Below are 576,716 nucleotides of genomic sequence, written 5' to 3'. Positions count from 1 at the left end.
AGTAAGTTACCAAGCAAAATAAAACAAAACATGCAAGTCTAAGCCTAATACATTAAGAAACTGATTACAGATAATATCTTACCCTCAGAGATGTTCCAATAAGCTTCTTTCACAGACTAGACTCCTTCCTAGTCTAGGCCCAATCCTTTCCCATGGTACAGTCCTTGTCAGTTCCAGCAGCCATCTTAGGTGGAAACTAGGGGTTTTCTCATGACTGGGACCCCCTATGTTCTGTTCCACCCCCTTTTATAGCTTTGGCACAAGGCAGGGATCCTTTGTCTCTCTGGGTTCCCACCCCACCATCTAAATGGAAAAGCACCAGGTTTAAGATGGATTCCAGTTCAGGTGACCTGATCACATGTCACTGTAAGATCTCATTCTTCATTCTTCCAGGGCTGGCCTGCACGTACCCAGGAAGGTTTGCAAGTAAACAGAGCCATTTACAGGTCATGGATTCTGAAGCACCCTTAATGGCTTCCACTTAATATGTTCACATCAGTAATACAAGTTTATATCTTATTCTCCTAACTCCAGACATAGAAATAACACATGCAAACAAATGGGATGAACACACTCAGTAGATCATAAGCTTTGTAATGATACCTTACAAGAGACCTTTTGCCCAAAGCATATTCCAGTTACATCATATTCATACTTATAAACATATTTTTATAAAAGATATGGAGTGCAACATCACAGTGTCTACACTACAGACCCTGTGCTGGCATAACCCCCTAGTGTAGATGCAGCATGCACCACTAGAAGGAAGAGTTCTGCCCACATAGTAACACCATCTCTCTGAATGATATCTATGCTGATAGAGGCACGTCTATCGGCATAGTTGTGTCTACACTAGGCAGGTTTCATTTTTTCACACTCCTGGCATACGTAACTGTGCCAGTATAAGTTTTAAGCGAAGACCGGGCCTTATAAAAGGGGCTGTCTGTTTGAAGGCTCTGCTGCTGAGTACAAAGAACAACTCCACACTCCCAGACGCCGTGCTCAAAAAGTTATTTACTTTGTTTTGCTTCCTTTCATTTTGAGAACCTTGCTCTGAATGAGAAGCACAAAGGCCTTCTGAAGACTCTTCACTTTGCACTGGCTCTACCAAAATAAACAGCAAGGTCTCTTTTCTAAAGGAGGGTTTTCCGTCTAAAGGGTTCCTGCTTGTTGATGAGAAGTGCTGCGGAGCTGGGCTTTGCTACAAGTAAAATAGTGAATAATGCATGGCAAGTAACAAAAAAGAATGCAATAAATAACAACAAGAAGCGAACACATTTTGCAGTACCAATTTCTAGGTGCATAATAAGTCCTTCTAAAATCTGTGAAACTTGTGGGATTCTCTGACATTTTCAGGCAGATCTGACAGCTGTCTTAACCTCCCTTGCAAGCAATAAGTAGCCTGATGCCAAGCAAATTTGTTACCTTTTCTATGAGGAAAATATTCAGCAGTTGCTGTTTATATCATGTATCTAGCTCTTGTGCTGAGAAGTGCTGCTCAGCCCCTTAAGCCCCAAGATTTGGTATTAATATTGGGCCAGATTTGAATCCCCTCGCACACATTGAATGGCACTTTGCTGGAACTATTCTTGGAAGAAGCCTAAGTAACAGTAGCTGAATCTGGCCACAGGATTAAGCCCATGTGAAGTCCTACATGCATCGAAGCATGGGGCTTCACTTGGAGCAGTGGTGGTGGTGGGGGAGGACCTCTTCCTTCCCAAAGAGGCTGGGGTAGCAGCATGAAGCCTCCTACTCCCTCCAGGGACTCCCTATCCCTCTGGAACATCACAGAAGTGGGGGGCACTTAGTACTTACTCGAGTACCCATGGAGTAGCTAATCAACCATCCACTTTTTTCTCCTTGCCACACACAAACTCCTCTGCTGAGGTAGTATTGATGATGCCCCACAGAGCAGAGGGGCTGGAGGTTAAAGTCCCATTAAGATGAATGGAGCAGTTCACACCTCTCAGAGCTATTGTTTCAGGCTGCTTGAAGACTCAAGCAGACACCAGTGCACTGATTACATCTGGGGCTTGTCTACACACGAAATGCTACAGCAGCACAATTCTATCACTGCAGCGCTTCAGTATAGACACTACTTATGCTGGCAGGAGGGGTTTTCCCATCACCAGAATTAATCCACCTCCGTGAAAGGTGGTAGCTAGGTCAATGGAAGCATTCTCCTGTCAACCTAGTGCTGTCTACAGAGGGGTTAACTATGTTTCACAAGGTTGTGGATGTTTCATGCTCCTGAGTAGCGTAGCTGGGTCAACTTAACTTTTGAGTGTGGATATGGCGTTGATGCCCGGTATCAAAATTTTCTTCACAACTATGAAGGCAAGAAATTTACTCCTTTAAAAAAATGAAAGCATAAATTCTGACATAATCACATAATCCCAAACCTGTGGCCTGCACATCATCCCAGAGTTCCTTCTGCCTTAATCTGAACCTGTCTCACCCTTCTGGAACAAACCTATGCTTTGGTTAAACCTGCATGTATTCCGAAAAGGACTGTCCATGGCCCGATTCATTAGGATGAGGCATATTTCACACCCCTTGAGTTTCTCAGTTTGTTAACTTGCTTTTGTGCCAACCTGTATTCCATGGGCAAGTGAGTCAGTCAAAAGTGGTCTTTGTAACAGGTCATCTCACCTTTAAATACAGAAGGCAAACACTTTGTTAACTCAATGGATGGCATCATAATCCATAACTGGAAAACCTAGAATTCATTAATCAGATGACAAACAATGAGGCAGTGAAGCTTAATTTATCTCTGTACGTTTTGAGGCTAAAGGTAATCATTTAAATAAAGGGTGCATTTTTATTGTTTCACCATATTTCACAATGTTTAATATTGCCACCAGACTGACAAACTGATTCCAAGAATTGAACGAGACACAGAGTTAAATAACAGCATTGGGAGAAGGGCTGCAAGACGCATGAACCAGGGCAAAAAGACGTGTTTTCCAAGGAGATTTATTATTATTACAATAGTGCCTAGAGGTCCCATCCAGCGCAGGTCCTTTTAGTGCTATATGTACAGACACATAGGGCTATATTAGTGCAGCCTGCACTCAGCCATGCAGGGATGTGCAAGGGTGTGAAATCTCAACTTCCCAGCTGCTCCCTGCAGTCATCAGGGCTGAGGGGCGGGGAGTGGGCAGAGTCTTGGCTCTGTCCCCTTCCCTTCATAGGTCTGGTAGAGTAACTGGCTGGGTGAGGAAATAAGCCATTCCACAATTAAGGGAGAAGGAACTTGCTCTGTCTCCAGTGCAGGGTGGGAACAGCCCAGGAAGTGTGACTTTCAGAGTCACCATTCGTTCTCTGAATCTGCTCTGATGGTGGTGCAGCTAGCTATTTGCTGCTCCTCGCTTAGGAATGCTTGTAAGGTGGCAAGCTAGCCCATAGTGAGCGACTGTTCCTGCCCCCAGTGAGCTTACAGTCGAAAAGACAGGACATAACAGGTGGCTAAAACAGAGGACAGGTGGGGCGGCAGAATGAAGTAGCAAAAAATATCAGTCTATGCGAAGACATCCTATCTATGTGCACAGTTCATAGCGGTAATCAGGGTGATTAGAACGCACTGCCTGTGTAGACAGTTTGTAAAGACATGGGCAGTGCATGAGGAACAGTGGAAGGTTCTTCCCAATGGCAGGAACTGCCTTGGGGGAGAAAACAACTCTCTGTCCCCAGTAGTGATGCGATTGTAAAGGCAATGGAAAGGAGGCCACTGCAAGATAAGCCAAGTTAGCGTTGGGGAGGAAGAGAGATAAGGAGGCATACTGACCACTGAGGTGAGCGAATATTGCTCAGTTGAATTCAATAAAGTAGCACCTACTTATGTCAGAAGTGTATGTGACTCTAGTTTAGTAACTTGGACTGGAGGTTTTAAACCAAAGGTGACAATTTTCAACTGGATCCTGAAATGGAGGGAGAGTTATTGGAAGGCGGGCCTAGTCTAACTAACTATGTTGCTTCATATGTCTGAGAAGACAGGTGGCACTGGGGAGCTCATGCTGGAAGCTGGAAGTCTGGGACTTAGAGTGGCGAAACAGAATGGAGTTTCAATAAACAAGGCAAGAAGAACGTGGATTAATCTTTCATGAGAGGGTGTGCGGCAGGAGAGGGGTGCACTGTTCTATAAAGACCATCTTAGGGCCTGATCCCAAGCCTATTGGTTTCTATAGAAAGGCTCCCATGGATTTCAGTGGGAGGTGGATTGGGCCCTTCAAGTGGTGGTGCTGTGCAGGCCTGGGAGTAGAAAGAAAGTTTAAGGCCTAGGATGATGGGTTTGAAGAGTTAATGAAGGCAATGGCAGGTCTGGTGTAGAAGGGAAACTATGTTGCTTTTTAAATGGAAAGATAAGCATATTCTTAATGGAACTACTGAAATCTGTTTTCCTCCCATTCCAAGAGCCTATTCAGCTCTACACATCAATTTTACTTTGGAAGGTGGTCAACCCATAAGTGGCAGCATTGAACATTGACTAACATTTCTCCTGTCACTCAAATTTTCCATATTGCTGTACTGGAAAGGCATCAGGCCGACTGTAGAGTGGTGAAACAAACAGAAAAAAAAAAAGATGGGATTGTAAACATGAATGTCCCATAATTCATGGATGATTTCTCTCAAAGTATATACTTTTAAAATGAGCCTCCTTTAAATGCAGAGATTGTAATTTTTCTAAGCATTTTCCTTTTGAGAAAGCAATAAAATGTAAGTGATAACATCAAAAAGTCCCTATTTCACTTGCAGTGCACAGCGTATCTGAGTTAAGTTAATGGTTTACATATTAATTTTTCTCAGCTGTCTGATGGGCAGAAAATTGCTTTAATATAAATGCAGTTAAATTTGTCATTTAATATCTACACAGCTTAGGCTTCAAAATTTATTACAAGCATCACCAAATCATTCTGTAGCCATTTAGCAGTTTTTGTGGCAGAAAAATGTGTCAAGCTGGAGGTTGAGGTAAAATTTCTTCACAATATAATTAATGTACTATTTTATGTTTATTGTCTAATCAATTATTTTAAAGGTGACTGAGAGAATGTAATAAGTGTTTGATTGACATGCATGACTATTAGGCAGGATTGCTGATTGGGTAGAGTCTTCTGCCTTCCAAAACAAAGAATTATAATCTAGTCCTTAACAAAATGCTAAGGGGTTAGAGTAAGGAATTTTTCCAACTGGGCCAACAGGTGTAAGAATCACTAGTAACATAGTAACATAGTTATTTTAGTTAAATCAACTTAATCTTGGAGTGAATTGTGTGGGCACTGTCATTACAGAGATAGGTAGAGTCCTGCAAATCTGTGGATATCTGCTTTATATCTGCGAATATCCACAGACCATGATTGCAGATCACAGATCAGATGCAGATACAAATTTTGTATCCACGCAGGGCTCTAGAGAGACATTCCCATTCAGCAAGGTTATTATGCATTGAATTTGGGGCTACTCTAAGACCCAATTAGGGTATGTCTACACTACGAAATTAGGTCAAATTTATAGAAGTCAGTTTTGTAGAAAGCATTTTTATACAGTCAATTGTGTGTGTCCCCACACAAATGCTCTAAGTGCATCTAGTCGGCGGAGTGTGTCCACAGTACCGAGGCAACCATCGACTTCCGGAGCATTGCACTATGGGTAGCTATCCCACAGTTCCCGGAGTCTCCGCTGTCCATTTGAATTCTGGGTAGAAATCTCAGTGCCTAATGGGGCTAAAACGTTGTCGCGGGTGGTTCTGGGTACATATCGTCAGGCCCCCCTTCCTTCCCTCCCTTTGTGAAAGCAAGGACAGACAATCGTTTTGTGCCTTTTTTCTTGAGTTACCTGTGCAGACACCATACCACGACAGACATGGAGCCCACTCAGCTAACCGTCACCGTATGTCTTTTGGGTGCTGGCAGACGCGGTACTGCATTGCTACACAGCAGCAGTTTATTGCCTTTTGGCAGCAGACAGTGCAGTATGACTAGTAGCCGTCATTGACGTAGTCCAGGGTGCTCTTTTAACTGACCTCGATGAGGTTGGGGCGCCTGGGCAAACATGGGAATGATTCAGCCAAGTCATTTCCCTTTCAAGTTTCATTTCATGGCGATTCAGTCCTACCGGCAGTGTCAGAAGAGTACGTAGAAGTCACCTACTACAGGACAGGCCCAACAAAGAAAATAACAGAACGCCACTAGCCGTCACCTTCAGCCCCCAACTAAAACTCTCCAATGCATTATCAAGGATCTACAACCTATCCTGAAGGACGACCCATCACTCTCACAAATCTTGGGAGACAGGCCAGTCCTTGCTTACAGACAGCCCCCCAACCTGAATTAAATACTCACCAGCAACCACACACCACACAACAGAACCACTAACCCAGGAACCTATCCTTGCTACAAAGCCCGTTGCCAACTGTGCCCACATATCTATTCAGGGGATACCATCATAGGGCCTAATCACATCAGTCACACTATCAGAGCCTCATTCACCTGCACATCTACCAATGTGATATATGCCATCATGTGCCAGCAATGCCCCTCTGCCATGTACATTGGGCAGACTGGACAGTCTCTACGTAAAAGAATAAATGGACACAAATCAGATGTCAAGAATTATAACATTCATAAACCAGTCGGAGAATACTTCAATCTCTCTGGTCACTCGATTTCTGATCTAAAAGTGACTATTCTTCAACAAAAAAACTTTGAAAACAGACTCCAACGAGAGATTGCTGAATTGGAATTAATTTGCAAATTGGATACAATTAACTTAGGCTTGATTAGAGACTGGGAGTGGTTGAGTCATTATACTAAGTAAAACTATTTCCCCATGTTTATTCCTCCCCCACACACACTGTTCCTCAGACATTCTTGTTAACTCCTGGAAATGGCCCACCTTGATTATCACTTCAAAAGGTTTTCTCTCCTCCCACCCCACTCTCCTGCTGGTAATAGCTCATCTTAAGTGATCACTCTCCTTACAATGTGTATTTTTTCATGGTCTGTGTGTATATAAATCTCCTCACTGTATTTTCCACTTTATGCATCCGATGAAGTGAGCTGTAGCTCACAAAAGCTGATGCTCAAATAAATTAGTTAGTCTCTAAGGTGCCACAAGTACTCCTTTTCTTTTGTCTTTTAATCAAAAAACAGCCAGCAGAAGACAATGGCCAACAGTCATACTGCACCGTCTTCTGCCGAGCACCCAGGAGATGACGATGGCTAGCGGTCGTACTGCACAGTCTGCTGCCAGCAAGTTGTATAAAGATAGATGAAGTGGATCAAAACAAGAAATAGACCAGATTTGTTTTGTATTCATTTTTTCCTCCCTCCCTTCGTGAAATCAACGGCCTGCTAAACCCAGTTTTGAGTTCTATCATTGAGGTTTTGAGTTTTATCCTTGAGGGGGCCATTCTGTTTCTCGCAAAACCACCCCCTTTGTTGATTTTAATTCCCTGTAAGCCAGCCCTGTAAGCCATGTCATCAGTCGCCTCTCCCTCCATCAGAGGCAACGGCAGACAATCGTTCCGTGCCTTTTTTCTGTGCAGACGCCATACTGCGGCAAGCATGGAGCCTGCTCAGATCACTTTGGCAATTAGGAGCACATTAAACGCCACACACATTATCTAGCAGTATATGCAGCACCAGAACCTAGCAAAGCGAAACCGGGTGACTAGGCGACATCAGCGCGGTGATGATAGTGATGAGGGCATGGACACAGACTTCTCTCAAAGCATGGGCCCTGGCAATGTGGGCATCATGGTGCTAATGGGGCAGGTTCATGTGGTGGAATGCCGATTCTGGGCTCAGGAAACAAGCAGAGACTGGTGGGACCGCATAGTGTTGCAGGTCTGGGATGATTCCCAGTGCATAAGGGCACTTTCATGGAACTTTGTGACTTGCTTTCCCCTGCCCTGAGGCACAAGAATACCAAGATGAGAGCAGCCCTCACAGTTGAGAAGTGAGTGGCAATAGCCCTGTGGAAGCTTGCAACGCCAGACAGCTACCGGTCAGTCGGGAATCAATTTGGAGTGGGCAAATCTACTGTGGGGGCTGCTGTGATGCAAGTAGCCCACGCAGTCAAAGATCTGCTGATATCAAGGGTAGTGACCCTGGGAAATGTGCAGGTCAGAGTGGATGGCTTTGCTGCAATGAGATTCCCTAACTGTGGTAGACGGAAACCATATCCCTATCTTGGCACCGGAGCACCAAACTGGCGAGTACATAAACCGCAAGGGGTACTTTTCAACAGTGCTGCAAGCATTGGTGGATCACAAGGGATGTTTCACCAACATCAACATGGGATGGCCGGGAAAGGTACATGACGCTCGCATCTTCAGGAACTCTGGTCTGTTTCAAAAGCTGCAGGAAGGGACTTTATTCCCAGACCAGAAAAAAACCATTGGGGATGTTGAAATGCCTATAATTATCCTTGGGGACCCAGCCTACCCCTTAATGCCATGGCTCATGAAGCCATACACAGGCAGCCTGGACAGTAGTCAGGAGCTATTCAATTACAGGCTGAGCAAGTGCAGAATGGTGGTAGAATGTGCATTTGGACGTTTAAAAGTGTGCTGGTGCAGTTTACTGACTCGGTTAGACCTCAGCAAAACCAATATTCCCACTGTTATTATTGCTTGCTGTAATATAGTCGATTGTGTGTGTCCCCACACAAATGCTCTAAGTGCATGTAGTCGGCAGAGTGTGTCCACAGTACCGAGGCAACCATCGACTTTCAGAGAGTTGCTTGCTGTGCGCTCCACAATATCTGTGACAATAAGGGGGAGACATTTATGGCGGGGTGGGTGGTTGAGGCAAATTGCCTGGCAGCTGGTTACGCACAGCCAGACACCAGAGCGGTTAGAAGAGCACAGGAGGGCGCGGTGTGCATCAGAGAAGCTTTGAAAACCAGTTTAATGACTGGCCAGGCTATGGTGTGAAAGTTCTGTTTGTTTCTCCTTAATGAAATCCCCCACCCCTTGGTTCACTCTACTTCCCTGCAAGCTAACCATCCTCCCCTCCTCCCTTCGATCACTGCTTCCAGAGGCAATAAAGTCATTGTTGCTTCACATTCATGCATTCTTTATTAATTCATCATACAAATAGCGGGATAACTACCAAGGTAGCCCAGGAAGGGTGCTGGAGGAGAGAAGCACCAGGAAGGGTGGTGGAGGAGGGAAGGACAAGGCCACACAGAACTTTAAAAGTTTAAAACTTTAAAACTTATTGAATGCCAGCCTTCTGTTGCTTGGGCAATCCTCTGGGGTAGAATGGCTGGGTGGCCAGAGGCCCCCCCACCGCGTTCTTGGACATCTGGGTGAGGAGGCTATGGAATTTGGGGAGGAGAGCAGTTGGTTACACAGGGACTATAGCAGCAGTCTGTGCTCCTGCTGCCTTTCCTGCAGCTCAACCATACGCTGGAGTATATTAGTTTGATCCTCCAGCAGCCTCAGCATTGACTCCTGCCTCCTCTCATCACGCTGCCACCACCTTTCAGCTTCAGCCCTCTCTTCAGTCCGCCACTTACTCTCTTCAGCCCACCACCTCTCCTCCCGGTCATTTTGAGCTTTCCTGCACTCTGACATTGTCTGCCTCCAAGCATTCGTCTGTGCTCTGTCAGTGTGGGAGGACGGCATGAGCTCAGAGAACATTTCATCGCGAGTGCATTTTTTTCGCCTTCTAATCTTCGCTAGCCTCTGGGAAGGAGAAGATCCTGTGATCATTGAAACACATGCAGCTGGTGGAGAAAAAAAAGGGACAGTGGTATTTAAAAAGACACATTTTATAGAACAATGGGTACACTCTTCCATTGTAAACCTTCCTGTTAACATTACATACATAGCACATGTGCTTTCATTCCAAGGTCACATTTTGCCTCCCCCCACTGCGTGGCTAGCCCCTCATCCCTCCCCCCTCCCCGTGCCTAACAGCGGGGAACATTTCTGTTCAGCCACAGGCAAACAGCCCAGCAGGAACGGGCACCTCTGAATGTCCCCTTAAGAAAAGCACCCTATTTCAACCAGATGACCATGAATGATATCACTCTCCTGAGGATAACACAGAGAGATAAAGAACGGATGTTGTTTGAACGCCAGCAAACATACACTGCAATGCTTTGTTCTACAATGATTCCCGAGTACATGCTACTGGCCTGGAGTGGTAAAGTGTCCTACCATGGTGGACAGAATAAGGCTGCCCTCCCCAGAAACCTTTTGCAAAGGCTTTGGGAGTACATCCAGGAGAGCCGCGAATGTCAGGGCAAATTAATCATTAAACATGCTTGCTTTTAAACCATGTATAGTATTTTAAAAGGTACACCCACCAGAGGTCCCTTCTCTGCCTGGCGGGTCCAGGAGGCAGCCTTGGGTGGGTTCGGGGGGTACTGGCTCCAGGTCCCGGGTGAGAAACTGTTCCTGGCTGTCAGGAAAACCAGTTTCTCCGCTTGCTTGCAGTGAGCTATCTACAACCTCATCATCATCATCTTCCTCGTCCCCAAAAGCTGCTTCCATGTTACCTCCATCTCCACTGAAGGAGTCAAACAACACGGCTGGGGTAGTGGTGGCTGAACTGCTTAAAGTGGCATGCAGCTCATCATAGAAGCAGCATGTTTTGGGCTCTGACCTCTTGCCTCTCTGGTTTTCTGGTAGGCTTGCCTCAGCTCCTTAAGTGTCACGCGGCACTGCTTTGGGTCCCTGTTATGGCCTCTGTCCTTCATGCCCTGGGAGATTTTGACAAATGTTTTGGCATTTCAAAAACTGGAACGTAGTTCTGATAGCACGGATTCTTCTCCCCATACAGCGATCTGATCCTGTACCTCCCATTCGGTCCATGCTGGAGCTCTTTTGCGATTCTGGGACTCCATCATGGTCACCTCTGCTGATGAGCTCTGCATGGTCACCTGCAGCTTGCCACGCTGGCCGAACAGGAAATTGAAATTCAAAAGTTCATGGGCCTTTTCCTGTCTACCTGGCCAGTGCATCTGAGTTGAGAGTGCTGTCCAGAGCGGTCACAATGGAGCACTGTGGGATAGTTCCCAGAGGCCAATAGCATCTAATTGTGTCCACAGTACCCCAAATTTGACCCAGCAAGGCCGATTTCAGCGCTAATCCCCTTGTTGGGGGTGGAGTAAGGAAATTGATTTTAAGAGCCCTTTAAATAAAAAAAAAGGGCTTCGTCGTGTGGATGGGTGCAGGGTTAAATCTATTTAACGCTGCTAAATTCGATCTCAACTCCTAGTGTAGACCAAGGCTCAGTGAAGCACTTAAGTATATTTTTAACTTTAAGCAGATGCTTAAATCTGTCCTTATTTGGGACTTAAGCACCTGGCTAGCTTTAAGAACATCAGCATTATTTGTTTATTATTTGCATTATCATAGCACCGAGGAGTCCTGCTCATGGACCAGCCCCACACTGTTCTAGGCACTGTACAAACAGATGGTCCCAAAAGACCTATTGATCTAAGTAGTAATCCCCTTGACATCAATGATATAACTCATGCGTTTAGAGTTAAGCACATGCCAGATGCTTTGCTGAATCAGGATCTGAATTTTCTTTTCACACCTAGAATTGGCCTTGTCAGGTCATGGTTTGGGCCATTGGATGGAGAGTCTGGGAGAGCCCTGCACTGCAACTGCTTGTACTGCACCTGTTCGGTGAAGAAACAGGCAGATTCATCTCTAAGTCACTCTGGTCTAAATCTGGAGTTCCCCCCACTCCCCTGTCGAGACACTTCAGATTTACACTGGTGAAAATGAAATCAGAATCCAGCCTTCAGACTTGTCAGTTCAGCATCTTTTATGCACCAATTGCTATTATTGTTAATACATTTATTTTATGAAAGGAATGTTAGCCCCTTATGATCTGCTGTAAGATAAGGGTGAGGGTTCACTTTCAAAGTGGAGTAAGGGGTAATGCAGCTCTGCATCATACTGGAAGGAGGAGCTCTGGAAAGGAAATGAGGCTCGGAACCCCCCTCTGCCCCCCCCCGCCCACCACCCCCACCACTACGCGTTGGAGGACGAGGTGGCTTTTTCCACTGCATGCATCCGATGAAAAAAAGCTTATGCTCAAATAAATTTGTTAGTCTCTAAGGTGCCACAAGTCCTCCTTTTCTTGATGTGGCTTTAGCCAATTACCAGATGCAGCATACTCCCATGTCCCTCTTTCACGTCTGCTCCACTTACTCTCCACCCCTCACCAATTGTCCCCCAATTTCCTTGCATGTGCCATGACTGAATAGAAATAAATAATAAAAACAAAATGGGGAAAATGGCAAAACAGAAAATGTCACAACTTATAGTGGCCATGCAAGAATGAGACAGACTGTAACATTCACACCGGGAACACGACAAGCTAAGAATGTAAGTTTTTTGTTGCGTCCAGATTGCAAGAAGAAAATGGTGGCTTAGATTTCCTCTCTCTTCTTTTCCTCTGCTTTGAGACACTCTATGGATTTTCACTGGCTCTAACCTATATAGTATCCAGTGCAATTAAGTGAACCGGTTTTATTGATTTGAGCTCTGATTGCCTGATTCATGGTCTGTCAATGTGGTCATTATAATTGAGATCTACAATGAAAATGTGCAAGTAAAAGGTGTCCATATAAGCACCAAAGTCTGAGATCGACGTGGGAGACATCAGAGCTAAGATGAGGTTTTGATTCCCAACATCTGCATACTCTGTATATGTAGTTATGAGTTGGATTAAAACTCATGTAAACCACTGGGTATGATCAACTCCCCTCATTTAAGATAGTGGCAAGAAAAAATTAAGCAGCCCCCACTAAAACAAAGGTGATGTGAGTCCACCCAGGAATTTGATCTGTGTGGACAGAAAGCTTCTCTGAGGATTGTTTTTTTGTGAGACTGAGTGAGTGAGAGAGAGAGAGATGCAGAACAGAAGCAGCCAGAAAGCCAAGCAGAGAGAAACAGAAGAAGCAAGCAGCTCCAGACACAGCCCGAAAGCACAATAGATGGCCCTGAGAGAAGCATGGAGGATTTGGGCATGAAGTTCTAGCTGGAAAGTCAGACTTGGAATAGCTAGCAACAAAACTGTCTCCTGCTGTTTGAGTTCTACTATGTTCAGGGAAACAAGACTTTATGTATAATCTTTGTAAATAGGCAAGATTGCATCAAAGAAAATACCTGGCTATATCAGTTTCTTTTTGTCCCAACTGGAACAACCTAAAAGACTCCAAATTCTGGCCAGCCACTCACGTCAAAAGGGATAACGTTATATATAAAATGTGTGTGTGTGTATACATGTATGTATATAAGGGAAAGAGAGAAGGCAAGCAACAGTATTTGGCATGTGCCAAAAATTATATGCAAGTTATGTTCAACACTTTGGAAAAGAGTTAAATATGCTTTTGTTTTTCCCTATGTTCAAGATTGTCTTGTGAAACACACTGAACTCCTTTCTCCACCACTGGAGATGATCAACTTAATTATCAAAATAATGATATCTTGCATTGATATCATGCCTTAAACTGTGAAGAATTATATATAAAAAAACCTACCAAGTGTACACTACTTTTGTATGTGTATATACACATTGTGAATCATATTCATAAATTATACAGCCAGAGGAACCATTGTGATCATCTAGTCTGATCTCCTGTATATCACAGGCCATACAATGTCCCTGAATTATTTCCTAGAATTGAACTAGACCATATCTTAAGAAAAACATCCAGTCTTGGTTTAAAAATTGCCAGTGATGGAAAATCCTATACAGCCCTTGGTAAATTTTTCCAATCATTAATTACCCTCACTATTAAAAATTTGCACTTTATTTCTAGTCTGAATTTATCTAGTTTCAACTTTCAGCTATTGGATCTTGTTATATCTTTTTCTGCTAGATTGAAGAGCCCCCTCTATTGTCTAATTTTTGCTTGTTCTGTAAACACCGATAGACTGTGATCAGATCACCCCTTAACCTTCTCTTTGTTAAGCTAAATGGATTGAGCTCCTTGAGTCTTTCACTGTAAATTACATTTTCCAATCCTTTAATCATTATCATGGCTCTTCTCTGAGCCCTCTCCAATTTTTCAAAATCCCTCTTGAATTGTGGATCCCAGAAGAAGACACAGTATTCAAGCTGTCACTCCAGTAGTATACACAAATGCAATATACACATTCTATTCTTAGAGAATGTTTATACATCCATGGATCACATTAGCCCTTTAGGCCACAGCATTTCACTGGGAGCATATGATCAGCTGTTTATTCACCATGACCCCCAAGTCCTTTTCAAAGTTACTGCTTTGACTCCCCAGTCCTGTAAGTTTAGCTTGCTTTCTTGGTTCCTAGATGTATGACTTAACTTTTGGCCAGTATGAAACAAATGTTTGCTTGTACCCATCTAACCAAATTATCCAGATCTCTCTGTATCGATGGCCTGCCCTTTTCATTGTTTACCACTCCAAAAATTCTTGTGCCATCTGCAAACTTAATCAGTAATGATTTTCTTCCAGGTCATTGATAAAAATGCTAAATAGTATAGTCCCAAGAACCGATCCCTATGGGATCCCACTAGAAATGCACATGCTCAGTGATGAGTCCCTGTTTACGTTTTGAGACCTATCTGTTAGCCAGTTTTTAAACCATTTAATGTGTGTCATGTTGATTTTGTATTGTTCTAGTTTCTTAATCAAAATGTCACGTGGCACTAAATCAAATGCCTTACAGAAGTCTGAATTTGTAATCTCATCATCCCAAAATATCACGTTGTTTGACAACACCTATGCTCCATAAACCCACGATGACTGGCACTGATTATACTACACTCCTTTAATTCTTTAATGGAGCCCCATATGAGTCATTTCATTATTTTGCTTGGGACCGTCATCAGGCTGAAAGGCCTATAAAAACCCAGGTTGTCCTGATTACACTTTTTAAATTTTGGCACAACATTCCATTTTTTCCCATCCTCTGGCATTCCACCATGTTCCATGTTATTGATAATCAACTTTTATGGTAAAGAAAGCTCCTTGAGCATCCCTTTTAAAACACTTGGATGCAAGTTATCCAGATCTGCTGATTTTAAAATGTCAGACTTTAGTATCTGCTGTTTAACACCCTCCTGAGTTACCAATGGAATGGAAGGTATTTCATTATCACCATAAGATATACATCTGCCCTTTTCCCAGGTACACAGAAATATTTATTGAACACACCTGCTTTTTCTATGTTTTTATTGACAGGTCTACCACTCCATCTAGTCATCGACTAAAACCCATTGTTAGGATTCCTTTTGTACCTTATATACTTAAAACTCCATCCTGTTGTCCTTAACTCTGCTGGCCATAGATTTCTTCTTATGTTCTTTTGCTTCCCTTGTCAATTTTACACAATTCCTAGCTTCTAATTGATATCCCTTGCTATCAAATTCACTATTTTCACTTCCCCCCTAAGCCCAGGTTGTTTTTTAATCAAATCTGGCAAGACCCTCCCTGAGCACTATTCTAGATAACTTTAGATGTGGAGAAATCTAGCCAGCAAGCTAAATGACAAGAGAATCCAGCCCAGCAGTTAGCGGAAAGCCCTGAAGTAAATGATACATTTTACATTATGTTCCAAGCATGTCCAACTTTGGACTCAAGCAGGAGAGGTTCTTAGAGGAAAGAACACTACCTAAAGTGTTCTGTTCCCAGCACTCATGCTTCACTCTAAGGACAAACAACTTAAGTATATCTGTTGAATGTAAATGTCAAGGAAGGAGAGTCTTTGTATCTACACATTTTGAAACCTGAAGTTCCCTCCCTACCTGCAGAACAAAAATTAATTCTTTTAGGGCCCAAGGACATTGACTTTTCACAGGAGATTCATAGAAAGCTGTTTAGAACAGGTGTTTGTGTAACTCTGATAAAGTGAGACAATTCACAAGGGTCAATGGCCCTTCAGCCATGTTATGGAAAGATATTAATTGGCACTAGGCTGTAACACAAACTATGCGTGAGTACAGGCTGTCTTAGAGCTTGCTAAATGTTTTGCTTCTTACACCCTCTGTGTGTTACTACCTTTATCTAGCAGAGGTTTTTTGTTTGTGCATCTAAATTTAGCACACTGGAAAAGTTTGGAAACCCCCCCACACACACACACTTTTTTAGAGTTTTAGTTTTAAGTCAATTTAGGGCCCTATACCAACTCATTGAAATCGATGGAAAATCTCTCATTGGATAAGCATCCTAGTGCTGGACAAAGATATGGAATTGACAGCTCTTGTTACTGGTTCTTACAGAAAAGGTAGAGTAAGGACAGCGTCACTGCAAGCTTCCCCCTTTTCTAGTCTTCTTATTTTATTATCTGTCCTGTGGTAGCACCCACAGGCGCCAGCCCCATTGTCTTAGGCACTGTACAAACACATAACCAAAAGATAAAATCTGAAGAGCTTACCATCTAAGTGTTTGACATGGGACAACAGATTGATACTGCAAACAGATGGGAGAGCACAGGGTAACAAGACAGTAATGATCCGCATGAGAAGGAGCTGCCTAATGGTTGCTGAGTATTTGGTGAGCATCAAAGCAGAGGTGAGTTTTAAGGACCAACTTGAAATAGGACAGTCTGGTGGCTTTGTGATTTTTTTATGGAGACCAGCATCAACCCTCTACCGCTGCTAGTTGTGATCTGGAGGAACAAGAACAACAAGTGAGAGGGTAAATCAGGTTCAGTGGTCCATTCAGCCTTCAACCTCTTTGCTACAACTGCTAAGAGATCTCTTTTTTAATGTATTTTTGTTGATGTGAAGGGTCCTTAGGCTGGTCCAAGACCACTGACCAAGTGGCTGAAGCCATAAGGAAGTGGACTGATGCAGCTGTGTGGCTATAAGCGCTCTAATGTAGATGCTCTAAGCCAATGGGACAGAGCTCTCCTATTGGCTTAATTACTCCAGCCCCCATGAGCAGCAGTAGCTATGTCGGTGGGAGAAGCTCTCCTGCTGACATAATACTGTCCACACCAGCGCTTAAATCAGCATAAGTTATGTCACTCAGAGGGGTGGCTAATTCACACCCCCGAGCAAGACAATTTCCTTTGAATTAATCTGTAGCATAGGCATAGTCTGAAACAGGCAGGAACAACAGCAGAGAAATTAATTCAGAAGTAGTACAAGCTATTCCTCACCCACTGCTGTAAGGGAAAAGGAAGAGAAAACACTAAGAATCCTTATATTTCTCACTTCTCTTAATTATATGACTGGATCTTGATTCAAGTAAAGTTAGGTAATTATTATCCTGGAAGCATGGAGTATTCAAATGAAACTGAATTCAAGAAATGACAACTATCATGTTTTCAGTGAGAAAGGAGCTAGCAGACATATTGTTATTCAAAAGATAAACTCACAGTTGGTAGCAAAATATAAGCTCTCTGTTTTTCTGACCCCCACACAAATATTGTAAAGTGGGTTCTGTACTTGCACAGGCTTCTCAGAGGAAGGATGGTCTTGTGATTAAGGTGTAAGGGTTGTAGAACTCAGGAGATCTGGTTTCAACTTCCAGCTCTTCTTCAAGCCTTCCTTTTTGACCTGGGACAAGTCATTTAACCTCTCAGTGCCTCCCAGATATACCATCTGATTTTCAGTGAGGTCCCACACACTTCCACACATGGATTAACTAAGAGACAAAAAGGTTAAATAGCCATTGATTTAAGGTGAGTGGGGGGAGTATTTTGTAGTTTACCCATGTAAACCCATGATCTGTGGCCTATTCTAACCAATAGACTACATAAACTCTTGCATTGAGTGCTGGAAATACATAAGCATAAAAATATAAATTAACTGAAATATATAGTCCTAGATAGTTGTCCCCCCCCAGTAGTAATCCCATCCATTGTACAGGATAAGGGAAGTCTCTGTTTCAAGAAGGCAGTGTAATTCTCCTGTGGGGATTTCAAGGGACTTGGAATACAGGACCATTCATGCTTTCAGGTTTAGGTCTGTGAGATCTTTACAAGAGAATTTGTCATTTATTCATCTGTAACATCTGATACACAGACCATGTAAGTATGCGGTGCTGTAGAATAAATAATTAATGCAATATGAATGATAATAGCAATGGAAAATGGATCAACGATGCACTTCTCTTTTCTGTAATACACCTTTAGTGGTTTATGGTGGTGTTTGGTTGATTTGTGCAATCTACTTTTACCATCATACTTTAACAGGGTTTTTCTTAAGAACAAAAATAATGTCTCCTTACAATAGATTTATAATGTAACTATGGGAAACTAAGGGCAGTGTAACTACTTGAATAGATGAAGTGATTCAGTCATTAAGTGATTCAGTGAAGTGTCTCATCAAACTACTATTTACAGGGTAAGGAACTATTTCTCCACTGCTGCCTTCCCTGGGATAAATTACATATTAACCGAACAAGAAAATTCATCCCATTCTGCAGATCAGAGCTGGCAGCCAGTCTCAAGCCATCAGAGGTAAAAGATGCTTGTACAAATGCTCAGTCCTGGAAACTGTCATGTCAATCTGGGGGAAAAGCACGCAAACTGTATTAACCATAGAACAGTTTTCCAGAACAAGCAGCCTACCTTAGGGATGCAGAGCTCTCATGTAATCCTTTTCTTAAGGCATAAACAGAAGCAGGAAGCCTGCAAGGGAAGTGGGGGACCACTGGATGAACAGGAAGAAAAGGGAGCAATTAAGGAGGATAAGAAAACTGAAGAAAAACTCAGTGATTTCTTTTCACGAGAGGATGCAATTCAGAAGTAGTACAAGATTATAAGATACCAACTCTTTTATAGGTGACAAAGATGATCCACCATCAAGGACTGAAGAGTCAAAAGAGGAAGTACTGGAAGAAACTGCTCAAAAATTGAACAAGCAGTGGATGAGCTGTACAATGGAGCTGGCAAAATAAGATGTATTTATAGAACCCCTTCTTCCTTCAATTAAAATGATGTACTAGTGAGGTCTCTCTGAACGGCTAGGTCTTGTGCTATAATCTAGCACCTAACAAGCTAGGCTTTGGTAGACAAGAGGGAGCAAATTCAAGAGGGAGGGCTGTGGTCCCTCCATTAAGAATACCCTGAGGTCTTTATTTCCTGGACAGTAAGAGAGAGTGGCCCATTAGATTGTAATGGACAGGAAAGAGTGGGCTGGTGATGTCTGCATCCTAGCTCATTAGGTACTTCATAGTCCCCAGCTAGGGTGACCAGATGTCCCGATTTTATAAGGATAGTCCCGGTTTTGGGGTCTTTTTCTTATGTAGGCTCCTATTACCCCCCCTCGTCCCACTTTTTCACATTTGCTGTCTGCTCACCCTATCCCCAGCTGAACTGAACCCAGAGCTGAACAAGTGGCTACTGCAGAGCAAAGAGGCTTTGTGTTCATAATGGCTCTCGTCACTCAATGCATGAGCCATTGCATTCAGCACTAGTTGATGTTTCCAAGTGATTTTCAGGCATAGCCCCAGGAAGAATTCATTACAAGAATCTAGCCTTGAGGTTCTGAAGGTGGGAGATCATTGAGGCAAGTGTATCAGAGGGGAGTGGTTGCCCCAACTTATCCGAAAACAAGTGTGATAAAACTAACTCTGTCCACCTCGCAGCCACCAGCCAGGTTAGTGATATTGGGCACTGTAGGACCCTTTGGCCAAAGGAGGTTGAAAGATGGGGAAAGATTCAATATTTGGCCCATGTAGTTCTACTTTAAACTGCAATTTTAAGGTCTGATATGTTATGTGCTCAGACAGCTAGAGACAAATCAATCATTGGAAAAGAAGAATCACTGCTATTCCAGTGGTCCAAGTCTCCCATCTCAAGCAAATCTGACCCTCTGGGTTGAACTCATTCCCAGTACCCTGTTCCTACAAAACTTTTGATATCCCAGTGATCTGGATGGCAGCTGCATCTAAGAAGAGCAGAAATTTGGGGTTCAGAACCATCACACAGCTCAAGAAGCCAATGTATTTAGTTTTGTCTGCACAGTTTTGTGCCTATGCCCTTCCATAGCAGAGACAGCTGTCACTCTTATAAAATTACCAGTCTCTCCAATAGTGTTGGGGAGGTTGGGGAAGGGGAGAGAGAGAAAGGATAAGGTGAGTGGGAAATCATTGAAATATAGTGGTGGAAGGGACCTTGAGAAGTCAAGTTCAGCCCCATGCATTGAGGCAGGTCCAAGTAAACCTAGACCACCCCTGACAAGTGTTTGTCCAACCTGTTCTTTAACACCTCCATCGATGAGGATTCCACAACTCCCCTTGGAAGCCTATTCCAGTGCTTAACTACCTTTATAGTTAGAAAAAAGAAAAGGAGTACTTGTGACACCTTAGAGACTAACCAATTTATTTGAGCATAAGCTTTCGTGAGCTACAGCTCACTTCATCGGATGCATAAAGTGGAAAGTACAGTGATGAGATTTTATATATACACAAAGACCATGAAAAAATATACATTGTAAGGAGAGTGATCACTTAAGATGAGCTATTACCAGCAGGAGAGTAGGGTGCGGGGAGAGAAAACCTTTTGAAGTGATAATCAAGGTGGGCCATTTCCAGGAGTTAACAAGAACGTCTGAGGAACAGTTGGGGTGGGGGGAATAAACAAGGGGAAATAGTTTCACTTAGTATAATGACTCAACCACTCTATTCAAGCCTAAGTTAACTGTATCCAATTTGCAAATTAATTCCAATTCAGCAGTCTCTTGTTGGAGTCTGTTTTCGAAGGTTTTTTTGTTGAAGAATAGTCACTTTTAGATCAGAAATCGAGTGACCAGAGAGATTGAAGTGTTCTCTGACTGGTTTATGAATGTTATAATTCTTGACATCTGATTTGTGTCCATTTATTCTTTTACGTAGAGACTGTTCAGTTTGACCAATGTACATGGCAGTGGGGCATTGCTGGCACATGATGGCATATATCACATTGGTGGATGTGCAGGTGAACGAGCCTCTGATAGAGTGGCTGATGTGATTAGGCCCTATGATGGTGTCTCCTGAATAGATATGTGGACACAGTTGGCAACGGGCTTTGTTGCAAGGATAGGTTCCTGGGTTAGTGGTTCTGTTGTGTGGTGTGTGGTTGCTGGTGAGTATTTGCTTCAGGTTGGGGCGCTGTCTGTAGGCAAAGACTGGCCTGTCTCCCAAGATTTGTGAGAGTGATGGGTCGTCCTTCAGGATAGGTTGTAGATCCTTGATAATGTGTTACAGAGGTTTTAGTTGGGGGCTGAAGGTGACGGCTAGTGGTGTTCTGTTATTTTCTTTGTTGGGACTGTCCTGTCGTAGGTGACTTCTGGGTACTCTTCTGGCTCTGTCAATCTGTTTCTTCACTTCCGCAGGTGGGTATTGTAGTTGTAAGAATGCTTGATAGAGATCTTGTAGGTGTTTGTCTCTGTCTGAGGGCTTGGAGCAAATGTGGTTGTGTCATAGAGCTTGGCTGTAGACAATGGATCGTGTGGTGTGGTCTGGGTGAAAGCTGGAGGCATGTAGGTAGGAATAGCGGCCCGTAGGTTTCCGGTATAGGGTGGTGTTTATGTGACCATCGCTTATTAGCACTGTAGTGTCCAGGAAATGGATCTCTTGTGTGGACTGGTCCAGGCTGAGGTTGATGGTGGGATGGAAATTGTTGAAATCATGGTGGAATTCCTCAAGGGCTTCTTTTCCATGGGTCCAGATGATGAAGATATCATCAATGTAGCGCAAGTAGAGTAGGGGCATTAGGGAACAAGAGCTGAGGAAGCGTTGTTCTAAGTCAGCCATAAAAATGTTGGCATACTGTGGGGCCATGCGGGTACCCATAGCAGAGCCGCTGATTTGAAGTCATACATTGTCCCCAAATGTGAAATAGTTATGAGTGAGCACAAAGTCACAAAGTTCAGCCACCAGGTTTGCTGTGACATTATCGGGGATAGTGTTCCTGATGGCTTGTAGTCCATCTTTGTGTGGAATGTTGGATAGAGGGCTTCTACATCCATAGTGGCCAGGATGGTGTTTTCAGGAAGATCACCGATGGATTGTAGTTTCCTCAGGAAGTCAGTGGTGTCTCGAAGATAGCTGGGAGTGCTGGTAGTGTAGGGCCTGAGGAGGGAGTCTACATAGCCAGACAATCCTGGTGTCAGGGTGCCCATGCCTGAGATGATGGTGTGCCCAGGATTTCCAGGTTTATGGATCTTGGGAAGCAGATAGAATACCCCAGGTCGGAGTTCCAGGGGTGTGTCTGTGCGGATTTGTTCTTGTGCTTTTTCAGGGAGTTTCTTGAGCAAATGCTGTAGTTTCTTTTGGTAACCCTCAGTGGGATCAGAGGGTAATGGCTTGTAGAAAGTGGTGTTGGAGAGCTGCCGAGCAGCCTCTTGTTCATATTCCGACCTATTCATGATGACAACAGCACCTCCTTTGTCAGCCTTTTTGATTATGATGTCGGAGTTGTTTCTGAGGCTGTGGATGGCATTGTGTTCTGCACGGCTGAGGTTATGGGGCAAGTGATGCTGCTTTTCCACAATTTCAGCCCATGAACGTTGGCGGAAGCACTCTATGTAGAAGTCCAGTCTGCTGTTTCGACCTTCAGGAGGAGTCCACCTAGAATCCTTATTTTTGTAGTGTTGGTAGGAAGATCTCTGTGGATTAGTATGTTGTTCAGTTAGAAAGCTTTTCCTCACATCTAACCTAAATCTTCCTTGCTGAAGATTAAGCCTGTTACTTCTTGTCCTACATTCTGTGGACATGGAGAACAATTGATCACAGTCCTCTTGATAACAGCCCTTACCAGCTTTGAAGACTGTTATCAAATCCTCACTCAGTCTTCTTTTCTCAAGACTAAACATACCAAGGTGTTCATAACTTTTCCTCACAGGTCAGGTTTTCTAAATCTTTTATCATTTTTGTTACTTTCCTCTTGGTTATCGTCAGTTTGTCCATGTCTTTCCTAAAGTGTGGCACCCAGAATTGGACACAGCCCTCCAGCTGAGGCCTCACCAGTACCGAACAGAGTCGGGCAATTAGTTCCCGTGTCTTGCATACAACCCTCCTTTTAATACACCCCAAATGACATTAGTCTTCTTTGCAATTGCATTGTATTGTTGATTTATATTCTGATTGTGATCCACTATAACCCCCAGATCCTTTTCAGCAGTACTATGCCTCACCAGTTATCCTCCATTTTGTAGTTGTGCATTTGATTTTCCTTCCTAAGTGAAGTACTTTGCATTTATCTTAATTGAATTTAATCTTGTTGAATTCAGACTAATTTGTCAAGATCATTTTGAATTCTAATCCTGACTTCACAAGTACTTTCAACCTCTCCCAGCTTGGTATCATCTTCAAATTTTATAAGCACTCACCATTATCCAAGTCATTAATGAAAGAATTGAATAGTATTGGACTCAGGATTGACCCATGCAGAACCCCACTAATTATGCCCTCCCAGTTTGACAACAAACAATTGAAACTACGTTTGGAGCATGGCCTTTCAACCAATTGCGCACCCACTTTATAGAACTTTAATCTAGACCACATTTCTCTAGTTTGCTTATGAGAATGTCATGTGGAACGGTGTCAAAAGCCTTACTAAAATCAAACTATAGCAAGTTGACTGCCCCCGCATCCACTAGGCCAGTAATCCTGTCAAAGAAGAAAATTAGATTGGTTTGGCATGATTTTGTCCTTGGCAAATCCATGCTGGCTATTCCTTATAACCCTCTTATCCCCTGTGTGCTTACAGATTGTTTGTTTAATAATTTGTGCCGGTATCTTTCCAAGTATAGAAGTTAGGCAGACTGGTCCAGGCCCTGTTTGTTCCCCTTTTTAATGATAAGTACAATGTTTGCCCTTCTCCAGTCCTCTGGGACCTCACTCAAATGCAGTGTGTTATTTCAGAGAGACAATTTGCAGCCTTTAGCTGATAAGTGGGACTGGTAATATTTTTGTCTTCACAAATCTTTTACACCAGTCGAGGTGAACTAATCTTTTCAGATGGAAAAAAGTACTTGGAAATTCTGAATTTTGTTTAAGCCACTCCTTCATAATGACAGATGGGCCAGGCTCTTGAAGTGGAATCAACGAAGTGACTTGTTCACCATATTAGCCACATATGACAGAAAGACTTCAAAATGACTTCCCGATAAATCATTCATATCTTATAAATGCATTTGCGTCTCTTTGTACTGATACATAAATGCATGAGCACTTAATTTAATCTGATGTCACTCCCCAGCCCACGGTACAAATTTCTCTAGCTCCAGCAGTCACTGTTAGGCAGGTCAAGTGCCATCAACAAGGGAGAAATGAGTGGCATGACATATTTATGGTGTAGGCATAATTACCATTGTATCCTCCAATTAATATTAAATTTTAAAAAAAGCCAATATTCTCCAAAGGAACCTATTTATTATTTAAAAGCCCCCCAAGGGCACTTTCTGACATGGATTGCTGCCGTAGCAGAGCAGAGACATGGAGGCAAGTGAAAGCAGACAAACTGTTAAGCAGCATTTAATCCTTTATGCATGTTTTATACCTAAACAAATTGGAATGTGTAGATCAGTGTCCTCCAGCTGTTTTTCAAACCACATTCTGCTGTCATTAAAGATTTAGGAAGGAAATTTCAAACATAGCTATAATGTCTAGGAAGGCAGGAGGCACTTTTTGGTAGGAGCTGCTTTTTAAGCCTCTGCCAGCCGTAATTGAAGTCTTTTTAAATCGTAAAGCATTCTTTTGCCACTGCAGCCAATGTTTTAAATCTTTTGTACAGTCCTGTCTTTTAGCACAGAGTCCCCTTAATTAGCCAAAAGATATAGTGCATGGATAATGTCCCAAGAGAGTGTCATCAGGCACATGGGCCAGTCATAAAATACTGGGATCAAATCAATTCTATCTAAAGTATGTCTCTTTCCAGGGATGTAATACTCCATGGCTCCTTGAACCCTTATTCCAACAGCCACTGTGAAATTCATTGATTTAATCAGGACGAGGAGATTTCACTTTTTTCCTCCTTTTAATTAGATGTCTTCACTAAAGGGAAACTGTTTGCTCTCTAGACTGTGATGGGACTGTTGGTTCACAGAGGACTGTGGAGTCTGATTTACTCTCCAGGGCATCAAAATTGTAGGAAGAAGGCACTCACATTTGCAGATAGATTCTCAGTAGGTCTGAGGCTCTGAGTTACTACAGAGAATTCTTTCCCAGGGGTCTGGCTGGTGGGTCTTACCCACATGCTCAGAGTCTAACTGATCGCCATATGGGAGGTTGGAAAGGAATGTTCCCTGGGTCAGATTGGCAGAGACCCTGCTGGTTTTTCATCTTCCTCTGCAGCATGGGGCACAAGTCACTTGCAGGTTTAAACTAGAGTAAATGGTGGGTCCTCTGTAACTTTAAGTCTTTAAATCATGGTTTAACTCCATTTGGTGATCTTACTTTAGTATCTCAGTGAGAGATTATGTGTGTCTATAACAGGAGTGGGGCGGGAGGGGCTGTTCTGTGGCCTGCAATGTGAAGGAGTTTAGACTTGATGATCACAATGGTCCCTTCTGGCCTTAAAGTCTATGAGGTCTTTATTTCAACGGGGAATATCCTCCCTTTCTCTGGGCCTGGCAGTACACATTGAACTTCAGCCTCAGAGGTACTGTTTCTGAGTCTCCCCATAAGAGGTACCAGCAGTTCTAGGCATGGACATGCCCTCTTATACTACTGATGTTACCAACAACTCAATGATTCTGACTTCCAAAGGTCCAAATCCCACCCACTCACTTCCACAAACGTAGAAAGTAAATGATAATGATGCCAGAACTTGTATAGAGCAGGGGTGGCTGTGTAGAGACACCAGTGTTCTATGCCCTGGCCCCTACCTTATTCCATTCCCAGCACCGAGTTTCCAGCTCCCATCCCATGATTGGTTTGTGCCTGAAAACCACTGAGCAGGGCACATTAATGCAACTCTGAGATTCCTGGCTGCAGTCAAAGGTTTACAAGGCCAGTGCAATGTCCTCCCTTCCCTGAGAGTCCATCAAGAAGTCTGGCACCAATTTTAGAATCAAATTATTCATCTGTCCACAAACTCATCATCAACATCAAGGCAAATCCCAAAGGGAGGCAGCCTCCTTGCAGATTGAGCGACAACCGGAGAGATCTCTAGCTAGGTCCTTAAAACAGCCTGGCTGGATGTTTAGTACAGGTGGTCAAAAGGGCTGCCACCTAGCAAGCTAGTTTCATTTGTTGCCTTGTGTACAATTTGGCCCCTTCAGACGTATTCTGAAGAAAATAGTCTATCCACAGCAAAAAAGAAGCTTTTGTTTCCATGTTGTGTGTCTTGAATGCAGACCCTTAGGGCTTGATTTTTAGAGATGTTGAACGTCTTTGTCTGAAGTCTGTGCGAGCTGCAGGTGCTCAGGGTCTGATATAACCATGCCTCTGGTGTATACATGCAAGTAACCATAGACCTGTCACCTAAACCATGTTGGAAGCTGCAGTTCAATGCAGTATGATTACCCTTCTACTACTGCAGGACAGCAGTAATTATGCAGACTTGTTTAAAAGCTACTCTATTCCATGGCTCAGGTTGCCACATTTGTCTAATGGGTGTGGCTCCTAGATAGAATGTGCATGAAAGACACCATAAAAATATTGCAAAAAGAAAAGGAGTACTTGTGGCACCTTAGAGACTAACAAATTTATTTGAGCATGAGCTTTCATGATGCTCAAATAAATTCATTAGTCTCTAAGGTGCCACAAGTATTCCTTTTCTTTTTGTGAATACAGACTAACACGGCTGCTACTCTGAAACCCATAAAAATATCAGGTTTCAGAGTTGCAGCCAGGTTAGTCTGTATCCGTAAAAAGAAAAGGAGCACTTGTGGCACCTTAGAGACTAAGTACCTCTCTTCTTTTTTTCATAAAAATATCAGGTACTGTTACTTCTTGTAGTACACAGGATGCTTCCTGGTGCATGAGAACCCAGCACTCCTATCCAGGAAGGCAAAATGTAAACACAGGATGCTACTTTGGTGCATTCACATCTGATGTTGTGGCTGGTGTTTTCCTGTGAATATTTTCAAAACAGCCAGCTTGCTCGGAATAAAACTGCAAATTTCACGGCTGCTGTCTGAGACCACTGAGAATCTTGAACCCACATAAAGACAAATGAGAGGATATGGCGGCTGATACAATGTATCTTTAAATATGTATGTATATCTATAAATATCTTGGGCATGTTTTATGCACCCACTACTAATGTATCTAGGTGCCAATAAACATATGTAATGTGATTATCTTCTTAATATATACACATTCTTTAACCTTCATCTTTTTTTTAATGTTCTCCTTTTGTCTAGTCTTCTCTGTAGTTTCGTATTTTACCCCATTGCATATGCTCCAACGCTGACCAGTCTCCCGTGACTTTCCAGACTCCACTAGCCAAACTTAACTTCTTTAAGGAAAAAGAAAAGGAGAACTTGTGGCACCTTAGAGACTAACACATTTATTTGAGCATAAGCTTTCGTGAGCTACAGCTCACTTCAAATGCATCTGACGAAGTGAGCTGTAGCTCACGAAAGCTTATGCTCAAATAAATGTGTTAGTCTCTAAGGTGCCACAAGTCCTCCTTTTCTTTTTGCGGATACAGACTAACACGGCTGCTACTCTGAAACCTTCTTTAAGAAGGGATCTTTCCTGAGGAATGACCATCTTGTCTGAAATGCTGGGATCTAAAAAGCTGGTGTTCCTTGAAATGACCTCCTTTAAACACACATCCCGACAATGGAACCATGGCTCTCAGAGCCGTAGTGTGGGAATGTTTATAGCCTTACTGACTCAAAACAATCCAAAGCTCTCTCTCCTACAGAATCTGATCAAGATTTTCAAAATGCCTCCTGGGTGTGTAGGCCTGGCTTAATATAAGTAATTGGACATGGGTGAGGATTCATTTTTTGGGAGAAATGTGATCTAGAATTCTGGATCACACTAGCAGAAAAGGGAAGTTATAATAATGAGGAAGAAAATGTGCAAGGCTGGAAAGTCCTGAACCTTGTGCACCACATGAAATTAATAATCTGACCATGCCAATTATGATTGCTATTCCTAGATGAACAAGGAATCCTAAAAGGATGGTATACATTAATAGTATGCGTATAATAAAGAATTGGACCTATAAACAGCATTATCCCAATATGAAGAGGAAATAAACAGAGCCTGTTGTAAATGAATCAAGCACAGATGGACCCAACCACATGAAAGAGAGATTTGGCCCAACTAGTCATCAAAGAGAGAGTGAAAAGAGATGGTATAGCTTGGTGACAATATGTGCTCTGGGATTCCACAACTCTTTCTGTTGGGACAATACCGTATCAGGGGAGCCTGGATGGATTTTCTCTGAACATCATCTCTTTGGTTCAGATTGGGACCCTTGCCCTACCGCCAAATGTGTGGATTAAGGAGAACACAACTGAGGACGCAACAGAGATCACTGAATGGAAGTCACTGGTGACCAATGTCTTTGCACCCATACCTCTCTTGTCCATTAACACCACTAATTTAATATAAAGAAAAATAGACCAACTAGTGCCCATTGCCCAACTAATAGCCAGGCCATGGGAAATTGGGAACAGTACTGTACAGGCAGTAGAAATACCCTGATGGGTTATACTAGAGGAGGTGAGCTTGCAACCCCTGGCTCATACTTTAAGCATAATATTAATGGTAGTTTAAATCATTAGAACTACTGTAGTCTTGGGAATGTGTTGCTGAGTAGTAAATTCTAGCAGGGTGCCCAACTTGAATTACTTTAAAGGGGCCTGAATTTCAGAAGTGGGTGCTCAGTTGGGTGTCTCAAGCTGGGTACCCCAAAAATGAGGCATCCTAAAGCACTAATCACTTTTGGAAGTCTTGACCTCTATGATTTGAGCACAACACAGGTACCACCTAGCATCTTCCTACTCACAGGCCACGTCTACACTACCCGCCGGATCGGTGGGTAGTGATTGATATATCGGGGATCGATTTATCGCGTCTAGTGTAGATGTAATAAATCAATCCCCGATCACTCTGCCGTTGACTCTGGAACTCCACCAGGGCAAGAGGCGGAAGCGGAGTCGACGGGGGAGCGGCGGCCATTGATCCAGCGCTACAAGGAAGCGAAGTAAGTGATCCTAAGTCAATCTAAGATACATCAACGTCAGCTACGCTATTCTCGTAGCTGAAGTTGCTTATCTTAGATCGATCCCCCCTCCACCCTAGTGTAGACCAGGCCATAGAAACTTAGGAGCTGTCAGAATTAATTAAGTCTTTAGCAGTGGATACTTCACAGGGAAAACCAAACAAAAATCAAGCCCAAAATGCATGTTTTTACATTGGGAAATTTTACATTGGGAAATAATTCCTTCCTTGCCACAAAGATTATAAACTTATTCCCTAAAGTATGATATTCATAGATTCCAAGGCCAGAAGGGACCATTGTCATCATCTAGTCTGACCTCTTGTATAACCCAGGCCACAGAACTCCCCCCAAATATTTCCTAGAATAGATCTTTCAGAAAAAAATATCCAATCTTGATATAAATATTGCCAGTGATGGAGAATCCACCACAACCCTTGGTAAATTAACCCAATGGTTAATTATGCTCACTATTACAAAAATTATGCCGTATTTCAAGTCTGAAGTTGTCTAAGCTTAAACTTACAGTCATTGGGTCATGTTATACCTTTCTCTGCTAGGTTGAAGAGCCCATTACCAAATATTTGATCCCCATGTAGGTACTTATAGACTGTAATCAAGTCACCCCTTAAACTTCTTTGTTAAATTAAATAGATTGAGCTCCTTGAGTTTAACGACCATTATCATACAATGCATATCTGCAAATATTATCATTTGTCCTTTAAAACATAGGTTTTGTTATAGATATTAATTTAAAATTATAGAGAAACTTGTTCCTCAAATTTTTAATTTTATTTTAAACATTACTTTCTGTAGTGGAAGAGTATGTATCTATTCACATGAACCTAAATTGTGCAATTTGAGGCCCATCTTAATTCAAAGATCTCCACTGGGTTTTAATGCAGTTGGGGTTTACCAGAGAATAATCTATTTGAGGAGATGATAATTTGTCATCCTCTGTCTTGCAATTATTTCCCAGTGACTCTAAATGATCTGAAGTTGGCCTGTCTTCTGAATCATCAACAAGGCTAGAATTCCTTCCTTCTTTGGTTTTATTTTTTAATTAAACCTCCTCCTGCTTCCAGCCTGAAAAGACACCCTTCTAAAGCTGAGTAAGATTTAGACACCTTAGGAATCAATCTACTCCTGTCACAGGCGTGCTCGTAATAATCTTAACATCTTAAAGTGAACTTTCCCCATCTCTCAGATCCTCTGGAAGGTGTTTAAAAATAGCTGCCTATAACTCACCTCCCCTCTGAGTGAAAACATTACTCTCATTAATTAGTGATTGTGATGGATATGGCAATTTCCTGCAATATACTTCAAAAACATTATGGTATTAAGGTTATGTATTGTTGTGGGTCAGGATTGTATGCAGCCACCCTGGGGGGCAAGATGTGACAGATATTCAGATGCCATGCAGTATCTTTGGGGACCACTGTTTTAAATGAATGGTTTATGTATGATTATGTTCTACTCCATGGTAGAGGGTGACCTTAGCTTGTCCAGGGACTAAAAGGAGTGGGTGGTGATTAAGGCAAATCAGTCAGACTGTAACCCCCAGAGAGGGACCACCTACTGGACATGCTCACGTACACTAGCTCAGACTGGATTCTCTAGATGCCAAGAAAGAAAGAAAGGATTTTTGTGATAAATAGCCTGAGTTTAAACTGACACAGAGCCTTCTTACTGATCCAGCAAATGGACAAGAACCTCTGTCTGAGGGGGGAAACCATTGCAGAAATGTTAGAAGGTCTTGACTTGCTAGGACGCTGTAAGACTTATGGGTGACTTTTGGTGAGCCTTTAGCATGCATACAAGAAATGTTGTTGTTTTTGTATGTTTTCTCTGTAATGCTTTTACCTTAAGAATAAATGTACTTGCTTGGAAAGAGCTCTATTAACTTACAACTGCTGGCAATACACTGGTCATAGGCTTTGGAGACAGACTCTAGTCCATTTAGGCAGTTTGACTTGCTGGGGATATTGCAGTTAATCCTGGGGTGTCTAGGAGCTGGGAGCCTAAAATGAGTGTAGATTACTGAGGAGGAATTCAGTTGCCATGAAACTCTGACAGGGATATACTTAGACAATGATGCTTGTTATGATGGCTAATAATAGTAGCTGGGTTTACTGAGCGTAAGCAGTAGAAATGACAATAGGAAGAATCTGGGGTTCACATATTGCCCTTTGCAATGATACCCTTAAACTACTGTTGTGCTCTCCCAATCCTGGGTCATCTGTATGCTGATCATCCCTCATCATAAATAACTGAATCTTGAAAGTTATGCTAAATCAAGTCAGATGCAAATGGCCTCAATGGACCAATGTGGCAACTAGAATCCCTAGTGATGCCTTTGACTCCCAGCCAGCTCTTGCCTCTATCTCCCACTGGCTCTGTGCCACCAGCAAATCCCCATACACTGAGGTGATCCTGAAGTTTCCTTTGCTGGGTTTAGGGTCACTTTCTGCCAGTGGCACTGAGCTAAGCAGCCTGAATGCTTAGAAGAATCAGGGCCTCAGGGGGTCAGAAATTCAGCTGGAGCAGATCTGAGTCCATTCTCTGAGGATTGTGCCAAGTAGAAATCACCTATAAGAAATATATATAATATGAAAGAGGAGAGAAAAGAAGAAGACCAGGTCTGAGATGCTCTTTCTCACAGCAGTAGCCAATCTCCTTTCTTCAGTCCAAGGTCTGTGATCCCCTCTGACAGTGGGTTCTGTGTCATACAATAGGTGACAAATTATATCAATTTTTTGTTCTCAATTTACTGGACATCACTTTGATCATAATCCCATTGTTTTCAAGGTATGGGACGCAGGAGAAAGTAAGGTGGGTCATTTAGCATTCCAGCTAAAAGTTACAGGTAAAGGTCACATTCACTGTATGTTCAGGCAATTCCATTCCCGGTGGGCTTGATTGCAGAGGCTGTAAATCAGCTGAGAATTTGATTTCAGTGGGCACTAGAGAGCACAGAAATTAGTGCAAAATTTGACTCAACATGGTTGGTACCTGAGTCAAATATATACAAAATGGCAAATGTTAGTTTTCCATACCTCATACGTCAAACACCATCAGTCTTCAAAGCATTCATCCAGAGTCTTTAAAAACAAACAAACAAACAAAACCCAAAAGGAAATAAAAAATAAACAAAAAGTTATACTCTCCCTGGCATCACTGTCTTGGCACCCTTTTCTGCCCCCTTTCTACTGCTGGGTAAGATAATATATTTTTTCCAGTTATATTAGAGTGTTTCTTGTGGCCATTTTAGGTAATCATTCAATAATGTCGATGAACTTCAAGAATGGACAGAGAAATGACCACAGAGTTTCATAACTGAAAGCAAATACCTGTAACGTTATTGTGAGGGGAAAGTAGTCTGTAAACTTTTCTGTTTCCTTCTGGGCCTATGGTCAAAGGATAATGCAATTGCCAGGGATATTCTCAAGCAAATACAAATAAGCCCAATCCTTCCCCTCAGACCTTCACATGAGGGAGCATTGCATGAATCAGGAGGTAGTTAGACCTCTCTCCCGTACCTTCCCTAGATTGGTGGAGAGCTCTCTGTGGGAGACCAGGGGGAAGAGAAGGGGAAAGGTCAGAAAGCACAATGGCTGGGCTAGTGGGGAACATGTGCCTTCATTCACACTTCCCTCTGCCCTGTGTGACTCCCCTGATTAATGGTCATTCCACAGGCAGCAGCAGGTTAGGGAAGCCCAGTCAGCAGTGTTCCACTGGAACAGTGGTGACATAGGGCAGAAGGGAAAGATGAAGGATCAGTAAATAATTCCAATGGGAGTCTCTCTCACACACTCTGCCTAAGCAGGGCTGGGCTAAATCATTTCTTGGATGGGAGACAGTCACCCAGGTGCTGCTGGAACTGGCATTGGGGGTTCAGTTGATGGCACGCTTCCCTTTTAGGCCCAAAAAACACTTACCCAAGTGTTTAACTCTAAGCATATGAGTAGTCCTTCTGTCTTGAATGACTGATGTGCTTAAATCTAAGTGCATGCATAAAAGCTGAAAGGATCAAGGGCTTAACCAGTACAAAGTGAATGCCCCAGTAGGGTCTTAAGGGGTGCGATGCTGCTGGAGGCCCATCTTACTCATTAAAGATTCTATTTTCAGAATATTAAGCATGTCAGTGCCTATATCTTGGTCAAATTCCATCTCAAATAATGCATTCTGCTTCTCTCAATTCCTCCTCTCGGTCCTTTTAGAAATTCTAGTTGTCGCTAACATGCCTAATGTTATTGTGAACAACTAAATGTGAGACAAGAAGGCAACAAAAAGCAAAGCTGTGAGAATTTTAGAAAAGAGAAAACATTTTGTATTGCTACATTCCATCTATGTTTTGCTGTTCAATCAAGGGCCCATAAAACTGCCTGTAGTCTGGTGATGGGTCTCAAAGTGCCCAAAACTGTGAGCCACCTTGTTACACCCCTGCCTCCAGTTAGATTTCTTTGTGCTTAACTGGATGTCAGCCCCTGATACCTCAAGCCTGTTGCCCACCCAAACACTCTCCTTAGGGCTAGGCCAGGCCTTATTTTGCCTTGCAGGTTAACAATAGGTGAACCCCAGTCCCAGAGCCCATTTGAAGAATTTCCCTGTAGTGTCCAGCCTCTCATTTACTGAACACTCACCATAATACCAGATCTGCTCTCCCCAAGGAACAGTATACACCCCAGCTTGTCCGATTCAACTTCGAATCAGCTCTTTATATAATACCACAACACTGAGATATATTTATAGTGAAAACAATCCTAAATTTATTATCAAAGATCAAGATTTAAGAGATAGTGAGTAAGGATAATGGAAATGGTAGGGTTACCTACTGTAAAACAAAATCATAGCATGCTTCCTAGAGACTAAACTTAACTTTAACAGGCTAACCAGCTGTAAAAAGACGTTTCTCTCTCCCCAAATGTACTTTGAAGTATTTCAACCAAAGCTTGGTTGAGATCCCATTTTCATGAATGCAGTCACACTGACTGATTACTCTCTAGGTGCAGCAAAAAGGGGTGTCTTTTTGCCTTCCTTCTATATTTCTCAAACTTCATTCTCTGCCCCTGGAGGCAGGACACCCCACTCTGGTTCAGTCTCTGGTGTCTTGTCTCTTTGTTGACTTCCCATGTAAATGGGGTTTCCATTGTGTTAGCAATGCTTAATTTACTTGTGAGCTGAGACAGGTTTCTGCCAGAAAGAGGATGTATAGTCACCTGTCTGTGTATCAACCCTGCCTGTATCATACATTAAGAACATATTTTCATTATTCATACATAACATTTTACATGGTATCTGTACATACATTTCACAACAATATTAATGATCAGCATGATCCAGGCTTTCATTTAAGATCTTACATGACACTTTTAGATGAACCAGACTGTACATACAAGGATCAGGATATTCTTGTAATCTCCTTGCCACCTGGCATTGAGGGGTTCTTGGGTCACATGTTTTAATAGCAGATTTAAGCATAAGCCTTTTTTTTAAGTATATTATCTCACCAAACAATCCCCAGAATGCTCTATTTACTGATCTGTTCTGAAGCCACTACAATTTTGCAAGTCCAGTATGCTTTAAATGGAAAAACAGGATTTAAGTGTCAGCTATTGTCACTGATATATATAAATATTTATTCAGTAAACTCAAAACAAAGATAATCTGCCTTTTGAATTAGTATTTTCAGACATGGAAATGAAGTAATTTAAATGCAACAGAATGATCCTCAGCTGATGAAACAGAATAGACAAAAGAAGGTAGTAGGGATAAGTCCAGGTACTAAATTATCTGCTTTCTAGTTCCAACAATGGGTACAGAATACACATTTTTCAATGCTCCACATGTTAAGGTCTGATATTTATGGTACACAGTATTAATAATGGTTAGCATTTTTATGTTCAGTGAATATGCAGACACTAATTCTCATAACTCCCCTCAGAGGTAAGTAGAAAGGTAAATATTATTCTCCCCATTTTACAGAGATAGAATGCTGCATTAGCTGGAACTTGGGTCCAAGTCAGTCTGGCAGTTCCTAAGGTCCTTTGTTCCTAATAAATCTGAAAAGCACTCCATGGAGTATGCATGGCCAAGAGTCATCTGGAAGACCATAAAGGTGGGAGTTTGAAGTGACTTCTTGCCACTGACTAATTCTGTGGCGTTGGGCCTTTCTCTTAGACTGACTTGAACCCAAGTTCCAGCTAATGCAGCATTCTGTCTCTGAGAGTAGCCAATGGCAGATGGTTCAGAGGAAGGTTTAAGAATCCCACAATAGGCAGATGTGGGATAATCTGCCCACACATTAGGTCTCCCGTCTAGTTGTTAGATATTGGCTCTAGCTCTGGCCCATAAGGTTTAAAATCCCGTTCCAAATTTTCATTAGCATCAGCTATTCTGGATTCTGAGTGAATGCCCTTGACTCTCATTAACAATGTTGCATTACAAATGGGACATGACTGCTTAGGAAGGAGTACTGCAGAAAGAGATCTGGGGGTCATAGTGAATCACAAGCTAAATATGAGTCAACATTGTAACACTGTTGCAAAAAAAAGAAAACGTCAGTCTGGGATGTATTAGCAGGTGTGTTGTAAGCAAGAAGTAATTCTTCCTTTCTACTCCGCACTGATATGGCTTCAGCTGAAGCATTGGTTGTGTGCAGGCCACCTCACAGAAATGACATATGATGCAGTATTTGAGGGTAAGGGATGATCTTGGAAAGGTCTCCACAAAGGAGGTAAAGAAAGCCCTCTCTTTCACTGGAAACCTCTATTTTAGACAACCTATGACTGTGATAGGATCTATCAGGCTTTCTCTGCCCCCGGCTGGAGGGTTGAGCATCCTAAACACCGCCCCCCTTACCCCTGGCCGCCCCCATTTCTTAACAAAAACCCATTCAGGATGGAGTGCCAGCAAGACTTCCTCCAGAGGCCTAGAAGGGCCAGGAAGAGACACTGACCAATCAGGAGCCAATAGGCCAGTAAAGAAGGTTTGCCTGCTTCCTCTCAAAAGAAGAGCTGGGTGAGGCTGGGACAGGACAGAAGCACCTCAGTACTAGCCCAGAATCCCAAGGCCAAGCCAGCACCTTGGCTTAAAACACTGCAACCAAGCAGTTAAACTTTCGCGTTTGTTAGTTTAAAGGTGCAGACAGCCAAAAGCTGAGTTTATGGTCTAACTGTTTAAATATTGATGTCAAACTCCAAACTGGCTGCCACACTTTGTAAATTGAGGCAGGGAGCACCTGCATGTTCCTCCCGAAGGTGGTGTGATGGGGAAGCCACACCTATGGCAAAGACAAAGCTTGGAGCCATTGCTCTTTTTTACTGAAGCAAAACTCCCAGTGAGTGAGTGCGGAATAATAACCTGTATCAGCAAACACAGCCAGGTAGGCTGCTAACTACAATTGGAAGAACAGTGCCTGGCAATAAGGGCTTGCTAGATCAGCTCCCAGATAAGGTCTTCAGGATGTGACTCATTATAATTTGTAAAGAAGGACTTGAAGCAATATCCCATTTCCCTCACCTCCCTACTCTTTGAAGATGTTTGTGTCATAATGTAGATCTGAACTCTATGAACTCAAGCAACCTCCTGGACATAAGGAGAGCTCTAAATCTGACCCTTTCCCTGCTCCCATTCATCAGCTCTAACCTTTATAATTGAAGCCCATATCTAAAGGCATTCCCCACAGAGTTGACAGCCAACGGATGACCTCTGTGCCACTTAAGTCTTCAAGCTAGGGGTTAAGTGGGATTTAAATGATGCATGGCCCATGCACTGGCTTGCTGCACAGGGGTGATTTCACCCTAACTCCATAGTTTCTGGACCAGTGCTGGCATCAGTGCAAAGTTTTTAAAAAATATAAATGAGACTTTTTTATATGTCTCAAAGTGTTAAATTGCTGCTTCTTTCCTGCCTCTTTAGTGTCATTATTGAACTGGCAAAAAAATGTATTATGAAATCATCATATGTGCCAGATAGTCTCATCAGCTTAAGCTTCTTCCATAAACAATTTTGTAAAGCTGGAGATTACGCTTGCTTATTCTTTTTATTCTCCCATCTCCTCAGCTGACCTAATGGATGAAGACATTTTAAAGCGATGAACATATTTGCGAGCGTGGGTGTAAATTTGCACATTTTTTCCCTTCTTTTCTCCCCTTCATTATAAATGGATGAAGTGCCTTTGTGCAGGAAACACCTTTCTTTGCCAAGAGTGATAAGTAAACGCCCTTCTGTCATGCTAGTTTAGTGCTTCACATCCATCCCTATCCCCTGCCTGCTTCACATCCATCCCTATCGCTGTGATCACCAACTGACATCCTGACCAGCTGCCTTTGCACAGTATGGAAGTGTGGTACCAAGTGGAAAAGACTTTTCTCTCCCACCTAATTATTGATCCTGAGCTTGCATTCATCTAGCATCCATTAATGCTAGATTGGAGGGGTGGCGGCAAGAAAGCATACAGTTTACAAGTGTTGGCAATTAATTAAATGTAAATGCCGGGGGAAAGTGCACTGTATTGTTCAGTGTGCCTCAATTATATGAACCCCTTCATTGAAGTAAAAAATGTTCATAACCCCTTACATTCACTATAAAACTGTAAACAGTGTCAATGGTAAACCTATAGTGGTGTGTGTATTTCCAGTGGTTGACAGAGGGTACTTGACCCTGAAGGGAACGGCTGTCTGGGAAGCGGAGGAGTGAGATTTTCTTTGCTTTGGACTGTAATAATTTTTTCAGTGCCTTACAACCCCTGCGATTGCCGATTCGGTTGCCATTCTGTGAAACACCACAGCTTGGGTAGATAGTGTCCAAAAATCCTTACTATCTGAAGGCTGTTAATGGGGAGTGTGGAATAATTTGATGGCCTTGATCCAATTCCTCATGGCCATAGGTCCACCTTCCCAAAATCACTATCCAAAGCGGCACTAACATAGCTCACGGATTTGGTATTTTCAGGTGCTGGATGGCTGCCCGGAGAACTGAAGGCATAACAGGTACAATGGCACGTAGGCATTTTCATGCTGCTCCCCCACCAGTGTGCTGCAGATGTTATCTGAAGGGACTTAATCTAAGGGTAACTCTTTGTACATTCATTTCCTGGCCTTTGTGTTGAGACTGGCAAGAAGAGAGGTTTAGCTACACAAGATGTGCAAACGGTGAAATCTCAGACCTAAGTGAATATTGAGTATGAAATCCAGCACTGATCATTCTTCCTTGCTGTAGTCAATAAAGTCACATGGGATGCAGTGTGGTCTAGTGGCTTTGGAACTGGACTAGAAGTCAGGACATCTGGATGCCAGTCCCAGCTCTGCCATTAACCTGCTATGTGCCCTGGGGCAAGTCATTGCACTTCTCTCTGTACCTCTATTTCTACTGTAAGCTGTTCAGGGCAAGGATTCATAGAATCTCAGGGTTGGAAGGGACCTCAGGAGGTCATCTAGTCCAACCCGCTGCTCAAAGCAGGGCCAGTCCCCAATTTTTGCCCAAGATCCCTAAATGGCCCCCTCAAGGATTGAACTCACAACCCTGGGTTTAGCAGGCCAATGCTCAAACCATTGAGCTATCCCTCCCCTGCTTCTCTCAGGTCAAATATATTCAGGGCCTAGATTTCATTGGGGGTCTGTAGTTGCAGCATTAAAAATAGCTTTGGGGTGTAAGTTAGTGTAGGATTTGGCCTGGTGCATTCCAAAGATTTGTTACTGTAACTTCTGAGGACAGTGCATGACATTTCAGAAGTGGTTGAAAAAAGGGTCTCAGTTGTTGGGGCTCATGCCCAAGAATCATCTCTGAAACTTTCCTAGTGCTCTTTTTCTCAACTTGAGATTGAACGGGTCATGCAGTGGTGAGTCTGTCTGACTAAGTTTGCACTGCCTTTCCCTGTGCTATTTTTGTTCTGTGGTCAAATGCAAGATTTCCCAGAGGTCCGTGACCTATTATAAGCACTAAACTCACGTAATTTAAAAATACATAAATAACTACACTTTGCACATCTGTTACAGAACTCAAAGCACTTGGCAGACATTAGCCAGTTAAACCTGATGACACCCATGTGTGGTGACTAAAGGACATAAAGATTTTCAAAGACTGACAGTGTATGTGCCTAAAGTGATTGGACATGTGCCTTTATAAAATACATATGGAGATCTCTTTACCCTTGACTGAACTCAGGAACTGTTTAAGGAGCACAGCAACATTACTGTACGGACAGCAAATGGAGAAGAATACGATTCCAAATTCAAACTACAGAGGGAATTTTGGTAGGCAGGATATTTTTGCTGAGTTGGAATTTACTCATGTTATCAGTTATCAGTTTTGTAATACCACAAGCCTAATATATATAGATACACACTTAGCAAAAATGCATTGCATTTTGAGTCATTGAGTCATTTCCTTTCTCCTTCTGCAACAAAATAATACATTAGATCAATTCTATGACTCTCTGTAAAGCCACAGGCCTCTCTTAATACTTTTATCCCAACCCAGAAAGTCTGGCCAGTGTTCTATAAGAACTAATTATTTAGGAACTGTATAAAGTTTGTTCATATCTGCCAGTATCTGAATAGGAAAAGATGGCGTTTCTGATTAACGAGGGTAAGACTAAACTCTGATGAACGAATGGTGCATCTGTTGTTTGCGAGGCTCTTTCAGAATGTGACAAATTCAGCCCTGCAAAGCATCAAGTGCAATTGACAAACACACAGAATCCAAAAAGAAAAATGATGTCAAAAAAGCCATTAGAGTTCAATATTTGGCAGATCATTTCAGTCACACTATAGGAAATTGTGATATGCCCCTGTCTCATCTGACTAGCTATATTGTGTGTCTGTTTGTATGTGTGAATATAACATATTTTTATGCTTTTATTTTCTTCAGTCCAATCTAGGTCTTTTCTTCTATTTAAGTCAAAATGTTGTTTTGGGTTCCCTTAATCATTTCTGTGGAAGGGTATACAAGGCAGACAGAGGCTATTTCACTTAGCTTTTGTTATATCTGTAAAACAAAACAAAACAAAAAATAACCCCCAACCAGCCTATAATGACATTTTTAAATGGTGGACCTCAACACTGCCAAAGTCTTGTAAAGAGGCTTTTCCAGCTTAGTGTAAATGGGAATCAGACTCACTGTCTGTCTAGTGTCTAAAATATCAATCACAGACTTCTGCACAAGTGGGATAATGTTTTAGCTATTAAGGCTCTCCTTAATGTTGCTTCTGGGAGAGGCGATATGGACCAGTGGATAGACTGGGAATCAGGAGAGCTGGATTCTCTGCCACTAAGGGCAGGTCTACACTATGGGGTTAAGTTGACTTAAGTTACATAACTCCAGCTACATGAATAAAGTAGCTGGAGTCGATGTACCTGAGGTTGACTTATAGTAGTGTCTACACCATGCTGGGTCAACTGGAGAAACTCTCCCTTTGACCTACCTTATGCTTCTCGTTCCAGTGGAGTACCAGAGTTGACGGGAGAGTGATCAGTGGTTGATTTAGCGGGTCTTCAATAGACCTGCTAAATCGACCCCCAGTGATGGACCCCCATGGTAAGTGGAGACAAGCCCTGAGTGTACATCTATGCAGCAATTAAACGCCTGCTGCTGGTCAGGTCAGCTGACTTTAGGCTCGCGGGGCTCAAGATGCAGGACTGTAAAATTGCTGTGTAGATGTCAGCTGACCTGGGCCAGCCATGGCTGTGCTGCGGGTCTTTTATCCCACTGTAGATGAACCCTGAGGGTCACAATGTGGACTTGGGTAATGTGGACTTGGGCAACTCATTTCAGCTGCTGTTATGCGTGAAGAACAAGCGACATAAATAATTGACCAGATCCTCAGATGGTATAAAGCTGGTGTATTTTCAATGATGTCAATTAGCCAAACCTTCAGTGTAGCTCCATTGACTTCACCAAAGCTTTGCCAGATTACACTAGCTGAATGTCCGGCCCAGTGTCTGTTAATCTTATCCCTGTGTTAAGTACATAACTCGTTTACTTTCTCAACTTTTGTTTTTTTTCGTTTTATTTGTTGGTGATTAGTACAACAATTACTTCCCCCAGTATATCCATACGAAAAACACATCAACTTTGGTAAAGGTTAGCAAATCCATTAAAAGAGCAAGAATGGTGCTTTGCCCTGTTATCTGTACCCATAAAACTAGTGCTGATGCATTGTGTTTCACATAATGAGTACAGCTGGGAGAGCTATTAGTAGCAAACAGTTTATTTGATTAATGTAACCACTGTTTCTGTTTGCAGATTATTAGACATATTTTTCCAAATTTTTCCAAACCCACCATAGAGAAGGCTGGAAAATAAATATTTGCAGTGAAAAAGTGTACATTTTTCTATGACAACCATAACACGATTTCTACTTTTGGTTTTCAGAAAGTGGTTTTTTACATTGAATAACTGGAAAATTTAGAAAGAAATGGAAATTTTCATTTAGAAAAAAGACCATCAGGGGGATTTCAAATATAAAATGTCAGCCAGCCCTACTCACAAATATTTCATCAATGTTCTACACGAAAAGATTTCAGTTTATCGGTGATTGACTAACTGTGACTATTGCACTGACTATTCGCTATCCACACTGGGCCATATTGAAACACCCCAATGTACACCGAGTAGCATTGCAAAAAACCAAGACAATACCCATGCCTCACCAAGTCGCAGAGCCCAGGGCAACAGATTCAGGCTTGCATGGCTCACGCTAGAGCACTAAGAAGCAAAGGTGCTGGACCTAGGGGTGCAGAGGGTGCTGTTCCCCCTCCCCCCCGCTTGAAGTAGTAATAAAAGCCCAAAGTCACGGCTTTCGCCTTCGGAAAGTAGTAATAAAAGCCCTATTATAAAAATTGTTCCAGCATCACTGCTCAAAAGAGCTGCTGCTGCTTGGTCTCTGAGGCCCACACCCTCCCCGGGGTCCTAGAGACCAGGGTCCAGCGCATGACTGGTTTTAGTGTCATAGGATGAGCCCTGCAACCCTGAGTCAGGAGACCTGGACCCTGCGCCTTGTTGCCATGCTGTTCCTTTGTTTTCTGTCGTTCAGACATACCCAATGAGACCATTTGTGGATAAAATCCTATTCATCCTGAAGAAAGGTGTAAAACTCGAGTCCGGTCTGGGTTAGACTATGACTTTGCCGTAAGCGCTGAGTAGGCCAGGAGCAGACTAAGGATGGAATTGTGACTCAGGGTCACAATAGGGTCTGGTTCCTCCTTGCTCCAAGAGGGAAATTATCTCTACCAGGGATTAGTTCCATCCCTGCTCGAGCTCAGCTCCTCCCACTCCCTGCCCCTGCCCGGCCGTGTGGATGGGGGAGCGGCAGAAAAAATGTGGTCCCACCAATCACCGCACACCAGACTCAGGGCTGACGTTTGTGAATGTAAACATGCATCCAGCCCTTTCCCTCTCACCGCCTGGCCAGCTAGGTTCCGGTTCTGATCCTCTCTAGGGACAGAAGAATAACTCATCTTCTGAATCCATAATCGGTCCTGGGCCTCTCCACCGAGACGGTGGTCACTCCGGCAGCTAGCCTCACCAATGATAAAGGGGGATGGAGAGCAAATCCCGTCTCTTTTCCCCAAACTTAAAAAAAATATTAAATAAACAAACTGAATTGAATGCTGCGGACAGGCCTAGTCCACTTGCTCACCACACCCCCTAGTGGTGCCTAGAGACAAAGATATGCAGGTCTGTAGCCACAACTGTAGCAGGCTCATCAGCCCTTACAGAGGCCCCGACCCAGCCACCACTAGAAGGAGACAGGATGCCACCTTGAGCAGGAGTGGACTGCGGCAAGGCAATGGACTGAGAGCCCTGGGGACTGGAATAATTTCTCTGTCCGCAGCACACTGTCTATTTCCGCACACCATCCAATGCCAGTAAGCTCTGGAGTTTCTAACTGCACCCATGGGTTTGAGCTTCTTTATCAATTTTATGTTTATCATTTTGACGTGCTTAAGTGAATTTGTACCCTGTGCAAGGATTGTTATAGTGAGAGGGACCCTGTAGAATCATACCTTGTAATGGTTTAATGGTTTAATATACTGACTATTAACAGTGCACTTTAGAATTTTTACACTACTTTCAAAAAGCCACTTGCCAACCCTGGGAAACTCTCTTTATTCATCTGAGGTGCTATTACATCAGTTCGGCACATGGTAACTCATATGGGGAAGCACTAAAACTCTCAGATAGTTTAAGGGAGTGAGTGAGGAGAAGGAAGAGACTTAATGTGAAAATGGGAGGCGAATGAGTTAGAGATTGACATAGGGCTGTAATAAGACATTGATAATCATTTATATCCTAGAGATGGCAGTTCTCTGCATTCTGAGGCTGGGGAGCCAGTGAACAAGGTTTTTGAGCAATGGCTGTGTTGCAAGGTGTCAAAGACTAGATTCATGAATGATTGGGAGGTGCAGTGATCATGCTGTAGAAGTCCACATTTACCCTAGCCTTAGTGGTGTTTGACTTTGCAATAATGACAGATTTATGCCCACATTAGACACGGTGGTTGTCACTGTGTTCTACACTACTTGGAACGTCACGGTGACAGCAAGGACAACACTTGGATTCCCCCATTTCTTAAAACCTATATTCCTACAGTCTGAGCAAAAGGAGAACCTCCACAAGCAGTATAGGGCTTAAGATGCAAAGTTGAACAGGTCTGATTGCATCTGGTAGTGTGCAGCAATACACAAATATTCACCCCATCAAGCTCCAGGGCTCCCCAACACCCGCAGCAGTGGGGGAGCTGCCGGGGAATTCTCCCCACTGCCCGAAGCAGCTGGGAAACTGCCAGGGGATTCCCCACACTGCCTGCGGCGGCTGGAGAGCTCCAGGGGGTATTGCCCCCCACACGGGTGGCAGCTCGGAAGCTGTGGGAGACCCCCACCACTCCAGGCAACAGGGGTACCCTGAAGCTCCCAGCCATGCGACCTCCGTGACCAAATCGTAGCCTTACTTATGAGTAATTATTTGTATTACAGTAGTGAAGGGGTTCTCAAACGTCATTGCACCATGACCTCCTTCTGACAACAAAGTCACTACTGTAGCCTGATTTATAACTCATGAATAAATATTTCCAGTTATTACTCTGAGGGACGACAGGTTTTTGTCCCAAGATTAGGCCCAGTATTATTCAAATTATTATATAGTGGTAAAAATGGGTGACAGCAGGGACAACACTTGGATTCCCCCAGTCATTGCTCAAAAACCTTGTGGTAAACACCCATTTTTTCATGGTTTGTATGTATAAGAACATCTTCTGTATTTTCCACTGTATGCATCGGATGAAGTGAGCTGTAGCTCACAAAAGCTTATGCTCAAATAAATTGGTTAGTCTCTAAGGTGCCACAAGTACTCCTTTTCTTTTTGTGAATACAGACTAACACGGCTGTTACTCTGAAACCTCTTATTATATAGTTGTGAACTCCAATGTGTAAGGGTGCAACACTCACACTATAGGAACTTTTTTATATTTACAAATACATAATTTATTAATACATTTAGCAAAGTTACACACACTTTAACTCGGTGAGGTAGATAGAGATAATACAGAAAGTACATTTGAGCATCCATACTTACACTGTCCCTTGCAAAGCAACCTGAAATGTTAGCCATTATCTTCCTCATCACGGTCACCCTCCTCATCTTCACCAGTGGCCATCATTTTGGCCCCTCCCAAGGGCTACATCTCTCTCTCCTACTGCCCCAGGTTGCGATGCCACTTTTGTAATATGTTACGCTGCCGTTACTATGTCTAATGTATATTTAATAGGGGTTTTACCCCTTTTCCTTATATGTATTTTCTTCCCTTTCCAATGTTAAGGTGTCCTTTTTTTTATAGGTTAGTGTATTTATGATTTTACCCCATTTTTATATGGGTCAATTTGTTGTTATGGCACTCAGGCGGTCGGATGTTCCATCCCAAAACCTTTCAGAAGCCAGTGTCAGTTTCTGTTTTGTGGTTGGCTGGTGTCATTATCTACAAAATTCCCCCCTATGCTCTACTTCCAGTTCCCCAAAACTTATGGGTTACTTAAGTTTATTTATGCCAAAGTTCATAGGCTTCAAGCCTCATGCTAACTGCTGAAGACAATGACTTACAGGATACAAGCCTGTAGGTTCCTCATGCCACCCACACACCTTCTAGGTGTGGTGTTCTGTCCCATCTAGTGGCACCACACCTACGTAGAGAGAGAGATAAAATGAGTCTGCTCTGCAACCTTAGCTGAGAGGTAGTTGGCCTTTAGCTCATGCGGTAGAGGCTCATGCGCTAAGCTCCAGAGATCCCAGGTTCGATCCTGCCCGCCGACGACTGGGGTCTGTCGGGGTTACCTGGACCTTACTGCTGAATATAATAAAACGGAATATAATGCAAAGCAGTGAATGTAATAGAAGTAAGCTGGCCCACTGGGCTATACTACACGACCGCAGGAGTGGGGTGGAGCCTGAGCCCCACCGCCTTGGGTCGGGGGAGAGGGGCCGCAGCCCAAGCCCCACCACTTCAGGTGCAGGTGGAGGTTGCATTTCAGCTTCAGCCCTTGATCCCAGCAAGTCTAATGCTGGCCCTAGTGACCCCGTTACAATGGTGTCCTGACCCACAGTTTGAGAACCGCTGCAATAATGTCTAATGTCTGCTTACCATATAAAGTGACAAGACAGTCAACGAACAGGAGGGGAAGCAGAGACGGAGGGACTTGCGCAAGGTCACAGCTACTCAGGGACAAAGCAAGGAATAGAACTGCGGTCTCCCACAGCCCTTTCTGCCGGACCACCCTGCGTCTTTCTGTGAGCAGTCCTATTGCGTAAATGAGAGTGGCAAGTCGGGAAATTTACATGTCAAGGCACAGTTGGCCTTTTCAGAATGACTGACAAGAAGGCAGGAGCAATAATGTTGACTTTCTAGCAGCCTCAAGAGTTGCCAACTCAGGCTGATAATAGGTTTATCATTGCTTGGAGAGAGAAAAAGATAACCTGATCTGTGTCGGGCAGCTGTTGTTTCACCCAGAGAAAAGGCCATTCTCCTAAAGTAACGCATCCTTTATTAGGCTGCCAAAAAGCAGTTTAGTGACTGTGATTCTAAAACTCCTCTGGGTAATGCTCAACAAACTATAGTGAAGGAAATAGCAGTGCTGAAAATAGATACTCTGGCCATCTCTGGGGTGCCTGGGATGGAGAAAGGACTTCTTAAATAAGGGGTACTGATTCTGCAGCCTAAGAGGAAGTGGGGTGAGGACAGCCAAAGTGTGAATCTCTCTCTCCCCTTTCATTTATTTGTTTCACTCTGGTTTTAATCTCCTTATCTGTGTAGAAAAAAGTGTCTCAGGGTAATTTTCTTACCACCGTCCTTTTCAATACTTTACAAACTATTATAGAAGTTAGCAATGAAAAAAGTCCTATTACATCCCACCAAGTCAACCTCCCTGCCAGTGCAGGACTGGTCCCTATAGGACATCTCTAAATGTTTGAGGAATCTCAGACAACATGGTTCCCAGTGCTTCCATTGGAGGGACTATCCTATAGCACAATGCATCTTCCTGTCCGGACATTTATTTCCAGATGTTCAGCCCAAATTTTCCTCATAAGTTCAGCCCATAACATTGTTAAATTAGAAGCAGCTGACCCTTATGAATTGGAAACCTCTCTTATTCTAAGGGGGTGCAGTTCACAAAGAGTGTTTGAGTTTAATATTTTTTCCCTACAAAACTTCCCTCACCTCAAGATAGAATAATTGAATTAAACAAAACCCTACATCTCTAAAGGGAACTTCTTAGCTAAAGAGAAGCTTATGCTATTTATTTTTAAAACGGGCCCTTTTGCATGGCTGGTTTTATCTTGGGAGCCTTTTGTCTTAATGTTGTCAGCTTCGTAACACAAACTCTAAGCCAGGCCTTCAGTCCGCATACCAAGTTTCAAGCTGGTCTGATTTGTGCAAGTCGGTTTTAGAGCACTATAAAAATTCAGCTGTCAATGAAAATAGTGTTTCTTCCTGAACTATGGTGTGAACAAGTACTGTCTCCTATTAGTGACAGAAGAGCCCCCCTCCACAGCATAAGTAGGCTATTACAAGTAGGTTTATTTAACTTCGTATTAGAAGGTTCCTCTCTCCCCTCTATGCTCTTCCATTGACAGTTCCTCCGTGTTAGTTTTCACCATTTCCCAGCTTTGATCATTGTATCTCTCAAGCGAATCCCAAAACCAAAAACATTCAAGTTCACGATGAATTTCCCAGTGTATGAAGTTTGGATGGGAGTGGAATTAGGTTCCATCAGTTTGTCTAACCCTGCATTGAACCCCATTCTGTTAGTTGATAGGAGTCAGTTGCGACTAGAACTGATTAAAAAACAGAAACACATTTCATTAAAATGTTTCAAAAATTTGTATTTGTCCTTTTCCCCCTCAAAATTTAAAAAAAACTTTGACCAGCTCTAGTTGCAACATCTAGCTGTCTCAGTTCAGCCATATATGAATTAAGACCCAAATACCACAAGTACCTTCTGGTCTTAATATCAAATGACAAGGTCTCAAGACTCATAGCTCATCCCATAATCTGTTCTGTGAAAATCCCCTATTTCAATGCATTATGTCACAAAATAGGGTTCACACATCATCCGCCATGGTTAGGAAGAAGCCACTGGACTAAATGAACCATCCATGTTCCTGTCTCAAATACCACGAGACACTTTTAAAAAATGGTGAGACATTCTCCTGTATTAGCTCTTGTCCAGTAAGGATTTACACAGAGTTTAAGGGAGAAATGGTATCCGCTAGGCATATTTATTTATTGATGTGTGAGAGGGGTGAAATTCTCCATCACTAGCTTCCTTTTAAAAAAAATGTAATATACCATGATTTTCATAGCGACCCAACTCTCTGGCTATGCCCACACACCTAGGCAAATGCAGTGCTACAACAGGGCCCTTGAGAGCATTATGGTGCCAGTCAGACATTAGAAACTGGTTTTAGACACTGATCCATGACTGCCTTCCAGTGAAGAATGTTTTGGGACATTGGAAAGCATTCAGGAGCGCCAGGGCACTGGAGGACATCAGCAAGCCATCTGAGTTTGCCATCAGGCTCTGGAGACTTAATGGGCCCTGGAAAAGTAAATAAAAATGAATTACAATAGAATACTAGGAAGAATGTAGAGAAACGGCAAGTTTTGGGACAGAAGCCATTTGCTGTGAGAGACAGAGTTTTGAATCCATGACAGAAAGTATATAATAAAATCCAGTACACAAGTAAATCACTTGGATGGGTATCACAAACTTTTTACTGCAGCAAATTGTGTTAATCCCCCCTCCCCTTGCCACCGGGAAAAAAGAGGCAAGCAGGCTGTGTGACTGTCCCCAAGGTAACTGTAAATTTTCATCATGATGCTAATGGGGGTGCAGGGGGCCGGAACAGAATGATCCCAGAAGTTTAAAAAAATTACAAATATAAAAATCCAACCATCCTAGTGAAGAACATGCTCCATTGTTATAGTGATGAACAGTCTAACTTTCCAGGACAGCAGAGGTAAGGCAAAGAGGCAACTGGTTATATCCAGGAAAGCATCTAGGAAGCATTGAAGTTAATGGATTTAAGCCTGTGTTATACACATGGCTAAGTACTTTGCTGAATAGAGTTGGTTTTAAGTATATGCTTGTAACCATGCCTCCATGGGTCACAACTGAGAATACCAAATTCAGGACAAACTGCTGAGAAATAGGGCAGATACACCCCAAAACTGGAGGCTATTCTCCCAGGAGATATACCTAACCAGCAACAAAAATGACCTTCTGTTTCACCACACTGACTAACAAGAAGTCAGAACAGCAGTTTCCTTAAGCATCCCAGTCCTTGTATCACCACCAAAAACACTAGACTTAGAGATGAGTCATTCTTTAAAACCAGTTTCATCAAAAAAAAAAGGTTCTTCTGATCCCAAAGGACCAGCCACACACCCAGGTCAATATACAACTCAGATCTTACCTAAAAATCACACTGTTGCCAATCCTTTAGTATCTAAAATCTAAAGGTTTATTTATAAAAGAAAGAAACAAAGGTGAGAGTTAAAATTGGTTAACAATTAAATTCATGCAATAATTTCAAAGTTCTTAGTTCAGGCATCTAGCAGTGATGGAATAAACTGCTAACTTAGGTCAAGTCTCTGGTTGCTTCCAAGTCATTGGAAGATCCTCAGTTCCTTGGTTAGAATGCTCCCATCAGTATAAGTTCATAGTCCAGAGGCTGGAGCAGGAAAGAGGCAAAATGGAGATGTTTCCAGCGCCTTTTATAGCTTCTGCCATGTGGAGGGAAATCCATTTTTTCAAACAAAGTCCTCAGCACAGCTAGTGGAAAATCACAGATAAAAGATGGAGTTTGGAGTCACATGGGAAAGTGACATGTCCATGCATGACTTCGCTTAGTCATAGCAGGAAAGTCTATTAAATGTAGATAGGAGTCTTCCATGGTCCATTGTGAGTTAAATGTTCCTTGATGAGCCACTTAATTTGAATAGGTTTCAGAGTAATAGCCGTGTTAGTCTGTATTCGCAAAAAGAAAAGGAGTACTTGTGGCACCTTAGAGACTAACCAATTTATTTGAATAGTTCCTTCACTTTGTGCTGGCTAAACACCTTGTTCCCAGAAGCAAACACATTAGAAATACAGGTATAGAGCCAATATTCATAACTTCAGATACAAAAATGATACATGCATGAGAATAGCATAATCATATTCAGCAAATCATAACCTTTCCATTGACATCTTACATGCCACATTTTGTACAAGATTTATTGCAATTATATAACAGTGGTAGCAACAATTATCTATATGGTCATAGTTTAATCAGATAACGTCATCGTGGTTACCTGCTGTGCTGAACTGGGGCCACAGTGAATAGTAAAAGATGTTCTTTAAAAGAAAAGAAAGAATTGGGGAAGAAGGCAATGGAGCCTTGAACTAGTTTGATTGGTTACGGTGGTTGTAGTTTTTCTCCACCTGACAACCACAGTGGATTCACCGAGGGTGTCTGGGAATAGAACAGGAACAACTGGTGAAGGTAGGTATGTAAGCCATGCATTGAATCAGTGGGAATGAGTGGACATTTTAGAAACGAAAAAATCCTACATTTTGCACAAAACCCTAGCAAATTGATTTACAAATAAAAAATTGCAAATTAAACACGTTACCTGTCTGAAGCTCAAAGATGTCACTGAAGGATAAGATTAACTCCAAGCTTTACTGTAAATCGAAGGGTAATTAATTTCCCAGAGACATGTGGCATGAACATCCAATCTCAATAATATAAACTGAATTCCATATAACTCATGGAAAACCAGACTGCCTCCCTCCCACTTGACCTATTACACTGTGCTGGTCTGCTATTGCCCCTAATGCTAATGTAATCCGAATTTCCTGTAGAGAGAGGGCTTTGTGCTCCAGCTACCAAGACAGGATGATAAGGAGAGGCAGCCAAGAACTCTGATTTTTTCGTTCTGTTTCCTGAAGAGTTCCACTAAAGTAATAATAAAGTTGCTTTCCTCTGAAATAACACACCTATGAGTGAAATCCGTCCCTCGTAAGATATTTAAAAGGCCATTTCTGCTATTCCACCTGCATGAATAATATCAAACACTACACAGAAGCCTCATTAAATGTTTCTGCAAGAGAAAACCATACGCAGGAAAATGTTATATAAAGATTTGACTTAATAGGACACTATGTACTTTCTGTAGGCCTCGTTTTTTACATACTTAAAAAATAATAAAATCTGATGTGCAAACAAAGTAGTTAAGGAAGATAAATCTGATACTGAGATACAAGGGTCTGATTCTTCAAAGGCATTTAATGGGGCTGTTTCTTCTCCTTTTCTGACATCAGCATTTGATTTGAGTATTATTTTAAATCATTATTTTAATAACACCCGCCATTTTTATGACACATTACAAGCACTAAGTAATTAACTACATTTTTATTGTGGTAAATCAAGGTATGAGGTGAACACTAAGCATCAGTCATGGGCAGAAAAAATACACCCAGACAAATTTAGGTTAGGGAGAATGTGGAATAATGATGGGTATACAAATATGCATTTTAAATTTAAAAACCAGAATACTATAATCAGACAGGACTAAATTCTAGCTAACGCCGGAAAATTGGCATAACCACTAGACCCTTAGAATAGACACTTGAATACACAGCAAAAGTAATATGTATCTATATCCAGAGATGACCCATGTCTGCTGATGGGGCAGGGGGGTGGGTGTAAAGTGAGGGCAACCAGCTTCAGCAGTGTTACTGAGCATGCTCAGTATAAGCCATGTAGCAGATCTGGGGGGGGGGTGACTCTGCATGCCCCTTTCCAAGCATAGACTCTGTCTATACCTGTAAATAAGGATGTCTTGGGGTTAAAGTGCTGGACTGGGACTCAGGAGACGTGGGGTCATTACCAGCTATCAGCTCTGCCACATACTTCCTGTGTGACCATGGACAAGTCACTTAATGTCTCAGGGTGAAATTCTATCCTGCACCTCTCAGATTATTATTAATTATTATTATTATCTATTTGTATTATGCTTATGCTTAGGTGCTTCAGTCCTGGACCAGGAACACATTGTGCTAGTCACTGTACAAATCTCTGTTGCGGCGTGTAGGTGTTACTGTAATGCACACAACAATTCTGACTATCAACAGTGACGCCTACCTCCTCCTTCTAGAAGATAGACTGACTATGGAGCATTGTTTGGTCAAGGGAGACAATGTGTATACTAGTGTGGCCAATGCACTCTCCACCTCTCCTGCAGTGAAGACTCAGTGGAGCAGGCCTCTGACTTTCAGGAGGGCCAGAAGTTGGGTAGATAGCCTCATCATTACTTCATATCCATTGCACATATTACTCACCAGGTCTTCTGGCACTGGGATATGCCAGGATTTTGAATCTTAAGCTGCAATGAGAGAGAGCATTACTATTTCACCTCTGATTCAGCAATGGAGGATAGTATTGGGGGGGTCCTCAAATCATCATGAATGTCAATGATCAATCACTCCTAAGAACTGATGGGTTATATAGGCTGTTAACACTCCCTTACACATGTGGCTGGATATTTATACCATCATGTCAAATCCACTCATTTTCAGCAAGATATTTTCCTCTACTTTTTTAACAAATCAGCCACCGCAAACAGAAATATTCGAAAGGAAATAGAAAGTTCCCCCCACACCTTATCCCGCTGTAATGTAAAATGTATACTGTGACGAGCAGATAATCCTCTTAGGAACAGCATATGTGTTTCTCATTTTTCTTTCCAAACTCACAGCCTTCCTCAGTTGTCAGTTAGCAGCTGATTCCCTCCTTTAATCTTTTCTAGCAATCACAAAGTTGAAAAGTTGTCTAAAAATTTATTTGGAGCCAAATTCAGTCTTTGCGTATGAAGCAGGTGCAATCCCATTTGACTTCAGTTCAGGTGCAGCACCAGATCTGAATCTGACTCTTTAACTTTTGAGTCTTTCTGAGGCTGGAGCTTAATTCAGAAATACTTGCTTCAGCTTGACAAACTCTTGTCACCTGACTTTAAAAGAGTGAAAGTGGCACATCGCTCCACCCTATTTGTACTGCAGACCAACTTTTATATACCTGGCTATTCTGACTCTCAGACATGCATTAGTACTTTTGAACACACAGTAGCGGCTGAAACTGAATCAAACAAGGCATTGTCTAGTCTAGCAACATGTCTTCCTTGTGCCATCTATTCGTTTGTGGTAACTTTTTAACGCCACTGGCCAAATCCAGAGGCGATCTCAGTGACGATTGAAACTCCAGGTTGGTAAATGAGTTTAAAGCACTGGAATAGAGTGTACGGTGGTGAATTTAGATTTTCTGGAAGCTGGGAGGGTTGGTGGTAGAGCAGAAAAAGCAACCGATTGCAGAGTTTGAGAAGGTGTAAGTTAAAGCAGGGGGCACTGTTTTACTGTATACCTTCTCAAACCCTTTTATTGTTTGCTTTTCCAGCCATAATCCTGCCTTCTGGCTGGTCCCCTAAAGGTATGTCTACACTGCCATTAAAAACCCATTGGTATCCCATACCAGCTGAATCAGGCTCGTGGGGCTCAGGTTAAGGGGCTATTTAATTGCAGTGCGCTCAGGCTGTATCCTGGGCCCTGGGACCCTGTGAGGTAGGAAGGTCCCAGAGTTTGGGCTGCAGCCCCAGCCCAAATGTTTACACCACAACTGAACAGCCCCTTAGCCCAGAGCCCCTTAGCATGAGTCAGTTGGCATGGGCCAGCTGAGGGTGGTTATCTTCAGTGTTGACATACCCTTAATGTCTAAATTTCACCGGTTTTCACTTGCTTGCACTCACATTGATTTACAATCCACAGCTCACACTTTTAGGACACCTGAGTTTGACCCCTCTTCTTTCATTTTCCAGTCAGCACTCCAGTGCCAAAGCAAGGAATAGAATGCAATCACTCGCATTCCTTCTCACGGGACTGTCTATCTCCATCCAGACCTGCTTAGCGTGTGAGTTCATAGCTCCAAAAGATATCCAATGCAGACCTTTGAGAGTCTAGTACATTGTATTCTGGGATCACCCAGGAACAGCAAGAACAATAGACACACAGCTTATAAAGCATGACAGGTTCCTGTGAATGAGACACTTGCTTATCAGGGAATTTAGTGTAAGAGATAGAGGGCCATTTGTTTATTTGTTTTGGGGTTGTAGGGTTTTTTGGTAAAAGTTGGAACTTTTTGTGTTCTAAAGACACAACAAAATGTTAATAATCGGAGCCGAGACCTGGAATTTAATCAGCAAAAACGGAAGAAAAATACATTCAGACGAATGAAAGTATTTGGAAATATTATAAATTTTAACTTGACAAGTGGTGAAAATCCAAAGTGTTGATGTTTAGAGCTCTCTGTGGGGGCTGAGGGTGCACGGATCGTGCTACTTGTTCTGCATTATCAAAATGAGTTAATTAGGAATTACAAGTCTAATACTTAGCATATCACATAGATCAACTAGGTACTTAACATTATAGCTCAGCAGTTTTGAGCCAGAAGTGCTCACAAGGTGAAGTTCATTGAGCTCATGGAGCCGGCACATTCTCAGATGGGAATACTGCTGGCTTAATTGTCACTCAGATACCCAATTGCTGCTCTAGCTGCCGACTATATCTAGTTAGTCTCACTTCTGACCTAACAGTGACTTCTACCTGATTTTTCCCTGCCATTCTCTGGGGCTTTGAAACCGATATGTATCGTGAAATCCTGCTCTTAAATATATAGCCACTGGATATTCATAACCACAAAATCCTCCTGTAAACAAAAATTTTATTGACTGTACTGGAAATTCTGCTTGAGTAAGGACTGGGACTCTTCTCTGTCCTGCATGAGTTAACCTCTGTAGGGGATGGCAAACTCTCTGGGCCAGATCCTTAGCTCATGTAAATCAACCTCGCTCCATTGAAGTTACACTGATTTACACTATCTAAGGACCTGGTCCCTGTGAATTTCCCCCTGTGGAGATTTCAGAGGCTGGGGGCTGGTTTGCCCTTCCACAGTAGTGGTGGGGATGTTGGTCCCATCAGTGGGATTTCAGAAATACATGGATGACTCCGTGCATTGCTCCTAGTCCTCTCCAACCCACGGTCAGCATAGCTCCAGAAGCAGCCATTCGGTCAGGGGCTCCCCTATTGGCCACTTCCCCCATAATGCCACACCTGAGTCAGAAAAAAAATGGTGTGGTATTCAAAGGTGCTAAGCACCTACCAAGTCTGTAGATTTTAGTGGGATTCGAGTTGCTCCCTGCTTCTGAAATATCCAGCCATTTTTGTTTAGGTACTTTAATATAGACCTGTGGAGCTAATCTGAGATACTAAAGTTTGAAAATATTGGTATTTGTACAAAACTACATCTGAAATGGCAGCACCCCCTCTTTTTTTACCCCCACCTTTTTTTTTTGGCATTATTGAACTTTGAGGTCACATGGAGAAAGCTCTTCATTCATTCATTTCCCCATTGCATACTGACGAGAACAGAAAGCCCTGCTGGGAGAGTCTGGTGTTACACAGGAACTGTTCCTGCTTTCTTTATAATGCCCCAAACTCCCAGGCCTTGCTTCCACACAGAAGATTTCATTAAACTGATGCAAAGATCTGGGTGGATGCACTCAGATTTTAAAACTGGTGATTTTGATTTAGCTTTCACCTGGGTAAACCAAAGCAAGCCAGGTGTAACCTGATATGAGTGTTCACAGAGGGGTTTCACTAAATCACTTTGCACCTTTAGTTAAACAGGTACAACTTTACATATAGACAAATTCATAGTGACGTTATTGAGAGTTTTTGGTTATGCTAAGAGGGCACAATGAGATCTGTAGTGTATTGATTTCATGAATATTTATAAGCTACTGGGATGCATACAGTACACTGGACAAATGCCATTACACCATGTGACCCACCTCATGCATGATTGGACAGTTTGATGCAGGCATGACTGGATAGTCCCTTACGTGAAATCCACTTTTCACGAGCTGGAAAATGTCCATAACTTTTTCTAGGAACATTATACTTACATTTGTTTCACAAAAAAGATCCTAGACCCTTTTGAAAAGCACCTTAGAATATTTGTTTATACAAAATTTGCTGCAAAGTGCTACCTATTAAATGCTTGCTGGGCTTAGTAAAACATGGCTCTCTCGGAATTAAGTAGATATGCCACCAGCGAAAAGACATATCGAATAATAAAATGCTCAGTGTGCCCAGCATTGTTTTGTGTAACTCTAAATGTATTTATAGATTTTGACTTTATAATAGGTTTCAGTGTATCTCTACTTTATGATTTGCCAATGCACCCAGAGGGAAAGTTCATTCTAATCAAATTTAGTATCACAAAAATAAGCACAGAAACAAATCAACACACCCTAGGCATTGTAAACATTGCAAAAAGACAGATCATTATGGTGCTAAGTTGTTTTTACCATGAAACTAATTCTCCATGGTTCAGCTGTTGCTTTCCTAACCATATAGTGTAGCTCTTACATGTTGCACTGTTACCCTCTGAAGCATGTAGATACAAATACCAAGTGCGCTAGTAGTATATATGAACAGTCTAGATAACCCTGTTCTGGTTATGAGTATAGATTCATGGATGATGGGGGTTGGTTGGAAGAACTTCTTACATCATCTAGTCATTTAGAAATGAATGGGAGGAAGCAGTGGAAAATATATTACCTATTAATTGTAGCTTTCTATAGGCTATATGGATGAATCCTGCACAGACGTGGGAATGGGTGAGATAACCATATAGGACTTTTTTTTTCTAACTCTTATAATTGCTCAGCTTTCTATTTCACGCTGGTCAGCCTCATGCCTTCTTCACGTGGGAGAATTGCAGATTGACTTGAAATGGTTCAGACCCACTGAGGATGAGCAAAGGGGCTTACACAACACTACTACTTTATGTCTCTGTGAGTCCTTCCATCTCAATGATCTTTGCAAACAGTAATTATAAGGCCTCATGCCACTCTGTTGGAGGTAGGGAAGTAATATTATTCCCATTTTACAGATGAGGAATCAGAAACACTGAGAGATCAGCCCGACACTTGCCAATGAAGATGCTTCAAGTTAGGCACCAAACTTCATCAATGAATGGCATTCTATTAAGCTGGGCTGACCGCCAGCAATTCCCCTGCATTTCAGCATTATGCCTAATATTTCTTGCAGGATCTGGTGCTTTGGCTGTAAATTCCTTTGGACAGGATATACATTGTGATCTGTGCTTTGTACAACACGAAGCGCAACCAAGCACTTTGTGAGCACTTAATAAATAATAGCAATTAGAATATGAGCAAGATTGGGAAAATGTATGTGAGGGGTGGTCAGAGGTCAGAGCTGAGAGAGCTGGTTGAAAAATGAATTTTATTCCATGGAAAATTTATTTTTTTTATCAAAAAACCAAAAAGGCAAAAATCTTTTTTTTCCCAGTTTTTCAGCAAAAAATAAATTTAAAAAAATCGAGGTAAGGTGATACTTTCTACAACAATCTTATTTTAATTGAAAACTCTGTTTTCCTGTGTGGAAGGGAAGTTTTCACAGAACATTTCAACTAGTCCTACTACTTGGAATAAAAAGTTCTCAACTCACCATATGGCTTGCTATACACTCTCTGTTTACCATGTACCGTGTCCTCTCACTTGAATGACAAATTCCCCAAACATTGTGGAGTTGGTCACAACCTCCTCACTAAGCAACCAAGACAATTAAGCCTGAGGACTATGCCTTCTTTTAGAGTGGAAAGTTTCAGCCTGTCCTGACAAGTTCTCCAAATACTTTGTAAAATACAAACAAACAAAACTCACATGCAATAATGGGACAAGAAATGCACCAAAGCTTGGAACTACCCAGGTTTGCAAATTCTTTTTCTTCTCATTCAGAAAGAATACTCCATATTCTGGGATGAATTCTCAGTGTAAATCAGTCTTACTTCATTAGCTTCCAGGGTGCTATGCCAATGTACAACAGTTTAGAACCTGGCCTGTGTTTTGGAATCTTGTGTTACTTGACCTTTGGCTCTATGCCTTGCAGTACACCCCAGATGTGTGTTTATAATTCATAACAATCTCATACACCTGTGCTATGAGTTATTCATTACTTAAAACAGCACATTGGGGCCTAAACGTCCAAGCAATTGTTAGTTACTTAAAACTCTACAGCATTTTGCCACTGTTAAATATCCTCAGAACGAAGTTGTCAGCTGGGGTTCAATTCTTTTCCAGGAAAACCTTCTGCAGTCTAAAGATAAGAACACATATGCACAGATACACACGCAGGACCAGATCCTCCACTGTCGTAAAGCGGCATCACTTCATGGCCATCAATAGAACTACGCTGATTTACAGCAGCTGAGAATCTGTCCCACACATTACGGAGCTAGATATAGGAAATGAAGAGGTGTGTACTGAGCGAAGTCAATAAACTAAGGGGTGTCAGGGAGAAGTTTGCGCACCTTGTGGATTTGAAGCAGTTTCAGAAAATCCTCACATCTTAGGGTACAACTATACTGCAAAAAAAGACCCGTGGCGAGTTTTAGAGCCCGGGTCAACTGACTTGTGGGGATAAAAATAGCAGTGTAGATATTAAGGCTTGGGCTGTCATCTGGGCTCTGAAACCCAGCCCGGGGGGGGGAAGTTCTGAGAGTCCAAGCTCCAGTCCAAACTTGAATGTCTACATTGCTATTTTCAGCCCTGCAGCGCAAGTCTGCAGGCCTAAATCAGTTAACCTGGGCTCTGAGACACCCTGCTGCAGGGTTTTTTGTTTGGGGGTTGGTTTTTTTTGGTGTGTAGCCGTACCCAAAGTGAGAAGGGCAAATTGTTCTGTAACTCCTTTGTCATCTTTTAATATTTAGTCACAAGACAGACTAACAGCAACTCTCTGCGGGTGCATTTATTGGATTTAGTGTTTCATTTTTGTTACCAGAAAGTGTCACCGTTGTGAGGAATGGCACAAAAAGAATAAAATATAGACAGAGAGAGCTGGTCTGATCCTGTCATCTTCATGAACGCATTGCATGAGCCTGAAAATCTGTAGCTGGCTCTATTTCAGTCTGCGCTCAATATTGACAAAACTATAAAATATGAATATTAACATCAAAGGAACCAATGTTCGAGTCATTGGGCAGGTATGTGGGGGACAACTGTACTGCAGTCTAAAATGCATAAATTTGAAACTTCATGCAAGCCACAGTGGCTGGATCCTGTGGGGAATCATCACAATGGTTAGATTTAAAAAAATGCCACATCACACCAGTCAAATGATCAAACGTCTTTGTTTCTTCATTAGTTAGTCAATTCTCTAAGAACATGGTGTTAAAATCCTGCTTGGTGTTTTACAGACATGTCTGAAGATGCACGTGATAAATCAAAGGGCAGATAGGCCTTGTCTTACCTAGGGATCTGCTAGCGCAGACCCCCATATCTATGCAGAGTCCTGATTGGAATATATTTTCCTTGGCTCTCATTATTAGAATTTGTCAGGAATATTGCAACTAAACATTTGGTCAGAAAATGCCAGTTAATTGAAACCCATACTGTTTCTGGGGCAAGGGTCAGTGTTGATGAATTTTCAGTTTTGGGGGGGAAATAAAAAAAAAAGTTTCCCAATTGGTGAAATGTCCCACTTCAACATTTCTTTAAACAAAAAAAGTTCAGTTTTGTGCAGGTCAAAATGATGTTTTGTTTCAAAGTTTAAGTTAATTTAAAGTAAAAACTGGGGATAACGCTTGACCGCTTTTCGACAACACATCACAAAGGCAGGCGCCGAAATCCAGACGAGACCCGCACTCCTACTGCAGGCTTGCGAGCGAACCCATGTGATGCTAGCACAGCGATTTTAGGGACAGCTACCAACGTCTCAGTTATTGTACCTGTTGAATATTGTGCAGAAGCACTGTGCTTCCACTGTCATTGTGGCAAGTTGGACTCAGTGATCCAGTCTGCCCTTTGTACCATCGCTGGTATGACCCGGACAACTCCAGTTTCCAACCTTCCGTTCTGGGCTGGCATTGTTTCCCTAGGTGTGAAGGCAGGGTCCAGGCTGCATTAGTTCATGCAACTAACTATCAAGAGAGCTTACTTCACAATTCCATCTCAAAGCCATCTCCCCCCGGCTTAAGTCAAGATGCCCCTTTTTCTGAAATGGTTGAGCTTCTCAGACAGTGCATCAGACACCATCTTTCTAAGGAACAGAGATAGCACCTGTTGTGGATCTATATTTTGGATAGATGGCACATTTCTTGGGAGATGGACAACTCCGATCTGCATTCCTTAGTCTCTGCAGATCAGCTCTCACATGCTCTTCAGAAGAATCACATGAACTGAAAGATCCTTCTTCATTACAACAGGATACAGGCAGTTTAACTTATATCTTTACCATTGCAGCTTCTTGAGTTCCCCATCCTGCCCCTGTGGAGATCCCGAATGAACACGCTGTGTGCCATCTGCCGTCTTTATCATCTTGAGTGTGGATGGATGCGCTTGACGTCTCCAGACGATGCTGCCATGATAGACTGGCTCCATCTCTTACACTCAACATCAGATTTATTTTTTGTGCTGCGATATGCCAGAAGAAATTTTTTTAAAAAGGGAAAAGAAAAAAGGAAAAATTAACAAGGTCAAAGATGAATTTTTTTTAAAGACATGGTTGAAACAAAATGTTTTGATTGGCCCAATCTGATTTTTTTTAATTACTATTATTATATATTTCTGGTTCATGAAAATTTTCAATTTTTTTGACTTTTTGGCCTCATTCAGAACAGGACTTTTTCCCCACGTTTCACAAAAATTTGTATGGGCTATTTTACACTGATGTATAAGATATGAACAAAAGTGATGGGAGCAAACAGGGTGGTGAGATATAGCCGAACAGCTGTCGTTGCATGAAGTTCCAAGATTGTGCAAGGTTTCGTGACTCAGATGCCCTGGTTGGAATGGACAGAGTCTTCTGGAGAACCTCTTACTTCTGCTCAAAGCAGGAGTAGCTGAGAGCCTGTTCTTGAGCAGAATTTGTATTGCAGGATGCCTGAGCATGTTAATCAGACCATGAAACGCCAGCCGGCACTGTAGCTGAACCTCCAGGAAAACCTATCCTGCTAATGTTATCAGCCTATCATAAGAACTTATATGGCACCCAATTACCATAGTATTTGAGTCCCTCAGTATCTTTTCATGTGTTCAACGTTCCTGTGAGGTAGGGCAGTGCTATTATACCCATATCACAGATGGGGAAGGAGAAATGAGGCACAGGGAGACTAAGTGACTTTCCTCAGAATCACAGAGGAAGTTTGTGGTGGAGCAGGGAATTGAACTCTCATCTCCCACCCCCCATGTGAGAACGCAAACCATGGGACAACACTTCATCCCATGCTGGTGTGCGGTAGGTGGGAGAAGCGCCTGCACCATATTTCACTTTTACAGACCAGCACAACGCAAGCCAGGAACAACCTTTATGATATCATTATAGAAATGCCATTTGCAAAGTGAAAGAATCAGACATCAATTTCTTGATGTTTTAGGCAGGGATTTTCAGAGGAGCCTAAGGTAGTTGAAATTCTTTGGAAGTTGGGCATCTGACTCCCAAAGCCCAGCAATAATTCAGAAATTATTATGGCTTCATAATAATAAATAAACCCATAGAGAGTATAATAACAGAAACTTTGTAATACTCTATGGCAGTATCTTGTGTTGGCAGAGTAATGGACTGATGTGCCACGGAGGGTCTTCCATCTCTGATTCTTTGAAACAAATTAAGACATCGATACAAACGTCTGGGGCTTTGAAATGGTTTTCTTGAGACTGTTGTTTGTCAGGTATATATCAGCTACACACAGGAACACCATTCATCTGTGTTCATTCCACACTCTAGCTTACATATGCAGTGCACATCACAGCAAATCACTTCTCTAGCATGCTAGTCCGTAGATAAATATTAACTTGTAGGGACATCCCATAATTCAGATAAAGATGCAGCTGCTATATCTGAGGGGGAGTCAGTACCTCAGCTTACACTTGCATTTACAATAGGAATTAGGTCTTGGATAGGCATGCTTAATCTCTTTTCATTATTATTACTCTTTCTAAACAACAAAATATTCTAGGTTGAGGACATGCCATGTTAATCTCTTTGACTCCTGTTCTCAAACACTGAGTAATTTACAAAGGTTATATCTTGTTTTGTTGGAGCCACTAGAGTAGATCTTTGATTGATAAAAAGCAAGTTGCTTTTTTAAGCTCAGAGACTTAAAGCTTCAGAAAATGACATACGAGAAAAAAACGTTTAAAGCATTTACTATTATATATTTGGATGCTATAACAATCAATAAAACAGAACTTTCCATTGTGACAAAATATGACCATAAATATTTGCATTAATTGCATATTTCAATCTGTAGCCTAAAATACGGTTTATGTACTTAACTTGTAAGTGGGGGTGAGATAGTTGTAATGCTCTCATTTGGGGAAAGAGGGAAGAATCCCCTTCTAATAGTCACCTAACAGCTTACATTTAAGGGTCATTAAAAGACAATGCCAGAGAGAATAACTTTGTTGGCCGTAGCCTGCTCTCCTAGGGGAATACCGAACCCGGTTTGAAAAGGATGGGTTCAGACTGGGGGCACTAGATTCGTGGGATTTGGGCAGGTAATAGGGCCTTCCCCTCATCTGGCAAAGGGCAGACTTGAACCAGGGGTCTCCCACATCCCAGGTGAGTGTCCTAACCACTGGGCTAAAAGTTATGAATTATGATCTTCCCCCTCTAGTCCCCTCCGCCCTCTGCTTTGTGTGGCATTAGGTGGTCCCTGAGCACACCTACCAGATCAGGCCCCGCAGGCAAGTTAGGCAGAGCAGTGCCTATCTTCCCCTGGTTTGTGAATCACTCTGGCACTTAGGTGGGAGATAGGCACCTAGGCATCTGGAGGGAGGCAATGGTGTGCATGCTCAGAGGCAGAAACATAGGACTTACTCCAGAAACTTAGGCACTGAGCGAGTTTAGGCACCTACAGAGTTGGACAGCTGCCAAGCAAGAGTATGGTGAATTGCAGGGGTGCCTAAAAATGGAACTGAGGTGCCTACATCTGGGGGACAAATGCCTAAGTTCCTGTGTGAATCTAGCCCTCAGAAAACCAAAAGACACACAGGAGGATGTGGGCTTGCTAGGAGAGAGTGTAAATTGGTTCTGATCTGTTCCTGTAATGTAAGAGGAAAGCCTTTCTAACTGTCATGGAGTGTAAGATTAGATTAGACTAAATATACAGACAGGCTATTTGCTGTTTTAAAACCCATTTCTCTCTCGTGCCTTGTTCCAACTGCTAAATAAAAATATGCTGTCTGAAAAAGGCTAGCCCAAAGGGAACCAGCACATTCAGACCTGCAGGGAGATGTTTGTACCGGGTACCTGGGTCCTAGGCTAAGAGTAGAAGAATCATGAAATTCCAGCCCGAGACAGGTAACACGACAAGGCCTGTCATCTGCAGTGGGTGCACTTGGGGAGATAAAAATAGGGGGCAGAAATGCAGCTAGCCATATTACCAGAACACCTATAAAGATACTAATTAGACACAGTTAAACTGCTGGTGATGAATTTATATTTTCTAAAAACAAAGCAAAAACCCTTGGTCCATAAGTGCAGGGAGAAAATAATAAGCATTAGAAACATGTCACACACCATTTGTATCCCTTTATTACATGTCTTATTCTTTCCTTCTCTTCACTGCCCCCACCCCCTTTTCTTTTCTAAGTGTATCTTTCTCTTGCTTCCTTGTTGTTATTGTTTTTATATATCTATGGTGATGCATTTCTACGTGGTAATGCTCAAAAGACCCCATCAGGACTGGGTACCCCATTGTGCTAGATCCAGGTGTCGAGGGTCTCAGCTGATATCAATACATTTCAGTGCAGATGTGCTGATTTACACCACCTGAGGGTAGGGCACCGTGTTTCTAATTATGCATCGAAAAGGTTATCTTCATCTCCGTCTCCTTGAACCACCTGAGCGGCATCTTTTTGAAGGTGATGACCGCCTACCAGGCGTAGACACCATTCTGATACCAATGTATACGTTAAGCTAACAGCAGTTTGTTAGTTCCACTGTGGCCCATTTTAGCAGCAATGCTTTCTGAAATGATGTCCAAAGGAACTTATTAAAGACATACACTTGGAATGTGGCTGACTCTCACAGAGCATGTAGAAACTATTACGCTCCAAAGAACAGAGAGAGATCCTGAAATGCTGCAGATCAACCAGTTTTGTGTCCTGCTGCATGGGATTATTTACTTAAATGGGGGGAGCTGTGGGGCTTTTTCAGTTCACAGCATGGGACCATGGAACCACTCTGAGGTGGACCCTTCAGGGTCGTGAAATGCAGCCGTCCAATAAATAACTGCCTGCCAGTTGTGGAGACGTGATTATCAAGCTGGCAAGGAATCTCAGCAGCAAAACTCCTGAACGCAACCCCCAGACGAAGTTCCCCTGCTCCTTAAAGAAGCCCAAAAAGACACCATAAAATGAAGCCCGTGGTCTAATTTTGGTGGAAGCCTTTCACTGCTATGGCAGCCAGTTGCACTGGGGTCTTGTCATGCAAATATCTGGGCCTCTCCTATGTTTGAAATAGGAGCAAGCACTTTAAAAGAATACAATTTCAGGTATTAAAAAGCCCCATGCAACCATAATTGAAAGCAATAAGAGGGCAGAGTCCAGTCGGCCTTTGGAAATCCGCATGGCCCTTTGTGTATGAGCTGCATGAGGCCCAGAAAGCACACATCTTAAATATCTCCGGCAGTTTTTTAACTGCTGAGAGAACAAGATAGTTAAAGGAAAGACATCAGGAAGGTAAGGACTTAATGAATGGGCTCTTCCTGGAACAGGCTGTCAATTCCGCCCTTTGGAAAGCCTCTCCTTAGTTAAACACATTTCTAAATAGAGGGTTTTTTTTCTTAGGGAGCTTTGATGATCAACGGACATCTTCGTCTTGAAAGTCAGCTCAAGGACAAGCTAATGGTTTCTAACAGGGGACATGTCTGCCGAGCACTTTAATAGCCACTGTTTCTTTGACTTCTCTTGCCACCCTCTCCCCTCTGAGTGCTATCACCAGCCTATTGGATTTTTCTTTTTGGTACATGTGGGAATGTAGCAGCCACCTAGGGAGAGAGGAAGCCCAGGTACTTCAGGGATGGGTGCTGTATAAATACCAAGGAGACAGGCAGAGAGACACGGTGGCAAGCTCATTGCAATTATCGAGGTGGCTAGACAAAGAGTTCCATTAACATTCTACATTACATTTGATGATAGAAGCCCTGATAATCTTTTCACTTATACCAGTGTAAATCAGGAGTAATTCTCTTGAAGCCAGTGCAATTACACTGGTAGAGCACTGGTGTAAGACAGAGGAGAATCAGACCTGTGTGCATGCATGTGTTTACAGAGAGACAAATTTACAGAGTCATAACTAGCATTTTAGTGCCTGAGGTGAGCAAGCATATTTGTGCCCTTACCTCCCCCCCCCATTATTTTTCCTCCCAGAGGGGATGCATGGGGTGAGGGCAAGTGGGGTCATGTTGTGACCCCCCACCGCCCCCGATTTTTTGGTTGAGCCCTACCAACCCAGACAGGCTGGGTGACCACCGAGGAGAGTCAGGGGGTGGAGGTAGCACTCCATCCCTGAGCCTGGCCGCATGGGCCTGATCCAACGGAGCCATGTCATGCAGGCCTGGCCTGACCGAGCTTCACCATGTAGGGCTTTATACGTCACCTCTATTTCCACCCCATTTTTCCGTTCCTGTGGCTTTGCGCACTGGGCAGCTGCCCCGTTTGTCCCATCCTGGTTACAGCCCAGCAAATTTATCTCAACAATCTTTTATTAGCTGGATTGAAGAAGCTGGATTTTTGGAGGGGGTATGTTCTATAGAGGCTTCCTTATCTTTGGCCTCATTCCCTGCTCCATTTGAGCTGAAGTCAGAACAAGACCAGGGTTGGGGTCCACCTTTAGGCTCTCCACAGTTAATTAAAGCAGCTTGAAGGCTACTTACATACATAACGGGCTGTTCTAGCAGTGAAGTGTAGCCAGAGTACAGCGGTATTGTGCCCAATCTGCTTCCCCTGGGAATGCCCTTTGTACTAGGGCCCAGGAGAAGGGGTAGTTCGGAGCTACTGTGTTGGTTCTAGACCACCTCAGAATTCCCTTTATGGAAGACACCTTGAATTCAATAGTTTGCCTCAAATGCTAATCAAAATTCCTCTTGGAAGACAATATGAGAAAAGGAGCTGAGAGGAAAAAAGATCTAGTGGGAAAAAAATTCGTGTTGAAAATCAAAATTTTGCTGACAAAAATTCATTGAATTTTTGAAGGAAAAAAAAAAAAAAGAACAGCTTCAAGGCCCTGATTCAGAAAAGCACGTCAGCACATGCTAAAGTCCCATTAACGTGCTGTCCAAGGGACTGCTCATATGTCTGAGGTTCAACACACGCTGAAGTGCTTTGACAGCATCAGTCAAATTGCTCAGCATTTGGCAGGGTCAAAATTAATTTCTTTGTCAATCAGTGTTATCTGGTTAACTACAGCTGTCAAAGTTATTCCGAGGGTAAAATCCACCTTGAGTCACCACCAGCCGCTAAGAGTACATCTACCTGCCAATGAAAAGCCTGCGGCACTGACTCTCAGAGCCCAGGTCCATTGATTTGGGCTCACGGTGCTCAGGCTGCAGGGCTAAAGATAGCAGTGTAGATGTTCCCGCTCAGGCCAGATCCCCGGCTCTGAAACCTGGCAAGGGGGATAGGAGCCTGGGCTCCAGCCTGAGTGGGAACATGTACACACTGCTATTTTTAGCCCTGCAGCCGGAGTCCAGTGACCCTGAGTCAATTGACCCAGGCTCTGAAACTTGGTTCCTTGGGTTTTTCGTCGCAGTGTAGACATACCCCAAAGCTAATGCGCAGCAGAACCAATGTTTAGCTCATAGCAGAATGCAAGAGCCATGCCCTATGTGTGATCTATCTACAATAGCATGAGGGAGGTTTGGGGATATTGTCTTCAGGAAATACTGCCCTGCAAGTCTATGAGAGACTGGCTCAAGAGGGATTCATTTTAAAGACACTTCCATTAGCTATCTTAGATATTTGGATATTCCTCAGCATTGTAGTATCTGAGCACTGCACAATCTGTAATAACGTACTTATCCTCACTACTCAACTATGGGGGAAGGAGGGAAGAGAACGGGTTGGGAATTTTCCAACACAGTTTTCCATTGGAAAATGCTTATTCACTGAAACCAACATTGTTCATGGGAAAGGGGCAGCTCCGACACATCTACAGATGCGGGGTGGGGGAAAAAATGGACACAAAAAGTTTCAAAATTATTGAAATGACTCATGATGACATTTTCAAAGTGATTTTTTTTCTTTCTAAATGACTTTTCGGTTCAAAATGTTAGTTAATTTATACTAAATCTTTTTCTAAAAAAAAGTCAAAATCAAAACAAAATGTTCTCAAAATGAGATATTTTGATTGACCCAATCTGATTTAAAAAAAAATAATCAATGAACATGTTTGTGATTTGGATTTTTTTATTGTTTTTTTTTGTTCCAATTTGAGATGGGAAAAATAATTTTTATTTCTGGAAAATTCTAGTGTGGGGGAGAACTGTTTCTCACCCAGTTCTCATAGGGTAGTATAATTATCATCCCGGTTTTACAGAAGGGGAACTAAGACACTGAGAGACTGATTTGCCCAAACTCACAAAAAAGTCTGAAGCACAGCAGAGAATTGAATTAGGGTCTCTTGTGCCCCAGACCGGAACCCTAAGCACTGAATTTCTGTCTGATTCTTGTACCTTGTGTCACAAAACTGGAGGGCATGATCTCCTTATTCTCAAAATTTTGAAGAATCTCCTATCTGATTGCTTGCTGCCAGCAGTATTATGAAAAGGAACCACAGCCATTAGTTTTAACAAATGGTCTGCAGTGAAAGGCAATACAGTGAAGTCTATGGAAATACAGTCTGGGGAGAATCCCACTTATCAAAATTGAAGATGGAAATGCTTAGAGAACACAATTTGATTTAATTTAACAAGCTAAAGAAGGCTGAGCAACATGAATAGAACAATGAAATAAAGTCACAATAGGAAGAAATAAAGACAGTATTTTTTTCCTACTCTTGAAATCTTTCTTGCCCGGAACCCATGAATCATCTACAAACTGCACAGTGATAATAATTGCTCAGAGGAATTCCCATCCAGTCTGTTGTTTGGCTTCTGTGGAATCTCTATATAATGCCATCAGAGGAAGATTCATAGATTCCAAGGCCACTGTGATCATCTAGTCTGACCTCCTGTATAACACAAGCCTTGAAATTCCCCAAAATAATTCCTAGAACAGATCTTTTTATAAAAAAATCCAATCCTGATTTAAAAATTGTCAGTGACAGAGAATCCCTCACGACCCTTGGTAAACTGTTCCAATGGTTAATTAGTCTCACTGTTAAAAATGTACACCTTATTTCCAGTCTGAATTTGTCTAGCTTCGCCTTCCAGCCATTGGATCATGTTATACCTTGTAGGAAAAAAACCTGCAAAACACAGAACCTGATCAATTGTGTGATTTTATACCAAGAGGGCAAATTCCTTCCTGATCCCATGATGCATAGGCATGTCCTGATTCAGCATGCACGTTTAAAGTTAAATGCTCTGCTGAACCAGGGCCTAGGCTCCTAAACAAATATTTAAGCACCTAACTTTAGGCACCCAGGTTTCAAAATGTTGACCCTCGTCTTTCTATTTCTTCTGTAAGCCTCCAAGCCTCCCAGTTTCTGGTAGCTGCAATAACAGTAGTAAAGAGTACATATTTAATACCACAAAAACAACAATGTTGTATTCTGAGTGACAAATATGTACCTGTTAGTGATATTAACTAAGCGGAGAGTGTCTTGCGTCTCTTTAATAGTCACAAAATTAATCAAACGTGTTCATCAGATTGTCACTGTCGTGGAGAAAATGATTTCTTGTAGATGCTGCCTTTCTCTTTGATGACAAGAGTGGGTTTGGTTTAAACGTGCAGTGACACTGAAACAAGTACCTGGACTTATTGAGATAAATTTTCTAAATCTTTATACATTTCTGCTGCTCTTTCAAGCATTCCTTTTTCCATCCCGTTCACCTTCACAGTCTTCCCTGAATTCATGGGGGCTCAGCCTTGCAAAGGAGTAAGAAACTGTAATGTTCCCCTTCCCACTACTCACAACTAAGATTGCGACCTCAACCATGGGCAGGAGGAGCAGGGGGCTACTCTCCTGAGCAGTGGGTGAAGTGGGGTAGGGATAGGGCGACCAAGTGTCCAGTTTTGGACTGGAACACTTGGTCAAAAAGGGATCCTGGTGGCTTGTCTGGACCGCTGACCGGGCAATTGACTGTCCAGTTGGCGGCACCCGGGTCAGGAAGCAGCTGGCATGTCCGGCTCCTAGCCTTAGGGGCGGCCAAGGGGGTCCACATGCTGCCCCACCCCCCACCTGCAGACGAAGCTCCCATTGGCTGGGTCAGGGCAGGGGAGGAACTAGTGCGACTCGCGAGTGCTTAGCAAGCGGCTGTTGAGGGGTCGTGTGGCACGCGCCTCTCCCAGTGCTGCCCAGCCCTCTTCTCCTCGTGCTCCTCGTGTGGCTGGGCTTGAGCTGGCGGGCATGCCCTGCAGCGAACTGCGGTCTGTCTGTTGCCCCCATCACTGGCACCCAGGAGTTGGAGGCCTGTGTATCCTCATCTCCGAGTGCTGGGAATGGGGCTGCACTCCCATTCCCCTCACTGCATCCCTTCCCATCCCAATCCCCCTGCACCCTCATCCCCAGTCACTGCCTCCCTCCCCGTCTCAACCCCCCCTCACTGCATCCCTCCCCTGTCCCATCCTGTCCTGCGCCCCACACCTACCCATCCCAGGCCTGTACCCTTGGCCTCTTTTCCTCCCCATCCTCTCTCCTCCACCCGCACCCCCACCTTTTCCCTTCCAGCCCACCCTCCTCCCTTCCCAGCTGGGTGATTTAGGCAGCCCCTGGAAAAGTATATGAAAAAGTGTCTCTATGTAGGCAAGTGTGTGCATGTGTGCATTGTATTTGTGTAAGAGACTGTGTGTCTTTGTGTAGGGAGGTGTGTGTACTGCCACATGTGTATACCTGTGTGAGTAAAATTTGCAGCCTAACTCTTTGACTTTTTTTCCTTTTGCTGGCTTGTGCACAAAAAAAATTTATGACATAAAATATGTGTGTATTCATTTCATAACAAGATTTTAAAAGAGAAGAGAGCGCATGGCAGAGGGTGGGGGAGAGCAAGTGATGGGGGATGGAGTAGGTGGGGTTGGGACCCCAGGGAAGGGGCGGGCCAGTGGGTGGGGCCTCGGGGAAGGGGCAGGGCAGTGGGCAGGGCAAGGGTGTTCGATTTTATGGAATTTGGCAACCCTCGGTAGGGAGTGGCAGGATCACTGATTCAGCGCCCCGACTCACTTTTCAGAGTAGCTGGCTGCGTGCACAGATGGGACGGAGCTGCATATGAAAATGGGTGAAGTAACGTTGTCCTTCCCCAGAGCAGGGGAACAATTGTGACTGAGTTTGGTCCTGGTTCAGTGCAGCTGTGCATCACCCCAGGAGCCAGTGCAAGGTGAGAGAGTAGTCCACAGTTAGACTGATCCAGATCCCCATTCAAGTCAGTGAGAGGCTGGATTTCCAATTAGGAAATTTAACCCAATTAAAAGTAGGTTAAAAGTTAAAAAGTTAATACATACGGCTCCCCTGCAGCTGGCCAGGCTCCTGATGCACGTTGGTGACCACCCAGCGTGCGGGGCTGGAGCAGGGAGAGCATCTGAGTCAACCTGGCTGGAGGCACCATGAGCCGTGGCCTGGCATGATGGCTGCTGATGGTGCTGGGAGCGTCCCAGCCCCTTCCCAATCTTGGCCACCTCACCGCCACCGGGGAGGGATGGAAGACACCCAAGGACCACTCGCCATGGGGAGAGGTACAGTCCTCCCCTATGCGCCTCACCTTGGGCAGTTGGGCTGTTCCCCAGGTGGGGCTGGGAGCGCGGTGCATGGCAGAGGGTCTCGTGCCTTCCCAGGGAGCCTGTGTTTATATTTCTTTTTGTTTCATTTTTTACGGAAAACACGAAGGTCAGCTGTAGGCAGAGAGGAGTGCTGAAGATGCTGGGCCTGGGGGCGTGTAAGGTGTAAATCTGACCCTGAGTCAGTGCCGGTGTTTTTTTAATTTTTGTGGTAACCCTGCAACTACAGCAGATTCCCCATAAAACCACTAACCCTTGAATATAAGACCTGACAGGATGTCAGAGTTTGTATAGGGGCAGATTCAGTTTTAAAATATAGCTTAAAAAATCATGTCACTTCTGTCAAACATCTGTGTTAGATGCATATTTTCTGGGCCATATAAAGGCCAGTTCAGCAAACTGTATCTAGTAGCTATGTCGTATCTCCCCGCAGGATCAAAGCACCATGTTCCACTATGCAATAAATAAATGATGGAGAGACTGCTGGGGGAAAAAACAGGGTCACTAGCTTTCTATATGAAAGTTTTGCCTGTGAGTTAATAGTTCCCACTAGCTCAAAACAGCAGATGCAACCAGCTAGACTTAATGTAGACTTTTATGCATAAATCAGGTGCCAGGAGAGTTAGAGAGAGGGAGAAAAAAATCTGCTAGAAACTCATGTGTTGTCTGTTGAAATCTGGAGAGCAAAACTTCAAAGGCTATTTAAAAAACGGATCTACAGCTATGGCATGGAATGATCTCTCTGCAGATAAATAGGGGGATTAAAATAATCCCTCCTAACAAACACATTGGATGGTGGGTGACACATTTTGCAGTGTGAAATCAAAGTAAGATTTACCAAATCAAGCACCATTCAGCCAGCAGAGGCTGATATCTTGCAAGTTGCAGATTTGATCACCAGAGGACAGAAGATGTTACATCACACCAGGGTTCTACAGGAGACCTGGTCAACATTTTTGAATGAGTTTTTTAAATCAGAAAATGGCCATCTCTTGAAAATGAACTTTTTCATGAAAAATAGTCAGCCCTGTCAAACCCTTTTCTTTTCTCCAAAACAATGTGTGCCTTTGATTTTTTTTTCAAAACTTTTATGAAAATCTTTTTTGAAATGTTGATCCATGTTTTTTCCTTTATCAAAGACCTGGTTTCTTGCAATAATTTCTAAAAAATATAAAAGTGGATCTCCCACCTGCCTGCTCCCTCCCCCCAAAAAGAAGATCAATTCTGAACACTTCGAAATGAAAACAGTTTCACAAATGACAATTTTTTCCTAAAATAGGTTTTCAACCAGCTCTACTCCACAGGTGGATGGCAGCTTTCAATTGCAATCAGGGCTCCAGAGCAGCCCACACAATTGATATAACCCTGGAAACCCACTTATTCAGCCCACCACCTCACCATCATGGCTACACCCCTATTCTGCCAAGTCTGCCCACTTTTTTGATTCAAACTGACCATGTGCAAACCTTGTGGGCCTTGTGGACCATGGAGACCCTCGGTACTCCTCTACCACTGAATTTGTCATGGCCTGGTGCCTTCTCTGCTCAACCTATGGCTGCATGTAGCCCCAAAAGTCAGTGTTTTTTGGAAGGTGGTAGGGGTGAGAGAAAGCTAGTGATGGGCCTTTTCCAAAGCTCTCTTCAGTCAATGTAGAGATCCCCATTTACATCAGCAGTATTTGGATCAAGGTGTAAAGCCACCAGCTGATGTCAGTTTTTCCTTCATATTAGTATTTTCCCCTCAGATTCCTTTCTCTTTGAAATCTACAAAACCAGCCACCACAGCACATGAGAGACATCTGTCAAAGGGGCTAGCCTCCCCTTAAATCAGTGGGCACTCCACTGAAAACAGCCACACCATCAAATTACCTGGGCAAGAGAAGCCTTTTTAGAGAAGGGAGAGGAACAGTTCAGGCAGTTGATTGCTACGGCTCGAAGAAGTTGTTTTATTCCAGGATGCAATTGTAGAGAAACGCAGAGGAGAATGTTCTGATAAAAATTGTACATTGGCAGAGAGGAGACAACGCTGACTCCCTTAACATGAATATATATTTGATATTAGACTGTTCCGTTCATCAGATTGCCTGACTGAATGAACAATTGTACTGTCCCCAGTGTCAACCCCGAGGGAAGGAAGGGAACCCTGATTTGCTTCCTTTAATTTGAAATATAAAATTGATCTCTCCTTCTCTCTCTCTCTCATGCACACACAAAAACACACAGACACTTTTTTAACATATTGGTTTATATACACATGGAAGAGAGAGAGCATGGTCTTGGGGTTAAGATCTAGGAGACAGGTGTCGGTTCTATCACAGACTCTCACAATAGTAACTTCCAGGGTGATCTTGGTGAGCACCTTGGTGCCTCAGTTTCTGCTTTTGTAACCCCAACCTCACAGCTTGCTGCAAATTAAGCTGGGGAACAGTTCAGCTCCCATTTAAGATGAGCCTCAGGGGAGTGGAAAGGGGGCTTAGAATCAGCTGTTCTGGGTCTCACCCTGGGTCCTGCACCAAATAAAACTAGCCATTGTGCCCTGGGGAAAGGATGAGAGAGGGAACAAACTACACACACAGATTTTAGTCACGTCATGTGATTCACTGCTGGAAAGTGCTTGGCTATCATGGTGATGAGGGCAGCATAAGAACATGAGCAGAAGAGACTAGAAACAAAGTTTGGCCATACCAGAGGCTCTTGCCTTCTCCTCTGAAAACCAAAATGTATCTTGAGCAAAATGCTAATCTTTAAACCCCGTGTTTCAAATTGTGGTGGGGTGTGAAGTCACCATCATTTGCACTTTGGTTGCACTTTCATTACCATCCTTTGCTCTTCGCCTGGCTGCTTTCGAGAAACTAATCAACCTATTTAGCATCAGAAGAGTTCTGCCTAGATTCACAACTTCTCCCACAAGTCCCAAGGCAAACAGATTAGCTGGGCCTTGGAAGACAAAGAAGAAAACATCAGAGACCTTTTCTGTTCGGCCATGTCTACACTACCACGTGTGTCGGCAAAAGTTATGTCGCTCCTGGGCGTGAAAAAAACCACACGCCCCCGCGAGCGACATAAGTTGTGCCAACATAAATGGTAGTGTGCATAGGGCTATGTTGGCAGAAAAGCTTCTCCCGCCAATATAGCCACCGCCACTTGTGGCAGTGTGGTGGTTTAATTACGTCGACAGAAGAGCTCTCTCCAATCAGCCAGGAGTGGCTACACGAGAGCTCTTACAGAGGCGCAGCTGCATTGGCACGGGTCTGCTGCTGTAAGGTCTCTAGTGTAGACATCGCCTGAGTCTGAGAACACCCACAGAATGTTTTGCCACTGTTCCTCCTGCCCCATGACTCACAGAAAACATGAGAGTCCCCGATGGAGTGCGTGTGCCCAGTGCAGGTGGAAATGCCAGTTGCCAGGTCTGGAGTAGCACCAATCAGTATAGGTCCAGCCAAGGCAACGATAGGTGACGGTTTGCACCAGCAGAAGATTTGTCTCCCAGTGGGACTGGTCCTCTCCTCACTGGTGTAACGCAATGGGACTCCACTCCTGTGCACAATTTCCCCCCCCCCCCCATCAGTGGTGTTATGCCCGTGTAAAATGGATGCAGCAGAATGGTGACTCAGGACCAATGGCTTCAGTGGGTATATTCCTGGTTTGCATTGATGTAAGTCACAGAAGAATCAGGACCAAAAAGTTTAAGAACAAGAACATGACAGGCATCCAAGCTAGTTGCTAATAGCCTCATATCATGGATATGTTCCACTTCACTCTGGCAGAGGATCTGTTTCCTGGTGGGATGGATCTTCCCTTCACTGATTTATAAACTGGCTATGAGTAAATTTAGACTGGAAATTAGAAGGAGCTTTCTAACCATCAGAAGAGTGAGGTCCTGGAACAGCCTCCCAATAGGAATAATGGGGGCAAGAAACCTAACTGGTTTTAAGATGGAGCTTGATACTTTTATGAAGTGGATTATATGACCATTGATAGCAGGGGATTGGACTTGATGACCCAGGAAGTGCCCTTCGAGTTCTCTGTGCTTATGGTATCCTACACTAACTGGCTTCGTGTGTAGACACTTGTCTTCTCAAGATTCCAAAACAGTGTTGCAAACAGTGCTTCTCCTATTAATTAAGGGCTGGCCTCAGCAGAGATTTGCAGAAGCATGACTGGTTGAGATCAGCTTTCAAAGCACAGATGTTTAGAAAGATCATCTGGTTATAGTTTGTTTACTGTTTAATGAAACCTCAAGTGGCAGTGAGTAACACTGTAGTAATACCGCAGACCGATTATACAAAGCTCTCTGCTGTGGTGAGCTTAAAATCTATAAGATATCAAACCACATTTGGTTTCAGTTCCTTAGGATTTTATTGGGATGAATATGGTGCTGGAAACTTGGAACATTAATTCCTTTTCTGCCTTTTTAAAGATCCATAGTAGGTCCCATGAAAACATAAAAGTAGTAGGGACTTTGTCCAGAACTTGATCTGAATCTATTTTTTTATTTGAGTTTTGCCTTGTAAACATCTTGAGATGCTCAAGTTTCCCCTCTGATCTTGGTTCATCTGATGTCAAACTTCTGCTCTGATTTACACTGGGGTCAAGCCAGAATAATAACTCTATTTCTTTTAGTCAAGTTATTCTGCATTAACACTGATTAAAATTATTAGAATCTGGCTGTGTCTCCTTATTGTTTTCTCAATGGCTCTTCACCTCAAAACACTTACAATGAATATACAGTAAAGTATCCCTAAGAATTTCTAGTGCGATTTTGTTTAACCTTAAGTTGAAAATTCTTTTTTGCTTAGTGATTGACTTTTCATAGGCCAGTGGTTGATCACATAAGACAGTTTCACTATACCTGCACGTTTCAGCATCCTGTTATTATTTTTAGTAATTGTTGTTATAGCAGCATCCTGGAAACCTCAGCTGAGATCACCTCCTAACCCACTGTTCTGTCCCTTAGACGATACTGTACATTTTACTAAAACTCTCACTTAAGTCCACATTCAAGTTTATTATTTTTGAGAAAATCTTTCTCTGGGCCTCAGTTTTTTAATCCATTCTTGAAATCCACGAGATAGTCTCCAATCTGAGTTCTACCATGGTTATCAATCATAGCCCAGAAGGATGATGGCTTTGAGATTATTGTCATGTCAAAGCATCTGAGTCCCTGGCTGAGGCAGGATCTTTGATGTCTGCACCATTTTCTTTTTAATGGATTTTTGATAGCACTCTTAATACATATTAGCTTTACAACTCCCTCGTCAGCTGCTGGAAATGATGTCATTTGGCAATTTATTTTTCTGCTGCCCTTACTCAGTATTTTCCCCCTATTATGAAAGTTACAATAAACTCCCTTTTCTAGAGGTATTTGTCTTGAATTGATAGACCCTAACAAAAAACGCCACACGTTTTCATATACTTAGCTTGGGATCACCCATAATAAATTTCTATTTTATTCACTGTCCTTGTGTGCTGTTCCCTCATGCTTTCGTCTTGGTAGAGAGCACACAGAGACTTGCTTTTTGCCTCACTTCAGTTTGTGTGTGGATGGGGGGCTGCAGGGGGAGATTAGGACAGAAGGGGAAAATGGAATTTAAAGCAGCTGCTTCCAAGAGCAAAGGCAAGGGTGTTATATCAATTGCCTATAATCTTAGCACTTATCAGAAAGGCAAGGGTAGTAACACCACAGTTAAAGCTGAGCTGAGATTTGCAATTAGAGCAGGGCTAAAATCCCGCTGTTTTACACTTTAATTATTGAACTTTGTCCCTAACCACATAAGATCAACTACTGAAAAAATGCAGTTAAATATTCCAGCGTCCCATTGATTTTAGTGGAGTCTAGATTAAAGGAGCAGCAAAGGCAGTCGATAAACAGCTGTTTATGGAAAATTCTTCAGAAAGAACAAAAAAATAAACAGCCCTTAAAATGTAAACGTACCTCCAAATAGTGAAGGGAGCTAGGCATTTCTGAGGAACAAGAGCTGTCTTCCAGTGAAGTGCAAGAAATGGCATGCTTTGCCCATGAATACTCTGCCCATTGCTAACGTCTCTTCTCTCCAGCCTGAGTGCAACCCTGTATTTCGAGGTTATTTGTTCACTGCTGCTTAAGGAGTTAATTAAGCTGTAATTTCTGTTCTTGACTAAGATAGTGTGTGAACATTCATTATTGCAAGTATTTAACGGGGCTTGAAATTAACTCTGTCACAAAGCTAAGGCCAGCCAGATGCTACCTCAAGCGTCTGGCTGTCACTTCCATTTGTCTTTTAAGAAATTGCCATGTCAGAGTCTGAGGCCATGCGAACTGAGGGAAAGCTACAAGTGAGCCATCTCTTGCAACATTAGGAAGATGTTAAAGTCAGGAAAGCAGACATGCGAATGCACTGATGAGTCTACAACACCCACCCATGGAGGCCAGGGAAAGGGTTAATTATAACTTCCTGAGCAACTGCTCTGATATATAAATCTGTATATAAATCTCCCCACTGTATTTTCCACTGAATGCATCCAATGAAGTGAGCTGTAGCTCACGAAAGCTTATGCTCAAATAAATTGGTTAGTCTCTATAGTGCCACAAGTCCTCCTTTTCTTTTTGCAGATACAGACGAACACGTCCTGCTACTCTGAAACCTGCTCTGATATAGGTTTCTGACCCTCAGTCAGGGTTTGACAGAGAACTGTCCTGTGAAAGGAGAGCGGCTGAGCTCAGCTATGGTGCTTGACAGTCTTGAGGGACAAGAGGAGTGAGAACTTTTTTTTCTGAGTTTCAAGGTGATCTTTGAACCAGAACCTACCTAGGAAAAGACCCTGGCTGGTGTTGATTGCCACTATAGTGGCAAGAAGTTTTGTCATTTCATCATGCTCCAAGCAGCCTTTTATCAGCATTCATCTTGAATCCCAAACCTGTCCACTGTTTCCCTGATCTGACACAGCTGTCGTCCTAGCTGTTCCTCTGTGTATCTTGGAGTCAGGCTGACTTGTCGACTGGCACAGACACATTTTTCCCCCCTTTAATCCAAAGCCAGCACATCTGTAAGAGTCAGTTGAGTTTTGTTCCGCCTTGTGTATCACCAGTAAAAGTCTCCTCTAAATTCCTTTGCCTTTCTGTATTGAAAGGTATGCATCATCTCAGTAACGTTTGCTGTTGTCTGGTGTCTCTTTTGTGATTGTCGTTAGTGGTTAGTGTCTGTGTGAGATCGCGCAGGGAGTTCGTCTTGACACAGAAATGCCATAGCATAATGCCTACACAGCGGAGTTACTGAATTATTGGCTGCTTCTTTACTGATTCTTAAATACATGGGCTACCAAAGCATAGGAAATGGAACTGCAGAACCAGAGATTTCCAGACACAGAAACATTCACTGATACTCTTCGTGGTGGGTTAAAAATAAAAATTAATAGCCAGGTCGATAAAAATAGCTAATATTTTAACACATGTAACTGAGCAGATGTGATAACTCATCAATCATACAGCACGGTCCATATTGTTTTTTATTTGTGTTGCCATAGCACCTTGGAGCCCTAGTCATGAATCTGGACTGCATTGTGCTAGGTGCTGTACAAACACAGAGCCAAAGGATGGTCCTTGCCCCATAAAGATTACAATCAAAGTCTCCTGTTCTTTGCTCTGCCTGCTCCTCTCTGTTCCTGTTAGTCCATTTTCAACCCAACTACAATGCCACTGACTTTGATTGGTCATTACAGTTGCTCAAGAAATGCCAGCTTTTTATGGGAATTTTTTTAATCATATTTTTTCAACCTCCATGATTATTTTCATTTTCAATGAAAAAAAACACCCAACCAGAATTAAAAGAAGTTAGTTTCTGAAAACCATTTTCATTAGAAAATGCATTTCAGCATATTTTAGTTTTCTTAAAATTGGAAAAAAATATCAAAAACTAATATTTTTACCAAAAATTGGGAAAAAAAATGTTGTGTTTTTTTCCTATGAAAAATTGGAATGTTTGTAGCAAAAGGAGATTTTGCCATAGACTGTTCATTGTATGCATCTTCTTATTATGAGTCATGCCTGCTATGGGAGTGCTTAAGGAATGCTTAACCCAGAATGGGGCCCCATTGTGTTTGTCCACCACTAACACTTTTCATTAAAAAAATGTCAATTAAAAACATCAATCAATGCTACCACTTACAGCAGGGCTGAATTTGGCCCAACATTTCCTTCTTTTTCTCCCAGTGTCATGCTTTTGCTCATGCTGATACCATTTTCCAGCTGAAACAGCCTTTCTTTGCCTGTTCCCAGTGACTTCACTCTTCTCCTTCAAATCTCTTCTGCAAACGCCTTTGTATCTTATACCTTCTCATTGTTAACCTCCACTGCCACTATCTATCCCACTCTGCAGCCTGATCAGGAAATAAGACAAAGAGTAAAGATATGTGTAAAACAAAACAATTTGTGCCATCAGCTCTCTGTGGAAAAAAAACCCAACCCATCGTTTACTGTCATCTCTTCCTTCTTACCTGTCCTCTTAACCATGATGGTCCATTATGAAGTAATGATGGGAGAGATTGAAATAGATTAGGACTGTTTAGTTTAGAGAGAAGGAGAATTAAAGGAGACATGGTATATGCATGTGAGGTATGGGGAAGATAAATCAGACACTTTTCTCTACACTCTTTCATAATCCAAGAACAAGGGTTCTGTTCAGGGCAATAGATTTAAAGCTTTCATTACCATTAAAAAAAAAATCATGGAACAACAAGGAAAACACTCTGTGTAGGGAATCCCTCATTAATAGGCCTCTATTTAACTCTGTGTAGAGGAACTCCTTGTTTATATTTCAGATGAGGTTTGGAGATGAAAGGGAAGAGGTGTCTGAGATACTGTTAGATTCTCTCACACAATCCACTTGGCTGAGACAGGGGCCTGCCAACTCAGTAGTTTTAGGCTGTGTCTACACTGTACACCTTACAGAGGTGTAGCTGTGATGCCACAACTGGTACCATTGTAAGGTGCGCTGTGTAGCCACCTCCAATGAGGGGCGGTAGTTCCGTCCCCGTGATTTTTTTCACACTGCTGAAGGACAAAAGTTTGCACGACAAAAGTGCCAGTGTAGACGTAGCCTTATGTCATTGCCTGGCCAGCTGGCCAGGCTACAAAATGCTTGCAGTAGTGTTACTTTTTCTTCTGCTATAGAAAACCAATCATAGGTTGCTCACAAAACTCCTCATCTTTACATCTGATCCCCTTTACCTGATTCCAAATATGTCAGTGCTATTTTAGCGAAGAAAAAACCCTTAAACTATCCTACTAATATACAAGAAGAGCAGCTGATAAGACCCAATTACAAAGGAAACATCTATTTAGGCTGCAAAAACTCTTGCAATTCTACCGCAGGTCTTGTGATTTTTGTGTATTTTTTAAAGCCCCAGCTCCTGGAATCACATCAGTAAGTTCCTAGCCCTTAGGACTGCACAGAAAAGCTTGACAATGTGAAGGGAGAGCGCACTAAATGCTCAGGAGCCAGAAAGCAAATAAAAAGAACTCATTTTTTAAAAAAAATCTCATGATTCTTAAAGCAATCTCATGATTTGGGGGGACTGACTCCTGATTTTTGAACAGTGGAGGTTGACAATGATACCTCTCCCATAGCTAGGTTGAATCAGCAGGAGAAACTACTCAGCTCCTAGAGGAGAAGTGCTATACTTCTAACTGTCCCTAAGCCCCCACTCGATATGCAGTGCGTGGTGAAGAAGATGTCCTGCAAAATCCTCCCCTTGCCAAAATATCTTACCAGTCCCTCACCTGCAGGGATTCCAATTGGCTCTTTGCTTTTTCCAGAGGTAAATAGCCCTAAGGATTGTCCTTCATATTGTTAGTATACAGCTTTATAGCTTTCACACTCACGTAGGGTGGGGGAAGGAGGGAGAGAAATGGAGAATGTGTTGTGTTTCTTTTGGGGTTTGTGAGGGACTCAGATGCCATGGTGACAAGCACAGCACACATTTAGAGTGAGATTGGAACTTTCCCCCATACTCCTCTGCTCCAGCATAGAGCAGGCAGCAGCATGGGGAGAAGAGCTTCCTCATGACCAGGGTATTTGTTTCACCTCCGTAATTCAGCAGCCATTGGAGATGAGGAGACGCAGAAGTGGAACAAGATGGGAATTAAGGACCATATTGTCACCGAGTCTCAGTCTGGTCATGCATTGCCACTGTGGGGTGGATTATTTCCTGATATCCTGCTTCTTACCATTGTTGTTGTTTGTTTCTATTGTAGTAACATCTAAAGATTCCCATCAGGGTCCCATTGTGGTAGGCACTGCACAGAACAAAGAGACAGTCCCATCCCTGAAGAGCTTCCAAGTGTCCCCAGACCAGTTTTACACCATAGCTTAAAGCTGCTCTAAAACTAGCCCCGTAATTGCCGGCTGGGAGTAGCTGAAGCCTCAGGAGCAGTGCAAGGAGCGTGGAAAGCATGGCTAGATGTTTTTGTTTTAATCTGCTTTATAGAGAAGCCTGTGCTAGGTTTTAGGGATAGAAAAACTCCTCAAAATCCAGGCTGACTCCAAAGGTTCCCTACGTATGGTGTATACTGTAATTACTCTATTACAATTTTTATTTCCTTACAATGGGTCAGATTCTGCTCCTTAGTCACACTTGTGTAAATCTAGAGTAAGTCTATACAGTGACAGGTTTCAGAGTAGCAGCTGTGTTAGTCTGTATTCACAAAAAGAAAAGGAGTACTTGTGGCAACTTAGAGACTAACCAATTTATTTGAGCATAAGCTTTCGTGAAGCTTTCGTGAACTAGTTCACGAAAGCTTATGCTCAAATAAATTGGTTAGTCTCTAAGGTGCCACAAGTACTCCTTTTCTATATAGTGAGAAGAGTTACTACAGATTTTCACCAATGTACTGTGAGAGAAGAATACAACTCATTTACTTTTTACTTACATACTTTTTACATGTAAAGCTCCATGAATATTTATAACACTGTATAAATAATAGTACAGAGCACTTACATAGAACTGCTTTATATTTTTAGCATGAAAGACATGTATAAATATGCTCATACATGCAGTAGACATGACACACACTATTAGATTTCAGTCTTGGCACCGCAGCATTTCAGACCTCTTTTGGAAAACTACATGGCTTTCTGAGAGCTCCTGTTAATTGTCCCATCTCCTGGGCTCGCATTACCCAGTAGATGCAGCCAGAAAGTTTCAAAGGCAAAAGATTTGTTTAAATTGACCAAAATGTTTTTTCTTGTCTTAACAATTTGACAACCGGACGCTCAATCAGCAAAGATCCAGGTTTGTTTCTTTTTTTTTCCCTTTTTGTCACTGGCCTCCAATTATACACCTATAATGCATATTCCCCAGCTATTTTTAAGGACCCATGTGTACAATTCACAGCGATATGCCAAATGAGAAAAAGTAAAGGCAGGCAGGCAGTTCTTTCCTTCATCTGTTTGACAAGAACAAAGGAGATAGCAGGAGATTATGCGCAAAGGAGATTTTAACTGCAAAGTACATAACCAATCTTAAAATAACACCTCAAATGTACCAAGGAGACAATTCAAATTCAGGTTTATTGCCTGAATAATCAGGAGCTTTTTTTAAACAACGAAGTGTTATCTAATGATCCTCTCCCCCACACCTGCAGATTATCTGACCTTCCTAAGTGATGATCTTTGGGTTTCCCTGCCTGGCTCAAGATGCAGATAAGAAAGGTGCCTTCATTTACTAATTTTCTACCAGCATTAGATGCCATTCAGCAGCAGGGAGTCTGTTGGATTAGATACAGGTGTGATAATACCAGGCATACTGCAGCTGAAGTCAGATCTTTATTTCATGTTGAATAAAGCCCATTTTTCCCCTCCCACTTTTAATGCGAAGCAGAACCTTGTAGATAAAGCACAAACTAGCATGTGCAGTTTTGTGCTGCTTGCTGCAAAAGGATCAGGCAAGAGGTTTGACTCTCATTCATCTCTGAAGGAGCAAAAATGTTCTTTGCAGCCCTGTGCCATCATACTCAAAACATGCCAAGGGGTGCTTCATTTGCAGAAGCGGGGGATAGAAATGGCCTGTGACAATGGCAAATAATCACACTGGAGAAGGAACTCAGAATAAAGCAGGGCTGCTTTAAGGCACAGGAAGGGGGTTAAACTAAAGAGCAGAGAGAGAGAGTGTAGCACGTCCTCCTTTCCTAATAGCTCCTCCTCCTTTCCCTGGCTTGGGGAAGAAGCAGTCCTCCACAGCTCCCCCTCCTACTTGGCTGCTGCGGAGAGATCGGCCCCTGCTGTTTCACTCTTCTACAACCACTTCACATAGCCATTATAGGTTGCTGGATCATGGGGTGACATCTGAATCTCAGCTTTAAGAGAAAATGTTTCTAGTCCTCATGGTTGCGTGAGGGATGTCGCCAAGTGTAGCCAGGTCTTCCTGAGTCTGGAGAGAGCCTGAAAGAGGAGCTCTGAGCGGTATGTGCTGCCCCATGCATCTCAGTGGGTTAACACTGAAACGTGGTGCTCCAGAGTTCTCCATCACCACCCCAGACACCCCCCCCACACACACACACCCCTATCTTGTGATGCAGTCGTCATGGGGCTTCACGTACATAGTCTTCTGTTCAGGCGGGTGGGGGCTGAGTCCTCCCTCCTTGAGAGTGGTCCCCATCCTGCCTAACAAAAAGGGAGCAGCGCTCCAGGAAAGGGAGGAATCATTCTGCCCAGAGAGGAGTAATGGTGAGCGCCTCGCCAACACGGCAGTCACCTCATATGTCCTGAGTAAGCCGGGGCTGGGCATGGTGTGGGTTAGAGTGGTCTTATGGGGACCCCAATGTGGGACTATGCAAAGGACCTGGCATATGTGCCCTTATTATGGTCCAGGAATAAAATATATCAGGCTTTCCCACACAATGGGGACTGGACATGTCTTGGTGAGGCTTTGTGCAAAGAATGAATTAGGCTACTGTCCACTTATTTGAATGTGACCTACTGGCCTTGATTCATGTCCCATGTTTCCTCTTTGCAACATATGTCAGGAAATTAAATGTAAAGATACTATCTGTTATAGATTAAATAAAGTGATGTGTTTATAAAGAGGAATTGGGGTTTTAGGCCCCATTTCAGCAAGGTAGCTAATCACATGCATAACTTTAAGCACATGAGTCTATGGGACATTGTATGTGAGTAAGTTTATGTACATGCTTAAGCATGTTGCTGAATGACAGCCGTAGAGAATTTGAATTATGGTCTTGCAGTTGAGGCACTGGACTAGGATTCAGGATCTCTGGGTTCAGCTCACTGCACTTATAGACTTCCTGGGTGATGTGGGCAAATCAGTTAAGTCCTGATCCAACTCCTGTTGAAGTCAATCAGAGCCTTTCCATTGCAGAGTCCAGTGAGAGCTGGTTTGAGGCCTTATTCTGTGTGTGCCTCAGCTTTCCATATGGAAAAATGAGAACAATAATATTCTATATTTTACAGAGGGCATGAGGATATATTCAGATACTATTAAAAAGAGTTTTAAAAGAGCTGGCTGATGAGATCACTGGACTGTTAATGTTGATTTTCAAGGAGTCTTGGAACATTGAGGAAGTTCCAGAAGACCGGAAGAAAAGTAATGTTGTACCCATATTTAAAAAGGGTAAACGGGATGACCTCAGCAATTATAGACAAGTCAGTCTGACATCGATCCTGGGCAAGATAATCTAGTTGCTGATATAGGACTCGATTAATAAAGAATTAAAGGAGGGTAGTATAATTAATTCCAATCTATATGGGTTTGTGGAAAATAGAATCTGTCAAACTAATTTGATTTCTCTTTTTATATATTTTTTGAAATTATACATTTGAATGATAAAGATAATAGTGTTGAAGTAATATACATCAACTTCTGTAAGGTATATGACTTGGTATTGCATGACATTTTGATTAAAAAAACTAGAAAGATATAAAATTAACATGTATCACATTAAATGAGTAACTGTAAATCATCACCTAATGGGTGTGTTTATATTCGGGTCTCATAGGGATCAATTCTTGACTCTGTTATTTAATATTTTGATTAATGACTTAGAAGTAAACATAAAAGGATCACTGATAAAGTTTGCAGATGACACAAAAACTGGGGGAGTGGTAAAGAAGGAAGAGGATAAGTCATTAATACAGAGCAATCTGGATCACTTGGTAGGTTGGGCACAAGCAAACAATATGCATTTTAATATGGCTAAAGTAAAGGTATACATCGACGAACAAAGATGTAGACCATATTTACAAGATTGAGAACTCTATCCCAGGAACCAGTCACTCTGAAAAAGATTTGGTAGTCATGGTGGTACATGAGCGCCCAGTGTGATGCTGTGGCCAAAATGGCTAATGCAATACTTGGATACATAAACCATGGAATTTCGAGTAGGAATAGAGAGTTTATTTTAGTTCTGTATTTGGCATGGGCATGACCACTGCTGGAATACCATGTTCAGTTCTGGTGTCCACAGTTCAAGAAGGATGTTGATAAATTGGAGATGGTTCAGAGAAGAGCCATGAGAATGATTAAAAAAGAAAAAAAACTATGCATTATAGTGATAGACAAGGAGCTCAATCTATTTCACTTAACAAAGAGAAGGTTAAGGGGTGACTTGATTACACACTTTAAGTACCTATGTGAGGAATAAATATTTAATAATGGGCTCTTCAATCTAGCAGAGAAAGGTTTAACACAATCCAATGGAAGCTGAAGCTAGACAAAGACTAGAAATAAACATACATTTTTAACAGTGAGAGTAATTAACCATTGGAACAATATACCAAGGACCATGGTGGATTCTCCATCATGGACAATTTTAAGTCAAGATTGAATGTTATGTTTTATCAATCAGAAGTACACATTATGCTCTGCATCATCCCCGTTAATTGACCTGCTGGTCCTATAACCTTTTGTTTGATCCCTAATAGGGATCAGCCTCTGCCTCCTCTTATAATTGCTCTTCTCTTGGTTACCAAATGCCCAGTAAAACCCGGATTCAAAGTCCACTGTCGTCAATAGAAAGACAACCATTTACTTCAGTGGGCTTTGACTCAGGCCCTAACTACGTGCACCCTGGCCCTGCTTCAGAAAGCATTTAAGCATATGCTAAAATTTCAGCACGTACATAGGTGCTAGAAAAGTCAGTGCCAAACTACATTATAGGCCCTGATTAAGCATGTGCTTAAGTGCTGTGCTGAAAGTTTAATGTGTGCTTAAATTCTCGAGCATGTTTTTAAGGGTTTTGCTGAATTGGGGCCTATACATTGTTTCTTTACAGTACTGAATTATATTTCAATGTTGCATTTACTGACACTGAACATATACAGAACAGATGTAGCTCAGAGAGATGATTCACTAGATATTGATAATTACTGGACTAACACAACAGAAGACTTTCTACTGGATTGGAACTGGGATACTTTCAAGGCAATAATGGGGGCCTAATCTCATTTCAGGAGATGCAAATGTCTAATCCTGGAGCCTCACAGCTTTTGTTCTTTTAACTGGAGAAACAAATGAACCATTTAGAACTGGAACCTGTTTAATTAGGCAGTGATATCTTTCCTCCTTTCAGGTTGAGCCATTCCAGCCTTAGTACAATTCAGTTTTAAGCGGAGAAGCAGATTCCTGTGTTTGGATGAAAAGAAGTTAAATATTATTCCAGTTAGTAATCAGTCAGGTCATAGATTACCTTAAAGCCCCAAGCCACATCAAAATCAAAGTGATTGTTAATTATAAGGGAATTCCAATCAAGTACATACATACCTATTGATCGCTTCTCTGTGGTTTTGTAGTCTCTGGCAGGAATAATAATGTTCTGCCCCAGAAGGACAAAGGGATGGCAAGATGTAAGAATTGCTTTATCCAAGTTTGTGCAATCAGGTGGACCAGCTAGTAAGGCATGTGAATTGGACTTCAGGTCCAATATGATGCAGTTAAAAAGCTTCCTTTCCCCTATGCAAGTCAACACTGTGAGTAGCTTGATGGTAATTAATGAAGTAGAATTTCACTTGCTACCATGGGAAAGTTGGTTTCCCCTGTAGAGAGCTGATCTTTGAGTACTTTTTCAGTGTAAGACTTCCAACCTGGTGGGCTAGACCAAGGCGGAAGAGAATTGCACATGCTTTTCCCTCCGGGGAGAGGATGAGAGAACAACATCTGACAGATGTGTGGTCAGAAGTAGCTGCTCTCACTGTTCTGTTCTGTTCTACTAGCATTAGAAACAGCAGGACTGCTTGTGACAAAGGTGCTCTTTCATAATTATTAATGTTGCATCTGGAACTATTATTAGTGTAGTGTTTATGTACCATATATGGGAATGGATATTTCACTCAGAAATCTATCCAGGTAGCAGAGCCAACTACCTGGGGGAGGAAGGAGGCCCTTTCTAATAATCACCTTACAGCTTACACTTAATGGCCTGTCATAAATATAAAGGGAAGGGTAACCACCTTTCTGTATACAGAACTATAAAATCCCTCCTGGCCAGAGGCAAAACCCTTTCACCCGTAAAGGGTTAAGAAGCTAAGATAACCTCGCTGGCACCTGACCAAAATGACCAATGAGGAGACAAGGTACTTTCAAAGCTGGAGGATGGGGCGGGAACAAAGGGTCTGTCTGTCTGTGGGATGCTTTTGTCAGGAACAGATCAGGAATGCTCTTCATAACGCCTCAGAACTTCTGTTAAGTTAGTAAGTAATCTAGCTAGAAATGCGTTAGATTTCCTTCTGTTTAAATGGCTGGTAAAATAGGTTGTGCTGGATGGAATGTATATTCCTGTTTTTGTGTCTTTTTGTAACTTAAGGTTTTGCCTAGAGGGATTCTCTATGTTTTGAATCTGATTACCCTATAAGGTATTTACTATCCTGATTTTACAGAGGTGATTCTTTTACTTTTTCTTTAATTAAAATTCTTCTTTTAAGAACCTGATTCTTTTTTCATTGTTCTTAAGATCCAAGGGTTTGGGTCTGTGTTCACCTATGCAAATTGGTGAGGATTTTTATCAAGCCTTCCCCGGGAATGGAGGTGTAGGGCTTGGGGGGATTTGGGGGGAAGACATTTCCAAGTGGGCTCTTTCCCTGTTCTTTGTTTCACACGCTTGGTGGTGGCAGTGTAGAGTTCAAGGACAAGGCAAAGTTTGTACCTTGAGGAAGTTTTTAACCTAAGCTGGTAAGAATAAGCTTACGGGTCTTTCATGCAGGTCCCCACATCTGTACCCTAGAGTTCAGAGTGGGGAAGGAACCTTGACATGGCCATTGAGAGACAATGTCAGAGTAGCCTTAATAGCTCTAGTCTTCTCTTTTTGGGGAGTCCAAAATCAGTTTGAACTGGATGAGTCAGATTGGGGGAAGCAGACCCTGACACCAAAAGATACACAGGTGGACTGGGCTTTGCTTGGAGAATGTAATTGGTTCTGTTTTAGTCCTGTAACTCAATGTAGTGGGAAACTGCACCTCCAGCACTAGACACCTCACTTGTGGAGTTCCACAAGGATAAATTAACTTCTCTGGTCTTATTCAACATCTATATGCAGCTCCTAGGTGAACTGGTCAGATGACATAGGCTCAAGTGCCAGCAATATGTAGATGACACATAGCTCTACCTATCCTTCACCACATACAACCACACCACTGCCACCAAGATGGCCCAGTACCTGGATGAGATCACCTCTTGGATGAAGAACAGCTGGCTGAAGTGGAACCCAAGCAAGACAGAGGAGATGCTGGTCAGAAAGTTCTTTGGAGAGCTTGTAGGCACAGTGCAGTCTTCATTGGTTGAAGATGCACACCCACAATTGGAAAAGTCAGCCTGTAGTCTAAGCATGTTCTCGGATTCCTCACTGATGCTGAGCTTATGCTGAAGTGACACTGAGCTTTCTACCATCTCTTCTTGGCTAGGAAACTCTGTCCCACCTTGGCAGATGAAGATCTGGCTGCAGTTATTCATGCCTCCATCTCCTCTTGTCTAGAATACAACAATGTGGTATACCTGGGCATGGAGCCTTCAGCACTGAGGAAACTCCAATTAGTTCTGCAGCACATCTCCTCAGCAACACAGGTGACAGTGAAGGTATCACACCTGCCCCTGTTCTCTACACCAGCTTCCTAGAGAATCTCAAATCAAGTTCAAGGTCTTCATCCTTATCTTCAAGGCACTCAGTGACCTGGGCCAAGGGTATCTGAAAGACCATCCCTAGTTTTGGGACAAAGACCATGGTCATCAACTATTCTCCTCTGGCCCAGTGAAACTCTCAGCAAGGAGTTTGCTTGTGTAAGGGATCGCGGATCTCTAATTTGGGTCTGCGGATAGTCCTCAGACTGTAACCACGGCCCAACAGCTTGCTGATACCAGTTGGGTGGACCCTTTCTCACCACAGTCACTGCCCACAAAGCTCCGAACTGGAAAAGCCATCTGGCTCAGGTTCACTGTTCAAGACAGAAGGAGGCACAGGAAGTTGTCTGAGAAACTAAATGAATCCCTGGCTGGCGGGCTACTACAGTGGACCCTGCCTGGTTTTGACCCTAGACTTGTTCCTTTTCCCATCCTGCCATGTTCCAGATCGCTGCTTCTGTGTCCCACACCTGGCTACTGATCCTGGCTCCAGCCCTTGGCTTGAGTCCTGTCTCTGTCTCTGATGTTTGGCTTGAGTCTTGCCTCTGACTCCAGCTTTGACCTCCGGTTCCTGGCTCATGACTAAGGCTAAGATTATGTCATATGACATTGGGGGCCCCCGCAGCAGCCCCAGCTTCCCCTGCAACTAACTAGCCACCGCCACCGGCGGCGACCCCTGAGCTGCCCTGATGCCCACCCGCCCACCCCCAATTCCCAGCCACCAGCAGCGTTGGCAGACGGACCCCAGAGCTGCTCAGCAGCCACAGGCAGGGAGGGTCTCCCCCCCCCCGCAGATCCCCAGCTGCCACTACTGGCAGCCCCCTGCCCCCGTAGCTGCTCGGCTGCCGTGCGCTGCCAGCCCACCCCACATCTCCCAGCCGGCACCGGCAACCGAGGGACCCCAGAGCTGCACAGCTCCCCTGACAGCATGGACCTGCCCAACCCCACAGGGTGGCAGGGGGACCCCTCTCAGCACTGGACAATGGGGTCTCTGCAGCTCCTAGCAACTGAGGGTGGGGCGGGCAGGGTGCTGGACCCTCCTCCCTTCCCATTTTGTCAGGGATGTTTTCAGGAAAAAATCAAGGACAGGTCACGGCTTCCGTGATTTTTTGTTTATGGCCTGTGACCTGTCTCTGACTTTTACTAAAAATATCGCTGGCAAAATCATAGCCTTACTCATGACTCCTGCTCTGACCATTAGGCCTGACCACCACTGCTCTGACCGCTATATCTGACTGCCCACGTCCTGATCTACAACAGTCTGTGCAGGAGGCAGAACTTGCTTCTGGGGACCAGTCCAAGACCATGGAATAAGCTCTCGCAAGAACTAAGGACCATTACACACTTTGCCACTCCAAGTGCAAGGTACATTCAGCTTCAAGTGCAAGATACATTTCTTTGACCTTGCCTTTGTTAGCATAAACATATAGCAACAAGTATGTTTACATGATTAAAAAAAACCCACGCTATCAAAAAAAAGACACTCCACTGCACGTACTTCTCCTTCTGGGAAGAGGACGAGAGAACAAACACATGTGACAGATGTGCCGTCACATTGCTTACTGCACTGCCGGAAGGGGCTCGTGGTATGAAAACCGATATAGACTAGAAGAGGAAAGCCTGGTTAACTTAGCTTGTAGTGAAGAGTCTGATTAGATGAGACTAAATATATGATTCGGCTGCTTGTTTTTAAATTCGGTTTTCTCTAATACATTTCCCCTCAAATGCTAAGTAAAAATACGTTGTTTTAAGAAGGCTGTTGGTCACTACCATTGGTCATAGGTCTCCACAGGGAAGAAATGTAGATGCTCGAAACCCAGCCAGACCTGCAGGGTAATAAGTGGGCAGTTAACCTGGGTCCAGTTCTGGGGTGGAAGACTATAGTGAGGTTCCACTCCATAGAGGTAAGGGCATGAAGCTAATCACCAGAGGTGGCTGCACTCAGAGACGAAAATGGTTGCAGAGGTGCAGCTAGCCCCATAACTGTTATATGATTAACATATAATCCAGTTGATTAACACCTCCCTCATCATTTAAAAGGAACGAGCACACTTCCTGTGTTAATCTATTCCCAACACACTCGATTCAGAAACATGGCCATCTAGTGGCCGCACTGTCACAGATTTTGTTCCTTTAAAGACTTTCACAGATAAGATCCTTTGTATCTAGAATACTTTCGGCAAACATTGTTCAAAGCAATTTACTCCTCAGCAACCTGTTTTAAAACAAAGTTTATCCCCAGGTTTGGCTGGGACACACTGCCCCAGATCCTCAGCTGGTATAAATCAACATTGCTCTCTTGACATCAGTGAAGCGATGCTGGTTTACACCCACTGAGGGAGTGTTGGAGCCACCCCACATTACATCAGCTGAGGATCTAGTGTGCTCTGCTACACCTTTGGCTCAGTTTACTCCTCCCAAACAAGTATTTTAAATAGAAGTTTAAGGAAGAAAAAAATAGCTGATCCTAAAGCTATCTAGAAATCCCCAGCTCAGCTCCATTCACTGGTGATGGGCTGCTTTCAAGTTGTAATTCCTTTATTGGCTACTTTGGAAGCTTCTTTTTGCTCCAGATTTAGCTGTTGGTTTGGGTTTTTTGGCGAGGGGGGAGAGAAGGTGGTCTTGTTTTGTTTCTGATAGGAAATCAAACTTGAAAGCAGCTCGGAAATCTATGAGGAGCTTCTGATGGCAATGTAACACCCATCTAGGACACAGAGAGGGAAGGGAAGGAGTGAAATGCCACATCTGGAGGGAGCTAGGATGTCCAAACACCGAAGGAGAGAAAAAAATACTTCTAATAAACCTTTCCAGCCACCCTTTGTTGTGATCCTGTCAAACCTCAGAAAATAAGTAGCAATGGGGTGGGTGAAATGACCCCCTTCCCCGTCTGCAAGCAGCACGGTAATGTTTGTAAAAAAAAACCTTGGATAAACAGTGCTATAAATACGTTATAATTATGAATTGAGCTTGGGGGAAATGTGCAAAAAAACATTTTTTTCCTCCTCATTAAAATAAGAACTCTCAAGACTGTTTTACATTTTTAAAAAAATCAAAATTTAGCCATACTTCAGCCAGCACTGGTGATGAACTGGTGTGAATAAAAACTGTCCAGGTCCTGTTGGAAGAGTCACACATAGGGTTTGGAGACAGGGCTATATAAGCGGTGAGAACTTTAAAAGATACAGGAGAGAGGGAGTCACAGCCATGCTAACATCTGAACTTAAACAAAAGCTTGGGTCTGGGATAGAGGGTAGAGTGCTCCTGGCCATTTCTTACACCTGTTCATCCTTAATCACCAGAAAATCTTGCTAAGAGACGCACAGTGCAATATTCTTGTCATAGACGCCAACTTTGTGGGTGCTCCAGGGGAAAAAATGATAGATGCCGAGCAACGACCGGCAGCCCCGCTATCCGTTCCCCCCTGCCTCCCAGTGTTTGCCGCACACGGGCAGGCCCTGCTGATTAGCACCTCCCTCTCCTCCTCGCACCTCCTGCCCACCACAATCAGCTGTTTTGTGGCATGCAGGAGGCTTTGGGAGGTAGGGGGAGGAGGGAGGACATGACACACTGGGGGAGAGGGTGGAGCTGGGGCAGAAAGAGGTGGGACAGTGCCTTGGAGGAAGGGGTGAAGTGTGGGGGGTATATCCTGGGGCAGAATCGGGGGTCGAGCACCCCACGGCACATTAGAAAGTCGGTGCCTGTGATTCTTCTTATTTACATTTACTATTCAGTTGGTAGGACCCCCAGTCCCAGACCAAAGCTCCATTGTGCTAGGGGCTGTGCAAACCCAGAATACATAGATGGTTCCTGCCCCAAAGAGTCTAAGGGCTTGTCTACATGGGGACACTCAGGGTTTGTCTTCACTTAAAATGCTACACAGGTAATCCACCTCCCCAAGAGGTGGCAGTTAGGTTGACGGAAGAATTCCTCCCTAAACCTAGCACTGACTATAGAGGGGATTTAGGTTGGCTTAACTATGCTGCTCAGGGGCATGGATTTTTCACACCCCTACTTAAACCAACCTAATTTTCTAGTGTGGACCAGGCCTCAGGAAACTTCTTCTCCAAATTAACTTTCAAAGTTAAACTGCATTAAGTCCATGCGTAGATGCTCTTATTCAGAATTAAAGCGCCCTTAATTTCATTTAGTTTAATTCACTTTGGAAATGAATTAAGAGAAACCAAATTAAGGTAAATTTAATTTTCAATAAGAGCATCCACACAGGTGTTTTAATGCAATTTAACTAATCCACTTTAAATTTGCACCTTTAGTTAATTTGGATTAATTTTCCCAAATGTCCCCATGTAGAGAAACTCTATGTATAAGACAAGAGACAACAGATGGATACAGACAGAAGCAGGGAAGAGGGGTTATTTGACCCTCTCATGATGTCCCTAGATGGGTCATGTGTGTGGAATGGATCCAGTACTCCAAGCTTGCCATGAACTTCTATAGCTTGAAGACAGCTCCAGACTCATAAACTTTTTACCTAGTCTAGTCACAAGACCCACGCTCCTGCTGGCAATCCTTCAAAAAACTGCCAGCACTTGAGGTGGTGCTAAACATGGTATGACTCAATAGCTGGCAAACAGAAGTAAAGAATCTGAACATTCAGCAATATACAAGAAATCACTTCGTAAAGGATCTCAGATTAAAAACAAAAGTGAGCTAGACAAATGTAGAGCATTAATGTTTAATGATTTAGGGACACCACTAACAAGTGCTAATATGTAGGGAAGGCAGGAAATAGAATTCATTTCCACATAAATATTTTAGCAGAATGGTTATCTTTAGTTGTTTTTTATTATTATATTATTATTATTATTATTGTTATTTTAAACATTTGCTCTCCGTTCTCTAGGGTGGTTTTGATGGAATATCTTTACGATCTGACATTGCGAAGGAAGCATTATATGGTCTGCCATGATGTCTAGAGGAAATCAGCCAGTTAATAGCTTGAAGGGCAAATGGGGTTAATTGTCACTTAATACATCTATTTATAAGTTTAAAAAAAAAGATTGTTTGTAGTGCATACATGCAGCAGTGCTTTGAGGAATATTCTTTATAAATCCTTTATGGGACAGATTTTTCTTGTGTAACACAGTGGTTGCCATCAAATTGTTGGCAGTTACAATTTGAAAGTATTAGCATTAAAGCAATGTCCTGTCTGTCTCTCTTATACACCCTCCTCCCCCATTATCATAACATATGATTGTCACACAATTTTTAATATGGTTTATCCTCACAATCCCATAGGAAAGTGCTATTATGCCCATTTTACAGGTGGGGAACTGAGTCACAGATCCTCAGAGGTATTTAGCTGCCTAGCTCCCACTGAAATCAATGGGAATCAATTTGTGGCCCTGGGCAAGTCACATAGGGTGACATTTTCCAAAGTGCTTAGGTGATTTAGGCTTTTCTCAGAAAGGTAATGGGACTTAGGCTGCTATGTCACTTTGGTGATTTTGAACATTGCCCAGGATCACACAGGAAGTGCACGGCAGAGCAGTGAATTGTTCAATCACTCCTGGGCCTTCCTTCTTTACTGTTAATACTGGTCTTGTCTGGATGGTCCAGAATTCTCATTACTAAGTGCAAGTAATGGTTGTTGGGAATCTAAAACCATTCCCCATTAGGCCAAAACTCTTTGATGTGAGGTTAGATTTTGGAACTGAACTTTTTGGCAGGTTCCCTTTCACTGAAATGCCTTCCACTCCCCACTTCGCTCCAGGTGTGAACCCAAATAGGAACATGCTCCCTTGCACACTGGTCAAGAGAAGCAAATTCTAACACTCAACCAGACGCCTTTTCTATGTTTGATTATAAACACAATATCTTTGAAAGGCCCCATCCAATTGATTCCAGATTTTCCAGGAATGTTCCAGTCATCAAGGGGCACAGGCTCATTTATTTTGGTGCAAATCAGAACACCGAAAAAGCCTGATTCATAGGAAAACAGGGCCTCTAGCTGCGTGGTGCTGCAGGCGGAGGAATCTCTCTGCTACCCCCTGCTACTGCCTACATATATCAGAGGCAGCAGATTAATACGTGGCAAGGGAATATTGTCTGCAGCCTGGAATCTAACAGAAATAAAAGGGTCTTACAGGAGAGGACTGGGGGGCAGGCGGGAAGCGGAGTATGGGTTGAGAGGGAGAAAGCAGCAGAGACTGAAGCGATGGGGACCTGGAGTGGGGGAGTGGAAGCAGAGAGGGGGGAAAGCAGTGACTCAGAATGGGGGTCTGTGAGGGGGGAGTGGGCACTTTGAGGGGGAGGGACTTGTTGATGCGGGTGAAAGCAGGGACCTGGGGGGGAAGTAAGTGAGTGGGAGGGAAAGCAGAGACCTGAAATGGAATGAAATGGGTGGGAGTGATGGTGAGGAGGGAGGGACCTGGAGTCAGGGGAGGGAGCACAGACGCTTGGTGGAAAGGAAGGAATGGAGGGCACACAGAGACCCTGCCATGAGGGGAGAGAATGAAGGACAATGGGGAGGGGATTGTGGGAGACACACAGTGCCCTTGGCATGTCGTGAGGGGGCCACGGGTTACACATGAGGCATTGGGAGGGGTGTTGGAAGGAGTTCCTGAAATAGAGGGGGATGGGAGGATGGCACACAGAGAGCTGGTGGGACGAATGGAAGGAGCCCCTGGTGGGTTAAATACTGACAGAAGCTACCAAGCATGGGACCCTACAGTACATTTCTTTTTGCCACCTGATGGATTTGGGCTGTAACTGAAGCAATTACCTCACAGCTTCCAGAGGTTTCGAGCATTGTCACTCCTTCCTTCAGAAACCTCTGAGAGGAGGCCAACCCCACTGATGTTCCCCTTGCAAAGATTTCTCCATTTGCTCCATGGAGGGGGCTGGGGGGCTTGCAGTCTTCTGGAAAAACAAGAAGTGTGTGGGGGTTCTGCTCCCAGAGTTTGCAGAATCTGGTGGTCCAGAGGAAGCCAGGGCCATCTGTGCTGAGAGAGTGGCTATGGTGTCCCTCAGCCCCTTTCTGGTTCTCTAGTTCAGTGGTTCTCAACTTTTTTTTCATTTGCAGACTCCTAAACAATGTCAAATGGAGTTGCAGACCCCTTTGGAAATCTTAGACATAGTCTGTGGACCCCCAGGGGTCATAGAATCATAGAATATCAGGGTTGGAAGGGACCCCAGAAGGTCATCTAGTCCAACCCCCTGCTCGAAGCAGGACCTGCAGACTACAGGTTGAAAACCAGTGTTATATGGTAACAATCACCTTTTGCGCACCCCTTAAACATACTATGTGGATCCCCAGGGGCCCATGGACCACAGGATGAGGTACCACCACTCTAGTTCATGGGAATTTCTCCTGTTGGTGGCTGTCCTGGAAACCCAAACCTCTTTCTAGCCAGAAGTAGGTGCTAGTGTCCTCCTTTGGGGTAAGGGTGGTTCCTTTGCCTCACTAATTCCCCAAACCAGCATGTGCTTAATCCCATTTACTCAGAGGCTAATATTAGGGATGCACTTTGCTGTATCGAGGCTGAAGACTGACCAATAAAGAGGCGCCTATGAACCATAACCCAGAGTTTAGCTGCGTCTTCCCTAAGGGCTGCCTGGGAGTCCAGTGAGAAATCCAAGGTCAACCCTCTGAGCCTGGGTCTCCACAAAGTTCTGCGGCCAAGCAACAGAGCCAACCATTGATTTAATCATAAAATGAGAAAAGAAGTGGTTTCTGAAGATGGATTTAGAGGATACTGAGTATGCAGAAAAATATAATCATGGAAAAGCCTTTTTTTCCCCCTGACCGCTATGGTGTGTCCCTAGATTTAACTGTAGTAGTGCATTGCCCAAAATGCAAACCCAAGCAAAGCCTAATTTTGCTGACTGCAGTCATGCGGACTCCAGTAAATGATGGCCTGCACGAATCACAGCTGCTGTTACAAAGCATTTATTTTTTAAACTTTTAAGTTGCTAGCTATTTTTCCTTCTGTGGCTGCAGAACAGGAAAGCCTACGAGAGAGAAGAAATATTCCAGAGAAATGCCACAACCGCTAGCAAAAGGGAAGGGGGAAATAAAAGCCAATCACGGGAGCTGAAATACAGCCAGCAGCTTGCAAGTCCTGTAGGGAACCTTCATTTTCATTAGGAAATCCATTCATGTAGTTTGTTGTGACAGGAGCCTGGTGCTGAGTTACTATCTGGACAAAATAGAGAGCACATGATGTTCTTTCATTTATATTATTACAGAAGAAAGCAGTTGAATGCAGTACAACAAGGGATAGCGGCCTTGCAATGTCCTTGTCCTGTTGTTATGAAATAGGGATCAGCTCCTATGCCACAGAATGCTAGCAGAGAGCAATCTCTGCATCCAGAAAAGCAAAGCATCAGGAGTAAAGACCAGCAGCTAGGCTGCTTAACCCCCTCGGCAGTGGAACAAGCATAGTTGGGCTGCAGTTGAGCCAACTGATTGATTAGACCTCCTGATTGGCTGAGGGGATCACCAGACCTGCTCTTAAGACCAGCAGCAGGGTGCTGGAAGTATTTGTATGTGATTGGGTCAGCTCGGGCTTCTGCCTTGTCCTAGCCTTGCTCCTACCTCAGACCCAGCGTTGTTACTGCCTTCCCTGACTGCTGGTAATCCCGTTCTGACCTTCATCTCTAACTCCGGTTTGAACCCTGGTTCTGGCATTTGGCCCCTGACCCTGATTCTAACCCTCAGTTCCATTTCCTGGTGCCTGATTCCTGCTCTGACCAGTAGGCCTGACCATGCACATCCCTGTTCCTTACACAATTATGTCTAGTCCTTGTGCTCTGTGGTGTAAAAAGGAAGGAAGGCTCCTTGAGTTCTCCCTCACTGATGCTGTTACCTGGAGTTTTCAGAACTCCCAACAGGGACAACTTAACTATTTCACTCTGGGGGGTGTAAGCAATAAATCCAGAGGAACACAGCAGTTATGTCTGATAAGATTCATGCCAGTAAGCGTGCTCTGTCTAAAACGGCACTTTGTTAGATTTAAGCACACACAGACGTAAGCAATAGGTTTAGAACAGCCCAGATATTTACCTAACATCTGGAACGGTATTGAGTAAATTAACAGCAGGTTCAAAGTGGCCAGTTGCTCACCCACCAGGGAGAAAGGGTGTCAGGAAAAATGTCTCTCAAGATGGCTTCAGAGGACTGCTCCAAAGTACACTCAATTAGCTAATCTTTTAGAACTAACTTGTACAAAACGCATAGGTCATAATGACCCCAAGTGGATCATCACTTTTCTAATTTTCAATAAATTTTTAATAACAGAGGCATCTAGACTTAAGGTTTCCCAACCACCAAGGTTTTCAGTCTCAGCTGTTTACTTGTTTGTCCCCTCCTCCCATTCTGATGAGCAGAAACCGTAGCTAGTTTTGACCTTGCTTCTAAAGCCTGTCTCCAAATTAACCCTTAACGCTATGTGGTGTTCTATTTCATTACTTCAGGGTGGCTGCGTGCACATAATATGGTTGCAATTAGCGTGATCACATTCTAGGGTATACACACCCCTCAAATCCAGGGCAACAATGCATCCATATAAGGGCGGCATTAGCCATCAAGGAACATGTGGGTCAACTGCACTGTCTCTGGCTGAAGGTGACTGCAAAAACAGAAGGGTCACTTTTAAAGGGAAATGAGGGGAATCATAACAATGAGAGGAATGTGATGAAAAGAGTTCTTTAATGATGGAGGAAGATTATTACCACCCTGACAATAAAGGAAACAATTCACACCAAATTATGGAAGATGACAAAGGAGATAATGGCAATTAGCTGAACAACTATCTGACAAGTGTTCCTTAATAATATATAACTAGGTGTCCCTGACATGCTGCAAATTGTACACGGATGAAGTGTAAGCAGTTTGTTCATCACGTTAAATAGTGCAAAGTACATATTCAACATTGTCTTTTGTTAAAGCAAACAAAGAACCCTACCACAACTTGAGTATTCTAGTATGAGAAGGAAAGAAATTAATATATATTTAGGGTAGGTTAATGCTTTCTTTATTCTAGGGATCTGGTGGCCTTAAAAGACTTTATTAGTCTCCTGATTTTAAACTAGTTCTTCCTTTTATTAGAATGGACCCTTGAGAGGTCAGATTAAAAATGCCAGTTGTAAGGTAATGAGATTTTTCCAGTTCATTCAAGAGTGTAGCAATTGTCTGGTTTCACTCATGTGGTTGTTGGGGCACTTGACAGTCACTAGACTTTCAAATGAACTAACACAGAAAAATTATAAAACACAAAAACAACCTATCACCTGTGGGGAAACACTTTTCATAAAGTGATCATTCCATATATGACCCCTCTGCCCTAGTCAAAGGAAACCTGCACAACATCTTCAAAAGATGAGCCTCAGAACTTTAATTCATATCTCTGTTGAATACTAAAGATTGTGGGCTTAACGGAGACTCTGGTTTGGTGTATGGCCCATTGCAACAATTTGTAACACACCCTGCTGCCTACTAACCCTCCTTTGTCCTATGTCTGCAGAGGTGTTAATTTCCACTTCATTTTAAGTGGTTTCCTACCATATGTGTGAGCCTCTTATGCTTAACAATCTAAAGCTTTGTCTACACTGGAAACTGAACTATAAAACTTTTGTTGTTCTTGGGTGTGAAGAAAAAACACCCCCCAATGACAAAACTTTTGCCGATGAAAGGTGCTGGTGTGAACAGTGCTTTGTCGACAGGAGCACTCTCCTGCCGACAAAGCTACCGCCACTCCTTGCACTATAGTGGCATAACTGTGTTGCTAAAAGGTCCCTAGTGTCGACAAAGCCTCAGAGAGACAAGGGGTGTGAGGTAATATCTTTTATTGGGCCAACTTTTGTTGGTGAGAGAGACAAAAGTATTGTCAAAACTAGTCTCTTTCACCAAAACAAGTTGGTCCAATAAAAGATATTCCCCCACCGCCTTGTCTCTCCAATATCCTGGGACCAAGATGGCTATAACAACATTGCAGACAATTATTGTTTTGAAATGTCAGTTCAGACGAAAAAAAAATCATTTTGACACATTGACATTTTCTCTTTTGACCTAACATGTCAACATTTTCTGGTTTGACATTTCCAGTTTGAACCTTTTCAGTGATTTTTTTTTCCCCGTTGGGTGAAAACTTTCAATATGTTGACTTTTCATTCCAATTCGGAACAGAGGATAACATCCAAAATGTTGAAATTTCCCACAAAAGGAAAATTCTGTTTGTTTGAAACAGTTTAAACATTAAAAACAGTAAAGTTCATTTAAAACCCCAAATGCAAAGGGGGGCAATTAAAATTTATTTTAGGAGCTCCATATTCTCAGTGTCTCGCTTCTCTGAGCTTCCTGACTTCCATGAAATTGAAATCATGGCCTTCATATTCCTTTATAATATGAGATTTTTTTTGCATGTAATATGTATTGAGTTTCTTTGTGACAACAAGGCCTCTTAACTTTGCTGGGAAGTGGCTAGCATTGTGCCAATTTCTCCAGATAGTTTTAGGAATGATAGGAATAAAGAAAGAGGCTGAGAAGAAAAGTTAACAGAAGCCTGGTGAAACTAGAACTGGATTGGCTCATGGAATCCCCGCTGATGAGACAGCTTGCTCTTGGGGGAGGAATACAGTGAAAATATAAAGGAGACGACCTTCAGACTCGCAAGGACTGTGCCTCTTAATGGAAGTCGCTGGAGGAAGGAAAGTACTTCTGAAGTAGCTCACCCTCTCTGTCATTTTCAGAGCACCAAATGCAATTGCAGTGCTGTGTTGAGGACTCAGTCTCCACTCCCCCTCTTTCATTCTCTCTTGTGCTTCTGGAAAAGTATCACAAAGTGCTGTTCTGACTGCCCTAGTTCTTACGTATCCCTCTGTAACAGGGCATAGCAGGGCCCCCCTTGGTCCTGCCTCTGCTCTGCTCCAAATATCACTTCTGGCTCAGCAGTCACGGGTGTAGTTTATTGACACGTGCAAACCCACCACATCTCACTGGAAGTTCCAGCTTTAGGGGCATCTCAGCCTTGAGGGTGCCTTAGCCTTGGCCTCCAGAAGGGGAGCACTACCCCCCTCTCCTTCCTTTCTCTGGCTTCCCCCTTTCTCTCTGCCTCTGGACCTGGCAGCTTTTTACCCGTTGTCAAACAGGGACAGGTGTCTCTAGCCAGCTCCAATTTACCTCCCTTAATTGGAGCTGGAGTGACAGAGGGCTGGCTCAGCAATCCCTGCCCATCACCCTGTCCTATACCTGAGTGGATGTGGAGCTGCTGCTGCTAGACTCAGAGCACTCTTTCAGTCTTTGTCTGGGCCAGACCCCCGCTACGTTGCTGGCTGGTGGACTCCCCGGTTGCTGCTGCAGCTCCTTAGGGGGCCCTGCTGGCCCACTCCCCAGAGGGGGAGTGAGGGATCCCACCACTGCTTGTTCCCACCTGAGGGGGGTCCCTCCTGCCTGGTTGCTGCTGCTGCCTGGAGGCCTGCTGCTGCCTTGGAGAAGAAGAGGAGAACCATCACTACTGAGGGGCAGAATTTATTGGATACTCCCTTCTGCTCCCACAGTCCCCAGAAATAAATACAATCTTTCGTGAAGTCCACTGGTTTATGAAAAAGGGGCTCCGACACTAGGGTGATGGGCAGCAGTATGAACTCCTAAGATAGATTCTGTCCTGTTCTACCCTCATTGACTTCAGGGGAGTTCCAGGGAGCAGGGCAGGAATTAGCCCTCTTATATTGAGCTATGCGGGTCTTGGTAGATGTGCAAGAATAAAAAATTCCACAACGGTAAGAAGTAGAACTTTTGTTGGGTTTTTTTCTCTCTCTCTCTTCTTAAAAAAAAGGTAAATCAAAGTTTCTGCAGTTTTTAATTTTCTTCTATGATAAGAACTACATTATTGACCTGTTATTTTCTTACCCATTCACACTGTGAGATGTAAAAATAGCAAATAGGCCTTGAAATATATATATATATATATATATATATATATATATATATATATATATATATATATATATATATATATATATATATATATATATATATATATATTGATAATAAGTACCATAGCTTCTCTCTGCCTCTTCAGTCAAGGAACAATCACTCTAGTCCCCTCTCCTTCACAACCACGATTCCAGGCATTATCTATTCCAGATGTTCATTCCTCCTTCAGGGACGAGGGACAATGAGAGAGAAACATACACATCACAAAGTGTGAAATACCTTGTCTAAAGAATCATAAACTGAGGTTCAAAGCAAGCACTGGAAATTTCAGGGACCACATTCGTAAGAGTGGCTTAAGACAATTTCATGTTTACTCCTTGGAGAGTTACTCAGAGCATGATAAACCCATTAGTGATATATGAAAGAGTAGATAAATAGATGTAATATGAAGTCTAGGTGATTTTATTGTTTGATGGTATAACTCAATGCTGGTCTATGTAAATCATTTGAAGAGTGGTATGTTGTATTCAGGACATGCCTAGAGTATCTAATATCCAAACTTAATCTCTAAAACTATTGACTGTATACCTATGTGGTTCTTGGTAAATTAATAAATGTGTTGATTGTCTAAGAATACCTAAGGGTCCTGATTTACTGTTCAAGGTAAACATCAACCTGAAATGAATGTAGCATTAAAATTCGTCAACTAGTGCTCCCTGGACTCAATATAAAGGAGTTATCCTAATTACATTTCCTTTCAATATTGATGATAACACTTATCAAAGCTAGCTTGTGAGATTTCAGCTTTACAAACCTACCTGGCTCCTCAACAAATTCATAACATTGACACACACACACCGTTCACACTTACACCACTATTCCGGTTGCTTTGCAGCTGCCTTATTTATTTATTGTTTAATAGCATGAGAAATGTGAGCATGCTGTGGTGATGGAGCACTGAAATAATTAAAGTTCCTGGCATGAAAGGCTTGATCAAGATGAAGTTTGGTTCACACTCTGCTAATCCCCTCCCCACACCATTGATCCCCCCCCCCCAGTTCTAATTGAATCCCATCCTAGGCGCATCAATTTCAAATTTCATACTAGTAATTCATGGACCTATCCAGAAACCTTGTGCTCGTTTCCAGGAAATGAGAAACAGAATGACAGTCAGGTGGTGGAGTTTGAAACCCATTAATCAGATCTTGTGTCAAGCGTGAGGAAAACATGAAATCATATTATATAGAGTTGCAACAACAAGATCATGATCACTAACCTGGAAAATGGCTTATCTATGTAGCTATTTTAAACATTGGCCCAGCTCCTGAGCTTTGGCCAGTTAAGTGAGCAGAGAATGAGAGTTATTTGTACCCAAATCCTCACCTCTCATAACATCAGGCCAGTCCCAACTATGCAGATTAGGTCAACCTGCAGGCTATGCGGGGTCCAACCCTGCTTCACCCCCTGAGGTGACTTAGGCAGACTTCCTCCCCTAGAGATCAAGAGAGGGGCGTCTCCACAAGTGCTGTGTGGCACCCAAGAATTCCCTGACACAAGAACAATACACTATTAGCTGACTGTGCCAGCTTTATGATTTCTGGATTGTCCAAACCTGTGTTAACACAGCTGGGGATCCAGCCTTGTATCTTCAAAGCACTTTGCAAGCATTATGTCATTTACACAGTACGCACAAAACTCTTGTGTGATGGATTGACTATGAATAGAAGGGACCAATTAATGAAGGGGAGGAGGATTTGCAGAACTAATGCCTGTACCTATTAACCTGCCTAGGATAAGCTGTTATTAGTATTGTATCGTTTGTGTTACAGCAGTGCCAAAAAACTCCAGCCAAGATCAGGGCCTCAGTGTGCTAAGCACTGGATTGTATGGCTAAGTCTACACATAAGGTGTGTAGAATACAGACTCTACGCGTGTGTCTATAATCCACAGTGAAAGGCCCCAGCAGCCCCTCACCCTCCCAGAGCCTTTCCCTGCTGTCTCCCCACTGCGAGAGCCTTTCCCCACTGCCAGAGCCTTTCCCTGCGGCAGGAAAAGTCTTCAGCAGCAGGACCTTATGTTGCTAAAAATAGCAGTGTAGACATGGGAGGCATGGCTTGGGCATGTCAGGAGACTGTCCAGGGTACATACCCTGGGTTTCAGGCATGTAGGGCACCCTACTCTGCTTCACTTGCCAAAGCCATGTCTCACCATCTACGCTGCTATTTATACGTGGTCTAGTTGCACATGAAGTGCCTGTACGCTACAGGCTGCTATAACTGTCAGCGTAGCCTGTATAAGACAGTGGTTTCCCCTCTTCCCAAGTGCTTACAATTTAAATAGAAAATAGGGGTGGGAGGGAAAACAGAGGCACAGAAAGGTGAAGTGACTTGCCTGGGGTCACACAGGAGGGTAGTGGCAGACCTGGGAACAGACGATAGGTCTCCTGAGTAGAGCTGGGTGATTTTTTTCTCATCCAATAGTAATTTCAGCGTAATGAAATGTCCTTTTGAATTGACATTTCAAACGTTTGGTTCAGCCACCGAGCTGAAAAATCAATTATTCCCTCAGCTCCACTCCTGCCTCCCAGTCCAGTGCCCTGCCCGCTATCCCATACTGCCTCCCATCTTGGCTCACGTCCTAGCTTATTTGTGTAAGTTAAAATATAATAATATTATTCCACTCCTGACTCCCAAGCTGAGACTACTAGTCCACACCTTTGGCAAGAGTATTAAAACGTTCACCTTGGTGCTGCCGTCCTAAACCTATAAGGGGAATCAATACGTAATCAGCCTTTGAGAAATGATGGGCTAAAATAAATTCAGATCAAATTAAATATAATAAAAATTAAAAATGAAGGAATTAAAGACAACAAAAGACAAAAGGGACAAAAGACTTTTGTTTTTTACAGAAGGACTTCACATTGTTGAATGAATAAGTCCTGTAACTTTCAGCGGCTCCATGACTGTTGTTAAAATCTGTCATGGTGCCCTTGAGGCTCTGTTTAGGCACAGGGTTTACCCATGAACCATTCAGTATTATTGGTTTTGCATTTAGGGGTCATCCTACATACTAACAGAGCACATATCATGCCTGCAGTTTCAAGCCTTATTAAAATCATCATTTTTTACCAGCAATGGCGAACTGCCACTTAGCACTTGAAATATATTATTAACACATCCAAAGTAAATCACCCTCTGAAAAGCTAGATGCCTGTCAGTGTTTAAATAAATCTCTAATGTGTGATGTTTTCTGCGTCTTTATAATTACATTTTTTGCTTTTTTTCTCCCTTGGGTTACCAAGAGAATTCTGGCTTATCTTTGGCAGGAGGGAGGGGAAGTATGAAGCCCAGAAAAGAAGGGCCAAATATAAATGTGGAATGTGTTCAAATTCTAGCAAGGCACAGCAGAAATACCTCCAGGGTAAGGTAGAGACATGGGCCAGATGCTTAGCAGGTGTTACTCTGCGTAACTCCATTGGAGTCGTGATCTGATTCATAACTTTCAAAAGAGCAACCAGCACGCTGCCAAAGCCCTTATGGCTCACATTTACAAGGGAACGGGTGTAGGATGCAAACTAATGCACACAAGGAAGTGCCAACTGGACCATCTAAAATCTGTCTCAGTGCACCTAGATAAAAGGGTGTGTGTGTGTGTGTGCTAGAGGCAGTTGTCCAGTCGGCAGATAGATAGGATGGACACGTACCTCATTAAGGGACATGTCATTCACACCTGTATGCAACACACTGGTGGACATGAAGGACCCCAGGAGGGTCACCAGGTAATATCACCCATGGTGAATAGAATGTCACAATGTGAACATCAGCTATTTTGTGCAAGCGGCTGTCAGGGTATTGTGAGTCTGGTTTAATCTTTAAGAAAAGATTCAATGGGAGAGGTAAAAACATACAAAGGAATATGTTGATCAAGGTTGTTCACGTAGAAGTTTAGTCTCTGACAAGATACCTTTGATTTTTACAGTGCCCCGTTGGGTGTCTTTCTGCAATGCTGGTAACAAAACGTGTCTTTCTTGCTGGAACATATGAATCAGCTAGATTTGCATGACACAAAGCCGATATGCTCAGGCAAAATCGCAGACTTATCACTATGTTGGAGTTCTTGGGGCAGGAACCATCTTTTTGTTCTGTGTTTGTACATAACAAATACATAACATAACATAATACAGTCTGTGGTCCATAGCTGGAGCTCCTAGTTGCTACCACAATACAAATAATACTAATAATAGATAAGAGCTACATATCCGAGCCGTGGAAAGATATGACCAGGCATCAGCAGGAGGATCCACCAAAGAACAACCCACCAAAGCCATATAATGAGCACTGGAAAGTCACTGATAAGCAATTCAGATGATCATGTTAATAGTTAGTGATTCAGATTAGCAAGGGCCAAGTCCTTAACTGGGATAAATCAGTGTAGCTTTGTTAACTGCATTGGACCTATGCTGGTTGACACTAGCTGAGCATCTGGCTGTAAACAGCTCCCACCATCGCAGTTTGAAAAGGTTTGCCATTGCGTCTAGCTCTGTCCCTACCATAATCTCACCCATGGCAGGGTCCTATTGCAATAAAGAGCCCACCCACCATTTTTCAATTCAGATTTCATTCTTAACAGATGAAGACATGTTAAAATAATAGTAACAACGAAGGGAGTGTGCGAGATAGAAATGGCCCTGCTAGGTTGGCATGTGAATCCAGCTTTTTCTCTCCCAGACTAGAAAGGAAGAGAGGAGAGAAAAGGACAGACATCAAACCTATAATTGGTGCTCTCTGGGATCAGAGAAGCCTCAATGGAGCAGTCAAAGTAATAACTAAGTGAGGGCCATATTACAGAAACCGAAGGAAGGAAGAGAGAGTGATAGACTATGCAAAAGGTGGGTTGGGGGAACTAAGACATTAAAGGGAGCTTTAGATGTGGCCAGGAGGAGGTTGCTGGTGATTTTTAGTGCCAGCAGTCCTAGAGAAGAAGACCAAAGGCAAACTGCAAGGAACCATAGAGGAAGTTACACCAGGATAGTATGTAGGGGGTGGGGGTGAACAGATCTGTTGCTCAGGTAGTTTAGGAGCAAAAGATGGAGAGTTAAATAAGGGATTCAAAGTGAGGGGGCAGATCAGAAGGTGAAGGGGGGTCAAGAGAGAGAGAGTTGGAAGACACAAGTGGAAGAATGAGAAGAGTTCTGCTTTGTATGTGGTTTCTCTAGCGATAAAGGGACTGCAACCATTTACTGCAAGACAAACACCCCCCTGGGACATGATTTCTGTGGCCAGATAGCTTTACAATTGCACTTTCAATGCTGCTTAATTGTAGAGAAGGGGGAAATAGCCAGGACGTGGGGTGCTGTACCATTCCAGATGTCCTGCGTGCCTCGGAAAAGGCAACATACTGGCATCAGCAAGGTAACATTGAAAGGATATAATAAGCAAAATTGTAACCTACCACTGTGCTGCCTGCCTACTGCACCTCCCACACTGACAGCATTATGTGCCACTCCAAATGAAATTCACCCTGGTAATTGCAGCTTCTCTTCAAACAGACAAAGCATCTATCTGTTTGCTGATTAAAAGCCTTTTTAACTACCCACAAAGGCTTTGTTTATTTTAAATATTTGCGCAGTAGGGTTTCCAAGGACCAAAAAGAAAAAAAAACAACAACCCCAGTGCGGCATGTTGACAGGAACAATAGAACATAACAGCGAGATCGAAGATATCAAAAGAAAAACATACAGGTGCCAATCGGTCTATATGCAATAATGCCACAATATGTTATTTTTTCCTGACCGGCTGTTTAGATGTAACTTTTTTTTTTTACACTCTTGAAAACACTCCCTGTTGACAGCAGGCCAATAGTTATTCAGCCTTATTAAAAATGCCAATAAAAAAACCCTTGTTATATATATTTTCACAATGGGTCTCTCATCCGGACTCCAGACAGAAATCTACAGCCAGCCGAGAGCTCGAAAACGCCAATGATTATGTAATCCCCTGTGTCTGCGTGAATACCTGTTTATCTGCTGAAAAGGAAGTGCTTGGGAAAAGCATGTAATTTAGTAATTTGACAGACAAAAGTCAAATAGTATTAAAGGTTGGGCCTGATGCTGATTCACTCTCACACTGGTGCAAACTTGAAAGCTGTGAAGTCCCACTAGTGTAAAACTGGTTTGAAAACAAAGTGCGCCTCACTTAGGACCTGATCCAAAGCCCACTGAGTCAGTGCCATGATTCCCATTGCATTCAGTGGGCTTTGGAGCAGGCCTTTAAAGACCATTCAGGCATTTTCAGCTGTGTACTTTGTGGTGCATGGAGTTAGCATGCTGTAAAGATGTCATTGTCACAGTTCCGGACGATTGCACCTGGATTCCCCCTCTATGGTCCACCAAGGGCACCCACTCTCAGGCTTCCGACTCCCTAGGTGTTGCCTTTCTTGGGCGGAGACTCATGTCTCTCTCCCTCCTGAGTGGAGTATTTCCAGACTGACCAGTTCCATGCCATCACTGTGTTGTTCCCAGCAAAAGAGACTGCCTAAACAGGCCCACTGTGCTTCTCTCATCACAGAGAGTACACCGGGCAATTGCTACAGTTATAAGTTACCACACTGTCCTTTTTAAGCAAGCATATGTTGTTCTTGAGGTAAAAGTGCAAAAGAGAAAAAACACAGTAAAAACAATAGACGAACCTACCCAAATCCTAATAAGCTTACATGAGATTCCCCTACTCCAAGATGGGATCTGGCAGGTGAGCCCTTTAACTCCAGCCCCACCCCACCTCCACCCCACCACAGACAGGTATTCCTACGGTTCCTTTTGCCCAGAATGGGAGTACTTGTGGCACCTTAGAGACTAACCAATTTATTTGAGCGTAAGCTTTCGTGAGCTACAGCTCACTTCATCGGATGCATACTGTGGAAAGTACATTAGATCTTTTTATACACACAAACCATGAAAAAATGGGTGTTTATCACTACAAAAGGTTTTCTCTCCCCCCCACCCCACTCTCCTGCTGGTAATAGCTTATCTAAAGTGATCACTCTCCTTACAGTGTGTATGATAATCAAGTTGGGCCATTTCCAGCACAAATCCAGGCTGCCCAGAATAAGAACCTTCATGAAAAGTTTAGTCCATCCTTTATACAGTTCAGAGATCTTTGAACTGGAGTTTTAAGGAGCAGGTAATCACTAGACAATCAGTTTATCTTTGAAAGACTGGCTTTGATGGTGATAATTTGCATTTCCCTCCTCCCAAGTACTTTGTAGGACTATATATACATTGTCCCAAACAGGACTTTGAAGTTTCTAATGCTCCCCAGAGATCTTGTTAATTACATCTTCCTCCCACAGACGTGCAGTACATTCGGTTTACCCAGGATATTACAGGACATTGTCTTCTCTGTTATGATCGTCTCATGTTGCAGGTACTTCAGTGACAAAAAGCTGAGTGCTATTCCTTTTATTCAAACACGGGGGTCCCAAAGGCCCAGAGTCTTGCTAAGGTACAAAGCAATCCTAAATTGCTCTAGCCAACCTTCTCATGATCATCACAATGTCAAGGGAAGCTCATGTGCCGTAGAGTCAGGAAAATAGCTCCAACGCTACTCCTCCTTCCTCATCGTGTGTGGAGAGGGTGCTGATGGGAGAAAAGGCTTGCAATTTCCTGCACCTTGATCTCTCTGGTTGCTCTGTTGGCCCTTGGAGGCTATTGGTAACTGGTGTATGTTGGAGCTGAAATCAGGGGACTGGCCCAATGCACAGCTGGCAAAGGTTTGGGGGGCACAAAGGTGGCTTAAAGCCCTAAATCTTTTTTGCAGCCTACCCCCTTCTGGGTCACCTTGATGTGACTGGGTTATTCATTTGTATTTAAGTGAGCACCGCATGACCATAATACCAGTCACATTAAAAAAAAAACAAGTTATGACAGTATCTGCAGGGCTCACTCTGGAAGACTGGCTGTAACCAATAGGAGTTCTGTCTGAGTAAGGACTGAATTGGTCACATTGTTCTCCATGTTCTTCTACCAGACTTGCTTGCCTTTACATCACTCACCTGAATCCAAATAAAGTGCCATCCTGACTACAGCTGATCTGCTCCTGCGAACCAAACCCAGCCCAGTCTTATAGGAAACAAAGGGTTAGGCAAGGACCTGCCCTGCATAGGTGAATAAGGAGCTTCTGCCCCCATGCCCCAGTGTGAGCACAAGGCCACTGTAAGAATAGTACCGTTATCAGTGAAAGACTTCACAGAGCAAGTGGGGAGAGAGGAAGGCCATGACGTCACTTCACTCACAAAAGCTGGTGTAGCTGCACCCAGCTCATATGCTGCCCCTTTTTGGGATGTAGTGGCCACTCTGCAATTTTGGACTGCTATATATTAAGACACAGTCTTGCTTTGGGGATGGTGAGGAGGTAGCTTTGGGAGGCATTGTGCATGACTCAGACAAATGCAATGGAAGTCTGTCTGGGGCAGAGTAGATGATTATAAACAATGTGGTGGAATCCTGACTGTGCTGAAGCCAATGGGAGCTTTGCTATTGGCCTCAATGCTGGGGCCAGAATTTCACCCACAACATCACGCCATTAAAGTCCATTATGTATCTGGCTTCCACAAGAAGCGCTGTCCCCCTTGGAAAGAGACACAACAATATTCAGATGTTCTCCCAAGCACAAGGAAGGTCTCCCATGCTCCATCTCTGAACTGCCTCTCTTCCAGAGTAGCTTGGAAAATGGGGAACAAAATGGTGATTCCCCCCCCTTCCCCCAGGAAATTCAAAATTTGAACACTTTCAACTGGCTCAATAGTTGGGTGAAAAACAGGGGAACACATCTATCAAATTTTGGTCTACACTCAGGGGATTGTGTGTGGGAGAGTTGGGGGGGAAGAACACAGTTTTGACAGAAACATTTATCTAGATTGTTTTCAATTATTATTTTTTCAAATGGCAGCTCTTTCATGATATTGAGAAATTTGGGATGTTGGAGATAGTCCTGGGGTTATTTGGTAGAATGAAGATGAGAAGGTTAAAGGGGCATGACAAATGCAATTTATCACATGGCTATAGCTTTCATTTGTGGGTACAGGTGTGTGTATTGGTATATACACACAAATATACTCACAGATACACACGCATGTTTTACAGTATATGATACACATACAAACGTAGACGGATACACATACTCCATCCCACACACACAATGCTGAACACAACTCATTCACAGAGCTCTCCATTTATAAAAACCTAAACACAGTAAAACCCTCTTACTTGGAACCCCGCCATAGATAGCGTATCATCCACAGTCTAAGAAGAGACTAATGAAGAAAAAAAGCCTGCAAAGACTTACAGTGGTGCAAGACCTTTTACTGAATAGAACAGAAGAACAAAAATGCCACTCATTGCCTTTCATCATCATTGCAATCTTTTCCTTCTTTGAATATTTATTTGAGATGAGCCAAAATTAAAACCCCAACTCTAAACACCCTGGATTTTTGAGCTAGGTTGGAGCTGAGATCAAAAGTTCGTAGCTTGGGCCCATGTGTATTATTTTTTAGCACCTTGTAGTCCTCAGCTGGTGTGAGTTAGCACTGGACTCAATGGAGCTATGCTATTTTATACCAGCCGTGGTTCTGACCCAGAATGCTTGGAAATTGGCATTCAGCCCCTCATATGCACTTGTTTGAGCCTTAGTTAAGCACCATTTGGCCCCTTGGTACTAGCCAAATATTTCATTCCTAGAAACATATTTGCTAATTCAGGAGACCAGACTAGTAGATGACACTGGTCCTATCTGGCTTTAAAATCAATGAATCTGAACCAATTAAGCTGAAGTTATGACCACTTTCTACTGCTAGCCTAAATCAATTCCTTGGGAGGTGGGGCTTTAAAGCAGTGACCTCACTGTAAGCACACCCCAGTTAAGTGGAGGGACTGTATCGGGTACACCTGACTGCTAGCAATACTACTAAATCATGAAACAGAAGTCAGATAACACGTAGTTTGCGCTAAAAAAAATTAACCCCTGGATCTGTTAAAGCTTCCTGGGATTGTTCTTCTTGTGCATCATTGTAGGCCTTGGTGCCCATGGGGGCTCTCTCAGACTGAGCATTATTTTTCCTGTTATAAATATTTATTATCATTGTGTGAGCACCTCCAGGCTCCATTCAGGGATTATTTTTCACACCTATGTAATAAAAAAAAAGATAGCCCCTGCCTCAGAGAGCTTACAGTGTAAATAGATGATGTGAGAGAACAGATCGGGAAAACCAAACAGGAAAATAGCAGGGTAAGAGTGGAATGACCATACTTGGTCTAATACTTGTCATACTAGACCTAATGGATCACATTCATCTCTGGTACAGCTCCATTAGCTTTCCGAGGGTGGGGGAATTATACCAGGGAGTAACTTAGCTCACAATACTTAGGCATGCAGATGTCCTGCCCTGCAGGCTTTCAAAGCTTTATTAATCAGTATTTCATGCAATCAATTAAAAGCGGCAAAACTAGAATTATGTGATCATCGTCATAAAGGGAACCATATATTGCATCTTGTTTAACCATCTGCTCTAATAGTGCTGTGGGAATTGAATTGCTTATAATAAATGAAATGTGCAAGTAGCACTCACACATGTATATTGTATAAATCAGTAAGTTCTGTTGATTTCCGCACTTGCTTCCTTATACTGGCAGACCCTTAGTTCTGCCTTCCACAAACCTGTCAGTGCCCAAGTTCCTCACTGTCCAGATCTTCCACCTCCTCTGGGACTATGAGCAGCATCAGTGAGCATGGATCTTGGCCCCTGATGTGATAATTGGGCCTATAAATTCACCCTAACTGTAAGCTCACCTCTAAAAAATGAGTGAAAGTTCATAACTTGTCCCAATGACCTGTTATGTAAAATTCTTTAGGAAAATATGTAAGAAGGAGACAGAGGTGAAATAATTTAAATGGAAAAGGTTTTCCTGGTACCACTCAAGGACTGTGTTAAAATTATAACCGGTGAACAAGAGGACTAGAGGATTGGAAATCAATTAACTAAAATTGCTATGTCAGAAATTAGGCCGATTGGTTAACAAAATAATGAGAGTCTGGACTATTCTGCCCAAGACTCCCTTTTCATAGAATCATAGAATATCAGGGTTGGAAGGGACCTCAGGAGGTCATCTAGTCCAACCCCCTGCTCAAAGCAGGACCAATCCCCAATTAAATCATCCCAGCCAGGGCTTTGTCAAGCCTGACCTTAAAAACTTCTAAGGAAGGAGATTCTACCACCTCCCTAGGTAACGCATTCCAGTGTTTCACCACCCTCCTAGTGAAGAAGTTTTTCCTAATATCCAACCTAAACCTCCCCCACTGCAACTTCAGACCATTACTCCTTGTCCTGTCATCTTCTACCACTGAGAATAGTCTAGAACCATCCTCTTTGGAACCACCTCTCAGGTAGTTGAAAGCAGCTATCAAATCCCCCCTCATTCTTCTCTTCTGCAGACTAAACAATCCCAGTTCCCTCAGCCTCTCCTCATAAGTCATGTGTTTCAGCCCCCTAATCATTTTTGTTGCCCTTCGCTGGACTCTCACATTTTTTGGGCTCCTCAAAAAGAGATTGGGGGGTGATGGGGGGGGGAGTGAGCTACAGTGAAGCTGGCTGACTGAAAGACAAGTAAAGGGAAAGGAGCAAACTCCACCATCATGGCTGCCACCCCTACCATCTCCTGGGACCTGAGACCTTCATCATCCTAATCCTGAGGGATGTCCAGACCACGCAAGAAAGAGAGGGAACCAAATGACATCTCCACTTCCACCAGCTCCTTCTAAATCCCTGGGATATGAGACTTTGTCTCCTGTCCCTGCACCCCATGTGTCCATTTCCTTCCCTACCTCATTTCTTCTCTTTCCTATCCCTCTCCTTTTTCCTTCTGTCTAATAAGAGTCTGGCTCAGCTGACCAAGACTGCATATTGTGCAACACTGCTGTAAGCCTTTAACCAGAGGCATGTCTACACTTACTGGGGATTGACGCTGCGGTGATAGATGCACCGGGGATTGATTTAGCAGGTCTAGTGAAGCAGGCCGCTAAATCGACCACAAATCACACTCCCGTAGACTCCGGTACTCTACCGGAACGAGAAGCATAAGGTAAGTCAACGGGAGAGTGTCTCCTGTTGACCCAGCATGGTGTTGACACTGCAGTAAGTCGACCTAAGGTACATAGACTCCAGCTATGTAATTCATGTAGCTGGAGTTGCGTAACTTAGGTCGTCTTACCCCCATAGTGTAGACAAGGACCAGAAAAGTCGCTAAAAGCAATGCCCTAAACAGCTCAACGCTGGTACAAGTTTGCCATGTCTCAGAATGGCTAAGACTGTGTGTTGTGCCTGTATTTTTCCAGCAGTGAGGTTGCAAATGAAGATCAACACTAGAGACAGAAACTGAATTTTCTGTCTTTGCTGTTCTTTTCTTTCCCCTTTTATGGGTGTGTGTCTTGTCTTTCTTTTAGGAAATGGGATTGAACTTTTACAAAAACAGCTCCAGTCCATCTCAACTCACTACTCTTGTTCCCAAAAGGACAGTTATTACCATCTTTAATACCAACTAAGATACTGTTAAACTAGGATCTTTAAAGATTCTCTCCTGCTAAAGGGAAAGTGAACAAGGGTTGTTGTTAAAACGAAAACCTTACTGAATACTTTACATTTCAAATGCTGTAACTATTTTCCTCCTTTTTCTGTATCTTTAATAAAAGGCTAAAAAGATTTTTAATGGTGTTCGCCATGGTACTAAGCCAGCTGAGATCTCTGTATCCCAAACCCCAAACCTTGTTTAAAACTGTTTAATGTTGGACAGTGACAGGGTTATGTTAACACTTTTGAATCTTCAGGCCCATGTATTCCATCTAAAATAACAGAACACGGCTAACACCGAGAAATAAACAATAACATGCCACAGGGACTTTGTCTACTCGTTCTCTGAGTATCCTGGGAGTGCTGGGGACTGAACCATGTGTGTGTTGCTTTGTCTGATGAATTCACACCCTGTGGTGAGTTGTTTCATTTATGAAATGGGTTATTGACTCACAGGATGAAGGAAGAGATGGGAAACACCAATTAAGAGAGGAAGGATGGTTTGGATTCAGTTCCTGACTCTGCTACAGACTTCCTCCAGACCGATTGGAAACAGAGTTACAGCAATCCTAATTTACACTTACTATCCTTAGGTGGGATCCATGAAACAATTTAAGCAGCTAAATCCTGAGTTTAGGCATGTAAATAATATTTCTAGGCACCTAAGTCCCATGCATTGCACCTCTGTGGTCCACAAAACATCCACCTAGTCCATAGCACCTAACTTGCTGCTATCAAAGTTCCTTAGGTGACTAAGGGCAAGTCTACACTACAAAATTAAGTTGACCAAAGTTACGTCAACGGACAGCCACTGCAGTAATTGGATCGGTTTTACATGTCCACACTATGCTTCTTGTAGTAGCAAACAGCTTGTCACCCTGTGTATATCAGATTGGGTGATGCCAGCCATTTGAACAACTCCAGGCCAAAGGTCCATGGGGCTTGCGAAGCCATTAAATGCAGGGCACTTGTGATTTGCTCTGTGATGTGCTTGATGGGCACTTTTTGGAGGATGTTGCTTGAGCTGGGTGTGGCAGGTTGCTGAGCCTATGGGTCAGGGATATGGCATTTGTCAGTGACAGGGTGGCTCAGCTCCCGCCTCATGTCTAGCCCTCTGTTCTTCCCCTTCCCTGTCCCCATAGGGGCTCTGCCCACCTCCCTGTGTGTGTATGAGCAGATGATCCTCTGCTAATTCCCTCTCCTTCTTCCTCTTGCCTGATGGCTACATTGTGGTTTTAATTCACAGTGGGCCTGTCATGGGGCTAGTGGGGGGGGAAGAGTGATGGGGGGGGGAATGGCTCTTTGGCACAGTGGTTGGGGACCCCACCTGAGAGGTGGGAGGGAAGCTCTTGGTCTAGTGGAACAGCTTCAGATGTGGGATTGAAGGGGACCCCATAGCTCTGTGGTTGGATCACACTGTTGAGAAGAACTGCAGATCCCTTTTCAAATCCTTTATGCCCTTCTGGCTGAGCGGGGGTCCAGGGGCCTGGACCTTGGGTCTGTCCTGTCCCTGGTGAGCGCTCTACCTGTGGCCTACCACTAACTCCTCTTCCCCTCCCACCCCGTTTCTGTGTGAGGTGAGGCACGTGCCTACTTCATTCCCTCAGACAATGACTCAGGCACCTAAGTCGCCTGATGCCAGGGCTCTCGCTAAGGGGCGGATCATTAAGCAGAGATGGGTGCCTCCCTGCAGCCCAGATTTAGGGCAGGTCTACCCTACAAATTTACACTGGCGTAGCTGCGCCGTTGTAGCACCTTTGGTGAAGACGCTTTAAGCTGACGGGAGAGAGCTTTCCCATTGGCTTAGTAACTCCACCTCTGCGAGAGGTGGTAGCTATATCGGTGGGAGAAGCTTTCCTGCCAGCATAGCACTGTCTACACAGGGGGTTACAGTTGGTGTATCTACATTGCTCAGGGGTGTGGATTTGTCAAACCCCTGAGTGACGTAATTCTAAGTAAGTACATAGTGTAGGTGCCTAAGCTTTGGTCTATCTCTATGAGAGGGGTGGGGCTTAAGACACACTCCTCTTGTGGGCATCTCCCATTGGCTAGCTTAGGCGGCTCCCCACATAATGTGCGGCCTTTTGTGGATCACATTTTTAGGCACCTGTTTCTCCCCATCCATCCTGTAGGGGGTGCTGGGTACCTGACTCAGCCTGGAGGATTGCAGAGCTGACCACGATTTTCTAGGCGCCTAAAAGGCGGGCTCCAGCCTGAAGCCTAAGTCCCTTTGTGTATCCCACCTCTTGTGACAAATGGGGCTGAAGTAGAATATTGTAGAATGTTGTTGGTGTTCTTAATTGCAGAGTGTGAATGGTAGAAACACTATAGACCCCACAGATGCAATGTCAAAGCTATTATGTCTTAGGGTGTTTCCATTCCTGCTGGTCTTGATTCCAGTCCCACTTAACCTGGCTTTACCCAGAGGTAACTCCAATGAGAGGAATTACTCCTGATTTAAGGCTCACTGAAGCCAGTGGATGACTTCATTGAACTTTGGATCAGGCCCTTACGCCAGTGAGAATGAGATCAGAATCAGGTTCCTAGCTCCTTCCTCCTCTCCTGAGCAATCTGAAAACGTGAAACAGCTACTGACAACCCTGCAGCTGCTTTCTGGGAGCTACGGCTGCATCTGTAAAGGGTGGGGGACTGCCAGGGACAGCTTTCACCTTGCAGCCTACTTAGGGCTCTGCCCCCTGGAAGAAAAGAGAGAGAAGAGGGTGGGGAAAGCAGGAGGAGACGGTAGAGGAAGAAGAGAGGCAGTGGAGAGATAGCACCAGTGTGTTCATTCATTGAGTCAAAGGCTACTTCAGCCAATTGGATTGCCACTTTCACCCAAGCTATTTTTTTCCCTACCCTCTCTGCTTCTCTGTTCCCTCCCTGACACTTTCTTTTCCTGTTAATCACAGTTCATTGACACCCCATCCCCTGCACGAGAGTCTCTCCATGTTATACCAGCACATTCAGTTCAGCATAATCTCTTAAGAATGTTTCTCCTCTTTTGTATCTGGGCCTCTGATGGCTCAGCACTGACCTAACAAATTAAAAGAGGATGGAGCTAGGATTTTTTTCCTCTTTAGGAGGACCTGCAGGGACTTGTTTGCTCTAGTTTAAACCCCTGGCATAAGAATTCACAGCAGTTCTTCCAATTTCGGTGTTATTAGCTAAATGTGGATGTTGTTTGGTATCCAAGGTGGGTGGATGTATAAGGGGGCGGGGAGGTCAAGAAAAAGCCAAAGGGATTCTTTGGTGGTCTTGGTGGTTGTTAAAATCTCTAACTGGAAATCTTATTTTAACAAAAACAATATAAATCGATTGCAAAGGAGCCCACAAGCATCCACCCTGTGCACCAGGACAGTATGTTAACATTCCTTGGCTGTCAGCTGATCTTTAACTAATACAAGAGGTTCATTAACCTTTGTGTAATCTGGCAGAGAGCTACGGTTCTGCCACCATTCTAGCAGGCTCGCCTCAGGGGTGAGATGAGTGCATCTCTCTCAACCCTTGATGGATAAAATCAGCACATATTACAGGGCTGAAATCTCTGTACTCCCCAAAATGGGAGGGTAACCACACGGGACGGATTCATTATCATGGAAATGGATCTTGTTCCAAGAGGAAACCATCTTTTTAAGGTCAGTGAGTGTAAAGTACGCGGCTCCCATAGCAAGGCTCAGTCTGTCTTGTCTGATCCCAGTTATTTAAAAGTAAACATTGTTTGAGTCGGACCTACATTGTGCTTTCAGGCCCAGCCCTGAACAAGGGAGTTGTGCATAAGCACAACCCCAGGAGCAGCTCCCAGAGGTGCTGTGACTTAGACACCCCTCTGAGTTACAACTCCTCCTTTACTTGTTCCCAGGGGGTAGCAATTCATACCAGCAGCAAAATATGACACCCGTTGCATCAGAACAGCTGGCTGCTACTCTGAAACCTGTCATCCTGCACCTAGTTGCTCTAGGGAGGGGAGTAAGCAAAGGATCCGAATATGCTTATTCCTGCATGACTAGACCTAACCTGCTGGTAGCCTGCATGAGAACATAAAACAGAGGGTGATGGTCTCTACTCCCCCTTACTCCCTTGTGTGGGCATGCAGTCTAAATCACAATCTAGCACTCTATGGTTATCAATGGCTTCTTTCTGCATGGTAATTACAGCAGGGTTAAAATGGCCTAATGATTCCATTAATTTCCACAAAAAAACTGACCTCCATCCATAACAGAGATTAGGCAAAGGACTAAAGGATAAGAGAGCAGCATCCCTACATATAGGAATATTACCTGTCATACCTGCCCCAGTTGGGCACTCAAAATCACTCGTCCCATCTGAAAATGTAGATAAGTGCTTGTTCATTGTAGACAATTATTCAGTTAATTTGAATGGTGTTTTATTGCCTGACTGGATGACTGCATCTCTGGGAAAAGGAGAAGAGAGATCGTGTAATAAATCGCAACGTCCTCTTGTTTGCATATGAAAAGAGGTATTCATATAAATAGCAGCACCTCCCTCTACAAACAGTTGTATGAATGGAAGTGTTTGCAGGAACATGATTACTTCTAGGAATTCTTCCTATCTTGTCTGCTTCGATTGTAAGCTCTTCCAGACAGTGACTGTCTATGTGTAAGCACAGCACAGGTCCTCTATCTCAGATGGGGCCTCTGTGCATTGTTGTAATATAAAGACTACAACCAGCTCTACTTCCAGGGCAAAATTCCTCTTGTAATATGTGCCTGTCCAGGTATCTTGTAAGACTGAAATCACTGTTGTATGTGAATGTCTTCCAATAAACAGAACAATAAACAGAGTTTCTCTCTCCCTTCTCCACCTATACAGGCAGTATATAGGTAGAAGAAATACAATTTTAATTTGAGGATCGGCGACCTGCTGAAGAGCTTATTGAGGTTAAGCTAGGCCAAAGAGATGGGTGATATCTTTAGCTCTGTATGCAGCAAGAACAGTCATTCTGATCTTCTGCCAGTGTGATTTCTGTCATCTAGAACGGGCACCTGTGACAGCTTTGTCCCCAGTGGCCATCACCCTCTCCTCTGTTATCCTCTCCTCTTTGTTCCCATTTTAATATTGGCCCCGTTCCTGCAGTCTGATGTGCATGAGCGGGACCTTTTACAGGCACATCTCCTTTGTAATTCAAACAGGCATCAATAAGCACAGTATAGATGCAGAGATGATCAGTTCTTTTGGGGATCTTTATTTATATTGTCAAGCGCCATGAATATTTATGACCATCAGCAGTTTTGGCTCCTCTGTGCACCAGGCAGGCCACATCACTTATGCTACGAGGGGGTCTGTCTACAAGTGTTTAATATCATGTGCACTGACATATCATGGTGATGAGGATGGTGTGAAAAAATAGCTAGACTGAAAGGTGGTGTTGTCTCATTCTGTATGGTCCCACCTCACTGAAGCATGATTTACATCCAGTGGTCCCCTCTAGACAGGAGCTTAAGTGGACACAGTATCTAAATAGGTTGTGTGCATTAATGAATTCATCCTCATGACATCCCTGTAAAAAGGGGAAGTATAGTTGCCCCATTTAACAGATGGGGAACTGAAGCCTGAAGAGATTCAATGACTGGCACTAGGTCACACAGGGAACCAGCAACTGAACTCAGGTCTCCTGACTTCCAATCCAGTGTTTTAACCACAAGAGCAACTTTTCACTCATTCTATGGAAGAGAACATATGGGCCAGAATGTGGGAAACCATTTAAGAAGGGGTTTACATTCTACTCTTCTTAAAGCATGAATTCATTTTCTGTAGGCTATCAAACCAAACTGTTCTGCTGAATGCCGACCAAAGAGATGCAGGCCTGGTATGTGAAGATTGGATCCAGATATGAATTTACCCAAAATTCAGGGGTGTCCTGACTTGTAATTCCAAACTGGATTCCTCTCTCACCTGAATAACTCTAATAATGATTAATAATCTGCTCCTCATAAAAATCTTGCTGGCAAAAACCCTGAGAACATGGCATTATTTACATAATTGTCTGCAAAGAACAGCTGCGTAGCTCTCCCCTTCAGTCAAATCTGAGTATTCCTGTACCCAAACAGTCGCAAATCTAAACACATAGGTTTGTTGGTTAAGATCCAAAGTTGCTTGCTGAACAGATGTGTCTGATAGGAAAACAGCAAACTGTAAATATGGCTGAAAACTGATGCAAAAACATTCCAGAAAATCAGTTTCTGATCCTGAAATCAGGTCAATTCCAGCCATCCCGACCACCCATGTGAGCCCCATTGCAGAATCAGGCCCATGTTTACCAATAACTCTTAATTAAACTGAACAGTTCACTTCTACAGCTGCTTTCCTGTAAACAAAGTGCTAATTAGTTCACCGAGTCAGTTAAAAATTGTACAGTTGTGCCAGGCAATTTGAAGGGACACTGGGAAATTTGAAATCCAGTCAACCAAAAAAAAAAAAAAAATTGTTTCAGATCCTGACCCTTAGTCCCCCTGTCCTGTTACAATCACATTTTCTAAATTTGTTTCCTCTCCCTTCATGTACTAAGAACTCATGCAACAACCAGGGAAACTGAACCCATTTTTTAAATCATGCGTACACTTAATCATAGACTTGATTTTACTCAGGTGAGTACTTCCACAAGGGGGCGGGCAGCATTCTGGAAATTTACCTGCTGATCGTTCCACAAAGGGATTACTCACCTGAGTAAATCTGTTAGTCTCTAAAGTGTCACAAATCCTCCTTTTCTTTTCACCTGAGTAAAGGTAAGCCTACAGCTAAACGTTTGCAGTATCTAGGCCCACACAGGGAACCCAGTGAAACTGTCTCTACTCAAATTGATATCTGTAGAGACCAGGGGGAGTCAATTATTTTTGATCACAGTCCAAATTGCTTGATCAAGCTATAGTCAAGGTCCAGACTCCAGAATAACATTTGTCAGAGCACAACAACAATGATAATAAGTAAACAAAAAGATTTTGTGGTCCCTTCAAGAGCATCTGGCAGTCTGGATTTGGCCCACGGTCTGCCTATTGACAACCCCGGTGCAGACAATCCGACATTATACCTAAAAGACATTAGGAAAAGCCATTTTAGGTGTGGCGTGTAAGAAGAATAGGTACAAATATTCAGGCAGATGTGTGATGTTTGAGTGGACTGTCCCTTTCCAGCTGAATGCTATTGGTAGTTCTTTTTTAATGCCAGCTGCAGGCAAAGTTCCTCCCAGCTTCTTGCTTTCCTATGAGTTTCCTATGAGTTCCTCCCAGCTTCTTGCTTTCCTATGAGTTTTTCAACCTGCCAGCAATTTAGAACCCAGCTCTCCACTGGTAACTCATAGGCACTCTGGCAAATGGTCTAACCCTTCTCGTGATAAGGAATGCTTATGAGGGCCCGGAACCACAGCCCCTCATGTTCCAAAGAAAGGGTCCTCCAGGATTAAAGTTGGACCGCTCACGCAATTTGACCCCGCACGCTCTCGATGCGGGAGGGGGCAGCAGCAAGGCGAAGTCTCAAGAATCGTGACGCTCAGTGTTCTTGAAAGGACCTTAGATTTCGTCTTCTCGGCCACGCGGTGGGCTAAGCGGACGCAATAAGGCTAATGCAAACTATTCTCCGAGTGCGCTGTTTTACACCCCCGGGAAAACACCTTGTAAAATGGCGATTTCCACCCTCCCCGGCCCCCGGGCACGATCATTGCAACCCTTTGCGCTGCTAACAGCGGGGACACACCCATCAAGCAGCCAACTCCGTGGGGACCGGGGGTAGCACTTCCAGCCAGCAACCTGAGATGTCCACCTTGCATCTCCATGGCCCTTCAGGTCTCCCCCTGCTTTTAGGGAAGGCTCCGAGCAGCTACCGTAAACACTAATCTTGCTAACCGGATTACAGGCTAATACTAAGGAGCGGTTTCAATCAGCCCCACCTAGCCACGTGCCTCCAACTGACCCAGCCTGGCCACCCAGGACCCTCGCTCCCTTTCCAACCGGGGCCGTTTACACGGGGTGCCCTAATGAGTCTGGGAAGCGCAGCCCAAAACCAAGGCGATGCAAACATAACAGAGTCTTCAGCGGATCTTGTGGCTGAAGCTTAGGCTAGAGAGAGACGCAGAAGGAGCAACGTCCCCGTCTCCCTCTCCCCAGCCTTGTGTTTGTCTTTGCACCAGAAACGAGTCCGGCTTTATTTGCACTCTTGGGCAGCTCGCCATTAGTCATCATAACCTCAGCTTTCCCCTTCCACCCACCCCCTTTCCCCTGCACATAGGGCTTCGCAGGGGAGATGCACTGGATGATTCAAGAGGTGCCTTTTCCATTTCCACCTTCTCGGGGGTGGAGGAGAGATGATTTTGATTTTGATTTTGATTTTTTTTCAGTTCCTCGCCGGGGTCGCTGTAAGCTGCTCTAGCAGGAGCAGTCCCCAGGAGGGTGGGGGGGGAAAGAGATCTGCTCCAGGCAGCTGATTTACACGGTGATTCTGATGCTTGTCATCAACGCCTGAAGATTGCAAGCAGGGTCCTCCCAGGCTGCGGGGAGGTGGAGCGCGCCGCTCCTGTCGCCTATAAGGAGCTGCCCGGCGCCCGGCTCGCTGAGTCTGAGCTCTGGAGGGGGATTTCCGTGGTCGGCTCGCCGTGTGCCTGGACCTGCTCCTTTAAGAAGATTGCTGGAGGAGTGGCTCCCTCGCCCCCGCCTTAGCGGGAGCGTCTGGATGGAGTAAACGAGCCCGGCTGGCGATCTGAGACGGGGGAGCCAGGCGCCCGCTCGCCCCGTGCCGACCATGGAGTCTGCTCCCAAACTCTCCCCTCGCTTGGCTTTGCTGCTCTTCAGTGTGTGGCATCTGGGACGAACAGCAACCAGTTGTAAGTAGCAGCGGGCGTGCCAGGGACCAGCGCAAATGAGCGGCTTTCTGGGGGGTTTTGCCAGGGTGGAGGAAAGCTACCGTCTAGGGTATTGGACGCGACCTTCCTAAGAAAGTTAGCTAAGCTCCTGATTTGCTCAGTCCGCGTCCTCGCCGGCTAGTTGAGGAGTTTGTTTTCGCTGAAATGCAAAGTTCAAGGCCGATGGAGAGGGTCCTTGCAACAGTCCTGCCTGCCCGGGGCTTCAGGCTGAAGTGGATCCTGATCATTCCTTGCCCGAAGCCCTGTGTGCGCGGCTGGCTCCTTGGGCGAGCGCCGGCCGAGATGCCAGCAGTGAGCCGCTGTTGGTCTAGGCTGGCGGCTCGGATCCTGCAGCGTGTTGACAGGTCCTCCCCCCTTCCGAACTGGAATTCGTGTCTCCCCTGAGCTAGCCCGCAGGACACGAGCGTTTTGCCTGCGTCCCGGATATAAATTTTGGGCCAGCAGCTCCTGCGCGGGGTCCAGGGGTGAAACCCGGTCGACTTCCAAAGTGAGATGAATCCCACATTGCGTTCTGACCTCAAACCTTCCCAGAGCATGAATAGGGGTGGAGGAGGAATGCAGAGGACTCCGCAGCCTGAAAGGTGCGGTGGTTTTTAAATAACACCATCACCCAAACTTGATGAATGGCTACCCTAGCACCCAAACGTGGGTAGATCTTTCTCTTCTAAGTCTGACTTCTGTTTCCTTTTCATCGGGTGAGAGAAATCCCATAACATAATGTCTCTCAAAGTACCCCCCCCTTCTATTTGTTTTGGCCCTAGGGTGATGCCAGCTGTTTGTCACTGCAGACAGTGATCATTCTGAGGCATGGTAGGATCTGCTGTGTCACAGTGAAAGGGGAACAGAGAGCTGTCTACGGGTTGCCTCTATTCTTCTAACCCTTGGTGCAGTAATGAACATGCAGATGGTGAATACGACCTTTTGCGCTGCTTAATAATCCTAAGATAAATAGTAGTAAGAGATGGCAGTGAAAGACTGAAACGAGAAATGGTGGGCAATGTTAACACTCTACATAAAGAGGGATACCTGAGTCTGCCCAGAAGGTACTGAATAGTATTTCTATAAGTTCTTGCTGGGGAAGCAATAGAGGTCAATGTTATGCATTTAAGAAGTCCAGAATCCAAAGATCTATTCATGACTTCAGAAATCAGGTCATGAAATAAGTAGAAGCAGATTAATATCCACCCCTCTTGATGTGTTTTTAACCCATTTTGTAAATATAATTTACTCCTGTAATAATGGTGGCTATGGAACGAGGGGGAGGGAGGGTAGAAGAATCTCGCCTAAATGAAATTTTTGCTGTAGTGAGGTGGAATAGAATGATGCCTGCGTTCTGATATCTTTTTTGAACACTAGAGGTCACTATTGCCATATAGATTCCCTCCGTTGGCAGGCTGGAAAGAGGCATATTTTCACATGTTGACATAGCTAAAGAAAGAGAATCCTTTCATAAACAGGGGGAAAGTAAATTCAATAAACACCATAAATATATGAATAGGAACATTTCCCCCTTCTTCTGTTCAGTTGCTCTTAAATGAACAACAAAAATGCTAGGGCGGGGAGAACTTTTTTTTTCTTTCTTGGAGCCAATTAAAATATGGTTAATATGTTTTAATAATATTCCCAAATAGTAACTGGCAGGCAATTTAAGACTCAGGCTTGCCATTACTGATACAGTAATAAAGTTAATTTCTAACATTTAAAAGGAAACTCTGCTTTAATGAGTTTTACTATTTCATGGTTGACAGTTTAATATCCCAGTGCCAATAAACCTTTTCCCCTGAACACACACTGCTTCCTAAATATTTAGAAGCCAATCTTTTTAAAGCCTAATGATCAATGGCTTTATTATACTGCACAGATTTTACTTTTTCACCGAACAATGAATTAGCCTGGGGTAGGCTTTAAGTGCTTTCTCTGGGAGCTAAGCTAAAGAGCCTATGTGAACCTATAATACCTATAAGGTCCTAGGAACACCACAGTCATTTTATCCTGTATGAAAACTCTTCACCGCTTTTAAAAAAAATAAATCTCTGCACATCTGACTAGATTTTCAGTTGGCAGACAAAATTCTAGCGCCACTGACTTTAGTGCAATTAAGCTAGCTTACATCTTCTGTGGACTTGAAACAATATATTAAAAATCGATATATGGGTCAAAATCTTCATCTCTGTGTGCCTAGAATTAGGCTTCCTAAATCCACATTTAGATACCGAAATGAGCTCCTTTTCAGAGATGCTGAGTGCAGAAACTTGTAATGAAGTTGCGGGGAACTGTGAGTAGTCTGAAAACTGGGCAGCTTCTATATAGGAGCCAAAATATGGATTTAGAAGCCTCGATTTAGGCTCCCACGCTTGAACATTTTGGCCCAGGAACCAGATTCTGATCTTATTTACCCTGGGTAATTCCATTGACTTCAATGGAGTCGCTCCTGGTTTACACTCGTGTAAACAAGAACAGAATTGGGAGCCCAATGTTCTTAGTGGAAAAGAACTGTGTTTGGAGTAGGAAAAATCAGCTCTGATACTGAGTCCTATTAATACCAAATATAGCAGTAATGTAGGTTTTGTATTCTTAACTTGAGAGACTGCTAATTTTTTATATTCTGTATTTTTGCATCTACTTTTGCCTTCAACTGTGTTTCTGAGAGGTCTTGGCATTGGGTGAGTTAATTACCTCACATCTCTTAATTTTTGTCTCATGATTCCCACTTCTGCTATCTTTCTGAAACTAAACAAAGAACTGCTAAAGAATCCGCTTTGAAGTGAAGCGATGGGCCAGGGGTCAGCAGACCTCATTAGAGAGATTAGAATTACCTAATGCTAATACAACTCCATCAATTCTTCAACCTTGCTTCATTGCAGTGCTTTATTACATTAAATAACTACAGTAGCAACAGGATTTCTCCCTGGGATATTAATTGCCAGAAAATAGATTGAAAGCCATGTTGCGTACATAGTCTTGTGACATTTTAATTTCTACATTCATCAGCTGGCAGGGAAAAATTGCATAAAACGGATTAAATCTTCTTGAACAAAAAAAAATTGCATGTTTTGAGATGCAATTTAGTGGCTAAATTATTCCTAAACTGTCAGTGATTGGATACAGGATATTTCTAGCATGCATAAAAAGTAAGAACACAGCCAGGGCTTTGGAGCTGTGCTCCAGCTCCAGGCAAAAACCTGCAGCTCCACTGCTCCAGAGCTGCTCCAGGCTCCACTCCAAAGCCCTGAACACAACACAGGGAAAAGAGAGCGTGTGTGTGTGCGCGTGTGTGTGCGTGTATATATAAAATGCTAATTTCTCCATCTCAAGATAAGTGGAGCTAGCTTGTAGCACAGGCACTGGACAGCTCCTTCATTGACCCTGAAACGCCGAAGAGAAAAGCACTGAAAACTAAAGCTAGGAAGAGACTACTGACCGCTACAATATACAGGCCGTGTCTGCCTCTTCAGAGTTAAAATCCTGTACATTGTATTTTTATTTTATTTTTTTTGCAATCACCCCCTTCTGAAGTGCAGATTTTACTTGGCTGCTATCTCTCACATGGGCAAAAAGTCGGAAGTTAAGAATCTCTTAGAGAGGAGGCATCTCCCAAGTCCCATTTTGGGGGGCGGGGGGCATGTGGGAAGTAATTGTTTAAGTAATGAATGCTGTGTTTCTGTTACAGTCTCTTCCTTGCCCCTGTACGCATAGATTCAACGGCACCAATCCACTAGCATTTAGGGCCTGATTCTGAGAAACTCCACTGAAATCCCATTTGCAATGCCCAATCAAGGCTGTGGATGTTCAGCACCTCTCAGGATCAAACCCTTAAATTCCTATAGAACAGCTCCTTCTCCCGGCGAAGTCAATGGCAAAACTCTCATTGACCGCAGTGGAACAGGATCAGGTTTTATATGAGGAGATTATCTCTCTACATCTTTTTGTTTTGTTCAGTGAAATACTTATTGTGGCTCATGGCCAGGCAAAGAGTTGAGTGAAGCATGAAAGATGAGAGTTGGTCACAGAAATGGACATGTCAGACCAAGTATGATGTATTGGACAAAGGAATCTTTTAGGCAGTAAACACGATGGGTCTGCTGACTCCAGTCTCACTTTGCGCTGCCCTGAATCAAAAGGAACTACGTAGAGGTCAATGGAGATGGACAGATGTAAATGTGATCAAGTCAGTAGCGACTCTAGTGCTGGCTATTTGGAACCCTGGGGGCTAGTCAGGATTTACACTAGTTTAAATGAGCAAATGCTGCTTTCCTCGCTATTGACCAAGAGGCACCAGGTTTGCCATAGGCTAATTGATTTTCATGGGGTCAAAAATGATAAACTTAAAAAAGACCCGTTGGGTCGACCAGTGATGCTCAAAATGTGGTCTGTGGAGTACTTGATGGTAGGCTGTGCAGAGTGGGATGATCCCCTGGTATTGGCTCTTGCTCTTTGTCTCCAGTTCCTAAATGGCCATCAAAAGAAGCTAAAATTCATGAATACTTTACTTTTTGTCTGTACGGAATTGATATAGTTACTCTAGAGATGTGTGATCATGAATGAGAGGGGATCATTAATGCAAGGGCTTCTGGGTATTTCTCTCAAAATGTGGCCCATGCAATGCCAAAGCCCCAGACACCCTAATTATCAACGCCTTGTATCATATACGCTGCATTATTGTCTTTACTTAACATTCACTCAGTTCTGCTGAGCCAGAGCCAATCAGTTCAACGGAAGTCTTTCCACTGACTTCAATGGGCTTTGGATCGTGCTCCCATCAAGCAGATGGCATTATCGACTGCCAGGGCAATTAGTATCTCTGTATCAAACAAGGAAACTGTCTGCAGTTCTGTTGTTTATGATGAAAGCACAGCAAAGTCTTTCATGCAATTAACAGCAAGAGAAAATTGTTTTCAAATGGATTCTAGGATAACATGAAACGTGTTAATTTCATACTGTGGGAAATATTGCGATTCTGCGCATAACACTTTTAACACACACTTTCCAAGAATGTTGCAAGTGTTTGCTAATTTTAGCTCACAGATGAGTGATGCTATTCCCATTTTATAGGTGGAGAAACTGGGGCACGAGGGTGATATAGCAAGTTAGAATGAGAACTTGAATCCAATTAAGGTGCACAGGTGAAACAGTGGCGGGGTACAATTGAATGAGTGCAGGGGCTGCTTCCTTTCATTTCCCCCTGTCGGTAATAGTTTCTTCAGTCTTTTCTCAAGCAAACTCCCATTTAAGGCAAAGGATAGAGTGGAGCCCAACAGGATTTGGCCCTGTGTAATTAAGTCTTAAAATCAGTTAGTTCTTGGAGACTTTAGGTGGATCAGTAGGTGAAACAGGAGGCATCGTTACAGTTATAAGCATGTCTGCCTAGTGTCAGAGAAACAGGAGAATTTGTGTACACAGTGCTGGTTTGATGTCCCTGATAATTAACTTCTTGTGTTAATTTTGTCTCTGCATTGTCTAATTGCTCTGTGCAGATCTGTGCTGCTCAATAATGTCATCTGGTCAGTGGATCAGTGGAAGTGATGGAATTTGAAGAGATGACAGCATTGCAATATAGAATTCTGAGAAGAAAGTGGATGCCAAAATACATCCACCCCCTATCTTATTTTTAACTAGCAATCCTGCTAGCAGTGTGCAGTTTTAAAACCAAACAAAAATACCCAAACCCTAGAATTCAGTAGCGGAATAAAAAAATTGCTCTGACAGATGTTCAGTAGGTGTCTCAATATTTGCTGCAAAAATATAGGAAAGTAATTTATGAAAAGAGAAGGCATGTAGCCATTTGAATTTTGTATGTGCCATGAGGGACCTTGCCTGGTCTTTTCGCTAGAAAGATGGAAAAAATCATCTTGGCTCTGTTGCCTCTGCAAAATGCTACCTGCTTTTCGATAGCACTGCCAATCTACAGTAGAACATCACAGAATTTGGAAACTTCTGGCAGAAGCTCATGTTCAGAGTCTGGCAGAAGCTCATGTTCAGAGACTGTCAGCACAGCGTTTTGATAAGACAATACAAAATCCTTCATAAACTCTACTTCCAGAAACTTCTCTTAAGATATATTAGAGTGGTGGGTGCCGTACATGAATAGAGATGAATTAATATTGCCTACATAAATAAACTAGGGATCAAAAGTCCGAGTAGCTTATTCTCAGTGAATGATCTGAACATCTTCTATTGCAAGTAAAGTGTGGACCTTTGAGTGAGATGGAATTGTTCTAACTAATTTTAGCTTCTCTTGTTGTGCCTGGTGTTCCTCCCTGGTGAATTCAGACAAAATTGGTGCTCTACTCCTGAGAGATTCCATTGAAACCATTGAGTGGTGAAGCTCTTAGCTGATGAATGCCCAAAAGATGGCAATGCAGGAAATGTGGTCCAGTTATTACAGCAGAGGACTGGAAGTCAGTCTGCCACTGATCCAGTGTGTGACCTTGGCAAGTCACTTAGCCTCTCTGTGTCACTTTTTCCAGTTAGATAGTGGAGGCCTTTCTCTTCCACCCTCCTTGCTCCCGTGAGGTCGGTGAGTTGTGCTAGAGACTGAACACTGATCTGTGTCAAGTGCCTGGAAATCCTGTGATGGTAGATGGGAGGAAGAGTTCCGTCCAGTTCTATTTAGGGATTTCTCCAGAATGCAGCATTTTGACAAAGGACAAACCAGGAGTGGGTTTCAGGCTTGACTTCAGATGCCACAGCAGCATGTTCATGACATTTCTGCCATCTTTTGTCTAAACTCCGCTGGGTGTGGAAAACAGATGCTGTCTGATTTCTTTTTGGCACCAGGAGAAAGTCATGGGTTGATGGTAAATGACATGAAACTCATTGACTAGTGGAATTTTCCTTTAGAGATTTTTGTGTTCCTTGGAGCTCTTGGCTTATGGAAGGGAACACAGTATGGACCGGATTTAAGGAAGCTGTTTACATGGATCCCAGCAGAGAGAAACAGCTGAGTTTATCATAACTCTGTTAAGAATCTCTTATAATACATAGCTTTGTAGTTAGTGTTTTTTGTCCTTTTCTCCAGGCTTCCTTCATTTCTAGACTGACAGAAAGCTTCCCTTGACCTCAAAGCAAATCACTGTTAATGGCTTGTACACTAAACAATTCACATCACCAGGGTCAACACAGAATTTCAGTGGTGTGGGATTCTGCTTGAGACAGCCCTCTGCAAGACCGTAGCCGCTGACTCTGTTTTATAGCTTGTCCTTTCAGAAAGTAGCGCAGGGAGCACACACCATGGCATGCAAAAGGTGTAAATCTTCTCCATTGACACTTCAAATCCAGCCATCCCATGCCTGAGGACTAAGCCATCTCCATGGTGAGCAATGTCTTCTGCATTTGAGGACAAAAGATGGGGTTGGTCCCTTAATACATTGTTGGAGGTTTCTTATTCATAACATCAGTCATATTCAATAGCTAATTCCTTTGCTGTCGTGGATCATTAGCAAGGTCTCTGAGCCCAGGATTAGTATATTAATTTGTTTTCCCCCAAGGCATGTCTAATGTGGGAGAAGAGAGCATGGAGGCTTTAATGCTGAGTAGACAGGAATTATCAGTGGATCAGACTGGCAGTCTGTCTAGTCTCAGATGGTGGCCAGTACCTGTTTGCTTCAGAGGAAACCCTGCAGTAGGTAACTGTGGGCTAACCTGACTCTGGTGAAAGCTTTCTCCCAGGTCCCAGCAACTGGAGATTGGCTTATACCCAAAGGTGTGATACAATAGCATAGCTTAGTACTGTCCCATGGCTATATGGTATCCTTTGGGGCTGGGCAACCAATTTGGTGAAAATGTGTGCAATATTTTTTTTTAATCAGAGCTCTGTGTTCGGTTGCTGGTATTTGTGGGGCCAGTTTCTTTGATCTACTTCTTAGCGTATGTGCAGCGTGCCTCAGGTGACATGTGACCAGGATTCATCACCGAATTTGGTCCGCTGGTTGGATCATTCGTTTCCCTGGCCTGGAAACTGACAGGGAGCGTGGCATGAATGCTGAAATACTGGGCATTGGGGGGAAAGGTTTGGGAATTCTGGAAAGTGTACAAATTTTACCACAAATTATTATTCCGAAAATTCCTATGCTAAGTGCATTACATGCTATTGGCTGTTGATTGTTCTCGGTTTTTTTTTTAAAAAAACTTGTCATTCAATTCGAGAGTAGAGACAACATGATATGACTTGGGTCATCAATCACATGCCACAAAAAACCAGTCGACAATATGAACAACCTGGAGCTTCAATAACTTTTTGCATGAATTATCCCTGGCCTGATGGCACCCAGCAGTGAGGTGGGTACTGGGATCTATTGCTCTCCATTTGCCTCTGCACAGCAGCGGTGCATGATTGCAATCCCTTCCTAAGACAATCCAAGGAGGTGGGAAGGAATGACAATGAGGTGAGACCAGGACCATGGCCCCTTCCTCTTTCCCCCATGCACTAGCCAGTAGCACTCCCGATGTAGCCGCAAATAAGCTCACACTGTGTGCAGGGGAGCTCAAGGGACAAATTCCTCCTGGATCACCTGCCATGGGGGAAAAAGCTTCGTGCTGCCCTCAATGTAGACCTGTGCATTACTGGTATGAGCGAGCAATCGGTGAATCCTTATGACTTCGATAGATGCTTGATTTGTGAATTAGAGGGGGAAAAAAGGCTAAATATGCAATTTTTTTAAATAAAATTCATCCAGCTCTAGTATACATGAAAACACAAACACTGTGCACATAGGAACTCATTAGACACGTTAATCCCACAAATGGCTGAGCCTGGAGAAAATCCGCTTTTGTTTTAGAAGGCAGATTTACTCAAATCGTCTCTAATTTGATTTGCTAGTGGGGTATAATTTAAGTCAAACAAGTTGGCAACGTCTCTCAATATGTGAATGTCTATATATTCAACCGAGGATGAGGAACTGCCTGTCCCACAGGGTGACAAGCAAGGGAGAACTCATTTTGAGTGCTAAGCGTAGCTAGTAAAATAGAATTCAGAGAAACAGGGGCGAAACCCAGTGCATAGCAGCTGATCCTTTGACCCAGCTCCTCAATGATAATACCAGTTGTGTGTTCCAAGTATCCTGTGCATTATCTGTCCTCTCCATTGCATGTGGTTGTGTCACAATCTTAAGACATTGGCTTACCTTGCAGGGTGGTGTTAGTCCTAGTATTCTCACTTAACAGTTGGGGAGCAGAGAGGCGAAGTGACCGTGACTTGCCCAAGGCCACACAGGAAGACTGCGGTGAAGCAAAGAATTGAACCCGAGTCCTAGTCTAGTGCCCTAACCACTGAGCCATCATTCCTCTCTTGCAATAGTTTCCATGGACAATATGCAAAGCATTGCAGGAAAGGGGCAATCTCATCTGCCTGGGGACAGGTGACCTCACAGCCCAGTCCAGATGAGGGAGAAACAGCATTCTCCTCACAGAGAATACTCTGCACCCCAAAGACACTCAAAAAGGGAGGGAGTAGGAGACACAGACCTTTCTTTATGCCTTTGGCTTTCTTGACTTTTTGCTTTCTCTCTGAAGCCTGTGCTAGTCACTGCAGTGTTTCAGATAGGGTGGGAACAGGGAGGTGGGGAGAGAACTCCCCAAATGGCGAATGTGTGCCTGGAACATGTTTGGAATTCAAGTGGCAAACTGATGGTCGGAAATTTGGCATAACGTTGAAATATTCCACACGAAAAACGCAGCGAAAGAAAGCCTGGTTTGCTCCGCCTCCATGGTCACCGGCAGACTTAAACTTTTTTGCCAGTGTCTCCTGGGTTTGAATGTGGAGACGCTAAAGATGGAAATAGCTTTGTAGGTCAGCCAGTCTACCTCTCTGTCAGAGCGGAGCTGTCCCCCACAGCACACATCCCAGTGTTTTCTCTCCAACTACTCTCAAGCACCCAGGGCATTTGCCACTTCTCTTAGGGAGACTATTCCACTACGTAATGAATCTCTCTGTTGGGAATGTTCTTGATACATTATTCATTTGATTCCATTACTCCTGCAGTAGTTATAGTCTCATTTAACATCTGTCCACCCTTGGTGTTTACACTAGAGCAGTAATGTATTGTCCCTCCCTCCCCACCAAAAAAGAGAGCTTCTCTCTGGTTTATCAATACTTCCTAGTAATGTAGGGTAGACAATGCAATCTTCCAGGCATGCTTTCACCACAGCATATAAAGAGGGGCTATTACCTTCCTAATCATTGCTGGTTTTCCGTATGTGTCACCCTAAATTGCTCTGGCATGTCAAGCTCCTATCCAACTTATTGTCCGCTACATAGCCCTTGGAGTGTTTTTGGTTACTAATAATTCCAAGCAAGTATATTGCTTGTCTTGGAACAACCTTAAGGAGAGAAACAGGAAATCTGTCTCAGACATTCGTTAGAAAAGGTTGCCCTGTAGCTCTCCGTTGACTGGAAAAGTAACAACACACAACCCCTCCTCCAGCCCGTGTCCCCATCAAAAACAGGAGCACTCACCAGCAAAACAAACTCAGGATTGCTGTAGGTCTACTAAGAATTGGCCAGACTCTTCACACTGTTAGTGTGACAGCAGTATGTTCATCCATTAAGAGTCTAATCAACTTCATTAAGACTGTTCATTGAGAAAGTAAGGTGGTATTACTCAAAATGACTAGGGTTTGAACAACTGACGCTTGGTGTTCTGTTTGAAAATACCTTCACCATATAATTCTCTTGCCCTATTGGGAGACTTTCATTAAGACTGTAACAATTATTCACTAGGTAAGCACAGCCACTGGAATACATCTGGCTAACTAGAGGCCCGATTGTAATACCTTTACACAAACCGAGAAGCATTGAACTCAGCCTTGCATTTAATGCAAATACTGTATTCTGGGTAAACAACGAATGGCACCTAATGTAGAACTCAGAGCATTACTTCATCCATTGCAGTCAGCAAGTATATCAAAGGGAAAAACAGTTGTCAACCGAGAATAATTGTTTATGTAGCACAGGGTTCCATTAAGTTAGAAATTTGGTTTTTTAATTAAGTTTTCTGCTGGAAAAAACAATAATTTAATTAAAAGGGGAGGGAAGAATGTTCCATGAAATGTCAAAGAATAATAAACTTTGCAGACGTTGTAAAAATCCTCAACCCCACTAAATCCTTTTGCGTATGTTTTTTTCCAGTGTGTTTGAAGTTATGGTCTCAACAGGAAGTGATGTGGTCAGTATTTAAGGGTATTGCAAGCATAGTGAGTGTTTGCCATATGTTGTTGGGTTCCCACACGTGCTAACTGCAATCAGAAAGCCAGTGTGTGTCAGAATCTGTCCTTATCATGAAAATATTATGACATTTTTCAACTGTAGAGAGAGAGAACTGTAGCTCTCAGGATTCTCTGCAAAGATGAAGTATTGTCTCCATTTTACAAATGGGAAACTGAGCCCCAGAGCTGAAAGTACCAGTTTTATCCTCTGCATTACACTCCTTCCCCTAGATCTAAATTAGAAAAATAAATATGCATTATAAAGACTGAAGCCATGGCAGAGTTCAGACCTACAATGCTGGATCTGTCAATCAATTCAGATTCAGAAAAGACCTCTCAGATACAGAAGACTTCTGATATTTTGCAGGTCAGTGCAGAGTTTTGAGTGTGAGTGTTCCACAACTATTTGACAGCCGCTTGCCAAAATGGACCAAAAAACTAAGTATCCTTTGGAAAATCTGTTTGCTTGTTTTGTTTGTTTTTGTTCGCTCTAGTATTTTTCCAACATTGGAAGTGGACTAGAAAGAAACAACTAATCTGTTTGCTTCAAAAAGCATCTAGATACATAATCTCATTGTTAAAATTGAGGGTAGGTTTTGAGGGGGGGTAGGTTCTGTTGTGCTGCTGAGGCCTAGGCATTAGCAATAGAATTGGGAGTCCTTTCCGTAACTGTGATAGTGTATTTAAGTAATGAAAGGCTTAACTGGGTGAAAGAGTTAACACTGTTTATGTTCACTTAACACAAAGATACCAGAAAACAGTATCATTGGCAGGAATGGTCCCCCAAACCAGCTAACTTTAAACAAATACTGCAGAATTTTGATGGAAAGAGAATCTTGAATTAATAATAATTTGTACCACATTCTCTCAATCCACCATTTATGTTAATCCAATCAGGGAAGAGAATAATAGAAATTTAGGGCTGGAAAGGACCTCTAGAAGTCATATAGTTCAGCCCCCTGCACAAAGGCAGGACCAAGTATACCTAGAGCTTCCCTGACCGGTGTTTGTCTAACCTGTTCTTCCACAGCTGGCCCTGGAAGCCTATTTCAGTGCTTGGCTAAACTATTTTTGTCCTTAAAAAAACTTTCCCTAATATCTAACACAAATCTTCTTTGCTTCAGATTAAGCCCTTTATTTCTTGTCCTATCTTCAGTGGACCTGGAGAACAATTGATCACTGTCCTCTTATATTAGGAGCCTTTAGGAAAGCGATGGATAATAAGATAGTACATATCATCATGCCGTTGCATAAATCCATGGTACGCCCACATCTTGAATACTGTGTGCAGTTCTGGTTGCCCCATTTGAAAAAAGATATATTAGAGTTGGAAAAGATACAGAGAAGGCAACATAAATGATCAGGGATATGGAACAGCTTCCATATGAAGAAAGATTTAAGACTAGAACTGGTCAGCTTGAAAAAGAGACAGAACTCAGGATCTTGCTGTCTCATTGGAGAAGAAGATTGAGTAGATCTTGAATGATCCTCTTCCAGCGCATGTTCCCTCCTCTAGCACCTCCTTTTCTGCCTTCATCCCCGTCATTAGCCCTGAATTCCCTCACTAAGTCTCCTCTTAAACAACAAAGGAGTCCGGTGGCACCTTAAAGACTAACAGATTTATTTGAGCATAAGCTTTCGTGGGTAAAAACTTCACTTCTTCAGATGCATGAAGAAGTGAGGCTTTTTACCCATGAAAGCTTATGCTCAAATAAATCTGTTAGTCTTTAAGGTGCCACCGGACCCCTTTGTTGTTCTTGTGGTACAGACTAACACGACTACTCCCTGATACTTAAGTCTCCTCTTGTCCATCCAAACTACTATCCTCCCCTCACTGCCACTTGCTCCTCATTGTCTTCTGGCTCCTTGTTCTCATGCTTGAACCTACTCTAGAGTCCCACATCCCCAGAAAAACACTCTTACTATTGTCCTATTTCCCCTTCTCTAACTCACTCTAGCATCTACTCCAACATGGTTTCCACCTTCTCTTCTCCACTGATACCGCTCTCACCATAAATGACTTCTTCCTGGCTTGATTTTGAGTTCTCTACCCCACTGTCCCCCTCTGACCTTTCTTCAGCTTACAGTACTGTATATCACTACATCTTCCTTTGTGTTATGCTTTCCCTTTGTTCTGTGCCTATCTTTCTGACCACCTTTTTTCAGCACTTCCTTTTATGGCTCCTACTTCTGCCTTGCACCTGCCTCATCCCCAAAAGAACCCCACCTAGATTCCTCTTTCTTTCTGTCTGAGACCTTAACTCTGGCAGACACCATATGGCTTTAACAATACCCTCTATGCTGATGACAAACCTCTACCTTTCCAGGCTGTTCAGTCCCAAACTTAATAAATAGTCTCTCTGACACATCTTCCTGACTCACTTGCCAGCAGCTAGACTTCAAAGTAGCTAAAAATGAAACTTTTTTTCCTCCTAAATCCTCTCCATTTCTGCCTTTGTCCATTGCATTGGAAACGCTGCAATTCTCCCATCACTCAGGCTTGTAACCTGGTGTTTGTATGACTCCCCGTACATTCAAGCTGGGTCCAAATCTTGCCACTCTTTTTTTTAAAATGTACCCCTTCCATTTTATGTTTAATCCTGCCTCAGTGTAAGGAGATAGACTTGAAGTCCCTTCCCGCCTTACGTTTCTGTGATCCTAAGATATTTATGCTGATGGCTACGGTGTTGTCTATGCTCTCATTATCTCCTGGTAGAGCTGGTTGAAAAATGCAAGGTATTTTTTTCCCTTGACAATTTTGTAAAACATCTTGCTTTCTCTGAATTTTCTTTAAACTTTCCAGTGGGGAAATTTTTTTTATATCCCCTACGTTTCCTCCTCTCTTTCTTTTTCCATTTTGCTAGTAAAAGGATGGGTGAAGCAGAGGAAAGAAATAGGGAGTGACCCTGGCAAAACCAGAGAATTTAGAAAGGAACAGGATTTTCATTTCAAAAGTAAAATGCCAGTTTGACCAACCGATTTTTCACAATCTCTATCTTCCACTTCATCTTCCAAGCCCCTTAAATACTGTTATTGAAACTAACTTTGAGGTGTATTGAGGACTATGTTGGCATCGCAAGCTATCCCTCGCGGGGTGGGGGGAAGAAGTGAAGGGGCAAGCCGAGGTAGTTTCCTGGTCTTGTTTGCAGGCTAAAGGGCTCTGTAGCAAAGCAAGCATGTGATCCAAGTCACTCTGAAAGTAGCAAGGTGGGGTGAGCTGTGCTTAGCTACCTTAGAGAGCAGCCTGTTTTGTCTTCATGTTGTTCTGAAGCCTAAGAAATAAAGCAGTGTTATGTGGCAATCTTCCAGCAAGAGTATTTATGTTTTCATTTAATTTCTCTGTGTGTATGCGGTGATCAAAACAGTCTTCCTTACTGCTTGATCAGGCCATGTCTTCTCCTCTCCCTCAACATCCACCATATCAAGGTGAAACTTCTCATTCTTACCTGCATGTACCGCCTAACTCTCTGCTCCGGTCTATATGTTAGATCTTGTGTCATCATTCTCAAAGTGATTTGTTCTGCCACTCATGCCAGCCTTACAACCCTCTTTACTTATCTCTGCCACTACTGTCTTTGTGCCGGCTTCCCTGCCACAAGCTATGACCTCCAAAACTCTGGGCACCTTTGGTTCATATCTCTCCTTACAGATTTAATGCTCTGTCCACATCAACGTTCCATGAGAGGTGAAATGAGTTAAGTGTGTGTAGGATAACCTTAGTTATTTGGCTAGTTTGTTTTTACTGCTCTGGGTCTCCCAGTGCACCTTCTCTGTGTCTCATTTTAGACTGAGGAAGAGACTTCCTTAACTTCTACATTGGAGTATGATTAGGATTATTATTATTCATTATTTATTAGCATTTTAAGGCATCCATCACCATGGAATCTGGGTTCCTTATAATGCACGAATGTCAAGGTATTTGATACAGTAACAAACTATGCCTGTTAAACAGCAGGCTTCAGAGGATCAGCTTCCAAACAGGGAGGAGTATGGGCTCCATTAGTACAAGGAAACTGCGTTGTTCAGTCTGGAGCTGCAGTTCCAAATTCCAGAGCTTTTTCTTGTTAAGCTAAAGGAGCAGTTTTGCCAGATCAAGATCACCTCTGTCTGCATCTTGCTCTATTGTTTCTCTTGCACCCAGAGTTCATCTTCTGGCTCTCTGCTGAGGCCATGAGAAACTGGTACCCAGAATCCTCTCAAGTAATATTCCCAAGCTATATGGTAACTTTTCAGAGGTGTCTTCAAAGACCAGATAAAACATAGAAGGAGCTAGTGGAAAAGACAATCTGTTGCTAGGGGAAGAGCGAATAAGTGACTTTGGAGATCCTTGCGCGCTCTTTCCTTCTTCTTCCACCAACAGCGGAGAGATGCCATGGCTTCCAGAAGAACATGTAGCACTTGCCTTATATACTTGGAAGGTCTTGAGAGATCAGATCTTAACATCATGGAGTTATGTATAGAAAAACAACTTATTTAAATGTGAACGGTCGAAAAATGTGTTGTTGACAAACTTCCTCTTCTTCTGAGGCCAGTCCAGCGGTTTTTGCACACAGAGATAGTAATGGTCCCAGTAACACTGTTAAAGAGCAAGGATGGACTTGTTGTATGTCCTTGGGCAAGGCACTTAATCTTTCTGTTCCCTGACCTTAGTGGGGGAGGGGGGGCCTTCCAGATAAGGCAAACAATGAGTGATAATTTAACTGGGTTTTCTGTAAAGCTTGCTGCATGTAGAGGTGAAATGATGACTCTGTGGTTCAGTATAAAGGGTATACTGATGCTCGGTATGATCTGCATCTCTAACTCAGATTCATGCTCATAAATCCTTGTATGCTACCCCCGCAACACTGTGTTCTCCTCACACGTTTATAAAAATAATGTCCATGAGATCATTCAGCCGAACTATCAAGGAAGAGCAATTCTGAAGGCTAATGTTTTGGCTCGTCAGGTTCTAAAAATAAACAAGGCACTCCCCTCCTCACCCCCAACCTTCCCCAGTGTGGGGGTCTCATGTCTGCACCATGGGAAATCCTTTCCTGCACCAGAGGAGACTTCACATGGTGTATGACGCACCGCATATCTGAGAACAAGCAGGAGCCCTAAAATAGTACTCAGAGGAACTGTGCCAAAAGAGCTTCCTCTGTCTATATATCCACATACATAATGGATGTAAATATCCCACAGCTTTCTTTACTCCTTGTTGGCCAACACATGGTTTAAGTGAAATGATCCACAACTACCCTCAGGTGTGTCTCTTCCTTGCTTTTTCTGGGCTTATATGGTATCTTATTTTTTTTCCCTTCCCTAACTTCATGACTGTGTATTTGCTACAGGGAGCAGCACAAGATTCCTATCTGCCAGTGAGACAAATCCACTTGCATCTTTCTGGTTTGGAATGTAGTTTTTCCTTTTTCCTCGATGTAAAAAATAAAAGAATACCTGTACGGTGTACTTTTCAATTCAGTGTGTGGGAAGCTGCTGTCACTAATTGTTCTTGCTATAGAGCACTCTCCACTTTGCAAATATGCCTTTTTTGCATCACTCATATTTTCTGATTTTACCCCTGCTGCAGTATGCTCCTGTATAACCTAATATGAGGAATGGCTTAGAGGTGTGGGTTCCCCTCCGCCCCCCATCTCTGGAAATGAAAACAGCACTGTAGCAGGGATTTTACAATATTTTTTTTCTAATACTGTAAGCCAGCTGGCCAAACCCAAAGAAAACCCAAAGTAGATCAGCTGTTTGCTCTCTGTGGAAGTAAATTAGTGTGAAACCTGGTATTCTGTTTCCTAGTAAGTTTTTAGCCTGTGACTTCCATGCTTCCGAGAGGAGACTCTAACTGGTGATGTGATGGCACTTGAGGACTGGGATGACCTACTGTTACCATAAAATAAACAGGTCTGTTTGTTCAGGATGAGTAGAGATGGAACTACGCTGTAGAATTTGTGACTGGCTTTGGAGCCGAACTTGTTCAATGATTGGGGTTATTCAGAATTGGCTTTGGCCTATTATAGACTTCGGGGAAATCTGTGAAGTTTATATGTGAACGTCTAGGAGGGTCTAAAATTGGGATTCTGGTTTGAGCCCACTTGTAGCTAAAAAGTACCCCAGGCAAAACACTTTGTGAAGTGATGCCTTCAAAAATAATGGGATTGGAGAGGGAAGCATGTGCAGAGGGAAAGTGGCAACAAAAGAAATATATGCTTTTACTTGTAATATTCAGATGTCTCCCAGAACATGCATGCAGAGTTCAACTGAAGAATTTTTTGTGCCTGTCTCTAGTTAATTACTTTTTTTAATAAATAAATGGAACTGCTCTATAGTTTGCCTGAAAAAAATTGTCACTAAAATATGGGGTTTATTTGAAAATTGACCCCCCCCCCAAATAAAACCTTTCTGATCTTTTTATTTATTTAAAAAGGAAATTTCTGAACAAATATTCATCTAGTTTTGAATGGATGTTTAGATTTCAGTTTCAAATGCAAACAAACAAAAAAACCCTGGGAATTTTGCCCTCTTCACCGTGGTTTCCCGCCACCTCCCCTCCCACCCCGCGTGTGCTCTTTCTCTTGCCACTGAATAAAACAGAATGAATGTGTAAGGTGTTTGTTTTAAGAAAGCTTATGATGCGCTGTACCTCAGGGGGACACCCTACACCCCATCTTAATCTTTATAAAATGGTTGTGTGGTATCTAACGCAAAGTTTGTCATGTTGGGTGTCTTCAAAAGGTGATCTTAAGCTTAAGCTTATCTAAACATTTTCAATGCCCTTACAAACTTTGCTTCTCACCACAGGCTGGCTGGTTGCTCTTCAGCCAGGCTCTGCCCTTTGATCAGCACTTCAGTCACTTGGCGTGGTACCTGTAGATGTAGGTGGAAGAGAGAGGAGGAGCATGGCAAATATCTCTCCCTTTTATCATGTTCGTTCTTCCCTCTTGTCTTCCCCCCCCACCCCTTCAGAATCAGGTGAGCTTTACCTCATCGGAGTCCCAAACTGACCAAAGCAAGGGGGCTGACTCACTCAGGAGTCCAACAGATCCTTTTGTTGCTGCCTAAGCCAGTGTCCTTTGTTCCTGTGAGGCTGGACTGAGCTTGTCCCATACATGCCCTGATAAGGTGTGAACTGCCCCTCTGCTCTTGGAGAGTTTTTGCCTGGGCTTATTTTAAGCCATGAGGACACATTTTCAGCCTCATAACTATATACATGAAATTATAACCTATAACATTGCTGTAACAACAATTACTGTAACATCACTATAACAATGCTCCGTGCATCATGAGTCTTCCAAAGACATCCAAGATGACAAACGTCGCATTGGATACCACACAATCATTTTATAAAGATGAACATATGGCTGTAGGGTGTTCCCACGAGGTACAGAGCATCACATAGGTGAGGTAACATTTTCTCACCTACCTTGGAGTATTTACAATAACTTCGATTGTATTGAAAATGGAAGGTTTTCATTTACCCTGGTGGTCTGGAAAGAATGTTCTTATCTATGACTAAATGAATGGTGCATTTTTTTTTAATTGCTCCCCTGTTGATCGAATGGGTGAGAACCCCATTAAGCAGTAGGCAATTCGAAAAGCAGCTCTGTGATCAGAAGAATGACTCTGTCAAAGCTATAACCTCAGTACCACCCCAATCTACTTCCTGGACTTCTTCCAAGTCCTATCTATTTAGATGTGCTGCCAAAAGAAGCTATTTTGTTTTACTGTAGTCAGCACTGTAGAGACAGCATAGATACAGAAGCACTCTGGAAACAATATAGATACACAAGGGCAAGCTGTAGTCTACCTGGTCTTCTGCACAATCAACAACATCCTGACTGTGGATGAGTTGCACTAAGCAAAAGGGGCTAGATTCACAAAATAAGTTATGCATGGTGAGACTGAGCATCACCATGCCTAACTTTTAGGTGCTTAGAAAATTCATGGGATTTGCAAAGCCTCGGGCAGGTCTCAGTGGTTCTCAACCAGGGATACGCAGGTGGTTCTCATACCCTGGGGGTATGCAGAAATCTTCTTGGGGGGTGGGGTACATCAACTCATCTAGATATTTGCCTGGTTTTACTGCAGGCTACATAAAAAGCACTTGCAAAGTCAGTACAAACTAAAATTTCATACAATGAGTTGTTCATACAGCTCTCTCTATATAAGGCTATAATTTTGGCAAAGGTATTTCTGTTAAAAGTCCTGGACAGGAGACGGCCAGTAACCAATAAAACCATGGAAATGTACACAGGGCTGGTGTTGGGGGAGCAAGCAGGGCAATTGCCTGGGGCTCCACGCCACAGGGGGCCCCGTGAAGCTAAGTTATAGTTATAAGTTATGGGCTTCGGCTTCACAGGTGAAAAAGAGGCTCAAGTATCCCTCTGAAATGTACGTACAATATTTATATTGAGTGGATTTATTTTATAATTGTGTGGTAAAAATGAGAAAGGAAGCAATTTTTCAGCACTAATGTTCTGTTACACTTCTGTCTTTTTATGTCTGACTTTGTAAGCAAGTAGTTTTTTAAGTGAGGTGAAACTTGGGGGTATGCAAGACCAGTCAGACTCCTGAAAGGGGTACAGTCATCTGGAAAGGTTGAGAGCCACTGGCATAGTTAATCCATTGCCGCAAGGGGCGGTAGCTATGTTGACAGGAGAAGCTCTCCTGTTGACATAATGTGTCTGCACCCAGGGTTAGGTCAGTATCACTGCCTCGCTTGGGGGATGGATTTTCACCCCTCTGAGTGATGTAGTGATACCAATTGTAAGTTTGTAGTGTAGACCTGGCCTCAGTTAAGTGCCTAAGCTCCCTACAGAATGAATGGGGGGGGGGGGGGGAGAGGCACCTCGTAATGGGCTCTAGAAAAGCTGATTAGAGATGCTAAGGCGAGGATTGTGTCCAAAGTCTCTCCCCTGTCGGGGAACTGGGTGCTTAAATCCAGGCTGCAAGGAGGCAACTCTTTCTGTCTAGGCTTCTCAGCTGCAAACTGTCCCGTCACAGTAGGTTCCTATGCCATTTTTGCAAGAAGCCGGGGGGCGGGAGGACCTCCCTCACGACATTTAACTCCATGGATAGTGTACTTCACCTGGGATGTGGGAGACCACTGGTTCAAGTCGTCCCCCCCTCCTTTGTCTGAGGGGAGAAGGGATTTGAACAGGGCTCTGCCATCTTGGAGATGAGTTCCCTAACCACTGGGCTTTGCGTTATTCTGGTGGTGGGAGGTACCCTCAGTCTCTCTTGTTGAAGGTGTTCCACTGGGAATAAATAGAGGGGGCAGAGAGAGTGAAAGGGAGAGAGCTCAAGCATGAGGCTGGCTCTGTAGCCCTGTGGTGACAGCACCCACCTGGGAGGTGGGAACCCCAAAATTCAGTCCCCTGCTCCAGTGACTTTCTGGGGGCCCCTTCAGGTGAGTTAGGCATAGGGACACCCGTCACCCTCCGAGTTTGTGCATCATGCTGCAGCTTAGGTGTCAGGACTCGCCTAGAGGGATTCTGCAAGGCACATGCTTTGGGGGAGGAATAGCTCAGTGGTTTGAGCATTGGCCTGCTAAACCCAGGGTTGTGAGTTCAATCCTTGAGGGGACCATTTAGGGATCGGGGCAAAAATTGGGGATTGGTCCTGCTTCGAGCAGGGGGTTGGACTAGATGACCTCCTGAGGTCCCTTCCAACCCTGAGATTCTATGAGGCAGAAACATGGGTGCTCAGGGAACTTGTACTGCACAAAACTAGGTGAGCTAGTTTAGGCACCTGCAGCGTTCAGTGGTAGCTGAGTGGGTGGCTTGTGAATCCCTGTGGGGTCTGCTTCTGAGATTTAGGCACCTAAATCCTTTTGTGAATCTAGACCACAAAGGCCAGCCTTATTTTCCAGCACTAACTTGTGCTTGCTTCCACTCAGAAAAATCTTTCTCTTAACTTGGATACTGACATGGGGTTCACCGAGGGAGAATAATAAGTACGGCGACCCAACTGCCTTCGGTCACTCTTCTAAACCCTTCCAAGGGGTGAGGGGTGATCTTCCCCGCCAAGGTTACCGTTACTTGGAGACACTCCATTCCCTCACTGCACATGGGCCCTTTGTAGATGAGTAAGACACAAACTGATCAAGCATCATGGTTTAGACAGCTGTAAACTGAGTTAAATGCAACATGATTGATTACCCTCAGCCAGAGGAAATATTACTAGTTAAACTGTGAGACATTAACCATGCAGTAAAGCAAAGTTTTATTTCATGCCATGATGCATCCTAATCCAAATTCCTAGCTGTGGTTGCTTGTGGTTTTGAGATGCTTCTATAGTCTCAGTTGTTCCTTATATGGTGGTTTTCACGTGGCTCAGCCAAATGGATTTTGCAAGGCTCAGGGGTCTGGTAGAAGGCAGAGTCTCCTGCATGCCATGGAATGGAAACTCAATGACTCTCTAAACTACTACAGCAGACTGAAGGCTGCAGAAGCCCTTAAGTGGCGCAAGGAAGTTTATTGGGTTGAGCTACTTAGTCATTATGTGTGCATTATTAAACAGCTGTGCCCCACAGGGAATTAAACTTCATTGGTGGTGAATATTTCTCTCTCTCTCTAGATGTAAAGAAACGTAGCGGTGATTAATGTGTGTGTGTGTGTGTATAAAGACCATAACAAATATCTGGGTATTAATTCCACTTCTGGTATCCTGGTGGGTATGCAAATGATAGGCATCAGACACTTATCTGCATTATTTGAAGATGTCACCAATGTGACAACCTGCTTGGGTTCCAAGAATTGCTGGCTGCTGCATCTCTGCCTGGCCAGTAAATCCCTCAGGACTCTGTTACCTGCTGGGCAAGGTTTGGGCTTGTAATCAGTGATGTCTCTCTGCAGGGTCCAGCCCGCTCGCTGAACACTCACAGAGGTTATTAAGTTTCTTGCTCCTTTAAAGTGACAAGATGCAGCAGCTTAGCAACTTGACTGAGGTTGACAAACCTTCTACTTCAAACAAAACACTGAGTTGGCTTACGGTAAAGGTAAAACAAGTTAATTAACAAAATGACATGGGTTTAAATGATGCCAAGTAAAAACAAGATAAAAATGGCTCAAAACAAACACACTTAACCAGCTATAATTCTTGTTCAAGATGGTTTCCCTACTTACAGCAACTTCTCCATTGTGACTGGATCCACCATTAGGGAATCACAGTCCTGGTTTCTTTGTTCTCTAAAGGGATGAGTAACTTAGGGGTTCACTCTCCCTCTCTTTACAGTCCAGTAATCCTTTGAAATGTATTCTTCTGAGGGGTCTCCCCAGATACGGTTCCTTTCCCCTGCTGTCTGGTGTAGACGGCTGGTTCTTTCCCCACTGATGATTTTTTTTAAAGTGCAAATGATCTCTCCCTGCAACCTCCAATGTGCAAAAATAGCCCACTGGTTGAGGTGTTGGCCTTTTTTACTTTATCTGGGGAAAATTTGTTTATCAATTTCCCCTAATATGCCTGGTTTAAACACATTTTAGTCATGAATTTCCAACACACATGGAAAGCTCTCTGTGGGGTTAACCTTAATGTACGTCATGCAAGAATATTAACGATCAGTGAATTATTAGTTCTCCAATGATATATTTTTATGCCACTTTTGGGGTAAATAGCATGACAACAGTGTGCTATCTGACACTGGAGTACTCTTAGGGTCACAACCAGGTAGTTGAACATCTAGCTATTGCTAGTCACTTCTAGGATTAATGGGGCTGCAAAGTAAGTTATTTATTTATATACGCAGCCTAGTAAAGTGTGATTTGGAACTGTTTTAGAAGAATGACATGATATTAATGCAAACATTTTTATTACTGCAATTGTTCTGTAAGGGCCTAATTAAAAGTAAGGTCCCATTGACATGACTTCACTGGGTGTTCGATAAAGCTCTTCATCTTCCTGCATCGTGAAATTCCTCTTTACTGCTGGTGAATGCAGTATTTATGTTTGTTCCCTCTCACTCTTCGTCACTTCTGGATATGTGAGGTCTTATTGTTCTAAAATACACTGTCTGGTTTCCTATTGCCCTCTGAAAATGAATCTCCTATTCAGAAAGCTCAATAAAGCATCTTCTTTAGGCATTAAATTCAACAGTAAGACATAATCTCAAATTCGGAGAAAAATGAGATCTCTTTGCCACGTTCTATCTTATCAGCCGGGAAGCCTTTATCAGGGCAAATGGATATTGTTGTAATTACTTTTCTGAAACCGTTGCCTGATAGAAAATTATTTTCCCTGATTAAAACCTGGCTCGCCTGATAGAGGCTTGAGGCTTAAAATGAATTTGGAAAGGGCTGCAAGCGGTGGTATGATTTCATCTTTCATTTTCTGTCCATTTTAAATCGTGTTCTCTTAAGATTTTTCCATTTCATTTCGTGTTCCCTAAAAACAGTGAATGTCTAAATCTTGTGTGGTCAGCTCAGGGATTTTCTCATTTATCTTTTCATATATTGATTTGAACGACCACACACACACACACACACACACACACACACACTGGCTGCAGGGAAAGAAGATATGGAATAGGGTCAGACTTTTCACAACCAAATCTAAACTGAAATTACAATCCAGTTTTAGGTTTATTTTATAATTGGACCCTATTCCCTGAAAGGTCTTGTCTACACATATAGCACTGCAGCGGCTCAGTTGTGCTATGGCAACACGTTTGTTGAAGATGCTCTACGATGCCGGGAGAGAGCTCTTCCGTTGGCATAAAAAAACATCCCTCTGAGAAGCAGAAGCTATGTCAGCATGAGAAGCTCTCCCAACATCACAGCATGGTGCACACCAGTGCTGATGTCTCTGTAACTTGTGTCGCTCGGGGGGTGGTTTATTCATGCCTCTGAGTGACGTAGATTATGTTGACGTAAGCTGTAGTGTAGACTTAGCCCTTGTCTCTGGAAATTTTTAAGTGAACTTACGCTAGAGTATGTGTTCATTATCTAAACCATGGGAGAACATGTACAATGTTGACTGGTGCTGGCATGAAACACAGTGAAACTCTTTGGGAAGTTTTGACCGAGTTTCAGATTGTGGGTTCACTTGAACTCAAAATTCAAAAGCCTTATGTGCCCAGTTTAACTCTATTAAAATATGTTTGTCCTATTGTTACCTCATCCTCCGTTCATCTCCAATCTACTCATTTATCCTGTGATTGCATGTTTTCATTAGCCATGACTGTAAGTTTTGTGGCGTGTTCTTTGTTTTGTTTTGTGTTGTGTTTTTTTGTTTAGAGCAGGGATCATGTCTTTCTATGTGTACAGGAACTAACACAGTAAAGGTCTGACCTTGATTAAGGCCTCTAGGTGTTTCTGCTATATCCATAACTACTAATAAAGCACAATGGTGAGGATGCAAAACCATGCAGAGGATACTGGGGTGGGGGGGGGGGGGAAATATTCACAGCAAATTCTTGATTATTTTACCATTCTAATATAGCATCTTTAACTCTTCTGTTATGAGTGCCAGTTTGGCCCAGCTCTCTCTGGCAACTGACAAACACTGCCTTCTAATGTCCTATCCCTCATAGAGCTCCATGCCCCCGAACCTACCACCAGCATCAGCTGTCTCTCTTAGTGGAGCTGTATGCCAAGGCTGTTATCTTAACAGGTAGGGCAAACTAGATACTGATTCTATTTCATGATTCAGAAATTCCTGCTAAGTGACTGACTTTACTGATAACGGCCACTTGGGCACAGATACTCCTGGAGGAATTCTGTGCCACTGCGCATGTGCAGAATTTATGTCCCCCACAGGTTTCTTTGCCTCCCCACAGAAAAATGACTTTCTGATGGGGAAGCAAAGGGAAGCTAAGAGACCGGTCATGCGACCCTCCCCAGCAGTACGTTTCAAGTGCCCAGGGCAGCTGGCAGAAAGGTGAATCATTGTGGGGCAGGAGGTGGGACTGAGGAAGACCCAGCTCATGGCTCCTATCCTGCGCTGGGCTTAGATGCTAGTCCTGGCTGGGCTGGGGAGGACAGGGATGTCCTCGTCCTCTTCCTCTGCATGGCATCCGGAGCTTGGTCAGATCCACCCCCAGATTTCTCCCCTGGCTGCAGGAAGCTCTGCAAACTGCCCTGTTTCTCCTTCCCTCCCCCTCCACCCCTTCCCGGCTTCCTGCACCCATCCCTCCTCAGCTGCACGGGGATGGATCCCCTGTACAGGGAGCTGAACCCCCATCTGCCCAACCTCCATGCATCCAGACCCCCTCATACCCAGACCCTCTCGCCAAGCCTCTCACTGCCTCCCCACTCCCCCCTGCACCTGGATCACCCCAATGAGCCACCCAGATCCCCACCCCACTGAGCCCCACTCCCCCAGCATCTGGACCCTCCTGCTGAGCCCCAACCACCTTCACCCCCTTCAGAGTCCCGTTACCGTTGCATCCAGAACCTCCCAACAAGCCCCTGTGCATCTGGATCCCACCTGCAGCCAGATTCCCCCACTGAGCTGCCTGCACCCAGATTGCCTCACACAGAACCCTTTTAACCCACACCTGGATCCCCCAGTACTAAACCCCTCCACACTTGGATTATGCCTTGCTGAGCTGGCCTGCCCACACGGAGCGGGAGGGCCTTGGGGTGTTTCTGGGGCAGGCCCAGACCTTGCACTGTGTCAGGGATGGGTGCAGCCTCAACACTGAGTTTGTGTCCCGGGGAAGAGGGGCAAGCTCCACACTGATCTCCCACCTCTGTACAGCCAATGGCCTGTGCTCCCCAGTGCCATGCTGGAGCCTCCACATTTAGTTGACAAATAAAATGTGCTGAGTTTTGCAGAATTTTGAAATCTGCTGTGCAGAATTTTTATTTTTTTGGCACAGAATGCTGTCCAGAATAGGTATAGATGAGCTCACGATTGCTAGGCACAGGACAAAGTTGTTTTTTGTACCATTTTATGCTGTAATCTTTATTTCCAGATGTCTTAGCTCTTCTCACTTGTTTTCCTGTGTGTGAGTGTATTTCTGTCACTTTAATAGGGCTGGATTTACAACTTGTGCGCTGTGACAGAGTCAGGCCAGATGGCTATAGGAGAGTAATAGAAGGCAGATATATTAGCCCCAGGTTAAGTAGGTCCCTTTTTCCTGGGTAAGGTAACAGGGAAGGTTCCAGAACCATCAGGAACCTTCTGGAGACAATTAAGACAGGCTGATTAGAACATCTGCAGCCAATCAAGAAGCTGCTAGAATCAATTAAGGCAGGCTAATCAGGGCACCTGGGTTTAAAAAAGAGCTCACTTCAGTTTGTGGTGCATGTGTAAAGAGCTGGGAGCAAGAGGTGCTAGGAGCTGAGTGTGAGAACGCGGACTGTTGGAGGACTGAGGAGTACAAGCATTATCAGACACCAGGAGGAAGGTCCTATGGTGAGGATAAAGAAGGTGTTGGGAGGAGGCCATGGGGAAGTAGTCAAGGAAGTTGCAGCTGTCGCACAGCTGTTCCAGGAGGCACTCTAGACAGCTGCATTCCCTAGGGCCCTGGGCTGGAGTAAAGGGCGGGCCTGGGTTCCCCCAAATCCTTCCAACTCCTGGTCAGACACAGGAGGAGTCGATCTGGACTGTGGGTTTCAGAAAAACAGCCAAGCTGAGGGCTGCGATGAAGCTCCAAGGCGAGCAAACCCACCAATAAGCACAAGACCCACCAAGGTAGAGAGGAACTTTTGTCACAGCGCCCCTATGCACAGCATCTTCAGTGCCCTATGCCCCCGCCCCAAGTTCTCTCGAAGCTGTGTGGCCACAGCAGGGGAGAGGTGCCTCTCATCAGGCCCCAAGCTGCTGTGGTGAGAGAGGGCTGAGGGAAGTCCTCCCTTCCTTCCTCCCCTGGGCAGCTTGCACCCCAAACCCCTCATTCCCAGCCCCATCCCAGAGTCTGTACCATCCATGCCACCAGCCAAAACCCTCACCCCTCCCACCTTCAGCAGCTGCCCCGCCCGGCCACGGCTCATTGCGTCCCCGGGTGGGCTGACTCGGACGCTCACCCTACTCTGGCCCTACAAGCTGAGCAGCCCCAACCTGCCAGGATCCCGGCCGCCTGCAAGGAAGCTGTATGTATTAACTTTTAACCCATTTTTAACTTTTAGGCACCCCTAGAACACCAGTGCCCCTAGGCATGTGCCTAACTGGAAATCCAGCCCTGCTTATATCCATGAATGTAGCATGCTATAATTATCACTTACATAGCCCAGTACAAACCCTAACCATAACTTGTCTTACAGAGGTGCTGTTAGACAGTCAGTATAGTGTAGTTGAAAAACAAGAAACTGGGAGCCAGGCAATCTTGAGTTCAAATCCTGATTCTACCACTTACTCACGCACTGAGAGACTTTTGACAAGTCACCGCTTCCCTGCCTCAGTTTACACATCTATAAAATGGAGAGAACGTTCTTCTATTGAGGACCAGGGTATAGTATCTGAACACCTTCCAACAGTAGGAACAAATGTTGTTTGTCCTTTTTCAGAAGAATGTGCTGGAGACTGGCTAGTTACTGTTCCTGTAGGTAGAATGCGGCTATACATACTGGTTGATGCAACAGCCCTTGCAGTTTACATTAGCAAGTAATTAACATTGCCATTGTGTTTAGTATTCTGTGTACTTAGCAGTGTATGCCACAAAATGATTATTCAGCACACGTGAGACAGGAGAAGGCTGGGAAAAGTGATATGCCTGTAGACGCTCCTCAGGATTATGAAACCATTGAAGGAAAGACTGGAGACTGGAAAATTTTAGATGGGGGGGATAACTCCTGGGCTTGCAGTGAAGTGTGTTTTTTAATTTAACAGCTGCGTTTCTAGTTAGAGATGCATACTTTCTTTAATACAGTAAGGCTCAGAATGGAGCTGGCAAAGCAGGCAAAATGATTTGATAGTAAGGCTGTTGGCTTAAACTTCAGAATGACTTGGTTTCCCTTAATACAGAGAGATGCTGTTAGGATTAGAAAGACGTTTTTAGGCCGGGGTCTAGGTTTTACATATATGATCAAGTCACCACTTGGGTTACTATCAAAGGCCTTGTCTACAGGGCAGGGCAATGTGGATTACAGGGATGTGACATGTTGACTGTGCTAAATGTGTTCTGTACAACACACTGGCGCACTCTCATTCACAGCCATGTAGCCCACACTGCACTGCCGTGTAGACAGGCTCATAGTGTCAGTTAGTGGAATCCACCCTGCAAGCCAGGAAAGAGCCCATTGAATAAACAGGATTTCCTACCTTGCAGGGCGAGTTCCATCCTCCATGCTTCAGCTGTTGAGCCATTCTAAGAGGTGATGGAGTACATACCTCATCCTGAATCTGAAAGGGTTAACATGTACTGGCAAGGCCAATTCACCCATTTGGCTGCACCTGGATGGTAGGTCAGGCCTAACTGAAGATGAAGCCCAGCTGTGAATGTAGCTGTGTGGTGACTAGTCTGTGCGTCTTTTTTTATTTTTTTTTTTTCTAAAAGGAGGGTGCAGGCAGAAAGGGAAGGAACTTTGTTGTCCTTCTCTTGGTACTAGAGAGTAGGAGAGTGACTGACAGGATCTAGGTGGGAAGTTGGCCTTGGGATCCTCTCCTGGGCAGAGATGTCTGGCTGGAGGCCAGGAGAAAGATGAAGCAGCCACTGAGAGTGCAGCAGGCTCCAGGGGTAAGTTCTGATAAAGGGCAGGCTCTGGATTTCTGGGGAGAGATCTCGGAGAGAGGTTCAATGGAGAAACTGAGCAAGGGAAATTTAGGAGGGATGAAAGGTCAAGCTCGATGAGGATGTAAGTTTTGTACTTTTGTTTGGGATTTTAGTGGGGCATTGCAGGGCAGAGCCTTACAACTCCCTGCTCTGAAAAAATAGTCACTTAGAGATGCTGTGGGACAAGTCTGCTGACAGTTGATGGTGTAGGAAGAAGTCTAGGGAGGCAGTAGCAAGAAGTCAGAAGACCTTGCTTGTTGGTTCTAGGGTCCCTGGACTGGAACCCAGTGTGGTGGGAGGGTTTGGGCTCCCCTACAAGCCACTGGGGGAAGGGGGTTTGAGGCCCCTGAGATGGAGATAAGGATGACTAAAAGCCCTGAGCAAAAGGGAAGAGGCCAAGAGGACCCATAGTTGTGGGCCAAAGACCTGATTTAAGCATGTTGGAATTTTTGTTACCATGGTAGGGGTAGAGTTAAAAGGTGACCTAGCCAGAGGTCTGAGTTGTGAGAAGAAGCAGATGACTGCTGGACAAGAGCACCAGTCAGCAGGGGTGCTAGAGATGTAAGAGCTGATAAACCATGCTCAGCCATGAGGGGGTGCACCAGCAGCGACTCCCCATCCTGAAGTCTTTGCAAGCTTCCATTAACATCCAAGAGCTTGACATGTTGGATGACTAATGACCACGGCTCAGCTCTTGCTTGAAACATTCATTTTACTTACATGGCCTTAACCAATTCTGGATGACTTTATTTGAGAACTGTTCAATGGACGGATGACTCTTATTACACAGGTTCAGTTTAATGGGATTTGAAACTGCTGGTGAAGTAGCCTGGGGTGATACTGTGTGATAACAGTGATGCTTTTCTCCGACCCAGCTTTTGTCGGGATGTTTTTTTTTCCTCAAAAATCTCAAATCCCTTTGTTACAAATGAGGAAGAAGTTTCCTTTGAACCTTGCTAATTTGTGAAGGCCAAAGCACAGCAACTTGTAGTTGTGAGCCATTGCGAGGAAAGAAGTACAAGTTCACAGGGCTATTTGGTGGAAAGGCTTATTAGGGACCTAGTCCACTTCGCATGCTGCTATTGAAATGAAAGTAAGAAGTACAAGGATGAAGATTTTCTTCATTTAGGGCAAAGGAGGTGCAATGTTATTGAAGCATTCCCCGTCCGTATTTACTTGAGGAGAAAATATCGGCAGACCCTTGATGCCATTTACATTAATTGGACACGGACTGTGGCTAGCAATAACTTTTTTCATTAATGGAAAAAGCAGGTCTGGAGCAATATCTACGAGGTTTCCAACATCAGGGAGCTGCTGATGTTGCTGTCCAGCTAACAAAAATAAATTGACCCCTTAAGGTTGCTGCAGGGAGGCTAAGTCAGGACTTAGTGTCAAATGTACAAGTTCACTAGCTAATATTTTTCTACAAAGGGTTGGAGTTTAATTTGTCGGGTTATTTTTTTCCTTTTTAAAAACAAAACACACAAAAAAACTATGAAAAGTTTTGTTCAGTAAAAGAATGGGACACACCTGAGAAGAACTAGTCCTCTGTGTGGAGGAGTTCAGTGTTTATAGGCTTCCAAAATATATTTTCCCCCTCACCCCACCTCCTTCAAATGTAACTCCAGAAACAATGAATTCTGGGTAAATCAATTTTAAATGCATCAAACTTAGCTTCACTGTCTATGTTGTGAGCTTCCACTAATCTCTTAAATATGTGTGATGGGGGTCTACAAAGAGCTTTCTAGGATTTCCTGGGGCTCGGGAATGAGAAGCTGAGGGAATTGGGTTATAAAGAAAGGTTTAAAGTATTAAAAACATATAATTCAGCTATAGGAGGATGTAAATCCTCCTGCTTTAGGACATGGACCAACCTCAGACAGAAACTAATTAATCCTCTCAGTATCTCTGAGGCAAATCGGTAAGTACTCTTATCCCATTTTACAGATGAGGAAACTGAGGCAGAAAGGTAAAGTGCCTTCCCAAGGCCACACTGTGAGTGGCAAAGGCTGGATTAGAAATTGGGATCTTGCTGAGGCACAACTCCATGCTTGTTCTTCTAACTCACGCTGTCCGAGAAACTTCCCTCTGGACAAGTTATACAATCGAAGCCACTCTGGCACCGGACTGTGCTCCCAGTGAATCAAATGGAATTCTGTCGCTGAATTCAGCAGGAAGACTGGTTCTTCCTTTATTTTTCTTTAAGATCTACAGTTTGGCCCACATGGAGGGTCAAAAGTTGTGTGTATGTATGTGTTGGCCAAATTGGTATTGGACCGCTGAACAAGGTCTTCTGTTTAGACGTGGTTTTAGAATGCTGTTTTGTCAAAACTGAAATGTACCATGGGCACGTATCAGTTCTGACAAATGTTTCTTAGGTTTAGGATGGGGGAGATTTCATTGGGGAAAATTTCTTGGGTGAGAGAGAGGCTATCCACTATTCTGAGGCCAGGTGGTTAGTGCACTCTCATAGGATGCAAAAAATCCAGGTTCAAGTCCTTGCTCTGACTTATTCAATCTCCCACAAGCCACCTGAGTGCCCTAAGTACCAGCTATTGGCTATTCTGGGGTGGGAGGGATCTTGTTTTTTTTCTCCCAAAAATAATAATTGAAAGTTCTTGTTCATGTTTTGAAACCTCAGTTCTTGTTTCTGTTTTTGCAAAATAGAATTGTTGTTTTCTGAAAAGCCCATGTTCTCTGCTTCTAGAAAGGGGTGAACACCTTGAGTTGGTTTGGACTGGTTTTGCTAGCCACTGAATAAATACAGGCGAAAGATATGCTTCCTGCTCTGATGAGCTTACAATGTATGGCCTAACCCTTTGAAGGTAAGAGCAATATTCCTATTGAATTCAATGGGATTTGAATCAGGCCTTAAGAAGACGTGTGTACAATCGGTGAAGGAAAGAAACAAATATCCAAACATATACATATTTCTCTTTTTTTGTTTTGTTTGGTTTCTTTTCTGCCTCTCTATTCCCCACAAGGCTATCATTTGCCAGGAGATTTCTTGTAGGTGTCACAGCAAAAGTGGGTCTTGAGAAGGGATTTAGAGGAGACTAGGGTAGTGGCTTTACAGATCCATTCAGCGACTAGGTTCCTGCTTGGAACACAATCTTTGACTTTATTTGGGGCTTTGGATCAGTCCCATAATCCCTTTGCATGCACTGCTCTGTTCAGCCTTTAAGAAAGCAATATGTTTAGGATCAGTTCTGAAATACATACCTGTTCTTCCAGTACATAGGATTCCTATCCAAAGAACAGATGGTTTTATTTGTGTTCCACTGTAGCCAAGCAATAAATACGACCCTGCTTCAGTAAATGTTTGACGTAAGCTTATTTTGAGGCACCTGCACAATCAAATTGTTCAGGGATAAGTGTAATTCCCTTCTAATGAGTTCTTAAACTTCACATCATGTGTAATTAACAAACAACAGTTAACTGATAGAATTGTTGCAATACTCAGCCTATTAAGTGTAAGAAGTAGTTACACACTGAATATCTGTTTTAATTTCTCTTCATAATTTTGTTCCAGAGTGACACAAACTCCCCATTCACTTCTGTGGGAACTTTTTTTGGTTATAATAATGTCCGTGTAAGTTGCTGTCCCTGGGAAGCACAGATGGTGTTTCTTGAAGCCACAGACATGACATAGTTAATTATAATTAAACGGCAGCAAATCTCAGGAGGACTTTGAGTTCGTTCCTCCATCTTTTTATATGTATCGTGGATTTAAGTTTGGGAGCCAGAGGCCTACTGTGAAAGTCTTTGTAATGTGAAGTTATAATAGTCTTGGATTTTACTAGAGTATTATCATGCAAACAAACTGACCAGCTCTGTGACAATTTGACATGAATTTACTCAATATTATCCATTCCTGACAGTACCACTGACGTGCTGTCTGACCTTGAGTGCAGGTTATCTGCATAGTGCTTTTCTATCTCAAACGCTGTGTAAACATAAATGATTACGCAGTCAGACAGTCATGAATTAGAATCTGACCCAGCAAACCCTTACTTATGTCAGAGAAGTCCTCGCTCATTTCAGTACTCATATAGGAGGCCTTGTGTACCAATGAATGGGTCCTAAGACTGAAGCAAATTTCACCATTTATAAAATTCTGACTTGAGTCCTGAGCCAAATCCCACAGACTTCCTGGCAGTTGGATTGACCACCAGAGGGGGGCGATCCCAAGTCTAGTGAAGCCAATGAAAGTCTGACTTCACTTCCATGGGCTTGGATAAGGCCCTAAATCTCCAAGTGCTCTGATTTACCCATCTGGAAAATGAGAATAACACTTGCTTGCCTCCCTCATGGGGCTGCTGAAAGTTTTAATTTACTGTTTGCAAGGAGCTCCGAGATCTTCAGAGGAAGATGCATTCTATATACATGAACTGTTAGTGGAATTTTCAAACACCACTTGAAAAAAGTGATAAAATTACTATATTTTTAAAAAATCAATAGTAAAAATGGTATTGGGGTTGGTAGGTCCTCTGGTGCAGAACAAGTGTGGTAACTTGTACATCAACAGTAACACCACGAAAGGGTTAAGTGGGCATATATTTCACATTACTCTTGCGGAATAGCAGTCTTACTTTTAAGACTGAAAGGACCTCAGTTCAAATGTCAGTTCGGAAGAATCTTGCTTTTATTTATTTCCTACACAGCGTTGGAAAGGCGTTGAAGGAGATTTATGGCTATCATTGGCCACTTCCTTTAGGCTCTCTTTGAGCTTATGTTAGCTGAATGGAGTTGGAATGACTCTGCCAAGTATATAGTTTCCAATATTTATTTATTTTTTTTTAAAAAAAAGCCCCCAATCACATTATTTCTTTTCTTTTATTGCACTAGTCAAACTGAACATTTGAGACTGCTTTTGGCAGACTGCAATAAAAGCCAAGGTGCTAAGAGGTTACTCAAATAAAATTATTAGATTCCCAAGGCCAGAAGGGACCATTGTGGTCATCGAGGGTGACCTCCTGTATGAGACAGGCCGTAGAACTTCCCCCTCAAATAATTCAGAGAGTGTACTCTTTTTTTTTTTTTTCATCCCATCTTGTTTTAAATGTATTAGGGGACAAATCTCTCTCTTCCCATCCCTGTGAAAACCATCTTACATTGACATAAATGGCCCTGGATGCACTGGAACCAGATGGGAGTGTTTGGGGAACTCACACATGTAGTCTGAACAGTTCTCCGGGGACAGCCTGTGTATTTCTGTGTATAGTGATGGTGCAGGCCATGGGAGATTTTGGATCTAGCACCATGTTGCTCAACTGAGGGCAGGTCTACACTACAGAATTACTTCAGTATAACTACATCACTCAGGGGTGTGAAAATATTGTTGAGTTTCATAGTGACATTGACCTAAGCTCCAGTGAAGACAGAACTATGTCGATGAAAGAGCTCCTTCTGTCGACACAGATACCTCCCCTTACGAAGGTGGATTCACTAAGCCCACAGGAGAGCTCTCTCCCGTCATCTTAGAGTGTCTTCATTAAAGCATGCCAGTGGCACTCCAGTACCGCTGCACTGATGCCGTGTTTGAAGCGTCAGCTTGCCCTGAGCAATTCCCCTCCTCACAGTGGAGGCAGAAATGTATCCACCATGATGGTTATTGCAGCCCTTAGGAACTCAGATGCCATATGGATGCGTGACTATATAAAACCTCGAGATAGGCCTGACATCGTGCCTCAGTGGGTCTCAGCTGAGAATACCAAATTCAGGACAGAATGCTGAGAGAGAGCAGACGCATCTCAAACTAGTGGTTATTCTATCAGTGGAGATTACCGAACCAGTAACATAAATTAGCTTCTGTATCACCACGCTGCTCAACAGGAAACCAAAAACGCAGTCCCCTTAGGGATTCCAGCCCTTGCCTCACCACGCAGACATTTGGGCTATATGATCATTGGCTACTGAAAACCAATATAATCAGATATAAGGTTCTTCCAATCCCAAAGAATCAGCCACTTAGCCAGGTCAGTATATAACTCAGCTCTTACCCAATAATCACACTAATGCCAATAATGGCTGCTTAATATAAGAAAGAAGAGCGTTATTGAGAGGTTAATGAATCGTAGACCTACAAGCAGGGGTGAAAGTAACTTAAAGGACTTACCGGTACGCTGGAGTCCTAAGCAGGAGGTGGGGCCTCAACTGGAAAGGGGTGGGACTTCAATCAGAAGAGGCAGGGCCTTAAAATCCCTAGGCCCTTTAAATCTCAGTTTAAAGGACCTGAGGCTCGGGCTGCACTAGTGGCAGCTTGGAGCCCTGGGCCCTTTAAATTACCGCTGGTGCCCCGCTGCCAGAGCTGGGAGTGCTCCCAACTGCCACCACTACCCCAGGGCTCCGGCAGTGGGGGTCTGACGGCGATTTAAAGGGCCCAGGGCTCTGCTGTGGTAGCAGTGGCCGGAGCCCCGGGTCCTTTAAATCGCGGGCCTGGGGAAGCTGTTGCCTGCCGGTAGAGTCGGCTGTGTACCGGCTCTTGCTGGTACACCGTACGGGCTTACTTTCGCCTCTGCATACAAGTGATTTTCAGTGCTCATAAATCAGGATCATAGTTGTGATGGAATAAGCTGCTAGCTTGCAAAAGTCTCTCTGGAACCACACAAACAAACTGGGGGTCATCAGTCCTTGCTTAAATCTTCCTTATTAGAAATCCAGTCCAGAGAAATGAGGCAGGAAATGAAGACAAAATGGAGACATCTCAGAGGTCTTTTATATCCTCTTTCTACAACCTGTGTAAGTGGAAATTTACTGGCCCAAGATGGAGTCCAGGGCCACATGAGCATATCACATGGTTTGCTGAGTCACAAGGGGTGGCCATTGGCTCCTCTTTTTCCTGAGGCATCTCCAGGAAGTGCTATGTGAGTGGGATGAGTTTCTTCTATGGCCTGTTGTGAGATTAGGGAGTTCTTAATGGGCCATCAATACACAGCTGTCTAGCCTCGATGTAAATTCTATCTGGGGGGTGTCACAGACGAATACAACACCTGTAAGATACAAGTACAAAGCTGATATTTATAACTTTAGATACAAAGATGATACATGCATATGAGCAGAATAATCATGCTTAGGACATGGTAACTTTTTCCATTGACACCTTTATGACATACTTTTGTACAAGGTTTGTTGCAATGGTATAACAGTGACCAATGATACAAATGGTCACCTTGCTTATACACAGCATCATAAGGTCATGGAATGGCAACAAGTGAGCTGTAGCTCACAAAAGCATGCTCAAATAAATTTGTTAGTCTCTAAGGTGCCACAAGTACTCCCTTTTCTTTTTTCTTTTTGTTTTTGTTTAAAGCATCTAAGGGGAAGATTCCTTTCCTCCCTAACACACACCCTTGTTACTCAAACTCTGACCTAGGGGCAGGTTCCCCCTCCCCCCTTAGATATCTGCCATACTATTATAAAGAGCCCACTGCTGTACTTGTGACTAATTCAGTGAAAATCCACCATGATCCTAAACAGTTTATTACTTGGGTAGAATTCATTCAATTCATTCATTTTAAATTGGATCCATTTCACATAAGTGCCTATAACAAATAATATGGATATTAAAACAAATATCTTAGCTGAGTAAATAATACTAACCTGTGCTAATAACTCTTATTCTGGTATGTAATGTTGTTGTAACTGTGTTGGTCCAGAATATTAGAGACAGGGTGGGTTAGATAGTATATTTTATTGGACCAATTTTCTGCTTGTGAGAAACACAAGCTTCCACAGAGTTGTCTTCAGGTCTGGGAAACTACCTGAGGACTTGTCTTCATCTACAGCTTTAGTGAAGACGCTACTACGCCAATGGGAGAGATTCTCCCACCAACATAGATTACATTGGTAGGAGAGCTCTCTCCCATTGGCATAGAGCGTCTTCACCAGATGTGCTGCAGCTGCATTGATGTGGAGACATGGCCTAACCTTGAAAGCTTGTGTCTCTCACCAATGGAAGTTGGTCCAATAAAAGATATAACCACACCGAACTTGTTTCTCTGATTCTGGTGTTTCTTGGGAACAATTACTGGATGTGACTCTCTCTCTCTCTCTCTCTCTCTGATGTTTTCTTGGAAAAGTGGATTTATTAGCTTAATTCTCATTGAACTTTTAACAGGAAAGAAACTTTCAGTGTAACAGTTATAGATACAATGTGATAATCCAAGGAAAATGCTTCAGTAATTGAAATCTAATAACACATCACAATTAACTATTAATGTGCAGAGCTGTCTGGCTGATGGAGTTAACAGAAACATGAAAAAAATGACTAATTCAGTTAATAGCATGTACTTCTCTGGTGGTTGCTATACTGGTCCTTATTTGCTAATATTTGTATGACCATCAGAATTCAGGGGGTGAAGGTCAAGACTGGCTTGCAAATGATTTGTGAAATGAAGATGATCTAAATTCAATGTGGGATTTTTTTTTTCCTTTTGGTTCAACAAATACTATCTGAACAACTTTGGTTAAACGTTCTTTATTCAACTGAACACCCTGTCTCAGAATGGGAATATGCTCTGGTTGTTTAACCAGCGGTGGCACGTCAGTCAAACACGGACTGTAATTTCTGGATATATAGATATAGGCAGCCACACTTACAGCCAGATCCATCTATCCATCCATCCATGTTTCAGAAACAAACAGAGCCACATATAATGCTGCCCTTTGAGTGTGTGTGGATAGACCTGTTTTTCTAAGTTGTTTGCTTTTTCTCGGAGTAAATGTCAGAACTGAACATTTAATTCAGCATGGTTAAGCTTGTCCTGAACTTTTTACTGAAAGATGTAACTCCAAAAGTTGTTAAAAATGTTGGCTCTCCACTAACCAGTGTCACCACTCTGTGTAGTAATTTGTAAAGTACTAACTGAAAAGATACTTTATATGGAAGTTCCAAACCATCCAAGCTCAGATTGTATATTTCTACTAGAATATTAGTAAATCAAGGAGAATCCAGTACTGGTGCAAGCCTGAAGTTGAATAGTTAGTTGCATGTGTCAGAAAATATGGGAGAGGAGGGAAAAGATATTGGGAAAGGGACTAAGGAATAACTTCATATGAATGAGGAATAGACCTCTAAAACTTTAACTCGTGATGTGTGAAACCCAAAAGCTTCTGGCTTGATTTGTGAAATCTTCTTGAAGGGCTAAAAGATATCTATTGCAGATGAAGTGCATTCAATCGATTTTTTTTTTTCACTTGCAGATACTTCTGAGAGTCAAGGACCTAGTCTCTTTTTGGCAGGGATTCCTTCTTTCCTCATTACCTCAAACTACTTTACAGAATTAAACTGACTGCTTGACTTGCTGTATTGTGCACGGGACATTTTGCTGAGTTATGGTACTTGTACAGCAATTAGAGCAGACTGGGAATGAGCTGTCACGCTTTCAACAGAAACATAGTCACACACACCCCCCCCCCAAATCAAAATCTTCTGCAGGAAAATCAAACTATTTTGGGTCAGTTTGACATTAATCTGAGTCGGCTTGAGCTTCTGTTGTGCATCTTGGGAGTTGGAAGTTTGGCTATCTCATGTGCTCGTTCTCCTTTCTGGACCAGGCTTCCTGGCTAGATTATATCTCCCATGATCCATCCGTCTCTTCCCTCCTCTGGCTGTTCTGCTGCAGTGCATCATGGGAGATGTAGTCTGGACTTGGAACCTGGCCAACAGGGGGAAATGAGTGCAGGGGGTATTTGAACTAAAACTCCTATGAAGCACTGCTGAAGCTCCCACCTAGCTCACAGCTGAGCTGAAACACTTTTCAGCATCCCCTAATCAACCATGTTTTGAAACTTTTTTTGTTTTTTCATTCTATGAAAAATTGATCTGGTGATTTTTTTTTTCCTTCCCATCTCTATTTCAGATGGAAATGAATGTCAAAGTGTCAGTTTCCCACAGGATGGAAACCTCCCTTTGGTGACAAATTCATTAATCAAACAAGGAAGAACACTGCACTAAGGAAATGCTCACAAAGTCCCACATCAAGCAAAGCACTTAAGCATGTGTTTAACATCATTGACTATTTATTTGGGTCCTTTGAAGTTAGGTATGCATTTTAAGTGCCTTTCTAGACTGGAGATGCATGAGCTCACAGAGCGCCCCCCTCCCTTTTCCCATCCCCTCACTTCAAATGGTAATGCAGGGCATGGGTGGAAACCAGAGGCTCCATGGCTGTGCGTAGGCAGAAGGATGCAGAGAGAGTTGCAGAAATGAACCTTTACCCAGCATGTAGTAAAAAGAAAAGGAGTACTAGTGGCACCTTAGAGACTAACCAAGTTATTTGAGCATGAGCTTTCGTGAGCTACAGCTCACTTCATCGGATGTAGTAAGAAGCCAAGGGTGGAAAGGTCTAAAACTAATGTCCAAATAGCATTTATGTGTGCAGTAAATAAGCAGTTGTAAGAGGGAACCTGCATCTGACATCGGGTACAACACCAAAGCATAGGGCGGGAACATGGGAGAGGAATAGGGGGATGCAAAGGAGTTGGTGTAACGTTTTGATTACTTGTGATGTGTGTTTGCTTGGATATAACTTGTGGGCAGTCACTCTGCCCCTACAAATGATTCAGTCCGAGAGTAAGGCAGGAAAGGACTCCACTGTGCATGGCTCTGGATATTGTGTGGCCACTGAACTTTGCACAGACTCCAGCCGTTTGCCATAGCATTGTGCTAGAGATGCCAAGACTTCACTTTAAAGCAGTATCAGACATGCAAAGCAGCCAGAGCCTACCAGTGAATCGGATCCAAAGTCTCTAGCGCTTGCAATGGGAAAGAAAACCTTTAGAGACGTGAACAGATTGTAAAATGATGCAGTGTCTTTTTGAGTCTGCAAGAAGCTTAAAACAATAGCTCTGAGAAGGGAACTGTCCCATTCACTTACATTGGGGTATATGTGATAAGTTTGGAATCTAAAGAACCTCAATATTTTAGCAGGAACGCCCAGCTAGTGCGTTTTCCCCAAAATCCCCAACTCTCTCCCACACATCCCCAGATGACAAATGCCCAACTGCTGCTTCCTCGCTTGACAAAACATCCAGTTTCCATACTGCCGACTCCCATGATGCCGTTATACACTGTAAACAGAAAATCTCTGGCACACTGAAGTGGGCAGGCTGGATTGTGCCCAGAGACTCCTTACCAGTGCTCTTGATAGAGCAAATTGTACACAGGTTACACGTCTTGCTGCTGTTTCCTGCCATGCAGAAGTCCGATAAAATTGAGCGCATTTGTGTGTGCTGGTGGTAGGTTAGGGATCAGAGAAATACCGAGGAAATGTCAGGAAATCTTCTGGCTCTTATATGCTATAATTACAGCCTTTTAATTTTGTGGAAGAAACTGTCAGCACTTAGGCATCCAAATACCTGACTTGTGGATGCCAACAGATCATTAGATGTTTTAGTGCTATTGTGGGTGTAACATAGCACCGGCGTAATTTAGAGGCTGAGATAAGAAGAAGCTGAAAATTGGGACCCGTCAGTATGGCCCGATTCATTTTTAAGTGCCAATATTATAACTCCTCACAGATCAAATGGTAGGGCGTGGGTGGGAAGTGTGGTGTGTATGAATCTCAAATTGCAGTGAGGCATTCCAAAGCTTGTGATGCTATGGAATAAACTTCCTGGGTCAGGAGAGACACTTGGCTTTGTGCTGTGATGTGCTGTACCACGGGGATGTGCCTTATGCCTAAGGCTAAGATTTTGTCACGGATATTTTTAGTAAAAGTCATGGACAGGTCACGAGCCATAATGAAAAATTCATGGAAGCCCGTGACCTGTTCCTGACGTTTTTTTGCTAAAAATATCCTTCACAAAATGGGGAGACTGGGGCAGTTGCGGGAGGGCTTGGGGCTCAGGGTCTCCCTCTGCTGGTCCCCCTTGCCACCAGTGGTGGCTGCCTGGGGCGGCCGGGAATTGCCGGGGGGTTCCTCCTGCTGCCTGGGAGCTGCCGGGAGTTGGCAGCTGGGAGCTGCAGGTGGCTCCCGCTACTTGGGACAGTGGGGGTACCCCAGAGCTCCCTGCCTCTACAGGGGGCCAGGGACCATGCAGCTCCCAGCTGGCTCTGGCCAAAGTCACGGAAGTCGCTGCTTTCATGACCTCCGTGGATAAATTGCAGCCTTAGTTATGACACAGCAACCCTTGTCTGTCTGTGCTTAAAACAGAGAGAAACATTGGTCACATTTGTCCCAGGCAATCAGAGGGTTTTTTTTTTGTTTTTGTTTTTTCATCTGTAAGGTGCATGTGCAACGGGCATATCTCAGCGGCTTTAGGGCAATGTGGGGAAAGTTTGACTAGTCCACCTTTCCCCACCATGTGTCAGAGGCCTGAATGAGTAGGCAGGCATTTAACATTGAGGCTGTAGTCTGTCAGCTAAAGATTGAAGTTTCTTCTTTGATTTTTGCCTTTCCCCAGTTTGGGGTATGGTGAATGAGTAGGGGCCAAAACAGTAATAAACAAAAGACCCAATCACATCACAGGCTTGTCAGCATTAAGTCTTTGGCTAGCCAAGTCCCAGGGTCTGGCTTCACTACAAACACTATACCAGCATAGCTATGCCAGCATAACTCTATATTATAGTAGCGACCTATGCTGAAGGAAGGGGCTTTCTCATCAAGGTAGGAATGCCACCTTCGCTGAACGACCATGGCTGCATCATTCTTCCATCGGCATAACTACATTTACAGTGGGGATCAGGTTAGCTTAGCAATGTCAGTCGGGGTGGGTTTTGTTTTTTTGTTTTTCCATCCTTCTGAGTGATCTACAGTAGAAACTCAGTTATGAACACCAGAGTTACAAACGGACCAGTCAACCACAGACCTCAACGTCCTATGGAACTGGAAGTATGCAGTCAGGCAGCAGAAGACAGCAAAATACCTAAATAAGCAAATACAATGCAGTCCTGTGTTTAAATGTAAACTGCTACAAAATAAAGGGAAAGCAGCATTTTTCTTCTGCATAGTAAAGTTTCAAAGCTGGATTAAGTCAAAAGTTTGCAACTGAACATTGAAAGAACCACCATAATGTTTTTGTTCAGAGTTACAAACAACCTCCATTCCTGAGGTGATCGTAGCTCTGAAGTTCTACTGTAGGTATGTTGACTTGGCTTTTAAGTGTGGATTAAGCCCAAGACGTTACATACTGGCTACTCCCCACCTCCTTCATGGATTTTATACAACTTCCAGTAGCCTTAAAGGGGTAACCTGTTGCAGCCATTAATGGCCCTTGATAACAAGACCTGGTTCCCAGCATGTGTACTTGGACTGCAATCATCCACACTTACAAAATAAACCCCGAAGGAAGAGGAAGAAGGAAGCAAGCCAGGAAAATCCAGCCAGTCTCCACAGCCTCAAACACTGTGAGTGCAGAGAGGTAGGCTTTTCGTATCCCATTCCTTTGAGGACACATGTGCTATGTACTCCCATCAAGAGACAAGTGAACCATTTTGAGTATTGTAAATATTCAACAAAACTAGCTGGCTTTCTTCAGGCTATGCTGTCATTCAAGCATGAGCTGATGGTGTGATATGTGAATCGCTGGGCTAAATCGATGGCTTGTGTTATGCCGGAGGTCAGACTAGATGAGTGTGCAAGTCCCTTCTGGCATTAAAAATCCATGAAACACGAAACTCCAAGAAAATAATATTCCTCCAGTGTTTACTGTTTCTAAGCCTGAGGCCCTGACAAACAAACCTGCTCCTGAAGTCCAAGGGATATTTGGTTTGCCTAAGGACCAGAGCCTTAAGGGCTTAAGTATTTTCATAGCATCAGTGAGTTACTGTACGATCGGTGGGTTTGAGCATCTGCAAAAAGTTACAAAGCTATTAGTGGTTCATTCATAAAGGCTGCAAAGTGGGACTGACCTGCTAGTAATGACCAAAAAGAGTCATGCTGGGAGCCTTCATTTGTCCATAACACCAGGCATTTCCAACCCCCAATGCTGCAGGCTTTGTAAATTCCTATGACCTCTGATACAGCAAAATCCTGTTTCTCTCCCATAGCGTGGAGTGAGCATGGCACCCTGAATACACTTCAGCTTTGTCTGCCACAGAGGTTCCCTACTCTCATTCTGAAATGTTTAAATAATAAAATGCATTTTCAATTGAGACTGTATAAACAATGTTACCTTAATTACAAAGGGGCCGAATGGATGCTTTCAGCCTGCCTCTTACAGGCTCTAATGTCAGGTATTTCTTTGCCCACACATGGTGTGTCTCCTTTTGATTGATGAATTGTCAAAGACTGCCGTTCAAATACTACAGCCTAACAAAGTTTCACTTGTGCAGTGCAGCAAAACAAACACCCAGGACATAGACTGACAAGTGTTTTATGCCACTGAATAGAAATGGGTGTAAAAATAACGAGGAAAGGCTTTAAAGAGTATCCCCACCTCCAAAGTAGCTACTGCCTATGATCAGCAGGAAGATCTGAGGGTGGAAATGGACTGAATTATGAAAGCATCCGCTCCAAGGCTGAGACAAGATAGTAAATCAAAAAGCAGGACATGCCAGTACAGGAATAGAGAGCAATAACATAAGTTTTGTGTATTTTTTTTTTTTGGTGGCACCAGTTAGTAAAAAGGCAGGTTGCAGAGATCAAAGGGAAAACAATCACCGGTAGCTTTTTTTAAAAACAGATGAATCCAGATTTCTCTTCATATTTGAAACTTACAACATCCAAAGGGAGGAGGGGTGCTGCCAATGTTCTCGTCAATGCCATTTGAGGTGGCATGGCCTAGTGTAACAAATTAGATCTGTTTGTCTTGGATGTTGAGGTGGGAATGGATTCATGGAGTTGTTGCTGTTTAGTTGGACTTGCTATTAGAATTCAGTGCTTGGTGTTCTTTCATTTGTTAGACTCACGTTTACTGGCTTGCTTGTCAGTATTGGGTGGGTGTTTTGTGAGTACCTTGACTGTTTCTAGATTATGTCCTGTAATTATGTAGATGAAATTGCAGCTTATGGGCCTGAGTCTTACCTCAGAGTGATTTTATGTAGCTGTAAATCCATTGGCTTCAAAGGGCTTATTCCTGGCGTGAGACAGAAGAGAATTGGAGCCTACATGTGCACGGATCTAGTTGAGGATTACTCTTCACATCAATGGGAAAGAGACACCCATTCAAGTGCCACGAATAGTACTTTAACATCCCCTCCTTCCTCCCCCCCCGCCCCCCCGGGGGTAGTTCTAAGCAAAATTGGGCTGTCCAGCTGATCAGGACAAAAGCAGTCAGTGATTTCTCAATTATTGCTTTTTCTTGCAAAGCATTTGGAATAGACCTAGCTGTAGCAGACAGGTAGTTAGCCTTTTCTCAAAACATGCAGACAAGCCAAACAATGGAAAACTGCAGTATTAGCTGATCCCTGGAGATATTTTTATTCATGCTGATTGGGATATAGAATTTGCAATCTTGGGGGAAGTTCTGACATCTTGAAAGTAATTTTGCCTTCTGAATTGGAATGAAAAGTCTAAATTTCCCATGGAATGAAAATGCCAAATAATTTCCATTTGGATTCATCAAATCAATAAGATAAAAAATATTTCATTTAGATATTTAAATATGGTAATATTCAAATATTCCATAATAGTAATTTGATTAATTCAATTTTTGATGAAGTCCAGGGAAACTTTTTTATCTTACTGAAATATTTTGACATCAAAATGAAAGGGGAAACAACTTGTTTTGCTTTTTCCTCAAAAGTGTTTTTGCTAAAATTTGCCATGGTCCCAAAATGTTTCCTTGTCTGATGGAAAACTCTTCAATCAAAAGTTTTCACTATCTGCTTTTTATTTTATTGCTTCATTCTCACGTCTCTGGACTGAAGCAACGTCCCCAACCATTGCTACGTGCTCATTCATCATAAAACTCCCAATTGCTTCATTTTTTTTCAAAATAAAATCTGAGTGACTGTCACTACGTAGTAAGTCCCTTTTTATACGAGAGTTAATCCATCAGGGACATAGATAATATCTATTGTCAGTTAACATTTCCAAAGTATGAAAACGAACAATGCCATTTTCTGCTCAGTCGTCACGGCTGTCAGATGTGTTCACAGCAAGTGCACTATGCTACCCTCTCCGTTCCAGAATGCGAGCATTGGTAGCTTACCATACAGCTTCCCCCTTGGATGTGGCCACAGTAACTCACGCATTTGTCACCTCCAGACTGGACTATTGAAAACTGCTGTATCTCTAAATGAAGGTGCTGCAAGATGCAACAGCCCAGTTCCTCAGGAGGATGAACCCTCTGGCACATCCAACCAGGGTTCCCCGTCTTTCATGGGTTTTAATCACCCAGTCCCTCAACAGGTCTGAGTGCTGCTGCATCAGAGACTGGCTCTCCATCCATAACCCACCGAGACAGCATCACTCCAGTGGAATAAGACCGCTAACAAACCCCAGGTAAAGCTCATGAAAGCTAGAGACAAAATATTTTTGGCCAAAGGCACCTGACTGTGGAGGGGGAAAAACTTTCTGCAGAGATAAGATTGGAGAGTGATAGATTTTGTCCGAGTATGGAATTGATACCGCTCACTACATAAGCTAAACTTCCTCACAGAAGTGAAGAGCAGAATCAATTATGATGTCCTCTATGGGCAATGCCTTTAAGTCTAAACTACTGAATCTAATGCTTTGGTATTATGGTGACAAGCACTTTGGAAGTGCCTAATATATGTATGTACAAGGGAGTATTTTCAAAAGCACTTGTGTGTTTTGTTTTGTTAGAAGGACAAAGCTCATGGACTTCTAATGGATCTTGTATTCCTCAGTCATTTGTGGTGGGATTTTTCAAAGCACCTGGGTCGACAGTGTTTTTCTTTCTTCTGTTCTCCCATACCAAAGCAAGAGTGAGCGTTCACTTCAACTCTGCTGTCTGGCCCTCGATTCCTTAGCAGTGGTAGGTTTCTAGAGAAATACAAGACATTAAAATCTTTAAAAACAGCCACCTCTACCCTCTCTTTTGGAAGAGAAATCAAATACAGTAGACCTGCTAGACTGCACTACTGAGACTTCAGAAATTGATTAAAGATTTGTGTTGTGTTTCGTTTCCTAAAGCCTCTCTGAGCACAGGAAGTTGTCACTTAAAAAAACTCTGTTGAAGCCTAAATGAAGATTTTAGACCTTACCTGGACTTCCAAGGTTCCCTCCTAGATCTCAGGAGGTGTAATGTGATGGCTCCACACAATACTTAGAGATGGTTCCACTTCCTTTCGCTAAGAGTTTTCCCTTATGTTTATGAATAACTTATTTTATAATTGGCTAACTTTTTACATATTGCCACTTTCACCAGAGAACAGTGTATCACTTCCCAGAAGTCTGATAGAAATTCCAGCTGGTATAAAGCAAATTGGTTCTTGGATTTTAACTGCTAAAGTAAATGCCCTTTTTAAGATAATTTCCTTCTTTACTGTCCCTAAAGTAAGAGGTAATGAGAAAGCAACATCTGCTAGATTGTCTTTTTTAAACACTCTCCACATTCCTCCTAATTTAAACATGTTCTATATCATATTTATCACATGTGCAATCATAGACCTTCTTAAAGAGGAGGCATTTATTAAAGACAACAGCAACATCTGCAGGCAAAGACATGGGTTACACAAAGCATGAGCTCCAGCTCTGTATCTATTGTTTACCAGAGACTACGCCTTGTTTTGTATTCCACGCAGCACAGAGACATCTGATGGCTGTGTAATACACTGTAAGTAAATATCCGTAAAATATTACCCCAGTACTGTGGATTTCTTTTTCCACGTTGAGGTTTTTTGTTCTTTGCCAAATTGCAAACTTGGCAGTGTTGACAATTTACCAGGAATGTTTGTTTTTTTAACAGATGGGCAATTCGCTAAATCCAAAATATTGTGAAAGTATAAACTGTAGCTTATTAATGTTCATTACTATAGTGCCTAGAGCTCAACCAAAATTGGAGCCTTATTGCACTAGACACTGTGTACCAACAGTAGTACACAGTGCCTGTCCGTTATCATGGATACATACTTGGGGCAGCTTGAGAGCGAGAGACAAGCTGCTGCCAGGCTAGTGGCAGCAGGGAAATAGCCTGTTCCAGAGTGAGGCTGTACTTCTTGCTATAGGGGACACAGCTAAACCTGGGTGCCTGCTAGGGGAAGGACTGACACCCCAGGGCAACCAACCGGACGACACCTTGCCCCAGCGAGGCGGGCAGTGAAAGGCGCCCCCCTCTCCCCCCGGGAGGTTTTGTTTTGAGCCTGTTTCCTTTTTGTTTGGTGGAAGATCACCCCTTAGGCTGACCCTCAGCCCTACCCTAAAAATAGGACCAAGGGAGCACAGAAGGGGGAAGGCAAACCCTTCCTGAATGGGGCTGATTACTCCAGGCCTGCCATTGCCAGCAGGGGAAATGCTGTCTGGTGAGAGAAGAGGTGCTTTGCCACAAGAGGTAGAAGGTAGGAGGGATAGGTGAGTAGTGAGGCTCAGATGAAGGGAATGTGATTTGGGGCAGACAACCAACCAATCAGCACAGGGCACAGACAGTCTAGTCTCTGACTGGCTCCTTCTTTCAGGACATTTCCAGGTCACATAGCTGGGAGATGAGGAAACACTGCAGGGGTCCCAGTGTCCCCAAAGTGGGGTCTCCCTGTTAGAGCTGGTTAGGACTCTTTCAGTAAAACTTTTTGTTTTGGTTGGAAAATGCAGATTTGTCTAAACCAAAACTTTTCACGGCTATGTATGTATTTCAACTAAACTTTCATTGAGAGGCTTCTTGGTTTCAGGGTGGAATTTGTCAGAGAGGGGTAGACACCCAGCTATTGTAGACTAGTCAATAGCCCAGTAGTTAGGGCACTCAGCTGGGATGTAGGAAACCCAGGTTAAATCCCTGCTCTGATTCTTTGTCTGTTCATAAAAAAACATTGAATGGTCTCACCCTGATGCAGAATGGAACACTGTGTGAAATCTGAAAGTTTTGCAGGATGGGAAGACAGTTTCCCACTCATCTCCTCCTTGCTGCACAGTTCTAGGTCTGAGATGGTAGAGCAAGAGATGTGGGGATCCATTTCACCCTTCTCCTCCCATCCAGAGCTCAGTCCCATTAGCACTATGGCTACACAATAAGCAACACCACTGTAACTGCAGCTATACTGCTGTGGTGTAGACACTTGTTAAGGTGACAGAAGGAGTTTTTCCATCGCTGTTGTAAATTCACCCCCTTGAGAGGTGGTAGCTAGATCAATGGAAGAATTCGCTGTGGCTTAGGTCTGCTTAACTGTCCCTCAGAGGTGCGAATTTTTCCCATTTGAATTTGCCCATTTGTGATTGGGTCTTTTCAAGCTAACGTTCTCTTCTAACAGACCCCTCATTTTATAATGCATTCATCAGGAGTTTAGCAGGACTTTCTTCTTCCCCAGCTATAATAATCCTTTCTTGGCATTTATCAATAATTTAAAAGTTACTCCATCAAAAGATAAATAACTGCAGTTCTCTAAATCCTTCCCTTCCCTCCATGTGAATTTTTCACACCTCTGAGTGCCGTAGCTTGACCAAGTTTTAGGTCTAGACCAGGTTTAAGAGATTCTGCCCAAGAGCTGAAGTTAAACTTGAACAGTAACATAAATCTATGTTAACACCATCCTGGCTACTATGGATGTAGAAGCCCTCTACACCAACATTCCACACAAAGATGGACTACAAGCCGTCAAGAACACTATCCCCGATAATGTCACGGCTAACCTGGTGGCTGAACTTTGTGACTTTGTCCTTACCCATAACTATTTCACATTTGGGGACAATGTATACCTTCAGATCAGCGGCACTGCTATGGGTACCCGCATGGCCCCACAGTATGCCAACATTTTTATGGCTGATTTAGAACAACGCTTCCTCAGCTCTCGTCCCCTAAAGCCCCTACTCTACTTGCGCTATATTGATGACATCTTCATCATCTGGACCCATGGAAAAGAAGCCCTTGAGGAATTCCACCATGATTTCAACAATTTCCATCCCACCACCAACCTCAGCCTGGTCCAGTCCACACAAGAGATCCACTTCCTGGACACTACAGTGCTAATAAACAATGGCCACATAAACACCACCCTATACCGTAAACCTACTGACCGCTATTCCTACCTGCATGCCTCCAGCTTTCACCCTGACCACACCACACGATCCATCGTCTACAGCCAAGCTCTGCGATACAACCGCATTTGCTCCAACCCCTCAGACAGAGACAAACACCTACAAGATCTCTGTCAAGCTTTCTTACAACTACAATACCCACCTGCAGAAGTAAAGAAACAGATTGATAGAGCCAGAAGAGTTCCCAGAAGTTACCTACTACAGGACAGGCCTAACAAAGAAAATAACAGAACGCCACTAGCCGTCACCTTCAGCCCCCAACTAAAACCCCTCCAACGCATTATTAAGGATCTACAACCTATCCTAAAGGATGACCCAACACTCTCACAAGTCTTGGGAGACAGGCCAGTCCTTGGCTACAGACAGCCCCGCAACCTGAAGCAAATACTCACCAACAACCACATACCACACAACAGAACCACTAACCCAGGAACTTATCCTTGCAACAAAGCCCGTTGCCAATTGTGCCCACATATCTATTCAGGGGACACCATCACAGGGCCTAATAACATCAGCCACACTATCAGAGGCTCGTTCACCTGCACATCCACCAATGTGATCTATGCCATCATGTGCCAGCAATGCCCCTCTGCCATGTACATTGGTCAAACTGGACAGTCTCTACGTAAAAGAATAAATGGACACAAATCAGATGTCAAGAATTATAACATTCATAAACCAGTCGGAGAACACTTCAATCTCTCTGGTCACGCAATCACAGACATGAAGGTCGCTATCTTAAAACAAAAAAACTTCAAATCCAGACTCCAGCGAGAAACTGCTGAATTGGAATTCATTTGCAAATTGGATACTATTAATTTAGGCTTAAATAGAGACTGGGAGTGGCTAAGTCATTATGCAAGGTAGCCTGTTTCCTCTTGTTTTTTCCTACCCCCCCCCCCCCCCCAGATGTTCTGGTTTAACTTGGATTTAAACCTGGAGAATGGTCAGTTTAGATGAGCTATTACCAGCAGGAGAGTGAGTTTGTGTGTGTATGGGGGTGGGGGGGATGTGAGAAAACCTTGATCTATGCAGGAAATAGCCCGACTTGATTATGTAAAGAGTTGTCACTTTGGATGGGCTATCACCAGCAGGAGAGTGAATTTGTGTGGGGGGGTGGAGGGTGAGAAAACCTGGATTTGTGCTGGAAATGGCCCACCTGTTGATCACTTTAGATAAGCTATTACCAGCAGGACAGTGGGGTGGGAGGAGGTATTGTTTCATGATTTCTGTGTGTATATAAAGTCTGCTGCAGTTTCCACGGTAAACATCTGATGAAGTGAGCTGTAGCTCACGAAAGCTCATGCTCAAATAAATTGGTTAGTCTCTAAGGTGCCACAAGTACTCCTTTTCTTTTTATAAATCTATGTAGCTGATTAACTGGAAAGGAATTTGTTGTATAGAATTCAATGCACTGTAAATAAGAAAATAGAAAAGCAAGCCCAGCTAACAGCAATCTTGAATTCTGATCTTTTATAAAAATATGCAGGCATAATACAGATCATGTGTTCTCTGGAGTATGCTATTAACGACAGAATCTATAAGTGTCAGACTTTTATTTTCTTACCAAGATTGACCTCACTGAGTAATGGAGGTGCTTTTGTGACGGAGTTACTCAAGAGCTGAGATGGAGTGTTTTGTAAATTTCACACAAGGAGTCAAGCAGATTTCCAAAGAGTTCAGCACTTTCTGCTGGAGGGTAACCAGCTGCTGATGTGAACAATAAACATTCAGTTAGCTTCATCTCATTTCTTGACAGCTGCAGGCACGCTTACCCTACATTGTTCATTTTTAGTGTGTTTAGCTACATTATGGTCTGGTCATTTAATCCTAATTTGCTCAAAACAGTCATTGACTTCATTTGCTGTTCTGCCTGAGTCAAGAATTCAGCATCCAGACTGCAGTGTTTTGCGAGTGGCGTGTCTTGGTGTTTAAGTGACTGAGGACGCTAGCTTGTCAATGTCTCTTGTAATGTTTTCTGTGCAGTGACACAACCCTTTGGGGGGGTGAGAGGGAAAGGAGGAATTCTGTAATTTCTCAAGAAAACTGGCTCAGCCAAATCTGTTTGAACAGTGATATCCTACTTTCCTATTTGTTTTGTTTTGACACTTGCATCAATTAACCACTCTGGTGCTGGTTGAGGTGCACAGGCATCTGTCAAAATGGTATCTAGGGTGGTGTGAGCCAACCCTCTTCCCCCACCCCCCTTCCCGATGGATTCAGTTTCTTTGCACCCCATAACTTCCAGACTATGAATTGCTGACTTACACTGATGAGCAAGCAGAGCTGCCTGGAACACAATTCCATTTTGTGGCAGCTTTGGAGGGTTTGAAATAAGCTTTTGTTTCACACTGAAACAAAACAAGTGTCCTTTTGAATGTCCTCTTTTGAGCGCGTTCCCTGGTGGTTAGGGCCCTCACCTGGCATGTGGGAGACCTGCCTGATTGAGAGCAAAGTTAGGTTACAGAATGCATCTCTGTCAATGAAAACTTCGTCAAAACCGGTATGTCCCCCCACGTGCTTCCAGTTGTTTGTGGAACCCAACTAGCATAATTTCCCCTCTTTTTGATGACATTGAATACTGTAGTCCACAGTCCTGGCCTCCTCCCCTCCCCTGGCCCCCAAAGATTTTGGTGGTGGTTTTGTGTCTGTGTGTGGGGGGAATTACTATACTTTTTTTTTTTTTTTTGGTTGCCTCCCTGAAAAGAACTGGGCTTCTAAACAGAGACAACATCAGAGGAATACAGGGAGTCATTTCAAAATCTCACCAAGATCTCGCATCCCAGCTTATTTTCTTGCTATTTTTTGTCCTGTTACAACCCCTGAATCGAAGAGAGCCATGAAAACATTTATCCAAATAAAAGTAGTGTTTCAGCTTTTTGAAACCAAAATTAACCTCATGATTAAACCAGGAGGGGAAAGCAGTCACTGACTGACTCATTTCACAGAGGACTTTTTTTTTTCCCCTTGGTGGCGATACGTCTTTTCAAGATGAGTAAGAATAGAATGTCACAAGTCCGAGTAAAAGATCTGTTCTACATTTACCTGCTGCTTATGCTGTTGTATTTGTTCTGAAACGTGGAGGGTAGGGAAGGATTTAGAGAACTGTAGTTATTTATCTTTTGATGAAGCAAATTTTGAATTATTGATAAATGCCAAGACAGGATTATTATAGCTGGGGAATAATAATAAGAAGAAGAAAGTCCTGCTAAACTCCTGGTGAATGCATTGTAAATGAGTGGTTCGTTAGAAGAGAACATTGGCTTCAAAAGACCCAGTCGCAAATGGGCAAATTCAAAAATATTGGATGTATGTATCTTGCTGTAATAGAACGAGCTGGCATTTAAAATTGCCCCCCTTTTTTTTTAAAGTCCTCCTTAGTGGTGTGTGTAATGCACTTCATGAGGTGAGAAGACAAAACATGCACAAAAAGCAAGTTGTGAGTCATTCAGTGGCTGAATTTGTGGTTTGGCACTGCAATCCTTCAGCGCTCCGGGTTTTCCCTGGTTTTGATAGGAAATGAATCTGTTTTGATTTGACTTTCAGGTTACCACCTAACCCCCCCCCCCCCCGCAATCTACACCCCCAAATAACAAACTAAAAGCAAGATTCAGAGCCGTAGTTGCAAAATTCCGATCTAGATCCCAGTTGGAAGCTCTACGAAGATTACGACTGTTTTGGTTATACAGAGAGGCTGCAGCAGTCATGTTCGTGTTCCAACACCCTGTTCCCAAAATTCCAGGGGCATCCAGAGCTAAGGGATTGGTGTGGATCCAACTCCACCTGGAAGTGAAATACAGTTCTGTACAATCCCACTCAACTGAAACAGCTGAGTTCTGGGCTGCTCTCCTGGGAGATGCTGTAGCTGTCTACATTGCCGGTAGGTTTGAACATCTGTAAGGCTTTGATTTCTTTACAGAACCGAATCCAATATCAAGGGCTCTTTGAATATAAGTCCTATTTTATCCGTACCTCCAGCATTCAGGGACTTCATATAAATTAATACAGTTTTGACCTACTTCTAGGTAGAAGCTGTCTCGTTTTGCGCTTGATCCAAAGCCCATTGCATTAATGAGAAGCACCCTAATTGTGGTTTGTTCAGTGATGCCATGGTTCAGTTAGGATGTTACTGGTGTCAGTTTCCAGGCAACAGCATCTGTGTTCCCCCTCTCCTGACTGGGGGTTTAAGGCTACACGGTTCTCTGCCTTACACTGTAATATCCCCAGCAAGCCAGATTGCCTCAACAGGCCAGCTTCTGTGTTTTGCTTTCTCACCAAAGGCCATGACACGTGTACTGCCAGCGGTTACAGGTTGCCACCCAGCTCTTTCTAAGCAAGCACATTTATTCATAAGCATTACAGAGAAAACCTAACAAAACAATAAAAGGACCTAGATACGTGCTAAAAAGCTTACCAGAGTTCACCCTAACTCCCACCTCAGGCTCTGATAGGTGTCGGTCCTTCCAAACCCACAACTGGGTTTTCCCCATGGTTACAATTCATAACTGTTTCATATACAGAACCAGAACAGAGTGGGTAGTTCAGCCATTTGGTTACACAGCCTGGGACTTTGTCTGCTGATTATCTGTTTCCAGATACTGGATATCGATGACATACTTCTTAGGGCTTCAAAATGCTGAGAATTTGCGTCACTGGAGGTGCAGCATTTGCATTAACCTCTCCTTATATGTTCCCCAGGAAATCCACTTCACCCTTATTGTCCAACTTATATGGCACTTTTTCAGAACAATCCTTGGAACTCCCAGGTCTCACATCACATTTTCCCTGGTTTCGTACAATCCTGGTCCACAATAATACATACATTTTATATTAAGATTTTTCAGGGATATTGCAGGTAATAGCCATAGCTGTCACAACTGCCCAATGGGGGCAGTGTAGTATGATTTGTTTCATATAATGTCTAGGAACATGGAGCACTTTACTCTCAGGAAGAACTTTTATAGGAAAGACAGCATATGTGGAGAAAGGAATAAAACTGGAATATTGCACTGCATTGGTTCTCACTCCTTTTTATGTTCTCAGAAGTGAGTTGGCTCCCACAGGGATGTGAAATCAGAAATTTAGAATATTGTCACTAAACAAATAATCATGGTGGCCTACCAAATTCCTCACCCTGCAGCTGGACATGAAAGAGGGATGTGTTCATCCATTAGGTAGTCTTTCTATCTGTTTGGGGTATAACTATAAAATTACAACGGACTTGGGAAAAAAGGAAAACAAAATACAAACGGCCACACCAGCTGTAATGGACAAAGGTTTCCATAGGCTCCAACATCATCTGAATACATCAACCACAGACCACCAAGACCAATGCAAAAACCTGGAAGTGCTCCAGGTGTATTTTCAACCCTCAAGCATTGTCATATACAAAGGTATCTTTTCGACTATTGTAATCTAGAAGCTGAGGAAACAATAGATCAGTATATGGCCAAACTGGGCAAAATGGCTGACTCATGGCAATTATCAAATAGTGAAAGATGAATTCCTTTTGTTATAGATTAGCAGTAAGGGTGAAAAAGGATGATGATGTAGGAGCTTGACTCTCAATACTCCGAGATCCCACACTATCTCTACCAAGAGCTATAGGCATGTGAAAAACTACTGAACAAGGTTTCACCCATATGTAGAGCATAGCTGGAACAGACACATAGATCGCTGAGTAGCACAGGAAAAATATAATGATACAAGGAGAAAATGCACCAAAATTTGTGTGTAAAAAACAAAAACAAATGCACAAATAAAAAACCAGAGGAGATGCATACAATGGAAAGAAAAACATGATAATGGAAAATGCCTGGCATAAGGGTCATAGGCAATAATTTGTGCCAAGATGAATAGTTATGCCACAGCTTGCAGACAAGAAGGGGGGGGGAGGCATTAAGGAAGCCAGCAGAGACTCAGAAGATGGGATGTTGCAAGTATAGGATCCTAATGGTGTACAAAAGAGCAAAAAGTAAATGGGTTGTAAAGCTCTGACTAGTACCAGATGCAAAGCAAAGTAGCAGCACGGGTAATTGAATGTCAAATAGACAGTGAGAAATCATGCATATTTGCATAGATCCAAGCAATTAACAAAAATCTAACAGAACTCCCAAATGCCTACAACTGAAGAATTGCCTAACTTGGAACAAACAAGAACACCCTCAGTACTTGATGCCAAAGATGGATATTGGCAAGTGCTACCGTATACAGAAAGCAGCTACTTTTGCCACATTGTGGACACCAGTGGGTAGAAACAGATGGTTGAGAATGCTGTTGGGGATCAAGCCTGCCGAAGGAGAATATCAACACCACCAGCAACATGGATTAGCAGGCCTCACAAAGGTCATTATCATAAGTGATAACATTCCGGAACAAGGCTGCAGAGACAGCATGGCTTAAGCTGTGGCAGATTATGACCACAGCCTCCTCTGTCTGCTAGAAAGAGCCAGGGAATCAAATCTAAAATTGAGTTCAGTACTGTAAGTGGGATGCTCACTGACTGCTCAGGGGCTACAACCTGACCTGGAAAATGTCAAAGCAATATAGCACATGCCCACGCTTGAAGATGGTAAACCAGTTCAGAGCCTATTCAGATTTGTAAATGGACACAATTTCTTTCAAGCCTCTCAGATGTTCACAAACCTCTGAGGTGGCTAGTGGACAGAGATGCGGCATGATCATGGGGTCCCCCAGCGTGATGCAGCCATCACCCATATCGAGGAGCCGGTGACCAACTGTCTCATCGTGAATTACTATGATGTGAAGGAAGAGGCAACCACCCCATGTGATGTGTAATTGAGGCCATGGGGCATCATTGCTACAAAAAAAAAAATCAGCCATTAGCTTCCCCATCATGGTCACTATCACCAATGGAACAAAGATGTGTCCAAATTGAAAAGGAATGTTTCATGCAATAGTGTGTGCATGTGGGACAGGTTTTGACCCAGGTGCTCAAGGAAACATTTGAGTAGAATGTGACCATAAAGCACTAGAGAACATGTACTTTAAAGGCCTGGCTAGCAACCCCCACTACTTTTGGTGCATATTGCTGAAACCACAATGCTACAGATGAGCTGTATGCTACAAGAAAGGGAATGAGCTGTACATAGTGGCAAGAAGGGTATCTGAACCAGAATGAGAGATCCTCAACTTGATAGAAATACAGAGAACACAGAAAAACACACAAATCATCAGCCAAGCCAGTTTTGTGCCCATTTCTAGAAAAGGACTGGTAAGAATCTGAGAACCAACTATATAAGACAAAGATTTACATGGGTCATGCCTGTCATTCTGTCAGGATGGCCAGAAACTCCACCTGCCTCTCAAGAATATTGGAACAGTTGATATAAGCCTACAGGATAACAACATCCTATATAAAGACTGTCAAATCATAATACTCAGATCATTGAGAACTGAAATTCTCTCTCAAGAATGCATCGGAGCCATTCTGCAATAGAAACCTGTTTCTAGAAAACCACTGATCATGTCCTGGCCAAAGTTGACCAAGGATAGCAGAGACCTGGTTAGCAGTTGTTTACATGTAGGAAAATTTAGATCAAACGACCAAACAAAAAAAAAAAAGAAGAAAATACACAGCATTCCCCACAGACCTCTGAGCAAAGTAGAAACAGACTTTTCACTGCAAATTGCATAGATGACCTCATTATTGTAGATAATATTCAGAGCTCTGGGAGCTAGATAACTGTCAGTGACCATCATAGGCAAAGCAATGAAGAATTTCAGTGGGCATGCTGTCCCAAACTGTGTACCTTCAGACAATGGACTCCAATGGACTTGCAGTGAGTTTGTGCAGTTTACTTGGGCATGGGAATTCAGTCATATCTCACCAGTCAAATGGTGACCCCCAATCAACAGTTTAAAATTTCTAAATCTATCAAAGAGACTTGTGTGAACATACAGTAAGCCATTCTTGAATGGAGAAGCAGTCCCCCAGAAGTCCTTTCTAGCAGGCCGATTCACCATTTGATGTCAAGACGCACGTGTTGGAGCTTGTAGCCCCAGCATTACCATAACTGGCAATTGTGGAAGCAGTAGGAGTAAAACGAAGAGACACATTTAAAGGCCAAAACCTACTGCTAAAGACCTCCCAGCACTATAACCAGGCAACCCTGTCAGGATCAAACTATTTTCTTCCAGACAAATCCATGCACTTGGAAGCAATCTACATGTTGATTTTAAATCTGTTCGTATAAACATAGCAGTGGATGGTCGTATTTTACTGTTATACTCCACAAATCTGTCCACCCCCTGTGAACACGAGACAAAAACATGGATGTGGAGGATGGTTAAAATATGCACTTTGCTGTGATTTTAATCAGCAGGGCAGGGAAGGAAAAGAGGCTGACAAACAACCAATAGACACAGGAACAGACTTTCAAAACATCACACCACCAGGAGAACCTTGGGCAAGCAGTTTCCTGAACCCTCAAGGGAGATATTTAAATAGCAAACAGCGTACAAGGGGAACATAAGACTTTGTACAATAGTAGGGCTACATCTGCTCTTGGTGTGATTCCCAGCTCACTTAGACATACTCATGCGAGCTTGATGAGAGCTAGCACGTTAAAACCAGTATATTTGAAGCCGCATGGACTAGCTACCCTGAGCACATTCTCTCCTGGACCCTGTGGGGGTGTACTTATGATGGCTAGTCCATGCTGCTGATAGACCATGGTCTGCTATTTTTAGCGTGTTTGCACAATGAGAGCCCGCATGAGTATGTCTATGAAAGATGGGAATCATGCTGCTCGTTCTAAGTGTAAATGTAGCTCTCTCTATTAGGGAGCCAGGGAGGGAGAAGAAACAAAAAGAAAACCTCCAAAACTCACAGGAAACTACTTTTTAGTACCAAACAGTGTTGTGTTGTTTGGGGTCTGTTTGTTTGTTTTTGTATGTTACCTAAGCTCTGATGTAAAATTACATAGAGAACGAGAGATATTTATGCAAACAGAATAGAGCTGGGCAATCCCCCCACCCCACCATGTTGATTAAAAATGCAGATTCAGCTACACCAAAACAAATTGTGAATTTGTCAGTTTTGCCAAATGGTGTGTTCAAAAGGACTTTGTTAAAAAACTTCCTGAAAGGTTATTGTAAAAATAAACTTCCCTCCCAAATTATTGAAATCCAAAACAAAACCTTTCAATTATTTTCTCTTTCTTTGCAAGCAAACGGGAAAATTGGCTATATACACAGGTCTATTAAAAATGGAAGCAAGTTATGGCATTTATGGTTAATTTTGCTATCAAATGTGACAAAAAGGATGTTATGATTACTTCTCAATATAGGGTGATATAGTATCCTGTTTTGTAATATTTAGGAATAGAAACAACTTTCAGGAAGCACTTGATAGGAGCGGACAGTTTTATGTAGAGGAAGGAATAAAGCATGACTATTGCATTGTCTTTGTGCTCTCATTTCTTGTGCTCTCACACTGAACAACTGCAGCTGGATCTCCCACCTCCCATATGGTAGCACCACCATTCCCTCCCTTGTCAATGGCACCCAAGTATTGAACATTTGTTTTGGCTAAAGTTTAGTGAATTCATGTCCAATTCATGACTGATTAGTTTAGGTTGACTAAAATTACATTATTTTGGGGAATAAATACAAAAAAAAAATTTGCCCAGTTCAAATCAGGTTCTTATTGCCCAGAGTTTTTAATATGTATATCAACAAAGCCACTGAACATCAAATGTGTTGGACTATGATTTGTCTTTATATAATTCTAACCCCAATGGTTCCTACAGCTTAGCAGCGGTTGGACTGTAACCAGGGCGTGGATTACAGGACATGCACTATTATTTAGTTTAAAATTAACATCATACTCCTTATTAAGACATGTGATATTCTAATAGTTATTACACAGTTCTATTTAAAGCAGTTAATATTGGGGAGTTACATTTACTGATCCAATGCACGGTAGCTGTTACACATATATTAGGGAAAAGTCTGAAGGACAAATTGGTATTTCAGTGACTTTATAAAAAGTCAAATGAAAATTTCACTGGGATGTTTGCTGCTACTTTAATGAATTTTAGATTGTTGTAATCATATTCAGTGTAACCCTTTCTTTGGGGTTGACCTCTCCAGATCAAAATTCAGTCACCACAGCACAGCTGTATGTGTGAGGGAAGCTGATTCTTGTACCTGTTCTCTAAGAATATAGGGAGTTCAGTCTTCACAGCTGTCAATCTGTCACCTTTCTACCAGCTCTAAGATCACTTCAGAGCTTTTAAAATGTAAATAGAATGGGCCAGATCCTCAGCTAATCTCCAGAGAGTTCATTGGAGCTCTGTGCTTCCAACAGCTGAGGAGTATCTTACCCAATCAGTCTGGATGACTTGGTCATAATCAGAGAAATAAGGAGAGTGAGGGTAACATCTTTTACTGGGCCAACTTTTGTTTGGTGAGAGAGACAAGATTACCCAGAGCTTTTCTTCAGATCTGGGAGACTTATTCAGCGTCTCAGCTAAATACAAGATAATCAGGCATTCAGGAAATAATTTTGCCTAAATGTGAACCTATTCAAATACTGTTGATTCTCAAATTTCAGACTCCAACCCAAATACCATCTCATTTGTGCTGTGCTTAGGTTGGTGTGCTGTAGTTACACACATTGATGCATGTACATGTCACAAAATCTTGTACGTTAACTGATTCCACTGCATGAAGAGTAGTAGTGCATAAGGTGTCGTGTAAACACGTGTAGTTTTTTATTTAACTTTTTACCCCCGCTTGTACAAGTTGAGAGTAACTTTTTTTTGTTATACAGACTATCACAATAAAATGTGAATTTATTTCTAGTCATAGAAGCTTGAGCAAAGTACGTGTATTAATATATCTGCCTTTCCTGCTTACATGACAGATGAAGTCAAAGTGAACTGTAACTACTCATAAATACATATTCTTGCTATATATGGGACCACAATGTCATCCTTCATACACTGTAGACACATTGCAGTTACTGTGTGTAATACATGGCATTCAATAAAAAATATGTATATCAAAAAGCATAGCTAGAAAGTAGTTTACCTTTCTTTGCACTTTATGGTTTGTACGTTCACATGCACATTCTGGGAAGTTTTTCATACCAAAAAATATAGAGTGTAAGAGGCGGAATCCCTTGAGTTTGCCTGTCCTTGGTTCAAATTGCCTGAGTAAATTCTGAGTAGAAATTGAGGAAGGATTTGGCCATGCAAACTCAAGATTATAGCCAGAAGAATAAGAGAACACCAGGTGGACAAGTGACTAGCCATGGAGAGGGCTACATGTAGTATGGTGTTGGTTAATCGGAGGCAAAATCTTTCTCCTCTAGGATACCACTTCAAAACCTGGTCAGGTTGGAAATGGCCAAAAGCCCGTGTCAGCTGCTGTGCTACAACTGTAGAAGGAGAGCCCTACGTTGTAATCTTACTTTGTGCAGTGAGAGAAGGAAAAACAAAGTGGCTGGGGTTCCGCTATCTTCCCCTGCCCCCCCCAAAAAAAAATTGTAGGAGTTCGGCTAACACCAGATCAGCTTCTGTAAGTTGATGGGACTTCTTCTGTGAGGGCGAGTTTCAGGTTCAGAGCCATTGGCCTCAGATAGGTGTTTGGCAGCTAGCGTGTGATGAGTCAGACCTTGTCCTGGTAGACAGATGTAAGAATAAGAGATATCAGCACCATAAAGGACACTTTATTCACCTGTGCTAATTCTAGCGTAGACGTGACAGATTCGGGTGCCTTATGGAGACAGGATTCCCTTCTCTTCTTAACCCTCTGGAGAACAAAGTGTAAGCACACTAGTATGAGAATTCACCATATGTTTTCACCCCCATTATCTATACCGTGCTTGTTGTCTGGAAAAACAGTTTGGAATAGAAGTGGATAATATAGCCAATATCGAGATCTTCTGAGGATGAGCTCTACATACATTCAGATTGTACTCGCTTTTCCTGGAATGTCCTTTCTGTTACTTGAAAACAGCTGCTGGAGAGAGAAGTATTCTTGGCTTCTCGCAGAATCATTGTAATCACCTTTAGATTCACTGTTATGAAAGTTCCCCCTAGATAAGTCTGGTATCAGTTTTACTAGGGAAATAAATTTCTGAAAGGTTTTTTAAAAAAAGAGGAAAATGATTTCCATTTTATCAAAAAGCCTTCTTTTGACAAAAGGTTCAGAGGAAAACTTTTCAACTAGCTCTACATTTTTCTTCTCTGTTTATGATTTAGTACTTGAGTTAAATGTTCAAATTTAACAGTGTTAGCAATGAATGCAGAGCTTTTCAAATTAGCAGTACCTTTTAACGATTGGAACAAACAGTTGCACTTCTAAAAGCACAAGCATGTTGGGTGGGTTAGTTGGTTTGTTTACTATAGAAAAATATGTGCAGCTGAGCAAAATTTGGGCATTTCTATCAAGCAGGAAATTCTGATATTTTAATATTGTTTTCATCTCAAATCAGGCCAGAAAATTGAAATCAGATCTTTTCACAGAATAAAATATTCCAAAAAATATCTATTAAAATGTCAAAAGTTTCCCAAATCAAAATATTTTGTTTTAGTTTTCTAAATTAGCCCACACTTCAATTTGAGTCAGTTCACCAATAAACTGCATTTCCCAATTCTGGGGCTTTGACTCATGGAGATGTAGTCTGGCCAGGGAGCCTTGCCTATTGGAGAGAATGGGTCATCAGGCATCCAAACTACATCTCCCACAGTCATGTAACTCCCAAGATGCGCTATGCAACTTGCGCAGAAGGGAGTCCCAATTGCATCATGGGAGATGGTCCTCCAGAGAGCCCAACCAATAAGATAAAATGGGAGCCTGAACTACAACTCCCGTGAGGCAATGTGCCAAATAGGGGAATGGAATTTAATATGTAACTGACTTGAACTATTTTGGGATTGTTTAACAAAATACTCCGATTCGGGTCAAACCAACCTGAAACAAACTATTTAATTTTGGATTTTCTTGCCAGAAAATGAAAATGTTTGATTAAATTGAAACTTTCCCATGGAAAATATTGGTTGATTGTTTTGCAGCAATTTCATTTTCTATTGGAAAATCATTCCACCAGAATTTTCCCAACTGGCTCAATTAAAATATGTTTTGGAAAATGTGGCCACTATGATATACAGTTACTGCACTGTATTTTCAATTACATAAATCAAGAGACTATAGTGGAGAGGAATGAAATGATCCTCATCATCAACTTAAAATGGTGTAATGGGGCTTTGCACCAGCTAAAGAACTGATCCATCATCTAAGAAAAGGAGAAGATCTCTTATTTAATGCTTGAATTTATCGGACATTTGGTGTTTGTTTCATACAGTAAACAGGGAAACAGTGCTATGGATTAAAGAAATGCATTCAGAAGAAATAAGGAGCCTACCTTTGCCCATGTAAACTTTTGCCCATTTCCAGACTCAGCCCAAGAACAAGCTATTTTTGAAGGTTCTGAAATGTTGGTGTAGCAGAGTGGTTACCTGCTCCTGCCCTGTGGGGCTTAAAAGCCAGCCCTGGGAGAGAGCCAAAGCTGAGGGCAAGAAAAGCTAGGCTGATTGGGGAAATGGCCGCAGCTGGACCATGCTCCAATCAGGCTGCAGCTGGGCCTATAAAGGGGTTGCTAGGCTGAAGCTTAGCCAGAGTCCCTCTCTGCGTTCAGAGGGGGAAGGGCCTGACTGCAGGGACCTGAGGGAGTACCGAGAGTGGAGCAGGGCTGAGGGGGAAAGGCCAGGGGAACTCGGGCCTGGAAACCCCCAAGCTACAAGGCCCAGATTAAGGCCAATTAGGTACGGGGGTTGCAAGGGGGCGGCCCATGGGTAGACAGAGGCTGCAGGTCTATACCCCTCGCCTGTGATGAGTGGCTGATACACTGCAGTCTGCCCCGGGGAGCGGGGCTAAGCGATGACTGGCAGTAGCCAAGACTGAGGCAAGGTGTGGGGGTTAGTGGGTGGGGGTTTCCCAGGGAGGGGAGACCCTTGGGGATCGTTGGGGTTTACTGCAAGGGGCAGCACCCCAGTGGGAGGAGGAACTGTGTCCTGGGAGGGACTGGGGCCAGTGTTAAGGTAGATCACCAGATGGCAGAGGGTGCTCCAGAGGCTGATGAGCTAATTCCCAAGGATAACCAGCAGGAGGTGCCACCGAGTGAGTCTGGCCCTATTACAGTTGGGAATACATTTTTTTCTCTCTCTACACTGGATGGAATTGGAAGCAGATATGTTGAAATATCATGACAGAATCCATTCTTGTGGTATTTCCAGCAGAGACCAGAAGTCAGAGGTGTGGCTAATTTGCTCCTACTTGCACATCTTATTTGCAGCAAAGGTGAAATTTTAAAGATAAGCTCAACATAGACCTTAAATGAGTCTTAAGCGGTACACTGGCCGTTTGTGGGGTTCTCTGCACAGAAATGAATTTCATTCTAGAGGAACGGGGGCAGTGGATGTGATACTTGCTGCAGAGAAACCTGCAGTGGCTTTATTAGACAACCTCCTGTCTTAGGAGATCATTCCAAAGCACCCCCAAATGTATCACTACCATTATCCTCCAGCTTTATACAAAGAGTGACTTCAATAAGTAGCCAGTTTTTATTAGTCCTTTTATTACCTGGTTATGGTGCGGGGTGAAATTTTGCCTTAAAGAGCCATTTCCTTCAGGCCTGGCGAGTGAATGACATTGGGAATGACTAGCTATTCTTTTGAACTTTGGTCATATAAAATGGCAGCTTACAAGTTAGAATGATTGGAAGGAAGAGTTTTATCTCACTTTATCTAAAGGCAGATGCACTGCCAATTTCCCTCTATTAAAATTCTCCAAACCCCAATGGCTTTTGGACGATTAATAGAACTTCAATGCATCCCTGATAGATTTGACTTTTAGATTTCAACAGCTGGCGCAATACTTCAGACTGACTGACTGTGCTCCTCTCTGCTCCCTGGTGACATATATATTACAGAATATTCATTTTAGATTTTTCATCCAGGGCAGGTAGATCCTGTCAGAGAAATAAACTGAAATCCAGTTAATTGCTGCTTATGTGATTTAGGAGATTACATATTTTAGTGAGGTACTTTGCTGAGTTTCTGTTTTCTTACAGTAATAAAGACTGAGAGAAAGGAGGGGGGTGTAAATTTTCCTTTGCTCCCAACCAATATTTTTTACTAACATTGTCAATTACTTCATTAATTACTTCAGTGCTCTGTATAACCCACATGAGCCTTTAAAACAATTCAAAGAAGATTTGCCAGGGTCCTGCACTCCAAACAGAGGCATGTACAGAATAAATGTATAACAGATGCCAAAGATCAGGAGCCCAGATCCTCAGCAATGTTGGTGCCCCATCTGGTGCAGATGGGTTGGGGATATAAAGGGTGATTATGGTCTCTTCACGGGCTGGACAGAGGCCAGTTTGGCCACCCTTGTGTTCTAGAGTAGCTTTGGGACTACTCCAAAGTTCACCAAACCAGAATAGCAACCGCAGTCACCAGCGCAGCTCCTTCCACATCCCACTAAACATCCCCTCTGAAGGAGAGTGGGAGGTGGAAGAGAACCATCACACACGTTGCATGTCACTTTACACTAGGCTAATTCCTGCATAGCCAGTTACACCTGCTTTCTGGCTGCTTTGCACCACCAGTATGGCATGAAGTAGCTGGAGAAAGAGGGGCCTAGGGATCTGGGGAAGATATTTGAGAAGAGCTTGAGGAATGAGCCCCTGAAATACATTCCCTACAACATGGCACAGTACATTATGAAAGCACAAACCCTCTGGGTTAACATCAGCATCTGAAACCAGGTGTGAGATGCTTCTGCAGGGTTTTCAAGAGATCCTTTAGAGTGTATTCCTGGGATATTTCTTTAAACTTTCATCTCATGATTGCTTGTATGGACTTCTGTAACTTAATGTTACCATGCCTGGGCTTGGAGAACAAAGAGAAGACTGGAACTATGTCAGGAATGTATTAAATCAGTGAAGATACATCACGGATGAATCTGTTCCATGTCTAAGTCAGGAAGCCTGTGCTGAAATCAGGCTGTGGATTGACCGTGCTTACTCCAGTAGGTCCAGATGGGAATGGTATCTGCAGTTTTCCTCTTTGGGAGCATGTGACAAGACGGCATTCTCAAGACAAGTATTAATCTTAACAGTAGGAATGAAGCACAGCATGAGAGAGGATTTTCAAACAAGGACCTATGTAGACCTTACCTCACCGAAGCCCTTCCACCCTGTGAAGGGTGTGTAAAAAGGCCAGACTTCTTCAGATATCTGAGGGGTGCCTGTAGGTGACAGTCTGTTCCCACCCCAACAGCTCCCTGACAACTGTCTGACTTCTAGACAGTGTGTCCTTTTATTGCTTATGTTCCTTTAATATTTAACTGACCAAACAAGCTGTGTAACTTCGCTGGAGCCCCAGAAATAGGCCCTTTGGAGTTAATAGCTCATGCATTGTTTCTTAGCACCCCCCAGAAGTGAGTTGAGGGATGTGTTATCATGATCATTGTTTTTGCTTTCCTTCTTGTTTTCTTCTGCCAGTTTGCTGTTAAACTAAACCAGCATATCCAGACAATATAAATCCCTACAATAATCAGGCAATAATATTCAAAAAATGTTAATCTGTTGCATTAGGTCACTGAGTTTTCTCACTCCCTCAATTTGATCTGGCCGTGCTGTCAATTGGATTTTGGATTACAGCCTCAAGCTGGTGTAAATTGATGTACTTCCATTGACTTCATTGACATTTGCCCCAGATTAGAGCTGGGTGATATTTTATAGACAAAAGCTTTTTGTTTTTGTGGTGTGTGGGTGTTTTTCTTTTTGGTTTGTTTGTTTTGTGTTTTTTTTTTTTTTTGCCAGACAATGCAGATTTAGGTCAATTGGAGCTGGGTGGCTGGAATTTGGGGCTGATTTATAGTCTTGCGCTGCACTGAGTGATTTGGTTTCAATGTGGCAGTTACATGTGGAGATGTTTGGTTTCATTTGACAGCTAAAACAGGGTGTAACTCAGATGGGTGAAACATTGGGTGCATTTGCGGGGAAAAAACCTGCATGCTCCTGAGGTATGTGGCTTATTTGTTCCTGTGCGGCTGCTCAGGGAGCAAGAAGGCAATGACAGAAGCAAAAACTTCTCTTCAAAGAATACGCTAAAGGTTCCCTCGACGCAAGGAACCTTTTCTTCCTCTGCCCACACTTCCCTGGCCGGTGCAAAGGAACCTGGGTAATACTTGACCAGCCCAGCCCAATCTAGTATTTTGTATCGGACGCAGGCAAGAACCAGATGCTTTGAAGACAAGTTACAAATAGAGTTGGGCAAAACATTGTGATCACAACTTTTTTCTTTTTTGTAAAAAATGGAGATTAGGAGAACCAAAACATATTTCACATTCATGTCAGTTTTGCCAAATTGCTTAGGAAACAAAACAAACAAACAAGGAAAGAATGACACAATCAAGTCTCCTTTGGTGGCTTTAAAAAGAAGGGAAAATAGAACCTACTGAAATGGCATATAGGCACTTGCACTCGATTACAGACCTACTGGTGGTCTTCTGTCAACCTATTTTTGAGGGAGTCCAACAAAAGCCTACAGAGTCCTCAATGGGAGTCATTTTGGAACTCGGTGTCGTGTTTGGCTCTTAACGGAACTCAGATGGGACCATGTGGTAAGAAAATCCTTGGATAAGAGCTTTCCTATGGCATAGGAAAATCACAGTAAGACTCAGTGGAAACCAGAATGCTATCAATGGTGCAGTTCACGTGGAGACCTGGAGGATCAGAAAGAAAGTCAGTAAATTTGACTTTTCAATGGATTCCATCGCACATGCGTATGTGGGAGTGAGGTAGCTGAAGACCTGGCCAATATTGGAAGATCAGAAACTCGGGCTGGAATGACAATGGGTGAGCATATTGATGTTCTGTCAAAGAAAAATATTAGTGGAAATAAATGGTCTAAAGGTAAAAGATTCTCTGATGTTTAAAGCATCTCTCATGACAACCTCCACTATTGTCAGAATGCAAACAGAAAATTGCAGGGATGAAAATCACTAGAGATTGGACCAAGCTATATCCACTCTGCAAGATGTGACAGCAGCTGGCTTCAACACTTGTCCATGCTTTTGAATGTAATGTTGTACAGAAAGTGAAACTTTCCGTATCTGACCCCTTAAATCTAACCCTTGCAGAGAACCCTGTAAGACTCGCCAAATTCATTCTCTAACTTTATGGTCTGATATGTTTGTGGGATAAGACCACAGTAGAACAATCAAACTGCTTCAACGTTTTCAAAATGGAACATGTCCGTTTGAAATAATGTCAAAATTTCCTTTTCATCGGTGCTCAAAATCCAAACAAAATGTTTCGTTTTGGGTTGAGCAAAACGTTTTATTCAATTCTAAATGTATTTTTTCCAACTTTTTCGAAAACGTCGGGGAACCAAAAAAAACCCTCAAACCAAAAAACAGGTAGTTGCCCAGCTGTAGCTGCAAGTGGCCGGCAGCGTTTCTTGGGGATGTGAATCATGTCAAATGAGCCCAAACGCTTTTTTGAGTTAGGGGTCAGTGGAGCCACCCCCATTGCTGGGATACTGGGCCATGATGTGCTGAGTAAAATGGGCTGAAAAACCAGTAGTTTTCACACCATGTTAAAAATGAAAAATATAGAAACAACTTTCATTTCACATTTTACTTGTTTAAAAAATGTTCACAAAACCTTTTATCAAAACTATTCCTTTTCAGAACAGTTGAGATTTTCGTTTCCCCTTGTATTTTCTTTCTTTTTCCCTTTTCCCCACTTTTTTCCTGCTTTTACTTTTCTTCCTACAGAAAATGGGGGACAGAGAGGGAGCCAAAAAGGAAACCCTAAAAACTAAAGTGTGAGTGAGAGAGAGATGGGGGGGGGGGGAGAGGGTTTGTTAACGAGTTGGACAAAAAAATTTCAAATATTTTTCACTTTTGGGGAAAAAAGGCCATTTTTACCTGGAAAAAAAGTCATTTTTAAAATGTTGATCTCTCCAGGGAAGTGGTCTGTGTTGCGATGTGGTCTCATTGTGTTATCCAGAAAATCCTGTATCCTGCAAGCCCAGGCTCAGAGTGCCATCAGTAAGTAAGCCACCCCAGGAAGCAGTCTAACCTTTCCTCATCCTGTTTCTTTGTAGCCCACCTGCAACGTGTACTCTGGATATGTTTATAGAGAATAGATTGCTTTGCAGGTGATTGTTTCTCCACGCTGCCAACCCTTTCCTACCAACCTTTCTCCGGACATGAAGCTCAGGAAGAACAGACACTGAGAGGCTATCAACGTGCTAGGATAACTGTTTGTTTTTGTTGCAATGTTATGGTGATGCAATTGCTGTTCAAGTTGGGTTCACTGAACTTTCTGCTAGGACCCAAATCGGAAATGATATCTTTTGGTTGAAGTTACTTCTACCTGGAGCCCCATTCACAATAGGACCTGCTCTTTTCAGTCTTTCCATTGACAACAGTGGGCTTTGGATCAGAGCCCATCTTGATGCTTGATGATCATGTGAAGCTTTGATTTTTATTAAGAATCACACAATACTGTGAAAACAAAACTTGCCTGGAGCGGGGGGGAAAAAAGCAACACATGGCACTAACACTGAGGTTTTATCTCCTTCCCCCGCCCCCCACCGCCCCGGATCCAAATACAATTTCAGCACTATTAAAACTCTTTAGCCCTATTGGCCCCAACAGACTATGTCTAATCACAGACCCCTAATGCTAGACATATGCATTAGTGCTAGAAGCCCCTGTCTGCTGTGCATCACATCTAGACGGTGTAATGAGATTCATACAGATTTGCATTTTCACTTCCCTTGAAAGATGTAAAGGTTTGAATCACACATGAGCTAGTTCTTCTTCTTCTCATCCTCTTATCAGAACAGCTACCTTGCTTAATTTCCATAGCAATGCTCTTCAGCGGGTAGGCAGAATCTTTGAATAACACCTTTTGTTTGGCTTCTTGTGCTGGAAAAGCACAGGAAGGAACATTTTCAGAATTGCCTTTGGGGACGTGTATATCGTCAGTGCTGACCTTGCAAATGTTCAGAGGCAGGATTTCAGCTATTCACGGTTCAGGAAGAAGCATAAAATTGCACATGCAAAAAAATGCCTTATGCATAAATGCCTTATGCCTTATGCATGTTTCCCCTGGCCCGCATCAGTAACGTCTCTCTTTTTAAGAAGTGGATGTAGAAGGTGCCATTAGTAAGATCTAGAGAGAATTCCTCTGTGTGGAAGATATGCTTTAGTCAAACACAATATGTTGCTCCTCAATGAGCCTAATTAAGTGAAATTCTATGACCTGTGTTATACAGGAGGTCAATCTAGGTGATGTGATGTTCTTTCTGGTCTTAAACTCTCTGAATCTATCCGCAGAGCAGGTACAGAATAAGCCATGCTATTAGACACTTCTCCCCACATAGCTCCGGCAATCAAGGACACACTCTGTAGAGGGTCGGATGGCAGGCTATCCTGCTGGCCCATTCAATCTAAATGGCTCGTCTGATAATGCCAATTAATTAATTGAGGTAGTGACAGTTGTGACTTGCACAGTTTTCGCCACTGAGAGCTTGGTTGAGATGCCAACCCATTCCTGAGGAGCCATCAAGGTCTAGTTGCTACCACAATGGGCACATTCTAAAAGCATCAGAGAGGCTGTAGGGGACCCAATGCCTTCATCTCTGGCAGTACGGCTCTGTGAGAGCTGTGTGACCAGGGCTTACATTGGCCACTAAGACACTTCCTGAAAATGGATCCTCCCGGGGGGGTGATGATTGGCTCTGTGGTAAACGGAGAAGGGGAGGCTCACGGTCCTTGGTAGGGTCAAAGGACAATGCTGCTCTGCAAGCAGATGGGACGCCTTCTGTGTGGGGATGGTGCCATCTACTTTAGAAGGGCCCACCAGTGGTGAACGTATTTGTATCTGACTGCCGATCCCCTGAACATGAAGAAGTGGGATTTTCAAAAGTGCTTGTCGTAGGCCTAACTTTCTGCCTTCCCTGAAGCCAATGGATGTGCTGCCGTTCATGTCAATCGGGAAAACATTAGGCTAGCACTGAGAAAATTCCACCTTTTAAAAGTCGTTCCCGCCTTAGGAGTTAAATATCATGCGAGTTGGGGATTTTGAGCATACATGCAGCCTGACATGAACTCCTACTAGGCTATTAACAGCTGTGGGTCAGAACATATGTTGCTGGCAAGGCAGCTTTCTTGAGATTTGCAATATGGTCTCAGCCTCTGTAGTGAATACAGTCTACTTAATGTCTTGTTGCATCAAGCTTCTTCCCTTTTATATTTTCATCTTTAACATTACAGTAATAAACCAACATCCTTAAACGTTTAACTTTTAGGTACCTGTTTAAGAAATCGTATATAAAACCATAGAATAGCCCTGATGAAACCTCATCTGGTATATATTGTGTGCTGCTCTGGGTCCTAGAAAGACTAGGAAAACTTTAAAAACAACAACAAAAAAAGGCGGCGGGGCTGGGGGGGGGGGAGAATAATACAGGGAGTGGAAAACGAGATAAATGACGTAGGCAGCTAAATGCATCAGAAAACACAGTGGGACATGCGATTGTTATCCTGAAGGTGTTTATAGACTGATCTAAATGAAAGAAGGAAATTATTCACCGCCTCAGAAGATGGTAGGAGCAATGGTTTTGAAGCAAAGGAAGGATGGAAGTTTAATGAATATTTATTAATGTTCAGACCCCATGTGCACTGAAATAAGTCTCTTCATTCCAGATATGCGAGATAATTCATTAATGAGAACAATGCAATATCGAAGGTCCGGTCTTTACCGGAGCTGTGCAAATAATGTACTTGACTAATTTCACATCCTTTTCCTCTTTGTAAATTGTGTCAGCAAAGTGATCTTAAATTTTATCAAATATGTCTGTTGTTAAAGATTAATTCTTAACTAATACTGTAAATAGTTCTGGGTCTGCAGCTTGTTCACTGTGTTTATTTATAGTTTAAAATTTAATCTGTTTTGCTTGCACAGGTGAGTGACAGAGTAAACGTCTGTTTTGTGCCTGGATGAGCAAAACTCTTAGCTTCTTGTTTCCAGTGGGAATTCTCATAATGACCCAAATATGTGGGACTTATTTTCTGTTCCTGCCATTTACAGTGTCTAAATTTAATCCATGCTATAGATACATTTGCGTTGCTCTCCTTTTTCCATATCTTTGTCTACGCTAATTGTGTTTAATCCCCCCTCTAAGTATTGTGCTTTCAGTGTGGGGCGTTGGCAAATTCCTCCAGGTATGAACCGAGGACATGCTCGTAATCCTTGTGCTTTGCTACTGAAAATGTCTCCTGTACACAGTCTCCAGCTGGGTGAAATCCTGGTGCATTTGATGGGATTCGCAAAACTCCCATTGACTTCAGTGGGTCAGAATTTTGCCCATTATTAAAGAAAAGGAAGTCAGCAAGTGGAGTTAATTACCATTCTCCACTATGGATAAAGCCAGTATAGAATATCTTCCAACTTTATGGGAAAACTATGGTTGAAACTAAGAACCTTATCCTGCAATGAGTTCTGCATTAATCTGAATGTAGTACTGTGAGGGACTAGGGGTATTCACGTGGAGCTCACTGCAGGATCAGAGCATTTGTAATAAGAAAAGGAATACTTGTGGCACCTTAGAGACTAACAAGCTTATCTGAACATAAGCTTTCATGAGATACAGCTCACTTCATCGGATGCATACAGTAGAAAATATAGTGGGGAAATTCTATCTACACAGAGAACATGAAACAATGGGTGTTATCATACAGATTGTAACAAGAGTGATCAGGAAAGGTGAGCTATTACCAGCAGGAGAGCAGGGAGTGGGGGGAACCTTTTGTAGTGGTGATTAAGGTGGGCCATTTCCAGCACTTTACAAGAACAGTAGGAGGGGAAATAAACAAGGGGTTTTACTTTGTGTAATGACATATCCACTCCCAGTCTTTATTCAAGCCTACATTAATGGTGTCCAGTTTGCAAATTAATTCCAATTCAGCAGTCTCTCCTTGGAGTCTGTTTTTTGAAGGTTTTTTTTGGAAGAAGTGCCACTTTTAGGTAATTGAGTGACCAAAGAGATTGAAGTGTTCTCCGACTGGTTCTTGAATGTTATAATTCTTGACGTCTGATTTGTGTCCATTTATTCTTTTACGTAGAGACTGTCCAGTTTGGCCAATGTACACAGCAGAGGGGCATTGCTGACACATGATGGCATATATCACATTAGTAGATGCGCAGGTGAACGAGTCTCTGATAGTGTGGCTGATGTGATTAGGCCCTATGATGATGTCCCCTGAATAGATATGTGGACACAGTTGGCAATGGGCTTTGTTGCAAGGATAGGTTCCTGGGTTAGTGTTTTTGTTGTGTGGTGTGTGGTTGCTGGTGAGTATTTGCTTCAGGTTGGGGGGCTGTCTGTAAGCAAGGACTGGCCTGTCTCCCAAGGTCTGTGAGAGTGATGGGTCGTCCTTCAGGACAGGTTGTAGATCCTTGATGATGCAATGGAGAGGTCTTAGTTGGGGGCTGAAGGTGATGGCTCGTGGCGTTCTGTTAATAACGTTTGCCACAGAATGGAATTGCACAGTTTTGTTTTGTGTCCCGTAGCCAATAAGACAAATTCATCCCTGGTGAAAGCAGGCATAGATAGCGCCAGGGTCTTAAGTCTCCTGCAAATATATATATATTTTTAAATGGCCTTTGCTTCATAAAACATTCAAAGAGGTAATTTGCTATTCAGAAGGGTTATAACAAGGATATCTGAACCCTCAAGCAACTAGGCCAGCTTGAGTCATATTTGACCACCTTTACATTTTAACAAACAAAACAAAACTAATCTAATCCACATCTGAACCACGGTTGAGATTTAGGAAAGATTTTATTTCCAGGGCATAATTACACGGCTCCATTTCTTTACTACCTGCGTCACTCTCTAAAGGTTGTTACTGACATGAATTACTATGAAGCAGAGAAAGACAGTTGATGACCCAGTGAATTTATGGAATAAAAGCTACACAACCATTGTTAGAAGTGAATGTTTCTGAAGTGGTAAAAGTTAAAACAAAACCTGCTTGGACACACCAGAGATGTTTTGAGTTCCTCATGGTTGACTTGAAACTAGGAAACCTTTTCAATTACTTCAGCTTTTTTTTCTATTTTCTTTTCCTTTCTTCCAAGAAAATGATTTAAGCAAGGTAAGGAGCTGTCTTTTTTTTTAAAGTGCATTCATGTAATCAATGAAGAGACCCTGTAATGAGGGGTATACATGCCACACTGTAGCAGTCATAAAGGGGTTAATGGATAGAACCAGTTGCTTCCCCAGCTGTGACTAAGTGGCTGACTAGTGAAAGCTGGGGTAAAAGGCTGCAGTTCGGGGGGGCAGCTGCGAGAGTGTTTGGCAAACTCAAGGTGGTTCCTTAGCAGTAGCTTGGCAAGGGTCTGCCCAAGGAACAGACCTAGAGGCCTGCTGCTGTGGGGAATGGGTATAAGACTGCTGCATAATAGGAAAAGGGACATTTTCTTCCTTTCTTGTCCTCCATGGTGGGTAGGAGAAGGCCAGACTGCTAGACGTCCATGGTGTCAGGTTTTGGAGACCAGTATTATAGGGTCAAGAAGTATCTGGGAGACTGGACTTTTAAAGGGACAGGGTATCATAATATCCCCTTGGATAACGGGTGTTGGAACAAGCTCCTTTGCAGACCTAGATGAAGTTTTACTCCACAGCAGCTTGCAGGCTGACTTCAAATCTTTGAATACAAGCATAGGCCTTGATTCAACACCCACTGAAATCAGTGATAATATTTCCATTAATTACAATGGGTGTAGGATCAGTCCCAGGATCTGAGGCCTGAGCCTCGGAAGCATTAAGGACTTTTAATTCTCATTGCCTGCATTCCTCCCTGGGACTTCAGTCTTACAATGAAGTGCAGGAGGGTAAACTACTGCATCTGTACAAGAGTCCTACTGAAGGAAATGGGGTTCTATGGGGTTGTAAGGCTCTGCATGCATCTCATTGAAGGAGCAGGGCCTTAGCTGGGAATGCAAAGCCTTTGCTAAGGTTAGGTTTAGGAGCTAACAAGATGAGGAGCAAACTTTACATCCGGAGTGCATCATGGAGAGGGAGGCTTCTGTAAATAAAACACCATGACAGGGAAAGGTCCCAGAGCTAAGGCTACAGCCCTAGCCTGGATGCCTACACTGCAATTTTATAGCCCCACAGCCTGAATCCTGCAAATCCAAGTCAGATGACATGATCCAGCTGCAGGTAACTAATTGCAGTGTAGACATAACCTTAGTGGAGTGGTGAAATGTAGCGCTAACTAATGTGTTTTCCCCAATGCATTTTCCTGATTCTACAATCTGCTAATAAAATTAAAGAGTATATTTTCAAACTAATCTCAATTAAATCTTTCAAATGTTGGCAACAAGCCTTTGAATCTCCAGCATATGGTTGCAAACAAAATGCACATTGGTGAGAGTGGAGGCCTGCCAAACTGGACTCTGAACAGACCTAGTCAAACAAACAGAAGTGAGGTGCAGCAGGAACAGTTTGAAATTGGCTTTATTCTTGTCTAAAAGCTTCAGGCTACAAATGACCTAGTCCACCTAAGCATGAAATTAACTGACGCTGCTCCACTCTGAAGGTATCAGTTCTACATCATTCAAAGTGATATTAACAAATCTGAATCCCTTTACAAGTTGCAGGACCCAGCTGTTGCTGCTTTCTCCTCATTTCACTTCTTCTGTTTTCCTCCTTAATTCCACTGGTATTATGCTTTCCTTCAAGCGACTGAGCCTTTCCAACAGTCCATATTCTATCAGTTTTGTTACATCTGACTCCTTGCTAACCTACCTCCATACTACTTGCTCTTATTACACCCTAAATGAGTGTGTACCCAGCAAGTACTTCTGCCAATACTGGGTAAGATGGTCTTGTAGTTAGAGCAGTGGCCTAGGCTGTGAGAGATCTGGATTCAATTCCCACCTCTACACCAAACCTTCTCTATGACCTTGTTCAAGCACTCTCTGCGTGTCAATCCCCCATTTATAAAGTGGAAATATAATAATACTCCCTTTTCTCCCACTGTGGTATATTTAAAATGTTAGCTCTCTGAGGCAGGCTTTCTCTTACTATATATTTGTGCAAAACCTGGAATGGTGCGGTCCATCTCATTTGGGGCTTCTATATGTTACTGTCGTACAAACAATAATAGTGGGGGGAAAAAGGTTGTTTTACTTATTTGTTTCATTTGGCTAAGCTTGGACCCTTTGTGTTTGGGCTAGTATTCATGGAACCCAGTCTAGTCCTCATGTGTTTTTGTTCTCCATGAAAGTTATCCCAATTTATTCTTACTAGTATGAATGCTCATGGAGAGCAATTGTCATGAGAATTTTGTTTCGGAAGCTCTTGTGCGGTTGGGGAACAGAAATAATATCCTGTGTCTTTTCTGAGCAATGCCAACTGACACCTGACGTTCAAGCTATCAGATACTCACAATGAGGTATTCTATGGTAAGCCATATAGTGCAATCAAATACACATGAAAAAACTGGGATGTGTCATTCTGCACCACCCATTAGTCAGGCCAATGGCTAAACACTACAGTTGTCTGCATATGTACATATCCTACTCTTGTTCAGTAGCAGTTGCAAAAATGTATACTACAACCTGTGTTCAAAAAACGTATCCTTAATTCCATGTAGCAACAATTGTTCTTTCTTAGGGCTTGTCTTCACTACGGGGGTAAGTTGACCTTAGTTATGCTACTCCAACTACGTGAATAACATAGCTGGAGTTGACATAGCTTAGGTGGACTTATCCCAGTGTCTTCACTGCACTGCGTTGATGAGAGACGCTCTCTGGTCGACTTCCCTTCCTCTTCTCGGAGAGCCGGAGTACCGGGGTCAACCAGAGAGTTCTCTGCCGTCGATTTAGCGGGTCTGCACTAGACCCGCTAAATTGATTCTCTGCTGTATCGATTGCAGCAGTGTTGATCTCCCCATGGTGAAGACCAGCCTTTAGGCTACAGACCTACTGTTAGGAGAGGCATATAGGTGGTGGTGGCAGCACTTGTGCTTGAAGTAAATTGTGCAGGGAATAGTCCTTTCTTGGCAGGGAGTTGGCTAGATGACTTTATACTGTAGGTCTTACACAATTCAAACTTGTATGATTTTTGTGATTGATATCCAGCATTTCAATTAACGCCAGTAGTAGGTACAAGATAGTGTCTTCCTAGCCAGTCTGGGCTTGATGCTGAGCAGAGAACCACTATAGCCTTGAGAGGATCTATTTATCAGCAGCTATGTGGATACACAATGATATATTGGGTCTAATTCTGATTTCAGCTGGACTTTCAGGGGAGTTACTTCTGATTTACATTGATGTAAGGGAGACCAGAATCAAGCCTGTGCTTTTTTTTTTTCAGTGGTGACTCATATGGCCAGAGATGGTGATAAAGATATCAGGACACCACCTTCATGTTTTTTGGTGTAACTCCAATGACTTCAGTGGTGGTAAGCCAGGAATGACCGGCAGTCTCAGACTGCAATGCCTGGCTTTATAAGTGTGTAATTCCACTGACTACAATAGTATGAGCAAAAACTGACCCAATGGGTCTCATTCAAAGCCCACTGACAAAAATATTCCAGTTGATTTCAGGTGGCATTGACCTCAATCCCTATGTGATACGGACTGACGGGCTCCATTCCATTCAAGCTCTCAGGGAAAGAAAGTGTGAAACCATACTGAAAAGGTCTCCCGGTAAATTCAGGGATTGTAAGGAGTGGTTATGATAGTTTCTTGTTATCAGTCTGTTCGCTATCACTCTGGGTGAAAAGAGCAATTTGAAAAATACCAACAGCCAGTATCACATTTTATTATCTGCTTCAAATAACCTGCAGTTCAGCTCAACACCTTTTGGGTAGAATGGAATTGAATGGTTGGCTGAGAAATGAATCTAACAGGCTAATTCCAAGGCATATCTCACTTTGTCTACCTGTGTTCTCTCCCAGTTATACTCTTGGTCCCTGAATCAGAAAATCAGTGACTCGTGTAAACAAGTGATTTGAAACAAAGAATTAGGTTTGGCAGAATTTAGTGTTTCTTTTTTGATGGATAATATTGATTTTTACTTTTTAAGCAATTTTTTATTTTTATCTATTTAAATTTTCACAGTTACGGGAAATTATGAAGGGGATCAGACAATGGTGGAGTCAGATAAAAATATCTGATAGTAGACATTGAGAATCAAAACGTTAAAACTTTATAACCGTCAAAACATAAATTGTCAACATCACATGTGAAACTATACGAAGTAGATATCCTTAAATTAAACTCTAATAAGTTCCCAATAGGGCTGTCTATTAATCGCAGTTACTCATGCGATTAACTCAAAAAAATTAATCACGATTAATCACACTGTTAAACAATAGACTATCAATTGAAATTTATTACATATTTTTTGATTTTCTCCATTTTCAAATACATTGATTTCTATTACAACACAATACAAAGTGTACAGTGCTCCCTTTATATTATTTTTATTACAAATGATAAACAAAATAAATAGTAATGTAAAAATGATAAAAGAAATAGTATTTTTTCAGTTCATCTCATACAAGTACTGTAGTGCAATCTCTTTATCGTGAAAGTGTAACTTACAAATGTAGAATTTTTTGTTAGGTATTCTTGTTCAGCCAATCTCTAAGACAAACAAGTCTGTTTACATTTGCAGGAGATAATGCTGCCTGCTTCTTATTTACAATGTTGCCTGAAATTGAGAACAGGTGTTCGCATGGCACTTTTGTAGGCGGCGTTGCAAGGTATTTACGTGCCAGATATATATGATCTTAGCTCTGAGGAGCCGAGAAGCAAATTCGTATGCTCCTTCATGCTTCAGCCACCATTCCAGAGGATATGCTTCCATGCTGATGCTCATTTAAAAAAAATCATTAATTAAATTTGTGACTGAACTGCTTGTGGGGAGAATTGTATGTCTCCTGCTCTGTTTTACCCACCTTCTGTCATATATATTTCATGATATAGCAGTCTTGGATGATGACCCAGCACATGTTCGTTTTAAGAACGCTTTCACAGCAGATTTGACAAAAAGCAAAGAAGGTACCAATGTGAGATTTCTAAAAATAGCTACAGCACTTGATCCAAGGTTTAAGAATCTGAAGTGCCGTTCAAAATCTGAGCGAGATGAGGTGTGGAGCATGCTTTCAGAAGTCTTAAAAGAGCAACAGTCCAATGTGAAAAGTACAGAACCTGAACCACCACAAAAAAAAAAAAATCAACCTTCTGCTGGTGGCATCTGACTCTGATGATGATAATGAACATGCGTTGGTTCGTTCTGCTTTGGACAGTTATCGTGCAGAACCCATCATCAGCATGAACACACGTTCTCTGGAACGGTGGTTGAAGCATAAAGGGGCATATGAATGTTTAGAATATCTGGCACATAAATACCTTCCAGCGCTGACTACAAAATGCCATGCAAATGCCTGTTGTCAATTTCAGGTGACATTGTAAATAAGAAGCAGGCAGCATTATCTCCTGTAAATGTAAACAAACTTGAGCTATTGGCTGAAGTAGGATCAGAGGTGAAAGTAAGCCGGTCTGGTACAGAATACTGGCCTGGACTGGCTTCCCCAGGCTGGCGATTTAAAGGGCCCGGGGCTCCCTGCAGCAGCCGGAGCCCCGGGCCCTTTAAACCAACTCCCGAGCCCCACTGCCGGAGCCCTGGGGTAGTGGTGGCAGGGCTCCGGCAATGATTTAAAGGGTGCCTCCTGAGCTCTCCACCGCTACTTCGGGACTCCGGCAGCTGGGCTCGGGCAGTGATTTTAAAGGGCCCGGAGCTCTGCTGTGGTAGTGGTGGCTGGAGCCTTTAAATCTGTAAAGGCCCCACCTCTTCCGGTTGAGGCCACGCCCCCACTCAGGACTCTGGCTTACCGATAAATCTGTTAAGTTACTTTCACCCCTGAGTAGGACTGAGTGGACTTGTAGGCAGTAAAGTTTTACATTCTTTTTATTTTTGAATGCAGTTCTTCTCTTTTTTTACATAATTTGAAATGTGTAAGTTCAACTTTCATGATAAAGAGCTTGCACTAGAGTACTTGTATTAGGTGAATTGAAAAATACTATTTATTTTATTTTTTACCGTGCAAATATTTGTAATAAAAAATAAACATAAAGTGAACACTCTACACTTTGTATTCTGTGTTGTAATTGAAATCAATATATTTGAAAATGTAGAAAACATCCAAAATATTTTTTTGAATCGCGCAATCAATTTTTTAAAATAATTGTGCTGTTAAACAATACTAGAATACCATTTATTTAATCACTTGACAGCCCTAGTTCCCACACAGCATTTTTTGTATTTTACCGATCTGTAAATGTTGTTCATGGAAATGTTTTTTGTTGGTTTGTGTGTGTGTACAGTGAAATTGATGTTAACTGACATTTTACCAGTTAAAAATCTAACCCTTCCAAACTTACAAATCCAACACATTTTTACCCTTTTTTCTTTCTCTGTTCATGAATAGTATTGCCGTAGTGGACCTATAGGGGAAGATGAACTTCTGTAAGGAATGTTTGTTCTGAATACTGAAAAGTGTGCTTTGGGGGTTTGACTTTCTTTCTTGTGTAGGCCTGCTAAGAACAGTGGGTTTTTTTCTGAGATACCATAGAGAATTAATATCTCTAAATATAGGTTTCAGAGTAGCAGCCGTGTTAGTCTGTATTCGCAAAAAGAAAAGGAGTACTTGTGGCACCTTAGAGACTAACCAATTTATTTGAGCATAAACTTTCGTGAGCTATAGCTTGCTTCATCGGATGCATTCAATGGAGAATACAGTAGGAAGATTTATATACATAGAGAACATGAAACAATGGGTGTTACCATACATACTGTCACAAGAGTGATCACTTAAGGTGAGCTATTACCAGCAGGAGAGCGGCGGGGGGGGCGGGGATTTGTTCAGTCTCTAAGGTGCCACAAGTCCTTTTCTTTTTATCCCTAAATATGGCATGCATTCCTGGTATTAATATAGATCATGTAGTGCCCATCTTTAAAAAAGGAAGAAGGAGGATCCTGGGAACTACAGGCCAGTCAGCCTCACCTCAGTCCCTGGAAAAATCATGGAGCAGGTCCTCAAGGAATCAATTCTGAAGCACTAAGAGGAGAGGAAAGTGATCAGGCACAGTCAGCATGGATTCACCAAGGGCAAGTCATGCCTGACTAATCTAATTGCCTTCTATGACGAGATAACTGGTCCTGTGGATGAGGGGAAAGCAGTGGATGTATTGTTTCTTGACTTTAGCAAAGCTTTTGACACGGTCTCCCACAGTATTCTTGTCAGCAAGTTAAAGTAGTATGGGCTGGATGAATGGACTATAAGGTGGATAGAAAGTTGGCTAGATTGTTGGGCTCAACGGGTAGTGATCAATGGCTCCATGTCTAGTTGGCAGCCGGTATCAAGTGGAGTGCCCCAAGGGTCAGTTCTCAGGCTGGTTTTGTTCAATATCTTTCTTAATGATCTGGAGGATGGTGTGGATTGCACCCTCAGCAAGTTTGCAGATGACGCTAAACTGGGAAGAGAGGTAGATACGCTGGAGGGTAGGGTTAGGATACAGAGGGCCCTAGACAAATTAGAATAATAGAATACCAGGGTTGGAAGGGACCTCAGGAGGTCATCTAGTCCAACCCCCTGCTCAAAGCAGGTCCAATCCCCAACTAAATCATCCCAGCCAGGGCTTTGTCAAGCCTGACCTTAAAAGTATCTAAGGAAGGAGATTCTGCCACCTCCCTAGGTAATGCATTCCAGTGTTTCACCACCCTCCTAGTGAAAAAGTTTTTCCTAATATCCAACCTAAACCTCCCCCACTGCAACTTGAGACCATTACTCCTTGTTCTTTCATCAGCTACCACTGAGAACACTCTAGATCCATCCTCTTTGGAACCCCCTTTCAGGTAGTTGAAAGCAGCTATCAAATCCCCCCTCATTCTTCTCTTCCGCAGACTAAACAATCCCAGTTCCCTCACCCTCTCCTCATAAGTATGTGTTCCAGTCCCCTAATCATTTTTGTTGCCCTCCGCTGGACTCTTTTTCCAATTTTTCCACATCCTTCTTGTAGTGTGGGGCCCAAAACTGGACACAGTACTCCAGATGAGGCCTTACCAATGTCAAATAGAGGTGAATGATCACGTCCCTCGATCTGCTGGCAATGCCCTTACATATACATCCCAAAATGCCATTGGCCTTCTTGGCAACAACAGCACACTGTTGACTCATATCCAGCTTCTCGTCCACTGTAACCCCTAGATTATTTTCTGCCGAACTGCTGCAGAGCCATTCGGTCCCTAGTCTATAGTGGTGCATGGGATTCTTCCGTCCTAAGTGCAAGACTCTGCACTTGTCCTTGTCGAACCTCCTGAGATTTCTTTTGGCCCAATCTTCTAATTTGTCTAGGTCCCTCTGTATCCTATCCCTGCCCTCCAGCATATCTACCTCTCCTCCAAGTTTAGTGTCATCTGCAAACTTGCTAAGGGTGCAATCCATACCATCCTCCAGATCATTTATGAAGATATTGAACAAAACCGGCCCGAGGACCGACCCTAGGAGCACTCCACTTGATACCGGCTGCCAACTAGACATGGAGCCATTGATCACTACCCATTGAGCCTGACAGTCTAGCCAACTTTCTATCCACCTTATAGTCCTTTATAGAGGATTGGGCCAAAAGAAATCTGACGAGGTTCAACAAGGACAAGTGACTCACCTTTGCTAGTTGGGTTCCAATAACTTTCTGGGTCCTTTGATCAGTGCTGGTGATGGAGATGATTGGCTCCACTATACAGGGGTGTATTTTCATAGTGATGTGCAGGGCTTCAAACCCTGTGACTCCATTTAATGCTAATATGCATTTTTAAGTATCAAGCCTCGAAGCTGGAGGCAAGTCTTTGATCTGTAAAAGCCATGCTGAGCAGGGGGAATATGTCTGAATCGTATATTTGTGTGCGCAACCATTTGCAGGTAATTAGATTTTAGTCTCTGGGCTGGAGGAGCTTGCAGAAATTATACACTTTTTTCCAAAGGCCTCAAAAAACAGTTATCTCAAGAGCTTTAGAAGAGCACAAACCAAGCTATTAATGATTTAAACCAAGCTTTATTTATTGTTTAGCCAAAGAGCTAAATCCTGAGGGAAGTCATGTTTAGAAAAAGGATATGGACCAAAGATAAATCAGGATGTTAAAAAATGGGTTAAACGGAGGTGGAGAGTGATCGAACAGAGATTTTTGTCTGTGTTTAAAGAATATTTTCCTAACATATGATTGTGATCTCTCTTTATTTTAAATCACCATGCATGGATAACTCAATAGAATTATAATTACGTATATTGCATTTGAGCTAGTAATTTAGGATTGAGGGAACAGGATCTGTCTATATAATGTGACAAGCAATTAGGGAACTTGTGGGAGCTGTCTGTTTGTCATATTTGAAAATAAATGTATCAGGTTATTACCAGAATTGTTTTACGTTTGACAGTTCTATTTGTGAGACACATCTTGAACAACTTTGCAAAACTACTTTGGATCAATGAGACACTATATTTTGTGTTGCTGGTAGTATGGCACAATAGAAAAGGACACCTAAAAAAGGACATTAATGATGGAAATAGTAATTTTTCAGGATTTTTTTTGTTGCCTTTTTTTTAAAAAGAAAATTTGAAAAAATGGTTTTATTTTATTAACATTTTTCATCATTGTTTGTTTAAATTGATATTTTAATCAACATTTTCGTGGGGATAGTTACAGAACCTTTTAGTCAGTGAAAACTGATTTCTCTCTGAAACAATTGTCGCTTTCTGTCAACAATTATTTTGAAAATTATACTTATTAAAATGTATGTAAGAATTCTATTTTAAAAAAGTCAGTCATTTTGAAACCTATGAAATTAAAAAAGAATTTTTTTGCAAAATTATTTTCCCATTTTTCATTAGCTCTAGAAATTAACCATCTGTTACCCAAATAGTAACAGAACAGGATCTATTTAAATTTGAATATCGGATCTTTCCTCACACTTGCTGAGACTCAAGTTCAGGGTTAAGTGTCATCCTTTCCAGAGTTGATGATATCACAAGCATGAATAAGAGCTGGATTATGATAGCCTTAATTACATTGAGTTGTAGTTTATTCCATGGGTTATTCCAATGAAATTCTTGATTAACCATTTGAACAAATGACCCTGGTGAGTGAAGGATTCTCTTAGTGTGGTCAAGGGTAAATGTGGCAAACATAGAGTTTACTCCCTTCTATTTTGGGGAATACAGAGGCTTTTTGTTTTGTTTTTGTTTATCCACTTCTTTTTTTACCACTACACTACTGCAGAGTCAGAGTTCCAGGCCAGAAGGGACCACCAAATCATTAGTCTGACCTCCTGTGAAGGCTGAATCCCCACTCTGGAACTTCGAGTGCAGAAGGTGGGGGCCTGCAAGGATTCTAAAAATTAATACTTGCCACTCCAGGCTCATATTTAAACTCCCAAGGTTACAGCTTTTCTCTGACCTCAGCTTGGTAAATGCTGCCACCATCCAAATGCAAAAAAGCCCCTTGGACCCAGGAAGGAGCACTTAGGAATTCCTCCCTGTGGGGTACCCTCAAGCCCTTTCAGCCTCCCTCCCCCAGGAAGAGCTGAGAAGAAAACAAAGGAAATTAGCTGTTGCCACCAGCTAATCAAACCTCAAGGGACACAACAATCCAAATCCTGTTGTTAAAAAACGGTAAATTTTATTAAAAACAAAAAGAAAATATACCTGGAACTTAGTTTTTACTAGATTTTAAAAAAGCAACTCCAGAAATTAAGCACCCAAAATAGCTTTCTTGAGGGTTCAGCTTAAAGGTTACAAGCAAACAAAAGCATCTGGCATTAGCACAGAGGAGATCATAATCCAAAATAAAGAAATAACCCTGATCACATTCCAAATGATTCCTTCTAGGTATGGAAGATAATTTGTCATACCTGGTGTGATGATGCACCCCGTAATGCTTTATGGGAATATGCTTATAGATTTCATAGATATTTAGGCCAGAAGGGACCATTATGATCATCTAGTCTGACCTCCTGCACAATGCAGGCCATAGAATTTCACCCACCACTCCTAAAAAAACCTCACACCTATATCTATGCTATTGAAGTCCTCAAATTGTAGTTTGAAACCTCAAGGAGCAGAGAATCCTCCAGCAAGTGACCCGTGCCCCATGCTACAGAGGAAGGCGAAAAACCTCCAGGGCCTTCCAATCTGCCCTGGAGGAAAATTCCTTCCCGACCCCAAATATGGCGATCAGCTAAACCCTGAGCATATGGGCAAGATTCATCAGCCAGATACTACAGAAAATTCTTTCCCGGGTAACTTGGATCTTATCCCATCTAAAAACCCATCACAGGCCATTGGGCCTATTTACCATGAATATTTAATTACCAAAACCATGTTATCCCATCATACCATCTCCTCCATAAACTTATCGAGTTTAATCTTATGAATGTATATATGACATAACTGGAATATGTTTTATGCTACATAGGCCATGTAACAGATCTCTGTAAAGGTTATGATCTTCTAAATCTATTAATCCTATTTGTATGCATGTGTCATTTTTGTACTCAAAGTTATGAATATTGGCTGTGTACTTGCTTGTTTTTAAGCAGCCTTAATAAAGCATTTGGTCAGCTCCTTGTGAAAGAGATGTGCAAATTAAGTGCCCAATCAAGAAACACTTAATGAACAATGGATCTTGGAAGACTCTAATCCACATAAAAAGTCTTCCTGGAGACATTCAAGATAGCATGTGGGCAATGGCTGCTGCCTATAAAAACTGAGTCATGCATGGACATGTGACTTGTCCATGAGACTCCAAAACTCTGCATAGGAGAGAGGAAGAGGTCTCCACCCACAAGAGAGAGTCTATTTAAACCCCTGGGAGACCCCTACATTTTTTCTTCAGCTGGATCAAAAGAGAGCCTCTCCACCCCAAAGGATACCTGAAAGAAACTGGAACAAAGGACAGTAACTACAGGGGATGTGAGTACTTGCTGGACCCAGACAAGAAGGAGGCTAGTCTGTAAAAGAGGCTTATTGGAACATCTCTGAGGGTGAGATTTTATCTGTATTCAGCTTCTTACTTTATTAGGCATAGGCTTGCGTGTTTTATTGTATTTTGCTTGGTGATTCACTTTGTTCTGTCATCACTTGGAATGACTTAAATCCTACTTTTTGTATTTAATAAAATCACTTTTTACTTATTATTTAACCCAGAGTATGTATTAATACCTGGGAGGGCATGGGCAAACAGCTGTGCATCTCTCTGTCAGTGTTATATAGTGTTGTATTCTTGGGGGCAGCAGTCTTAGGAAGAAATCACTTGAGACCCAGAGAGCTGTGAGCCATGAAAGCAGCCATTTATTTTCACACACTGAACTAACCAAACCAGCCAAAACTGGCTGGGCTATCCCCTAATAATCTAACTCAATTGCCATAGCAAGAACAAGGTGCTATTACCATGAAAACCAAATACACAACATATTCCTCCCCCCTTAATAAGAACATCCCCTAAATAAAACAAACACTAAATTAGAGAAGGAGGGTAGACTGCCTCCCAGCTAAACCCCAGGGATTACTTTGCCCCATAACTGTGGATTCACCGTAGCTAAAGATCCAGCCATTGAGGAGATCGTCTGTCTCTAGGGGGATTACGGCAAACTGCTGGTATCGTTGCACCCGAAAGTACCTTGGGCGCAGGCCTGACAATGGGCTCAGGGTTCGTAGTGCGAATGGATGAGGAGGTGGTATCAGCTTGTTCTGGGCAAGGGGGTATCTCAGCCGCCAGCAGTAATGGAGGAGAACAGTCAGGAACAGGTGATTCTTGATTCGGTGTCTCGCCAGAAGAGGTGAAGTCAGACAACTCAACTGAAGATGTGTCCTGAGGACTGGCATGACCTGGCAACAGTTGATCTACTTGTCGCCACCAGGTGAGATTCTCTGCAGTCTGGACTGTGTAGGAAAAAGTTCCTGTTTGAGCGATGATCATGGCAGGGACCCATATGAGCTCCAAATTTAGCTCATAATTCCGAGCCAAAACTGGCTGTCCTGAGCTAAAGGTTCGGTCTTTTGCTCTGGGTGCACGTCTGATGACTTGATATTGCTGCTGACGTTGCACAATTTGTCGGGGTTCAGAAGGTTTCAGCAGATCAAAGCAAGTGCGCAGCTGTCATCCCATCATTAGAAAGGCTGGGGGTGCCTTGGTGGTAGCATGAGGTGTGTTCCTTTAGGAAAATAAGAAAGTATCCAGACGCTTTTGAATGGAGTGTTGTCCCCTTGCTGATTTCAAAGCTTGTTTCAGCGTCTGCACAAATCTTTTGGCTAATCCATTGGTGGATGGATGATATGGTGCTGAAGTGATGTGGTATATCCCATTTTCCTTCATAAAATTTTGAAACTCCTGAGAGACGAACTGCAGTCCGTTGTCGCTTACAAGTTGTTCTGGCAGACCGAAACGACTAGAGTCCCTGTAGTTTTTGGATAGTACTCTCTGCATTAGTGGACTGCATTATAGAGACTTCTGGCCATTTAGAATGGGCATCTACCACCACCAAGAACATGCTTCCTTCAAGGGGGCCAGTGAAGTTGACATGAATATGTTGCCATGGGTGTTCAGGCCAGTCCCATGAGTGTAGGGGCGCCCACGGGGGTGCATTTCTGACATGACATACAAGCTCTTGCCTTCTTTTCAATAGCACTGTCCAATCCAGGCCACCAATAATAGCTTCATGCAATTTCCTTCATGTGCACTATTCCACAGTGACCAGAATGTAGCTGTTCTAATATCTGTGATCTCGGTGGAGGGATAATGACACGTCTCCCCCACAACAAACAACCAGATTGGATCGATAACTCCGTCCTCCCGGACATGTAGGTAACAAGATTGGGTGAGACCGGAAAGGTTCTTCGAGATTTTCCATGCATCACCAGGTCCATAATTTGGGACAATACGTGAGTTGCCCTCTTTATCTGAGTAGCAGTGATGGGTGTATTCTCTACGTGTTCAAAGTAGAAGACTTCCTTTTGGGCAGTATCTTGATGTTTGACTGGCAAAGGCAACCTTGAGAGACCATCTGCATTGCCATGCAGAGTGGATTTCCGATATTTGATTTCATATGTGTGCACTGAAAGTAACAATGCCCAACATTGCATACAACGAGCAGCTAATGGGGGAGTGTATGTGCAGGGTCCAAAAACTGATGTCAGAAGTCGATGGTCTGTAAGAAGAGTAAACATCCACCCAAACAGGTACTGATGAAACTTCCGAATTCCAAAAACTATTCCCAATGCCTCACGTTCAATTTGGACATAGTTAGTTAGTTAGTTAGTTTTCTGCTTTGCTTAGAGTGCATGAAGCAAAAGCAATAGGTTTCTCTTCTCCCAAAGGCATAATGTGTTACATGACTGCTCCCACTCCGTAAGGGGAGGCATCGCAGGCCAATTGTAGGGGTAAGGATGGATCAAAGTGCGTTAGAACTTCAGAATTTAGCAGTGCATCCTTAGCTTTGTTAAATGCAATATTACAGGCTTCAGTCCACTTGCAAGTCTTGTTCTGCCCAAGGAGTTCATGAAGTGGTTTTAACAGTGTGACTAACTGTGAGATGAACTTTCCATAATAGTTCAATAGTCCTAGAAACGAGTACAGCTTGCTAACATTTCGAGGTGGGGGAGCCTCCACAATAGCCTTAACTTTTGCAGGGGCCTTATGAAGACCTGCAGCATCAATGATGTTTCCCAAATATTCAACAGGGGGCTGGAAGAATTCACACTTGTCTTTGAGGACTCCTAGGCCATACTCTTCCAGTGTTTGTAGGGTAGCCTCTAAATTCTTTAAGTGATCCTCTTCATTCCTTCCAGTGACCAGGATGTCGTCCAGATAGCACTGAACTCCTGGCAAGCCACACAAGAACGGGTCCATAGCCCTCTGGAACAGGGTAGGAGCAGACGTTATTCCGAAGGGTAGGCGACAGTATCAATAAAGCCCCTTATGAGTCACAATAATCAACAGCTCTTGGGACTCTTCATCGTCGTGCATCTTTAAATACGCTTGACTCAGATCAATCTTACTGAACTTTTGTCCCCCAGCCAGGCCTGCAAAGAGGTCATCGATGCAAGGAAGTGGGTATTGCTCTGCACACAACACTGGGTTGACAGTGACTTTAAAATCACCACAAATCCGGAGGGAGCCATCTTCACTATTGGAACGATAGGAGTGGCCCATGGGCGATGGGTAACTGATATTAGGACTCCACTGGTGACCAGGTGCTCCAGGTCCACTTCAACTTTTGGCCTGATGGCATATGGCACAGTTTGGGCTTTCAGATATTTTGGTTGACTGTCAGGTTTAATATTCAATGTCACAGTGATTCCCTTCATATAGCTTCACTGTACAGGCCACACACTGCCCTGTCACGCAGGGCATCATTTAACATCTCCTTAAATTCACAGTGTTCTGCTACCCTTTTTAAAGTTGCTGCAAATTGTACAACTGTTTCATCTTCTTTTTGGTCTCTTTTGTAGAGCCTATATCTTTCAGCAATTACCAGGGGTTTGGGGGGAAAATGGGACCCCAGGATTTCCACAATGTCACTGTAAGATTTGGTCTCTGGCTTAACAGGGTGTAGTAAGCTGTGTAGCAGGGAGTAGGTTTTACCCCCCACAACACTTAAGAATATTGGCACCTTCTGTAATGTCACTTGCAATAACAAAAAGCTCAAAACGCTCAGTATACACATGCCATTTGCACTATATTCTCCTCAAAACGTTCCAGTGGCCCTGTAAGTGTAGCCATGGTTTTAGTTTCAGGTTTCACAGTCAGGGCCAACAGGCCAGCACACTCAGTGGAAACAAGTCAGTTCTCACCCCATTCCAAAAGCTAAAAGATTTTGGTGGGGGCGGGGGGGTGCTGGCGGTCCTTTTTTTTGTTTTTGTTTTTTAAAACCTTGACTTCTACTCCCTTCTGTTGCTGGGGCAGCACAGGGATCCCATCCTTGTTGCCACTTTGTTGTATCCTTGGGGGCAGCAGTTTTAGGAAGAAATCACTTGAGACACAGAGCTGGGAGCCATGAAAGCAGCCATTTATTTTCACATGCTGAACAAACCAAACCAGCCAAAACTGGCTGGGCTATCCCCTAATAATCTAACTCAGTTGCCATAGCAACAACAAGGTGCTGTTACCATGACAACCAAATACACAACATAGAGGGCGAACAATTTATGAGTAAAACAGATTTATTTGGGGTTTGGACCCCATTGGGAGTTGGGCATCTGAGTGTTAGAGACAGGAACACTTCTTATGCTGCTTGCAGGTAAGCCTGCAGTTTGTGTGACGTGGTTCAGACCTGGGTCTGTGTTTGTAGCCGTCAAGCATGTCTGACGCAACAAGGCAGGGCTCTGGAGTCCCCAATTGGCAGGGAAAGCAGAGGCAGAAGTAGTCTTCGCACATCAGTTGGCAGCTCCCTAGGGGGTTTCCGTGATCCTACCTGTTACAGCTGGTTCAAACTGTACACAGCATTCCTGCTTATAGCATGGCTGCTCTGTGTCCCTGCAGCCTAGAGAGAACAACAGACAAAGGGAAAGTTTTTCTTTCCCAATTTTAACAAATTCTAGCCTTCCTCTTTTGGTCAGGTGCCCACTTTCTTTTCTTTACCTGGGGGACTTTTTAACCCTTTACTGGTAAAGCAAGTAGAGAACAGCTACCAAGAGGGATTTTACAGCTAATTGGCTGGCTGGGTGTCCATCAAAGGGAGCTATCCCTCCCCCCCCTTTCATTTAACACACCTCCTTTATAACACAGGTCACTAATGTCAACCCAGTACCCTCACACCAAGCCCAACAACTGGAATTAGTCCAAAGTAATACAGCGCAAAGGAGACTAAACTCCTGTGTGCCACATGCAGAGAACGGAAGGGATGGAGGTGCACCAAGGCCCCTGCAATGACAGGGAATTAATTGAGATCTAGCCAGCTAATCCTACCAAGTGACCCATGCTCCATGCTGCAGAGGAAGGTGAAAAAAGTTCACCACCAATCTGACATGGGGGAAAATTCCTTCCCAGTGCCAGATTTGGCCATTTTAAAATCGCCAAGACTGGGTGACTTTCTGGAAGAGATGCTTTCGTCAAACACAAGTTACCGGGCTTGATACAAGGGTAAATTGCTGACATTCTATGGCTTGTACCATATTTTCTATTCAATAGAGCAACTGTGGATTTTTCATTGACATACAAGCAATTTTCACTTGAGTGGGTAGATTTTTTTTTTTTTAATTTCAAAATCTGGGGAAATTTAACACAAATTTAACTTTGTTTTGAACAAGCTCTAATTTTCACTTAGCTTTTAAAATAAGGAGCATGTGGTCACACTGAATCTCTCTTGAAAATTTACCTCTTCCGTTATGCCCTGTGTGAGAGTCACGGTTTTTGCTTCTATTGTAGACTTTTTTGTCATTCTTATTTTTTAAACTAATTTACAGGACAAATAAACCTGATCTGTCTTCCTCCGTTCCCGCCCAATTATATGCACAGGCCTAAACTGAGTAACCCAGTGTCCTTATCTCTAGAACCTTCCTCGCCCCTTCTCCTCTCATTGCTTCCTGTCTAATATTTAGGTTGGATAGGCCAGATTTTTTTTTTTTTCGGGTGCTGCGTTTCCCCAACTCTTTAAAATAAAGTAAGTAACAATGTGGTGAGCTGCTTATATAAGTGGCAAATGGGCAATAGATGTGGCGGTCTTGAAAATTCTATAGTTACCCGTGTTAGGTTCGTTCCAAGGTTTTCACTAATCAAAAGGTATTGAGGATTTCCGAGAAAAATCTCATTCATCCAGCTGTTCATGGAACTGAAATAAAAATGGGTCAAGGAACATGGAGGAAAGGAATGAGTGCCTTTTGTTTGCAAATGCTCTTTGCAGTATGCTCCTGGCTCTCTTCACAACACAAGATGAGAGGGGGAGAAAACGTACATTCCTGTTGGTGTTCTTCCAGGCAGTCTGCTTGGAGTTCAAGGATGAAACAGGCATATGGTGGTTAATTCATCTGTAATACAGTGGCGCTTTCAATCGGCAAATGAGAAACAAGAAGAAGTGGGACAAATATCCACGTTTATCAAAAAAGTGGGGTGTGTAGGAGTGTGTGTGTGTGAGAGAGAGAGAGAGGGGGTGGGGTGGGGGGTGAACGGTAATGCCAGTCCCCTACAGAGGGGGAGGCAGGGCTTGGGCGAGCAGCAGTACTGACAGCAGCCCCAGCCTCGCATGGGGAAGGGGAAGCAGAGCTGGGCCCAGGTGAGGCAGTGATGCCCAGGGCTCGGTCTCATGTGGGCAGGAGGGGGGGACAGGGCTCGGGTAAGTGGCTAGGGCCAGCCCCGCACGGGGAGGGAGGCTCAGGTGAGCGGTTCACATTCAATGGATAAATGTAAGACTGGAGCCTTGGAAGCGTAAATAAAGACTTGTAAGCATGGGACTTTGCGTCTAACAATGGAAGATTCGCAAACTTAGTCTGTGTTTGGTCAACAAAAGGGAAGCCCCTGCTGTGTTGATAACACTTGCCAGACTGTTTTCAGCTGTCAGAAGGACCTCTGGGAGCAATTCTGCATCTCTGAACTATTTGGATGCTGTCGGGGCGCATACTGAAAACAGAGATCCAATCTCCCCACTGTATTTTCCACTGCATGCATCCGATGAAGTGAGCTGTAGCTCACGAAAGGTTATGTTCAAATACATGTTAGTCTCTAAGGTGCCACAAGTACTCCTTTTCTTTTTTTTTTTTTAGAGATCCACAAAGCCATTTTGGGCAACCCAGAGAGACCTATGGGAAACTAGCAGATATCACATCGCTGCTATCATTTGAGATTACAAACTCTGTCTCGCCTGTTATGTAATTTTGCCTGCTTAACCTCTCAATAACTCTCATGTCTTTTTCAAAGCTAATAAATCTTTAGGTAGTTTACTAAAGCAGATGTGGGCAAACTGTGGGCCACGTCGAGCCCGCAGGACCATCCTGCCTGGCTCTTGAGCTCTAGGCCGGGGAGGCGAGTCCCCCCCCACCCCCCCGCTGTCCTCCCTCCCCCGCAGTCTCAGCTCACTATGCCGGTAGCGCTCTGGGTGGCGGGGCTGCGAGGTCCTGCCGGGCAGCGCGGCTGTGAGAGCCGCTGGCCTGCCCCGATGCTCTAGACTGTGCGGCGGCTTGGCTGGCTCTGGCTGGGCAGTGCGGCTGCCAGACCCACCGCTCTGAGTGGCATGGTAAGGGGGCAGGGAGTTGGGGGGGTTGGATAAGGGGCAGGGGATCCCAGGGGGCAGTCACGGGGCAGGGAGCGGTTGGACAGGATGGAGATTCTGTGGGGGGGAGGGATGGTCAGAGGATGGGGGGGGGGGTTGGATAGGCTTGGGAGTCCTGGGGGGCCTGTCAGGGAGTGGGGTAGTCAGGGGATAGGGAGCGGGGGGATGGGATAGGGGGTGGAGTCCCGGGGACAAAGAGCAGGGGGGGTTGGATGGGTCATGGATTCTGAGGGGGGCAGTCAGGGGGCGGGAAGTGGGAGGGGGCGGATAGAGGGTGGGGGCCAGGCTGTTTGGGAAGGCACAGCCTTCCTTACTTGGCCCTCCAGACAGTTTGGAAACCCCAATGTGTCCCTCAGGCCAAAAAGTTTGCCCACCCCTGTACTAAAGGATTGGCTATCAGCATTGGTTTTGGTGTATGATCCAGAGTATCCATTGACCCGGGATAAGTGACTGTCCCTTTGGCGCTAGGAGTACCCTCGTGTGTGGCGATTTTTGGTTTTAATAACCTTTCATCCCAGAAGCCCAGCTTGTCTGAGTGGCACGATGTGCTGGGGAACCTAAGGGGACTGTGAGCGGCTCCGTGGTGAGACTAAGACGGTGTCTAAACTGCCACTTTCAGTGCTAGAACTTCAATCGTCTGAGCGAGAAAAGTTTTAGCACTGAAAGAGGCAGCGCAGTATCACTGGGCTACCGCCGCTTGTTTGGGGTGGCTTTTTTACCGCCGGGAGAGCTCTTCCCCTGGCGATAAAGTGTGTCTACACTGCCACGGCTGCACTGTAACGTGGGCCGTGTAGATATACCCTTCTATAGTAGTCCAGGAGTGAACATTTGTTACTGGCCTTGTGGAATCTATTATCGAATATACCACCGGTTTGCGGTGTCTGCCCTCTTTACTGACAGTCTGACCTGAGACTGGCATCTTAGCTGTGAGCCACATATCAGACACTGTGACAGACAAGCAACCATTTTCTTCTATTACCAGGGCCCTAACCCATCTTTGATGAACTACCAGATGAGCAATCTACATTATCGGTTCCCTTGCTTGTTCCCTTGTATAGATTTAGATTTGTTTTGTTTGGGTTTTTTTACACCTATAAAGATGGTGCTGTTACTGACAAAAGGTGAGCACTATCTCCTGAGAAAATGCCTGGCAGACCATTTTTAAATTGGCATGAAAACTCTGTTAACCTTGCTTAAGAACAAAACCCTTAACTTTTTCATTCCTGCTCCTTATCTGAAAATGGATTTTTCTTTGGTAAGTAATGCATTTGTGTTTGAGGTTATTGAGACATGAAATGATTACTTATCCCTTGAAATGACATTACATTTAAATGCAATGGCACTTGAGCACTTACCACTCCCTTCATCTCTCTTAATTCTTGCTTGCTGTCTGCAAATTCAGTGTTCTCTCAGCCTTATGGGACACACTGAAATTCTATCTGAGTTATAATTGCTTTTCAATATGTCTTGCTATATGTTGTTTGATTTTAAAAGATTCCCTTCCAAATAGAAAATATTTAGTGAGTGCCACACGTTGAACTTCTCTTCTGTTTTTAGTCAGCTTCATCCATAATTTGATTGAGGAAAGCAGCAAAGAAAAATGAGAATTGAACTCATCTGACCATGATAAATTTGAAAATTCAAAACACAGCTCAAACTCCATTGATGGCTTTAAAATTATTGCACATCGTACCTGGTCATGGCTGTGGAATGCTTATGGCATTTTATGTCTTTATAACGATTTCTAATGTGTTAGCTTAAAGATAAAGGTTGTAAATTTAGATGTGCAAGAGAGACTCTGAACAGGGAAAGGCATAACAGATTGACCTGATCAGTCTGGAAGCTTCTGCAATAAATATCTGAATGAATGAAGGTGCCATTCCATGAGGGAGCTATCAGAGATCAGGATCAAGAGAGAAACTGCCAAGGGGGAACCAGATTGGTTTCCCGGGGTACCATCCAGATCTATAATTCCACTCCCTATGCTACCATAATGAAAATTATGTGTGCACAATAGCAAAGGCATAGCAGGGCAAGAGGAAGCATCTTGCATAGGCTTTGATCTATAATACGGCACTAATAAAGGTTGTTCATGATTCTGTGAAAGTGACAAATGATGTGTTGAGGTCCTCCACTGATGTCACTCCCAGCAATGACACTGAAAATATAATGATATCTGACAAAATCAGTAATGGCATTAGTAACAATACCCATTAACTCGTAGGAACAGTTCCTAAGTTCTAAAAAGAAAAAATACTCATCACTGTATTTACCCACAATGGGTCAGATCTTCAGCTGTTTTAAAATGGACATGGTTCCACTGAAGTCACTGAAGCGATGTCAGTTTACACCAGCAGAAGATCTGGCCCCAGGATGTTAGTACTAAATCTGGCAACTCTTTTGTTGAACTGACTCCGGCTGCCTATTAAGATGGTGTACTGGGTTTTTTTCTTTCAGTAATGAGGCTGACAATCCAATTGACAGCTGCAAGTGCCTGGATGTCTTTGTCTGAGGGAGGATTACAAATTCAGTGCTGCTGTGTAAATGTAACTTTTTGGGGGTGTAAGGACTAGATAGAATGCCTTGTCCATTTAAGATTTGGAACTACACTGAAAAGGTAAAAGGGACAAAGCTCTGGGAGAGTAGTGTATCATCTCAAAAGGGTTTGGTATGCCTGGAAGACTGTGCAGTAATGGGGCTTGTGCAATCTCTGTGTGTGTTTGATGCTGACAAAGGTTTTAATTAAATACTCCAGTGTAAAGCAGTGCCCTGATCTGGGACCGTAACAGCTGCATAGTCTGAAATACTCATCCAGCTGCTAACACAGGAGTCGGGATAAGGAAGGGAAATGGTAACCTTCATGGATGATGCTCAGCTGTGACAGAGGGTCCGTTGGGCTGCTCAGGCTACATTCTCACCACACAATAAGGATAGGCTCATCCTGATAAAAACCACACAGTCAAGCAGACATGAATTAAATGAACATATGGTCTCTGCCCATTAAACTCCCATGGCAAAAGAGCAAACCTCACAGCTAGAAGATGTTCCATACACTGGGTCAGCCCAGATCTGAGGCAGGACGATACCAGCAAAAGAGATCTGATGGTTCAGCGTTCTCTCAAGAAGTTAATGGAGAAGACATTTAGGCCTGAGGCACCTTTTTCATATGGAAATCAGGAAAAAAGTTATCCAGCCCCCTCTTGGTAATTGTTGTCATAGTTCAGGGCAACAGCGTCAGTATTCCCCCTCTATGGTCCACCAAGAGCACCCACTCTCAGGCTTCCGGCTCCCCTGCCATCCCCTTTTTGGGTGGAGACATGCGTCTCTCTCCCTCCTGACCAGGATATTTCCAGGCTGTGCTGGCCTCCCCTGTGAATTCCTCAGCAAAGTCAGACTGCTGAAGCAGGCCTGTGTTTCTTTTCTCATCAGAAATGGCAAGCCATGTCATTGCTATGGTTAAGTTACCATACAGCTCTTTCTAAGCAAACACATTTATTCTTAAGGTAAAAGCATTGCAGAAAAAAAACCTATTAAAAATGTATGTGCAAGCTTTCCAGAGATCACCATAACTCCAACAACCGCTCTGGCTGGTGAAAAGTCCTTCACACTCCTCCAAGGGTTTTTCTGCGATTACCAGTTCATAATAGCTGTTAACTCGGAACAAACACACTCCTGAATCTGGGAGTCATCCCATCTTTTATACAATTTTTTAACTTGTCCTAATGTAACAGGTGATCAGCAGACAAAAGGATGAGTTCTTGCATAAGCAAAGCAGATGTATTTGCATACCACTCCTAGAGATTTCCTACGACACCTACTTTACTTCAAAAGATTATGCTTGTCTGGGCTGATTGTTTCAAATAGGCCTTTGAAGCTCATAATGTGCCCCAGGGTTTTAGATGTTACATACTATCCCACAATAATACATATATATTGGCATTGTTAATACAGTGAACTCCTAAAATAATTATAATTATAAGATAATTATACTTAATTCAGTGAGGTTTATGCAGCAAATTGCCATCTCTGTCACAGTCACATTTCTGAGATTGTCACCTTTACGTTGGCAACTGCTATCTGCTGGCATTTCTGTTCCCTGGAATGCAAATGCTGCCCGTCTAAATCAGCTTTCTGATACAAACCAGGCCTTTCTTCTCAGTAGAGATAATTACTATGATTTCACAGATTAATGAGCTCCCAGATGATGTTTTCATACAACAGGTGCCATACGTGGTTTCAGTGGGTTGGCAATGAGGTACACACACCCCAGTTCAAATGTGGTTTGCTTTTTTGTTCGGAGTGCTGTAGTGCCTGAATATCCCTGCCAAGATTGGCTGCATTGTTCTAGGCCCTGTACAAACGCATAGTAAGGGAGAGTTCCTACCTTAAAGAGTTACAATCTAATTAGATATGAGAAGGGGATGGGGGAGAGAGAATATAATGACCTTCATTTTACAGAGACGGACATTAAGGCCCAGCGTTTTAAAGGTATTTGGGCATTGCAACACTAAGCACAGCAGTGTCTAAATACCTTTAAAAAAATCTGGGCCTTAATCCCGGTCTCTGAAAAATGAAAATAGCGATATACCCTACGTCCCATTTTCAAAAGAGATTTCAACTGTCTATACTTCAGATTTTGATCAGTGCAAGTTACATCAGTGTACAGCCACCAAAGTGTGCATATCCCTTGTGCACATACATACTTGGCTGCTTGCGCAGGTATGGCACATACTCTCCAGGAGTGCTTGTGTCGATGTCAAGTGTGTTGCGCTGTGTGTAGGTAACCCAGTGTGCCATGTGCTGCTGTCCAGTGCGATTCTTTTTTGGAAATTTTTGCAAAGTGTTGGTGTCTACCGTTGCTGGAATAACCATTGAAAAGTAGGTTTCAGAGTAACAGCCGTGTTAGTCTGTATTCGCGAAAAGAAAAGGAGTACTTGTGGCACCTTAGAGACTAACCAATTTATTTGAGCATAAGCTTTCGTGAGCTACAGCTCACTTCATCGGATGCATACCGTGGAAACTGCAGCAGACTTTATATATACACAGAGAATATGAAACAATACCTCCTCCCACCCCACTGTCCTGCTGGTAATAGCTTATCTAAAGTGATCATCAGGTGGGCCATTTCCAGCACAAATCCAGGTTTTCTCACCCTCCACCCCCCCCACACAAATTCACTCTCCTGCTGGTGATAGCCCATCCAAAGTGACAACTATTGATGTGCCAAAATGGGGGAGTGCGGGGAACTTCACTAGTATTGATGTGGGCTCGTTAGGAAAGGCGCACAACTCTCGCATCTTTAAGAGCACAGGACTTTTCAGAAAGCTGCAAGCAGGGACATTTTTTCTCAATGGCTGGATTATCACCAGCGATACTGAAATGCCAACAGTGATTCTTGGGGACCCACCTACCCTTTGCTCCCCTTGCTCATAAAGCCATATACCTGGATAGCACCTAGGAAAGAGTCAACTACCAGCTCAGCAGGTGCAGAATAATTATTGAGTGTGCTCTGAGTAGATTGAAAGGACACTGAGAAGATCCATTATGTCCTGCTACATCTCCCTCTCCTTTTCCTGCCGGAACTCCTTGTCCTTTCTCCTGTCCACTTTTTCCTTCTCTCTGCCGCTTGCCAAGTCGGCCCTCCAGGCTCTTTGTTCACTGACTGAAGCAGCACTAGCTTGCAGGATCTCACTGAACATGTGCTCCCTTGTCATTTTTTTTCTCTCCTCCTCCTCCTCAGGGTTAGGCTTTCTGCAGATGTGCAGGGGTCATCCTGCAAGGCAGCAACGGCAGCAGCTGTTGATATAAATGGACATCTGTGCCTTTGGATTTACAGTCACGACAGGAAGGGAATGATAAGTTTCAAAACTCCCTTCTCTCATTCCCATAAAAAAAACTTTTAATAAGATATGCTTATTGGAGTGTGTTTGCACAGCACTGCTGTCCAGACCAAGGCGTGGTGCATATGCTCTGCCAGGGCTGCTGGGGAGGAATTTCAGTTGCATGAAAAAATAAAATTGAATCCCTATTCCATGGGTACAGGTAGAGGGCAGTAGTGCTAAATATTGACACTATTTTCCATAGGCGGTGCTGATTTTAGCTGATATCACTCTTGAGGGTAATAAAGGCACAGAGCTCTCAGCAGCTACTGGCATCCTGAAGTCATCCAGGTCCATATGCTGCTAGCCTGTTTACTGCAATGATGCCAGTTGAACTTGTCATGCAATGGTGTGGGAAAGTGTCTTACTGCGGAGGAAGAAATAAGGCTGCCATCCCTAGAAACCTTTGGGAACGGATTGCAGAGTAGTTCCAGGAAAGTTTCAATGAGATCTCTCAGGATGGTATAAAGGGCATCCCTACGTATATAAACAAACTGCTCCATATGCCTACCTCCCCGCAGTGCAACGGGAATGAAATGTAGTTGTAGCCGAGTCAGTCCCGGGATATGAGAGAGACGAGGTGGGTGAGGTCATATCTTTTATTAGAACAACTTCTGTTGGTGAGAGAACCAAGCTTTCCCTGACCTGAAGAAGAGCCCTGTGTAAGCTTGAAAGAGACTCTATTTCCAACAGAAGTTGGTCCAGTAAATGATATCCCCTCACCCACATTGTCTCTCTCAGGGGAATGAGTTTTGTTGTACTACTACATCCTTCTTATCTGAGTAAAACCAATTGAAAAGTCAATATCTGTGCTGTGATACGTTGGGGCTGAGCACCATGTTTAAATTTAAACATTGTAGAGAGAAATGAATACATATGCTTACTGAGGGCTTATCCCTGGTTGGCTGGAGGGATTAGCTAGACTTTGGACTTTTCAGCAAATCCTGTCTCATGGCATGGCTGTACCTCTCTGCTGCACCTCCCTCTCCTCCTCCTCCTCCTGGCTGTTCATGGCAGGGGTCTGTCTCAGGCTCCTCCACGTTTACCCATGGTCTGCAGGGTGATGGTGGGGTGTCCGCCTAGTCTGGCATGCATCTCGTTGTAAATGTGGCGGGTCAGCACCAGATCAGTCGTTGGCTTCCCTGGCCTTGTGATATGTGTGGTGCCATTCCTTGGCTTTCATGCAGTTCTGCTGCTGATCCCTGTTGTACTCCTTTGCCGGCACCTTCTGTACAATCCTTTCATAGATATCCAAGTTTCCATGGCTAGTCCATACCTGTGCTTCACAGCCTCTTCTCTCCCACACGCCCAGAAGGGCCAGTATCTCCTGTGTACTCCAGGCAGGAGAGTATTTGGTACGTGGAGCCAGGATGGTCAGTTGGGCAGTTGCATACACCAAGGGAGAGCACGGATGGACAATCAGGAAAAGGTTTTTCAAAGGTGTGTGGGGAGTCTTTAAGGGGGAGCGGCTTCCAGTCTCCATGACCCCTGGGCCATGGCATTTACAGTTGTGACCAGAGCAGTCACTGTGGCAACGAATGGGGCATTGTGCAACAGGTGTTGGAGGACTGTTGGGGTCGGCCCAGGTGTCTCAGTGTCTATGCTCACACTGTGTAGGCCTCAGTAGGTCAACCATGGCTCCGGGCCATTTTCGGAAGTGGCTTTTACTGTGTCACCATAATGGGATGCTTCTGTTGGCAGGAGACAACTTTTAGTGTAGGCAACCTAACTTTGTAATGTTAGATCAGCCAAAAGGCACTTAGTAGCCTAAATCCCATTGACAGTGGCATTTAGAGTTGTGAGTTCCTAAATCCCTTTTTGAAAATGTGACGGCTCCTAAATCAGTTAGGCATTGCCAATCTGAGCACAGCAAGGCCTAGAGCTGAGGGTTGAATTCAGGCCTCCTGACCTAATCCAGTGCCTTACTTACAAGACCATCCTTCCTTTGATTGCTTGTATGGGCCTGAGATTATTCCTTGAGGGGTCTCTCACCCGATGTACTTAAAACCCCCTGCTTCTGTATGTTAGCTTAGTGGGGCTGGGCTAGTGCTGGTTCCAAATTACCATCTCTGGTCTGTAAGGGGATGTCGCATCGTTGTTTTCTCCTGACCGATACTGCGTTATGTGGGTATTATGCTGACAGTCTTGGTGCTTTATCAGTAGAAATAAGACCTCCTTTTTAATAATGCTTTTTTTTCCCAGCTCTACTAGCTCCAGTCAGACATATGGATTTTACAGTTTTCTTCAGGACACGTGTTCTGGCACGCTATGTACTGTAAAGAAGATGCTATATAAATATGCTGATTGATTGAGTTATACTTTTATGTCAGAGTTTTCAGGATACCAAAGAACATTTAGGTAATTTTAAAGTCATCTGGGAAAAGTTAATGATTAGCTAACTATTGATGTTTACTCGCATGGTAGCAAGAGGGGAAAAAAGGATGTAATCGTGTTAGGTATTTTCTCTAGTGCCTTAAATCTTGAGAAATGTGCCATGCCTATCCACTAACAGATGGAGCAGACAGCTGTGCATGTGGGCATAACCAGTCTCTGGAAAAGAAGGAATGGGATTTTACTGAACAAAAAGTAGGATCTCTTCTCCCCCCCCCCCAACCCATTAGTAAGAAAATTTATGGTGGAAGAATTGGTATACGGACCTACTGATATGTATTATGAGTGGAGAGTTCTAAGAATGTATCCATCCCCCCCCTTTTTCATAAGCTGTGCCCGCGATATTTGTGTCAGTACATCTTAATGCTGATCTTGTGCACATTATGAAAGCTATTCACTTTTTCTTCCAGCTTAGATTGCCCTACAGAGGTGCAGGGTCAATTTTTACAGCAATACTCCAGTATTTATTTCCATTGTTTGTAAAGTGGAATTATAGGTAGCAGGGGGGAGAAATAAATGAAGCTAAAAGCAGGAGTTGCCACTTTGAAGCACTGTTGTAGACATTGTAATGCATGCTTTATGTTTTTAAAACAAAGTAAGCCATTAAGCATGCAATGCTAAGAGGAATTTTATCTCGCCTATAAATATAAGTGAATCTTTTCAATTTCAAATCCCAGTACAGAGACGTTTTATTGTTGCAGTCCAAGTGATGCACACAATTTAACTTCAACACCATCTGTAATTCTATTGGTATTTTAATAATGAATACAATTATATGTTGGCAACAAAAATCCAACTTAAATAGAAATAGCTTTAAAACGCAAACCAGAGCCTCCAAGAGACAACTAGGGGAAAAAAAATATTTACTCTGGATTAGAGCAGGTCAGGAATTTTTTGGCAGAAGGTGGTGGTTGTTGAAAAATGCCTATTCACTGAAGCCAAAACTTGACAGGAATATGTTTTGATTAATTTCTTGACTCAAAATTGTTGAAAAAAGTTTCAATGTTGTCAAAGTTCCTGTGACAGCTCAAGGGCAGAGCTGGATAAGACTGGGACAGAGGAGGAGGTCCAGGTCCAGGCCAGGGTCTCATGCTAAGTGCTGCAGCTATGTGCTTGCATTTTGAAGTGTTTTTTTCTCTTTGTTAAAGGTGCAGACACCCAAATCCAAAGTTGCTAATTTGCTACTTGATTGTTTAGAGACTGATGTCAGGTTTACAGCACAGCAAACAGGGATGGATTAACTGTCCTATAGGCCGGGGCTATTAGATTTTGTGGGGGCCCTGTATACAAGTCTTTTTCCTGGGAGGGAGTTTGACGCAAGAGTGAGCTGGGGCAGGGGATTGGGGTGCAGGAGGGGGCATGGGGTCTGAAAGGGAGTTTGGGTGCAGGAGGGGGATTCTGATCGGGGCAGGGGGTTGGGGTGGAGGAGGGTGTGCAAGGTGCAGGCTCCAGCTGGGAGATGCTTACCACAGGTGGCTCCTGGCCGGTGGCACAGCACGGCTCAGGCAGGCTGGCTGCCGTAGCCCCACACTGCTCCCAGAAGCAGCTGGCTCCTAGCACAGCCCCTGGGGAGAGGGGGAAAGCATGTCTCCGTGCACTGCCCACGCCCGCAAGTGCCACCCCTGGCTTGTAGGATGGTGCTGGGGATGGGGGCAGCATGTGGATTTGCCTCCCCATCCCTGCCAGGGATCGCAGAGATGTGCTAGCAGCCGGCCACTTCCAGGAGGGGCATGGAGCCGCGGCAGGCAGGCAGCCTGCCTGAGCGTCTCGCTGTGCCATAGGACTTTTAGCAGCCCGGAGCTGGAGATCGCTGCCTGTGATTTATTTTTTGAGGGGCCCCCCTTGAGCCGGCCTGCCAACTTTCTGACAGCAGAAAGCCGCACACCCTTTCCCCGCCCCTTCCCTGAGCCCCTGCCCCTTCTCTGAGGTCCCATCCCCCCGTCACTTCGTTTCCTCCCCCCCCCATGCGTCGCTCGCTCTCCCCCACCCTCACTCACTTGCTCATTTTCGCTGGACTAGGGCAGGGGGTTGGGATGTGAGGGCTCTGGCTGGGGGTGCAGGCTCTGGGATGAGGCCAGGGATGAGGGGTTTGGGCGCAGGAGGGAGCTCAGGGCTGGGGCAGGAGGTTGGGGTGTGGGAGCGGGTGCAGGGTGCAGGCTCTGGGAGGGAGTTTGGTGCGGGAGGAGGCTCAGGGCTGTGGGAGGGAGTTGGGGCATGGGAGGGGGTTCGGGGTGTGCGCTCTGGGCGGCACTTAACTCAGGCAGCTTCTGGGAAGTGGTGACAGGTCCCTCTGGCTCCAAGTTGCAGGGGTGGCTAGGGGGCTCTTTGCGCTGCCCCCACCCGCAGGTGCCAATGGGAGCTGCAGAGCCGGTGCTAGGGGTGGCTCCGTGCACGGGAACCCCCCACCTGTCCTTGCGCCTAGGAGCCAGGGCATGTCACCACTTCCTGGGAGCTGGGCGCTGCAGCCAACCAGACTTCTAACAGCCCGGGCAGCTGTGCCCATGGAGATTTCCCAGGGGATAGTTCCGTCCTTTATATGTCCCCTTTCTAACGTTGGAATGGCATGAAGGAAACATACTTTATTCTTCAGATCCCTCCTTGAGAGTCACTTCAGTCTGCTGATTGTGCCAAGCCAGGTGATTGAGCAGTGGCTATTCCTCTTTCCTTCTCCCTCCTTCTCTTCTTGTAACCCCAATTAGTGTAGCTAACCAAGCTGGGCCAACTCTTCTCCATACGCATTTGCTTGTATTTTGTATCCCGCTTCCCTAGCCTTCATCTGTTTGTGTCATTAGACAGTCCCTGCTCTGATGGGCTTCTGTTCTGTCTTCCATGCTTCTGCAGCTTCCAGCATAATAGGGCCCCAACCACATGTGCGTGCTTCCATCACATAATAGTTATTCCTAATAGTAAAGCAGCGGCAGTATAGGCCACAGTTTTGCCCTGTGCATCCCCAATGCCTTGCCAAGTGCCCTCAGCTCCCCATGGGGTCAGATTCCTGGCAGAGTCGCGTACTACTCAGTAAATGGATAGCACAGTGTGGCCCTGATTGACTATGAATAGAAATAAATGGAAAGTTCTCAGTAAAAATCTCTCCTTCAACAACTGCATGATTGCATTCATTGAGCGCAGGGCCCAACTAGAAGCAATCCAAATCCACAGGCATGGAAGAACTGTGTAGCCTACAGTCTTCTGAGGACTTTTCAGTGATTGATTGTCATACTTTTCTAAGTGTTCATTACAAACTATGAACCTTTCCTAATCTTTCTAGGTGGCCTCTGTAAATGGAGATCAGTGTTCTCCTGTCCTGTTTGTCTCCTTTAGCAGATGAAGGAAAATAACTGTTACACAGCTTCACTAATGCATCTCCATCCTGACCGGCAACAACCTCATGCATATTTTAGTTCTTGGGTTTCTCCTGAGCACAGACTGACATTGGCACTAAACTTGTGTGATTCTTTTTGTGGTGCCTTTTTGATACAGAAACATCTACTGAGGAGAAGTCATCGAAACCTATTTTGATTAGACACATCAGCGAATTTTTTTTCCTCACACTGGAGGAGAGTATGACTAACTCGACAATTCTGTGCCATCCATCTCTCGATACAGAATGCACACGAGAACACTTGGAGAGGTAGCGATGGGCTCAAGTGTATTTGGATGTAGTGTACTTGGATCTGAAGTCGATCATGTCTACACTGAGTACATTGCATATCAGAAGCATTTTGAATCCCGTCTCTCTGGTACTAGAGTGAATTTCTCCCTTAGCCATTTTATTGAGCAATCACAGGTGCAGAAGGCCCACACATAGATTATGTGGCACCTGGTGAGATTTGCTGGAGTGTTTTAATGAGACCAACCAGCTGCTGTAGCTTTTCGAGATTAGCATTTGAAGCACCTTAAATACTTGCATTTGCCATGGCACTGAGTGTAAAGGTTGTTGGGCGTGCTTAATTTCTGATGGGGCTCACCCAGGGCTGAGCCCTGGCACCTCTGGGTTTGCCATGTCACTTATGAAAGTAAAAAATTGCTTGAGCCCTGGCATCTAATTGCTTGAGCCCCAGCACTACTTCCATTCCAAATTAAGCACTGGTTGGTGGTACCACAGTCCTTCAGTGATGGGTAGTGAGTACACTTGTGCCAGAGAGATCACAACTAGGATTCTGACAATATGTAACAGGGGAATAAACTGACCAATGTGGTATGTGAAGGAAGGGGTGGGAAGGTCTGGTGTGTCAGTATACATTAGTAACAGTGGTATCAGCCTAATAGTAATTTGTAAGGGAGTGAGCAAGCACATGAGATATGTTGTTCTTCAGATCTGATCAGCTAAATTGAATTCTACTACCCTATGTTTTCAAGTTCTGTTGGATAGTCCTGATGCCAATAATTGAGTATCTGCAGTTAAAGAAAACTGGTATGTCAGTAATTTAATTATGAGAGTCATGAGGTGCCAATTTTCTGTAAATGTAGATGTTTGGTGCCACTGCCAGGCACATTGTTTCTGGACAATTTGGGGAGTTGTTCTAAATCATGGTCTCATCCTGCTCTTCTAGCCCAAAGTACTTTCTCATGAGCACACTTCCTCAAAGTTGTGACAATGAAAGAAAAGGCATCAGCAAATGGTCAGTTATTTAGTCTCAAATGCTGATCAAATTTAGAGGGTGATTATACTCTAAAAAGGGATTGTGTAAAGATTTTTTTCCCCTTAAAATGAAGAAAAATGGGGCTCTATATTGTGTCTCAATATTCCCAATTAAATAATCTCCATTTCAAATTTCAGGTAAAAGATGTTTGGTAGGTAGAAAATCACGCTAATTTAGCTTGTGGCTCTGAGAGTCCAACTGGCTTCTTTCCATGCCTCATAATCTCCTCAGTAATAGAGGTCCTGTGTGTCAAATTAGGCAACTTCGTCAATTCTGTTTTTGTCAATTTCAGTCTTGGTTGCACCAAGTGTCAATGCCTTTGACATCAGTGGGTTTGGACAGGTGGTTTACCTGTTGGAATTTAGTAAACAATTCCCTTGATGATAAGATGAAATGGAACCCAATTTACTTAAGCTTAGCTGTGTTGTCACCTCAGAATTAATAGGAATAAAGAGCAATAACAAATTATTTTTGGTCACTAAAATACGTAGGGATGGATCTATTGTGCAAGAATTGTGGTTTTAGAGTAGACTCGCATTGAAGTCTGGGAGTGTTGTCTTAGATACCCCATCCACTTTGCAGGTATTGATCCCGCTAGTCAAGAAGTAATATATTGAGAATAGATTTTTTTTTTTTTTTTTGCAAGTTGGGCTGTACCGTCCGTAGAGAAGGCTCTTGAGAGAGAAACCAAGTCTAGTGAGATGGTTGGAGCTGAACTTTGTGACCTCATTGTTGATTTCTTAGTGAATAAAGCCAGTTCCTAGGAATCGGGTGAGGTGTTGGATTTTTGCATAGTGTGTGGATTGTATTTGTAGAGTGGGTTGCTCCTGCACATTTTCCCTTTCTAATTTGACGATGGCCTTAAAGGAGCGCCACTGGGAAGTCCTCAGACCTCCTATAAGCTAGGTCTTAGAGCCCTAATGGGAAACAGAATCTATGTGAAAGTATACTGCAGTGTAATTGGTGGCCAGATAACATGCTAAAGTGGACCACTCTGCGCTCCACTAAATTTTGTGAAACATAGGCTAGATGTACTTGCATTTTTTGGTCTCTGTTCAAATCACTACTTGAGTCAAAAGTGACAATGAATTTAATGCTCATTCTAATTCATAGATTTTTAAGGCCAGAGGGAACAATTATGATCAGCTAGTCTGACCTCCTGGATAATACAAGTGTGATGGGTTAGACCCTGCCCATCTGGGATGCCACCTGATGTACTGGGATTTCACTAAGCCTGCCTGCTTCATTAGCCTGGGCTCCCTCTCCCTGTTTTTCTGATTTAGACTCTCTGGCCTTTGGCAGCACACACACGCACGCACGCACACAGGTAGGGATGCACCAGCTGTAGACTTGCACAGAGTCTGCAAACAGCTTTCTATGAGAAAACTCAGCTAGGAACTTACCCAGCACTCAAGTGCAGCTCCCTTCTGGAAAGTACACCCAAAATAATATTGTCTTGTGCTGTAGAGAAATCTATACAATGTAAGCTCATAAATTCGCCCCCTCTCTCAATGTGGAAGAAGTTATGCACAACTTCTTGCCTCCCCAGTAATAAATTGTACAAACTGGGTTTAATAATAAACAAAAACAAGTGTATTAACTATAAAAGGCATATTTTAAATGATTGTAAGGGATAGCAAACAGAACAAAGCAGATTACCAAGCAAATACAACAAAACACATGTACTAAACTTAAGATCTTAGAGACTGGTTTCAAGAAATAATTTCTCACCCTAAACGTTGTTTTAGGCAAGTTGCAGAGTCTCTGTAGCTTACAGTTCAAGTTATTTCTCTTTACAGAGTAGACTCCTGTCTTAGTCTGGACTCAGCCCTTGCCTTTCCCACAACTCAATTCCTTTGTCTCTTCACGTACTTTCAGCAGTCTTTCTTCTTGGGCAGGAAGGCAATGGAGAAGAGTCCTGTTTGCCTTTCTCCCCAGCCTTAAATAAGATTTACATAAGGGGGGAATCTTTTAGTGGAAAATTACTAGAAGTCCATGATGGTGTTTAGTACCAGATGACAGGAGCACCTGACCTACTAGTATCACAGCTATGTCCCAGGACACCTCTCAGGAAGGAGAGAGATTAATAAGTTCAAAGTTCTTATTGTTTGTTCCTAATGGTGCATCAAGGCTGATGGCCTGTTGTCCGGTGGGTGTTTCCTGTTGTCTGGTGGGCATTTCCCAGATACAGAAATGATACATGCATGCAGATTGGATAATCACATTCAGTAAATTATAACCTTTCCAATGATACCTTACAAGACCCATCTTGCATAAAATAAATCTGTTATGCCATATCCATAACATAAGTATATTTCCATAAAGAATATGGGTGTAACGTCACAACAGGCTATATAACTTTACCCAATAATTTCTGCACTGAGCCCATAATTTCTATTGAGCTACAGTGCTTTTAAAAGACACTCAGCCTTGATTTAAAACCTTCAGGTGACAAAGAATTCGCTATGTCCCTAGTTAAGGTGTGTCAATGGTTAATTACCCTTATTGTTAAAATCTGTGGCTTATTTCAAGTCTGAATTTGTCTAGCTTCAGCTTCAAACCATTTGACGTCATTGTTCCTTTTTTCTGTTAGAAACACCCCATGGGAGGATAATTCCTGACTTGAGTACAAGGCTGTTTTTTTTCTTTATCAGAATATCATGCATGGCTAAGTCTAATACCTTACAGAAGTCTAAATATATGATGTCAACACAATTATCTTTATCAAACAAACTTGTAATCCATTGAAAAAACATCATCAGGTTTGTTTAACAAAGATCCATTTTCTGTAAACTCCTGTTGATTGGCATTAATTATGCTACCGTGCTTTTAATTCTTTACTGACTGAGTCCCATGTAAGCCTTTCTGTGATTTTGCCTGAATCTGTGTCAGGCTAACCAGACTCGTAAGAAATGAAATGAGGTCACGATCGCTGGTTGTTTTGTTGTCACTTGTTACTATTTAATGTTTATGCACTTTGCAAAACCATTATATGAAATGGGGCAACTCAACACAAGTATTGCTCGTTTCGAGAGAGAAGGCCATGCAGGGAAAGATAATCGGGAATGAGAAGAAATGCTGACAGAGCTGTATGCACCATTTGTGTAGTTCTTGATTGAGGCCAGCATCCAGTCCAGTCACCATCCTGAGCGCTGAAATCCGTGTGGTGACATTTCAACAATACTGAATGCGTCTTGAGACTAATGGCTTGATTCTGCAGTCTTTACACAAGTTCCTGAATCAGGGCCCAGAACAGGAACACAAAATGGTATGTGTAATTCTCCTCTTGATTCTGTAATGAGGACAAGTGACGTTAACACGATCCTTTTTAATCCCATCGTGAAAACTACACATCTGTTTTTCTTAGATATTTTGCAGAAGATTAGCAAGTGTGATCAAGTGCTTTGCTGCTGGTGAAATGACTAGCTTTCTCCTCAGATTAGGGCTTTCAAGAATACATTTTGCATGCTACGTATAATGAATATTTAACCAATCTATCAACTATCTTTCCAACAACAGGCCAAGTTCTGATTCCAGTTATGCTAGTATAAACTTGGAATAACTTCATTTTGCCGATGCGATTATTCCTGGTTTACACTATTGTAACTCAGAGCAGGATTTAGCATTGTGTTTCTACTTATTACGAATAATTCTCTATTTGTCTTCCCTTACGATTAAGGACATTTCATACAACCATTGAGATACATTCAACCAATCAGATAAAGAAGGTTGCGGGGGTGTGCACTCGCATGCCTATGCACTTAAATTAATTTATGTGCTCTTAACTCTAATGTAAAGTTCTCTGTCTGCAAAGTGGTTAACTTTAGATTTATATTTAAGTCTCCCTGGTAATCAAAATATGAAGGATCAGATTGTGTCTGACTCTTGTGTGCATATGCATGGGAGGAAATCTATCCTGTGTGGCCGGTTGGTTGGGGTGTGTGTGTGTGTGTATTATATAAAAGTGCTGGCTGTGCCTTTGGGAGACCCAAGAATGGCTCTTTGCTTGTGCTGTTAAGTACAAATTAACCAATAGGGGGAAGGATGGGAATGAGCCTTACATTCCAGTCTATGAAGCTGTGCTGCCAAGAGCAGGTAGCTTCACCCTACAAAAGGGCAAGCGGCTCACTCCCCCGTGTACTAGGGAGCTCAGGTAGGGATTCTAAGCACAACAGTTCCTGCAATACGCTGTTCTGCCCCAAACGCTGTTCAGTAGCTCAATGTCACAAAAAGGCATCCATTGACATCAAGTCTGCTTTGTGTCAGGCCCTAAATTGCAAATACGGCTGAATTAATGTTACTGTGAAATCATTGGGTTTTTTGTGTCTTGAGTTTTGGAATCTTAATGTGGCATTAATACGTTTTTCCCCCTATAATTATATTTGTACAAGGACGGGACTTGCGGAGTCTGAAATCTTGCTAAACTCCGGGACTTCTCCTGTAATTAAACCCGTGTTTCCTCTCTGGGTGATTCCATTAAAATGAATGCTTTTATACCCCTAATGAAAGCCTGTGCTATAATCGTGGATTTGTATGTAAGAGCCAGTAATGAGAAAATTTGCTTTGACTAACTTCATCCTCATTCAAACACTGTGGGTGCAAAAGTTCAGCTGTCACATAGCAGGTTATCAGGTTCAAGTTCTGCTCAGAAGAGATGGTGAGAAAAGGAGCTGAGGGACAAAAAGAAAGTAGATACAGTAAATAACATATAGTCCACACATTTGAGCTAGCCTAACTCCTTGGGGTGGAGGGGGTGGAGGAAACCTTACTACATAGTATAGGATTCTCTTTAAGTACAATCTATCCTCCTCCTCCTGCTGTTGTGAGTTTCTCTATTGTATGTATGTACTTTTTCTCTGCTTAGCATGGAGGTGAGATGCTGTCACTTCCACTCCCACGTTCCATATGTGTGTTTATGAGGGTCTTTTGCTAATGGAGAAACCAAGCACTCTCCTGTGTGTGTTGGCTCAGGGATTGGTGGGGGGGCATTGCGACAGTCTTCTATGGGAACTGTTGAATTTTACCACACAATGAGTGTGGGGAAAATCAATTTGCCTTTCAGTTATTGATGGACTGAGACAGTCTTCAAATTCCACCAAGTATTTCCATGTACTCTCCAATAGCTCAACCAAAGTTGAAGGTGTTTCCTTGAGACTTTCCCCACCACCCAATGGATTGCCTCTGGACTGGTACATCTTTGGTATCCAACAAACCCTGTCAGTTTTATAGTAGAAAGGTGGTTCTTCCATAGGCAAACCAGCACTCTTCCTCCCTCACTCGCTTGTAGTCATCCAAAGCAAAGTAGGTACAGAAGCTCAAATATTCAAAAGTTGTCTATTTTTGGTGGTCCCAACTTGAGGCACATAAGGCCTGGTTTTCAGAGGTGCTGAGCAATTTCAGCTTTCATTGACTTCAGTTAGAGTTGTGGCATAATCCACACTTCTGGAAATCAGTCTCAAGTTGGGATCACCAAAACCAGAGGGCAATCATGACAGTTAAAGACTGGGAGTTTGGCTGCTAACTTAAGTAACTGCTCGTTCAGATTTCCTTGTAGAACCCTCTCAGATGATCCATTAACCATACTGATCTGCTCACAATGTCAGCTCAATAAATAGTTATCATTTGTTAAAGACCTTATAGGTTTGTGGTGGTTCCCCCCCCCCCCCCAAAGTCCAACTGAGCAAAATTCTCCCTACTTTTTATCTGACATTCTGTTTATTTCTCTTTTGTTTTATAGATAATTGTGATGATGCACTACTATCCTCATTGCCTCTAACAGCCTTTGACAGCTCCTCTGAGCTCTTCAGCGTTCAGAGTCCCAGCTTCGCCAAGCTCAACAGACGGGATGGTAAGGTCACCTGGGTGAAATGCCCACCACAGTTTTTATTACAGCTTTAGTGACTAATTATTTGGGTAGAAGCTTGTGCACTGTTTAGGGCCAGCCTGCCTGCCTGGAATCATCTCTTACAGTCTGAGGTGAATTATTAGTTGACAGTAACTCATTAAGGTTTGGGGAAAGCCTCAAATTCAGTGGAAATTTACTGCAGATGCTTAGGGCCGCTCAAGTGGACGTTCAGATAGACTGCTTTAGTTTCTTTTGCTTTCTACTGTAGGTCCTGTTGTCCCAGGACAAAGTAGCCTGTTGAATCTGCTGCATGGTTCCCAAATCCAGTTGTCCAGTATCAGTCCTCTTTCTTTTTTCTTTTCTTTTCTTTTCTTTTCTTTTCTTTTCTTTTCTTTTCTTTTCTTTTCTTTTCTTTTCTTTTCTTTTCTTTTTTCTTTTTTCTTTTCTTGTCATTGCACCTAGGAACCATAGTCATAGGTCAGGACCCCAGTCTATTAGGCTTAAAAGTTCCATTGGAAATTCCAGTGGAGAACAACAGCTTCACAGGTCATTGCCCTGCAAGGGAGACCTTCATTTTCGCTCTCCACCCTGAAGCATGGAAGGGGAAGTGAGGATTGTCCTGAGGTATGGCTAGTAGGTTTAAACACAGTGGGAATCCACAAGGACCAAACTCCACGCTATCAGGGAGAAGCAGGCTACCTCTCTGACTAACCCTAAACCTTAATCTTCTGCAGTTCTCCAGATTTGTACTTGCTATATGGGTTAGCATTGCCCTGAGTCACATGCTGTGGTGTGGCTTCCCCCCTGCTGTCTACTGTCCTTAGACTAAAGCCCCTTGACTTGGTCTCGGTTCCAATTTTCAGGGGGTTAGTCTTTTAAGACAGGAGATCTTTATGGAAAAGAAATAAGGTTCATTTTTCTTTCTTAGAAATCTCAGGCTTGCTATTTTTGTCCTATACCAAGCCATGTTTATCTGCCTCTCTTCAGAGTAGCTTTACAAGGACGCCTATTTGGATGCACTCTACTAGCTGCCATAAAAGGTTTTTGCAGTATATACAGATGTTCAGAGATTGGAGAGGTATTAAATCGGAGTGCAATATCTCAACTTTTACTCAATGAGAGTGCGTCTCAATAAACAGCGGGAAAGGAAGTTGTGGCAGTTGCCCAACATACAGAAGGTTGAAGAATCCACTCAGCTAAAAGACAGACGTCAGTCTGGCAAGAAACCTTAAGTGTTGGATCTTGTTTCCCTACTGTCTAGCCTCTCTGGGCACAGCACTGACCTTTCAGGCTCCCCAGTACATAAACACACCCCTCTGCCAACTCTCCCCCCCTCAAAAGTGTGACAATTCTGGTTTAAAGTTTTCCATCAGGGCATGTAGTAGCTGTGAAGCAGTACGGAGACACACACATTGTTCGGTCTATCATTTTAATGCTCTTTTACTTACAAAACAATAAAACATCTTAAACACAATGTCCCTCTCTTGCTTCCCCTTCCCTTGGGAAGTCATTTGTGTTGCATCAGGCGGGCAGGTGGGGTGGTCCACCCCTTTGTCTACACTGCCCCTTCAGCACCCTCTCTCATCTTAATCTGGTGCAAAATGGGTCTCTCACCAGCTCCTCCCGGGAGTCCTTTTATAGACTCCTGCTGGGGTCACCTGTTCTTTTGTTTTGCCTTATGGTGCAGTAACTTGTTGCTGAACATTGTAGTTATGTTCCTGGAAAACGGTACTTTAAGCGAAACGATGTTAAGCACATCTTATTTCCCCATAAGAATTAATATAAATGGGGAGGGGGTTAGGTTCCAAGGAAATTTTTTTTGCCACACAAAAGACATTTTATACGCACGCACGCACGCACTCTATAAGTTTTAAACAATTTAATACTGTACATAGCAAATATGATTGTGAAGCTTGGTTGTGGTGATGGAGTCAGAGGATGGGATGTTCCCCAGGGAATGCCTTGCTGGTAAATGATGGTCTAGCACTTGACTGAGCCCTCAAAGGTTAACACGTTGTTGTTAATGTAGCCTCACACTCTACAAGGGAGCAAAAATGGAGGAAGGAGACACAATAGATGCGTGACAGTGGCTGCAAACATTTCCTGTGGAAACTGAACGTGATGATGAACCCATGCTATCCCATGGGAGCACACCACTCCTTCTACTTTCCAAAGTGCCAGTGGAGGGTGGGTGGGTGTGTGTGTGTGAGAGAGAGACACGCATTGCCCCTTTAAGTACGCCGACCACACTCTAAGTACATTGCCTTTTTAAGTAGACCAGCAAGTTGAGACAGCAGCTGCTGCCAACAAGCTCCCTCCATCCTGAGACCTATTTCCCACCCCCCCGCAACCCTGCTCTGTGGAGATGCGGGGCAGGAGCAGGGGAGGGGGACACACTGACAGCAGCAGCACTCTTTCCCCCTCCCCAGCAAGCAGGAGGCTCCCGGGAGCAGCTCCAAGGCAAAGGGCAGGAGTAGCACATGGCAGTGGGGGGAGGGACAGCTGAACTGCCCGGCAATTGATAGCCTGCTGGGCGGGTGCCACACAGGGAACTTAGGGGAGCTGATGTGGGGCTGCCGGCCCACCCTAGTTCCAAGCCCCCACCCGCTAACTCCAACGAGCTGCTCTTCCTGCAAGCAGTGGACAAAGCAGGCTGTTACCAAACGTTATAACAAAGCATTGCACAACTTTAAACTAGCATGTCCCCTAATAGATCAGGGACGTAACAACAAAACAACGTTAACTGGGACGACATTAAGTGAGGAGTTACTGTAATTCTCCATTACTCCAATCCCCGCCCCTTCAGACAAGGGGAGGGAGCGTTTCCTCTCAGGTGTAGAAAACCTAGTGTCCCAAAGTGTTTTACTTTGAATATTGCAGAGGAGTTGTGACCGTGTTGGTCTCTGGATATGAGAGAGACCAGTGGGTGAGGCAATATCTTTCCTTGAGACAACTTTTTCACATGATCATTGAGCGCTGATCCTTTGCCACGGTCTCTGACCTGGCAAAGACATAACACAGCCCTGCTAACTCATGGGGGGTCCACATACATATAGACTGAATGTGACACAGTAATTTCATGACACGATTTCATAACATCATCCACAATTCAGACGTGGTGCAGATGCAACCCCAGTTCCACACAAGGGATGTGGAGGGAGAGGAGGCTCTACCTCTTTCCACTCCAGGGAAAGTGCCACCCTCTGTGGAGAGTCTAGACTGGCCTTTGCAGTCATGTTTATTACCTTGTGTATTATTATTATTATTATTATTTATTACCATGTCCCTCCCCAACTCACCATCTAGAGTAGCTGGCCAGGCACTCTGGGGAATAAGATACTCTGTGAAATGGGATGAAGTAGTTCATTCCTCCTCCAGAGTGAGGGGCCAGCAGGGGAAGGATTGTGCTTCTCTGAGCCGCAATTGATTCTGAGTCTGCCCCAGTGTGGTGTAGCTGCACCCTTGTCATTACTTGGGGGGGATTTAAAGTTATGGTAATGATATTGAAAAGAAACCAGCTTAAATGTGATTGTTAGCTGAGGCAGGAAATATAGCTCTGTTAAAAACAAATACATGATGCTGAATATTTGGAGGCGTCAGTTCAGCTCTAATTAGATCTACAGTGTAACATCATGAAAACCACCCTCCTCGTAGGCACCGTTCTTGGTGATAGCAAAAGAGTAGAGGATGTGAAATTCACTTTTGACTCAAAGTCCTGATCAGGGCCTATGAAAAAAACAAATCATATTTTTGAAAGCTTACATGGGGTTTATGTTGTTGTTGTTAGTCCATGAGGTGTGATCCCTGCACAGGGGTGAATTTCACCTGAATGAAGAACATAGAGGCTGGGAACTGCCCTTGGTTATATCTGTACTCTTTGACTGACTTCCACAGAATTGTACGTGTGTAACGGAGAGCAAAATTTAGCAGAGACTAAACTACATTCCTGTCCCAGGGCTGAGGAGCTTGTTCTAGCAGTACCCATAAACTGTACCTTGGGGATTATTTACAAAGATAATATTCCCCCAGGTACTGCATCACGATTTCCTAAATCCTTTGGGCCAGATCCAAAGCTGAGGTAGATATAGGTGTACCTCCACAGCTGAGGTAAGTAGAGGTGTATTCCATTGTAATCCATAAAGTTGCACTTATTTATACTGACTAATGATCTGTGTCCTTATATTTAGGATCCAAACTATTTGTTCATAGAAAATAACTATAGGCAAAGGTTGAGTTTGTGATGGTGATCACTGAAACTATCTCTCAACAAAAAAAACGCAGGACTTCGGTTTCTAGAGCTTTCAAGAAACATGCATTTATTTAAAAATATTCCCCCCTTTGGATAAATACATGCAATATAAAGGATTAAATATAATTCTATCTATCACACTACAGTTCTTGTAAAAATAAGCATATACCGTGCATTTCAGAAAAACTACAGGTATTCAGAGTAGCAAGGAACAGTGTTGCAATTTGCACATGTATTTAATAGCAGCCTGATTAATATATTTTACTACAAAGAGGCGTGCAACATATGGAAACAAAGTGTGACCCAGATCTACATTAGTAGAAAGCTTGTAAAATTATCAGCTTGGAGTTGTAATAGACAACAATAAATTGAAGGCTATTGAATAAATAGTGAAAGGCTATTGTTAAAAAGACTGGCAGAACTGAAATGTTACAGTAAAAATCCCTGGATAAAATGGCTTTTTTTGTGATGGGGCTCAATCCAAATGTTAGTTTGAGTGAAGGGGCTCAATCCAGATGCTGCTAAAGCTATGTTGATCTATTAAAGTAGTCAATATAATTCTGATGCATGTAATTCTGGTAAATCTGATTTCTGGAACGGATTTACCAAATGGAATTTTTGTTTACCGTAAACAAATAAATAGATGAAAAAGGACTAATTGCTATAATAAGACTAGGCTTCTTCAGAGCCCTATAAACTCTCAGCCTGGAGCTCTTGATGTAGATAATTGTAGCTTAGAAGAAATATCTTTTTTTGTCAAATGTGATTTGTTTTATGGCAGGTGTTTTGATCTGGGCATTAAAGTACGGCTGTGCAGCAGGGAAGCACTTACTTTCAGCAGGAAGTCCAAGAGTTTGCAGCACACTATAAAGCCCACTGAGCTTCTTGCAAGATGCTCAAGATGAAGGGCAAGCATTTGTGTTACTTTATAACAAGCAGCTCCATGTAAAATTAAAAAACCAAAACACACCGATCGCAGAACACTGGGGTTTTTTAAGTGCTGTTTTCACAACAATTAATTTTTTACTGTTTGTACGTTTTGCTGTATTAGTTCTTTTCAGTTTATTTTTGGGACTCCAGCCTGGGAACCATATGATCCTACAGCCGGTGTCTCTCTCGCATTATAATTTGTTGCCATGGAGAACATGAGCTCATGTATCAGGCTCCTTTGGCACAGAAGCCGATGAGAGACCCTTTACCCCTAGTCCTTTCTGCCCACCTCCAACTTGCTATGAATGATAGAGAAATAATGCTGGAGCTGTGCAGAAACAAGAAGCAGATCGGCATATTCTGTTTTTCCTCCAACATGTGCACAGAACTCCCATGAAAGCCAATGGGAGTTGGGCAGGAGGAGTGGGGGACGAATATCCTTCTTAGTTGTGATGCTGTAAACTGCTAAGCCCACGGAAAGTTCATTAATCATCTCATCCTTCTCATTTTAATATGGGAGACATGGTGATCTCATGAATATTTTACCACTTTAGAGAACGCCATCAAAGAATGTCTAAATAGACAGGGTGTAATAAATGCCACATTCTGTCTAGTTTATAATTACCCGGCACTGTTAATAAAAGAGATTCATCTAAATACGCCTGCAGCAGAGTTTCCAGAGGAGTTTTAACCCCCCTCTACTCATATTTCATCCCCCACGTTGCAGCGTGTGCTGTACACTCTACTTAAATTTTCTTGTGCATAACTGCTGGCATATGCTCCCTGGAGTGTATGTGTCACAAGAGAGTGGCAGACCAGATGGCAGAAGAGGAAGTGCCACACTCCAAATGTGCCTATGAATTATATATTTCAATACGCGGGAGGGGGGAGAATCCCCGGTGAATAATGTGGGGAATAGAAATGTACATGCATAGCCTTTCTGGCAGTGCTTGGCAATCTGTCTTCAGGCCACTCACTTAAATAGATGCTGCTTGTGTTCAGGAAGAGAGAAAATATTTACCTTGGCAACCCCTGCACCACCTGGTATATATTTGGGCTGCCTGGACGTTGGGTCCAGCCCTGCAGAAGAAAGCAGGTGCTGTGAGCCTGTCTATTCCTTTACTTGAGCAGGTGAGTGGGGAGAGGCAGGGAAACGCTTTGGGTCTGCCCCAGTGCAGGGGCGTTGTAATTTACTGTTGCTACAGGTGAAGAGCAAATTACTACCTGCCTGGAACAAGGAGGAAGCCTTGAGGGAATTCCTTGTCTGAGGCGCTGTGCTTTCTGGGGCAGCTCTAAGGATGGTGTGTGGAGCAGGTGTTGGTGTGTCAAGAAGTGGGGGTGTAGCAGCAAAGACCATTTTGAGGATGTCATCCCCTCCAGAAGTAGTGCTGGGCTGGGAGGTTGCTACTCCCTAGTGCTGTGTTGTGAGCTATCTTGTTGCTGCTTGAGTGCTTGTAAAGAATAGACCAGCAGCCTGAGCTGAGCTGAATGCTGAGCGTGTAAATGTGTGTAAGGAAGTAAACCTGTATACGCATCTAATAAAAGTAAGCAAGAGTGCAGATAAGCATCAGTGTGCATGTCTCAGTCAGAGGAATATATACACTTCTTTTTCCATATACTCACTGGAATGCGGGAAGATGCTCCTCTTTCAAATAACTTGGTTAGTCTCTAAGGTGCCACAAGTACTCCTTTTCTCTTTCAGAGAGATGGCTGAATTCAGTTATCAGCCACTGTCACCTTTTATGAGCTCAGCATTTTCCTGGGATGGTCATATTGGTAGCATTTTCAGCTCCTGTTTGTGCAGTGTGCTAACGCATATGTAGCAGGGTTGTAATTGTTCCTCAAATGTATGGTTGTATTGCTCTTGTCTTCATGGCCGGAAATCCTCAGAACATCTTCAGAGTTAATTTTCGCTCTTTTTTTTATTCAGTCCATTTTCTTAGATACCCTTTTAGGTCCATGAGCATTTAATAGGTGTTGAAATTGTTTCTGTTGGGTTCATATGAAAGTCTTTCAGCTCTTAAAATAGTCTTCATGAAATTGAAATGATGAGTAAAGCGTCTTTAAAGTTAAATGGTCATCAAAGAAGATAGTCTTTTCTTCTTACCATCCTTGGAGAGTTTCTTCTTGTCTTTCAAGTTTGCTAAGGAATTGCTTAAGCATTGCCGGATAGCAAATTTAATTTCCAATTAATATAAATATTGTTATACTCAAATTGCTTCTTTTATTAGTAACTGGTGACAATATCAAATTACCTTTCTATATTCGTACCTAAAACATCTTACGGTTCATATAACAATGGTGTCGGGAAGTTATATGAACGGCTTGCATTCAGATACCAAATATTTGTGAATGAGCATGTGAGTGGAAGCTTGTACCATCCTGACAACAATGCCTTTTAAGAGTAAATGAGTTAAAAAAACCGAATACCTTCTGTAGAACATTTCTAACCATAAACACTCTCATTAAAGTGTAAAGAATGAAGACTATACAGTGTTTGTTTATAAAGAAATCCATTCCAGTAAGGATATTTCTAGAATTTTTTGTTGGGGCTTAAAAGTGAAGGTTTTTCTTTTTCCTAAGAGTCCAATTTTTATGGTTTAGTTTATAGCTTTGCTAACACATCCATAAGCATCAATCCTCTTTGGAATATCCTGAATAAAGAACGTCCTCACATTTTTACACAACCAGATCTCTTTGTAATACATCTTACTAAATTTGGTGTATTTTTTTTTTTTAAGATGAAGATCATGTCTATACCAAACTGTTATATTATAGAAGGGGGCAGTGTCTTGTTCTTTGAGAAGGCCCTCTTGTTAGTTGGTTGAATTTTGACCAAATTATCTCTACGTTTACAACCTACCATTTGTAGTATATTTACAATTTGCAATTAAAGACAGCAATCAAGTATTCTATACAAGATACAAATCACAGTAGCTAACTCTCTTATGTGCATCTTTCAAATCTTGCTATAAAAGAAAATAGAAGAGAATGTTAAAACAAAACAGGAACTATAAAGCTGCATCCCAGAATCTGTACAAATACACGTTGCAATAATAAATGCGGTAATAAATGCGTTTTATGACTAAGAAGATGTAATCCTCTTTTTTGATGCTTGGTGACTGTCACTGGTTGAGAGAAAGCAGAGATTGCCTAGGAATTTCCTTAATTAATGTGAACTTTCCATTTAATTAAATAAGCAACTAAAACCATAAACACATGAGCTATTATATTTGCCAAGCATCCTATATATGGAAATAATTGTAAGTGTACCTTAAATTTCAGTAATGTTGGGACAAGCTTGTAATAAACTAAAATTACAAGATTAAATTAGTTTTATTAATAACCATTTGGGTGCCAATGTTGAACTCCTATGCCACTTGTCTCTGATCTCTCCTAGGAGCTGGTGGTTGGTCCCCATTGGAATCTAATCCGCAACAATGGCTTCAGATTGATCTGGGAGACAGAGTTGAGATTACAGCAGTCGCCACCCAAGGCAGGTACGGAAGCTCTGACTGGATAACAAGCTACATTCTAATGTTCAGCGATACAGGACGCAACTGGAAACAGTACAGACAAGAAGACAGCATCTGGGTATGTCTAAGCTTTTTTTTCCAGATCAGTTGTTACAATTGAACTTGGCAAATTTCAGTCAGACTTGGCCCCTGATGTTTAGCTTAAGGCTAGTTTGGGGTTTGGGCAAACAGTTTTTTCTTTATTTTAACAAGTTCCTACTTTGGAATAGATTTGGAAGCAGAATGGTTTAGCGGTGAGACTGGGGACTCCAACACACAATGACTATTCTAATCCCCATTAGACCACTGATTCTCTGTATCATGTTGCATTACGGACTGAGAGCTAGATTGTGCTTCGGGCTACGTGAACGCTCAGGGAAGTGAGAATCTTCCTTATGCTTTTGTGCATGGTGGACTTTGCAATTGGGCTATGTTGCGGTAATTAAACCAGCTTAGGGGCTATTAGTTGAATGAAGTAAAATCTCATCAGAAACGCCGATACGGAGTAAAATATTGCCTGGAAAAGTAGAAAGGACTTTGCAAAAATCCTTCCCGTCATATATGAATTTTTGTCTAAACTATTATATATGTTTTTCCTCTACTTGCTCTACCATTCACAATGGGATCACTGTCCTACATAGTACTACAATGTGTGCTGATGCTCAGTAAAATATACTCTGAAAATAAAGGATAAGATTCAGCTATGTGATGAGTGAACTTCAAAAGTTCAGATACACACCTCAGCTTCTTTGGAACATTTTACTGAAGGAACCATCTTGTAAATGTCACAAGAGCAGGTTATTCCATGAAATTTCCAGAATTTGGTGATTACAGATGAGCAGGGCTGCAGTAGAAATAGTGTTATGTCTGTATTTCACTTCCACTTCTGGATAAAGCCAGGAAATATAGAAGCATGCACAATATTAAAAGAAAGGAAACGGTTACCCAAATTTCATTTCCACTGTTTCACTGTGTGACTTGGAGAAAGTTATTTATGCTCTGTGCTTATAGTTAGAAAACTTTTATAAACAAAAGATGGGCTTAAAATGTAAAATTTAGGCCTGATTCTCCTCTCACAATTACATAAATCAAGAAGACTCCATTCAAATCAGTTAAACCACTCCTTTTCAAGTGGAGTGAAATAAGTGCAGGGACCATTTGCAAAATTCAGGCTTTTGATCTATGTTTGGACTTTGAACATTGAAAGATTTGGGTCCGGTGTTTGGACCATCTTAAGTTTCTCCAAGAATCCAAAATTATTCAATGTTTCCTGCCCTCCTACTGTTGGTTCGGTATTTTATAAAGGGTTATTTTTCATAAGTGTAAATTAATTTGCATTTCAAGAAATGATTTTTTTAACATGATTTGTTAGGACTGAACTGGCCTTCTTTTCAAAAACTTAGAACCAGTTTTTCCTTTAGTAAAGTTTTCTTCTAAAAGAGGAACTTAAGACAGCTGGTAAAATTTACAGTAGCAAATCTTCATGCCCTAAGGATCCAATTTAGAGAGTTTCTTATCTGGCACTGAGTCTTGCGTACCACAATAAGAATATGCCCAGCAGGCATTTAGCAGTAGATCAGGATTTATGAAGGAGCTGAACTTTCTCACGTTACTAAATAATCGGGTGTGAAGGTGCTTCCAGGAAAAACCTTGTGACACAACTTCCAAAACCTCAGTAGGTCTGCAGACTTCCTATTTGAAGGGCAATGTTATGATGTTTTGTGGTGCAAACAATTTTAGAACAAATATGAGATTATTTTTATAGAATGGAAATGTGAAATAGATTTTGGGTAAGAAGAAGAAAATGGTTTTGGTATTTTCCTGCTGCATGATAGCTTCCTAAACTCAAATGTTTATGATGTGATGCAGGTTTAGGTCCCCATTCCCAGGGTATAAGAAGAAACTCAGGTTAAGTTACAGATTCACGAAACTTTATTGTTTGAACAAGAGCTATACAAAATACACACAACAAAAATCTAAATGATATGAAACATGTTTGGTTTGCCATTTCATTACAGACTCAACGTTCAGCCTTGCTTAATAGAAAATCTCACTGAGGTTCAAGAACTTTTACAGCTTCTGGTTGAAATAGTGAAATCAAGCAATATTTTTGCATGATTTTGATCCGAAATCAAGTGAAACTTGGTGATTGGCGTTGAGTTTCTCCTTGAGTGTTTCGGTTGTTTATCCTGTAAACTCAAGGAGCATGAACCCTGCGGAAAGTGAAACCCAAAAGAAGTTATGACAAATGCAGGAGACAGAGGCTGCTCTAATTCAGGCTCTGGTTTCAGGGTCTCTTATGGTCCTGGGTAAGCATAGAATCATAGGACTGGAAGGGGCCTGGAGAGGTCTTCTAGTCCAGTCCCCTGCAGTCAAGGCAGGACTTAATTTATATCTGCACTAGAGACCTTACAGCAGCACAGCTATACTGGACCACCTGCACCGCTGTAGGATATTCCATGAAGCAACTCTATGCAGAAAGGAGAAAGATCTCCTGTTTTATGTAATTAAACCATCCCAACGAGTGGTGGTAGCTATGTTGGCAAGAGAGCGTATCCCACCGACATAGCACTATGCAGACTGGCGCTTCTGTCGGCGTAACTTATGTCAGTCGGGGGTGTTCTTTTTCACACCACTGAGCAACGTAAGTTTTACTGACGAACATGCTAGTGTAGACATAATCCTCTAGTCTATCCCAGAAAGGTGTTTGGAGATTTTTAAGAGAAGGTTAGACAATGCGAGATTCCACAATCTCCCTAGGCAATTTATTTCAGTGTTTAACCACCCTGACAGTTAGGAAGTTTTGCCTAATATCCAACCTAAACTGTTCTTGCTGCAATTTAAGCCCATTGCTTCTTGTCCTATCCTCAGAGGTTAAAGAGAACAATTTTAACAACCTTTTATGGACTTGAAAACTTATCATGTGCCCTCTCAGTCTTCCCTTCTCCAGACTAAACAAACCCAATGTTGTCAGTCTTTCCCCACAAGTCATTGATTTCATAGACTATCAGGGCTGGAAGGGACCTCAGGAGGTCATCTAGTCCAACCCCCTGCTCAAAGCAGGACCAATCCCCAAATAAATCATCCCAGCCAGGGCTTTGGCAAGCCTGACCTTAAAAACTTCTAAGGAAGGAGATTCCACCATCTCCCTAGGAAACGTATTCCAGTGTTTCACCACCCTCCTAGTGAAAAAGTGTTTCCTAATATCCAACCTAAACCTCCCCCACTGCAACTTCAGACCATTACTCCTCATTCTGTCATCTGCTACCACTGAGAACGGTCTAGATCCATCCTCTTTGGAACTCCCTTTCAGGTAGTTGAAAGCCGCTATCAAATCCCCGCTCGTTCTTCTCTTCCGCAGACTAAACAATCCCAGTTCCCTCAGCCTCTCCTCATAAGTCATGTGTTCCAGTCCCCTAATCATTTTTGTTGCTCTCCGCCGGATGCTTTCCAATTTTTCCACATCCTTCTTATAGTGTGGGGCCCAAAACTGGACACAGTACTCCAGTTGAGGCCTCACCAATGTCGAATAGAGGGGAACGATCACATCCCTCGGTCTGCTGGCAAAGCCCCTACTTATACAGCCCAAAATGCCATTGGCCTTCTTGGCAACAAGGGCACACTGTTGACTCATATCCAGCTTCTCTTCCACTGTAACCCCTAGGTCCTTTTCTGCAGAACTGCTGCCTGGCCATTTGATCCCTCGTCTGTATCAGTGCGTGGGATTCTTCCGTCCTAAGTGCAGGACTCTGCCCTTGTCCTTGTTGAACCTCATGAGATTTCTTTTGGCCCAATCCTTTAATTTGTCTAGGTCCCTTTGTATCCTATCCCTACCCTCCAGCGTATCTACCTCTCCTCCCAGTTTAATGTCATCTTCAAACTTGCTGAGGGTGCAATCCACGCCATCCTCCAGATCATTAATGAAAATATTGAACAAAACCGGCTCCAGGACTGACCCTTGGGGTACTCCACTTGACACCGGCTGCCAACTAGACATGGAGCCACTGATCACTACCCGTTGAGCCCGGCAATCTGGCCAGGTTTCTATCCACCTTATCGTCTATTCATCCTGCCCATACTACTTTAACTTGCTGGCAAGAATATTGTGGGAGACTGTGTCAAAAGCTTTGCTAAAGTCAAAGACTAACATATCCACTGCTTTCCTCTCATCCACAGAGCCAGTTATCTTGTCATAGAAGACAATTACCTGGTTCCTCCTTTACTGCTCTCGCCAGCAAGTGCGAGAGGGGCAGATAGCCAAGACTCTGTTCATTGCCTGCCCACCTGATCTAGGCAGGCATTATGAAGACCGGTAGCTCCATTTACCCCAACATAGTTTAATTACAGTATCCACCCACTTTTAAAAGGGCACCAGATACATTCCAGCATTTAGCTTGTGGTACAGCAAGTCTGAAGGCTGGAATCTGACTTTATGAATTGCTATGTGTGCAAGACTGTACCTCAAATACAGCTGCAATTAGATTCGTCAGGCATGACTTGCCCTTGGTGAATCCATGTTGACTGTTCCTGATCACTTTCCTCTCTTCTAAGTGCTTCAGAATTGATTCCTTGAGGACCTGCTCCATGATTTTTCCAGGGACTGAGGTGAGGCTGACTGGCCTGTTGTTCCCAGGATCCTCCTCCTTCCCTTTTTTAAAAATAGGCGCTACATTAGCCTTTTTCCAGTTGTCCGGGACCTTCCCCTATTGCCATGAGTTTTCAAAGATAATGGCCAATGGCTCTGCAATCACATCCCCCAACCCCTTTAGCACTCTCAGATGCAGCGGATCCGGCCCCATGGACTTGTGCTCGTCCAGCTTTTCTGAATAGTCCCAAACCCTTCTTGTTACTCTTAACATCTCTTGCTAGCTGCAACTCCAGGTTTGATTTGGCCTTCCTGATTTCACTCCTGCATGCCCGAGCAATATTTTTATACTCTTCCCTGGTCATTTGTCAAATCTTCTACTTCTTGTAAGTTTCTTTTTTGTGTTTTAAGATCAGCAAGGATTTCACTGTTAAGCCAAGCTGGTCGCCTGCCATATTTACTATTCTTTCTACACATCGGGATGGTTTGTCCCTGTAACCTCAATAAGGATTCTTTAAAATATAGCCAGCTCTCCTGGACTCCTTTCCCCCCATGTTATTCTCCCAGGGGATCCTGCCCATCAGTTCCCTGAGGTTGTCAAAGTCTGCTTTTCTGAAGTCCAGGGTCTGTATTCTGCTGCTCTCCTTTCTTCCCTGTGTCCCTTCTATCCCTTGCCCCCTCATATTTTCTAGGCCTTTACTAATTTTTGTTGCTCTTCTCTGGACTTTCTCGAATTTGTCCACGTCTTTCCTGAAATGTGACATCCAGAACTGGACACAATACTCAAGTTGAGGCCTAAGCAGTTCAGAATAGAGTGGAATAATTACTTCGTGTGTAATGCTTACAACAGTCCTGCTAATACATCCCAGTCTGATGTTTTCTTTTTTTGCAACAGTGTTACACAGTTGACTCTCATTTAGCTTGTGATCCACTATGAACCCCACATCCCTTTCCACAGTACTCCTTCCTAGGTAGTCATTTCCCATTTTGTATGTGTTTGCAACAGGGTGGATTTGATTTAAATCCAAATTTATTTTAAATCATGATTTAAATCACTAGTCAGGAAGACTCAGTTTAATCATGGTTTTCTACATAAAAGTGCATTCTTGTTGGTTGTTATAACCTTAATACATATTCTTCACTACTCAGAGATAGATGTAGGTTTCATTTTTAGAAGGTACACACTATACATTTGTAAACAATTATTTATTTTTGAAAACTTTTCAGATTAGTTTTATAGCTATATCAGAGAATGAATGATTGTTTGGTTATTTCATTTGGCAAAGGTAATTGAAGATATTTATGAAGTCATTGGGAGGTGAACTGTCTCCAATTCAACAGGTCAATCATTAATATTTGGTGGATTCTCTTGCCATGCTGTATTAGGAGGAGAACATCACCAGACAGACATTTAAATAGTTTTATTTAACTAAAACAACAACATTTTGTATTCTGGATTTTTTTCTTCAACAGCAAACATAATAATTTAATAAAACAAGCATATGTCTCTCGCTTCTCACATTTATCTCTAGATGACTTGTCCAGATATGTTCCGCCCCCAACAATCTTCTATTCATTGAACCTTTTGAATCTTCGCACTTTTAGAGAGAGGTAAGGGATTGACTCTGTGTACACAAAGTTGCGGAGGGACAATAGAGTTGAGGTCTGTTATTTCTCACCTCTATATATTTATATATTTATTTCTAAATATTTTTGCTGTTAACGAGCATGTTACCTCTGGAGACACAAATCCACAGTTTGAGAACTGCAAAACTAAACATCTCTGATGGTATCTTCTAGACTGAGCACTGAGTCCCATTGGGTAGATAAAAAGATTAACCTAAATAATCTATACAGAAGCCTGTTGAACCCCATAAGATTGGGTCCCTAATCCATGAACTATTGGAACTCATTTACAAAACTTTTCTTAAACATTACATGAATATATTGTCTCATACTATAGAATTAGAATTTATAATCCCTACCATGATGAAACAACATAGCTCAAAGATATATCTTAATTAAAACTATCTTTAGATCGGTTTTTTGCTCAAAAAGCATTTGATCAAAAAAATCCAGTTTAAATAAAAAAAAATCTAATTTTTTTTAAACATTGATTTTTATCCACCATGGTTTGCAACTAATTGTTCTTTCCTAACTGGAGTACTTAGCATTTGTCCTTACTGATTTTCATCCTGTTTACTTCAGATAGTTTGTCCAGATCATTTTGAATGTTAATCCTATCCTCCAAAGCACTTGCATCTCCTCCCAGCTTGGTATCATCTTCAAGTGTTATAAATGTATTCTCTATGCCATTATCTGAGTAACTGTGAAGATATTGAACAGAACCGGACCCATAACTGATCCCTGCTGGACTCCACTTGACATGACCTTCCAGCTTGACTGTGAACCACTGATAACTACTCTCTGGGAACAGTTTCCAACCAGTTATGCACCCACCTTATAGTAGCTCCATCGCGGTTGTATTTCTCTAGTTTGTTTGAGAAGGTCATGCAAGACAGTATCAAAAGCCATACTAAAGTCAAGATATTCCACATCTACTGCTTCCTCACCTATCCACAAGGCTTGTTGTCCTGTCAAAGAAAGCTATTAAGTGGGTTTGACATGATTTATTCTTGACAAATCCACTCTGACTGTCACTTATCACCATATTATCGTCTGTGTCTGCACATTAATTGCTTAATTATTTGCTCCATTATCTTTCGGGGTACTGAAGTTAAACTGACTGCTCTATAATTCCCTGGGTTGTCTTTATTCCCCTTTTTATAGATTGGCACTATATTTGCCCTTTTCCAGTCCTCTGGAATCTCACCCGTTTTCCATAACTTTTCAAAGATAATCGCTAATGGCTCAGATATCTCCTCTGTCAGCTCCTCCTTGATTATTTTAGGATGTATTGCATCAGGCCCTAGAGACATGATAACATCTAACTTGTCTAGGCAATTTTTAACTTGTTCATTCCCTATTTTAGTCTCTGATCCTACCTCATTTTCACCGGCATTCATTACATTCAATATCCAATTGCTACTAAACTCTTTGGTGAAAACTGAAACAAAAAAAAGTCATTTAGCACTTCTGATATTTCCACATTTTGCTGTTTTCCCCCTCCTCCCGCCCAGTAACTGGCCTGCCCTGTCTTTTGTCTTCCTCTTGCTTCTAATGTATTTGTAGAATGTTTTCTTTTTACCCTTTGTCTCTAGCTAGTTGGGTCTCATTTTGTGCCTTGGTCTTTCTAATTTTGTCCCTATGGACTTGTGTTGTCTGTTTATATTCACACTTCGTAATTTAACCGAGTTTCCACTTTTTGTAGGATTCTTTTTTGAGTTGAGTTTCAGATCATTGAAGATATTCTGGTGAAGCCAAGGTGGTCTCTTGCCATACTTCCTGTCTTTCCTATGCAGTGGAATAGTTTGCTCTTGTGCCCTTAATGATGTGTCTTTGGAAAACTGCCTGCTCTCTTGAACTCTCTAGAATAACTGTAATGCAGTACATTCCTGCTGCACCTCCAAAAATACAGCCTGCATTTGGGGTTGTGAGTTAAGGTAATGTAGATACCACACAGGAGCTCTGAAGAAGTCTGTGAGACCCCCTCCTTGAGAAGTCCTTTCCAGCTACTTCAAGGCCCCTTTATGGTGCCAGAATAACATAAAAGTTCCATAGCATATCTGAGAATTGGGCCCAAAGGTTCTTTAGCAGTAATAAGTAATAAGACAGGTTCTTATATACCAGTATACATGACCACATTATGAGTAAAATCCCCTTCTTTACTTTACAGAGATTACAAGGTTTATTATTCTCCTCTGAGGGCATGCATGCAACTCCCATCAAGTTTAACATTGAGAGAGCTGCACGATGTTAGAAAATTCTGCAGCTGGAGTCAGAGACAAAACAGATTAGCCACTGAAAACCAGTTTTCCAAACCGATTTATATTTAAATAATCCTGTTATGAAGAGACTTTGTGATTTACCTCAAACTAGGCTTACAATTATATTTTCAGTATGGATAAATCAGCTGTGTGTGGACACGCTGGCTACTGATTGGGAGACAAAAAGCATACATCTTTTTACTTGTAAAAAAGAAATGTTTTTTTCAGTGTTTTTAACTGTTGAATAATTCAGAATTTACTTTACTTGCATACACAACACAGCTGGGGTCTGTTAAAGTTGTGTAAAGCATTGCAACTCTTGTGCATAAGTACAGGCAGCAACGCAATCCTGCATTAGTTTAGATAACATCTGTATCGCAAAATGCTTTAGATAGTTAAAATACAAGCACACGGGAAGGCATAAAGAATAATAGAGGAAGAATGGGCTTAAGGCTTTTCTCCCTTGCAAGGATGGGGCTTGCTTTACCAAGTGTGAGCTCAGTCTAACGAGATAAATCAATTAACAGCAGGACACCAAGGGAGGAAAAATAACTTTTGAAGTGGTAAGAGAGTGGCCCATTACAGACAGTTCTCGTTAGACTGACTTCGCACTTCGTAAAACAACCCCCATCCTTTCATGTATTTATACCTGCTCCTGTATTTTCACTCCATGCATCCGATGATGGAGGTTCTAGTCCACAAAAGCTTATGCCCAAATAAATGTTAGTCTCTAAGGTGCCACAAGGACGACTCCTTGTTTAAACTGACACAGGGCCTACCTTTTGATTCATAGGACCTTCTGGGTACAGCCCATAAAACTGATGGGTGACCTCTGGTAAGCTTTTAGCATATATATAGGAATTTTTATTGTTTTGTTTTGGTTTTTTTTCTGTTTTTGCCCTAAGAATAAAAGGTTTTTTTTTGCTTTGTGAAGACTGGTTGGTAACTGGTATACCCTGTCATTGCTCCTGGAGAAAGATTAATCACAGGTGCTGGACCCCAATCCCACCTGCTGGGGAAATCACAGTGTGGTGCAGAGGAACGGTATGTCTACCCCACCCCCACTTGGGAGGAAGAGAGACATGGGTCTCACTTGGATAGGTTATGGCAGGAAGCCTAGAAAGTCCTCAAGGAAGGGGTGTGTGTGTGTGTGTGTGTGTGTGTGTGTGTGTGTGTGAGAAAAGTGCAGTTAACTCTGAAACTGTGACAATAATTTCATAGTGCTTAATATTATTGTCAGATATATTATTATTTTCCATCACTCCTGGAACAAGCACCAGGGCTGGAAACAGTGTAAGTGCTACTTTATGAAAAGGCATTTTTAGCATCCTGTCTGAAAGCTGCCTTGCAAAGTCAGAGAGAAACCCTGGAAGCATTAGTCTTGAATTGTTTGAGTGCATTCTGCTTGGTTTAGGCTTGGCGGAATTGGGTTTTTTTTGTGTATAATTTTAACAGTTTATTTTTAAACATTTTTTTCTGTTTTATCAATTTTAAATATTCATAGTTGTGGGCAATGACGGGGTAGGTCAGACAATAGGGGGACAGATAATGAATAGTCAGTGGGGACACTGAGATTCAAAAAGTTAAAGCTTTAGAACCTGTAAAACACACATTGTCAACATCGCATGTCAGAATATACAAAGTAAATATCCTTAGTTTGACTTAAGTTCTCAAGCAGTATTTTTCTTACCTTGCCTATGTGTAGATTTCTATTATCGATTGACATTTTTTTTTGTCGGTTTGTGTGTGTATGGTGAAACTTACAGTTACGACTGTGAACCTAAAAGCCCCTTAACGCCAGCATACCCAATATTGTCAGAATATTTTGTTGAACAACATCTTGTAAGGTATCATATAAAAACCGGACACACACTGGTCATTAGTAATAATATTGTGTAAAGCTTGTACAGTTAGTAAAAAGAATAAGGTATGTGTGTTGGAAATATGTTCCTAAAATATGTTCAGACGAAGCAATCTGAGTAGAGCAAATGTACAAGTTGTGGTAGACAAAGGAATGTTTTTTTACCTATGTCAATTGATCAAGGGGAGTCCAAAGACAATGTAAATCAGTTTGTTTACCTCAGATGTAAGTGTACTATGCCAATTTGGAAAAAGCCGATTGACCAGAGGGTCAGATCATCAGCAGGGGAGAAGAACTGGGCTTGCTTTTCAAATAATACATTTCAAAGATTTACTGGACTGTAAAACGAAGGGGAGAGAAGCCTTTAATTTTCCATCACTTAGGGAACAAAAGGGACAGCACCTTTTGATTCTGTGAATGTTGGATCCTCTGGCCTGGAGATGTTGATAACTTGATGTAAGTGAGAAAACTGCTGAGGCAGAAAATGTAATTTGCTGAGATTAGGTATTAGTCCCTAGAAAGTTTGTATTGTTTTGTTTGTAACCATACCCATCTCTTTTTCTCTTAACTCACTGGTCTTTATTAATAAACTTATTCTGAGGTTTACTATAAATGATCTCAGAGCTGTTATATTGAAGTATAGAGTGAGTCCTCCGCTAACCTAACAGGCTGATGCGTGTACTGTCTTTTTGGAGGCAGCAAGATTAATGATGTTTGTGAGCATCCTAGTGAGAGGGACTGGACGTTGCAGAGAGAAGTCTCTGGGGAATTCATGAATTGCGGTTTGCTGATTTAAGCTTGCTTTGCAGGTAACAAACTGGCAGAGTTCCAAGGAGTTTGTTGTTGAGACAGACGGACTGGCATGACAGGTTGCTGACATACAGGTCAAGCCTCTGCAAAGCTCTCCCTTGCTGGAGCAGAGGTGTAACACATAGTGGCTTACGGTTCTGGGTGCGCTGAGGAAAGTGTCATATGACCACTTACTGATTAAAAATCAAATCCTTCCAAGCCTGTTTATAATGACATCTCATTCTACATCTCATTCTGGATGCGCTAATCGCCTTTGCATGCAGTAATTATCACCAGTCCAACTGGTATTAAGTACTGCATACCCATGAATTATCACCATCTTCACCACCTCTGCTCTTGTGAAGAGAAGACAGGGAGGAGTCAGTGTGTTGTGGCTATGTCCAACTGGGAAAGAAGGTGCTGGGCCAGTCCTGCTGTGCTAAGTGAAGGTATGGCATTCCAGAAGCTTTCTCCTCAGCTGCTCTTGCACCTTGCAATTCCATGATAGTTAAGTATATGGCAGCTCGTCCTGGATCCCTTCTGGGATCACTGCATGATTAGCACTAACATGCGGCTGAGCCTGACATTGGGACATGGCTAATCCACTTTTAATTCAGATTCACATTCCCAGGCCAATTGATAATCTGGTTCTGAGTGGTCTCTTGTAACTCATGCCTCTTCCAGACATGGTTAGGCAGACCCTTCTAGGAAAGAAGTGTTTGATTGTTAATAACAATAATAATAAATAATTTATTTGTAGCACCTAGGAGTCCTAGCTATGGACCAGGGTCCCACTGTGTTGGGCACTGTGCAAGCACAGAAGAAAATGACAGCCGCTGCCCCAAGGAACTTACTGTCTAAATATAAGACAAGAGACAACACATGGATACAAGCAGATGTATAGGGGAGTACAAGGAGACCATATGGGTGATCGGCCGTGGGCACAGCACACCAGCAGGCTAACCATTTAGAGACTGAAGTGAATGTGATACGTGGTATCTTGGTGTGTGGTGTGGATTGCTCATTACAGTGATACTCTAAATTCGGCAATGATGCTGTGGAACCACAAAGCCAGCTAATTGAGATACCCACAGTCTGCCTGTTCAGACTTTCAATGCATGTTGCAAAGCCTGTGTTTTCCCCCTGCGAGGCTTCTGTTAAGGGGGGTAGGTTGAAGACTGATTGGTGGTAGAATATGGTTGTTAACATTGATTACTTTCAGTTTGGAGGACATTGGCCAGCCAGTTCCTTTACGTTCATTGTTTGAATTTCATTTCTGGTTTAAGTACTGTGTTGTAAGACACATAAAGGTGTAGATTTGTGCCTTCTAATTTATAAACAAATAGTCCTTCAAGCATTTATAGTTTGGTGCTGTTGACCAGTTCTTTTCCCTAGAACAAACAGATTCACAGACAGACTCTGGAGCTGAAGAAGCATGTTATTTATTTGCTGCTTCGTTGAGTGATCAATCCACCAAAACAGGTCACAGCATAGGGTTAATGCAAGCACACTCCCCCATTCAGGTGCTTAAATACATTTGTAACCCCCCTTTTCTCCCTGGGTTACTCAGGAGCAGGCAACACTTACCTGTGTGCCTGGCAGCCTGATGTTGTTGACGTTAAAGAAGGCCCTGAGTCTCCCAGTGGTGCTGTTGGATAGGTGGGAATCCTCTATTTGCCCCTCTGCTGCAGTCCCTTTACTCCTAAGGGCATTTAAAATTGGTGGTGCCTCCACCTGACTGGCCCCTGTACACACTCAGTGGTGTGCCTTGGGAGCCTCCTGGAATAAAGCTATTCTAATCATCATAATACTATGATCTGTGGCATGGGTGTAACTCAAAATACCATTTATAAATAATATACATCCAATATACTTAAATTAGAATTAACGCACAGTTACTTAACAACTTAAAGAATCAGTGTATAACAGTCTAAGATTAAATGTCACTACTAATTAAAATCCACAGGGAGAAGTTGAATAAAATCAATTAAATATAATATGCAGTAATATGTAACTGGCATTTACTCTGCCACTGTTTACCCCACTCCGCAGTGAACACTCCTCTGGATTTCAGACTCCTAGATGCTTGCGTGGGTCCACTGGAAGATCTGCAGCTGGAGACAGTGGTCTGTTGGTTCCGTGTATCAGTCCAGCCCCGGCAACCAGCTGCACAACCCCGCTGACGATAGGAGTTGGTCCCACCAAATGTCAGCAGCACTGGGTCCTGGTTCGATGGGATGATCACTCTGCCTCTCCTCAGACTCAGGCTCTCTGCTGTGCCCCTTCCCTTGCAAGTACTTTCCCAAACCAGAGTGGGGGGTTACTCAGTCCTTCACTGCAGGCCCACCTCAGTCAGCTCCAGGCACAGCAACAGTCTCTGCCCTGGCTCCAGTGAAGCCACCAACCGCCTCTGAGGCTCCCCACTCGATCAAAGCCCCGGCAGGGTCCCAGCAGCAGCTCCTGGCTTCCTAGCAGCAGCTCCTGGTCTGGTCAGAGCTCCACAGCAGCAATCTCACTCCTCTTCCCAAAATGGAGTCCACCGCCTGAGGAAGTCTCTCCCTCTTTCCCCAAGGCATTGTAGTCTCTAAGGCTAGATTGCAGCACACAGGTTAGTTTGCTGCCTCAGTTGTGTTCCTGATTGGACGGCTGTCAAGGTTCCTCCCCCACTCTGAACTCTAGGGTACAGATGTGGGGACCTGCATGAAAACCTCCTAAGCTTACTTTTAGGAGCTTAGGTTAAAACTTCCCCAAGGTACAAATTAATTTTATCCTTTGTCCTTGGTATATCCGTTGCCACCACCAAACTCTAACTGGGTTTACTGGGAAACGTAGTTTGGACACGTCTTTCCCCCCCAAATCCTCCCAACCCTTGCACCCCACTTCCTGGGAAAGGTTTGGTAAAAATCCTCACCAATTTGCATAGGTGACCACAGACCCAAACCCTTGGATCTGAGAACAATGAAAAAGCATGCAGTTTTCTTACAAGAAGACTTTTAATAGAAATAGAAGTAAAGAAATCACCTCTGTAAAATCAGGATGGTAGATACCTTACAGGGTAATTAGATTCAAAACATAGAGAACCCCTCTAGGCAAAACATTAGGTTACAAAAAAGACACACAGACAGAAATAGTCATTCTATTCAGCACAATTCTTTTCTCAGTCATTTAAAGAAATCATAATCTAACATGTACCTAGCTAGATTACTTACTAAAAGTTCTAAGACTCCATTCCTGGTCTATCCCCTGCAAAAGCAGTATATAGACAGACACAGACCCAGACCCTTTGTTTCTCTCCCTCCTCCCAGCTTTTGAAAGTATCTTGTCTCCTCATTGGTCATTTTGGTCAGGTGCCAGCGAGGTTACCTTTAGCTTCTTAACCCTTTACAGGTGAGAGGATTTTTCCTCTGGTCAGGAGGGATTTTAAAGGGGTTTACCCTTCCCTTTATATTTATGACAACGGCTGACCAAGATGTTCATCTGATTGGCTTGCTGACCCAGTTGTTCACCTGGTCAGGTTGCTGACCAAGCTTTTTATCTGGCTGTTCTCTTTCCTTGCCAGACAAGCAGGCACCTTTTCACAGGTCCCATCACCTAAAATATACATTCTACGTATCACATTCTACCCATCCTTTCTTTTTCTTGTTTGCATGTACTCATTATCCCATGACTTAGAATCATAGAATATCAAGGTTTGAAGGGACCTCAGGAGGTCATCTAGTCCAACCTCCTGCTCAAAGTAGGATTGGGCCTTTCTTATGTACTTGTTCATTTTTTCCGGTTCAGGGTGTTTCTAGAAAAACACCCCTTACTTAGTGCACATTAACATTCCTGCAAAATCTGCAGGCTCTTCAGAGCAAGGTGCCATCTGTGTATTACCACTCTTGTCCGATACTTTCATACACAACATCTGTTATTACAGCAACACCACCAGCTGTCTTTCTTCTTTGACCTGCCCAGAATATATGTCCATGGGGAGGGTCTTTTGATCCCAGTGACCATTAGTTTGATTATTTCTAGCTGTGTTTTTACATTAATCGGTGTTAGTTGTCATGGCATGCCTATGTACATGCTAGTAGATATGGTTTCAGCCCTTAATTTACTTTTATGTAGAGAGCCCCCTAACAGCCATCTGGGGAAAAACATGACTTGGGATGAAAGATGTTAACCACCAATAGCAGCCTCTTCACACACATGCCCCATGTATCCCAAAAATACCTGCACGTTCCCTTTTTGGCTCAAAATACTGCTGCTGATGGAATCTTCCCTTGCATTTACTACCGTGGTCGCTTGTACTGGTAAGTCTCCCATTTGTATGAAAACCCCAATGTTAATAGTGACTTGTGTTTCTACCCGCATAACCCACTGTATCATCCCTTGAGCATTTCCCTCCCTCAGTCGGTATATCATGGAAATTGCTGCTCCATTATCTACTGACATTAATCCCCCACCCTTCCATTTATGTTTGAACATGAGGCTGCCCCCATTTATCAAATTTAATAGGGCAGACTTGTTGCGGGGTAGCCTCAGGGCAGGACCTCCTCTATTGTGGGGCCAATAGAACCCTTACTTTATCCCAACCAAACCCCACTGTAGGCCTTCACAACTCCCCACAGGAGTACACTCACCATCCGTCATGGGCTCCACTCCGAGTCACGGCACCAAACTGTTGACCAGTTCTTTTCCCCACTACCCAGAACGCACAGGTGCACAGACAGACTCTGGAGCTGAAAATATATTGTTTGTTTGCTGCTTCAGTGAGTGATCAGTCCACCGAAACAGGCCACAGCATAGGGTTAAATGCTAGTGCACACCGACATTCAGTTGCTTGCCTTAAATACATTGTATAAATACTTTTCTGCCTAATGCTAAGGTTAGTTTGCTAACTCAGTTGTGTACCTGATTGGATTGCTGACCACGTTTTTACTTGGCTGTTCTCATTCCTTACCAGACAAGTAGGCATCTTTTCACATGTCCCAACACCTAAAATATTCTACGTATCACATCCTACAGGTGCCGAGAGAGAAAATGACCATTTGCAAATAGATTAAAATCAGAAAGAGGTAAGTGTGGGGTGATGCACAGGCTATAAAGCCTACTTGCTAAGGAGAAATGGATCATTAATTTGTTTGTAGCAAACAATTTCTGAAGATTAGTCAAATAAAAGTGTCCCAGGGATAAAGCAATAAAGCTGATCCGCCCACAGCTGAAAGCCATTTGGAAACCATAACCATTGGATTGATTGCAGTGCTGTGGAGAGAAGTTACTTTCCACCTGAATTGCTTCCTTAGTGAATCTGATTTGCAGATGGGTTAGATGGGATCAACTGGGAAACATTATTTGCAGAATATAAAATGCAAATGTTTTCTTTGATTTTCCCACTGAAACCTGTGTTAATTTCTGTGGCCCTTCTGGGTCATGTTCATTTGGACTGAATGGCTTATGGGAGTGGTTAATGAGATATTGGAGCCTTTCGTTCATGAAAAGCCTGTTAAAGTCTAGCTGAAGGCTAATGGAATGATGCTAACAATATAAAAAGCACCATTATGTATGCTGCTTGGCACTGAATGGGCAAAGAGAACCACTGCCGTCCCTGGGGTTGTCCTTCCAGGCTAAGGTCAAGATTTCTTGACAAGGCACCATGGGTGAAGCGTGCAATGCATCTGCCCATGATGTGCCTTTTTCCTGGACACCTGGAGGACTTCAGATTAAAACACCGTTCATAAGGATTGGCTATACTAATTCTTCAAGGCCTCTATCCTTCTTTGCAAGTTTGTCCTTTCTAATGAATGTCTATATTTGGGATAGCTTTACCCCAGATGTACTACACACTTACCAAACTCTTCTGGTTTGACTGGGACTGTGTAGGTTTTCAAAGGTTATATATTTATGGTGGTACCCACTTCATGCTGAACACTCTCCAAACACCAAAGGATGGTTCCTACCCCGAGGAACTTACTGTCAAAAAGAACACACCTGTAGGCTGTGGTTATTGGAAACCGAATGGGAACTAGAATGGACAAACTACAGACAAATCAGCCTAAGTCTGTGAAGGTACCATGACAGTGTGGACCTTTTCAAGAAGGAACTGAATACAGACAAAGTAGAGGATGAGTGCAATCAAAGGGAGGTGGTATTGCATGAAGGGAAGCATATGTGAAGAAGTGCTAACAAAAGGGTGGACAAGACTGGGAGCAGTGTTGGGAGGGGCGGGGGAGGGAATTTAATTGGAAGCCTGATGAGGGAGATGAGTCGTGAATGAAGAGCTACCCAGAGCTCTGAAGGTGGTGACAAGGAACTTAAATGAGCAGGTGCATTCGCTGATGGCAAGCCAGTGGAGGGGATTCACAAAGGAGCATGCTTCATGAAACTGATGGGCAAGGAAGACAGTTTAGTGGCTGCATTGTATATATGGACTGCATAGGGGCAATGTGTGTACTTGGGAGGCTAGGGAGGAGGCAGAGGATGCGGTAGTTGAGATGGGATGCAATGAAGGTCTGAGGGAGACATGTGGCTGTGGGGAAGGAATGATAAGAACTGGTCATGTTGCTGCTGAGAAGGAAGAAGAATTAGGATTTAGTTCAGACCTGGATTTCCTGGGCTGCTGGCGGGATGACTTGTCTTTTTCTAAAGCTTAGTTCCTGCCACTAGATGGTGCTATTCTGAACAGGTGGATGAGTTCTCTCTCTACTGCTGCTCCATATGCTTAAAGCACACACACAAGAAAGGTAGAGGCAGTGCAAAGCAGCTGGACTAGGGGTTGATGGTCTAAGCCTCTGCCTTCCTCCAGCACTTACTCTGTACTGTACATCTCCACAGCACCCAGACAAGAGATGAGGGAGCTTAGGGGAGAGTCTGAATTCTGCCAAACCTTTACCAATTTCTGAAAAGCTCTGGATGTTTTAATTATTTAAACACTTTTTGTAAGTCCCCCAGCTCTATGGTTTTCCCAGGGAAATACTTCAGTTTGCATTGAAATGTCTCTACATGAATGAGGCGATAGCTATTTTACTCATGTTTTAGGAGAAGGAGCAAACACTTACACGAGACATGTGCTAACATTTATCCCTTCCAAGAACAGAGGAAGACCAGTGTCGCTCACACTTCTGGTCTCAGCTCCCTACTTACCTTAAAAGGGGACAACAATGAAAACTTATCTGGGCATAAATAGGTCGAGTAATTACATGACAAACTGAACCTTTGGGTGAAGGTCCTGGTATTCCACAGAACATACACATGTGTAAGTTTGCTGAATCAGGGCCAGAATGCAGCGATTTCTATGTGTGGATAAACACCATCCTAGCCACTATGGATGTAGAAGCCCTCTACACCAACGTTCCACACAAAGATGGACTACAAGCCATCAGGAACAGTATCTCTGAAAATGTCACGGCAAACCTGGTGGCTGAACTTTGTGACTTTGTCCTCACCCATAACTATTTCACATTTGGGGACAATCTATACCTTCAAATCAGCGGCACTGCTATGGGTACTCGCATGGCCCCACAGTATACCAACATTTTTATGGCTGACTTAGAACAACGCTTCCTCAGCTCTTGTCCCCTAATGCCCCTACTCTACTTGTGCTACATGGATGACATCTTCATCATCTGGACCCATGGAAAAGAAGCCCTTGAGGAATTCCACCATGATTTCAACAATTTCCATCCCACCGTCAACCTCAGCCCAGACCAGTCCGCACAAGAGATCCACTTCATAGAATATCAGGGTTGGAAGGGACCTCAGGAGGTCATCTAGTCCAACCCCCTGCTCAAAGCAGGACCAATCCCCAATTAAATCATCCCAGCCAGGGCTTTGTCAAGCCTGACGTTCCTGGACACTACAATTCTAATAAACGATGGTCACATAAACACCACCCTATACCGGAAACCTACTGACCTACATGCCTCCAGCTTTCATCCAGACCACACCACACGATCCGTTGTCTACAGCCAAGCTCTACGATACAACCGCCTTTGCTCCAACCCCTCAGATAGAGACAAACACCTACAAGATCTCTATCGAGCATTCTTACAACTACAATACCTACCTGCTGAAGTGAAGAAACAGATTGACAGAGCCAGAAGAGTACCCAGAAGTTACCTACTACAGGACAGGCCCAACAAAGAAAATAACAGAGCGCCACTAGCCGTCACCTTCAGCCCCCAACTAAAACCTCTCCAATGCATTATCAAGGATCTACAACCTATCCTGAAGGATGACCCATCACTCTCACAGATCTTGGGAGACAGGCCAGTCCTTGCTTACAGACAGCCCCCCAACCTGAAGCAAATACTCACCGGCAACCACACACCACACAACAGAACACTAACCCAGGAACCTATCCTTGCAACAAAGCCCGTTGCCAACTGTGTCCACATATCTATTCAGGGGACACCATCATAGGGCCTAATCACATCAGCCACACTATCAGAGGCTCGTTCACCTGCACATCTACCAATGTGATATATGCCATCTTGTGTCAGCAGTGCCCCTCTGCTGTGTACATTGGCCAAACTGGACAGTCTCTACGTAAAAATAAATGGACACAAATCAGACGTCAAGAATTATAACATTCAAAAACCAGTCGGAGAACACTTCAATCTCTCTGGTCGCTTGCTTACAGACCTAAAAGCGGCAACTCTTCAACAAAAAAACTTCAAAAACAGACTCCAAGGAGAGACTGCTGAATTGGAATTAATTTGCAAACTGGACACCATTAACTTAGGCTTGAATAAAGACTGGGAATGGATGTGTCATTACACAAAGTAAAACTATTTCCCCATGTTTATTTCCACTCTGTACTGTTCCTCACATGTTCTTGTCAACTGCTGGAAATGGCCCACCTTGATTATCACTACAAAAGGTTTTTTTTTTTTTCCCCTCTCCCTCCTACTGGTAATAGCTCACCTTACCTGATCGCTCTCATTACAGTGTGTGTGGTAACACCCATTGTTTCATACTGTGTGTTTATAAAACCTCCCCACTGTATTTTTCACTGCATGCATCCGATGAAGTAGGCTGTAGCCCACGAAAGCTTATGCGCAAATAAATTGGTTAGTCTCTAAGGTACCACAAGTACTCCTTTTCTTTTTGCGAATACAGACTAACATGGCTGCTACTCTGAAATATGTGTGGATTGTTTATCCGGGGTGCATTCTCCATATACTAGTGATTCATTATGCTTTGGGGTGGTTTGAAACATGAGTGTATGTAATATGCTTCCTTGCAAAATAAGTCACTTGATTTGATCTGTTCTCCAGACAAAACAGGATCATGAATGAGGGCCTAGTTCTCCTCCCACACCCATGGACTTAAACGGGTAGAGAACTGGACCCTTAAAGTATTCAGAATGCTAGCAGCAAACAAATATTGGACCAAATCCTGAGCCCCTGTAAATTGGTGGAAATCCATAGAAGTCATAGCTGAGGTTCCCAGCACCTCCCTGTTACATCTGCTCATCCAGAACTTGTCCCTTCTGTTAATGTGGCTGTGCTGATTTACAGTAGTTGAGGGTCTAGCCCATCATGTTGAATTTGAGTAGGTGAGCACTATCTACTGTAAATCCCTCAGGAATTTTTCAGGGAGGAAATTCTCAAGTAAACCACCTCTGCACAGAGGGCTACCTATATACTTGAAGGTTGACATTCAGTGTTCGTGCTGTTCCGTTCCTTGTTCTGCAGAGACTGACAGTTGTGTGAATGTTGGTGTGTCTTTGTGAAGTGGTTACCTTTCTGTGTGGAGCAGCAGATACATCCCCGCCAGTAATCCTGATTGGAATTAAACTGTCTAGAGATTAAAGGAGAGTACAACGTGTTAACCCACAACACACGAGTTCCAGAATGTCAAAAAACAAAGAAAACAAAAGAATTTCCAAACAAGAGGTCTCTCTAATCTTATCCAAACCGCTAAGCAAATTATGTAAACTGATGGACCCTTGTATCAGAATTTGGCCTAAAAATATTAGCAATGAACCAGTCTTCCATTGTAAATATTTGAAATTCATCAATATTGAGCAGGTCCCCCAGAAATTATTTTTCTATTACTTTCTGTAAGTGTCTGTGTGTGTGTGTCTCTCTCTAGCTATTTTTCCCCTGTTCTTTCATACTAGAATTGGAGCTTAGTTCTGTGGCCTGGGGAGCAGGAGGCACAGGGGAAGAGAAACAAAAAGCAAAACTAGGCAGGCATGTGGATGATTTATGGAGAGACCTCTGATGCATTAAAACCTCATTTTCCTTAGTGTATTTGTCAAGAGTACTCAGTGTGAATTTCCCTTAGGGCTACATGGACATCCTAATCTCATATCTTATACAGTATCACCCAAAGCCCATTAAATTCACTGGAGGTCTTTTTGTTGTTTTCCATGATCTCTGGATCAGGACCACAAGGACAAAGAGAAAATACTTCAGCTAAAAGCCTTCCTGATAATTCTTCCCGGGTAGAGTGGAGAATACCAATTATTATTTTTTTTTCTCCTTCTGTAAGTGCTATACTCTGAACTTTTTTAACTCACAGTTTACTACCCTGAATGTTAACTCCTGGATCATCTCGTGCCGATGAAAAGATGTGTGGGGGGGAGAACTTTCCAGCCCGTCATCCAATTAGAATTCATTTGATAAGTAGTACTTTGACTTCTTTGTACCAAGCCAGGAATGCTGAAGATGCAGCATCTTGTTCGCCATTCCAAAAATACACCCTTGTAGAATAAAAATTATATCCTTTTTTTCCTGCTAGCTTCAGCATAATATAGATTTATTATTCATAGGATGGAGAAGAGGTTTTTTTACACGTAGAAAGAGCTTTAAAATTATTTACTGTTCTCATTATTATTAGGAAGCAAGTTTTATCAGATCCTTTTTGTAACTGTCAAAGCCTCTACTTTAATATTCCAGTTTTTGAAATACTGTTTCCAATTGCCTAGAATAGGCAAAGGATACAGACAAGAGAGATATTTAATATATGCCCTGTTGCCTAAGCAAAAAAAAAAAAAAAAAAAAAGAGAAAAACTGTAAGGGTGCTGAAATCTTTTTTAAATACATACAAATATTATTCTGTGTATAAAGGACAGTGTATGGGTTGATTTTTTTTTTCCGGCCACTACAAAGTATTATTATTTGCATTCAATGGCTTTTGAATTTATGTAGCATGAAAGTTTAAAATAAAAATGTGACCATTCACCTTGAGGTTGTTCTGATTTAATTTTAAAATGCTACTTTCTTGTAGGCAAAAAGTCTTATAAAAATCCCTCATGGAGGGAAGAAAAGAAACCCCAAACTTCAAGGCATCAGCAGAATTTATAAACCTATCAGTACTACTTTGGAATGTGCCATGTTTATTAGGTTGTCACTTGATTCTGAAGTTTAAATGTGCATCTGACACTTTGGAAGAGCTCAACATCTCAGGCTTGCAAATTCAGCTGAAATTTCTGGTGCTGTTAATCAACTTCGAACAAATGAGGGGAAAATTTGTGAGCAAATCAATATGTAGGGAAGCACTTGTGTAGTATGAGTTGGAAAGAACTTGCATTGGTTACAGTGTAGATAGCTGCTGGAGGTAGTGGAAATATAGATCTGGGAAGATACTGAAGTTTCCATACATAGGTTAACTTTTACAGCTGTTGAGAGTTTGGGGGAGACTTGCCTCACTAAGCTACCTTGACTCACGAATAAAAACTAGTCGAGCTTGTGAGCCCAGGGAGCGCTTAATTCAAGTTACTTACTTTTGCTTTAAAATATGCAGGCTCCCAGACGAGCTATGAGGACAGACAAGGCTCCCTGGAGCAGATTCTCACTTTCCTGAGAGTGGGTTTTGTGGGCTTTGCAGAATTTATGGTGAAAGCTTGAATGCTGCAGAGTGTTTCATGTGTAGGTTCAGTTCTCAAAAGTAATGATTTCATTTACAGCGAGATCCGTTTGGAAATTAGACCGATCAATTTAAAATGTGCCTGGCATCTACATCCCCACTTGGATGCTAAGTCAAAAAAGCATCTGAGCCTGGGCCTTATAATTTAAACTGGCAGTTCTGAGGAGCCTAAATATCCTGAGGAAGAGGATTGTTTTAAAGATTAAAAAACTGGTGCCCAGCAAATCTGTATTTTTTTTCCCTCTCCATAAATCCCTCCCAATCCCAACAGCTGAAGTTAGATGAGGGTTAAGTAATACTGACTGCCCTGGTGTTGAAGCCATTTACTGCTGGTCTGAATTTGTCCCTTCGCAGTACGTCTACACAGCAAGTAATACCAGATAAAGTCTAGATAATACTTGGTCCTGCTTTGAGTGCAGGGGACTGGGCTAGATGACCTCTCGCGGTCCCTTCCAGTCCTGCAATTCTAAAAGTGAAGGTAGGATGGTAGGCCAGACAGGCAGACCCATGACAGCTTTCATCTAGCTAGCACGTGTAGAAACAGTAGTTGTAGATATGGTGGCACAGGTTTCAGTAGAACCCAAGTATGTACCCAGAGCCCTGGGCAGGGTTGTACTCTGGCCGATAGCCAATATTGAAGTCTACGCCACCATGTCAATGCTACTATTGTTACCCATGCTACAGTCAGACCCTCACTTGAAGTGAAGACATATCCTGAGGTAGGGGGACCAGATATCCCAAATTTATAGCAACAGTCCTGATCTGCGGGGCTTTGTCTTAGTAGGTGCCTATTCCCCACCCCCATCCCGATATTTTCACGCTTGCTATCTAGTCACCCTAATCCTTAGGGTGTGTCTACACAGCAGTTGGGAGATGTGATTCTCAGCTCAGTTGTACATGTGGTAGCTCTGCCTTAGCTACTGCCTAAAAATAGAAGCGTGGCTCAGGCAGCTTGGGCTAGCCACCCACACATGGACCCAGGGGGTCAGGTGGGATTGTGCTCAGATGGCTAGCCTGAGCCGCCATCTTCGCCACCACAGCCACATGCTGGTTTTAGTGAGCTAGCGCTGCTCGAGCTAGCGTGTCTGCCTACCTGAGCTGGGAATCGCACCCCCCAGCTGTCGTGTAGACAAAACTATGATTTTTGTTAAGCTGCTCCTTCCCCAGCCACCACCTAAGGGAAAGGCAGAAAGCCTGTTTGCCTCTTAGAACAACAAGAGAACTAGAAGCTCTGCTGCTGGCTTGGTTTGAAGGCCGCCTGAAAGGGGTCTTTTTTTTTTTTGTTAATTTGGTTTTGGCCTCCCTCTTCTCGAATCCTCTAGAATCTTCTTTCCGTTCTCCTTTCTCGTTATTTATTTATTTATTTATTTCTTCTCCATCATCCTTATCCCTCGGTTCCCCTTTCTTTTCTTACCTTTTCATTTCCTTCTCCAACTCTCATTTCTTACCAGGCTTTAGCGTTAACGCCCCAGCGAGCTTACTCTGGGAATAGGGGAGGGAAAGTGGACTGCGGGTGTCAAGGTTCCTTTCCCACTCTGAACTCTAGGGTACAAATGTGGGGACCTGCATGAAAACCTCCTAAGCTTACTTTTACCAGCTTAGGTTAAAACTTCCCCAAGGTACAAATTAATTTTACCCTTTGCCCTTGGAATTTCCACTGCCACCACCAAACTTTAACTGGGTTTACTGGGAAACGTAGTTTGGACATGTCTTTCCCCCCCAAATCCTCCCAACCCTTGCACCCCACTTCCTGGGAAAGGTTTGGTAAAAATCCTCACCAATTTGCATAGGTGACCACAGACCCAAACCCTTGGATCTTAGAACAATGACAAAGCATTCAGTTTTCTTACAAGAAGACTTTTAATAGAAGTAAAGGAATCACCTCTGTAAAATCAGGATGGTAGGTACCTTACAGGGTAATTAGATTCAAAACATAGAGAATCCCTCTAGGCAAAACCTTAAGTTACAAAAAAGACACACAGACAGGAATAGTCATTCTATTCAGCACAGTTCTTTTCTCAGCCATTTAAAGAAATCATAATCTAACACATACCTAGCTAGATTACTTACTAAAAGTTCTAAGACTCCGTTCCTGTTCTGTCCCCGGCAAAAGCAGCATACAGATAGACCCAGACCCTTTGTTTTTCTCCCTCCTCCCAGCTTTTGAAAATATCTTGTCTTCTCATTGGTCATTTTGGTCAGGTGCCAGCAAGGTTACCTTTAGCTTCTTAACCCTTTACAGGTGAGAGGATTTTTCCTCTGGCCAGGAGGGATTTTAAAGGGGTTTATCCTTCCCTTTATATTTATGACAGCGGGTCTCATTTATTTTAGGCAACACTATGAGATATGACCTACGGCTCTATGATAGTCTGCATTTCTCCCCACATTTTCCCCTTCCCACCTAGGATAACTGCAGCCAAAGGGCAAAGACCCAGTTTCTTGCAGCTGAAAGTAGCAAACAAACTGACAACTTCATCAACAGACTTGAATTTCAACTATGTAAGTTGACTAAAGATAATTTTTTAAAATAAATAAATAACATAGCTACACAACTTACTCCTTAAGGAGAGCAATAATGAATGTAGACATCCTACAAAAAAAATGGAAGAAAATGAAATATATTATCAAGTGAGCTAGACCTTTTTTCCGATATAGGTGGCTGAACACGGACCCGTCTGCTGCTGGTAGTGATAAACTTCAATATAATGCTTTCTTTCAATACTGTCATCCAACCCATCCATGATGATAATAAATTGACTCAGAATTAATGGAGTGTGACTGTACCTCCGCAGATGTACAGAGAATTGCATGACCTAGTGTCAATAAAGGAGATTAACCATGAAAACCATAAAGGAGGGCAGAAAAAAGATAAGCAGAAAAGATAGGAGCAGGATGCATGACTATCAGGCTCCAAGAAGTTAGATCAAGCAGTTGCAATATGTGCAAACTTTGCTAGTGATAATGCTTTTGGCAAGCAGTTTAATCTAATTATATTAAAAACTGAGTGTGAAAAGAACAGAGTTCCCTCTGCCATAGAGAGAACTATGGCCATGAAGCTCCCAAAGGATAGATCGTTTGGGGATACTCCTAAACTGGCGAAGCAGCTGAGATTCAGTTTTTGCTTTGGTCATCCGCCTAGGTTAGAGAGATACCATAATGCTGAGGACAGTAGAAGAATTTGAACTTTAGCCTGGAACTCAGTGCTAGCATGATCTGAGTTCAGTCTCTGTTCCATATGTAATTCTCAAATGGAAACAGTGCCTTTGTCATAGGGCCAATTTTTTATACCTTTACTGACATCATGTTGTACCATCCTGTGTGACTTTTTTCGTATTAACATCAATGGGATTACTCATCTAGTAAGGAACTACAGCACCTGAGGAAGGGCATTAACCTTTGATGTTGAAACCTCTTAGGCGCTTAATTTAAGCTCAGTGGGACTATGTACATGCTTCAAGTTAGGTACATGTATAAATTTTGCAAATTTGGGGCATAGATTGTACTTTTTTTTACAGGGGTTGGAATCTTGGCCCCTCGATACCCATGGCAAAACTTCCATTGACTTCAATGGAGCTAGGATTCCACCCGGTATTTCTTTGTGTACGTTTGTACAGTACATAGCACTTTAGGTGATGCTGTTATAACAGTGACAACTGAATTGAGTTGCTCTTCACCCATTTGCTCTTATCCATCTGTTTGTTCTTTCTTTCTTTCCATAGGACATTGTGTGCTTCCCTGTCTAGTTAGCTTCAGACATCTCTTCATTTCTCAGAGCTGGTCAGACAGAAATTAAAAAAAAATGTTTTGTATACACCCCATCCTTTGAAGAGAATTGCAGGGCTCAACCCATGTCCGTCTCATCTCTGAACAAGGGTCAAGGCCTTCCTACCACCAACTAACTTTTTTTCCTCTCTTCAAAGCATCATCTTAGTCAGAAGGCCAGCTATTGCCTTGGTAGGTGGTTAAGAGCATGCAATGTTTTCACATCCATTAACCTCTTTAGCTTATGGTCTTGCAAAATGTGAATGTGCCATTCCAGTATATGGATTACATGATTATGGTAAGAACAGGTCATTGTGAAGGTGAAGAGAAATAAATGGCAACTTGCAGGGCATGTTGTTGTAACGTTAAAGATAAACGCCACTTATTGAAAGAGGTTGAAAACGTTAGCAGCAAATGTACAGGCGCAGGAATCTATGGGTGGTAGTAGTGAAACAGGGATGGAAGAATGAACAGAATTTCAGGAGGCCATGGCTGAGAAGACAGTGATGATGATGACTTATAATTACCATGGTACAAGTAATGATGATTCTGCTGCCACATTTTACAATAGCCTCAGGAGTAACTTACAAGTAATTATGCTATGATCAGTTGATCCTAGGTATTCACAAATTTAACTATTTATCATAATTGGCTTAGTCTCTTGGACTTAGTCCAAGCAATTATTTCTTCTGGTTGACTGTACAATGAAAAGTGCAAATGAGCCCATCTGCCTCCAGACATATCCCGTCCTTGGTCAATGTGCACTTCTTACTCTGCTGAAATGATGGTGATTCTTCTGTAATGTAAGGTTTTTCTACATGGTTTATCATTTATTTATTTTTTCAATTCAAAAGAATCATAAAGAAACTGCTAAAAAAAATTAGCTCTAGGCACCCTTATGGCAATTAAGACCAAGTTTCTACTGGGTGCCTAAAGTTAGACTCCTAAACAGAGGTCTGATTTTTAGACGTATTGGGCCCACACCAGCTCCCATTGACGTAAGCAGAAGTTTCTGGGTGCTTTGGCACCTTTCAAAAGCACCCCTCCCCCCCTAAATTTGGCTCAAATGCTTGGTCCAGTGGTTAGGGATCTAGTCTGAACCTCAGGAGAGGCAGGTTCAATCTTCAGTTCCCTGCTCCAACATGGATTTGCTATGTGACTTTGAACAAGTCACTTAGCCTTTCTGTGCTTCAGTTCCCAATCAGTTAAGTGAGGATTATAGCACTTCCTACCTTACAGGGCAGGCCTTGAGGTGATAAATATATTCAGGATTGTTACAGGTTTCAGAGTGGTAGCCATGTTAGTCTGTATCAGCAAAAAAAAAAAAAAACGAGGAGTACTTGTGGCACCTTAGAGACTAACAAATTTATTTGGGCATAAGCTTTCATGGGGTAAAACCCACTCAGATACTATGAAGATGGGGCCATATAATACAAGTACGTATGATCTCTAGATGAATGCGTGTTTAGGAGCCTAACTTTAGGCATCTATTTACAATCAACTTAATTTCTGTACTGTTGGTCTGTTGGATGATATTTTAACATACCAATCAATAAACCCAGCAACAAACCTCATTCCACTCCACCAAAACCCCCATGCCCAAACCTGTCCCCTAAGCCCTATCCTAATAGGTATAGTAGGAAGAGAGCCTTAGACATAAGCCCTTGTATCAGAGGCCTGGTATGAGGCAGGACCTGCTCATAGAATCTGGAAAGAACAGGGCTGATATTGCAGAAACACACATTCCTAAGAAGTGCTAGGCACAGAGTACTCACACAAACACATCCCGATATCAAGTGGTACCAGAACATCCCAAAATCAAGGATGGTACAAAAACATTCCCCAAAGATAACGGGAACACAGTGACCCCTCCTAGAAGATATGGTCAGTCTGACAGTATGGAATAGAGATGTTTTGATCAAACCAACATGGACAAGGTGATAACTAGCCACGTTGAGGGCAGTAACTATGTCAGAGGCAGTACTAACTTGTTTGTATCAGGGTATAAAGATGGATCTCTGAGGGAATATCTTTTGGGGGAATGGAAAGTACTGCCATTCACTGAGCTACATCCATTGTCACAGGCATACATGTCTTCATATCCTCATAGAGTCTGCGAGGTGCTATTACCGTGCTTTGTCAACAATAAATCTGGCCTGGTGCCTTAATGGATCTTGTAGTCGTTGGGCGGTTCGCTCAAGATCTGCTGTGCCAGCTCTCTGCGCAGAGCTGGGACAGCACACAGGGAGAACACATACAGCCAAACATCTAACCACATCAGGCTTTTCCAACATGTACTACAGGTCAAGCAATATTGGGCATTTTGGACCAAGACTGAGGGGCCCTCATGGAGATCATTGCAGGGATGTTTTACACCATAATACTTTCCATATCGAAATCAACTTTCATCCAAGAGTCTATAAGCACCTTACTGATTTTAAGGAGAACTGGTTGAAAAAACCCTGAATTTCAAAAGTGTTTGGTGGGAACAAAGGGACACATTTTTCCCAGAAATGCTCCTATTTTGACCAGCTGTACCTGTGAGATTATTAACAGAAGGCCTGATTCTCCACTGCACTGCTCCTTGTTGGATCACTTACCCCTCTTCAAAGGAGTGTAAAACGCTTCCACTCAAGGATCGTGTTCTCCACTCTGTTACTCTTTTATGGCATTGTGACTCCACTAAAATCAGTAGTCACATCAACCTAAATGTGGGGTGAGGGAGTGGTGAATCAGAGTCTACACCTCACTTTCTAGAGGATGGTGGTGTTTCCATTTTACTGGTGTTTAACCTGAGGCACAGGGACATTTAAGGAATCTGTTCAAAATCCAAGAAAGTCAACAAATGTGGGAATGGAAATCGGATGCCTGACAGTTAGATCTCTGATTCAACCAGCAGAACACTCTCTAGTAGTCCCAATCCTGATAGTTACTCAAACAAAACTCTCTTTGGCATCCAGGACTTCCAGAGACTCCGGGCTTGTGGCCTTTTCCATTTGTAAACACTTATTTATCTCCGACTGTTCTTCTCATACCAAGTAGCTCTCAGTGTGTTACTTTCTCTTCCTAAAACATGAACTAATTGGCATTGATCTATGTAAGGAGAGAGAGGCAGGTGGGGAGTGTTCGTTGTTGTCCATACACTGTAGTTAAATTCTTAGGGATTGTTAAATAATTGCACGTTAAGCTGTGAATTGATTTTTGCTGCTGCTTTGTGTGGCATTACTGTACAAAGTAGCCAGTGTATTAAGCAAGTGAAAAACATTGTGTTCTAAAATGAGTCATGACACCTTTACCATAGGCCAGTGGTTTTCAATCTTTTTCATTTGCAAACCCCTAAAAAGTTTTGAATGGTAGAAATCTTAGACATAGTCTGCAGACCCCCATGGACCACGGGTTGAAAACCACTACCATAGGCCTGACAGCCATTGCCATGGGCTGCTTTTTCGCATTGTACAATGGGGTGTTATATGATTTCCCTCAGCTCGAGGCCACCATCCTTTTGAGATAGGAAAGGTGGAAAAAAAAGGCAGCAGACTGGCACAATGTTAGACCTGTCTTAGATTAACGAAGAAGGCAGCAAAACATCTCCGGACCCTAGCAATGGAGTGCTATGAATTTACACCAAAAAGGAGCACGTACTTAATATAACCATAGTCCTTTAACTTGGCTTCCTCGGCCTAACAGCACTAAGACTTCCTCAATGCTTTAAATATGAATAGCTGAAGTTTCTGCATTTGTTTTCTCTCCCGGTGCTGAGGCTTATCAAAGATCTTAGAAAGTTGGACTGAATTAAATCCTTTGAGCCAAATTTTCCCCTCACTTATACCTGTGTAATCCTGTGAAAGTCAATGAGGTTGCATGAGTCACATCTAACAGAAGACAGAACTTATTCTTATGTGCACAGGGTAAGATGCTAATCCCTGCACTCTGATTAAAAGGGCTGGAGAAGCATAAAGGAGCTCTGAAAGAGTCAGATCTGGTTGGGCGAGAATTCCCCCCGTGCAGGAGCTACGGGGGAAAGCCACAGGCTATCTGCTGAGGTCCCTCTCACAGGTCTCACTGTAGGGACAAGGCTGGGGTGGGAGGGATTTGTCAGAGTGCTGCAGCATGCAGTGAGGTGGCGATTCGAAGCAGTGCTGTTCTCCACAGGCAGCCAGGGACCATCTGCAGTAACTTAGGCAGCGCCCGAGGGCTATGTTGAAATTACTGCCAGGCTCCACTCTGACCGTTGGAGAAGCCCAGAATCAGGAGGGCACAAAAATGGCTTCACCTTGCCTTTGCCCCCAACCCCCGCCAACTTGTGGGGTGTGAGTTCTGTGCTGTACCTTAAAGACATGCAGTATCAAGTTTCACCCAGCCTTGTTTTAAATTCTGGAGAGGGCTTTGGAGAGATCTCAGTTTGGAGCTTAAATGTTCTTAATGGACTACAGAGCATTTCCATACTATACACTACGCTAGCCACTGAGGATTTTCCCTGATCTGGCTGCAAAGGCTGGGCCCTGAGGTCTTTTTTTTCCGTATAAGAAATCTCAAAAAAACACACCATAGAAGTGTATGAGTTTGTGGTGCCTTGCAACCCTTTTCTCTACCCTACCTCCCTAAGCCAGGTAACAAAAGGAAGCACAATAAATTAAAAGAAGAAAAGTTAACTTAAAAATGAGGGTGAAAGAAAAGCTGTTCTGTTTTTTTTTTTATTTTTTCACGGAGGGACTCCTTATTTTACAAAGGACGGAAGAACACCAGTGCAGTAAGCAGGCCATAGAAGGTCACAACATATAAACAAACACCTGCTGTGGTGACAGCAATGGGCACAATGCATCATTGTCCTGCATTATTATTCACACAAGGGCAGAGTGGGTGCAAAACACTACTGTTCCGCTTTGAGAGCTTTCTGTGCTTTCTTTGTGCTAGTGTACATGACCACACAAATTGTGAGACAGTGATGAATGGGGCCCCGTGGCTCTCCATTTCACTGAGAATGAAAATGTAATGAAATGGCACTTGGACTTTCGCAAATCAATATTACTTTTCTGTATGATTTTATAATGAGTAGAAAAGCCAACTACTGCAACATAGTTTAATTCATTTAGCAATGGAGTGCATTGATTGATAGTCTCATAAATAACTAAGTGCTCCATCTATGCCTCCTCATTGTCCTATCATAAGATGCACATAGGGCGGGAGGGAAAAAAACCCAGACCCTTCCAAGCCTCAGGCTAACAAACCTTATTGATTGCACTTATCATGAGTAACCTAAAGCTAAAGGATTGTCAGGGCCAGAGCATGGACAGGCTTGCCTAGGTATTAGCATCAGGCATGGGCCAAGGGTCCAGAGACCAGGAGCCAATTATCAGGAAGCAGGCTGGGTGGGAATGCCAGGAGATCAGACTCAAGAGACAAACCAGAGGGCAGGGATCAAGAGTCAGTTACCTGTACTAAGGGTCAGGCCACCAGGAGATCAGGATCAGAAGACAGGAACAGGTACACACCAGACCAGCAGTCAATGACACAATGAAGCCCAGTTCTACAAACACCCTTCTGGTTCCTCCTCTGGCTTAAATAGGGTCTGTGACCCAATCAGGAGCCTTGGAACTCTCCCAATTAGAGCACGGGGTGGAGCTTTTGCCCCAGTTGAGCTTCATGGACTCTGGTCCCGGCTGCTGTCTTGTGAGCTGCTGGGCGGAGGACTGGAGTGTGATGACTCCCAAGATCCCCATGGCGCCTGATGAGGCTAGAAACCCCTCGGAGTTATAGACAACCATCATGGGCCAGACTTGAATCCATCATATTTTCAATATGGATAATGCTTGTAGAAGCTGTACTGATTACTCAGCGGTTGACATGTTTGCTCTTGGTGTCTGGTAAAACAAAGAGAGAATCTTGTGTTCCGAGGCAGTGACTGGCAAAATCAATCTTAATTGGCCTGCCAACATTGAAGGTTTTTTTCTAAATCCAAGCCTTTTCTCTTCCCTTTTAATTACGTGTTGAGATCAAAATGACATCCTGAGATATTATCCTCTAGCCAACATTGTGGTAAACATCCTCGGTCCTTTGTTGTCTGAGCAAATGGATCAGAATCTACCAAGCGGCATGAATGATTCCTTTGATGAAAAGTCTCATTTAAGTGGCAAACGGTGTAATACAATCCTTCAAAGTTCCTTTGCAAAATTCCTACGTGTCCTTCCTGAAGGGGATTGTATATCCCATGCTGGCAGGGCTCACCTGGGCTGGGTGCAGGACAATGGCATTTTCCCGGCTACCTCCTGTGAGTTCTTATAAATATAAGACACAGTACATTTTTGAAGTACTACAACTCCTCTTTGGAAGGTTCCAATGGTATGGTAAATTCTAAGATCGAGATCATGACTTGGGCTTGAGCCCACACAAGGGTGTAGGAAATCTCTCTCCCCGCCCCTCCAATGCCTGTTTCCCTGACATAGACTACCAGGACTTTGGGTCTGGCTGTGTAGGAGTAAAGGTAGCTATTCAACGTCTTACCTTTTCCCAGGAGTAGGCGGGAATGGGTGGAGCTTTGACTCCAAGCCCTGTGCTTGCCAGCTTGCATGGCTCAGATAGCAGAGTGAGGCAGAGAATAATTTACTGCTGCTTTAGGCCGACAGTAACTTTCTCCTTTCCTGGAGAAAACAAGGTATCAGCTACGACTCACAGAGGCGTATCTTGACAGGTTTCAGAGTAACAGCCATGTTAGTCTGTATTCGCAAAAAGAAAAGGAGGACTTGTGGCACCTTAGAGACTAACCAATTTATTTGAGCATAAGCTTTCGTGAGCTACAGCGGTAGCTGATCACCATGTATCTCGAGGTTACTCTGGGCTGCTGCAGCTCACGCACACTACCCATTGCTCAAGGATATGCCTCAACTCCCAATCCCTAGGCCATTGTTGTACTATGAGGTGTGTATGGTGGAGCTGTGCAGAATACCTGACCAACTATAAAAGCCCCTCACCTTCTGTGTGAGTGGGGTGGGTCTGTTACTGTCCAGTTTCACCTGTAGCTGTGGTGCGTATTTCTGATGCCTGTGAAGCAGAGTCTCCTGATACTTTGGCTATTCAGCCCCTACAGGATATTTCCTTTCAGTGATGATGAAAACTATGTGTCAGAGTCTGCTTGGGCCTTAGGTAGATGCATAGTGGAGGAGGATATGGAGTAGGATTGTTGGGGATAGGGGAGACAGTTGGGGGGTGGGGGTGGGCAAAAGAATCACACTGATTGGCTACCCCTGATAAGGGGGCTGGGCAAAGGATAGAACTAGAGTGAATGGAAGATGGTGGTCAGATTGGAAGTGGATGGGAGTGGGGTCAGAAGTTCAGCAGATGAGTGCTGGTGGGAGAGACTGAGCAGAGAACCCCAGATGTCATTTATGGAGTCCTGTGTGTTATGTACGTAGTGCAGGTATTGGGGTAGAAGGCCCACCCCCAGAACTGTGGGGGAGGAACCACAAAGCCCAGGGCACAGCTGAATTTTGGCAACCACAAATGGAAAAAAAAAAAAACAACAACCCAAACAGGATTGTGGGTGAAAGGTTTAAAATCAGAGTTCCAGATGAGGTACCGGGCAGAGAATGCTGGACAATGTCCACCACTCCTCAAAGGAGTCCCAGGAGTCTGTGAACACTGTCTGTCTAGAAGAACTCTGACTAGACATGTGAGACGATGAGGAAAAGGAAACAGGGCCCACAGTGTTTTATGTTCAGAAGGGCAAGCTTCCCCATAAGCTGCGGTCAGCCTGCCTCAACCCTCACCTGGGACCAAGGAGCCTTCTACCCCTAGTATGCCCCATGGAATTCCCTTGCACAACTTCAGACTCCATTCATGGGGCGCACGTTCACCAGGAGCACGTTTCTTGGTTCTTTCTCCCTCATTTCAAATCTTTCCTTCCTCGCCCATTCCTCCTAATGTATCTCTCCTGTTACTTAGTTCTGTTGTGTGTTAAAGTGTTGCTGTGTGCAATTTCTGTGACAGCTTGTTTGTTTATTGTATTAACTTTTATAGTACCTGTTTCCTTGACATTGAGATACTACATATTAACACACAAAAATAATCAAATGCTATCTACCATGAGCAGCATGGGAATTCCTACCAAAACTGCAAGACACAGTACATAACCTGAATTGCCAGGAATAAAAACAAATTGGAAATCTTACCTGAATGCTAAACTTAATAAATACATCTGGATTTGTATTCCAAAAGCCATCATACTCTTGTGCCGATGTGCTTTCAGAGGAACTGGCCGTTTGAGTGAGGGTTTTTTGATTGCTTTTCAACTGCAGGGATTGACAAAGAGTTACCTTAGCTAGTGATACTAGAAATAAAAGTTGCACATAAGATTCTTATTGATTTTTTAAAATTATTATTAGACCTTAGGGCCTGATTCAGTGCCCACTGAAGTAAGTGGAAAGACTCCCTGTGATTTCAGTGGACATTGGATTCAGGCCCTGGAGTTTTCTAAGAACGTTTTGGATGGTGGTTGATCTTCTATACTTTACTTGAAATAAAATTTAGAGGATAATTTGGAAGTTCATGTTGTATAGTGCCATTATTGTGTTATAGGATGGGGTTTGGTCCAAACACAAGCTAGGTTTGCCCTGAAATAGCTTTCTCAAAGTTACAATTGCCTGATCAACCAGGTGATACCATTCTGGTCCCCAGTGATTTTCACATTTGTTAGTACTATACGTTGTTGACAGTCATTTCTCTGGTTTTAAGCTGCCTTGATCAGTAGCAAAATGGACAGGAACAACACACACCCAGAACATCATATAGAGTAGGAAATGGTCATGGCTAAAATGTGGGAACTGCACATGAGGAGACATGGGTTTTGCTCCTGGTTCTGCCATTCTCTCGCTGTTTGGATTTTGACCTGTCACTTAACCTTTCTTTACTCAGTTTCCCCATCCAATAAAGGAGCTTTTATAATAATGGTACTTACACAACTTTCCCAATTGCTTTTGGATCCATGAGCGAAAAGCATTTTACAGGTGCAAAATATTACGAGTAGATTACTCACGCTTCCCAGAACTGAATTTAGCCCTGTGTATTTAGACAGGGGTTCTTAATTGTTTGATCTCTTAAACACTTTCTTCCTTTTCAGCATGTGGTCTTCAAAAATATTTGTTTGTGAATGTTTGTGTGTGTAGGTAAAGTGTGTGTGTAGCTGTGTGTGTCTAACACATTACTTGCGTAAGGACTCCTTCAATTAATAGAATATTTAAAGAATCTGCTTTACTTTTCACTTTTCATGCTGTTTGCTTATTATGGATTTTGCATTCACTCATCTTGAGTCTAGAGACAAGCTGGTTGTTTGCATTTTCTGGGGTTGGGGTGGGGAGGAAAGGGGGTTATATACCTGCTCAGTGCAGTTTAGGTTTGGGTTGTAAATCCTAAAGGTAAAATCAAAATTTTTAAATTGAAAAGCACCTCTTTTTAATTTATTTTAAAAATGAAAAAAAGTATTACATCTGTTTTCCCCTACAAAACCTAATTTCGGGGGATCCTGAATGACCTGCCAGTGCCCCTCGGATTGATTAGTCAATTGTGAATCCAGAATTCTATATGATTCTTTACTCCCCACCTGAAAAAATAGATACTTCCAGCTGTACGATTAGAACAGGTCTTTCCCCCGCCACCTTTCCTGATCTGTCATTTTCTTTTATCTTGTAACTACATTTTCCCTTCTCCTGAAGCACACTAAAATTGAAGGAGTTTCTGGGCAAAATCATGACCTTGAATGTTCCCGAATCGCTGCTAGCAAATGATTGACTTTCAAGTTAACATTTTTCAGTATAATGATTACCTCAGTATGACTTCACAAAGGCGGCTTGAATTTTAGCCCGGATTCATGCAGATCGAGATTTATAACACATTCCTATCAAGTTGTCCAAGAGGGGACGGTTCATCTGCCTGAAGCTAGCAGGCATCCCCAGAAGTAACATGTGCATTAACCCTAACATTATTTTTAGTTTTCCTGATCTGGCTGGCCTGCTGGCACTCAGGAATGTCTAATGATGTCTGGGATCAAGGGATGGCTTTGCCCTTTCAGTACCCACTACGAAATATAGTATATAATCTTTCTGGAGAGAACTTGACCAGAATAACTGCCAAGGGTTAGTACTGACAGTGGCTATTAAATACTTGTCTTTCCAGGTTGAAAACATGACAGATCTTCTACAAAGAGTCAGTCTCGCCCATCATTAGTAGAGGAGTTTCCCCCTGCTCAGGTCTTTCCTTTTTCCCATCTCCAAATAGCATTCATTAATTAAGATATTAGCCCTATCTGGCAAATGATAGCTGTTATCAAAGGTAGAGCCGAAGAATTCAGCTGCCTCAAAGCTCCACACTATCTCTTGACTTTGGGCGAAGTTCTATTTGGTGTCTAATAGTCCTACCATTCTGCTACCAGACGTGCTGATATTCTGCCTATGTTATAGACATCTGAATCTTTGCAGGAATACAAATAGTTGAGTTTAAATAGATTTGTAATATTAGTTATTTAGGGCTCAGCTTTGCCTTGTAGGTGTAACACTAACAGACCCTGGTTGTCGGCAGGCGGAATCGAACCTGGGACCTCTGGAGCTAAATGCATGAGCTAAAAGCCAACTGGCTGTTAAGCAGACTCATTTTTTCTCTCTCTCTCTCTCTAAGTGGTCTTGGTGCCACTAGATAGGACAGAACACCACACCCAGAAGGTGTGTGGGTTACATACTTCCCCTAGCTGAGGAAGCCCATCCCAAGCTTCAGAGACTTCCCAATTGAAATCCTGGACGAGCCCACATTTGTAACACTGACAGATCCCGGTTGTCGGTGGGTGGGGTCAAATCTGGGACCTCTGGAGCTAAATGCATAAGCCTCTACTACATGAGCTAAAAGCCAACTGACTATTAGCTAAGGCTGTAGAGCAGATTCATTTTCTTTCTCTCTCTCTCTCTCTCTCTAAGTGGTCTTGGTGCCGCTAGATGGGACAGGACACCACACACAGAAGGTGTGTGGGTTACACAGGCACTGCCGAACATTGGGTGGTCCAAAATCATAGTTCCTTCTGGAGGAATTAGGAATTAGTTCCTACAGGGAGGAAACTTGTTTTAGTTTAAAATACGTTAAACTGAGGCAGAATGAAGTTCAGTGTCTTATCTAAAGTCTCATAGCAAACCAGTGGCAGATCTTGGGGAACAGAACCTCAAGAAGGAACTCTAATTCCTAGTAGACTGTTTTACTTACCAGATGGTATTCCACCTCTATATGCATATTAGTCAGGCATATCAAGGCTATTTCAGTATTTTTTGTGGTTTCATTGAAAGAGATGTAACAGGGACTTAGATGTACACACACGTTTGCACAGTTAAGCTCCATTAGGAATTCCAGCCACGAGAAGCCCCATTAGTGGTCATGACCAGTAATTCTAAACATGCCCTCTCCTTGTTGCAAGACGTGTGTGTGTGTGTGTGTGTGTGTGTGTGTAAAAAGCAAGTGGTAAAGTCTTGCATATAATGTATGACAATGAGATGCAACATTAACATAATACAAAACTTTGTTTTGTTTCAGAAACCAACTCTGACTCATTGGTGCTTTATGTAAATAGGATGATTTGTTTTCTCTCGTGTGCAGTAGAAATAAGATTGCAGTTTAATGTTCTGGATAAAATAATCACATGAAAAAAATGGCTACACATTTCTAATTTTTTCCCCAAGAGTTCTGATTAAGGGCAGCCAATATGCATGAAAACTATCATAGGACTGTTGGCCTTTGTTACTATCACTGTATTGTTGTGTATCACTGGTAAGTAGCACAGTAGTATAATCTCCTGGTAACAGCTTTGTCGCTAGGGAAGTAATTATAGAACACACGCATCCAGCAATATCATATATTTCCATAGGCCAGTCCTAGAGTAGATGATAATATCAAAAGAAGTCACATGCTGCAACAGATTCTCTTACCATTAATAAGCCCCCTGATCTCTAGTCAGGTAATACCACTCAAAGCAATTCTGCTACTTCCATCTTTTTTGAAGCTGTCCCTGAGATTGTGATGGTAACTCAAATAATTCATGCCCCCTGTCCCCCCTGTTCTTCTGAATTTTCTAATTACACTGGGCAGACTTCATCTGTTCAAATAGTTTGACTGAAGTTTTGAATAAACGTATCTGAACTTTATTTTCCCAAGGGGAGTTCTACAATCCCACAGGATCAGTTAATACTAGAATGAGCAAAGTGCTGAAGGGATGCTCCAATCTGCAGCAAACAGTCCTGCAAAGGGATAACTTAACAAGTCTTTTCTCTCTTTAATGCCTGTGTTCCATGCCCTTGTGCATTCTGATGACTACACAATTTCACCCAGTTGTCAGCCTCAGCTCAAAAGAAAGCCTTGGGGGTGGACTAGAAAGGGGTATCCCATGTCATGACAAAAGTACAATGACACAACAGTGTGAGGAAAACTAGCCTAGAGCCTGCCTGTACCATGGGCTTTGGCTTTCAGCTGCTTCAAAGCTCAATAGAAAGATTAATTTCAATGGGCTTTGCAGCATGCCCCATGTCTAGAGATATTAACTACTGGTATTCATGAGGACTGAATTCACCAAGTAAAAAAGCAAGTTAGTACTTACTCATGTAATGAGCATTGCAACCTCTAACAATTCGAGTAATAAGAATACAAAAAACTACATTAAAAGAATAATTATTAAAATTGCAAAATCAAGCACTCAAAAGATAGGAAATGCCAGAATTAAGGTTGCCTGTGGAACCTTAATTAATCAGAATATGAAAATGGCCATACTGGGTCAGACCAATCATCCATCCAGCCCTGGATCCTATCTTCTGACAAAAGGCCTGTGTCAGATGCTTCAAAGAGAATGAACAGAACAGGACAATTTTGAGTGATCCATCCCCTGTCATCCAATCCCAGTTTCTCACAGTTGGAGGTTTAGGGACACCCAGAATATGTGGTTGCGTGCTTGACTATCTTTGTCAATAGCCAGTGATGGACCTATCCTTCATAGAACTTGAAGGGACCTCAAAAGGTCATCTAGTCCAGTCCCCTGCACTCAAGGCAGGACTAAGTATTATCTACACCATCCCTGACAGGTGTTTGTTCAAACTGCTCTTAAAAATCCACCGTGATGGAGATTCCACAACCTTCCTATGTAATTTATTCCAGTGCTTAACCACCCTGACAGTTAGGAAGTTTTTCCTAATGTCCAACCTAAACCGCCCTTGCTGCAATTTAACTTATTAACTTATTTAATTCTTTTTTTTTGAACCCAGTTATACTATTGGCTTTAACAACGTCCCCTGGCAGTGAGTTCCACAGATGACTGTGCGTTGTGTGAAGAAGTACTTCCTTTTATTTGTTTTAAATCTGCTGTCTATTAATTTCATTGGGTTGACCCCTACTGCTTGCGTTATGTGAAGGAGTAAATAATGCTTTGCTATTCATTTTCTCTATATCATTAATGTTTTTATTCAGCCCCCATGTGTGTATGCATTATGAAACAGTCTTGAATTCTATGATCACATGGCAGACACCATGGATGAAAAATTTCAGCCTAAACAATTAAAGTTTGGCAAAGTAATAAGCAACTGAATACATGGCCTTATAATGGGAAGTGTCAGGCAATCTTAAAAACAGCGCTACCAGCCTTGGCTATAATAACTTTTATCTTTACTTCCTGGAACAAAAGGTGAGGATCCATTATCATAGAATCCTAGAATATCAGGGTTGGAAGGGACCTCACGAGGTCATCTAGTCCACCCCCCTGCTCAAAGCAGTAGCAATCCCCAACTAAATCAACCCAGCCAGGGCTTTGTCAAGCCTGACCTTAAAAACCTCTAGGGAAGGAGATTCCACCACCTCCCTAGATAACCCATTCCATTGCTTCACCACTCTCCTAATGAAAAAGTTTTTCCTAATATCCATCCTAAACCTCCCCCACTGCAACATGAGACCATTAGTCCTTGTTCTGTCATCTGCTACCGCTGAGAACAGTCTAGATCCATCCTCTTTGGACCCCCCTTTCAGGTAGTGGAAAGCAGTTATCAAATCCCCCCTCATTCTTCTCTTCTGCAGACTAAATAATCCCAGTTCCCTCAGCCTCTCCTCATAACTCATGTTCCCTCAGCCCCCTAATCATTTTCGTTGCCCTCTGCTGGACTCTTTCCAATTTTTCCACATCCTTCTTGTAGTGTGGGGCCCAAAACTGGACATAGTACTCCAGATGAGGCCTCACCAATGCCGAATAGAGGGGAATGATCACGTCCCTCGATCTCCTGGCAATGCCCCTACTTATACAGCCCAAAATGCCGTTAGCCTTCTTGGCAACAAGGGCACACTGTTGACTTATATCCAGCTTCTCGTCCACTGTGACCCCTAGGTCCTTTTCTGCAGAACTGCTGCCTAGCCATTCGGTCCCTAGTCTGTAGCGGTGCATTGGATTCTTCCATCCTAAGTGCAGGACTCTGCCCTTGTCCTTGTTGAACCTCATGAGATTTCTTTTGGCCCAATCCTCTAATTTGTCTAGGACCCTCTGTATCCTATCCCTACCCTTCAGTGTATCTACCACTCCTCCCAGTTTAGTGTCATCTGCAAACTTACTGAGGGTGCAATCCACACCATCCTCCAGATCATTAATGAAGATATTGAACAAAACTGGCCCCAGGACCACTTGATATCAGCTGCCAACTAGACATGGAGTCATTGATCACTACCCGATGATCTTGTCAGCCTTCTATCCACCTTATTGTCCATTCATCCTGCCCATACTTCTTTAACTTGTTGGCAAGAATACTGTGGGAGACCATATCAAAAGCTTTGCTAAAGTCAGGGAATAACACGTCCACTGCTTTCCCCTCATCCACAGAGCCAGTTATTTCATCATAGAAGGCAATTAGGTTAGTCAGGCATGACTTGCCCTTGGTGAATCCATGCTCACTGTTCCTGATCACTTTCCTCTCCTCAAAGTGGTTCAAAATGGATTCCTTGAGGACCTGCTCCATAATTTTTCCAGGGACTTAGGTGAGGCTGACTGGCCTGTAGTTCCCCGGATCCTCCTCCTTCCCTTTTTTAAAGATGGGCACTACATTAGCCTTTTTCCAGTCATCCGGGACCTCCCCTGATCGCCATGAGTTTTCAAAGATAATGGCTAATTGCTCTGTACTCACAGCCACCAGCTCCTTTAGCACTCTCAGATGCAACGCATCCGGCCCCATGGACTTGTGCACGTCCAGCTTTTCTAAATAGTCCCAAACCACTTCTTTCTCCACAGAGGGCTGGTCACCTCCTCCCCATACTGTGCTGCCTAGTACTTTAGGACAGTACCTTCATATTATAGACACAGAGACATAGTTGTCCTTTAATGCTTTTTATATATATAATGAGTCCTCAAAATTGGTAAAGAAAAGAAGCAGGCCTCATGAGTTCTCTAATGATTCCTCTGAGAGATACTTTTTTAATTTATATTTTTAGATCATTTTAACAACATTATTAGATTGTCAGAGGCTTCATACATAGAATTCATAGTGGCTTTCATAAAGAAAAATTAGGTAGTGTCTCAAGGACAGGGCCTACTTTTAATGTCATTAAAATTAAATGAGAAATCTTTGCCATTTGCCCAGGGACATCAAGGCGAGGTAGGTGGAAAAAATACTGGTTTGTAAGGAAGATGTGATGAGATGCTGAGCTGAGGTAATTTATAGGCATTGTTTTTTGTCTCTCTTGGTATGTATGCGTAACCCATCTCCTCGTACTGCAGGACAGAAACAGTGAGGAGGGGACAGGGATTTTTGTTGAAATACTCATACATGTGCAGAGAGCAGGGTGGGGCAACACAGCTAGAATGGCCCAGACACATCCAGGTCTGGGGAGTGGCAGTGACAAGACGCAATCAGTAGCTCTTTCTGAAGCTTTATAGGGAAGTTTGGTCACGGCCAAGGAGTCTTGCAGGTCCCACACATGTCATATCATTTGCTTATAGAAATAACAGAGATTTACTGGAACACTGCAAGTAACAACTCCAGCACCAGAGGCAGGACTTAATTTCCTAGTACATCCCTGTGATCAGATACAACAACATAACATACAAGACAAGAGTGTCACACTAACATAAATGTACAGCTCAATCTATTGGTATAAATGGGGTCGACATTGATCATTGCGATATTCCCCATTTGAGAGTTTAGCCAATCAGAGCTGAGGAGGGGAAAGCTTATAAATGAAGGCGTTTTGACTCAGTGGGTGATTGATGCAGGACCAAGAGAGGTGTCTGCTGTGGGGGCTGGGTCCCAATCCCTGTACCGTTTTGGATACATGTGAGTGCTATTCCAGTTTGACTTACTAGGGAAGCCCTCCATTAGAAGAGTGTTTGATCCATCACAGGGTGTTTTGTGGACCTAGAACTGGTGAGGAGGGAGGGAACATTTATGTACAGGGCCTATGGAACTTAATTTTCACTATTAGCTAACTGCTTTCAACTGGTATTAATGAGAGAACAGGGGCAGAGAGGTGAGAGAGATAAGGGTTTATACATGAACTCACTTAGCTGGTCTTACTGGGAAAAGATAGTGCTCTGTAGAGTGAGACCCTTCGAGAGAACCAAGGAATGGGTATTTGATATGCTGATCGCAACACCTGCACCACTTTGGCTATAGGCTACACTTTTCTGTTTCACCAGCAAATGCAGACTGGTCTGCTCTTAACCCAAGAGCTGGAATGCTGCTAGCTGTGGAGATCCCCAGATTTTTTGTTTGCTGACCGCGTTCTGAAGCACTTGGAAAAGAATTGAAGTGCTGCCGTTCTTCCCAAGCTCGGGAGCGACCCACACGCCATATTACGCTCCTGCTATCAGGACCAAGAAATCATCTCTGAAAGGCGATCATGGGGGAATAGGTATACAGGTGTGTGTTAAAGTATAGAAGTGTATGGGTTACGCTGGGACCTCATATTTAAATATTACACATACACAACTATCTTAAAAGAACATTATTAAGGTTGCAATGTCAATCATTCAATTGTTAGGAATGGCAGCCTTAATTCAGCCCGCTTGTGTGTATGCATTATGACACCGTCCTTAATTACACAGTCATATACTATTTACTTTTTACAATGTATTGCATGTGCATTAAATGTTTAAATGTATGGGGCAGTCTCTTAGCAATATACTGGGAACTATTAACACCTATTTATTAGGGATTTACCTACAATAGCCCTGAGGTTGAACTTTATGTAATACCTTCTGAAATGTCCTGAAAAGACAGCAGTCGGGCCTGTGCTGCAGGAAAGAGTTAAACTGAAATGCATGAAAAAGAGGGGCGTAATACAGTTATACAGAACATTGCCTCAGAGTCTCCCTTCCCTGTTACATATGTGTGCATCCTTTAATTTCTATATTGGATGACTATTGAGACACGGTCATTGTGAAGTTTACCCCTGAATAGAGAGCTAGAAGGATCCCAAGTTGTTTGGGAAAGGGACTTTCCCTGGCTATGCTTTTGTTCGCTGTCTAGCATAGCTGGGTCCTGATATGGTGGAGGCACTAACGGAGCACAGATAATATATAATAAGACACTAACCCATTACCTAAGCTGCAGTGAAGCCCTTAAACTATGATTTAAATACTACACAGGTCCTTGTGAGACTCCTCTGCGCTGGGAAGAATTTCACTCTTTAACTGGAGCTGTTCAGAAAAATGGTGGGGTTTTTTCTTTTTTAAAGGAGGATGGGGAGGGTGGGAACTGCAAAAATTGCATCCAAATTTTGTTTTCCAACTGGCTTTTCCTCTATTGTATAAAAGTGCCAAAGATTTCCTGGTAGGTGTTTGGTGTGAGCCCCAATCCTGAAATGAGCTCCATTGGGCAGATTTCTGCTCCTTTGACTTCAAGCAGAAGGTGTTTGCCCTTGGAGAATTTTATATAGAATCAGGGCAAATGTATGTGTCTGCTGATGAACAAATTAGACCATTTCTCATCATTATGCAATCTACCTTTTCTCTCTAGGAGACTTCCTGTTGATCGCAGGTAGTTTTTTTCTCTTTTTTTTTTAAAGGATTTTTAGATACAGTTCATGTTGGAAAGGTGGATCCATCTCCTTGACAAATACAGGCACATTAGCGTACATTGCAAATTCACTGAACACAATTTTAACAGCACAGTTTCCATTAACTGCCGCTAAAATCTGTTTGAAGCTCCTTCCCCTTGCAACTTGGGGGAAAAAAATCACTTTTCCATTAATTTTTTGTTTTTCTGTTCTTCAGTATTTCCAAGATTCTGACTGGGGGCGAAGTGAAAGTTCTGAAATGGCACAGGATGTTGCCATGGTTGTATGAGGTAACAGGAATTGTAGGAAAATGCGTGCTGTCATGCAATTTCTTTCTAAAAGGTATGCTCTAGTTTAACCACAATTTGAATAGGGGCAGGAGTCACTGGAGGAAGGTCTCTGGCCTGTGGAATGTAGGAGACCACACTAGAGCAGTGGTTTTCAATCTGTGATCTGTGGACCCCTGGGGGTCTGCAGACTATTTCTAAGATTTCCAAAGGGAGGTCGCACCCCCTTTCAAAGTTTTTTTTAGGGTTCTCATGATCTCTTCTAGCCTCAAAAAGAAATCTATGGAATTTGCAGCTCGACTTTACAGCCTCAAAAACTTGGTTCAAAAAAGTATGGGACGTGCGAGACCCTGCTCTGCCTGATGCGCTCTCTCTATAACTTTGGCTGCTCTGAATGAAGTGGAGCTGGGCTTTGAACCTGGGTCTCCCAGGCCACTACCCTATTCTCCAGGCTATTGAGTGTGAGGGTCTCTCTCTCTCCTCAGAGTGACCAGAGAGTCTTGGACCCAAAAACCTGCCTGAACCGAGAAGCTCAGGATTCAATCCAAAAACAGCGTGACACAATTCTGTTTTCAAAAGAAGTTTTGTTTTTGTTCCCGTGCAACACAAAACCTCAACTGTTGCCCCAAAACAGTCGCTGGGCTTCAGCCAGCTCTGCATTCTCTCCCTCATCAGCCAGTTGGGTGAGCCACTGAACCAGCCATCTCATTTCTGCATGCATGTCCTTATCCTCTCTGGAGAATAGCCCTCTGCAGAGAGGGGGCTCCCCAGAGATGATTTCTTTTATCCTCTCTGGAGAGTGTACTTTCATAATTAGGGTGCATGGAAGCAGGGAGTTAGGGCCTTTTCAGTGATTAAGAATTTAGCATGCTAATTGCTGGCAATTCTCCCTTCAATTGAGTGCATGGAGTGGTTAGGAAGGAGAATAATAATGTTCTGCAAATGGGCTCTGGATGACAGTGAAGTCCTCTTCAGTGTATCACTTTAACCTGTGTCAGCATTTCTGTTTTAAAGACCTGTAATCAGTGGGTCTATATTGCCACTGAGCTAATATCTTTGCTCCAACACTAAATTAACACATGAGGTTTCAGTCCAGTATGTTTAAGAGAATGCGGGGGGAAGAGGGGATCAACTGCGTAGCTATTATTCATAGCAGTGATGAACGCTGTTATTGCAGTTGTCAAAATAGTAGCTTTCTCAAGAGAAGGAAATGGCAAGACTAGAAGCTGAAGGACTCGATGAGAATTCAAAATATATTAATGATAGACTTGAATAAAGTCTGTAGTATTTTTTTGAAAGAAGCAGACAGTAGAAGACACTAGGAGAAGACTTTCCAAGGGGAGACAGGAGGAAATAGGGTTTGGATCTTTCTTTAAAAAAACAAAACAAAAAACTTTTCCTGGCTGGGAGGAGCTCTGGAGTCTCAGGTCCCCACTTTACTCACAGAATAGGAATTGCATAGGTGAGTGGTGTGGGCTCAGATCCTGCCCTTATCAAGCGTTATGTTTCCAGTCACTGGGACTTTCTTATATCAGTGCAGTGAGACTTCATTGTTAGGTACATAGACCCTGAGAATCATGTATCTGCACTTTATGAGGTTCATCCAACCCTTAAGCTCTCAATATCCTGTCTTATCATGCACTTGGCACAACACAAAACTTGGGATGGATACTTGGGGGCATTCTTTCCTTTGGGCTGTCTCAAATTTATGGTCAGGAATTTGGAGTGAACCTCTCCATTGCATTGCAGCAAGTGACAGGGCAAGTTTCCCCTTGTACAGTCCCACCAGTTTGCCTCATCTTTAACCATGCATGTAAGCCTGTTCCTATTCAGAACAGCATTTAGGGACCTGCTGTAAATTAAGCACATGTGTGAAGGGGATGTATAAACCCCACTCTGCCACAGCCACTCAGGGGCTAAGAGACAGAGTAGCTGCTGCTAATGGTTTGATCAGCAACAGATGGGATTAGAGGCTGCAGCCCATCAGATTGGGGTGACCGTGGCTTCATGAAAGGCTGGAGGCTACTCTTCATTGGCAATGGACTGACACAAAGCTGCCCAAAAGCAGGCTCAGCGGCCCCTGCAGACTGGGTTGAGGAAACAGAGATCTGAAGCAGGTAACCCTTCCCCTATGCTCTGTGAGCTGGAAGAGGACCAGAATCCCTTGGGTCCTGCTACCAGACTTGGGAGGAATAAGACACAGAGCTTTGAGGATAGCTGGAGGTGAGCTAGAACAACTGGTCTATGCCCAAGGGATTTGAGGCCAGCTGAGAGGGGCTGAACTCCCGCAATGTGCTTATGTGTTTTGCTGAACCTCAGTCTATTCTGTTGGAGCTGTAGCACTGTGAATAGTCACTGGAGCAGGGGGATCGGATCCTGGGTCTTCCATCTCCCAGATGAGTGCTCTAACCAGCAGGCTAGAGAGCCATGCTCATGCTTGTGTGCCCATTCTCTCTTACAGAGTCGTGAGAGAGAGAGAGAGAGAAAGTGTACATCACAGGTGAGTACCCTGACCACTCAGCTAAAAGTTATGAGGGCAGACCTGTTTTCCTCTCCCCTGGCTTCTTGCAAAAACAGCATGGGTTCCTATCTCCAAAGTGAAGTTCCCAGCTGTGATTCCTTAGCAGGAATAGGCACCTCCCTGCTGCCTGGACTTAGGAGAGAGCTGTGGGGCTTAGCACACGCTCCTATTGTCAGCATCTCCTGTTGGCAAACTTAGGTGGCTCTGTGCCTAGCCCACTGGCTTTTATATATCTCTGACCAAGGCAGCTATCTTGCCCCATTCATTGTCACATTGTTACCCGGGGTTCTTTCAACCCAAAGCTCTTGGTAACTTTCTCTCTGTGCGCAGTGGTGTCAGGAAATATGTCAGGGGAGACATGGCCATCTGACCGATAGATGGCTGGCACAAAACAGGACAACACAAGAGTGCTTTCACTTAAAGCTAAACTTTACTTAGTCTCAAGCACTTATACACATGTCCGCAAGAGGTTAGTAAAACACCCCCAACCCTTGATAATTACCAAAGCTGAGTGTGGCTCTCGAGTGGCACAGCGGCAGCTTGTCTGCCGCTGGGAAACACAAGATGCATCCACAGAGAGAGAGTCCAGTCCTGAAGAATCCCCCTACCTCAAACTTTTCTCCCTTATTTATACATTAGTAATAGAATGACATATCCCTTAAAGAAAACTTGTTAAGCAAGCAGTTCCAATGGGCAAGCAAGAGGCTCCTTCTGATTATCGATTAACTAGGTGTGGGTTTTTCCAGAGTTTGCAGCCTTGAGGCCCCAATAGACATTCTTGGGGCACATCCTGCTCTTCTAAGATGCATGTATCAGCAACTTCAACACAATTCTTATCAGGAAGGACGTGGGGTCAAGCTGCCCTCTCTGTGGCACCCAAAAACCCCCTTCCTCTCCTGCCTTGGTTAAGCTAAGCCTGCTGACTTGGCTGCTTTTAGCAATAAGCCATAGTGGTTTCAGGCACTTTACTGGTTTGCCAAAGTCTCCCCGTACAACATCACCTAACTTCCTTAGTGCATCCAGCCCTAAGTGATTTGTCCAAGGTCTTAAAAGAAATTTGTTGCTCTCCTGGGGTATGATCCCAGGTCTCCTGAATCCAAGCCTAGTGCTCGTACCTTTCCACCCTCTACCTTGCCAATGCGTAATGCCAGCTTTAAAAATTTCACCAATGACCAAAATATGGAACACCTGTGTCTTGTTGCACGTTGCATCCTAAATGGCAAATGATAATGTCAATGATATAGAAAAAGTGTTGTGGAATAGGCTTTTTCATTGTGTGAATTTAATAAATTTAATTTTTAAATAAGAAAAATACTGGGTGAGAAGAAGCAAATCCCATCAGATGAACCCGTAAGTATCTCCCACATGAGTTGTTAACAGGATGTGAGCTCCGGACTTTCAGATATACAGTACAGATGTCTATTGCTTGGACTAAACTCCTCTTCTCTTCTCTTCTCTTCTCTTCTCTTCTCTTCTCTTCTCTTCTCTTCTCTTCTCTTCTCTGTGGACTGTAGAGATTAAAGACCCAAGAAACATTCACAATAACTTCATGTGAACCAGCCCCTAGGGGGAGACATGACACACTTTGCCAGCGGCCATACAACAGCAGTAAAATGTTGAAGATCAGGATTCCTGGGTTCTGTTTTTGGGTTTGGAAAGGGTGTGTGATTGAAGGGCTAGAGCAGCCAGAATAGCCAGGCACGTGGGTTTGCCACATTCTATCTGAAAGGCATTGTGCATGTGTCTTACCTTGGACCACCCCTCCTCCTACAGTTGAGTAAGCTGAGGCTGAGTCATTGTGTCAGAGTGAGAAATAGATCCCATATAGGTGCCAGCCAGACACCTGAGGTGCCATTGCTACGGGTGCCTCCGTGTCTGGGTACTATACTACTTGGAGTGGAAGTACAGAGTCAACAGATGCTGTGACATCATTTGTGGGAGACGGTGGGGTCTAGCATCCCTGCAGGAGTCTGGAGACCTGACTTTTATTCCTGCATCTACCACTGGCTTATTTTGTGTGACCAGGGCAAGTCACTTATGGCCTGATTTTTTCAGAGGTGCTGAGCACTTGCAGTCCCCAAGGTGTCTCAAGTTGGGCTCCTAAAATCTGAAGCACTCATAATCAGGAGGCAAGTATTGAAAATATGGCTGCTAATGCCTTGGCTAAAGTCGCATACATGAAGCGTGTGGTTTAGGTAGCAACAAAATTCAAACCTACCTTCCGCATATTAGCCCTGAGCACATCCTTCCATTCATACCGGCGGTCAGTATAGATGTCTAACAATGCCATGTGAACACAATGAACGAGTCTGATTTTTCTCATACATCATGTAAAAGGAAATTGAGGGTAAGGCATTATGACAAGTGCTTATTAGCTGTCTAGTTTCTGTGCATCCTTTCACTGAATTCAGTCTAGCCAGAGAGTCAATTTTCTATTGTTTGCTATCTAGCTAATATACCTACCTGTGCATTTCCAATGTGCCTATCACCAGAGTATCCAGGAACAATTTTAACCCGTATTGTCACTACTCTCATTAAAAGAGAAACCAAGAGGGTTATTATAATCTGATTTATGCACGGTATTTTCTCTGGTTAGGAGGTACTTAGCTGTAATACCATTCCCTAGATTACATGCTACTGTAACCACAAATGTTAGAGAAAAAGTTAATGATTGTAATTGAAGCAGGGCTCTGCCTGCACTGAATTAATAAGAAGTACAAATACATAGGTGCATGTTGAACAAGTCTTTATTCCCTTGTTCTTAGGTGTTCACAAAATGATATTATGGTGCACAAGATCCTCCGCTTCAGACCTTGGAAAGACCATGCTTCAAGGATGAATTAAAATGCCTTCCAGTTAAATAAGTAGGATTTCAGTGGACTCTAAAATACAGTGGCTTATAGTATTGTAAATGGCCACATTTTCACTGTATCAATTGACTTGCACTGTGCCATGTTGCCAACATGTAGAAACTCTTGGATTTAATAGTTTGTACTCCTTCGGTTGTAAAATATATGAGATGATAATAGAGTTGGATTTAACTGAAATTGATTATGATGGACACATTTTTCTATCGACAACATATAACTGCATTGCAGAAGTTGAGAAGGGGAGATTCTGACTTTTTTGTGGAGCAGAAAAGTATGGGGGTTAGCATCAAAAGATGGCTGAATATTTTTGCAATTTCCTGTTTTTCCTCCTCTTGTGAGCATGGGTGGAAGTAAGTTGATATTTTTAGATCTCGATCAGGTTCCAGGCCACATTAAATTCTGTTCTGTACAAAAGTAAGCCCTAGTCCAGCAAACACTGAACATACAACATAACTCGTATTGAGTAGTCCCATTGATTTCAGTCGGGTTACTCACATGAGTAAAAATATACATGTGCTTAAATGTTTTCTGGCTGAGCAGCATAGAGGTAGACAAGACATTGTCCCTTTTCTGCAGATCTTATCGTCTAAATAGATCAAGACATACAAGGGTAATTCAACAAATCATAGAAGGGTATTTGAATAGAAGGATGGTTACATAGGCTAACAGTCAGAGTAACGTGATAGTTCCAAAGTTTATGGGAATTCTTGGGTAATGGCTCACTAATGTGAATACGCAGTTCACAGTGGGACAGACTGATACTTTGCTCACCTGGAGTAGTACCTTGTCCCTTGAGTACCACTACTGCTTGAGCAGCAAGGTGCTACTGAAGGTGAGAATAGTGGACATCGTCACTTGGATACTTTTACTGATAGTGGCCTTGATCCAAAGCCCATGGAAAGACTCCAATTAATTTCACTGGGCTTTGGATCAAGGGCCATGCAGTGTATATTTTCCTGTGTTCAAAGTCATTACTTTCCAGTTTCAGTTCCTAGTGCTTTACTTCAAACTCCAGGTCAGTGGAGGCTCCAAATGCCAAATAAGGCACTTGTATTCCAGATTAAGAGCATCCACACAAGAAGCTAATCGGGAATAGGTATTCCACTTTAAATTCACTCCCTACCTTAATCTGCATTAATTTACAAGTCCACAGAGACAGAGCAAAAGAAACAGTGAGACCCCACTGTTGATCAGTATGGAAATTAGTGGGCACAGCAAGCCAGCTGTCTAACCAGTAGCACCTGTAGGCTTCAGTGGAAGCTACGAGCATTTCTCAGGATCAAGCCTATTTCTTTGTGCTGAAAGTAACCCTACAGGGAATGCCGAGAATCGCGAGGGTTTGTTGATTAAATATTTGGAGAACATATTCCATTTCTTCACATAACCTGTGAACCTCTTTGCCAGAAGATGTTGTGAAGGCCAAGACTATAACAGAGTTCCAAAAAGGAACTAGATAAGTTCATGGAGGATAGGTCCATCAATGGCTATTAGCCAGGATGGGCAGGGATGGTGTCCCTAACCTCTGTTTGCCAGAAGCTGGGAATGGGCGACAGGGGATGGATCACTTGTTGATTACCTGTTCTGTTCATTCCCTCTGGGGCACCTGGCATTAGCCACTGTCAGAAGACAACTGGGCTAGTTGGCCCTTTGGTCCAACCCAGGATGGCCGTTCTTATGTCATGTTCTTATTTATTAAACAGATGTGGGGCGGGGGGAAGTCCACCATAAATTTTTATTTTGTGGAAGAGCTCTGTGTGGCTCGAAAGCTTGTCTCAACAGGAGTTGGCCCACTAAAAAATATTTCCTCATCCACCTTGTCTTTGCTGAGAGTAGGCAGATAAAAAGTGATGTGTGTTTCTGGTGCTGTGTCTGCATATTAACTTTTAGTGATGTTCTGTTTGAGCATTGAAGCCACATATCATACTTCTCACAGAAATCATTGATGGAAAGCACCACTTATCTCATCTAGTCCATGTTCCTTATGTTGTAGAATTGCTCTCCATAGTACCAGTTTGTAGTGATTTGTCCAGTCTTGTTTTAAATGTGCCTTCCATTGGAGCTTCTACCTCTTGTGGAAAGCTGAACTGCTGTACGAAGTTCACTGTGGATCTCTGTGAACACATCTGTCAGTCTTACTATTAAAAATAGGCTATTTTGATTTAATTGGCTTGGGTGAGAGTTATAGAGGTATCAAATCATTCTAATGGCAAATTGTTGTGATTTAAGATATTGTGGATGTCAAAGTAATGTAACCTGAGCTTGTTTATACCTCACTTCATTCTGTTGCAGTAACCCAGTTGTCCTATCAGGTGGGTGTTTGAGAAGTAATATACTTTCAGTTTGTCTGTAAAAGGTAGGTCATGCTGCAGCCCTGTTCTGCCTTCTTGTGCAGGACTGGAGAGCCATTTCCTTACAGAAACTATTCCAGGGAGGAGGTGTTATTTTTTTTCTTGGTCTATGATGACTAGATGGAAGCTATGGGAATGCAAGTTGATATAATGCACGAGGAAAAGTTCAGGTAGAATGATTAAAGTAGAAGACTGAGAGCAAGGAACTCATGAATTCCAATTCTGACTCTGCCACTAGCTTGCCATATATCCTTGGACAAGTTACTTCACGTCTGAATCTGTTTCTGTCTTGCTTGCGTGGGGACAAATGATAATTATTTCATTTGAGTGGAGTGGAGATTAATTAGTAAACAAGCCTGCTCCTCCAGTCCTGAAATTCCCCAACTGCTGGGAATGTTGACAGGAGTTTTAGATATATGAGGAATGCAGAATCAAGTCCATTGCTTGGAAGTAAGTTGTGGGAAACCCTTCATAAAGTGAATACATTATTTTATGAAAAACGAGGAAGAATGAATGAGTCTTGAAAAGCCACCTGGAATTATGTGAGCTTGTTGATTGCATGCAGTGGAGAGATTTGAAAGGTACCCTTAATGGAGGGTACATTTTGAAGTTTTAGGTGCACTTTAAAGTTTGCTTTTAGATTAGCTGAATGGAATTCTAATATAAAAGAGCATCCCGTTGAAAACACACTTTCCCTGCAGAAAGTCAAGTGCAATCTTTGAAGTTCTAAGACTACTATATAAAAAGAGCACAACATATTGATTTAACAGCCAAGAATTGCCCACTGGGAGATAGAGTTTTAGGGGTATTGTGAAATTGCAACATCAAATTGATGCTCAAAGCTGTTATACATGGGAAATGATAGTCCTTGCTAGAGGTAATATGCATCTGGTTTGTTTGATCAAGGGGATGTACCTAATGTATGTTTCTTTTTTTTTTTCAGCATATGTCTCTTTCTTTTCTTTGTCTTCATGTCCAGTTTAAAATTCCAGATGCTTCTAGTTGCAAACCTGAATGGAAGGAAACATGAATTGTGGATCTTTGATCCACATTTATGACTTACTCCCTAAAAGTTGGCTTGACATTTGCCCTATGCAATGTCTCAACAAGTTGGAAGAAGTTGTGATTGACTTTTGCTATGGTTTAGGTGGTTTTGGGCAAAGTACAGACTTATTGCTATTAAACCAGCCTTATTGCTTTTCCTGTGTAGTACTAGAATCTGCACAATCTTCCAAATAAATTTTGTTTTTCTTAAGTATCTGAAAGGGACTAAGGAGAAATGAAATAAGCATATGTCTGTTTAAAATGTGTGGGGTCTAGTTTCTTCTTAGTGGCTACAGATAGCTCTCATTCATATTAAAGTAACCCATGGCTGCACACCAAGCAGAGAATAAAGCCAAGATTAATGTGGGTTACCACTGGGAGACATAAGGAGAAACTGATGAAAGGAGAACTGAAGCTGACTATCAGGAGACTATCCCCAGGAGTGAGGAAGGGAAGCGGGGTGAGGCCTATAACTTTTTTTGGTATTATTACTGTTTTGTTTTGATATTACACCCAAAGGCCTCAATCAGGATCAGGACCCAATTGTATCTGAATGTACATTTGGCAAGGGTCAACTAAACAGAATGGGGGAAGTGTGGAAGAGAAAGGAATCTTGCTCATAAAGCGCTATCCATTACCTAGGTGCTAAGGTTATGAGTGCATTATAACCACCTAGCTAGATAAGCAGGCGCATGTTCCACTACCAACCTTTTAGAGCCACTCTCTTTCCTTCAAGAGTGAGATTCTGAAGAGTATGAAGGAAACTTAAGGGTTTCTGAGTCTGTGGGGAAGGGGGAGTTATGATAGATCGGGAGAGATGTGTATGTCAAATTATGAATCCCATTTTATTTTGTGAATGCCATGTTGTATCTTCCAATTTGAATGTAAACCTCAGTGTGGCTTTGAGCATTGTCCATTTGTAGACTTGTAGAAGCTTGATGCCTCTTGGAGAGTCTACATCAGGAAGCGAGGACATAGCTCTCAAAGGCCATCAATGTTAAATGGCTCTACCCTAGTGGAATAATGGGTTTGCTACCAGCAGGGCCTCTGACTTTGAACAACTCTTTATCCAAAAATCAATGGAGGGTGGAGGTGGCACCTGGAAATTCCTCTGCACAGGGGGACAGTTCCACTGCCAGAAGTCTGGAGGGGCTGCCCTGGACTAAGGACTTTGGACCAAACCCAAGGGTGGGTGCTGAGGTCAGACTGAGAGGAATGATGTTAAGACATTTGTTGTATTCTTAAAATCTGTAACTCTAATGCTTTTTTGAAAGCAAAATTGTTTGTGGTTAAGAAATTCCTTTGCTAAACCTGGTGCCTTGATTTACTGCCATGTTGTACCTGAAGGGCGTTAGGAAATTTGCACTCCAGCATCCAGACTGACTCTGGGAGGGAATGGTATAAGCAACATGGGGCTTGGGGGTAGCTGCAGCACTGGTTCCAGGGACTATGGGGTCCCATGGCTTAAGAAGGGGTGCAGACACAGAGTGTGCACCTGAGAGTACACCTGAGTAATGCAGAGCTAGGAACAGTAATCCATCACTACTTAGACCCGGCGCTGGGGGTGGGGGCTTAGAAGAATGTGAAGTTGAGCAGTTGTATCCAAGCCCAGCAGAGTGGTTTTCATGCAGAAAGTAGGAGTGGACCAGCTTGTGAGAGAAGGAATGGAGGGATGGACAAGCTGGGCCTGGGGAGGGAAGGCAGCAATACTGTGGTCAATGTTCTCTGGAGGTTGGCCATGCAGAAGAAGATGTAATTTACAATCAGGGTTCCTCTGGAGACTACTCCAGAGCTGAAAGTCTGCCACGTGCGCTGGCCCTCCCTGCTTTAGGTCAGCTCCAGGGCCCTTATTAGAGAAGTAGGAGTTGCAGATGGCTCTTACAGTGCCACTCTGCCTTCCAAGTGGACTTTCATGGTTCCCTCTGGCTTCTTCCAGGGGAGTGAATCAAAGCCACTAGCTGAGAAATAGCATTTCCTGGCTATTTGTCCCCATCTGCCCAGATTTGGGCCTGTAAACAACATTTTGAACATGCACCAAGAACAAGGAGCATGATGTTGCCTGAACAGTAAATCTGTGAGAGCCACTCAGAATGAGTTGTCTTTTTTTTTTTCTCTCATTACTGTTGTGAAGCACACAGGTTTTGGAGAATAAATAAATGATCTTCACGGTTGAGATACAGTTAAACAAATTTCATTCTGTCTAAGCTGTGGCAGCAAGATAAATAATCTAGAGAGACATGCAATAGAGGAGTCGGTTTCACGGTTTGCAGGAAGTTTGGGGTGCATAATAAAGCCCTAAGAACGAGTCAAACAGTAAGATTTTTGTAGCAGCTCTTTAAAAAAAAATGAATATAGCCTCTTCTCTTCTGCTCAGTTATTTCTACATCAGGCTGTTTAATGCTCACCATGGATATAGCAGAAGTTCTGGCAAAATCCTGAGATTTTAAGGGGAATTGGTCTGAGTGGTCTGTCACTGAGGGGAGCCGCTATATGTAGAAGTGTGTCCTGTCCATTCCAAGGTGATACAAGTAATGAATAAGGTTGATAAGATTTGGAAAGAAACACAGGACTGGAACAGAGCTCCTGGGTCCTTGCATCCAGTCCCTTCCTGTCACAGGAAACCATGCCATTGTCAGGAACCAGGAGCTGTCATTCCCTCTGCTGAGCCTGGGGCTAGCCAGTTAATGAGCCCAGCTGGGCTGTCGCAGAATCGCCTGATTGGCCAGCTCACCCGATTGGCTGAAAGGAGCCAACAGGTCTGCCTTTAAGCTCAGCAGCAGATTGCCAGTTGCTCAACACTTTTATGCCTGCAGCTGCAATCTCTCCTGTGCCTGCTTTGTTCCCAGCCATATTTGTGTCCTGCTCCCTTGTCGGCTTCTAACTCTGGCTCTGACCTGTGGCTCTGACACCTGGTTCCTGCCTCTAACCATTAGGTCAGGCTGCCCACGTACCTGTTCCTGACAGTCATACAATCCTTTTAGTAAACTTATCAAACTCCATCTTGAAGTCTATTAGGTTTCTTGTCCCTGAAACTCTTACTGGGAGGCTGTCCCAGAATCTCACTCCTCTGATGATTAGAAACCTTCTTCTGATTTCCAGCCTAAATTTCTTCCTGGCCTATTTATTCTTGAAAGTCGGCTACAAAGGATTGTAGTGCAGCTGGGCTCAAACTTCAAAATGTGTATCTGGATTTTAAACACTGCTGCGTGCAGGGTGTCCCATCTCCCTACTATATCTGGTTGAAATTGTTTTGAGTGAAACATTTTCCTGCCCAAAAGATGGGCTTTGTCATAAAAGGTATCTTTTTCACTGCATGAAAAAATATGTTTTATAGTGGGAAACTTTGAAATGAAAGGCAAATTTTCCATTTTGAATTGCATGTTCAGTTTTCAAAAAACAAATTTAAATGAAATTTTCATTGCAAATTTAAATGAAATGTTTTAGTTTGAAATTTCCCACAAAAAATCAAAAAAGAATGTTTTTCATATTTTTTTATGGGGGTAAAAGGTTTTTTCAACCAGCTTTGCAGGTCAGTAAACTCCTAGGACACGACGTAATCATCACAGATATGTGCATTATCTGTATTTTATTAGTTTGTGTCGGGGTGTCTCTGTTTCTCAGGTGTAAAATGTGAGTAATGGTAGGGGTAGTATCAGAATAAACAGGTTATTGATTTAGAGGTTCCCAGATACTTCAGTAATGCAGGCCGTGCGAGTATCTAGACAGACAGAAGCAAAGCCTTCTGGGAACGTTCTCAAGAACCGTCTGTAGTGGGGTTCTGAGAATTTGCATTCATGCTGCATATTGTTTTCAGTAGTGTGTCATCTGTTTGTTTAGCTACACTGTAAAGAAACACCTCCTTAATTATATGTTTCTGTGTTGATGCCAGTTGCTTTCAAGTGTATATTAATACTATTGTACTGATACCTGTGATTTTTGAGTGTACATCAGATCATTATATTGATACCAGATGTTCTTCAGTGTATGTTAATACCATTTATTGCTAGCTGATGAATTCAAGTGTATTTTAATACCCATGTATTGACTGATATTAGATGAACTGAACTTCTTCAGAGATCTAACATGGAAGGTATAAAATAACCCTTTTGTTTAACATAAAGCCCAATGTAATTGCAGAATCCTTGAAAGGATATCCTATAATAAATTACTTTTCCTCTTCGCTGGTCAGATTATCTAACAAAGTTCCTTTTCTTCTCCTCTTTGTGACTCTCTGAAGTGTACCTACTCAGATCGTTTTCAGATTCATTCCTGAAAGCAATTACTTCATCCTGACATGTTCTGAAAATGTTGTGTGTGTCTGATTTTTTTCACTCTAAATCAGATGTCGTTTGCTGGCCCACTTCACGGGTCCCTTCTCTCACCGACGCTTATGAGAGTAATGAATGAAAGAGTTCTCTGAGCTAGATGTCTCATCTCAGGAGAAGGGCTTGTTAAGGAGCTATTAATTCCCACCCCACCCTTCAGCTCATTTCCTGTGTTTCAATGGAAAGTATTGATAACCAGCATATAAGGTTCTCGTGAGGTTCCTGGTTTTTAAATCTTTGCTTTGTTGTGACTTAAGGTAAAATTTTACTTTATGAAATTGAAGGACGAAATGAGAGATTAAAATAAATCTCCAAGGTAAGAAAATACTCAGGGGAAGGAAATTCTCCAGCTAGACAGTGTAAAGAAAAGCTTAATTAAAGTGACTGGCATGGTACTTGAAAATATAACAGTACTTTTCACTAGCATCATGCCTTTCGCCTAAGGTACTTTAAAAGTATTTATTAATATAAGTCTTGGGCTGCCTGACCATACCAAGATAATAAGATCCACTGGCTAGAAGTTTGAAGCTAGACAAAGTTAGGCTGGAAATAAGGCACATTTTTAACAGTGAGGGTAATTAACCACTGGAACAACTTACACAAGATTGTGGTGAATTCCCCATCACTGTCCATTTTTAAATCAAGACTGGATGTTTATTGAACAGATCTGCTGCAGTTCAAATAGGAATTAATTCAGGGAAGTGCTGTGTCCTGTGTTGCACAGGAGGTCAGACTAGATCATCACCGTGGTCCCTTTTGGCCTTATCTATGATGGGTGATGTTGTCTTTACCATACTCCCAGTCAGAGGCAGATTAGCCAATGGGCCAACAGCACCAGGCCAGAATTTAAGCAGTGCTTTAAGATTAGACATATATTTCAAGTAGCAAGTGTTAAGCACTGATATAAAGTGCTGTGTGCAAAGCAGCCAGTTGAAATGCTCTGCAAGAGGTTGTACTGGTCCTACAAAGCCCAGGAACAGTGATGGATATTATTGAGCACCATCTACAGGCACCTTTCTCAGTTAACTAATTAGTTACATATGTACAGACATCTCTGTTTCATCGAGAGCTCCTGTTACAGCGAGTAATAACCTACTGATTTCCTGGCTCCCCCAACACACAACTATCAAGATTGTTTTGAAACTAAAAGTCCTTTACTCCCCCACTCACCTGGTGGCTCCTATCCTATTCCCATTTCCTGATATAGATGTTCAGATTGGAACAAAAAAAAATCTGATTTAGTATTTACAGTCTGATGGCCATACGTTTGCCTCCGCTTAAAAGGATTGCCTCACCATGGGAGTAGAGGAAAGCATTCATTAACAATAGCAGGATGACTTGAATTTGCACCTGGCTTTGAGCATTTGTATTTCATGTAAAGCACTGGAATACAGGCAGCTGAATGCCTTTCTAATGGACCAATAAAAGAGGAAGCCCCTCCTTTTTGTATGCAGACATTTGTGTACCACAGTGAGAGCCTGAGGGCCTAGCGCTCTGGTTTTTGCATCATTACTTGACTGTCAGCTTCTCTAATATGTATTCCAGTGATATGGTTGGGGGTCCCGAGTTTGTATTACTTAAAAACGGGACACTCCAGCTGAAGTGCCAGATCCTCCCACACCCTGCATTGTCCTTCCCGGAGGCCCCGCTTCTGTCCCGTCTCTTCACCTAAGGCCCCTCCCCTACCCGCCTCCTCCTCTGAGGCCCCATCACCGCTCACTTGTCTTCCTCCTCTCCTCATCGCTCGCTGCTCTTCCTCTCTTCCCCCCTGCCCACCAGGGTTGTGAGGGACTTGCCTGCAGATCTGGGGCTGGGAGCTTCAGCTTCCCAATGCAGGTTTGAGGCAGCCTTGCTTGAGTAGGGCTGGTGCGGGTGATGACCTGGTTCCTCCCCTCACCATCTCTGCCTGAAGTAACTGGACTTCGGGTGTCCGATCAGTGGATCTGACTGGACACCGTCAGGTCCCCTTTCCAAACGGACTTTCCAGTCAAAAACCGGTCATCTGGTCACCCTAGGTACGCTTGATTTTCAGGGTCTTCCGCTTAAGTCTTTTTATTTTGGTTAATACAGGGAATAAACATTTGATTGGAACTAATTGATCAAACATGTGTTAGGAAAAAAGATGCACAGATATCCACTGGGACACGACAGTAGGTTCTCTTAAGCTATCTCATGGTCTGGGAAAATAGTTTCTTGCTGCTGCTCTGGTATCAAAAAGGTCGATTTGGTTAATGTGGGAAGTACAATTGTTGAAACATTGACTGAATTATGGGACGTTAAAAGCTTTTCAGTAGTGTTTTTGTAGGAAGGGACTGAGTGAAATCACACACAGATTTTGATTTATCCAGTATGTTCTTAAGACAAAAGCCTAGAAAACCATACGACTAAATCATCAGTTGGTGTAAATGGACTTCAGTGAAGCTACACCAATTTACACCAACTCAGAATCTAGCCCATACCACTCAATGCATTGGCAGCAGAACTATTCCCATTTTGAATGATGTTCTAACTAGAGTTGCTCAAAACTCTCTTGCACAGAAATCTTTTCCCCCCTATTTTTTTTAAATAATCAGATTTCAAAATGTTGATAAAACTTGAAAATTCATAAAATTTGGATGATCCTTACTTGGAAACAGCCTAGGTTTCCTTCTTCCCCCCTTCTTCCACAAGTAGCAACATATATATGCATAAAGATTAACTGTCTTCTGATAAAATTTCAGTAAAAAGATATTGAAAAAGATAAGCAATGCCATAAGACAAACCTATAGTAGTCTTGTGAGATACACAGGTGTTGTGTCTGAGGTTGGAGTGTGAACTTTTTCTTGCTCCCAACAAAATGTGCAAAGCTGCATTGACTGAAAATGGATTTTTTTCACCATTTTACAAAACATTGGGGAAAATCAAATCTAACTATCCATGCCCTTTCAACATTATTTTGCAGCTCCAAATAGAAATGCCATTAAACTATAAAATAGGGAAATAATGTAAGATACTGAAGTCAAATATTCATTTGAAGTCACCGTTGTGTGGAATAACTAACATCTCTCTGGTGTCCTGTTGCTGGATCAGGCTGGCAAATTATCATCAGAGAGATGGCTATTTAAACTCAGTTTGATAAAGCTAAATATGAGGAGGGTTCCAAGCATTGCCCAACAGTGCTAGACATAAACACATTCACTGCATTGTTAATCCCACTAATTGAATAGAAAGCATGCAAGCCTCCATGAGATTTATGCAAAAGTACAGCCTGAAGTGTATGATTAATGTTGGCAATAGCAATGGAAAGAGCTGTTGCAGTCTATTGGCTAATGTTAATCTTGTCAAGGTTTTAGGGAAATATTTCTTTTTTGATGTGATGAAGTTATATATAATTGTTATAGTTTTTTGACGATAAAGAGTGGGATGACAAGAAGAAACGAATTAGTTGCTGACTTTTGGCTGTTCCTCTATTTTACAGCTTTAGTTTTGCAGTAAGTTTCTCCCAGTATTATTGTTACTAACAACAATTATAACATTTTATAACATCCTTCACCCCAAAGTGTTCTCCAGACTTAACTGATACTTAAAACTATCCATGGGGATCATTTCACCTATCCATGAAAGGCAGCCATGGGGGGTGGGCGACCATAACTTTTGTTTGAAAGTATAGTGACAATACACAAAAGCTTGGCATAGGAACTAAAGTGCTGTATCAGTTTGAGGTTGTAGTCGGAATTTAGGTAGACTGTGGTTTGGACAAGGCAGTAGAATGTAGAACTCTTTCCTAGAAGTTTTCCTTTTATCCTCCTTCCATTCTTATTAGAGTGTCTTCTTCCTGGTTGGCCATTATCTTTGGTTCCAGTGTTGTTGAAGCCTTGTTGGTCCTGGTAGGTCAGGAAGTCATCTAGTCCAACCCCCTGCTCAAAGCAGGACCAACCCCAACTAAATCATCCCAGCCAGGGCTTTGTCAAGCTGGGCCTTAAATACCGCTAAGGATGGAGATCCCATCACCTCCCTAGGGAACCCATTCCAGTGCTTCGCCACCCTCCTAGTGAAATAGTGTTTCCTAATATCCAACCTAGACCTCCCCCACTGCAACTTGAGACCATTGGTCCTTGTTCTGTCATCTGCCACCACTGAGAAGAGCCTAGCTCCATTCTCTTTGGAACCTGCCTTCAGGTAGTTGAAGGATGCTAACAAATCTCCCCTCACTCTTCTCTTCTGCAGACTAAATAACCCCAGTTCCCTCAGCCTCTCCTCGTAAGTCATGTGCCCCAGCCCCCTGATAATTTTTGTTGCCCTCCGCTGGACTCTCTCCAGTTTGTCCACATCCTTTCTGTAGTGGGGGGCCCAAAACTGGACGCAATGCTCCAGATGTGGCCTCACCAGTGCCAAATAGAAGGGAATAATCACTTCCCTCGATCTGCTGACCTTGCTCCTACTAATGCAGCCCAATATACCGTTGGCCTTCTTGACAACATTGGACCAACTTCCGTTGGTGGAAGAGAAATGCTGTTGAGCTACACAGAGCTCTTCTTTCCCAGACCTGAATGCACTCAGGGTGTCACAGATAAGTACAAGGTGTAACACATTGTTTAGCATCAGTCATTAACACATATGGTAAGAGACAATTCAAAGTGAATGGCTTATAAAAACAACGTGTAACCCACTAACCTGCCCACAAACGCTTTTTGTGCTATGACTGGAAAGATGTTAACTGGCCACTTCACTTTGAGTATCTTTAGACACGTGTCTGTCTCTACGTTTTACACCCAGTGACCAAACTGGCAGCACCCAGTGAAAAATAACCATGACTATTAAGTGATCTTTGGAATTTCCATCCCATAGACAAAACTGACATTTCAACATAGGAAATGAGACGACAAATTGAAATTTCTAAATTTTAAATGGAAAAGAAATTTTGGAAAAAATCTTATTTGGAATTGTCAGAATGTTTCATTTTGACATTCCTGTAATCAAAATGTTTTAAGAACATAAGAACGGCCATACTGGGTCAGACCAAAGGTCCATCCAGCCCAGTATCCTGTCTACCGACAGTGGCCAATGCCAGGTGCCCCAGAGGGATTGAAACTAAGAGGTAATGATCAAGTGATCTCTTTCCTGCCATCCATCTCCACCCTCTGACAAACAGAGGCTAGGGACACCATTCCTTACCGATCCTGGTTAATAGCCATTAATGGACTTAATCTCCATGAATTTATCCAGTTCTCTTTTAACCCCTGTTATAGTCCTAGCCTTCACAACCTCCTCAGGCAAGGAGTTCCACAGGTTGACTGTGTGCTGAGTGATGAAGAACTTCTTTTTATTTGTTTTAAACCTGCTACCCATTAATTTCATTTGGTGGCCACTAGTTCTTATATTATGGGAACAAGTAAATAACTTTTCCTTATTCACTTTCTCCACACCACTCATGATTTTATGTACCTCTATCATATGCCCCCTTAGTCTCCTCTTTTCCAAGCTGAAAAGTCCTAGCCTCTTTAATCTCTTCTCATATGGGACCTGTTCCAACCCCCTAATTATTTTAGTTGCCCTTCTCTGAACCTTTTCTAATGCCAGTATATCTTTTTTGAGATGAGGGGACCACATCTGAATGCAGTATTCAAGATGTGGGTGTACCATGGATTTATATAAGGGCAATAAGATATTCTCCATCTTATTCTCTATCCCTTTTTTAATGATTCCTAACATCCCGTTCGCTTTTTTGACTGACACTGCACACTGCATGGACATCTTCAGAGAACTATCCACGAGGACTCCAAGATCTTTCTCCTGATTAGTTGTAGCTAAATTAGCCCCCATCATATTGTATGTATAGTTGGGGTTATTTTTTCCAATGTGCATTACTTTACATGATCCACATTAAATTTCATTTGTCATTTTGTTGCCCAATGACTTTGTTTTGTGAGATCTTTTTGCAGTTCTTCACAGTCTGCTTTGGTCTTAACTATCTTGAGCAGTTTAGTAGCCTCTGCAAACTTTGCCACCTCACTCTTTACCTTTTCTCCAGATCATTTATGAATAATTTGAATTGGATTGGTCCTAGGACTGACCGTTGGGGAACACCACTAGTTACCCCCTCCATTCTGAAAATTTACCATTTATTCCTACCCTTTGTTCCTTGTCTTTTAACCAGTTCTCAGTCCATTAAAGGATCTTCCCTCTTATTGCATGACAACTTAATATACGTAAGAGCCTTTGTTGAGGGACCTTGTCAAAGGCTTTCTGGAAATCAAAGTACACTATGTACACTGGATCCCCCTTGTCCACATGTTTGTTGACCCCCTCAAAGAACTCCAATAGATTAGTAAGACATGATCTCCCTTTACAGAAACCATGATGACTTTTGCACAACAATTTATGTTCTTCTATGTTTCTGACAATTTTATTCTTTACTATTGTTTCAACTAATTTGCCCGGTACTGACGTTAGACTTACCGGTCTGTAATTGCCAGGATCACCTCTGGACCCCTTTTTAAATATTGGCGTTACATTAGCTATCTTCCAGTCATTTGGTACAGAAGCTGACTTAAAACCGTAGTTAATAGTTCTGCAATTTCACATTGGAGTGCTTTCAGAACTCTTGGGTGAATGCCATGTGGTCCCGGTGACTTGTTCCTGTTAAGTTTCTCAATTAATTCCAAAACCTCCTCTAGTGACACTTCAATCTGTGACAATTCCTCAGATTTATCACCTACAAAAGACTGCTCAGGTTTGGGAAGCTCCCTAACATCCTCAGCTGTGAAGACTGAAGCAAATAATTCATTTAGTTTCTCCGCGATGGCTCTATCGTCTTTAAGTGCTCCTTTTGTATCTCGATTGTCCAGGGGCCCCACTGGTTGCTTAGCAGGCTTCCTGCTTCTGATATACTTAAAAAACATTTTGTTATTACCTTTTGAGATTTTGGCTAGCTGTTCTTCAAACTCCTTTTTGACTTTTCTGATTAAATTTTTACATTTAATTTGGCAGTGTTTATGCTCCTTTCTATTTACCTCATGGGTTCTATTTACCTCACTTGTTTCATTTTGTTAAATTGACATGAAATGCTTCATTTTGAACCAGATCAACATTAAGCAACATTTGTCTTGCATTATGGGAGTTGTATGTCTTTTATGGGCCAGGTGTATTATGGGAGATACAGTCCAGCCAGAAAGCCTAATGCCCTCATTCTCCCACTAAGACAATGTGCTTAAAAAGGAAATACAGTTTAATATCTTGTTTGCTGATTCAAAATTGAACATTTGTGGTCAGTCCAATAAAATGAAATATTCCAATTTGGGTCCAATTAGCAAAATAAAATATTTCATTTGGATTTTCCAGATGAAAAATTAATTTTGGGGGGGAGGGGCAATCTACCTAAGGCTATTTACAGTGTTATCAGCATTTATGCCTTTATTTGCAATGCAGCTAACGAGACAGATTACGCATGTAATGGAGCATATCCGATGCACGTGTCCTTCCCCCTTGAGCAGATTATGCAATACAATGAGGGGTTAGGGTGGAGTGCACTGCATTACTCTATCCTCCTTCTCCTTGACTGCTTCATATCTGTGCTTATGCACAGAATTGGTAAGTTCTCAGTAATGTGGGGAAGAGAAGTCACTAAGACGCTGTATTGCTGAAGCACAATCTGCACTCTCAATAAATAACACATGTAATTCTTAGCAAGGGGACCTGGGGTTCATTACCAAGTGCTGGACAGTCACACATCTCAGTGCATTTCCTTCCCCTTACTGTCCACCTCTTCTACAGGGAAATTTCCCTTATCTGAAAGTGTCCTCCATCTCCTTGTTGGAAAATAGAGAGGTTTAGATGATAGCAATACCAATGAAACTCCTAAAACTGTTGTGGTGTTTTCTTTCCAGTGAGACTAAAGGGTTCATATTCATTGTCATGATAGATCATAGTGGCTGCAGAGAACTGTTCAGATCCATCGTGCCAGGAGAAGGCATTGATGCAATTTTGACGATTCCATGGAAATACTATGGCATCACATTGAATGGAAGGATTGCTTAGATTCAGTGCAGTCTTACCAGGATTATACAGTGCTTTTCACATCATGGAACCTTTCAGTCTATTACGTGGTGTTTTGTGGATGGATATAGGTCAGTGGTGGACAACCTGTGGCCTGCGGGCCTCATGCGGCCTGTCAGGGTAATATGTTGGCAGGCCGCCAGACAGTTTGTTTACATTGGTTCACCATTCCCAGTCAGTGGGAGCTACAGGAAGCAGTAGCCAGCACATCCTTTTGGCCTGCGCCACTTCCCACAGCTCCCATTGGCCAGGAACGGGGAACCGCGGCCGCTGCCATTGTAAACAAACTGTCTTGCGGCCTGCCAGTGGATTACCCTGCTGGGCCGCCGGTTGCCCACCACTGATCTAGGTAGAGGTGACAGATTCCTAGTGCGGGGCTTGATTTTAGTCATTGACCTCTAAAACCCTAACACCACCGTTCAGCTCCCAAAACTGAACAACCCCATTCAAGTAAAGTCTAATTCACTGAAACTTGCAGACATCTGAAGTTCATTTATATCCCTAGGACTGGTATAGGTACTCCATAATCAAAGCCTCTTTCAAGCTAGAAAATCTGACAAGACGACCAGCGTTTTACTCCCTGTGCTCCAGCTTCGTCATATGTGAACAGGCAGTTCACACTTTGCTTGAAATCCATGTTCAACAGAATGTTTCAGAAGTCCCCCATGAGATATTCAGATCCCGGTCTGTTCTGTGTGATGGTTGTCACTTCTTATAGCTCACACACGAGCTTTCCCACACTAATAGGATTGTTTATAAGGAAGAAAGGTGTTGTTTTTTTATGGGAGTGTCATTTTGACACGTACAACTTTGATTTGATCACTTTTTCATTCATTTAGATCCCTTGGAGGAGCTACTTGGTATTTTGAATCAAGTTTCTTCTTGTTAGTTGTTCCCTGTCTCCATTTGCTTGGGTGTAATGGCAGATCACAGAGATGACACAGGCAAAATCTGCAAGGTAGCAAGTGCTTCTGCACCTGTGCTTCCTTAGTTCAAGGCTGTAATAATGTAAATTGCAAACATCTGTGTTGTGGGACACTGCACATTCATAATCTCGTTTTCAGCTTGGTTCATCAGTTGGCCTTTGGCAGGAAAAACAGAAGAAGCTACATCCTAAAATAGCTCCTCTGGAAGATAGTTAACCTCAAGTCTGCCTGGACTATGCCAGCGCTTCTCCTTCTGTTCACAGTTCAAACCCACCCCATTACCTGCCTAATAAAGTGAGAGAGCAGATAATCATCGGCATCATTACAGGAGCCTGCTTCTGTAGATCTGTAAATAAGTTGCTGTTTGCTGCCCTGCATGTGTGTCAAGTGATACGGAGACCAAATCCTGAGCCTGATGTCTTTTTAATGCATCAGCTTGGATGAGCTGACATGTCTTCTAATTGAACTTTCTTCTGTCTTTCCACACGCAGACATAGCTAAGACGTTCAGTTTGAGTGTTACAGCAATTTTGCCAAAGACTAATTTAAGAGGCAGTGTACCAGATCTTCAGCTGATGTAAATCAGCATAGCTCTGTTGACTTTAATAGAGCTATTCCAATTTACCCCAGCCCAACATCTGGCCCAATGTTATTTTAGTAATGTCTCTAGTCCATTCAACACCTTTGCACTCAGAGGGCCAAATTCAGCCTTTATGTTCAAAGGAATGAATGCATCAAATTATGTGGGTTCAACTCCATTCACATCAGCGTAGATGGGCTCATTTACACCAGGGTTGAATAGGGTTCAGATTCTCCTATCTATCCAGGCAACCCACTGAGATTTTTTTAAGTGCATTTAAAGAGACAGCCTGTTCATTCTCAAAACATAGTTCTCTCACACAGTTCATTCTCAGAATAGTTAAATAAGTATTAGCGCTGGCCAGAAAACTTGAGTGTTATGAAAATATTTGGAGGTTTTGAAATATGTTGTGAAGTGGGATGAAAATGAGACCTTTCCGGAGAGGAGAAGCAAACAGAAAGACACCCCACTACAGACTAGCCAATAGCCTGGTGGTTAGGACACTCACTTGGGTGGTTAGGACTCTCTGAATATGCCTGATTCAGAGGAGGGATTTGACCCTGGGTTTCTCACAGCCCTGGAGAATGCCCTGATCACCTGGGTAGTTGTGAGTTCTGAGAAACATTCTTATTTGCGTTACTGTAGTGACCATAGGTGCTGGCTTCCTCCAGGCCCAGAGGTGCTCAGCGTCCCGCTCTGCCCCCACCCCCATCCCTGCCCCTGCTCTGCCCCAGGCTCCACCCCCACCCCACCTCACCTCTTCCTGTCCAGTTCCACCCCCTCCTCTGAGAACACCCCATTCCTGCTCCTTCCCTCTCCCTCCCAGTGCCTCCTGCATGCCACGAAACAGCTAATCGTGGGAGGTGCTGGGATGGAGGGTGAGGAGTTGATCGTTGGGGTCGCTGGTGGGGAAGGGAGGAGCTGGCTGCCAGTGGGTGCTAAGCACCCACTCATTTTTTGTCAGCGTCTATGGTAGTGACCAGGAGCCAGTGTGCTAGGTGCTGTACAAACACAGAACCAAAAGACAGTCCCTGCTCCTAAGTCTGATGAAATGGAATTTTTCAACCAAAAAAAAATGTTTTGTCAAAACTGTAGCATATTGTTTTTTGTAGAGCTGCTGTGCATCTTTAAATGGGTGCTGTATTCCACCATAAGGGTAGCTGCATTTCAGCAGTAGATAGTTTCAAGATGCTTCAGTTAGGTTCCCGAAGCTTGGATGCTTATCTCAGTCAAACCTGGTCTTTGAGATCCTGCAGTCTTTCCTCAGTCCATCGAAAGTTTTATTTTTTTGTTGAGTTTGAGTTTGTTTTTATTTTTTCATTGATCACAACTAACTGACTGTTAAAAGTCTCACCGGAGCTTCCTTTCCTTGCAGGTCTTCACAGGGAACACTAATGCTGACAGTGTCGTACATCACAAACTTCTGCACTCCGTGAAAACCCGCTTCCTGCGCTTTGTCCCTCTGAAATGGAATCCCAGTGGAAGAATAGGCCTGAGAGTTGAGGTCTATGGTTGCTCATACAGTAAGTGCCTTTAACGCAAATGTCATCAAACAACATTGTTAATGTTCCAGGAAGCCCCAGGGAATGTACCAGGTCCGAGTATATCTTTTCATCTAATCTGAACATGCACAACCATAATATCTGACTGGAGTTGTAGCTTTCATGACCGATGAGCATTACTTGTTGGCTGAGCTCCCATCCACTGATACCTTATAACATCATCTTTGCCCCATACCCTGCATTTATAGGGAATTAAATAGGTATAAAGGATAAGGGTCTGAGACTAAAGTAAAATGGAAATATAATCAAGGAATTCATAGACATTTTAGAGAGTATGTTGGAATATTTTTTGCATTTATATAAAGGCACCTTTCTAATTTTTGTATGGCATATCATTGAATGTCCAGTCTATTAGTTAGCTGTCTATGCTCTTTGCTTGAACAAATTCATCTTGACCTTTCTAAACCTGTGCACCCTTGCATTTTTAGATGTAGAGGCATTTTCAAAATTTGACCCCCAAACTTGCATCTTTACAGTTCTACTGTGTCGGGACTTACTGGGCCAGATCTCCAGATGATGAAAATCGGCCCAGCTCCATTGTCTTCAATATAACTAAATAGACACCAGCAGATGATCTGGCCCACTGTGCACAATTCTGGCCCTGAAAACGTCCCAACAAACAGAGGGGAGTTCAAAAGAATAGCAACAAAAATAATGAGGGGGCTGAAGGGCTTGATCTATAAGAACCATGATGTGTACCTTGGCTAAGAGATGACTCAGCATGTCCGTGCATGGATGGGGAAGGTGAGATTGGAGGTGGAACAGCATGATAATCTGCAAATATTTGTAATACTGAGGTTGGAGGAACTATTTCAGGTGCTACATTGGGGCCTAACTAGGCATAGTGGGAGGAAGTTATGACAAGGAAAGTTTAGGATGACTATCAGGGCCGGCTTCAGAAAATCTGGGTGTCTCCCCCCACCCATCTTCTCGCCCCAGTAAAGCCACTGGATCAGCACCTCTGATAGGAAGGCACGAGAACCAATGTGTGACTGTGAGGGGACACACCCTCGTTCCAGTAGAGAGGAGGCTAACGAGCCCTTACGGGCTCAGCCAGCACTAACCAGACACACCTGTAAGACTTTCCCTGGCTGGAGGGAGGCAGCTTAAAAAGGGAAGACCTGACCTTTTTTAAGCATGGTGACGAGAGGGAGGACTGCTCTGTCTTGGAGACTGATGGCTACAGGGATAGACGGATGAGGAGACAGACTGTTGCAGACCCTGCTGCCTCTGATCCTGTATGGACCAGGTGTAAAGAAACGGTGACCAAAAGGAGGGGCTGGAGGCAGACCTGAACTTTGAGGGAGGACACTAGAATGGACAGATAAGCCAAAGGGCTGACCCAAAGACTGCCTAAGTGACTGACCACCTTTTTTTTTTACTCTGATTCTCCATCTCCCAGGGGCGGGGGAGAGGGAAAAGACTCCTTTTGTTGGTTTGTTTTCTGTTTGGAGATTCTCTTGTGGGCCGCAAACAATGGAGGGCCACCCAAATTGTGGTCGGGTAGGGACTCAGGAGGGACCCTGGCACACCATGCTGACCTTTTTTCTCAACCCCCTCCCACAAACTCCTAAGTCACGCACGTGTGTGGAGGGGGAGGGTCAGTCGCACGAGAGGGGATGTCCGGAACTGTGCTTGGGGTTCAAAAGGGAGCTAGATAGATTCATGGAAGATAGGTCCATCAATGGCTGTTAGCCAGGATGGGCAGGAATGGTGTCACTAGTCTCTGTTTGCCAGAAGCTGGAATTGGGTGACAGGGCATGGATCACTTGATGATTACCTGTCTGTTCATTCCCTTTGGGGCACCTGCCATTGGCCAGTGTCAGAGGACAGGATACTGGGCGTGATGGACCTGTGGTCTGACCTAGTATGGCCGTTCTTACGTTCTTGTGTTTGCGGAGAGATAGAGATTTCCTGTTTTAAACAGGAAGAGTACTCCATCAGCAGGAATCAGATCCCACTCCACGCCAAGTGGTACTGGAGCATGAGAAGCAAACATCACGCTGGAAGGTCACCCTCTCCCTGGAGGGGTGTAGTTTCTGTTGTGGCTGCAGGTTTGGTATAGACGTCTGCAGTGAGATGGGTTACACCATGGACTAGCCTCCCAAACAAAGGTGTGGATGCCTCACTATTAAAATCAGTGGCCCAAGGTACTAACAATAAACTGTAGGGGACACTGAGGAAGGTGGGGGCAGCTCTGGATGACTGCTAAATGCTGATCCTGTTGAAGCCACTGGGAATTTTTCCATTGACCTAAACAGGGCCAGGATTTCACCTTATGATTTTATTATTTGAAATTGAATCCACTTTTTCTTCATTCAGCTGAATTGTGCAGCTTGGCATGAATCTTCCAATGGCGTAAAAAAAAAAAAGTTTTCCCCTTCTGTGTCAAGACAATGCTGACCTTCGTCTTGTATGAAAGCAGGCCTGCTATATAGTCAAAATTAGAGGACACTCATCTGCCCTTTCTTGGATGTGCAAAATATTCTGGTTTATTTTCTCACATAAGGGGTCACTGAGGGGGAATTCTTTGTGACATGCACTGTAATACTCCAGTCCAGGAGGAAGAGTTAGAGGCAGAGGATTAAGGAAGGGAGGAAAACAAGGAAGCACATAACCTGCTATCAAACTTTCAGTATAAATAAAGGCAAAGATCCTCTTAAAAATTATATTTTGAACTTGCAATCACCCATGATAACTACACACTCTGAATCGACTGAAGAAATACAAACTACCTTAGGGCAGGACAGTCCATGACTTTCCCTGGTGTGCCCTGTCTGACATGCAAGTTAACTGACATTTAATCGATAACAGTTTACAGAGTCAGTCAAACTAGTCGTGTGTGGGTGAGGAGGATAAATATGTGATCTAGACTCATGAGCACAAGCCAGAACCACTGATTTTAAAGTACTGCTTCTGATCGCCAGTCCTCCTGTGGTGTTGGAAAAGTCATTTGACTTCTTTGCCTCAGTTTACCTGTCTGGCATGAGGTTGCTGGCCCCTTTAAGGGGAGTCTGGGCCCAGGCTACCTGTGAGGAGGTAATTTAAAGGGAATGAGTGCAACTAGTCGGATAACTGTATAATGTGCCCCTGGGCCCAAGACAGAAGAGCTCTCTCTGAGCGCTCTGTACACAAGCAGCAGAGGAGGTGGCTTCTGTGAACCTCTCCAAGTTGACAGGTGAAAGGAGTGAATGGAAAAGGGCCAGCTAGGAAAAAAGGCTGACTGAAGGCTCCAGCTGGCCTGAAGCATAACCTGGCTCCTGAAGGAAGGAGAGTGAGACTCTTTGAAAGATAACCTAGCTCCGATGTCTGCCACTTCCCCCCCTTGTTTCCACCGGAGATGGATAGCCCAGCCAGCTAAACAGGTAGTGCTGGGGGCAGCAGGGTGCAGGGGGTGGTGGTTTCTTGGGGAGCAGAGGGGGATGGGAGGTTCTGGGTGTCTGGGAGATATAGGGTGCCCGTGTGAGGCGGAGTGTGGGGTACAGGGTGCCTATGGAAGGTGGGGAGGCAGGGGTGCCCCTGGTTCACTCTTACCCAGGCCTGCTGACAGCAATTCCGGGCACCAGGGCCAGAGCTGTCCCTAGGAGGGTGCAGGCCTGGGGTGGAAGTGACGAAGCCATCACTTTCGAGACCGACCGCACCGGCCAATCGCACCAGCCCTCAGGGCCCCCCAAAGCGCGGGGTCTGAAGTGGTCACCCTGATTCGCCGTACCCTAAAGATGGCTCTGCCCAGGGCAAAACAGTAAGTAGGCCCCCAAACTTAGCGAAGCCACCTCCCTAAGCCAGGGCAAAATGTCCAGTCAGGTGATGGCAGAAGCTTCCCAGCGCCGTCGCTGGGAGGGGCCTGCAGGGTGTGGCTGACTGGGAAGCGCCTCTGTTCCTCTCTGCCCCCACTTGATGACCTTGTCGCTTCCCCTGGGGGATGTTCCTCGCAGTTTGGGAGCCTCTGGTCTAGAGTGTTGCTCATCTGGGGGGCTACTTCTCCCTCACCAAAGTGCCTTTACACCTCTGTGGCATGTAAAAGTGATTGTAAGGGCCTGATTCGCAGCTACACTAAGGCCCGTTGACGCTGCCGGAGTGGCGTAAAGGATTCTCAGTATAAATGAGAATCAAGCCCAGAGCGTCTGATCCAAAGTCTGTTTAAGTCAGTGGAAAAATTCCTGTTGACTTCAGTGGGCTTTGGATCCCACTCATAAACAGAAGATAAAGAGTGATCAGCTGGCCCAGAAATACCAGGGAACCTGGTCTTGCATTAATGGACCCATGGTTGTGTGACTGCTGTGCAGCCAAAGAGGGGAGCATGCTGCTAAGCTCCTCATTGGCATGCGGGTGAGTGCACGAGTGCCTTGCATTTCCTCAGACATCCTCTGCTCACATCTGCTCCTTTTTAACCCTGAATTTTTGAGAGAAAGAGAGCAGGTGCACAAGTGGCTTGAGACTTCCAGCTCTTTAGGCAATTTTTTCAATGCTATAGCTGGGTCTAGAGTTTAATCTTTCTTGTGCCAGCATGTAGGGTATATATAAATCCCTGGTATGCCCACATCTTGAATATTGTGTGCAGACCTGGTCACCCCATCTCAAAAAAGATATATTGGGACTGGAAAAGGTACAGAAAAGGGCAACAAAAATGGTTAGGGATATGGAACAGCTTTCCTATGAGGAGAGATTAATAAGACTGGGACTTTTCAGCTTTCAAAAAGAGAAGGCTAAGGGGGGAGATGATAGAGGTCTATAAATCAGGACTGACGTGGAGAAAGTAAATAAGGAGGTGTTATTTACTTCTTCACATAACACAAGAACTAGGGAGTCACCAAATGAAATTAATAGGCAGCAGGTTTAAAACAAACAAATGGAAGCATTTCTTCACACAACACCCAGTCAGTCTGTGGAACTCGTTGCCAGAGAATGTTGTTAAGGCCAAGACCATAACAGAGTTCAAAAAAGAACTAGATAAATTCATGGAGGATAGGTCCATCAATGGCTATTAACCAGGATGGGCAGGGATGGTGTCCCTAGTCTCTGTTTGCCAGAAGTTGGAAATGGGCGACAGGGGATGGATCACTTGATGATTACCTGTTCCGTTCATTCCCTCTGAAGCACCTGGCATTGGCTGCTGTTGGAAGACAGGATACTGGGCTAGATGGACCTTTGGTCTAACCCAGTAGGGCCATTCTTATGTTCCTGCTTGCACTGGAGAGGAGCAACCTCGAGTTCTCTGCTCGGCACTGCTAAATGACTTTCAGAGTCAAGTCCTGTTACGGTCAAAGCCTCCCGCCCCAGCCAGTGGCTCACTGTGCTCAGCTGTTGGGAAACGTTGGCTTTCGGTAGTGACTGCTGTGGGAGCATCTAGGACTTCTCGAGCATCAAGCACGCTGCCAGTGCTGGAAACAACAGATCAGTCCCACTGAAGTGCTTTAGGGCTGAAACACGTTGAATGGCAACATTTGCTAACCCTGTCCTGAGACCCATCCACTAACGCTCTGCTGGGGAATGCTGGCTTTTAAATGATGAACACCAGACCTGTGTTAACTTTATTCTGTAGTCCTAAAAAATATTCGAGTGGACCCTGAACAGGCAACCCTACCTCCAATAAGAAAACTTATTGGGGGAGGTTTAGATTGGATATTCGGAAAAACTTTTTCACTAAGAGGGTGGTGAAACACTGGAATGCGTTACCTAGGGAGGTGGTAGAATCTCCTTCCTTAGAGGTTTTTAAGGTCAGGCTTGACAAAGCCCTGGCTGGGATGATTTAACTGGGAATTGGTCCTGCTTCGAGCAGGGGGTTGGACTAGATGACCCTCTGGGGTCCCTTCCAACCCTGATATTCTATGATTCTATGATTCTAACCCTTGTTTTTGATCGACATTTTAAGGGTAGGTCTACACAGCGGAGTCTAGCGTACAGACAAGGCATGCCCAGCTAGCACAAGTATAGATAGCAGTGTAGCCGGGAAGCACTACTTAGGTGAGCGAAGTGCCTTACTCGCCTGAATCCTAGGTTATGTCCCCTACATGGCGCTGTACATGCTCAAGCAATGCCTCCCACATCTCCACGACTGCTTTTCACGGTGCAGTACGTTGCTGCTGTTGGAGCTTTTGTCTGCCCCACTGAAAGACTCCAGCAGCAAAGAGCGTCTCTGGCGGGGGGGCCGCGGAGAAAGGCTCCTGCCTCCCCCATGCCGGAGCCTTTCACTGTTGGGTGCAACTACACGCTGCAGTGAGGATGCATACAGCCCGTCTTTCACTGCAGCCACATGTGCACTACGTGCTGCCACGAATGTGCACAAGCTCTAAAATACATTCTAGGATCCTAATGTGATTGGTTGTCATCCTTTTTTAAAAAATCGTCCCTGCTGGGCAACAAATTTCTGCTGGGCCCTCGAATACCTACTTAAGATGGGTTTCCTGTATCTGAAATATGATATTTAAAGCAATGAAGCTAGGTCTGTATTCACAAACACGCTTACCCATCCTCTACGCATTCATAGGGCCCTACCAATTTCACGGCCGTGAAAAAAGCATTACTGACTGTGAAATAAGCCCTTCCCTGTGAAATCTGATGTCCCCTTGTTCCTAGGAGCACTCCGGCAAAGGGGTCTCCTAGCTCCAGCTGGGCTGGGGAGGGACAGGGCTTGTCCATCTCCTGCACAGCTGCTCTGAGTGGTGGTGGGTGAGATCAGACCCACCTCGACCTCCGGGAATGTCCTGCTGCCGCAGGAAGCCCTGCGGTTGCTGCCTTCATAGTCCAGCTCTGAAGGCTGCACAGAAGTGAGGGTGGCAATGTCATGACCCCCTTGCAACAGGTTTGTGACTGACCCCCAATGCTCTTTTGTGTCGGGACCCCCAAGGTTACAACACAGTGAAATTTCAGATGTAAAAATCTGAAAATGTGAAATTTATCAATTTTCAAATCCTGTGGCCGTGAAATTGACCATAATGGAACATGAATTTGGTAGGGCCCTACTCATACAGTAACTGCCTTGACAATTAACAGAGGGTTCATAGGCTGTAAAATCAGGCAGAATTCAGCAATACCACATGGAGGTTGTTTGTTTCTTCTCTTAAAAGCAGCACAGAGAGGGGGAGAAAAAGAAAGTTTCAAATGCAAAATGATTTGTCCCCCCCCCCACACCTGAAATAACCATACTCCTCCCCCTATAACCTTAAATATAAAAATAAAATCATGCAGCTAAGAGAACTTGTACCCAAAATTGCAGCCTAGAAAGAATTTTTCATGAGTTAAACATAAATCCTGTACATAAAGGGATTATAATGCAAACTCTCACAGACCCTTTGCTACAGAATTCCAAATAGTGAAGTGATTATAAGAAATAGCCAAAGTTATAGCAGAGGACATGTGCAGACAAATGGCAAGTTGATTGTTTTGGATGTTGTGAGGGAAACAGGGGTATCTTAATACTTTGGAAAAATCTTGTTAGCTAAACGCTGGAAAAATCCTGCTGACCCACCCTTTTCTATAGGAGGAGATTTATGGCTACACTGAAAATGCTGTTCATATTCTACAACTGAGTAATGGTCCAAAAGGCATCAGCAGGATCAGGTATAAATTCAGCTAACAGGCTGGGGAACGGTGGGCGATCATGCAATGGGATGTGAGATTCTACTTCTTTTGGGGAGTTACAGCTCTCCACCTTTGCAGATCAGGGGTCTGATTCCTCGTCTTCCATGGGCAGCGTTCCCGGGAACACAGTGTGATACTGTGTTTTTAAAAATTACAAGCTATTGGCTGGACCTTTTTATTTTTCTTTCCTTCTAACATGTTTTTCATGCCATGAGATCAAATGAATGCACCGCAGAAAGCACCCATGGGTGGAGGTGAGGTCAGTGAAGTTTTCATAACTGCTAGCATAAGACAAATGGCCAAATTTTTGCTTCTTAAGAGATAGCCATGCCCTGGCAATGGAGACGAAGCATGTTGTTCAAGCACTAGGCTGTGGAGGTGTTCAGTCAGAGTAATTCCCTAGACTGCAGGCAGTGAAACTGCAAGATGTATAGGGACAGATGCACATGCTTCCTAGACTCCCTTATCTGCTGTGGAGTTTGTTGCCCACAAAGCAGCAGCAGGAGTGGGGCTAGCAAGGCCAGTCAGGAGATACAACCATTCGGAGCATCTTTGCTCTGCCAGTAGGGCCCCCATGGGCTGTAAAATAAAGGCATCCTTTAGTGGAGGCATGGGGGGGAGGGATGAGGTTGCACATCCCCCCGTCTCCTCCCTTTGCAAGTGGCAGATGCCTTGAAGATGCCCCTCCAGACTCTGAATGATAAGAGTGAAATGAGGGTAAAGCTTGTTGTTTATGCTTGCGTGCATCATACGGTTTCCAGACCTAGGGGGAGCTTCTTTAAAAAGGTGTCACACGTACGCTCTCCCCCGAGTGCAGCTGTCTTGGTGCTCTTTTCTTCATGGAAGAGGACCACACAGTCTCCTCGTCCCGGTATGTTTCCTCTGGGCTGGTCAGCGTGGCTGCCACTGCTGGCCAACATCTCTCTTCATGCAGTAGTGTGCTGGCAGACAAATCATTTCTGCTTCCTGTGCAGTGGACTCCCTGTACCTCTGCCTTTTCTACAGCAGCTGTTCAGAAGCAGGCACAATGTAACCCTTAACTGCTCGAGTTAACCTGGTGGCCAGTAAACCCTTCCTCAGATTACTGTGTTTCCAAAAGATCTAGAGTTTTAAAAGAAACTCCAGTGCTAACAAAAACCAGACTCAACCCTTGAGCCTAGAACCTGAACTGAACTTCAGCAAAGTCTGTTTTCACGTTGCTCCTGTGTCTGGGAGCAGAAATACCTACATAACCTAGGAATGGCTACCCTAGGAAAGGCATTATTTCCAACCCAGCCAGAAGCAAGAAGAACTAGGATTTTTGTTTGAAAAAAATGCTACTTTCCTGGGAAATGTTTAGCTCAGTTCTGGTGACTCTGAGATCTGGACAGTATGGAGAAGTATCCTGATTAGAGCGGAGTGAAACTTTTTTCAGCATTTTTTTTTTTGGTGGTGGGGGGAAAGGATGCAGATTCAGCATCACCAAAATATTTTGTGAATTCATTTCAATTTCACCAAATAATTTCAATAGGAAAAAAATCCTAAAAACTCAAAAAGTTTTGTTTCAACACTTTTGAAATGAAGTGTGTGACAAAGTTCCTGCTCTACCTTGGTGGGTCTTGCGCTTATTGGCGGGTTTGCTCGCCTTGGAGCTTCACGGCAGCCCTCAGCTTGGCCGTTTTTCTGAACCCACAGTCCAGGTCGACTCCTCTTGTGTCTGACCAGGAGTTGGGAGGATTTGGGGGGAACCCACAGTCCAGGTCGACTCCTCTTGTGTCTGACCAGGAGTTGGGAGGATTTGGGGGGAACCTGGGCCCGCCCTCTACTCCGGGTTCCAGCCCAGGGCCCTGTGGAACGCAGCTGTCTAGTGCCTCCTGGATCAGCTGTGCGACAGCTACAACTCCCTGGGCTACTTCCCCATGGCCTCCTCCCATAGGACCTTCTTTATCGTCACCACAGGACCTTCCTCCTGGTGTCTGATAATGCTTGTACACCTCAGTCCTCCAACAGTCCGCGTTCTCGCTCTCAGCTCCTAGTGCCTCTTGCTCCCAGCTCCTCACACGCACACCATAAACTGAAGTGAGCTCCTTTTTAAAACCCAGGTGCCCTGATTAGCCTGCCTTAATTGATTCTAGCAGCTTCTTGATTGGCTGCAGGTGTTCTAATCAGCCTGTCTTAATTGTCTCCAGAAGGTTCCTGATTGTTCTGAAACCTTCCCTGTTACCTTACCCAGGGAAACGGGACCTACTTAGCCTGGGGCTAATATATCTGCCTTCTATTACTCTCCTATAGCCATTTGGTCCGACCCGTCACAAGTGTTTACTTTTTTTTATTTGAAGCAACTTTCGAAATTAAAGAAAATTTTCCTTTAAAAAAGGACTTGAAAAAAACCTCAAAATCAATACATTTTATTTTGGGTGGAACAAAATGTCGTGAACAAAACATTTTTTATTTTACTTTTCAATTTGCCAAAAAAATTGGAAAATTTAATTTTTGGTTCAACCTTTTTGTTGTTGTTGCCAATTTTTCAGAATTGCTAACAAACCAAAAAAAAATCTGTTCACTCATTTCTAATACAGACTTTTGAAATGAACATAAACTTTGCAACCTCTGAGTTTGACAGTCACTATATTTCAACACATGGAAAATCTTCCTCTATATTGTGCATGATTTGGGAATCTGGCACTGTCCTAAAGGGGAAAAAAGAACTGCTTTTACTTTAATCAGTCTATCATACTGTGCTAATTTTTATCAGCCTTTTATAGGGGTGATGGAGTCTGAAAATTTAGAGATACAAAAGACCCTGATATCCTTAGGGGGAAGTGAAGAATTATTCTCTACATTGTATTTTGGCTAGACTGGATCTCCCGTGTTTCTTCTGAGCCTTCTAAAATTCCTGATCTTTGACCTTTTACTAGAAATTTATTCCATACATACCTTGTATCTAACAGAAAAACTGAAGACATCATCTTTAGAGGGGTATTTTTCAGGTGCTGTAAAGTGTCTGTGTTTGACCTGAGATGGATCTTGCCATGTTTAAATAGAAGCCAATGATTTGTTGTCATGCAAACTGCTAGTAATGACTTTCGGATGTCAGAGTGTTAGCATTTATATGTCATATTCTTGTTTCATTCAGGGATCTTTGTTCCCCCCAGAGAGGCAGAGCTCTGCAATAACAGGTTTTTTTCATGATGCTGTCAGTGCGGGGCATGGATCAGTGTCTACTTCACGTTCCCCATCAGTACAGGGCCCGAGCCAGGGAAACTAATGATCCAGCTAAGGATTCAGTGATGAATCCTCGTCATGTGCTACCCGAGGAACATTGTGCATACGCTAAGAAGAAGATGCGTGGTATCGTAAAGCATGTGTGATGCTGTTGCCTAGTGGAAAACTGAAAGTGGCCAGTGATGCATGACCCTCATAAGGTTTAGGTGTTTGGTTCAGTTGGGATAAGTATCTAAACGTTTGGATGCTTATCTGGATATCTCTTATTGACATCTGGTCCCAAGTCCTGTTCTAACTTGGGCTCCTGCCGTGCTCCTGTTTTAGTGAGTTACAGGGGCATAAATAAAGAGCAGAATTCGGTGCTCTAAGTTGCAAAATACATCCGAAATCTAATATACGGTAGCTTTCTGTGACCAGCTTAGTCCCTTTAAGGGCAGTAGGAGCTAGGGGCCAGCCCACCGCTATCCTGTAGTCCTGGCCCTTTAAGATTTTTTGGGCAGTCTTATAGACACAAGGACCTAAGAAATAGGAGATATTGGTAGAGATGAAGCAGTTCTGGGAATAAGTAGTGTTTGCGGGGGGGGGGGGGGCAGAGGAGAACCTGTTGTTGTTTCTTTAAGGGCTGGGACCAGGAGTCTTACAGAGTGGGCGGGACAAAACTCCTTCTCTCCCAGCCAATTGGTTTGAGATCTGGCAAGGGGACCAGCATATATGCTGTCTCCTCCCTCATAGCAGTGGAGACTCCAACTGGAGAAGGTCTGCCTGCTAAGCCCTCCCAGTCTGAGCGTGAAAGGATTAATTGGGGGAAAAGGGTCAGCTGGGGAAGTAGCTGTTTGTGGTCTTGCTGGTGACCTAACCTACAGCCTAGCTTCCAGGAGGAAAGCAGGGGACCCCTGTCTTCTGAAGGGCATTAATAGCTGCCTGAATTACCCAGCTCTAGTTGGAGGGCTGAGGCTTCCTGAACAGGGGGAAGGAAACTTTTCTGGGACTCTTATATGGGCCCAAAGTGGGTGAGAACTTCAGAGACAAAAGAGTAGTTTGTACTCACTAAAGAAAGTTGTTAAACCAGACCACACAAAGTAATCTGGTCTGGGTAATTGACTGGAAGAACCCGAGTGGCCACTGAAGTCAGTGCCCTGCAGGGCCACAAGGGGCCACAAGGGATGCACTCTGGAGGCGACCACAGCATTCTCGTTTCTTACAAGGTTTCCAGTGCTTCCTTTTGGTCCTTAACTCTCTGTAAAGCCCCATGTGAAGTTATGGTGCTATAGATGCACTAAATACCATGTTTCTGAGGTATCTTCTCAGTTGTCCCAAACCATGTTTGTTCTATGATTATTACAGCAATTAGAAACATTTAGCCAGATATCAGTGTGATATCAAACATGCTATCATGCTGACATAGAATCATAGAATATCAGGGTTGGAAGGGACCCCAGAAGGTCATCTAGTCCAACCCCCTGCTCGAAGCAGGACCAATTCCCAGTTAAATCATCTAGAAGTCACTGGTGTCAGGGTGCATGACAACAAATCATTGGCTCCTTTGTGAGTTTTGTCATCATTTTTAAAGACGAACTCCTTAAAAGCTTGGTCTGAAGTTGCCCCACACTCCAGTTTATCTTGTCTAAAGAGGAACAAGCAGAGTTGTCCCTACTGGCCGAGCTGTGGTGACGTGGCTCCAAAAGGATGTGTTTGTGACAACTCAGTTAATCTGCCCATGTGGCCTGTTAACAGAGTGTAGAGTGGATGCTAAGATGGGTTATGAGAATTATAGACGCCTTACTCCTTTAAAAGCGTTCTGACATAGCATTGGAATGATACCTCCAGCCAAGGTCAGAAGCATGCTTGGTAAGATCATCATTGACATGCGGATACCCCTAGGAGGGAGGAATATTTATTTGAGGTAAGATTATGTTTATTTGGTTACAAAAGTGGAGGGAGACGTATCTAAGGTATACGCAAAAAGAAAAGGAGTACTTGTGGCACCTTAGAGACTAACCAATTTATTTGAGCATGAGCTTTCGTGAGCTACAGCTCACTTCATCGGATGCATACCGTGGAAACTGCAGCAGACTTTATATATACACAGAGAATATGAACCAATACCTCCTCCCACCCCACTGTCCTGCTGGTAATAGCTTATCTAAAGTGATCATCAGGTTGGGCCATTTCCAGCACAAATCCAGGTTTTGTTTCATATTCTCTGTGTATATATAAAGTCTGCTGCAGTTTCCACGGTATGCATCCGATGAAGTGAGCTGTAGCTCACGAAAGCTCATGCTCAAATAAATTGGTTAGTCTCTAAGGTGCCACAAGTACTCCGTTCCTGGGTTAGTGGTTCTGTTGTGTGGTATGTGGTTGCTGGTGAGTATTTGCTTCAGGTTGGGGGGCTGTCTGTAGGCAAGGACTGGCCTGTCTCCCAAGATTTGTGAGAGTGTTGGGTCATCCTTCAGGATAGGTTTTATTATCATACACACTTGATTATCATACACATTGTAAGGAGAGTGATCACTTTAGATAAGCTATTACCAGCAGGAGAGTGGGGTGGGAGGAGGTATTTTTTCATGCTTTGTGTGTGTATAAAAAGATCTTCTACACTTTCCACAGTATGCATCCGATGAAGTGAGCTGTAGCTCACGAAAGCTCATGCTCAAATAAATTGGTTAGTCTCTTAGGTGCCACAAGTACTCCTTTTCTTTTTGCGAATACAGACTAACATGGCTGTTACTCTGAAACCTGTCATCTAAGGTATAGATACAGCTTCATAGAGTCTTTCGTAACATAGGAAAAACAGAACACCACTGGCCATCACGTACAGCCCCCAACGAAAACCTCTCCAGCACATCATCAACGATCTACAACCTATCTTGGAAAATGATCCCTCACTCTCACAGACCTTGGGAGGCAGGCCAGTCCTCGCTTACAGACAGCCCCCAAACCTGTAGCAAATACTCATGAGCAACTACACACCACACCACAGAAACACTAACCTAGGAACCAATCCCTATGACAAACCTCATTGCCTACTCTGTCCCCATATCTACTCTAGTGACGCCATCAGTGGATCCAACCACATGAGTCACACCATCAGGGACTCATTCACCTGCACATCTACTAATGTGATATATGCCTTCATGTGGCAATATCCCTCTGCCATGTACATTGGCCAAATCAGACCGTGTCTGTGTAAAAAAATAAATGGACACAAATCAGAGATCAGGGATGGGAACATGCAAAAGCCAGTAGGAGAACAGTTCAATCTCCCTGGATGTTCTGTAGCAGATTTAAAAGTAGCCATCCTTCAACCAAAAAACTTCAAAAACAGACTACAAAGAGAAACTGCAGAGCTACAATTCAGTTGCAAATTTAACACCATTAATTTGGGCTTGGAGAGGGAGTGGCTGGCTCACTACAAAAGCAACTTTCCCTCTCTTGGTATTGACACCTCCTCGTCAATTATTGGGAGTGGACTACAGCCACCCTGACTGAATTGGCCCTGTCAACACTGGTTCTCCACTTGTAAGATAACTCCCTTCTCTTCATGTATGATGTTCCCTGCATCTGTAATTTTCACTCCATGCATCTGAAGAAGTGGGTTTTTTACCCATGAAAGCTTATGCCCAAATAAATCTGTTAGTCTTTAAGGTGCCACCGGACTCCTTGTTGTTTTTGTGGATACAGACTAACACAGCTACTCCCTGATAGGAAAAACTGGAACAGCAACTGGGACTGTGCATTTGAAGCAGTGGCTAGCTGTTCTGAATGTTTACATTTGTTTACATCTGTTCTTGGGATGTAAACAGTGGACAGGGCAGGACATGGCTTTGGTGGTGGTGGCGTGTCTGGTATGATGAAAAAGCAGGCAGATGAAAAAAATCTTAACATAACAAAAGGTAATCATGAAAAGAGGGAAAAAATTACACAGGACTGATGGCCTAAATAAGAGAAGCTGATGGAAAGGGATAGTGGATTAAGTGTGGCATGGTGTGGTGGTTTCTATATTTCTCACGTTCTGAGTGCCCCCAACTCCCGGTGAAGTCAAGAGAGACTTCAATGATAATCCACCTCTTTATGTTTTCATCTTCCTTCTTTTCCTCCTTAGAATCGGACATAGCAGATTTTGATGGCAGAAGTTCCCTCCTGTACAGATTCAATCAGAAAATGATGAGCACCTTCAAAGACGTGGTTTCCCTGAAGTTCAAGAGCATGCAGGGGGATGGAGTCTTATTTCACGGAGAGGGACAGCGCGGAGACTACATCACACTGGAGCTGCAAAAAGGGAAGCTTTCCTTGCACATTAACCTGGGTAGGAGCTGATATTTTTGTTCGTTACCATGAGAGTTGTTTTCCATTTCATTTCATGATTTGTATTTCGGCAGCACTCCAAAGCCCCAACTGAGATCAGGCTCCATTGTACTCTGTGCTGTGCATACACACAGCAAAAGACAGTACCTGCCCCACACGTTTTGCCGTCTGAAGAGACAAGACAATGAGTGGGATGGGAAATAGAGAAGTGAAGTGACTTGCCTGCAGTCACACAGCAGCTCAGTGGCAGAGCCAAAAATAGAACCCACATCTCCTGAGTACTACACTACCTTTATTTTTCTAGCTGCAAATATTGTTGCCTGTTTGATCTACATCAGGCCTCGGGGGGGATTCAGTTGGAATCTCAACTACAATTTCCTCTCTCTGTTTAGAGAATGATTCCTTTTTAAGTTCATCATTTCAGAGGAGGGATCTGTCGAAGCTCTGCAGGTAGCCATCCAGTCTTGTTTAGCATTTGGCTCACCGTTTCTGTGGCTTCTCTCCAGCAATAAGTCTAGGCTGGGTAGTTTCCATTCAGGATGCAAACGGGTCTTCCTTTCCCTGGAACAGAACCCCTCTTTGGATGAAGCATGCTAACCTCTGTGTTGTCATTGCTATATGTTCAGAAAAAGGAAAAGAAACCTAAGGGAAAATGTTGGCATGTGCTGGAAAGCAGAATTTGCCTGCATCAAAACAACAGCTTCAGATCAGTAGCACTAGAAAGCTGAGAAATATCCGACTGTTGCAGGGAAAAACTCCATCCCATCATCCTGCTTTTTAAGCTTTCAATAAAATATGCACGGGCTTTGATTCTTTTCTTTATTTAAGGTGATTTTAAGACACCTTTGTGGTCTCTTGAGTCCTGTTACCAATCTGAACTCCTGGTGCAAATTAGAGCAACCTCAGCACTGCTGTAGCTTATCTTTGCTTCCCAGGGGCCCAAGGAGATGTTCTGGCAGTCAAGGATTGCTGGAGATGAGGGAAGCCTTGTCCACGCCTCCTTTTACGCAAGACACACTGCCTCACACTGAGAGTGTGGAGGTTTGGATTAGGAGCCACTACAGTGACTCTGCACCTCTTGAGGGTCTCCTTATAGAGGTTAAAATGGCTTTAGGGCTGCTTTGCTGCATAGGCACTGTTGAAGTTCTGATTCCATCTCTGATTTTGTTCTAATTCATCTAGCAATAATGTTACTTAAATGTGAACTGCTTGTGTGGATCTGTGCTATTCTTTCTCAAAATGAAAAGCACCTGATACTAGCAACTGGTGTACCCAAAGGGTTCAGGAGTTGGAATCCGCTCCTCAAATGTAGGTGCTTCTCCAAAGCTCTTCAGAGGTGTTTGGTCTGCAAAGCTGACCAGGGCAAGCTTTCTAGGGAGATTTCTTGTATTTCTTTGTAGGGCTGAAGATGGCAGGAGAACAGCCTTTCTTGAAGTATTTTGGTGTTTTTTGCTTCTGGGCCTGGCTAGAGCCAGGCAGTGCTAAGGCATGGAGTCCCATCAGTGTGTGGTCAAGTTGGGTTTGAGGGATGAGGGACGGTTTGGCTCAGTTCTTCTTTTGTACAAAGCTGTTTGCGTTTCCCAAGTGGGTACGTCACATATAGATATGTCAGTGGGAGGAGGTACTAAAGCACCGCACAGCTGGATTTTATATGCCACAGGGCAGATCACTGAAGTGAACATACTCTCTGTACAATATTGGGGGGGAAATCCAAAACCCTTGGCCTTTCCTTTAGCAGAAGTCATAACTCCTGAGTAATTCAGCACAGGGACATCTATAGGTCAGAGAGAGTATTTGCAAATCTGTTCCTTCTTTTAGCTGACTGCTTTCTGGCAGGGCTTCACTTCAGTGGCTCAGAATGTGAGTGGTTGATTTGATTTAAACCATGGAATAATAGTGACTAACCCTGTAGCCATTGAGTCATAGTTGTGGCTTAGTGCAATTTAATACTTGTGATTAAAACAGTGTGGTTCTGTATCAGGTAGGAACCTCCACGCACTGTCTCCTGGACCAGGAAAAAAGGGTTGTCCATACTAGTATGATGACCCCTGCTGGAAGTGTTATCAGCGGGGACAGAACGCAAACCCTCTTGATCTAAAAGCATGAACCCCTAATGCTTGTATTTTAACGCTCCCATACAGAAAACCACTAGAGGGGACAAAGGCATTGTGTTAATATGGGTTACTTTAGGTTCTGTTGCTCCAGATTTCCCAGCATCAGGATCACTGATGGTAGCAGTGGTGGGACCGGGACCAATTGTGTAACCCTGCTCATAGTGTGGCTGCATGAGATGGATGCGTAAAATGCTGGAGGCCGGTGGTGCCACTTGTATGCTACAGTTCCCATTTTCGTTATTACCAGTGGAGCTGAATCCTGCGTAGCCAAGGTGGGAAGTTTTAGTAAAACTCCCTAGTGTAGACAAGGCCAGTGTAAAATGAGTCAGCATCTATTTCTCTTCTCAGCTTATGTCTGTAGGAGTTAGCAGAAGTTGTCCGACAATTAGAACAACCTGAAATCATTAAAACAAACCTGGTAAATAATTACTTTTTCCACGGCTCTTCGTTTGTTTTTACATAAAATCATTAATTGGCTTTGTACACAACTAATCTTTTTTCCTTGTTTTTTTAGGGTCACATTGATAATGCTATATTCCTGTTATTCATTATCTGTAAGCGTATCGTGCAATATGCATGCAAAAGATCCATTTCAGAATGAAGCTCTAAACGCTGGATTCTCTGACACCGTTGGTTTCTCGTCTCCCTTCAGAAAAAGCTCTACTTTTAATTTAGGAATAAGAGCGTGATACCATAGTTGGTTGCATTGCTGTGAGATATCACGTCTGTTTACTCTGGGACCTAAAATAGAGCTTTCATGAGCCACAAAATTTGAATCTGGATTTTGACTACCACAAAGTGTGTGTGTCAGGGGAGGCAAGTTTTGGATCCAAGGTTTTCATCTTATACACAGCTTGACTAATCATTTTGAAATGTGCATCCTTCCATTTCCACTGATGAATAGAAAAGAAAAGAAAAGAAAAGAAAAGAATGCACAGTAGAGACCAGAAGCTCTGAAATCTTAAGTCAGGAACCTGGCTAGAAAACAGAAAAGCACTTAGCTCTTTGAGATCTGGGCCTGATTATTCTCTCACTGGAGTCGGACTCTGAACTCGGTTGCACTGTTGTGCAACTGGAGTTACTCCACAGACATCAAAGGAATGATCCCAGATTTTTTCTAGTGCAGTGGAGACTAAGTGGCCCTCTGTAAATATCTATTCTTGTTTAGATTTCCAGTGCCACGTGGTCTAAAATGTTTTCTCCAGGGAGGGTTAGGTACAATTTGTTGTTAAAATGGGGGGAAAAAAAAAGTGATGACTGAAATGTCAAGAGTAATTAGACTGTATGTTTGTGGAAATCCACAGTTGTGCTACATCTGTTCCTTTAATGGGTGGCAGATTTTTGTGTAAGCCAGATGGCGTTCTTAAAATGTGAGGGTCTCTGCTGCACTTCAGACCTGAGTAACAGGCAACAGAACAGGTTTGGCAGTGCTGCCATGTATGACGACTTATGCAGCAACCTGGGAAAATCCCCCTCCGTATCCCTGACCAGGGCATTGGGGCAGCCGAAGAAGAGACTGTCCCCAAAGAATCCAAGCCAGCTTGACCCTGGGCCCTGTTTCTCTTGGGGCAGGACACTAGATATCTCGTTAGTATCACACAGACGCAGAAGCCTTAATGCTTCCGTTCAGAAGTCCAGGGCTCGCTACAGTGTCCTCTGTCTGCGTCTGCCCCTGCAGGAGATTCCAAGCTGCGTTTCAGTACCAGCCACACGTCAGTCACCCTGGGCAGCCTCCTGGACGATCAGCACTGGCATTCGGTTCTCATCGAGCGATTCAACAAGCAAGTGAACTTCACGGTGGACAAGCACACTCAGCATTTCCGAACCAAGGGGGATTCGGACCACCTGGACATTGATTATGAGGTGTGTTGAGTCTTTTGGGGTTATATCTTTGGAGACCGGTATGAGCTCGGCGAATGTTCAGTTTTGTCAGCAGTAGGGATCTCTCTCTAACCTGTTTCCCTTCTCCCCTAAAACTCCTTTCGTGGTTAACCAGCCTGAGTCATGGCACTTCCTCTGTGTGTCTGATGCTCTAGGGACATGGCCCGTCTCTGGGCAAGCAGAGTTGGAATGTACGTCAGCCCACGTGCTCGTTTGGGACTCAGAAGGCACAGCCTTCCACGCTGGAAAGGTCGTGCTGCGGCAGAATCCTGAGGAGGAATTCCCGCGGATTCAGAGGGAGTGTGTGCTGCAATGGCAACTCTACAACTGTTTTAATGGTTGTGTCACACACTCGCCATGCACATGAGTAGCTCTGGTGGCCACGGTAGAGAGAACATGGTCCTGTCCTTAACTCATCCCTACATAGCCCAGCCAGAATGCAGCTGCCTCCAGCACAGAGATGAAAGGTGACTAGAAAGCCTCTTCCCTCTAGGGAGGAGTGGTATAGGTGATCCCTACTTCACCAGTGCTTCCTTGAGCTGAACGAGGGAGAAAAATCCTCCCCAGCAGGAAACCTGGTTCAGAGGCCAGGCCGGCAAGGGGAGGTGTATTTCACCCTCCCCGCTCCTCGGGTCAGCCCTGTACTCTCTGAAAAGTGCATGCAAAGCCTTTTAGAACTGTTGTCTCATCAAGTGTATGTTTAGCTATTTCCTGATTATAACCACAATGCTCCCATTTCCCACCCCCACTTGAGTGTTTCCTGTGTTCCTTTTCATCATGCTGTTCCTGATGAGCAAGTTCCAGGACTGTGCAGAGCATGGTGTTGTGTTTGCACAGCCAGAGCCGTCATCCTTATTTGAATGTACTACGCTGGCATCGCTCACTGTTGTGCAATCAAAGTCTTCTTGTCTGCACTTCGGATTCTTTTCTCTTTAAAGGATCCACTCCCAGCGTGTCCTGAGTGCAGAAACCAGATGGCTTAACAGCAGCACTTATGCACATGCAGGTGCCTAGCGCCTCAGGGTTTCCATTTGTCAGTTACCCCAATGTTCTAGCCAAATTGTTAGATGCTCCTTCCCTTTCTGTCATTGCCTGGTGCAGAGAGGAAGAGAGACATTTGTGCTCACTGGCACTAATTAATAATTCTCCTGCACCCAGCCAGATGCCAGTGTCACTGCTTTCATTAAATCCTGTCTCAAAGTTCATATTTTACCAGGTAAAATCCTGACTCCTTTAGCGTTGACGGTAGTTTTGCCGTTGACTTCAGTGGGGCCAGGATTTCGTCCACTGGTCTCATGCCCTTATCTTTGGTGGTGATGTAGCTGTTTGGGAAGTTGACATAAGAACAGCATAGATGGCGGTGTGTTCTTTCATTCCCATTAGGATATGCCTTGGGATTTTGTTCAGGAAAAGGAGACTTTCAGGTTAATTCTGATGGTCTCATTACTAGCAAACTGGTGAACCAGCAACATATTGCCATGGTTGCTTAGATTGCAGGTAGCTCTCAAGTATGGATGGGCCAGCTCTTGAGATGTACTTTGGTGTCATTGCAGCTTTCTGGCTTATTCCTAATAAAAATAAATGTTCTGGTATTCTGCTGTAGTGATTTAAGCCATGGCAATAACAGCAAGGCCTGCATTTCTGTTTAGAACCTCAGAACAGCATTGTACGTGTTCTAAGAGATTACAAAAAGATTTGGATTCTTCTACTCTGTGAAAGATGGGACACGATCTACTTTTGGGAAACTCACAAGTAGATTCATTTAGCAACAGATCCTAATCAAATCCATGCTTCTTTGTAAATGATGTTGCATTATTATATATTAATATTTAATATTCCAGTCACACTCAGAGACCCCAGTCAGGAGCAGGGTCTCGTTTTGTTATGTGTGGTACAAACATATACAAATACAAGTTCTGTGCTTCAAAGAGCTTAAGATCTAAGAAGACAAGTGACATATGACAGCTAGTGGGAAGAGGGACCCAGTCAAATGAATACAAAGTTTTAGATACACAATACACTTTAAAAAAAAGTTATAAATAGATAAAATATTGGTCTGATTCTTAAAACTGTTAAGATCCTACAGCTTTCATTGACTTTGTTGAGATTTATATTGCGATAGTGTCAAGAGACTCCTGCAGAAACTGGTGGTTCATAAGAATGGCCATACTGGGGCAAACCAATGGTCCATCTTGCCCGGTATTCTGTTTTCTGACAGTGGCAAGTGCCAGATGCTTCAGAGAGAATCAAGAAAACAAGGCCATTATTAAATGATCCATCACCTATTGTCCAGTCCCAACATCTATGCAGATATTTAGGGACATCCGGAGCATGGAGTTACGTCTTTGACTATCCTGGCTAATAGCCGTTGATGGACCTATCCTCCATGAATTTATCTAATTTTTTTTGGAACCCAGTTATACTTTTGGCCTTCACATCATCCCTTGGCAATGAGATTCCCACACTGACTGTGCATTTTGTGAACAAGTACTTCCTTTTTTTTGTTTTAAACCTGATGCCTATTAATTTCATCGTGTGCCCCCTGCTTCTTGTGTTATGTGAAAGAGTGAATGATGCTTCCCTATTCACTTTCTCCACATAACTCATGGTTTTATAGACTTTTATCATATCCTTCTTTAGTAATCTCTTTTCTAAGGTGAACAGTCCCAGTCTTTTTAATCTCTCCTCATATGGAAGGTGTCTCATACCCCTGATAATTTTTCTTGTCCTTCTCTGCACCTTTTCCAATTCTAATATACCTTTTTTAAAATGAGGTGACCGGAACTGCAGGCACTGTTGAAGGTGTGGATGTACCATGGATTATATAGTGACATTATGATATTTTCTGTCTTATTGTCTACCCCTTTCCTAATGGTTCCTAACTCATTAAGTGGATGTTTTCAGAGAATTATCTACAATATCGGCTAGATCTTTCTTGAGTGTAACAGCTAATTTAGACCCCATCATTTTGTATGCATAGACGGGATTATGTTTTTCAATATGCATTACTTTGCACTTATTCACATTGGCATTTCATCTGCCATTTTGTTTCCCTAGCACCCAGTTTTGTGAGATCCCTTTATAACTTTTTGCAGGCAGCTTTGCACTTAGCTATCTTGAGTAATTTTTTTTCATCTGCAATTTTTCCACCTCACTGTTCACTGCCTTTTCCACTTCATTTATGAATATGTTAAGCAGCACAGGTCCCAGTACGGATCCTTGGGGACCCCACCATTTTCCTCTCTCTAATCTGAAAACTGACCATTTATTCCTACCCTTTGTTTCCTGTCTTTTAACCAGTTACTGATCCATGTGAGAACCTTCCCACTTATCTCATGCCTACTTACTTCACTTAAGAGCCTTTGGTGGGGGACCTTGTCAAAGGCTTTCTGAAAGTCAAGATGCACTTTATCAACTGGATCACCTTTGTTCACATGCTTGCTGACTCCCTCAAATAATTCTAATAGATTGCTGAGGCATGATTTCCCTTTACAAAAGCTGTATTGACTGTTCCCCAATATACCATGTTCATCTTTGTTTCTGATAATTCTGGTCTTTACTATAGTTTCAACCATTTTGCCTGGTACTGAAGTTAGGTTTACTGGCCTGTACTTTCTAGGATTGCCTCTGGAATCTTTTTTTAAAAATTGGCATTACATTAGCTATCCTTCAGTCATTTGGTACAGAGGCTGATTTAAGCAATAGGTTACATACCTCAGTTAGTAGTTCTGTAATTTCACATTTGAGTTCCTTCAGAACTCTTGAATTAATGCCATCTGGTCCTGGTGACTTACCAATTTTTAATTTATCAGTTTCTTCCAAAACTTTCTCTATTGATGCCTCAATCTGGGACAGTTTCTCAGATTTGTCACCTAAAAGAATGGCTCAGGTGTGGGAATCCCCCTGGCATCCTCCGCCTTAAAGATGATGCACAGAATTCATTTAGCTTCTCCGCAAATGTTAGTCTTCCTTGAGTGCTCCTTTAGCACCTTGAGCATTGCACGTGGCCCTGTCGAATTTCAGAGCGAGGAATTTGTATGTCCTCCGAACTTCTGGAGATCTAGCTATGAGTCTTCACCATCCTGCTCCTCAAGCTTTCATCAATTTGTTGATTTCTTATATGCTTTACAACAGTGGGACTGAGGAGGTGCTTGAAGCAGAGAATCATGGCTAGAATTGGGTGACAATTTTTGAACAAAAGTTTTTTTAAGTGTAAAATGGCCCTTTTTAAAAAGAAATAATTATTATTTTTGTGAAAAACTTTGTGAACATTTTATTTTCTGAAATTTTCCAGATATTTTTTTCAGAATTGATGAAAAACACCATACACAATGTTTTTTTTTAAAAATTTCTTTAAACAATTTAATTTAAACAATGTAAAAGTCTAATTGTCTTTGCAAGGTGCTTTCAGATCCTTGTAGACTAAGTGTAAGTAATTATCATTCTTTGAAATGTGTGTGTGACGGAGAGGGGATTTAGAGAAAACCAGCAAAAATGAGTAGCAGAGTGTGTGGGAATGACTTATGAGGAAAGACTAAAAGAACAAAACATTGTTTGGATAAACCACTACTAGGGGTGGTAGGAACAAGATTAATTTCTGAAAGCATTTGAACCATGTAGGACCCTCCATACTAGGAGATGAAAACAGGTATGGTAAGTGGTTATAACTTGGAGTTAAGAAATGCACTTTAAGAAAAGGAAAATGTAGGCTGGATTGTGAAGCTGAAGACAATGCAATCTAATGGAAGGTTTTTTTCAGCAAATTTAGGGGATTAAAGGCCTCGCTAAATGTAATACAACCATGAGTTTGGTAATTAAAATTATTACTGATCACTAAGGAGATATGTTGTCTTAATAATTCAGCACTGTAATTGATATTGATTTCTGCTTTTTGTAGAAAATTCTTAAGCAGGAGACTTAAAAGAACAGAAAATGAAAGAAAAATGAGGGTGATTTCAAGTGATTTCATCAAGAAAAATGATTCTCAGCGACAAAAAGCATTGCTGTTGCATAACCCTTCACGCCAATGACAAACTTGCAAGTGATGCAGAGTTGAAAACTATTTCACTTTTTATTGCCTGGTGTAATTATCAATCAATACAACCAAGGCTCAAGTTGATGAATAAAATAAAAAGTGAAATAGTTTTCAACTCTGCATCACTTGCAAGTTTGTTATTGGCGTGGAGGGTTATGCAACAGCAATGCTTTTTGTAGCTGAGAATCATTTTTCTTGATGATGAAATCACCCTCATTTTTAAGGTCAGGCTTGACAAAGCCCTGGCTGGGATGATTTAGTTGGGAATTGGTCCTGCTTTGAGCAGGGGGTTGGACAAGATGACCTCCTGAGGTCCCTTCCAACCCTGATATTCTATGATTTACAAAGCAGTGCTCAAGGTTTTATCCATCTTCCATTTACTTTTATGCCTAGTCTAACCTGGCTTTTTTTTTTTTAATACCACTCCCCCCGAAAATCCCACAGTTGCAACGACTGGTACACCCCAGCCTTGGGAGCACTGCTGAACTCACTAGTATAGACACGGCTCCAGTGGCCACTGAAATTCGTACCACTGTCATGTAGGCTACGTGTGTACAGCAATTAGACCGCAGCCTGTGTATCTGAACTAATTTTGACCTAGTGAAGCCATGGCAGCAGAGGTTGCAGCTACTTGAGTGGCTTCGCTACTGTTGTTCAATGCTAGCTAGGTCAGAGGTAGCTCGGCTACATCTCCACATGCTGTAGATATGCCTGTGGAGGTTGAATGTAGACGTGGCACAATGACCAAGCTCTCGCTCCAGCCAGTGCGGTGCTATGGGTATACAAGACACAGACGTATAAACGCTTGTGGCTGCAGAAGCCTTATCTACGCTATCGTATTTCCATTGCTGCTGGCGCTGGTAGTAGCAGTGGGAATTTCACTGAAAATGGGTCAGCACAGAGTAGACAAAGCCTTAAGGGGTGTCCCCACTTAAAAATTAGCCACAAGGCTTTGAAAATTAGCCAGAGGTTTGGGTTGGGATTTTCCTAAGAGCCAAAGGGAGTTATGTATCCAAGGATTCTGGGCACCTTATTCCCCTAGACTCCTTTGAAAATCTCAAACGAAGACCATATCCGTACTACGTGTGCCAAGAGGCACAGCCGCAGTGCTGTAGCTCGGCTTCTGTAGCACCATAGCTTAGATGCTAACTACCGCATCAGTGTAGTTAATTCACATCCCTGAGTGGCGGTAGGTAGGTCAACAGAAAAATTCTCCCATCGACTAGCCAGGTCTTCACCAGTGGCTAGATCGGTTTTAGCTATGATGCTGAGTGCTGTAGATACGTCCGCCTAACCTGTAAGTATAGACCAGGCCTTAAAACATTCCACCCTACATTCAAGTGTGTGTGTCCACCATTAACAGATGACAGATCCCTGCTAACATGTCAATTACATGTATTGCTCCCTTGAGAACAGCATTTCCTTTCAAACTTAGGCCTAGTTTACACTTAAAAGTTAGGTCAACGTAGCTATGGCAGTCAGGGATGTCAAAAATCGACACCACTGTGCACTGGAGCTATGCCCACCTAATCCCCCGGTTTAGATGCAGCTAGGTCGACAGAACACTGCTTCCGTCAACCTAGCTCCCATCGCTTGGTGAAGTGATGTTTCTCCAGTGATGAAAAACCCATTCCGAAGTCTGCGTCTACGCCGTGGAGTTCTGCCAACACAGCAAAAGTGCCATCGTTGTGCTGCTGAATCCTCTGGAACAGGGTCTGCTGCCTGCTGCACAATTGGAGAAGATGCAACGCTTGGCCTACCTTCCATGTCTTCTCCTCAAGAAAAAACAAGATGTTCCTCCAGGCCTTCTAACCCAGCCCCCACTCCCTTCCTCAGAGACCACTGCAGGAGACCCTCTCTCCTGGCAGCTTCACTCTGTAGCGTCCCTTCCTAGGGCTGCCCTCACTGAAACTCCCTCTGACCCTTTATAGCCCAGGAGCAGCCCTGCCTCCTTCATTGGCTCAACTAGGAGGACCCGCTCGAGGACAGGGGAGCTGGACCTACTTTAAGCACAGGAACGACCCACCCTGTCACATCCCTGTAGTATAGATATAGCCTTAGATAAGTTATAAATCAATCCATGGCTTTTGGTAACTGCTCCTAGATACTCAGGCACTGCAGCGCTCTCGGTCTGAGTTTTTTGCCTAATGTAACCCTCAGCAACCTAATGCTAATACTCCTCTACTCTATTAATTATCTCCTCTACTCAGGTATCTCTAAAGCAACATAGGGGGGTATTTTATCTAAAAGAGCTTTTTCTTTTTTGTTGTTTTGTTTTAATGTATAATCTGCAACACTTTACAACTCAAATATGCTGCTCAACCCAAGTGCAGTGAATTTTCACTCTAAGTTGTCATGTTGACGTACAATAAACACATTGTTTTTACTAACAGATGGGTGGTATTGGTGTGCCGCTGCCCTCTGTTGGATGGAATCAGAACTACTTAATTATATCACGTAGCCTGTATAGCTAAGGTGAAACGGGGAATCTCCTTTAGCTGATGTGGCAGGGCCCGTGCTGTTTTGGAGCAGAAAGATCTGAGTTCTATCCCTCCTGCTGTTGTGAAGTTCCAAGCTGCCCTTGCAAGCAGCATGGTGATAACAGTGAAGTCGCAGGTGGCCACGGTTTGGATACAGTCTTATCAAAATTTCACTTAAGAAGGCCCCTCGGTGTTGCCTGACAGAGGGTGTTCTATGGCTACCTTCCATTGTCAGTGAAAAGGCCTTTTGCAGCTTAGCCCCCATCAGCAGGTAACATCAGAGACATCCTGATGTTTTTTATTATATCAAATGATTGGAACTGGATATTGTATGCATCACAATGCTGGCAGTTTAGTGTCCCCCTCTGTATTCTGAAATGGTTTAGTCACCAATTGTGCTGATTGTTAATAGAAATCATCTGGTGTCTCTACTTTAATATGAAGGCAATGTGATTTAACACGGGGTCATTTTCTCCCAGAAGAGCTGTCCTGGCACTCCATGCAGTGCAGAATGCTGGTGTGTCTGCACTTTTCACGGGGGAATGTTCCTTGCAACCTCACCAGGGGTCGAACACAAGCAGTCCCTTAATGAACAGAGCTTCACAACAACATCCTAAAGTATTATTGTCTACGTTGAACAGAGGGGAGAGTTCTCTAAATCACAGTGCCCTAAACCTGCCCCCCACTAGCCCTTATTTATTGTTTGCATTTGCTATCTCCACCAATTGCCATGAGGATTATTAGAGGTCCCAACTGAAATCAAAGCCCTACTGTACTAGGGGCTGTATATGCACATAGTGAGAGTTTAGAGTCCAAGTACACAGCAGACAAAGGATGAGAGTGGAAACGGAGAGGTGAAATGACTTGCCCAAGGTTAAATTGTAGGTCAGTGTCAGATCCAGGAAGAGAACACAGGGCACCTTAGTCCCACTTCCATACCCTAACCACTGAGCCATGCTCTAGCCTTCCTTGCCTGATCCTGTGTATGTAACTTCAGCGCCTCTCTCGATACACTTCACTTATTCCTTTCCCCTACATTTTGGAGTTGCAACTGAGTGTTGTCTTTGTTCTTTCCCAAAGCTCAGTTTCGGGGGGATCCCAGTCCCAGGAAAGCCAGGAACCTTCCTGAAGAAAAATTTCCTTGGATGCATCGAGAACCTATATTACAATGGAGTCAATATAATTGACCTGGCAAAAAGGCGTAAACCTCAGATCTACACTGTGGTGAGAATCAGATGTGTCTGTTTTTCTTCTTTGATTCATCACTTCCTTCCAGTCCCAGCTATTGACAAGTGCTGTCCCTTCTGCCAAATGATTGCATCTTAGATTAGACCCTTATGTGTATAATTAGTTAAAAGGATATTCACCTAGCCTGCTGCAACACCAAGAGAGCTGTTCAAAGGTACATGCACAAATTAGCTGTCTTTACTCATTTCCAGCTATACTTGAATCTGGGGAAGCTGAGTTGGAGGAAACTTTTTACTCCTCCTCCAGTGAATTAAGTTTGGATCGAAGTCCCTGGGTCTCTCAAAAGATTCTCTTAGGCCATCTAAAGTAATAAAAGCAGTAGTCAGATTCTCATTCTCCTACTGACTTTGAATAAAACCTTATTCCCTGAGTAGTCTCGCTGCTATTCATTGTGAGAGGGTATCAAAATCTGGCCCACAGCTTGAGCTTACCTTGCTGGGGGGGGGGGGAAATTGCCACACTTATTTTCAAATATGTTTCAATTTGCTTCACTTGTACCCCACCACCCCCATATATCCAAAATGTTGAGTTTTGGAAATTGTTGAGGAATTCTGTAGCTGAGGCAATGAGGAAAAGAGACTGGCGGAAATGTCATCAAAATGTTTTTCTGGGGTATTTTTTTGATTGTTTTTATCTTGAAAGTCACAATTTCACTGAAATTTCAAAATGTGAAACATTTCAACTAGCTCTATTTATCTTATTCAAAAGGGCAAGGAACAGTAAAAGAAATATACATATTAGGAACATTGGACCTGCTGAGGAAGTGTCTCATGAATTTGCACATTCCAGGAAGAAACTGAGGGACCCTTAACTTCATAAGGAAAGAGAATGGTCCACTCTACTCTAGTGTTCAGGATTTTTAAAAAAACACCATTGTGATTGTTTTTATATCCTGAGGGATTTACTCAGGCCGCATGTGTTGGAAGGTTGGACAATAATATTTCCTTGGAGAACTTCCCACATATATTTTTAAAAATAGGCAAAACACGGAGGCAAAACATTGACTTCTAAATGAACTTATGAGTGATGCAGCCCTAAGTATCAAAAGAGACACATTAGTATATTTTATGCCGGCATTATGTACGTGTTGGATCAGTGATCTGGAAATCACACTTTTTACGCCCCTTTAAATTGCATGTCTAGAATACATGGCCAGGGTCCTACCCTCACAGCATTCCAACTTGCACTACATGGAGTCTTGGGTAAAAGTCTATTGTACATGTGTAGAAGTTGACATTGCTAAGCATATTCTTTCCAACAGTTTCAGCCCCCACATCCCCACAAGGCATTTTGATTTTCACAGGCACAATTCCTACCTCCTCCATGACTCAGGCGCTACAGGACCTCCACAATTCTCTCCTCACCGTAGGATTTCACTGACTCAGAGGATTTGGTTCTGAAACACTGAAAAGAGCTTCTGCCTTATCAAAGGTCTTGTGGGACAAAAGGCCTGTACTTCAACTCAATCGTGGTCTTCAAGTGATGATTCCACATGCCCAGAGTGTCAGAAAGTCACTCTGAAATTTCTGTGACTTCCCCGAGTTGTGCTTGGGCTTTGCTTTATGTTACTGTGCTTTGTGAGGTAGCGCTGAATGGGAAAACATGGTGAAGGGGAATGGCAAAGGCACACAATGAAGTATAGCACAAACTTTGGCTCTCCACTTCAAACAGTCCATTGTATACCTGAGTCCCTGTAAGTTTAACACCTGTGGAAACTATTCTGTACCGTGGTCCAAAAAGTTCTGCTCACAAATTTTCCTTTGCTTACCTTCTGCCCATCAGTCCACTTTGTCATTCAAGCTGTCAAAGCAACTGTATTAACAAAGTGTTTTTCCAAGGCACAAGGGAGTATGACCCCTTCTATTCTATTTTCAGTAGAGACTCTGTTTAGTCCTGGAGGCAAATGACAAATTACTGTCTCCCAACTGACAGTCTAAACCCAGATCCACAAGTATTAAACTAGAAAAGTCATCATTCCTGACCAAAATGGCTTTTCCCTCCAAAATGGAGGCAGACTTGAATGGACAAGTCTCTGTTTTGTCATCTTCCATCTAGTATACAGTAGCAAAATGTAAATATGAACCAGAGGAAGTGAGCCAGTCTTGTGAGCAGTGGTACATCCATCAGCCTCTGGTTTTGTCACAATATGGGTCTTTTTTGAGCTGGGAAGAATGACGACACTTCAACTCCAAAGGCACAGACCTCTTGGTGAAAAAATAAAACCCTGCTCGATAAGAGGAATGGCCCCCCAAATGGCTACACCCAGTGCAAGGGAGAGAAAACGCAGACTGACAATATAAACCCTCCATTTAGACAGTATGCTTGGATGGTGCATTTTATTATCATTGCACTTGTCCTTTTCTGCAACTCATTTGTAGTCATTGGACATGCAATAAATGTCCTTCGGGAAAGGCCTGGAGACAATGAGGCAATCTGTCTCTTCTGAACTGGAATTTGCCTTTGGATTTCCCTGCCTGTCTTGTTCAACCTGTATCCGTTCTGCTTGGTCATCCCATGCAATGTTAGTGCCTTCTCTCCAGGGAGCTTTTTCTTTCCACGCTGGTAGATTTTCCTCTTCAGTCCTTGACCTTGATAACCGTCGTATAGAGTCTTGGCATTCCATCTCTTAAATGTTCACTGGTTTGGGTTGGAAAGAGTTGTCAAACTTCCATAACCATCAGCACCACCACCACCACTTAGGGATGAAATCTCATGTTCACCAATCGTCCCTGGGTGGCTTTTACAAACACTTAAAAAATCACCCAGTCTCTTAGAGAGCCTAATTTAGCTGCTGGAGCAGGTTTTCTGCTCTGCCCCACTCCTTTTATGTTGCCCAGGCAGTAGAGACTGGCCAGCCCTGGGGAGTCTACAGCTGGTGTAAAGCTAGCTCCTGTGCAAGCCTCCCATCAGTTCTTGACCCACTTAGTGGAGAGCGGGTATGGAGAGAACATGATGATAAGAACATAAGAACAGCCAGACTGGTTCAGACCAAAGGTCCATCCAGCCCAAGATTGTGTCTTCCGACAGTGGCCAATGCCAGGTGCTTCAGAGGGAATGAACAGAACAAGTCATCGTCTATTGAGCCATCCCCTGTTGCCCATTCCCAGCTTCTGGCAAACAGAGGCTAGGGACACCATCCCTGCCCATCCTGGATAATTGCCATTGTTGGACCTGACCTCCATAAACTTATCTAGTTCTTTTTTGAACCCAGTTATAATCTTGGCCTTCACAACATCCTCTGTCAAAGAGTTCCACAGGTGGTTGCACTCCGGCACTCCCGAGCTTGTAGATGGTCAATGAGGCACCATATCTAGCTAGTACAGATTAGAGGGCCGGCAGTGGGTCAGGAAGCTGTAACCATCCCTCATCTCTGCTGCATCCATCAGAAGTTGGACATAACAGAGCATCTGGCCTCCTGGTTCTACCCCATATCTGCCTAGTCTTAGGCTTTTGACCTACATTTTAGCCTTTAGTGAGATCACCCAGACTTTCAGACCTGTGTGAAAGAGACCTCGAGTAGAACATGGAGGGGAAGTAGATGGGGAGTAGGAAAGAAGATTTCAGAAAAGACGCTTCTTGAGTTTCTTGACACTGTGCCATTGTTCGTGTTCACTTAAAATAGGGACTGTTCCCCTTCCCATTCCCCAGGTTCATAAATATATTGATGTATTTTTTAAATAGCATAGAGAACCCCCAGCCTATTTGAGATCAAAGAGGAAAGTGTCAGACTTTTCCATTTCCTATTGTAAACCGGTGTAGTCAGCCCTCGTGTGCTTGAAATTCCATGTCAGCTTGCCATGCTGAATCTGGGAATGACAATTCAGCATAATGAGGGATGTGGTGACACACAAATGCATCACTGTGCTCCCTGGGGAAATAACCAATTGCCAGCATCAAAGAGTGAGGAGAAATGCCTAGTGACAGGAGAATGTAAACTAATAATTCATTCCTCTCCAAACATGCTATTCTGTTAAGTTGATCTGAGGCACTATCATCTTGAGAAGAATCTGCTTGTCTATACTCATGGTCTCCTTCTGCCTAATCACTATAATAAGCGTTTATTATTACCTCTTAAAATCAGGCCAGTCATTTCTAAATATCCCAAGTAGTGCTTACAGGTCAGAGAGTTGGAAAACAAACCATTTTTTAACTTGTACGCTGAGGAAAAATGTGCTGGAGCCATTGAGGGAAGTCAGACGTGGATCACCCCAATGCTTTCCCAGATCTCAGTTTTCCAGAGTGCACCATAACTTCTGCAGAGACGGGTGGGGCCATGGGGGAGAAATGCTGGAACTGCATCCTGGCCTACCACAAGACCCCTGTGATGGATAGTTAGGCCGAGTCCAGTTCACTTTGGTTTTCCACTTCAATTTTTTCTTTCTTCATCACATCTGCCCCTTTTTTCACAGCCTCTTCAAGCAGAATGTGACTTAAATGACATCTGAATCAAACTCTGAATCTCTGAATCAAACAGGTTCAAAATGAGGCTAAATGAGTCCATTAAGAACATAAGAAGGGCCATACTGGGTCAGACCAAAGGTCCGTCCAGCCCAGTAGCCTGTCTACCGACAGTGGCCAATGCCAGGTGCTCCAGAGGGAGTCAACCTAACAGGTAATGATCAAGTGATCTCTCTCCTGCCATCCATCTCCGCCCTCTGATAAACAGAGGCTAGGGACACCATTTCTTACCCATCCTGGTTAATAGCCATTGATGGACTTAACCTCCATGAATTTATCCAGTTCTCTTTTAAACCCTGTTATAGTCCTAGCCTTCATAACCTCCTCAGGCAAGGAGTTCCACAGGTTGACTGTGCGCTGAGTGAAGAACTTCTTCCTTTTATTTATTTTAAACCTGCTACCCATTAATTTCATTTGGTGGCCACTAGTTCTTATATTATGGGAACAAGTAAATAACTTTTCCTTATTCACTTTCTCCACACCACTCATGATTCTATAGACCTCTATTATATCCCCCCTCAGTCTCCTTTTTTCCAAGCTGAAAAGTCCTAGCCTCTTTAATATCTTCTCATATGGGACCTGTTCCAACCCCCTAATCATTTTAGTTGCCCTTTTCTGAACCTTTTCTAATGCCAGTATGTCTTTTTTGAGATGAGGGGATCACATCTGTATGCAGTGTTTAAGATGTGGGCATACAATGGATTTATATAAGGGCAATAAGATATTCTCCATCTTATTCTCTATCCCTTTTTTAATGATTCCTAACATCCTGCTTCCTTTTTTGACTGATGCTGCACACTGTGTGGACGTCTTCAGAGAACTATCCATGAGGACTCCAAGATCTTTCTCCTGATTAGTTGTAGCTAAATTAGCCCCCATCATATCATAGAATCATAGAATATCAGGGTTGGAAGGGACTTCAGGAGGTCATCTAGTTCAACCCCCTGCTCAAAGCAGGACCAATCCCCAATTTTTGCCCCAGATTCCTAAATGGCCCCCGCAAGGATTAAACTCACATCCCTGGGTTTAGCAGGCCAATGCTCAAACCACTGAGCTATCCCTCCTGATAAATTGTATGTATAGTTGGGGTTATTTTTTCCAATGTGCATTACTTTACATGATCCACATTAAATCCCCTGTGGTTTCTGGCCCCTGATCTCTGAAATCCCAGCTCCTCCATTCCCAAAGGAACAGAGAAACCCAGTTTACCAGTTTCACCTTAGAGCACCACTCCTGTATGACACACAGAACTTGAATCCGATTATAGTAAAACAAAAGGAAATTTATTTTATAAATTTATTTTAAAAAAGAGCAGGGATTCAAATAGAAATCTGTGTGAGTGATGGAAACAAATGGTTACATTCACAATAAAATCATAACATGCACACAAGGACCTACGCTTATTAATAGTCACCTTTTCCGAGCAAATAAAGTAGATTCTCACTCCCAAGTTCAGTCTTTTGCAGCATTTGCTGGCCCCGGGGAGCTAGGGCCTGGTCTGTCATAAAGCATCCTTGCTCATCAAGGTACTTCTTCAGTGAATGGATGTAGAGTGTCTTTCTCCACCCTGTGCTATACTGAATCTTTTTTCGGGGGGAGGGCGGGGGGGAGGGTCTTTATTTACAGATAGGACCATCCTCTTGCTGTCATATCATTCCTTTTCACTTCCAAGTGGTTTCAGTATTTATAGTTTATCTTTGATGGTTTTCCATTGACTTTTCAAGGTTATTGCAACAGTGGACAATAGCACAATGCATTGCATAATTAGCAAGGTGGAGGGGGTGACAACAGTGAGACATATAATTACCTGGTGACTCAATTTTATTCCAAGAATTTATAGTTATATTATTCCTTAAACATTACAGTATACACATCTCACAATGATTAAGAGTAGCAATAAGTTACAAGTTTTCAATAGAGACATCACCTGCTGCCCTTTATGGCTACATACCATGAAAGTGGTGTATTAGTTGTTACCATGATATTCAAGCAGTTAAGGATGCCAAAGCAAACCCCCATTCTGATTAAATGACCTTGTGTTTTTAAGTCTCGTCCAAATTATGCGTGATTAGTAATCTACATAGTATTCTACGTACAGTATATACCTAGTGTAGGAGGAAGGATTGAATTTACTCAGCCAGGGTTAGGAGCTGGAATCTGAGCTATTCATTCCCATGGTTTAAGCCATTAGTCAGTCCACTTTGGCCTTATCATATTTTGACTCCCAGAGTTTAAAGGGGAAAACAAATTCAGTGAAGAAACTAATAAAAAAAAGTTGATCAGAATTGCTTTGCAGGCACTTTTATATTTTAAAGTGGATATTGCTGAGTTTTAATAATAAAAAAAAAATCTCCTTGCTATTGTGTTTTGTTCCAGAGAATAAAATCTAATAAACCACAGACAAGTTTGCCCTGGATTGGCATAAAGCACAAGCCAGTGTTGTGATAATTCGCAAATTTCAGCTAACTCATCCGTTATGTTCACTCCTTAGTAAGGTGAATTTGAAAGACTGGTTTTAGTCTTGCTCTCCCTCATCAAAGGAAGGAGAGAGACTATTGAGTGAGCTATAGATTAGTTTAATTTTTTTTCTTGCCGTGCCTCCCTCCCTTGCTTGGGCTCCCTCCCCAGAAGGAATGATTTATAATTTTTCAAATGAGCTTTATAGCTGCTCCTGTCATTTGCAACTGAGTCTCTGCTATGGCCGCATAGTATGGAGCAATAATGTTCAGTTACTGCAAGTGCAAAGGCTGTAAAATCTTTTGTTACAATGTTGGCCTGTGCCCTAAAAGCTCAGGAGGCTGAGATAAAGAAAACTCAGAGCTGTTTAGCCAAGCATCTAATCCCCCGGAGTCCCACAGGGAAAATACTGTAGTCTATTGAATGCTTTATTTTGGTTAAATGATACTTTTCCTTGCAGGGACCCAATCTCTAAATAAATAAATAAATAAAGCCAGCAGGACCCTCCTCTACTCTGTTATTAACACACATGAGGCCATCTCTTATGCTCGGGTAATCTGAGCTCTGTCCACTTACCAGCCATCTGACCTCTCCCTTTAACTCTCCCCAGATAAAACATCTCTCTGCTGCTTTGGGTACTCTCCCCGAAGTGGCTAATGAGCAGAATAAAGATCCCCTGTTCCTTCAGGGGCAGTGAGAGCTCAGAAATGTTCTTCGCTTGCTCTCCCTATTCATGCAGTCGGCTTGGTCTGCATCTCTGTGGTAGGCTAAACATAGAGGCTTCTTGTTCAGTTGACTATTCTGTAGTGTTCTGATGTGTCAGCATTGGTTCATCTGGCCACCTGCCTCATCCTACTCCGACTGCGGCAGTTTCCCCTGTTTCTTCAAAAGTAGCTAGGACTATGTAAAAGGCCAAGAAAAAGCTGAATGGTCCATTAATATCTGTTCTTCTAGGGTTTGATCCAGAGCCCTGAGAAGTCATTGGAAAGAGGCCAGGTGGCTTTGGGTTAGGATCATGACCTTCAGAATCATCTGGTCCTCTGTGTGGTATCATATTTGTATCTCAATCAACTATATGGCAACAGTATCCTCAAGTTGGGTCTCAGAAAAATATTTAGTCTCTTCCTTGAACACTAATGTGCTATTGTCTGCTATGATTTCAACTGTTTAGTCAACATCTTTGCCAAGTTAGGACACACTCACCCTGCTATGTGTCCCCTGACAATATAGAGAGTGATAGAACACTGCTCTAAGAGGTGAGGGTCAGAACCACATTTGCCTAGGAAATATTTAAACATCTCCATTTTATTCTATAGATTTAGAGAGTTCCACTTGTAATAGCAGTAAGAGTCCTTTTGAATAGATTTCATTACTTATTAAAGGCCCAGTTAATCAGTTTGGAGACATCGGATTCAATGGAATTCTCAAATGCCTGATGATAGTTAGCTGGCGTTTCTAGCAGCTGTACATAACTGATCTATCTCTAGAGACTAGACTCTTCTTATCCTGTTTCCCTGCCAATGAACATTTACTTTTCAGTTAAACTAGGTTAATTTGCAAAATCAACTGTTTGCTGAAAGTCTTGTATGCACTCGAGAGAGTTTTGAAACTGCGGCCAACTGGGTCTGATGAAATTTAGGTTTATAGGGAATTGTTTACTTGTGACTAGACCCAGTGGAATAACTTTAGTGGATAATGTGTTGCAAATTTAACCCCTTTTATTTTGCAAAGCATTCCCACTTTAGTAGATCAAGTATTCCACATAGTATACTTCATGTAGTATTCTTTGCAGCTAGCTGTGGACAGGTCCTTTTAACGTTTGACTCATGTCAACTCTATGATGTTAAGGAGGCTTGGTCTAGATTAGTATGTGGATGGGAGACCAATCAAAATCAATTGGTACTGGTAATTCAGTAAGTAACTTTTTCATCTGGGTAAATACTGAACTCTTACCTTAGCATGCTGCTAAGAGGTGTTGTGCTGACTTACAGATGAGACACAAAAGTGTGCTTGAAGCACTTAAGATCCCACGATATATTTTCCAAATATGGGGACATTTACTCCAATATCCTGACCAAATTCAAACTCAGGTAAATTACATTCTGTGTAATTAAAATCCTGTATATAAATTCAATCAGATGATGTATTCTGCACTTTCTAAATCTATTTCGGCAGATCTATTAGTGGAGGTAACTACATTGACATCCATGGAGCTGCGCTGGCTTATACCAGGAGTGAATTTGACCCATTCTGAAATCTTGCTGTGCACTATGAAACACTTGCTTTATTCTGGGGTGCATTTCAGCCAGTTAGTAACAGTTGCAAAGAATTTGGAGACAAAACCATATCTAAACTCTAGCTTCATTTAGCCATGCTATGCCATGCAAAGATTAGCACCCTGCTTGCTGCTCGTGAAGCAAATAGCTTGCTTCTTCTAATGAGAGATGGGGGTGAAGGCTCAGGAAAAAATATGAACAGCAGTGAACATTCTCTCTGAGCTGAAGCCTATGTATGTTTTTTGAGGTCCATGAAAGTTCAACTAACATTTTTGTAGAATTAGTTGAAATATTTTCAATGTAAAAATTTCAGACACTTTTTTCTGCATTTTTAATTTTGACTATAAAAATATGAAAATGTTGAGCAAATTTTTACAGTTTTTCTAGGCGTCAGTCCAATCAGCTTTACTTATTTGTTCATGTAATTTTCATATGTTTTTGTGCCTTTTGGTTTTGGCTGAGGCCAGAAGAGGAAATACCCCAAGAAAAGTAGCCCTTCTTGTATCTCCTACTTAGATGAAACCAAGATATACTAGAAACTTTTAAGAGGTTATGAGGAAATTTCCATCCCAGCTCCCAGGTGATTGAGGCTTAGATAAGTTTGGATGCTTTTTGGATTAGAACATATAAATCTTCATTCTGACAAGACATACCCTCTGTTTTCTTTTCCCATTGCTTATTTTGGTTCATCACCTAGAAAAAATAATCCATCAAGAGTTTATTTCATCCAGTAAGATCTTAATTCTCTTTCTGGCCCTTTATTAATTTCCAGTGTAAAAGAAAGACTAGAAAGGGTCTTGAAAATGATAGGGTATAGTTCCATTACCTGTCTTGTCATTTCAATAAGGGATTCCTCAAGCACCATACAAGTTCCTACATATCAATCATGTATTGCTCATTATAATTATGCTGTTAGAATGAGATATCAGCTCTAATGAGAGGCTGCACCATGGAGAAAGCATTTCACTTGAACGGGTTCCTCAGCCCGTATTTTACAAAGCTTTTTGGTTCCATGCAAGCTGGTTGCAGCAATTTTCTAGATTTGAAGAAATGTTGTTCTGTAAATATGTTTTGACCTCATTAATTGTTAAGTTTTTGTTATCTGACTCAAATGGCCTGGCTAGATAATCAGCATGGAATATGGTGGGAAAAAAAACCCAATAAGGTATCTTCTTCTCCTACTGGCTGCAATAAGATCTGAGATAATGTTCAGAATGGAGCTACTCTGGTAGGTCAGTACCTATCTTCTCAAGTAGTCCCCCTGATTTCAGTGAGAGTGCCGGCAGGGAAAGGTTCTAAACAACCTAAGTATACCATTGGAAATGTGTTTGATTTTAACTTGGCTGTCGTCATTTTGTTGAGCATGCAGCATTGAAATAATTTCCCCAAAATTGTTTCTGTATAGGCAACAGTGGGAAGGATGTGGGTAAGAGCGCCCAGTGCCCTCCTTCATAACCATTGTTAATCAGAATGGGATCATCCAGCGATTCATTTCTACACTGCTTTGTGGAGTAAGAAGACCTATAGACTGGTCTAAGAACATTGGCCAAGTTCCACTTTGGGTGCTTACATTCTGACTACATAAATGTTTCCAGTAGTTTTAATTTAATAAATTGGTCTTCCCATCCTAACAAACTGGTCTGTAACTTTACTAGTTCATAAAGGCTAATACCTTTCAGCCCTGAGGTGGCTGCATTTCAGTGGTGGGAAAAACATGCAATTAGAATTACATTTAGGGTAGTGCTCTTCATCCACAGTGATCACAAAGCACATTAGAGGAGCAATTTCGCCCACCACTGCTGAAGGGCCAGCGCTCTGGGATGAGACATGATGGCCGTTTAACAACGCACAAAACAATGACATAACAGTTTTTTCTGCCCCCTTTGAAGTCTTTCATACTGGGAGGTGCTAAATAAATCCAAGGGATCGTTATTTTTTTACGGCGTGGTAGATATACATGTAAAATAAGAAAAAAAATACATGGTGATGTTTCCCACCCACTGCCCGAACACAAATTCTACTATCTAAATGCACAGAAGCCACCATATGTATAATCTCTTGAACAACTGATCTGGTAGACAAAAGAGTTTGATCCTATTCCCATTTTGGTCAATGGCAAAACATCCACCTTTGAGCTAAGCTGAAACAGGATCAGGTGCATAACTGCGTCTCAGCAAGACACTTGCTGGTGTCAACCTGTGCAGATGACATAAATGTACAATGTTTAGAACTCCTATGGGAGAGCAAAAGAATCCCCAAATCAAGGCCAGCTTTCAGGGTAGGTGTTTAAAGCAGCTGGCAGGTCTCCAAATGAAAAAAAAAAAGAGCCTGACATGTTTGCGTCTTATTGTTTTTTAGGGCAACGTGACCTTTTCCTGCTCAGAACCACCAATTGTTCCCATCACCTTTCTCAGCTCCAGCAGCAGCTATTTGCTGTTACCTGGCACCCCCCAGATTGATGGGCTATCAGTCAGCTTCCAGTTTCGAACGTGGAACAAAGACGGGATGCTTCTGTCCACGGAGCTGTCTGAAGATTCCGGCATTCTCCTGCTTTACCTTCACGCTGGCAGGTTGACACTTGTCATACAGAAAGTGGCAGAAAACTCCATGGAGATCAGTGCAGGTACTTTCATTGGCTCCTCTTTCCTGTGCCTGTTTCTAATCTCTGCGGCCAGCCATATTGAAAGGGAGAACAACCACCTGAGGGAAGGTCTGATCTTGTTTTTCCTTACCAAACTGAACCTTATCTTTGGAGCAATAATAGCGGGACTGTCTACATTAATGCTGGGCCTGAACCAAGGAAGCTTGGATCTGGGTAGCTCTGGCCTAAATCTGCTGAACAACTTTCTTTATAGTCAGTCTAAATTTTCTGTAGAAAACCAGACTGACTAACTTCCATTCCTCCACAGAGAAATAGTGAAAATCCCGTCCTTTCAGCTATTAAAAAAGGTGGGCTAGATCCTTGAGTTTGATCAAACTCCATTTCCCAAAGGACCTGAGAGGACTGGGTAAAACTGGCTCTAATCCACCTCTATCCCTCCCGCCACCCCCAACAATACTAGAGCCAGTTGGGGTCAGTTCGACCCCTGCCAGAATTTAGGGAAACCCTACGGCACCTCTCATTTTGTGCCTGATTGCAATGACTCCCAGAGCCATGTCCCTTTCTCTAGGCCATACCCCAGTACACCCCCTCATTGCGAGCTGCCAGGAGGGGGTGGTGCAGGGATTGTAGTGCTTGATCAGCAGCACTGGAGGATTCCTTACTGGAAGGAGAATCTAGCTGGCCACTTAAGCCAGCTCTGAGGCTACTTTACACAGCTGGAATGGCACAAAGCAGACTTTAATAGGGCCAAGTGTGGGAAAAAATACTCTTAAAATAGAATGTACGGAACAGCTCTGTATTGGCTGCTATGGCTAACTAATAGGCCTGTTCTCTCTCTGTGGTAGAACCAAGCACAGTCTGGGCAGATCTCATGCAGGCTTCCCATTATAGCGCTGTTGATGTCTCCCAGGCATGACCTAGAGCGTTCCCATCATTAGAATTGTGAAGAAACTGGGACTTGTCGGAGATGTGGCAAATTAATTTTCACTTAGGATCTGAACTCAGATTTCCCAAGGCAAATGAAGAGTGTACTGGTAGATTAGAAATTAAAAAAAAAAATCCATTAGTCAAAAAGTAGTAGTAAATAAAATGATCAACATTAAAATATGCCGGGTAGAAACTGGACCTGGACAAATCCCTGGCTCTTAAAGGGAGCCAAAATCTGCGTTTGATAACCTTTCACAGGGAAGAGTTGGTCAGATAGAACCCTGGTGTTCAACTTGCAAAGTTCGCAAACGTTAACGGTAAAAGGAGGGTGGAGCTCTGCACAGACAGTCTTCAAGAAGCTGGCTAAAGTCCCAGGTTGCCCCCAAGGAAAGGTTGGATACGGCGCTTTCATCCTGCCTTGCAATGAAGTTGTTTGTGAAGCTGGGAAAAAATCAAATTGTTTTGCTATTTAATTTGGTTGTGAAATCGTTAACCTGAGATAGCTGCAAAATATCGGTGACGTGGCTACATTCACATGAAAAGCATGGGGAAATTGCAAATGTCCACATCTCCCTGCAAAGGCATTTTTGTTCACAAATAGACCCATTTCCACCCCCAATTTGATCCATCTTCTCTTGAACAATTTTCAGACCTTAGCAACGTTTTTCACTTAAAAGTAGTTCTAATGTTGGATGAAAATTGGTCCATTTTTCCTGGAAAATTAGCCTGTTTTTCCTTGAAAAATGTGCACACTGTAGCAAAAGCTTTTATGGAAATGGTCTCATTTCCTGGCTCCGAATTAAGAGATTTTCCCAACACAGTTTTTGCACTTATTTTTGAATTGTTAACATGCCTCTACTTATCACTAAAATCCTTTTCACTTCCTCCAAAAAGCAATGTTAATGTGAGAATCCCATTAGCAAGAATAAATATCAGAAGTCCAGTTCTGATCTTGCTTGCACCAGTTTTATGCTGACATACCTCCATTGACTGCAGTTAAGTTACTTCTGACTTACACTGATGTAAGTTCAATAAGAATCATGTGCAGTGACTTGTAAGGCTGTCCGGATAGATGACCTGGGATTCTTACGTGTTATAACATTTGAAGGGTCATAATTCTGACACAGATTTACAGAGTAAAGAAGCAAAGGGTCAGCTTGGCCCCAGCCTTGCACAGGTGCGCAAAAGAGAGAAGACACAATTAGCAATATCCCCTAGGAATATTCCCTGTAGAAGTGGCTGTGCCGAGTGGAAGTCTTGGCTTTCAATGAGCACAATCGTCAAACACAATGCACATGGGCCGCCATATAGCCAGACGGTATTTTGTCTTTATTAACATTATTGGGGGGGATGGGGATTTTGCAAAGTGCTAAAGGGCTCTAGGAGCACAAGTCTCTTTGAAAGCCAGTGGGTCTTGTCCTCATAAATCCTTTAAGAAGGTCTTGAAAATCTCTCCACTTCCTGTTATACTTCACAGCACTTCCAGAGGTAATGGACTGAGCAGAGAAGCATCAAATCATCAGCTCAGCTGGTTTCTTCTTGCTGCCTGCTCTTTGCATTCCCAGCCAGGCTGTTTCATTACTCCCCATGCAGTCAGAGACTGAACATGAAGGAGGCTTGGTGAACACCACCGCCACCTTCTCCTCCCCCCTTCTCCTTTACCCTCTGCATTTGTCTTCCAGGTAGCAATCTCCATGATGGGCTCTGGCATTCAGTTAACATAAATGCCAGAAGGCATCGCATCACCCTGACTCTGGATAACGACGTCGCTGCAGCTGGTCATGCAACCACCCTCTCACAGATCTATTCTGGGAAAAGCTACTATTTCGGAGGTAGGTTGTTTCAGATGGATTTCACCTGCCAGGGACGGAGCTTTGAAAGCCCATTTCTCCCGCTGTGTTGTGTGGCAGGGAGTTAGGAGCTGGAATTGCAGGCTCTTGTCCCGACGATGAGGGGCAACACATACAGTGCTGGTGTGCAGTCTGTCATACGAGAGGACTGCTGTGGGGCACAAGTGAACATGAGAGAGAAGAAAGCAACAAAGAAACCAATATGGATGAAAGAGAGTGGCTCTCATCAGCCAACAGGGTATACAACCAATACCTCTTCTGCTGCTACATAGCTAGGCTGCCTACTCTCACCATCACAATTTTGTATGCCAGATCCATCTTTGCTCCTTAAATAACTACAGCCCTGCTTAACTTGGGAGCCCAATATAGGTCTCATTGAGGAACCCTTCCAGTGAGCTCCTGTATTCACGAGCAGCCCCGTGAGTAAGGGTTCCATCATTTGGCCCACTTTTGAATTGACTGGCCTCCCCATTGAATGTAGAGGTTACGGTGCCATTACATTTTAACAGAGAGAGTAAGAAAAAAAAACCAAACAGCTGTGTTGAAAGAGATGTGACCAAGCCGGGACAGAATACGAAACTTTCCATCCTGCCTGCTCTCTTTTGAATTAAAAAAGGAATAAAAGTGAATAAGCAAACAAGACTGTTACCCGGAGTTCTCCAGGACAGGTCATCCTTAACAGCTATATTCCAGAAAAAATGCAGAATATGTTTTCAACTTTAAAAAAAAAAAAGTTTGGCTCAAGGGATATAGTTTTATGCAAAAAGAAAAGGAGGACTTGTGGCACCTTAGAGACTAACCAATTTATTTGAGCATAAGCTTTCGTGAGCTACAGCTCACTTCATCGGATGCATTCAGTGGAAAATACCGTGGGGAGATTTATATACACACAGAACATGAAAAAATGGGTGTTATCATACACACTGTAAGGAGAGTGATCACTTAAGATGAGCTATTACCAGTAGTGATTTTAGGCAGGGGACAAAGAGGCAGGATTCCTGAGTTCTGTTTTTTGGGTCTACCAATTTGAGTTTGGGTGAGGCACTTAACATCTCTGTCTCTCTCTCTACCCATCTCTAAAGTGAGTATAATGATGCAGGGGTGTTATGAAGCTAATCCTTATTCAGGGCTTTGACATGATAGACACCACATATGTTTAAATCCAAACATCTGCCTTTTTTGGCTAATGTAAAGATTTCTATGTTTTACAGAAAGTGCCTCTTATGGTATGTCAATAACAAGTGATTTGAGGTGGGTGACCAATATCTTTTATTGGACCAGATTCTCTTGGTGAGAGAGACAAGCTTTTGAGCTCAGAGCTCTGTGTAAGCTCAAAAGCTTGTCTCTCTCACCAACAGAAGTTGGTCCAATATAAGATATTGCCTCACCCATCTTGTCTCTTTAATATCCTGGGACCAACATGGCTACAACAACACTGCATAATCATGCGTGATGTTCAGAAAGGCCATGTGCTTTAAAGACAGATTTTAGTTTCATATATAGGGTGAAATTCTGATATTTGATGGGTCTGTGTTTGGCCAATCTCCCAAATAAGCCCATGTCTATATGATACAGATCATTGCTAATGTGCTTATTCTGACTATATGCAGTCCCCATGAAGAGCCCTTCTACGCTCAAGATTAATCTGTTTAGGAGCATGGGTCATCATCAGGGAGGTGTCTGTGTGTTAGGAGCCCCAGTAGGTTGAGTGGATGAAAGGAGGGTCCTGAGCCACAGAATTCCATCTTCCTGCAAGAAGAGAATCTGTTTCTTACAGGAATGCAGGTCTAGATTCATGAAGGTCTTTAGCTGCCTAAATCATAGATGCCTAATTCTAGGGTTTAGGCATCCAAGTCCCAGTTTTGGCTCCTCTGCGATCCAGAAAACTCCCTCCAAACTGTAGGTCCCTAAACTTACTTAGTGCCTATGTTGTCAGGGTAAAAGTTCCCTCCATACCTTTGGTTCTTCTTCTACACTGCTGCCTCACTCTATGCATCCGGATGCCTATCTCCCACCTAAGCCCCAGAGCGACTCACACACTGAATGAGAGAGTGATTGGAGTAGGGGGGCCTGGGGCTGAAACCTGGGTCTCCCACCTCTCAGCCATAACTACTGGACTAGAGTCATTTTCTCTCTCACTGGCCCAATGACTGTTCCACTGTGGATACATTCTTAGTGGGCTAGAGAGAGAGAGTGAATGTGAAAATGTCTCTGTAGTCTGATGGTGGAAGACCCCAGCCCCAGTCCCCTGGCTCCAGTCACTCTTGATCCACAGTGGTGCAGACTGCGGGAGCGCCATATCAGAATATCCCAAAGATTAGTGACTAGAGCACTCTCCTGAGAGGTAGGAGACCCCGTTCAGATCCTTTCTCCCCACCTAGCGGGGGTGGGGGCTTGGGGTCTGGATTTCCCACATCCTAGGTGAGCGCTCTAACTACTGAGCTAAAAATGATAAGGTGGGTGGCCGCACCACCACTCCTGGCTGTTTTGTGGGCCGCAATGCAGATGCCTAACTCATTCCTGAAAAAAAAAAAAAAAAAACAACAACCCTCAAGTGCCTAAGCCGCCTGACCCCAGGAGAGGGGTTCCCAGCAGTGTTGCAAGGTGTCTGTTTTCAATAGGCATTAGGCACCTAAATACCTACGTTGCTTTTGAAAACAACACTTGGGCCCCTAAGTCATTCAGGCACTTCTGAAAATGTTACCCCTCGTCTTTTTGATTGTAAACTCTTTGGTACTGGGACTGTCACCTTCTAGATCCCTGCTGCATCTAACACAGTGGGATCTTGGCCTGCTTGAAGCCTCTGAGAACTACTGTAAGACTGATATACAGTATTGATCTGCTGTAGGAGTTGTCCAAACATAGAGGTAGACACGCTGGTCTCTGCTCTCTTTTCCTTCCTAGCTGGCCATCGGATTTCATCCACGCTCCTAGCCCTGACAGAATCTGACCCGTAACAACTGTAAAATTTTGCACGGCATTTGCTCTGGGAGGAGTTAACTATTGACTGTAGCGTTTAAAAAAGACAAAGGGCATTTCACTGTGCTCAGCATGTCGGAAGCCCTTGCGCCTGGTTTCCTTGGCTGGCTGCTCTCCTTCTGTATTACCATAGGATTTATAACACACAAGCTTGTAGAGGGCAAGGAAAGAAAACAGTAGGAATAATTAGATCCCAAGGTCTTCCATCAGGAAGTCCCAACAGAAATAAATGCTCATTTTAACCCTATTCTTCATTCTTTTTCTTTCCCTTCCTTCCCTTTTGTCTCACAGGATGCCCTGACAATTTCACCGATTCCCAATGTTTAAATCCCATTACTGCTTTTCAAGGTTGCATGAGGCTCATCTTTATTGATAACCAGCCCAAGGACCTCATTTTAGTTCAGCAAGGTTCCCTGGGGAATTTTAGTGATTTACACATTGATCTGTGTGACATCAAAGACAGGTAATTATTGTCTCTTCTCTCCTTGTATTTGTTTGGTTTTTTTTTTTTTCATCCAAGCAGTTTATAAGTGCAGGTTGCTTTAAGTGAAAATTCTAATCCTCCAACATTACAGATATTAGGCATAATAGAGCTGCTAATAGAAAATATAACTGCAAAAATAAGGGGACTGCAGGGGAAATAGCTTAAATTACAGGAGGCTCTCTTAGCATTGGCTCAGAGGAAATAGAGTATGCAAATTCAATCAAGCTACAGATTTGTGAAGGGATTAAATTTTATGCATAAACAACATTTGATTGCTTTGAAGTTTAAAAGGAATGGGAGAGAGAAGGAGAAATTTATTTGATTCATCAAAACATGTCATCTCCTTAATGTACTCACTGTTTTGTTTAAATAGATCATTTACAATTTTCTTGTTAGACTGTACAACATACCACATTTATAACAGCAGTCTGGCACATCGCACTGGCATATAACAAAGTCAATAGGACTAAAAATGATCAAGTGTCTGTATCTTCCAAGGACAGACCTGAGACAAAATCCTGCTCAACTCGGGATCTGTATCCAAGGCTGAGGGAGGTGTGTGAGGGGGAGTCACTGCTTTAATATAAGGAAAAATACAACAAAGTAGTTTTTCATGGGTTTTACAATTTTTCTTTTCCGTGTAAATGTTTTGAATGTGTGCATCACTCTGAAGTAATTATATGAACATAGTATATATTAAAGTTATTCATACTATAGTCTCTAATTTTATTTTGTGAATCTAAACGTTCTTCTGGAAACTTAAATTGGAAGAGATTTGAACATCAAGGTTCTTGTTATGTCCTTCGGGAACATTAGGAAACAGTAAGAAAGCTCTAGAACTATCTTGAAGCCTTGAGGTGAAAGAGGATTTATGGTGTCATCAATCGTTTGAGGTGGGGCTAGTGTAGGGGTGGGCAAATGTTTTGGCCCGAGGGCCACATCTGGGTTGCAAAATGAATGGAGGGCTGGGTAGGGAAGGCTGTGTCTCCCCAAACAGCCTGGCCCCGACCCCTATCTGCCCACTCCCACTTCCCGCCTCCTTCCGGGACCCCCGCCCCATCCAACCCCCCCTGTTCCCTGACTTCCCCGACCCCTATCCACACCCCCCTAGAACCCCCGACCCATCCAACCCCCCTGTTTCCCTGTCCCCTGACCGCCCCTCCCCAGAACCTCCGACCCATCCAACCCCCCCTTGCTCCCTGTCCCCTGACTGCCCCCCAGAACCTCCTGCCCCTTATCCAACCCCCACCGCCCCGGCTCCCCGCCCCCTTATCATTCCACTCAGAGCGGCAGAAGCTCACAGCCATGCCGCCCACGCTGCCCGGTAGGAGCAGCGGGCCAGAGCGCTGGTGGTGCAGTGAGCTGAGGCTGTGGGGGCGCGGGTACCGCAGGGGAGGGGCCAGGGGCTAGCCTCCCCGGCCGGGAGCTCAAGGGCCGGGTAGGACAGTCCTGCGGGCCGAATGTGGCCTGCGGGCTGTAGTGTGCCCACCTCTGGGCTAGTGAGTGGCATCAACTGCCATTGAATTTCGAAGAGATTGGACTGGGTGGAGATGTGGGGATTGGTTTTCTGGAATCTAGAAACTTCTGGAAGGTGGGCAGTTCATCTCATAATCTGGTTCCTTATAAAACTGACTAGACCCTCTGTCTTCAATTCCCTAAGTGGTAGTTTCTTATTGGAAATGTCATAAATATTAAAACTGCTGATCAAAACTGCTACTATGTTGCTCGTGTTTAAGGGTTACCAAATGTCAATGTATGAATTTAGCAGACTCAATATACTGGATAAGATTGACTGGATTGGTACGAAATAAGTAGTTGAAATGAAATGAAATAATAAAAAGAGATAATGCTTTGTTGAGTGTTGTTAAATAGCAAGATAGAAATGATTTGTGGCCTTCTTAGAAAATCAGAATCATCTGATTCAAGACCAAATATACCATTTAATACTTTTGTCTATTAAAGTGGAAGAGGAGAACACCGATGTATTTGATGGGCCTACTGTGCAGCTGTTCCAATGCCATTGTTGTGATTGTTACACAATCACAATACACCTCTACTAATCCAGCAGTTTCTGCTCATCTTCAGAGGCCAAAGATCAATCTGTGATCACGCCATAATAAAGGAAAGGCAAAACCATGAACTTAATAATAAAGTTTTCAACCTTATTGGATGCTAGTGTTGCCTTCAATGTAGCACCCACTCAGCAACTCAAAAGAAAAAAATGAAGTGCAGACAGGTTCTCAACTTGTGGCTCCACTCTGGGCTGCAGGCCTGGCTTGACATAAGTAACTTAGTAACTCATTTCTCAGTGGGCCTAATTGAGAAAGTCAATGGAAGGTTAAGTTGTAAATAGGGGCTTGACAAACAGTATGCTGGAGGCAGGATGACAGTGCTAGCTAAGATGAACAGCAACAGCTTGATGTTGGGGACCATGGACAAGATAAACGTGGAATGTAAAGATCAGGTTCCACATGAACAGCACATGGACAAAACATGCTGTACAGGGATTGGCTCCCGCAAAGTAACCAAGGCAATCAAAAAATGTGTGATTTAATGCATAGCTAATGTACTGTGTCAATGTCTATAAAGGAAGAGGTGGTCTGTGTAACTCTGGATATGTGGAACGCCTTATACCCATCCCCTACACTTGAGTCTGATCAACTCAACGTAGCTTTGCTGTTTACCAAATAAAGGAACCTGTGTGATGAAATCCATAGACAAGGCCCCTGTGTTTCATCAAGGAGTATCAGATGTGGAACAGTATGAAGGGATTTAAGAAGCTAACTCAGAGTTCCTTCTACACAAGCATTCAGGTCTTGAGCAGTCCGGGCAAACAACACATGTTACAACAAAGCTTAAACTTGTTCTTCATAATAATTTTAAAATGCAATACTAGCTGCCTATTTAATTTTAAAAACAGCAAAAAATATCCACCTCCCTTTCCATTTCTTATAAGGAGTCTTGAAGTTTAAATTTCCTCAGTGTGATAGGTATACTTGCTTTGGTCTGCTTAGCTCTTGGAAATCCAGGGGCTCCTGGCTGCTGGCCTGTCTGCCATTAGGGAATTTTTCCCCGAGAACCCCCTGTAACATTTTGCGAAACCTCAGGGGTTCACAAACCCCAGTTTGGGAACCACTGCTCTAAATGAAGAAACAGAGGAACGATTAAAGGAAGAACTAAAAGAATCACAGTTGACGTTAGTTCGTGTTTGTTGGTCAAACACAAGAAATGGCCCACTTCTAACCACCAGCATCAATACAGGGCAAATGATGGTATCAGTAAGCAAAACCGCAGAGTAGTGTTTCCAAGTCACTGAAAGAAAAGGGTGAGAAGGAGTACTTTGCCATTTGCTTAGACAATAAAAATAATGTAACCGCTAGTGTGCTGGCTGAGCCTGTATTTGTGACACCTCCATAGACAGTCCGGAAAGGCCGTTGCTCCTCCCAGACAGGAAAGACACCTGACTCAGGAAGTAACCCTGAGATGAAGTTCAGGGTGTGTGTAGGGGGTGCTTTTCTGCCCAGTGAAAGTGTTTTTTGGAATCAGTAGTTCCAGCTGCAGTAGGTGAGCTGCCTCTGTCCCCTCTTCTTGTAATAAAATGCATGTTCTGTTGTTTACTGAGCTGGTGCCTGCATCGTCATTCCAGAGACTCTGCTTGCTTGTGCTAACCCACCAGGAGGAAGATTGTGAGGTCATGCAACAGTAAAGTAAAAAGCGTGAGAAATTCTCAGGTACAGCCTTTCTGCACTTCTGATCCATGGGTGTTCAGCACACTATTTAAACCTCATTGAGAAATATAAAGACCATCTTCAAAAAAAATTAGTCCTCAAGTACATTGTGGAAGTTCAGAAATTCTTCTGGAGTCACCATCAGCCCATGGCCGGCTGTCTGACTGATAAGAGCATGGATGATTCAGCTTCTCAGTACAGAGGAGTTCCCAGGATAAGTCTCTCTCTCTCCAGGTGCATCAAACTTTCCCATCATTGTGTTAACATTTGTGCTGAGCCTAGAGAGGATTTGGATCAGAACACAGCACACACTTTACACAACGGGGGCACTCCAGAGAGACGCTACATTTACAAAAGCAACAGGCAGAAAGTTATAAAAGGATTTGACAGATTGCAGGAGAATGGCAGCGCTGTTGCAGCCTCATTTGAAATTTGGGTTGATCTAATTAAGAGCAGAGAATTGGAAACACACTAGGACAAAACTGAAAAATGATTCAGAGAAGCTATTACTTTGCCAGCATGATTGATCCCAAATCCAAAGGCCATAGACTGAGCCCAGAGCAGGGAGAAGAAGTTTAAATACAGATAATGAAACACAATGCTGCATCCTTTGCATATCCTCTAGCATTGAAGAGTCAGATCTCCAAAATCTGCCACAGTTCACTGTACAGAATTTTGGCTGGAAAGCTATGGAAGGTGGTAGGACTGAGTTCAGAATTTTGTGAATCTTGAAAAGACCTACACTCCTGTCCAACCAGCACAGCATCGTCCGAGTGTTTTTTAAGCACATTCAGGCTGGTTTTGGCTGAAACTTTGCTTCTTCAGCAAATTCCAAATTAAGCTGGTAAAAGAGTATTGATATATAAGGGCAGATACAAGAGTTTTAGGCCCAACTAGTTGTTAGTCTGGTGACTTGATTACTGTGCTCTTATGTTTTCCTTTAAAAAAAATTCAAGTTTTAGTGACTTGTATTTTGTGTTTCCTTTTTAAATCTTTATGGTGATTTTAGGGGATGGTGGTGGAGGGGCGTTGGGGATGTTTTCAAGGCAGGAGAAAATCACAGTTGTGTCTGTATCCAAATTTCTTATCAGTCCCATCTCTCTAATGAACTAAGCCAAAAACCTGAGCCTCAACAACCCTAAACTTCAGGGAAGATTGTATCTGGAACCAGATCTGAATCGTAAATCCTCCCATCTAGAATCAGGGAATAAGGTGTGCATTAAAATTCTGTAATAGCATTTTCCCTCCAAAATGGGATCTCCCTGTTCTTAATTACAAGATTTATTGCAGCACACACTGCAATGCACGTATTTGTGTAATTGTAACGTGGGAATTATGTAACTTAATTAACATGTAAATGGGTCATTTGTCTTCATTATCTAGGCAACAACCTCTTCTGGAAAGCAATTTATTTCTTACAAACTTGTAGACTGGCGTCGTTCATTCCCAGATTCTGAAAATAGGAATCCTGCAGCACAGTAAAGGCTCCTAGAAGGAGTTTACTGGGAAAACTGTAGGAGCTGGCTAGCAAGGAATAATACCTCATAATCAGCATTTCTGGTTCTGTTTTCTGAAGAGCATTAGATTACGCTAGCTCTGGCTTTTTTTAGTGCTTTCTGAATTCATTGGACCACATCCTCACCTAGTGTAAATTGACATGGGTCCATTTATTTCAGTGGAGTTATGCTGATTTATACTATCTCAGCATCTAGTCTATTCTACCTTATTACCGCATAGATGAGGGGGATCACATGTGCAGAGTGTTTTTGCTACATGCAGGCTCAAGAAAACTCTCAGGTGTGCCCTCTGTCTTCTTGCATAGGTTTACTGCTGCCTCTTGTGCAGAAGCTACATGTGACTAGGGGCATATAATATTAGGGATATACTGTGAATGTCCCTTATGCTGGTGCCTTGGGTGGTGGAGAGAAGCAAAGGGCTTTGCTCCAGCACCATAAGCTCCTGTCATAATCACAGTCCTAATCCTCATGACAGCACAGAGGTGGCTTCCTCCATGTTCCCCCAGAGGTGCACACAATCCCAAAGTGTGCAGGGAGGAGGGGAGGAGGACAATGGAGGAGCAGAAAACACTAATTCAACTCACTCACTCTTTGCTCTGGGTGTATTCTAAAGTGCTGTCTTGGGGAAGAGAAGCAGAATCTCCCTTAGCTCAACTGGTAGAGGCCTGTGTTTTTGGAGGCAAGGTTCTGGGTTCTAGCCCCAACACTGCATTTGAACTATTTAGCTGTTTCTTTAGCACATGGATCTGTTACAACTGTCGAGCTTCAATGAGTTCGTTTTAGCATATATGTATCTATGGTATCCATCTGGCCTCTGTTACCATAGTATCTAGCATTTTACAACCTTTAATGTAATTGTTCTTGCAACTCCCTTGAAGACAAATAGTAGGACCGTATCCTGCTTGGATGCTGTGATACGTTTTCAAGGTTTGTGTAGGTTTGTACAATTATAGGCTTCTTTGTTATGTCCCCTTTGAAATTTCTGCTTGGTTAGGAAAATGTGTGCCCAGCAGGGGATGGTTGTCTCCTTTTACAGAGATTAAATGAGTGAGAAAACAGATTTTCTCGGAACATGCATTTATGGCCAGCTTCCCCTCTCTTCTGTACAGTGTGGGAGGCAGGGTGAGAAGGTGTGGAGGGAACATAAAAGCAACAGAAGGGAGAAATGGTGACTAAATTTTATGCCTGTCCCTAAGTCTCTGAAGCCCCAGGATGTTATTGCTACACACCATGAAGGACAAAGAAGAGGTTCTGTTGAGTTCTTAGTTGCCTGTATGTACAAAAGTGCATAGGGGAAATAGATGGCTATGTTTTAGGCTTCCCCTCCAGGAGGATCTGTGGCTTGTTATTATGGCTATGCAATCTGAAGTATCAGTGCGAGTAATGTTACCCTGCAGGAGAGGAAGGAGAAGGGGCCAAGTGTGTGTTAAAATTTTTCAGAAAGCCACTGAGAATTGTGCTGTATCTGACCCCTACGGGAACGCTCATTTGAAAAGTGCAGCTCTCAGACACTGCTGGGAGATGTCATGGCCACCAGGCATGGGCCAGCCAGCCAGCCCAAACTGCTGCTCATGATTTCATGCTTGTTACCTTGAGTCCTCGCCAATGGCTCTGTCTTGGTGGGCAACTGGGTAAAAGTCAGAACTGCACTTTTTTTTCCAATTATTCTTCAACCAATTTGCCACTTTCCTAACTTGACTCTGAACCATGAATTCCCCATTTCTACAAATGCAATAAATCTGTGCTCATCCCGCAGCGTCCTCAATTTAAAATGCTAAAGGATGAAGTGCAAATCCAGTCAGATGTGGTCATCGGGTCCTGCTGTGGCCTGGGTATCTCCTTGGTTGGTCATTTAGAGGCTGTGTGGAATGATCATAGCCAGCAAGCCCCCTGGGCTCTATTCTGGTCACTGAGGCGCTGTCATCTTGGGCACATTACAAGTCTGGTCTGCAAAATGCATGTGACACCTCCCTGACAGGAGTATTGGGAGACTTCATTCATTGATGTTTGTAAAGAGCCTTGAGGCCCACAATGAGAAAGTGCTATAGTAGGTATCTAACTCAGTGGTTTGAGCATTGGCCTGCTAAACCGAGGGTTGTGAGTTCAATCCTTGAGGGGGCCATTTAGGGATCTGGGGCAAAAATTGGGGATTGGTCCTGCTTTGAGCGGGGGGTTGGACTAGATGACCTCCTGAGGTCCCTTCCAACCCTGATATTCTATGATTCTAAAGTACAGGGGGCTGGACTGGATGACCTCTGAAGGTCCCTATCAGCCCTACATTTATAGGATTAAAGTGCACAACATTGATCCAGATTCTCCTCTCACTCATATCAGTGTAAATGAGTAATAACACCATTTATTTTCCAAGAGTGGTGTAATTTGTTTTGTAACCTTAGATAATGCTCTGTGCCTTCATTTCACCATTTGCACAATGAGGACTGTAATATTTCTGCATACCATAAAATGCGTTGTGATGATCATTGTAGGAAAGGCATGATGTAAGTGCTAATTATTGTTTATGTACGGTCTACTTTCCTCCACACAGGGTTGTGGAGAGAAGGTGTACAGGTGTGCATAGATTCAAATACTGTCCTCTTTCTCTCTAGTGGGAAATGAAGGCTGAGGCAAATTCCAGCAACTGCTTATTAAACTTTTTAAAATGGCTAGAAAAATAAATATGCAGAGACTGAGAACTTGGCCATGTCGTTGATTAGCTTTGGGATTTCCAACTTGGCGATTGGCTGACAGTGTCAGTGAATGGGACTAGAAACGCTAGGTGTAAGCCTAAGGCAGAACTGGTTGTCTGCCGTGGCTGGCACCAGGTGCAGAGAATAGGTGCTGGATCATGGACACATACAAGATGTTGCTGCTGAAGTGCTGCCATGGATGCTAGAAAAATGGACAATTAAAATCCACAAACCTTGGCTGGTTGAATCTGGTCTGGAAAGGCTGCAGAATTCCAGCCTTTCACCATATGGCCCAGATGCTCTGTTTGGTCTTAGGAAGCTCTTGTCGGCTCGTACAACAGGTGGGATGCTCAGAATAGAGAAATGAGCACTGCAGGGCTGCCTGCAGCTCAGACTCATCTCAGGCACTTTCTGTGTCTCCCATTTGATGGACTGGGACCCAGAGAGCTAACGCTTATTTGCGGAATATATTCAGGGGGGCAAACCCCTGCCTCCCTGGGTGTGCAAAGGAGGGCACGGAGGGAGGTAAGATCTGGGGATTTCTGCATGGCTCCTCTTTTCCTGTTTTCCCACTCCATCAGAAAGGCTGCACAAGCGGCCTGGAGATGCCATCTATTGGAGTAGCCTGTGGTGAACAGTTCTGTGGCCATACATGAGGAGGGTGGTAGTGGGGCTTTGATTCCTTTGCCTTGTCGCCTCTCATAGGTGCCCAGAAGACTGGCTGCTCCAGACAGGCTCTGGGCAGAGTTTGTGCCCCATAACCAGTCATGATACAATGATCATACATTTATCAATCAGCCTGAGGCCTCTGCAAACACTTTCTCCTACCGCACCATTCTGCCTCGTTTGAGATCCGAGGGGATGCTTGAGTTGGCTGCTGGCGGAGTGTTCTCCATCAGGGCCCCTCCTTTGGAATTGTCCCCTCCCTGCCATGGCCCTGGTGGGAAGTAGCTCGCACCAGAGGACCTTCCGGAGCCTGTCTGTGTGAGCAGGCATTGGCAGAGGACTAGGGCTGGTGAGGGGGGTAGGCAAGTGCAGTGGGTGGGGATTTTGAACCCCTTCTGTTCGGCGAGTAGGTGAGACATGGCAGGGTTGGGGAAGGGGGAGAAATGCTGCTGCTTTTGATCATTTATGTTTTGTAACACTTACGTTCTTGGGTTTCTAAATGTAGATTAAGGGCTCACTGGGGTGGAGTTCTGTAAAGATCAAGACTGAAATGAATGAATGGATAGACCATTTTAATTGGATTACTTCTCTTCCTAATGTTGTGTCCTTCATGATGCTGCTTTGACATGAACTATCCTCTGCATGTTTAAATACGATTGGCACTTCCCCTTGCTAAGTCAAGCGTTGATAGTGCCTGTCAAGGCCCCACAGTGATCTCCAGTTCTTTAAAACAACAACCATAAAAAAATGGATGTAGATCAAAGCCACCTTGGCAGAAGGTGGAGCTTCTTGCAGGACATCCCAGGAGTTCCAGGTCCCTGAGCCTTGTGACCAGGAATGCAAACTCGGCTCTGCATGCCTCGCTATCCGCTCTATTGATCCTGACATTTCTAACAAGCCCATCGCCGTGGTATCAGTGCTTCAGTATCCCATCCTGCCTGGCAGTCAGATGGAAACTCACACATAGTCATTCTTATTAAATCAAGATTCAGCTGCATATTCCGAGTCTCCTAATAAATACAAATGGTGTGTGGTGTAAATAGCACTCAGCATGAAGGGATTGAAGTTAACATCTTAACTCATTTGAGATGACCGTATAGAGCTGATTCATGGGCCTGCTTCCCTCTGCAACTCAGAAGTTATGCAGTATTAATAAGTGCAAGTCAATTGTGTACTTATTTTCCCTACCCCTTTCACATGCTGTTTATTCTCTCGCTATATGAAAAGCCTCCAAAGCATCTTCTAAAGAAGTCAGCTTAATGTGATATTTTTCTTGTTGAATGGAGTTGACCTTTCAAATTCAGCTTTTTTTCCTCATCATCGTCCTAGATCTGCTAAACACGGTTTGCTCTTTTTTAAAAAAAAAAAAAATTAGTTCCTGACTCTTCTTCTCCCTTTCTCCCCCCACCTTATGGTATTGAACAGCAGAAAAAGGACCTTGGGGAAATTAGATGCTATTGCAGGTAAAAGGGGTTGGGATAAATCCACTGAAAGCACAACTCTCTGTATACACTTGCCAGGTTTTCTCTTGAAGATTTAGTTTATGGCCTACAGCAGATTCCAAACTTCATATGATTTATTTTTTTTAAGCTGGCCACAAAAACAAGAGAATATTGTAGCTAATTATGCCCAATATGTTTCAGCTTTATTTGCTTTATAGTGAATTAAAATTCCTGGCTGGGACTGAAAAAGCAAATATTTGATATTGCATTTGCCCCAAATAAATAACCTGCAGTATGTTGTGGATGGAATCTGCGAAGGAATCCTTTCTCATATCCATTCTAATTTGAGGTAGTGTTCCTATTTTCAGTGTTTAATAACTTTTCCCCTGAGGCCTCAGTTGCTCACTTCCATTTCATGCACTGGATTATTTTCTTTCTGAAAAAAAAAATCCCTTTTATATGTTTCTTATTTTTCATTGCTTGTTTGGCAATTAATTGGGCTCTCATTAGAAATACACTCCTATAATTGGGTGCACTCCGGGCCAGCCATAATTGCAAGGAGGTGTAGCCAGAAATGTTTATCCCGCTTCCACACACTCCTGATCAATGCAGAATCTGCATGTGACCATTGTACTCTTATCTCTGTTATGAATTCAGCCAGAACCATAGAATTGAACACCCTCTAGGATCTGCCCCTAGAATCTGCCCCATTCTTTGAGGCAGTACAGTCTAGTAGCGAGGGTACTGGATTCAGAATCAGGAAATCAGGGTGCTATTCCCCCCCTCTGCTGGGTGACCTGTGAGTTCCTCTCCCACCCTTTCTTTGTTGCCTGTTTAGACTGTAAGCTCCTCAGGGCTGGGGCCCTCTGTTTGTACAGCACCTAGCACACATTTGATTCTGATTTTTTTGTGTGTAAGAAATACTTTACTAAATATTTTTGGATGTTTGGATATTTTTTAAACCTACCTTTTTTTTTGGTTACATTCCTTCCCTTTCTCCATATTTCTGTTTTTCTGCTGAAAAGGAGAGTCGGCGGGAATGGTGAGAGAGGGTGAGAAAAAATCCCCAACTTGCAGTGTTTTCAGTGTTGGGGAGTTTGGCAAGGTGGAAGGATCCAGGGGAAATGTGCAAAAATTTTGAAAGGGAGATTGTTTTCCCATTAAACTTTCTTCTTTTCTTTTAAAGCCAGTATTCAATAAAAGAAAAAAACGAACCCTCTTCTAATAAATAAGAACAATTTAGACTTGACATGAATGAGAACTATTTGAGACACTTCACTTTTGGGTGTAGCTCTCCTAGACAAGCCTGATTGCCCTTATATGGCAGCAGGACTGGAGGAGAAGAAAATCAGCAACTCATTTACTCTCCCTGAGCCTGGAAATTAGAGCCCAGCTTTTGTTTGGGACCGTGCCATTCAGAAGGACAGCCCTAAGTCTGCTCCCTATCTACTATAATATTGAAAACCCGCTTGCTTAATGCAGTTAGTGACAGGGCTTGTCTGTCTGATAACTCACAGGCTGACTGACAAGCATAGCAAACCCCCGTAGTGGCACTGCTAGCTGTTTCACTGTTAAATGTTCCTTCTGTGATAATTATCCGGCAAGAATATGTTTATTTGTGAAGAGCAGGGCCATTGTGAAATTAGGCTATCCCGGGGGAACAAGCACACAATGGGCCGATTCTGTGAATGGACTAGGGGAGAAGTTGCCTAGAGTATCAATGGACAAATGGCAATGTTTTGATATCTTATGGCTTTTGCCAGGGTCCTGCCCCTACCTCTTGGACACTGTCTAGGAGGGGAGATAAAAATAAAAATATATTTTTAAAGTTTGATTTAAAATTATGCCAACCTAGGTTCAGTCCTAAACTTACTATCATCCATTCAAATAATTGAAATGGATTAAAAATATATTCAAACAGTACAGGTTTGCTGCCAAAGTTTTAAAGAAAGTCAAGCCACTGAACCAGTGGAAGTCACTGGCTGACCACCTGGAGTCAGGTTCTAAACTAACTTTTGACCGTAGTAGCCTCTTCTGCAGGTACGGCGAGAATATTTGCTTCACTTTGGTTCATTTGGCCAGTTCGGTTCAATGACTGGGCCATTCAAAGTTGAGAGATCATTTGGGAGTTGAAAAAGCAGGAAAGCTTATTTTTCCTCATTCCAAGCAATGACTAAAAACAGGGTGTGGCAGGATGAAATCTACTAGGTTTAGAATCCTGAAGGACATGGTGAACAGAAACAATCAGTTCAATTCACTAACTACATATGTCAGGGTTCCCTCCCCACTCTGAACTCTAGGGTACAGATGTCGGGACCCGCATGAAAGATGCCCTAAGCTTATTTCTACCAACTTAGGGTAAAACTTCCCCAAGGCACAAACTTTTTGCCCTTGGAGGGTACGTTGCCACCACCAAGTGATTTAACAAAGAATTAGGGAAAGGACCACTTGCAGTTCCTATTCCCCCAAAATACCCTCCCCCCCCGTCTTACACCTCCTTTCCTGGGGAGGCTTGAGAATAAACAAGATGAGCACAGACCAGCCGTGGGTGTTTAGGACCCTAAACACCCAATCAGATTCTTAAAAAACAAAACTTTATTAGAAGAACAAAACAAAGGTAAAAGAACAACTCTGCAAGATTAGAATGGAAGATAATCTCACAGGCAGACAAATTCAAAACATACAGATCCCTCTAGGCAAAACCTTAAGTTACAAAAAGACACAAAAATAGGGATACACATTCCCTCCAGCACAGCGAATTTCACAAGCCAAAAACAAAAGGAAATTTAATGCATTTTCTAGCTAGATTATTTATTAACTCTATAGGAGTTGGATTGCTTGCTTTCTTGATCTGTCCACAGCAGAGGCATCACACAGACAGACAGACAAAGCGTCCCCCTCCCCTCAGATTTGAAAGTATCTTGTCCCCCTTATTGGTTCTTTTGGTCAGGTGCCAGCCAGGTTACTGTAGTCTCTTAACCCCTTACAGGTAAGAGGATTTTATAGTACTGTATCAGAGCTTCTTAACCCCTTCCCTTTATATTTATGACAACATATAATACTTCATTTGTTCAATTAATCAGTTAGCTTTCAATGCAAAACATGTTTTGATAGACTTACTCTTTTTGTTTCCAGTACATTTTAGGTAGTTTTATTTAACTAATAGAAAAAAAATTAAAATGCTGATTTTGTGCATTTTTAATTGAACTCCAATTTCCATCCAAATGCAGCATAATGCAAAACTCAAGTAAAAAGTAAATCACCTACTAAATTAGAAATGCATCAGTCATCATTTTCTAACATAAAAAAGTATAAAGAATCTGAATACATTTGTTAAACTGTATAATTGCGTAAATAAAGGTCTATAAATATAGTGTATCCCCCTGATTAGCAAAAAGAAGTACCAAATTATACCAATCAATGAGAATCAATCTTTCTATGGGAAAATAACTAAAAAAGTACAAGTGAAAAACAAGATTAAAATCAATTGATTTTAATCAAAAAGATTTTAATCAGCAAGCAGGAAATCTTGATTTAAATAATTTGCCCTGCTGTCTCATGCTGATATCTGGAACTTGAAGGAACACTTGCTAAATATTTTGCCTGTCTTTGCTTTATGCAGACATCACAGACTCTAAGAACAATGAATAAGGACAATGTATATTGCAATGCCCAAGAGAAATAGCCTAGTTCAGAGCAGAATAAAATCAGGTATCAGGACAGCCTCATCCTATTCTGTTCAGGCTCTTATGCACACTCAGCACAGTGGCATCTGAACTCCATTTTGGTGTTCTGAAGTAGCCTTTTTCTTTACCAGAAAAACTGGCTTTGAGGGTTTTTTTAGTCTAAAGCAGGGGTTCCCAAACTTGGTTCGCGGCTTGTTCAGGGTAAGCCCCTGCAGGCTGCAAGATGCTTTATTTACCTGAGCATCCACAGGTACAGATGCTCGCAGCTCCCAGTGGCTGTGGTTCCCCATTCCCGGCCAATGGGAGCTGTGGGAAGCTGTGGCCCGGCCCGCGCGGCTTCCTGCACTTCCCATTGGCCGGGAAAGGCGAACTGCAGCCACTGGGAGCTGCGAGCGGCCATACCTGTGGACGCTCAAGTAAACAAAGTGTCTCGCAGAGCACCAGTGGCTTACCCTGAACAAGATGTGAACCAAATTTGGGAAACCCTGGTCTAAAGAAAGAATGTTTTAAGAACATAAAAACAGCCATAGTGGGTCAGACCAATTTTCCATCTAGCCCAGTATCCTGTCTTCTGACAAAGGCCAATGCCAGGTGCTTCAGAGGGAATGAACAGAACAGGACAGTTACTGAGTGATCTATCCCTTCTTGGCCAGTCCCAGCTTCTGGCAGTTGGAGGTGTGGAGACACCCACAGTATGGGGTAGCATCCCTGATCATCTTGTCTAATAGCCATTGATGGTCCTATTCTCCATGAATGTATCTAATTCATTTTCTAATTCATTTCATTCATTCATTCAGTTACACTTTTGGCCTTCATAACATCCCCCAGCAACAAATTCGACAGGCTGGCTGTGCCTTGTGTGAAGAAGTACTTCCTTTTGTTTGTTTTAAACCTGTTGCTTCTTAATTTCATCAGGTGACCCCTAGTTCTTGTATTATGTGAAGGAGTCAATAACACTTCCTTATTCACTCTCTCGACACCAGTCATGATTTTATAGACCTCTGTTATATCCTCCCTCAGTCTTCTCTTTTCTAAGATGAACAGCCCCAGAGTTTTAAATCTCACCTGGTATGGAAGCTGTTCCACCCTCCCACCCCCCAGTTGTTTCTTGTTGCTCTTCTCTGTACCTTTTCCAATTCTTTTTGATATGGGTCAACCAGAACTCCATGCACTATTCAAGATTGCACCAAATTCCATTCTCATTACCCCAATATAATTCCAGAGTAAGTGAGATCAAGCAAACACACGCATGAAATATGCTTAACAATTGCGACTACAAGTAATTTTAGGGGTAGTGCGAGCAGAGTGATCTCTTCAACAACATTTGTGATTCTGATACCGCTGCTCTGTTTGGCTCTTTCCATAAAACTTGTGAAGTCAGTGCTGTTCACCCATTGGCTTCAGTGTGGAGCGTGGGTCTCCTGATAGCTGGCAGTGTTTCTGCTTCTGCTACCACTGCTTAATTTGAACACTTGTAGCCTAAGTCTGCAAGACTTTTCAACCAGCTGTTTTCCTAATGTAGTGATGGGGTGACTTGACCACCTCCTGGGGTCTGACTCTTCAGCTCTGAGCTCCTAAGGGAATATAAGAGGGTGCAGAGTGGTGTTCCCTTTACTGGAATTGCTTGGATATCCACCATTCACATAACAAGCACTCTCTTGGTACATTGGTCAGCTGTATACAGTTGCATGTCACTGTAATGCCCTATTATTTCTATTTATTTACTAAGTCTTTGCAGATGGAGTCCCTGAGTTTGCCTTGCAAAATGATGAATTCTAACCAGAGAACGGTTTATGTATCTCCTTTATTTTATTTATTTATATACATTTCATTCCTAAGCTCTGGGTGCATTTAGTGTTTAGCATTATTAAGAACACAAATTTTAATAATAACAAAAATCAAACCTTAAAAATATGCGTGCAAGATAATGGGCTCTGTTCCTTCCCCCACAGAACAGCTTCATTCCACCATCCTTCCCCAGCCACCATGAAACCATATGAATCTTACAGTATGTCCCACAGGTCACCAAATCTAGGCTCTCTCTATGTAGGTATGCAATATCACCAAGGTATCTGAGCTTGGACCGATGAAGATAGAGATTAGAGCTGTTTGAAATATGGACATAGTAATATCATGAGAAAATTTGGCATTTCAAAGCTGTTAAAATTTCACAGGAATCAAAACGGAACCATTTTTTTCTATGATTTTCATGGAATATTTTTGGAAAAAAATTCATATTGTTGGTTTTCCTTTTCCTTTTTTTTTTTTTGTCCACTGACTGTAATAGAATGAATGAAGGCCAAGATATTCTGTTTTCATTTTTCATTTTGGTACTCTGTATCTTTTCAAAACGTCCTCCATTTTGGGAAAAGAAAGTATTGGGAAAAAGGAAATAATCTCTGACACTCCAGTTCTTCCAAAGTTGAGCACATTCTGAAAAGTTAAAGTAGCAAAAATAAAACTGGAAAAAGAAATGAAAAAGTGTGTGTGGAGGGGGGAGAAAGCAGGGGGGTAAGAGGAGAAAAAAACAAACCCAAGCTAAGATGTCATTCATTGAGGGGTGGGGAAGGGGGAGAATGAAGGAAGAGGAGAAAAGAAGAGAAAGAACAAACATGAACATTCAACATTTCAATGTTTGAAAAAAAATTAAATGTCAAGGAAAAAAACAGAAAAAATTCAAACACACAAAAGTCTTTTCTCAAAGTTCTAAGTTGAGAAAAAAAAAGTCCATATTTCATGGGGAGGGGGGAAGTTATGACCAGCTGTAATAGAAAGTTCCAGTGTTAAGGACCACTTTTGCCAATTAAGCGCTCATTTTGAAATTTTCAAATCACCTGACACTGTACTTTCCAAGTCCTTGATTGTTCTGAAGTGATTAACTTGTGTAATCTGCAACTTGCTCTGTCCAATGAGACCTCTAAAAAAGGGAGATCTTCTGTACTTCATGGACAGTAAAACTCTCTTGTTGCTTTTTTAGGGGTTGGGCTTATCCCCAGAATCTTTGCCTGAAAGTTCCCCATCTCTGGACTGTTGAGCTCAGTAGCCAGCAGGCTCCCTCCCTCCATTTTAGAACCGGAAGGTGTATGGATACTATACACACAATGAAGCCGTTTAGTCAGTTAAAAGCTCAGGAATGGGAGCCAGGGGACCATTCAGGGATCTGCGGCAAAAATTGGGGATTGGTCCTGCTTTGATCAGAGGGTTGGACTAGATGACCTCCTGAGGTCCCTTCCAACCCTGATATTCTCTGATTCTATGTTCTGTTCCTGGTTCAGCCACAGACTTTCTTGGGCTTTGGGCCAGTCACTTTCTTCCCTTCAGTTGAGTAGTATTACTCCCTTACCTCACAGGGGTGTGCTGAGTTTTTGAGTCATTAATGTTTAGAAAGCAGTCTAAGATCATTAGATGGGAAGTACTGTTGGCACGATTCTCAGCGCGTGTCTGTTGGCCCAGTTCCATTCACTTCAACAGAACTACATCTGTGGAACTTTAGTACCGGACTGCTCCTTTTTGCTATTTCCCCCTACAACTGGGAGGAAAAACAGTGACTGGTGCATGTGTGATGTCTTGTGCTGACTGTGGGATATCACCCAGAGTTCATGAGGAGCTCAATGAAAGCACCAGATTCATTTCATGCCAAATGCAACATCAAACACATGGATCTTCTTCCGTCTTTCCTATCATCATGATCATTCCTATCAAAGGGGCCAAATTCTGCCTTCCCATGTGTGTGCAGGTCTTCCGTTGAAGTCAGAGGGAACCCCACACGTGCATTTTAGAGCAGGGTGTCTTACCCATAGATTGCCAGTGCTCTTGTTCAGGCTATGCCTCCAATGACGGTATATTCCAGCTTGATTTTCCTTAAAATTTGGAGGCTTCTTCCAAAGAAGGAAATTACACCCGATTGGCACAACATTGTCAAAATCAATTGCCATGTGATACCATGGTCCTGTGGTTATGGTGCAGGTCTGGGACTCAGGGAACCAGAGTCCTGTCTATGCCACAGACTCCTCGGAAATCATGGGCAAGTTTCTTAGTTTCTCATCATCTGTAAAATGGGGATAACCTTTCCTTTGTCTATTTGGATTGCAAACTCTTTGGGGCAGGGACTGTCTGTTACTATGCTTATGTACAGAGCCTAGCATAATGGGGCTGTGATCTCAGTTGAAACCTCCTACGCACTACCGTAACACAAATAATGATAAGTAGGCACTCTTGTAATACAAAAAGATAATGTAATTGGACCCAGGAATCTGGGACAATTGTGGAATTAGTCATCCAATAATTTATCCGTCCCTTGATTAATTTTCATCATGGCTATTTCCTAATGTTGACTTCGATGGCAATTAGGATAAATTAAGCTTCTAATGAACACACAATTGCTGGACTAGAATGGGATTATGGTAATTGTTAGTGTGGAGATGTACAGAAATTGGTTTCAGAAGCTTTTAGAAGAGTTAGTTATCTGACCAAAAACGAGATCAATGCAGCTGGTGCCAATTAAAGCAAATCGACTAAAGAATGCAAACAGTCTAATTTTGAATTTATTAACAGCATTAAAGCCTATACAGACAATGCAGCTTGCATTTTGAGCATTATTGGGGGAAGAAAAATGTGTCTTTAGAAAGTTGAAGGTCAGTTTTCATTTCCATTTGTCTTCTAAAGCATTTTAAAGGAAAGCTGTTCTGTTAGAATATATGTGGCTAAGCATCAGACATGGACCTTTGGGAAACCTCAAATTACTAGTAATTAACTTTATTGCATGGGGTTAATTAATAAGAGGTAACTTAAATGGGCAGAAAATGTGTTCATCAGTTCATGATACAATTCTGTAAGTGATGATGATGATAACACAGTATTGTGCTTAGCACTTCACATCTTTTAATAAGTAAGTATTTATTCTTTCCAAACCCCTTTGAGGTGGGTGTTACTCTCCCCATCTTACAGGTGGCAGAATTGAGATGTACAAGCCTCCACGGAAGCAGGGAATACAAGTAGGATTTTGGTGCAGTGGCTAAGGCAGGAAAGGTGTGTCGCCAGAGGGAGGAAGCATGGCTAAGGTGGACAGATCTGCACCCTTGCAAGCCCAATGTGATCCACTGAAGTGGGAGTGAAACTTTAAGGTAGCCTAATGGCTGCTCTAGCTTGTACTAGGGGTTGTCCCATGGCCCCAGAGGACATAAGAGCCAAGACAAATTCTGCCCCATGAAGCTGGCCAGAGGTTTGAAATGTCTTATCCATTAGACCACCCTGCTTTTCTAGGGTGAAGTGGCGAGGGTGCAGATATATTTTTCAGTTGAACTGTGGTTAAGGGATTTGCAGAAAAGACATTAAAGAAGGGGAATAGACATTCGAGAGTCATGTGTTCCATTTCTGGAGATGCAGGTGACCTTGAGAAAGTCACTGCATCTCTCCATGCCTAAGCTTGTCTGTCTGTAAATAAGGATAGGAATACCTGCTTCACATGGGTGCTGCGGGGGGGGGGGGAGTTAATTAGCATTTGTACAATGCCTTGGGCTCTTTCTGCTCAGTGGAGTTGTACAAATGCCAAGTAACATTGATGGGCTCTGTCAGCCACTACACAGGCTACACCTGAAGGGGACGGGACAGGACAGCAAAAGGCTGGATTTATGGCATTTGGGTAAAATTTTCAACAGTGCCTGAGTCCATGGAGAAAGTCAGTGGAACTAACTCAGGACTTTTCAAAGTGCTTCCTCTTTATTCTTCCTTTGGGACATCCAGAGTTCCTGTCTCCCATAAGAGGTAGGAGTCTGGCCACTAGCACCAACAGCACCATGAGATTTGTATGGATCTCTGTTGAGGTTCATGGCCAGCGACCCAGAGGTCTTGTGCCTCTTCGCTGACTCCGAGTTCTTCACTTCCCCTCTAGCCCATTGGCAGGGCAACTCATGCAGGAATCCCGCTATCAATAAATACTGGTTGCTACCCCTGAATATGCCTTCAGGGGTGGGGCATTCTGACTTATGGAGTGGGGCAGCAGGTAAATTAATGTCAACAGTGGCCTTCACAGAAGTTAGGGGAATTGTGTCACAGAAAGCAGCTGTCCTCACTGATCCATTATTTCCCTGCAACTCAAGTAAGGTTGATGAAATAGTACAAGGTGGAGCAATTGTAGAGTCAACCGCTGCATGTGTTCTGAAAGTGTAACGCCGAAAGACCCCGGTCGTTGGTGGGCAGGAGCGAACCTGGGGCCTCTGGAGTTTAGTGCATGAGGCTCTACTGCGTGAACTAAAAGCCAACTGGCTGTTATCTAAGGCTGTAGAGCAGACTCAACCTCTCTCTCTCTCCCTGTCTAAGTGGTCTCAGTGCCACTAGATGAGACAGAACACCACACCGAGAAGGTGTGTGGGTTACACAAGCTTTTTGCATCTGGTACTTTGATGCTTAATGACCCTTGTCTAGGTATGAATATAAACAGCAATTTGTTTGTCAGAGCCCTAGAGGAAGCAAGCTTTGCAAAGATCTTAAAGTTGTAGACCTCCGTTAAATGACACAGTGGGATCGTTAGTAAATGGTGACGCGAACCACAGAAAAAACCCTGGTGTCTTTTTGTGCATGTGCCGTCCCCACAGAGCAGCCGAGCATGCTCCCCCCTGCGCAGGGCTACAGCTGGTGTAAATCAGTGTAGCTCCATTGACTTCACTGCTGATTTACCCCAGCTGAGGATCTGTCCTGTGGAAAGGAGCAAAGACTGGGCAGTTACAGCACGGGAACAGATCATGCAGTTGTAGTGCATGTGGAGTGGATGGATTGTCTTTCTTTCCCATCTACATCGAAGTGAATCACTGTGTGTTATGACAAAGCTCTGTCCTTGCCTCCGTGAGTCCCGCATTTCCTGGCAGATTTCGCTAGCCTCGGAGGCTCACTGTGACCCTCCACGTAACCCTTCTCTCTCTAGAGACAAGGGTCACAGTCTGCTGAGCCATTTTCATCATAAGCCAGCGAGGGAGATGAGGAGAAGTTATCCTTCCTTGCACAGTCTCTGTTGGCTCCCAGTCTCAGTGATTAATCAGGGAGCAAAGGTGTGGGGGGAGCCCGGGCCCACCCTCTACTCCAGGCTCCAGCCCACAGACCCTAATAGTATCAGCTATGGTAGCTGACCTTTCAGAAACATGACATGTACAATTCCCTGGGCTACTTCCGCCACAGCGGCGCTCACTTCCTCAAACTCCACTTCACCCTTACCTCAGGGCCTCCTTCCTTGTGGCTGATATGGTGTGTACTACTCAGCCTCTCCAACAGCGCAACTTCCTCCCACAGCTCCTGACATGCACCCCCACCTGACTGACTGGGAGGCTTTTAACTAGTTTCAGCCAGCCCCTGATTGGCTTCAGGTTTCCCAATCAACCTAGCCTTCTCCCTGCCTTCTGGAAAGTTTGTAATTGGCCCCAGGTGTCTTAATTGACCTGGAGCAGCTGGCATTTCACTTATCCTGGTACCAGGGATTTGTTTAGCCTGGAGCTAATATATCTATCTCCCACTACTTTTCTATAGCCACCTGGCCTTGCCCCGTCACAGTATACACAGGTTACTGACTGAAAAACCAAACATACAACATCAAGGAGATTATCCAATACACAGTAGAAAATAAAAACATTGGGGCAAGCTCTGCTTCCAGTTACGCTAGTGTAACTCCATCTGAGTCAACAAAGTGACTCTGGTTTTACATCGCTGTAATGGAGATCAGAATTTCTTACTTCACTTTAGATTGGATTTGCCTCCCACAGCTTCTGCTTCTATTCAGTTCCCTTACTGCATACTGTTATACCTCTTTTTTCTTTTAATACTTACGTGGCAATAATGCTTTGGAGGAACACCAACTAAAATGAAGAGATGAACAGAGAATACACAATTCATAAACACATTTTTGTCCTTTTCGTTGAGGCTTATGTATTGTTTGTGCTTCCACAGCTGAGGTGCAGCTTAATTTGTATAGCTGCAAACCACATTAGACCAAAGGAGAAAGGGGTGGGGCGGGGGGGAGGAAAGCCTTCTCTTTTGAAACAAGATCTTCTATAGCTTTTTCACCTGGTATTTGTTCTCCTTATCTGAGATCAGAATGAAAGTGGCATTTTGGTTTCTTAGGGACAGAAACAAGCTGGGTATTTTGTTGTTCGTAAGGGCTTCTCTTTGAATGTATTATGTGTGGTAATGGGTATCTATTCTGAATGTTGTTGTTTCGAGTGGATCAGAGGAAGAAATAATTATTTCAGCCATTGTGTGAAGTGATGCCATTCCAGGAAGCTTTGGGCGGGGGGAAGTGGGGGACACTTCCTTGCCTGTGCTATCTCTGCTGAAATGCTTACAATTAATTGACTTTTTTAACATCTCCAATTAGATGTTTGCCCAACTACTGTGAACATGGAGGAAAATGCTCCCAGTCCTGGACCACCTTTTACTGTGATTGTAACGAAATGGGTTACATGGGAGAAACCTGCCATAACTGTAAGTAAACCAGTTAAGCATACTTGGATAAGGCTGGCCTGAATGAGATTGTGGTGCTAAAGCACAGATGGAGTGCTTCGAGAAATCATCTGTTATTACAGGAAGCAATAGACTCTGCTCAGACAGGATTGCAAAGGGTCAGCAGTTAGACTACAAACAGCCAAGAAATCCATTACACAAACACACAAGTCTCTTGACACACTTGAAGAAGAATTTCTGGAGATAAATCAAAAGTCAAAGGACACTCTTTCACTCTCCTTTATCTTATTTTCTCATCTCCTTTTTTTCAGCAGCCACCAAAGAATTGGGTTTCTTTTTCTAACTTGCTGTTTCTGTATTTTTCACATTTCACTGGTTCATCAAGATATCTTGCTGTAGAAAAATGTGTGTGTGAATTTTTGAGGTACTGGTCATACCACTGCTATTTCGCACGCCCATAATAGTGATGGGAACAGGTAGTGTGGTGAAGAGGGGGGGTTAAGTCTGATGTCAGGTGATCGGTACTTGTGCCAATGGTAACATGTCTGTGGGCTGCAGAGGATATGTTCTGTTAAATAATTTTTTTATTGTATATGGTTTTGTAACATCATGTGTGTGGGGAGGCAACTTTAACTGTTTCACAACAAAGTTTTTACATATTAATATAACTGTGTATTAATTATATCTGGTCAAAATGTATCAAATGACTATGTTCTGATGACATTTCAGAATTTAAAATACTGTAGCAGGGTAGCTACATAGCTGTTCAATTTCCTTTGTACTTTTATTACATTCAAATTTTGGAGTGAAAAAGTGAAACATTTAAAGAAAACATTCCTAATTTGGTTCTCTGTTGTTTGCCCAGGTCTAATGTCCATTCATTAATAGGCATACAAAGAGGAATATGTGCATGCGTACACACACACACACACACACACACCGAGATGTGCACACACACACAGAGGCATATATACATCTCTGTGTATGTCCACCAAGGGGCTTGAGGGATAAAACTTTTTACCTCCCTTGTTGGTGCCAGGGGGAGAATACAGACTAGGCCATGCTTCATTTGCATTTTTATTATCCACCTCTCTGCCATGAAAATTTTGAGTGTTTTGGTTAATTTTCCTTTAAGTTTTGAGTATAGAAGTAATTAATTCTATTTCACCTTATTGTGTAACAAGAGGGCAAAAGAACTGTACTAAATAGTCCCTGGGTGAGAGGTCACTCTAACCAAAACCCAGTGTGCAGGGGTGTGGTCTTGGAGCATGAGAGCAGAGTAAAAGCCTTTCTTACTTTGTGGTGAGAGGTCTGATTCCAAGACCCAAGGACTTTGTATTATGAGTTTTTGTGTAAATGCCACACTAACCCATCTCCAACATGATCCGTTTCTTGTGGAATAAGGGTATGCCATGCAGGAATGGTGGCAAGAGCCCAATCTTTATTATTTGGCCTCAGTCACATAACATAGTCTCAGGTTCCAAAAGGTTACAGCTCTGTTAAATGCTTAGTGACCCTTATTCCAGTAGCTTCTGTTACCTCCTTAGACTCTCATCTCCCACTTCTGTATTTCTCTGATTTTAAGGCTAAGAGCTATATTATAGCTTTCAGAAAGTCTATCCTTTCTTGGCTTTATTAGCCTTTCAGCAGAGCACTGAACACTGGTATAAAAGATGACGAGAAATGTCTGAAATGGCTAAATTCTCCAAGTTCTGGAGTTGTCCATATATCCAAACGCTTTGGGAGAAGGTAATTAACAGAATTTAATTTAACTCTTGATATTTGCTTTGGTATGTGATGAATCTTGCACATGCCTTTCTATGCATCTTGAACATGCCTCAGTGGCCTTTCTGGCTGCCACAGGATGACCCCTATAAGACTGGAAATGTCCTAGAGCTCTCAATTCAGTGCAGGCATAGTATAAGTGAGCCCCTGAGCCTTGAAAGGAGTCTCTTAATAATAATGCCACTCGGGGTTGCCAACTCTGAGGCACAAAAAAAGGGTCATCTTGCTGGACCTCATATCCCACCACTTACAACCCATATACCACCTGCCCACCCCACACCCAGTGCACTGTTTTCCCACCCCACTCCAAGAACATGGTACCAGCTCAGGGGATTCCTGCTCTTGGGGCTGCCCTGGGCTTTGACCTTGCCAAGCAGGACACTGTGCTGGCCGACTGCCCCCCGCTCCCGCCTGGTGGTGACCCCTGCAGCCAGTAACTGCTCAGAGGTGACTGGGCGTGCCATCTCCCAGCTCCCCCATCCTGCTTGCTGCTCCTGAGACGTCCCTCCCAGTGACTCCCAGACACTCCAGAGCCAAATCTGCCTCTGGGCAGATGCTTCCATGATGCAGCTCCCCTCAGGACAGCCACCAGGGGCTGAGGGATCCCATGGGAACATGACTGGCAAAACCCAGGACTTTTAGTATCCCAGGACAGCTACCTAAAAGATGGATGATCTGGAGGCAAACCAGGACAACTCTCACTGTTACTGCACAGAACGCTTCTGATCTGAGATTCCTAAAGTGTTTCATGTACATTGAGCCATAGCCTCAGCTTCCGTGGAGCTGCACCATTTAAAACCAGCTGAGGGCCTGGCCCATTGTTCCATAAAACCTCTGTAAAGTAGAGAAGTACTATACCCATTTTATGGATTGGTCAAATGAGCTTTGGAGAGGGTAACTAATTGGCTTCTAGCAGTAAGTCAGGTAGAGTAGCTTCCAGGAGTACTGAATGGCTAGTTTCCTGCACTAACCACTACATAATGTTGTCACTATCAGTGCACTCCCAGGATAGATGCTTCCTAAAGTATTTGGACATCTGTATTGGAGGTTTATGACTCAGCCATGCATGTGCTCAATAGTCATATCAAGCCTACTCTTTCTTGCATAAGCTCCTCTCATAGCATCTTTTCCATATGTGAATATGAATTGTCTTTCTGTCTGCTGAGCCTGTTGTAAACATCTTATCTGCACTCCCCTTCAGCACAGATATTTGCAGAATGTGCATGTAGGGTGTCAAGGTTCCTCCCCCACTCTGAACGCTAGGGTACAGATGTGGGGACCTGCATGAAAACCTCCTAAGCTTATCTTTACCAGCTTAGGTCAAAAAGTTCCCCAGGGTAGAAAATATTCCACCCTTTGTCCTTGGATTGGCCGCTACCACCACCAAACAAATACTGGTTACTGGGGAAGAGCTGTTTGGAAACGTCTTTCCCCCCAAATACTTCCCAAAACCTTGCACCCCACTTCCTGGACAAGGTTTGGTAAAAAGCCTCACCAATTTGCCTAGGTGACTACAGACCCAGACCCTTGGAACTTAAGAACAATGAACAATCCTCCCAACACTTGCACCCCCCCCCTTTCCTGGGAAATGTTGGATAAAAAGCCTCACCAATTTGCATAGGTGACCACAGACCCAAACCCTTGGATCTTAGAACAATGAAAAAGCATTCAGTTTTCTTACAAGAAGACTTTTAATAGAAATAGGAGTAAATAGAAGTAAAGAAATCCCCTCTGTAAAATCAGGATAGTAGATACCTTACAGGGTAATTAGATTCAAAACATAGAGAATCCCTCTAGGCAAAACCTTAAGTTACAAAAAAGATACACAGACAGAAATAGTTATTCTATTCAGCACAATTTTTTTTCTCAGCCATTTAAAGAAATCATAATCTAACACATACCTAGCTAGATTACTTACTAAAAGTTCTAAGACTCCATTCCTGGTCTATCCCTTGCAAAAGCAGCATATAGACAGACCCAGACCCTTTGTTTCTCTCCCTCCTCCCAGCTTTTGAAAGTATCTTGTCTCCTCATTGGTCATTTTGGTCAGGTGCCAGCGAGGTTACCTTTAGCTTCTTAACCCTTTACAGGTGAGAGGAGTTTTCCTCTGGCCAGGAGGGATTTTAAAGGGGTTTACCCTTCCCTTTATATTTATGACATAGGGCCTTTTCTTTTGTGTCTTCAAAAAAACAAGCAAACAAACAATAATTCATTTCTTTGTTTTCTTTATCTTTCTTTCTCTCTTCAATAGCACAATGGATTTTCTGCTCTGGAATTTGTTCCTGGTGTTCCAAGCTGGAGCAAGTAGGGGACAGACTCCACACTTTTCAGGTCTGCCTTTGTCTGGCCTGACCGCCTTTGAAACAAATGTGCTCCCCCAATTCACCTCCACGCCCTCTCTCTGTCTTGGTCTCTGAGCAGCTACATTTCAGTGCTCCCAAGAGCAAGGCACATGTGCTTTGCTTTATCATGACAATCCTATATCCTGCTTCAGCGGTCCTCAGGTCATCTTTTTTCATTCTCCTTTTCTCCTCTTCCAGCTCCTCCTTTGCCTTCATCCTCCAGCATTGCTCCTGTCAGGAGCAGGTTAGGCATTCCTTGTTCTTTCATCCTGTCTGTCAAGGAGACCCACATGTGATCCTGGGTCTAGTGCAGGGTGCAGTAGCTCTGCAGCCAAGAGACTGACATGCAGCCCTGACCCAAACCTCAGTGGGGCAGGGACCAAACAGAATTGGTTGAAGTGACCCCCCCCCCCCCCGGCCAGAGGCTTGGTTTGAATTCTAGGGAAATTTTGTGATCCTTGAGAAGGGTGACCAGATAGTAAGTATGAAAAATCGGGACATAGTATGGGTGTGTGGGAAGGGGGGGAATAGGCGCTTATATAAGAAAAAGCCCCAAATACTGGGACTGTCGCTATAAAATCGGGACATCTAGTCACTCTATCCCTCAGGATAATAAAAAGATCCCTTGTGATTGGCCATTAAGATGACATTGTGGTTAGATTAATTTTCAGCTGTCTGTGGAAATAACACATTCCTTATAAAATCAATAAATATGTATTTTAAAAAGGGACAATAAGCCATCTGTCATCCAGGCATATCACAGCAGAGTCTATATTAGTCCGTCAATAGCAGAGCTGTCAAAGCCAGTTTTCAGCAGTGGAGATTTCAGTTTTTGGCATTTAACATGACAATTGTTACCCTCACCCTTATAGTACAATCATTCCCATAATTTATTGCCTGCATTAATCCTTCTGCTGTTAAAGCAAGGAGAGAAGGAATATTCCTGATGCATATTGCTTTATTTGTTGTTGCTTACAAGGATGTTTGATGAAACACTCATAATTCTGAGCCTATGAAAGCAAATCCCGTGATGAAATTGCATGATATGCCACCTCTGCCATTAACTAAAGACTTGTTTAATCCACCACAAGGTCGTCTGCCCTCACAGCACCATTGTGGATAAGTTTACCAGGTGAGGGATTTATGGTAGAGGACACATGGGGACCTTCGTGGTCCACAGAGAAAATGACAAATAATTATCTTGTCTCAGAGCACACTCAGCATCAACCTGGGTTTGATTCACCCCAAAGGCAATGGAGCCTTCTCAATCAGTTTTGTATCAGACATGGAACTTGTGCTGCAGCAGAATTTCGGTGGTGTTTTAGAGATGGTTCGCTATGTCAGTGTGGGCAGCCCCAAGCCATCACGCACATTGCTGAGGACTGCAAAATGACTCCGCTTCCTGGAAGTCTTCATGCCTTGAACATTGTTGATCAGAACTCTGTGGTTTGGCTTAATTGGATTGAATATGCCAAGTAAATATAGAGCAGATCTGTTGGGCCAGATGTGTATATGAACTGAGTAAAATAATGATCTTGAATCTTCATCTTGGGATCTCAAAGCACTTTAGTAAGAGTACTTAACAGCACCCTTTTGTGGTAGGGCTAAGTATTAAGGAGAATTGACTTTTCCAAGGCTGCTGCTGGAGTTAATGGCAGAACTGGAAATAAAACCCAGGGTTTTGATGCCCAGTTGACTGCTCCAATCATCAGACCCAACTTCCATCTTGTGATACAGGTTATTTTTTCAAAAGTCCTTTTTTCAAAGTATCAGAAAGCAGAAAGGCAATTAAATGAGCCAGAAAGGATCTCTCCACACCAAACTCAACTAGCATTTTGCATGCATGCACATTTGCCATGTATCAGTTACCATCTCATCCAGCCACTGTTTGGTAATACCTGTGCATTCCATTAAAAACAAGGTTTAATGTTCTCTAGATTTCCTTAATCCTTTTATCTGCTACATCACCATAAAGTGATTCTGAGTTGCTTCTGCCTGATTTTAGTAAAATCACTCATGCAATCAGAGAACAGCAATACCATGAGATATGTGACCAATCAGAAGTAATCTACGCAGCTCATATTTTAAATATAAGCTACTGAATATTTGCAATGAACTGTTTGTGGTCAGTTCCCAAAGTAATTATAAATACATTGGGAAATAAATCTTGGAAAACTGATTTTTAAGTGAATGAATTTTTGAATGATTTATGTGTTGTCAGCTCTAAAAAGGTGGTGGATCTCATAAGGTGGATCTCATAAGATCATAAGGATCTCTTAATGAGTACTGATGAGGAGCCAGTGTTTGTGGTTCATATTGGTATAAATGATTTAAAGAGCTGTCGGAGATAAATTCTGGAAGCTTAGCTTAGTTTACTAGAAAAATGTCCAAAGTCCAGAGTCTCTACGGTAGCTTTCTCTGCAATGAGTTTAGTTCAACATGCAGGATTAAGGACTTTTAGCACACTAATCACAGTGGGAATAACTGGGAAAGGCAGAGCCTATAAAGAAGAGGTGGACTCCCCTTTAATCAAAGTGGAACTAGACTGCTGGCACAGAAAATGGACATGGTTGGGGAATTATTTCAACTAGGAGTTTGGAGAAAAGCTGGCAGGCGCTTAGGCCAGACAAAGCCAGCTACTAAGGATGTCAGTAATGAAAGGATATCTCTGTGTTCAGTGAAAGATAATACAGAAATTGAAGTTGAACTGAGGGTGGGGGAAAGATGAGTTGGAAGTAAATTTCAGTAAACTTGCAGGCTATCAGATTGAGGCTATCCCTATGCTGCAGTGAGAGGTGGGATTGCAGCTCACGTAGGTATCTATACTCCCGCTAGTTTTAATCTAGCTCGCGCCACTTAAAACATAAGGAAACACATGGTGGTGTGAGGTTCAGAGGGAGATGTCCAAGCTTACACGGAGCCCTGGGTAAAGGCTCACGTTGCAAGCTGAAGCTTGTGGCACTGTGTCTGCCGTCACTCATCGGTTTGCATTATGCATGTAGCCAAAGAAGCCTAATAAAAATGGGTACAATGAAAAATTTGACCCCAAGCCTGCAAACATATATGTGCTTATCTTTTTTATTATATTCTACATTATATGTAAGGAAAACACAGTTATGAAAGAGTAAGCTCTATTTTGGCTTTTATACATTATCGTCACCAGAGTTGCTAACTTAAAATTAAGCATGTGGTTAAGGGTTATGCTGAATAGTGATGGATTTACTAAGGGATTTACAGTTAAGTCAGGCTTAACTGCTCTACTGAATCAAGGTATACAGGGCCAAACGAAAGAGAGATCTAATCCACTGTCAGACCTGTTTATTAAAGATGTGATAAGCCTATTAGATAGGTGCCAATTTTATCAGATGTTATGGGGTGTTACAGGAATCTTATAATGCACCTCTGTGGCCTGTGTTATGCAGGAGGTCAGACTAGATGTTCACAATGTGCCCTGATGGCCTTATCATCTTTGAAATGTAAGAACGGCCATAATGGGTCAGACTTATGGTCCATCTAGCCCAGTATCCTGTCTTCTGACAGTGGCTAGTGCCAGAAGCTTCAGAGGGAATGAAAAGAACAGGGAAACGATCAAGTGATCCATCCCTTATCGTTAGGGCCCTACCCAAATTCACGGTCATGAGAAACGCGTCACGAACTGTGAAATCTGGTCTTTTGTGTGCTTTTACCCTAGACTGTACAGATTTCACAGGGGAGACCAGCCCAAAAGGGAGTTGCAGGGGGATCACAGGGTTACCTTAGGGGGGTCGTGGTGCTGCCTTCAGAGCTGGGTGGCTAGAGAGTGGCAGCTGTTGGCCGAGCGCCCAGCTCTGAAGACGGCGCCCCGCCAGCGCAGAACTAAGGGTGGCAACACCACACCGTACCAGGCCATCCATCCTGCTGCTGGCGGGGGCTCTGCCTTCAGCCCTGGGCTCCCGCTGGCTACTCTCTGGTTGCCCAGCTCTGAAGGCAGCGCCCCCACCAGCAGCAGCTCAGGAGAAAGGGTAGCAGTGCCGCAACCCCCCCCCCCCCACAATAATCTTATGACGATCCACGCCCCCCCTACACACACACACACACACACACAACTCCTTTGTGGGTCAGGACCCCTACAATTACAACCCTGTGAAATGTCAGCCTTAAATAGCTGAAATCATGAAATTTATTATTTTTAAAATCCTATGACTGTGAAGTTGACCAAAATGGACCATGAATCCAGTCTCAGCATCTAGTCAGTGATTTGGGGACACCCAGAACATGGGGTTTTGTCCCTGACCATCTTGATTAATAACATCCATGAACTTCTTATTCTGTTTTTGAACCCAGTTATACTTTTGGCCTTCAAAACATCTCATGGCAAGTAATTCCACAGGTTGACTGTGCCTTGTGTGAAGAAGTACTTCCTTTGGTTTGTTTTAAACCTGCTGTTTAAGGTTTGTTTTAAACATTTCATTGGATGACCCTTGGTTTTTGCGTTATGTGAAAGGGTAAAGAGCAATTCCTTATTCACTTTTTCCACACCACTCGTGATTTTATAGAACTGTATCATATCTCTCCCCCGCCCTTAGTTGTCTCTTTTCTAATCTGAACAGTCCCAGTCTTTTAGTTTTTCCTCATATGGAAGCTGTTCCATACCCGTAATCATTTTTGTTGCCTTCCTCTGTATCTTTCTGGGAGATGAGGAGGCCAGAACTGCATGCCGGATTCAATATATGGGCGAATCAGAGACACATGAAGTACCATTATGATATTTTCTGTTTTATCTTTCCCTTTTCTAATGGTTCCTAGCATTTTGTTAGATTTTTTGACTGTTGCTGCTGCACACTGAGCATATGTTTTCAGAGAGCTATCCATGATGACTCCAAGATCTCTTTCTTGAGTGGTAACAGCTAATTAGACCACCATGCTCATGTTTTCCAATGCTCATGATTTCATGTTTATCAATATTGAATTTCATCGGCCATTTTGTTGCACACTCACTTGTGAAATCCCTTTGTAAATCTTCGCTGTCAGCTTTGGACTTATCTGGAGTAATTTTGTATCATCTGCAAACTTTGCCACCTCACTGTTTACCCCTTTTCCCAGATCATTTATGAATATGTTGAACAGCATAGGTCCCAGTACAGATACTTGGAGGTCCTGCTATTTGCATCACTCCACTGTAAAAACCGGTGATTTATTTCTGCCCTTTGTTTCCTGTGTTTAACCAGTTACTGATCCATGAGAGGACCTTCCCTCTTATCCCATGACTGTTTACTTTACCTAAGAGCTCTTGGTGAGGAACCTTGTCAAAGGTTTCATGAAAGTTCAAGTACACTATATTCACTAGATCATCCTTGTTCACCTGCTTGTTGATTCCCTCAAAAAATTCTAATAGAGGCGAGGCACGATTTCCCTTTAGAAAAGCCAAGTTGACTACTCCCCAACATTGTACTTATCTATGTGTTTGGTAATTCTGTTCTTTACCAATGTTTCAGCCAATTTGTCTGGTACTGAAGTTAGGCTTACTTGTCCGTCATTACCAGGATCACCTCTGGAGCCCTTTTAAAAAATTGGCATTACATTAGCTGATCCTCCAGTCAGCTGTTACAGAGGCTGATTTAAGTGATAGATTAGTAGTTCTGCAGTTCCATATGCGAGTTCCTTCAGAACTCTTGGGTGAATACCATTTGGTTCTGGTGACTTATTATGGTTTAATTTATCAATTTGTTCCAAAACCTGCCTCAACTGATACCTCAATCTGGGACATTTCCTCAGATTTGTCACCTAAAAGAATGGATCAGATGTGGGAATCTCCTTCACTTTCTCTGCATTGAAGAATGATGCAAAGAATCCATTTAGCTTCTCCGCTTTCTGGAGTGCTCCTTTAGTACTGTGATCGTCCAGTGACTCCACTGAGTGTTTGGCAAGCTTCCTGCTTCTGATGTACTTAAATAAATGGCCCGAGCACTGATTCACCAAAGCACATGCTTAAATGTTTAGATGAATAGGGATAGTTTTAAGTATGTGCTTAAAATAAAGCAACCATTTAAGTGCTTTGCTAAATCTGGGTCTTAGCTTAAAACTCTGGTGATGATAATGGAAGAACCAGAATGGGGTCCAGCTTGCTCCCCATACCTGTGTTCTTGAATATATTTTTAAAAATGATAACAAAGGAACAGTGAAGCATGTATGTAGGTGTTTGCAGGCTCAGAGCCATCTCTTGGACTGCTGAGATTGTTCCCATTTTTATTTAACTCCCAGGCCTGACAGGTTTCATAGAGAATGTAAAATTGGTTCCAGCTGCAGTGGCTGAGAGATACAGAGTTTGGAATTGTGTGGGAAAGTTGAAAAGCTGTTTCTTAAGCACTCAGGAAGATGGGAAAAGGGGAAAGCAGGGAAGAGATGGTGTCACAGGGTGGCTAGCCCTTTAAGGGGAATTGGGCCCAGCCCCACCTGTTAAAGATCAGCTACCTCTCAGCTGAGACTGATCAGCTAGTGATCAGTTGATTATAAAAGCCACCAAGTAACCCAGTTGGGGGGAGAGAGCTAGTATGATCCATGTAGTCTCCTGCAGGAGACCCTGGGTAGAGCATTGGGAAACAGATTGGCTTTGGGGGACGGGGTTGGGCAAGTGACTAGTCGAGTGGGAATCTGTAGGGAACAGAGTGGCCCCTACAGAAGACCCTGTATTATGGGGGCTTGACTGATGTGCTGAATTTGTGTTATTTGGAGGAATTAAAGCTGAAGCCCTGAGGAGAAGGGTCTGAACTGGACTCTGAATGTCATTTCAGTTCTCCCTCGACTGAGGAGACAGGCTGGCAGCTGTAAGAATGGACATGATGATCAACTGATAAAATGCTGTAAAAAATGAGAGCCCTGGTCAGAGAGAGAGTTGATGATCTGAAAAGTGTGTTTAGCTGGAGGAGAAACATGGGGACCCTTCATCAAGTGGGCGTGTTTCCAGTGGGGTCCCACAGGGGTTGGTTCTTGGCCCTTTGCTTCTTAACCTTTTTATCAATGACCTGGAAGAAGACATACAAGCATCACTGAGAAAGTTTATAGATGACAAAACAACTGGAAGGGTGGTAAATAACGAAGAGGACAGGTGACTGACACAGAGCAATGTGGATTGCTTGGTAAACTGGTAAAACTTTATTTTAATACAGCTAAATGTAAATGTATATATTGAGGAACAAAGAATGTACACAAAGAATGATTTAAGGACTGGGGAAAATGTGTCTTAGAGTATTAGACTCAAAGAGCTCAATCTATTGAGCTTACTTACACGATGGAGGACTCTTTCCTGGGAAACTGTGACTCTGGAAAAGATTTGGGGGCTGTGGTAGATAATCCATTGAACATGAGCTCCAACTGCGACGCAGTGGCCAAAAGAGCTGAAGCAATCCTGGGATGCATAAACAGAGGAAGCTCAAGTAGGAGTAGAGAGGTTCTTTTATCTTTATATTTGGCACTGGCATGACATTGCTGGAGTACTGTGTTCAGTTCTGTGCCCACAAGTCAAGAAAGACGTTGATAAATGAGAGAGGGTTCAAAGAAGAGCCATGAGAATGCTAATAACACGTCTGTTAGTGATAGACTCTAAGAGCTCAAGCTATTTAGCTTATAAAAGAATTTAAGGGGTGACTTAGTTACAGTCTATAAATATCTACTGGGGAACTGATATTTAATAATGGGCTCTTCAGTCTAGCAGAGAAAGGCATAACACAATCCAATGGCTGGAAGTGGAAGCTAGACACGTTCAGACTGGAAATGAGGCATACATTTTTGAGAATGAAGGTAATTTATCCTTGGAACAATTTACCAAGGGTTGTGGTATATTCTCTATCACTGACCATTTTTAAATCAAGATTGGATGTTTTTCTGAAAGATCTGCTTTAGATAAAATTTGGGTTAGTTTCATGACCTGTGTTAAACAGGAGATCAGACTAGAGTAACACAGTGGTCCCTTCTGGCCTTGACCTCTTTATGAATATATGTGTTTCATAGAGAATGAGGAAAGGGGTTGGGGAATGCACCATTTTGAACTGTCAGTGATGTGTGCATGAAGAACTCCAACAAGACAGCTCACCCTATCCCCAAGAAGCTAATCAGAAAAGAGCCAGATGGTACTTAGGAATCATGTCCCTCATGGGGTGAGGATTGTAACTCTCAAGTGATGTCAGTTTCAGTAATTACATTTGGGAACATTTTAAATGCCTCAGTGAAACACTGTAGCATCTTTTAAAAACTGCCTTAAGGAGCACAGCCTTTCTCTGAGAAGTGACTGCAAAAGTGGAATTACGGAGTTCTGTGTTTAGTGCTTATAAATCGTTACAAAATCAAAGTTTCTCTGTGTACAAGGAAAATAAGTTTCAAACTACTAACCTAGCCATGGATCTGCAGGCCAAGATGGGCTCTTTCTGGCAAGTGCATCATATCAGTAATAAAGATTCGGTAGCCCAGTTTCTGCCCACATTTACGCCTGCTGAGATTCTGTCCCCCCAGTCACTCACAATCCTGTTGCTTTTAAAAGAGATGCACAGGTTTGACTTATGGCAGAATTTGGCCCTACAAATGGAATTCAGTTAACAAGTGTGGTCTTTGAGGCAGAATAACATCTAACTCACTTTCCTATAGATCTCACAGAGCTAATGGAAGAAAAAAATAATAAACAGTGATTTATTACAAATGTGATCAAATATGATGTTGAGATCCTCAAGGGCTGTAAATCAGTACACTGCCACTGAGGCCAGTGGAGAGATCTGACTTACACCAGAGGAGGATCTAGCCTTAGCTCAGAGATGGTCCAAAAAATTGGGATGGTCAAAAATGAAAACCTGTTTTTTCCAAAAAAATAAAAAGAAGAAACAGTTTTGAATTGTTTTCATTTGGAAGGAATCGAAAGAGATCCATTTCCCCTGCAAAAAATGTTTCACAATTGTGTTTTTCAGTTTGAAAGAATATTTATTTCATCAAACTGGCTTTTGTATATTTTATTAAAAGCCAAATGAAATCTCGATAAAAGCACTTTGATAAAATTGTTGATCACATTTTGATTCATTTAAAAAATAAAAATAATTTTTTTCACAAGAAGTGAAAATTGAGAAAATGTTGACAATCTTCAACCAAAAATATGTTTTCATAAAATGGCGATTTTTCCTGAGACAAATTGGTCTTTGAAATATTTTGACCAGTTCTACTCTCAGTAAATTCTGAATAGTCCTACTCAGTTTCGTAAAAGTGTCATTAGTGCAAACAGTGGTTAACATTAACATGTCAGCTATGATAACTATTTAAGTGTTAGCAAAAGTTATTTTCTATTCTTGGTACAGACCCAGTGCATGACTAACTCTTGGGAAGTGGAGACTTCAAGGACCACTACAGTAATCCCTTTACAGTGATCCCAGAATGGTTGAGTCTCAAATCAGTGAAGTTTGGCTGGTCAGCAGGAACCATAAAATGGCGCAAAAATATTTGTTTAGTTTACATGGATAATACTTGCAGGGCCTTGTTCTGTCCAGTTGACTATTAATTTGTTTTTTACTTTCACAAGGCTTTTCTGACTATAAATAGAATGAGAACAGAGAGCTTTCCCTTTTCTCTTGGCCATGCAGACGTCCTCAGGTTAGTGTAACCTAAAGCATGAAAGCTCTGGTCAGCAAAATGGAATTTCATAATTTTAGTTTGAAACAAGCGATAGATGGAGCCTACAGAAAATGTGAAGCAGACATCAGCATAGATAGGGCACAAGAAAATGTGTACACGTAACCTGCAAATGACGACAAAAACTGGGGGTTGTGCCCTTTTTTCCACCTTTTGGATATATAATGCATCAAACACCTTTCTCAAGTCTAAGAAAAGAACTAGCCTCCTTTTCAACACTTCTTCCTACCCATATCAACCAATAAGTGTCCCCATTATAGATGCAGGAACCCTTCTGCCTCCCTTCCTGCCAATTTTCCCTCTGTCACAGAGCTGTCATAACTATGGCCCTTGCGCTTTCCCACTATGTCCTGATCTCTGATCCAAGCACATCATAGGTGCTTACCTATGCAATTGTCTTTACCGTGACAGCACCCGGCATTAACACAGTCACTACCCAGGCTCTGTAATGTCATCTTTTAAAATAAAATAGTGCAGCTGGTGTTACAGAGCTAAAGAGACACAAAATTTGATTACCCAGAGTCTTATTTATTTAAATTCCAGGTTACCTTTTCCCTGTGGCGATCATAAATTTTTATAAAACCCAATATCGATGGAAATATTTGTGATTAATTTTTAAATTTCCATTTGAAACATTAAAATAAAATAGAGAGATGTTTCTCATCAGGGCTTGACATCTAAACATTGAAGCGTTGTGCTACTATGTGAAAACTTGGAGAATGACAAGGAATCAAACTGAAACTGACTAGTGTATTTTTATCATTTGGGATGAGAGAGATGGGGGGAGGGGGGAGGGGGGAAGAAAACAGCCTAAACAGTGAAAGGCAAAACAAATTTTTTAAAATTCTTTACTATTCAACCATTCTTGTGTCTTATGACAATGGTAAGAAAATGTCTCCGAAAAATATTTGATTTCTGTGTCCCTTTAGACACTGCGTCATGCCAGTGTCCCCTGCCTCTTGTTCCCTGACAATAAGAACAAAGGGATTTCCATTCCACATCAAACCCACAGTTCATCTAGTCCATTTTTCTCCAACATTATGCCAGCTGTGTCACAGAAGGGTGTAAAAAACCATGCAGTAAGTTGCTATAGAATAAACCGCCCACAGAAATAGCTTCCTCCTCACCCCAATAGTTAGAGGCTGCCTTATTCCCTGAAGCTTGATGATTTATATCTCTTCCCAAACTCTTGCTAATTATTTACCATTGTAACTCTGTTATAGCCAAGGGGAAGACATGCTAGGATGGATTCTCAACAGGTGTAAATCAGCATAGATCCATTGAAACCAATATAGCTGAACTGATTTGTGCCAGCTGAGAATCTGGCCCACTGTCTGCCTCTTTAGGCCATGGTTATCAACTACCATGGTTGCAAACGTGTCATGTAGTGAACATATCCACATTACTAATGGCTGGGACTTCACGTTGTTCCTTGCTAATTCAGAGATAAGGTGTCTGGTCCCCAGACAATGTGACATATGGGGGTGGAGGGAAAGACCCAGTGATGAAAAGTGGTTTCTAGAAGCACCAGTCCACTGCCAACACACAATAATTTATGTCTGTGCTCCTTTTACCATCCTTTGTACTAAATAAATAAAAAAGCAGGGGATGTAATCAACGAGTTCCCTAATGAGCCAAGATGAATTGTTCTGTATCGATGATGACAGCAAATTCACTAAATGAATTGCAATTTGGGAACCTTATGAATTCATCAAAGCATGACTGCTTGGCTGGCTACTTAATCGCCTGTTACGATCTTCCTCCTCCCCCGGCACCCCATCCTGGTTGCCTTTGTCAGCAGTATCTGTAATTGAAAAGCTCCCTGTAGCCTTTAAGACTGTGAATTCATGAGGAACAGGTTGTGGTTGTTGGGTTTTTTAATTTAATATATACATATGTATTGCTAGAGACTGGCAATTGCAGCTCTTCTGGGCGCTCACAATTTACTATGCATCAGACCACCAAAAAACCTCAGGAAGAGACTATCTTAGCTGTGTTTAATGCAGAATGAATATTAATTAGGGACTCAATCCAGTAAGATGCTGAGCACCTTCAACTGTCTCTGAAGTCAGAGAATCACAGTCAGTGCATGTTTGACTCCCGCAAATATACTGCCTGGAAAGATGATACCCCAAACTGTAGCTTCATCGGACCTTGCAAGAAGTGAAGTCTAAGGACAGGCCCAATGAGAGATTTCCAGGAAAAAAAATATCCATGTACCGTGAAAAGCGGTGGGGGTGATTCACTTGGTGGCTCCGAGGACGTGGGGACTAGAATTCAGGCCTGCAGAGCTAGGGATGGCTGATGTTCGCACAGTGCCACTAGGAAACCATGCTTAGCCCCATCTATGGAGTACTGTGGGAAATAGGAATTACTGTCCAAGAGACCCAGAATGACAGAACCTTGCAGCTCTCTGATTGACCAACCACTCTGTTTAACCCTGGAGGGTGCCATAGGAAGTTGTCTGGGCAACAACACAGACTTTGGGCCTGCCGTGACTCCAAACCTCAACTGTTCTCCTGATCTCTGGTCCCTGATCCCAGCCTGACCCTTGCTTCCTGACTCTAACCTAGTACTTCCTCTGATGTCCAGTCACTGACACTTGCTTACTGAACCTGGCTCAAGTGATTCCTCTGCCCCTGTTCACCAACTACCGTCTCTGACATGTGGACTCACAGCCCAACTGTGACCACTAGGAGAGACTGCCTGTGCCCCTGTCCTTTACAATTTGTCCAAACTCACTTCTGACCTCCTCCGTGGGAGCCCCTTAAAAGGGATTTGGGAAGGGCGGGTATACCCACTAGACCCCATGAGGTACCAGATCTTCAGGATCAGGTCACACAACTCCATACTGAGAACCATCTGCTGCGGTCTCAAGTGGCGTAGCTCCTAGCAGAAAACCAGACACTGCAGCTAGCATAGTCCCAAGAAGAGTATTCCGTGCTCTGGGCTCAGGTTGGTCCACTGCCCACTGAAGAGGGACCTGCAATACCTGAATGTTGTGATGGGAACTGCCAGAAGGTCAGGAGATTCCTGAACCAATACTGTCTCCTCTTCCTGCTCCACCTTTGAATATACCCCATTGACCAGGGCAGAGTGATCAGTTTGCTAGCTGGAGAAATACTGAATTGGGCCTCTCCCCTGCTGGGGCAGGACAGCCCAGAGTTAATAGACAGGAACACCTTCCTATAAGCATTTTCCACAATTTTTGACAACCGTCATCTCACTTGCTTAGCAGAAGCTGCACTAGAAAGGTTCCAGCAAGGACAAGGCCCGGCTGCCTGTATGCTGCGCGGTTCCATTGAACTGCAGCTGACATTGAGTGGAACAAGGTAGCCCAAATGCATAATTTTTGGTGTGAACTTAGTGAGGAAGTAAAGGAGGAGCTATCCTGCATTGAGACCTAACCCACTGGGATGCTTTCATTGACTTGTCTCTCTGCATCAGCATCTGGATGCATGAGCAAAAGGATGTGAGGGGAGGCACCCTGCCACCATTTTGCCAATTCTTTACACCAAAAACCGCAGGGCTCAATCATGAACTGATGCAGTTGATCTGGGCCACTGTTGCTTGACCCTGGAAGAAAAGGAACAGTGAAAGCACAATAACCTCTGCTTTTATTACGGTGCACCTGGACATGCCATCACCTGTTGTGAACCTTGACCTGCAAGGAATCGGGAAACAAGCAAGCCCAAGCCATATGGGGGGGCAACCTGTGCACCACTAGGGCACTATATTCCGTAACTACCCCCAACCCTCAAGAAAAAAACTGATCGGGGACAAATAGGTCCTCCCCACACTTCCAAGTATGAATAAAGTTATGTACCATGGATGTGGCCAAACCAGTTTCCCTCTCAGTGGGCCCTGATCAACTTTAGGACTACTGATAACTTTATAGATACTAAAGCCGCTCAAGCTCTACAAATCTCCCACTGTTTAAAGCCTATATCAGTCCTCATAGAGATGAATAATGGGTCCCTCCTGTCCTCGGGGCTACTAACACAGGAAACCATACTCCTAGAGGCTATAATCCAGGGTCATTGGGAAATGCTACATGAAGTGAGCTGTAGCTCACGAAAGCTCATGCTCAAATAAATTGGTTAGTCTCTAAGGTGCCACAAGTACTCCTTTTCTTTTTGCTACATTTCAGTGTGATCCATTCTCCACACTTACCCCTAATTCTCTCCATCTTCTGGCTGGAGCAGCATGACCCTTGCATCTCCTAGAAATAAAAGAGTATCAACTTCCCTTGTGAATACTGCTGAAGGGTCTGCCTGCATGCAGCCAGCTTCAATTCTTTGGTTCTGGGATCCTGCAACTGATCAGAAGGGAGAACACCTGCGGGTGAACTCCAGATGGTGATGGTTAGCTAGAAGGAGTCACTTCCAAGTCTGATTCCTCATTCCATGAAAAGTATTGGGATTATGTGGACATTTTTTAAAAGAAAAATGCAGAGATGCTACCTCCACACTTGGACTACAACTTCCCCATAGAAATGGGTCCATACTCTGTCAGAGGCATGGTCCACAGCAGATGTTGCACCCCTGTGCTGCCTACTCCCAAAAATTCAGCACTGCCAAATGGAATTATGAGATAGTACATAAGGAAATACTTTCAATTGAACCAGCCTTTAAAGAGTGGTGCCATAACCTCAAGGGATCCCGATACCCAGTGCAAGTCTTTTGATGACCATAAGAACCTTGAATATCTATGGAATGTTCAAGCCTTGAACCAAAGACATTATCCTTCTCTCAGTTGAATTTTCTAATCACCTGTTGCCCAGGAATAGGAAAGCAGACACCCTATCCTGAAAGGGGAAATACTACCGAGAGGTCAAGGACCCTACCCAAGAATGACCCTATCTCCTAAAAGCTCACAACTTCCTTAGTGCTAAGATTAACCAAGGCCTTCTTGATCTTATCTGATCTTCTTCGAAGGCTGACCCATTAACTTAGTCTGAGCAAGCGAGAGCCAGAACCAAAATGCAATGCTCCATACAGGGTGGGATCATCTACCTTGATGGGTGCATATACATTCCAGTGCTCCTCCCTGGCTAGAAGAGCTGCTTCTCTGCCATGACACTCCTTTGGCTGGACAACTTGGACTAGGGTAACACTTATGACCAGTGTGCTCACACCAAGATGCCCTGTGCTAAGCCCCTCAATGCCCTAGTACCCCTGGAGACCCAGCCTAGACACTGGGTCTCCATCACCAGGGACTTCATAGTGGAACTCCCTGACTCTTGTGGTCACACAGTGGTCTTTACAGTTGTAGACCAACTGACCAAAATTGTGCACTTCGTCCCCTGTAATAACCTGCCCTCTGCTGACACAATGGTGTGACTCCTAGTGCTTCATTTGTCTGTCTTCATGGGCTTCGAAACATGTCACCTTGAACCAAGGCCTCCAGTTTGTCTCAAGCTTTTGCCTTGAAGTGGTCCTGCTAATGGATGTTTGTACTTTTACCTCCTCCATGTACCATCCCCAAACAGATGGGCAGATGGAGAGGGTGAACCAAGTGTTAGAGCAATACCTATACCATTGAGATAACTGGTTATCCCTCCTTCCTTATGCCAAGTTCTCATACAATAACACTGACCGTGCCTCCATAGGGCAGAGTCCCTTATTTGAAAACTATGGTTTTCAGCTGTCCTTGTTAGTCGCCTCTTCAAACCCAGCAGCTGCTGACTAGATCCAACAAATTCACCATATCCAGGAGGAGCTTAAGGGTCACCTAGAAGACGCAAAAACAGACAAGCAATATGCAAAATTGCCCAGCTATCGTGAAATCCCCAGCTATCATGGTTGGTCAAATTGTCTGGCTTGCCGCAAAACTCCTCCATACAAACAGGCCTTCCTGCAAGTTAGACAACCAGTTACGTGGGCCCTTCCAGATTTGTCAGCAAATCAACCCCATCACATTCAAATTGCAGGTCTCTCAATCTCTTAGGGTACATCCTGTTTTCAAGATATCCCTCTTGAAGCCTTACGCAGAGGATCCCTCTCCTGGTGGGTCGCAACAGCCACCCTCACCAGTCCAGGTCCAAGGGAAGGAGGAATATATAGTCCACGCTATCCTGGACTCTAGACTGTAGTGGGGGAGACTGTACTATCTCATTGACTGAGAGGGCTAGGGTCCTAAAGAATGCTCCTTGGAATCCATTGCCCATGTTCATGCCTCTGTTCTAGTAAAAGGATTTCATCAAGACCCCTTGGATAAATGAGGCCCAGCATCCACTCAGAGGAAGAGCACCCCTTAAGATGGTGGATAATATGAGGATGTGGGGACTAGAACCTGGGCCTGCAAAGTCTGGGATGGCCGATATTTCCACAGTGCGAGTGGGACGCCAGGCACAGCTATATCTAGGGAGCACCTTGGAGAATAGTCACCGCAGGAAGTACTGTCCAAGGGAGCCAGAATGACAGTACCCTGTGTCCCTCTGATTGGCCAACCACGCTATTTAACCCTGCAAGGTGCCCCAGGAACTTGTCTGGGCAATGATAGAGACTTCAGGCCACTTGTGACTCCAGACCTCACTTTGCATCCTGATCTCTGGTCTGTGATCCCAGCCTGATCCTGACTCTTGACTCCTGACTCTAGCTTGGTGCTATCTCTGGTCTCAGGTCTCCGACTCTGGCCTGACTCGGACCCTGATTCCCGCTGCCTGTTTCTAGCCTGGTACTACCGCTGATCTCCAGTCCCCAACCCAGCCTGGCTTTTACTTGACTCTTGCTTATTGAACCCAGCTCTAGCAATTCCTCCGACCCGACCCTCCAACTATTGCCCCTGATGTTTGGACCCCAACCAACTGTTACCGCTAGGCCAGACCCCCTACACCCCAGTCCCCTAGTGGGCACATTTTTCTCTGAGTCCCCCTGGGACCATGCCCGGAGGTGCTGCGTTCTTAGCAGACATTAAAACAGGGACCTGATCACTTAATGGCTGTTAAGTCTCTCAGCATTTTTGAAATAGTAGCAGCATCAGCCCTCGTGCCCTGTCCAGAATTCCATTCTGGCTATTTAAAATCGTTCCTTCTGAAGCATCATCCATTGGAGAAAACAATTCTTCTCTCTCTATATATAGCAGCTGTGTGATCTTCCTAGTACAGAATTGCTGCTCTGTTCCACACCAGAAGGGGCTGCCTTTTTGAAGTGGGGGGGCATGATTTTTTTTTTTAGATTCACTCTGTAATGCTCCTTGAGATTCTTCTGGATGAAAGACACTATGAACAGCAAAGCTTTATTTACAACATCAACACTACAAACAGTATAGTATCTCTAATTTAACTGTACAGCTCTGATGGCTGACAAGTGGATGGGACTTAGGAAGAAATTTGTAGAACCTAACAAATGGGATACTTCCAAATTCCCCTGTGTGCCTCTCAGTCTATATGCATGCTGTATCGCTGAATAGTGGTGTGTATTTGTGTGTGAATAGCTGTTAAATGTACACATAAAATCAAAGGTCAAGAAAAATAGAGATTTGACCTTGCAGCAGCCGAAGATGATACTCAAGTATATTACTCTGTGTTCTGCTACCGTTATTGCTAATGAGCTTATTCATTGCAAGGCCCTATGTTGCTGTGTTCACTTGCATTTTCAGAACTACCGTATCTCCCAGATATGTGTGTCTTGTAGGGAGGAAAAAGTCTTGATCCATCTGCCAAGTCTGGCTGAGTTTTAGGAATTAGTTAAACAACAATAAACAAACAGTTACGGTTAGTAAACTCAGATCAATGTAATTTGGTAGCAGTTTACATGGAAGTAGAATCAATTCCTCTTACAGTGGGAAGGCGAGCATAGACACTCAAAATTCCAGTTGGAAGATCTTCATGCATTCACCACTTAGCCGTCTCTCCTGAGGGATTTCCTCTGTCTCCATGGCATGTGGATTATGAGGGGTGTCTCTCATTATTGTAAATTAAGGATGTCACAAAATGTGAATTAGTCAGCTGGAAGCTATCGCATCATCATGTATGATATACAAAAAAAAGATCAATACCATTATCCCTTCCAGCACCTCTTTTGGTTGTATCCCACATTTTGGGTCTCTTGCCATTTTAGGTCTTGCCACACTTGACCTGTAATAGGAATTGTATGGACTAATGCATTCTCCTACATGCCAAGAAAGCCACCAGCTGCTGTTAAAATCTGCTTGCTGTGTGGGGACATGTTAGCATCAGTTCTGAAGGAGGCTATTTGCCAAGTATCTCTGCCAGAAGTGAAAGCATTAACTATTTGAAAGTGTGTGTGTGTATGTAGACAAAAACATATGTGCATATATGACTCTTAATGGACCTAGGGTCAATATTAGCGGTAATATAGTGCCCAAGGGATAAATTAAGCTATTGAGATTGTCATATCTTACCTGAAGTTTGAAGACGTGTATAATCAAAAGAACTGTTTTTACCCTTGGGCAGTTTTTACCACGTTCTTATTGCTCTTCAGTGATAGTCCCAGCTAGTATTATATACCCCTTGAATTTATATGTATTGAAGCTTTCTCTGGGCATGTATCCTTCAGCACAGGAAGATTTATACATGGAGAAAACATGAGTGTGATATATAAAAATAGGGTGACAATCTCTCTGAGTAGCCCTGAACCCTTGTCTTCCTGGCAGAGATAGACTGTTTGTCATTTCCTCTAGGGTGGTAGACACTGAAAGAAGCTCTGGGCTCCCCTTTCAATAGGGAACCCACCATCTACTCCAGGGAAGGCATGGAACTGCTATGGCCCAGATTGTCCAGGCTTCCAGGGGTGTCCATGTTGTAAGTCATATGTAGATTATTGCTCTCCAGTGCGTGCTACATCCCTTCAGTTGGACAATGGCACATACCTAATTTTATATCAGTCCTTTAAAACATTTAATTAACCTCGTCAGGAAAATACCAGCTTAACATTGTTTGAGGCCCCAATTCAGCAGAGCACATGCTTAGATCCGTCTCTATCCAGGAAAGCACTCAAGCATGTGTTTAACTCCTGTTTCCTGAACTGGGGACAGAAATACAAGCCAGCAGTAAATCAAGGGGATAAATAATGACACTGACGATCGTTATAATTGCGGATACCTGCATGCCTACCAGTGCCCTCACTGTATCTCTGAAGTAATACATCTCTCTCTGTATTGCAGCCATCTACGAGCAATCGTGTGAAGCCTATCGTCACAAAGGGAAGACGTCTGGTTTCTTCCATATTGATTCCGATGGAAGTGGACCACTTGGACCATTCCAGGTTTACTGCAATATTACGGGTAAGGATACTGCATTGCCGGCAATGTTTAACATTGGCTCTAAATGTCTTATAATAAATGTTTTCTCTTTGTATTGTTAAGAGAACCTCAGAGTTGTGGATATTTTGATGGTGGGGAAAAAAAGGCAGCAGATTTGTAGTTTTTGTGATGAACGTTAAATTTAGAAGGATTCCCACTGGTTAATATCAGCTAGCAGTACAATCCAAGCCTGTATGATTCCTGCCACTCAGGGTGGAACAGATATGCAGGCCTTTGCTATGGCTAAAAGAACAAATTGTACTTAGTGAGAGGATGTTATTGCATTTTTCATAAACATCCTGATTTTTAGTTCACCCTCAGTATTATTTTTATGAGATCTCATAAACATGAAACCCAGATCTGTTTCTTAACTTAACTGTTTCTTTGCTCCACTTATATAATAGCTTCTTATTGTAAGGTTCAACTCAGTTATGAGAGAAATAATTAGTTAGGTAGAAAGTCCACTACGTATACTTCAGCACTGTGTGCAGTCTGTACCCAAAGCATACAGTACTCCTTACTCAAGTAGCCCCACTGACAATCAGAGAGACAACTCACATAAGGGTTTGCAGAATGAGGACCTTAATTAGTACAGAAATTAACAGGACATCCTTTCTCTCACTAAAGAGAGGTGGTACTTTTCAGGTTAGGATGAGCTGATTGGTAGTCAGTGTGCGGGAAACTCGCTCTGTGACCATGACATCTCATAAGAGCCTCATTATGTTGGAACAATGACACTGTCTACCATTATGGAAAGACTCATGACTGCGGGAGATGGAACCTTCTCTGGAACTGGGCCAGCACTGTAGAGCTCACAGCCTAGTGAAACAGGAATGGACCACTAACCTCATTGCACTGAGCTAATCTCAAAGCTCGCTTCTTTGTCCAAGCTTTTCTGCCACAATACCCTCACTGACACCAGTGCTTTCTTATATTCAATAATCATTTAAAAAAATAGAAACCAACCCCTCTAAGCCTGCCTCATACTGCCAGAGAAGAAAACGAGAGAGATTATTTGTAACTTCTTACACTTAGGAGCAGCTCAAATATTACATAGATGGGAGCTAAGATAGGAACTTAGAAAGACAGTCTTTTGGTTATGACTCTTCAAGTTGTTGTCCCATAGTTTAAAATGAAATGCAACTCACAAAGGAGAAGCTCAGTAAAATCTCCCCTTAGAGATCTGAGTGCAATTCACTTGGAGAGCTGCATGTGCTTGTCTGAGAGCAGATTTTGGCCCTAAAACTTAGAGACGAGTTCTCTTCCTCCTTTCACTCTGTTCAGAGATAAGTGAAAATATAGCCGAGGACCACAGCTGACTGAAAAGGGGAAGTAACAGGGGCTATTACCCTGCCCTTCCCCACTCTCCACTGGTTACTTTTACTGGCCAGGTACAGATAGGGGACCATGCCATACCCTCTGCTCGGCTGGTAACTGTGGCTACGTTAGCCAGCCGCACATCCCCTCCAGATTCAATCCAGAGCACCCAGGGCACACCATGAGCCTTTACATTGCTTCCTCCATCAACTCATACTTAGTGTCTCAAATTAAATTGTCATGGTGATGTAAATGGGCAATCATTACATGTTAATTAAACACATACCAGTTAATGATTAAGTATGATTTTATTCAAGTGTAACAAATATTTAATTAGAAGTGTCTGTTCAACAGTTGTTGAATCTCAAGTATTAAGGCAGAGTTCCATCTTCTCGTCAGCATGGTGTTTTTTAGACTCCAATATGGAGCCATAATTAATATTAATATTTATTATTACTATATGTTTACATCACAGTACATAGCCAATTAGTTCATTTTATCATCCACTTATCATTGTGTTATTTGGTGTTATGCTCAATTCATATATAATACATGTATGCTAAATAGATATAAATTGTAAGATTATCGAAGTATAAGGTTGACAAGTATTTAGGAGTGATGAGTGTGTATTAGGCATATAAGTAAAGCCCGGCTAGAATGCAAGGCCTACAGGCTGAGACCTCTAAGATTTTAGCTCAGCCAGACTAGGTCATAGGCTTAAGAATGCTTGACATGAGTGGGTGACCTAGGAATAACCCTAAGCCAATAAGGTCACAAGATTACTGTAGAAATTGTGCCAATAGGTTATGTTATGGAAAACTAGATTGCAATAGACTGCAGTGTATTGTCCAAAACCATTGTATACCTGATTATAACCTCATGGAGTGTTCTGTCCTGACCACACGTTACATATTGTGCAAAAATGCTGATAAGAATAAGGGAAACTAAGAAAACAACCTATGCAAAACAATATTCTTAGAGTGTGGAAGTACAGATGAGGAAAAGAGCATTGAAACACTCATGCATATGCATAAGTTATTAGATGTGGTCAGAACAATGATATAAAAGAGGTTGTCTGGTGGGGTAAAAAAGGGAAGATCCCAAGGGACAACTCCACGGGAAACCCCAGCAAGGACCGTTCCTCTATTGATACTCATGTGTTGAGAGATCCTAGAATACCTTTGAGAATGTGAGTATGACTGCAGCCTGTCGTTGCATGTATTTTTGTAGGATTTATATATTCATTGATAATTGTAACCTTAATTATTGCTTTAATTAAACTTGTAGTAGTACAGATAAGACTTTGTACTTGTGATTGTGTCTGCGGTCACTATCCTTAATCTTCGTGTGTTCCTGGAGTTTCCAAATTTGAGAAAAGCACCAAAGGTGATTTTCACTTTTTTGAGCTTGGAACTGTAGCAACAGGAGCTAAATCCTTGGTAGTTTAATACAAAGGTACTAAAGTAAATTTAAATAAAAAAGGCTACAAATAGCACGTAGGCATTCATCCAGATGGGACCCCATTGTACTAGGCATTGTGCATACACAGAGGGAGTAATAATTCCTGCTCCAAAGAATTTACAATCTATGTCACCAAGGCAAACGAGAGAGAGTGTATGTCTGTGTTTTCTTTGAAACATTGGATTTTTTGGTGGAAAGCCAAAAATCTCAAAGCTGATTTTCTCTCTCTTAATGTTTACAAAAATTGGTTGCTGAAAATTGTAAAACTTTTGGGTTTTGGTTTTCCCCAGAAAGTTTAATTTTTTTGACAGGGAAATAAAACCATTTTCCAGCCAACTCTATCATTCTCCCATTTTACAGATGGGAGACTGAAGCACAGAGAGAAAATGACTTGTTTACAGTCACCAAAGGAGAGCAAGGCAGAGCTGGGAATTGACCCCAGATTAGCTAGTTACCTAACCATAAAACCTCCCCTCTTTCTGTGCAACTAGTTGTTTGTTGTTGTTGTTAGTGTAGTGCTGAGAATAGGTGTACAACTCATGCCCCAAAGAGTTAGTCTGAGAGATTTAGGGGTGACACAAAGCAATGGAAAATCCAGATAAAGGAATAACATGTGGCCTGTATTCGTAGTAGTGTTATGAACAAAGTACTTTGCATTGCAATGGATGTGACATTTTGAAGCGGGGATTTCAGTGAGGAGAGGCAAATCATCTGAGATGAACTCTGCCATGAGGCTTTGAGAGCAGAATTTATCCTAAGTATGTAGATAACAATCAGCAATGACTACAACTAAATGCATTTATTCCTATTAGATCAGATCGTGACAATGGCCTTAGTCAGTTATTAACTGGGACTGAATTGCTTTTCCAAATGATGGTATCTAATTAAAACACCCAGTTTGTGTGGGATCTAGACCTGGAAAGGTACCAATGTGTTATTAATTAGTATACATGATAATCTATCTAATTTTAGTTATTTCTATGCAGTGAATCACCTTGGCACTGAACAAAAATTCTGAAGAAAGCATAGAATGTGTGTCTGTCTGTGTGCATCTGAGAAAGAAGACAGACTATATGTTCTGTTTTCAACATGGCAAGAAGTTAGTGGTGGAGTGTCTCACGATGCCTTGTGTAACCATTGTTGTTCATTATATTAATTAATGATCTGGAAAAATGGCTGAACAGTGTGGTGACAAATTGCAGATGACAAACTATTCTTTAGGTTAGTCAAGAACAGAGAAGACTCTGGGGTACTTTATATTGGCCTCATCTTGAAGGTTGTGTTTATTTCTAGTTACTGTCAAAAAAAAAAAAAGACATTGTTGGAATAGAAGGTATTCAGAGACAAACCTAACGAGTCACAGAAAGACTTCTATGCAAAGCAAGGCTGGAAAGACTGGGAATGTTGGGTTTAGACAGGAGATGTATAAGAGGGGGCATATAGAAATCAGTGATGTAGGGGAGGTAAATCAGGTGCTTCCATCTGCACTTTTGCAGAATTCAATACCAAAGAGACATTTAATGACACTGAAAGGCAACACACTTAATACTGGTAAAAGAGGAAATACTTTCATGCAACACATAACTAACCCATGGAACTCATTGCCCTGAATATCATTAAGCTTAAAGCAGAGCAGGATTTAAAGAGAATTTCATGATTAACAATGAGAACATCTACAGTTGAATTAGATTGTGTGTGTGTGCGAGAGAGAGAGATGTCCCCTGTAGGCAGGTCATTCAATAATTGCCTATTACTAAATTCTCTTGCACTGGTCTGAACTGGTGAAGCATTGGTTATGGTCCTCTGAAGCTTGCTCTCTTTCTCTTCCTGCTTGAAGTCTATTGATCTGTCTTGTGTATTTCATCACACCCTCCAGCACTAAGTCTAAAGACATGCAACCCACATTTATGTACTTGTATTGCTCCTCTGTAGTGGAGAGTGTTTAAAATGACCTCTTCACACCTCCTAGGGAATACATTTTAACCTCAGTCTCTGAAAGATTTGGTTATGATGCACAGCATGATACCCCTCCTCTATTTCTTTAGTTCTGCAGTTTTGTTGTACACAGATCCTGGGCCATCAAATCAATAACACTTAGAAGTTGGTATGACAAGATCAATGCTTAGGGAAGATGTCCGTCCTTTTCCGTGGCTCTTACTGCTAGTCTGAAATTTGTTTGGAAAACTCCCATAAAGGAACCTTGTGTCAGAGAATAAGAAGTGGTCCTTGTCCGTAGGCTGAACATTTCCCTTTTTGTACATTGAAATCTGAACTTGAAATGCAAATATCTACTATCTTGTAGAGCCAAAGAAAATTTTCATTTTCCATCTTTCAGAATACTGCATAGAAATTGTATTTAAGCTACAGTCACAAGCAGGGATTGTAAAAATTGCTGCAGGAAATGGATAATCAGACATCTAAACCGTCACAGTGACCCTTGCGATTTATAAAATCACTCCTAATCTTTTTTCCCCATAATTCCTGCAGTGCTCGACACTTTTATTACACTTTGAACCAAATCGTTTACCTGCACCCCCTGTGTGCTATGTATCCAATTACATGCAGAAAATAAGGGCTCAGACTATCAAAGCACTTAAGCACATGCATAACTTTAGTAGTCACATACTACTCCCATTGATTTTTATCACCTGCGTCTACCTCATTGTGTTAAACCCACAAGAGAGGCATGTAACACTTTAAATGATTTTTATTGATTACAAAACAAACACTACTTACTTTACATTTACACCCCAAACATACTATGCCAGATTCCAAAGGTCAGAATGGTTCCGATGGCAGTCAAGATTTCTTTCAATTATAAGATCAGAAGATGCTGGAAGCACATTTATTTACACAAGACTTTGGATTAATAAATGACTCCGATTTGCAGAAATCATAGGCAACCATTTATAGTTCATTCCGTTGCGTCCTTGGTTCTTTGCCTTTGTTTACTAAGCCTTCTACCCACACAATCCCAAAGAGACAATCCTGGGTGGGCCGCCGTGATCATAGGTGTGCCATTCTCTCCAATTTTTATACAATTTTTTATCCGTCCAGCTGGTGTTGTTTCCTTCTCTGACGATTTTCCATGTTTTTCTCGGAACATAAAAGTATTTGTGCAAAAACAATCTTAATAGTCCTTGACCGTAAGTTCTTGCTTTGGTTGCTAATTTGCAACATACGTATTCATGTTAAGCATGCATAATTCATACCAGGCCTTAATGACCTATAATGTATTACATGGATATATGACTCACTATATATATATATAATCCCAACATTCCCCCCTCTTGATACATGATAAATGCCATTAATTATTGTATCACTTTATAATTTTGCAAGCAATTTAATTTTATATATTACTTGCTTCAAAACTTTTTGTTGTTGTTTTTATTTGGCAGTATAAACATAGCATAATAAAGGTTAACAAAATTATTAATACAAACAATATGACAATAGGATGTAGCATTAAATTTAGAAGAGCTGTGACACTGGGAGACCATTTTTAAAAAATATTGTACCAATAAGAAATTGCCATGTTTTAAAAATTTTAATACTTGACCATTGCGAATTAAAGTGTTTGTTTTTTAGCTGAGCAGACTTAGATACATATTTTGCATATTGCCTGATTTTTTGTTTTTGCTCTTATTATTTTTTTATTGTTTTTAATGTATTTTTAAATTAAAGGACCAGTTTACATTTTTTGTTTTTTAAACAACTTTTCTTTAAAATAGAAGACCTCGGTAAATAATTGTATTAATAATGACCTTTGTTATATTACATTTACATAAATTAATTTGGCCTTTTTTGTTATACTTTTTTTTAAGTACACGGTTTTTAGTGGTTACCACACAAATACACCCATTGCCTAAATTAAACACTTTTGTGTCATTAGAAGCTAAATATTGCACGGTACATTGTTCGCTTGAATGGTTTAAATGACATCCTATTAGGGACCAAGTTAGTTGTGGGCACTCCCATTTGCTTTGTCCCCACTCTTTACAAAATTTTTGTTAATGTTACTAATTTATAATTAATTTAAATACTATTTAAATAGAGACAGGACACTATATAATCAGTTAAATACTGTTTAAATAGAGACTGGACCTTAGAAGTCAAGGGCAAAACTCTTATTAAATCCTAAGACTCTTTATCTAACTTTGGGATTTTTGAGTACAAGTCCACTCGGGACCTGAGGTACGTACTTGGGCAGCTAGCCCGTGTTGCTGTGGCTTTGCTGATATTTTTAGTACCCCAGCTTGATGAAAGCTAGCTTGGGAATACCTACATGAGCTGCAATCATTCCTGCTGATTGCAATGTAGACATAGCCTAAGAGTTTGATCTAATTCACATTGATGTCGATGGGCAAGACTATGAGCCTAAAGTCCTTGGTCTTTATTGAGTACCTTTCTTTGTCAAGGCATTGTAAGGAGATTTGCAACATATCTCTCAGACATAAGAACATAAGAATGGACATACTGGGTCAGACCAAAGGTCCATCCAGCCCAGTATCCTGTCTGCCGACAGTGGCCAATGCCAGGTGCCCCAGAGGGAGTGAACCTAACAGGTAGTGATCAAGTGATCTCTCTCCTGCCATCCATCTCCACCCTCTGACAAACAGAGGCTAGGGACACCATTCCTTACCCATCCTGGCTAATAGCCATTAATGGACTTAACCTCTATGAATTTATCCAGTTCTCTTTTAAACCCTGTTATAGTCCTAGCCTTCTCAACCTCATCAGGCAAGGAGTTCCACAGGTTAACTGTGCGCTGTGTGAAGAAGAACTTCATTTTATTTGTTTTAAACCTGCTGCCCATTAATTTCATTTGGTGACCCCCAGTTCTTATATTATGGGAACAAGTAAATAACTTTTCCTTATTCACTTTCTCCACACCACTCATGATTTTATGTACCTGTATCATATGCCCCCTTAGTCTCCTCTTTTCCAAGCTGAAAAGTCCTAGCCTCTTTAATCTCTCCTCAGTGGGACCTGTTCCAAACCCCTAATCATTTAATTGCCCTTCTCTGAACCTTTTCTAATGCCAGTATATCTTTTTTGAGATGAGGGGACCACATCTGAACACAGTATTCAAGATGTGGGCATACAATGGATTTATATAAGGGCAATAAGATATTCTCCACTGTATTCTCTATCCCTTTTTTAATGATTTCTAACATCCTGTTCGCTTTTTTGACTGCCACTGCGCACTGCATGGACATCTTCAGAGAACTATCCACGATGACTCCAAGATCTCTTTCCTGATTAGTTGTAGCTAAATTAGCCACCATCATATAGTTGGGGTTATTGTTTTCCAATGTGCATTACTTTACATGGTCCACATTAAATTTCATTTGCCATTTTGTTGCCCAATCACTTAGTTTTGTGAGATCTTTTTGAAGTTCTTCACAGTCTGCTTTGGTCTTAACTATCTTGAGCAGTTTAGTATCATCTGCAAACTTTGCCACCTCACTGCTTACCCCTTTCTCCAGATCATTTATGAATAAGTTGAATAGGATTGGTCCTAGGACTGACCCTTGGGGAACACCACTAGTTACCCCTCTCCATTCTGAAAATCTACCATTTATTCCTACCCTTTATTCCCGGTCTTTTAACCAGTTCTCAATCCATGAAAGGAGCTTCCCTCTTATCCCATGACAACTTAATTTACATAAGAGCGTTTGGTGAGGGACCTTGTCAAAGGCTTTCTGGAAATCTAAGTGCACTAGGTCCACTGGATCCCCCTTGTCCACATGTTTGTTGACCCCTTCAAAGAACTCTAAGAGATTAATAAGACATGATCTCCCTTTACAGAAACCATGTTGACTTTTGCGCAACAATTTGTTCTTCTATGTGTCTGACAATTTTATTCTTTACTATTGTTTCAGCTTATTTGCCCGGTACTGACGTTAGACTTACCGGTCTGTAATTGCCGGGATCACCTCTGGAGCCCGTTTTAAATATTGGTGTTACATTAGCTATCTTCCAGTCATTGGGTACAGTAGCTGATTGAAAGGACAGGTTACAAACCATAGTTAATAGTTCCACAATTTCACACTGGAGTTTTTTCAGAACTCTTGGGTGAACGCCATGTGGTCCCGGTGACTTGTTCCTGTTAAGTTTCTCAATTAATTCCAAAACCTCCTCTAGTGACACTTCAATCTGTGACAATTCCTCAGATTTGTCACCTACGAAAGACGGCTCAGGTTGGGGAATCTCCCTAACATCCTCAGCCTTGAAGACTGAAGCAAAGAATTCATTTAGTTTCTCTGCAATGACTTTATCATCTTTAAGTGCTCCTTTTGTATCTCGATCGTTCAGGGCTCCCACTGGTAGTTTAGCAGGCTTCCTGCTTCTGATGTACTTAAAAAACATTTTGTTATTACCTTTTGAGGTTTTGACTGTCTGTTCTTCAAACTCCTTTTTGGCTTTTCTGATTACATTTTTACACCTAATTTGGCAGTTTTTATGCTCCTTTTTATTTACCTCACTAGGATTTGACTTCCACTTTTTAAAAGATGTCTTTTTATCTCTCACTGCTTCTTTTACATGGTTGTTAGGCCACAGTGACTCTTTTTTCGTTCTTTTACTGTAGTTTTTTTAATTTGGGGTATACATTTAAGTGGGCCTCTATTATGGTGTCTTTGAAACGTGCCCATGCAGCTTGCAGGGATTTCACTCTAGTCACGGTACCTTTTAATTTCTGTGTAACTAACCTCCTCATTTTTTCATAGTTCCCCTTTCTGAAATTAAATGCCACAGTGTTGGGCTGTTGAGGTGTTCTTCCCACCACAGGAATGTTAAATGTTATTATATTATGGTCACTATTTCCAAGCGGTCCTCTTATAGTTACCCCTTGAACCAGATCCTGTGCTCCACTCAGGACTACATTGAGAATTGCCTCTCGCCTTGTGGGTTCCTCTACCAGCTGTTCCAAGAAGCAGCCATTTCAAGTATTGAGAAATGTTGTCTCTGCATTTCATCCTGAGGTGACACGTGCCCCGTCGGTCTGGGGATAATTGAAATCCCCCGCTATTGTTGAGTTCTTTATTTTGGTAGCCTCTCTAATCTCCCTGAGCATTTCATCGTCACTATCACTGTCCTGGTCAGGTGGTCGATAATAGATCCCTACTGTGTTATTCTTATTAGAGCATGGAATTACTATCCATAGAGATTCTATGGAACATGTGGATTCATTTAAGATTTTTACTTCATTTGGTCCTACATTTTCTTTCGCATATAATGCCATTTCCCGCCGCTCCCCCGCATAACCTGTTCTGTCCTTCCAATATATTTTGTACCCCGGAATAATTGTGTCCCATTGATTGTCCTCACTCCATCAGGTTTCTGTGATGCCTATTATATCAATATCCTCCTTTAACACAAGGCACTCTAGTTCATCTATCTTATTATTTAGACTTCTAGCATTTGTGTACAAGCACTTTAAAAACGTGTCACTGTTTATTTGTCTGCCCTTTTCTGATGTGTCAGATCCTTTTTTATGTTAGTGTTTATCTGACCTGGCCCATACTTTAATCTGACATTTTCCAGGGTGCTCCAGATTTTGGCAATTTTTAAACTTTTACTTTGGATTCTAGTTAAATACTCCAGAATTTTATTGAAAGGAAAAAGCTTAAATATTTGTACTAGTTTGTATATCAAAGTTTTTGAGCTGTCACCAGCCATCTTGCAATTTCTAGCTGGTGCAGAGATATAACCAGCTCTCCGCTTGCATGATTCCATGTATGCTTAATATACTCAGTTAGCTTCACATTTGTAAGATATTAAGGTGTTGCTGTGCTTGGCGTTGTGACACTTATCTGATTTAGGAGCCTCATTTTCAAAAGGAATTGAATCACTCAGGAGCTAAAGTCCCATTGACCATCAATGGTATTTACATGGGATTATCCCAGGAAACGTCCTGATGAACACTCACCAAGAAATAGGCTGGAATGATGATGGTGTGACACCTCTGTGTCTCAGAATGACATTTCTATAATGGCAAGATTATGCACAGTTGTGAAAGAAACCTCACCTCCCCTTGCATTGTCCCAAGGAACAGAGTCACCGCATTGGGAAGGGCAATCTATACCAGTCTGGGTGGGTGCAAATTCCTGGAGCCTGCTGGCCAACTCTGGGAGAGATTAAGCCTCTTGAATGTGGTGTAGCTCATTGCATCCCCTAATAGAATAAGGCCCCAGGTACTATATTGTTAGTATGATCAGAGAGTAGGGTCAGCCCAAGGCCTGGTGGTGGGATTGGAACCCACGCAGAATTGTTTCCTTGGAGATGCATTGAGGAGTTTAAATGCTGCTTGAAGTGTCACCAAATGGATGAGAAAGTAGGGGGAGGCCGAGAATGGAGAGAGCTTCACAAGCCCACATATCTTGGGAGCCAGCAGGGAAAGCTAGAAAAATAACATGTTGGTTAAGTGGTGGCTTTGACATTTATATTTTAAAGTTTAATGAACTAGGGCTGTTAAGCCTTTAAGAAACTGCCTTTTTATGTCCACTGGGGAATATATATTTACTTGCTTAACTGCTGCCACAGCTAAAAGTAGTGCACTAAGGGAGGACCAGAGCTTCTTCTCAGGAGGGCACATGTTGCTCTTGTAGTGGTAGAGGCAGCTTTAAGGACAAGATTTGGCATTCTGTGTAGGGCACCACAAAACAAATACATCCTATGAGCTCTCAGAGCAATTCTTCTTTTGCTCGTGTAGCATTTACCGTCTGTTTGGCTTGTTGGCAATTTAATCAGTCTGAATAATCTTGTTTTGTGACAAACCTCCTAAATCACAGAGGAGTGATTTGGTTCCATGGGTGAAATGTGGGCTACAGCAAAATTTCCAGATGAAGAATAAAAATGTGAATTAAACAATACAGAACTCATTGAAAAACAGTTTTCCAGCTGCTCTAATTCCTCCTCCTCCTCCCACCCACCCCCCAATTTAATTTGTGTGCAGTCAAAGGCAACAGGGAGGGTTCCAGCAGGATGATGGAGGTATTGGTGAAGCTAGACTGAGGGTCTGCAATGTGCTGTGAGTGCTCAAGTCCTGTGCTGTAAAACTATCTGCCAGGACTGACTACAGACACCATAATATCCTAGTAAATTGTACCCTTAAATAAAACTGCTAAGTCATAAAGCTGTAGCATTACCCTGAAATTAAAGCATTGTCACTTTTGCATTTTGGAACGAACTAACAAGCCTTTAGGAAATCTGCTTTCAAAGACTGAATTTAAATCTTCTGGGTTCTTCGGTGGGAGATTTGGCTGCCATCTAGAAGTGCTTTTGCTGCCTTTTAGCTACAGTATTTGAGCCTGATTCGAAATTTGACCAAGAGAGTAATAAATTAAATAACCCCAAGAGCATTGTGAGGGAGGGGGGTGAAACAGCAACCTTTGCTTAAAAATCTGCTTTCTCATTCTCTTTGTAAACTCACAACAGCCCAGGGAGAGCTTATTAATTAAAGTCAATGTAGAAAAAAACACAATAAGGACATTAAAGTGATAATGATCTTCTGTGTGTGTGTGTTTTTTTTAAATAGAGAATTTACTTACCTTAAGGATCACAAATACGATGGGTGGTAGAAACAGCAGTACTATGCTTAGTGTATACTCACAATCACTCAATAATTGAATGTTTCTCATAAAGAAGAAAAAAAACCTACAAAGAAATAAACTCCAGTCTCAGTATTAATGGCCACCTTTCAAAAGGCTGAGTCCTGGGTCTCTGCAGAGCTGTGCCACCAGGAAGCTAGGACCTCTATCTTTGAAAGACCTCTGTCTTTGAAAATGTGGCTCTGAAAATGTCATCAATAGGTTTCAGAATGAACATTAATTGAAATTGGTCAAGGTAATTCACACCACACCCATAGCTTTTGTTATAGGCAGGCAGTACTTTATCTGGGCATGTTTGCAAATTTATACCTATGCAGGATAGCACCCTTTAAAAAATAAAGCTTACTGTGCAAAAATTAACAGAGACGCTGGAGAAGTGTTCGAGTAGCAAGTATTAGAATAGCGTAATCCACTCTGCACTCTACTGCAGGATGTGAAATGAGAGAGAGGAGAGCATGAGATAGCATGAAACCTGCTCTGTTGTAAGTGACATATTCTGTGTTCCTTGTAATCTGGATGGGTCATTGAGTTTGTTGTTTGGACACTTTGAAATGGTGACTAGGATAAGCAGTGAACTCTTAACCCAAAAATAAAGAAAATATCTGTTTGCCAGGTCTAACAGTTTGAGTAAGACACCAACCATTCATGTCCATCAATGTCTCCTTTAATTTTCTCCAACTTTATTCAAAGACGTCAAGCATCACCACACTTCCCCGATCACTCAATTACTTTAATAGATTATTTTAATTATGTTTTATGTATGCATTTTCTGCCAGTGAAAGCATCTCCATTGGTAATTCTGGATGATGAAGTCCTCTGTATAACCTAGTGGTGTCTCGTCTGTCTGTCTGTATTCTAGCGTTTGCTAATTCCTCCAAAAAACTGTGAATGTTTTGAGCATACCACAAGTTATTTGATACTTAATAGCTTCTGGCACTGCTAGGATCTCCTTCACCATCAATGAGGGACTTTTAGACTCAGTGAGAGCTCTGTGACAGATGCCAGCAATTATAACAGCAACAGTGAAGTTCATTGAGAAAAGGTACCGGGTACCCCTTCGTGGTTTGACTACTTTTATATGAAACCTAACTCTGGATTCCTAGTGTCTCCTTTGTAAAAGAGAAATTGTGCTCAGTCAAGGACACACCAATGGACAAGGACCCCAGATATTCAGAACTGTTTGAGAGAAATCCATGCTCATCTGCATCACTCTGACTGTGAGTGGCCAACTGCCAGCCTGGTTGTCTAAATAGACTTTCTAACATTTGACGGACTAACATCCTTTGTTAATAAACTCCCCTGTGAGAGTAAAGAGGAGCGCAAAAGAATCTTAAAAGAAGGCCAGCTGGTGGCAAAAGACAGTGAATACATTGGACGTCACTGCCAGGTCTATGGCTACTGCATTGACCATGCAACGAGCATCATAGTTCAAAGCTTTGGACATCCCTTCTGAAGTACAAGTCATGATTAAGGACTTGCTTTCACAGGCTAGGAACTGTTCAACAAGATAACTCACAGTATCCTACACTTGCTGAAAGATTCCAAAGCAACTATGCTATAGGAATTTATGCCTCTCCAACCTACTTTAAACCATACCTTCCTCAACCACAACATCAGCAAAGGCAGCATATGCCATCTTACCACAGAAAACGTGAATACCAGACCAACAAAATCCTGAGGTAAGGCACAGGACAACAAGCTCCCTCAACCTCAGTGGTGCACAGTGCTCCTTCAGCATGTCAGATTTGAGGAGACACTCGAGTTGCATCACAGGTAGTCTGTGGACTACATCCTTCAGAAGCCCGCTCACCCTATTCCATTGGGCATGGTTGAAGATTAAGGCTGGACATTTTCACCTGCAGCTATACCATCCCATCCTTTCTTTGCTCCCTATTCACCCCCTTCCCCAACTCTCTTCAGGGACCCTTCTCACAAAAGCCTACTACAAACAGTAGAAGCTTCATTGTTCCTTCTGGGAGCTATAGAGGCAGTAACCCATGAATACAAGGGAAAGGGCTTCTACTCCCATATTTCCTTTTTTCTGAAGAAGACAAGGGGTCTTTATCCTATTCTAGACCTGAGGAGACTCGACAAATACATATGCCATCTCAGGTTCAGGATAGTAAACCTTGCCCCTCATCATCCCATTGCTCCAAGCTCAGGACTGGTTTGTGGGTCTGGACTTAGAGTATGTGAATTTCCATATAGCTAACCACTCTGCTGACAGGAAGTCTCTAAGATTCACAGTGGGGCCCAACCCATATCAATACAGGCTTTTGCCCTTAGATTCTGCATGGCATCGAGAGTCTTCAACAAGTGCCTGGCAGTAGGGGTGGCACATGTAAGGAAACAGGGAATTAATGTCTGCTCATGCCTGGATGACTGGCTGATCAGGAGCCAGTACCAGGAAGACCAGAGTAACCCTAGAACATATCCTTTCCCTGTTCTCTCCGCTAGGTGTGCTAAGAGAACTTATCTCTCACACTATCTCAAATGGGGACCCTAGTCATCTCCCAATCAGCATGCACCTCTCTGCCAGAGGACAGACAGGTTCAGGTTCCTTCAGTCGGGTGTGCACAAGATAAGGACAAGACCGATGACAACCTTTTAAAGCCTTTTCTGATTCCTCTTTTCACTGTTTTTGTAAAAGCAAGAGCAAAAAGAGAGAGAGAAAAATTGAGACTATATAAAACCTATGCTGTGGTCTGCCTCAAATGGTTGGTCACCAGCTCATAAATATACAGCAGGTGAGCAAGAGAAGGAAATGTAGCTGTTGGGATTGGGGTGAAGAAAGTGGTGATTTGCACCCATTCCTATATAAAGTTGCTGCTTGGTGAGCTTGTTCTGTTATCACTGTAATGTGCCAAGGCTGTGTATTTTATGAGTAGTGTTAGTGATATACAGAGTAACAAATACCTGTATCTCAAATAGACAAGGTGGGCGAGGTAATATCTTTTATTGGCCTGAGGTCTGTTCAAGTTCATCCAATAAAAGATATTTCCTCCTCAACCTTTTCACTCTAATATCCTGGGACCAACTCAGCTACAATATTGCAAACAATGGAATATCTCTCAAAGAGCAGAAATCAACAAGGATCTTTGAAGTGGCACAGCCAGGCTTGACTTCCCGTTGGTAAAGTACTGAGCATAGGAGAAGGTGCATTTAGTGGATTAAAAAACTTCTTAAAAGTTAGTATAAATTTCTGTCTATCCCCATCTCCTTCCTTCCTCCGTTCCCAGAGCTACTTCACTTCAACCTCTCTAAAATACAGTTATGTCAGAGACTGACAGCAAACCCATATGCTTTTTCCACTCAAAGCCGGTGACAGAAAACCTGTAGTAAACGTGTCATCTCCACAGGCTCCAGTGGGGAGAAGAGAAGGCATGTCACATTAAAGTTCAGATCCTCGGGGAATAGCTAAGAACAACTGTAATAACAATCCTGATGAGAATTAATGAGCAATCACAGAGGAAGATGAGAAAGATCTGTCAGGTCATCAGTGCAATCCACCTATCAGTGCAGGTTTGCTCCCTATGCTACATTTGCTAATGCTTTGTCCAGACCCGTTTTAAATGTTTCAGTTGATAGGATTTCCGACATACCCCGGGGAGGCCGTTTCATAGTTCTAACCCCTCTCATCTTTTAAGGAAGTTTTTCCTAAACTTTTAATTTAATTCTGTTAATCTTTGATCTTGTGTCTGGTTATATCAGTTACCCACACAATGCACTTCTATATGTAATAACACAAAACTCTGAAAGCCAAGTATGGTTAGCCAATTAGTGCTAATTAGTGCGTTTTATTGCACTTCCTGAAGGGCAGTATTGCCACTCCGGTGCACATTGGTTTTATTACTATCATGTAGCAGTTGACTAATGTTTCCATCCCATCAACGTCTTCATCAGCCAGTTAGTTTTGTCCTGTTCTACTGGCTCAACAGTGAGTTCACCAGCAGTGCGGCGGGAATGGTTATTGAATTTAGAGTGGGATTTTCAAGTTAAAGCTGGATGGGAAATGGTTTTCTGATCCCATGAATGTTTCTGAGAGTTTGGAAATCTTTCCCATTCCACTTTAGGATGGAACTGTTTCATTCAAAGTTTTTCAGTGAAAAATGAGAGAGAGAGAGAGAGAGAGAGAGAGAGATTTCCTCCTTCCCTCCAAGAGTAGCGAATAGCCTGATAGTTAGGGCATCCGACTAGGATGTAGGAGATTTGGGTTCTAATCTTTGCTCGGTCTGAATGCCCTACCCACAAAGCTATTGGCTATTCTGGGGTCTCTCTCTGTTTCTCTCCCCCCTCATCCCCTGCCCTCACCTTGACATTCCTGGATCTAGGAAACGTTTTTCAAAGAAAGTTTTGTCTAACCCTGTACATCCCTGGAAAGAGTTTCAGTTTTGTTGATTTTACATTTTCCGGCAAAAAATCATTTTGTTGAAAAATTCCCAACCGGCTCTACTTCATAGATGCTCAATATTTGCATATCTGTGTCCCCAGTGAAGTCAGCAGCAAAACTCCCACAGACTTCAATGGCAGCAGAGTTAGGCCAGTGCTGAGAGCTTTTGAAAATCCCTCCCATGTGGTGTTAATTCTTGGGAATGTGGAAGAAAAACGGAGGGACTCTGGCTGACATGGATTACTGCTTTGAGATGCATAGCAGGCACGTGATGAGGACTTAGGGCAATGTGTTGCATGTCTTACTTGCAAGCATTAGGGGTGAGTTCTGTAAAGCACTTAAATTTGTAATAATTTTTCCAGCTCTGAGCTGTGTTTCACATATTAAACATTACACCAATATTTTGATTATTAATGTTCTAATTCAGCCCCCAGGCTCTGAAAGTAACATCCCTGATTCTCTCAGAAACTCTGAATTGAATTATAGATGTATAAACAAACTCTCTCTCTCCATCTTCATAGAATTGATCATAACATTCTGAATGGATGCGCAAATTATTGATCTCAAACTCTTAGACTTTCAGGTCTTGAGGATCTTGCTGTAAAGGCATTGGAAGGGTATTTTCTTCGATACTTGAAATCAGTTCTTGGAGTTGACCTTCTGTTAGGGAGTGGGATGTGGAGGTAATGCCTAATGGTCTGAGCTGGAGTCAGTAGCCAGAACCAAGGGTCACAGCTGGAGGCCGGAATGGGGAGTCTGAGCCCTGGGGCAGAACTGGAGTCAGAAGCCAGATGCCAGAGGTCAGAGCGAAAGTCCGAAATCAGAGCCCAAGGTCAGAACCGAGTTACCTGGCGTGCAGCGAGGCTGGGGCAGGACTGGAGCAAGGCTGGGAAGAAGCGGGCACGGGAGCTGTCCCAGTCATGGGCGAATGCTTTCAGCAGCGAGTGTGCAGCTGCTGGTGATCTTAAGAGCAGGTCTGCTACTCCCCTGAGTCAACCGGGTGGCTTAGCCAATCCGGCAGCTCAATGGGGCCTACCTGCACTTGTAAACTACCTGGGTGTTAATCTAGTGGATGAGCAGGCTTGCTGTACATAAACTCCTGACACTTTCTAACTGTCATCCAAGTGTCTCCATGCCGATAATATTCAGGCAAAAGGGGTAAAAAGCATCCATTCAGTTACTTATACACTTACTAGACCTCTACCCAATCCACCAATTTAGTGGAATGTATAGCGCCCCCAATCACCAGAGCATCTAGTGGCCACAAGTTGTTGGATTTCATGCACAAATTACTGGTTGTAAATGTACAGCCTGTGTGATGCAGGAAATCAGACTAGATCATCTTATTGGAGCTTCTGGCCTTAGAATTCTATGAATCTTGGAAAGTATATAGTGTAGGGCTGGAAGGAACCTGGAGAGGTCATCTAATCCAGCACCCGGCACTGAGGTAGGACCAAGTAAACCTAGTCCCTCCTTGACAGGTGTTTGACTAACCTGTTCTTAAAAACAGCCAATCGTGGGAATTCCACAAACTTACTTAGAAGCCTATTTCAGTTCCTAACTATCCTTATAGCTAGAAAATTTTTTTCCTAATGTCTAACCTAAATCTGTCTTGCTTCAGATTAAGCATGTTGCTTTTTGTCCTACCTTCAGTGGACATGGAGAACAATTGATCAGTCCTCTTTACAACAGCCCTTAATTTATTTGAAGTCTGTTATGAAGTCCCCCCCCCCCAGCCCTCAGATGACTCTTCTTCAGTGTAAATGTGCCCAGTTTTTTCACCTTTGCTAATAGGTCAGGTTTTCTAACTTTTTACCATATTTATTGCTCTCCTCTGGACTCTCTCCAATTTGTCTTCTTCTTTCTTTAAGGGTGGCACCCAAAACTTGACACCAATACTCCAGCTGAGGCCTCACCAGTGCTGAGTAGAGTGGGACAATGACTTCCCTTGTCTTACACTTCTGTTAATGCACCCCAGAATGCTGTACGCCTTTTTTCACAACTGCATCACATTGTTGGCTCATAGTCAGTTTGTGATCCACTATAACCCCCAAGATCTTTTTTCAGTAGTACTCCCACTTAGCCAGTTATTCCCCTTTTGCAGATCAGTCCCATGTTGGTAAGATCATTTTATAAAACACCAAATTCACCACCCTCCTAGGGTTTTCTGCTTATGTGAGATTTTTTTTTAAGTCTTCATTCTCTCCCTCACTTTCTTTACAACCATCTCCTCTCCTCTTTCTGTTGCCATGCATACACTTCTGCAAATAATTGGATTCCATGCTAGAGTGAAAACTTGTAATGTTTACAAAGGATTAAAACTGGCTATTTCTTTTTTACAGTTTACCTTATTAGAACATATAGGTGGGCAGGGTCATTCTCTCTTCATAGTAAAAAAGGAATCAACTGCATATGTGTATTCGTGTATCTGCATAATAACATTTATTGCAGAGTTTAGTGTTTACTACTGTCAGTAGTCCCATTCACTTGAATGAGACTACAACCACTCCTCCCAGTAGTAAATGTTTGAAGGGTTAGGTCCCCAGATTGCATTTATTTAAGGCCAGATTCTGTTTTCTTTACACTGAGAGAGACCTTGCTCTGCAGGTAGCCCCACTGAAGAAAACAGGATGACTCTAAGAGGCCCTGATGGAGGAGAAGCACTTATGTACATGCTTCAGTGTAGGTATGTGCTTAAATGCTGTCCTTAATTAGGGCTGCAGTAAATGGGAGAAATCTGAGTTTTGAAGCGTAAAATGAGAGGTCAGATTTCCTTCAAACTACCAGGGTCATAACTAAAGCAACGAGGAGTCCTCGTGCCACAAGGACTCCTAGTTGGTTTTGCTGATGCAGAGAAACGCGGCTACCACTCTGAAATGATAACTGGCCAACATGGATTTCATCTTGATTTTAACTTTCTGGTGAGATTTCTGTTTGTGTCAGGTGGCTCCTACGAGTTCATCATCAGTAATTAATGTATTATTATAAAAGAATAGTCATGCTTTTTAGTCTTGATATGTTTGCAAACAGGCCTGACTAACGTGTCTCCTCTCATGAGGCTAAAGGCAGCGGAAATGCATCTGAATTATTTCAGCTACCTGACAGGGCAGCGTCCACAGGATCCAGGGAAGCTAATGTTTTATCTCAGACTCAGCAGGCTCTGTAACATCAGCCCCAGTTTGGTCTGTAACTCGGTTCAGGTAGACATGGCTCCCTGCAATCCACATTTTGTTTGGAGCAGCCCTTTATCACAAGGAGGCTATTTTGAGTCCAGGGAAATGCTGCTTCTGTGCCTAATGGAGAAAAACATCAGGCTTCAGCTACTCCTTTGTTCTCTGTTTGCTGTAACACCCCTTTCATTTTCTTTCATTTAACAGAAGATAAGATCTGGACTGCGGTGCAGCACAACAACACAGAGCTAACCAGAGTCCAAGGGGCCGATCCTGAGAAACCATATGCCATGTACTTTAACTACACCAGCAGCATGGACCAGATTGAGGCCATGATAAACAGTGCAGAGTACTGTGAACAGGAGGTGGCTTACCACTGCAAAAAGTCACGTCTGCTGAACACCCCGAGTAAGTGCCACCAACTGAAATAATTTCTTGTTAGCTGTTATTGATTATACAGCAGACATAGCCCGCAGTGCGACTGAAGCAAAAAATATGGTGCAGAGTAAGGAGCGTCTGTCCTCACACACAGGGCTAGCATTGCACAGAGACTGACAGTAGGCAGAGGGCGAGGCAATGGAATTCCACAGTGCATGTGCACCCACACTAAAATAAAGAAGGGCTTGGAGGTTTCCTTCTAAGACTAGGATATGCCTCTCTTAAACCACAGCAGCTTTACTGAACTGCCTTTAAATGCAAACTGTTGGGTGTATTGTTCTTGTTTGTATTACCATAGTGCTGAGCGGCCCTCGTCACAGATCAGGACCCCACTGCGCTAGGTGCTGTACAAACATGGAATGCAACTGCAGATCAGAATAGAGAGCAGCCAAACTGCTCCAAATCCTGGAGTGTTCACATAGGGGAAGGCTGCAGTCCCTCATGAGTACTGGAGTCAGCCTGAAGCCATACAGAACATAACTACTCACCAGGGCTTTTGGTAGCTCAGCACAGTTTCTCAGCCAAAACTCATTTCCTCCTCTGGTAGAAGGATCCAATTTTCTGGCCTGATATTACACAGTGACAGGAAGACCAGAGGGAGGAAATACTCCCCGCTTTATTTGCTCTTGTAGAGCAAGTCCCTGGTGAATTCCCTGGGCAGTTACCTACCCATAGGCACCCTTTTAGATTCAGGTGATTAGTTATCCAGGGGAGATGTACAGTGATAAGAGCAGCTGTCTGAATAATTAAAAATCTCTTTTTTTTTGTTACTTGTTATACATGTGCAATCCTGGTGCTTTGATTATCAGACAAGCAATTCTATAGACTTGTCAGTGAGTGAAAAGCTAATCCGACTGAAACGTCAACCAAGACTTAAAGGGCTGTTGCATGGGGATTCGTTTCTGTCATGTTTCATATATACAGCATACTGGGAAGCGTTGGCATGTATTGAAATGCCTGATTGGTTACTGGCAAGACAGAAAACCCATGTGTCCATCTGGCAGATAACCTGGCCATTCGGTACATTTAAAACTGTGAAATAGACCTCTTGGTATATAAAGGATTTGCCAACGAGAAAAGGACGACTTAGACAATACCAAGCAATGTGTTAGTACTCAGCACCATAGACAGGAGGAAAAACCACATGGGAAGGCAATAAAGGAGAGAAGGAAAGAGGAAAACATGTACCCTATTTTAGCTGGAGGGTGGAGGGTCAGAGGAAAATATGACTTTCCTGTCCCTTGTTCATTACTACATCCTTCTAGTGATGTCTGGCTGCTTTATGTGATGCTGTTCCTTATGTATTATCGGCACGCTGGCTACTGATCTTTTTTTAAATGGCATGAAAGCCCTGGTGCCTGGGCATAATAGTAGACATGGATGTGAACTGACATGTACATACATGTATTTGGTGCACAGGCATACAGAGATACTGCTGCTACTAAGGACCTGATGCAAATCACGTCATGATTTTTTTAAAATTTTTTTTTAGTCCTGAATATTCACAATCATGTTCCAGGGCATAAGCCAGCCACTAGTTGACAAGGTGAAAAGAAAATTCCCTTCAGACAGATAATTCTGCAGTTATCAGTGAAAGCATTTGTTGCACCTTCCGTTGACTCATACGGTGCTGGCCGCTGTCAGGGAGAGGATACAGGCAGAGGTAGTCCGTAGCATGGCTGATTGTCTCAGGTTGGGAAGAAGCCACAGCACTGTGCTGTTTTCCTGGCAGTCGCAGCATCCCGGTGACAGAGGACCATGCCGCAGTTTCATAGCTCATTACCTGGTTCTCTGTTTCACATTTGTTTAATGAACCAGAAAAACTGCAGAGCCCAGGAGGACATAATCCAGAAGGTGGATGTGGCCAGCTTTCTTTTTCTTTCCCCCCCATCCGCTGTTTTTATTTACATTTGACATTTGTCATCCAGGGTGGTGTTACTAGCCCACGGTAGTGGACTTTAGGAAGACATGGAACATACACACAAGTAAAATGTGTGAGCTCTTGAAATGACAAGGTTTCAGGGACAACTGGTTCTTGGTTATATATTAAATGGATTTAAATGATACCCCAGGTTTGTTTTGTTTGTCCAAAACCTCATATATCCAAATCTCCGTGTTAGCTGAAATTTGTGCTGAAATAAAAATGTTCCCGGTGCTCTTTATTAACTGATATACAAGTGCAAATAACGCTAGCACGTGCTGGAATCGAGACTCTTGGGAGGATTTTCTCTTGCCTCTGCCTCAGTTGTGTGACACCTTGGAGGAACCTGACACCTCTCTGGCACAAGGGTGTTGTGAGGCTTAATTAAAGTTTATGAAGCACTCTGAGATCCTCGCCTCCAAGGCAGTATATAAATATAAATGTATTATTATTGGTATTCATAGATTCATGGATTTTAGGGCCAGAAGGAACCATTAGATTATTATGTCTGACCTCCTGCATATCATGGGCCATTACATTTGACCTGGTTATCCTGTACTGAATCCAACTTGTGTTTGGCTGAAGCTACACCTTCCGGAAAGGCATCCGGGTTTGACAGGGTGGTAGTTGCTTTTTATTATTATTTTATTATTAATCCCAATCTTGTAAAAGATCTGGGCCAATTTTGACACTGGATTTTTTTTTAAAGTCAGGTCAGTTTACTTAGCATAGTGCAGATCATGGCAGTGAAGCGTAATCCACGACCAGTGTATCTAACGCTGGCATGTTTCAAAGAGGAGCAGTGTGGAGATTTTTTCTTCCCTTCATGTCTTCACTCGGCAGTGATGATACATGCTGCTACCTGTCAGCTCTTTGCAGCTCTGGCTTGGCAAAGCATTAATCTAGCACTCAGGCATTGGGCATGCTAGAAAAGCAAAGCTCACTCAGTTCCATTAAAACCAAGGGAGGTTTTTGCACTCTGTGGAGTTGCTGCAGCATATATCAATGAATTTCTTTCTGCTCTCCCTGCTCTGTGTCCCTGCATATGTGGCCAGATCCTCAACTGGTATAAATTGGCTACTCTGATTTATTTCAGTTGAAGTTCAGACTTATAATCTATGCCCTGTTGGTGTAAGAGCCTTCTCTTCTGCAGCTCCTACTGTCTGGAACAGGCTTATCAGTTTTCGCTCACATGCGAAATGTCAGCTGAAACCATATCTGCTTCTGTGCCACCAGCCTAGACTTTAAGTAACTTGTAGACTTCAGAATGCATGTGTGTTCATGAAGGATTAATTGATTTTCATAGTGTTGGACGGAATTAAAATGACTTTTTATTGACCAACAGTTGTTACAATCTAGTGGCTAGTTGGTACGTCTAAAGCCAGTTGCTATTGAGGGGCATCCAGATCACTCAAGCAAACACGACATTTGGTGTATATTGGCAACCTCCTTGATAGTCAAGGCAAAACAGTGACTCTGGAGACTTGCTACCATCTCACCCCTAGAAGCTGTCCATCTTGTCAAGAGTTGAGATCTATTAGTGGAGAATTGTGGGGGAAGCTCACACTGCTACTGCCAGTGCCTTCCTCGTCCTGGGGATTGAGAGAGGTCTTTAGTTCCTGGGGCAGACAATCCAGCATCTTTAAGAACATGCCAGGTGCTGAGAATGAGAAGATACTCTATCTTTCTCTCCTTTTCTTGCATATTATGGATGCTTATGCCTCATATACTGGTGGCTTCTTGTAATGCTTAGCAAAGAGTCAGGAGTCAAGTTGTTTAGAGATATGAGAGCACTTTCACTAATTGAATGAGCCCTCTGCTGGGTCTGAGTCTGCTCAGGCTTATAGAAGCAGCACTGGGCATGCTCCGAGTCTTAACTCATACATTAGCCTAGTCATTCCCATATATCAGTTACATGACAACATTAGGACATTTACCGCATATTAGTAACTGGATAGCTAAATTTACAATACCCAGGGGCCAGTTTCTTCAGCGTGCAGTGCACCAGTCTAGGCAGGGATTGACGGATGAGAGCAAATTCAAACAGGAGAGTTAAAGAATTGTATTTTTTCACCATTTTCTTTGTATCTCCTCTCCTTCTCTGTGCTTGCTTTTCATTACACTCTTTTACCTTGAGTTAGGGCTTAGGCTCCTCCCTAAGGTAAAGAAAAAGGTGTGGAGAGCATCCACACAAGCCTTTACAAATGTATTGTGCACCTCAAGTTAATTAGCAATCAGTTAACTCGAGGTAAAGAAGGCTAGTGTAGACATACCCTGTTTTGTTTGCCCCTCCAATGATAGCCTCCCCAAGTCCCAACAAACCAGTATTTCATCTAGACTAAACTGTTAATTGATCTGGAAGGTGAATGCCCAACACAAACTCTGAGGGGAATTTGCTGATCAGAGGTGCTCAGTTGCTTTGCTGACTACTTCTTGGGTCTCCCTAGGGCATGCAGAGGTTTCATGTAATTCTGCAGATACCAGGTTTGGCACTGATTCAACACTGAGACCCTCTGGCATGTCTCTAGTCTGCCTTAAACCTTTTCCGTGTCAAGAAAGAGCGTCCACACTCATCCATGCAGCTATCTTCCCCATCCCATTCAGTGCCCATTCCCAGAACCTCCCAGCCACTCTGTGTTGCCCGTCCTAGAACATCAATTATATCCGGTCCTTTCTGACTGTGCCTATGCAGCATATCCCCAGCCCATTTTGCTCTTGTTAATTATTGCAATGGACTGGTATTTTCTGGTTAAACTCCAGTATTTAGCTTCTTACCCATGCTCTAATTCTGAAGTAAGAGGGACAGACTGGTTCCAGCCAATTTTTAACACAAACGTAATGTGAAGTAAAAAGAAAAGGAGTACTTGTGGCACCTTAGAGACTAACCAATTTATTTGAGCATGAGCTTTCGTGAGCTACAGCTCACTTCATCAGATGTTGAACAAACATCTGATGAAGTGAGCTGTAGCTCACGAAAGCTCATGCTCAAATAAATTGGTTAGTCTCTAAGGTGCCACAAGTACTCCTTTTCTTTTTGCGAATACAGACTAACACGGCTGTTCCTCTGAAACCTGTCGTAATGTGAAGTGATATCAAAAGACTGATAACAAGCAAATAATAATTTGTCTTCATGCATTTGCCCACTGTTATTCCTTCACCTTTCAAAGATAATTTCCATGTTATCATCCCAGGTACTTTACATTGCTATTATATTACCAAGAGACAGTTTGTTGTATAAAACAGAGATCAGGGCAGCTTGCCCTCAAAGAATGACTCATCTTTGAGCGTGGCTGTTGGGTGTCAGGTGTAGATTGTGCAGTGTAATTATGACTGGGTAATTAGAATCTTCTTCCTGGGAATGATTGACTAGAGGTGTGTGTTATCCACTACCCCACCTTGCCTCTCCACTCCAAAGTGGTGGTGCTGACAGCCCCTTGCAATCATTACTCTAAATAAACCAAGCTATATTTACAGCACCTGCAACACAGTTTGGAGCAGAAATGTAACACAGAGGATATCGGTCCACTTACTTGCAGAAAGAGATTTTGGGAGCCATTTTAAGCTATTAAATTGTAGGCAGGGTGCAGATAATACAATAGGTGAAACCTGATCATAGCAAGAATAACTGGCTTTGTGAGGGAGGTAATTGACCACTCCAGTTAATAGTGGGCATTCAGGATGGTTGCTGGCTATGAAAATCTATTCCAAAACTCTGGTTTCTTAAGTACAAAGAGAGTAGGTTTACTTGAGAGAGAAGGGGACAGGAAAGAGGGATTCTGTCCTCACCACTCACACTATGTAGCTACCAAGTTCTCTGACAGGTCTTGTGGCTGTGAGCAGGAACATCATTTTTTTATGGGAGAAGGGGGCAGTTACCTCCCCCCCCACCACCTTGTTTTGCTCCCTCTAGGCTTTTCATAGGTCTGTAAGCTCCACTTTTGCACTCCCCATCGACTTTGCAGGATATAATATTGTCACATATAATGTTGTTTATGGGGACATAACTTTGCTCCCCTCACCTGAAAGTTTCTAAACTGATGCCCCTGCATGTAAGTGAAGTGAGCAGGTGTTTTGTTTTTGTTTTGCTTTTTGTGATCCCACTTGCTTTTCCCTATCCAATAATAGATTCATGATAACACTTGGCAGCTACATAACACCTTCCATTTGAGGTTCTTGAGGTGCTGTCACCTACTTGTGGGTTAAGAAAGTATTATTATCCCCATTTTCCTGATGGGGAAGTTGAGGCAAAGAGAGATGAAGTCACTTTCTGAAGGTCACACATGGCAAAGCTGGGAGTGTAACTCAGGTGTCCTGATCAAAGTCTGCCAAAAGTCTATCCTTCTCTTAACTTTCAGTGTTTTTTTCTCTCTCCCAGTCTCTTTCCCATTTCCTCTTTGCTTCACCATTGTATTTGCCTTTGCTTGCAACCTGGTTCATTTCCCTGTCCCCTCACTTCCATTGGGCCTTTCCCTGGTGGCCTTGTCTCCACCCTCCAGTCCAGTCTCCCCCTTGGATTTTACCGCTTCAGGTCGTATCCCTCAATGCGCCCAGCCTGCTGCATATCTCTCTGTCAGGCCCCTGTCTCTGCTGCCCATACCTGCTCCCTCATGACCCACTCTGGGCTTGGGGTACTGCTGCTGCAGTCCAGGAGGCTGAGGAGTGAGTAAGAGGGTGCCGTTCTCAGCCTACACATCCTCCTCGCTACCTGCCCCATTGTGCTGCACTGAGGGGTGCAGTGGGGGAGCCCATGGAAGGAGCAGAGAGAGGGACATTTGGAAGAACCCTGGCTCGGCAGTGCCAACCCGAGATACCCGTTGTATGAACACCACCCAAGATGCTGAAGTCCAGAAAGAGCTTTGGCTCTCAAAATCCCTTATCTCCAAATACCACTGTGGAAGGCTACCGTGTGACAAAATGGTGGGAAATGTCGATAATTGCGGAGAACCTGGCTCCCCCAGAACAGCTGCCCCCAGGCACTGACCCCAAATGAAAATAGCGCTGTGCTCTTAAACCGAGCGAGAGATGAGGGGATGAAGACTGGTGACAACGTGACCCTGTAGAAGTTGAGGAATGACCCGAAATGTGAACGTGGAGAGCCTAAACAAATGCTTGAACGCTGCCTGATGCAGTGCCCCCGTCAACAACTTGCACCCTTTGAGGAGATAAATGACAACACCAGGTCTTGGCTGCAGGTTTGGAGCGATAAGTTATGGTGATGAGAATAACCCCTAGGGCCCAGGAGGAGCAGGGAATGTAGAGGAATGCCCATTCCTTCCCTGCATCCCAGCTTAGGAGCAACAGCGGAGACCAGTGATAGAGCTCTGGCAGAGTCGTGGGGTAATTCTCTCTCCTGATGTGTGATGCTGTGCAGGTATGTGTCCATGGCGAATATCAGCCAGGCACTTTCGTTTGCATTAACTCTAGACATACTTAGTATCCAAGAGCTTCTCAGCGCTGTAGCTAATAGGCTGATGAGGAAGGGCTGTCTGAGAGACCTGTACAGCTATGTGCCTGTTTGCTCATTAAACAGGGCTGTGACTTAAGACTCTTTAGCAAATGTCTTTCTTCCCCGGCCACCCCGACAGGATTTTCAACTGATCTGAAAGAGCTCTCCTGAATATGCTCTGCTTTGTTTAAACCCCCTAAGTTTGTAAGACTCCCTAAGATGAATAAATTCTGAGTTTTGCAGTACATAGAATGCACCTTCTCTAATGTGCAAACAGCTTGCTCCGAAAACATTTAGCTACAGAAGGCGGCAGATTTCATAAAGAGATACACATTAAATCATGCAAACTCTGGCTTGGGACTTGAGAGACCCAGGTTCAAATCCTTGCTCTGCCACAGACTGCTGTTGTGAGCTTGGACCACATTTATCTCTCTGTGCCTCAGTTTCCCATCTGAGAAATGGGGGTAATAGCACTGTCCTATCCCATAGGGGTGTTATGAGGATGTAAGGTGCTCAGTAACAGGGAGCGGGTCAGCCAATGGCACCACAGTAAGAGAACCATCCCTTTTGTCATTGCTGGTTAGGACGCTGGAAGGCATATGTTAGGCTTGTCTAGTATGGAATCTAGGGGCTTGGGGTGTTTGTTCTGAAAGACCCTCTGACTCAGTGTATCTGGTGTGCCATGCCTCCCATCCCTCTTGCCTTGCCATCAGCCCTGTTTAAGCGGTGGGAAGGAGTAGCACACCTACAGGACAGCAACAAAGGAGCCAAAAGTACAGCAAGTTGTACAATCAAAGAAAAAAAATATGATCACATGAAAATTGAAGTCTTGGGTGGGATAAACTCTGTATAAATGTGCCAGGCAACCAGCCTGTCTTCACTCCAGCCCTTCCTAATGACCCAGCTCTCCTGGGGGGCCCAAGAATGTAACCAATGAAAATGACTAGCTGTGTGGGGGAGGAATTGGTTTTTCTTTTTTTAATATAATTGACTCCTTCCTTTGAATCTCCAAGACCATCATCCTGGCTATGGCTCTCTTATGAAGCAGAGATAGTCTTGATAGCTGGTGTTTATCCCGTTGATGCATGTATAGAGAGCAATTATATCTGTCCTCAGCCTTCATTTTGTTAGGATAAACAAGCCAAGCTCCTTAAGTCTCCTTTCGTAAGTAGGTTTTCCATTCCTCTGATCATCCTCGTAGCTCTTCTCTGCACCTGTTCCAGTTGGAATTCATCTTTCTTAAACAGGGGAGACCAGAATTGCACACAGTATTCCAGATGAGGTCTCCCCAGTTCCTTGTAAAATGGTAAGAGCACTTCCCTAGGTCTACTGGAAATGTTGCTTGGACTAACTGCAGTGTGAGCTTATAATGATTTCTTGTCTGCCCCCAAAACATAGCAAATAAGGGCTAAACTAAGAGGTCAGTGTGGGGGAGGGAGTACCTCAGCTTGGTGTGGCTTACATCTTAGAGTCCCTTCAACATGTAAGTTATACAGACATAGGCTCGGTTAAAGTCCATTTGATTCAGACCCACTTACTGACACTTAACTGATACCTTCTTATCACCTCTGAATTTGGCCTATGGTGTTGGTAAAACTTGCCCACTGAGGAGTCTGGAAGAAGTTGTAAATCACAGCAGTGTAAACATCCTCCAATTCATTTCTGAATTTGGCTGACGCAGCCAAAGAAGCTGCTGTCCACATCTGCAAACCAGCCACATTGATGGTTCCTGGGCTAGTGTTATCAAGTATGGCTGAACAGGAATACAGTAATGATCATTTGTATCTCTGCATTCTCTTTCTGTGAAGATCTCGAAGTAATTTGAGTTAATGAACGTAATATCGCATCATCTCTGTGAGGTTGGTAAATTTAATCCCCCTTTGAGCTGGGGAAACTGAGGCACAAGCAGACTAAGGTACATGTCCAAGGTCACCCAGTAAGTCATGAGGATGGAACCCAAAAGTCCTGGTTCCAAGTCTCCTGCTTTTAGCCCTACATGCTCTTTCTCTGCAGGAAACCACAGCAGATAGGTGCATGCTGAGGGCATATTAGGGGATGAGCAAAGTCATAGCTTAATTTTATAGTGCAGCTCGGAGGAGAAGAGAGAGGTTAGAGCATGGAAAACCAAGTCCAGGTATAACTCATGGTAGATTACTTTGGACTGAATTCATCCCTAGTGTAAATCTGTCAGAGACGATGAATATGAGCTCATGTCTATAAGGCTGATGGAGAAGGTGTTTTCTTTTCTCAGAGGCAATGAAGAGAGTGGAAGGGAGAAATACTGTGTTTGCAGTTGAAAGGCTGTGTTTGCAGATACTGTTCAAACCGTACTGCTCTAAGACCCTTCCCCAAGTGTTAGGTGGATGGAGTTTTGTGGATACATTTTGTGCAAGGGTAAGGATAAGTGCAAAATAGCACTGTTAAAGTCTGTGTTTATTTCTTTATTTTTACTATTTCAGGGAGAATGAGCATAGAGAAAGTATTATCTGGCACTTGGGATGTGAGATGGGTGGGAGGCTTTTGAGTATTTTCCTTTCAGGAAGCATCTAAAAAAAGCAATAGACAAATTGATTTTTCCCCGATTGATTTTGGGGATGATCTGACTGAGTCCTGCTAAGGAGCTGGAAAGACTTCGATGAGCTGAAAGAAAACAAGCCTTAAATGTGTCCTTGGAGAGGCATTTTTAATGTCCACCAAGCCAGGCAGATTGAGGAGGAACTTCTGAGCTTGAGTGTGTTCCTGACCTCTTTGATCCAAGAAGGACTCAAACCTTAATGGGAGAGAGGTTTAGCCAAGAGGGTCATTCCGCCCGAAGAGAATCAGTTCCACATTACAGGCACTCTATCTAGAGAGGAAATCAGAGGTCCCCAAAAGTAAACATTCGAAGCCTGGCACTTTCCCCGTGTTCCTTGACATGCGTAGATCAGTTTTCACATGAGCAAATTACAAAAAAAAGTTGACTAATTAATCCTTACAGTGCCCTTGGGAAGAAGTATTGTTATCCCCATTTTAGTGAGGGAAACTGAGGCACGGGGGTATTTTCAAAAGCTCTCATTGATTCCACTGGGAGAAGAGTTGGATCAACTCTGAGCACTTTTCAAAATACCACTTTCAATGTCTTGCCACATTAACAAACAGCGGGCCAGCAGCAGAGCCAAGAAAAAGAATTCCTGTTCTCCCAGATCCGTGTCTTTAACCATGGACCCTCTTTGTTTTATCCTTCACCACAGCAGAGTGAAGTATAAGAACCCTGAAACCCATCTCCACAGTTCCATATCCAGATGCCACCTCAGGGAAATTAACTTAGTGTGTGTCTATGTGTTTAGGTAGAACAAGAGGGAGTAAGAGAAGATGAGGCAGTTTGAGAAAATAGTAGTGAAGTCAGTGTAATTATTAAATAGTGGTCTGCTTATATGCCTAAACTATTGGCTGGGGCATGCTCCTACACAAGAGAAGCCAATGGGAATTACATGACTGACTTCAATGGGAGCAGGAGCAGTCCCTTAGAAAGGAGAGAGTTAGAGGTAAAGATGGTTTTGGTAACTGTAACAAGGAATAAAAATTCTACCCTTTTGGGTTCTCTCTCCCTAAATGAACAACCCATCCACTCTGGACAGTGAGTTAGAGGAGACTGAAGACACAACACTACTCCAGGTTAATAACATCCCAGAGAACAACTGCACCAACAACATTATTCTAAGAAGGGTTGTTTCTATGGTGATATAAGAATATATTTATAAGTTTAGCATTTAAATTAAGAATGTCCTGCATTTTGACATGCTCAAGGAACACTGTGTAGCATCAGTGGATGTTGTAACTTGTATTTTTATGGCCCTGGAGCCATCCTGGGGCTTTTCTTTCAAAGATGGCTTCAGTGGTGATGAAGGCACCAGGTTAAGTGTCCTGTAGATTGAAGCCTTCTGCTTATCAAGAGAGAGCATGGTGCCAGCTTCTTCACACGGTCTCACCAATGTCCCTCAACCCTGACCTGCAGAAGAACGCCTCCAGGGGTGAAAGTCGAATCAGGCCCATTCAAACCTTGGCTTGTCTACTGAGAATAATGAAGAGGTTTCTCATTCTAATGGTAGCTTTTCTCGTAGTGGGCTGAAATGTACCCACCCACTCAGATAATTTCTCAAGCATTTTCATTTTTTTTATACTTTAGGATATTCTGCCATGATTTATTTTTGACAGACCAGGATTCAGAGAATTTTTAAAGCACTGTGAACTCCTGCAGGTCCTGATCTAAAGCCCACTGCAGTCAATGGAGGTCTGATCATTGGCTTTTATAGGCATTGGATTGAGTCCATAGATAGAGGTCTTTAGGCACCTAACTCCTATTGAAGTGGAATACCCAAGTTCAGATCCCTTCTCCATGTCAGACAGAGGTAGGAATTGCACCCCGGGGGCTCCCACATACTGGGTGAGTACTCTACCCATTGTGTTAAGGGTTATAAGGGAGGCCATCTCTTCCTCTGGTCCCAAGTAGAGATAGGCTCCCTGCCTAGCATTCTGGCTTTTGAGGATTCCATTCTTAGCTGCCGTCTCTCACCAGGCATGGTATGGGGAGCCTAGGCACCTAAACTGGAGTTTGTGGATTCCAATGGGTGGATAAGCACCTAAATTGTGGATTTGGAGCTGACTAATCTTTCACGGATCTTTGAAAAGCTTGCAGCTCTCTGTGCAGGATTTCTTTTGTACTAAGGACTTGGCTGTCTGCCTTGTGCACTACCTATTTTACTCTCCCCTCATGGGTTTAATTTCTCACTCTCACTTCCCCTAAACCTGTGGTTTACCTAGAGGTTAAAAATTATGCATCTAGTTTACAGGATCTAGCAATTCTACTATGTTAACATTAATAGTGCATGAAAAGTGCTCCCAGTGGCGTTGTCTGCAGTCAGTAGCCTTTCTCAGTGCTTCCTGTTCAGGCTGTGTTACTTAATAAGACCACAATGTAGGCAGTAGCAATTGTGTTGATGGAACCGGGAAGGTAATGATGGTCTTTGGTTGTCCCTTTTCTCAGTTTTCTGTTACTAAACCGAGTGCAGCCATGACAAGTTTGTTTTACTGATGAATCCAGACCAATGGCGGGATGCGTGCTGAAATGAAGAGAGATCAGAGAAGTTGTGCTGAAGACTGTCATCACTTATATGTAAAGGAGTATTTTAAATGTGAACTTCTCTTTTAGCCTCTGATTCAAATGGTCATTACAATGGAGAGAGGGGGAGAAAAGGCAGTGAAGGCTAAAAGCAGCTGACTGATGAGAACTGATTGGTCTTTCTCAACCCACTTGTTGGGCAAAGTCTTCTTTTAGCTATTGCCTACCCTGCCAAGCTCAAGGGTGAGCAGAGACCTCCATTTGGTTTTCTCACATTGGCAAGAGTGTGATGCTCTTAAGCAAAGGTGCCCAAATTTTGCCCAGATGAAGACCATGCTCATGGCTTGCCTGGAGCTTAAGGACTGTTCCTACTTTGAGATATCCTCATCATAAATGAAGCGGTGGTGTCTTCTGTTAAGATCACAGTGGAGCACAGAGTGGTAGGACTTGTTGACTTCTCCTGTTGGCAGGTGAATTTGGCCCTTCCTCTGGCCTCATCTCCTTTAAGAAAAATCTGGCTCCTTTGTCAACTTTACCCCTCTGTCATCCATAGCTGAATTTACCAGCAGCTCTTACCAGTCAACGTAATTCGGAGACTATTTGCAAACCTTGTTTCCACTAAGGAACCAGATCCAAAGCAGTGCTTTCTCTTCTGGATTGTGTCACTCATGCTGAAGGTTTAAATTCTGGATTGAGGCAAAGAGTCACTGTTGCATTCTGATTCCTTCCTCTACAAGACAGGTTAGGGACTCCAGCCAATCTGCAGAACATTAGAAGCCTCTGCTAAATAGACCAGAATTTTATTGAGTGAGTAATCACCTCCTCTTATTGGTGGAGTAATCACCTTATCTATGACTAATGCCTCTAGAGGGAGGTAGAGTCTTCCCAAAATGTCACCCTGCACAATTCTTTTCACTTCTCGACAAGGTTCAGGGACCAGTCTAGCTATATTGTGCTGAAGAATGTAAAGTTTTCAAAGGGTGAAATTTATGTTCCATGAAACACACCATTGCCAAAATTAATATGTAAATGAACAAAGCGAAACAGACTTTTAGACACATTATAATACTGCATAGTAACTGGGTGGTGGAGTAAAAGCAGAAGCTAATGGGTAAACATAACCACATAACGATGACATAAACATACAATGTGTAGTATACAGCTGTGTTTACTCAAATGAACCAGTGTAACACTATAAGATACAATTTAGGAGACAAGACAATTGCAGATAATCTTGCTTGAAAGGATAGTTTCCTTGGCTAGTTTGTATTAGTAGAAGAGAAGTCATTCTAGCTTAGCCCCATGGGAATGCTTGTGTTTGTTACAATAGTGTTACTTCAATCAATAATTTGTACCTTTTAATAGGACATTTTCGTGAGTGAAAAAATAGATTTGAATGGATGTTCCAAAAGGTAATTCCAGGACAAACTTCACTTTCATTTTGTCACAGCCCATTCACAGTCCTTTTGATTCACTGTCCACACACATCTGTAGGATGGATTTTTTTCCCCACTCAAGAATGTTCCTGGAAAGTGAAAGTTTCCTGAATGTTCATACAGGTGTTTGCCTGTGATGGAAATGTTCACTCCTCTGTCTTGAAATGTTTTTGCACCCCTTATTATTTATAATCATCCACTCAGAGGGCAGAAACAATGCCTTGTGACTTAAGTGACCATTCAGATAGTACACAGTCAAAGCAAATAGTTTGCAAACAGTTAGTAGGCTGTATTATGTTTGTATCGAATGTTTTAACAACTTTAAATAACTAATACATTTATAACAATCAAAGTCTGTTCATGGATAACAAATGAAAAAGGGCTAAACTGGTGAAATAAATTTACTACTGAAAGTCATTTAGATACTACTGCGATGAGCATGGTGTAAAAATCTATATAGTAGTGTAGTAGCATATGAGTAGTTCATCTAATAGGTATTGAGGATCAAATTAACTTCTAGCATGAGGAGGCTCAATGCCACTGGATTCACTGTTATTGTGCTCACTTAGGCCAAGAGTGAATTTGAGCCTACGCAAGGACTGTAGGATTTGGTCCTTAGTTATTGAGTGTTTTCTAAAATTCCGTTCTATTGAAAAATAAATGCTGACCCTTGGATAATATTATCAAGCTCTTGGGGTGTAAAGCAGAGGTAGCAATATTACCCCAAAGCAGACTCAATGCAATGCTTTCAGACAGAATCTAAAGACCGTAGGAGTGCTGGAGTCAGAGTGGCAATTGCCTGTTCTCTAGAACGGCAGAGGAATACTCTGCACAAACCAAGGGATGGAGAATGGAAAGGTGTCTGTAAGCCTAGGGCTGGCTGTCTGCTGGAATGGTGCCAGTATAAATTAGAACAGCCAGCCAGGCCATACTCCCTACTTGGAAAGATTGATGCAGGAGCTTCTACAAAATGTTTGTGCTACCCAAGGATTTCACCATGTACGGGGTATCCCTCGCTGGTTGTCTAAGGTTTCAGAGTTGTCTAAGCTGGATTTAGGCTGCTTTATACTACTGGAGTGGTACAAAGCAGCTGGAGCACAGGAAAGAATCAGTCTTTCTAAATGTTCAACATAGAATCGTAGGACTGGAAGGGACCTCGAGAGGACATCTAGTCCAGTCCCCTGCACTCATGGCAGGACTAAGTATTATCTAGACTAGCCCTGACAGGTGTCTGTCTAACCTGCTCTTAAAAATCTCTGGAGACTCCACAGTCTCCCTAGGCAATTTATTCTAGTGCTTAACCACCTTGACAGAAAGATTTTCCTAATGTTCAACCAAAACCACCCTTGCTGCAATTTAAGCCCATTGTTTCTTGTCCTATCCTCAGGCATTAAGGAGAACAATTTTTCTCCCTCCTCCTTGTAACAACCTTTTTATGTACTTGAAAACTTTTATCATGTACACCACTCAGTCTTCTGTTCTGCAGGCTAAACAAACCCATTTTTATCCATTAATATTCACGTGGGCAAGGTCTCTCCTCCAGGCATATGAGAAACAGTAACAGATTTTTACCCCTGTTTGACTGCATCATTCTTGAGAATACGTAGTGGTGCACTGGATCTCAGCAAACACTTGGAGGTGCAAATGACAGAATTGACATGATGGAGGTATGTAGTCGCCAAGTCTAATCAGCATTTGTATTTGCATATCAGATAATTAGCCATCTAAAATATTTGCACCCACAAAATTGCAGCACAATTGAGGTTGCAAACATATAAGTAGGTCTTGAAAATTTGGCCCGATCATTGCTGTTTCTAGGTGCTTTCTTATAATTTCATTTGGTCTGATACATTTGTACGTGCAGTTTTCAAAGAGTGGCTTCTTAAGATTGTTGCATGTCACTTAGCATTGAAACATTACTCTACAGAATGTAACCCTTTGCAAAACAGTGAAAACTTGGGGGCCCTAAAAACAGAATTAGGTGACTAGCTGAGCAATAATATATTGCCTCACCTAATGAAAAGTCATTACCTTTAAATAATGGACCACATCACAGATTTAATTATCCCAAGGCAAGGTAGAGGGTGCTTCATGCCGACAAGGTCAATTACCTTATCCAGAAGAGCCAGTTTGATATATATTATGAATAATTCACAGACACAGAAATTAGATATGTAAAAGTGTCCCTGCTATAATGTGGTGAAAGCATTCAGATTCATTCTTTATGTATTTAAGGTAATAGCCAAAGGACAATTATGGCTGTTTAATAGTAACACTAGTTAGGTGATGAGAAACGCCAGGTGGATAGTCAAATCCACCTTAACATGTGTTACATATGAAAGCATTGTCCTTTGTGCAAGTCTCATACAAGAGGGCAATAAACTGATTTTGCCCTTATTTTGACAGTTTTCTCTCATACCCCATCTCTCTCACAAAACCCAGAAGGCCTTTGGTTATGCTTCGTCCGGTTGATTTCAGTCTCTGACCTTTGGGAAGCTAGCTACATAAAATACTCTAGCTAGACAGAGCACCCTCTGCTTTTTCTTTGTTGAACGTTTCCGCCTTTGGGGCAGTCTCAAAAATCACAAAGGAAACGCTCACATTGACTTCAGCGGGCTTTGGGTTGTGTCCTCACTGTTGTTAATGTCACAATCGTACCTTACCTAAAAGTAGGACCCCATTGTACTAGGCGCCATGTAAATGGAGAATTCCTGCCCCCAACATTTCATATCTAAGTCAGCAAGGGAAACAAAGTCAAAGCAAGTCGCTAAGGAAGCGCAACAGGTGAGTAACAGTTCCAGAAATAGAACCCATGCCTCCTGACTCCTACTTTACAACCCTAGCCACTGGACTCAGCCCTCTGGGGCCTGATTCCATCTTGCCTTGCAACTAATGTAGCCATTTACACCGATGCAGAGTCGAGGTAAAATGCTGCCTGATCTAATTGTGAGGTTTTACACCCTCTGCGCACTCACTTTGCACAGGCGGGGTAAGTGACTACAGAAGAGACAAGGCAGGGCAGGATCAGGTCCTTTGAAAGGCTCTGCGTTTAGTTTGTTAAAAGGGTGGCACAGTTACTATGGATCTGCGCTGGAGTTACTGTATGAGACACGGCGCTTTTCCTTCTGCTGTTTTTTTTTTAACATAGTGCAGAAACACACATTCTGCAAGGTTCTCAATCAGTCACACCTAGTGGAAAAAAACTGCTACTTCGGGTTATACTCTCGCTGTTCAGAAATGTTTATGATAAATGTGCTAAACACACCATTGTAATTATTGGATTTTTTATATATACACCTGTTTGTGAGACATATATGTCACATGGTGCAAGCTGCTCACTATTTGAAAGTCAGTTCCTCCTCTGTGCACGCCAAGAAGGAATATTTTGCATTGTGCTCACAGGGAACTTAGTCTTTTAAAATCCGTTCTTAAAGCATCCCACATCCATAACATTTTTGGAAAAAAAATATCTCCAGGAAATGCAATTAGAGTAAATGTATTTACAAACTCTGCATCTGGAACATTTTCAAAGAAATGCAGGAGGATTTTGCTACGTGTACCACTCTGAAACTATATCTGATAGGTCCCGCCTACACAACCAGGGCATTGATTGTCTCTCCAATCTCTTCTGCCTGGGAAATTTTTTTAACTGTATTTATTGGAGGCTTGCTGTTCAGTGAGGGATGAAAGTCAACACAGCTTTTGGTGGTTGGAATAGAAGACACCATAGAAACGGCCCAGGAAATGCCATTGTTCGGGCAAGAGTGGCGTTTCCTGACAGAGCCATGAGACCTGTTGTTACCTTGCTGAATTTGGGATATTGGATGTTTTGAACTGGTGGTTTTGGTGATGACTGCAGTAGATAGAGAGGAAGACTATTTGGATGTGCCTCTGGAGAAATCCAGACCCAAGACAGTAGTTTCTTGGTAGAAGATCTCTCACAGGCAACAATCCCATTGCCTTGAAGGGAATTTTAATGTGCAAACAGGATTGTTTTCATTTTTAATCATGTATGACTCTTTCATGCAGGGTTCTGTGGGTGTGGATGTGCAGAATACTGTTGCTGCTCAAATTGCTGTTCTAAGAACCAAATCTTGTACATCTATCTATATGACTGGAGGAGTCTGGGTGCAGTGAAATGGGTGTGGTTCCACGTGCGGGAGTGGGTAGAATTGCTGCAGACGTCACAGGGTAACCTCCGTTCTAATCCTGTCCCAAGCTTGGCTGGGCCAGAGGAGCTGATCTATTGAGATGAGCTTTCTCTTTGGAGTAGATGAGGGTGGTTGTTACCCAAGGTTGGTTGGTTGGTTGGTTTTTTCCCCCCTGATAGTGCAGCTGACGCCCAGAGAGATGAAGTGATTTAAGAAGTCATAAAGAGGATCTCTGATAGAGACAGGAATACAACCCATGTCTTCTTATTTTCTGTCCTGTACCTTAGCCAGAAGACCACCGTCCTGCTATGAGTAATAAATCATATTGCTTGAAATACCATCTCATACCAACCTAGAGCTATTTAGCAGTCGGACTAAAATGATGACACAAGCTGTGTTATAGAACAACATAGTCTCTTGACATATGGTGACCTTAAGTGTGAATTATAAACACACTAAACCAGCACGTCTAGGGAATAACATGCTCTTTCAGCATATTGTGACTTTACACAGACAACAGTAACCTTAGCTTTCTTGATTTGACTTTGCAATGAGTGGTAACGGCCAGGGGAAATCCCTCAGGGTTGCAGTTTTTTAGGATACCTTGGGAGAAGGTGGCTAATTTGTCAGGTACCTTAGTTTAAATGTCTAGATTTAATAGTGACATTTCATGGCCTTTGAGTTTACCGGCTTTCTTTCCTGGAAAGAAAAAGTTCAGCAGAATTTTGGAAGGTGTTGTGGAATTGTCTATTTAATGAGGCATTCAGCAAGCTGGCTTCTGCTCCTATTTAACTCCACATCAAGACTCACACTGACTTTAATCACAGCAAGACTGGGGAGCCAACTAACAATTTTTTAAAAACGTTTGAATGAGGGGAAATAAAATCAACACAAAAAGAAAAGAAGTACTTGTGGCACCTTAGAGACGAACCAATTTATTTGATCATAAGCTTTCGTGAGCTCACGAAAGCTTATGCTCAAATAAATTGGTTCGTCTCTAAGGTGCCACAAGTGCTCAGTTTCTTTTTGCGAATACAGACTAACACGGCTGTTACTCTAAAATCAATACAATTTTCCTTTAAATAATGAGCTGTTAAAATATGAGACTAACTATAGAGTCAGGAAGGAAACTGGAACATGTAAATTGAATGTGTGTATTTTGATATTCTTATTCATCCAGAGCTTTTCTAGTACTGTGTCTCAACAGAATTATGGAGGATGCCTCTTTTTCTCTTGGTGCTGTTGGGCTGTGCCCTAGAAGTCCTGAGGAAGTCACGACACAGACTAGCCTGAGCCGAAAAGATTTACTAGCTTATGTATGTATGTATTTGCATGCATGAATGCGAACAGGTGTTCACATGGTGACGTTAGGTGGGTCGGCTGTTTGAGCCCTGTCTTTTATTTAAAAGTAAAGCTGTATACGTAAAGCCACTTAGACCTCTAGTCACAATTAAATTTTAGCAGCCTCCAGCCGCTCAGTTCAAAAGTCCATTTGTCTTAGTTGGGGCCTTTGATTAACTTATCCTTACTCATGTTAATTGAAAGGTGAGTTCACAGTCATCAAGAGGTCTGTGATTCATCCAGTCATTAGTAACTCTAAGGTTTAACAGCAAAAGGCAGCAGAAGAAAACTGTTTTTTGGTGGGAGGGTGTAACTTGGGAACCTCTTTCTCAAATGACCCCAAATATACATTGCAATCGCTACCCCACATCCTCATGAGGCACACCAAATTTCATAGCAATCTGATGAACCATTAGAATTTTAGAGCAAGAGTCAAGTTTTAAAGCATATAAAATGTTGGTAATGGAAGCCCTTTAACTGTTTTTCTGTCTTGATGAATGCACAGTGTAAAAATATACATGTTCTTAAATACTGTTCTCAGTGTGGCTTCCCCAAAGATTTAGTGTCATACGCTACCTTAGGTTAAACTCGACAGAATGAGACCATTTTGACTCACATCACATTGTTACCCAGGGGTTTCAGAACCCAAAGCAGTGGTGACTTAATTGTTTCTGTCCAGATGCTGTCAGGAATCAGTCAGTGGGGACACAGGGGCCTGTCCAGCTGATGGGGAGTTTAGGTGTCTGCTCGCCTGAAGAGAAGGTCCCTCGGACTGCTCTGAAGTGTTTGTTTACTTAATCTTTTATAGCTAACTCTCACAAAAATCATAACTTGTAGTAACCCTTAGTGGGTTACCATAGTAACCCCAACTGGGTAGGGTTGCCAAGCCTCCAGGATTGTCCTGGAGTCTCCAGGAATTAAAGATGGTTCTTTAATTAAAGATTATGTCATTAGATGAAACCTCCAGGAACACATCCGACTAAACTTGGCAACCCCACTACTGGATCAACAATTCTCCTAACACCAACAAATTGTTCATTATCTCTTATCAGCAAAGCATTTCTAGCATTTCTAATCATAACAACAATAAAGCATATTTGTCAGGAGCATTCAGAACCAAGGTCACTATCCACTCACTCTCTTCCATTCTCGTGGTATGTTAACTCTTTTCCCCTCCTCCCATTCTGATTAGCAAAGCTGCAACTGCAGCAATGTGGCCTTGCCTATGAAAACCCTGACAGTTATTCCTAGCCATGTGGTGGTTTTCTTTTAATCAATGGTGGCTAAATACACACAAAATGACTTCAGTTTAGTTTGGTCAAATTCTGGGGTTACAACCTCATTGTTTGGTCTCTAGCTCTATGCAAAAAAGAAGCCACATAGAAAGTTTTTTTAATGGATATTTTGGGGGTCTTACATCTCCAGAACTCCACACTCAAATCACTCCATATTTGAACTGCTAACACTACCCTACACTTTTCTGAGGCACACCACATTTCAAAGAAATCCAGCTAAGCATGTTGACTTCAGAGGACTGAGAAAGGTTGGCATTTTAACTGATGTCATGATGCAACCTTAACTATAATAGTGTTCCTGCACCACCATGATTAGGAAATATATTTTTGCTTTTATGTCCCCTAATTGAATAAACTGTTCAAGTTCTGTTTATTTTCTGACCTGTACCTTAGCCAGAAGGTTGAATTCTTCAAGTACAAGGAAAAGCAGACTCTACCCAAATGTGTATGTATATATGTAACACATATATCTGTGTGTATACTACTTAGTGTGACTGAGTGGCAGAATCTTGTGTGTGTGTGTGATATTCTGTTCTCTTCGATACAGGTTTTATACTACCCATTCTTTCTCTTGCCCTCTCCCCAGGGGAGAACTGTCTGTGCACTGTAAGGTTTTGTCTTAGTAGACTTGCTTTGTTTTAAACATCCCTGCTGCTCTGTGGGTATGTTAAGGAAGACCGGTTGAAGAAGTGCAAGGTGGTGAGGTTTGTGATGGTCCTTAGTTCCTGCATGAATTCATTCCAGAGTCTTTAACTGGCCACTGAGAAAGCTCTGTTTCCTCATCAGACAGGCTTTGTGGAAAGTTTCATGGTGCCTGAGGAGTGGAGTTGTAGACCACGATCTGTGTCCCAGAACTTTACGCTGTGTTTTAGATATTCTGGGCCAGGCTGTTGAGTGCCTTGGTGATAAATTCCCGATCCTTGTTGAGTCTCTATTATATGGGAAGCCCATGTAGAGAGCATAAGATGAGTCTGAAGTGCCTGTGGTACCCCGTGTTGCTGAGGAGATGCACTGCAGCAGTCTGTACTAGTTGGAGTTTTCCATGGGCTGAAGCCTTTATGCCCAGGTGTAGCCCCCACTGCTGCAGTCCAGCCAAGAGATGACAAAAGTATAAATAACTGAGGCCTATTCATCATCTGCTGACATGGAGTGGACTCTTGCAGCCAACTGGAGAGGACAGGAAGCGGTACTCCTTGACACTGCCACGACTTGCAGAGGATGCTATGATACAAATAGCACCTTACTGCACTACCTGTGCCAGCTCAGCTGCCCTGTCTGGCATGTTGAGGGGTACCCAGGCTCCACCAACATCCTGCTCCGGGGGAGGAGTAATAGGCACCGAGTTGTAAAGGGGTGATGCTACTCAATCCCCATAATGTAGGTGCATAGTCCAAGTCACAGCTGAGCACATTCCTCTTGGTGAGACTACACATGGCATAAAGTACTCGTCCATGTGAGTAAGGGTGGAAGAATCTTGCTTCAGTGTGCAGATATATGATATAGTAACAGCTCCATGCTCATGTAGGGCTCCGTGGTTGTCACTGCATTGCACACCATGCTCGTTCCAAACTTCATGGCAACAGAGGAGGTAGAACTCAGATTCTCCAATCCTGTTCCTGAAGGACAGGCCCTTACCTACATGAGTGAAATGAGAACCTTGGTGAGCAGTGTAGGACTTATGACACACAGCTGAGCAGTTCCCATTCCATCCAGTACAGAGCACCAGTACACATATACACACATTCTTCTTTTCATTACAGTAGATGTAGGATCTCAAGACCAATTACATGGTAAAAAAAAAAATTAAGAAAGAACACATTAGAAAGCTGGAAGAGTCATTCACTAGGTTAAAAAAAAAGTTCAGAGTTGATTAAGATGCTCCCTAAAGAAGACAGATTATTGTCACCCTGACCTTTAAAACTGGCCAGGATGTATCAATGAGAGGTTTTTTAATAGAGTGTTCTATGAATTTTCTCATGTATAGTCTCTTGGTCCCATCTCCCGCCTTACATGCTGGCTTACAGCCAGTTCATTTCATGGAGTTGCTTCTCCATATGTTCTGCTAGAGCTGCATTTTTCTAAACTGCCCAATCGCACCGTGTTCCTGTGTTCCTTTCGATGACAAATGGTGCCCCGGTTGCTTAGACCAAGGGAGATCTAATTACACTCTGAGCATAGGACAGCCAAGCCAATACTGAGCTCTAGTTTCTGTGTCTCCTTAAGTTGAAATTGACTGCATTTGTTTAATGGAGCCTAGTTCCCTCTTTCACTACTTACAACATTAACTACTGACCTTAATTGTAACATGCATGGAGGCAGAATGGCTCAGCAGTTGACATCAGTATTGAATCAACAATTATTTATTTATAGTTGCCCTTTAATGTATTTTAACACTTTAGACTATAAAGAAATTCAATTAGCAGGATTAATGCTTCTGGTGACTGGTAAAATGTGGTTGTATTAGGTATGTGAAGGGAAGCTTGTACCTAGCTAGGTGACTCATTCTCCAGCTAAATGTTTACCTCCAGATGGGTGTTGTGCCTACTTTGCCCAAACAGTTTGGTCTGTTCCAGAAGATTAGCATGTTCTAGCGGTGCAGAGTGACCATAAATCCCATGTAAATGGTCCCTGGAAATTCTTCCTGCATGGGGAATGTGACAGGGAATAGGGGGAGTGGCCAAGGAGTCTCTGTGCATTGTTGATCCCCTGCTGCCATAATGGTCCCCAGGGTCCACTGCCAGCTAGTGAAGGATAAAGCAACCTTCAGGCTGCCCAGTTGTGCTAGTTACTAGCTAGCAGCTGGTGGCCCCCAGGGACAAGTAAAGGCAGCTTAAAGACAGCTTTGCACGCAGCCCTGTCTCTGCACAGAGCACAGTGTGGCATCAGTGGTGAGCCAAACCCCATATTACATTGAGGAAATTTCAGACAGCATCGTCATTGTCATCTTCAGTTATATTCCTGGTTCTTCTGAATCTAATACATTTGGAGAGCTCCCGTCAGTGTCCCAGAAATGTATCTACTGTAGCTTTCCAATATGGGCACCTTATTGGCTAGATTGTGAGCAGCCCCATACAGGAACCCAACAAGCAAGAGGGGGCACCAAAACCTTCTCTCTGTGTCTTTCCAACCCTATCCGCTTTTTGCTGTTGTGCAGGAGTTAGTCATAATTCCCAGGTTTTAGTTCCTGGTTCACCTAGATTACTCCAAGAGAGCAAGGACTCCTGCACTTGCCTTTCCGGATGGCACAGGGAAGGTAGGAAAAGGACAGGGCCATGGAAGTGCTTTGGGAGAGCACAAAACTCACCTACCCTTTCAGAGTTATAGCTGCAGTTACCCTAGCCTGTGCACCTCTCTCTCAGGCAATCCCAGATACATTGTGCATGCCGGATCCATACAGCCTTCCAAAGCTTTTGCTGGGGCTATGTGCCATCCCGCACTACCCCGGGCGGTTGGTCAGCAGTCATAATCTTGCCTTATGGAATGATCCTAATTTGTTATTCGCTAATCAGCCTCCAGGATAGTTGTGGTCAAAACCAGACCAAGTGGGGAGAGTGAATTCCAGAGTTCAGGGCATTCTCTGCAAGGACCCCTGAAATTTGGAATTCATTCTCCCACCCTTGTCACAAAATGATTCAAATCTGTTCACCTTCAGGGCATGCTGCAAAGCTCATTTATTTCCCCTGGCTTTTGGGTTGGGAGGTGTGAGCTGAGCACTGAGATGGGTGCCTGGAGGATTGGGATATGTGCCTGGAGTGACCCTCCATCCCCTTCTTGGCTGCAGGGAGACCATTGATTTTTGTCTGCAATGCTAGCCTTGTGGTTCAAGCAAAAGCATTTACAGTCCGAGAGCGGCACTTTTAAATGTTTTGGATAAATCCAAATACATAACTAAAATGGATTTTTAGATCTGATTATATTTTGTGAAGTTTTTATGAAGAAAAATAACAGATTTCCCTCAAACTGAAAGCTGATCTCTTGCACCAATTACTATATCTGGTGACATTCCATTTCCACATCTTGTTTCCCAAAGGATCCTGCCCCAGGTCTTGACATCATGCCAATAGTAAGTATGGGTCAGACCATCAAGTTTTTGCCAGAACTTGTTTATTTCACTGGGGGATTTCTGCTTAAAATATATTAGCCCACTCTGGCCCTGGTGAGAGCCGTCATCTGCATCACTTTCACACCAGGTTCAAATGTATTTTGTATATGCAGTTTGCCGTGTTGTTGTAGCTGTGTGAGTCACCCACCCTGTCTCATTTATATATGTAATTTATGTACTGCCATTAATGTGTGCATTTATTCTTCTTATACCAGTTCAGCAATACAGTACATTTATCCAGGATATCTTTGCCCCATTTGAAATGTAATCATTGCCATGAGAGTTGCTGGTTATAATCCATTTATAGAAATTAAACTGTGATTTTACTCTGAAAAGAGACTCTGTAGAAATGACATTGTCTCAATGATTTCCTGGGCAAATTTGCTCAGTAAATAGATGTTGTTTTCCAACTGCTAGCCCAGCAAAATCAACCTGGGAACTGAAAGTCAAGGTATGTTCTTGCTGGCTCATAAACCAACATTAATAATAAAGAGTGTGCATGCCACATTCCACCCTCAGTTACCCCTGTGCAAAACACATTGTCTTCAAGCATGCGCTAGAGTAGAGTTAATAGTTCTTCCTGCAATGCCCAAGCCAGAAGAAACTCCAGCTCCCTCTTCCAGAGCTGTGTTGGCTCTGCAGGGGTAACAGGAAGAAGAAGAAGTAAAACCATACTTTTTTCATTAGCTATCAGAGGATAGGACTGCAAATACACACAAGGAGCAGATCTGTTGAGTAAAATAGTTCCATTTTTACCCAGTTGCTGGTCAGAGTAGAAGCAGAAAGAAGATCTAGTGTTAGATCATGTAGTCTCTACCAGAGCTAGTGTAGAATAGGTTCTCACTGTATATTATCCAGTGCCTTGCCCAGTCCAGTATTAATTGTTCCAAACAATGGAGCAGCTAGACCACCTCAAGCTGTGATCTCAGAAACCAAAGCAGATCAGTGGGAGACCATCAAGGAATGCCCCCAGGGGTGATCTCTGCTAGAGGAGAGCTAATCACTAGTATACATTTCTTTCATTTCAGAATTAAAATCTAGTAAGGCTGCCATTTGCTTTCAAAATCCTATTGTTAGAAGGTTTAAGCTGGATCTTTAGTTTTATAGAAGAACTCCAGGGAAAGCCCAGGTGCTGTAGGAAGTGTTGGTGTTCAAGAAAGTGTCACTCTTCCCTCCAGAACAATACGCTAGAATTTCAATAGGGTGCGCCGTTCTTCTAGAGTTGCTGGTTTTACTGTGAGATATAAACCCAAGATTCTAATCTCTTGTGGTCATCAAAGATCCCATGGCAAGAATAGGAATGTGATTGTTCATGTCCTACTCAAATTACACCGTCTATAGCTGTCGTTTATATATTAGTTGAGCAGTACTGAACATATATTAGTCAGACCGTGTACAGAACAAAACAGGCAGCTAAAGGAGGGTAATGTAATTAATACAAATCACTCTGGTTTTATGCAAAAAGAAAAGGAGGACTTGTGGCACCTTAGAGACTAACAAATTTATTTGAGCATAAGCTTTCGTGAGCTTCATACAATGAAGTGAGCTGTAGCTCACGAAAGCTCATGCTCAAATAAATTTGTTAGTCTCTAAGGTGCCACAAGTCCTCCTTTTCTTTTTGCAAATACAGACTAACACGGCTGCTACTCTGAAACCTATGGTTTTATGGAAGATAGATCCTGTCAAACTAACTTGTTATATTTTTTGGATGAGATTACAAATTGGGTTGATAAAGGCAATAATGTTGACATAATACACTTAGCCTTCTTTAAGGCATTTGACTTGGTACCACACAACATTTTGATTAAAAAGACTAGAACAATATAAAATTAATATGGCACATATTGGATGGATAAAAAACTGGCTACCTGATAGGCCTCAAAATGTAACTGTAAACAGGGAATCTTCATCTTGTAAGTCTGTTTCCAGGTCGGTCCTCCAGGGATCAGTTCTCAGCCTTACACTATTTAATATCTTTATCAATGACCTAGAAGAACACACAAAATCGTCACTGATAAACTTTGCAGATGCTGTAAATATTGGGGGAATGGTAAATACTGAAGAGGATAGGTCACTGATACAGAGTGACTTAGATCACTTGGTAAACTGAGTGTAAGCAAACAGTATGTGTTTTAATATAGCTAAATGTAAATGTATACATCTGGAAGAAAGAATGTTGGCCACACTTATAGAATGGAGGACTCTATCCCAGGAAGTACTGACTTTGAAAAGAGATTTGGGGGTTGTGATGAATAATCAGCTGAACAAGAATCGCAGTGTGACACAATGACCAAAAGAGCCAACAAGATCCTGGAACACATAAACAGGGGAATCTCTAGTAGGAGCAGAAAGTTTATTTTAGCCCTGTATTGGGCACTGGTATGACTCCTGCTGTAACACTGTGTCCTGTTCTGCTGCCCACAATTCAAGAAGGATGTTGATAAATTGGAGAGGGTTCAGAGAAGAGCCCCAAGCATGATAAAAGGATTAGAAACGATCTATTTAATTTAACAAAGAGAAGGTTTAGGGGTGACCTGATCATAGTCTCTAAGTACCTACATGGGAAGCAAATAATTGATAATGGGTTCTTCATTCTAACAGAGAATGTTATAACATGATCCAGTGGCTGGAAGTTGAAGTTAGATAAATTCAGAGTGGAAATAAGGCATAATTTTTTATGAGAGAGTAATTAACCATTCGAACAATTTAAATCAAGATTGGATGTTTTTCCAAAAGATATGCTCTAAGAATTATTTTGAGGAAGTTCTGTGGCCCACATATTACCGGAAGTAGATTTCATTGGTTCCTTCTAGCCTTGGGATCTATGGATCTTTGAAACCTTGCCTTCAAGGTTTCACACCTTCCAACATCTGCAAAACACAAGGCAGGGCTTCTATAGATAACAGCCTCCTTCACTCTGCAACCATGATTCATCCCCAAAACAGATCCATCCTATGCACTGGATGAGGAAGGGAACCTGTGGAAAAATCCAGTGTGATCTTGTGATTAAAGACCATATCATAACATATAAATACAACAGGCAGAGGGGCATTAGAAGTTTAAAAAATCCAGGATTAAGGCTACTGTGCAACTTTTGAGTGCATGACTTTGCAACCTTAGTGTTCTTTTAACATAGTTGTGTGTGTGAGTGTGTGTGTGTGTGAGAGAGAGAGATTTCTTGGTTTTAAAAAAAATCACACTGAAAACACGGAAATTCTATCATGTTATATCATATTGACACACACACACAGTGAGTCATCAGCAGGGATGGAACCCACTGATCCACCACACAGACCTCTGTCATTTGAGCTACTTGAGTAACTGATGGCAACAGTAGGTTGTAAACCTCTTTGTGGGCCAGCACTGAGACTTACATTTTGCTAGTGGGTTTCATGGACAGAACAGGCATGGTGAGGCTTCCAGGTTCTGGAGGGATGTGTTCTCTCGAGGTCACTGACCCAGTCTTTGCCAACCAGTCCCTGCCTCCCCTCCCCCACATCTCTCAGTCCTAGTCTTCCTGTCTCTTTCCCCAAGCGGTTCCAACCTCTCCTCGTCTCCCACCTTGGCTCTCAGCCCAGACTCTTTGCCCAGCCAGACACACTCTCTTTCCTTGGCTTCCAGCCTCCTTGCCCAACGGGTCACAGTCTCCCTCCAACTTGCCATCACAATTTTTGTCTCCTCTCCCCTCATTCAGTTCCAGTCTCACCAGGCCTCGTGGCCCAATCTCCTCTTTTCCCTCCCTTCCCCCCACCCCGTGGCCCCTCTGCATTCAAGTCAGATGGTGTTCTCATCCATGCTGCCTGGGCTCCAGTTGCAGAGGAGGGTTGCTGCATAGACAGCAGAGAAGAGACAGACTTCCCTGCTCTGTCGTGTTGCCTGTCCCTACCCTAGTCCGGAAGGGCTGCAAGGGAATGGAGCACGCTCAGTGTACATGGAACCATCTACAATTTTAGCTACTAAGCTCCAAGTCTCTATTGGGCATATGAAAATATATTTAGGCAGATTTTCACAAGAAAAACAAAAGGTACTATCATTATAGAAGGGACCACCCCTTGACAAACTCCAAGTCTCTGCTCCAAAGCATGGGGTACTGCTTCTCAAAACATGGTGAGCAGAATTTTTTTAGCATTGCAAAACAACGTATTTATCCGTAGTGTTGGTCTTGAAAATAGCTGTACCGTTTTGGCTGAGAGTTTCCCAAAATACTCAGGCAGACACCTGACATGGAATATTTCAGTCCAAAAGTTAAAGTTTGGAAAAGTTATAAGCAACTGAAAACAGGTTCTTATAATGGGAAATATTGGGCAACCTTCATAATAGTCAGTGCTATCATCCTCATCTGCAATGTATGATGGATAATTTGTTGTATGAAGTCAATGGGACTTGCTGTGTCAATAGTTTATGAAGCAGGATTTAATGTTCTGTAAAAATGCAAGATATTATCGAGAATGGACCTAGATGCAGAATTCATATCCAAAGTTTTGGATTTGGCCTGCTATAGAAATGTTGTTCAGACACAAAACTTAGTTCTGGATATAGATTTCACCTTCCCTATCATTCACGTTGGTTCAGATCTGGGATTTTGGTTGCAGTACATCTCTAGCATTATTGTGAAATTGTCCTTCATGATAGTACAGTAGATAACACATCACATCTCTTATTGCCGCCTCCTACTTATCAGTTGTACTTATTGGGCTGCCAGCAAACTTAAAAGAAGCAAAGGTCCTGTGGTTATTTACCATTGTTCTGGCCGCTCTCTTCTGGGGTAATGGCATGTTAACATCTACTACAGTAAGAACAGAGCATTTTATGATACTTGCTAATCTGGAGGGAGATGCAGTTTCTCTGCTGAAGAGATAAATACACAAACAAACATTAATGCTGTTTTTCTTTAGCAAACAAACAAAATTATTCCAACATGGGACTGTATGTGGCAGGGTTACCACAATAATTATAAAGAAGCTGTTAGCAAACTAATGCCTTCCATTTTTTTTAAACTACTCTCTTAGTAACAAAAGAATTATAAAATTAGGGTCAGATTCTGCCACCATTACACAGAATAATATTTTTCTCCGGGAGCAATTCCATTTAAATTAATAGGAGCGTTTGTGAGTACAGGTGCCAAAATCTGGTCTTTACTGAAATTGAATTTATTGGGCACCACAAACTATTCGCTAGCAGGATCTTTGTATGATATATTATGTTGCCTGATTTACTGAGCTGTTGAGCTCCTACAACTCCCAATGAGGTCATTACTCATCATCTCTAATAACTAGGGCAGTGATGTATGTGTGTTATTTTTGAGAGACAAATAGAGACAATGGAACATAATTATACAATTGCTGTGAAGGAGCACAATGAGAGATTTTGAAAGAAGAGAGTGACCAAAAGACAGTCACTACTAGTATGTTGGGGAAAAAATGAAAGAAACAAGCATTAAAGCATGTTTCATGTGAAACCAGCATAGTATAAAGGAAAACCAGCTGGATGGATTAGCTGCTTGTTTATTAGAATCAACACATTTTGTTAAAGGGAGCCATGTTCACTTTTATTTTTATTTGTTTGTTTGTTTCATGTTAGTACCTTTTTACAAGAGAAAAATATCCCAGGCTTTACCAAATCAATCATTTGGTGAGGAAATAGGACCTGATAGATTCTCAGGTGTAGAGCTATATTGACTCTCACATCAGAGAAACGATGCCAGTTTACTCCAGCTGAGGAACTGAGTATAGTAGTAGGAAGCAAGAAGCACAGACAGTTCAACTATTGCGGATTCTCAAATACAGGAAGGCACATAATGGCTAATATGGAAAAGACTAAAATCATATTCCTTTGTGTCATTAGTTGTTCCCCAAAATATCTGAGCTGTCATTTAAACCAACATAGAGTATGCTTAGTTAACACTGTAGTGCTGGTTGAATTTTTCATTGAAAAAAATGACCCTTTTTAAAAACACAACATTTTTCACAACAAACTCTAAATGTTACAGAAACTTTCTGTTTTCCATGACATTTTCCCAATTTTTGCTGTAATTTTTACTAAAATTGTTTTAATTTTTTTCATTTACCACAAATATTTATTTTTCTTACTGAAAGTGGGTTTTTTGATAAATGAGAAATTTCAACAACTATTTTGACTTTAAAAAAAAGTTAGGTAGAGAACTAACATGGAAAATTTAGCAGAAAATTGGTCCACCCCAAACTTTGTGAAACTGAAAGAACTTTGAAATTTCCAAGCTATTTGCAAAGTTGTTTCATGCTTTTTGAGCTGCTCTGTAACACTGTTTTAATTAAGAACAGAATTTGGCCTCTGGACTCCAGGGCAATGCCACCACATATGTTTAAAAATCATCATCAAGGCAAATCCTAAAGATATGTGGTCTCCTCACAGATCAAGCATCACCAGAGTTGATCTCTAGTCAGGTCCTTAAGACAGTCTGGTTGGACATTTAGTCTATGTCCATCACTGGCAATCTTGTTAGGTCACTGAAACTTTTGCAATCATGTGATTATCAGCCATATAGCAGCATTCCTTGGCAAACGCACTTTGTAATTTGTGTGTCTTCCGTCCTAATAATATGTAAATACCAGGAAAGCTGCCAAGAGCAAACCAGTGCTGATGGAGGCAGTTGCTAGGTTCAGCTACAAATACTATCCTCATTGCTGATCTTGTTCTTTCACTTAATATGGATCAGCTGATGAAAATGACAATCAAAAACATCAATCTACTGCTTTCAGCCTTCGTTGGCACCCAGGTTTCACTGGGCTACAACAGAATTGGGATTACCATGGTTGTATATTTTAAATAGCAACTGTCTAAGTGTCAATATCTGTCTGTCTCAGTGCTTCCTGTTCAGTGTAACATTTGGGGTTTCCAGCGAGCCATTTCTAGGTATGGATATTGTGTGTTTAAAATGGTTAGTACAGACATATGTTTTAGATGGTTCTCTCTGTATTCTAGCTCAGAATTGCCTTTGATTGCTTTTCCAATTCTGAGATCAGTTTTAAGTGGCTCTTTTCATATGTGGATCTTTCTATTAAAGTAAGAGAAAATAGCAGATTTAAGATATTCTGCTTGTTTGGGGTCATTGTGTTGTATGAAAAAATAAAACCATTATATTGAATTCAGTTAGTTGCCTCTTTACCATGGTTTGATTCTTTCTAAGAAAATGATGAACATGAAAATGCCTGAACAAAATTATTTCAGTGTAACATGGTCCCAATATTTCAACAGACAACTAACAATACATTAACTTTCTGTGTCTGTGGAAAAGATCTTTAATTGACTTATTCCTATTGATTCTGAAATCCTAGAAGCCTGCCTGTATTAGTGGTGTATGATCATTGAAGTCAGAAAATAGGTTTGAACAGCATAGGAGCTTAATGTGGGATTCAATTTATCTTATTGCGTTTCCATCATTAGACTCTGCTTGTAATAGCAACAAAAGGCTCTCTGGGAAATGATGCAAACAGATCTTGACAAATACTCTAAATACAATATTATTATAGGTATATGGCTCCAGTTTAACTCTAAAAATGCAATCCTAAATGCTAATGATAAGGTTCTGCTCTCAGCTCCAGTGCTCCACAGAGTCACCGTGGATTTATTTCTGTGTAATAATTTCATCCTAAAGCCTTATGAAACAACACTGTTTGGAACAAAAAGAAAAGGAGTACTTGTGGCACCTTAGAGACTAACCAATTTATTTGAGCATGAGCTTTCGAAAGCTCATGCTCAAATAAATTGGTTAGTCTCTAAGGTGCCACAAGTACTCCTTTTCTTTTTGCGAATACAGACTAACACGGCTGTTACTCTGAAAACTGTTTGGAACGTAGCCTTCTGAATGACTACATGCAGTAAGTGTATTTACAAGAGAAATGTTTGTATTATTTAATATCACAAAAAGGCCTAAAAACTCAATGGGCCAGGAAAAAAAATCGACTAGTACAACTCTCAAAAGGAAACTGAGTGAGCAAACATCAGTTTGTGTGCCTATTTGCACATTTGGTTTCTGTGCACTCACAAATTGGACAGGTGAATGTTTGGAATGCTGTCACTGAAAATGCCTGAACATTCACCCCAAACCCATAAAAAATGGTTTTAAAAATATCTCACATGCATATCTGGCTACATACTGGTCCTTAGGCAAAGTATTGAGTAAACTGAGGAGAACGGGGAACTCTATGGGTTTTAAGAGTATGAAAAACTTTCCCATAAACTATCTGTAGGGCATGGGACACCTGTATGACCATTATTACCTTCCAGAAGTGCCCCCTAAATCCGGATTTTGGGTAATAGTTAATTGATCTTCTTTCTATGCCTCCAACCTCCTGCCATTTATGTTTAGAGGGAACTACAATGAAGCACTTCTCCATTGCTGGAGTGCCCCTAATGGCCTTTTGGGGTATGTCTACACTGCAGTTAAAAATCCGCAGCTGGCCATTGGCAGCTGACTGAGGCTCGCAAGGCTCAGGGGGAGGGTCCCAGCCTGAGCACGAACATCTACACCAAAGTTAAACAGCTCCTTAATTCAAGTCAGTTGGCATGGGCCAGCCATGAATGTCTAATTGCAGTGTAAACATACCTTTGGTGGCCTGCACCCTCCAGACTGCTAGACAATGGGATCTTTTCTATAGAGGCTTGTGATAAAATAGACCTGAAATGGAGAACGCAGTAGACAACACTTGAGTGATCTTCTTAAGCAGCATAGGCCAGGTGTTACAAGGTGCTGTGCATCTGCTGCAGGGTGGGTGTGCAGTGTGAGTGAATCATGTTCAGTGCCTGGCAGGAAGAAGCAGGACTGATCCCCACATCACTGAATTCCACTATTGTGCAAATTTTCATCTGTTACATTTTTGCATAGGTTGGGTGTGTCTGCACCCATAACAAGCAAGCATTTGGTTTATTATAAAACAGCCTCTAAAATCAATTCCTTTATTCAGTGCCACCTGTTGATTTAAATTCATTTTTGGCATTCAAGTAGAGAATGTTTTGCACCTTTGTAAGAATGTTTGCTGGTGTGGGTAAAAATAGGAGTGTAAATTAGTTTGTTGAGGCTCCTGCATAGTAAAAACACACACTGCCACTGCTTCGCTGGAAATGTAATATCTTTGTCTTCTAGAGGATTTGTTTAACCACACAAAAAGGGGGCTTATGCAGCTTGTGAAGAAACGTACTGTAGGAAATTAAATCGCCAGCTCTTCTATCCGTGTTTTGGGATGTTGTATTTAACATTTATTGCCTCTCTCCAGTTGCTCTGTTTCCCCTTCAGAGCACTAGCATTAACAATAACAAAAACCCTAATGGTCCATTATGAGTTAACTTTTCGTCTGTTATGACTAGAGGAAAAATGTACTGAATGGAATGCATCTATTTGTACAATAGGCTTTTGTCTTCTATTCTGGACAACATAAATAACTGAAGTATTGAATGACAATACTTTACAATGAGTGGTCGTTTATTCAGGGAAATTTAAACTGGCTTTCCAACTCAGTAAGGTCCTCATTGGCCTGTGGGACCAAAATCATCCCTGGGATAACGCCATTGACCTCAGAGGTTTTACAGCAACGAGGAATTTAGTTCATTTGGGGGAAGGTTTTGTTGTTATACAATGAATAGTGAAGAAGTGAAGACTATGTAACTAATGACAATCTATTGCTATTGACATTCAAGAATGAAGCTTGACATCTCCTGGCCAAATTCTGATCTCAGTTGCACTATTTTCTCCAGATCTACACCACCGTGACTACATAAGCTCTGAATGAGGGTACTGTGGAATGGCATGAAACTGATGTAACTAAGATCAGAGAAAAGAACAGGAGGACTTGAGGCACCTTAGAGACGAACAAATTTATTTGAGCATAAGCTTTCGTGAGCTGAAGTGAGATGTAGCTCATGAAAGCTTATGCTCAAATAAATTTGTTCATCTCTAAGGTGCCACAAGTACTCCTTTTCTTTTTGCAGATAGACACTAACACGGCTGCTACTCTGAAACCTAAGATCAGAGAGACATCTCATTATTATTACTAATTATTTGTATTCCTGGAGTGTCTAGGACCCTGATTCAGTAAATCACTTACATGGAATTTAAGCACATGTTTAAGTACTTTGCTGAGATGATTACTCACATGTTTAAAATTAAGCACATGCTAAAGTGTTCTGCTGAATCAGGGCCTAGAATTGAACGGGTCTCATTTTCCCTGGCATTGCAATTGATTTCCGTGGGACTACTCAGTAAGTAAGTTGCTACTGATCTTGAGAAAGGGTGGCAGAATTGGGCATTATAAAGAGAAACCTAGAAAAGATATATATATATAGTCCATTCCCCTGCTAATGCAAGACTATTCCACACAATAGGCGCTTTATTTGGTCTAGTTTTAAATTACTCAAGCGATGGTAAAAAGAAAAGGAGGACTTGTGGCACCTTAGAGACTAACCAATTTATTATGGTGTTGCTTCCACTTTCAGCATCTATATCATAATTTGGTTGGTTGTTTGGTTTAGTTCAATAAAATACATGTACTAGAACATGAAGAAAACATAATAAAAATGTTCATTCTTACTACCCAGGGATGGCTCTTCATCAGTATGTTACGCTTCAGTTTAATGACCCTGGCAAGCAAGCATTAAAACCCAGATTGATTTTGATTTATGCACACTATTATTTGCTGTTAGCTCAGAGGTTTTAGTTTATTTAAATAGATTTTTTTCCAGAATGAGCAATTTTTTTTTAATTAGATGAACTATTTCTATATAATGTCTGTTTCAGTTGCCAGTCAAATTATCCTCTTACTCGGCAAGCATTCTCATTCCAAGGTTTATCAAGTAATTGCCCAGTACAGTGATGGTGGACCTCTTTCACCTATCGTAATGATTCACTTTTGTAACATAGTTTAGTTATTATCTAGATTCTTGCTGAAAAGCAACAACAACAAAAATCCAAGATCAAAAATGAAGCATGTTGATAATAATATATGGTAAGACCTAAATTGTGTAAACACATTTTAGTAGGCTGCATCCATAAACCATCTTGCACTTTCTTTTCTATAATGAGCACCAGTGGGCATTGGTCAAAGTCCACGGGTCCTAATTGCTGGTGTCATGAGAACAGTGTTGTTTTGTTAGTTTTATATTTTTTTCCAAGTATTTACATTACACTATTCTAAGGTTAAAGAGAAAAGATGTATGAGCTCAGCTGTGCTGAGTTCATCTTAAACTCAACTTAACTAGGCCCTAACGCTCATTATTAACCTTGATCATGTTTCACATTCTAGAGTTTCTTGCCTTGCATAATTAGGAATAGTCCTTGCTAATATTTTCAGTGAAAGAGCTGTATAGACCAATATTGTTCCATATTATTACTGCAGTTTTGTTTATTTTTTCCAAGCTTCTAAGATCAAAACACCTGGAGCAAAATTTAGCAAAATTGATGTATGTACCTTTTTTGTAATGGATTAAATGCCTTGATTTAGGGATTACAAAATTGATAACAAGTTGACCGTCCAGGAAGACAAAATTTAATTTTAGGAAATTATTAATCCATTGATTTCAGGATGTCTGCAATGTGGTTACTGCCTCTGTTGATTAATGCCTAATATTTGATGTACTGTATAACATATTATGCATTTAAAATGTAAATAATCTTGGTTCTATTCAGAGCACACAGAGTTTTGCGCTCCCATGGATAAAAGATAATCACATAGGGTGAAATTCACTTCACCATAGAAGATCTTTTAAAGTGTTCCAGGGGGCTTTGTATGGTGAATTTTCCCCTCAGAGCATATATAATAAAAAGCGTGGCCCTGCTCCCATTTTACAGTCCATGGGAATTTTGAGTCCATTTCTTGGAGACTTGCAAACCAGGAGGCCCCTTGAGTAACAATAATGATATTTGTGATTCATAGAGAAAAATGGCGGTCTAAAAAGAGGATTTGCCATATCCTGGATAAGATAATTGGTATTGGTGATAGTGAATACCTAGTGCTTCAATACAGTTGTAGAATGCTGTACAGGGTGGGGAAATTATTTCCTGTCTCCTCCAGTGAATAGATCAAACTCTGATGCCATGAACTATATTACCCTATCACAGTGGTGGCTCAGAGAAGCAAGAGAAGCACTTGTAGGAGTTATTTGCAACTGGAACATCCCCAGCGTCTGAGATATAATTGGAAGGAGAACATAAGCTAACTAGATAGGTAGTCCCTCCATCTTTCTCTCCAAGCTATAAGCATGATCTTAAAATGTCCATTTCCTCCCTCTCTCTCTCTCTCTCTCTCTGCTCAGTACCCACTAGAACAGACAGAAAAGGAACACAGGAAACTAAAAGGCACAGGTGTAGCCCATATGATTATTGCTATCTTACCAAGTGCTCTACAGGATGAAATAGAGCCACACCTACTTGTCTAGCAGTTGCCTCTTGTGAACTTTGCAGTTTGCATCTGAGGGTATGTCCACACAATAAAAGCTTTGCATAGTTTAGCCTACCTGAGCTAGTTTGAACCAGCTAGTGTGGGTAACGATAGCAGAGAAGACAGCATAGCTCAGGCTTCAGTGTGGATAGTACAAGCTTGGCATGAACCCTGGGTACATCCTTGGGTTGCTAGTTTGTGCTTTGCTGTCTTCACTGCTGCTGTTTCCTACACTAGCCAGACTATCAGCTAGTCTATGCACAGTTTTTGCTGTGTAGACACACCCTTAGTGTACTCTGTATGGTGCTCAGCTTCACTTTAACACATTTACTTCCAGTGCAATGTGCTCATCACAGGTCTGTCATCTTTTCCCCTCCTCTCATCCAGATGGAATGCCATATGTTTGGTGGGTTGGTCGTGCCAATGAAAAGCATCCTTACTGGGGAGGATCTCTTCCTGGAGTTCAGCAATGTGCCTGTGGACTGGAAGAAAGTTGTCTGGATATGAGATATTTCTGCAACTGTGATGCTGATAAAGAAGAATGGTAATTATGCTAAGAAATTTTATATATCGTATGTGTGGAGAGATGGGGGTGGGGTAGTAAAGGATGATGGGGAGCTGAATCCTGTGCTAATTTATACCAGGTATAAACTGATTTGTTTCAGGGCAATTAAATGGGGAGTGAATTTAGCATAGAATTTGCTCTTATTTAAAGCACAGCTTTTCAGTCAAACAAAGACAAGGCTTCTATCGGACACAGTCTTCCAGTGTGAATAGCATGTTAGAAAACATTCTGCCTTAGGTTACACTTGGGCAGCTCTGTTGCAGTCTGTGGGTTAAATCATGACATTTTTACTTGGTCAAAATTTCCATTGACTTTGGTTAGAGGATTGCCTGATAGAGACTTCAGGAATTTAGACTCCTCAGTGTCACTGAGGGAAGAGTTTGGGCCTCAGACAATAATTTTTAGGTGAGGGTAGAAGCAGAGGAAGTATAGTCTACCAGAAGGGTTTGTAAGCAAATAATTTAAATTTCTATATGTGCCTGGATCTTCTATGTCTGCCTGATCCAACGCCGAATGAATATGATGGAAAGACCCCCTTTGATTTCAGTGCACTTTGGATTAGGTCTTATAGGAGGGTTTATACCTATAAAGTATATATTCAAAACCCTATGTAAACTGAATCTCTGTCCACTGAATGTTCCCTGATGCTGGAAAAAAATGTGAATGTAAACTCTTCCTTTTACCCTCTGTTCACTTTAAAGACTCTTAGCTGCTGACAGAGAGCCAGTCTGAGCATTTTCAAATTAATTTCATATTCTATAGAGGATTAGAAATGACAGACATGGTTGTTGAAAGCACAAGGACTTTCATCTGAAACACAATAAAAAATGTACATGAAACCAGAAAACAGGGATTATCCACAGATGTGAGTTGTTCTGCTTTATTTTAAAAAAAAATATTTATAAGACTTAATAGATCATCAACAAAAATTGGAGAGAAAATACATACCATATATCATAATATGTCATCATATTTAAAATAGTATCTACATTTCCTCTAGGAAACCCTAATTTGGGAGAAATTAAAGGACACAATAAAACAGTGCATGGAGCTAGCAATATAAAGATACACACCCAACTATTCAAACGTCACCAGTTATTTCGAGGACCTCGCTTTTTGGGTGCCCAACTTGTAGCACTTAAAAAGGGCCTGATTTTCAGAAAGAGTGGAGCACCCACGTTTTGAAAATCTGGCCCTTAGATGTCTCAGATTGAGCACCACAAAGTCCTTAGTCAGTTTTGAAAATCTTGGTCTTAGTTAGTTTTCAATTAGAGATCATTTGTAAAATAAAATGAATATCCTGTCTTCTCATTCCAAATATTAGTGTCACAAAAATGTATGCTATAACATAAGGCTATAATTATTAATATAACAGAGTTAATAACAAGACTAAGCTGAGCTAAGGAGGGATGACTTGGTTTAAAAAGTCACTTCCTAGGTGAACTCAACAGCCGTGAACAGAGGAGTATCAGAGAGATTAGCTGCAGACTTTTTGGAGGTAGTGAGACTTAGTGAGTGGTGCATCTGGTCCATCTGTGGGTTGTTTGGTTGAGTGGTTTTTTTCTGTTAGTTCTCTGTATACAGATTAAATAGCTGGGCTGTGGGGCCCAGTAAGCAGGGTTCTTTGCTAAAGGTTACCTGGCTCCAGTCCTTGGGGCTTTGATTAGCCCAGATGTTTGAAGTCTCTGAGTGGCCAATCACTCCCGAGTGGTGAGGGGCAGAAGGGAGCTGAGCTGAACAGCGAAGACCTGGTAGAAAAAGTAATTTGCTAGGGGAACTCAAGAGCTGCAAACAGGGGAGTTGAGAGAGGGAGCGTGAGAGGCTTTCCTTACAGGTACAGCACTATATGTGATATCAAGATGCCCAGGGATGGAACAGTGTTCCTTGACCTGCAGCAGATGTGCCATGTTCTCTTGGCCTGATGATGGATGGGATTTCATATGCATGACGTACAAGTTGGTGGCTGTGCCGAAGGAAAAAATTCTTGGATTGGAGGGGCAAATTTGAGATGCTACTGAAAATTGGAGAAGCTGAGGAGTTCCTAGAGAGCCAGACTCAGAAAACACCAGTATCCCAGGGTCAAAGAAGAATGGAGCTGGCCACCAAGAAATGAGAGGGAGAGAGAGGAGTCCTGGCAGTTCATAACCATTAGAGGCTATGGTGATATTCTACGTGGCTGAAGACAGATAAGCTGTGGCAGACTCTGGCCACCAGAAAGAAGAGGACAGGGAGGAATTCCATAATTAGTAGCTTCAAATTGGTACCAGTTCCTCAACACTATTTGACATTTTTATAAATGATCTGGAAGAAACCATAAAATCACCACTGACCCAATGATAAAGTTTTCAGCTGAAACGAAAATTAGAGGAGTGGCAAATAAGGAGGAGGACAGGTCACCAATTCAGAGTGATGTGGATCACTTGGTAAACTGGGCACAAGCAAAAAATATGTGTTTTGATATGGCTAAATGTATATATCAAGGAAAAAGAATGTAGGCCATACTTAGAGAAGGGGAGAAATCTATCCTGGGAAGCAGTGATCTGAAAAAGATTTGAGGGGGTGGAGAATTAGCTAAACATGAGCTCCCAGTGTGATGCTGTGGCCAAAAGAGCTAATGTGAACCTGGTATGCAAAAACAGGGGACTCTTGAGTAGGAGTAGAGAGATTATTTTACTTCTGCATTTGTCACTGGTGTGACCTTTGCTGGAATCCTGTGTCCAGTTCTGGTGCCCACAGTCCAAGAAGAATGTTATTAAATGGGAGAGGGTTCAGAGAAGAACTCTGAGTATTAAAGGATTAGAAACCTGCCTTATAGTGATAGACTCAAAAAGCTAAAGTCTATTTAGCTTAACAAAGAGAAAGTTAAGGGGTGATTTGATTACGGTCTATAAATATTTACACAGGGAACAAATATTTTATAACCGGCTCCTCAGTCTATCAGGGAAATGTATGATCCAATGGCTGGAAGCTGGAGCTAGACTTGAAATGAGGTGTAAATTTTTGACAGTGTAGTAATTAATCATTGGAACAATTTACCAAGGGTCGTGGTGGATACTCCATCACTGACAATTTTTAAATCATGATGTGTCTTCTAAAATATCTGCTCTGAGAATTATTTAGGGGAAGTTATGTGGTTTGTGTGCTACATAGGAGGTCAAATTTAGCTTATCACAGTGGTCCTTTCTGGCCTTGGAATCGATGAATATTTCATACAACCATAACCCAATACATTGAAAAGATTCCCACAGGAAACTCTAGAAAAGATACAGAAAGAGGAAAGGAAGTTTATGAAGTATTGGGAAGTATTGAGTTGAATAAGCTTCTTCTGTGTTCCTTTTCCCTATTTCTTAATTCTCAGGAACAGAGAAAAACATTGTCTATTCATAACTAGGTGAAAGATAGTGCAGAATAAAAGTATTACATTACATCAAGATGGGGAGAGGGTGAGTGAAAATTTGGAGATAAATTTCCAAGTTTGAGAATCCTCCAAAAAATCTAGATCTGTTTATTCTGAAACAGTAATGTCTGAAGTTTGGTGAGAACTCAGTCTTTCCAGTCAAATTGACAGAAAATGTCGTGGCTCAGCAGGGAATTCCCACGTTTACAGTCTGTCGGTCAAGGCTGTTCATGGGATCAATACATGGTAGGGACATTTTGAAAGCTGTAGCTCTATATTCCACCCATCATATTTTCCGAGAAGGACCAAAGAGTTTCCTGGGGAAATGAGGCAGTCCCCTTCTGTAACCGTACTACTTTCTAACGGTCTCACAGTTATTTGCCATGGTATTTAATTCTGCATTGCTCAGTGTTGGTAGGAATTGAAACAAAAACTGGGGGCTTGACTGTGATCTCAGATCAGTTTTTCACCCTTGCAACCTGATTGGCTTCGTGGCGTTATTCCTGATTTACAGTGGTGAAAATGCTATTGAATCGAGTCGGATATGAAATAATGAAATAGACATTATGTTTTCTGGGACAGCTGGTACCAACTGTCCTATTATCAGTCGCTCAATGTGCTCTAAAAGCCAGTCATGCCTTTAACCCTCTCAGGCATTTCAGAGACATTTTTGTCTGTATAAATGTTGATTTATGTGCATGTCTGGAATAAGTTACATGCTCATTGTGACCTCCTTACCATGTCCCATAATGAAAGAACTGCCGGATTCATCTTTTTTTTTTCTTTTCATAATTTTTATTTTCTAAAGAGAAAAATCATGTACGTCGAGTTCGTGCTTGTGATTGCCACCCATTATAAAGGGAGCGATGTGCGTCAAGAACACTTTGGTAAAACTATACCGAGGGGAATAAAAAGAATCCTCTTCCCCGAGGAGCCTGTCCCTTAAATCCCCCAAGCAGTGCATAGGTAGGCCATCTATTACTCAGATTGTGAGCAGCAGGTATTTCATCAAAAGATCGTCTTGGTGAAGTTTTGAGATTGCACGCTATGTAGGGCTTCCCATGCCAACATGCTATCAGGTCATGCCAACGCACAGTGAGAAAACAATGTGAATTTAGAATCTATTTGCATCACATTACATAGAGTGGGGGTTTCTTCTCCTAGTTTCTTTGCTGCAAACAGGGTAAACTTAGAGGGTTTATTCAGTTAAACTGTGTTTTGCCCACTAGAAAATTGGAACACAGCTCCTATTTTGTGCAATTCTAAATTGCACATTGCCTGCTTATGGACTAACAGGGGACTCAATGCCCCTGAACTTTGCAAAGAGTTTCCAAACATAGGAAATTTCATGCTTATTGAAGATTGCCTTTTTAGTTCTCTGCTAGAAAACTGACCTCTGGTACATAATGAGCATTTGAATCGGAAATCTGCTGGGATTGGAACTGTGAAGTTAGCCTACTGTATATTATGCTAGAAGGGGAAGACTGTGCTAGATGCATTTAATTTGCCTTAGCATGAAATAAAATGGGTTCTGTAGAAAGGAAAAATCAGACAACCGTTCTTGTTCCTTTTAGTTAAATCAAACTCCTTACTGCAGCTCAGGAGCAGAGACCAGTCAGTGCTACTGTAGTTTCCTTTTGGGAAGCAGGCAGAGGGTTTTTTTTCCCTTCTAACCTCTCGTCTTCACTGCAGATTAAAGTAATGGTTCGTCAGAGCAGACCGAAAGAAACAGAAAGTGAGAGAAAAGTCATAAAGGGAGGAGTGAACCTAGTGATTTGTCGAAAAAGAATATGCACTTGCAGGCATGTTGATTTTAAGTCATATCCAACCAGACATCTAAGCCAACTGCTAATTCTGGTCTTATTAGGCCATGTCTACAGTACACAATTAAGTCAACTTATTTATGTTGGCATATAGCCGCTGCAGTAGTGACATCATTTGTGCACGTCTACGCTTTGCTTGTGTCAGTAGTGCGTGTCCTCACCAGGAATGCTTTTATTGATTGTACTATCCATTTCTGGCATTGTGGGATGGCTCCTGAAAGCCAGTAATAGTCAACATAAGCAACACAGTATCTACACTGACACTGTGTTGACGTAACTCTGTTGACCTTGACTCTACGCCACTCGTAGAGGTTGAGTTATTATGTTGGCGTAGCCGGGCAGTTATGTTGGCAGGAGCAAAATTTAAGTAGACACTTCCATAGTTAGCATCAAACTAACTCCGTGGTGTAGACAAGACCTTACTTGAAGAATGATATGCAGTCCCTTCTATAGTAGCCAGGTGGACTGGAGGATGTTTCTGAGTTTGCCATATCAGAAGGACTCTAGTATTTCAACTTCAGCAAGTCACTCTAGAGAGAGCCCCTCACACTCCAGACTTACCAATCCTACCCCATGGAACCTGTACCATGATAACAGGAGTCAGAGAGAGCTAACTTGGCAACACATTTACTGAATAAAGAACTAACTTCACGATACTAGTGGAAGAATAGGAGAAGCGGATCTCAGGGGAAGTGGCAGATGCGTAAGCCAGTTTGATCCAGCGATACTCTTCTAACTATGTCCCCAGCTGGTCACCTCCGACACAGAGAATGCATCTGTAAAAAATGTTGTTTTTAAAAAAAGACTTGATCACAGTGTACAGGTATCTCCCTAAGAGACAGATTCTTGGTAGTCAGTGACTTTTCAATCTAAGAGAAAAAATTGTAAGGCAATTTGATAGTTGGAAGCTGAAGTTAGACAAATTCAGGGTAGAAAGGAACAATTTTTTATCAGGGAGGATAATTAACCACTGGAACAATTTATCTAAAGGTGTGGTGGATTCTCCATCACTGGAAATCTTTAAATCAAGGCTACATCTCTTTCTACAAGGTATACTCTAGATGAAACAGACATTAGGTGCTTGATACAGGAATTACTGGTGAAGTTCTGTGGCTTGTGAAGTACATCAGACTAGATGATCACAATGGTCCCTTTTAGCCTTAAAATCTGTGATCTATGAAAAAGCCAAATGAACAATGGGAAAGGAAATGATCATATAAACCTGGAAATGTACCAGGTAACATAGCTAATATCTGCTGCTTATTGCCTGAGAAGGTTTGGTTGTTAAAATCTGTAAGTTGATGCAAAAAGGGAGAGCATTTTTGAGGCTCAGAGTTGTGTAAAATGCAAGACCATTTCTTTGCTTTCTATTGATACAGTGTATTTATGTTGTCTTCATCCTTGTAGATCTCCAGTGGTTCCCCTTTTGCTTCAGGACCAGTCAAATATCACCTGCCATGCTTTTAAGATCCTTCCTGGACTTTTACACTGTCCCTCACGCACCTTAGGGACAGTTCTTACATCTGCCTCAGTGGCAAGGGAATTCTGACCTCTCGTCTCACCTTTCTCGCCTGTTCACACCTTCTTCCACTCAAAACCCCCTGGGCTCTGCATATGACTGAAAGATTTTTCCATAGGATCACCATAGCACCTGTCAACTTCTTGGGGGTCACCAGGTTGTATTGCAGATGCTCTTGCTAGTTCTGGTTATTGAAACATATTCTAGTTAGCCCTGCGGAGACATGCTCATTGTCAGTTTAGGTGCAGCTCTCATGGGAAACTCTGCACAACGCTACTCATGTCCATTTACTTCCTTAGTCTTTCTCTCTGACTAAGATCCATTCTTAGATGCAGCTGTACCCTCCACGTTAAAGCCACTCATGTAAGCAATACATTAGAGCGTATATTACTGAATTTATCCTCCCAACAGCCCTGTGTGTTAGAGAAGCATTATTGCCTGCATTTGACAGAGGGAGAAACTGAGCCAGTGATACACAGGAAGTCTGTGGGGGAGCTGGTAACAGAACCCAGCTCTCCTGTGTCTTTGGCCAGCATCTTAACTATAAAGCTATCCTTGCTCGCTTGCTCGCTTTTCTTTTCTTTCCACGGTCTTGTCACTGTGGCCGTAAGAACCTTCTCCTCTTTAGCTCCTGCCATCTTGACTTATGAGCAGAGGCTGAGGGAACTGGGATTGTTTAGTCTGCGGAAGAGAAGAATGAGGGGGGATTTGATGGCAGCTTTCAACTACCTGAAAGGTGGTTCCAAAGAGGATGGATCTAGACTGTTCTCAGTGGTAGCTGATGACAGAACGAGGAGTAATGGTCTCAAGTTGCAGTGGGGGAGGTTTAGGTTGGATATTAGGAAAAACTTTTTCACGAGGAGGGTGATGAAACACTGGAATGCGTTACCTAGGGAGGTGCTGGAATCTCCTTCCTTAGATATTTTTAAGGTCAGGCTTGACAAAGCCCTGGCTGGGATGATTTAGTTGGGGATTGGTCCTGCTTTGAGCAGGGGGTTGGACGAGATGACCTCCTGAGGTCCCTTCCAACCTTGATATTCTCTGATTCTATGAACTGCCTTCCTTGGAGACTCTGAGCACATTCAATTCCCATTGACAATGACGGGGCCTTGAGGGTGTCCAGAATCCCATACCTTACAGATTGTGACCCTGTCTGTTTTCTTCCAGCTGCGAATATGTCTTTTCTACCTTATCTTCCCCTGTTAACTCTCTCCCCCTCTGCTGTTTGTTATTTACTGTAACTCACTATTATTGTACTCAGTAAATCATTTTTGCATGCAGTTGGCAGATATATGCTAATTAAATTGTATTCTGTTGGATTATTAATGATCTGCCCTGCACACAGACTCAAAATTTTCTCAAATGGAAACCTATTATAATGGTCCGTTTCCCATGCTGTTCATTGACATCTGCTGAAGGCAGTATTTTTTCAAACTGTACTGTATTTATGAAAAATTGCACTGAGTATTCGAGCTACTCAGACCCCACCAGAGTTTTTTATTAATATACAAGTAGAAAACATTGCAGTAGGGGGACCATATGAGAAGAAATTATATTTAATGACACCACTGTTCTACCATCTGTCAGAACAAAATGTGAATACTGCTACCTAGAGATTACCAGTTTATGATGGTTCAGGCTACTGGGATGCCAGAGAGTGAGATTTCTGTGAGTATCCTTTTATTAGTATACAGAAAGATGAAAAATGGTCCCATAATGTTCCCATCAAGCTAGTTATTTATCATTTACAGGTCAGGCTACCTGTGCTCCATTTTAAACAGGCCAACAGCTACATTATCCCTCAAACACTGTTACTCCAGCAATTGTCCAAAGAACTAAATTTTCATAATGTGGTCTAGAAGAGCATTTGTTTTCAATTACTAAAGATAACTTTGGAGCATGATGTACTCTCTGTTTGTTAATGGAGTTGCATGGTGAGATACACAGTGTACTGGGGTCATACGTGCATGCTGAGATGACGTACACATCCGTTTAATAATGCAATTGTACATTCTGTGCTGATAGCACTTTCCATGCAAGGAGCTCAAAGTTCTTTACGGGCATTAACTGATGAAGCTCCAGGAGGTATCATGAATTAATCTTGGAGCTGATGCAGATGTGTATTCCATTCAGGTGCATGTATGGTACCCATCAGCAGCACTACCCATCTTGGCGGTGCACACTGGGTCCTGCATCTCCTCATGGGCCCCTCCCAAGGCTGTGTAAGAAAAGTGCCACTCTGTTCCCTGGCCCCCAGTTCCTTCTTTGCACTCACGGACAGCTTTGGAACTCCCCGTGTGGTTCTGCTCACATTTTTTCCTGATGTATTTAGCTCTTTGTTTCATTAATCCCCTAAATAGTTAATAGTTTATGTACCCTTTACTTAAGTTTTCTTCACTGTTTTCAGTTTTTATTTCTGGTTTACTAGTTAATTGTGGTGCTGAGCCACCAAGGTCATGCAGCACTTTCTAGGCTTCAAGCACTGCCCTTTTTGGGCGGCATTGCTTTCTAAAACTGACAGGCCCTTGGACTCCTCTCCAAGAAGAAGGAGATTCTCTCTTCCTCTCCTGCAGTTCATTGCAAAAAGACACAGAAGACTGCTAGGAGCCACTTGAGCTCTAAGAGAAGCGTGTCTTCCATTTCAAAGAGAGGCCTGGTGCAATGCCAAGATTCACCAGGTGCCCAGACCTTATAATTTGCGAATCTATGAATAAAGCAGCCTTAAGGCTGCTCTAAGGTATTCTGGGGGCCGTTCATATATATATATAATATGGAATGCTTTTTAGGTAACTTTACAGAAACAATTGTGCTTTAATCAGAAATTGTCAACACATATCAAATATTCTTTCACATAAGGAATGGGAAGGATATGTCCTCAATTCATTTGCTTTTCTCTTTGCTATAACCAGGACAAATGATACTGGCCTTCTTTCCTTCAAAGACCATTTGCCTTTAACTCAACTCGTGATCACTGACACAAACAGGTCTAATTCGGAGGCTGTTTGGAGAATCGGTCCCTTGCGTTGCCATGGAGACAGTGAGTACCAGTTCTTCTCAATCTCCAGATGTACAGCATGTCCCATCCTAGTTATTTTAAAAATATTTGATAAAAAGGCATCTTTACATATGTGGCTTTCACTCATGGCCCTGTGCCAGTTAGCTATAGAGAAGGGCATTGTCTTTTGCAGGACAGTTCTGGAATGCAGCTTCCTTCAACACAGAGGCCTCCTATCTTCACTTCCCCACCTTCCATGCAGAGTTCAGCGCAGACATTTCCTTTTTCTTCAAAACCACGGCTATGACTGGAGTCTTCCTGGAAAACCTTGGGATTAAGGACTTCATCCGCATTGAAATAAGCTGTAAGTGTCAACGCTGGAATTCGCCATATTCATTCTATACAGCTAGTTTGGTGGAGGGATGGGAAGCAAGCGCTTCATGATGTCTTTCTAATGTCCAGCATGACTGTAGATAGGACAAAATGATCTCTGGAGAGTAAGGATTCCATTGTTGCTAAGGCCCTGGGCTGGGACTCAGCAGATCTGGGTTCAATTCCCTGCACTGATGCACACACGCAGTGAACCTTGGACAACATTCTTGAACTCTATGTCCTCCAGTTTTCCATATTCAAAATGGAGATAATACTTATTTTTTAAAGCCTTTGTCTATTTAGACTGTAAATTTTTTGGAGTGGGGATTATCTCTTATTACATGACTCTGCAGCACCTAGCAGGATGGGGCCCCTGACTCATTTGAAGCCCATTGGTGTTACTGGAATGCTAATACTAAACCATTATAATAATTCCTATTATTCATTATTGTTACATTTCAAACATGAGGATGCCATTTTACTGTTTCTGCTTAACTCAGTGCCAGTAACACAACTCATTCTCAAGTGCTGTGCTCATAATTTTAACCCCTTCATGGGTAGGGATGAATTAGATGAGTTTAAATTTTTGTGCATGTCAAGAAATTGACAGTATGAGATCATTTGTCTAGTCATTCTCCACCCCATCATAAAACACTCTTAGACAAGGGCAAATAGTGTTAAAACAAAGATGTCTTGAGAGTTGAGGGCCCACAAAGAGTATGGTGAGGACTCTAACCCATGGTGAGAGCCATTAATTGTCCTGTTAGGCCCTGTGAACACCACAAAGCCCACTTAGTGGTTGAATTGTAATTACAGCTCAACTTATATATGGGGGGAAAATAGCAACAGCTAATTGGTAGGTTTAACCTCTCTCTCTTATTCTGCTGATCTAGAATATTAACAGGGGGAAACTCTTGTGGCTTTGAAGTGAAATAAGACCCCTCTGTTCCCAATTCTGTCAGGATGAGAAAATGCAGAATTGAGTGCCATCCATTTTATAATATGGTTATAATAACCTCAACATAAAATTTAATAAAATAAGGCCCCAAGGCCCTTTGATTCATTAAACCAGTGGTAAATGTCATGGTGCATTATCACAAGGTAATGATGTATGATTTAGTGTTAATTGCACATCAAAGTCCAATTTGGTTATAGTTCAGTGTATTGTATATCATTCTTGGGGATGTGAAAAAAATGACAATTTGACATTAACTGTGACAAAATACTACAAACCGCTTAGATGCTTGTTTAGCAAATTCTTTCATCAGCCCATGACAAAACATATGCTCACAAAGCAACTAATTATTGAAAAGTTGGGAAATTTGGAGTTGTTTTCTCCTTTTTAACTTGGACTCCTCATTAGCAGCATCTTGCTGTGTATCTCGCAGCCAGATGGAATTTGTAGACTAGAGGGCTTGTATGGAGAAAGCTCCAAAGATGAGCTGCTTGGAAAGGAATTGGCCTTTTAGCAGATGCAGAGGCTCAGAATAGATCTTTTTACCTATCCCCATAGAACATTTTCTAACTCAAGTACCTGAGCAACAGCTTCCAAAACGAGATCTATCCAATTTCTTGGACTTGAAACAACAGGTTTCCATGAATTTTCAATCCACTACCTTCTGTTTGGCATGCAGTTCGCAAAGCTGGTACTTTCAGTCTCTGGTGTATGCAGTAGTTTAAGGAGAGGAATAAATTCAGTAACAACAATATCAAAGACTTGTGGTCGAAGCCTGCTCCCATTAAAGTTGTTGGAATTATCCTATTGACTTCCATCAGAGCAAATTGAACCGCTTTATGTCACCCTGTCTTCTTGATTACGCTTCTGTCCCTCAAGGGGTGTACACTACAAAACACAAACCAAAAAAACCCAACCCGCAACAGCAAGTCTCAGAGCTCAGGTCAACTGATCCCGGCTTTCACTACAGGGCTAGACACAGCAGTATAGATGTTCTTCCTCAAGCAAGGTTTTAGAGCCTGGCTCCAGCCCAGGCAGGAACGTCTGTACTGCTGTTTTTAGCCTCGTAGTGTGAGCCCAGTGACCCCAAGTCAGGTGACCTGGGCTCTGAGATTCCTCGTCACTTGAGGGTTTTTTTTGACAATGTAGATGCACACTAGGATCCCTTTGTATCTCAGCATGTGCAACATATGCCCCTCTATTCTGAGACTGTCACTTAACTCCTGTTTCTCATGATGTTTACCCTGCCACCAGGATCAGATCTACCCATGTGACCAACGGCTTTGAGCAGACACCTCCCATTACACACTTAAAATCCAGCTTCCTAGTGTGGTCTTTTATTAAGCATACATGGTTAGAAAGCTATGTTGGGAGGGGCAGGTTGGCCCTTTACCAGCTGCTGGCATGAGGAAGCTTTAACTGCCAGCATCATACTTTTGTGCAATGCTTGACATCTAAGTGGTTAATTGTCTCAGGGGAGAATAAACTAGTTTTCTTTGGGCACCATCATTGGCATAGCCTTAAAGTCGGGTATAATCAATGAGTCTTCAGCCCTTTGTAATCACAATGGAAACCAAACAGTGAGCTGTGGGATGAGTTTTACGTCTCGGCTGCCATGTTATTTGCTAGTTTAATAGTTAACGGAGCCTTCATTCACAGACTGTTCTTTGTTGTCAAAACCAGATATTTAACTCCATCCTTCATCTCTTCCTCACCCTTGTCCATTCCAGCCCCTAAGGAGATCACCTTCTCCATAGATGTTGGAAACGGGCCTATGGAAGCTACGGTGCAGTCTCCCACGCCTCTGAATGACAACCAGTGGCACTATGTCCGAGCCGAGAGGAACCTCAAGCAAACATCTCTTCAAGTGGATAACCTTCCTAAAAAGATTCTGGAGGCACCTGCGGAGGGGCATTTTCGTTTGCAGCTTAACAGCCAATTCTTTGTAGGTAGGGACCATTTAAGGCAATTTTTAGTTGTTTGCAACGTTTGTCTATAGTAAACCAGTACCATAACTTTTCTAGCCACTGAGGTTTGGCATCTTTGAGCTAGATAGTGCCCTGCTTTTTTATAGCCATGCAGTTGGGAGAAAAGAATAAGGATTGCCACCTCTTTTACCCACCTGCATGGACCATGTCAAAACCTCCAGAACCCTAGCCTCTGCGCTTGAGGGACTGCTTAGACAACGATTTCCTCGATTGTAGGTCCTGTTGAAATGATCTGTTGAACAATATCTGAATATTTCCAGTTCTGTAGCTTTTTGCAATCAGCTCACTGTGAGGATTAGCTGTTGAGCTCTTTTGATTGGACACACAGGTCACATAGTATGTTTCTGTACCCTAACAGGAGAGGCATAATTCTTGGATGCAAGTTTCTGGCAAAGTTGCAAATAATCTGTAATAGTTCCTTAAAATCTGCTCATTGTGGCAAACGTTCCCGCCGGTAAGCTCATTTGTGAGAATATCCATGTAAAGCAAGCACAAAAGAGCTATGAACACAGACAAAGTAAATACACTGAAAGAGGCAAACAGACATTTTATGTGCATATTATTTTTTACTGTATTTGCCCAACTCTCTTACACCCAAACTCCAATTTTGGGCTCAGTTGCTCCTACCTTTTTTGGTAACTGAAGCAGAGAGGACAAGGAGCCTTTCCCCTTCGCATCCCTTATACAATAGCCAGACTCTAGCTATCACAGAACTCCCCTTTGAGATGGAGTTGGGTGGCTGCACACTTCTCCATACTCAGGGCTGTGTATACATGATGCATTCTGGCCCTTTAAGAAATTCTATTTAACTGAAATGCCTCTGCCCACCTTAGCCTAGCAGTGGGATTTCCCCCAACTATACAAAGTCTACATTTTATGAAGTTTTTCAGTTTTCCATGAGATGCTTATAAAACCGGGGTCCAGTGGGGCTGGGATCCTTCTGGATGGGAAGACATATAAAAAAAGATACCCCACTAAACCAGCTATCATTGTTTCAGTGGTATTTTACCATCCTAAGTGCTAAGACATATTGAAGTCAAGCCCTAGTAGCTTTCAACATGGAGGGAATTTACTGAATTTCAGAGGGCCCATGTAAGACTGTCATAGTGTAGGACAGATCTATAAGGAAGTTAGGCTTAGCCCCCACCTGTGACTGGTTAGCTGTCTCCCAGTTCCTGAGATAAAAGATCAGCAAGAAGCTCTGTTGAAGTGCAACAACACAGTTAATGTGTGATTCACAAGCCCATGGCCTGGGGAGTGTAGCCCTCTAGGGAGTAGATAGGCTTCTGCAGAAGACTCTGGGACTTAACCATGAAGAAAAGGGACTTAAAAGCTGATGCCATTGATAGTGATTTTTGGCTGGCTTTAGAAAGACCCTGTCTACAGACCATTTCAGCCACCTTATGGACCTAAGCAGTGCAGGTTGCTTGGGATTTTCTACATAGGAACATAAGATGTGCCAGACTGGATCAGACCTGTGATCCATCTAGTATCCTGTCTCCAACAATAACCAGCTCCAAATGCCTTAAAAGAAGGTGGAAGAAACCCTGCAGTAGGCAGATGTGAAATAATCTGCTTCCCATGAAAGACTCACGCTAACTCCTGGTAGGTAGAGGCTGATACAAGACCTGAATCGTGTGAAGTAAATTTCATCCCATATGAAAAAAAAGAAAAACCAACAAATTAATAAACCACATTAATTGTAAAAGGAAAAAAGCAGCCAAACATAATGTTCTCTTATAAGATATGTTCCCCATGTAACTTACAACATATTTGTTTAGAGAAACAAGGTAATATCTGTTATTGGACCCTCTTCTGTGCTGAGAGAGACGAGCTTTTAAACTATCGGGGGTAGCTGTGTTAGTTTGTATCCACAAAAACAACAAGGAGTCTGGTGGCACCTTAAAGACTAACAGATGTATTTGGGCATAACTTTCATGGGTAAAATACCCAGTTCTTCAGGTGCATATGCACGTGCACCTGAAGAAGTGGGGCTTTTTACCAACAAAAGCTTATGCCCAATAAAATCTGTTAGTCTTTAAGGTGCCACCAGACTCCTTGAAGCTTTCAAACCGTCTCTCTCACCAACAGAAGTGGGTCCAATAAATGATATTACCACACTCACCTTCTCTCCAGTATACTGGGACCAACATGGGCTACAACAACACTGTGTACAATATATTTGTTTCTACATCTGCAATGCTCTGCATACCAGTTAAGATTAAGGGGTTGCCATAATCGGTATGCACATGCTTAATTAATAATCCATATAGCTGACACGATTTGCTGTTTAAAAAATGTTACAAATATTTTTTAAATTAATCTTCCTATTTTATTTAATTTAAACTCAGCATTTCATTTCCATGAAGGAGATGGCTAGTCATCAAGATTTAATATCTTTTATTTTTATCATCCCTTCTGAATGAATTCAAGTATTTTGCAATTCTCACAAACAAGACTCAACATCAAAGTTTAATTTAGTTTATTTATCTTCTGGAAGTATTTATGGATCCTTCTGGATGGAAGGTGTATGTTAATATAAGATACTACTGTTATGATGAACAAATGTGTATCCAGTGTAGCTTTCCAAGTATAATGTCTTCTGTACCTGCGGAGATGTTAATAAAGACAGAATGAGAAGGGACAAAATCTTTTATCTCTACAGGTTGAAGTTTAAATATGGCCTGGATCACACAAGTAGAATGAATTCTGGAGTCTAAGATTAGTTTCTAGTGGCCTTGAGAAATTTCACTGGCAAAATTTTGGACTTGGGGAGATGTTTGCACAAACCATGCTTGACTTCAATGGAGCTATGGCAGTTTACACCAGCTAAGCTAATAATGTCTATTATTTACCATATGTAACTTTAGGGACAGATCCTGCCCTCATACCCCATGAAAGGCTATGCTTTTAGGATTGTAAGCAATGGCATGATTTTCCCCTTCGGGTTTTGTGTTGTTTGGCTTAAAATCAATCTATAAAATAGCTATTACCTAGTGATATTTACAGAATTGTTTGTGGGAATGTTGAACCAAAGCCTTTTTCAGAAATGTTAATAGAGCTATTAGTGGTATTTAGCCAGGATTTGGCAGTGTATCCTATGTATCACTGCTCTGGCGGTGCCGTTCTCTTCTGCAGAAATTAAGTGTCTGCTGTGCAGAGGACCCTCACGTACCGACCCATTCCAAGGATGTCTTTCAGAGACTGAGGTGTGGACTTCCCCTGTTCGTCTCAGTGAACTCTTAAATCTGGAGTCTAATGACCACACTTCAAGTGTCAATATTGTTAATATGTTTCACTGCTGATCATTTCAGCAGAAAAATCCAGCCACTCTGAGATCATGAGTAGAATTTAAGGATGGTCCCACCATGATATTTTTTTCCCACTCTAACCCTTGTGCTTTGCATGTTCTTAAGCTTCAGCTCATTCATAAGATTTTCAAGTAAAGTTCAGTTCTCAGTTTGCTCGTTTTAACTGGCTATTGCAGCTGTTATGGTTCCATATCCAGAGACATGGTACCATGTACATGGCATTGGCCTGAATGTCAGTCATGCTATTCCTCGGCTTAGGGAAACAGGCTCAGGTAGCATTAAGCTACCTTTGTGTTCCTTGTATTCTGAGTCCATGCAACTGCCTGCTCAAACCCTGGTTTAAACCTTAAGGCTGCTTCACATGGCTGTCTATTGGATGTACCCAGGGAGCGATTTCTGGCCACTTTAAAGCCCCCTTTATGCTATCAGAGCATTGTAAAGGGGAAGTGGTGTATGTAAGAATCAGCTCCTGTATGTGTATGCTCATATCAGCTATAGAGGAGCACATTGAAACTAGGCTCAGTATGACATTTCTTCTTTGCCTCTGCATTTTCCACCTGTTGTCAGTGCAACTCAGCTCTACCATTCTTCATTTGTTCTTGATTCACAGTAGCAGATGCTTGTGCAGCCTCCTGAGGTTACATCTGCTATGCATTTCCTGTCCCTAGTGTGGTTTCTTTCCTAAAATGTCCTCAGGTATTGTTTTTGGGGGGGTGGGTGGGAAGGGAGAAGTATACAAGCATTTACTTTTACTTGGAATTCCACTCTGTCATTTAGCTTATGTATGAAATTGTTGTTGGGCTCTTGTGGGCTCCCCAGTCAATCAGTCAGTGAATCATGGAGGTTTAGTGGGGTGTACTAGGCAAAGGCCCCCTGCTGCAGCCTTCAGGGTCCTACCACACCCCGTCCCAGAAAGGAGCAGTAGAGCTTAGTCTTCCAACTGGCCTAGAGAGACTGCGCAGGAGGCAGCCAATCAGGGAAAGACTGCACGAAGCAGCCAATCAGAGGGTTGCAGACCCATGTAAAGGGAGCTGCAGTTCAGAACAGAGGTAGTTCCTTGCTGGAGCTAGAGGAGTACAAGTGGTGCTCCTGGCTAGCTGAAGGGAGCTGTAGTACCATGGACAACTCAGTTGCTGGCAAGGAGCAGGGGAGTAAGAGAGAGCTCCTGGCTGGCTGGTGGGACTTGTTCATCACAGGCCTTGAGGTGAGGGTGGACCATTGGTAAAGGTGCTGAGGCCCATGGTGCTGTAGCAGCATAGCAAAGAGCGGAAAGGGAAGCAGTGGTACCTGGCTGCTATCCATAGCGTCCCTGGGCTGGGACCCGGAGACATGGACAAGCCCACAGGGGAGAGGCCTGACACTCCAAGACGAGACTGAAGACCACTGAATAGGGCCAGACATAGTGAACTGTTTGGACTCTATTGGACTTTGATACACCCCTGGAAGTGGGCCTGAAGTACTTGATGGCCCAGCTGGAGAGCTGGGGCCAGAAAGGCCCAGAGAGGATGAAGACGTTGCTTCCAGGGAGGAAACCCAGTGGGTATGGCTCGATCGCGGAGATGGTGTAAAGACTGTTGAACTGTTTACCCCGCAACGGGTCTGTTTTGCGGGTCTCATTCCACAGAGTGTGACTCGGCCAGAGGACTCAGTCGCCGAAGACCTTCTGCAATTAGAGGGAGAGTGCAAACACATACACTCAGCCAAAGGCACTCGCGAGAGGTGAGCGCTGCATCCTGGTGACAGGAGGATATTCATGTGTGCTTTGTGCAGTTGGGATGTTTCCTCCCAAGTTTTAAATAATACTAAAGCTACTTCTACACTGTGCCTTGAGTAAGAAGGAAACTACTGGAATCACAGTTTTTATATTACTGCTTCTGTGTTAAATTCTGTGCTTTAACTCTGCCCCCAGAGCAAAACAAAATCCTTTTCCACACAGCCAAAGTGACAGTCGTCAGTCATGAATGCTTAGAAAGTCTTTCAGTATGGTGTGCTCCAGAGACAGTGTCTGTAGAGCGGTGGAGCAAGCACAGAGTTCAGATTCAGAATAATCTTAGCCACGGGCTTAGGTTTTGGGTTGGAAACTGCAGCAGCTCTAGGGTTTGGGGTGGACAGTGCCAAAACCTCATACATACTCTCTCTCTCTCCTGAGGAGGTATTGGATGCAGTCAAAGCGGAAACTGGAAAATAATCCCTTCCAATTGTGCATTCATCCTCAGGAGGGAAAACACAGGGGAGTGTTCAAATCCAAACCCCGCAATCTCTCCACACGCACACACACCCCGCAAACAAAAGGTGAAGGGATTCAGAGTGAAGTTTCTGCTTTTGTTCCATCCCTCATTATGACAATACCATCTAACAATACCACTGGTGGCCATACTGCACTCAATTACAGTCCCTCCTCATTAGGACAACGTTCTTATTAATTATGCCTAATAGGGGAGGTGGAAAGGTGTTGACCTAATAATAGATTTTAGGTTACATGGTTTATATACTGTACAAGTTACCTAGATAGTACCAGAAGGATTCTTTTCCAACTGTGATTGCTATAATAATGGAAGGGCAGTTGATATATGTCAGTATACATGGAATATGTGGCATGCTACTAATATGATTTTCTATATGTGTGTGTGTGTGTGTGTGTGTGTGTGTGTGTGCATGCACACAGGTAGAGTATGCATTGCCAGTCAGATGAGTCTATGACCCTAAGTGTTGAATTATTAGCACCTCAGTAAATTCATAACCACAAGGGTTGGGCTTTCAAAGGATTCCAAGGAAATAATGTGCTCAGCGCCCATTGAATTTCGTACCTGCTGCACCTGTGTATACTCCTCTGATCGATTCTGAGACATGTCACTAAGAGTGCAAAGGGCAAACAAGGAACAAGCTTGCAGGCCAGGTTGTATAAATTGTGCTAAGCCTGGCACTGAGGGCCATGCAGGGTCATGCCAGAACATTGCATGCTCTTGAGGAGAAGGGGAGATGGTCCCTCCTGAGGATTCAGGGGAGTGAAATTGCTACGCTATTCGTTTGGATAGTTCAGCACACCCACTCAGCTGGCTGGGGTGTGAGGACATGTCCTTGTCTCCTCCTCTATTCCCTTGGGGGGTATTTTCTGCCTCAGGGGTGAGTAGAAAGATCAGTCCCCATTTTCCGCTCAGTGTAAACATGGCCATAACTAGCACAAAAGGGACGGAAGCTCCCTGCATTCCTGTGCAAGGATAGGGGCATGTTCTAGCCTCATAATCTTCAAGAGAGAATACAAAGCCAGAGACGTGACTGTACCATATAAAGCTCTTGTACTGCTCTGCCGGGGGACAAGCCTGGTTCAGAGCAGCCCAGAACTGGCAGAAGGCAGAGGTGATGTAGAGTTCTCTTTGCATTCCTCTCATAATCCTGAGATGCACCATTTGCTCCTCAGCTGCAACCAGGGACTGGAGCCATTATGTTCAAATCAAATGCAAATGTTATATTCCAATCAAATGCACAACTACAAATTGGGGAATAGCTGGCTAGGCAGTAGTACTGCTGAAAAGGATCTGGGGGTTACAGTGGATCACAAACTGCTTATGAATCAGCCATGTGATGCAGTTGTGAAAAAGGCTAATGCCATTTGGGGGTGTATTAACAGGCATGTTGTATGTAAGACATGGGAGGTCATTGTAGGAATGATATCAGGAGGGCCAAATCGCACCTGGAGCTGCAGCTAGCCAGAGATGTCAAGAGTAACAAGAAGGGTTTCTTCAGGTATGTTGGCAACAAGAAGAAAGCCAAGGAATGTGTGGGCCCCTTACTGAATGAGGGAGGCAACCTAGTGACAGAGGATGTGGAAAAAGCTAATGTACTCAATGCTTTTTTTGCCTGTTTTCACTAACAAGGTCAGCTCCCAGACTGCTGCGCTGGGCATCACAAAATGGGGAAGAGATGGCCAGCCCTCTGTGGAGATAGAGGTGGTTAGGGACTATTTAGAAAAGCTGGACGTGCACAAGTCCATGGGGCCGGACGAGTTGCATCCGAGAGTGCTGAAGGAATTGGCGGCTGTGATTGCAGAGCCATTGGCCATTATCTTTGAAAACTCATGGCGAACCGGGGAAGTCCCAGATGACTGGAAAAAGGCTAATGTAGTGCCAATCTTTAAAAAAGGGAAGAAGGAGGATCCTGGGAACTACAGGCCAGTCAGCCTCACCTCAGTCCCTGGAAAAATCATGGAGCAGGTCCTCAAAGAATCAATCCTGAAGCACTTGCATGAGAGGAAAGTGATCAGGAACAGCCAGCATGGATTCACCAAGGGAAGGTCATGCCTGACTAATCTAATCGCCTTTTATGATGAGATTACTGGTTCTGTGGATGAAGGGAAAGCAGTGGATGTATTGTTTCTTGACTTTAGCAAAGCTTTTGACACGGTCTCCCACAGTATTCTTGTCAGCAAGTTAAGGAAGTATGGGCTGGATGAATGCACTATAAGGTGGGTAGAAAGCTGGCTAGATTGTCGGGCTCAACGGGTAGTGATCAATGGCTCCATGTCTAGTTGGCAGCTGGTATCAAGTGGAGTACCCCAAGGGTCGGTCCTGGGGCCGGTTTTGTTCAATATCTTCATAAATGATCTGAAGGATGGTGTGGATTGCACTCTCAGCAAATTTGCGGATGATACTAAACTGGGAGGAGTGGTAGATATGCTGGAGGGGAGGGATAGGATACAGAAAGACCTAGACAAATTGGAGGATTGGGCCAAAAGAAATCTGATGAGGTTCAATAAGGATAAGTGCAGGGTCCTGCACTTAGGACGGAAGAACCCAATGCACAGCTACAGACTAGGGACCGAATGGCTAGGCAGCAGTTCTGCGGAAAAGGACCTAGGGGTGACAGTGGACGAGAAGCTGGATATGAGTCAGCAGTGTGCCCTTGTTGCCAAGAAGGCCAATGGCATTTTGGGATGTATAAGTAGGGGCATAGCGAGCAGATCGAGGGACGTGATCGTTCCCCTCTATTCGACATTGGTGAGGCCTCATCTGGAGTACTGTGTCCGGTTTTGGGCCCCACACTTCAAGAAGGATGTGGATAAATTGGAGAGAGTCCAGCGAAGGGCAACAAAAATGATTAGGGGACTGGAACACATGACTTATGAGGAGAGGCTGAGGGAGCTGGGATTGTTTAGCCTGCAGAAGAGAAGAATGAGGGGGGATTTGATAGCTGCGTTCAACTACCTGAAAGGGGGTTCCAAAGAGGATGGCTCTAGACTGTTCTCAATGGTATCAGATGACAGAACGAGGAGTAATGGTCTCAAGTTGCAGTGGGGGAGGTTTAGATTGGATATTAGGAAAAACTTTTTCACTAAGAGGGTGGTGAAACACTGGAATGCGTTACCTAGGGAGGTGGTAGAATCTCCTTCCTTAGAGGTTTTTAAGGTCAGGCTTGACAAAGCCCTGGCTGGGATGATTTAACTGGGAATTGGTCCTGCTTCGAGCAGGGGGTTGGACTAGATGACCTTCTGGGGTCCCTTCCAACCCTGATATTCTATGATTCTATGATTGATTGTCCTACTCTATTCAGCACTGGTGAAGCCTTAGCTGGAGTACTGTGTCCCATTATGGGCACCACACTTTAAGAAAAATGTGGAGAAATTGGAGAGAGCCCAGAGGAGAGCAACAAAAATAATAAAAGGTTTAGAAAACCTGACCTATCAGGAAACGTTTAAAAAAACAAAACAAATGGGCAGGTTTAGTCTTGAGAAAAGAAGATTGAAGATGAACCTGATAACAGCCTTGAAAGGTGTTAAGGGCTGTTATAAAGAGGATTGGGGTCACTGTTCTCCATGTCCACTGTAGGTAGGTCAAGAAGTAATGGGCTTAATCTGCAGCAAGGGAGATTTAGTTTAGATATTAGGGGGGAAAAAATCCAGCTCTAAGGGTAGTTAAGCTCTGGAATAGGCTTCCAGGGGAGGAATCCCTGTCATTTTGGACTAACACCTATCAGGGATAGTCGAGGTTTACTTGGTCCTGCCTCAGCTCAGGAGGCCGGACTTAATGACTTCTAAAGGTGATTCCAGCCCTACAGTTCTATTGTTCTGTTTGGTTTTACCCCTCCATCGCTATTGGCCATTCCATAGACTCTGTAGTAAATTTCATAACATTGAGCATTATTGACCATGTTACACAGCACAGCGCTAGGCTCCTGAACCCCTGTCCCAACATGTACTGTTCCAAAGGAATCTGGAGGATTCTTTTACGCTTAATTTATGGTGCCTCCAGACTGCTTCTTTTAGCATTCTGGCTGGAGGCTACTGAGTAGAGCTTGTAAGTCGGCTGCATAATGCCACCTGTTTCCCTCTGCCTTTTAAGTCCTTCTGCAACAAGATAATGAAAATCACCCTTATCTACACACACACTTTTCTGTGTCTATATTATAAAAAGAAAGCAGTCCCCCAACAGTCCTTCACTCCACTACATCCTCCCTAACGCCATCTCTTGCCAACAAAAGAAAACATCCTTTGTTTTTTAAACAAAGCCCTGAACAAGTAATCCTTGAAGAGTGTTAAGTCATTTAGCCAGTTGTGCCTCTAAGCTACAGTATTGATTTGCACTATGCTTTGCTGCTGAACCATTGACGTGAGCTCCCTTCCACCCCAAAGGCTTCCTCCTGGCTATTCAGAGCTGCTCAGTAAGACCGAGCTGCATAAACCTGTTGTGCCAGCAAAAGTTGTTCATTTAACTGTCACGTCCTTAGCAAAGTGTTTCCCCAAGCCCTATGGTTTGCAGGTTTGAACCTCATGCTAATATCCCTAGGTCAGGGAGAAGATTCAGATCATATGCATAAGGTCAAAAATACCATATAACCCTTGGATGAACACTTTTCACAAAACGATCACTCATATCTGACCCTTCAGTTCTTATCCTCAAAGGAAACCTACCTAATACCTTCAAAAGATGAACCTGGAAGCTTAAATTTATAACTTTGATAGACACTAAAATTATGGACTTAATAAAGACACTGGATTCATGGCTTTGTAGGGGGGTGGGCAGGGGCTCCCTCATGTCTCTTCCAGACCCTGCTTCCGGTCCTGTATCACGTCTTTCTTCCCACTGCACCCTAGAAGATGCCCAAAGGGGGTGTTCTTTGAGTAAACACATGAAAAAATCCTCTCCCCTCTTCCTTCCTTTATTAGAGAGGAGAGTCTGTAGGAACACAAAGAGAGGCAAGGATGACCTAAATCTTCGGCAGTATTCCTGGGTCAGCCCCTTGGGCTTAGTCTAAAATGCATCTCAGTGGTGATGTGAGAATGTTATTCTCCTCTCCCTTCACATACCCCACCTTTCAAGCTGGAAAAGCTGTTCTGGGGCAGTTTGTCTCCATCTCCGATCTCCCATGAAAAGAAATCAGCATTAGCATGGTCCTTTCCCATCCAGTGTTGTACTCTGAAACTGTAGAGTGGTAGCAAAAGGTTTCATCTCATTGTGCATAGATTTGTGTCTTTCATGGTATGGATCCAGAATAGGGGAGCGTGATCTGTTAACAGGGAGAAGGATTGGCTGTAAGTCCCACATCCAGGAGAGCTTTTAATACAGCCTTTAAGTGCTATAGGTGGTCTTACCATATAGGACTATAGAGGATGTCCTCTATGTAGGCAGCAGCATATTGCTGTGGGGGGTGACAATCCTATTCATAATCTTTTGGAAAGTCACAGCAGTTCCATGGAGGCCAAAAGGCATAGTCTTGAATTGGAAGTGCCTGAAAGAGGTGGAGAGAGCTTTTTTGTCTTGCAAGGAAGGGGATAAAGGAATCTGCCAATACCCTTTTGTTAGGTTGATATTGCTCAGGTGTTTTGCCGTTCCCACCTGCTCTAGTAACTCTTCTACCCTTGGCATTAGGTAAGCGTTGAATTTCAAGATGGAATTGACCTGTCTAAAGCCAATGCAGAACTGAACCAAACTCTATGGTTTGGGAACAAAAACTATTGATTCCACAATTACCCTCATCTCCAGCATGGCTCGTACTTCCTCTCGGGCTGTATCCCACATCCTCTGTGGCAGTGGTCTAGGGCTCTCCCTGACCAGCTGGCCTGGGGTGATTTCTAGATGACGCTGGACCAACTGTGTTCTTCCTGGGTGCATGGAGAATACAGTTGTGAAGTCCTCAATCAATTGAAGGAGCTACTTTCTTTGCCCAGGGAAGAGCCCCTCAGCCCCGGGACTGTTATGAATTCTTGGACACTGGGTACTTAGGTCCCTAATTCAAGTTCAGTCAGAAAGGGAGTTACCAGCAGGGCCTCCCACATTTTCCAGCGATTGAGAAGATTCACATGATAGATCTTAATATGCCGGCCTGACCTGCCTGTCACTGGGCCATTAATTTAGACTTGGCTGAGGGTAGTAGCAACAGGACATGGTTGCCTGGGTGGAAAGTCCATGGTTGTGTCCCTGTATTGTAATTTTTTTTCCTGGGTGTGTTGGGCCTTTCTCAAATTCTCTCTGCCTGTTGAACACCCCTATGTTTATGATTTGGTCCCTTAATTGTAAGATATATTGAAGTACACTTAAGTCCCCTGCATCTTGTTCCTCCCAACCTTCTCATAGCAAGTCCAAGATTCCTCAAGTTTGATGACCGTAAAGCAGCTATGGGGAAGAACCCCACAGATGCTTGCGGAGCCTCCCTTACGGCAAACTGGAATGGTGAGAGTAGCTGGTCCCACTGCCTGGGATTGTCACTGACAAAGCATTTCAACATTCCCTTCAGCATCCTATTAAATCGCTCTACTCGGCTGTTGGTCTGCAGGTGGTACACCAAGGTTTTTAGGAATGTGACCTTCAGAAGGGAGCATAATTCACTCATCAGTTGGGAGGAGAAGCTAGTGCCTTGATCTGTTAATATTTCATAGGGAAATCCCACGCATGAGAAGAGCTTCAAGAGTTCTGGAGCGATCACAGTAGCTTTGACAGAGAGCAGAGGAACAGCCTCCGGGTACCTGGTTGTATAGTTGACAATCACTAATGTGTACTGATGCCAAAACGCAGTTTTTTCTAGGGGCCTAACTATGTCTATTCTGATTTTCTCAATGGGTGTTTCAATCAAGGGCAGAGGGACCAAGGGTGCCTTAGGGGTCCTGTTACTGTTGTCCAGCTGACGTTCTGGGCAGGAGGAACAGTATTCTCTCACCTCATGATGCACCCCCAGCCAGTAGAATTGAGCAAATACCCAAGACGTTGTCTTCTCACTGGGCGTCCAGCATATGGGATATCATGTGCAAGCTGCAACACCGCCCATTGGTACTCGTGCAGCACCAGCCGCTGGGCGCTCACTACCCCAGTTTGTTGATCCCATTCAATTCAATACAAGCGCTCCGTGGTTCACTGTAGGGTTCTTCCTTTGCTGTTGCACAAAATTTCTGCTCTGTAATAGGGTTCCCAGGTTCTGACTGCTTACCTCTTCTTTCCCTGTGGGTGTCAGAGGCCATGTTGCTTAGGACATTCCTTCTTCAGGATCATTGTTTCCACCAAGGCTCACCAAGTTCAGGGAACTGGTTTTGCTGATGGGTCTGGATTCTCATTCACTCTCCAGACTTGAGGATTAAAGACTCCCTAGGAAAAAAGCCAGCCCTGCCCTATGATTATGAGGTAGGATACTTTTTTGGCTAGGGGTTATCATTACCACTGAGGTATGAGCTCCCCTTGTCAATGGTAGCTGCTGGCTCAGGTAGGTTTTGACATCACTATGCAGGTAGATTGTATTCTTAGGGGAGTTGTCATCTTCCACCCTGAAGGCCTGAACCACTGCCTGACTACAACCAGAATCTAAGAGTCCTTGAACCCTCTTCCCTTGGACCATCACCAGTACTGTCAACTTGGGGAGGGGGTCTTTTTCCATGTCCAGGTTTCTGCTGTCCAGCCCTGGGCATATTCACATTCCATAAGAGGAACTCTCCCTCTTTATGTGTCCTGTCTGCCCACAAGAATAGCACGTTAAATGGCTGGTGCTTCTGACATCTTTCCTCGGTGATGTTGGGTCTGGTCGTGGCAACCGTGGCAGCGGGACTGTAAGTCCTGATCCCATTGTTTGAGGTTCCTGGCAGTCCTGTGGATGATGATGTATCTGTGCCTGACCACCTTGCCTTACAGGGACTACTCATAGTCCAAGAAGTGGAAGGATCTTTTCAGGGCTGGGTCCTTCAGAGAGATTGTTGCTGATTCTGGCTCACCCCAGCCCCCTCAGTGGTCTCCCACCCTATGGAGGCCTTGGGTTTTTCTGCCTCTAATGATCTTTCAGCTTCAACAAAGTCCTCCGTTAGCCATGCCACATCTGATAATGTCCTCAGGCAGTGCTGTAGTACCCACTCCTTGCCTTTCACAGGTGATATCTTTATGAAGTGTTCTGTTGTGATGGCTTTGGTCACCTGGGCCTCTGATTGCTCCTCCAGATGGAGCCACTTCCAAGTGTTTTCTGTGCCTTTGTGCTACTATCTGGGGTCTCGCCCCCTTGGGGTAGTTCTCGGCTCTAAACCATTGATGGTAGGTCTCTTTGGAAATATCCAAGCACTCCAAAATGGCAGACTTTACTTGTTTGCAGTCTTTTGCGCTCTCTAAATCCTGATTATGATAAATTTCATGGGCCAGATCTGGCAAGTATGGGGCCAGAATCAAAGCTGCTTGTTCTGGGGGCCAGTGGGCTGCTAGTGTTCACATGCAGCTAGGAAGGCTTCAGAGCCATCATCTAGCGCCATCTTGGTTAGCTTTACTGGTACTGGTGGGGGAATCCCCTCGGCAGATACATGGCCGGCTGGAACGCTTTGGTGGCATAGGGCTGGTGCTATCTGCTGTATCCTTTCCTTTTGAAATTCCTGCTGCTGGGCCATCAGTTGCCTCAGCAGCTGTTGTTGCTGTGTGATCTGAACTGGCTGCTGCGTGGCCCACGCCTGCAGCAATTGTGGTTGGAACTGCTGTTGCTGAGAAGGTTGCTGGTGATGCATCTCTGCTAAGCACTTGTACCACAATGCTGCTTCCATCTTGCACGGAGCAGCTGGGCTCTATCCCCTCGAAGGCTTTTTTTTTTGAAACCCTTATATCACGTGTGGCTATGCCCACATTCTTCACCATTTTCAGGGGGGCAGGGGCTCCCTCAAGTCCCCAGGCCCAACTTCTAGTCCTTTTAAATGTCTTTCTCCCCTGCCGGCGGATGCCCAAGGGGGGTCCCTCAAATAAACAAACTAAAAAAAACTCCTCTCCCCTCTTCCTTTCCTTAGGAGGGGGGAGTCCATAGGAAAACAAAGAGAGGCAAGGGTGACTTGGATCTCAGACACTCTTTCTGGGTCAGCCCTTTGGGCTTAACTTTAGAAATTTGGGGGTGGTTCTCTGGCCAATATAGGGAATTGGAGCATAATCCCCAATGAGCAGGTATTTGGGTGTGGCCGTTCATGCAGGTCACAGTAAACACAAATGACCAAATTCTTGTCCTTAGATGCGTGTCCCTTTAAAATCAGGGGAAGCCAGTGCTTGTGCATTGGAAGAGAGAATTTGGTCCAAAGAAGAGTCTGTAAATGTTTGTTCTCTTCAAGAAAATGCCTCTATCATCTGGAGCATAATGAAAGATTAAAAAGCACATAAAATCAATCTGTCTCTTAGGCACAGTCATGCTGTATAGAGCTAAATTATCCCTATCAAGATTCAGAGCCTATGGATTCCTGCTGTTAATATGCAGGAGAGCAAAGCATCAGCCAGTACTGCAAGGTGGAGCAATACGGTTTCTCTGAGATTTCTCCCCCCCGCATCTCTCTCTTAATTTGTGGAAGTGCAACGTTAATTGAACAGTATACAGTAAAACACACCCTGATCGCCAAGCAGTCCATCTCAAAAGTGTCTTATGATATATTGTTCTCTGATCATGCTTACCTGATCATGTGGCATTGGGACCAACATCTACATGTGAGTAAGTTTGGAGAGGTGACTTTTTTCATGGATCTTAGTTCAGAGTTGTGTTGCCAAAAGTCCAAAATTTCACAGCAAGCATAATCAGTCTGAAAAGGATATTTTGCTCTCGAAACAGAAATGCAGACTGCAGCCTCAGTGAAGATAATGGGAAAGCCGCAGAAGTTTCAAGAGCAAAACACTGGAAACTGTTGAACAGAGTATTACTATGAACTATTTTTGCCGTCATTGTTCATTGATATTAATGTCTCAGCCCACTTCTCGGGGGACAGGTGTCCTCATTACAAATATGTATCCTTGTGGTTAGAAGCAGACTATTAATTTAGACCATAAACCATAGAGACTAAGCTGCCCTTTCACCCCAGAGAGCTTGTTTTCACTAAGATATTTAATCATGTTTAAACTATTTTAACAACCAAGTTAAATGACATGATTCTGAGCACAATTACCTGGTCATGCACACAAGGACCAGTCATATTCAACATCATGACTGCCAGTTGTGGGGAAAACCTGGCCTGAATACCATTTACCTAGGACTCACAGGCAGCATGCCAAACATGACTTGTTCTTGTCTGTGCTGACCAGTCAGTATCCTGTCAGCAAACTCCACTGTTATTAGGATTACAATTACCATCTATTATATGTATTACGGTAGCATCTGGAGGAGATGGATGCTGAGCAGATAGGTAAGGAAGAAGGAAGTCTGTGCCCCAAGGCACAGTCTAAATGCCAGGTGGGATGCAGCAAGTGGATAAAACAGGCAAACTGGGTGGGGATGGGTTAAGAGGACAAGGTAATATGATGAAGAGAGCTTAGCAGAACAGTAGATGTCACCGTTCATCATTTGCTCATCCAAGAGGGAAAAAAAATCAAGTTTAAAGCAGGATGAAATTTCCCAGGAAAGACCAGGTCAGGGAGGGTGCAGCGTGAAGGAACATTTACAAGGAGCAGCAAGAATTGCCACTTCATACTGAGTTCTCAACAGAGGACTTCAGTCTCCAGGGATGTCAACCTGGCACTGTATTCCCTGAAAACATATTTAAAATTTGACCGTAGGATAATTGCTGTGTATTATGACTGTCCTGAGGTGCTTGTATTTCTTTGTAGCTTTGCATTTCTTTGCAGACTTGACACCAAAAGCAAAACCCTTACGTTCCTCTCTCTTGTTTCAGGGGGAACAGCTTCCAGACAGAAGGGTTTCCTGGGATGCATCCGCTCTTTACATTTAAATGGGCAGAAACTGGACCTGGAAGAGAGGGCTAAAATGACCCCTGGAGTCAAGCCTGGCTGTCCGGGACACTGTAGCAGTTATGGTAATCTCTGTCACAATGGCGGCAAATGTGTGGAGAAGTACAACGGTTATTTCTGTGACTGCACCAGCTCTCCCTACGAAGGGCCCTTCTGCAAGGAAGGTAGGTAGCATGGCTGGCTCCATGCACTCTCCTTGCAGCTCTTGGCAACCTCTATGTTTCTAAATTGCAACTAGGCCCAGCTCACCAGGGATTCTTCCCTTATCAGTTCCCACTTGAATACAACTTGGCTCACCAACGTTTGCCCAATTGAGAGGAGACCATTCCATGTGACAGAGTTGTCACATTGACCTCCTCAGATATTGTAAGCGGGGCTACTGTAAAGGTTGCCTGGCACTTCCCATTCTAAGACTCTGTTTTCAGTTGCTTATAAATTTACAAACTTTAACAGTTCAAGCTGATTTTTTTCCATGATAGGTGTCTTCCTCAGGCTGAATATGTTTGGAGAATTTCAGCCAAAATGGTATAGTTATTTCCAAAAATGGAGCTAGGGAAAATACTTTGTTTTGCCCATGTTAAATAATCTTGAGACCTTTCCTTTGAACAGCTCTACTGCCCGCATGTTTTTGGAGCAGGGACTTGAAATTTGATAGGCAGGTGGCTTTTGTGCCTTTTGCTATCCCTATGGAAATCCACCCAAATGTGACCAAGTTATAAGCCTTTGAAAAATTGCAGTTTGCACATGCTCAGTAGAGACTACTTTGATTTTAACAGTTAAATGTCTGCAGATTCTTTCCTCAGCACCTCACACTCCTAGCATTGACCAGACTCTGCATCTGTCATCCCCCCAGAACCACTGAACATGTTCCCATGTAAAAAATAGTATGTGATCTTGTAATTAAAGGGCATAATTATAATGAATATGCAGAAAAGGGCTAAATTAAGGTTACACAGACACCCTTAATTTTAACATTTCCTAACTTTTGAGTGCTTGATGTTGTGTGAGGTCTTTGGAATCGATGTTATGGAAATAGGTTCATGTCTATATTTAGTAAAAATATTGAATACTGGTTTATTGTTATATTTGTGTGTCTTGTTAATAATGATACAAATTAAACAATAGGCAAAATGGAAGCTGCCCCTTTAAGAGTAGAGAGGTGGCATAGTGAGGGGGCTGGAATGCTCAGTGTGTCTTCAGTAGGCATGCTGCTGCTGCAAGAGGAGGCTGCTTCTGGGCTATGCTGCAAGAGAAGGTCTCCACCAGCAGTAGGCTCTTAAAGAAAAAGGTCTGAATTCCCAGAACAAGGAAAGTTGTCCTGGAAAAGCTGTCTTGTGATCAGTGGTGCAACATTTGCAACCTTAGTAATATTCTTTTAACATAGTTTTTTGTGTGTAATATATATTCGCCATCCAGGCAGTTCTTAGGAAAAAAGAGATCGGGGTGAAAGGATACGTTTCAGGGAAGTGACGGCAAGAAGCCCTTAACCAGATGTTTCCCATAAATCAAAAAGAACTGATTAAATGTGATTTGGAAAAAAACCACAATTGTAATTCACATAATCTTCCTCTACTTCTAAATCACAGCCAGTTTGTATGTGAGCATATTTATTTTGGTTGTCTCTCCAATGCCATATGTTTAATCACTGGGTTGGACCCTCTTCTGGTGTAAATCGGCTTAGTTCTCTGGAATTCAGTGGAACTATGCCCACTTATGTGAATTGCAGATCTGGCACTAAGGTTGGAATAGGCACTAAGGTTGGAATAAATACCAGTGTCCTGTTCAGAGGTGGGTACAGATACTATGGGAAAGTACTGTTGGAATTAGCCTACGGCTACCCAGTAAATAGTAGAAGATGTCACCCTCCAACTGCTGTCGTCATCTAAATATATTTTGTGGCTAGACCATTTTATGCATGTGACACAAACACAAAGTCTGTCCCCTGGACCTGACCACATATAGCTAGACTTCTCAGTTCCTTAGGACCTAGACATATCTCTTAACTACAGTACCTTTGTAAATGTGGACTGTTAATAGTTGTTTATTTGAAAGGAAGGAACATATATGGGCTAATTTCTAGCCAGTCCTTCAAAGGTCGGGTAGGGTAGAAAGAGGACAAAAGGGCTTCAAACCCAGAGCAGACCTGCAGAACTCTGCTGCTACCACCCCAATAGTTTAAGGTGGGGTCTGGCTCCAGCTCGCATCCTCAGTGGTTTTCTATGGGCAACCAGGCTGAAAGTACTAAGAGGGTCTCTCCAAGTGCCTGGAAGCAAGCCAGGATGGAAGTCCTTATTGTAGAATCTGTAAGGAACATTCTGCAGCATCCTCCTCTCTGAGAGATGCTCTTCTGTGGTGGTCTGCCTGTGTCTGCCACGTCCATGGAGAATGACTCAAGCACCTGTACTTGGCTTCTACAGCTCCGGGTGCATCTTTCCCCTACCCTACTCTGGTGCTCCTCACAGGAACAGAGACATGTGTGGCTTACTCAGACAGCCTGACTTGTGAAATTCAAATCAGAGATTCACGTCTGCACCTTTAGAAAGATTTGGGGTGGGTGGGGATTGCAGATCTGATGGTTTGGTTCAGGCCTATGTCCAATTGTAAGATTTGAAAATGCACCATTTGAAATAGATCCCTTGGTTTATGCATTATTTTCAGAGGTTTCTGCAGTGTTTGAAGCTGGCACCTCAGTTACGTATATTTTCCAAGAGCCTTATCCAGTGACAAAAAATACAAGTACTTCATCCTCTGGCATTTATGCAGACGCCATTATGTCCAAGGAAAACATTGCATTTAGCTTCCTGACAGCACGTGCTCCGAGCCTCCTGCTCTACATCGACACCTACTTTCATGATTATTTGGCTGTGATTCTCTCCAAAAATGGTAAGCATTTATGATTATGAGTAATGCCATCCTGACTGTATTAATAGTTACTATGGGGACAATACCGAATTCGGGGCTGTTCTCAACTGGATTCTGTGGCTGCAGCTTTATCCGTTTCAATTCATGTAAGCAGTCATCGTTCTTGCTTATATCAGTTTAGTTTGCATGCAGTGCTTCACTCGCTTATTCAGTCCTTGAATAATCATGTTGCTGGAGCTTAAAAGTGCCTTGACTTTCATTCAGCATGGCTATACAGTTGCATTTCCTTACTATTTATCCCATGCTGAAATCTATTAGGCCGACTAGATAAGAAGATGAGAAAGTCTCTGCATGTACTTGACACATGTATATACTGTTGTCTTATCTTTTACCACCTCTGTTGGTATGTGTATTGCTCCTTCGTGTGCCCTTTGAACCACCTCTGAGCATGGCCAGTTGCAGAGTAGTGATGAATACTAAATTCAGCAAAAATTGAGGTTTTCTGGCTTCATTAACCAATCGCATCAGGTGCAAATCTGTTTGATATTAGAAAATATTTGGAGGAGGTTTCCAGGGGCATCTAAAGGATTTAGGAGCACAAGTCGCATCGATTTTCAGTGGGACTGCTGCTCTAAATCCTTTAACTTTTGAAAGTCCCACGGTTGGTAAATATCGCAAGCAGCCACATGGCAGGTTTTGGATTGTCTGTAAAGTATCAAGTACAGAAACTTGGGAATTGGTTACTAAGCATATTTGGGATTCAATAATTTCCCGTCTAACTCCCCTACTTCCACATTGCTAGATGGTAAGTGGACAGAATGTGGAGGGATATTGTGCTACTTTCCACATGGAATAATTTTCTCCCTGTCCCTCTTCTGGCTTTTGCCCCTTGTTTTATCATTTTTATCTCATGTCCTTTTTTTTTTCTCAGTGTCATTGTAATGGAAATTATTTTCATTGGAATAATGTTCAGATGTGTTACGCTTCCCTCTTGTAGCTGGTTTATGCTTGCCATAAAGCTACTGGACTATGAATAACAATGTCCTTTGCAATGATAAAAGTGATCGTGACTCCTTGTCCGTTACTGGTTCTTTCTCTGGGATATTTGCCAAGCACAGTAGTGTGTGGTGGAGGCAGGAGTGGTCCCGGTTGGGTAACTTATTTATTAAGGTCATACTCTCTGGTGAAGTGGATTGGGCCCTCTCCCCTCAGACTTGAGCAGTAGGACTCTTCACTGGTATTTCAGGATCCTTTACAGTTGTTATGAAAATAATGTGTTCATAGAACAGCCATCTACCGAGTAACACTTGAAAACCCAACTGCAGGCTAATGTTTCCAACACGTTCAAGCTACTGCTCACTACTTGTAATGTTCCCCTCCCGTCTGGCCTGCAGAATGGCAGGCAGCGTGAATTCCTAACTAATAATTCTATGTCACTAAGGAGAAGGATGATCCTAGGTGTTCCCAGGCTAAATGTGTTTTGCAACAGCTAAAATGGCTGAAAGTCTAATGAATGTTTATACTCTGTTGAAACTTTGCACAGTACACGCTGCAAAGTTAATAGGAATTGATAAAAATAATGAACAGTCTTATCTAACTCTTGCAGCACTTGCCATCCACGTAGCTGCAGAGGAGGTCAGTATCATTATCTCTATTTACCAATGGGAAAATGGAGGCACAGAGGCATTGAAATGTCTTGTCCAAGGTCATCCAGCAGGCCACTGGCAGAGTCAACAATAGAATCCAGGTCTCCTGAGACCCTCTTCACTGTTCTGTCCACTAGGCAACACTTCTTCCCCCACAATAAGATCATGCTAGTGATCAGAACCTTAAAAGATCAGGTCCTCAGAGAGTAAGGCATAGATACATGATGTTCTGGGAACCATCATAACTCAGGAAGAGAGGAATTGCCATTCTGGGTCAGACCCATGGTCCATCTACTCCAGTATCCTATCTCCAATAGTGGACAGCACCAAGGTTCCTGGAGCCTCATAATGGACAATTATGAAAAAAACTCCCCCAGAGGAAGGTTCTTCTTAGCTCCTCTCAATTAGTGGTTGGCTGAAACATGAGCGCTTATAGGTAAAAATTTCAAAAGCATCTAAATGACTCAGGAGCTGAAGTCCCATTTCCAAAGATGACTTAAAGCACGTAGGATCCTAAGTCCCATTGACATCCTGCCCAGGATGGTGATGGTGAAATCTTCAGGGAGATTAGAGAGATTGCAAAAACCAAAAACCCAATAATAATGAGGGATTTCAGCTATCCCCATGCTGGCTGGAAACATGTTGCCTCAGGATGAGGAGATAAAATTTCTAGATGCCATTAGTGACTGCTTCTTGGAAGCAGCTAATCCAGAAACCCACAAGGGGAGAGGCAATTCTTGATTTAGTCCTAAGTGGCGCATAGGATCTGGTCCAAGCGGTGAACATCGCTGAACCACTTAGTAATAGCAGTCATAATATAATTATATTTAACATACTTGGAGGGGGAGTAACAAAGAAACCCATCACAGTAGCATTTAACTTCAAAAAAGGGAACTATACATCAATGAGCAGGCTAGTTAAATGGAAATTAAAAGGAACAATCACCAAGAGTGAAAGGCTGGCAAGCTTCATGGAAGCTTAAAAACCACCATCATGGAGGCGCAAACTATCCATATACCCCCAATTTATATATATATATATATATTAAATAAATAAATAGACACACACCCCCCGCAAAAAAAAGCTGCAGACTACAATAGGCAGTTATAGATCAGATTTTTCAAAGATGTATTTTTAAGTCAAATCCTAGTGAGAAAAAGAGAAAGGAACATAAACTCTGGCAAGTCAAGTGTAAAAGCATAAATTAGGCAGTCCAAAAAAGTATCTGAAGAGCAAATAACAAAAGACATAAAAAAAAAACCCTAACAGCACGGTTTTTTTAAGTGCATCAGAAGCAGGAAGCCTACCAAACAGTAAGTGGAGTCACTGACCAATCAAGGTGCTAATGGGGCACTCAAGGAAGACAAGGCCATCAGTCTTCACTGCAGAGGACGTGAGGGAGATTCCCACTCCTGAGCCATTCTTTTTAGATGACAAATCTGAGCAACTTTCTCATATTGAGATGTCAGTAGAGGCAGTTTTGGAACAAATTGATAAATTAAACAGTAATAAGTCACCAGGACCAGACGGTATTCACCCAAGAGTTCTGGAATATGAAATTGTAGAATTACTAACTGTGGAAAGCAACCTAGCGCTTAAATTAACCTCTGCACCAGATGACTGGCAGATAGCTAATGTAATGCCATTGAAAATAAGTCTCCAGAGGTGATCCTGGAAATTACAGGCCAGTAAGCCTAACTTCAGTCCCAGGCAAACTGGTCAAAACTCTAGTAAAGCACAGAATTATCAAACACACAGATGAACATGATTTGTTGCAGAAGAATCAACATGGCTTATGTAAATGGAAATCATGACTCCCAATATATTAGAATTATTTGAAAGGGTCAACAAACATGTGGACAAGGGTGATGCAGTGGCCATAGTGTACTTGGACTTTCAGAAAGCCTTTGACAAGATCCCTCACCAAAGGCTCTTAAGTAAAGTAGGTAGACATGGGATAAGTGGATCAGTAACTGGTTAAACAATAGAAAACAAAGGGTTGGAATAAAGAGACATTTTTCACAGTGGAGTGAGGTAAATAGTGGGGTCCCCCAGAGATATGTATTGTCACCCGTGCTGTTCAACATATTCATAAATGATCTGGAAAAAGGGCTGAACAGTGAGGTGGCTACGTTTGCAGATGATACATTATTACTCAAGATAGGTCCAAAGCTGACTGTGAAGAATTACAAAGGAATCTCACAAAACTAGATGACTGGGCAATAAAGTGGCAGATGAAATTCAACACTGATAAATACAAAGAGATGCACACTGGAAAACATGATCCCCAATATATGTATACAATGAATGGGTCTAAATTAGCAGTTATCACTCAGAAAAGAGATTTTGGAGTCATTGTGGATAGTTCTCTGAAAACATCTGCTTTATGTGCAGCGGCAGTCAAAAATTAGGAAATGTTTAGATAAGAAACCAGAAAAGATCATAGTGCCAAGATAGAAATCCATGGTATGCCCACACCTTGAATACTGATAAATTAAACAGTGGATTTCTGGTCACCACATCTCAAAAAAGATATATTAGAATTAGAAAAAGTTCAGAGAGGTGCAACACAAATGATTAGGGGAGCTTCTGTATGAGGATAGTTGAGAAAGATGGACTGTTCAGCTTAGAAAAGAGACAATTAAGGGGGGGGAGGGATATGAGAGAAGTCTATCAAATCATGAATGGTGTGGAAAACGTGAATAAGGATGTGTTGTTTACCCTTCACAAAGCACCAGAACCAAGCGTCACATGACTAAATTAATAGGCAGCAGGTTTAAAACAAACAGAAGGAAGTACGACTTCACACAGTGCACAGTTAACCTGTGGAACTCATTGTCCAGCAATGTTGTGGAGGCCAAAATATAAGTGGGTTCAAAAAAGAATAAGAGAAGTTCCTGGAAGATAGGTCCTTGAATGGATATTAACCAATGTGATCATGGATGCTACCCCATGGTTTTGGTGACCCTAAACCTCTGACTGCCTGAAGCTGAGACTAGCTGAATGGGGATGGATCATTCAATATTTGCCCTGTTCTGTTCATTCCCTGTGAAGCATCGACACCAGCCACTATCAGAAGACAGGATACTGGGTTAGATGGGCCATTGGTCTGATCCTGTATGGCTATTCTTATGTAAAACTTGGGCTCTTTGTTCACATAGGTGTTTTTGAAAATCTTAATCTATATCTTTTTAAGTCCTATATAATGTAATTGTGCATCTTTTCATTTTTCATATCAACATTTAGTCCTTTTATGTAGGCTGCTATGCCCTTGGGATCAGCATCTCAGCCTCCGGTCTCTAGTTATAGTCATTTCAAAATTCACCTTTCTCTGGTCATTTTTCAAGGAGCATGGGACCTCAAAGCACCTGCACCTTGAGACACGGATGCATTAATCAAATTGCAAAGAAATTCTAGGTGCCATTAATTACTATGCGGGATAAAAATCATTATTCTGCCTCATTAAAGGTATCAAAATGGTTTCCATAGATCATTCACCGGATCTGTTGACCTTCAAGGATGACTGGGTAATTAGATTATATTGTATCCCAAAAGAGTATATCCTAAGTGAGAGCTGTAACACAGTAAATGGAGAAAATCTCTGAGTGAAGAAACCAATAAGGGATATTGCTATAGTTTAAGGGTATACAACTCTTTTTAGTCTTTCTAATTTCTTCTGTCACATGAAGAGTTTTGCATCCAACAACAGGCACCTGCTAAGAAAGACAATGTATTTCTTCACTCCAGTGCCAAATGTTTGATGTAACTTTCTGTTGCAAATTTCAGCAATCCCACCAAATAACCGACACCTTAGCATTGTTATCCATCTTGACCTCACTATTAAAATTGCCCACTTCAATATGATGAAAAAAGACTTGATAATTCCACTGGTATATCCTGATAATTCCAGATATATCCTGTCACTTACTCTCCCCTATTTAGAAAAAAAAATCAGATGAGAAATATAAACATGATGGGAAAAGATCTATAGGAAATGTGTCTCCAAACCTTTGATTTCCACTTTGCTTTTCCTATGGGTGCCATGTGATTCCTAATCCAGAAAGACGGCAGAGAGCCAGCATCAAAGTAAAGAGATAAAATCTCAAGCTCTATTCCAAAACGATTGAAAATTTATCTGGATTTATCATTTCATCTCATGAACTCAAGAACTTGAGCGATTTTTTTCTATTCAGTACCTATTGCCATCCCAGTGAGCTCCCTTTTCGATTTCTCCTCTAGCGAGAGAGACTCTGAAATTGCAAAGGAAAGATTAAAGATAGAAAAAAATACATCAGTTAAAACAAAAGTACAGATGAAAACAGCTTGAGTCATTCTCCTGCCAGCTCTTTGATTTCCAGCTTACAAGAGCTGTAACTAGGTGAACCCAAGTGCCCTGTCATCCAGGGCCTTGAAATCTGCCAGGCTTTTTAATAAATGCATAATGAAAAAATAAACCCATGGTAGGTATCAGATAAATTAGCACACAGAAAAAAAAAAGTCCAAGAGATGTAAAGCAGACATTTTCCAGATGAATTGTTTTTTTCATAAACTAATAATCCATGCTAACCTCCCTCCATTTCAAAGTCAGAAGCAGGCTTGTGTGAGCATTTTAAGTCTACCTGCTCCTGTCACCTTGCAAACATATTTACTTGAACCTGGAGCATCTTGTTCCTAACCAGAGCAAAGTCTTTATCATTTTTAAGCCACACAAAGGCAGTAAATTGAGGGCAAAGTTAAAATAAATCAACACGCACGTGTGCATACACATACACGCAGAAAGAAAGAAAGGTTTCGTTCTTTCTTTCTTCACAGCTTGCTGACCCTCCCACTTCTGCGTGGGTCCATATTGCTCAATCTTTTGTCTCTCATATTAAGGGCCACCATCCCTCACACTGAGTCATATCTAACTCTGAGAGTCATGCCTGGAGTGAGGTACTATGAAACGTGGCGGAATTGGACCCTAATAAGTTCTAGTGCTAATGCAATCTAATTATATGTCTATAGTGCCTTTTGGCCTAAAGGTTTCAGAGTAGTAGCCGTGTTAATCGGTATCAACAAAAATAACCAGAAGTCCTTGTGGCAGCTTAGAGTCTGTCAATGGTCTTTACAAATTAGATACAGGATGCACTTTGCCCACCATCAAATTGCAGCTCACAGAGTTTAGGACAGTAAATTAGGGGACAGGGTCATGGCAGGTAAGGTTAAGGTTAAGGACAGGGCATATTTAACAGGCAGGAGTAGAGGAAAGTGGTCAAATTGGGGCATATGGGCCATGGTTTTGTTTAGGGCAGTGGCTCTCCAACAGTGGTCTATGGCTGACTGATGAACACTTGCTGATTGTCCCTGGAGAGTTGGATGAACCATGACACAGGTGGTTCCTCCCTGCTTCTAGCTGCTGAATCACATGGACATACATGAATACTTCCCAGATATTGTTTGTTCATGCAAGCCATTGCTCTAGTTAACACAGGAAAATGATGTTATCTTTAGGGGACTTAGAGGGATGTAATCACACAGTGCAATCATGAATGGAAAAGGAGGCAGTCCAGGTAACTGTAAATAGGAGGTGAGATGATCCAAGGGAGAAGAAAAGGGGAATCAAAACTATTAAGGCTGGAGATAAAGTAAATCTCTGTGTAAATATGGTCCATGCTATGAGAGAGGAAATAAGTACATAATCTAGGAAGTCTCTCTTGCAAAACCATGCCACACATCATGGAATTTTTGATGGTGCAGAGAATGCACTTGCATGTATGTAGAAAATTGAGATGTTGACAAGAAGTTTCTATTGAAATCCAGTGTGACTAATTCTTAGAGGTAGTAGTGGTACTTGACTAGCAGGCATCCAAATGAGATTTGCTTATGGTCTCCTAAATCTTATTTGACTTATTTGAAAGGAGAGGCAGCCAAAAGCATTCAGCCAAGAACTCTGTTTGACAGATTTCTTTTTTGCTGTCCAAGAGGAAGGAGATGCAAGGTGGCTTCGTTAGCTCAATTCATGGAGATATTTTATGCATTCAGAACACTTCAGGTTACTGAATGGTCAACAGATGCCCAAGAGATGCAAAGGGAACAGCTAGAGGATGGTAATTGGATTATATAAAGTGGAGAAAGAAGAGCAGCTGTTTGTAACTAATCTGTGTGCTGCATACATACAGACTGACATTGAACATATTGGCATCTGGGATAAAACCCAGGACCATTGGCTGCAAACAAAGAGGCTTCTAGTACTTGATTTTGAGCTGAAAAGAGAATCGTCATTAGCTGTTGCAAACAGTAGGCCTTTATCATCTAGAGCTCTTCCAGTAGAGGACAGTTTTCTACACACACCCTCTGGCCAGTATATTGCAAATGACAGGTCATTTGTTCAGACAAGGTGGGTGAAGATCTTTTATTGGACCAACTTCTGGTGGTGGGAGAGACAAGCTTTTGAGCCAACACAGAGCTCTTCTTCCAGTCTGGGAAAGGTACTCCTGGTGTCACAACAAAATGCAAGGTGGAACAGACCGTTTAACATAAGTAGTTAACACTTATTATAAGGCACCATTCGAGGCAGAGTGTCCTGTTAATACCTCTGCAGTTATAGGACAAAAAGATGGGGTTAGTGGGTTACAGATTGTTGTAATAAGCCATAAATTGAATGCTTTTGTTCAATCCATGATTTTTAGAGTCTGGCAGAGTAATGAATTTAAGCTCCCAGGCTTGTCTTTTGAAAGGGCTTGGTGCTCTTTGAGTTGGTGTATCCTGGTCTGTGGTGAGCTTGCTTCTCTAGTATCCTGGGACTGACAAGGCTACAGATACATTGCCTAGGTCATTTGTTGTCTTGTTTGAGGAGCTGACCTCAGCTAGCATTGTAAAAAATGCTGTGTGAAGGCTTTTACATTTGAAGTGAAAATGCAGACTTTGTGTTTCTTTATTTCTATATACGGAAAGGCCAAACAGGCCAAAAAATGACCCCCCACAGAAGCCCTTGACACTAAAATCTTTGGCAACAAATGATGACTCTTTTAGCATGATAAAACCGGAACATTCATAAGAATGTTTAGAGGCAAATAAGTGAAGGTTGCAAAAAGCAAAATTTGGTGAGGAGCTGAGGAAAACTCCAATATCTACAAGATCCTACCAGGGAAAAGAAATTTACAAATTATAGAAATATGCAAATATTTCCTCTGAAATATACAGTGGTCTATATTTTGCTACAGAAATGCTGTCATGATAAAACCATTATTATTTATTTGTAGTATGATAGCATCTAGAACCCTAAGTGAGATCAGGGTCCCATTTTACAGATGTGGAACTGTGGCAGAGAGAGATTAAATGACTTGCTTGGCGTTAACCACAAAGTCTGTGGCAGAGCCAGGAACTGAACCCAGACCTCTTGAGTTCTGCTCTTAACCATGTCGTCCTTTCGCTGGTCATCACCATTTGTATGATGATGCAATGGCCTCAAATCTCATGAACAAGCTATTCTTGTATGTGGTAGGTTTGCTGATGGCTGTGAAACTCAAACTCTGCCCTGAGGCTTGCAATAAATCAAGCCAGGCTTGCTGATGTGAGAGTCAGACTTGTCCAAGCTCAGGAGCCAGCAAAGTCAATGAAACGTTAGGCAATATTCAGAAGGACCTAACGATAAGAGGCACAGGACATTGCCAGGGGATTAATGACCAGTTGGGTGATATTGGTGGACCGTGACACAAGCAAGGACCATTAACCTCAGACAAGTCATTAACAGGCAATGAACTAAGCATGATGGTTGAAGAAAACAGACATATGATTTTTATTTTTAAGTTTGATGCTTCATCTGTTGATCAAGAGACCTAATGAAATGTACAAATTGACTGTATCATCTTTCCAACCCATTCAGTTCATATTCCATCATGATCTCATTTCTGAACATTATTATTAATTACTGTGAGGCAAATCCCTGCTTGGACGGTGACTGTGTTGTAGAGATTGAAACTAGAATAGATAGAAGATAATAGCTTGAGTTTTGAAAATAACAGGCCAGATACACAACTGGGGTACATTGGTGTAATTCACTTGAAGTAAATGGAGCTCCACCAGTCTTCTCCAGCTGAGGACCTCAGCCTATTCTCCCCATGAGTCATTCGTGAAAGGTTAGCACTGTATTCATGTAGGAGAGAATAAACAGACTGCTTTTGCAAACATGTTTACTAGTTGACACTTCAAGTGAAATCTCCAGCATAAGATCAAAGACATGCAAGTCAAAATAACTAAATGCAAATATGAGTAAACCACATAAAAACGGCCATACTGGGTCAGACCAAAGGTCCAGCTAGCTCAGTATCCTGCCTTCTGACAGTGGCCAATTCCAGATACTTCAGGGGGAATGAACAGAACAGGTAATCATCAAGTGATCCATCCCCTGTCGCCCATTCCCAGCTTCTGGCAAACAGAGGGAGGGACACCATCCAGTCTGATCTAACTCCTATTAAAGTCCTTGGAAAGACTCATTACATACAATGCGTATTTTAACAGGTAGGGATTTCAGCATCAGACCCAATATTTATCATATGCATATTTTTTTTAAATTAAGTGTCTTAAGAGCAATTAAAAGGAAGAAAAAAGAACGTGTAACCACAAAGCAGTTTGCTGGTGCAGGGTAAGACATGAAGGAATCAACCTTGTTGTTGGAAAGCATGTTTGTGTGGCTGCAGGGAATTTTCGGGTGAAGCTGATCCCTTGAGTCCTGCTCTGCCTAATCAGACTGAGTCACTTGCTGGAAAATATCCTTAAAACTGCACCCCTGTTGGAGAGCAACAGGAGCTTTGTTAATTCACTAGAAATACATGTAATAATAATAATAACAATGCCATGCTTTTATATAGACGTCTTTGTCCGTAGATCTCAAAGCACTGTACAAAAGAGATTGAGATCATTATCCCCATTTTACTGATGAGGATACTGAGGCAGGTGGCAGGGACATGTCTTGCCCAAGGTCACCCAGCAAACCGGTGTGACACCAAGACCAGAATCCAGGTCTCCTGAGCCACTGACAAGTGGTCTAGCCACTAGGCAACACTGTGGACCTTGTACATGTATACACACACCATATATGTTAGAGGAGATGCTTATGTGACAAATTGCCTAGACATGTGGTAAGTATGTCTGTCCCTCATCTTCTGCCCACTGACCTAATCTCCCAAGGATTTATTTGTTCTACCATTCCAAAGCTTCAAGCACATGCATGGCTTGGTTCTGTTACGCATTATGGGCACAAGCCTGCAAACACACATCTGAGTAACTTTTCTCCTGTGAATATTCCTATTGAAGTCGATGTAACTGCCCATATGAGTAAAGTTACTCAGATGCGTAAGTATTTGCAGGATGGAGTCTGTTGTTTGGGCCCATCTACGCGGGGGGAATTATTGGGCTTTAGTTTCAGCTTTGGGTAATTATTTTCTGGCTTTGTCCTGATAAGCAGTTGCTACTTCATTTTTTGCCCTCCCTTGCATGTGCCTCCTGTTTTCATTTCTGGCTCCTGAGCTCATTGACTTTACATGGGAATCAAGTTCCTAACCTCCGTAGGCACTGCTGCAAATCCCATTGGGCACCTATCTATGTTTTAGGCGCCTAAACGTCTTTGTAAACAAAGACGGTGCAGAACAAAGGTGAATTGGGCCCCTAGAGCCTAACTTAGGCACTTTTAAACTATGTCCCATAACGCAAAATAAATACAATAATCAATAATCAGTTATACATTGATGTTATTCTTTTGGAAAGACACAAATCTGACCCCTAGATCTAAACACTCCAATCTTTGGGGGGTGAGGCATTTAAATTTCAAATAGGCTTCACAGGTCATAGCTCTAAGTACTAGCAGGGTCCATTAATTTAGCTATTTTAAGATTTAATAACTAGTGTTTTCCTTTAAGACAGCACCACAAAAAACAGCTGAGCAATAGCCGCAGGATACCACAGGAAAACAAAATCAGCAATCTCGCCTCTCTATTTTCCACGTGTGTGAAACGAACAGCGATAGCCCATTTTTCTCTCTCTTTCCAAAAATGTGCAAAGATGGTCTTAGTTAAAAGCCACTGGATGATTCAGAAGATGGGTCCTGTTATTTCGCAACACCAGCTGCACATCCTGTGAAGAGTAAATTTATTGAGTAAATGTCCCTTGGGAGAGGCTGCTAATTAAGGAGCAGGTTTCCTACCCAGCTGTTCCAAACAGAGAGAGAGGTCGTTCACTTTTAAATATCCAAGCTGTAAAGGGGAAGAAGTACTGGAGCACCAGGATTCTGCAAGCTGACAGGGAGCTTTTTGGTGGGGCATGGCACTGAAAACAGTCCTCTAGCCCCATGTGATATGGAATGAACAAAACAAAATTTCACCTAAATCATTGCAAAGGGCTTTCTGTACACCATTTTTAATAGCTGATTTTGAGTGCATCGCATTATTAATAGCCTCACTAATGTTACTTCCCGCCGTTTAATCAACTTCCCTAATTATTTTCTCTCTTAACTACTGCTTGTATGCATGCTGTGGAAATATCAAGGCAGTGTGGACACTAGTTTAATAGTCTGCTGAAGTCATTCTGTGTTCAGCTGTTGTATGGATAAAGGGTCTGTCAGGAGTTTCACTTGGGGTGTCTGGGGTGGGGGGGTCAGAGCTGAATGGCCAAGCCAGTGATTCTCATATCATTCCGATGAATGATGCCATCAACCCACCCCCTACTTCTAGGTTCTCAAAGTGAAACCATGGAAGGGCTCTGAACAAACAAAAAGTAGTTCTTCACACAACACACAGCTAACCTGTGGAACTCATTTGCAGGGGATGTTGTGAAAGCCAAAACTATAATAGGGTTAAAAAAAGAATTAAATAAGTTACTGGAGGATAGGTCCATCAATGGCTATTAACCAAGATGGTCAGGGATGCAAGCCCATGCTTTGGGTTTTCCTAGCCTCTGATTGCCAGAAGCTGGGGCTGGATGCCAGGGAATGGATCACTCAGTAACTGCCCTGGACTGTTAATTCCCTCTGAAACATCTGGCATTGGTTGTTGTCGGAAGACAGGATACTGGGATGGATGGACCATTGGTCTGACCCAGTGTGGCCATTTTCATGTTCTTAATGCCATTGGTGGTACATGCAGAAATCACCCCGTTTACAAAGTCTTGATGTAAACACTGGGTTAAGGCTCTTTCCAGATTCCCTAACAGAACAGGTTTGAATTCCAAATTGAGCACCATGCAGTTCACAGGCTGAGGAGACCTTAAAGGCAAGATCAGCGTTTTCAGATTTGCGTGCCAACACGAAGATACACAGGGTAAAATTTTCAAATGTGCCGACGTGATTTAGGAGCCAAAGTCTGTTTAAAAAAAAAACTGCTTATGAGCCCAAGTCTCACTGACTGTCAGTGGGACTTAAGTGCCTAAGCCACCTTGGCATGTTTGAATATGTTATCCTTAAATCTGTATTTAGACACCTAAAAAGGGGCCTGATGTCCAGAATGGCTGAGCATCTGCAGCTCCCACTGACTTGGATGGAGTTACTCTTGATTTATACCAACATATTTGAGATTGAAATGAGGCCCATCTGGTGTGATCTTTCTCCCGTTGACATTAATGGGGGCTTTGCCACTGAATTCATTTGGAGCAGAATTGAGCCTATATTGGTTATTTATTTTTTCTTCTCACCATCCATAGCAGACTGTAGCAGCCATTGCAGAAGAAAGGATCAGGCCTGTCAAAGGATATTTTTTCTCCTAGCTCCCATTAACATGAATAGGAAGTTTGCAAGCACATCCCCTGGACTGTAACCTTGAATTAAAATACCCTCCTGTGGTTCCATTCTTGGGTCACTGCAATAATACAAGTGCTCACCAAATGCACACGTGCTTATTGTGTTGCTTTTTAAAGAAATCATCGGTGACTGACCATCACTTACACTTCTGTGTGTGGAAATGCACACTGCTGGCACTGCTGATACCCATGGTACACAGACGGCAGAAAAATAACTATCCTGTTGATAGAGTTAACCGGAAAAACAATACATGGGCCATGTCATAATAGATAACGTTATGGCTGGGATGTTTGTTTGTGTCGTGCAATTTGTGTCATTTGATGATCTTACTCATGGTGGTGGATGCTGAGAGACCTCTAAACAGCAGATTATGTTTGTTATAGAGAGACAGAGACTGGACTCTGCTTTGGTTTTGCTGTGCTCAATGCAGTTCTCAGAGGATAGGGTTTGTTTACTACCTTTCATGTTCCTCCAATCCTGCGGCTGGGACTGTCCCCAGGGTGGATTAGAGTAGCTCCAGGGGGTGTTTTAACAGCCAGGGATCACCAAGGTGTAAGAATACCCTGGCCACATCCCCTTCCCTACAGCCACAAGGAGCGGTGGGAGTGGCGTAAACGCTGCTACAATGGCTCTCCACCTGCCCCCCCCTTCCCCCGCCAAGGATTTCCCAGAAGATCATTTAAACCAGCATTATGGCTGTTTTGCATCACTGGAGACTAGCCATAGATTTGAAGGCCAGAAGAGACCCTTGCAGTCATCCAGTCCAACCACCTGCATTTCACAAGCCAGAGAATTCCTCCAGTAAACTTTTCACCATAGCAGGGCCAAGAATCTGACCTGTAAGGCAGAACTGTCCCTCCATTGTGCTTAGTTAATAGCAATAGTCCCCAGGAATTACCTGGATAATAACCAGGCAGTGAAGCAGAACATAGCTTGAATACTGCTGTACGTCTTATGTACCTGCTTAGGCATGGCAAGATGAGGTCCGGATGACCAGCCAAGCCATCATTGCAATCAAATTCCCAGATGTGTACTGCTGTCCTGGTAGAGAGACAACACTTAATTACTATTATGAGATAGGAATGATGCAAAAATCATAGTAACCTGAATTATGCCCATGAATGATGTCCATGCCCCTTTTTGTGATTAGTGATAACCCAGCATAATGGGGCACAGAACTCCAACCAACCAGATAATCAAAATTCAAAGTTACACAAAAGATTTCTTAATAATAATTAATAATCCATTTCTCTTTCTATCACACATTTTAATGTAATTAGAAGATTATGTAAATCTTCCAGCATGAAAAGATTTGCTGCTGACTAAGGGCCAAAGTCCGCTCTCAGTTACACTGGTATAAATTCCAAGGTAACTCTGAGGCAATCAGTAAAATTGCTTATTTATATTGATGTAAATTTGGCCCTGGCAAAATCCCTTAGTTCAAGTCAACAATTTTGAAGAGCAGAAGTCGAACGATTTCTTAGCTGGAATTTAAAGAAAATAAGTCTGCCTGCCCGGGCTGGGAAGCTCACTCTGTTGCAGCGTAGACATGCCCACTGTGTTACCCTGATTATGGAGGTACTTAATCATAGCCATTGCTTGGTGTCACATTACTGATAGGTACTCTCAACCTTAGCTCCAGCTTCATGCAGGTTTTCTCAGGGAATATAAATGAATTGCATTGGAATTGGGAGACTCCTTGCAGGGTAAGGTTCTATTCAGTACGACGAAGGGTGGCAGAATCTGGTCGTGTATTATTGTATTTAGCCAGTCTTAAGCCCATGTACTGACCAAGATCTATGAGTTACCCACACACCTCCTGGGTATGGTGTTCTGGCCCATCTAGTGGCACTGAGACCAATTAGAGAGAGAAAAAGTCAGAGCTATTAATGAGTCTGCCCAACAGCCTTAGCTCACAGGCAGCTGGCTTTTAGCTCATGCTGTAGAGGCTCAAGCACTAAGCTCCAAAGGTCCCTGGTTTGATTCCTGCCTGCCGATGACCAGGGTCCGTCAGCGTTTCATATGCATAAATTCCCCAGTGATGTCAATGGGAGTTCCATCTATATATCTAGGAAACTATACCTCTTATATCCTTTACTTTCTCCTTCTATTAAAACCCCTTCTGATCTTATAGGCCCTATCAATGTTCCTCCCCACCACTCTGAACTCTAGGGTACAGATGTGCGGACCTGCATGAAAACCTCCTAAGCTTACTTTCACCAACTTAGGTTAAAACTTCCCCAAGGTACAAATTAATTTTATCCTTTGTCCCTGGATCTCCACTGCCACCACCAAACTCTAACTGGGTTTACTGGGAAACGTAGTTTGGACACGTCTTTCCCCAAAAATCCTCCCAAGCCCTGCACCCCACTTCCTGGGAAAGGTTTGGTAAAAATCCTCACCAATTTGCATAGGTGACCACAGACCCAAACCCTTGGATCTGAGAACAATGAAAAAGCATTCAGTTTTCTTACAAGAAGACTTTTAATAGAAGTAAAGAAATCCCCTCTGTAAAATCAGGATGGTAGATACCTTACAGGGTAATTAGATTCAAAACACAGAGAATCCCTCTAGGCATAACCTTAAGTTACAAAAAAGACACAGACAGGAATAGTCATTCTATTCAGCACAGTTCTTTTCTCAGCCATTTAAAGAAATCATAATCTAACACATACCTAGCTAGATTACTTACTAAAAGTTCTAAGACTCCATTCATGTTCTATCCCCGGCAAAAGCAGCATACAGACAGACACAGACCCTTTGTTTCTCTCCCTCCTCCCAGCTTTTGAAAGTATCTCGTCTCCTCATTGGTCATTTTGGTCAGGTGCCAGCGAGGTTACCTTTAGCTTCTTAACCCTTTACAGGTGAGAGGATGTTTCCTCTGGCCAGGAGGGATTTTAAAGGGGTTTACCCTTCCCTTTATATTTATGACAGGCCCTTGGACTGGTGAAAAGACTGATTCTCAGTAGCCTTTCTCACTTTCCCTTATGTCTTTGGGTACGCTGCTATCTCCTTGCTCCAAACTTTCTGGTGAGCTAACCTCCCTGGATAGCCTGAGCCGTGGCAACGCCCACCAGTTAGCAGCCTGGGGCTTGTGTGCCCTGGAAGGTTAGGAAAATACATTCCTTCTACTGAAGCTCCTTTCTGAAAAGTTTCTGGGCCTGAGCCTGAAGGAACTCCTACTGAAATCAATGGGAGTTCAGCACACAGTGATATGCCCCCATGTGAAGAGGGCCAACATTATGCCTATGCCTTTTAAAAACTTTGGGAGGATTTCAGTAATGTGTAGGATGTGTGCTGCACAAGGGCAGATTTTACCCAGGGAGAACTTCTAAGAAGGGACTAGATTTGCAAGCTCTGAAACAAACTAGAAATGGATGGAAAAAACCCCTGTAGTGACATGGTCATGTTCACCTGCATCCATCTCCAAAGTGCAGTGATGCATGGAATATTTGGAGCTAATGCAAACAAAAGCATTGGAATGGAAGGAGATAAGACTTGCTTATGATGGTTTTTAGAAGAGGAGAAAGCAAAATGAGGAGCCATTGCTCAGCAGATTGTGGGATTATATATGGTTATTACTGCCTCCTTTGAGATACTGTACTCCTGAAATGAATGTAGTAAAATAACTATGGAAAAGGTTTTGTGTTTTTTTTAAAACTCTGTAGAACCAAAAATGTTCATCATGTTTCAATTACTGACGTGCAAGAAAGCCCCAAAGATTTTCAGAATTTTGTTTTATCTTGTTGTTACCTAATTACATGCTGAACTGCAAAGACTTGTTCTTCTCTTGTCCAAAAAAAAAAAAAAAGGATCCAGTCAGTCCATTTTTTCCCAGAGCTTTTAAAATCATATTCTTTGTCCTTAATCTTTTATGGAAAGATTTAAAGGGATATGTTTCCTTTCCTACTTTGTGCACTTAGAATCATAGAATATCAGAGTTGGAAGGGACCTCAGGAGGTCATCTAGTCCAATCCCCTGCTCAAAGCAGGACCAGTCCCCACTGTTTGCCCCAGATCCCTAAATGGCCCCCTCCAGGATTGAACTCACAAGCCTGGGTTTAGCAGGCCAGTGCTCAAACCACTGAACTATCCCTCCCCCCCGTGAACTATCCCTCCCCCCCCTGAACTATCCCTCCCCCCCAAGAAAACTTGTGGGTTTTCTATTGTTTGGTTTTTCACAAGTGCTGGGAATCCACAACTGATCTTTTGTTACAAAAGATCAGGGAAAGATTTGTTTGTCTTTGGGTTTGAAAAGAAATGCTATACTCTTTAGATGAATTAGAACCATTCTCATTTTCTTAAATAGTACCACATATTGTCTGCTACATTGTCCGTTACATTTCACTTTACTGTCTTCTTACAGAGTAATAATAAAACCCACAAATATTACTGTAATGAAACAGCTCTAGACCTGTATGCCCTCTGGTGGAACTGATCATTCATACAAAGGAGCCTAATATAGATCAAATATTGTGCAACTGTTAAATGTGTGCCCTATGGAGAGAAAGACGCATTCCTTTAATGTAGTTATTTGCTTGATCGTTTCAGTTATATTTCTGTACAGTGGAATTTGTAAGCTGGTGTGAAGGAAGTTTCCAACAAATTATTTGTCATGCTTTTCATTAAAGTTTGACCATTTTTATTTTAACTTCTTTATTATCACTTTAACTTGTGTCACTGCTTTTATAAAAAGAAATGAATGTTGTGTATTGCGCAAAGCTATTGAACTGTACCTAGTTATGGACACGCATTTTATAGGTGGAAATGTGCTTTCCTTTTAAGGAAGCTTACAAGTCCGGTACAAGTTGAGTAAGGATGGCTTCCTCATTTTCACCATTGACGCTGGAAACCTTGCCAACCGGGAATTACACCATGTGAAGATCAACAGAGAAGGAAAAGAACTCATCATTCAGGTATCGTACCTACCTGCCATGGTTTACTTTCAGGGTCCAATTCACTACCTGCGCCCAACATTAATTAGTACCTTACTCCACAAGCAGTCTTGTTGATTTCAATGGGCTTACAAAGTAGGCTTCATGACACTACTTGTGCAAATACCTACTCGCTGGTAGGAGCAAAGGATTCACAATTGGCCCCACCATGAGCAAGACTGGCAGAACATAGTTCTTACCAGACTGCATTTTCAAATGATTTTGTTGATTATAATCTGAAATAAGGCATATGATGCAGATCATTAGATTCATAGATTTTAAGGCCAGAAGGAACCACCATGATTACAGAACCTCACCCACCCAGTCCTGCAACAGGGCCATAACCTCTGGCTGAGTTACAGAAGTCCTCACATCTTGATCTAAAGACTTCAAGTTATAGAGAATCCACCATTTTCTCTAGTTGAAAACAGCATGTCACAGAGGAACACAACCCTCCCCCACATCCAGGGTCTCTGCTAGTCTGACCTTGGGGGAAATTCCTTCCCAACCCTAAATATGGCTATCAGTTAGACCCTGAGCAAGTAGGCGAGACCCTGCATAAGACCTCAGACACCTGGGAAACAATTTTCTGTAGCAAGGCAAAGCCTTCCCCATCTACTGTTCCATCACTGGCCGTTGGAGATATTTGCTAATAGCTGACACACATGAGCCATATGCCACTGTCAGCAGCCTCATCATACCATCCCCTTCATAAACTTATCAAGCTCAGCGTATTGCCGAATTTGAACAACAGAGCCACGGTGAGTGGAAGCATGTGGGAATCTCATTGATTTCATGTGTATGTGTCCCAGAGTTGAATGTAACCCATAGTTTGACTACATGAGGAGGAGGAAGGACTGATAGGGTTAGATTGTGTGACTATTACCACTCACATAAACAGTCCCATTGACTTCAGCAGGACTAGCCGTGTAAGTGCTTACCTCATCAACTGTGACAACTTTCCATCAGCTGATGAGAGCCCTAAAGTCCTATGCACCACCGCTCTCCAAACACATCATTCTCACTGTCCCTTTGAGAAGCCAGGCCGAGTCCAGGACCCGGTAGGCAGCCTGTTAGGGCTAACAAGTAACCTTGTGCTGTCGTGTTTTTCAAAGGAAGGGAGGGGAGTGAGCGCACAGCAATGTGTGGTGCTCTCATACCCCGGGGGGATTCCGGCAGCTTTTTGGCAAGCTTCTGCTTATTTACTAGGGCTGAGTGGTATTTTGTGGCAGTCATTAATTAACAGAGAAGGAAAGGCAGAGACAGGAGAGGAAGAGAAAGGTAAGGAAAAGGCAGTGAAAGAGAGCATCACACTTTCTTTTTTTCTTCAGTTTCAATGTATTGGCATGAAACTATATACAGGTATTGACTAAGTTAATGTAGCACATAAAGCAGGTGGACCCGATTCTGATCTGTGTCTAAAGCAAGCTTCACACTACCAGTTGGGATTTATCCCACATGCTGATCTTGTAATATTCCCTGATATTGCAGCTTTTTCCATGTATTGCTAATCCTTGATGGTCAATTTCTAGCCAGGCTTCATTCGTTTGCCTGTTTGTTGCAATCAAGAGATTAAGAGGTGAGAATTCTCAGTGGGGGCATAAGCACTTGTCAAATATTGTATAGTTTCCTGCAGGAAAGGTTTCTTTAAAATCCTGCTGTATGAATACTCTGACACACTTTTGGCTTTTTCTGCTAAATTCAAGCACATTCACTTTGCGATCAGCGGGAGTCAGGCATTACGTGTCTCCAGTGTAAAACTTTTCTACAAGGCTGATCTAAGAGACTTCAGGGGTCTCTGCATGCTGCAATAATTAACTGTTTTTACTGACCTGTTCCAGGTTGATCAAGTTCTCAGACTCAAGCACAACCTCTCGGAGATTGACTTCAAGGCCATGAAATCGCTCACCTTGGGCAAGGTCGCAGGTAGGCTGTGCAAATGGCTTGCTGATTTGTCAATTGTACTGTTAAGGCTCTATAATTATTTGTGCAGTGTGGTAGGTTGTTTTTTTTTTTAAAACTGTAAGGGCTGAATATAACAGAGCTGTTATTTACATAGTAGCAGAAGCCCAGTGAAAAGCGTGTTGGTAGAAGCTTTGGCGGTGTGAGTTGTTTGCCCTGATAGCAATGTTAACCTCTCACCTCTTGTTGAGCCATCTAGAAAAGGGTGGTGGGAAGACCCAGCCCTCCATGGCAGCATAGAGGCACTCCTGAAGCTCAGCATGCCCTGATTTACACCCCTGTGTGATGTGCAGCTGATTATCCCTATGTGTCTGGGCAGCTCCACGATCTCATCTTAGGGCAGAGCAGAGACATGGCTTCACCTCCTCCCCACCCTCTTTGGGGCCCATACCCCCCACTCCACACTAGCTGAGTACTGCGTTAGAGAAGCAGTCCCTGGGCTCTCATACAGTGTAGGAGCTGCAATTTATTTTCTGTTTACATAGGCCAGGTGAGCTGGGGTGGCCTTTTGATTCCCTGCCCTTTAACACTGCACACCCATCTCAGGACCAGGAAGAATCTACCAGAAGCTTCAGACAAAGAACCCTTATTTTTCTGTTCTCAAGTGGTCCACTTTATGTCCTATGAGTACCCCATTTGTTCCTGATAAGAACCTAATAGGCTCTTTATTATGACTAAAGAATGCTGTTGCCGATCCCACAGCAAACCTGGACATCAAAATCAAGTCTGCCGTCTGGAAGTGCTTACTGCTGAAGTCTCTTTTACCACAGCCATTTAAAGGTTCAGTAATGGCTCCCAAAGCCTATAGAATTGAAAGCCTTTTTGGCAGATGTAGAAAATAAACATCCACTTGTGTCCACTTGTGAGCTATTAATTGTACATAATAACAGCAGCGCACTCGGGATCGTTCTTTGCCAGGTAGTATAAGTAAAGGGACTGATATTTTATCTTGCTGATAGCCAGGGCTTGGCCTGCCTGTAGAGAAAAGGCATCCAACAGCAACCCAAGCTCTGCAGAGCTGGTTTTGGTGCCCTAGTAGTGGTCACTCTTCCATCTGACTCAGTGCTCAGCTAATACCCCAATTGTTCAAGGTCCCGTTGTGTTGCTGAATGCGTCTACTTCCGCCAAATCATAAAACAGAATTCCTCACCGTGAGTGGTTCCTAAAGTTCCTATTGTACTTGTTAGGAGAACAGAGGTTTCAGACAACTTGTGTCATGGACAAATCCCTCTTCTATTTATGTCACTTGTTCTGTAACTTCAGGTAGATACGTTATTCTTCACTTCCTTTATTAAAGTTCTGTCATGTTGCCTGAGCCAGAAACCTTCCTACCCAAATGGTGGGAGAAGTGACTGCTGTATGTAGAACATGCAGAATTTATCCTACAGAACCCCACTACTTACTTAAACAGTCTCTACAATTTTCTGCTCTACCACAGACTTCTTGTATGGCCCTTGGCAAGTCACTTAGTCTCTATTTACCCTATCGGTAAAATGAGGATAACAGCATTTTGCTACCTCTCAGGTGTTGTGAGGATAAATACAATAAGATTATGGATACTACTCCACTGTATTTGTTTGTTTTGAATGCTAAGTTTATATTTAAATCTCTCTGTCTATGGTACCTACATGTCCCCCAATGCCATAGGATCCAAGCACCTCACCAACGTTCATTGAATTTATCCTCACAGCATCCCTCTGAGATAGGGAAGTATGATCATCCCCGTACTTTGTTGCTGTCGTTTTATAAGCACAGAGCTGGAACATGGCAGGACTTATCCAAAGCTCATTGACTCAACGGGAATCCTTCCACTGACATCAATATGCACTGGATTCAGGTCCCAAATGGCTGGTCCAGAGTCATGCATAACATCAAGGCCTGGCATAGAACACAGATCTGAGCCCCCATCCAGCACCTCCACTACAAGACCATCCTTCCTTGTGGTCATCCCTCTGTGCTAATCACTAGATCATACACCCTTCCCTTTGGCCTGTTGTACATCAATTGAACCTAAGCATATTTATGTGCATGCAAGTCTTTCTATAAGGAGACGATATCACATAGCACAACATGTCAGATTTGTTTGTCTGAGTTTTCTCTGACTTGACGAATTCACATGTGGTTCTGCTGTGTCTAACCATATTTTCTTTTCAACCATGTAATGTCTCATGTACACAACATAATTAAAACAATGACACGTAAAAGTGGCCATTAGCTCAGTGCTTGGAGTGATCTGGCTTTGTGTTTCCAACCTAACTCAATCTATTTGTCTCGGGGGACCCTCAGGTGTGACCCTCTTTGAAATGCTTTTGGATGGTGGTTTATTTTTTAATGTACTTGTGAAATTTCTTCATTCATGCTGCTACAAGTGTAGCTCTTGCTCTTACATCTGCTGTAAATCTATCTGAGTTGCAGAGAGGAGTGTCTGACTTCCTACATAGTTACTTCTTTGCCCCACCCCCCAACTCATCACCTTACCATTAGCATAGTAGTATCAGAGTTAGGGCGGGGAACGTGGATTACAGGTTAAGGAGGTTCTGAAAATTAATATTATAAAGGTTTCTCCAGCACGTATTTGTGGTGACCTGTCTTAACTTGTGGCTTCTTTACTTGTGAATACTCCACCCATCAGATTCATGATGATAAAACCTGTATAACACACCACACCTTTATGGATTCACTTCCTTCTTTATGTGCCAGATCCAAAACTCATTGAAGTTAATAAGAGTCTTTCCAGTGACTTCAATGAGCTTTGAATCAGGCCATAAATGTAATGTAAATTGGAGGTTTATTTGAAAAACCACATGCTTGCAGTGTGAAACAGTTATTATTTATATAGCCCTGTAAATAAACAGATTGGTTTATAGAATATTTACAGTAAAACGATAGAGTACCTGCCCTGAAGAGATCACAAACTAATTCAGATGCGTCTATTATTAGATAGGGGCACACGCCAGCTGCAGGTTTATTTCAAAAGGTATAGAGATATCACGAATGGGGAGATGGGTGCAGGAAGGCTTCGCTAAACAAGTACCTCCTTAAGGAGAGGTGTAAATGGAAAAGAGGGATGAAGTATAATTGTGGATGGGTGGTCACATTTTTAGTAGTGAAAGCGGCAACAGGTTTCTCAATGAATTAAAAGCTCCTGTCACTGAATATTATAGTACATCTTTCACAGAATGAACACAGAACAACTGCAACCCCATCAGTTCCACACCTCAGCAACTCCTCGCTCACCCTTCTTCTGTTCTTTATTAGCTGGTTTCAGAGTAACAGCTATGTTAGTCTGTATCCGCAAAAAAAAAACCAGGAGTACTTGTGGCACCTTAGAGACTAAAAAATTTATTAGAGCATAAGCTTTCGTGGGCTACAGCTCACTTCATTGGATGCATTGAATGGAACATATAGTAAGGAGATATATATATATACACACACATACAGAGAAGGTGGAATTTGTCATACAAACTGTAAGAGGCTAATGAATTAAGATGAGCTATTATCAGCAGGAGAAAAAAAACTTTTGTAGTGATAATCAAGATGGCCAAATGTATGGCAAATTCCACCTTCTCTGTATGTATATATGTATATCTTCTTACTATATGTTCCATTCAATGCATCCGATGAAGTGGGCTGTAGCCCATGAAAGCTTATGCTCTAATAAATTTGTTAGTCTCTAAGGTGCCACAAGTACTCTTTATTAGCTGTCATCTTCTTGCCCCTTCAGAATCTCTCCCTCCTGTTCCCTACCTGTCCTGTCTTTTCCCGCCTCCTCAGAAGCACCAGAGCAACCAGGAGAAAAAAATATCTCTCTGAGGTGCATTTTAGACCTGAAACTGCTTTTGCTGCAAGGAGCTTAATAAAGCAGCTTTGAAGCTGGAGTTCGGTATAAAAGAGGAAGTAGGTTGAGGGCAAGATGGCAGCAGCTAAAGATGAAATGGGAGGATAAGACGAGCTGGCAGAAGGTCTGCTGTTGGTCCCACATCAGAGAGCAGTAATGCCATCCTGCCTGTTCCAGAGTGACACAGAGGTCGTTCAGCCATCACTTCCAGCAATACAGTGTAGCTGGTGTTGTGTCTTAATCCTGAGAGAAAATCTGTGCTCTGTTTTCCTAAAGATAATGCTACCCAAAAGCAGGCTCTGTTCTCTCTCCCAGTCCTGTCTCCCCCTCAACTTCCCTCTAGAAGCTTTATTTTTAGGCTGACTGGTTGTTATTTGAATTGATTGCAGCTGTCTGCTCATGAAAGAAGCATGTTTCCCATTGTAAGCCCTCTATACTTCTCAATTTTTGTTGCATCAGTTGCCTCTTGTCTCATTACAGTGTATGGTGTTGGGAGCCCTGTTGAAACCGAACGGGGTGGCTGCGTTGGGGCACATTAAAATGAAGATGTCACAAATGGGTTTTGACATCTAACAAATATCACATTACAACCTGAAGCAATGCCTGGTTTTAGCTGATAGATGATCTTTAAGAATATATATAAATATAAAATAAATATAAATATAAAAGATGAGTCATACTGAGCTGAAAGCTCTCAAGCACTCCCCACTACGTGAAATGCTCCATAAATTGGGACCACAGGGCCAGCTCATTGTTTCTGACCTTTGTGCCGCGTGGAAAGCCTGGGGGTAGTGGTGCCTTTGGGTAGGTCTACACTGCAGTAAAACACCCACGGCTGGCTCATGTCAGCTGACTCGAGCCTGAGCCAGCTGACACAGGCCAGCCGTGGCTGTTTTATTGCAGTGTAGACGTACCCTTCAAGTCACAGTACTTGCTCCTGTCACACTCTGGAGCCAGAGACTGCGCTAAACTGCATTGAGTACCCATGATCCTGTCTCAAGATGCCTATATGGCAACCCCACAATGCCTTTTACTCTGGTCTTGCCCCTTACAATAGGAAGGTCCAGAGTTGGGTGGACTAGAAGCAACTACAATGGCTCTTCCTCCCCCCCCCATCCCCACCAGGGTAGTCATAAGTAGGAGAAATCCTTCCCTGGTTTTAATTGCTGACTTTGGGCCAGATTTGTACCAGGAGCGCAGGGGTGCTCCATGCTGCCTTTATGCAGGCTTGGATCTAGCCCAAGATGTTCATTATGTTTCTCCCAGGTCAAACACAATATCAGCAACGCTGCTCGGTTTTGTGGCAGGACACGGCAGCCTATTTACGTGCATAACCATAGAGTGCCTGGCGCCTAGCTGCACATATTCATAATGGATGCAGGACTGAGACCACTTCTCCATCATTAACTCAAAGCCAGCCCATTTGTTCATGGCCAAGAGTAACCTTGCTAAGGTTGTTCAGCTGCCTCAGTGAAACGCGGTGATGTTGTTGGTTTAACTCTCACAAAACCACCTTTCTATTAGTCAGGCTGAGAAAAGAGGCCAAGCATTGCATCAGCATGGGGACGAAATGATCCTTTCAGCCCCCAGCCATGGTCCATCCACTACAGGGTTAAGGCCCACTGAGGGAGAACTTAAACTGGTGGTATACCTGCTTCCACTGAACTCAGTGACAAAACTCCCACTAGTAAAGTGCCTGGTAGGACACCCATGGACTTCAATTGGAGGAAAAGCAAGCCCAAAGAGAGTGGACTTTAATCTTCAGTGCTGTCAAGTTGACTCTTGTCACAAGCGTGAAATTGACTTTTAAAAATAGCTTAGGGGGAATAAAAAGGACAATGAAAAGTGTTCATGCTTTCTCTTTGCCTCACCTTCAGAAGCCCCTTTGATCCAATGCCTCCAACACACTAATAGCATTAATTACGTGATTGGAAAAAATATGTACTTTCAAAGGCAAATTTTTCAAGTCCTTCTTGATTGTCTTGGCCCTTTGAACATAGTTATTTCCTGCCTGTTTAAAAAAGAAATCAGCCCCTTTGCTTCTGAAGAGCATTTTGTAATTGCAGACTTACTTCCAGCAGAGCTTTGAGGACCCACTCCTGCACTTTGGAGTACCTCTGTTGGGAAACAAACACAGCAAGGGGTGATGTTCTCCCTGGCTGGTGTGCACCAGTGCAAAATCTCATTGCCAATTACTCTGCTTCTCCCTTGTAGCTAGCCTGTGACAGTGCCAGGCAATGATGTGTAGTTCTAAGTGCAAGAGGACGTTGTGACTGAAGACTGATTTGTTGTTACTATTAATTTGTATTATCGTAGCTTCCAGAGCCGTAATTAGGATTAGAGGACTCGTTCTATTATGTGCTGCAAAGCCCAAACATAACAACAGACAGTCCCTGTGCCAAAGACCTTTCAATTTGGCTTTTTAAATTATTTAGCCTTTGTTACCATCCAGAAAAAGGAGCCACCATAAAGTTCTCGGCTTTATCATAGTAAATCACAAAATACCTTCGAAACCATTGACCTAGATGGAAATGTCTGGGCAATTTGTCGTACGTCATAGGCACGTCCATTACGATACATTCGTCTTTATGACACTATTTATGTATAACTAAATACTGTAATGAAATCATCAGAAACATGCTGGAAAAGACTCGATCATGTTCTAAATTCAGGGCAATAATGCTCCCCCCTGCAACAAAAAAATCTCGAAAAACCCCGCAAGAGTAAAATGAAAGCAGGCAGAAGCAGAGTGGGGCCTATCCAGTTTATTGCACTGAATGCAGCATGTACTTTTTACCGGCCTTTGGGGCAGGTGGCATATATGTTTACAGGGTGCAAGCAGCTCCTGGACCTCAGAGATACAATATGGGTTCTTGAGGCCAGAGTCGCTGAACTGGAGGAGCTACGGGAGACAGAAAGGTACTTAGATGAGACTTTTGAGAACACAGTAGAACACTCCCACCCCAAGTCTGACAGCCAGTTAAGCACTTCAGAGGAGTCATAGAGTTTAATGTCAGAAGGGACCATTATGATCATCTAGACTGACCTACTGCATAATGCAGGCCATAGAATATTTCACCCAATGATTGCTGTATTGACCCCAATAACTTAGAGAGAATCGTAGAAATGTAGGCCTGGAATTGACCTCATGAGATGATGCAGTCTAGTCTCCCATGTTGAGGCAGACCAAGATATTCCACCACTTTGTGATGGAATATCTTTCAGAATCCAATCTAGTCATGATTTAAAGACTTCAAATGCTGGAGAATCCACTACAGCACTGAGTAAGCTGTTTTCATGGTTCATTACCCTCAAAGTTAAAATTGTGTGCCTTATGTCTGATATAACTGAATTTGCGCTATCCATATGAGAATTCAAACAGCAGGGTCAAACCTGCAAGCCCAAATTACACAGAACTCCCATTGGCTTCATTGAAAAATCTGCATTCTGAGGGCTTTCAAGACTGAACTCAAAACGTAATTGTAAAGAAAACTATAATTCTGCAAGCATGATTTTTGTCTGAGTGTTCTCAGTTTTTCAAATGTAATAGCCCTTTAGTGGCTAATCCAGTTGGGGCCTTAATTCTGATTTCAGATAACTAATGAAACTGTCATATAACATCTCTTAGGCTTTTCAAGCTACCATGAAACATAATTCAGTATTTATTGGGTTTCCCCTTTGGCAGGCGGAGAGGGAACAAAGCAACTCAGATAGTGTTAGCTCTGTGGGATATGAAATATCCACCCTTTGTGTTAGAGATAGTAAAGAAGCAAGAACAGATGAGTTTGGTAATGTTTACTAAGATTTTTGGAACTTCCATAGAGACAGAAGATGCTCTCAATCACTGTTTTCCCATGTTTTTGTAAGATCCACTTCAGAAATATACAGCCAAGGCTTTCCTTCCCCTGGCAACCCCACCATCTGTTGTTACAGGCCTGCCCATCTTAATTTATACAGCTTCCACTTCCCCCTCTGCACACACACTTTGGGAAAGGCCAAAGCATAACTCCTGAAAGTTACAAATTGTATCCTGCATCAGGGATGTATTTCCGTTGAGACTATCTTTGTTGTTGTCATTCAAAACAGCTCTCCTGTAGGGAAAACACAGAATGTTCTGGCCATTTACACCTATGTTTTGCTTGTGTCTGTTCTTACACCTAGAAGATGGCTCTATGACAGTTTCCCTAGTGATGCCGTCTGCAGACTTAGGTGCTATTGCAGGCTTCCTTCCAGCCCAGAACCTTAGAGTGATATCTCACACCTACACTTGGGGTGGCTGAGGAACAGCAACACTTAGTAAAATTATGCCTGAATTTCTGCATGGGAACACATCAGACCTAAGCGTTTCTTCTTTAAAGCCATCTCGGAGAGCGTCAGACAATGATCAGCAGTCATAAGTACCAAAGGATAATGTGGAATTCAGTGTAGACCTGTAGTTTGAGCTGTTTAACTACTTTGCAACCCAAATAGCTTCCCTCACCATCCCCCCAAAAAACCCACTACATTAGTAATTTAGCAAAGTCAATCACTCAAAAGTTTAAAAAACTGCCAGATTTATTGTTACCTACGCAACTTTCATTCTGCTCTCTTGTGTGTCCATCCTGTGTGTTGAATGAGGTGGGGTCACATAGGAACAGTAGTATCTGATCGTAGAACTAGACTTTACCACACTGAATGCACACAAGGATATATCACCTTGGTGTACAAGGTCCATCTGTAAATCCATGGATAATACCAAATTGCATCAACTGCAAGCAGCTGGGTAACTCAACTTGGCTAAGTACTCTGCACAATGATAATACACAGGAGCCAAAGAAATAACTAGTATGTGAAACTGGCTTCTTGGACTTGCCTCCATCCACATTCAACACCACAACCAGGGTGTAAAATAGCAGGCTATGTGAGAAAGATCAACAATTTTCTACTCCCCAGTCCAGGACTAGCCCTTGAAAGAGCTTACTGGTCCAAACCCTGGCAGCCACTGAGATATGATATTTTAATATCAAGCCAGACAGCTTACCACATTGTTGTCATTGGTGTTCAGGGTTTTTTTTTTCTTTCAAAGCTTGTAACCAAAGCTTTGTGGACCTCATCTAGCTCCCATCAACCTCACTGGGTATTGGATCAGGCCCTTTATGGTCCAGAAGATCTTGAAATGTGAACTGTCAACTGTTGGGGGAGGGGGAAATTAATCTCTAAGTCTGATAGTTTTATGAGATCAGCTAATAAAATTATTTAATGTAGACTGGGAAAAACATGTATGATGGTTTTCAAAATGTTCTGTTTTTAAAGGCCATTGTCTTACAACGTGAAAGGGTAGAAACAGACAAGGAAGCTGGGAATCCCAGTTTTGCAATGCTAAAAACTACAAATTTCTAACACTACCAGTAGACAAGATTTCACACCTTGAATGACCACTGATCTTGCATTCAATGAGGCTTTTTTATTTTGTTTTTTTCCCCTTATATTGGCGCAAGATGTACATAGCAAGTGACAGAGGTCTTAGCAGTATGAATGTCAATTCCTAGAAAGTAAATAAATGGGGCTCATTGAGAAAGAGAAAATGGCTTACCCCTCCTTCACTGTCTTTCTCAAGCATCAGGCATTGCTGCATTCAGAACCATATGCAAAACTTATGCCCTTGAATTAGCTTTCCCCTAATAGGGCCTAACTGTACATGTACTCCCCATCTCCCACCCGTAATCACACACACAGAGTAAGCTATTTCTCCTACAGACTGGGAAAAAAGATAGTGATTGATATTTCTGTTTGTAAATACTTGGGCGTCTCATACCATGGTGACAGGGGCATATAAGTAGGTAGATATATAGGTCTAGTATACTGTGGAATACTCTCCCCAGGGTAGTTTGGAAAGCCCAAGCACATGAGACAGTCAACATTAGACTATATGAAGTACTAGATAATGAGCATCACTGAACAATCCTGTATTGTCAGCAGTGGACAGAGCAGATGATCTGCTAGGGCTTGTCCATCTCTGACAACTCAGATTCTGTGAAACAAATGTTGACAAATGAATCTCATCTCAGGCCTGAAGATAATCAGTGTTACTATTTAACTTATTGATTGTCAGAGGTGGGGTCAGGGAGGAATTTTCACCCAGGTCAGATTGGCAGTGATGTTGGGATTTCATTTTATTTATTTATTTATTATTTATTTATTTTTGCCTTCCTCTGCAGCATGTGGGTGCTGGTCACTTGCCAGGCTCATCTGGGTATATCTCACTTCATCAATTCCCTGACATTGAAGGGACCTCGTGCACTGGTGCATCTTGGCCCCTCTTATTTTCTGCCTGTGGCACGTAATAGTTTAGTCTCCTGTGGACTGGAATACCATGGTCTAATTTCAGTTGGGTTTAGCATCTTAGTGGCCTGCAGGAGGTCAGACTAGATGGCCCGGTAGTCCCTTATGGCCTTACATTCTATGATTTATGGTAGCACTAAATATGTGTTAGGTGCTTTCCAGACAAACAAGAAACTGGGTAGGGGAAGGAGAACAACAGAGGCTATTTATTTACAAGCCAACTCCATTCACTATAAGTAGTATGGTAGATGTGTCTCTTTAAGAGGGATTTAAATGTGGATATCGTCTCAGACCTAAGGGTCCAGTGGAAGAAGGATGTAATTGGGTGAGAAGCTGATGAATGGGTGAATATGGTCAGGTAAGCTAGCAAAGGGTTTTTTAATCAACCAGCAAAAGGATACATTTAAAACACCTTTCTGATTGTGTTGTGTGTTGCAGATAGTCTGGGGCTAGATTCTGAAGTCCTGAAGGCGAACTCACATGGCTTTATCGGATGCCTGTCCTCTGTCCAGTACAATCACATAGCTCCACTGAAGGCCGCCTTACGACATCCCAGCATAGCCCCTGTGACTGTCAAAGGCTCCTTGACTGAATCGAGTTGTGAATACATAGCAGAGGCTGATGTGAACACTGTCACCACAGTATATTCCTCATCAGGTATGTTCTGTCAAGAAACTAAGGCTTCTATTAAACCAGCATTTTAGAACTCCACGTGGGATTTGCTCCCTCCGTCCCTGCTGCCACGGTTAGTGTGATACTAGAAGCAAGATGGCTTGGAAGCCATCAACACACAAGTGATAGGGATGTACAGGTAAAGCCTATTCAGGTCTGCACCCACTAAAAGGTTATATCCTGGTAATAATTGGAGCCTGATTAAGATCCTGTATTGCCTGAAAAATGCCCACAGGAATGTGACATTATAGGAGAGTAAAGCCTGATTTGCAAAGATTAGTCCAAACTCTATCTCAGGAACATGGGACCTCAATTGCTATTGCAGGCAGTCCGTGAAGTATCATGGCTCCAGTGCTGGAGATTTCAAAGGAAAACAAAAACCTGGTATGGTGTTGCATATAACACAATTGTTCCTGACCCCAGATCCTGACCAGCATATGCCCTGAAGTCTGAAGAATCATGCCATATACTAACTGTCATTTTACTCTAGCTAGTGGAAATCATAGAATCATAGTTGGAAGAGACCTCCGAAGGTCATCTAGTCCAACCCCCTGCTCAAAGCAGGACCAACCCCAGCTAAATCATCCCAGCCCGGGCTTTGTCAAGCCGGGCCTTAAAAACCTCTAAGGATGGAGATTCCACCACCTCCCTAGGTAACCCATTCCAGTGCTATTTCACCACCCTCCTAGTGAAATAGCGTTTCCTAATATCCAACCTAGACCTCCCCCACTGCAACTTGAGACCATTGCTCCTCGTTCTGTCAATGCATGAGTGTTACTCTGTGTGCCTTTCACTGACTATGTGTATCATTCGCTTTGTTTTAAGAGAAGGTACATAACTTGAATGTTGCTAGCTGGTGATCCTAAGCAGTTCATTTTCCTCTGCAATCATGAAATTGCCCCCTGGGAATCTTAAGTGGTTTGTACATTGTATTAGTATGCCGGGGGGGAAAAGAACCCACAGAGCAGTTGGTAGTACTGTCACCACAGGCAGGGACACACAAGTCGCTGTTTTAGTCGCTAGTTGGATGTAGCAGAGACCTTAATAACCAGAAAGGAGTAAAAAATGGAAGCGTTGTTGTTGTTTTTTTTTTTAATCCTTTGAACTATGAATTCACTTTATCTTCCCTGCTGGATAACTCATCAAGCTTCCTATGTTTTATATCCTAATGCCATTTATTTCCTTGACATTTGGACTTGCAGCAGATCCCGCTTTCCTTCAGCTTCTACCCATGGTATTCAGCAGAAAACAAATGATGCTATTAATGTTTTGCATAGGGAGAAATAATTACGCTTGCTCTCCGTGTGGGGAATGGATTCCAATGTATGTGTGCTTGGTTTTTTAACTGAAGAAACATGGCTTGTTAATGGTGAATGGTTTAGGATTGCTCTGTGTGTGCGGGTATGCGGGCATTCTCACGTGTGTTTACACACAAACTCTCTTCATCACTCTGTGGGTCAAATTTTGCTCTCACTTATCTCAGGCCAACCTATAAAGTCAAGAAGGGGACATTTTAGAATAAAGCCTAAGTCTCAAAGAGGGAGTCAAAACTCTAATTTCAGATATAATGGGGCAGGATTTAGACTTTCATATTTAAATCTTGCAATTAACTAGATGTAAGGCAGTTTTAAGGTAGATAAGCACTCAGATATCAGCTAATACAGAGTCATGGTAAAAGCTCAATGATACCTCTGTCTATTTCTGCTTTAAAATATGGTCACCCTTTTATCATGATAACTGATACCTAATATAACCTCAACATTCAAAGTGGACTTGTTTTATAGATCTCATTGAGACTTAAATCAAGCCAGTTCTGAAAACTGTATGTTCTATACTGTGAGTAGTGGTTATATAAGAAATTCCATTTTGTATTCCATTATACTTTATATTATTTTACATATAATTTATTCTGATAGATATATAGAGAGAGACCATATTTTAAGGAATAATCACAGGAGGGCAGAGTTAAGGATTAATCTTCAGCTTTACTGTGCATTTCTCAGTTTCAGTTCTTAATTTCTCATCTCTGCATGTCTGAGAACAAAAAACAAGCTTTAAAGACTGCTGTACGTATGTGTGCTGATTTTCTAAGCCATTGATAGAGCAAAGATAGCTGCCTGGAAATCCTGCTGTGAATGTGTGAAAAAGCTTTCTGTGCTCATAACTTGAGAACAATTAAAACACTTTCCTTCAAACTTGGAATGTTTGTTAGATCTTCAGGAAAGTTTCTTAGCAAACTACTTTTGAACAAAATCCACTCATCCAGGGTTAATTTATCCATGCCCAAAATTTCTGATTGGAACATCTGAGAGGAAAAGTGACTTCCCGTGATGATGATATTTTGTAATGCTCCATAAATCAGTCTCTCTTACGTGGTAGCACATATACCAGTTGCCACCCCAACTCCACATTGATGGCACCCAGATGTTTTACTCTAGGATGTTTACAGTATATTAAAATACTGCAAATATCACAGTATATTAAAAATGTTTTTTTCAGAAAATATGTATTAGTGGTCACTACTGTATTTTGAGGGTTAGATCCTCAGCTGCCAGTTTACACCAGTGGAGGATCTGGACCTTGTGTATTTAAATTATATCCCCCAAATATTTTCATAAATCAGATATTGTACCAAAATTTTTTGCTTGTGGAAGTCTTGTGAGACATTGCATGTCCCCATTTCACTGAGGTGCCCTTTGGTGCCAGTATTCTTCATGCGTTATCTCAAGGGTCATATCTAAAAGGAAAAGAATGTCCTATTAAAATATCATATGAGACACAGTGCTTTTTTTCCTCCTCGGCTGCAGAATTTACCATGATCCCACAGGGGGAGATTCTGCTGTCACTTGCCATCTGCTTCTCTGCAACAAACACCTCGTTGTCTTGTATCCTGATTTTATTTCTTGGGTGAAACATAATTCGCAGAACCTTTAAGGTCTGTCGACCTGCATTCTGATTAAACCACAGAAAGAAACTCAAAGTTACCTTTAAATCCCCAACACTTGTTTTGGATTTTTTAAAAGTCCTTTAGCTTCAAGTAATTTTTGGTCAAAGACGAAGGACTCTTTAATAGCATGTATGGCCAATATTTTACACAATGGATGTGTGGATCAAAAGTCTCGCCTACCCCTCATTCATTTTATGCAATCTCAGCAGGTGACTTGTGACACCAGTCAGAATTCTCTCTCCAAGCCGTAGGGGCAGCTCCTCAGAGGGAGTACCTTGTCATAGCTTTATTGACTCCATTGTCTTCAACAGAGTTATGACAATTTACACTTGCTAAAGATCTGCCTCATGGTGTGCAAAATTAGCTAATAGTCAACTCATGTATAAACCAAGCTTTTCTGGTCTAAAACAAGTTAGCGTTTCACAAGGTCTGCTTGTACTTGAGCAATTCCTTCTCAAGGTACCCAATCTCCATGCATTGGGAAAAGAGAACTTGCAAAAGAGCTGAAATGGGTCCTACTTGGGGAGCCATATCCCAAATGGGTGACTCATTATGTAATCCTCGCTAGTGAGCATGTATTTATGTCATCAGTCCCGTTGACTTCAAAATCACTTCTGTGACTGCATCTGCTCTGAACATCAGTGATCTGCAGAAGTGTGAACCCTCCTCCCCCAACACTGTTAGTTTGTAGGCATCTGTTTACAAGAAGGGAAATGCTTTGATCTTTAAAACTGGCAAGAGAACTACTTCTCAAACCTCAGAATGTCTTCAGCCAGATTCTCTGTGGCCTACAGTTTGTGAAGCTATTTACATCGGTGAAATTGGGTGTAAATGGTATCCATTAGCACTCGCTTTGCACTAGTGTAAATGACTGCCCAAGGTGCCGGGCAAAGGAGAATCAGGCTCTTTGTAAATACAAAGAGTGCAAAGCAAAGCTGGGTAAAGATGAAAATTTAGCCCTGTCCAACACACAAATATGCTTGTTTGTCTGAAGGGAAAAATTCCACTTAATGGAGTGCTAAGAGTCTGCCGAGTCAGCTACTAAAGCAAGAATGTTCAATAAGAATGAGGCATTGCAGCATTTTGCATTTCTTTCTAAGGCCTCCACATCTCACCTTTGAAAGGAGCAGCCTGGCAATGCCGTACAATCTGTTCCTGAGACCGTCAGATCTCGCTCCCAAGTACAGGCCTATGTGTGATAACCTGGAGGCTTGTAAAAGGGGAGAACAGCAACTCTGCATTCCTGCAGACAGAAACCAAAGAGAGGAAAGGGTGAGCTGAGATGAAAGCCCTTGTGTGAGGATACAGACAGGCTGGATGGTTCAGACATAGAGCTAGAGATAGATGTGGGACATGCGGGGACAGCTGGTGCAATTTATCATCGTACCATTGGCTTTCAGTGAGGGTTTGACCCATAATCTGGATCTGGATTTGAAGCTCCCAAAGTGTAAGGTGTTTGATGCTCATTTTTGTTTGGATGAGATATGGAAAAGCTGGCTCTGGGAACCCGCACACTTTGAGGGTGTTTGGATACAGGAGTTTGGAACCCTGATCTCTTTAGAACCCTCTAGATGCTCCAGTCTCTTCCATTAAGAGGGATGCTCGCTGTGCTGTGCAGCAGAAATCGTTTGGCAGACCCTACGTGCCAAAATCAGAAAGTATTCCTTCTCAAAGTTCAAAGGAGTCACAGAGGGGACATGGGTGCAGATTAAGTATGGGAATGGATGTGGTAACACAAACCAGAAGGACCTGTAGCAGATGAAGGGAAAAGATCAGAACATGTCCAATTTAAATGCATCCCACTGACAGCTTCTGCCCTTGGAACATCTGGTATCACCATTGTTCTGCATTGAAGAGAGAGATCCCTTCCAACAGAACACCCCTCCCCCCTGCCTCCCAGACACTGTTTCTCTCCCTCAGATTGAACCTGACCCATATATCCTATATTAGCCTCCTCCCTTTCCAGATGCTTCTTGGGGCTTGTCTATACTACCCGCTGGATCGGCGGGCAGCGATCGATCCAGCAGGGGTCGATTTATCGCGTCTAGTATAGACGCGATAAATCGACCACTGAGCACTCTCCCGTCGTCTCCGGTACTCCACCAGAATGAGAAGCATAAGCGGAATCAACAGGAGAGCATCAGCTGTCGACACCATGGTAAGTAGATCTAAGTACGTCAACTTCAGCTACACTATTCACGTAGCTCAAGTTGTGTATCTTAGATCGACCCTGTGCGGTAGCGTAGACAAGAGCCCAGGCTTGTCTCTTTGGCATTGTAACATTGTTCAGCCTGACAGCGGCTCCCAGCAGGCTACCTGGGTCAAATGTCTCCCTACCATTGTAAGCAGGTGCATTGTGGTAGGATTATAGGGTGTTGGTTTTACCCATTTAGTTTCTTCTTGCATTTTTGGTTTGCAGGGCTTTGTCTCTGAAAGTGCCTGAGGGTATTGTCCTGTGTTTACCTGTTTTTAAGAGGGCTCTTCTTTGATCAAATTCTCTAATCCCCAAACCACTGTTTTAAGGGCAGACCAGGGTAGGTAACTTCATTCCAAGTGCTGAAGCAAACTCAGCACGTTGCCTATAGACAATGAGCTGTTTTGTATTTAATCAACTGCAGATCCCTTTGGGAAGTCGGATGAGCGGGAGCCCCTCACCAATGCAATCAGAAGCGATTCAGCTGTCATCGGAGGTAACCTCTTCTTTTATTTTTCTTTTGAATGATGCAATCAGAAAATATTTTTTTCCAGAAAACAAGTACAGCAGCATCCTACCCTCATTTTCTGCTCTACTCTAACACATGGTTATACAAGGCTGCTGCTGCTGCATTTATTATTAATATTAATTATATAACATTGGCAACATCCCAATGTTCCAGTCAGGACCAGGGACTATCATCCCACATGCTCCCTAAACAAAGAGAGAGATGCAGTCCATGTTCTGAAGAACTTAAGCCTTTTCAAAATACAAAATAGCATTTGTTTCTCTGAGACATGGCTCAACTGTGAGTGCTACACGCAAATACACACCTCTGACTGGTCATGTAATGTAGCATTCATATCTCATCTATCTTCTGAACTCTCTAAAAGCTAAGTGTGGTGTGTAATGGAATTCCTGAGACCATATGGAAACTCTCTTACAAGCCAAAGCATCTGTTGATTCACAAGTGGTCCTCACGCCATCATGTAGTGTTTTCCACAATCCTTTAAAAATCAGCATTTATCCCAAGTGTCTGTTGCTTTGTGGTAAGTTGCTTTTCATGATACCTAGACTCTACGGGCCAAATTCACAAAAATGTAATTTAAGAGAGAGCCCTCAATGAATAAAGTTTGCCAGAAAGGGAAGTTGTGGAGTCACGAGGGAACAGAATTTTCAAAAGCACTCAGCCCTGACCTAACTTTGCTCTCATTGAAGTCAATGATTGACTTCAAGCAAGCAGAATTAGACCAATGTTGAGCATTTTGAGAATCCCACCCAAGGCGGCTGTATCCTCCCTCGTGCAGGATAGAGAGCCCCAGTGCTGCCATCTGGGGGTAAGTCTACACAGCAGCTAGGCACCTGCAGCTGGCCTGCGCCAGTCGACTCAGGCTCAAAGGGCTGTTTTGTTGCTGTGTAGACTTCCAGGGTTGGGCTGGAGCCCAGGCTCTCAGACCCTGTGGGGTGGGAGGTCCCAGTGTTCAGGCTCCAGCCCAGTCTTACACAGCAATGAAACAGCCCCAAGCCCCGCATGGACCAGCCGTGGTTTTTTCTTTGCTGTGTAGACATACCCTGGGAGGCTAGGCTAGAGGCCTGGGTCCAGACTGAGATGCATTTGTAACCTATACACCTCCTGGGTGTGGTGGTCTGTCTCATCTAGTGGCACCAAGACCACTTAAAGAGAGATAAAATGAGTCTGCTCTACAGCCTTAGCGAACAGGGAGTTGGCTTTTAGCTCATGCTGTAGAGGCTCATGCTTTAAGCTCGAGAGGTCCCCGGTTCAATCCTGTCACCGCCGACAGGGGGTTTGTCGGTGTTACACACTGGCTTACAACATCTGCTAAGCAGCCTCCCCTGATAAAATCTTTGTTTCTGTTTTCCCTTCCTGTTCTTACTTTCCCCCCTCTTTCCCCAGGTGTAATAGCAGTTGTAATATTCATCATCTTTTGCATCGTGGCCATCATGAGCAGATTTGTCTACCAGCACAAACAGACACATCGAAGTAGCCAGGCAAAAGAGAGAGAATATGCAGAAAACCTCGACAGTTCCTTTAAAACTGACATTGACTTGCAGAACACAGTGAGTGAGTGCAAACGGGAATATTTCATCTGATGGACTGTGTGGTTCCTTCTTACTCTCCTCCCCACACCTGGCCTTTTTTTCTTTTCTTACCCGTTAATTTATTTGCCAGCTTTTAACCTTTTCAAAGGACACTGCCCTGCACAGGAGAGATTGGCAGACACTTTAATGCCTCATTCCCTTCACAAAAACCTGCCACAATTACATTGGCATCTCAAGGGACCTGCTATTCTACTCTGGACAGAATAAGTTCACGCACTTGCACAGTTGCCTACTAAGTTTCTGGATTTCTCAAGTCTTATGTTGTTTTCTGGAACCAATTAACTCACCACTTTGTATCTGACCTGAGCTATATAAACTAGAGGTAAAGTACTGTAGCTAAATAAGTAGCATCACAGCTTTTGGGACAGGGTAGCAGGAAAGAATGAGACCAAAATGCCTGATTTATTATAAGATGCATTTACACCAATCATAAAGTCACAGCTAGATCCTCAGTTGATGTAATTTGCCATGAAACCGTTGACTTCCATGGAGTTACACCAGTTTTCACCAGCTGGGAATCTGGCAGGAAGTTACAGTTATTATTTTCTCTCTCTCCTTAAGCTCCTTCCCCCATCCTGCTGTCCTTTTACTGTAACTTTTAGGCTTACAAATGTTTTTAAAAAATACAGGAATACTGATAACAGCTTTGGACAACATTATTCCAGTGCACCTTGTATACCTCCGTCTTATAAGTCTGACTATTTAGAACCAACATACTCTAGCATAATTCTAGCTGAAGCATGGAAAATAGTACCTTGAAACTTAAAGGGTTTTAGGAGGCTTCTAGGACTTAGGTGCTCTATACATTTCTCTGATGATTTGTCTGAAACATTAGAAGTGCAGCATACACGCGCTAACATCATGTAGAGAATGATCATATGCTGAGGTCAAACACTTAAGCGATTGTGGCAAATTAAAAACAAACACAAGAAGAAGACAAACCCACCCCACCCAAAACATGAGATCTAAATTCTGCTGATTCATATAAACAAGCCAAAATTGTTATTAAATTGCTTTAAAAAACTGCATGAATGAAGCGATGGTGCTTCCTGTTTGTAGAAACCAGGATGTTACCTCTCAAAGATAAGGAAAAGGTGGCTTTTAAAAAGTTTAGTGAGACAAAGTAGACGAGGTTAATATCTTTGAGTGGACGAACTTCTGTTGGTGAAAGAGACAAGCTTTTGAGCTTACACAGAGCTCTTCTTCAGTCTAAGCTTGAAAGCTTGTCTCTCTCACCAACAGAAATTGGTCCAATAAAGATATTACCTCACCCACCTTGAGACTCTCTAATATCCTGGGTCTCACATGGCTACGATAACACTTAGTGAAATTCATTCACAAGGAGAACATTTTAAAGGAGCATGTACAAAGTTCTGGATTTTTAATTTTCTTCTGTCCCTTTCTCCAGTGGTTTTCTGTTCTCTTCTGTTTGGGGACACTGGCTAGCGGAAGTAAAAGGGACTCTAATCTGCCTCCTCTATTCTTTCTGACAGATCACTGAACGTGGATTCAAATCTTTTTCACACAAAAAATATTGCAAAAGAAAATATGTCATAACTCACAAGGGGGGGGGGAGTTTGGGGTTTGAACCCAGCATGACCTTGCATGATGATCCCATCCCAAATGCTAGATGAGCCCTGACAGTGTGTTTAATGCCATACAGGGCCCATCCTGTGAGCTTAACAGTCTAAGGATCTGATCCAATGCCCATGAGAAAATGGGAGTCTTCCCACTCATTTCAGGGGGCTTTGATTCAGGCACCAGGGAATCCACCGTACATCAGGATTCCTTGGCCCCTTTGGAGTCCCAAAGGCATTTCCACATGGTCACAAGGGTTTGCACTACCAAATCTTGCTGCAGGAAAGGGATAACAATAACAAACAATAGACAGCAGTGCAGCTGCACAAAGCCTCAGGTGGCCAGGGCATGGATGACCATATGGCTGTATAGCTGGAGAAGAGAAGGCTGGGGAGGGGTTTAAATAAATGTAGGGAGCTTGGATTAATGGTTACAGATGATGGCTGATAGGCCTCAGGGAAGTAGATTTTGAGAAGGAATATGAGACAGTCTTGGTTTGATATTCAGCATGCTCACTATGTTACACTACAATCCTCTTTGGTCTTTTGACCATCTTTGGGGGTGAGTGTGATAAGTAAAAGCTAGGCCAATACAGTGATCATTAGGGCAACCGACCTGCTTTACAAGGCAAGCTTAAACTTAAAGGAAGGATGGCGCTGCTTCTCCCAGCTCCTGCCAGCCAGCAGCCACTGCGTCTTGTGCCGGCTGCTTGTATGACATTTGGTTATGACTGCCTTTGCATGCCATGACTCATAATGATGGACTCATTAGCAGGAAGATGCAGAAAGGCATGCACCTAATGAGATCCTCCTCAAAGAGTTTCTTCCATATGTAAAGCTGCTCTGCATGTTACAGGGGGGACAAGCATACTTAGGAACAAATGTTCATCTCCCTCTTTCTGTGGATTCCAGGTTTTTCTTCATTATTATCAGCATGGTTTTGTCCAAGTTATCTCATTTTGAATGTTCTCACTGAAAAGGAGCTATTAATTCCCCCAAACAGGTATTGCCTTTAGGAAGAAGAGATGGGGGATCAAAATCCACATTTTATTCAGATCTCCCACCACCCATTACTGTGCCATGTATTTTTCCCTCCTCAACATGGCAGATTATAAATCATCCTTGGGCTTTGCTACATATTCTTCTTTTCTTGATATAAAAGTCACAGTAAGATATAGTGAGTCTAGCCCCAAGCAAATACAGTAATTAAATGGATAGAAAAGGGAAGGGTTGAGCAATCAGTTAGAATCCCCTCATTATTCAAGTCACTGAGAGGACAAGATTGCTTCGTGCCGTCCTAGAGTCTGAGCTTGCAAGGTGCTAAGCATTCTCAAGTAGTGATGATTGGAGGAATGAGCGAATCAAAACAGACATTTTGTCTCTCACACACACACACACACCCAGCCCTCACCCCTTGGTTCCTGCGCATGGGAACAAGTCTGGCCCACCTCCAAAAGCATGCAATGTTGGCCAAAGAGGAGGTGCAACCAGGATGTCCAAGAGATGCTGCGATTCTGCCCACTACACCCTCTACCACCTTAGGGCACAGAGCTACCAGTGGATAGCAAAACTGCCCAGCAGAACGTAAGAACAGCTATACGGGGTCAGACCAAAGGTTCATCTAGCCCAGTATCCTGTCTTCAGACAGTGGCCAAAGCCAGGTGCTCCAAAGGGAATGAACAGAACAGGTAATGATCAAGTGATCCATCCCCTATTGCCCATTCCCAGCTTCTGACAAACAGGCTAGGGATACCTGCAAAGCAGAGTAGCAGAGTATCACGACCACAGCAGCTAGTTAGGTGTTATTTGTATCTGGAAGAGTGTTGGTGGCTCCATATATAGCTCTGGGTGGGTACATGCATGAGAGGTGTGGATGTGAGTGCACACACAATCCCCAATCCAGCAAACCACATCAGCATATATTGAATTTAAAGCATGTGAATAGTGGCATTAACGTCAATGAGATTACTCAAAGAATCACAATCAGTGTTGCAAAATTGTATTCACCCCTGGGTAATTCTTTTGATGAGCAAATTAAAGGGTTTTTTTTTCATCACCATCATTAAACATAACAGTACAGGGCAGGCAAATAAGATTAGTAAAGTTTCAGGAAAATTTAGTTAGGCTGGTGTGTGTGTGTGTCGGGGCGGGGCGTACACATGAGGACAGATACATCTATCTATACATACAGATATACTGGACATAATCACGCAGCTATTCAAACCAATAAAAACCTGCTCAGACAAGTTAACAAATTGTGTATGCACATTACACACAAAATTATAAACTAGGGTATTATATTCTTGCAATGAAAAAAACAATGGAAAGCAACAAATTAGCATCCTAGTAAATGAGACCAAGCTGCATTAACTGTAGGAAGCAAACAGTCTGACTAACTTTTCCTTTTTTTAGTGGTTTGGATCTGCTTTCTTTTATGCAATCATCATCTGTTTATTAATATACTAACTAGAACTGGTCCAAAAAATAAAGGGAAACATTTTTTGCAAAAAGAAAACTTCAACATTTCAGTGTTGTTGCCATTTTGTAGAATTCTGAACAGATCCTTTTTCCATTTATCACAATTTTTTAAAAAATTTTCTTTGTCTTTTCATTTTAATTTGTCTCTTACCGAAAACCCAGTTTTCAGTGGGGAAACAAATTTCTCAGTAAACGAAATTTTTTGAAAACGATTTCCATAACAGTAGCTCAGAAGAATTTATGGACAATTCTGATCCTGTGGAAATGCTTCAGGGAAAGTTTCGTTTTTGAAAAAAGGCCAATTTTCAACCAAGAAAACCAAGTTTAGAAAATTTCAACGAGCTATTATGCCGGTCTTGCTTTTATTGAATCAGTGATGAAAATTTGCATTTACTTCAGTAGGAACAGTATTGGCGTACCGGATCTGCCCTTCAGTGCATCAGCTTTAACATACTTGCCAACTTTATTCTCCATCTGAATTTCTTTACTGGATCAGGAGGTGGTCAGCCTGGCTCAGCCATTCTGCCACTACCTGTGCTAATAGGCTACATTGCTATTTATACTCATGCTAGCTCAATGAGCGTAGCGGGAGCACTTGTACGTGAGCAGGGGAACCACACCCCTTGCTTGTAGTCTATGGTACTAAATGAGCTCAACTCCCATTTTGAAGTCTTTTGGTCAGGTCCTGAAATCCTTACTCAGCAACCAGTTCCCATCAATTTCAGTGGCATGTATATGCCACAGCAATACAGTACTCAGTTAAAAATTCTCAAAAGTGCCTAAGTCACTTGGCAAACTAAGTCCCATTTTCAGAAGTGTCTTAGGGACTTAGGGCGAAATTTTTAAAGATCATCAGATGCTTAAAGATCCAAATAGGTACCTTGAGGGATTTTCAAAAGTGCCTAGGCACCTAACTTGCATTGAAATCAACTGAAATGTGGCTCTTTGAAAATCAATGGTATGGTTTCTTCTAAGACATTTATGCACCTAAGAAGTAGGTATTAACCTAGTGGGATTTTCAAAAGTGCCTAAGCAGGTTTAGGTGCCTAACTCCCATTTGAAATGAATGTGGGTTAGGTGCCTAACCTGCATAGGTGCCAAAAAAACCCAAAAAAACCCCAAACCATTAGGCACCTAAATACCTTTGAAAACCTGGTCCTCACTTCCTTTTTAAAATAGGACTAAAGGCTCCTAAGTCACACAGGCACTTTTGATTTTTTTTCCTCTCATCTTTAAAAAACAAATAAACAAACAAAGCCTAAGCAAATGGAAGGCACCCAGGACCTCATAGGAGATGCATCGTAATTCATCGTATTGGGCCCTGTGTGCTTAGTGAAACTGTCAGTCTTTACTGAATATCACTGCTGAGGTTATTACAATGAAGGGGATGTCTCCAGCAGTAAGGTTTGGACTATTGCTTTCTGGTCATTCTTAATAGAAAATGCATCGACTTTGAGGTCAGAAGGGACCATTGTGATCCTCTGGTCTGACCTCCTGCATGTTGCAGGCAACAGAACCTCACCCACCCACTCCTGTAATCGACCACAAACCTTCTTTACTGATTTACCATAGAGAAGAGGCTCTTTTCTCCAAAAGTTTAAACACTTACGTTAATTAGATGGTTTTGTTAATTAATGTGTAGGCTATTTCACACAAATGCACCCATATGGGGCCAATACAGCATGGGATGCGGTATGATTTGGCTATCTAATCTGAGGCTTGATCCTTTTCCTATCAAAGTCAATGGGAATTTGGACATTAATTTCATTGGGAGCTGGATTGGACCCTGAGTTTATGGGAGCACTTGAAAACTGCCTTCATTTTACACCTTTTCAGTTCTTTCTTCTTCCCTTTTGGCATCAAAAGACTCATGTTTGGCCCAAAGTCTGCTCTCCCACCAAAGTAAATCTGCAGCAACTCCACTGAAGTCAACTGAGTTACTCTGGATTTACACTAGTGTAACCAGGAGCAGAATCTGACCCTCTTTTAATGCAACCATCTTATTCCCATTGCTGTCAAAAGGACATCCGCCTTTACCCAGGAAAAATATGTCTACGGGAGACAGGATTAAGCCTGTTGCATCTGAGAGCTGTTATGTAGTTCAAGGCATTCGTGGGTACAAAGGGTTATTCTTTTTGCAGAAACTAAATGATGCCCAATAAAGCACCCAGGTGAAAGCTGATCCCTTGCTAGGCTCTAAAACACAAGTGCTATTTCGAAGCTTTCATGCAGTTTTTGCGATGCCTTCCTATCAAACAAGGCAAGCAATGTAGCCTAATTCCCTTCAAACCTGATCCAGCGTTCATTGGAATCAATCAGGGGGACTTTGTATTGACTTCACTGGGAGTTGCATTATGCCCTTTGTTCTTACTCCCTTCTCTGAAGCTGGTTATTTCACAGCTACAAGGCTTAAAACAATTATTTCTTTAATTGAGTTTTGGGCTTTGGTGCATTTTCTTTAGCGAATGAGAAGTACTTGATATCTCATGTAAATTCACATGTATGTTTCTTTCGTGAAATTCGAAACATAATTTTCTTTTGGGGGTAGGGGATGTTGGGCCTGAAATATATTTTGTTTTCTTCTGTTGTTCCTTTTGAGCCATGGCGCTAGGATTTTGAACGATTTCAATGTATTGCTACTTATTTTTGTGATCTTTTGCACTCAGTTATTCTAAGGGGGGGAGGGGGGGAAGCACACACACTGGTGAACTGTTTGTAAGTTGTAAGCTAGTTGTTTGTCTTTTGTCATGTTTTGAGTCGACAAAGGGGCCACAAGCAGAGTAAAGGAAGGATTGAGGCAACCGTGTGCTTCGACGCTCCAGTCAGGGTATATATTGTTTTTATTTGGCACGTGGGGAAAATGGTGCGGCGGATGGGGCAAGGAGTAAAAATTAGGCAGAGACCATTTGGGGGAGGGATAGCTCAGTGGTTTGAGCATTGGCCTGCTAAACCCAGGGTTGTGAGTTCAATCCTTGAGGGGGCCATTTAGGGATCTGGGGCAAAAATTGGGGATTGATCCTGTTTTGAGCAGGGGGTTGGACTAGATGACCTCCTGAGGTCCCTTCCAACCCTGATATTCTATGATTCATTATTATAACGCTGATTGGCAAAGGGCCAGCTGCGGGCTCCTCCCGGCACAAGACAGGCATCAAAAAATGGGTCCTCGGCCTCAGCAACTGGCAAGCAGGGTCCCTCCACCAACGTCAGTGGCTCTCCGCTGATTACGCCAGGTGAGGATCTGCTTCCATGCCCCTCCCCTGCCAGCCAAATGAGCTTGCAGTCTGAACAGACGCGGAAATACAATAGGAGATGCAAGGAACAGTCTTTACGTACAGTCTGGCCTTTTTCTCCCCCCGCTCCCATTGGCGTGGTGATGGCATTTTGCCATATGACTGTAGCTGCTAACTTACTAATGGCAGCTGTTTCCCACAATGCTAGTCATTACTATCCTGGTCGTGTTTAACCCCAAAGGCCAGTCCATCTGAACGCTACAACGAACACGACGCTGCATGGGAAATTATGTACTCACCTTTGCATGCCAGTTCCAAGCCCCCCCGTTTCCTCTTGAATCATTTAAACAAAATATTTTCTCACCTGCCTTGTCATTGCTACTAATATTGAACCCACCTGTCGTGTACTGAAGTGGCCCTGTGTCTTTGGAGCTAAAATTTAGATGCAGCCAATCCACAGCTCCTTGTAGAGCTTGAGACACAGCAGGTTAACCAGAAATCCAACATCATTCCATGAACATTTGGGGAGAAGAACAAGCAGGCTTGTTTATTCAGGCACCCAACCACAAGCAATTGCCTGTGAGAGTCTTGAAGTGAAATATTCATGTAATCTCTTCTGTCTAAATAATAAAGAGAGACCATGCTTCAGACCTACTTCCTGTCTTGACAGCTTTGGCGTGAAACACACTGGGACAGATTCATTCCTCTGAGGACAATGGAGTTCCATCAGGGATGAGTTTGGCCCATAACTGAGAGAGCCTCCGATCACCCACAGCAAGATGTACCTGATGCCTGTAAATTAAATCTGGGACTTTCCAATCCTCAGTCCTCAATACCGATAGTTGCATTCAGTGCACACGTCTCCTAAGGGAATGATGGGTGATATTTACAAAACTCAAGCGCCCTTTAAGCCCTTGATGTGAGTTGAAGTCACCTTTAGGACCTTGGGGAGGCTCATGGCCTGATCCAAACCCCCTTGATAATGACAGGAGTCTTTCTGTTGATGTAATGGGTTTTAGATCTGGCCCTCACTGCGCTGAGATGAATTGCACCCTACATAAAAAACAAAGCCACATGATCAGCAAAACTCCTTCCTCAGGCAAGACAAGCAGCAGTCACCCAAGTTAAAATCTGTTCTATATACTTTAGAAGTAACACTAATGGCCTTTTCCAGATAAGGACATTTTCTCATTTATTTTACATTGTGCTGCTCAAAAATCCTTTGAAACGATGGTAGGTTAAACAACAATTCCAAAAGGTAGCACAAGAGTCTCTCAGTTACAGTAAAAAACAAAACAAAATGGAGGTCTAGCTTTTCCTTCCACTGTCTGGTTTTCTGAAGGGAATCCCAAAGGACGTTGCCTCGGTCCAAGTCAGTTTTGTAGACCACGTAACATGTCTTCTCACACTGGATGGGATTAAAAAACAACAACAACAAATTTAGCCTTAGCTTCTTTTGTTTTCTATGGTTACTGTTGTACAGAAGAACGTCTTAAACTGTAAATACTGTATATTTAATAAAGAGAGCCTTTTGTATGATTTTGTGTGGAATACAAGTGCCTCCTGCTGTGTTTTTCTTAGCTAAATGGGCAGTTAAAAACACTAATCTTATTTTCATTCTTTTACATCACTCTCTTCTAGGCACGAGGGTGCGCCTGGATGCTAATAAAACATGAAACTCCTGCAACTTGGCTTTATCGATTTCAAAGGTTGCTAAAAGTGCTGTCACAGGCTATCTGATCACTGCTCCACAGCCCTGCCGGAGCCAATTAAAGCTGCTTTGCAGCCCCTGCCTCTGAAGCGCAGGAGGGCAAATGTGTCTAAAGTCATGGCTGGAGATGTGCTTTAGCTCCCACACTTTTCCTGTGTGACTCACCACTGCCAGAGAGAGAGAGCATGAACAAGATATCTCAGGGGTTAGACTGGGATTCAGAGTCACCATCACACAGAGCTGTAGTGTTGGATCTGGCCTCTGTCTCATTATTTCTGTTTGGGACTCTAAGAGTTAGGCTCTCAATCACATTGGGTTTTGAGCCTATTAAGCCCTGGGGCTCTTCTGAAATTCCCAACCTCTGATTCAGGAAATAGGCACCAGAAAACAGTAATGGAGTAAAGTCATGGGTAACTTCAAAAGGTTCATACTCGGGGGTTAGATTGGATAAGCATCCAAAATCTCCATTGCTTATCCAGAGTTTACTTAGCCTTGTAGATCTGCAAATGGGCTGAGGGTTGCTCCAGTCCTTTGAGCTTCCTCTTCTGGTCTACAAAAAACCCACCACCTGACAGCTTCTCTCTATTTAGTTGCTTCTGTTTCTAATTCGGAGTGGGGATGCAGAATGTGGAGGCATTTGTACTTGAATAAAAACTGAAAATAAAAAGGATGTAACCAACCATGTCAAAAAGCTTCCAAAAGCGTGGCTCAAGGGAGAGGGAGAAGTGGAGCACCTGAAAAGAAGGTTCTCCTGTTTGGAGCCCCTAGTCCTACTTTCGCTGGCCCGGTGGCAACCATCTATCCACTGATACTGTGTAGCCATACAATTGCTTTGCAAGAGATCTGCACACAAGTCATCTGACCAGATTAGCCCTAAACATGCTAGCAACGGCCACATGTTCACCGAGGAGAAACGCTAGTGGGGAGAAACACTAACCCAACCCAGAGGACAGCTGTGGGGAGTAAACAGAGCCATTTAAAGCCAGAAGGGACTGTTATGATAATCTATTCTGACCTCCTGCATAACATGTTAGTTTTTCCCACCCTTCATTAAGAAAATATACCTTATACTATGATTTTTCATTATTTTGGGACCAGAACACTCCTCTTGAGCAAGCCTTTCCATTGGAACATATCTAAAAGCCTTTTGGTTTTAGCCCCAAATGGCTTCTTTAGACTCCTTTTCTTTGGAAAATGCTTTTTGTCTTTCTCCCTGAGCCATCACATGATGGGCTGAAGGCATTTAAAGAGGACTACATTAAATAATTACGGTTGGGTAATGGCAATACATGTTTCCACTTGCTGGTCTGGAAAAGAGCCATTAATCTTCAGGTTATGGAGTTAGCTGTGTTTGAAAGAGACACCCAAGATGTCCTGACAGATGGCAAATGTATTTACAGTCAAATCTACCTCGAGTCAGCTCTTGCTGGCCTCTTCTGCTAAACAAGATAATGAATTCTCATCTTGTGCAGCATCCACATGTGTGTCACGTATTTACATGAGATGTTGTACAGTACCTGATGGCATTCGACAGGGTAAAGTTCTTTCACGGCTGCACTTTTCTATGAGTGATTTGCTACAACCCCATCCTACTATCAGCAGCTCAGTGGTCAGTGTAGTCTTTCAACCTTCTACAGGCTTTCAAACAAAAGCAAAAATCATGTCTTGTGTGTAATTAGTATAATACCAAAACAGTAGCGGGACATGACCCCTTTGCCTGACCTCAGCTGGCAATGAGCCTATGTCCTGAAGCTTAAAGATTGATACCAGGTATACGTTTCCCCTTCCTAATCTAAGTGTGGCTGCTTTCTTCAGTACTTGGATCTAGACCTTTTTTTTTATTTTAGCCTCACCAAGATTCCATTGAGCAATGTTGGATAATTCTACACGTAATTGGACGTACTGATCACATGGCATTATCTCGTTTCCTGCTTGGATAGGTGTAATTCTAAGATGCAGGTTTCTAAGGCACAGCAACAAGTTGAATAGTCAAGAATAATTCAAAATTCAGTATTTCCATCAATATTCCTGCTGGTAAGATCATTTGTGAGGCTATTCCCAGGAAATGAACATTAAAAATTGAATGAATTAAAAGAGCCTAATTAATATTCATAGGAACAGTGTTTGCCCAGCTCTATTAAACATACATGTTTTTTGCTGTACCCGTATTAAAAGGTTTGCCTTTAATGCCATAAAATGAATGTCCTTTTATAGGACTGCCTGACTGAGCCCCCACCTCTACAGCTGTCAATAGACAATAGCCTGATACCTGCTCTCTCCTCTCCTAGGGAGAGTCTGTGCTTGAAAGTCATCTTGATGAACATTCAAAAATAAAAGGAGTGATGTTATATCAGAAGGTATTGTAACAAGCGCATACAGTAGGCTTCCCAGATTTTTCTGAGGGTAGCTCCAATGTGGCTATGCTGCAGAGACCCCAGGGGTTTGTCTTGCAGGTGGGGTTCACTAGCGCACAAAGGTGATTCAGCCATGCCCATTTAGCCAGCTATGTCCTCAACATAGCTCCTACATTGGAAGCTACAAAGAAGCACAGCATGGAGCCTGCTATGCCCAGTCTATGCCAAATGGGGCTCTTCACCTGACCAGGATTATAATCTTTTTGCACCACAGCTCTGTGCCAAAAGTTCCCCGCTCACTCCCACCCCTGGAATGGCATTACATCCATTTTGCACAGCTGGAAACGGCGAACAGATGGTGTTTGGCAGAGGGGAATCAGGCCCTGTTAGTGTGCGGGCTGCAAAGCCCTCAGGCGATACAGAACAGCTGTAAGTTACATATGTATCATTTACAGTAAGAGGAACATTTCTAGACATTTGTTGACGGCCAAGCATCTGCAATAGCAAGAGGGGGGAAGGCAGTGCTATGGCAAACACATAGCTTTGTCAGTGTTTCCAGGAATTGGTTTTGTTATATGTCAAAACAAACCAGTGATAGAATGGGGTATGGAAAAGATTGGATTTAAAAGAGAAGAGCCATGTATTAAGGTCAAGCGGAGCCTACAAAATAGAGAGCTTCAGAACGGAACGTTTCAGCCTCCATAATACAAGACGTGTGTTTGCAAAGACAGCAAACACGTTTAAAGGGCAAGCGTAAGTCAGTTTTGCCAAGCAGTCAGCTCAAAAGAACAGCCGGGAAGGGGCGGGGGGAGAACACTTATTTCACACATACGATGGGTTCAAGATTCCTCTGGTGGGGCTAGAGCCTTTGGAATAAATCAGCCCTGAAGTCAATGCTACGCTGACTTGCCCCAGCTGAGAATCAGGCCTGGGGTATTTCCCTCACACCTGCAAGTAGCACATTCTCTCGGAAGGGCTGGTTCAGCGTATTGGATTCAAGCCTTGTAAGGCAGCAATCACCAAACTTTTGAGGGTCACACCCCCCGCACACCCCGCCCAGACCCCCCACACCCCTCCCCAAAGATGGGGCTGTGGCTCTCAAGGGGTGGGGCTGCACCAAAGCTGGGGATGGGGGCGGGACTGGAGCAAGGCTCAGGGAGTAGGTGGCACTCACTCCCCACCCCTATGGGGGGGGCTGATCTAAGCCCCGCTGCGCCCCCCCCACTAAACGTTCCTCCACACCACCACCCCCACACACACACACTTGGGGACCGCTGTTGTAAGGGGTCGTGGGTGTTCAGTTGATAGTGAAGAATAAAATGCGGCCATTTGTGGATGATGCGCGGTGAGCTCAGCTTCCGTGGGGAGGAAAGACGGTCCAAGCCCTGGGTGGAGACTCCAGATATCTGGCTTCAATGCCCAGCTCTGCTGTAGCCTCCGTGAGTGCCCCTGGGCCAATGATTTACTGTTTGTGCTTCAGCAAAACAGGGCTAATGCTGCCATGCCTCTTGGGGTGGTGTGAGGATAAATTCATTCATAGCTTAGAGGAGGAGAAAGGGCCCCTCTGACTTCCTGTGTAATAGTGCCCATTATCCATCCCTGAATTCCCTACCTGACCTAGAGCATATCTACTTTCTAGGCACTCGCAATGAGAGTCAGGTGCTCATGTAACCCGCACACCTCCTGGGAGTGCTGCTTTGTCCTTTCTAGTAGCACCGAGACCACTTAATGAGTCTGCTACAGCCTTAGCTAAGGGGCATGTGGCTTTTAGCTCATGCCGTAGAGGCTCGTGCATTTAGCTTCCAGTGGTCCCAGGTTCGATCCCACCCACTAGACCAGGACCTGTCGGTGTTACAAGTGGGGGCTCGTCTGAGATTTCAACTGGGAAGTCTCTGAAGCTCGGGACACACTTCCTCAGCTAGGGTGACTTTGTAACCCACACACCTCCTGGGCATGGTGCTCTTTCCCCTCGAGTGGCACCGAGACCACTTAGCTAAGGCTGGAGCAGACTCATTAATCTCTAAGCGCCATGGCACTTAGCTCAAGAGGTCCCAGGTTCGATCCCACCGGGTGATGACTGGGGTCTGTCCGTGTTACAGTCAGATACCCCAGTAGCCTGTACCTATAGAGAGAAACTGCCAGTAAACCAGCAGATAGTATTATAATTATGCCCGTCAGGAGCATCTGAATTCAAGCAATCTTGACCCAGTGCAGCTGGAATTATTTCATCATAGAAGCAGGAATTTGAGTAACAATTTCAACACAGTTGTCCTAATTCCCAAAAAAACTGTTCTGGCCACTGCTAGGGGGGAGATAGGTTTTGCAATAAATTAGATGGCACAGTCTGCATTAGCTCCTTCCAGTCTGTTACTTACTGAACTCGGTTGGAGTGACCTGAATAAAAAAACCCCAGCAATATACAGCAGCTTTGTAATCCCAGCACAGAGTAGTTGTAGAAATACCTGCAGCATGTAGCTGTCAGAGAGAGCTGTCTTGAGAAAATGAACACTAGTGCGATTCGTACCTACCCCCGAAGCACAAGGAGAGGGTTCTGCTAAACAAAACTGAGATGCAGGAATATCACACATACTCGATGGTGAGCCATGCCATGCTCAGCATGGAGAAATTTACCAGTATAATTACACCAGCAAAACATACCTTCCATTCCTTTGGTGCTCAGTGCATCACTCAACATTTTGTACTCTCGCTGCTTTTATGAGAGGTGGGGCCTATGCTCACATGCCTTTCAGGGACCATCGGGGGGGTCATGGTCTAAGGGTTACAAGGCATGCACTGTCCACCGCAGCATATTTTGTAATGTGAAGCATATGCTAGCTGGCGATGCCTACTAGTCCTTTTTAGAGTACACCACACATTCTCCATCAGCCAGTTCGCTCTTTGCAAGATCGATGTCTCCCTGACCATCTGTTTAACTGGCACCACTCACTTCTATGCCAGCTGACATGACTCCCGGTGCTCAGGTCCAGATTTTTGCCTGGTGTGGGTGAGATTTTGTACACATTCCCTTACATTCATTTAGATGTTGTTGTGTTTCCTTGCACATGGAGGGTGTGTGGTGCTCTCAGTCGGAAATGACTTGTATTTGCGATTAAGGAAAACTACTTTTTCTTCTTTTCCATAGTTAAGTCTCCAGGAGATGAGCGAGATTGTGCATGACAAGTTTCAACACAGCCTGAGTCTCAGCTTAGTTTCCCTTGTTTACCAGGGATCGCATCCTGTTTGGAATTCTATACAGCACATGGAAACAACCAACATATAGCAAGTAAACATACCATTACAAAATGACAAGTGCCTCCTTTTCCTTTCCTACACGCACAGCACTAGTAGTGAAATGCTAATTTACAAGTCAACATTTGTAACCACCGTTGGGCATCTACACTAACACCCAATTGCAAAGAACAAGGGCAATTCACACTGTTTCAGGGCTTGTCTACATAGGCAAATTTACCCACATAACTACAACAGTATAATTATACTGCTGGAGCTATAATCTTATAACTCCCCCATGAGGGCCCTCTTATTCCAGAATACATGCTTTTTTTCCATTTTAGCGGACACCTTTTTTTAAATGGCAGACTAAACCAGAACAAGGTTCTATTATTCGGTAAAAAGAGGGCCCTCATGGGGCGTTATAACACTGTAACTTGAGTGGTATATATACGCCAGTATAACTATAGTGGTATAATATAATTATGCCACAATCAGTATGCCATTGTATTTCCCTGTGTCACTAAGCCCTCACACGTCACTGCATCACTGTGCCTTTTGAAGATTTGCTTGCCAACCACAAGTGCCAGCAATGTAGGGATTGTCTAGTTTTAGGAAATGGCCCTGGTGTAACTTCATCAAGGCCGTACATCAGTGTAAAACTTCCTTAACCTAGACACCTCCAGGAATGGAGCCTAAACTGCCATAACTCAATGCTGGGCTATTCAGTGGGGCTGCTCTAGTTTAGGGGCTGTCCCTGGGTTTGGTGGGTTTGGTGAGATGGGAGTACAAGCCCAGGGAGGTGACATGTATCTTACCTTTACCCTCTTTTTAATCACCCTCCAGACAAACACCCCGTCAGTATCCTAAACACGTTTGGCGAGTAAATGCTCACTCCTGTTGCCAACATAATTCCCCTGCTATTTACAATGCGAGCGTTATTGATACAAGGAGGTAGATTAAATACCAGCGAGCGCCGCTGCTGTGGAATTCTGCTGCTTGGCCATCGATGGCTCAGGGTACAATTAAGAAAATAGCTACGTTGAATTACAGTCGCTTAGACAGCCTGAAAATTATCGATGTCCTTTGTTCTGGCAGCTGTAACATTAATATATTACCACACACAATGGGCTGCAGAAGGGAATCAACGTCTTTCTGCATTTGAAGAAGAAAGACATTAACGTAGCTGTGGCTTCATCTCACTTAAGCTTTCCATTCTCCCTCTGATCCATTCACTCTGCTTTTCGGTCGTGTGTGTGTGTGTGTGTGTATAGGGTATGTATTGTCTAGTACGTGGGCCAAATTTGGGTGGGGGGGTCCTTGTGTTTCAGTGTAGCTCATTGTCCCCCTCTAGTGGCCAAACCAGGTATAGCGCTTGTGCATCTGCCACTGTTAAGAGCCATTTCTTCAGTCTGGCTCATGAGAGCCTTCTGTTTGACCCACCAGGCATCAGCTATGCCGTCATGCTTCCCCCCCCCCCCATGGTAATGCTGACCCTGTTATGCAGCTTCAGCTCACTCCAAGCTCCCGGGGGCTCTGAACCCTGCATTCCCCTGACCTGCCTCTGTGTGCTCCCCACTCACTCCCACAGGGGCTGCACGGGTCCAAACAGAATGCCCTCGTGGGTGGCTCTGGCCCCTGTGCTGCCCTGCCAGGTGGCTGCTTTCCCTCCCCAGGAGGAGGTAGGTGCCATGGGGGAGGGGAGGGGCACCCACAGGCAGGGACGTTGCAGCCAGGACCAGGCAGGGGGGCACAGGGGCTAAAACGGAGTAGCAGAGCCATCCTCGGTCAGAGCTGGAGCCAGGGGGCAGGGCTGTCCTTACAACATAGTCCCCAGCTGGGAGCAGGAGCTGGGCACAGGACAAGGGAGGCAGGGGCAGGATGACCTTTGAGCGGGAAGTGTCACTCCATGGCCCCCTGGGGCCTCTCTCAGCTCCCCCTCTACCACCCTCTTCCCCCAGCTCCCTCCATTCAAGCAATACTAAGGAGGCCCCTGTCTCCAACAACCACTCCCCCTCCCTCTCTCCACGCTTGGGGCCAAAAATCCTGATTACCCAATTCAGCGCGGACATGTGCCACGACGGTAAACAGGGGGGGAAGAGCATCCCAGCACATGCCCTGATTGGACTGGCAGTCTGTGAGCCATTCAAAAATCAGCTGAGGTGCCATCTTTGGCATGCATGCCATAGGCTGTCAATCCCTGCCGGCTACAACAAGCATTGCCATGCATTCGCTCTGAAGAGCCTGTCGGCCAAGATTTGGACATTGCCTTATCCACCCCCTCTCCCAGAAAATGTCATTGAATACCCCTGCAGTAGAGGTTTTAAGATCCTGAGGTCACGGGTTAAATTCCTGAAGTTGACCCTCTGGTGGTCAGACAAATAACCCTGTCAAAATTGCACCTCCCCACTCAAAACACCATTTTCATTTGGCTGCCTCCCTCACCACCTGAGTTCCTTTCACAACACAGCCAGCTCCGAACACCAGCTCCAGCTTAGATAGCAAATCAGGATGATTCCGATGGAAGTAAAAACCACCGTCCCATCTGCCTGCCACTGGGATATTGATTTCACATCAGGAAACACGCTGTAAGCAAGAAATTTTGCGCAGGGCAAGATGGGTGTGTCGCTCAGGCTGAGGGCATTTGACTAGAGCTCACTTGACTGCAATATGTTTACTGATCCCAGGGGAAGCCGTGATTGCAATTTAATACCTTATTTTTGCACCGGGGTCTCGATTAAAAAAAAAAACTTCCAACAGGCCCACATCTTCCTACATGGCATGCGTGTTTGTTCTGTTCCATGACAGGTGGCTTTTCAGACAACGAGGACACTTGAAAAACCCTCACTTCTCCCGCGGGCAACACGCTCTGGGTTTAGCAAAACGTCCTCTCTTAAAATGTCCTCTCCCAAAATGTTCTCTCTCAGGATTTTCTTTCAGTCATGACGGGACGTGTTAAGAAATTACACTGGAGACTGGACCATATGAATCCTTCCCTTCGAAATGCAGCTAATCCTCAGGTCTCTAGAAAAGCACCTGCTTCTTCTTAGCAAGAACGCCGTGTGTGATGTGAGACCCTTCCACTAAAGCTGAGCGAATACCAGACGTCTCAGGTCAAGTCACAAATGGAAAAAATTACCTTCAAAAAATGAGGTTCAACTGGAACCACATCCCCCCCCGCAGCCCTTCAAAGTTGGTCGCAAAACAAACAAATGCAGGGGAACATTTTGAGTCAACACAAAACATTTTGTTTTTCAAGGTTGGGGTTTGAACTGGCTACGTCAGGTATTTTGTTGTACTTTTTAAAAAAAGGAAATGGCCGAAGATCAATTTGAAACACAATGTTTCAAAATACAATGGTTGAAACAAAACATTTGCAGTCTTTTGAGAAAAAAAATTCAATCCTAACCCTTTGCCAAATTCAACTTGAATTGGAGAAACAGATTTTGGGACCCCAAAAGAGCTTTTATTAATTAAAAAACTATTAAACATTTTTTTTTCTCGCAGCTCTACCCTCACCTACCAGCAAAGGGATAAATGTCATGAGGAAAGAAACTGCTGAAAAGGAAGGCAGGCCCATTATGAGCTCACACACACACACACACAGCTAAAGGACTCCAGTATATAAAGGAATGACACCCCCCCCAGCCCAATCCCTGTGGTATATTCATTACGCAGTGCAAAGGGCTGGCTTGTATACTACTTCTCCACTTATGGACCAGCATGCAGAGGTGCACAGTCTGGTCCAGCCATAAGGGTGAAGTAGCTTTCGCTCTCCAGAATGCTCCATAGGACGGTGTCCAAGGCTGTGGGAGAAGGGCCAGGAGTTCACCTCCTTCCCACCCCAGTTTTGAGGGCTTACTCCCCAGTGGAAAGCATGCACAAGCAGTCTCTGTTCTACTAGAGAGCAGGGACTGCTACTGTGAACAGGCTTCCCTTGGCTGAGTAAAGTGAGGCTGTCTTGGCAGCATCCCCCACAGGCAAGCAAGGACCATCACAATCCAGCTAATTCTCATGATCAAAGACTTAGAAATGGGAAAGGCTAAATAGAATCCATCTCCCTGCAAGAGCAGAAACATTAATGGAAGGCGAAGAGCTGAAGCCCTGCATATTGATAGGAGAATCCACCCCTCCCGAGGAGAGGGGACAATGATTGTATTAGATGCCTCCAGAGTTCAGTGATGTACTGTGGGAACAGCAGTGCCATGCACAGGAGAGTGAAAAACTCCCGGCGAGTGATGAGATTTCCATTTCCCATTGAAATGAATAGAAAGCAGGGGAATCCCTAATTCCCGCTCACAGGATTTCTCAGTGCACAGTAAGGACAAGCCAATTGGGTCCAGAAAGAAATAAAAACTGATTCTATGTGGTTTATCTATGTTTTTCAGTAGATCTATGCCTGTATCTGTAATTTTCACTCCATGCATCTGGAGAAGTGGGTTTTTTACCCACGAAAGCTCATGCCCAAATAAATCTGTTAGTCTTTAAGGTGTCACCGGACTCCTCGTTGTTTTGGTGGATACAGACTAACACAGCTACCCCTCTGATACTTGATAAGTTGTTTAGTACAATCATTTTGGTTCTGACTGAAAGCCCAATGAAGCCAATGAAAAGATCCGATTGACTGCAATGGCTTCTTTGGATAAGGAACCTATGACTGTACAACCCCAAGAGCACTGGGATTCTGTTAAAGCTTGGGGGCAGCATCTAGCACATTAGAGACCTGGTCTGTGATTGGGGACTGTACATATTACCACAATACAAATAAATAATAACCTGTTAATTTCTGTGGGCTTTGGATCAGGTTCTTAGTGATGGCTTAAAGCCCACACGTGTCTTAGAACCGGAGATGGAGGGCCTAAGCAGGAAATCACTCGAAATCCCCCCCCCCCCCCCCGCCCTGTTCTGTTCATTCCCCCTGAAGCATCTGGCATTGACTGCTGTCCGAAGACAGGATACTGGGCTAGATGGACCACTGCTCTGACCCCTATAGTATATAGTTCTTGTGGCTCTCATTCTCATTCGCTGGCTATGGCATGACCCATCTCACCCCTGTCCACAGCTTCTTCACCTTTGCATGGCTTTCCCCTAACCTAGGCATTGCCTAAAAGTCCTGCTGACTGGAGCAGATGCTAAAACAAACTGAGTCACCATCGCTGAACAGGTGCCTTCACATTTAATAACCAACTAACAGCCTGTTTTCACCAGTTGCGCTGACTTTTGGTTTTGCCCGCGTGTGCCTTCTGGTGTCACTGTGCACCACATACCTGCTCCTTGCACCACGTACATGCGCCTTCCACCTACTTCCATGCTCCTTGCTGAGCACCCCCTATTTTTTGCAGTGCGTGCTTGAGCCCCAGAATCAATGCACTGAGCCAAATCCTCAACCAGGGTAACTGGGTGTAGTTCCTTCGACTTCCATGGAAGTTCACCAGCGTAAGATCTGGCCCCAAAGATCACAGAGCTTACTCACACCTTTGCTCGAGAGGTCAATAGTGCAGTTTACGGGCAAGACTCCCCTCTCACCTACACTGGTGTACATCAGGAGTTGCCCCATTGAAATGACTGGAGTTACACCAATATAAAAATGTGTAGTTCAGACGAGAAATGAGGCCCATAATTTCCATCTGTTAAAAGCTAGTTGTGTTTTTCTTTACCAGGAAAAAAATGACAGTTGAAATAAAAACAAATAAAATAGTAAATAATTTTTCACCTGCTCATATTTCTCTACAGCGAGACAAAATAAATAGGTGAGGTAATATATTTTATTGGACCAACTACTATTGGTGGAAGGTATAAGAGAGCAAAATTCACAGAGCTTTTCTTCAAGTCTGGGGAAGGCAACCAGAGGTTCTAAGCTAAATACATTTCTCTAAATACATGTATTTCTCTAAGCATCCCTTGGGAGCTGGAAGGATTCTGGTCTTTTCCCTAAGTCCCTGAAGCATTAATTATCTGCTGATATTTTTCTTAACCAACTAATAGACACTGACGAAGGTATCAACCCAATTAGGGCATCTACCCCAGAAGTAGCATCCCTCGTTATTAATATACATCTCTCTTGGGATACCAAAAGCAATGTCTGCTCCTAAAGAGTCATTTTCGCATTCATTATCAGGGAGTCTCAGAGTCACACAGCAGCTATTCCCCAGAAAATGACATCACTTGCCCATAGGATTGGATTTTAAAGGATCATCATCATTACTGCTTTGGTGTAGACTTTTGGGTTTGCTGACTCGCATACAGCCAGTGATTTATTATGGGGGAAAGCCAAGGAAATTCCTCACCCTCCCCACTCCCCCCAAAATGCTTGTTCCCTGACTCTAAACATTCAATAAATTATCAGACATGAAATGTATTTCCCAGTTCTATCTATCTATGAGCTAAATTGTGAAGTCCCTACTCATTCCTTAACTAGAGATATAAGTATTTATACCATGTTCACTACTGTAGTCTCAGAAGCTTTGCCTAACGGCTGAATAAAATCTCAATAAGATGTAACCCTATCTGGAGAGTGTAATCCAAATCTTAGAAGGTATTCTATGGCCTGTGTTATACAGGACCTCAGACTAGAAGATCTAATGGTTGCTTCTGGCCTATGAAGAGGACATCTATCGTGACTCCTGAGATGTATTTCCATCTCCGTGCTTTGGATCAGACCCGAAATGACTTGCCCAAGTAGGTCAGTGACAGAGTCAACGGGAATCTTTCCACTGCTTTTACTGGACACTAGAGGAGGTCCTCAACCTCTGAGTGTCACTTTGGACAAGACTCATGGAAAGACTCTCACAGAGCTCAGCAGACTTTGGATCAGTCACCTCATGCATCTGCAAACTGGAAATGAGACCAATACTCTTGTGTGTTAGCTGCTTCATCTGCATCTCAAAGGTCTCCTGTGGTAGAGTGGGTAGGAAAACAAAAAACATTGCATGTGCACAAGTTTCACGACTATCCTCCACGCTGCTCCCCACACTTTTTCAAATTGTTTTCAATGACCATTTTCTGCCTGGATCTTCTCTGGAGTCACAACTCACACACTGTAAAGAACAGTCTTCAAACATGTAAATTATTAGCCTGTTTTCTTTTCTTTAATTACCTAGCCTTTGAAAAACATTTTCTTCTGACCCACGAGGATAGCACAGTGATTGATTCCCTGGTACCCTCTCAGAGATCAACATCTTAAACTTTCTTTCTTTCTCTTAATTTCACCCAAGAGAATACCTGAGAGAGAGAGAAAAATAATGAATCCTTCCCAACCAGTTCAGATGTCCAGAAATGTGGTGTTGAACCACAGACAACTTGAAGTGGATGTCGTTCCTATAACAAAAATTGTTGAGTCTCCAATTTCTTCTGAGTGTGGAAGTGTCATTTCTATCTGGAAGTGACAGGAGAACAATCTCTGTATCTTATAAACAGGAGAAAGGTTACTTAGTATCCTTTGCTCTCCTTTGCATCTGCCTGAGTTACCTGCATGACCAGCCACTGCACAGGGGGCGGGGAATAGGAGCCACTGCCAGGCTGTTGGACGGACAGAAGGGTAGAGGGTAGGTAGCATCTGGGCTGCAGCACCAATGGACCAACCAGCACAGCTGAGCAGGTGCAGAGGAGGAAGTAAGTTGAGAAAACACCAGTGCAGCATTCTTTGCCCACGAAACAGTCACAATTCGGTCCCATCTCATGATTCTGGGGCAGTGGAACTAAATGTTTCTTTCTCAGAGTGGATTGCAAGGGGAAAAGTAATTAAAGGGGGTCTTAAATATGATATTTGGCCCAATCCATCATTAACGTGTCTCAAGTGACTCGATAGCGGGGATGCCAACTAACTGCAACGTCACTCAATCAGAACATCCTCACCCTTCCATCTACTCTTCACTGTCCCTATTCCACAGTAATGCTACTTTGCACTGAGGGCCTGATCCAAACCCCAAGACTGGAAAGACTCTCCCTGACTTCAGAGGGTTTTGGATCAGGCCCTTCTACAGGAAGCCTGAGCTGAGGCTCTCCAAGCACTTTAGAACTATTAGCAAATTAAGCCTCAAGTAGAGCTGGTCGGAAAATTTCGACAGGAATGGAATTTCAATGAGAAATCAGAAATGAACATTAGCACGGTTTTCTTTTCCTGTTTCCCAACTAGCTGTGTGAGCTGCAGGGACGTATCCTCCTCTTCCTGCATCCTTTTACTAACAAGGAAACTGAGGCCAAGAGACACTATCTGGCTCAGGGCCATGCAGTAAGTCTGTGGCAGAGCCAGAGAACAGAACCCAGTCTTTTGTTTCTAACCACAACATCACCCTGAATCCCATCTACGACCTCTCTTCTTGTAACACCCACCCAGGCCCCCATTGCTGAAAAGACACCGGCTAAGGGCCTGGTCATTCCCCTCCTGTGTAGAACTGCATTGAGAAGAACATACAGATACAAAACAGGACAACTCTGCAGGACTGGCAGGGAGATGGAGAAGGCAGAGGGTGAGGACACCAAAAGCAGCAGGGGCAAAGGACCTGTGGCTACACAGGGCTTCAAACTCAAGGATCCTTGGCCAGCTAAGTGGAGGGTCTCTCGCTCCATAACACTCCCTGCTCCTTCCACCAGCCAGAGAGGCATGGCTGGGGCAGGAGCTAGGCTGCCCATGATCCCTCTAGATGAGGGCATGAAAGTACACAGGGGAGACACTGCTGCTTTAAGGCTCAATCCCACTGACATCAATGGGCTTTGGAGCAGCCCCTTGGCATTCACTCAGTGCCCTTTTAGCTGCCGTTTGCTTGCAATTCTCCAAGGGGCACTTGCTGCTTAGTCAACTTCTCCTGCTGGACCTTGGCCCCAATTCCTTTCCCGGAGTGGCTGATGGGGTCCCTCACAGATGAGGGTGGGAGCGGGGCTGCAATTCAGAGATGGAAGCCTCCAAAAGGGGCTCAAGTATCCATGTCAGGCCTCTTTGAAGGCTTCTGGGCTCCAGGGGAAAGTCAAACACGCCTGCTGTGTCTTCAGGAAAGTCCATCTCATTCTTCTGGGGGGAGAGGAACTAAGAAGCTGAAGGCAATGAACCTATCTTGGTGTGTGTTTGGGGTTTTTTTGCAGTCATCTTTATATGCAACAGAAGCAATTCCAAACCACATTGCAGTCAGCTGCATGGAAGAGCAATGGATGGTGAGGCATTTACTCCTTCTATTAACTACTTGAATCGTGATCTCGCTTAGAAGCCCCAACCAAGATCTGAACCACACCGTGCCAGGCACTGCACATAGTAAGAGATAGTGTCCTGCCATGTAGAGATGATCATGTAAATAGATAAAGAACTATTAGCCCAGTTTTACCAATGGGGAAACTGAGGCAAAGAGAGATTAATTTACACAGGGTATATGTGGCAGGGCTGGGAACTGAACCCAAGTCTTAATCCCAAAGCACGGCTTTACCGAGACCATCGGCTGTCTCATTCAGCCCAATAAATGGGCCCTCTGTTCTCAGCAGAATAACCTTATCCCTAAGGATGAAGTTAAAGTTGCGTTTTGGGTCAAGAAGGAGAAAGTGCTTTATTCTGTTCCATAGCCCATTGCAGTGGACTGGGAGAGGTAAGGCTCATACAAGGACTAGGGCTGCTGTCCCTGAAATTATGCTAGGATATACAGACAAAGAATGCCAGAATTAGGGTTGCCAACCCCCCCACCCCCTCCAGGATTGTCCTGGAGTCGCCAGGAACAAAAGATTACTCTTTAATGAAATATTGGATCATGCAATGAAACCTACAGGGATATGTCCAACCAAAACTGGCAGCCCTAACCGGAATGCTCTTCAGTGCTGTATCAAATGTGCATTCTCGTGAGCATGCCCTGCAAGTGCGAAGGGAGGAAGCAGAGTCGTGTTTATCATGATTTCCCAGACACAAAGAGCAACCATGAACTTTGCATCTAAATGGCTTTACTTTTGCTTTGGTTTATTTTGTTTTTCCCCTTAATCCAAAAGGAAAGTCTCAATTTTAGGGAGAGAAAGAGAGTGCGCAATGTGCTTGCCCCTTGTGTAGCATGCCGTGCTGAACGTAAAATGGCAGGGTGCCTCGAGAGGACAGCAGACTCCTGTTAAAAATTGCATGGAAAGAGCTGCATGCAAGATGCCAATTGCAGTTCACAACCAGGATATGATTTACCAGACTTACAAAACCCAGGGGGGGGAAATGTCACATATTCTTGACCGCCATCTACTGGCACTTTTGAGTCATAGATTCCAAGAACTGGTTTACTACATATCGAGAAAAAAGGTGGGTGAGGTAGTATCTTTTATTGGACCAACTTCTGTTGGGGAGAGAGACACGTGTTCAAGCTTGCACAGAGCTCTTCTTCAGGTCAGCTCTGTGTAAGCTCAAAAGCTTGTCTTTCTCCCCAATGTACGCTGGTCCAATAAAAGATACCCCCCCACACCTTGTCTCTTTAAAGTCCTTCAATGTGGCTACACCACCGCTGCATATAACTACAGAGACCTCCTGAAAAAACTCCTGGAAACGTAAAGGGACAATACATAGAAAAAACTCCCCATAAGTTACCTAGTTGCATAGAATGCATAGGAGTCAGTAAGTGTTTCATTTCTGCCACTGACTCACTGTATGGGCAAGTAGGCACCAAAGAAAGAATTCTGCCTGCACTGGGGGTTTTTTAGGGTCTTTTGTCAACATAAGCAAAAAGCAGTGAAGCCCCACAAGAACAGTCACTGAATCAAGACCTTCTAGATTGCCTGATCAGTCTTCCAGCCCGTGCAGGATCCTTCCCTGCAATACTTGTTTCTTATCACATAGCTCCCTACTAAAGAAAAACTCAACATAGTTGGGTAAGTACAGGAGGCTTCCGTTGATTGTAAGGGAAAATGTAATAATGTGGGGCTTTATCATGTGCCCATTGAAGTCAATAGTACAGCTCCCAGCAAAGTCAATCGGGGATGATCAAGCTCTCCACGGATGGAAAAGAAAGAGCTCATGGTTGGAGAGAAACAATGTCCTTGCAGTTATACCCCTGGGATTCAAGAGATCTAGGGTCAGTCCCCGTTCTGCCATAGGCTTCTTGTGTGACTATGGGCAAGTCAGACTTCCTGGATCTTAGTTCTCCCTTATAAAATGGGTATAAAAATACTCCCTTTGTCTGCCCTATCTATGTAGATGGCAAGCTCTTTGGAGCACAAATTTTGTTTTGGTATGTGTATATAATCACCTAGCACTATGGGGCCCTGATCTCGGTAGCTATGTCCAGATGCGACTGTGATGTAACTAATAAGCATTACTACAACAAAGTGGTATCATTAAAGGTCCTCTCTCCCTGCTCCCCACATACCATAGAGGACACCAGCTGATACTACTCCCATCAATACCACAGTTCCTTCTGGGTGCATTAGTGATAATGGAAGTGAGTTTTTAATATTGAAAATCTACCTCCTCGCTCAATTGCATTCCCTTCCTACCCACGGTCAGTAAGAGGCACATAAGAGATGGATACAGATTCATTTACTTCCTCGGCTTGCTGGCTAATCCCCAGATCCTGAGAAATAATGAAAGGAACAACTTCAGTGCCATAAAGCGGCTGAGAGCTCAGTGGATGCTCTTTTATACGCCTTACCCCTCGGAATTGCAGCACAAAAGATAATAGCATGGCTAATGTCAAATAGCAAAAGCCCATCTGTACAAAGGAGATCAGATATAGTTTAAATTCAGTTAAAAACACTGTATTGATAGGGATTTCTCCGACAGAGAGGGCTTCCTGTTGCCTTAGTCAGAATCCCAGGAAAGCTAAGAAACAGATTTTAATTTCTCATCCCTAGACACCCTTCTTGTCAGGTGGGCTCCCCGTCATCCTCCCAGTTTAGAAAAATTGGGATGGCAGGATGAAAGGGGACGAAAGCCTGTCTCTCACCAGCCTCCAATCCCAGACAGACCAACCACCTTTTTGGCAGATCCAAGCATCAAGCAAAAAAGTCATGTCCGGTTGGAGTTGTTACAACTCTCACGGCCACACCCCTTGGAAACAGCGGACACCCAAGTTGCTAGGTTAACACAGGATGGTGCTTCTTTACAGTCATGTCATAGACAGCCTAGATCTTCTACTTGGGGCTAACGTTTACAATTATTCTACAGACCAAGGGCCTTGGATCAAGGCAACAAGACACTAGAGCTGGTAAAATCTTCCCCCTGTGGAAAATTTCTATTTTGGGCAAAAATTCAAGTGCCAAAATGTTTCGGCCAAAACCTGAAACATTTTGATGTGGAGTATATGGAAGTTGTAGTTTGGCTGCTTATACCCTACCAACTAAGATATTGAATACTGGGGGATGGGGGGCTGCCTCTCTAATTCACCAAACAGCTCTCTTGTTTGCCAGCCAGCCCTACCTGCCAGTACTTTAAGGGTATAAACACAAAGGAGGGAGTGAAAAAGCTATGATAAATGGGATGAACCTGAGCAAAGGACAAACACCAGAAAACACCAAGATGTATTAGTGTCTGGAATAGTTAGTGTCCCATAGAAGGTGGACAGGGAAAGAGAGGCAAAAGTAATGTGGCCTAAGAGTGCACAGGTTTCCAGAGTTGGAAACCTCATCACTTGGATCATGTAAATGTGGACTGGACAAGACCAGTGGGCTGAATATTTAGTTGGGGTTGGTCCTGTTTTGAGCAGGGGATTGGACTAAATGACTTCCTGAGGTCCCTTCCAACCCTGATATTCTATGATTCTATGAAGACATTACAGAACACATTGTGGGGAACTAAGCTCTGCTCTGGCAGGATGATGGACTGGAAATAATGTGTCTGGTTTCCATCTCTAATGCGCTGTCTTGCTAGGGAGAGACCACTATTTATAGTCTGATAGCTATAATTAGTACTTATGGACTAACCCTTTCTGTCTCCAAAGGGCTGCATGGACATCAGCGAATGTATTCTCACAACACTGCTGTGTGAGACAGCGAAGTGTCCTTTATCCCCGCTTACAGATAGCAAAACTGACACAAAAAAGGGGAAGTCGTTTATTAGGGGCAAGAGCTGGTTAAAAAGGGGTAAGTACATTTTGTGGGGGAAAATAAATAGCATTTAAAAATTGATTTTTTTAAATGCAAAAACCTGAATTTGATGGGTTTTGCTTTCCCTTTGTAACTGCCTTTTTCACTGGCAAAAAAGGGGAAAGTGGAATAACAGAAGAGAAAGGGGGAAACAAAAATTGGGGGAAATACCCATTTTAGGGTTGCTGGGTTTTCTTTTGTTTGTAAAATTGGAAAATTCCAAAAATTGAAAATTTTCCAAAAAAAAAAAAATCATTTTCAAAAGTTTTGAGTTAACTATTTTGACTAGCTCTATTAAACACTATACAGCAGGTCATTGGCAGAGTTCAGAGAAGAATTTAGGGATTCCCAGTCCCGGGTTCTGTCTGCTACACCTCTAAGTTGTGGGACTAGAGCTGGGTGGGAAATGATTTTCCCATCCCATGAAAATTTGAGATATTGAAAAAAAAATTCCCATAATGAACAGTGACAAAACAGCGAAAGCTCAAAAGTTTTCATCAACAGAAAATCCAAAAAAAGAAGTGCTGGATCAATCAAAATGCTTGTTTCAATAATTTCAAATAGTTTAGTTTTGATTTTTGACTTTCCTCTTTTTTTAGTTTAATTTAAATTTACTAAAAATCAGAACCTTCCCATTGGAAATCTCAAAATGGGACACTTCAACAATTTTGATATTTTCCAAAAATTTCTGAGTCAGAAGATTCTTCTAGAACAAACCTGTTTTGCCAACAGTTTCAGTTTTGATAGGCAATTTTGGGTGAAAATTGGTTTGTAAAAAAAAAAAAAAAAATTCCTGACCAGATCTATTCACGCTGTTTAGGACTTGCCTTTTCCCTCCTTTGGAGATAAAGACCCTTGTAACACCTTTCAGCAACACTGCTAGTCTGATGTCCCCTCCAGTAAACCCCCTTAAACTTTAATGAACTTATCTTTTTTTGTCCTTATCTATTTAATCCATGGATCATTATCACTTTCACAACACTCTGGGAATAAGTGAGCTTTTTGACTAGCTGTTGCTAATTAAAAAGCCAGGAGCTGGATCAGAAAACACAAGCACACAAGGAAATACACAGGACTGCTATACTGCACCAAGCTATAGAATCATAGAATATCAGGGTTGGAAGGGACCTCAGGAGGTCATCTAGTCCAACCCCCTGCTCAAAGCAGGAACAATCTCCCATTTTTGTCCCAGATCCCTAAATGGCCCCCTCAAGGATCGAACTCACAACCCTGGGTTTAGCAGGCCAATGCTCAAACCACTGAGCTATCCCTCCCCCAAAAAAGAAAAGCTTTCTTTTCCATGACTAATGGCTCTAAATTGAGATCCTTGAGTGGGGAAAGGGCCCTCTGAGTGCTTCTGAAACTTACACCTTCAACAGGTGATTTAGATTAACAGGGCTAGATGAGAGCTGTGCAACATATAGATCACCTTTCATTCCAACTATCACCGAATGTTTTATAAATGTAAAAACTATATTGGAATTGCTTCAGCTATCACTGAAATTAAATTCAGCCACCTCTGGGGTGGAATGCGGCAATTATTCAACAGAATACAGCAATGCTAAACTAAACAGTTTGAGGAATATATAAATCCTTGAAATCAGTGGCCCACTAACAATTTGCACCAAAACTGAGAATCTGCTCCTCAAAATCCTCACTAACAAGTGATGGATGTGAGAGTTCGGACAACTTCTGTCGATTGCACTAAAATTCCAGAATGCTCTTGCAGAATTCTTCTGCTGCTTACAATGCTGAGCATTTTGTCTACACTCTGGCCAGCATCACATGCTGCTGCACTGATCACCTCTGCCACTGAACTCACCCTGGTCTAAGGCATTTACATTCCAAGAAACAACTGCCTGACATCAAGCTCTCTGATGCTAGGGGCTCCCTATGTTCCTCACCGGGAGCTGGCTGCATTATTTATTGCAGTTAAATAGCTCTTCCCCAGTCCGCATTCCATTCTACATATTATTTTCCAGACTCCATTTTAGAGGTTTCAATTCCACTATCCCCATGCTCTTCACTTAGGAGACCTGTGAATAAATGGAAAGATTTTCATGAACTTCAACGGGCTTTGGACACGGCCTATAATAGCCCCGCTTGTTTTCAATTAAATCTAACAATAGCAAAACCTTGTGGGAAAGATCTTCATTCTCCGAGATGTATTGATGATTTAAACCTCTCCTCCAGCGGAGTTTGCAGTCACACAAGCATTTCCCTCATCTTTGTCTGCATATCACCTTGGTTTGCCCCCTTAATTACATTTGTTTCCTCCTGCACATTAACTGAATGGATGGGGTATTTTTCTAGCAACAGCATGTGTGTGTTCTTATGTGAGGATACAGACAGAAGTAGAGGTCTGCATATATGCATATAGAATTAGAATAGACTGTGCAGAGAGAGCTGGATTTTCTACAGCTTGAACAATTACCTCCTCATTTATCTGGGCAAAGTGGATTCAAAATGCTAGCAATCCAAATGCTAGCCAATTTAGCCCAGAGTATGTGACAACTCATGATGATGGAGAATCAGGCCCTCTTTTATGAGACAAATTCAATAGTACATAGAGGCCACAACATGCTAAGCACTGTATATGCAATTAGTAAGAGAAAGCCTCCGCCCCAAAGAGCTTACAATAAAAAAATACAAGATGAACAGGGAAAGAGAGGCAAAAGTAATGTGGTCTAAGAGTGCACAGGAATGGAAGGATCCAGAAGACCTGGGTTCCTCTCCAAATTCCTATCCATTGGATCACATTGTCTGTCTCTGTCACACAGGGCTAAATAACACTGACTAACCTAACTCACAGGGGCTTTTGAGATTTACTATATGTTCACCAAGTGCTCCAAAAATGAAAATAATCCCATGAGCACTATCTTTACAATGTTGCCATCCCCCGTGGTTTTATTGTAAGTCTTGCAATGGTAGGTATTTTACTTAAAGAACCTGCTCCCAAGAGTCAAGTGAGAATTTTAGCTTTCGCTAAAACGTAAATTGGTTTCTAGCCCTCATGTTTATGGAGAAAAGGGTTGAAACCAGGACCCGAGTGCACCAGAGGTGCAGAAATCACAAATCATTTGTAAGGCTATATGATTTTAAGCAAGACTTATGATTTGAGGCCTGATGCATGATTTTTGAATGCTTGGGATTGGCAAGGCTGTATTTAGATAACTGATCATAATATCACTGTGGTGTAAGGTTGCAATTACAGCTGTTTGGAAAAAAAATAAAAATAAAATAATCAGCCCAGCAACAGAGGAGCCTAAATGGGAGCTATTGGCCACCTTCGCACCCTGTTTGTTTTTTCCTGCATGATGTGCTTCTCATTGTAGCTGTAAGTATTTATACGGCCCCACATCCTGACAGCTTGTTCTCCACTGCCCTGCCCTGCCCTGCCCTCTGAGCGGTTATTTACAACCATTGTGAAATGCTGCCAGATCGGCAGGGCTGGATGAAGGCAACCCAGGACTTTAGAGGTATTGCAACTGTGGTCCCCACCCCCACACGCCACTCCCCAGGCCCCTCCTCCGCTTTGAAGCAGCAGGTGTTCCCTCTTTCTTGCCCCAAGGCAGTAAGAGGCCCCTAATACTTACCCCGCTGTCCATGGTGTATCCGCTTGGTGGGTTGGACCAGATTCCTCCTGCCAGAGACTCCTTCTGAGGTTGTGCTAAAGGGGCTCTGCAGAACAGAGTAGGCTCTCTGCAAACTCTAGAAGCTAATCACATGCCTCTAGCAGCCAGAGTCCTAGGCATGGAGACTATGGCTCAATCCAGCCCTACGGAGCAGATTTCTCTGCTTACACTAGCATTGCACAAGTGCAAATGACTACACAAGTAAGTGGACACTCAGGCCATTGCTAGTGTGTGGCCTAGTGGATAGAGAACTAGACACGAGCTCTGAAGGGTAAGGAATGGTGTCTGGGTAAGGAATGGTGTCCCTAGCCTCTCTTTGTCAGAGGGTGGAGATGGATGGCAGGAGAGAGATCACTATGTCATTACGAGTTAGGTTCACTCCGTCTGGGGCATTTTGTATTGGCCACTGTCGGCAGACAGGACACTGGGCTGGATGGACCTTTGCTCTGACCCAATATGGCCATTCTTATGTTCTTAAGACATGGGTTCTATTCCTGGCTCTGCTGCTGGGTGACCTTGGGCAAAGAACATCAGAACTATGTGCCTCAGTTTCCCCATTTGTCAAATGAGGATAATGACACTGACTGCCTCTGTAAAGCACTTGGAGTTCTACTGCCAAAAAGCACTATATAAGGCAGCAAGAAGTTTGAAATGGACACACTTAATTTGAAAAAAATGGTGTACGTTTTTAATCAGATTTCATCAGAACTGATATTAACATTTTTCATTTATCACAAACTCAATTTTTGGTAAACAAAAAAATGCAATTAAACTATTGATAAAAAAAGTCAATTTTTGTTTGTCAGTGTCAACAATTTTTCAAGATATGCTTAATTTTTAAAAATGTCAAATTTTCAACTAAGAAACCTTTTATATTCAAATAATTTCAACCCCCTTTTGCAGCCACCAACCCCACAACTGTTCAGAAGCACCCTAGGTGTCCACAACCTATTTAGGCCTCTTTTCATCAAAGCTTGCTGAACTGTGTCTTTTGCCTCCGCCTTGACTGCTAATAATGTTACCATTATGATGGTTGTGTTTTTTTGTTTCTTAAATGGGTGTTGGGTTACCAATGGACTGAGACCACCAATTCACTGTCCATAAGCCACCAAATAGCCTTTAGATGGTAGCAACTTTTCATTGCTATCCTGTTTAGCTGGGCTCAAACCAGAGACCTCCCTAACAAGGTCAGTATATACCTTCCCTGAGCCATCCAATCACTCTAATATTTAGAAACTGCTTAATACCCAAGGATTTTTTTTTTTTTGGAGGGGACAGGGACGGGGTTGGCATCAGGGGCAGGGCAGGGATCTAGAGTAGGAGCAGGGCAGGGATCGGGAGCAGAGTCAGGGAGAGGGGCAAAGGCAGGATCCTGGGCCCCAGGTAGCTAGGCTGCTGGGAAATGGCCCCTCTCGGTTAAGTTCAGGAATCTGGGGGGTGAACAGGGGGCGCTCCGTGATGCCGGGTTCTGGCTCCACGGCCGGCGTAGTAGCCACGGCATCGAAAGGTGGACAGCCTTCAGTGGGGTCCCCATCCAGGAAGGAGGTCGGTTGCCCCACGCCCACGAGGGACATCCCATGGGGCCTTAATACCCAAGGATGGAAGGCAATTGTCTGTGGCTAAAGATATTAAGACAGCAATGGAATGAAACTTATTCTCCCTAACTACAAAACTAACAATGGGCCTGCCAGGGTTTGAATATCCTGTTTATACCCCCTCTTTGTCCAGCTTCTCCAAGGCGGGGAAAATATTCCCAAATCAGAAAATCAGTCGCTATACAGTCTACTTTCTGAAAAATAATTTATGGACATGGAGCTTTCATGTGTTTAATTGGAAATATCTCTTCTGCTTTCATTACAGTATATCAGGTACAGGAGTTTTTAATGAAAGATTTTTAAGTCACATTATTTTTAATGTTGTGGGGCTTTTTGTGCATGAATAAATCTCTCTACAAAGCCAATTAGGCCCCTGTTTATCTCTGCTTAGCAGCTTGGTTCCAGTAATTTCTTTGGTCACTCTGCTCCTCTATAGAACTCTCTCTGCTTGTGCATTTGATGATTATCAGAGTCCCTGAATCTTTCCAGGATTTATTTTAGGATATATTTATTTGTTGCTCCTGTAGTGTCTTCCTTTTTCTTCAATCTAGAAAGCATTCTAAGATTCTCGTGTTGAGATAGAGCTTGCCATAGGGAGAGGCCCCAAAACTGCCAGTTCATTGCTTGGGTGACTCAGATACAATAAACATTTGCTAATGTTCAGGAATAGTGAAATTTCACTGTCACTCCCAGTTTGTACAACGACTAAACTTAATTCTGCAAAAAACTGATTATCACTATACCCTGTTTTTCGTTAAACGCCAACATTATGCCCGTGGAATGGGCTTACAAAGTCAAAGCCAACCCTTTCCAACTCCATACTGCCGCCAAAAGCTTTCAACATTGCCAACTCTTGCGTTACTATGGTGAGTCTCACCATAGTTGGTAGATTTCTCAAAGCCTGGCTCACAGAACCCTGCAATTACGTGAGAATAAAGAAAGGAAGCTCTAGCTGTGTGATTGAAAACAGGACCTGAGGTAAAACCTAAGTAGTTCAGATAACAGAAGGCAAAGAAAGAAAGAATTCAACACCTATTTTTTTGGAAGTCTCATGATTTTTAAGCCAATCTCATGATGTTTAGTGTCTGACTCGTGATTTTTGAACACGAGTGTTGGCAATACTGGACTCTGGTAGGTAGGTATCTATGGTCTTATACTGGCATCATCTAAGGTTGTCAGCATTGTCAGATGTCCCCCATCTTGACCTGAGTCTCTGAGAGCAGGTCCCTTCTCCCCAGTCTTTCCTAGGGGGTCTCTCTCTCCAGCTCTGGGTGTTGCATGGCAGACGGAGGGGTGGCCAGGTCAAATTTTGAGTGGCGTTGCGACCCCGTGTGCCAGGTCAAGCTGTCAGCCACCATCAGCTGGAGCACTGCTCCGTCCTGGATTTCAGGTGCTGGAGTGACATTCCAGACTGCTCTGGGCCCAGCTGTATTGAAATATGGGATGAAAAATGTCCTGTACTAACCTAGTCTGCCCTCCTGCACATCACAGGCCACCAAACCTCGCCCACACACTCCTGTCCTACAGTAATATAGGACTGTTGGAAACCTCGGCACCATCACAATCACACTAAGTCAACAGTCTAATTGTCTTAATTTTTGTCTCTTCTTCTTAGCTCTTGGGCTACTTTTTATAAACATAATTATGAATTTGTTTCCTTCTCTCTTTCTCGACTCCCTTCTCTCCCTACTTCTCTCTCCTTCCCCCTATTTCCTCCTTCTCCCATTTTTGTCACGCTGACTTGTATCTGTGGGAGGGCTAAGGTGAAGGAATGAATTTTACATCTCGCTTTGGAGGCTGAGACACCACCTCTATTCCAGCCTGCTCTGGTGACGAGCCGCAGCCCTGTTGCTGATGAAACATGTCTCTTGTTCTTCCAAGCTTCAGATCTAAATTGATAGCTCCACAGAACCAGAGGAATGTCACAGTGAAGGGAGAAGTCATCATGGAGAGGGAGGTATCATGGGCCAGCGGCGTGAAAGACCTTGGAAGATACCATGACCTGGATTTTGACCTGCCCTTCTGTGGGCAAGCAGCACAGTGAGCTGGGGTATTTGATGAAGAGCCAACACAGAGAACTCATACCATGATACTCTCTCTATGGCTAGTGTTGCTGAGGAGATAGTTGCTGCATTCTGGATTAGTTAAAGTAAATTTTAAATCTGATCATTCCACACGCAGGTAGTGACCTTCAGTGGTCAGGGCCTGGATGCCTGCATCCAGGCTTGTGTTGAGAGGATGGGTCACAGTCTTCTGGCTAGCCATAGATAGAAGAATGCATTTTGTTGTGGCTGTATATCACTATCTGTGCATCCAGCAGCAGCAAGAGGTCATCTAAGTGGCAGATCAATTTGACACAATTACCATTCCATGGCCAAGAAAACAGACCACGCCGTATACTGCCCAGCTCCTAAGTAAATCAAGCTGCATACCTGATGGGCTGCTATTGACATTGATGTCTTAATCATAATGAGAAGCTGAACTTGTCATCTGTTACACAAGTCATTCACTACAGAGCACCACAATCCAAATGCAATTAGTGAGGCAAGTCAAGAACCGTAACCATTTCAGGACTCAATGAAAATCAAAGTAAAACAAAACAGCTCTGCCTCATTACGAGGATTAAATAATTGGTCACACAATCTCCATGGACAGACAACTTGCTTTGCTGCTGGCACCAACCTCCTTTATAAACACAGCCAGCAAGACACCAGCCTCCCCTGCAGGCCTATAACAGAAACACTATTAGCCTTTGCAAACTGCGTTGCTCACAAAAATGACTTAGCTAGATGATTACCTCAGGAAATATTTAAAATGTACATTTCATATGAAGGACAAGGGGAGCAGTGGGGGGCAAAACACCGAACTTGATTCAAGACTGAGCTTGATACATTCATGGAGGGGATGGTAAGATGAGGTTGCCTACACCCCTTCCTCAACTGATACAAGCAAGTACCACCCATGGCCAGAGATGGGACAAGAATTTGCGAGGGCTCTGAGTTACTACAGAGAATTCTTTCCCAGATGTCCAGATCTCTGGGCACAACCACATGCTCAGGGTCTAACTGATCACCATATTGAGGGTCAGGAGGAACTTTTGCCCAGGTGAGATTGGCAGAGACCCTGGGGTGAGGGGTTCCTCCTTCCTCTCCAGCAGGGAATACTGGTCCCTTGCTGGTTTGATCTCAATTAAATGGTGAATTCTCTGTAACTCAAAGTCTTTAAATCAAATTTTGAATACTTCAGTAACTCAGCCAGAGGTTATGGGCCTGTTATAGGAGTGGGTGCACCAGTTTCTGTAGCCTGTGATGTGCAGGAGGTCGGACTAGATGATCATGATTGTCCCTTCTGGCCTTAAAATCAATGAGTCTAAGAAACGGAGGGCTGCTAGTCTGAGCTCACGATTGGAAGCCAGGAGTCCCCGAGCTCTTGGTTTAGCTTTAACACTCTGACCCAGATCCTCAGCTGCTGTAAGTTGCTGTAGCCTATGGAAGTGAATGGAGCTAGGCCAACTGATCCAATGATTTCAACAAGAGTTCCAGGTCAATGGCTTCTCCAGGTTAATATGTTCCACTGCCCACTCCCCCTGCCACCACCAGCCTCCAGACATCTGATGCTAAAGTTAGATGGAGGAAGTATAAAGGCATTTTTCATACCAGAGGAAGCAAGAGATCAATGAGCTGCTTCCCCTCAGCACTGTGTTGCATTTCAATGAAGCTTGATCCTAATCCTTTAGAAGAGTTCTACGGAATTTAGGCCCTGATTGATTTCAATGGGATTGTTCGCAGGCACACATTGTGCTTTAAGCTTAATTTATTTGCTGAACTTGGGTTTTAGCAAGGATTAAACCAACAGAGTTCTCTAATCATAGCGCTCCATAGAAATTATTCTAAAGAAACTGTAGAGAGAATTAACAGAACTTAACAGAGAATGGTTTTCTTACATAAGAACGGCCATACTGGGTCAGACCAATGACCCACCATGTAGCCTAGTACCCTGTCTTCTGACAGTGGTCAATGCCAGGTGTTTCAGAGAGAATGAACAGAACAGGCAGCCATCCCGTGAGTCATCTCCTGCTGTCCATTCTCAGTTTCTGGCAGCCGGAGACCAGGGATAGCCAGAGCATGGGATTACATCCCAGACCACCTTGGCTAATAGCCATTGATGGACCTATCCTCCATTAAATTTATCTAATTCTTTTTAGAACCCAGTTATAGTTTTGACCTCTTTCTATAGATTATTTTTTAAACTGTTGTACGGAATTCCACAGCAGGGAGACCGCTTTCTATTGAATTCTATAGGATTTATTTTTTTAACCCTCGGGGAATATTCCCTCAAATGCTCACCTCATTCCAGCTCATCAGCTACTGGTGCAGAGTTCTAGTAATCATTTTGAAACAGATCACAGTCTTGTGCAGACTAGATCCCAAAACACTTTTAGAAAGTCCCCACCAGGGAACAAACATCTCCTGCCGCTTTACAAATAGCACAAAATAAGTCAAGTCATCTCACAGCAAACATCCCAAGACAACTGTATGCTTATGTTTGTATTTTCTCCTGGCAAATAGTCTTGAGCTGTTTGTAAAATGGAAAAGGGGGGTGTGGGGAAGCCATGATGTTTGAAGACGGTTAGAGAAGAACTGGAAAGTGAAACTAGGAACAATTCGGATAGTTTTTCCAGATATGTCCATACTTTGACCTGATTTACACCACTGTTATTTATATTATGGTAGTAGCTAAAGGCCTCCTTGCTCTGAAGACCTTATAGTCTAAACAGAAAAGGCACACAATGGGTGGGTGAGGAAACAGAAGTGAAGAGGTGTGGGCATGATCAGTCACAGAACCAGGGACAGAACCCAGCTGGCTCCCACTCCTAATCTAGTGGACTCTTGGTCAGATAAAACGGCTTGTGCCCAAATATCAGATATAACTGACCAGCTCCATTGAAAGTCTTTGCAAACACCCTGATTTAGAAGGGAGGCTTTTTGGCCTGGGGGGGGCCTAATCCTGGTTCCATTAAAGACTTCAATAGATACTAATCAGGACAATTAGTGTACTACTTGAATGGGCTCAGATTTTACAGTAAAGGATGCAGAAAAGGTGTGCCAGGTACACTTACAGATGTATGACCTGATGGGAACAGGCTTGCGATGCTACTGAGTTTCCAGCTCTCTAGCCACATGTTGGAGTGGGTGCAATCCCTGGCTAAGCCCATTTCTATACGAGGAGAGCTTTCCTGGTATAGCGATACCAATATACCGCGCTGGGAAAACCCTCCGAATGTGAACACAGCTATGCCGGCAAAGCTGCATGTTGCATTGCTATGGTAAAACGACCCCTACTGAATGAAACCAGCTATTCCAGTCAAAGCATAACTTTGCTAGCATAGCTGCATCTAGGGACGACGGCTGGCACAGTGATGTTGCTCACGGATCACACCTCTTCACAACCCTGACCAACATAACTATGGTGGTAGAAGTCCGTAGTGTAGACGTGGCCTAAAGGGGCTACTGGAAGTCAGAACTGGTTTGCATTTCCAGTTACTCCACTGACTCACTATAGGAACTTGGACATATAAGAACTCAGACAAGTCACTTGACCTCTTTGGCCCTCCGTTTCCACATGAGGCTTACTAAAATGATGTATGGAGAGCCTCAGATGAAAAAGGTTATGGAAGTGCAAAACACCTCACTTCCTGAGGTCCTTACTGAGTTGTTATCCAGTGTTTAATGAAGGGTGGGCTTGTGGTTAAGGCACTGGACTAGAACTTAGGAGAACTGGGTTGAATTCCTGGTTCTGCCACTGACTCCGTGTAATCTTGGGCAAGTCGATTAACATCTCTGTATATCAGTTCTCTCTCTGCAAAATTGGGACAATAATCCTTTTGATTTGCCTAGGGAGACTATGAGCTCTTTGGAGAAGGAGCTGTCTCTGAATTGATGTATGTATCATGGCAAGAACAAATGGAGCCTTGATCATAGTACAGTTGGGAATGCCATCATTGCACAATGGAGCCTCCAGGTGCTACCTGAATACAAATAATATTAACACAAACATCAGCAGCATTTGGGTCTGAATAAGCAGCAAGTTTTAAAAAAAAATATAGTAAGGGCATCATTATTTTGCCTATTTAAAGGGGAGAATACAGCCTGTAGCAACCTGCTTGGAGGAAGGAGCACAGATTGCAGGAGGGAAGAGTTTGGAGGACGCATGTGAGTCTGTGTGCATCTGGCTGGAATGCCAGCTGCAGTTGCTAAATCTCTGTAAACAGTTCTCTTAATAAAGAGCTAGTTTAGTTTCAAGGAACCATGGAGTCCCCGCATGGTATTACCCAACACGCAACCTTTGCGTTTTCCCCAGTCAGACTCCTTGGATAACTTAGTCCATTACAATGCTACCAGATTAATGAATAATAGACCAAAACAGTGCTGTCAGATTTTGATAAATTGCCACGTTTGGGGCCACTGTTGTATATTACTATAGTATCTTCTCTTGTGGCTTTGTAATAAGAAAAGGCTTATCTAGGAACTCACAGAGGACAGTGAATTTACTATAACTGCCACAGACAAGTGGGCAGCAAAAAAAATGATCAATTCCTAAAAGCTTTTAAAGCAACAATGTTTGTCCTTCTCAGCTTTATGAAGGTCGTAAGTCTCTCTGCTATGATCTGCGAAGCCCTATAACAAAGCTTTTTTAAGGGGTCTGGGCTCACCCAACTGCAGCCGCATCTCGAAGTTGTGCTAGAAGAGAGAATTCCTTTACAAGAACATCCACTCAACTTTTATCTCCAGGAGCCTGTACTTTGCGGCAGACTTGTTTAGAGATGGTGCCGACTCCTAACCACAATCCCCTGACACAATGATACACGGGTTTTTTCATGTTAGTGAAGTATTGCCTGCAGCTAACATCATCCAACCTTCCTTATGTACTGTTCACCAGGCTTCGACATCCCTTTACTATTGCTTGGGTGCCTTTTTACCCACCATAACCTATGGCTGGCTTTTAGTTATAAGCTAGGGATGCATCAATTAGAAGTAACGGAGGAGGAAAAGGACCTTGGAGTATTGGTTGATCATAGAATGACTATGAGCCGCCAATGTGATATGGCTGTGAAAAAAGCTAATGCGGTCTTGGGATGCATCAGGCGAGGTATTTCCAGTAGGGATAAGGAGGTTTTAGTACCGTTATACAAGGCACTGGTGAGACCTCACCTGGAATACTGTGTGCAGTTCTGGTCTTCCATGTTTAAGAAGGATGAATTCAAACTGGAATAGGTACAGAGAAGAGCTACTAGGATGATCCGAGGAATGGAAAACGTGTCTTATGAAAGGAGACTCAGGGAGCTTGGCTTGTTTAGCCTAACCAAAAGAAGGTTGAGGGGAGATATGATTGCTCTCTATAAATATATCAGAGGGATAAATACCGGAGAGGGAGAGGAATTATTTAAGCTCAGTACCAATGTGGACACAAGAACAAATGGATATAAACTGGCCACTAGGAAATTTAGACTAGAAATTAGATGAAGGTTTTTAACCATCGGAGGAGTGAACCTTTGGAATAGCCTTCCAAGGGAAGCAGTGGGGGCAAAAGATCTATCTGGCTTTAAGATTAAACTCGATAAGTTTATGGAGGAGATGGTATGATGGGATAACATGGTTTTGGTAATTAAATTTTCATGGTAAATAGCCCAATGGCCTGTGATGGGCTATTAGAGGGGGTGAGATCCGAGTTACCCAGGAAAGAATTTTCTGTAGTATCTGGCTGATGAATCTTGCCCATATGCTCAGGGTTTAGCTGGTCGCCATATTTGGGGTCGGGAAGGAATTTTCCTCCAGGGCAGATTGGAAGAGGCCCTGGAGGTTTTTCACCTTCCTCTGTAGCATGGGACACGGGTCACTTGCTGGAGGATTCTCTGCTCCTTGAAGTCTTTAAACTACGATTTGAGGACTTCAATAGCACAGATATAGGTCTGAGGTTTTTTTTGTAGGAGTGGGTGGGTGAAATTCTGTGGCCTGCGTTGTGCAGGAGGTCAGACTAGATGATCATAATGGTCCCTTCTGACCTAAATATCTATGAATCTAGATGACCTTTGTGGGTTGGACTGGCACCTTGCAATCAAGGGCTTTGCTGCCCCCAGAGCAGGCAGGGACCCAATAGTAGGTCAGAATCACTTCTCTTTGCTCTATAGAGGAAGAAAGCTACACCAGCCCTTTTCCTGGCATAGCTTGTATCTCCCTCCATGCTGGCTCGGCTGTGCTCAGCAGCTCATTGGAGGAGGCAGAACTGAGGCTCCACCCACTTGTTATCACCCTCTATACCACCCATCCACCTGCATGGGCGGGGGAGTGGCAACCCTCACTGTCCTGCACAGGTGTGCAGCTGGGCTCATACTCGGGTCTGATAATGAAGAGCCAGGGGGAGAAAGTTTTGCCACTGGGTTTCGTCCCAGACCTTTGCAATACCCACTGCTTGTCCTCAAATATAGTAGAAGGGCCAAAGTCCTTACCCAGGGCCTCATGCTGTCAGGAGCTGAGCCTCTCCTGTGGGATATGAGGCTGCTTGGCACCTTGCACAAAACATTCGATCTGTCAGAACTGGGCCCATGGTCCTTTCTGGCACAACACCCTACCGGACCCACTGGAGTTTTGTGCAAGGGATGCAACCTGACCAGGACAATAGGATGGAGGCTAAGAAAGAGGCATTGGATCTAATGTGTGAATTGCTCTTGATGTGTAACTGCTGTTAAAAATAGTGTTTTGGGCTTAATGTTAATGACTATTGTTGTTGACATGAGTGTGTTCAGATCTATGATGCACTTTCCAGACATTCCAGAAGAGACTCCCTGATGTGCAGAATATAAGGAGAGACAGCCAGCTAGACTCATTAGGAGTAAAGAAAAAAAGCAACAGGGCCTTTTTAAAATACTGCTACTAAACACTTGTACTGGTGAAAAGCACTTTTATATGTCTCAAATCACTGAGCAAAAGAGGTTAGTACCATTATTCCCATTTTACAGATGGGGAAACTGAGGCACAGAGCAGTGAAGAGACCTGTCCAACATCACCCAGCAGGCCAGTGGCAGAGCTGGGACTAGAACCAGCTTTGTCCCCATCCTGTGTTCTATCCATTAGGCAACGCTGCCCAGATTTGAACTCTGAAACTTTAACATTCTAGGCAACAACCTTACTAGGCAGGACTGGAAAGCAGGTCTTTAAAAAGGACTTAACTGTGGTCAGGATAAGGCTTGAGGATGAGCCGTGAAGAGTGTGGGTACATAGAAGAAGGAATATATGTGACTGTGTGAGAAGTTGATGCAAAATAGGGTGACCAGACAGCAAGCATGAAAAATCGGTACAGGGGGTGGGAGATAATAGGAGCCTATATAAGAAAAAGACCCAAAAATCGAGACTGTCCCTATAAAATCAAGACATCTGGTCACCCTAATGCAAGGACACCTACAGACAGGAGCATGGGCAGAGTGAAGGATCAAGAGATGATGTGAAGTTTGACAAGCAAGTATCTGGTTTTATAGCCTACCTTACTATCTAAAGTAGCGGTTTTCAGCCTGGGGTCCATGGACCCCTGAGGGGCCACAGATCACCTCTAAGATTTCCAAAGGGGTCCACACCTCCATTCAACATTTTTAGGGGTTCACAAATGAGAAAAGGTGGAGAACCACTAATCTAAAGTAAAGACTTTCCAAGGGATTTATGTGTCTAGGTCAGAGAGGCACTTTTGAAAATGCTACTGAAAAAGGCTCAACAAATAATAAACTGCTTCCCATCCTCGTAACAACCTGATCCAAAGCCTGCTGCAGTCAGCGTGATGCTCTCCCTTGGCCGTGACTTGGCCGCTAGCAGGCGACTTTAAAGAACTATTTCTAGTCCTACCAGTCCTCTGAAATAAAACAACAACAACAATTTACGCAATCATCAATAATTATATTGGGGGTCGACCTTTCAAAAGAAAGTGGAAAAAACCAGTTCATTTTATCACCCACCACTTTTATGCCAGTAGTTAAGTCAAGTTTTGGAGCTTGAAAGTGCATTATATAGACCCAAATAAAGTTAGACAATTAACCTTTCCAGGGAGCTCTGTCAGAATACCCCCAGGGAAATGTAACAAAGTCGATTTATTGTGATTTACTTTATCTGGATTGCTTGCGATACAGAAATCGAGGCGAGCTCATCACTGCCGAACAACTGGTTTTGTTTTCAAGTGACAGCATCCCCTTATCAATGGACGTTATGATGTCCGAATATTTGTCACAAAATGGATGAGATACTCGTGCATCCGACGAAGTGGGTATTCACCCATGAAAGCTTATGCTCCAATACGTCTGTTAGTCTATAAGGTGCCATAGGACGCTTTGCTGCTTTTACAGATCCAGACTAACACGGCTACCCCTCTGATACTCAGCATACAGCTTTATGGTAATTTCACCTTTAGGTTGAAAGTAATTAATACTCAAAAAACCCCTAGGAAGCAAGGAAGGGGTATTATTCCCATTTTATAGACAGGGAAATGGACGTAGCGTGGTTATGGAATTTGTCCAAGGAAACTAATGTTGGAATCTAAATAATTCCTGGCTTCTAGTTCTTTCCTTTGTTATTTATATTTCGGCAGCACTTAGAGGTTTAAACTGAGATTGGGTCCGAATGCATTTACACAGTGTACAAACACGAGCTTTACTTTTTTTTTCTTTTTTTTAATCCACACGCTACATCAAGGGAATAAAATCTCAGCGAGGACCTGAAACCAAATCTGAAACATAACAACACACACAGTTAGCTCCGGGGAAGTGAGAGAAACAAGATTTTTTTTTTTTAAAAAAAGATCACACTTCCATAAGTATGGATTCACAAATCAGTGGAGACAGGAAAGAAAGCAGCACCATGATCAAGCTAGAAATTTGTGGTGTAATTTGACAAGGAGCAGGGTAGCTTGTTATATGTCCAGTCCTCCGGCTATGATAATGTCCCTGGGACCACAGATTCATTGGGTATGTGAAGTACTACTGTATCTAATTTTTTTTTTCTAAAGTCACTTTAAATTGTAGGTATTCTAGGGCAGTGGTTCTCAACCAGGGGCACGTGTATTGCTTGGGGATTTGCAGAGGTCTACTGGGGGTACAGCAACTCATCTAGATAGTTGCCTAGTTTTACAACAGGCTACAGAAAAGCACTAGCGAAGTCAGTACAAACTAAAATTTCATACAGAAAACAACTTGTTTACACTGTTCTATATACTATACACTGAAATGTAAGTACAATATTTCTATTCCAATTGATGTATTGGTAAAAATGAGAAAGTAACATGTTGTCAGTAATAGTGTGCTGTGACACTTTTGTATTTTTATGTCTGATTTTGTAAGTAGTTTTGAAGGGATGTGAAACTGGGAGGTATGCAAGGCAAATCAGACTCCTGAAAGGGGTACAGTCGTCTGGAAAGGTTGAGAGCCACTGTTCTAGGGCAGGGCAGGTCACACCTGGTCACACACAGTTTTGTGGAGAAGTAGGGTAAAAATGCAAAGGGGTGCCCCCCTTGCACTCATGTCCCTACACCAGGGTCAGCCACTACTTCTGTGGAGAGTATGCTACCCTATCACCATTGCCAAGGCTAGACTCCTGAAAAGAGTCAAGCACAGCTAAGGTAGCTGGATAGCAGACATGCCAAACCCGTGGAAAAAA

General features: G+C 43.0%; 1 protein-coding gene across 6 annotated transcripts; it reads left to right on the top strand.

Annotated features, from left to right (window-relative positions):
• The first annotated feature begins 122,622 nt into the window (after window positions 1-122,622).
• On the top strand, window positions 122,623-541,863 carry CNTNAP5 (contactin associated protein family member 5). 6 transcript variants are annotated; one of them, XM_073305027.2, is made up of 25 exons: window positions 122,624-123,063; window positions 234,093-234,203; window positions 242,780-242,973; window positions 311,983-312,130; window positions 327,057-327,260; window positions 331,052-331,236; window positions 339,850-339,993; window positions 351,567-351,831; window positions 354,420-354,569; window positions 357,858-358,029; window positions 380,136-380,242; window positions 403,120-403,239; window positions 423,420-423,620; window positions 461,235-461,391; window positions 471,061-471,188; window positions 471,340-471,510; window positions 474,204-474,422; window positions 490,854-491,093; window positions 493,588-493,812; window positions 511,989-512,119; window positions 513,979-514,063; window positions 524,697-524,915; window positions 530,496-530,567; window positions 531,987-532,150; window positions 541,119-541,863. In XM_073305027.2, the coding sequence occupies exons 1-25, from the start codon at window positions 122,982-122,984 to the stop codon at window positions 541,215-541,217; spliced, it is 3,993 nt and encodes a 1,330-aa protein (XP_073161128.1). In that variant the 5' UTR covers window positions 122,624-122,981; the 3' UTR covers window positions 541,218-541,863. The 6 variants fall into 6 exon arrangements, 5 of the variants coding, with proteins under 5 accessions (XP_073161130.1, XP_073161128.1, XP_073161133.1 ...); XR_012154186.2 differs by lacking the exon at window positions 541,119-541,863 and adding an exon at window positions 537,325-541,016 and having other exon boundaries at window positions 122,626-123,063; window positions 531,987-537,271; XM_073305029.2 differs by lacking the exon at window positions 339,850-339,993 and having other exon boundaries at window positions 122,623-123,063.
• The last annotated feature ends 34,853 nt before the right edge of the window (window positions 541,864-576,716 follow it).

This window comes from Lepidochelys kempii, chromosome 11 (assembly GCF_965140285.1).
Source record: "Lepidochelys kempii isolate rLepKem1 chromosome 11, rLepKem1.hap1, whole genome shotgun sequence".
NCBI classification, from domain to species: Eukaryota; Metazoa; Chordata; order Testudines; family Cheloniidae; genus Lepidochelys; species Lepidochelys kempii.
Note: the sequence above shows the minus strand (reverse complement) of the source record. Positions and strands in the feature narration are given on the sequence as shown.

Excerpts from the sequence above, each read along its gene's own strand:
- CNTNAP5 (XM_073305027.2), top strand. The coding sequence starts at position 122,982 with ATGGAGTCTGCTCCCAAACTCTCCCCTCGCTTGGCTTTGCTGCTCTTC. Across the intron at positions 331,237-339,849 it reads ACCTGGACATTGATTATGAG|CTCAGTTTCGGGGGGATCCC; the intron begins GTGTGTTGAGTC and ends TCTTTCCCAAAG. Across the intron at positions 351,832-354,419 it reads CTCCATGGAGATCAGTGCAG|GTAGCAATCTCCATGATGGG; the intron begins GTACTTTCATTG and ends TTTGTCTTCCAG.